The following is a 576,716-nucleotide window of genomic DNA, read 5'->3' on the forward strand; positions in this document are numbered from 1 at the left end:
AGTGTTCATGCTAACAGAGTGAGAGCTAACTTGTGTTCCCCAGTGAGTTCTTAATGGTTTTGAGCATGAATTCGCACAGCTGGATCATTGGAACTTCTAGTATGAGGATTTCTCTTTCCAGTTGTTTTAGGTAATAGCTAGTGCCTTTCGATAATTCATCCTTTAAATCAAATTACTTTGAATTTTTGGATATTGATGAGTATCTTTACAGTAGTTTCACCAGGGTGTATTTCTGATACCACTTCTCCAAGGGATACAGCATATTGTTTTTCTGTTCCCCTCACGAATGAGTTTATTGAAGAAATACAAGTGATATTGATACTTGGACCTACTGGCATCCTATTCGTAAAGCGATACATACTCTACAAGTGGGTGGCATTTTTTATCATTTTAATTGTCCTATTACCCACTCTGGGATTTCACCGGCATTGGTGTGTCTATAACCATGATGGCACAAATTGCATGTCCTTGTGGTTTGATGGTGGTTTCACACATTTGTGTTAAGTTGCCACTGTTAAGCACTGACACCTCTACATAATCACAGCGTTTTGGTTGTAGTCTCATGTTTTTTGTTTTGGTTTTGAATTTCGTTTGTAGACAACATTGAGGTGGTCATTCCGAGTTTGGTGGTAACCTGACCGCCACGCCAGTGGCGGTGTTGTGGCCACTGCCAGGGTGGCAGTGCAGACCGCCATATAACGAGTAAGGCGGTGAATCCATTGGAACACAGACAACTGACCGCCAGTACTGCCACCGTCGACAAGCAGCATTCGGAGGCGGTAGGCAACTTCAGGCTGGCGGAAACCCATGTGCCGCCCACACACATTTCGAGTCACCACACTGCCAGGATATCTGGGGAGGGCTGGCTGGAGATGAAAATCCTGGCGGAAACAGAAAGTACAAAAGGCGACACCCACCTCCAGACAGACAGGCACCTCAGGGGTTTGGGGGGGGTGGCTTGGATTTGGATGGAGCATGTCTCGGTTTGGGCTTGGGAGGGGGGACTTTGGCTCTGGGAGGGGTTGATTTTTCCCTGGGTGGAGGAGCAGGGGCAACACCAGAGGGGGCACCCGAAGAATGGGAAGAGGAAGGGCCTGAGAGGGGCAGGGGAACACAACTTTCTGGGGTAACACAGGGTGGGAGGGGAGTAGGGAAAAGGTCAGGGGCGGTAAGGAAGACTTTTTTAGGTACACAAGGCAGTCACATTATAGAGGGCTGGAAGTGGAGGCGGAGGGAGTGCTCGTCTGATGTGATGGTGTGCTGTATGTGGATGCTGGGGGGTGTAATGTGTGCATGTCTGTGGTGAGTGAATGCTGGGTGGGTGAGTGAGCATTCATTGGGAGGAGGGGGTAGAGATGCAGGGCGAGGGAATAGGAGATGTGTGAGTGAATGTTGGGGTGGTGTGTGCAAGTGAGGTGAATGTGCTGCAGGTGGCAGAGAAGGTAGTCGTGGTGAGTGCAGATGTGGTGTGTGGGGTGGGTGTCTGCGAGTCTGCTGTTGTGGCAATTGAGGGTATGACAGGAATTCTAGTAGGACCAGTGTGTGATGATACAGTGCTGGCAGGTATGAGTGGAGATGTGACTGTAATGGAGGAGATGGTGGGGAAAGTGTCTATTGCTGGGTATGCAGTTGTGTGTTCTGTGTGTGAATGCCTGTGGGTTCGTTTGTGATGCTTAGGTCCATCTTTGCACAACTTGTCTGTTGTAGTGGGGCTATGGTGGTCTGTATGTGTGCCCTAGATGGTGTAGGGAGAGGGGTTGTGAATTAGGAACAGGTAGCTGGAGGGGGGCGGAAGATGAAGGGACACTGGCTGCCATCAGCGAGGAGGCCAGAGCCCGAAACGATCTCTGTAGGCCAGACAAGGCACTGTGAATGCCTTTCAGGAACGCACTGGACTGCTACATCTGGGATGCCAGTCCCTGGATGACATTCATGAGATTTGTCTGCCCCACAGAGATGGACCTCAGGAGGTCAATAGCCTCCTCATTGAGGGAAGCAGGGCTGACGGGGACAGGGGCAGAGGTGCCTGCAGCGAAGGAGACACCCACCCTGCTGGGTGAGCGGGCACGGACAACTGGGTGGGGAGCTACAGAGAGGGCAGTGCTTGTAAGAGGGGGCAGACAAGGATGGTGCTGGGTGTGGTCCCAGATGGGTCCGCCACCGCCAGGAAGCCGCCATCGGAGGAGGAATCCGAATCTGATGTGGTGGTTGCTCCAGTCTTCCCCGTGGTGCTCTCCTCATACTCCGTCCTACTGGTTCCCTTGGCTTTGCTGCTGCCAGCCTCTTGGGTCCTATGGGCTGCTGCATCCCCACACGCCGGTGCCCTTCCTCCTTCGCCAAATGATGCTAATGCACACATAGACAGAGGTGGAGAGAGAAGGAGAGTGGGAGAAACAGAAAGGGAGGAAATTATGATAACCCACACATCCACTTCAAATACAAACAATACATAATTTAGCCCCTGCCGGGTAAACAAGAGACCATTTTGCAATCCATAACAATAGAGTCATGCAAGGGATACCCATATTTATCAGCGATCACTTCAACCCTGCAGCCTATACACCTGATTGAAAACTACTATTGTCAACTGGCTAAATGACTGATCCAACAATTCAACCCAAGAACATACCCAACCACATGCCATCCATTACAGGATGAAACAAATTCGAGCTCAGAGGAACTGTGCCCTCAAACTGACAGGAATGTGTGGAGTACGTGTGGTACAGAGGTCTATTGATGTTGCAATTGAAGTAATTGCAATTTTTACAAAACATACCTGTCGCTACCCAAATACAGTGCCAATATGATCACCTTGTACTACTACAGTACATGCAGTGATTGAGGATGCAGCCAGTGACATGATAGAATATTTAAGCGACCCATGCGTACAGTTGAATGTTTGTCACAGTACCACCACCTCTGTTCGTGCATGGCTCTACATAACTAAAGTGCCACACTCCTACATGATTGGTGTGACAACCAGAACTGTACACTCAGTAAATCTCATCTGACAACGTAAATCCCAAGTCCAGTGAGGCTCATAGTGCACAACCATGCAAGTTACCTAATATTCTACACTTAAACCCTTGTGGCTGCTGTGCTGCCCTCAAGCGCCCATCGAACTCTGGGTAGGCCACTGACAGTATGCAGGCCATTAGGGGGGGTCAGGGTCCATCAGGCACCCTTTCCACGTTGGGAGGCTGTCCCCAGCTGGGCTTCTGCGGTCTTTTGGGCCCAGTGTCTCAGGTCCTCTCACCGCTTCCTGCAGTGGTTGCTCCGCTGGCTTTGGACCCCCAGGGTCCACACTTCCATGTCAATGGTTCTCCATAACCCTCTTTTCTGGTGGGCGCTGACCTGCATGGGAAACATTCCGAAAATGGAGGACATGCTGTAAATGATACCAATACAGCTGCAACCTTTGGCGACATACAACATACACAGACCATGCGCACTGCTAATGTACCACACACCTCATGTGCATGCAAAACCCCATATCAGTCATTACATGTCAAGATGCACACACATCCTCAAACACCACCCGAAATGCTGGACAAAGGACGTTGTACTGAACTGTTGCCCTGCAGCACCTGTTTCTCTAGCTCCTCACTTGTGAAGGCTGGGACCCTATCCCCTGCAGTACGTGCCATCGTTACTCCAAGAATCAGGACACAGCAGCACACAAAGTAGAGATCTTCCTTGCCCGAATGCCATGAGTCAAGTGAGCTAACCCATACAAAAATGGCGGTTACGACCACAGCGGTCATGACCATCATCACTGCGGTGATCGTCATTGGTCTCAGTTTCACATAGACGTCAATGTAATCCAATAAAGAGTTGCACGGCGGTTCCGACCACCTTCCGCCATGACGGCTGCCAGTGGCGGAATGAGGTCACTTCCATCTGCCCAACGCATGCAGGACAGGCGGATGCCATTTTAGTATGTTACATGACTGTCCTGGGTTCACAATGCATCATCACCTGCATATCATCACAAATTCATTCATTTTGGTTACACTTTGTGGACAATCACATATGTAGTGAATATCAGGTGACATTCCCACACTTGTCACTACATTTGTCAGTAATGACAATCCGTATGGTGGAACACATGGAAGGTGCATGTTTACATGTCCTGTACACGTCCATTGTCACAGGGATGATGTGGCATTGTCTGGCTGGGAATGGAGTATGGAGTAATATGTCTTCCCACAACATGACATCCAACTTACATGACCAATTATTTGTTATTGCGGTATGTCATACTTGGTGCTCAACATTGTGATATGTTGCCAGATTGTTGTTTGTCTCCTTACCTAGATATTGCCAAAATGGAGGGATGAGCAATGCACCAGTTTACCGGCCACTTGTAGATCTTGAAACCATGGAACAGCGCCACATCATCCTGATCTATCGTCTTAACCATTTGTCCATCAGGGAACTGGTCGCCCAGTTGAAGGCAGACCTCCTGCCAGCTTTGAGAAATCCCTATGTAATCCCTCCAACAGTCTAAGTGTTGTCAGTTCTGCATTTTCTAGAGAGTGGCTCTTTTCAGGTGACTGTGGGACTGGCTGCAGGGATGTCACAGTCCAAGTTCAGTAAGGTGTTGCAGGATGTGCTGGATGCCCTACTCAAGCATGTGTACAGGTACATCAGGTTCCCACAACGTGCAGAATTGGCCACTGTCAAAGCAGCCTTCTACAATATATCAAATGCCCCACATTTAATAGGAGCCACTGATGGGACTCACATCACCTTGGCACCTCCGAGGGCCAATGAACAGGTCAACAGAAACCAGAAGAGTACATATTTGCTCAATGTACAAGTGGTGTGTCTTGCAGACGAGTACATAACACATGTAAACACAAAATTCCCAGGATCAGAACACGATTCCTACGTCCTGAGGGACAACAGTGTCCCTGCAATGATGTCACAGCTACAGGGAGAAAGGGCCTGGCTCAGAGGCATGTGTACTGCTCTCCGGGTCAGACGTTTGTACCCCTCCTACACAGTCTGCATTCTGCCTAGCATTGTTACCTATAGTCATGTCCCCTTTTCCACACAGGTGAATATGGATACCTCAACCTACCCGGGCTCCTGTTAGACGTCCAACTACAACAGGGGAGAACAGGTACAATGAGGAGCATGGCCAGACGAGGCAAGTGATTGAGAGGACTTTCGGCTTCTTCAAAGCTAGATTTTGTTGCCCCCATGTGTCCAGTGGTGCCCTACAATACCGACCAGGGAAAGTCTGCAAGATCTTTGTTGCATGCTGCATGCTCCATAATCTGGCCCTCAGAAGGCACATCCCACTGTTGGAGAAGGAGGATATTGATGCTGGAGCAGTGTTTGGTGTCAGTGACTCTGATGCTGAGGAGGTGTCAGACGAGGATGAGGCACGACAACAGGACTCACCTGATTCGTCACTACTTTCAATGATGTACAGGTATATGTGATTTGTATGTCATCTGCACTTGGAATATGTATTGTTAATGCCAGTCTGTACCCAGATTTTGCATGCATCAAGGTGTGTGTGGAGACTACAGCCTTACATCTTATTTTCCGACCCTGAAAGGTAGCTGACTTACCATGAGGGGTAGTGGAAATGCATTGCTGCTAATGACATGTGTGGAATGCTGGTGCCATTACGGAACATTCTCATGGTTGTACCAAAGGTTTTGAGTCCTCAGTCTGCCTGTTGGGTTTAATGTAAAGGGAGCTTATCAGTCTTGTCCTGCTGTGTAGGCATGTCATGCTGCATTGTCAGTTACCGTGTGGCAACTACCTGACTACTCAGGGAGGTGGACAGTGGAGGATGTTACCTATGTGACATCTTTCCTGCCCAACACGTGTGTGAGTGACAAAGCAGGCCCATATGTGGTATCATAGCTGCTGGGACAGTCATCCTGTGTTTGTGTTCAACTGCCATTGATGTATGACTGCGGATTACATACCTTTACGACACTGTGCCTATATCAAATTAATTTTCCCTCTTCAAGTAACATCTCTGTTTGCAATCCACTTACTGAATTGCCTGTTGGCTTCTCCGACAGTGGATGCTACAACAATATGCATGTACTTACACACCTGCTCGAGTATCCCACTCACTTTGACATTATTTTTGTGTCGACATGTGTATGTATTTGTTGCTGTTAAACAGAATTGCCACTACATACAATGAAGAGACATGCACCATGACTTGTGATAATTGGTGTTTGTTTAGTGTTTAAAATCACAGTCCAGAGAAGTGGGGTAAAGGTCTAGGTCAGAGTGGGTGGTACAGTTGTTTGTTTCACAGGTCCTGTATCCATTTGCCTGGGAATGATATGAACTTGGTATTGAACAGCTAGCAGGGTGTAATAGTGGCACACAAGGGTGACAGTTCGGAAGAGGGATCACTTCCTGGTGGGGGGATTGGTCTTTGCCTCAGGTCCTGCAGGATGTCTGGATGGCCGACCTCTTTTACAGGGGGTCCCTCAACGGCAGGGGTAGGAGTGCTGGTGGCCTGTGGGTCCTCCTTCTGGGCCTTCATTCCAGTAGCAGATGCTGATGTTGAGGGCAGTGGTGTTGACTGACTACTGGAGGGGGCCTGCTGTTGGGGGGAGGATGTCCGCAGGATGTTGTTCAGTTCCTTGAACTACCCTAATATGGAGACCATGGTGGCATTGAGTGCCTGGCACTGCTGCATGGCCTCCTGGTGGTATTCCCCTGCAGCCTTTGTGTGTCCTACAGGGTGGAGAGTATCTGGCCTATCTGGTCCTGGGATTGTTGGTAGGCTCCCAGGACTCTGGAGATGGCCTCCTGGCCGGTCGTGTCCTGTACCTGCCTCGTCCTTTGGCCGACAAGTGCCCTCCCACTGGCCCTTGCACCCTGTGCCCCTGGTGCACTGTGCCCCCTCCCACTGACACCAAGAGTGTCATTGTCTTTGGTTTGCACTATTGACTGCTGCCCCTGTCCTCTGGGGCACACTGATGATTGATGTGACCTTGGGACACGGGTTTGGGAAGGTGGGCTCTGCTGTGCAATGAATGCCACAGGGGAGGTTGTTTTAGTTGTGGGCAGGGTGAGGCTGGTGTGATGGGGGACTGACCACTCATGCCTGATGGGCCAGGTTAGTCATCCATATCCAGTCATCCAGGTGACTTGTCCACTATTGGACCTGCTTCCGGGCCTGGGCATTCTGTCACTGGCCTCCTCTGCTGTGTGGCAGTACTTGGGAGACCTGTGGAATGAGAGGTGTTGTGTCACATTATGGTATTGTAGAAGTGATACACATGGTTGTATGCCATCATTGACTGGATTTGCAGGTAAAAATGGCATTGACAGTTATTAGACCACTGCTTGTGTTTCCATCAGTGGAATGTTGCAATTGTCCTATTTTGGGGAATAGTTTTTGTCTTGCTACTGTCATTGCCATGTACTGATGTGCATTCCAAATAATGTTTGGTGACAGGAGTGACATGGTTTAACGTGCAAGTGGTGAGATGTGAAGTGGTAGTAGCAGTAATGCAAGGGTAGGGAGTGTTGCATTGTGGTAGTTGTAGTACTTGCTGCAGTGTTGGGTATCCATGCACTAGGTGGACTTGTGAGGGAATGGTGTCAGTAGGGAGCTGTGGCATGCAAGGGTGTGCACTGGATCCAAGGTGGTTCTGAGCACATTAGGGTGGTGTGAGAGGGTGGTGGGGGTACATGCTGTGCATGAGTACATGTTGGCTGGGGTATGTAGTTGACTTACCAGTGTCCAGTTCACTAGGTATTCCCGTCAGCCCTTCGGGTGTAGGATGGCCAAGACCTTCTCCTCCCATGTTGATAATTCTGGGGGAGGTGGTGGGGCCTCAGCACCAGTCCTCATGAGGGCAATTTGGTGCCTGGAAGCCATGGCCCATACCTTCCTCCATAGGTCATTCGACCTCTTCCTAATGTACTCCCTTGTGCATGGATGGTTCCCCACAGCGTTCACCCTGATGACTGTCCTCTGCCACAAGTCATTTTTCCGGGCAATGGATGTCTGCTGGAGCTTTGCTCCAAATAGTTGCAGCTCCACTCTGACAATTTCGGCGACCATTACCCTCAGCTCCTCGTCTGTGAATCTGGGGGGTTTTTGTGGTGCCATGGAGGTTTGGTTGTGGGTGCGGGGGTGTGTTGTGCAGGGATGCTGGGTGTGCTGTTTGTTGGTGTGAGTTAGGGTAATGGGATGTGCTTGTGGTTTGTGGTGTTTGTGTGCAGTGGTGTGTTGTGTGATGCATGTTCAGTGTGATGGTGCCTGTGATATCTTGGTGCAGTGCCTTCTTTCAGTGTGCTCTAGCCTCGCTCTCACAAAGTTTCTGGGTGCAAACGGTTCTGGGTATGTGTGGGGGGTGTTTTGTAGTGCTGTGGTCAGGTGTGTGTATATGTATCAGGTGTGGGGTTATGGTATTGTCCAATGTGGTGCAGTGTTCTGGTGGAGGTGCATTTTTTTCTGCAGTGGTTCAGACTGCCAACGGAATAGTGCTGTGTTTAGACCACAGTGCAGATTTGTGATTCACTATTTGGCGGGCAGGATGTTCTCAGCATGGAGTTAGTGGTGGTGCACACGCCTCCTACACACTGTCGTTTGGGCCAACTGTGTCAGTTTTTTGGGTGAATTTTAGGCGGTGTTGTGTTGGTGACTCGTAATTAGCTTTGATGTTTGAGTCACTGGCCATATATACTGATTGCCAGTTTTGATCCAGGTGATTCAATCTCGGTTTGGAGGGAAGATAACCTTGAGATGCTAAACTGCTGGTTTTGCATTTTGTTCAAGTGGTCGATAATGTGAGTGTTTAGAAGTGACACTATACTGCTTTATTACTTTTTATTTTTGTATGGTGCCTCTCGTTATTGCTATTAATATTTGTTCAGATTTAAGTTCTTTCAGCTCCAAACTTTTTTCTGTTCTTGTCATGACCCAATACGTTATGAGGGTCAAAACGCCGTTGATACATTATTGGCTAATTGGGAAAGAAACAATGGTTGTAATAGGTCCCATCTTATGTTGACTAATAAATGTAAGACCCTTTGTCATTTTTTCTGTTTACACTGTATATAATCTGTATATGTATGTTTAGTGTAATATGTGGAGCACAAATTGTCTGTCTGTATGTTGTACTGTGACCTACTTTTTGTGGAAAATCATTACCTAATAATAATCTCAATTGTTTAGAATTTTCCTGAGAGCATTGTTTTTTTAATTTTATTTTTATTATAAATTTGTGATACATATGGACATTATCTCCTAGAACCGTTGTGGATTTTACATGGTTTGACTGCCCCTGGGTCAGTAGGGTTGCCCCTGTTACAGCCAGCTTTTACTAAGTTGGCACTTTCCTGCTCTTAGCCCTGTGTTCCTGCAGCCTGTCTCGCACCACTTGTCTGGAGTGGGTGACACCTGGTCTTCGTGTATGCCCTGTAGACAGCTGCACATAATGGGAGCTTAGGTGTGACTTTGTAGGCCCTAATGGGCTATCCTGATAGAATGGGAGGGAGGAGAGGAGCTGGCCACAGCCTCATACTTACATCTGAATGGGTTGTGTCCTCTCCTCATACAAAGGTATGCATACCCCCTTTTGGCGAGTCTCGAGCCAGGACAGGAAGGGAGGACCTCTGTGCCCTTCAGAGATTTCTTTAAAGTCTTCCCCACTCCGAAGGCACCATTGGGTATAAGAACTTGACCTGAGACCCTACCACTTCAGCACACCTCTGGATACCCTGATAGGAAGAAGGACTGCTCTTTTGCTATAAGGACTCCCACTCTGCTGGACTGCTACTCTGGAAAGCCTGCTGCCTGGCTGTGCTGACCTGCTGTCTGCGGCCCTCCTAGTCTGGGATTGAGGGACTGGACCTGCAACTCTCCAATCCAGAACCCAGAGTGACTGCAAGGGCCAGCTGACTGCTCTCCTGATCTGAAGTCTCACGGACATAAAAGACTTGCAACCAACCCAACACTGCAACAGGACTCTGCCAGCTATGAGCCTGACCAGCCAAGTGATGTCACCCCAGCCTTGGGCCCTTGGAGTTAGATATTTAGGTGTTGCACCAGCAGAACCACTGCATCTCTGCCGTTGCAGGAACAGAACCGGCACATCTTTGCTGTTGCATGGATAAAACCGATGCTTCGCATTCAGAACCAGCACTGCTGGGTTTCCCCTCTGCACAAGGTCCCTGCATCTTTGTCAACAGCCTCCACACCTCAGCCTGTCTCCGTGTTGCAGTCACTGTGCTCATCGGAATCAGCACATCGTCTCGATGTCGACGCAGCTGGCACCCACACGCGAACTCCATTGCATCTCAGCTCTGACACATCGCTACTGCTGCATGGGGAACGTCAACATATCTCCTTGACTGCTTGAGGGATGGGGTGGTAATCGAAGCATCTCCTTGATGGTGTGGTTCGGAACAAATGCATAGCTCCTGCACTAGGATTTAAAGTACTTTGGTTCAGTGGGCCCAACGGGGTCTTTGTAGCCCAGCTGTGCTCCATTGTGTTTGGCCTGAACTTTTGACTTTTCCCAGTCCGGTGCAACCAGGTAGCCCCGGTTGACGCTTTTTGCTTCTAAGTGCTTTTCTACAGTTTAGTCTTCAAGATTCACTACTCAAATTCTACTTATTGGAGTTTTGTCATTATGGCCTTGTGTTATTTATTAAATTAAGTTCTATTTTTCTAACCAGTTATATCTTTTTGTGTGTTGCTTTCAGTGTTTTACTCTTTGAAGCGTTGCACGTATACTTTACACATTGCCTCTCAAGTTTAGCCTGACTGCACTGTGCCAGGCTACCAGAGAGTAAGCACGGGTTAATTTAGGTTGGGTTTGTGACTTATCCTGACTAGGGTTGTGGTTTCTGCTTGATCAGGGTACATACCTCTGTCTACCAGAAACCCCATTTCTAGCCCAACAAGCATTGGCACCTCACAACTACTCTAACTATTGAGTCTTTTGTTGACTATGTTGCTGCCATTGACCCTGCATAGTGTTCGGTTGAGTTTTGTCTTAGTTTATGCTATACACATACTACATATGTTGCCAAAGTTAACACCTCCACCCTTGCAATCTAAAGAAGAGATACTTTCTTTGCCAGTGCTTGATTCATTAAAGTCCATTTTCCAAAAAATCCCTGTTCTCCATTACTGTTTGGAATCCTTCCCTCCCAGATTGTCTGAACCTCCTTGAACTTTGTTTATGTTGGACCTGGGCAGGCATAATCCACATTCAAATCCTTTTAATATACTGTTCCATCTCTGGAGACAAATCTGGATTGTGAAGTAGATCATCCCTGTTAGTTGGGCTGTGCTTGGAGGCTAGTGCTTTTTGGTATTTTACTTGGATGTCTCAGCTGTTAACTTGCCCTAATTGCTCTCTTTTCAGTTGATCTATATATTATTTAACTGACCTCTCCCTTCTTCAACTGACTAGCATGGCAGGATGAGACCCAGAGTTAGAAGCGCTGGATCTTTCCTGCTCTGTGAATCGGCACTCAGGCTCTGGGCTGTGCAATTGTCTTTACTGAACGAAAGTGTGTATAAGTGATTTTGGACTCATTGGTATAGTGGAGGTCTTGGTGGATCAGATCTAATGAAATGAGGACAGCCAGTTGCCTAATTCTGATGCTTATAAACTGGCCTTTTGGAGCCTCGAGGATAGGGCAGTTCCTACAGGTATATATTAATATGACTGACATCCCAAGGGATACTTTGATTAGGGCTTGATATTTTATTGCAAGCTACATTCACAACTGCTGTGTCCAAATTAAACATCACTCTTCTCCGTCATGCTGAAAGAAGGAGCGCAGGGACTTTTGCCACTGGTTAGCAGGAGTGAAGTGCACAGCGTACTAAAGTCGGCAAAAATATATCGAAAAATATCCAGGATTACCACACAGCAAAGGAAGATTTTCTACAACCACCCACTGTGACCCCTGAAATTTAAAGCCACAAAATCATCATACAGTATTCAAATGAAGGTTGGAGACGCAAGAGCTGTTTTATTTGTGCATCTGATCATTAGTCAAGCCTGAGAGACACTGAGATGATCATAGTGGGCAGGCATACATGCTCTCTTATGCATAAGGCCTACAAAATGAAATAGGAACCGTTTTTGCTATCAATACAGAGTTGATTGATTGGTAAATAATGAAAAAGAAGTATAAGTAGTGCAAAAGCACTTTCAAGCTGGACAGGCTGGTTGAACTTTGCTGCTTGGTTTTTCTCCAAACAACAACAAATAAAAAAATGAAAAAAGACTGGGGATGGGGAGGGGGGACTAGCCGGCAGTGGGTTGGTAGGGTGCAGCAGCAACAGGCAGCTGTGTGACAGCAATAGAAAACAGAAGAGAAGCAACATTCGAGGGAAAGGCTCATGAGTAAGAAAACCACTGTGAGGTGGAAGAAGCACGCAAAGGTGAACACAACACAGATGGAGCAGGGAGAAGGACACGGGCGAGAGAGAGCACCACGGAGTGCAGCAGAGGTGGGAAGAGAAGTACATTAAAGAAACAGCTGGAAAACAAAGGTGTGCTGATGGAGTGATTAACCAAAAAGAAAAAAGTAGTGTCAGAAGAGTAAGCAGCGTAAGAATGCAAGTAATCAGGCTATGCCCCAGAAGAAGATGAAGGAAACCCCCCACAAGGTAATGAATAGAAAGCAAGCAAGTGTGTGGCAATAAAGCCAAGCAATGGCAGGCAATGGGTGGATTCTAAGCACATTTAAGCTGACTATAGGTCTTTTTACTAACAGATACCTTGTGCTGTCTGATAGGTGAGACCTAAAAAAAAAGTAAGCCAAATTATGCAAAGTAATACAGAAATAAAATGTTGCTAGTGGGTCACACAAAGAAAAACAAAACTGGTTGAGACAAAAAAAGTATTTACTTTTTTTTTTAACATAGAAATAAATGTTCACTAATTTCCAGGATAAAAAAAATTATTTCCAAAGCTTGATCATGTTTAAAGTATGGTTGTGTTTAAAACAGCGGGAAGATGCAGTGTTGATCTGGCACAGCTGGGAGGGTGTCCATGATGCTGGAATCTCACAGCACTGATGGGGAAATGGTTCAAGGATGCTTTAATGGACTCCTACAGCACAGATGAGGCACTGACAGGAGGAGCCTCATACTGCTGGGTCCTACTGTCTTAATTGACTGACAAGGGCACTACTTAAGTATGATGATAGGTCCTGTACCAAGCAGGACACAGGTGGGGGAAGCTCACACTGACAGGTTCTATAAGAGGTACAGGTCTCTTGTGTTAAAAAGAAATAACACTGGTTTAGAGCACTGACAGAGGACTTCTGGAGGAAGTGCCTGTGGGGGGTGTGTTATAACTTTGAAGGAAAAGCACCGGAGGAAACTTGTGCTGTTGGTTTATTGTATAACCAGGCAAGTTCTGCAGGAGGAAGTTTAAATTTTTGCAGTCATGCAGCTCTGATACAGCAGTGGTGTAGGAATGTCAACACTGGCAGGAAACTGCAGAGATAAAGTTCATAGTAACAGGCCAATGCTTGGTGAAAGGTACACTGAGGCAGGGAATATCTGGGCATTGCTGGAAGAAATCTGACACACCTTGGTCCTGTAGCACTGACACTGCACTACTGGAGGTACTCACAGTGCTGGTGTCTGATGGCACTGTGTGCAGTAACACTGCAGTGAAATAGGGTACAGAAAGAAGGAAGCCTACACCAATAAGGCACTTACTGAGAGTCCCATGCGTGACTCCCAACTAATAGTCACTCCTCCCAAGAAAAGCATGCATTCCTAAAAAAAAAGTCTAACATCATTAACTCCAAGAATGTGGATATTGGGATAGTGCAGACATTCAACCTATCAAGTGTATGTTGGCACTATTAAAGCAACTCAGAAATACCTCCAACTTTAGGCATATTTCCCTTTTTTTTTTTATGTGTTTGATTTACCTTGTTTAAACTTGGTCCCTACAAATAGTTTGGTTTAAACCAATCGATGGCTGGAATCTGGCTTATTTGTGTTTAAGTTGTTGAGGGGGACACAAAATGTCTGTGATGAATAAAAACAATCCTATTTCTCCTTTGGAATGGGCAGAGTGCAATGCTCTAAGTATGTCTTACGAGGAGTGAAATTGTCACCCTCTAAAGAATAATCTTGTAGATGTGTTTTTCAGCGTATTTTTTTATTTTAAAGGCTTAGAAAGACGTAGGCTAATGTTGCAGACAGCTACAGGTCCTTGGCAAAGAGAGAAACTCCGGAAACAAAGAATTTCTGATACCATTTATTCCAAAATGTAACCTGAAAACACTCAGCCAGTCCCCTTCAGGGCAGCACCTAGAAGATTATGGAACAACAGCTCTCCCAATCTCAGCACAGCTCTAAGGTACATTTTCAATAGAAGAGTTCCTATGGTTCTGCCCAAAAAAGGTCATAATAGCTTTCAATATGCTTGAGATTTGAAACTCATCTCTTACATTTCAGACACTATGTTACTTTTGCTATAACCTAATTATTTGGGGTCTTTCATCTGAATCTATACTGTACAAGTGGAGTATCTCAGAATCAAGAACGGAATCATACCCAGCAGCATTTTCGAAACACTAAAGAAATGTGTACCATTAGGCATAATTGTATAGGTATTTATTTTACAGTTTATGGAATTTGTAAAGCACTCCGACATCACTGGCTTGGTCTGCACAAAATAACATTGCAAAAATAAAACATAAACTAACAATACTTCTGACAGGCCCCTGACACGAAAAGAAAAATTGGAAGGGAGATCATATCCTGAAGGCTCTGGTTTGAAGGATGTCAAACCATCATGGCACTGTTGACGTAGTGTGCAAAATATTGGGCACAGACACTGCGCTGCTGAGAGGCCACTTTGATAGTGCACCGCAAAGGCAAAGCCTACACTCGAAAGGACACTACTGCTAAAGGAGCTCACTATGGCAGAGTAATTCTGGGAAAAATACAATACACTGTTAGGGCACTGTGGGTGGGTTATTACAGTGCAGGCCAAAGAAGCAAGGAATCATGCCTTGACATGGCCCAAATGGGCAAGAGCTCACAGTGTCACAACAGAGCATGGACGCCACAGGCACTGGATAGGAAGACTCCTTTTGTGGGAAGATGGCACCAGTAACCACGAGAATGTTGTTTTAATCAAAACATCTGTGCAAAATATGTGTTTTATCCATGAAGTGCCAATCTGCCTGCATTATAAGTGAAGGAAAATGAAATTAAGGGATACTTCTGCAAATTCTAGTACCCTATTTGTCAATACATGCTCATTTGCAGTATGTCACCTTCTTTTCAATTATATTCACGCTTCTAAAAGCCACATGCCTCTACAAACTGTATACAGTCCACAGTGTTTGCAGACCTGCAGGATCCTCCTAAACGTAGTTACCCTTCATTCACTTTTATGGATTACCCTCTTAAATATCAAACTCACAAGCAACAGTTTTAAAGTATGAAGTATCTTCAGAAGAGCAATCCGAGTGCTACAACTGTATAGTGACACTTTATATATTCTGGGATGCTGCCGCATGCGAGACAGACCCAGATAAAAAGAACAGCATTCAAATACCTCTTTACACTTTCAGCCAACAGTGAGTATTATACAAGTAGGCTTTTCCATCAACATTGAAATTGCATCAAAGTTATCAAGTTTTTATTGGGTGCTAAAGAATTCTTTAGGGGGCATTTTGAAAAGACATTCTGTATCATATGGGGCAACTGTTGTTAATGTATCAGTAAAAAGTTCACAGAGTTGCAATAACAAGTCATGTTATCGTTTCTTTTCATCTGCAATTTCAGACAGAGGTACCAGGACACATGAACCTGGACAAGTTCTCCAGAATTTAGGATTTCATTTACAAATGAATATACTCTGGCACTTTTCAAATTCAGCAGGCCTTAGACTACAAATCACAAAAATGCTCATTGTTGATAAATGAAAGCCAGGGACTGGATAATTTAATACCCTGTGTCATTTACTGGATGACTATATTTCTAGTGCATTTTAGTATTTAAAAAAAGTCAGCTGCTTTCTAAAGCCCTATACAGATTAGCAGGTTTAAGCCCTTATTTGATGTAATTCCATAAAAGTCCTTTTTGGATGGAGCTTTTGTGCCCTAGATGTCTCATTTCCTCATCTAGATGTAAAGTAGTTCCGAGACAGTCCCTGTGAAGCACAAGTAAGAGAAAATTGAAAAGTAAGGAATCCACAACTCTGGTACAGCTGCTGCAATTTAAAATTACGGTAAAGCATACCATTTTTTTCCTATATTTAGAAATAATTAATCGTGTCTGTGACAATCACAGAATAATAAGTAGGCAAAGACGTTTTAAGGCATGGGCAAAGTGGGCGATTGCCCATGGTCCCCCGCTTCCAAGGGGGACCTACTAATGTGATCTTTCACTCACTCTGTCTCACCTTTGTCCATTCCTTAACCAGAACCTCTATTTGTCAACCTCTCTCTCGGACTCTCTCTACCCAGTGGCATTTTAATGATTGTGGGTCCCTGACCAAGACATACGTTAGCTGATTTTCTTTGAAAGTTTGAGTATGTATAATCCAATATTGCTTTGTGTCATGCAGGCCTGAATTCGCAGAGAACCTGTAATAAAATCGAAAGTTGTTCCAAAAAGGGGACCCAAACATATATCCCACCTCAGACCTAAAAAAAATCCTTAAGCAGACACTGTAAGCAGGTACTAATTATACTTGTGTTGCAATATTCACCTGGGGCTTCGTATAGGTTTGCAAGACACCGTAGAGTATTTTCCGGCAGTAGGCTACACCGTGGAGGACTGTGTATCTGTTCTGACAATATACGGAAAACATTTTGATGTTAAGTGCGAACACTGCTTAAAATGGAATACAGAAGAACTGGAACTCACTATCAGGAGTACCTTTCCTTGCTCTGAGAGAAGTGCTGATTCTCTTCAGTTTAAATGGATTTCAGAAGTGCTGAAAAGCGCAGATGCTCTCCCTTTCAAAAGAAAGAAGTGCAGGGACTCATTACCTGTACATTTAAAGCAGTGGGTGTGAGTGAGCTCTTGCCTTGTCTTCTCTCATGGAGGATGAGAAGTGAGAAATATGCGCACAAAATACAACTGAAATTGACAGTTAGTCATAATGACAAACGCCATGAATTTAAAACAAGGGCATGCAGGTGTTTCGGGTAAATAGAATAGGGTTGGCGATTTCCAGGATGTTTTTCAGACCCGTTACAATTACGAGCCCACCTCTGGGCATCTTACCCTTGAACTTCTGAGCACACCTGCTGCAATTACCTTTGTTCTCCCATACGTGCGTCAGAAAAATGCCCTCGGCCCTGGCTCGTGCCAGACTACCTGTGAGGGAAGCAGCCGCGTGCGTTTCCTCGCCCAAGGCTGTTCGCGCAGGAAGCAGTCTGCTCTAACATTTCGCAAGCAGACGCCTATATTCGAGGCTAAAGGGATAACGCTGCTTCAGTTTTCATTGCTATGTCTGTCACTCGTGGCCCATATGTGCCTCGTGTTGGGAGCAGCCAGGCTTTGCCTGTTTACAGCTGCCGGGGGGGGGGGGGGGGGAGCCTGCGCAGAAAGCCCTCACGGCCGTACCGGCCCAAGGCTGCAGGAACAGTAACCGCCTCCCCCACGCTTGATAAGCCGCGCACCGCCCCGGGCAGGCCCAGCCTCCTCGAACGGGCACCTCCCACTCTCTAAGCCCCCGTGCGCCTCCCAGCTTCCTGCCCCTACCCTGGTCCTGACGTCGCTCTAATAGCGGCAAAAGGCGGGTATTTTCTTTTCCAGAGGGAGACTCGTCCTCTGTAGGCACAGCTTTGAAAACAATACAGTGACTCCCGGCCTGCTCCTACGAGCCCCAGGAACAACCTCTGCAAGCAAAGGGACAAGTGCAACGTGCGGCAGCTTCCATCTATATTCCGCCTCCTGTACCAGGCTCGGCTACGGCTCTCCTTAGTCTGTACAGGGCTCCTATGATTCGAGGATAGCGGGTTTGGGGAGTTGATTGCTTCTGCAGGTGGTCGAGGGGCTCCCGGGCTCTGCGCGTCTCGGTCACGGTGAGCAGCATGGCCCAGCCACGCAGCGCGCCACATCGCTGTCTTCCACTGTACCTGCTTCCGCTACTCTCACTGGCACTGGCCTCCAAGCTGAACATCCCCAAGGTGCTGCTACCCTACGCCCGGGGTACGAGAATCAACTTCACGCTGGAGGCCACGGAGGGCTGCTATCGATGGTGAGTGTGGGGTTTAAGGGCCGGGAGGGCACGGCGAGGTGACAGGAAGCAGAGCATGTCTGCAGCAGGAGCGTGAATCTGCCGCCAGTCTGCACTGTGTGTGCCCGAGGCACAGCTCAGAGTTACAGTCGCTAAAGCACATTATGGTCTCTCCCACGTGCACACAACTGATCTCAGGTACGTGCATCGCTCCCAGACCAGTGCGTAATGCATTTAACGGATGCAGAGCTACGAACCACGTGTTCAGCTGTGTTAGACACCGCAGACCTCGATAGAACAGTTCTGTAATGTTTCCAAAGATCTCCGACACAGGAAACCTTAAAACACTGAGGCATGTATCGCAAACGCATGGAAAGGCTTATGGTCTAAATGAGTTGTGTACAGAAAACAATAAGAAACATTAAGGCAGACAGGCATGAGACTGAGAAGACTGCACTCAGAAATAGAACGTTTGTAGAGGGTGGAAGGCGAGGAGAAGGTCACTTTGAAGAAAAAAAATGACAGGAATCATGCAGAAGTAAGCCAAGGTCATTTTTTTCAGGCAGGGGTTTAGAGTAAAGTGAAAGAAGGGTTTCCAGGAAAGCCAGCAATCTGAGGATATAAGTAGTAGAAAGAAACAATTTTATATACTTAGTGCTTCATGTTCGGACAGACAACTTAAACATGCAAGTCCGAGTGTAAAGATTATTTAAATATTTAAACATTAACAGCCCTAGTCTGCTATGTGCCAAGCGTAGGGCAGCACTTTAAAACACAGCTTGGAGTAACCCAGTGTCTACATGGCAAAAGGGGAGGTGGCGAAGATGTTTTCTTAAAGTAAAAATCTCATTTAAGTATCTTCCCTCGCTATTATGCATGTATTCGCAGAAGGCCTGGTACCGCGTCAGAAGCGTAACACACCATACAAATGAAACTGCATGGCAGTGATGTAGAAAGAGAAACTACAAATCCGAGATTGCTGTATGTTCCATATTACTTGGGCCACTTTAAAGCTATGAAGGCTGCTGAATTAGCCACTTATACTCTCCTTTATCATGCATTTGTGCAGTTAGACCACATACATCACCAACATGTGATAGAATATCTCGTACACCGGGGGTGGTTGAATATGTGATATTCTTTGTGCATGGTAGTTGTGAAGTTAGTCCTTGGGGTTATGTATGCCAAGTCTTCGCTTTACTTACGCTTGTGGCAATGTGTCAAAAAAGCTGTGCATTTTAAGCCATGTTGTCTGTCATCTGTGCACCAGGAGTTCCCCAATCATGTTGTCTGAAGGCACAGTGTCAGTCCGTGAGGACCCAAGGCACGAGGGTCTGAAGTAGTACATAAGTTGTTTATTGGGCCTGTCCGGTTGTTCCGAGCAATTGGTGTACCGTAGAGTGAGGCATGGTGTGCTGTCTGTGTTGTGTGCTTCTCAGTGATCACCCTTGGTGTCTCTGGGCATTGGGACTGACAGGTAAATAAATGGTTTAGTTTGCAACAGTTTCGATGGCCCGGTTTTTCAGCAGAGACCTCCTAAAGAGCTGGTTGGTCAATATGCTTAATTAACTGACATTCTTTTAGGCGGGTCATACTGATGACTTTTCAACAAAAGGCAGCTCTTGCAGCACAGGGAGAGAGATAAATGATAAAATGTTGTCTTACAAAAATATCTCCCACAAGCCCAAATCATCTAGCGCTTCAACCGTCCTGTCAGCGACGCAGAACACCAGCGTGGCTGCTGTACTGCTTAGCTAAAAGTTACTAGCGTAGCGGGGAGTCTAGGGGCATAGAGTGGAGAAGTGTGTCGTGGAGTGGCATAGAATGGTGCAGTGTGCCGTACAATGGAGTACCATAGAGTAAAGTGATGTAATTGGAGTAGAGTGGCGTGTTGTACAGTGGAGGCATGTAGAATGTTGCACAGTGGGTTGGCATAGAGTGTTGCATAGTGATGAACAGTGGAGTAGATTGTTGTGCAGTGGCATGGTGGTGTAGAACGAGCATTGTAGAGGGGAATTGCTTAGTGGCACAGAGTGGAGAAGAGTGTTGTGGAGTGACATAGAATCTAGTGGAGTGACATAGGGTGTACAGTTGATTGGTGTAGACTGTCCTAGAGAGAAGATAGTCTTTTGTGGAGTTTAGAGGAGTGGCTTAAACTGGCGTATCCATGGTGTGGTAGTGCACTGCCGATGCAAACAACACGCTTTCAATTAAAATGACCATTATATTTGCACAAACAGTTTTATTGCTAAAACTATTGAGTGCACAAACTGTATTGATTTGTTTTGATTGTACTAAAATATTTGTTTTACCACATAGAATAACAAAAATGTGCTTTATTTGTGCTTTCCCAATGCTGGTATATTCTGAAATATTTGCACTGTTTATTTACAGACATTTAAATTTTGTTGTGTGCTAGAAAAAAATAAAACTTCCAACCCCCTTGTATCCAGCAAGATTGTCATATAAATCCTTTCGCTTTGAAGTCAAGTAATGAAAAGTAAACAGCGAGCTCCCTTAGAAGACCAAGCCTGACATTTGACCTCTGTCTTTGAATGCACAACAAATGTGACAAGATAAGAATACAGTTTAAAGGCCTGTTTTTACAGAAAGTGAGTACTCGTGGAAGAATACAAGGAGCAGTGGCAAACAGGCTATGCTCAATGAGAGTGACAAAGACATTCTGGACAGAATAAAACAAATAATGCCAGCAAATAGAAAGCAAGCAAATGTGAGTTACAAACCTCAAAGCCAGTGGGAAGTAATGGCTGGAGTCCATTTCCAGGGAAGCTTTCAGAAGTCACCAAGAAGTCTTTTTAGCAACCAGACAGCTGTGCTGCCTGATAGGCTTTGACCTAAACAGACACTGCAGTTTGCCAGTCACATTCATTTGTTCAACTAACATTCATTGCAGAGAGTGTTTTTTGCATAAAAGGTATAATTGTGACTTTTTATCAGGTGCCTGAGGATGGCTCCTGTATGTGTCCTGGCAGTAGAGGCAGGAAATCCCTCCAGCACCCAAGGGTGTGTAGTGTGATTTTTTTCTTTGTTTTTTTTTCTTGTCTTGTCCGTATTGACGATCTGCGTGCTTATGTCATTGCAGAGAAAATGAAAGTGAAATTAACTAATCAGTTCATTTCACCTTTACTACATCAGTGCTCAGGGGCATATCTCAGACCCCTGGGCACAGATACAGACAGGACAGATATCATTGGTAAGGGGACAATTTGCCCTTTCCAATGGTACCTTTCCCTAGTGAAACCCTGCTTGGGGATCACCGTAGGAGGGTGAACCCCAATCGGGGATCCACCCACTTGAACACCAGGGGCTAGTTTTTGAGGGGGGAGCTGCCAGCTCGCAATTGGCTGGGTCCCGCCACCACTGGGGGCAGATTGAAGGTTAATAGTTCCAATCTGAAAGCCCACTAGAAACCAGGGATTTTTATAGGTGCATACGTGTGTGGGGGCTAACCACACAGACATCAGGACTAGACTCCACCCCAAAAAAGACCCAAGCAGTCTTTCTGCACAACCGTTGGGGGCAGATAGTTTTTTTTTTTTTTCAATCCACCCTCTGGCAGTGGACATGAAGCAGACTAGACGACCTGGTAGTGGGCCTTGAGGGGTTTGCTTCCCTTTTGCAATCAGCCAGTGCCCCCTCCCTCCCCTGGTCCAGAAGTCTTTCTGTGCCCAGAGGGCATATTGGGGGCAATCACCTCCAATCTGTTGTTGGGAGGCAGAGAGCTCATTAGACACCAGTTTTTTTTTTTTTAAATTGATCAATTGAGTCATGGTTTCCTGTTCACGCTTCTGCCCATCCCTCAAATGACCACAGAGGTCTTTCTAGCTCCCTGGGGTGGGGTGGGAGGGGGTGGGGGCGGGGAGGAGTTGGCTGATAAGAGGTTTTTATATCTGCCCACCTGGGTGGCGGGGTGGGGAATTGGGGGGCACAAAGAACCCATGAGACACCAGGGAGGTTTTTGTTTTATTGCTGCAGGTCGTAGGAACAGCTCACCCAGTCATCACACTGTACCCTGTGCTTCAGTGACATAAACTTCAAGAAATCTGAGATCCATAAAATGCATACTATGGTGCCTTCCTCTACCTGTCTCAATAAACGTCTTACCCCGTTTGTGTGGCTGGTCCTAGCGTCCGTGATACACAATGCCCCAAAACGCAATGTGGGGAATTCATCAATAGTTAGTTCCGGTGTTTGGACCTGGGCTCTGTGGCCACACAGGGAGCCCACCAAACCCAGACATTCCCTAAAAACTAGACATCTGGGGTAGTCAAGGGTGGGGTGCCTCGTGTGAATCCTACAACATTTTCCTACTACAATGCTGTGCTAGTTTCAAACTTTGACTTAAATCACACTTTTTTTTCTTGTATTTTTATGAGGTAAACTTCTGGCACCCTGAGGGATCCATAACATTCCTATCCCCAGTCCTCCTCTCACTTTTCCCAATAAAAATGCTACCCCACTTGTATGGCTGGGCTGACAAGTACACATCAAACCAGAGTCAATGCGAGTTGTAATATGTTTTCCTCACAAGAATGTGAGACAAATATGTACTTTAGTTAAACTTTGAGGTTTGCAAGGAATTCTGGGTAGGACGATCTAGTAGAAGACACATAGGTCACCCATTTGGATCATCTAGGTGCCTAGTTTTCAATGTATGAGTTTGCTAGGTTTCCCTTGATACCGACTGAGCTGGAGTGCAAAATCTACAGCTGGCCACATTAGAAAAAGGGATCAGTGCCCATTGGAAACATGTGGTATGCCCCAATTGCGTTTTGGGGCCTTTCCTGTCGCAGACATTAGCCCTACCTGCACAAGTGAGATATCGTAATTTTTTTTTAATATATTTTTTATCAGGAGACATTTGCAAATACAGCACAGTAGAATATTAATTACCAATTGTGTTTCTCTGCATTTGTGCCTTCCAAATGTAAGTCAGTGTGTCAGAAAAAAATACATTTTGAAAAATGTCATCTGAATCACATGCTAATATAGGGGCACACAACCTCAGACATATACAAATAACCATTGCTCCTAAACTACATATTTGATGTCTATTTTAGAAATGCATACATTTCCTTGATACACATTTTTTCACTCTGTATTTTACCATATACTTTTATCTATACCCTGTACACAATGAGAAACCATTGTAAGGTGCAATTCAGTTATTGGCTGTGGGTACCTTGTTTTTGGAAAACCCACAAACCCTATATATCCGCACGACCAGAAGGGTGAAGCGGACATACTGTCGTATCGCTTTTGTAAATCGGCCATGATGACAAGAAGTTACAAACGAAAATGTTTTCACAAATAGCCATTTTTCCTACTAGTTTTCAATATTTATTTTTAATCCACTGGTAATTTATTTGAGAAAATTTCAAGGGAGCTACACAAATGACCCCTTGTTGAACTCAGAATTGTGTCTAGTTTTCAGAAATCTAGCTTTCCAGGATCACCCAGGTGTCTACCACAAACTGGAAGTAGGCTGAGAGCACAAACAATAGGAAAAACAGACTGCCTCTGAAAAATGCCAAATTTGTGGTGATAAAATACTTTTTTTTTTAAATTCAGCTCTACTTATTCATGAAAGCTTAAAAAAATAGCGACATTAGTACACCAAACCATTTGTTGGTGCCATTTTTCAGGAAAAAAGTCACATTTTTGTGGAGCACTTTTTTCCTAGCCCCCCCACCCCTCCCCCCCCCCCCCCAAATACTTTTGACCATTTTCTCAGTTCCCTCCAGGGAAACTCACAAACCCTTGGTAGCTTTGGAATCCCCAGGTTGTTGAGGGGGAAAAAGAAATATGAATTTGGTGTGGATATTTTATATGGACGCTTAAACATGATCTATCCCAAATAGCCAAAAGAGGGCTTAGCATTCTTGGGATTAGGGGTTGGGGCACCCAGCAGCAAAAGTGATAATTTATGTCTGGAGAATCTATTTTTATTTTTCATGTTTACAAAGATGCTTTTTCTTTCACATAAAAGAGAAATGCTCCAAGGAATTAAGTGATTGGTAGGAAATGTGATGGGGTGACCATATATTATAAGAAATGATGTACACCCTGCTGAACATGAAAAGGATACTGCAAAGTCACCTCGGAGTTCCTTAATTTTTATAAAGGACTCGTCCTTCGGCCTTACTCCTCTACATGGTCAAGGAACTCCTGGGTGACCTGTCACTTATAATGTGCGGGGGGAGTACTTTATCCCTTATGTGTGTGTGTGTGTGTGTGTGTGTGTGTGTGTGTAATATACATACATACATACACACACACGTATTATTCTTAAGGGGTCATGAATAGTAAAAAGGAGTAGGTGAGTTCTCAATACACTGTACGTGTAGGAATGCACATTGTGGCACTTGGTATTGAGAGGAAGTTTGTGAGAAGTACTGTGATGAATAGAAGGTTAATCCTTATTTTCAAAAAATGCTATGATCTTGCAAGTTTCAGTAATTTGAAAAGTAGGGAGGAGTAGGTGATCTTTCAGTACATTGTAGTATGCATACTTGTTACTGTAGGAAGGAGCATTACTGGAGATGTTTATCAGTCTGTCCTTACCCATTGGTTTGGTAACAGTTGTGAGTAGCGTTCATTCTCTTCCCACACCCTAGTATGCACAGTCATCATCAAATAGAGGGGTGTTAGCGGGGAGAAAAGCCACCATCATCCAAGAGGTGGGTCTTAGCAGAGAAGCTAGTCTCTCCCCACACTTCCTATTACTTCTACCCCTCATCTGAGAGAGGTCTGAAAGGAGAGGCCAGTCCACCCACTCACCCTACTGCGCACATCCGTCATCTGAGAAAGTGGTCTGAAAGGTGAGGCCTGCTCACCCACACCCCCTACATCGCACACCTGTTATCTGAGTGAGAGGTACGAAAGTGAGTTCAGTCCATCCGCACACTCTACTAGGCACACCCTTCATCTGATAGAGAGATCTGACAGGAGAGAGGGAGTTGCTCCCCACACACCACTATACACAGATGTCATCTGAGAGAGAGGTCCGATAGGAGAGGCCAGTCTCTCCATCCACTGCTACACACACCTGTCATCTGACAGAGGTCTGAAAGGGGAGGCCAGTCCATGCTCACACCCCTCTCTGAGAGAGAGGTCTGAAAGTAGAAGTTAGTCCGTTCACACACTCTTTATATAAAAAAAGAAATAAAAAAACATCAGGGGTGTGGAATTCCTATAGATCTACGCCCAGGACATATATTGTTCAAGGTCAGCAAGTTTTTCTTATTTATTTTGCCCTTGGGACAAGTGGTCCCAACTCCCAGCAGCACAAACTTTGGCTGCCAGTTTAATGGCAAGGGACCTGTCTGCAGTTGAGGTAATGCTTGCATCCATGTGTTAATGCTGTTTGAACCTTTATTTATGGTTCATTAATGCAAAGCCTTTATTATTAGGATGAGCGCTTTAAATAAATGTGGTAAGCTCGGACTGCACAACTTACAGTGGTTCCAGTTAAAAAAAAAGAAAAATGTACACCCACGTTTGGAAAGTTTTTTTAATTTATTTTTTTTACAATACGAGGCTACCTATAATGCCCCCAGATTGCCCTCTGCTTGGATGCAAATGTTTGTAGAAGCTTGTAATCAAGATTGATGACTTGCTTTCAAAATAAAATGTTCAGATAAAGAATGCATCTAGGAAAAAAAGATTTTGCAAAATTCTTGCAAAATTTTATACCAATTTTTGAAGCATCATTTAGTAAAATACTTTGATGTATGCTAGTATTTCCAAAAAATATTCAAAATGAAAAACCAGAGTAACCTGTTTTAATAAGATTATGTGAAACATGCCAATAAACAGGCATTGGCAAACCCAACCGATTCGAAAATGGTGGTCAGTATTTTGGTTTTTGTCAATGCGTGTCTTGTTTGGACATGACTTTCGTAAAACTTTGTTGTGGGAGCTGGCAGGCCCTCACCATTGTAACAAGCATTGGCAAAAGCAAAAAAAAAGAAAAAAAGTTTTGCTTTTTCTCAAAAAGCACACATTGCCACATTAGTTCTAGGCACTGAACAAACCTACTCTGTGTGCCAATATGCGCTTTGTAATAGGGCGGAGTATTATCTATCACTCAAAGTAAAGCCAGACAATAGACGGATAGAGAGAGAAATATAATCTTAATGAAAACAAAAGGTCTTGGTTAACGTCAGGCTTGATTTGGGGGCCCAATTCTTACGAAAGTCACAAAATTGCACCCATGTTATAGGACTTTGCATTAGTGCAGAATTATCTCTTTCATGAATTCACAAGGATTTACAGAAAAAGACTGGGAAATCATACTCCTAGAAACTATTTGTGAACTGTATCTTAGCTTGAGAAAACGTGTACATGCAGATTTGCTTATACAAAAGTCTATTGATTGTTTACAAGTTAATTTTCCCTCCAACACTTTTTCCCCCAACCCTGGAAGAACTTTTACTTCTGGTTTTGTCAGGAGTAAATTTCAAGTCTTTCTCAGTATGGGAAAGATTAGAGAAACACTGGTAAAAATCCTTAAAACATGCTTAAGGTTTGCACAGACTCAAAGGCATTCCAACCCTGGAACTATTGCTTACTGCTTTGTCCAGCCGTAGTATATAGATCGCCAGAAAGGTGGCAAGATAAGGAAACTGCTAGTATTCATGCTCTACTATAGTATTAAACCTGGCATAATCAGAGGCTATTATCAGAGCTCTTATATAGTGAGACTGCTGCCATAATTTGTTGCCGCACTACATGGCACCAAAGGGACAAGTAGATTTTCTTTACAGGTCACTTAGATTTATGAAACAACCTGACCCATGGACAAGTAGATATTGTATTAAATTCCACACCCCTGTAAGTAAATATGCAACCATCTTTTATTAACCATTCTATCATAGATTAGCATTAAATAACTGAAAACATGATAATAGATTACAATGAAATATAGAAGTCTACGATCTTACGAGTGTCCCACAAACCTTATGCAAGAGTAGTGGCATCTCAAAAATAGATTGCTGGTAACACGTCTCAATGCGAGTGTTAGAAGAACCGAGCAAATACACAATCTCTACTCAAATATTGCAACATCATTATGTTTAACACTCACACATTTTTTAGAAATATTTAGCAAACTGCGAATCATAGCCTTTTATGGTACAATAAAATGCATTCCTTTTCAAAATCATCTGTACACAACATGTACTGTGCAGTCATTCTACCATACATACTCTCACAAAATGAATTAATTTCCTTAAAAAAAAACAAAAAACTAGATATTCACGATAAGAAAACAAAGATTAAAGTTATAGTTATGTGAATTTCTCAGTGACAGCGTTAATATTTTGAACTATATAAACCACAGAAATTCAGAACTTATACTTAGCAGCACTAACTAACTCGTGCCATTCCCATGCACTGTTTATGACCTTGCATATGACTTCACTCAAGAAATGTTTTTTGACATCACTGACATCTCAAATGATGTAATTGATGACATCTCTGATGACCTCATCCAAGCTTTTTTGTACACATTCTTTTATAAACGGGTATACCTTTAGAGCTATGAAATTAAGTGCAAAATAGATCAGAAGAATATGAATTGTCTTTATTGCTGTTGTACATACAAGCACCATAGGTAAAGCAAGCTTGTGTTATTTGCAACATTAACCCAATACTATACACTTCAGGGGAAGCCTATTTCGCATTAACTACTAACCACAGATAGAGGGGTAAACTATCCTGCACATGGTGTTCACTCTGTAGATAACTGTTCATGGAAAACCAAGTTCCTCCAGGTACCCGAGCCCTGTTACATAATAATGCCCTACTACGGACAGTCTTTACCTGTATCAGACCCCTGACAGTCACTGACCTTACATTGAGAAATTAAGCAGATATGAGTAGAAAAGTGGGTACTGTTAACACTTTTTATATAGAGTTTACTCTCTACTACACTGTAGACAGTGAAACTCTGAGAAATATACCACAAAGTATTAAAAAATATCTACTAAGCACAGTATACACTCTGTGAAAACCTTGCCCACAAAGCGCATTTTCACTTTAATAACCAAGGGCTGAAGGTGGTAATGATCACACTACCTGCAGCCTTCATACTGTGGTAAAAACTTTACAGATAGCCTATCTGAAGCAAAACAAGCATGTGTACATTGGTTAGTGCCTGGTGCACAGAGTCCGCTATGTTAAGTAATTGTTATACTGAGACAATGCTGTCTAATATGTCAAGGTTGCTTACAATATTACAATACTTGGTATGCAGAACCTTTGCTCTGCTAGAAATTCTTTCTTTAGTACCAAAAAAATTGTGTGGAACTTAATGACCACAAGCCAGTTGTCACCTGCACACAGAGTTAAACCTCAGTTCAAGGATTGATAACATGTTCAATACCTCTACACAGCTATGGTTCAGTAGGAGGACATACATTTTGTAAACACTTATACAGATAGCTGCACCCAAGCTGTACAAAATTAGGTAGAAAAGTAACGTGGTAGTTAACCACCACTATATAAACTATAAAACAAACTGACTCACTCATTTGGTGATGTCATCAATTATGTCATTTGAGATGTCATAAATTATATCATAGAACATGTCATGAGTAATGCCGTATGCAAGTTCATAAGCAGTGCGTGGTGGGGTGCAAGTTATAGTTGGCGCTGCTAACTAGAAGAGGTGAATTTCAGTTTTTTGGTTATTCTCAAAACGTTAATGTTGTGACTGACATTCACCTAACTATAATGGTACTTTGACCTATGTTTTTATATCTCTCTCTCTCTCTCTATATATATATATATATATATATTTATAGTTACCTTGGGGACTGAGTTATAGTTGCTATAATGGTACTTTTGACCTTTAATTCTATTTCCTAACTTTAACATCCCTGTATCCTTTTTTTTTTTTTTTTTTTTTTTTTTTAAATGTAAAGTAATTTTCATTACTATACATTAATCCAATGACCGAAGGCTGTGTGCGACTGGCGTTGGCTGTAGGGCCTAGCCTGTCCCTGCAGCCAACCCCTATAATCACCCAGCCATAAATTTCTATGGAGATATATATATAGATCTATGTCTACTTTGTAGATGGCTCTGCCAGTTTTATCTGTGGCCCAGTATGTGCCAGTATGTCCCCTCCTAAACTTCACTTCTGGAGAGACCACTGGAAGGAGGAGGAACTGCAGCATTGTTGTTGTCCTACACAATACAGCTTTAAAACCCCCTGTTTGCATTCAGCTAGTTAAGACGAAGGGATGCCAACACCCACTGTGAAGCAGCCTACCTAAGCCATTGTTTCTCTTTTACTGTGAATGCTGCATTTTCCCCTATCACAAGTGCACATCTGCCTAAAAAGAAGTGTATTTCCGTGCAGGAGCTATTGTGCCAATACTTTACTTTGTCAGTGTTTTTTTGTTTCTGTTCTTTAACCTTTTATTTATTGTTTTAGGCACCATCGGATGTTTAAGCAACTTCTTCAGGTTACAATATTTCCAAGCCAATAGTATATTTTCTTTGCATCATTAGGAATTACATTTTTATGTGGGATTCAAATTTTTGTGTACATTTTGCTGAATTTTAGCCCAATGAAAAATGTGCACCAATCCAAAAATAAACCTTGCATCTTTTTGTCCTTTTGTTCAGTTAGTGTACATCATCAAATGCAAACATTATGCTGTTTTCAGCATTTGCAAAGCACGTTCGACCAATAGTATGGCATCAGTGTGTTATTAATCTGGGTACCATTTTCGCTCAGATTTGGGATTTCCAGAGATACACTATGTACAGTGGTTTGGTTTTTATAGTTGGTAAGGATTTGTTAAATGCCCAGTTGGGTAATCAATCCTGTCTGAAATGCGGCAGTAAACTGAGTCTGATCCCACTGCAGCTAAGTGTAATGAACAAGCATCTGCAACGCAATGGGTCTTTCGTTTGCTCGAGTTAGAGCTAGTAGCATTGTAATGTCCTAACTGGACTTTTCTTGCCGCATAAATTGAAAAGTAAAACAGTTGACATAAGCAAGCCAATTCAAAGCGCCATGGCTGCCATGAGCATAAGCGAGAAGGAGAGACACAAAAGGAAAAAGAATTTTACTTGCAGTTAAACGTGCATTTATCCATGTAGCAGGATTGGTGGCCAAGGCAGTAACAAAATTGCCCCAAAGAGGGACACACATAAAGCATTTACCAATGATAGCAAAAGAGTTTTGAAAGGCAAGCCCATGAATTAGTGATAGGCGCGCAGTGGGCGTGGTTAAAAGCCCACAGATAGATTACAACAAGTCAGAGCACTTGCACGCTCGACCTAAAAAGGTGCTGTGTGTTGAGCCTTGTAGGGTCGAGGATGCTGTTGAATGTCCGATGATAGCCAATTACAGCCTTCCAGAAATCCATTGGATGGATAGTTTTGTCTATTGCGCACTTATTCGGTTGTGTGTTATAGATTTGGGTGATGATGGATAATTTTAGCCTGCTATGCTCAAAGGCGTTCGATTAGCTGTAGAGGAAAGTAGGAGCTGAAGAAGGAAGGAACATATTAGATCAGGAGAAAGAAAGAAAGGGGATTAGAAAATGAGTGTGTGATTGGGTGCACAAATGTCTGGTGACAGAAACTATCCCTGTCTGCAAATTAAAAAGTAATGTTAAAAAGATTTTAGCCCTGTAAGAATCTCAGGCGTACGCATAGAACCAGATTGTTCGGGGGCTCTTTTTGGGGTCAGAGGAATGGATGAGGGGCCCATCGGAGGCAGAGAAGCACATGCCAGCATATACCACATACTTGTCACTCTTATTATGACTATCTGAATACTGATAAAGAAACTAACAACAGAAGCAGCTCATTCTTCAGAACTAGCATTGCGTCAACCCCTTGTCTAAACAACGTATGCCATACTCAAATGACAAGTGCATTGCCATCAAGTACTTCATTGAAGAATTAACAAAGCAAACATGCTTCTCCTCTGACACTCGCTCCTCCTTGTTGCATGGTCATTCTTTTGAACTACTGTCTCTGCAAGACCTCACCAACATCCTTAACTCCCTCAAAACCACCATCTTGGCCTCATACTTCATCAAAGCCCTCTCTGGAGAATTTCTCTCACTCATATCTACTCATGGTAGTTAACTGTTTCCTCACTCAAAATGGGCCAGATAATCTCTTTCCTGAAGAAACCCACACTAGACCCTAATGACCTTGCCACCAATCAATCCGTCACTTGTCTACTTTTCTGTCATTGATAAAAACAATCTGTGCACAATGTCAAGATCATATCAACACCAGCAATCTCTTGTACGACTCTTAGTCAGGCTTCTGGATACTCTTCAGCATGGAGATGCCTACTTTGTGCATTGTAAATCTTGACCACAGATAAAAGATGACTCCTTTGTCCTTGTATTTTCTGGCCTCTTATCTGCCTTTGACACTGCTGATCCTCCCACCCTCATCAGCACCCTGAGGTCTTGAATGTGATTAATGGGAATCTTCTTTCACTGGTTCTAGGCCTGCCTATCCAACTGACACCAGTCAGCGCACATTGGCACATCAGTTCCCTGATGATCTCAATCACATATGGTGTTCCCTGTAGTTCCATCTTGGCCCTTTTCATGCTGTACATGGAGCCCCTTGGTGCTTTATTCATAGATAACAAGATCAAAAATCACCAATGCGTTGATGACCCACAACTGTATTTTATGGTCTTATCTAGACATCCTCTGCCTCACACTGTTTGCATTTCTCCTAGTCCTTGATGTCCAGCACCTACTTGAAGCTTAACCACACCAAAACAAATAACAATGGTTTCAAACGTAGTTCAAAGACATGAACCTGAACTGTTTGGAATCCAAACTATCATCCTGTGCCAAGTCTTTCCAATTCAATCTGGTCCTCGACCAAACCACCGAGAAACACATTGGAAAGACAAACTAATTCAACTTTTTATAACAGTTCTCTTTACTAAAGAATGTCAGAAACTGACTTCAAAACTGCTTTTCAAGCCCTCGGACACCAGCATTTGGGTGGCAGTACCCTACTCCAAAAGCTTTCAGACTCCAGTGGTGCCCCTTAAATGATATTCAGCAAGCAGCACCATGCCTCATCAGAGGCCTGAAGAAATATAACCACCTTCTCCCACCCTGAAATCCACCAGGTCCCTCACCCCGTCAGCCTGCATCATCTTCAAAACTAGCTGCATTCACTAGAATGGCATCCCAAACTCCACCTGTCACTATCTGGACAGCAAGTTCATCTTCTCCCTTGGTTCTGGGCACACTGCCAGCCAAGACACCATCAGTCTTGAGGGGAAGAAGTGCAAGAATGTGAGAACAAAGTAACAATACTTCTCCATCTGTGCACACAGAATATGGAACATCTTTGTACGCATCAAGACGGCCCTAGCCCTCCTCCAACCTTGGAAGAGCTGAAGCTACCTCTTTCAATAACAGTACCTCATTCATGTTCTGATAACAGTTAATTTTCTCTCTTCAAAGCCAGCCAGCCCTTCAGTCACATGTTAACTTTGATTTTGCCTTGCACCCTTAACAGCATTCCGCTGCCTTTCAGCTATGTGTGTGCATCATAAATACCATATATACACACAAGCAAACTTATTGCTTCATTTTTGCTTTTTTTACATATTTGATGTATATTGTCACAGGGTGTTAAGGCAGCTGTATGGTGGGATGTTAGTGCTGTGCAAAACACAAACGGTTTAGTTATTGTTGATCTATGACCAAGCTGACATTGCTATGTAGATATCAATTGGTACAATGGTAACGGGTCTCGGGTTGGCCTCTCATTGGATAAGCTAGGCTAACAGGGTGTTTTGGGTTTTCTACCAGAGTTGTGTAGTCCTTTGTTTTTTAATTTTTACTCTGGTCACCATTATGTGGTTGATAGCCTTGACTTGCTAATGACTGGCCCAAGTTGGCAGGTGGTGTTAAGGGTGGTTCTTAGGAAATATATTGGGGCTGCACAGAATATACTTGTGTATGGGATACCAGCTCTTCAAAAATGTGACCACTTAAGAGATCTCTTGGTATTGTTAATTGAACAAACATTTTTTGTTTCACAGACACAGGCTTTATGGCATCTCATGAAGTCACACTGTTTTTATTGTGCCTCTTTAAGAAAGTTGAGCGTTTTTTTTTTTTTTTTTTTTTTTTAGGGGGTCATTTACCTCCAAACACAAGACTAGTTTGTCATGTCCTGCCTGGTGCGTCTAATTAGAATATCCCATGTTACTTTCTGAATCAGGATGCAGAGAAGGTCTTCTTTTTGTATTATGGACTCTTCACTTTCAGATGTTTACAGTGAGACTGTTTTGATTTTATTGACATGACCAGGCCTTCGTTGAAGCCCAACCCTTCCTTGCCTCTCCATTTAACCCTCTCTTTTTGTGGCCATCTGAGATGATGGCGTTTATACCCCAAACTTTAAATTGTATCTGGCAGGAGTTAGAATTTCCCCTTGTTCTTGCTGCCCTTCAATCTTATTCTCATCAATCTTAGTAGAAGTGATCTAAAGTACTCAAGTGGACACATAACCTGGCAGCACGAGGGCATGATAGCATAACGTCCAATGGATAAGAGCACAGCTCAAAGCAATAATAAAATCTTAGCGTTTTATAACTTTTGTAACAATTTGAATCAGTGCCGCTAACTGGTTACAATGTGTCCTTCACAGTCTGAAGGGGAGATGAAAAGCAGTCCAAGGCTTCCAGTACTTGCAATTTGTTGATGGTCCAGTCATAGAAGGTCTTTATGGGAACGTTCTAACTTGCATCCTCCATGGGTTGACCAGGTTGTGGCCACATGTGGGAATTTTGCATTTTCACAAGCAAAATGTAGAAGTATGCACATTGCTGATACTTTAAGTTAAATGGAAGCAGTGGCAAAAAATAAGTGATATTTTCTACATTAGTTGTCTCTGTAATTTTTTCAAAGGATTATCGTCCTTAACCCCTTAGCTGCTGGGCCTCTCCTTCCCCCCCACCCCACTGCAGAGCCCTTTTTTGTCTATTTGTATTTGGTGTAGCTCACGCTTAGGCCCCCATATCGTTTTGTCCACATAAGCTATCCATACCAATTTTGTGTCCCCCCCCCCCCCCCAAATTTCCGGGGAATTCTACAGGCACTCAGTTTGTGGGTTCCCCCAGAGGAGAATGAGCAATTAGTCGAAACTCAGCTAAAATGTGGGATCTTGTTGGGGGGGGGGGGGATTAATGCTGCAGAAGAAAGCATCTGTTTTTTTTCCATGCAAATGGGGTCAACAAAGGGGTTGCAGTGCTAAAATCACCATCTTCCCAGCCTTCAGGGACAGTCAGATTTTAAATCAGAATACTATATTTTTAAACAGAGTTTTGGCATTTTACTCGGACATACCCCATTTTTACTCATTTTCTATTGTGCTTTCAGCCTCCTTCCAGTTAGTGACAGAAATAAGTGTGAAACGAATAGTGAATCCCGGATGGCTAAACATTTCTGAAAAGAAGACAACATTCTGAATTCAGCAAGGGGTCATTACTACAGAAAGTAACAGTTGAAATAAAAAAAATATTGTAATTGAGTTGGAAAAAAACAGCCATTTCTGAATGTTTTCTTCTGTAACTTTTTCCAGCTGTGGCAGATTGTTGAAAGCAATATCTGCTGGACCTTCTAGTTGTGGGGATATATGGGGCTTGGAGGTTCATTAACAACCCAAGGAACCCAGAGACAGTAAATAAGCTGCATCTTGCAATGGGTTTTTATTGTATACCTGGTATACAGCAATTCATTTGACAAAATAAGAGTGAAAAATAGGTATCAGGGAAAACTATCTATTTCTGAGATGGGCACAAGATATGGAGTTTAGAAGCAGTGGTTATTTGCACGTCTCTGAATTTGAGGGTATCCATACTAGCATGTGAATTACAGGACATTTCTCAAAATGACTTCTTTCTTACACTCCTCTTACATTTGGAAGCCACAGATGTAGAGAGAGACAATCTGCAATAACACGCGTTCTTCTATTCTGTGCTCCCCCAAGTCTCCCGATTAAAAATGGTACCTCACTTGTGTGGGTAGGCCTAGTCCCTGTGACAGGAAACGCCCCAAAACGCAACGTGGTCATTTTTTTCCAATGAAAACTGGTGCGTTTTTTGAAAAGTGCCTAGCTGCGGATATTGGGCTGTATCTCAGCCAACGCTTATGGAAATGTTAGCAATGGGGTCTTTGGTTGACAGTCAGGTTACCTCCTGTTCAGGCAAGGACCCTCACTCTAGTCAGGGTAAAAGAGAATCACCCTCAGCTAACCCCTGCTTACACCCTTGGTAGCTTGGCAGAGCAGTAGGCTTAACTTCAGAATGCTAGGTATAAAGTATTTGTACCAACACACACAGTAACTTCATGAAAACACTACAGAATGACACAACACCAGTTTAGAACAATAGCAAATATTTATCTAAACAAAACAAGACCAAAACAACAAAAATCCGACATACACAAGTCAAGTTATGAATTTTTAAAGATTAAACTTAAAATAGCGCTTAGAAACACAAAACGCTTTGATGAGGTGTTGGTAAACCAATGAGGCCAATACCCTCTAACCCTTATGACCAGGGTAATAAATGTGTTTGCATTAGAGGTCAGTGCAAGGGGGAAAGTAACCTAGACTTCCGTGGGATACAAAAGACTGAAGAAATTCTCTGTGTACCATAAATCGGATATCAAAAGAAATTTATTACTTCATATATTACTTTGATCATATTAATCCAAAACGTTTTTACATGTGAATATTGATTGAACATGTAATTTTGTTCATGAGAGAGTATATATTATATTTTCACATTCGCTAAATAGGTGCTCCTAAAAAACAGTGAAAGTGCTGAAGTGCAGGTAAGTGAAGGTTATATACAGTCAGTGCAGAGTGTGGTTTTAAGAAAATTATGAACTTCGAGTGGCTCCTTCAGTCCAGGAGGTTCACAAAATGTCTTTGTATTTGTCTCAAACACTCTTTGGAGATATGTCGACGTTTCGACCCCGTAATAAGGTGAGTCAAGAAAGGGTCATCATCAGGACAAGGATAATCCAATTGATAGCACCTAAATTCCGGTGTAAAGAACCAATCTGGTGATCAGGGACATCTTCAAGACATGGCAAAGTCCCCAGATCTACGATTGTCTGCGGTCGTAGTATCAAAGAGCGCCAGTGATCGCTAGTATTTGGGGCTCAGGTGATTTAGATAGATGAATAATCTCAATGTGGGGGGGGTGTTCAAATCGTCCAGTGGCTGTAATTGGCCAGAGAGCGCCAAGAACCAAACGACACAAATCCGACATACACAAGTCAAGTTATGAATTTTTAAAGATTAAACTCAAAATAGCGCTTAGAAACACAAAATGCTTTGATGAGGTGTTAACACGGTGTCGTGATGGAGTCGTTCCCAACAAGCCGACACCAGCGGCGCCGGACACGGAGTCGCGTAGACCCCCAAGTACAGTACCTTTGGTGAAGAGTGAAAACAAGTCGATGCGCGAAGTCGAGGATCGCGGCGTCTGAGCGAAATGTTGAATCCGCGCACTTTGAGCGGCGTCCGTCATGACGTGGTGTGGCGACTTCCACGGAGTCGTGGACTTCAGCGGGGCTGCAGCAGAGTCGGGCCTGCAAAGGTTGTCGCATTCCAGTGAAGATCACGGAGTCAGTTGCAGGCAGCGTCACCGGATTCAACAGCGGTGTCGGTCCGAAGTCGATTTACACCAGCTTTCCTTTCAGGGGCCCAGGGACTGGATAGGGCACCACTTGTCAGAGCAGGAGTCTCTCCAGAGACTTCAGGTGCTGGCAGAAAGAAGTCTTTGCTGTCCCTGAGACTTCAAACAACAGGAGGCAAGCTCTAAATCAGGCCCTTGGAGATTTCTTCACAAGATGGAAGGCACACAAAGTCCAGTCTTTGCCCTCTTACTCTGGCAGAAGCAGCAACTGCAGGATAGCTCCACAAAGCACAGTCACAGGCAGGGCAGCACTTCTCTTCAGCTCTTCTCTATGCAGAGGTTCCTCTTGATGTCCAGAAGTGATCCAAAGTCTGTGGTTTTGGGTGCCCTTCTTGTACTCAATTTCTCCTTTGAAGTAGGCCTACTTCAAAGTAAAGTCTCTTTTGAATGTGAAATCCTGCCTTGCCCAGGCCAGGCCCCGGACACTCACCAGGGGGTCGGAGACTGCATTGTGTAAGGACAGGCACAGCCCTTTCAGGTGTAAGTGACCACTCTTCCCCTCCCTCCTTGCACAGATGGCTCATCAGGAAATGCAGACTACACCCCAGCTCCCTTTGTGTCACTGTCTAGTGTGAGGTGCAACCAGCCCAACTGTCAAACTGACCCAGACAGGGAATCTACAAACAAGCAGAGTCACAGAAATGGTATAAGCAAGAAAATGCCCACTTTCTAAAAGTGGCATTTTCAAACACACAATCTTTTTTTTATAAAGAACTTTTATTGATTTTTGCAAAAGAAAGAAAACCATGATACAAACATCAAAACACGATGCCAACGGGCACCCAACATTGGTCGAACCTGTGATCCCAGACAGCACTAATATTAGAGATGACATGCTGTTCAGGTGCCTATTGCGGTCTCCCATTTCCCCCATATCCTATTGTATTTATCCGGACATCCTCTAGCCTCATATACAAGTTTTTCACTCTGTGCGCACCAATCCACTCCCCGTCTCCATTTAGCCAGTGATGGGGCACTCTTGGCCTTCCAGTTTGCCACTATATCCCTCTTAGCCACTAAGCACGCCAACCCGAGGAAGATTCGATCCGGTCTCCTTAGTTCGGTGTCACCCATGATCCCAAGAAGGAGGGGCAAAGGCTCTCTTTCTATATTCTCCTGCAACACCTCAGAAACCTCCCCCAAGACAGCTCCCCAATAGGCTACCATGGCCGGGCAGGTCCATCCCATTTGAAAGAAGTCGGCTGTGAGATTTCTGCAGCGGGGGCACTCCGCAGTGGGGCGGAGGCCCGCTCTGTGTAGTTTGTCAGGTGTGAGGTATGCTGTGTGCAAAAAATGTTTGTATCAGTCTAAGACGGGTAGCAATCGCCAGGGCACGCGGGGCCATTAGCGCCTCACTCCATTCCACCTCTTCCATGGGGCCCACCCACCCCTCCCATCTCTGGCGAAGCACCCCCAGGGAACCCGAGGTGCCGGAGACCAGGGTGCGATATATCTGGGAAACACCTCCCTTGCCCAAGCTCCCCATCAATGCCTTGGCCTCCATGGGGCTGCACTCGGGTATGGTTTCTCCCACTCGGATATGTACTGATAAGGCATGTCGGAGCTGGAGGTATCTGTGGAACTGTGTCTTATTTAATGAAAAGTTTTTCTGGAGATCTTCGAAGGATTGTATGTGTGACCAATTCCAGACATCGCCTAGTGTGGAGATGCCAATGTTATCCCAATTCTGAAACCCCTCCAGGCCCGCCACCTCCACCAATTGCCTCCCCTGCCACAATGGGGTCTGTTGGGTAAGACGGCCCCACCACCCTGTCGATTTTTTGAGCAGTCCGCCATCCCTGCAGAACCACCTTGGTCACGTCCGGGATGTCTCGAGAGATCGGACCTCCATAAAGGGTGTCCCAAATCCGTGGGTATCCCATCGTTTGGAGCTCCAGTCGGTATGCCGGATCTGTCCACCCACCCCCCATCCAGTCATTAATTACAAGTATTTGTGACGCGAGGTGGTAGTAATGGATATTAGACATGCCCAAACCTCCATCATACACATCTCTCTGGCAGGTTTTGAGTGCTAACCTTGAGCGGGCTCCGCTCCATATAAATTGGCGTGCCAATGAGTCCATTTCCCCAAACCATTTCCTAGGAATGGGATGGGGAAAATTTTGCAGGAGATAGAGGAGCCTAGGGAGGATCATCATCTTGTAGAGCGCTATTCTACCAAGCAGGTTAAGAGGGAGTGTCCTCCAGTGTAGGAGATCGCTTCTAATTTTCCTGGTTAACGGTGTAACATTAAGTTCCCATGTCAACTCAGGGAGAAGTGAAATAAATATTCCCAGGTATTTAAAGCTGTTTCTTCGCACTGGAATATTCCGCTGCCAGTCCACACAGTCTCCGGAGCGGTGTAGGGGGACCAACAGGGACTTGGCGGGATTCAGGATCAACCCCGAGGCTTCTGCGAAAAGGCTCAGGATCTCTAGCACGCGGGGCCACTTTTAGCCGGGTTGGAGAGATATAGGAGGACATCATCTGCGTATAGCGCCACACGGTCCTCTGCGCAAGCGGGCCAGGACCAGCCTTCGATCAGGGGATCTCCTCGCAGCAGTATCGCAAGAGGCTCTATCATTAATGCGAAGAGCAATGGGGATAGCGGGCAACCCTGCCGGGTTCCGCAGCCAATAGGGAACAGGTCGGAGACCACTCCATTCACCCGGACTCGAGCTGTCGGTTTGGAATACAGGAGTCTCACTAGGCCTCGGAATTTGGGGCCGAGTCCATTTTTCTGCAGGACCAATTCAAGGTAGGACCAATCCACTGTATCAAAGGCTTTTTCAAAGTCCAGTAAGAGTAATGCCAAGGGTGTGTGTGACAGTCCTGCGATGTGCCAGAGCCATATGCAGCCGCCTAATGCAGTGCCTGGTGCTACGAGTGGGCATAAAGCCCCATTGATCAGGGTGCACTAGTGTGGGCATTATCTCTTTCAATCTAGAGGCCAGGGTCAAGGAAAGCACTTTGATCTCAATATTCAGAAGTGAGATGGGTCGGTATGCCGAACAATGCCGCGATGGGGGTTGGGTTTTTGGTATCACAACTATCGTAGCTTGGTCAATCTCGGTGAGGAATCGGCCTAGTTTCTCGGCTTCTCCATACATATTGAGTAAGTGGGGACCCAATATATCACTGCATTTGTTATATAGCTCTGCCGGGAGTCCGTCAGGGCCTGGAGTTTTGCCCGATGCCAAGCCGGAAATTGCACTGGTGATCTCTGCGAGGCTAATAGACTGGATGAAACTATCTCTTGCCTCCAGGGAGATCCTGGGGAGAGTGACGTCATTCAAAAGAGGGGTCTCTTTCTCAATGGCAGGGCGGGGGTGCATTGCATAGAGGCGGGCATAGTACGAGGCAAAGCTTTGTGCAATTTCAGCAGGTGTCCTGGAGAGGGAGCCCGAGGGTTCTAAAATCTCAGGTATAACCCTGCCGGCCAGAGGGCGAGCCGCCAGCCTGTGCAGGAGCTTCCCATTTTTATCCCCCCAGCCATATATACGGGCTACCGAAGCTCTCCACATGCACCTAGCCGAGTCTAGCATTATGTGTTTAATTTCTTCTCTGACCATAGTCAGCTGCCTCAGGGCAGTGGCAGACGAAGAGGTCGTTTGTTGGCGTTCCAGTCTCAGGGCCCTAGCCTCCAGGTCAGAGATCTGGGAGTTCCTGTCTCGCTCGCGGGAGCGGAGAAGGTGCTTGGCATGCCCTCTAAGGGTAGCCTTACAGGCGGCCCATAATGTTCCCGGGGACCGGACCGACCCCAGATTCAGATCAAAATATTGGGTTAGTTGATTTCTGATCTCCTGGGTGTAGTCTTTGTCTTGTAAGTACCATGCGTTTAGGCGCCATACCGGGCGTCTGGAGGGATCTGCTCCACCTAGGCGGACCCGCACCGGTGCGTGGTCTGAAACTCCCCGGGGAATTATCTCTGTCCCTGTGACGCTTGAGAGGTCCAGAGCGGACATGAATACCAGATCTATTCTGGATTGCGTCTGGTGGGCGGCCGACGTGTGGGTGTACCGACGATCCCCAGGGTGCCAGGTTCTCCATACCTCGCAAAGGCCAAGGCTCTCGGTCCAACCAGTCAGAGCCGAAGCCCTGGCTAATCTACTGGCCGTGATCTCGCCGGATACATCCAAATCGGGATCAAGAACCGTGTTGAAGTCCCCTCCCAACAGGGTGGTCCCCTGGGGCAGTCCCACAACCACTCGGCGGAGCGAGTGCAAGAAGGCATCAAGTCTCGTCGGGGGGGCATACGCAGATATAAAGTTTATCGGTGTTCCATGAAGAGTCCCCGTGGCCACAACAAATCTGCCCTGTGGGTCGACCTGCGTGGCTGTGATCACCACAGGCAGAGAGCGATTAAGTAAAATGGCTACCCCTCTAGAGCCCCTGGAGAAGCCTGCGTGGTATACTCTGTCATATCCTCCCCGCATGAGCATGGGGCACCTAGTCCCAAGGAGGTGAGTTTCCTGCAAGAGGACCACTGAGGGGGAGTACCTGCGGAGAGTGTTAAATACTGCTGACCTCTTGATCTTGTCCAACAGGCCATTTACGTTCCAGGAAAGGACCTGGGTTAATGAGTGCCAGGCATGAGTTGCGTAGGTGTTACATAGGGCTGAGTGTCAGGCTGTGGACCCAGGGGCGACCATTCCAAACATAACAATGAAATAATAAGAGACCTAACCAACTTATTCCTATTCCTATCTAAACTAACTTCAAAAACCCCACCCCCCAACCACCCCCCTCCCCATACTCCCACCCCGGAAGCATCTGTCGCCCAAATACCCAACCAAAACCAGACTGTCCTTGGGGTGGAGTGGTGGACCCCTCCATATAGTCGGATCAATTACAATTAGTGAAAGCCTGACAAGTCTCGGGTGTCATATATTAGAGAGGCTTGGCGCCTTCTATAGTGACCCTTGTAAGGTCTGCATAGGTAAGTCTGACATCCCAAGTCTTTTGGACTCCCATCAGTGGGTGTCAAATGCGTCATATTAACCAAGGGCCGGGGATTGGCTCAAGTTGTTGTCATCTATTGATTGGTTTGGGGTCTGAGGCCCCGAGGGTTCCGCGGGTTCCCTCTCTGTTTGTGAGCCAAAGTCTCGGATTTCCTCATTATTTTCCAAGGTGTTTGTGTCTTTCGGTCTCCCTCTCCGGGATCTGGTGCGCCTCCGGGGACCTCCCGGGGCGAGGGGACCAACCCGAGGGGCCCTCTCCGAGTGTCCCGAAGGCCCCCCTCGGGCTCCGACGCCCCCCTCAGTCAGCCAGTCCCAAGCCTCTTCAGGTGTTTCAAAAAAGTGCGCTCGCCCGGCCAGGAGGACCTTGAGCCGCGCAGGGAAGAGGAGCATGTATGAAAGTTGCATCGCTCTAAGTTTCTGCTTTACGTGTTCGTACGACCGGCGGCGGGACTGGACCTCACAGGTATAGTCTGGAAAAATTAGGATTTTATGGTTCTCCCATTGAAGATCTTCCAACCTCCTAGCCTCTTTAAGGATATTGTCTCTATCTTTGAAGTTGAAGAAGCGCGCAATCATTGGACGTTTTGGGCCGCCTGGAGGGGGGCGAGGAGCCAATGCCCTGTGTGCTCTTTCGATCGCGAACCAGGGCGAAAGGGACTGCTCTGGCATCCAGGTTTTTTATCCACTTCTCTAGGAACTCAGATGCACCACCATCTTCTATGCCCTCTGGGAGTCCGATGAAACGCAGGTTATTGCGTCTTGACCGGTTTTCTGCATCTTCCGCATGGCGGTGAAGCTCGCCGGTTCGGGTCTGCAGCTGGGCCACTTTACTTCTGAGGTCGGCTAGGTCGTTTTCAGTCTGGGAGACTCTAGTTTCAACCTCAGTGATCCGGTTCACTGCGTTTCTGAGGTCCTGTCGGACAAGACCCACGTCTTCTCGCACTTCCCCGATCTTAGTCTCTACCGCAGACTGTGATGATTGAATGGCTTGAAGGATGGCACTCACTCCGTCTGGTGCGGGGCCTCCGCTGGCTGTGTCTCCCTCTCCTCGCTGGCCCGCCGGCATCGTGAACTGGTCAATCTTTTGCTGGGAGGGTGGGGGTTGTTTGTTCGCCTTGTCTCTCCCCATCACAGTATCGGAAACAGGAGTCAGGTAGCTCACTTCTTGCGGTCTTTCAAGTCCAGCCTAGGTCCCCTGCGCGTTTGTAGTTACCACAGTTATAAAGAGGGCGTGGGGAGAGGTGTTCAGGCCCAAGTTGTGGTCTTCTCCACCTTTGGCATCCGGTGACTCCACGATGGTTCCGGCTCCATCCCGGCCCAGCCGCTAACCGCCATTAGGTATTAAATGGTAAGGGGGGGTAGGGCATCCTCTTCCCTAACTCCTCTCCCCTCCCCCACCCTGTTGTCAATTCGTGCCGTTACCTTCAATAGGGCCTCGACCGGCCCCAGGGCTGATCACGCTGCACCCGCGGCGCCATGAAGTCACTCAAGACCTATGCCCTTCGTTGGGCCGGATCACGGTGTGTTTCTCGGCGCGGCAGCGGTCTGCGGTGGGCCCGTTCAGAACGGGAACCCGGAGAGGGTGGCCCCAAGTCTTTCCGTTCAATTTTGGTTATTCGGACGTGTCAGTATCCTCAGAGAGGCCTCGTCCCATCCCGGTGTCTCCGCCACATTCCGCGGACCCTCAGCACACCTCTCTCATCACTCACGACACCAGGAAGTCCCTCTCCGCAAACGCCCCTCCGCCGCTCCAGCCCCGGCCCGCAGGGTCTCCCCTGGGTGCAGCGCAGCCTCTCGGCTCTCCTCGGCCGATGTCCTCGAGCCGGCGCACGGCCGCAGCGCCGCCCACACAGCGCTCTCTCCCCCTAGATGCAGCAGCACTGCTCCTGCATACCGCGGGGACCACGTTTGGAGCGCAGCCTCAGCTCCCTCCAGGGTTCTTTCCTCACCCCGCCACACCTCCGTTCCAGCTCGGCCGCATCGGGAGGGATCGTCGGTCCGGCCCCGACTCAGCCGCGGAAATCAGCCCCGGCCGCCATTTTGTTTCCAGGGACGGATCGGACGGATCGGGCGCGGCTCGGGAACGGGGCCGCTCTCATGAAATTACTCGCCGCCGGAGATTCCCAGAGGTCCAGGGGTCGCAAGGATCGTCAAGACGACGTCCTCAACTCGGTCAGGCCACTCTAACTACGGGCGGATGACGGAGGGGTCCAGAGCACTCTCAGAGTGCGACCGCCATCTTGACGCCCGAAGCCACGCCCCCCCAAACACACAATCTTAAAATCAACTTTACTAAAAGATGTATTTTTACATTGTGAGCTCAGAGAACCCAAACTCCACATGTCCATCCACTTCCAAAGGGAATCTACACTTTAATCAGATTTAAAGGTAGCCCCCATGTTAACCTATGAGAGGGACAGGCCTTGCAACAGTAAAAAACTAATTTAGCAATATTTCACTGTCAGGACACATAAAACACAGTATTATATGTCCTATCTTGACCATACTCTGCACCCTGCCCTTGGGGCTACCTAGGGCCTACCTTAGGGGTGTCTGATATGTAAGAAAAGGGAAGGTTTAGGCCTTGCAAGTGGGTACACTTGCCAAGTCGAGTTTACAGTTAAAACTGCACACACAGACCCTGCAGTGGCAGGTCTGAGACATGATTACAGAGCTACTTATGTGGGTGGCACAACGAGTGCTGCAGGCCCACTAGTAGCATTTGATTTACAGGCCCTGGGCACCTCTAGTGCACTGTACTAGGGACTTACTAATAAATCAAATGTGCCAGTCATGGATAAGCCAATTACATACACATTTTGTAAAGGAGCACTTGCACTTTAGCACTGGTTAGCAGTGGTAAAGTGCCCAGAGTAACAAAAACAGTAAAATCAGAGTCAAGCACAGATCAACAACCTGGGGAACAGAGGCAAAAAGTTAAGGGAGACCACGCCAAGGATGACAAGTCTAACAGGAAACCTACCAAACCCACAAATTTTTTTAAACTAGACACCTAAGGGAATCCAGAATGGGCTGACTTCTGAGGCTGTCGCCAGATTCTGTTACTCAGAATCCTTTGCAAACTTCAACATTTGGCAAAAAAAACATATTTTGGTGATGGAAACTTCTGGAATCTCATGGGAGCCACAAACTTCTTTCCACCGAACATTCCCCCAAATCGTCAGATAAAAATGGCACCTCACTTTTTTATGTTGGTAGGCCTAGTGCCTGCGACAGGAAATGTCCTAAAACACAACGTGGACACATCACATTTTCCAAAAGAAAACAGACCTGTTTTTTGCAAAGTGCCTAGCTATGGATTTTGGCCTCTACCTCAGCCAACACCTAGGGAAACCTAGAAAACCTGTAAATTTTTTTAAACTAGACACCTAAGGGAATCCAGAATGGGCTGACTTGTGAGGCTGTCACCAGATTCTGTCACCCAGAATCCTTTGCAATCCTCAAAATTTGGCTACAAAAACAAATTTTCCTCACATTTCAGCGATGCAAAGTTCTGGAATCTGAGGGGAGCCACAAACTTCTTTCCACCCAGCATTCCCCCAAGTCTCTGTCTAAAAAATGGTACCTCACTTTTGTGGGTAGGTCAAATGACTGCAACAAGGAAGGTCCCAAAATGTACTGTGGTGAAAATTATAACTGAGGTGAATGTACTAATTAGTCCTGGGAATCTGAAACTTTTTTTAGGGAAACCTACCAAATACAGAACATTTCCAAAAAGAAATACACCCCCAGGGGAGGCCACAGAGGTGTGACTTGTGTGGATTCCCCATTTTTTTTTTTTTTTTAACCCAGAATACCCTGCAAAGGAGAAACGTTGAATAAAAAGAGTATACAGATATGTTGTCAGCAAAATTCCTGGTGTGTCATCACCTTTTCATTTGCTTCTTCCTTCAATCAGGAGGTTCTCTAAAGACACTGGAAAAAAGACATACTTTACCTTGCCCCATACCCATTACCACAGCCTTTAGTGCTAGTGGCGCTCCTGTCCCATGGCCGCCTCCTTGTATTCCCTCACTATCACCCAGCAAATGCGCCCTTCCTCTCTCCATAGTCACCATTGCACATACATTGCATTTGTTTTAAAGCGCAGGTAACGCCTGGATTTACTAATCCACTCAGCTATTCACATAAAATACAGATCTGCTCTTTGCAACAGGCATATAAACCTTGTGCGCTACTTTATGGTGTCAAAACTGCCACTAGAGAAAAGCCTGATCTCTTTCTCTAGCAGGATCATAATCACAAGCGTTATCTTAACATTAATGCTGCCTGACTATGCCCGAAAGAGAGATATATATATATATATATATATATATATATATATATATAAAATCTTATAAAAATACCCCATGACTTGTAATGAATGGAAAGCAGCATAATAATTAGAAATCTGTGACAACAACATGGATGAGTACAATCTGCTTCCTCGTTCACTGGGTCTGTCTTCTCATCTGTAAAGGGAATTGCCAGAGTGACAAAAATCGTATTTGCAAGGATATTAACTTTGAAGTGACTTTTAAGACAAGGGAATTCCTTTTTTTTGCTCCTTATGCCGCAGAACACATTTGCAAGCTCTCACACACGTACTGTGCCCAGGCAAAAAAGTATTCTCTTTTTACCTCGTGTGCCTGACGTTCTCTACACATTGTGAGGATAGGTTGCACCATGATGTGTGGCCTGTGACTGACCGCCAAGAGCACCTTCTCTGGTCATGTGTGCACAGCGTGTCATGGTGGACACGTGCCACAGGGTTGGCATTGATGAAGAACACCTCGGGGGTTCCTCCACGATGGGCTTATCCAGCCTTATATGAACCTAGGCGTAGTGTAACCCGAGGTGCATCTATCCTTGAGAGCCGCAAACATTGTGGAGGCCATGGTGACATTTCTTCCTTCCTTCCTTCGCTCTCAGGTGTTTGGTGGAGGACACAGGGAATGCCTCACTTCTCAAAACTTTACAAAAACATAGTGACCAAAAGACGGAAATAGATCAGTTCTTTCTTGTTCCCAAATGGCCTTTGTTGTTTCAGTTGGCCCGCATGCTGTGCCATTGCCCCTCTCTCCTGACATCACAAATAATGTATTTTTCATGTGCTCCGACTCAGCCCTCCCCCACCGCTAAAAAATAAAAGAAATGAGCCCATGCACTGTAGCGTAGGTGCCTCGTACAGTTTTCAAACTGGACGTGTTTAGTAGATAAAGTAAAAAACATTTCAGGACACTATGTCTCATAAATGCCCCACATTTGTCCTGTTGCCCATTAGAAGCAGCAGCAGAATAACTGAAACGCGGTCTAACGTGAATTTATCTTGGCCGTTTCCCTGCCTGTTCTCCGTCCTCACCCTTTTCTTTTTCTCAGACAAGCCAAAATCCAAATTTCGTGCGCACGTTTATAGTAGGTAAACTTGTATTCCGTTTACACTCCACTTTGGCCGCTTTTTCCTTTGCATAGTTAGTTTAGATATGTGCTTTGCCATGCAGCGGACCGCCCTTTCAGTTGTTGTCCTACATGACCATTAACCGTTTTTTTATATTAACATAACAAGTCTAATTTTCATGGAACTAACTGACGTGTGTTATAGTCAGGAAAGTGAAACTGTCTGTCTTTCTCAACTTGCTTGGCTCCTTTGCCTGTAAAACGAGGACTTTTGGGGCACGGTGCTCGTTCAGCAAGGCAAACAGATGGGGTTTGACTCGGGGTACTGGAAGATTTTGGCGGTTACATTATCAGGGTTACATTTGACGTAACTGAAATACCTGGCACGAATGGAAGGAGAGTTCGCTTGCTTGTGATCAGCTCGTACAGCTTCAGCTAAGAGAGGAGCTCAATATTTGTTATTTAACATTTGAACACGGGAGCTCCAAGAACGCTTCTGCAGATGCAAACACGACCCCGCCTCCACAGGTGGTGTCACAGATAAAGGTGTCCTGGCAGAGAAGATCAGTGGTTGGAACAGTGCTGCCCCGGAAGCTGATCAGCTTTTATAACCGAGGTCCTTGTGACGATCGAGACCTGTCCACGATATCGTACCTCATTTTACGCAGAAATTGTTTCAGAGAAATTAGACCCGCCCCAATGTTGTGAGCTATTCATTACTTCTTGAAATCGGACGCCCGGGAGTTTCTAAATGCTGAAATGTATCTTTTTAAAACTGTGTGAAGCGTCATAAATAAATGCATATACACCACATGTATTGGCTTTGGCAAGACTATTATACTAAAAGTTATGTAGCAAAGTTCTGCAGAAGTAATGCCATGTTATGCAAGGATTCTTTGTCGTGCACAGGGACCTCAAGGGACAGCTGTGAAACGGCCAATGACTTGTAATGCTACTAAGCAGGGTAGTGAATTTGGGCCTATGATAATTTTGAATACAGTACAATTCAGCTTATATTATCGATGCACCAGATACGGCGAGTGCTAGCTGTTTGGTAAACTATTAAATTGGGTGATAATGCCCACTTTACTGTGTACAATATTTCTGCTGTAGAATATAAACATGTTCACTAAGACCAGTGTTGTAGAGCAGGTGCCCCCCCCACACCTTTGCGGTTATATGTTTTGTATTCTAAATTTTAACAAACGTCAACTACATACATTTTGGAATAATTATTGTGAACATTGAAACCTCTGTTAATCCGAGATACTTAACTATCAATGTGTGTGTCCCTTGAAGCTAACCAATAGTTGATCATGGACATCTGTATGTTTGTAAGAATGGTGTTTGCAAGGTGGAAGATGGATACTGCCCAGCGAAGATAACAAGGACAGTCTCGCCCCGAATTTAGGGAACACTAGCACTTTTTAAGGGTACTATTTTTCACACTCGTGATGTGTTAAGGCAGCATTTATGAATGCTGAAAAAATAAAAATGCCATCGTTTTATTGACAGTGGTAGACTGAAAGTCCAAATTGGCCCTGACAATACAGTATAGTGTTCTGGTAGTATAGGGTCTGACCATCTCAAGGAGGATTTGGTGGGTAAAATTATATACATGTTAATATGCAAATTGCGAGTTTTCCCTTGACGCTGCTTTGTGGTTGGGTAGCTTACCTCTCTCCATTCAACCTGAAAGCACCCCTGGTACTCCGCCTACTACGGGTTTCCTCTCTGTCCCACATGATCAGTCTATTCATGCTGGTTCTTTAGTTGTGAACTATGCTGATAAAAGACAGCGTAAAAATAAGCGCTACATTTCACACTATCTCGATGAAACTGCTCAATATGTATTGTTCATAAATCCCATTTATTAATGGCCTGTTTAATAAAACAGTTTGGCTGCATATTCGACTCTCATGATTGACTTTCAGGTTGAAGTCCCAGGAGCTGGACTTGTTACAAGTATTTTAGTCCATGTGCCCCGCAGGCGCATGTAAAAGGATTAGATAACAAAGTAGCTAAAAGGCTGTGCAAAGAGACTTAATCTTGTAGCAGAATATGACCTCACCCCCTGTGTATTTACCGATCCTGTTTATTTTTTTCTTATCTGATTGCAGAGTTGAGTTTCCAGTACTCGAAGCAGGCTGAAACACGGCTAATTAACAATGTTTCGATCTTCAGAGCGCCCATATTTGTCATTTTAGTCAAACCTACAAATATGTCCTTCTATTGAATAAGGCAAATTTAATTTTTATTGTTTTACTTTAGACATTAATAATTTTTATCTGAATGCACCATTACAAAGCCGTCGTGACCAACAACCCAGCTTCTCTTGCAGACAAGCTCAACATCTCCAGGGGTTCTCTGCACAGTCATAGCTAGGACCGAAGACTAAGAAGTGTAAACAAGCATTGGCAAAACCAACAGGTCTATCTATATATGTTGGCTTTGCAAATGTCTTTTCTTAATGCTGTACAGCCTCAAAGCAGATACGTTTTAAGGCATGGGCAACGTGGGCTCTGGCCCAGGGCCCACGCATTTCGGGGGTCTCCCTGATAGAGCCAGCTCTGTTCTGCAGAGTCTTGCCCTCATGACCTTGAATAATTCTTAAAAAAAAAAAAAAATAATAATACTGATTTCCCTTATTTTTTTTTTTTAATGTGGGTGATGTATGAGAGTCTATTACAGAGGTTGCATGAAACATAAACACAATGTTACGCTGTAAATTCATAAAAAGTGTATTTTAGACAAAAGAGGACCTCACATATAAGAAACGGAGGGGGGGCCAGATTATTTGCAGTAACATTAGTTAGCTGCTGTTGTTTTACAATGTTAAAAACACACACACATAGCTACCCATGAATATTAGATATAGTCACACTTAGAATTTGGAAGAGTGTTCCCTGTGCACCGTCAGTGACCTGGACAAAGAGGGTATGTAAGAATTTAAATTTGATCGTAAATTCAAAACCTCTGCACAGAGGCCCCAAATTTGACCAAGGGCTTACGGAATTCTTAAAATGTCCCTGCATCAAGCAGATGCTGTACAGCATGAAGGAAAGTTTGAATAAATAAGCACAAGAAAGGGGTTACTAGGCCATGTCATTTTGTAGGCGTGAGCATGCATGAAACATTCGTGCACGTACCTATAAAATAATGCAGCCCCAGTGGACATATGGTGTTTTTTAAATTGTTTTTTTTAATGTTTGAAGTCTGGATAGCTAGTCGGGTAGGGTAGGGGACAGCAAAGTAGGGAACAGATTGGGGAGAAGCACATCGGTGAATGACGTAGCGGAGAGCCAAGAAGTACACTCATGAACAAGAGCAACATAAGGTGACTGGGCAGAAGCCCACTAATGAATGAGAGCAACATGGGGGCATAGAAGTACACAGCTGAGAGAGGGCATCATGAGCGTTGGTGGGGGCCAGAAGCGTACCGATGGGAGAGCAAAATGGTGCGCTGGCAGGGACGGGAGAGAAGCACGTGAGGGATGCAACTCAAACACATGCACTGGCATGCAGTGCTTAAAAAATGCAAATGAAGCACCTAAAATGTAAGCATTAGAAGGACACAAGTGAAAAGTGATAACAGCATGCTGTAACAATTGAGAAACAAATGAGAATGACGATGAAGCTAACCAATGGTTAGCAGCGGTTGGGTTCTAAACCCACATTAACTTAACAAAATGTATCTCAATTGACCGTGCATGCTCTGTCTCGGTCGAGATATTAAAAAAAAAAAAACGAGACAGCAGGCCTTTTCCACCAATGCCTCAGGATTTAAAACAAGATCCCATATTCATAAGGACTACCTCAAAGCAGCTCCAATTTAGAAAAGAGTTTAGGATCCACCTCTTTGAAGAGCGTTACATTATAAAGCATTAAACCGTCCAACCAGCTATCACTTGTTGATGTTATGCTTGTGTTTGACCCTGTGCTTTTCTGCTTTGGCTAAGTTTGTGCTATAGAAATTCTGCATGCATCTATATTAATCCCTGCCCCCGATATACCTCCGTAAAAAAACAATTGTTATCCAGAGATTTTCATTTTTGATATGTGTTTTTGGATCATTAGAGAAGAAATTTAGCTTGTGTAGACATTGCTGATCTGGGCTAATTTTGTTTTCTACTGGAGATTTTTAAAAATGGCAGATTTGTTGCATTGATGATGCAGTACTTCAGGCACCATGAGACTTATATATATACTTCATTTTGGTGTCAAAACATAGGTTTTTTATGTCAGGTAATCTTATAGAGGCAGAGTAACTCCTCAGAGCAATCCTTCTGCCATTTTCCAAAATGGTAGCTATACTAGAGGAAGAAGAGGCATATATGGAAATTATACAAATAATAATGGGTTTTAATCCTTTTATGTATACACCAAACAACTTTTATGATCTGAATATGAAAAAAATGTTTATCACTACTGTTTTAGACACATTTTCGTTGCTTACTTTATTTGTTTCGGCAATCGCTCATGGTATATTTGCAGAATGTTTAACATTTTGAGAACAGCATATGGAAAGGGACATCTTTTTGTAGCACAGCTTTTGCATGTACGTGTAAGTTCTGTGGGTACAGGCTTTAGAAATTTTGTAGGTTTTAGCACCTCTTCAATAACTTCCAAACCAAATGCACCCAGATCATTCTCTACATATGCATGATCCAAAACACTTATACATCTTCTGATCAAATAGAACACTCTTTTACTATGTCTACGCACAGAATATGACATGGTAGCAGATCACTTAGTGGGACTGATCTCTTAAACTCACTGTACCGAAGATCGTCAAATGTGTGACAGTCAGAACTCGTTTTCCACACACATACAAGGTCTTTTTCTATGTCTTTAAAGTCACATTCATCTTCTGCCTCAGCAAATCCTTTTAGAAACTTCACAGGTTCAGCAGCTAAAGCTCTTAGCTTGGTTCCAATTTTGCTCATAGTGTCATCACCCGTAAGAATGTGCCTTGTTAAGAACACTGCCAAAAACAAATGCTTCTAGAGGAATTATTCTTATATTATTTATGTGCAATCGCAGTGGTCCGAACAGATCCAGTTTCCAATAAATGGAACGTACATGTTCAAACATGGATTATATTAGCAACAGAATTAGTTAAAAAGTATATACACAGAAATATATTTACCCATTAGCCATCAACACTGTGTACACCCCCGCCTAGATCATAATATGCACATATATACAGTTGCATACAAAAATCCAGGGTGGAGTTGTAGGCCACCTCTTGACCCAAGCTTAAAGATTAATTACAGCCCAACCAAGTAAAATCCTGGTGTTACACTTGGAATGTCAATGAGGAGGAGGAGTTGACGTTTCATTCTTAAATTGCCGTCAAGGGTCTGTCAGACCATCTTCAAGACTTCAGTGATGATACAAAACCAAGATCATACCTATATTTAATATTATAAACAATGCGACTGTACATAAACAGGACTGAACCACACCTCGTGTAAACTGTTCAACCAAGGTACACCGAAAAAACAAATGGTGTCCACATAACACCACCATGTGTACACTCTGTTAAATCTTAAAGGAGACTGTTACGATCTGTTGTGATGCTTTTACATAGGCATATCTGATGGATCAGCGTTTCTGGAACCAGTCTGTGTAATCGACAGGTGTCAGTCATGTTGACTCTCGTCCACCTTGGAAGGTGGTCAAATGTTGGGAGGCAGCCCATTCGATATTTCATAAAGGCTGCTTTAATCCGTGGATTAATTGCTGCTCCCAGATATAGTTGTGGGATTAGAGAGCCATATGATGATAGCACCAAGCAGGCGTGGCTTCGTTTCGATAAAGCCTCTTTATCCTGAAGATGTGGGAGAGATTTGGCACTTACTTTCGTTGCACCTTTCACTAGCTGATGTGAGCTGAGTTGGAGTGGTTGATCTTCCAGGCCCAATGTTGTCAGGGAGGACTCAAGGTAGAGGTGGAAGGCTGAAGTTGGATCCGAAGTCAATTCCATCCAAATAAGAGAGCTTAATGAGCATTCTTTTGCTACCTTGAGCTTGTGGCTTAGGTTGATAAATGCCCCTTTCCTTGCTAGAGACTGCCTTACCAAGTCAAGTGCTAAGCGAATTTGGGCCGGCAAAACATAATTTGGTAAGCTGAACAACCTCTTGAAAAGCTTAGTGATCATTTTGTCCAAGTGGTCGTCGCCACTGCCTCTTAGAATTTAGCTGCCATATGTGATTGTTGGTATTAATTTGGCTTGGATGACCTTTAATAACGGCACATAGGTTGAAGAACCAGTTGCTTTTTTTAACACTGTTGAACACGAATGCAAGCGAGGTGGATTTCTGACTGAGGGACTCCAGATGGGGTTTGAAGGAGCCATTGCTGTCAAGAAGAACCCCTAAGTATTTGTATTCGCACACTGTTTCAACCTTATTGTTACCCAAGTACCACTGATATCGCAGCCGCCCATTCGTCTTAAAGGGCATGATTTTTGATTTGTTCAAATTAATAAGGAGAGCATTTTTTCCAGAGAATTCAGCGGTTACGTTGAGTAGTCTCTGCAGGTCTATTGTAGTGTGGCTGAAAAGGATGAGATCGTCTGAGTACATCAAGCTTGTCATGGCAGTTTGCCCCAGCCTTGGTGAATGTGAGTTCACCTTGTCCAGTTCTGCTGGTAGGCCAGCCAAAAATTAATTGAAGAGAAGGGGTGCAAGTGCACATCCCTGATGCAACACCCTGAAGAGTGGGAATTTTCCTGGAAATGTGCGTCCTCCCACCCAGTTTGACCCTCACCCAAGTATCTGGGTGGAGAAGGACTATTGCTTTCGGCAACTGGGAGGGAATGCCCCAACTTGTGAGTTTAAACCAGAGTTTCCCTCTTTCTACTCGATGAAATGCAGCTTTGTAGTCTATAAATGAGAGGAAGAGGGGCTTCTTGGCACGTTGCCATTGGTCAAATAATAGTGGGACGGCCATGAGGTTGGCAGTCGTGCCAACCCCTTTTGAGAATCCAGTTTGGTTAAATGGGATCAGGTTGTTGACATTAGCCCAGGTTTCAAGCTCTTCTAAGAGAATTCCTGTAAAGATTTTTGATTCAACATCTAGCAGTTCTATTAGTTGGAAATTTGCTGGGGCGTTAGTCACACCCCCTTTACATATGGGGGTGATAGTTGAGCCTCTCCATGCTTGCGGGATGATGTTGGTAACAAGAATGCAATTGTAGAGTGTTGAGAGATGTTTTCCCAGAAATCTGGGTCCTTTTTGTACAGGGCGGCAGGGATACCATTGGGTCCCGGTGCTCTCTCATTCTGGCACTTAATAATTCTAATCCTCACCGTTTCAGAGGGAACCGAAAAGCAGCTGCATTGTTGTTTTGGAGACGTGGTGGAGGTAGAGGTTGATGCCTTTGCCTCACCTACAGGGCACTTGCTCAAAAGGCCAAAATGGTGTGAGAGATACTGATACCAGGTGGGTTCAGAGATATTAATCCTGGTGGGGGAGTGTGTTGCAGAGCTTAGGCTGTTTATAAGCCTCCAGAACTGCACATGCCGATTTGTCTTTGATGCATGCAAGAGTTTTGCTGCTAGCGCAGTTGCCTTGTCTCTTCGATGTGTCCATAGGTGGCCTTTGTAGGCCTGTCTGGTGGTAGATACCAGCTCTCTCAAGGCTTCATTCCTAGGTTCTTTCTGAATACAACGGAGGGCGGAGTTTAAGTTCCGTTTAAGTGTCTTTGTGTACCTCCTTGATGAGGGGCTTTGTAAGCTGTGGGGTCTTGTTCCTTCAAGCTGCTGATGGGAGGATGCCAAAAGCTCTACTACAAACTCATCCCAGGTTGTTTGCGGCGCTTGCTCAGGGTCTGCAAGGTTCAATTTAAGGCACCATATGCGCTTGGCTATCTCTGCCAGTGCAGGAGTGGTCTTGGAGGACCACTTAATTCACCTCCCATTAGATATATGTAAGGCTCGCTGAAACGCGTCCAAAGGTTCGTGATGTTCAATTGGGTGAGTGAAATGCAGCTCTTGAGGTAAATGGTCACTCTCCCCTCTGCTTGTTACCTGAAATTTCAAAATTCGGCCAAACGGGGGTAGGGATAAAATTCTATAGTCTATTAGTGATCGTGCTTTTTGGTTAAAAGATGTAAATGTGGGGGGGTTGATCCGTGCAGTAGCGGCCATAGGCAGTAGTCCCATTGCTTCAAGATCTTCTATAAGTTGTTTCCCTGGCTTATCACCCTTACAAGTCCCAGGTATCTGCAAAAGAAAGTTTTGCGCCATAGTGGCTTCGTCAGAAGGTTCGGATCCCAACAGGTTCATGTTGAAATCACCGCTTAGGTTCAGTTGGGGGCATGGAACATTATTGACTAGTTCTTCAGTGTTCTCTCTCAGCTGACAAGCAGCTTCTAGTTTGTGAGTTTTTCCCGGTGGGATGTAGATGTTCATTAGGGGTAGATGAAGGATGGAGGGGCCTTGGATCACAATAAGAAGAACTGACAGCAAATTGCTGCACGTTACTGGAGGGGTATGATGCCGCCCCTTTATTGTTGAACTGAGATATGTGATGAGTCTACCACTCAAGTGCCCAAAGCAAGCTCTCCTTGTTGCCGGGACATGATGGCTCACATATCCTGTAATTGCAGGTGGGGATTCTGTCCACTTCTCTTGCAGCATTATTATCTAGAATGACGTTAGGTACTTGAGTAGGCACTTGTCCTCCAGTTTGTCCAGTAGCCCATTGATTTTCCAGGAACATATTGCAAAATTGGACTTGTCCTCATCGTTGCTGATGTTTAGCCCGTCCCATCGTAATTGCCTTGATCTTGTGCTCAGTGCGCTGGGTAACCAGCGCCAGTCATTAGAGAAGGATGGTGCCCCAGAGCAGGGTGGAGATGCTGAACTGGGCCATGCCATGCCGTGAGAATTCCTTAAGGTCTTGTTGGAAGCACTGGATGATGGTTGAGACCATTGACTGCCCTGCCGAGGTTGTGGATAATCAGGGTGTATTGCTGGGGTTATATGTATCCCCCAGCTCCTGAGTGTAGTGCCTACTCCAAGCACTTGTTCTGCTACCCTTTCTGAGGTCCAGTTAACTTTGGTTACTGTATTCGTCTGGGGTGCCAAGGGAGGGATAAATGCCACTAAGTCCATGTCCTCTGAGGTGAGATTTGCGGTTTCGGGGAGCTGTCCTAACAACCATAGAATGTTCCCATGCTTCAGCAGGTCAAATGAGCCTCTTGATCTATATTCTGGGTTTTTGCAAAGTTATTGTGGAGCTTGGGTCATTGTTGCGCAGGATCAACAGAGAGCTCGTAGTGGCTATTTGCGGCTGGAGCATCATATGGCTGGTCCTGCTTTGAGGTCTGGTAGCCTCAAAAGTTGTTGGCGCTGTCGATGTGAAGTTGTTCTCCTGCGCCCTCTCCCTGGGCTTTTCTTGACTTACTGAGTTCTGGGACAGTTGGACCTGGTGAGATCTTTTATAAAAATTTGCTGTAACAATAAGGGGGCACATTTGATGAGATTCATTTGTCGGGACATTTGACGATTCCCGGAGAATGAGTCTGGGACGTGCCTCCTTTGGCAATTATGTTACTGCTAGATTCACCAACGGAGGCGCCTTCTCGCAATTGGCTTGATGGAAAGGTGGAACTGGAGAGGGACGTCGGCTGGAGAGCGCTAGATGACCCCCCCTTGGTTTGCGATGAAGGTGTGTGCACTTGAGTCTGAAGCCCTGAAGGAGAGCAGGACGATTTTTTGGGTCCCCCCTACCTGGCTACTGCAGAAGGAGATGATGTTCTTGTTATTGGATGTTCTTAGTCTGTTTCCTCCCTTTCCGTTGGCATTTCTTCCGGAGTGGGGTGGCGATTTTTTTTTTTTTTTTTAATAATTTTTTTTTTAGCTGGGATGTGAATTGTGGCATGAGGAAAAGGGGCCTCAAGGGTGGGAGGGGGCCCGAGCTGCTCGGTGAGTCTGAGTTCTGTAAGGTGGTTCCAGGGAGCTGTGCTGCTTGATTGTTTGCTAGCGGTCAGTGACCATCCATAGGTTCCTGTGAATAGAGCTTGGAAGGTTCCAAGGATGTGTCCTGCAGACATGTTGTTAAGGGCTGCAGAAGGTTGTCGCTCATGGGGTTGGAGGCGAGTCTGAGAGCAACCGCCTCATTTTGCCAACATCTAGTAAAAAGTTCCCCTCTCTTTGCCACAGGCTCGTGGTGAGGAACAGTTATAAGAATGAAAAGAAAATGAGAGGATTCAGCAGGACATGCAGTGGGTGGAGGGAAAGTGGGTGAGAAGGACGGAGAGGGAATGGAGTTGGTAAGTGCTGGAAAGAGCCCAACTGCCAGTAAAATAAAAAGAAAGAACTTGTTCCATCGCCGCAGCAATGGAGGAATACAACTGAGCCATTCAAATGATCGGATATGTAAAAATGCACCTGGGGTGAGACAAACGAGTAGGAAAGCAAGGCATCGAGTCAAGATCAAGGAACTTAGATAGACAAGAATGCAATTCAGTCACGGGTAAAGGGCTGATACACAGATAAGCAGTATTGTATGCAGTGATCTCATGGCAGCTGAAGCTGTCTGTAGCAAGACCGCTAAAGTAGCATCTAACATCTGTAGTCTTAAGGTGATCCATCTAGGTCTCAATGTGCGAAGATTAAACAGATTTATTTTATTTGGTACAAGGAGTCATTGCTAACAAGTGATTCTGTATGATGCTTGCTGTATGGTCTGTAGCTGTTGCCAGAATTATTTCTATAACCAGTTCTGCTCTTATTGCTTCTGCTGCTGTCCCACTGTTTCTTTACCCTTTGCAGAGAGTGATGCTGTTACTACACTTTTTCTGATCACTTGGTGCTTGTGGTACTTCTGCTATTCCTTACCTGGTGCAAAGATGAGCTATCAACACCCCCACATATAAAAAAGGAGTTGGCATAAGTAAAATTAATACATGTTGATTATGTAAGGTCTCATTCGGTATCAAGCTTGTGAGACTTAAAGCTATATTGAGCCTCAACTAAAAAAGGACTTCATCCTGACAGCACGGAGGCCAGCATTATCACAATGAGCTTGGAGGTCAAATGAGTTGCTGTATTCGTTACCTTTAAATGAAAGGTATTGGGCTGTGAAATGCTAGCTATTTCTTTATATATCTTTTTCTGTAATGTCCTCATGCAAGGAACTTTACCTAAATCTTGTTTATATTTTATTGCAGAAAAAAACAAGAAATGTAAATTCAACCATTTACATCTTTGTGTGTGTGACAAAACCATGAGTGTTAGGAGGCACTTATTCTTGTAAAAGATAGGTTTGGTTTTAAGTTGAATTTTGAGTAAAAAAGAAGTCCATGAGAATAACAGCGAGCTTCAAATTATAGGTGTGTATTATGCGTTTCCAACAGCTGAAAAATCCTGAGATTGGGCCCAGCAGAACACACCAGGAGTGGAGGAAGTGACACATATATTAACTGACCAAACTAAATCTACCCTTCAACCCTTAGAAGAAGCAAGGATGAGGAAGGACAGAGAGGAGACCTGGATGATTTTGGATGAAAGTTAAAATTGTGGATGTAAATTGAGTTTTCAGAGCAGAAAACAATTGCAAAAACTGCTGGCACTTAAAAATTGTGCAGAGGTGGTGAACTTGATAGACTGAGGGCTATCGTGAAGCAAAGGAGTGTATTGGCCAGTGAGGATCCCTGAAAATACTACAATAATACTTTCAGATCATTGAAAACAAACCCAACATTCTAGAGCAGTCCAATGAAGAATGTTAAGTACTGTAGCAATTCAATGTAGAGCAGCATCAGCTCCTCCGCTATGGCAGAGGAGCGCCCCACCCATCAGACGCAGCAGCTGCAAATTGAAAAAGAAAAACTGTAATAAACAGTGTTTATTATCGTTTTTATTTTTTCAAGGGGCGGGCCATGGAGGGGATGACAAGGACGGAGGGGGAGTGGTGTGCACTCCCTTCAGTGCGCATTTGTGTTTGTCTGGCTTTCTCAGGACAGCCAAACACACATGCACACTGAGCTCTCTCCAATCTGGCACTGTGTTGCCGGGTGGAGAGAGCAGGCACAGGCTCCCATTCTGCTTGGGAGCGCAAAGCTAGGGTGCTCAGGCCAATCCTACTGCTGCCCTCATGCTACCAGCGGCACCAGAGCAGCGTTAGGATTGGCCACAGGGCAGGCTGGGAGCCTGTGCCTGCAGTGAATGGAGCCAGAAGAGCAGTGATGCGACGAGTCAGGTAAGTGGTTTTTTTTTATTTATTTTTTATTCTTATTTTATATTTGTAATGTTGTCTTTATTTTGTCCCCCACGCCGCTTTGTCTTGGCAGGAGCTGGCCCTGGAGCAGAGTAGTGTTGTATGTAAGTAATGTCAATAGAAATTGAAGAGGAGCAACCACTTCTCAGGAAGCTCTGCTGTGCAGAACCTCCACTGCAAGCTCCCAACAAAGGGATAGGAGAGACTCAGGCTATTAAAGAGTTTAACTTCTACCTTATGCCCAAAGGATGCATTTATGAACCTGTCAGCAAAACCTGTGAGTGTGTGCTGTAATCCTGTCCTCGGTGCTCTCAGGCACAATCACCCCCAAGAGCCCAATATAATCCTTCAAAGGGACTTCAACAGTGCACTGCTGTCTCTTGTAAAACACATGTGGTGGTGCTAGTACAGCTAGAGCAAAATGAAAACTGATATTTGAGAAGGGCCAAGTGCCCCATCACAAATGGATAGTTCATGCATTTGTTTTGGACAAGAGCTTGAGCGCTTTCAGCAGTGAGACAGCTGATAGTAGCACTGCAATAGCGAGACAGTCAGTCTTGCTTCTAGGTAGTGTATGATTGACAGCATGGCTCGCCCTAGTCCCAGACGTTCAGAGTGGTACTCCTCACATGCCTGGCAAACAAACAATTATCATGCATCTAATTTTATGATGACAAGGCATCATTTCTATACCCATGTTTTAATCCGTCCTGGAATGAAAGGTTTAATGAAACCAAGGTTGGAGTTGAAAGTCTAATGTGGGGGAGTGAGAGTCGGGCCCAGTGCAGCTTTTCTGCGAAGGAGTCTCTTGTATGTTGTTCTTGACAGCCATACCAGACAGCAAAGAAAGAGAGATAGAGTAGGGATGTAGAGAGCTTTGTAATGGGGGAAGGAAAAAAGGGATGTGAATGAATTCTAAATGCCTGAGATCCATGACATTTGCATGATGTTGGATATCTAGAGCCTTCCAGTCTGCCTCTAGTCCTTGGGATATATTGGGCATTCTAGGCCTTATGTTGGTTCTGGCACATCTCCCATGTGATTTTCGTTCCACTCTAGTTATGCTGACTTTCCATAGGGTGACCAACCGTCCTCGTCATATTGGGTGCACAGGCATACTGGGGATCCTGACATTAGGTGAATACCACTGGGATCTTGACAGCATCCTTCAGATTGTTGTTGCCACCCCAGGCATGGTGATGGCTTCGCTGGCAAAATGAATGTCCCATCTTATTTGGCCTGTCTTTGCTTCTGGTGTGCACCCTTGTATAAGGTTGGTACCGTTATATATAGTGACTGCCACACGTATGCTGTAATATGATGGACATCTCTGGCATGCAATGCTGAATTATAGGCATGTGATGCGGAGGCTGTGTATACCGGGGGTTGCCAATCTTTTCTGTAATTGGAGCTACTAAAGTTAAAAAGTACCCTCCCAAGCTACTAATATTTTAAGTGTTGTAATAGTGACCATGTCAGACAAGATTATGTTAATGTCCACTCACTCCATCGAGTATATCATCAGTGATCCTATCCGTGCATCTGACAGAGATGCCAGCGGTGATGAAAGGTTTTATCATTTCAGTTGCCTCTACATGGGTAATACATAACAGCCATAGCCGCAGTGCACTAAGATAAGTCTTCCTAATAATGCACAATTTATCAATCAAATATCAGTTTGCAAATACATAGGTTAGATTTCAAAGTGCAGGTTGACCCTTAAGGGTATCTTGGCACTGAAATAACATATGTTTATTGGTAACTAACTGAATGATTGCAATGGCTGATTTGGAAATTCAACTAGAAAATCAGTCATTCAAACATCTGCTGATGAGTCCTGAAAATACATGCATTTTCTTCTCAAGTACATGCTTTTGAATTTTGATACACACATATTCATTCAAGAATATAAAGGTGTCTATTTTAGCACGGGAGAACAACTTAGAGGTAGTTGGAGAGCTACCAGTAGCTCACAAGCTACTTGTGGAGGAGCCTGGTCTGTGCACATTAATAGTACACGTGACAAGCAGCTTGTATTTGGGAAACAAGTTAGTGGATTTACTAAAAGTAAAAAAAAATAAAAAAAATATATATATATATATATATATATATATATATATATATATATATATATATATATATATATATATATATTTTAAAAAGTACACTTCTTTTGTTTTGGCTTGTTGGTGTATTTCCCCTAAGTGAAAAACTGGATTCTTCTTTAAGAAGAAGATGAATATTAGTAATTCAATCAGATCAGCAATGGTAGAGTAATCCTGTGTCATATGATCAGTGCTCCTGTCCCATGCCTAGAGAAATGTTTATTTGTTATTGGTACAGACCACATGCTATTTCTAGTTGTGTAATTCCAATTAATATGGGTTACTAGCTGCTACTCCGGGGTTGGCTTCTCGGGCGCATACTTTATATACCTGGTTGTTTGATTCCAGTTTCTATGGGTAGCTTTATGCCACTCCTGTGTGGACTCCACAAATCATACATCATGACCGGTTATGTAATGACCTTTCCTAAGGTTGCCCCCCTGCCATTCCAGTGTAGAACCTTCAGAGCACTTACTAAAATAGGTTGTAGAAAACCCATTGCTGTTGCTTGCCACCTGCTACTGCTGGGCAGACTTACCAGAGCTTTATTTGTTAGCTGTTTACTATACCATAGACTACATATCGAAGGTTACAGGGTATTCAGATCGGAACAAGCTGTCAGTTCTAAGTTACAGAACCAGAACATTATAAAATACAGGAGCGAATGGGACTTCAGAGCATATTCCACCACTGATGAAGGATTGCATGTTGGAGGACGGGAAGCTGACTGGATTCTGCCATAGGCTGCTCCACGATAGAAGACATAATGGCTGCAGGTGGGGTGAAATCATTGAAAGTGCTACAGCACAAATATGATCTGAGTTCAACACATAAATGTTGGTAGCTGCAGCTGCACCATGCTCTGCAAGCAGAAAAAATAGATTGGAAGACAGTGCACTATGGTAGCCCTCTTGAAAATATGATTCTTAAAGCAGAGATGACCAGTAAATTGGTCTCCCAGTCATATTGCACCATAATAAATACCAAACTTAATACACATATAAAAGATTTTTGGCCCCATGGAGAAAGTACAGAGGAAGGCAACCTTAATGCATTCTATAGAAGTGGCCATTAAGTCCAAAACTGAGGTTAACACAGTGGAAAATCCTACACAGCACTTATACAATAGTGACACTGGGTGGGTGAGGGTGCATTTATACACCCTCTGGTTTTGCTCCCTTATCTCCTGGTACTGGGCCACCATTGTTGAAGAGACTGTCCTTCTGTCCTAGAGACTCCGCAGTTCATCCTGCTGGGGGTCCTGTGCGATGTTGACCTCATGCGAGCCCACCTCTAGTGCTGTAATTTGAGATTTATGTTAGCAGAGAGAGACATTGCTGTGCTGTGGGACAGGTCACAATTGTCATCTAAATGACAATGGCTCAGGTGCTGGGATATATGTATGGTGGCAAAAAGAGTGGCCTACACCAACTGAGGATGCCCCAAAAAGTTTTAAAGAATATGGAGCAGGTGGAGACAGAATGACAGCTTGGGACAGTGAGGGGTGAAAAGTACTAATTTAAAATTTATTTCTGCCACATCAGTGGGAGAGGCCTGGTCCCTACACCCTGTAAGGGCAAATGGGAGGGACTCTAGTAGATGGACATAGATGTACAGGGCAGTCGAAATAAACTATTAGACTACAGTTATGCCATGCTGAAGGCTTTGTGTTCTGTTTCAATTACAATGTAAATGGGTTTTCTGCTTTATTAACCCTTTTGCTGCTAAGGCCCATACCCCCACCCTGCCAGTGCTAAGCCTATTTTTTGGGGTGCTATTTGGAGTAGGTTACACCTGGGCATTCATAACTTTTTGTCAACATAAGCCATCTATGCCAAATTTGTGTCCTTTTACTTTCCAGCATCCTGGAGATTCTAAAGGTACTCTGGGTTTGTGGATTCCCTGGAGCAGACTGAGAAATTAGGCATAATCTAGGTAAAAACATTTTTTTTTGGGGGGGGGAGGTAGGAAAGAGGTGCTGCGGAAGAAAGTATCTGTTTTCTTGCAAATGGCATCAACGAAAGGCTTTCAATGTTAAAATCACCGTCTGCCCAGCTTTCACAAACAGGCCTATCCAGAAAAACAATTGTTTTAAACACAGTTTTGACATTTTTCTGGGAGCTAGCCCATTTTTCCTATTTTTGTGCTTTCAATCTCCTTCCAGGTTGTGGGGGAAACGGGTGTGAAACCCATGGTAAATCCCGGGAAAGCTATACATGTCTGACAACTAGACAGAATTCTGAATTCAGCAAGGGGTCAGTTGTGTGGATCCTTCAAGGATTTCCCAAAGAAACCAAGTATTTGTATTGAAAATTAGTAGGAAAAAATTGCCATTTTTGACAATGTTGTCATTTATAATTTCTCATCACGATGGCCGATTTTACATAAGCTAAATACCATTACATCTGCTAGACATTTCTGGTTTTGGGGTTGTATGGGCTTTGTGGGTTTTCCAAGAACTCGAGGTACCCAGAGCCAATAACCGAGCTTCTCCTTGCAATGGTTTTTTTTATTGTGTAGCAGGTATAGAGAAATTCATATGGTAAAATGTAAATAGTAAGAAATAGATATCAAGGAAACCTTTAAATTTCCAAAATGGGCATAGGTTATTGAGTTTAGAAGGAGAGGTTATTTGCACATCTTTGAATTTGTGGGTACCCATGCTAGCATGTGAATTGGAGGGAAGTTCTCAAAAAAACCTTATTTCTTATTATTGTCTTAGATTTGGGAGGTCAAATGCAAAGAACTGCAATTGGTAATGACAATTGTTCTACTATTCTGTGTTTCCCTAAGTCTCCCAATAAAAATGGTACCCCAACTGTATGGATAGGCCTAGTGCCCACGAAAGGAAACAGCCCAAAACGCAACATGGACACATCACATTTTTTCCACTGAAAACTGACTTGTTTTTTTTTCCTAGCTGTGGATTTAGGTGCTAGCTTAGCCGGCGCCTAGGGAAGTCTAGCAAACCTGTACATTTTTTTAAAACTAGACACCCAGGGGAATCCAGGATGGGGTGACTTGAGTGTCTGTCACCAGATTGTTTTCCCCAGAATCCTATACAACTTTCAAACATTGACTAAAAACACACATTCTCCTCACATTTCTGTGATAGAAACTTTCTCAGTCTGCAGGAATCCACAAAATTCCTACCACCCAGCATTGCCCAATTTCTGCTGATAACATTGCTGCACCACTTTTGTGGCTGGGACGGATCAATCCAAGTGCAATGGGAGCCCTTACATGGGGATTCCTGTTGACATCGATTGGATCCGTTCCTGTCGCTGGCACTAGCCCCAACTACACAAGTGGTGCAGCATTTGTAATGGAAGAAGTAGGGCAATGCTATGTGGTAGGAAGTTTGTGGATTCCTGCGGATTCCGGAAGTTTCAATCACAGAAATGTGAGGAAGATGTGTGTTTTTAGTCAATGTTTGAGGTTTGTAGAGCATTGTGGGTAAGACATTGGTGTGGGATGCCTGCGAAGAACACCACCCTGGACTCCCCCCAGATGTCGAGCTGTCTGAGTCTGGTAGGTTTTTTCAGGTGTTCAGCCTACCCAAACCCAAAAAGTGTAGCTGTTCTCCAATGCAAGTGGGATAATAAACTGAGTTAGTCAACTCTCCTGGCCAATTTTTTGAAAAACAACATCCAAAAAAATCAGTTGTCCTCTTTCTTGCCATTGGGATGATATGCTTTAGTCAGCAGAGGAGCCGAAAGAGTGTTGAGATGTTAGGGATGAGGGTGGGGCCCAATGTTAGGGTGGGAAAGACCCACACTATTTATAAAAAATATATACTGCTGCCATACAGTGGGATTTTTGCCCCATCTGCCCATGGGAGAGGGCAAAAAACGATTTCCCCATTTTTATGGTGGTGGGGGAATGGCCAAACCAATGCCGAGCAGCCCCGACCCTATAAATAAAGACATTAAAAAAGTAATCCCTGGTGTCTAGTGGGCTTTCTATCTGCCCCCTCACCCTGGGGAAGGCAGATTAGTGTAACTGCCCCCATCTGCCCCTCTGGGGGCAGAAAGAGGGTTTCCCTTTTTGTGGGGGATGGTGGCAGCTCACACCTCTACAGTTTAAAAAAAAAAAAAAAAAAAAAAAAAAAAAGTAATCCTTGGTGTCAAGTGGGCTTTCTGCCCTCGAGGTGGGGTGATGGAGGTAACAGCCCCATCTGCTGAGGGGGGGGGGGGGGGTAATGGGGATGGGGCAGAAGTACAGTGTCTCCATCTTTATGGGGGTAGAGGCATGACGATGCCCATGCTGAGCTGAGGGGTCAGATGGGTGTAAATGTCCCCATCTGTCCCCCTGCACCTGGGGGTGGGTGGCAAAAAGACTTTCACTTTTTTGGGAGGGAAGGAGACCTGGTCCTACCCCTAGAATTAAAAAAAAAAAAAAGTAATCCCAGATATCTAGTGGGCTTTCTGCCCCAGGGGGGTGTGGTCAGAAAGACTGTTTCTCCATTTTTGGTGGGTGGGGTAGGAGCATGGCCATGCCCAAACTAGGCATCCTCACTCCTACAAATAAAAGAATCCTTGGTTTCTTGTGGACTTTCTTCCCCCCTCCTGGGGGAGAGGGGGCAGATGGGGTTAATGGACCCCATCTACCCCTCGGGGGGGACCAGAAAGACTGTGTAGTCTACATTTTTTAGGGAGGAGCAGAAACCCTTGCCCAAGGGGCTGCTCCCTTCTCCTTGGTGTCTAGTGGGTGGATTCCTGCTTGGGGGTTGCCCTCCTGCGGTGATCCCCCAAGCAGAGATCCACCAGATAAAGGTACCATTGGAAAGAGGATATGCTGCCCTTTTCAATGATACGTCCCCTGTCTGAATAGGTACTCCGGTGGGGGTGTTGAGATAGCCCCCCTCCTCCAAGCACTGAGAAAGTAAAATAAGCAAAACAGCTCATTTCACTTTTATTTTCATTGAAATGTCAATGCATCATTCCTGCTGAAAAACTGAAGTAACCTCTGGGGCTGGGAAAGCTAATTTCTCCAGATGAATTTCCTGCCTTGTGTGCCCGGACAGCTTGGAGCCATCCTCCGCACTTGCCCACTGTGACTGGAGAATTGAAATACACTTGTTTTTTTCAAAACCTACTTTTCATGTCACTCACAACTAAATATTAAAGTAACAACACTGACTGGACATTGAATTATTGTTATTGTCTGCTTTGCAGAGTTCTGATTTCTCTAGCTTACACCACCTTTGAGTAAGCCTTAGACTGCTCTTTGAACCTGCCCTGAGAATTCAGTGCTAAAAGGGTGTGCTTAATGCTCAGTTTAGACCCAGTAGTAAGGTTAACCAAGAGCTTTGGCACACCCCTTTCTTGATATTGCTTACAAGCATTTGATTGTGCAGCAGTTGTGGTTGGCTACCTGTGCAATCGTTATTTTGCTTATATCTGATTCAGCTATTTTTAACATGGGCCGTCTGTCAAAGATTGTATGTTGGGGGCTTTGAATGGTGGTCTTACCTCATGACACATAATTGGAACAGCTTTTACACAGTAAACACTGTGACAAATTTGTTAGGATGGGATTGTTCATTGAGTTATGTGACAAATTCCATAGCAATGTGAGTTACATTGTATAACACCTAGATACCATTTTAAACAAAACGTTTTCAGGAGTGTGTAGAATAGTCTGGTTTTGGTGTGTACATGTATAATTTTATGTGTAGTATTTAAGTGTTTGTGAGTCAAAGTATCTTATATTTTCAAAATTAAAAGCACTGCTTGAACATTCACTTATTTTTGGGTGATTTTTAGAGGTCTGTGTTTCTAACTCTTAAGTATCGAAGTACTTTGCCTCAGTACTGTGAGAGATTCACTTGTTACTCACTTTCGGTCTAACATTGAGGTTCCCTGGGACAGGAGCGGCAAGAGACTTGTTTTGAAAAGCTCCCATCACCTAAACAATTTCGACATGAAGTGCAGTGAAGGTGATTTGGCATTGTTCAATGTGGCAGAAGAAAACAGCCATGTTACTCTCAATGCCCCCTTTTGTTGCACAGTAACCAAACCGCTACTGTGCCGGTCCCTACTGAAAGACTGCAATAAGGCATATTGCTGTGTGTGCCATTAGAGCAGGGTTGGAACAAAGTGGCATGATGTGGCTGTGGGCTGTCGATTTCCAAGATGGCTGCTGCATCAAAACATAGTATAGTGCAGCGGTGTATGAAGTACGCTGGTTGGCTGTGTGTGAAACAGTTGAAAACAGATAAGCTGCAGTTCAAAACAGATGTGCTCTGCTTCTTTCTAGCCTTGACAGCTGCATGCTTTGCCCAGTGCTACCACTTCTATTCCGTTGTATTTGGGATGGCAGCATTAGGTGGGGCTCTGTACTGTGCATTTCTGCTTGTAAAGTGTTTGAGTATGGCACTTTTTAGTGATTTTACAAATACGTGTTCTTTAGCATTTGTATGGTATAGTCTGTTGGTGAACCAGCTGCTCCATGTCAGGGTCACTGTAATGCATACGCACACTGTGTATGACGGGCCCTTTGCAGCAAAGGAGCATTACATGCACTCACATGCAGGGGAGCTGGAGTAGCTTTAAGGTTGGTGAACGGAGACTGGCACTAGCTCAAGAGAATGTTGATAGAACTGCTGTAGAGCTGTTCAACTGAGGCCAGAGGCAGTCTCCGAGCAAAGGATGAATGTGTACACGCACGGAGGTATCAAAGGGGAAGGGGCCGAGACTCGATTCCCTAGTGTAGTAGGTGCTTGGTAAACGCAACCATTTTCACCCATGATATTGAGGTCCGTAATTCATGTGGGGTGGTGGATTTTGTGGGTTGGTCACACAGCCAGAGGTTTCTGAGCACAGATTCATAAAAGTAACAGTCTCTAACCCACCACATTATGGAAAGCAGGCTGTTGGCTCACACGTGAAGGGATAGGATTCAACTTACAAATGATGACTGAAGCATTCTCTCAAGAGTAAGACTCCTCCATTGTTGAGCTAGTGCACAGCATTTCTTCATCAATGTCCTCAACAAAACCCGAGGGGAACTGTTAAATCTATTATGTTGGAAAAGCACCCCAAATGTCATCACAGACATCCATCACGCATCAGCGTGACCCCCCCCCCCCCTACCGGAAGCGCTTTCCCACCCCTTACAAAGTACCAGTCACACATCACCGGGCGCGTTCTTGCACCCCTGACATACTGGCAATCTTGCACTACCTACAGCACTCTCTAACCCATCAGGGTAGCAGCCACATAGTCTTGGAAGTACTCTCACACCGCTAAAGAAGTAGTAGTTGCACATTATCCTCAATTCTCATTACCTACACAGCAACAGTCTGACACTACTGACAGCACTGCAGCATCCTTCGCACACTAGCAGACTCCGACTACATAAACATTGTCGCACCCTTCACACAGTTGCCCACTTTTGGAGTGCTGTTATTGTCCTCAGAAATGTAAAAGCAAAGCCAATAGGGCTTGCTGACAACTGGAAGAACCTCTTCATTGATTGGTGAAGTTTTTTGTGCAGTTAATGGGTGAGTGGGTGAATGCAAGAATGAGTCAATGGGTGGATGAATAGATGCACAAGTGCATGGATAACAAGCCCTGATGCTTTTCTTTTTGCTTCCTTTTTCACTGTCCCACCAATGTACACTTATTATTTCACAGTTGCCTTTATTTACTTCCCTTTCCCCAAAGCCTTTCTTTTCAATAACTGACATGTTCACGTACTCAGGTGCTGGGGTCAGTGCTTCTTCTGTTCCCTGACACTTCGCCTCTTTCCTAGTTGTGCGGCATTCACACCTGCTCCATCAGATCTTATTTAATGTGCGGCCGCCTTTGATTGGTTTAATTCTTATTCTAATAAACTTGCTAGTAATACTTATTTTTAAAGCATGTTGTTTTCTTAGTGTGCACTATTTTTATATTCATGGCTTTCATACCTTTTTCCCTTGGAAATGTTTACCCCTTTTTTCAATAACTATTTCACTACCGACCAAGCAGATAAGTGAAGATGTTACTTAAGGGCATAGAAAGCTTTTTATTTGTATAAAAACTAGATGAATCTCCTGGGTATTTACTCTCTTAAACGCTTTTTCTACAACATCTAATGCACTCTTTAAACAACTGAGCAATTCGAGTTTAAAGGGGTATTTTATTTTAGACAAATTGATTTGAGCTCATTGCTCCTGTCAGCAGTAAAATAGATGAATGCAACTGTGATCTCCTCGAACGTCCGTGGAGTCTTTGGCACATGGGAGAGGCACAAACCAGTTCACTAGTTTAACTATATTTAGTGAAGGGCCCTCAAGTCATCCTATCTAGAAAGCTTTGGGACTGCAGTGAAAATTCACCCAAACATTGCCTTCCCCGACAACTAGAGAGAGAAAAAACATCCAATTAGTAATGATACTCTCCAGAGAATGGGGTCTCCCGGAAAGTAATACAAAGACTCTAAGGAGAGTACGACAGGGAGATTAAAATAGCAGAGAATATAATGTACTAAAATGTTCCTCTCCACAGTAACCCCAAAAACTGAATAAATGCTCCCCCTGACCTGCATCTATATAATAGCAGATCACCACCCAGTCCCCAGGTACTTACACTAGGGAGCCCCAGAGGTGCCCTTTCAACATTCGACATGGTCCAGAGCCAAGTCTCTCAAAAACGATTTGCAGAATTCGCTTGAGAAAAAGTAGAGCTTTCCCCCATCTTCCACTCCGTCTCACCGTGTACCCAATGGGTGCTACGATCCCATTCACAACAAATTCTGCTCTTATATCCATCAATACTCTTGGTGGCCAGTATGCTTAGGGGTCAGATCAGGAAAAAAACAATAAATGCTTTCCCATCTCCCCAACACAGCACACTTTTCATCTGGTCATTGGCTTGAACAATCCTTTTTTGAGGATCTGCCATGTGCAGAAGTAACATTTTACTGTCTCCATTATCCTCTGCTTTTTTCACGTTTGCAGCCGAGTTGATAAATCTTCAAAATTGCCTTGTGATCTGCATTGTGTTGCTAATCTACCACATAAAAACAAAGCTCTGAAACACTGCTCAGCAGATCATTGGGTGGTATCTCAGCAGACATCCCATTAACCAAACATGAGTGCTCCTTCACCAGTCATCAGGGGTCTCATTTTTGTTTGGACATCAATAGTATTTTTTGGGAAAGAATTCTGCTGTTATAAACCCACAGCATTGCCAGTTACGTGGCCCCTACATGATGTCTTCTGACCTTCAATCCCGTCCTATTCAGGTTGAGCATTGCAGCGCGCAAGCGCTGCTTTTCTGATGTGTTGCTATCTAGGTGGGATTTTAACCATGCCCACCTCCCGCCTATCACTTTCACTCATTCATGGGCTTGCTTTTCAAAAATCCACTGATAAATACTTTACGCTTGTCACTTCTTGGGGCAGTTTTGTTACCGTCTTGGCCATCGACCCTGTGACATGGATAATTGCATGTTTGCCATTAAGTTTAACTGCAAGCGAACTTCTTTTTCTTTTTGTGTCTCTTCTTCGTGCTCACTCGCATGGCAGCAATAACCCTGTGAATCGGCTTGCTTATGTCAACTGTTTTACTTTTTACTTTCAATTTATGTGGCAAGACAAGTCCAGTTAGGAATTTACAATGCCAATAGCTCTAACTTGACCACACACGAGGCCCATTGGTTTGCTCTGTTGCTAGATTTCTGCCTGTTAATTAATCTCTTCTTAAATACTTTGCATTCTTGCCTCAGTAGTGCTTGTTTGCTGTCTTAGGACCGAATCGTCAAGAGCACAGTGCTTAATTTGTGCTTGTTGTTTCCGGTGCTGAGCACCGGCACGTATTTTTGAGGGCCGGGGCTTATTCTTCTGCCACAAGCATTTGCTGCGAGCAAAAGACACATATGAGAAAGACGGATGAAGGGGAAAACGAAAAAGCGGCACAAAGAGAGAAAGTAGAAAGCTGCAAGAGTGAGCTGAAGGGGCAGGGAGTGGCTTTATATGGATTTAAGAGGCCCGAGATGGCTTCAGGATTACGCCGCCTCAGTATTCCATGTTCACACATTTAATTGCAGCAGCTGCGTGTTTAAGAGGAGGGCTTTGGGCACCGGCAACTTTTTATTTACAAATTAAGCACTGCAAGAGCACTCATTGACTTAACTGGGGGGATGGGCCTCTCTCCAATTGTTCACTTGTTATGTCTTTCACCATTTCAGAGGCTGAAACCCGTATGCTAGACCGCAAATTTGAAGCTTATGCTGTGAAGTCTTCCTTAATTTTTGCTTCCCCACGTCACTAAGGATGTAGAAGCCAGGGAAACACCACTGATAATACTATAATTGTTACAGCAGGGACTGACTGCTCTGACTGCCCACGCTCCCCCTGGGGTCACCCATGAGACAGTGGTCCATACGATGCCTCTTTACTGTGTTTTGCTGCCCTGATGTTAGAGGAGTTCTGGATCCCCAGACTGTGTTTCCTCGGCCTGCTCCGCACACGTACACTGTTTACACAGGGGCATAGCTTTGAGGGGGTGTGGGTTTAAACACCCCCAACCACACCTAATAAATGTATTTTCTGGTAAATAGTTGGATACAGATGATTTTGGTCTGACTATGGTGAAGTCACCCGGACTTTAACATACACACAAAGTACACACACCCCCTCCACTTTGAAAAATCTTAAAAAATGTTTGTTATATTACAAAATCTTGTGTTTTCCCCCAATTAGTACCCATGCCAAACCTTATTCCTTTTCTTTCCATTGCCTCTTAAGACCCTCTCATGCACCCTACTTGTCGTATAATGTTTTTAACATTATATGGCAGCGTGATTGTTGTAAAAATTTGACTGTCGAACCCCCCCCCCCTCCCCCCCCCATTTTACTGACCAAGATATGTACATGCTTGTGTTTACAATTGACAAGTGTGATTGCCACAAGTATTGGATCATTAGGGAATCATTTCTATTGTCAATTTAATAAAATTCTAAAGTCAGGTAAAGGTAAGGTGTGCTTGTTTGCAGAGGGGACCACGATTAGCGATTTCTATTTTATAAATGTATGAAGTACGTAGCTACCCAGAAAAGGGTTGCCTAGTGCTGCTTAGACTAATAAAAGCCTTCATTAGTACCAGGAAGAAAATTAAGAGTGAGTAAATTTTGAGCTGCTTATGTAAACTCCCTTCCGAATGGAAACTCCCCTCCGTAGGGCTGCTCTGTAGCTAAAAGGAAAGAGTTCTAGTTTCAGAGCTAGGTATCTAAACGAGCGTCTGCCGATCCTGGCCTGGTTATATCTGGACCCGTGCCAGTTGTAGATAGGAGCGTAGCTGCCTAGTAGAGTCTAATTTGGCATTTAAGAGAAATAGCACCTAATTGCAACAAGGCTCTCTAGGTGAAGCATAGATCTTTGAATTGGATTTGTGTAGCAACGGGGAGCCAATGAAGAGCTCTCAGTTGGGCATCGCTATAAGAGTGCTTTTTAAGTGTCCTGTAATGCGAGCAGCAGATTGTTTGATGATCAAGAGTCCATAGAGGAGAGGCGGCTTATTGGTTCCCAGGTACAGCACATTGTCATAGTCCAGGCATAAAGTAATCAAAGCCTGGACTACGGTCTTTTGGGTGAATGGGATAAGTGCCCAGAGGAACTTCTTATACATCTGAGAAGGCCAAAGCAACAGGCTGCCACTGTGTTAATCTGTTGCTTAAACTTGAGCTAGTTGTCACTCCAGATGCCCAAGTTTTAACCACCTCTGTAGGAACAGAAACACAGCCCAGGTCTGCCGGCCACCATTGCGGCCAAAGGGTTCATAGCTAAGAGTGAACGAAAAAGATGATTCTTTATTTAGTTGAGCTGCTGGGAGATGATAACCTAGGTGCAGTCAGTTGAAAGGTAAACTCATTCATTAAGGCGTATATACGCTGAAGAGTAGGCTAAGGATTGAGGACTGAAAGAGCATAGGCAGGAGTTGCTCTTCGAGTTCTGAAAGCAGTTAGACATTGAAAAGCCCATAGCGTGAAGTTTATTAGGAAGGAGATGGACTTTTAACCAGCACAAGGCAAGATGTCACTGTGCTTGGAACTCTATTTAGACATTTGTGCTGAGTTGTGGAGGGCGTATATCTAGAAGGACGTATAAGTGATATTTGACGATGAAGAATGAAAGTCATTTTACCACGACACTGAAATGGCTGGGCACTTCTAGTTGGAAGAGTTTTTTTTTTAATTGTATTTTTATTTTGTTATTGAGGTACATCCAGTAACTGTGGAACAAGTGGTAGATTTATTTTTTTAATTCATTTTACGTGTAGTGTGTTCTTAATTATTACACCGTAGTGTGAGTCGGACGTCTTGGATTCCATTGCATTAAACTAAACTTAGTCTTTAAATGTTATATAGGTGGGTTATGTACCCGTAGGTAGCTTTTAATGCGTGCTGATTCATCTTGTGTGCACATGCTGATAATTGATCCATTGCCTGTCTAGACGTGTACTTAATCATATGAACGGGCGCAATTTTGGAGCTGGTGTGAAATTTAGAAACGCATAAAAAAGTCTAACATGTATAGGAAACTTTTGTGTAACCAATCCTGGGGAATTTAATCGTTTTTCTATATCAGGAGGATACCTTTGGTACTTCTCGGTTGAAGGAGGCACGTTGTGGCTGTTTAGATAAGTTAGTTGTTGAGAGGAAGCAGATTGCTGAATGAGTAGGTATGTTATAGAGTGTGTGTTGGCCCAAGCCGCCTGCATGGATGGGAGTTGGTACATAGGTGTACATAGCTAATCATGACCAGTAAGCTTCAGCAGGTGAGTAGTAAAGTTATTATATCACTCCCGTTGCATTTTTTTTCCTTGTCGTATACCACTATAAACAAACGTGGCCAAATTCCTTTGGAAACAAGTGTCCCAATAAACACATTTGCAGAGTTGTTACTACAGCGCAAAGAAAAAAATCCCTTAGTATAATGTATACAACATAAACAGACGTTGTTCAATTCCTCCATGCTGATACCAGCAGCAGTCCAAAAGTCAGAAGGACTACATAATGAGACTTTAACTTACTGCATTGATTTAACCACTTGTATTCTTGGTCTGAATAAATTACATTGCAACATATACACTTGGAAAATCAACCATTTGACAATGTTTGAAGTGGATGGTGTATGATTAATAAGTTGAGGGTCTAACAGTGCTCTTAACTACAGGATACATAATGCATTACTGATGTCAAAAACTTAAGAGACGAATGTGACCATTCAGACTGTTAAGACGCGAAGTTAAGAGAATTCAAACTCTTGTCATTCACAAAATGCAACAAACAACAGATTCATATTTAAACAAAACACATGGGGACGTAATGAAACAAATAACGTCTTGTATTTTGTATTTGATAAATAGGGTTTTCATGATAAATGCCACTGTACGAGAAAAGCTCTCGCCTTTACTGTAAGAGTAAACAGCAAACGGCGCTCAATATTGTTTTAATACTTTTTTTTCTTGTTTTAACTGCAGGACTTATTATCCCACAATGCAACATAGAGGGGTAATATAGGACTCATTTAGCCGTGACCTAGACCTTGGAGGGCCTAAACTAGACCATGTTGCCTTATTTTCCAAATTTGCAGTAAATACAAATACGCCTTTTACTTACCAGCCCTTGGAGTGCAGCTCCTTATTGATTTTCGTGGATAACAAACGACAGGGCCTGCCCTGAGCAAGCATCAGCTTGTCGAGTGCAGCACGATTTGAGCCTCCAATGCTAATCTCCCTCTATATCTCCATCTCTCTGTATGTCTCTAGGTCTTTGATATTATCCAATGGCCTCGTCTGTCTTCCGATTTTGCCATCAATCAGATATTAAACATGAAAAATAAGTAGATTACTGTTAGTGTTAGTTTATAAGCCTTACTGCATTCACCGATTTCCCTGCTTTCACCTGTGATATCTACCTCTGCCTCGTCACCTTTTTCATTTTTTTACTCTGCTGTCCCCTACTTTGGAATGCTCAGCATATTCCTGACAAACTACCTTTCGCTTGAGGTACTCCTAACCTTCAGAGTTTTGGGTTGCTTTTTATGTAGTTCTGTTTACAATTTTAATTATTTGTTTCACATATTTAATACATTTGTGGCTATCAGTTCTATATATAGTCTATATATTCTGAACAAACTAGATAAGAGGGAGGTAAAAATTCAATAAAATGTCAGGATTGTGGGAATGGGCATCTGTTGGATTAGGAATAAATGTGTAATTTGCTTGTTATTGGCGCACACGCAAATTACATCATGAACTGTTTGTTGTAGGTCCTCCACAAGACCAGAAGTCGCCAGCATAGATCCCCTGGATTCGGATGAACGTCAGTGCTCCCAAAAGGCATTTGTGCAGGCTCGATCGTCACAACCAACACGTCTGACCAGTATCATCTTTGCTGAAGATACATGTAAGTCTCTGTCTATCGTCAATGGCTGTGCAGTTAGGTAAACTCTACTTTTATAGGACAGTGGTTTAGTAACCGTTGTCAAGTTATGCACACATTTGAAAATGGGGGTTTGTTTCAAACAGACTCTGGGTAGTTAGCTCTAGACACAACTGTGTTTAATTTCTGAACGCACAAAATACAACGAATATAGCACATACTCTTATTTAAATCATGATGGACTCCCAGCATTCACTTCTTTTTTTTTTTTTTAAAGCTTAACGGACGTTGCAATGGCTACATGAGGGCCAATAAATTAGAGTGTAACATTTTATGGGTTTTTTTGTGTCCCTCTTTGTGACAATATTTATCAGAATAGAAACTCTTTTATCTTAAAGCAAGACAGTACCTTGTTGAGAATTTCAGGTTCCTAAAGCCAGCATAGTCTCCCTAATTCCACTGTTGTATAAGTAGCTCTCAGTAACAGAAGAGCTTTGTACATCATAGAATTAATATGTAATCTTGCTAGCCTAAGGAAATCACATTAGGCAGTTAATGGATGTTACCGTATTTCAAATTTCGAAGGAACTAGTCCCCCTTTATGAGAAATGGGTTCAGTCTATTTAATCTCCTTGGATTTGTCCCTTTTTGTGGACTAACTGGTTTATGGACTTGTGCCAAGAAAGCCTCACTACCTGTCTCTCACTCACTGTAAGCTCTTGGGCAAGGGCCGCTCCCCAGGAGGGGGAAATATTTTTAGGCCTTTTCTGCCCTCCTCCCCAGGGCAGATCGGCCTATTATAGGGGGGCCCAGAAACCCCTAAACACCAGGGATATATATATATTTTTTATGTTTACTTTTGTTTTTTATATATGGGGTGCGACCCCTTAGGCAAGGGTCACTCCGCTGGGGGGCAAACTGCATTTAGGCCATTTCTGCCCACGTTGGGGGCAGATTGGCCTATTTTTGTTAGGCAATCTGCCCCCAAAGGGGGCAGAAACCACTAGACACCAGGGATTTTTTATTTTTTTTGTGTCAATTTCACACAGGGGAGCGACCCCTTAGGCAAGGGTTGTTCCCCTCTGGGGCAAATTTATTTTAGGCCATTTCTGCCCCCCTTGGGGGCAGATTGGCCTATTTTTATTAGGCCGATATGACCCCAAGGGAGGCAGAAACCACTAGGCACCAGGGATATTTGTTTGTGCTAATGTCACGCAAGGGGAGTGACCCCTTAGGCAAGGGTCGATACCCTAGGGGGAGGTGAGGGGGGGGTTATTTTAGGCCATTTCTGCTCCCAGATCAGCCTATTTCGATTAGGCCAATCTACCCCCGGGGGGGGGGGCAGAAACCACTTAGGCACCAGGGATTGATGTGTGTGTCTTGTTTGGGGGGGCAGCCCCTTGGGGAAGGATCACTCCCCAAGGGGGTACATTACTGTTGGCCATATCTGATTGGCCTATTTTTGGAAGGCCCATCTTCCCCCAAGGGGGGAAGAAAGCCCACCAGAGACCAGGGAAGATATTGTTTTTTTCCAAAATAAGAGGGTGGGTTATGGCCATACCTCCACCCCAAATAAATGGGGCCAAAGTTGTTCTGCCCACTAGTGGCCAGATGTGGCAATTACCCCCGATCCACACCCCAGGGTGGGTGGGGGGGCTGAAAGTCTACTAGATGCCAGGGAATAAAAAAAAAAAGGAAAAAATAGTGGGATGGTGGCTACCAACCAGAATGGGCCTGGTTATGTCCCCACCCCAACTGAAGGGAGTAACAGTCTTTCAGCTCTTCCTCCGCACACTAAAACATCTTATCCCGAGGCAAGCAAGAGGACATTTGATCATTTTGGGCTTTGGTTTTACATTTGGGCCATGAGAGCTTGGATAACTCTCAAAATTATCCACTTGGAATAGTGAGGGCTGCACTTCATGGACTTTGGGACGCTGCCATGTTGAAAAATCCACCAGACCTAGACACATCTGAAAACTAAACATCTAGATGATTCCAGGGTGGTGTGCTTTACATGCACCCGCACCATTTTCTTACCCACAATTCCCTGCAATCCTCCAACCTTGATGGAAATCACACATTTTTCCCACATTTTTTTGATGGATCCTTCTGGAATCTGCAGGAATCCACAAAATCCCTACCACCCAACATTGCCTCATCTATACTAATAAAAATTCTGCAGCACTTGTCAGCCTAAAAATGTTTTTTTTCAAACTGCCCTTTTGGACCTGCTTTGGTACCCTCTCAATTTTTACATGTTTTGGCTCCTTGGCCCACCTACACAAGTGAGGTATCATTTTTACTGAGTGACTGAGGGTAACGTTGTGGGGTAGGGAATTTGTCCCCGGTGTGGTGATCCTACCCAGAAATGTGGGAAAAATGTGGTGTGTTTTTTTTTTTTCTTTTTTTTTTTTTTAGCTAAATGTGAGGTTTGCTGATGATTCTGGGTAAGAAAACATTGGGGGATCCACGCAAGTCACACCTCCCTGGACTCCCTCGGGTGTCTAGTTTTCAGAAATGTCTGGGTTTGGTAGGTTTCCCTAGATGACTGCTGAGCTCAGGACCAAAAATGCAGGTGTTCCACTTCCCCCACAAAAACAGGTAGTTTTGTATTTGATCATTTTGATGTGTCCAGATAGTGTTTTGGGGCCTTTCCTTTCGCCGGCACTAGGCCTAACCACATAAGTAAGGTACCATTTTTATCGGGAGGCTTGGAACGCTGGGTGGAAGGACATTTGTGGCTCCTCTCAGATTCCAGAACTGTGAGGAAAATATTTTTTGTCCAAATTTTGAGGTTGCAAAGGATTCTGGGAAACAGAACCTGGTGAGAGCCCTCCATCTCACCCCATCTTGGATTCCCCTAGTTGTCTAGTTTAAAAAAATGCTCAGGTTTGGTAGGTTTCCCTAGGTGCCGGCTGAGCTAGAGGCCAAGATCCACAGCTAGGCACTTTGCAAAAAACAGGTCTGTTTTTTTGTGTGAAAATGTGATGAATCCATGTTGCGTGTCCTGTCGCGAGCATTAGGCCTACCCATGAAAGTGAGGTACCATTTTTTTTCGGGAGACTTAGGGGAACACAGAATAGCAAAACAAGTGCTATTGCCCCTTGTCGTTCTCTACATTTTTTCCTTCCAAATGTAAGCAGTGCGTACAAAAGACGTCTATTTGAGAAATCACCTGCTAGTATGGGCACCCCGGAATTCAGAGATGTGCAAATAAACACTGCTTTTCAACACCTTATCTTGTGCCCATTTTGTAAATACGATGGTTTTCTTGATACCTATTTTTCACTCTTTATATTTCAGCAAATGTATTGCTGTATACCTGGTTTAGAATGAAAACCCATTGCAAGGTGCAACTCATTTATTGGCTCTGGGTACCTAGGGTTCTTGATGAACCTACAAGCCCAATATACCTCCCCAACCAGAAGAGTCCAGCAGACGTAACGGTATATTGCTTTATAAACAAATATGACATTGCACGAAAAAAGTTAGAGTAAAATGTGGAAAAAAATGGCAGTCAGTTTTTTCACCTCAATTTCAATATTTTTTTATTTCAGCTGTTATTTTCTTTAGGAAACCCTTGTAGGATCTGCACAAATTACCCCTTGCGGAATTCAGTATTTTGTCTACTTTACAGAAATGTTTATCTCTCTGGAATCCAGCATTGGTTTCACACCCATTTCTGTCACTAACTGGAAGGAGGCTGAAAGCACAAAAGCTAGTAAAAATGGGGTATGTCCCAGTAAAATACCAAACTTGTGTTGAAAAATTAGTTTTTCTGATTCAAGTCTGCCTGTTCCTGAAAGCTGGGAAGATGGTGAACCGCAAACCCTTTGTTGATGCCATTTTCAGGGGAAAAAAACACAAGCCTTCTTCTGCAGCCCTTTTTTTTTTCCCCATTTAAAAAAGAAAAAAAAAAAATCACTGTATTTTGGCTAATTTCTTGGTCTCCTTCAGGGAAACCCACAAAGTCTGGGTAGCTCTAGAATCCCTAGGATGTTGGGGAAAAAAGGACGCAAATTTGGCGTGGGTAGCTTATGTGGACAAAAAGTTATGAGGGTCTAAGCGCGAACTGCCCCTAACAGCCCAAAAATACGTGGCACCTGAGGGGGGGGGGGGAGAGGCCTGGCAGCGAAGGGGCTAACTGAAAAGTGGAAACATTTTCATAAAACGTATTCTGTACCAATTGTGGGATTTGTGACGTATAGTAGAATGCTGTTAAGGAAGTTCACTCAGTGCCATTATGTTTACTGCGGTGTGGAATTGTCTAACTAATATTTTTACTGTTTTCTTCACTTTTCCATTTTAGTGACTGGCCAGGTACTTCGCTGTGATGCAATAGTCGATATAATCAAAGATATTCAAATTGTATCAACAACAAGAGAACTATATCTAGAAGATTCCCCATTGGAGCTGAAAATTCAGGCATTGGATTCCGAAGGTAACTTGAACGTAGCAGTTTGCAGAATGGGTGTGGTATGTAACTGCAACATGCTTCAAAACTGTCCTTTTGTAACACGGCATGTTCTTCCCGTTTGTTTTCAAGGTGGCCTTTTGCAAGTACGTGAGCAATACATATATATTTGCATCATCAATGGAAAACATGCCATTCATGCCCTCTTGTGCTTTCCTGTTCAAACATGTTCTTTATGTTTTTCACTGCATCTCAGACCAGGTTGATGCCGTTGTGCATTGCAAATAATCCTTGGATGAAACTGCGGGCACTTAGATACTCCGGAATGGCAATCCATTTTTCAGTGGGCCCTTTATGTGTCACTCAAGTCTAGAAATTATACATTTGTAGATCATCTTGCATAGCCCTTTATCTTAGGTTGGCCACAGCAGTATTCATACAGGATTTTAAAACAGTGACTTGAAGACCTGGGCTACTTGTTTATGTGTTATGACAACCTGCTGAACCTGTTGTAGAAATGTTAAAAAATAATAGTCCCTCCAGAATACAAGACACGAGGAGGGGAGTGAGTGACCTACTTGTGTTTCTGATGTAGTAAGTGAATTCAAAGGAAAAAATATTAGTAACCCATTTCTGATAACCCAAACGACTATAACCAAATTCAGTGGAATAACACATTAATAGAAATACAGCTTGGTTGAAAGTAATAGAAGAAAATCAAAGTACAATTAAAATCATATCAACCCATTTGGCTTTTCTGTAGTGTATACATGTAATTACAATATGTGTCCAGTACACCATTATGAGTTAGATTTACATCGTTGACACAATGTGAAAATGTTGGGGGAGGTGCCCCATAAGTGTTTGTACAACTCCCGTTTGAACATAGGTGAAAGCATCTATCCCAAAAGTGCACACACACTGGCAGTTTACCAATTATTAAAATAAGAAGGCAAAAAATTGACCTAACGGTAAATCCTGGTTAGGGACCTGGTTTTAATGATAAAGCAGGTAAAAAGATTCAGCAAGACAAAGACGGAAGGAGACAAGGTAGGGAAAGGGTTACGAATACGATTGGGTGTACAGAAAGTGAACCCTACAAAGTGAAAATAGAGGTGCATGCGAGTAAAGGGAAACTACGCTAATTTTAATAAATAAGACTGAAGGGCAGTTTAAAAAAGGGGAGTCTCACACTCCCATACAAAAAAAAACAATAGAGGAAAGAGTAAGTCGAGTGTGGGAGGGGGATAAAAGCAGTACGAGTGAAAGGACGTTCAAATGGTGGCTCCTTGAACTAGCAATTTGAAAAACATTAAAAAAAAAATTAAGCATTACCTTTTGGCAAGATGTGGGATAGAAAGGGAAGTAAATGGATGGAAGGGAAAATGATCTACGTAAACCTTGTAGAATAACCAATGGTGTTTATCCCTCTAAAAGCAGAACTGTGTGTGTGTGTGTGTGTGTGTATATATATATATATATATATATATATATATATATATATTGTATAGCGCACACCTAGCTGAAAGTTAGCAGAGCACTATACAGGTCAAAGGCAGACATACTGACAAAGGGTAACAGAAGGAGTAGCTGGTTAATAAGAGAGAGGGCAAACCGTTAATAATATATATTGTGGCACAGCAGAGAGACCAAATTCAAAGAATAATTTAACATGATAAGTTTGCACATCCCAGCTTTCAGCATTAGCATAAATAGTAAATGTTAGAAATGGGGTATCTAGTTGGCAGTCGATTTGCACCCTGTTCAAGTACGGACCCTCACTGTAGTCAGGATAAGGGAGATAACCGCTCCGATAACCCCTGCTCACCCCCCTTGGTAGCTTGGCATGAGCAGTCAGGCTTATCCCAGATGCAATATGTAAAGCATTTGCACATAACACACAGTAACACAGTGAAAACACTACAAAAGGACACCACACCAATTTTAGAAATATAGCCAATATATATCTATATAAAACAAGACCAAAACAAGAAAAATCCAACATACAGTATTAAAGATAAGAATTTTGTAAGATTTAACTTAAAAATACAGTTTCTTGAAGTCGATAGCTCCACCTGGGGCTATCTTGGCATCGTGATCAACAAAACCAACAGTTCAGGCCAGCCGCAGCATCATGGACCAGCTATGGAGTCGGGAAGACCCGCAAACAGTACCTTTTAAATTTGCAAGGTGTCGTGATCCTCGCGGTGAGCTCTGGAGAGCGGCGTCGCTGTGTCGCCGTGCCGGTTCAGGAGTCTGTGTGGGGGTCGTCGGGCCCTTGAAGTCACATGCATTGCAGATCAAACTCTGGGCTGATGAAGTCAGGAGTGCTGGTGTGGATGGCGTCAAGGCTGTGGTGCGAAGCGGGGTGATGCGACATGCGGTGCCCACAATGTAGGCAGCGGCTCGGTGACGGCGTCCAGCAGCGCCAGTGAGACCAGGGCTGCTGTGTGAAGCGGGGCAGTGCGGCATGCTGTGTCACCAGGTCACAGTACAGGCATTGTTGTCGTTGCTGAAGCGCTGTCATCAGTAGACCCAAGTCGGTAGTGTGGAGCAGGATGGGCTCTGTGCGGCGTCCACAGCCCACGCTGCAGACAGGGACATCTGTTCATGACACTGGGGTCTATGGTGAACCTGGGCTGCGGTGCGGGACAGAAAGGTGCTCCGGGTTCCTCCCAAGCGGTGTCCACAGGCCACGGTGCAGGCAGCATCGTCGTCGGAGATGCCCCTGTAGCAGTGTGAGCAAGGTAATGCCAGAGTGCGGGGCCAACAGCTCGCAGTGCGAGCTGTGGCTTTGTGAAGCCGTCCGATGATGGCGTCGGTGAGACCATGTCGTGGGGCACTGTGGCTCTGTATGCTGTCGGCAGGTCACGGTGCAGGCCAGTGGCGTCGTTGATTGCGTTGCAGTGGTTTTTCTTTTGGAACAGCACAAAACACACAGTTCCCAGTCCTGTAGGCAGATGAAACTGAAGTCTTTGATATCCCTGAGACTTCCAACAGGAGGCAAGCTCTACTCCACGCCCTTGGAGAACTTTCTCAAGCAGGGTACAAAGCAGAGTACCCTTTGCTCTCTTAAGTCAGAAGCAACAACTGCAGACCAATCCAGCAAAGCAACACAGCAAAGGGACAGAACTCCTCCTCCAGCTGTTCAGCTCTTCTCCTTGGCAGAGGTTCCTCTTTATTCCAGAAATGTTCTAAAAGTCTGGGGTTTTGGATCCACCACTTATACCCCTTTCTGCCTTTTAACTATGTAAACTTCAAAGTGAAGTCTCTCTTGTTCACAAGATTGTGCCTTGGCCTGGTCCCAGACACACGTACGGGGGTTGGAGACTGCATTGTGTGAGGGCAGGTGCAGTCCTTTCAGGTGTATGTGACCACTCCTCCCCTTACTCTAGCTCAGAGGGTCCATCAGGATATGCAGGCTACACCCAGCTCCCTTTGTGTCACTTTCTAGTGGAGATGCACAAAAATCCCAACTGTCAAACTGACCCAGACAGGAAATCCACAAACAGACAGAGTCACAGAATGATTTAAGCAAGAAAATGCCCACTTCCTAAAAGTGGCATTTTCAAACTAACAGTCGAAAAAACAAACTTCACTAAAAGATGTATTTTTAAATTGTGAGTTCAGAGACCCCAAACTCCAGATTTCTATCTGTTCTCAAAGGGAAACTGCACTTTAAGAACATTCAAATGCAGCCCCCATGTTAACTTATGAAAGAGATAGGCCCTGCAACAGTGAAATCTGAAGTTGGCAGTATTTCACTGCTAGGACATGTAAAACACATTAGCACATGTCCCACCTTTAACATACACTGCACCCGGCCCTTGGGGCTACCTAGGGCCTACCTTAGACATGCCTTAGATGTAGTAAAAGGGAAGGTTTGGGCCTGGCAAGTGGGTACACTTTCCAGGTCGAATTGGCAGTTTAAAACTGCACACACAGACACTGCAGTGGCAGGTCTGAGACATGTTTACAGGGCTACTTATGTGGGGGGCACAATCAGTGCTGCAGGCCCACTAGTAGCATTTGATTTCCAGGCCCTGGGCACTTCTAGTGCACTTTACTAGGGACTTAACAGTGAATCAGATATGCCAGTCATGGATAAACCAATCAACAGTACAATTTATATAGGGAGCACTTACGCTTTAGCACGGATTAGCAGTGGTGAAGTGCGCAGAGACAAACCAGCAAAAACCGAGTCCAGTATACCATAAAACAGGAGGTCAGAAGGCAAAAAGACAGGGGAGATAAGCCAAAAAGCTGCCAGGTATAGATAAATAGATACTCATTTAGTGGCTGATTTTTACAAAGTGAAACCATAAAATCCTGGTAAAACCATGCCTTCCCTGCTTAACTTGTGCGATCTCCGGCATAAATTTTATTTCACCAAAACAAATTTTTCTTTATTATTGCATATGGAAGGACTGCGAGTTCAGAATACCAGTTGTACAAAAAACTATTGCATTTGCTTTATTAGACTATGTTGCTCTACAGTAATCTTTCCCTCCTACCGGGTTCTATGACAACTGTCTTCCCTCTTATTTCACTAGTGGTTCATGTTTAAAATCCATCATTTTTATTAAGTACTTCTCAATGCATTTCTATAATGTGCTGTATTCATGTCAAAGCTTCCACCTGTTAAAGGTGTTTGTTGTATGATTTACATAGCAACATTTTTTAGGGCTTAGCTCGTGCAGTGGCTGAAAGAGACAATCCAGACCCTTGGCTCCGCTCTGGTTTGGCTCTCCCTGTTACTATGTTGGCTCGCCCACCTTTACCATCAATAGTTCGAAAGATAGAGGGTCCTTGTAGTGTGACTTTAGAGTTTCTGGCATTACAATTTACAAATACAAGTTAGCCTCTCATTATTTTATTATAATGTTAGGTTATTCCATCTTGAGAACATAAAAGCACACCATGTTTATGTTGAGTGGGAATATTATTGCTAGTTTGCAAATAGATCGCCTGTGCTTTACTGATATGTAGGCTAGTTTGACCTTGGCTTAAAAAACTGAAGGGCGATTAATTTCTTGGGACCTAATGACTTTGTAAAGCTGCTTCTCTGTTATATTATTAATAATTTTAAAACAAGCAGATGCTTGTTGGATTTTCTTTTTAAATTTACTGGCTGATCTGTAGGCATATGTGCTGTGTTGAAAAAATATTTCTGGCTGGTGTCATTCTTAAAATGTTGTAATCTCTAAAGCTGCTGAAGTTTGAAGTACAGCCCTGATAATACTCGTCTCATGCACAAGTCAAAACAGTATGTTCCAAAGACCTCAATTTTGTGTGTTGTGTGTAACTTGCCCAGAGTTGTTTTCGAGACTTCTGATGAGGAGTAACTTAAGGAAGTTATTCACAAGCAGGTAAGTAAAGCAGAAGATTTTGCCTCTCCACTCTCCACAGTGCTCAGGTAGAAAACCCATGTAAATGATTTCACTCCTAGGTGTTGAAATGAAATCTGCACACCAAACCACAGGCCTCATCCTCTACATGCTTGTTGCACTATATGAGCCCGTGCTAGACTGGGACCTTTGATATCTTACTCAGGCTGCCCTCGGGAAACATCCTTTGTCCAAAGCAATGTTTCTCATGGCAGGAAGCTGTGGGGCTGTCTCCAAGCTGGAGCACCACAACATGAGCACAAGTAAGTATGAGATCTCAGCACCAGGCTGTCATCGTTCTTCCTGAAGCAGCAGTCAGGGACAGGTGAAATACATACCTGACCTAGAAACTGCCTCACCTTGAAAAAGTAACTACAGTCTAATGTCTTCTTCTTGACATTCAGCAAATGGCATTGCTCAAGTAGACTAATCTGCATCTCCTTGTTAAATGAAAAGTGTAATTGTATTTAAGGTAGCCCGGCCTCTCCCTTCTCACTTTAGTGTCTTGTCTTGCTTTCCTGCCTCCAGCTACAGGAATGCAGGCAGTGCACTCCCACTGTCTGGAAGCTGTTCCCACCTCAATATCAGGAGCATCAAAATGCTTTCCTTTCGTACTTAGGCAAAGCATTTGTTAGGCAAATTTGAAGGGCAAACATCAGAAGACATGGCTCCCGCATTTGTAGAATTTCCTTGCTATGTTTGCATTATTTACCCTGTATATTCTGTCCTGTTGCTTTAATCATGAGGGTATTGCATCAGTCTAGTGTAAGATCGTGCTTGATATATCCCTATATATGCATACAGCCATTACTTTACGCTTCCAACCCCCCAGCTGATCAGCTGCTGTTGCTAAAGCAGTGGTCTAATAATAGTCTAGAAGTTGACTTACTGTTCACCTGATTCTAGGGCCTACCAAAGGCGCTTAATATGTAACTATTGCACATGCAGATAATTATGTTTTACTTTTTGAGTTTAGCATCCTCTGAGTGCATATTATGTCAAACATTTGCTCTGTGACTAAAGCCCTTTGTGAAAATTTTTACCTTGACTTAAAACTTCCAAATATCACCTCATTTTTATCTTTGAAAGACCCAGTCCTAGCTGTCCATCCTCTGCATGCCTTCCCTCTGAGTCATGTGCTTGTTTGCCTTAATCTCTATTATTGTATTTGTCCAAACTGCCCACACCTCATCTCAAAGCGTGCAACCTGCCTTCTTGGTAAATCATACCATGCAATTGAATAATGCCTAATCTGCTCTAGCTCATTTACTAATCACACCGACCATCTGCATGAACTCATATAGCTGCCCCTGCCAATGATGACGCCTAACTAAAACTAGTTTTATTCCGCCTAAAAGATACGGGAGTGGACATGCGGACATGAAATGGTCTCTTTGAGGCAGCTAGACTAAACTCTTTATAAAAACAGCCACTGGATTAACCAGTTACCTTGATTCCCGATCAAAGTGCTGCTTGGCATAAAGCACTTCACCACCTTGTTAGGGCTACTAAGTGCTTTATAAATGTTATTGCAATGCAATACTTAATAAACGATCTGTTAACTTTCTGTAGTGTTCACTCCTGGTCCTTCCATCCCCTATCCACTCATCAATAATAGCTGCTAAACGGCTAAAAGTCAGACAAGGGGGGGTCAGCCCTGAGGTGTCATCTTGGGTTAAAGGGTGAGTGATCTCTCTTCTGGCAAACACCACTGATGCTGGCAGCTCACTCCCTTGCTTAGTGCATTGTCGTATTTCTTTGAAGCACATGGCCTTGGCTGCAGTGCACAGAGACCATTCACTGCCGCACACAGGAGAGAAAGTTTTGGGCACATTTGAGTTAAAAATGCACAAAGGAGTTCTGAATTGGGTGTATGGGTTGGCTAGATGCAATTAGAATGTTAATAAAGAACACTGAATATTTTTGTTTTTAAGTGACGTATTTGCAGTATGTCGCACATACCAAGGGTTAAAGTCAAAGTAATTTTTCCTGACAGAATTGTTTTTTTTTTTTTGGTCAGTGGCCAAATGAGGAATGTAACCTACTTCTCTGAAGTACATGCCCATCAGATTAGCTGCGGGTTCACATCTCCTTTTCGTTTTATATGTGGCAGTCCAGAGCTTGTTGCACAGCGAATGATATTGAAGTGCATACTAGAAATATCCTGTTAAGTCTTAACGGGGGGATGGTAGTAGCACCGGTTCAAAAGAGCTGCCAGAAACCAGAGAATGTAGTTTGCAGATTTTTACTACAGTTGAAGCTTTTAGTTTTTGTAGGTATTGTCAATTGTCACAAGTTCAGACACTTGTTTAATTTCTTTTTTCCCCCTGTAGATTTCGAACCTACAGCATGTAAGTGCTCTAAACTGTTTTTAAGAGATGAGAGATTATAAAGCACTACTTCTATGTCTTGGCTTTCACCTATTTGCTCACATTCCTAGCCTGTGTACGCGTCATCTAGGGAAGGTCTGGGAACTGCTTCCCGGAGCTGTAGTAGATAAAGGTTACACAGTGAATATTGCACATGTTAAATAAAGTAGCTGCCCCCTCTTTGCTCAGATAGGTCGGTGATCTCCTAAGTTCTTTATTCCACTGATCTGCTGTTACTCAGAGTTGCTGCTGTGCACCTCAGCTAAGATTTACTGCACGCAGCTACCCTGCCGTGCATTTTTAGGTCGACCTTACTAGACAGTGCATGTGGTTCTGCTGGGAGGCATATTGTGGCTTACCAAGAGCATAGAGGCTTGAAGCCCGACCATTGCTTACCATTGAATGGCTTTCATTGTTACTCTCGTTTGCCACCTTCTTATTACCATCATGTCAGTCTTTTGTTTGTCCCTCCCACAAACCATTGCTTCTTTCTAATTTGGCTGGCATCACTGCTTCCACTGCTTGCTTTGCAAGAGCTACCTTTTTCTTTTGATTGAAGCACTCCATTAGAGTGTTTGTTTTTCAATCATCTCCTTCATGTACATCTCTCTCCCTGCACTCCTTGTTCTATGTTGCAAACTGCTTCTCTCCATTCTTTTGTGCTTCTCTCCATTGATTTCCCCCAGCAACTGCGACCTCTGTTGGCTTCGCCTGACCCTTGTTGTTTTCATGTCCCTTTGAGCCCCACGTTGCTTTTGCATCCCATTCTCTCTTGTTTTGGTGTACTCCACCGCCTCCTCCCCTTGTGTTGCTTTGCCCGATCCCCACACCCTCTCCCATTTTGTTCCACTCCTCCGCCCTCCTGCTTAAAAAAATGAAAACGTGTTTTTCAATGTTTTATTTTCTTTTTAGTTACCGATCTAACTCTGATCAGTAACTAATAAAAAATAAAAAAAACACACACAAATTTTTTGTAGGTGTGCGCCTACAAAATGAAAAAGGCAGCAGCAGCACCAGCACCAGATGTGTTTTCTTTTTTTTTTAAACTTAAGCCACACTGCACAGCTTTGTGGATGCTATGCAGTGTGGCGGATACCACTTGGCAAATTTGGTTAGTCACAAAGGTAAGACCTGTTGGCTTTGCCTGTACTTATTTTTTTTTTTTTTCCTTTTCTCTCCTTCTGGGTGTAGTTGCTCTGATATATTCAGAACTTTTCCCTCTCATGGCCTCAAGTCTGTTGCTGCTTAAGTGATATTGTGGACTTGCACTAAAGTCGAATTGGTCTTTTCCCAAGGGCACTGCTTGCATTATCATGACCAATACAAAGCTTGTCTTGATCTTGACATACCTGGTTCTTTAGAATTGCACCCATAATGTCAGCATAGAGATGGGTTGGCAATGCTCCCAGTGGGCAAGCTGATGCGAAAAATAAATTTTTTTAAATCGTTTTTTTTTTTTTTTTTTTTACTGTAAACAGATGCCACATAAATGAAAAAATAAAAAGAAAGGTGCAATAGCCTTAATGCGCCAGCTACATGCATGCAATCAAAATGTTGAATTTAAAAATACCTGAATAATGTCCTATAATTCCAGTATAGCGGTCTAGATGCTTCCTTGTAGACAGGTGTACATAGAACAGGTGTAGAAACAGCTTTCAGTTTTGATATATATGACAGGAAATGTTTTTTGTTTGTTTAATAGCTCATGATTGATTTTCATGATGGTTCAGCAAAACACCAAATTAGTTATAACGATAGATGTCTGTGCTGCAGTTAGATACTGCTTAATCGGCCAATCACAAATTGACTGTAACTACAAACATAATATTATTGCTCGCTGTATAATCCTGGCATAAATATGGCAGTGGCAGAATGCAGGTACCTGTGATTGCCACCAACCCACCCATACGTGTTATCACATGATAAAGTGTACATTAATTTCTACTTCGATACAGCACCTCAAGGTGGATGTCTATCGATCGGACATTCATTCAGGGGCCACCAGGTGTGTATTCCATATGACTTCTGCCGTGAGGTAATAACTAATGGAGCATCCATTCTGGTAATTGGGACGCTGCACACTATAACCCCACCCCTTTGTCTTTGCAAGTTTCTATTGCTTTTGTCCAAGCTTCAGGTTTGCATCACATGCCCAGGCTGGATGTTTTTGGTTTAGGCTAAATACATTTCCTAAAAGCATGCATACTTCTGCACACGAGTTCAGGGCAATGAAATGACCTTCAAAAGGTATGTCACATGGTTATCTGCCTTCCTGTGTTGTGCCAATGTGAAAGATTTTGCAGGTCAATTCGGATGGAAGCTCTGTTACAGCATTTGTTTTCCAAACTTGTTGATAGTTTCTCTTGCGACAAGCAAAGTTCCTACTTTTTTAACCAAAACAATTGAAAGCTATTCAGGGGTGTGAAATTTATTAAAATATCTACTTTTCCATGGGACAGGTTGCTTCTTAATTCTACGTGTCCTGTAAAAAAAAACTACTTGCCCCACTTGGTGCCATGTTGTGCGGTAACAAATTATGGCAGCAATCTCATTATGTAGGATCTCCGATAATAGCCTCTCTGATTATGCCAGGACTACTGTTATAGTTGGGCTTGAATACTTGCAATTTCAATCCCTAGTGTAGCAATTTCCTTATTTTGCCACCTTTACACAGATCTACATACCGGGGCTGGAAGGAGCAGTAAGAAATAGTTCCAGGTCTGGATGGTCTTTGAGCCTGAAACCTATTAAGTTGTATGTTTTAAGGGTTTTCACGAGCTCTTCTCTAATCTTTTCCCATCATGAGAAAGGCTGGAAATGTACTCCTGATAGGGGCAGAAGTAGAAGTTCTTCAGGGGTTGGGAAAAAAGTGGTTGCAGACAGCTCCCCTCTCTGTAAACTGGTAGCCAAAGGGTTTGTGCTGCAGGGTGTTGGGCCTACTTTTCCCAAGGACAAAAAAAATATGAATACTTGTTGCTCTTGAGCCCAAACAAGATGTCTCGGTAATAGGAATTTTGCATACCTCCTATTGTAACCTAGCATTAATGTTTTAATTTCTGTTGACTTCACAGTCAAAAACTGACTTATTTTGATTGATTTAAAATTATTTTTAGGTCGAAGCCTACCAGACAGAGCAACTGACTGGTTTGCTAAAGACACCTTGGACATTCAGAAAGCTTCATTGGCAATACATTCCAGCTATTACTTAGTGGTTTATATCTTGCATTTCCCGGCTTTCTTTTTGCTGGCTTTGTTTTTTATGCTGTTGAGGTTCAGTTTGTCCCTCCCAAGGAGCATCACCTTTTCACCCTATCTCTCCTTGTGTTATTGCATGAGTGCTCCTTTCTGTAAACAGGCCTGTAAATCTTGATCTTATCTTGTCACATTTGCTATGCATTCACAAACAGAGGTCAAGTGGCAGGCCCTGTTTTCCGAGGGAGCTTGCCGTTTGCTTTTCTTTCTCAGACTTAAGAGTGAGAGGATTTATGTGACCTGGATAACGGTGTACTGGAAGGGGTTTATTTCTGGCACACAAACATTTAAAGGTACTGTGCAAGTATTTCCGAATATATAGGAATTAGCAAAGCAGAAATGAAGCACATTTTTTTTTTTTGTAATTATGAATTGTGTCAGAAACATACTTCAATATGATTTAAAAAAAATCACTACACTAAGTGATGCCATTTCCTCACATTATCGCTTGTGCGCTGTACTGTTTTATTAGTAAAACAGCATGCCTGTGCAAATGTAATGGTCATTTCCGTTGAAAATGTGTTGTCTGTTATGGGAGTGATAAAACACCATGCATGCTTCACTTTATGCCTCTCCACTCTGCACCACGCCACTGCGCTCTTATCTGTGCCACTCCGCTTTGAGCCCCTGCCCTTTACTCCACTGTGCACCACTCCACTTTACACCACTGTGCTCTACGTCTCTCTACTCTACACCACTCCAGGCTAGGCCACTCCACTCTACTCTGCACAACTTCAATCTATGCCACTACATTCTATGCCTTTTTATCTCTACTCTGTAGACTTATTGACTAGGACTTTTAAGCTGTCCTGGTGTAGTGTCACTCCATTTTGTTTCTGTCTGCCAATCCACTGTATACCACTCTAATTTACTCTGCACCACTGCACTCTATGCCACTGTGCTCTAAACCACTTTACACTGCTCTCTACCCTGCATCACTGCACTCTGCCAGTTCACTCTACTCTGAAACAGTCTACTGTATGCCACTCTACTTTGTGCCACTCTATTCTCTGCCAGTACACTCTACTCTGCACCACTGTAGGCTAGGCCACTGCTTGCTACACCACTCTACTATGCACCACTGCACTCGACAACACTCTAATCAGCAGCACTGCACTCTGACACTAAAGTCTGACTCTATTCTACTGCACTCTATGCCCCTGCAATTCGCAGCACTTTACTATACTCCACTCTGCACCACTCCACATCACTGCATTTTAAGATGATGCATTGCACGCCGCTGAATTCTGTCTCTGCACTCTACGCCACTGTATTCTGCAACCCTCTATGACGGTGCACTCTACACAGTCCACTCTGCTGTACTCCACTGTATGTCACTGTACTCTACTCAACACCACTGTACTCTGTGTTGCACTGTACACCATGTTACTCTACTCCACTCTTTGCCATTGCACTCTACTCTGCACAACTGTACTCAATGCCGTTGCACTCTGCCACTCTAAACCACTGCACTCTACACCACTGAACTCTACCCCTCTCTACACTGCGTTGCCAATACGCTCTTTCACTCTGTCACTCTCCGTCACTCTGCTATGCATCACTCCACGTAACTCTGTTCTGCATCACTCTGCAACTCTGCTCTTTATGCCACTCTACATCACTCAACTCTTTGCCACTGTACTCACACCACTCTATTCTGAACCCTTCATCACTGCCCTCTACGCACTACACTCAACTATGTAACACTGTAATCTATGTCACTGCATTTTATGACACTGAATTCTAGGGTGCTGCAATCTACACCTCTGCATTGTAGGCCACTATACTCTGCGACACTCTACACAACACACTGTACATAAGTCCACTCTACGCAAATCCACTGTATGCCACTGCAATACACACCACTCTATGCCACTTCACTATATGACACTCTACTCCACTGTACGACACGCCACACCATTCTTCTGTACGCCACTAACTGGTTCATGCTGAACAGCAGCCATGCTAGTGTACAACATGGCCAAAGCACATTGGCAAACCCAATAGCTCTTGCATAGGCGAGACCTGTTAGCTTTACCAGTGCTTGTTTTACGTTTGTTTCATAAATTGTTGAGGTCTTGTGATGTGCAGCCTGCGGATCCATTACAGCATAAAAGTTGCACGCTTAACATTGTGTAATGGAACCACGTGATATCAGCAGTAGTCTGCCTTTTCGTACAAAAGTTTTATTATGGCTTTGCAGAGCTTAAGTGCTCCCCCCCCCCCCCCAGTTCCTTATTCAGAACAGATATGTGTTTTAGCCCTGAATACAGGAGTTCTTCCTATTTAGGTCAGGTGTTAGCCAAGTACTTTTGTTTTAAATAAAATATGTATGCTATACATACTTATTGACTAGGACTTTTAAGCTGTCCTGGTGTAGTGTCACTCCATTTTGTTTCTGTCTGCCACAGCACGGGAACAGGGTTAGTGTTATTCAGCAACTGGGTTTCTCCCCCCCCCCCCCCCACCCCAAAAAAAAGAGAGAGAGAGATATTGATCTCTCCTTTTCATGAATGGTCCTTTTCATGAATGGGTGCTCCGAAGTTTACAGGGCACTCACAAGTTTCTTAATCCCTTTGCCAGCACCCCGCCATCATTGCATGACAAGCGCTTGAAGACACCTAATAAAGGAAAAACATCTACTAAAGTAAGAATGAGACTGCATGTATGTACATCAAGGTGAACTATCTTACATACAATGATGGGTGGGTGCGGGCAAAGGGGTTGAGAGACATTGAATGGTCCGTTTTTTATTATCACGTACTGCTATCCAATGAGAACATCTTCTAACGCATTTAAATCTGTAATGTGACATTGTTCTGTATAACCAGAGTTGAGAAAGGTGAGGATGCTGAAATACGTCTGTGGTTATTAATGATGTTTGAGAAACAGGAGAGTGCTCTAAGCTTTTGTGAGGAGTACTGTTTGGTGATTTTATTGAGATACATATCTATCTCATATCAAGTCCCTGCTTCCAACTAACTGCTGCCGCCAAACGGGATAGGTGCTCGGTTACGGGCACAGGACCTATAAACATCCACAAATTATCCTCTCAATCCTTCTTGAAAGAAACCATGGAATTATGGGCTATGATTAAGACCTACACGGTAGAAACGCGCCAGCCCTGAACAATACAGCGTATGTTGAATAGAGGAATACATTTATTCGATCGAAGAAATCGGGAGTGCCGGTGGTTTCTTTCAAAAAGGATTGAGAGGATGATTTGGGAAAATATATATATATAATATAATAATAATAATATACATACCTACTGGTGGTTGCCAGTAGGTAGTACCAAGTTTCCATACGAAAATAGTTTTTTTGTTTTGCCAATATCTTTGGCACAGTTTGACATATCTTCATGAAGTTTTCAAAACTAGGTTACCACCCACCTTAGCTGCTGTCTTGAACATTTCCGGTTGATTTGTGAATCTGGGGTCGAGAAAAAGGGGATGGGTCCCAAAACTGGTTTCTCCCATGCAATGTCCCATAGGTATTTTAGACATAACTACAGCCCGAACCCCTGATCACAAGTACATAAAATTTGTCAGAAAGCTAGATCTTGGGCCAGAAAGAGTGCTGTTTTTAATTTGGTGTAAATCCGTTCAGTAGTTTTGGAGTTATTAGAAAAAAAAAATTATGTATATCTAGGGACATGGGTCCACAGAGCCGACAGATGAGATCTGATTAGCTGCCACCACTTCAGCCAGAAAGTGGTGGCAGCCACCTTTGGACTCTGACTCAACCCAGTCCAAAGAAAAGAAAAGAATAAAAAATAAAAGGGGTGTAAGGTAGGAATACCCTGAATCCCCTAGGTTTGGTGGTGGCGTCTCTGCCAGGGGCCCAAAATATTTCTTCTTTTTAATTATCCCGTGAAAACGTCGTGGATCAGCTGGATTTTTTTATTTTTATTTAAACAAGCACGATTATGCTTGCTTTAAAAAAAAAAAAAAAATGTATAGCCCCACAGGCAGGCCAGGTCCTGAGGATAATAATATACATTAAGGGGGGGGGGGGGTTGCATGTGCACCCCCTCCTGGCCAGATTTCAGCCCCAAAGACAACCACCTCTCTCCGGTGGCACAGTCGTGAACAATGAAGGAAAGGAAGGCACACAGGGACTGCCAGTTACCCTATACCCCAACCAAGGGCCCAGCCATGAACATAATGGCAGAGATGGCCCGTACTGTCCCCCTCCCGGGCAGTTTTTTTTACTCCAGGGACCCCAACCCTCAGAGCCTAGCCGTGTACACAAAAGTGCGGGTGGCCACCCTCCAGGTGCCATTAACAGCACCTCCTATGTCCTTGGGTGCCTACCGGGACATAGCATTTACCTCTGTTGGTTCTTGTTTGGCGAGAGCAATTTTAAACCTCGCATCAAGCGAGAACAAGCACTAAGCTGGTGGGAACAAGAAAAATGCTCCCACTTGTTGGGAGTGGACTTTTCATATGTGGGGGGCCTGTGAGGGCTTTGGCGCCCCTCCCCCAATGGCCTACAACAAAGAGAGAAGTATTTGCTCTGGGTGGGCTCGGGGCACCCACCCTTTACTGGCCAGGCCCTGGGAGTGGGGGTCTTTTCCCACCCTCCACATTGATAATGTTGCCAGTCCCTGGGGGATTGGGATACCTGAGGCCAAATTTGGACCAGGGAGGGGGGCTGTGTAGCCCCTCCCCAGTTATTAATAGGATAGTCCACTGGGGATGGAATTCCTGGGGCCAGTAATGGCCTGTGGAAAGGGGGGGCACATGCCTCCCCCTTCTAAATATGGACTGGCCCCAGGGGATGGGGTCCCCAGGGTCAGAAACAGGCCCACACAGTGGGGGTTTTTGGGGGTTGCTATGTGCCTTTCTCCCCATCTACAATATGGCCAGCCCCCAGGAGATGGGGTCCAGGGGGGGTATGTGCCCCCTTCCCGCATAAATTAGGCAATAAGCCCCAGAGTATGTGGTCCCCGGGGCCAGTAATTGCAGGGGGAGGGTGCTGTGTGACCCTCCCCTCTTCTAAATATGGCGAGGCCCTGGAAGATTGGGTCTCTGGGGACAGAAAAAGCCCTGGGGGAGGTGTGGAGGGCTACATACCCCATTCCCCCACAAAAATGTGGCAGGCCCTTAGGGATGGGTCCCCAGTGTCGGTATTGGGGAGGGGGTCAACGTGTCCCTCCCCCTTGCCCTTGGTTGGCTGCATACGGGGGATTGGCTGGAGGATCTGGCCACAGGCCAGGCCCCTTGCGGCGGTGCTTGGCTTTACATATGATAGCTAATTATTACTTTGCATTAAGAAAACATAGAAATTCACTTAAAAACTCAAAGGTTACATGGACGTTATAGTTGAGAAATTGAATTTAAAAACTCATTGAAATTTACTAAAACAAAGATTAACCAAACCTGCACTGCTAATTACCCCACATATTACATCAGCCATGACATTTTGTATGACCTCAACGCAAGTTATAGTTACCTCAGGGCACAAGTTAGTTTCTTGAGCTAAGTATAACTATAACTGCTGAATTTCTGTGGTTTTGTGGGTGAAAAATCTGATCCTGACTATAAAGTCCCTGTAACCTTTGTTTCTGTCGCATGTCTACATACAATAGCAATTCACAAACAAAATAAGAATTGTCAAAGACAAAATGTTGGCAGCCAATGCCAGACCTATTGGCTTTGCCAGTACTTCTTACATACTGAGATATCAAAGATGTACTCTAATGTGGAGGGATGCCCAAAAGATGCCCCTCTTTGCAAAGGTGTTTGATGTTACCTTAACCTATCATAGTGTATAGTTAGAAAGTAGGCTTTTTACCTGTACTCCTGTTGGGGTGGGGGGTGCCTACTTGCTTGCCCAGGTGAAGTTTTTGCAGCTGCATCTGACTGGGGAACCTTTATCTTCATTATATTTGGGACATGCATGAGAGGTATGAGGGTGTTGCTGTTGGTTTTGGTGTGCTTTGATGGGTGAATTGCAGAGTCTATCGGATGCCACCTGTGCAAGTTATAAGATGGTGGTTGCTAATGTGTGAGGTAGACTTCTCCTGTACCTGCCTCCTAAACCAGAAGAGTCTGGTTGGCTAGGCGAAGTTTCCCAGTCTTCCTTCAATGCTCTGTTTTACTGCTCTATCCTGGAGGTTTTGCTTCAAATGTTCTCTGTGTTTCACAATGATTGTCACCCCTCCCCTATCCAAAGCGGAATTTCTTTGGGAACATCCCGTTCTGCTTTAACTATTCCACATTTTGTATGAGGCCGTCTCTGGGTGGGGTTGGTGGTGGAGGGTCAACATGGTGGATAAGAGGTATTCTAAGGCATTTGAGAAATGCTGACCGCTTAATTGGACAAGCCTAGACATCAGTGGAAAATAAATACCAGATCCTCTCCCGCCAGTACTTTAATCAGTTTGTCAATTCTAAAAAAGGGATGCATACAGCTGAAATAGAGAGAACACAGCAGAGCCAGGAGTGTGATCACTGCTGCATCCACTCTTCCATTTCAAAATGGGCCAAAGTCTTGGAAATATTACAGCGATGCTAAGCTGCTGACCTATGGAGAGAAGCATACCTATTTGTGTGAGACAGAAGAGCTGGACTATGATTATCAGGAAGTGTGACTGATCCTCAGGTAATAGTGCGCCCCAGGTGAGAGGAAGGACATGCGTGGAGGATGGTCTGATTGGCTGAGAGTTCCCTGGAGCTACAAAGATATCCCAGCTCAAATTCTTGAAGAATCCCAAAGCTCAGTGTAGTTAATCCCTCCTGAAGAATCTTGAGGACTTTCGCCTTTGTCTTTTTATCCAGGCCCTACACCATCATCTGGAAAAGGTTACCCCAATTCCAGAACCACTGGAGTCCTGTTCCTAGGTATTACAGGCCCAGCAATATCACAGTTTGACGCTCTGGTCACTACCCCCAGTCCTCTCCAGTCTAGTAGTCTAACGGCAATTTTGCGCTCCAGTGTCTGTAATGGGTGCCCCCGGAGCTGTATATTTTCCCACCACTGGGAACTCGTGGAACTCTCTGGTGGGATCTGTGTGTTATGGCACATTACCAACACCTGTAGGCAGATATATATTGTGAACTGGCACTCTATACAGCCACTGTTCCTGCAATATAGCCCAGTGACTGCTGGCTTGGCCATCAGTGATTGCATGAACCAGCCCTCAGACACAAGTGACTGGACACAGCCACCCACTTAAGAAGTTTGGGCTCTTTGGTTTTTTGTATGTGGTCTATTGGGCATCATTGAGTTTTCTTTTTGGTTTTGTGGCAAATGCACAGTGGCACGTTCTGAAGCATCACCCAAAGCAGTCTGAAACTACAGGAACATTAGTCTTGTCCTATCAAGTATCTTTTAAGTCACTGTCTTAAACCCCTGTGAAGATGTGATTTTTGCTGTTTTGCCCAAGATGTACAGCAGTATCCCTCTGGCAAGACTGCCGGTTCCTCCACATGATAACAATGAGTACAGACCTCCAGAGTCCGCTATTGGGTACTAGCTCTGATCCAGCTGTTAGACACATCTTGTTTTCACTTTTGATTCTGTCTGGACATTGAATTTATTTTGTGGGTAAAAGGTTTCTGGGTGTTTAACCTTGCACAACGTTCTGCAGTAAGCTTTGACTGCTCACACTAGAATCCTGGGAGTCCAGTGCTAAAAGTGAGTACTTTGAACATCCAGTTGGAGTGTGACAGAATTGTGGCCCTAGGGCACCAGTTGTTACAGTCGATGTCTAGTAACCTTTGACTGCCATTGGACAACAAGTCTTCAAAGTGTCCCACACACTTGGTAATTCTTCCACCCCTCCTAGCCTCCTGACCATACTCACAAAGCACTTCATCACATTTGTTAGTGTTATCTCCCCATACCTAGATCTAATAGGCAATCCTATTCCTAGCCTCTACATGAATACCTAGTGCACTTGCCCCCTACGCCTATTAAAATTCATATTGTTATTGTGCAACTAACTGTACTACTGCTGCTCCTAATTGCCATATTAATCATTCGAGTGATAAATGTAGTTTTGTTGGTAATGGTACATTAAGTACGACTAGACATTGTAGCATTAGTACCTCTGGTAATACTGCAATTCTAATTCTCTAGTATTATTACAGGTACTACCATCCTTTACTGCTACTGATACTTAGGTGCCTGTGGTGCTGCTATGAAGGGTAGTTGTATTGATACATGTAAGAGTACAAGGACTGCTGTTGGTGTCATTAGTAGCTGTGGTATGTTATTGGCAAAAGTAGTTTGATTCAAGGTAGTAGTTATATTTGTATTATTTATGACTGTATTTGTAATGGTTGTAGCAGGTGTAGTAGTAGAAGTGCCTATAGAATAATTGGTAAACCTTGTAGTGTTTGTAAAAACAATAATAGTAATATGTGTAAGTATTTGAAGAAACACACTATAAGTAGCAATACCCACTCTTATGGCCTGATTTAGACTTTAGGGGATTGGTAGTGATGGGTCGCTGTTACAACACGCTGCATATCCTGTTCACGTTAGTAGAAATGCTGTTGGATACCATCCACATGCGCACTGCTGCACACTGGGACAGAGTAACCCGTCTGTCGAACTTTAAACCAGGCCCTTAGTATTTGTGGAAATATTATAGTAAGCAATACTATTACAAGTGGTGGGGCTGTAATACTATCCCGGGATGTACCTCTACTAGCAGTAGTGCCAATATAACAGTATCACTAGTTGTTGCAGTAGCAGTAAGATTAATAATAGTAATGATTGTCCCAGCAGTAGGAATAGCACACAACAATTACAATGATATAAGCAGTAAGACTTGTAAATAACTACAGGCTTTTTGATGCATCAGTTAGAAATGATTTGTAGTGGCTCAGTACTTTGCAGTTGAAGAGAAATTCTTGTTTTCAGAGTTTGGCAGTTTCCCAGAGGTCCTTCAATGTCTAAACAAGCGTGTAAAGATGAGTTGACAAGTCAGGCATCTGCAAGTTTATGTAGGACTTTCTTTCTAATCCCAGCACATTTACGAAGCATTTCTTTCTTTTACTTCTATCATTTAGAATGTATCAAATCACTTAATGTGGGACACCTGCTTTGTAGGCAAAGCTAATGTTTGTATAGTTTTTTTGCACCCAGCCAAGTAAATTCTATATTCCTAAGCTGTTACTATAAAGGTTGCACTTCCACTGTCTAGCAACAGTTGTATGCGTCGTCTTTTATGAAATTAGTACCACGGAAACATAGTCCTCTTTCAGTGGTTAAATCTTTGTGCTTTTCCGCATGGAGCAACAGCCAATCCCTTATGTGAACACAATTTGGAAAGCTCCTAAAATGCTTGATCTAATAAAATAATTACGCGCATACTACTCATAAAAGTTCCAAATCTTTGCAACTGATTTAAAATGTGCTGATGACTGAAGGAGGAGGCACAGTTACTGCCAACCACTTCCTTACATTGTCCACTACCTATTTTAACGGAAGAGTGCCTTATCTTTCCTCCACCGTCCTGACTATCTTATGTGGTGAGTCCCCTACTCGCACAGAAAAAGTTTGATGAGTAAGTGCATTTTTATCACGTTTGTCGCAAGTGAAAAACTTGTGAAAGTTTGCACATTAAAATATGCTAACGTTTGAATAACACCAATTTCTTGAGATCTCGAAAAATTTGAAAGGTTAAAAAAAACAGTTGCTAATCTTGATCTCAACTCTTCTTCGTCTGGGACATCGTTCCAGGCTTCAGATGCTGCACAACCATTTAAGTTATCTTGTAGGAAATGCCACCTCTGTAGTAAGATTTACCTGTTTTTGTTTCGACTTGGACCTCTGAAATTAATGATTGCTCACTGGTTAGAGGCCAAATTCACACACCTGCTGTGTGCAAGAATGGTGTGCCTTTGTTCTATCAGTGTACTTCATTCTACAGCGAGGCTGGCCTTTCTTCATGCCAGAATGTCTGGCTGACCCTTGAGGAAAATCATTACTAATAAATGTACTATTTTAGGACAGCAGTCAGTGTGCATTTGAGATATTTATAGAGTTGTGGAGGTTACTTGTACCCATGTGTGAGAACTGGTGTGAATTATATGGTATGGTTGGGCGACCTTACCATGTAATTCACTCACATAACCGCCTTGGGTCCAGCCAGGCTCATTTGCAGAAACCTTTAGCTCAACAATAGGTAGCTGTGGCTTTGAGCCGCAAGATATAATCAAAGGAAATAGTGTAAAACATTTAGAAGCGCCAAGCAACAACATAAGGGGGTCACACAACACAAAAGAAACCCAACACCAATTTATAAAAATAGATTATATTTTTATGAATATGTAGACCCTAAAATGAGAAAAAACACCAAAGGATTCCACAGATTTAGATTTGTAAAGTAATTGTAATTTTCAGTACTTTTAATCACAAACCCAGACAAGCAGTGGTAACTGTAAAGTTGGGAAACTATCAAAGTTTGAAAGAGTTATGCTCATCTACTTCGGCCCGACTAATGTGACCAAAACAGGCAGGGGGAATGTCGGGGAGCCTCTAAGGAGTATTTGGACAGTTACCTGGTCACCAAAGCATTCTCCAGGGTATTTCTGAGCATTATATGACGTCCGCCACAGGCGTTACTTTAAAGTGGTTACTCCTTGATCCACAGTCAGGTGTGACGACTTTGGCCATAGAGTTTGGGGTCTCTCGAAGTCCTCTTTGAGCCAGTAGAAGGCCAGCTGCTGCTGGGCTACTGATTTTTGTCCACTGCTCGTTCAGTGATACATTTGGTGAAGATTAGAGTCCCACTTGAGCGACCAATCTGGACTCAGACAACACTCCTGGAAATGGTAGACTTGGGTGCAACTTTTGAGGATTGGTCTCTTGGGGTGCCCAGTTTTAGATTCTTCAGAAGTGGCTGCTGACTTTCAACTTCGATTGCCCTGGTGCTGGATCTAGGAGGTCAGCTGACTGACCCTTGGAGCACCTTCTTTGTTATGGGGCTTGGGAGCAACTTTTCCTCAAGCTAGGAGCCACAGGTACAGTTCTCTCTCCACTACCCCAAGGTGCAGTCCAGCAAATGGTGCAGCGTCTCTTTGCCAAGTCCAGGGGTTAGCAGGGCAGTCCTTTGGTCCTGTCCCCAATTCTGTAGTGATCTGGGGTTTCGGCTTGCCCAGAAAGTGCCCGGGTGAGTGATGCGGTCACTAGCCAATGGACTACCAGGCTCCCTCCTGCCCTGTGACGACGTCCGGCTATGCGTGGTATCTGGCAATCCCAGAGTGCACTTTTATGCCCACTCCCAAGATGTCTGAACCTTTCCTTGGATGTTAGGAGCTTGGTAACCAACTCTAGTGGTGTGGCTGCCTGTAGGCTGCATGCCCAGGGTAAAACCATTTGGGGCTCTGGTCTCCCATCTCTGTTTCCGCCTCTAGCCTGTCGACCTGACAGCCCTTCAGGAGTGTGATCCCCATTTGCTCACCAGTTGTGGCTTTGCCTGTGAAGCTCGCCTTTTGGGCCAACACTCTATATAGCTTCCTGCAAGGGAAAGGTAACTTCTCTCTCAGTAGCAGGCCTCTATTGTTCCTGAGTCTGGGAGATGTTCACACTAGTTCCCACAAGGACAGAAGGCAGTCTGGTGGCCTACAGTTGTGTGAGGCTACTAGCCAAACTGGGTTGTATGATGGAACGACGTATGCCGGAACCACACATGCCTTAACAACGTGGATAGAACCACAACTGCGTTGTTTCCATGCATTCCTTTACCATGCATGCCCTTACAACAAATTTTGTTGTAAAAGCATGCCCACTAAAGGCATGCGTGGAAAAGGCATGCAAAATGGCATGCATGGTTCTATCATACAAACCCCCCAACTCGCCCTGATGCCCAAAACTACCTCATCCCCTAATACCTAAACTACCCTGACACCCCCCACCAGCCCTGAGCCTTAAAAACAAAGAAAAAACTCTTACCCCCACCCCCTTCCTTAGACACTAAAGTACCACCCCACCCGCCCTGAACCCTAAAACAAAAACTACTGCCAGCCTCCCACCTGCCCTGAGCCCTAAAAAAAATACTATCCTAACCCCCACCCCTTCCTTAGAAACTATTCTGACCCGCCCTGAACCCTAAAGAAAAAACCTACCCTTACCCCCTACCCCTGCCCCATAAAACAAAACTACCCTGAGCCCTAAAACCTTCCCCGTTAGTTAATTACGCCGACCACCCTAAAAACTAAATTACCCTCCACCCTAAGCCCTAAATCCACCCCACCACTAAAAGCTATCCACCAACCCTGCCCCAACCCCACTTACCTCACTGCATCCTCTCCCGAACATCACAAGGCTTTTTCTGTGCCTTAACAACGCATATGCGTAGTTCAGCAGATGCATGGTTAAGGCACAGAAAAAGCCATGTACTGTTCAGGCAAGCATGGTTAGGCTTGCGTTGAAAACGTATGCTTCGTTCATGATGCGTTGTTTAGGATGTTTCCCGCTAAACTGAGCAACAGAGTGGCAACTCTCTAAAAGTGACATTAAATTTGTCTTGGGCATCAAGTCAAGTTTAATGCCACAATGAATTTGATACTTCAAAGCGGCTGTTTTATTAGTCCCATGCAGAAGTTAGCTGGACTGAGAGACTCAGTCGGTAACTCTGATAGCCAGTGACGCAGCAAACTGTTCCACAGCAGAAATGACAATTTGGGAGTTTTGATCTTGGGGCATATTACAAATATATGTTCTACATATTAATAATATGTCCTACTTACTATAGCCCAGTGGAGGTGGGGGGCTGCCCTTGTAGAGCCTGAAGAGTCTGAAAAATGGCTCCATGAGTTAAAGAGTCACGTTAAAGATTGACGTGCAGAGGAGAAAGTCCAATCTCGGCCCCGCAAACTGGTTGATTCATTGAGCACCAGTGAACAGATATTTGTAACATCTATCATTTGCGGAACTTTGAAAGGGAAGAATTGCATCTCGAAGTGCATTTAATGAATTCCCAAGAGGATGGTGAAGGTGCAGTACTAGAGGAGACTGCTGGCCAGTTCTAAAGATCCCAGTTAACTGCTGTGGAGCTGGAAACACAGCAGCCAATCGGTAGGATTGTTTGACTTTCCTTGCATGGAGGGCAACATATTTTTATGGTGTCCTTGAAATGCATTTGATTTTCATGTCGCCTGAAAACCGAAAAACAAGGAATTTTAAAATTAAAAAGAAATTAATGGTATTAGCATGGGGATTTGATGAATATGTAAACGTGAGGTGGGAAGGCTTTTTCCATAATGATCCGTAAAATGGCGTGTCACGCTCCTGAAAAGCAGATTTAAAAAAAAATATATATACTCTCTAAAAGTAAAGCAGCCTGAAGGGAGGCATCCGTTGTTTGCTAAGTAGAGCGAAAGGTGGCCTTGTAACTGAAATGAGAGTACAGCACAGCCCCCTTCCTGTTAATCATTTCCCTCTTACCTGAGCCTCATAGTGATGTGCAGAGGATGGAGAACACTTCAGTAGCTGCCTCCGACCGCAAACACAGACGGTATCTTGATGTGCCCCTTCCTGCAGCTTTCCGCCTACGTGATTTACAACAGCCATGTTATCTGAAGGGAAGGTAAAGCCATGCAGCTATTGATGCTATTAGAAATGAGACCCTCGATCCTGAACTTCTAACCTCATCACTATTCACCAGCTTCTTGGGATCTCACTCCATCTTGGATCACTTCACTTCCATTATTCTCCTACCCTGGGTTCTAGTGTGCCTGAAACACGAATGGCGCGGTGAAGCTGAAGGATGGAAGAACCACTGCATTCAGTGTTTTCAGGTCCAGAAAAGAGGCGAAGATTTGTGTTAATTTATTCATTGATGGTGCTATTACTTGGATAAATTGTGAATTGATTAAATAACATTCTTAATACTGGTACACTTTGATAAAACTATCCATGTGTTGAAAAACAAAAGAACCATGGACTCTTTCATCACACTTTTTAGTGAATGGGGGGGGAATGGTGCTGCAGAAGCAATGAATATGATACTATTACTGTGACATTTTAGACAGTTGGCATTTAAGTTGTGCTAGTGATTTATTGGTTACAGAAAACAGATTTTCGTGCCTCGTTTCTTTTGTGTGTAAGACCAGCTGATGGGCATATTTTCTCATTCTCTCAAGATTTGTTACCGTTTCTAACATTCAAAGTCACAGTATTGCAAATTTCCTTTCAACAGAAACGGTTTCATTTATTTCAGAATATTTCCATGAGGACCGTATGACCCTCACCTCTCCCCAAAAGGTATCTTCAAGTGAAGGGACCGCGCTAACTCACTTTTGCAGGAAGCTGCTATGTGAAGATGGCCCTACTTCTGGTCATTTTAACTTTGATTCTCATACCCTTTCTTTAGTGTCCCAAAGATCAGCATTTACACATGTATTTAAACTTCCCTAGCATTTGCACAAGTATACATCCAGCCGTGAATTCTTTAGAGCTAATGAAAGCTAGATACATGATTTTATTTCAGCAAGCGAGGTAACAGGGAAACAGTTTTTAAAGGATGAAGTAAAAATGTTATGAAGAAGTGGGCCTATGTTTCTTCTCTACCGATATGTTTGCGAAATTTGATGGTCTTATTTAGCACACACCCAATTCTAAAATATACTGATTCTGTGAATATCAATACACTTAAACATATCCATCTAATTCATGCTCTTTTCCCCGAACCCTCCACCCTTTCCCCCCAACCTCTACTCTTTCCCCATACCCGCCAGTCATTTCACCTAATTAGGAGTGCTCTCTTAATACCGCATTAGTACTGTGCCTGGCAAAAGGTGATGGCGCAGAGTGCGGTATTGCAGGAGTGTAGTAATGGGACATCATTCAGATTTTTGCATATCATATCGAAATGGAGAATAATCGGGGGCAGCTCCTCCACAATGGCGGAGGAGCATCGTCCTCCTGGCCAAGAGCCAGGAGATGAAAAATAAAACAATAGTTGACCATCGTTTTATCTTTCATCTGCTTGCTCAGCCAGCAGTCCAGGGAGGGGCAATGCTGGGTAATGGGAGGTGGGAGTGGGGAGGAGGAGAGAGTAAATCCAAGTATGCATGCGTGTTTGGCCGGCCGTCTTGGCGCTGGCCAAATACCCAAGGGGACTTAGGTTTTGCCAGCCTGGCTGTGTTGAATATCTGGGCTGGAGATGGAGAAACTGCACAAACCCCCGGGTTGTGTCTGAGCGGCAGTCCAAGCCGCTCAGAGCAATACTGGCGCTGCTAGGTTTAACATTAAAGCAGCACCAGGTTTGCTGGGGAGCCTGTGCTGGTGTCCTGGCAAGTGCTGGGACACCACAAGAAGTGGAGCGACGAGTGAGGCAGCAGGAGACGGCAGGAAAGGTAATTAAAAAAAATATTTATACATATTTTTTTCTCGTCATTTTCATCCAACCCTGTCATACCCTCCCCCCCGCCCCCCTGCACCTCACCTTCTCCCCTCCCCCTTTGACATTTGTGGCTGCAGACACTGAGAATAGTGTCTCAATACTGCGTGTTTCCTGGTGTGAAACTCTGAAGATGCAGTGTTTTGCACTTGGAAGATTTCTGCTCTTGTTTACTTGGTGACAATCGCGCAGGGAAATCCACATGTCTAATGGTCACTTGTTTTTAATAGAAGACTCTTTTAATTAATTTTGAGCAAAGAAAGGAAACTCTGTTAAACAAAGCAGGTGAACATAGTTCAATGCACAAAGTCGACAATAGAGCTGAAGACCACATTAACCCATTTAAATCCAACATTGTCACGTGGGGACCCCTGTCACAGAATATCTACTTTTCCAATATGGATCAAGTAATCCGGTCTCTCATCCATGATATATTTGCTAGGGAGGAGGGGTGGTATCGTCAGTGGATTTCTATTTTGTACTTAGCAATGGCAATATACCAACAGTTAAAAATGAATTCTTGGAAAGAAGGGACTAAGATTTTAGTGTGTCCATAAATTGGGGGGGGCTTCAAATAAGTCCAGTTCAAGAATTTCTATAATGGTGTAACAAATCAATTAATGTTTAACAATTAGAAAGCCCACTACCACAGATGTATAGTTGCCATTCCTGTGCTACTTTTTCATGGGAAAAGTTGTGGACGGCACATTGTGATTTGGGATTTATAACTATTTTAATAAAGGGCAAATGTACCCACAGTGGTAAGTAGTAAGTTGACCTGTTATTGAAGTCCTTAATCAAGCCAATTCATAGGGGACCTGTTAAGTTCCCACCAAGCCTGTCAGGTTATGAGCCATGCAAACTTCCAGATATTTAAAACTCTGGACATGAAGTGCCAGTTAACTGCGTCTAGCCTCCACTAGCTGGAAAAAAAACACTGACTGCAGGCCGGACTCGTTGGTTGAGGTTCAAATAAAACACATCAACGTTTTCACTTAATGCCCTTTTGGATATTAAAGGAAGGCTCTACGCAAAACATTTCCCTCTTAAAGAACTGGAGTGGGGGAAAGCAGAGTAGCACTTATTTCAACCATTCCGAACTATCTTCTAGAAGAGCTGCACCACAGACAATAATTTGCTGACTTTTGTAATACTCGTTGATGAAACCATGAACGAAAATGATAAATTGCTGCACACATTCTTCATTTCAAAACTGCCTTCAGTAACACCAACAGAGGAAAATTAAATATTCTGCCACCACTAGCCTGTTTTAAGGGTAAAGTTCAAACTAAGGATGCATACTTGGTCCTCTTCTTTTCAACTTTTATCTGGCGGACATGATTGATGCATTTAACTGCCCCAGAATGTGTCCTACAAAGGTGGCTTGTCTGAAGGAAAGCATTCTGGAATATGCTGATGACACCCATATTACTTGATCAAGCAGCAATAGGGCTTCAACGATCCCTGGACGAACTAGAAAAATATTGCATCTATAATATCAAAATTCACGTTGCAGAAATCACCTTTGTCTGAAGTTTAACCAAGAAGGGACAGTAGCTAATTGAGGATGATAAAGTCTTAGCAACATCCAGCCACACAAAACATCGCTCAAACCTGCTGCCCTCTTCCTAACATCATACTATTGCAACTATTGTAGACGCTAACCAGACCACACATAGTCCAGTTTTGCTACGTCACAGAGGCCGAACTAATGCCTGTGCTATTCTGAGATGGGTTTGTTTTCAGTGTACTTTGACTGAATGGCTGGGTAAAATCCAGCCTAGCACATATCACTCCTTATTTCGAGTGCTGGTCGCGACTTCACAAGCACAATCCCGTCAGGAGTCAAAATTAACAAGATGCAAACTAATGCGCCAATCAAGTTTTCTTTACTTTAGAACCAAGGCTTAAAATGACACAACCTAATACCTTGAACTCCTTATTGTCTGTAATAATGATTAGAAAATCGGCATGTAAGGTATATTTAGACTCATCCATACAAGACCTGGAGCAGAAGAGAAAAGGATTAAGGTCCTCCCTTTTAATCTAACAGCCAGACACTTGAACAAACATGCAAAGCTGATATCACGTTTGCTCAACATGGACTGCTTTAGTGAAACAAATCTCATGCAAATCTAGGATTCACACTTTACAAACCCCCTGCTGCCTTTCAGTACGTGAAACCACCCTGGACACATGAGTTTAAAAGTCAATTGATGAGTTTCCGATTTGGTCTGATTCCACTAAAAGTCTTCTGGCAGGGTAGAATAGGGAACGGATCTGATCATTTAAGCTATCTATGTGGGACTGCTCTAGAAACTTTAACTCACATTTTCCATACTTGCCTCAATCTCGTTAAGTTGTGAAAATTCTGGCTTATGCCACTGTTTAGACCTTTAAATATTTGCACTTGTAACACAGTGGTGGAAGCATTCTTGAAATGGGAATTGAACCAGCTTTCATCAAAGAGCTGGGAAGCAATAATGTTGATGTGCCCCAGATGGCCTGGATCCATAAGGCCCATACAGCTGATCGGAAAATCTGGCATCTACAAAGATGATTAGAGTAACCTTTGGGCCATTCATAACTTCATTAACAGGAGCTGGGAACTGTATAGATTTTCCCAGAACTCCTTAGTTTAGGCCTCGGGCTATGACATCTAATATGTAGGTTAGTGTAAGGAGGATATGCCTTGGTTTCATGCCTGTGTATCTACATATGTGTATCCATGTCTACCATACATAACATTGTGCCTTAAGTCTCATACATTTGTCAATCATTGGGGAAGTCCATGTTGGAGGATTGGCCCTCAGATTAATTGAATTAGGGACATAGGAGCAGAGATGCTCACAAAGGACCAGGAACAACATTCTCCTTTAACAGTTGTTGCCACACAGCAGCCCTGTTCCCCTGTTTTTACCTGTGTGACTTGTCAGTGGAAAGGTTTTTTGTAGTAATATTACCACACCTTGAGAATCCGTGGTAAAACATGTGTGATGCAACCTATTATAGCTGTATTCCCCCAGGAAGCCACAAAATGTTCCCAAGAAGTGGTTCTCTTGCAGAAACAGTATGTCTCAGGAGTGTCATCTGGCAAACTGAAATACTACACTCCATTTCATTTTCTCATTCAGGCTTTTAACATTCCAGGACACTATCCAATAGTCCTATTATCTCCTCTAGCAAGCTATATTACATTAGGAAATTTCTCTTGAATGTCCCTCTTACCCGGTTGTCCTCTGCAAATCCTTGAACCTAAGGAAACAAACATTAATATTCTCCCCCAACTCTCCTGTACCCCATACATTTTCCTACAAAGCATCTGCCACCCTCTGTAAATGGGAAAATAAAATTTTTGCAACATGCCACGGTAGTTCCTTTTCAAGGATGATCATTATAGTTTGCAGGGTTAAGTGAGGTGGATGCTGGTCATGACATGTTTAACCTAGAAGCAAGTTAGTTAAGAACTCGTGATGTGAGGGTCAGTCTAATTTAGTGTACCTCATTACCTTCTTTTACCTGCAAGGTAAGTGATATTTTATAAAGTATATGTAGATGCAGGAAGAACAAAACAGTTCAAGGAATAATAGAATCCAGTCAGTGGTCACCTCCCTCTCCAGCCAGGTTCTCCTCTCTGGTGGCAGTGGGGATGGTGGAATTTGTGGTATCCTCCTCGAGTGACGTGACTCTCCTGAGGTTTAGCCCCCCTTGTTTCTGGCAGGTAATCTAGTAATCCTAACCACTCTCCTCCGATATTGGTGCCACTTGTGTGTTTTTATACCTGTGGTTCTTCACGTCTCCTGACTTGAGGGTTCTGGGTAGTGCACTGATTAATATTTTTACTCTCCTCTAACCAGTCCCCTGCCTCCTTGGGTGCATCAAAGAAAAAAGACTCTGAAATAAATAGGACCCTGACTTTGGCAGTGAATATGAGTTTATAAGGGACAATCGTGGCCCTCAGCTTTTGTTTAACCCCTTTGAAGAATTTCACACACACAAACCCAATAATGCATGTGTATGGAAAAGGATCTGACTGTCGGAAGGATTTTATTGTGATCTTTATAGTTAACTATTCTGGCAGTTAAAAGGTAAATTGGAGCAACCAGTAGGAACCTCCGTATCAGAGTCCTGTGGGCCCTTTTCACAATGTAACACATTCAGAGTCTGTCTTCTGGCGCCATTGTACATAGCCAGTTGTCTAAGAATTTTACACATGTCTGTACTCACTCCCCTATGGAATCTTATAGTGCAGATTTTATTTCTCCTGGCACGACCGTTTAGGATCCTCTACTCTCTTTTCCAGGGAGTTAGGTGTCTCGGATAGGTGCTAAATCGATGTTTGGGCCCTCATTCGAGCAAGTGTAACCTCCAATCTTCAGATGCTGTTGTCCTAAGTGGTGCAATTGGGGCCATCCATGAGTGAGAAAGCCCCCCTCCTTGCAAAAGGTCTAGTTGGGTCTACATTCATATCTCTGCGGGCTGTCGCATCACCATTTTTTCTGATGCCTACTTTATTTCAGCAGGGCCCATTTGGTACCACAAGTCTATTTCAGGTCTGGGTCAGTGGCCAAAATGTTATGTATCTTTCTTTAGAATGAGCTTCAGTTCTTTGTTCACTGTGCCGATGCGGGTTACTTAGTTTCCTGTCCACTTATATCCTGGTGACAAACCACCACCAGAGTCTACGCAACACACCACAGGAAACCAGGTCCCTCTGAATCACCCTGTTGCTTATTGCAGGCCCACAAGCCACCTCCATCTCTGCCAGAGTACCCATGCTTACCAGATGAACACTGAGCTGCCAGCAAAGAATCAGAGGTAAGATCTGAGGTTAGATACACTTGAACGCTTCCTGGGATGGGTCTGGGGAGGCTCCACACAGAGCGCCTGAGACGCCATACTTCACCAGCCACCATGCCAGTCATGTCTCACTTCCTGTCACTCAGGCACCTGACAACCAGACTCACTGGAGTGTGGTGCTTCACTTGAGCTTGGCCATCCTGTGCAGAAGGCTTAGACTATATTCCTGTTCCCCCAGGTCAGGCCAGCAGGGATCGCCGTTGATGATGCTCACTCTTCCAGAAGTCTCTGCCTTTCCCTGCTTGCCAAGGTGATTCCTTTACTACTTGATCCATTCCCGCTTGTGGCCAGTTCGCCACGAGACAGCTAAGGAGTTGCTATCCGGTGCCGAGCAATCCTCAACACAACTGCACAAATGAAGGACAGAATATATTGCCGAATGACTTGCTACAAATAAGGATAAAGCAGGGTTATTTTGGCTCTTCGGGCACCAAGGTGGGAGGCTCACAGTGGGATGTCTTCCATCTTGACTCGGTCAGTTTAATGCATCTTGAAATCCTGATGCAGGTGAATAGCAATATTTTGCACCCAAATCTGGATTCCTTTGTGGCTCGGAAAGAGACCAATAGTTTTTCAAGACATAAAGCTACCTTTTAGTTGTATTGATCTACAGTCCGGAAAATTAAAATTCAGGAAATGGTTCAGAACCAATCCACTATTATATGAAGCCATATCAGTTTGACTGGCTATAAATTGCCAATACAATTATGTTGCACCACAACCTTGTAATTTAGAGTGTCCAGAAACGATAAGGCATTAGATTCTGCAAAAGTGGAATAGAAATGTTGTAGAGAACTGTGGCAGTGGGGCAGCAAAATATCTCCACAGCATGTAGCCAATGGAGACACCTCTATGTATCGGTTAGAAGAAGACCAAGACATAATCAAGCACACTGCAAAGACATTTGTACTGGAGAAAACGTACGTGTAGAAGACTTCACTTTCGATCACAGATCCATTTAGCAGATCACAAACTATTGACAATAGGTATCATTAGGCATCACTGATGGTAAGCTACTGCAGAGGAGGTTCTAAGGCTTGCAATATGAGATTACAACATGCATTTCATTAGGTGGTCACAGTTCATCAAAGCGGGGGCATCACATTACAACTGCATGTACTCACTAATTCAAAATGGTGTCCATCCTATATCAACTTGAGGATAACTTGGTAAAATACAAAAGGGACCAGCTTAACTGTCTATACAGATATTACTAGAGGAAACAAAGTAGAACAAAAAAATTAGTACATGCACACAGTCCTGAAATCTTACTAATTCAGAATTGGAATACATTTTTGAGATGTATTACTCAAAACAGCAAATTAACCCCCCTGGCTGGGTCAGTTATATACAAGATGCTGAGCACAGTGTGCGTACTGTTTAACTAAGCCATGCAAACTGTACCAGTCCAAAACCTATGTAACAGTCATGGATGGTGTTCATATTGGAGTTAAAAAGAACACTATAAGGGTAAAAAAAAAAACTCTTTTGTATTGAGGATTGAGGAAACTGACAGATAATATAATACTAAATGTACAACAACTGAAAAATCAACCATGCAGGTAACAATAGTTTATACTAAGGGTAAAAAATAAACCTAAGTGTGATCATATTCAGGTCTGCAAAAGACTACAGTTAGTGTAACTCAGTGTAAGCGGAAGTCATGCAGGAAATGGTTTGTAAACCGTATTGGCAAATGTTGATGTAAAGGAGCAAAGCACTAAGTAATTAGAGGTAGTCACCATCTTACAATATGTTGTAAATAGGGAAAGTGAGAACACATGTGTAATAAGAAAGTAATAGTCTTAAGGCATAACTTAAGTATTTGATTGAACAATATATTTTGTTGCTTTTGACATCCAGTAATTGCATACATGTGTTCTCAACAATGTTCCTTACCATGGTTGTCATCTAATTTTCAGGAAATACCTTCAGTACCCTTGCAGGGTTGGCTTTTGATTGGACAGTTGTCAAAGATACAGAATCGGAGGGTTTCTCGGATATGCATAACACCCTACGGTAAGTGCTGACTACACTAATCTTAGCTGGTCTGTTGGCTCATAATTAAGATTTGCTAACTACTGGTTACTGAGTCTATGAAATAATATTTTCTTTGAGACAATATGCTAACAGTGAGGTTCATAGTATGTCGGAAATGGTGACCAATTAGGTTGTTTTTGTTTCTTAATGTTGTTGATTCAAAGATGCAACTTTGAGTACTGCTTGGTTGGAGGAGTTTTTTTATGCAATCATAGTTAGGCTGTAGAAACTTTAAGAAGCAAAGTAGACCATGTTTGTGGATATGTTCAGTCTTTTCTGGTTTAGTCTAGAGACGGCTTTGGGTGTCTCACCAATCTCTTGTTTTCCAAGAAATTAATACTACAAATGTCTATACAAATGCATACATACAGAAGCATTCAGTCAGTTTTCTTCTATCATTGATTGTTCGAGTATGTAAGAAGTCAAGTCGGAGGGATCCAGACAGGCAGGGTCTCCTGGGGCATCTGTTACTGTGAACCCCTTAACTGAGAGCCAACTACCCAAACCTAGCACTTGACTCTCAAGGTAGTGAGGCAAACCAGTCCAAGGGTCATGCAGGGGGGAGGTGCTGTGGTCTACAGAGTCACAACTCAGCAATCCCACACATTATACCAAATACATTTTTGTCTAGTAAACAAGTTTTCTTATGAAAAGGAAAATTGCTATATTACACACATTACTATGTGCTACTTACAATTAACAAATATATATGTTAACTGTTGGTAGATGGAAATGCCTTTGACATCCTTAAAATGGTCTCACAACCAACACAGAACTCCTGCTAAAGCAAGGTCTCATGGGCTTGATGCCTCCCTAAATGTATCTTAAAAGTTGTGCAAGTGTAAATAGCACTCATATATTCTAAAGGAGAGTAGAAGAGGGTATTACTGCCCCTTTTAACAAGATGTTCAAAGAAAAAAGTGAAATAAAGATAGATTACATTTGCCCTTAACCCTAATCCTTCAAGATGGAACTCTTGCTGCATTTAGTGAACTGTAATGCTAAGCTGCCAGATTTGGTTTAGTTTTCTTAAATCCTCTTTGTTCATTGATTGTAGAAATTAAACCCCTTGTTGCAATCTGTTTTCTGATGTTTCCAGGCTAGGTAAGTCTTAATGTGCATGTCCCGTCAGGTGCTGTACACATTTGTGTGGCTACATCACTTCTCTAGTCACAACTAGGAGTGCTGCAATCATTCCATCACAAAGGCTCAAAGATTGCGCTTTCCTATGTTACTCTGTATTTCTCTGTGTTGTCTCTCTTCCTAGCCAGATTTGGTGTGCCTTTGCTCTGGCTATGTTTTGCAGATTTGTATAAGACACTATAACCCGGGCAGGTATCCTGGCGCTGAGCAAGTGTGAGTCTAAGCACACTTGGGGCCTAGTGGGACTATCCGAAAAGCCAGGTCTTGAGCATCTTGCAGAATTCAAGAAGTGAGCAGGAGGCTCTTTCGTGTAGCAGCAGTTTGTTCCATACTTTAAGAGTGATGTAGGAGATGACTTGACTGCTGGATCTGTTTTTCCATATGTGTGGTGTTTGTGCAATTAGGAGTCCAGAATGGCTGAGTTGCCTGGAAGTTTGTGGAAGCAGACAAGATCATTGAGGTATTCTGGGCTATGTAGTGCCTTGAAAGCGTGGGTGTGGGTGTGGAATTTGAATTGTGCTCATTTGTGAATTGGGAGCCACTGGAGCTCCTTCAAGGGTGGTGTGATTTGAGTACAACATGGGAGGTTGAGAGTGACTCTGGCCCCCGAGTTCTCAATAGGGTACAGTACCTCGGAAGACAATGAGGAAACAGAGGTGTTGCATGGAGTTGATGAGGTGTCACTGGGGTCGGTGCACCGTCTGTTCTTACCGCCACCTGGAAGGGGAGGGGAGGTGTCAGTTCCTTACTGCTATGCAGGTGAGGTGAGGCGTTGGTTCCTTACGGTTGCGGGGGAGGTGGTGGGCGTTGGCGGTGAGGTGTCCGTTCATTACAAGGCAGGGTCAAGGAATTCAGCAGATCAAGACGTTGACTTTGATGTGCTGTGAGCACAATACGGGGCCACAGGTGCTATGGTGGAGCTGGGCAACACAAACCTTGGTGACACAGAGCGCTGAACTCAAGCTGTGGTGGGACTTTAGAGGTGCTGTGCTCCAGTGGCATTGGTCACAGTCGTTGCACTCAGCGGGGACTATGGCTCACGTGCAGACAGCAGCACGGAGTTGGGCACAGGTTCTGAAGTCGCTCTGGAGTCGATGTTCTTGGTTGCACTAGAACTCATTCCCATGGGTCCTGGAAAGCAAAGTCCCATCCTTTCACTCACAGGAATGAAGCAGCAGGTCAGCATAGCAAAGCAACAGACAGAGTCAGTCCCTCCTGCAGCATCCAGCTCTTCTTCCTGGCCGAATTTCCTCAGTTCAGAAGGATTCGAACTGTGGTGTCAGCGGTCCAGTACTTCTACTCATTTCTGTTTTTGAAATAGGCACACTTCAAAGAGACGTTTTTGTAGTGCACAAGACACTGTCTTTCCCTGCGCTGGCCCCAGGCACACTCCAGGGGCGTGGAGACCGCTTTGGGTGAGGACATGCACAGCCATATTCAGGTGCCCCTGTCAGCTTCCCCCACCACTCTAGCTCAGGACGGTCTGTCAGCCTGATGATGGGTCATCAGGAAATGCAGGGCACACCTCAGCTCTCTTTGTGTGACTATCTAGAGTGACTACACAAACAACCCAACTGTCATCCTCACCCAGATGTATTTTCAGTAGACCGGCAGAGGCACAGAATGGTTAAGCAAGAAAATGCCCACGTTCTAGAAGCTGCATTTTCAAACTTACAATTCAAAAACCAACTTCACCAAAATATGTATTTTTATATTGTGAGTTCAGAGACCCCAAACTCCCTATCTCTGTTTGCTCCCAATTGGAAATTACACTTAAAAAAAATGTCAAGGCAACCCCAATGGTCCCCTATGGGAGAGATAGGCCTTGCAATAACAAAAACTGAATTTAGCAGTATTTCACTATCGGGACATGTAAAACACACCAGTATATGCCCTAGCTTTTAAATATACCGCTCCCTGCCCATGGGGCTGCTTTGGGCCTACTTTAGGGATGACCTGCAAGTAGTAAAAGGGAAAGTTTGGGCCTGGCAATTGGGTGCCCTTGCCAGTTTGAAATGGTAGTTTAAAACTGCGCGCACAGACACTGCAGTGGCAGGTCTGAGACATGTTTACAGGGTTACTTGTGGGTGGCACAATCAGTGCTGCAGGCCCAGTAGTAGTATTTGATTTACAGGCCAAGTCACATATAGTGCACTTTGTTAGGGACTCACTAGTAAATCCTATATGCCAATCATGGATAAACCAAACACCAATGCAATTTAGACAGAGAGCATATGCACTTTAGCACTAGTTAACAGTTGTAAAGTGCCCAGAGTCATGAAGCCAACAAAAAATGGTCAGAGAAAATAGGAGGAAGAAGGCAAAAGGTTTGGGTATAACCCCACGAAAAGGGCCAGGTCCAACAAATTGTCTGCAGCATTCTGGTGAGTTTCTTGTTAATCCAGGCATAGATGGTTTGCTGTAGTACAGCTTGCTTGTGACCAGGGCGTGTGATGTTTTTTTTGGGTGATGATAGGAGCCATTTGAAAATCATCCTCTGCATTTATTGGGTGCTCATGTTGGGTTTGCTTTCAGTAGAGATCCTGAGGGTCTTGGTAGTGGTTGGGGGAGGGGGGTTGTTTGTCCTACCTCAGGTGGCTACCAGGTGGAGACCCACAGTGAGGTACTCTTTCAGGAGATCACAATGTCGGTCTTCTTGATGTTCAGCTTTAGACAGTTGGTCCTACCCAGTGGACAATTACAGTCATGCAGTCTTTTAACTTGATTTAGGTAGTGTGTATTGTTCTTGAGGGAGAGAATTATTTGTGTGTCTTCGGTGTAGAAGAGGACATTGATGTTGCTAGACAGAGGGATCATTTATGTGTTGAAGAGGTCCGGATCAGAGCACATCCTTGCAGACGTCTGCAGTTGAGGTTCCGGGCATCTGAGGTGTCCGTGCTAGATTGACTGACTAGATTCTTTGATTCACGAAGGAGCAGCCCAAACAAAGTGGTGTCCTTGAATTCTGTTGTTGTGGATGAGGGTGGAGACCATTTCAAAGACTGCTGAGTGGTTCAGGAGGAAGAAGGCCGCTTTGTGTCCTCTGTCCAGAGTCATGCTGATGTCATCCCTTGTGGGCATGAGGGCAGTTTCCGTGCTGAGAATAGGTCTGAAACCAGACTGAGTGGTGTGAAGTAGTTGGTGGTTGTTGAGGTATTCGGTGAGTTGTCTGTAACTGATTTTTTCAAATACCTTAGTTCGGAATGGTAACATGGAGTTTAGTTTGTAGTTGGTGCACATTGAAGGGACAGCAGAAGGTTTCTTGAGTGATAAGAGGGCAGTTGCGTGTTGCCAAGTATCTGGGAAGATTGCAGAAAAGATAGAGGCATTCCAAATGGGTGTGAGCATTGTTTTGATGGGTTGTAGTCCTCTGGAGTAGATGTAGTGGTGACAGGGGTACGATGGGGCCCAGGAGTGGATGGACTTCATGGTAAGGGCAGTATCTTTGGGGGTGATGGTTGCCATGTGTTAGCATTGGCTCTTTGGTAAGCTTTTGTAACTGGCAGTGATTTTGTTGCTGAATAATTGAGAGAGATTGTTGCAGAGGTCCTGTGAAAGGGTGATCGAGTTTGATGCAGCTGATGGTGAGTGCTGGGATCTATGCAGTCTGCCAGGGCAGTGGATTTGATGGTCAGGATCATTTGGTGGTAGTGTCTTAGGACAGTTTTGAACATGCTTCTGTCTGCAATACCCTACTCCACTTGTTTGCTGTGGTGTTCCATTAGTCTGAGTTCTTGATTCTCAAAACCTTCAGTGAAACAGGCATCAGTCCTTGTGCTAATCCCACTGGTTCAGGCCAACTAGGGCAGGACAGAAAATAACCCGGAAGGATGGATCAGCGTGGATACCAAGGGTAATTTTACAGCAAATCCTAAACACTGACATTTGTTGAGGGTCCAAACCACAGACCTGCAGTCTGCTTTGGCAGAAGGTGCTGAGGCCCAGCAACAGGTGCTGTGGTTGAAGAACTGTCTGATATTAAGGAAAGTCTGCCATCATCAGTGCATGTGTTGTTTGACAACATCATGGAATGATCCTTTGTAAGAGACTGAACTCAGATTTAAGCTGGATATGTTAGAGAGTAAGAGATGAGCGTTTCACAAAAGTAAGTAGGGGGGTTTATCAGTTTAATGACTCAATGAACTAAACATAAAGCTATGAAGATGACTCTCTTGGCAATCGGAAGCCAATACATTATAGTGAGACGATGAGGCTTAAGGTAATGAGGCGTGTCCAAGATGGTGGAGAGAGTAGTTCTCTGCTCTGCTGTAGCCTGCTGTACAACAACATTCATCCTCATCCTGAGTATCCCCGAGCAAGTGTTGCCTCTCAGAGGTCCCTGGAGATCCGCAGGCACCCCTGCCACCGAACACTACTCAAGGATAGCCCAGAGACTGCGTTCTTGTGGCCGAACCCAGGGCGATGAGGACCTCGTGGGGGTGAAAGGATAGTCGACGGGAGCGGACCAGATGATCCATGGTGGAATCAACCACCAAGAGCCCTTGCCCACTGAAGAGGACGGCCCAGAGGTGCTGCGGGAGGAGTAGTGGCGATCTCTGGCGGAGGACTACGCAGAGCTCTTCAGTTAATCCCCTGGGTAGTGCGGCACTGTGTGCGTGAGGGGTGAGGTGCTTGGCCGGTGGGGCCGGCACCCCAGTACATCATTTGACAGCCTGGAGCTCCCTCTGGCGGGGATGGAGATGTGGTCCCGGCTGCTGGCCCAGGTGTGAAGGAGCACTGAGAGATGAATGGGATTCTAAGAGCCCTTCTCTGGGAGGTACTCACTGCTGAGCTGAATTTCGGCATCTTGAATTAGAATTAGATAACCAGGAAGCCGGGGTGAACCAACAGTCCCAAGATGCTAGGGTGGAAAAGCAGCCGAATGGGTGGAACGCCTTTGCTGCCTCGACTACCGTACTTATATGATTAAGATGCACACTACACAGGACAAAGTAGGTCGTTTGTTGGCCTAGTTAGCGAACCCTACCACTTAAGGCATCCCCATAGTTGAAATACAGATGGACTTGTTTCACAGACAAAGGGACATTAATGGGGAAAATATTATTTATCCCTTTTCCAAAGTAAATCTCAGGTCGCCTCCAACAACATCAATACCTTTCTGACACCACTTACATTCCCAGTATTAACATTGGAGGAATCAGACCAGATGAGCAGTGACATCACCTTGCTGGAGGTGAAAGCATCTATTAAACGCATAGCACGAGGGAAAACTCCAGGTACCGACGTGTTCCTCGTTAGGTTCCATGCCGACAATGCTGAACGGCTTTCGCCCCTGTTGGTGTAAGTATTTAAGGAGTCACGAACACTGAAAGTGCTCCCTTCCACAACTAGGGAAGCCTTAATCGTACCCCTATTAAAAGCTGGAAGACAGCAACATGATATAAAGGGGCATCGCCCCTTGTCAATTCTAAATGTAGACTACAAGATATTAAGTAGAATCCTAGCATCCAGACTTCTACAATGTATGCCTAAGCTGATTCATAAAGATCAGACAAGTTTAATACGGGCCGTAATACGGCATTAAATATTCGATAACAAGTTTATCTTGGAGAAAGCTCCACGCATTGCACCCCGTTCTGCCATTTTCACAGTGGATGTCGAAAAAGCTTTCAACAGCCTGGAATGGAATTACCTGGCTGAAGTAGTTTAACATTTCCACCTGGGTGATGTTTTTTTGCACTGGGTTCAATTGCTCTAGGCATGTTCAAATGCCCGAGTTTTGACCGGCAAATACATCTTGCCGAGTTATGAGATTGAGCGCGGCACCAGACAGGGCTGCCCTCTCTCACCATTGTTATTTGCTTTTGCAGTAGAACCCATGGCGCTGAGAGCCTGACAGGGTCCTAGGGATCCCTCAGTATATTGCTCTCTACTCCAACAACATCCTGCTGTTTCTCCAGGATGGCCATCTGGATCTGATAAGTGCCTGGACTTTATTGGAAGAGTTTGACTTTGTCAGGCCTCAGGGTCAACTGGTTGAAATCCAATTTATTTCCGATCTGCCCTGGTATACCGCCTCCCCCAGCGTTGGGCAATGTGGTTTGCGAGCCCAACTTCATAACATATCTCGGAATGAGAATCTACCAGGCTCCTTCTGAGATTTTGGAGGGTAATGTCCACCCGGTGGTTAGCGCATTGAAGCTAATCATGGAGTTCTGGAGCGAACTCCCTCAATGTGTGATGGGGAGAATTGCAGTACTGAAAATTATCACATTGCCCTGATTACTCTATTATTTCAGGACTTAACCTACGAAAATCCCTTTTGCACTCATTGAAGACCTAAATTTATTGTCCATCACCTTTGTGTGGGGGTCGGGCCGCAGACAAGTGGCGCTTTCCACACTGCCACGACCTATGGCGCTGGGGGGGCCTGGCAGCCCCAGACATTGAAACTTACTATCTTGCTGCACAAATGTAGTACTTTGCGCAGTGGTTAAGGGGTCACCAGTACCACACCTATGACAGACGCTTGGGGCTCCGGATGATTCCTTGCTGCTTCATCTCCTCCTGGGCTTGAAAAGGCCACACCAAGCTACTACTGGGCTTTATGGGGAGGTGGAGTACCGTTTGCATAGGTGTTTGCAGAGAACTAAGACCAAAAGGCCATATTACCCAGACTTTCTGATTATTTGTCTACCCTTCCACTAGGGAACAATTGGCAGTGGCTACCACAACTCGGAGAGGCAGTGATAGCCACTGTAGGGGAATTATTAAGAGATGACACATTGCTGCCATACCCAGGTTTACTCATGGAATTCAACTTACCACCTCACCTTTTTCTTGTTCATAGAGCACTGACAGCAGCAATAAGAACCCCTGCAATGCACAATGGGTGCACCTATTTTGTGATGGCGGCTGGCACATTCAAGGCAATTACATACCTCTATTGGAGGATATGAATAGACTGCAGCTGTTAGTAATCCCCAGACAGAAATGGGTAACCCTATATAGGTAGACCTTTTGAGGATAATAGGTGGGACATTTCATTGGAACGAATACCAAAAATATCGAGAAATGTAAGGTTTAAGCGAATTAATTTTTACTTATTACACAGAGTTTACCTAACACAGAGTAAGATAAATCGACTTTTCTACCTTGCGGAGGCAAAATGCCTGAGATGCGGCCTTCTTTGGGTGAATTTTATTCATACGCTCTGGTCCTGCTCAATGATCACTGCATCCTGGCAGGAGTTCATGGACACCCTCTCGGAAATAGTTGTAAGAGACAATCACCAGAGACCGTTCCTACTGCCTGTTGAGTGACCGTCAGATTTGTAGATTTGGGCCTCATCAATCAATCAAATCAATCAAATTATTTGTTGAGCATGCTACTCACCCGGAAGGGTCTCAAGGTGCTGGGGGTGAAGTGGGGGGTGCTACTGCTTGAAGAGCCAGGTCTTTAGGTGCTTCCTGAAGGTCAGGAGGTCTTGGGTCTTACGTAGGTTGGCGGGGAGTGAGTTCCAGATTTTGGCTGTGAGGTGGGTGATGGATCTGCCGCCGGTTGTGGTACGGTGGATGTGAGGGACTGTTGCGAGGGCGAGGTTGGCGGGGTGGAGCTGGCATGTCGGGATGTGGAAGTTGAGTCGATCGTTGAGGTAGTCCGGTGTCGTGGACAGCTTTATGAGCATGGATTAGGATTTTGAAGATGATCCTTTTGTCGATGGGTAGCCAGTGGAGGTCCTTGAGGTGGGCAGAGATGTGTTTGTGGCGAGGGAGACTGAGGATGAGATGTGCTGAGGCTTTCTGGATGCACTGGAGTTTTTTCTGGAGCTTGGCCGTTGTTCCCGCGTAGAGGGCGTTGCCGTAGTCGTCTGCTGCTAATGAGGGCGTGGGTGACCGTTCTTCTGGTTTCTACGGGAATCCACCTGAAGGTCTTGCAGAGCATTCGAAGGGTGTTGAAGCATGAGGACGAGATGGCGTTGACTTGCTGGGTCATGGAGAGTTAAGAGTCTAGTATGAAGCCGAGGTTGCGTGCGTGGGTGGTTGGTGTTGGAGGTGACCCCAGGGTGGCTGGCCACCAGGAGTTGTCCCATGCTGACTTGTTAGGGCCGAAGATGATGATCTAGATTTTTTTTTTTCTGACTTCAGCTTGAGGTGGCTTGCTGTCATCCAGTTAGCAATAGCAAGGAGTCTGGTGTGGAGGTTGTTCTTGGCGGTTGCGGGGTTCCTTGTGAGGGGGAGGATGAACTGGGTGTCATCAGCGTAGGAGATGATGTTGAGGCCATGGAATTGCACGATGTTGGCTAGCGGAGCCATGTAGATATTGAAGAGGGTGGGGCTGAGTGAGGATCCCTGGGGGACTCCGCAGATGGTTTTGGTGGCCTTTGACCAGAACAGGGGGAGATGCACTCTCTGTGTTCTCTCGGAGAGAAAGGAGGTGAGCCAGTCCAGGGCTCTGTGGTGAATTCCGGCATCGAAGAGGCGTGTGCTGAGGGTTTGGTGACAAACGGTGTCTAAGGCTGCAGAGAGATCGAGGAGGATGAGGGCAACAGTTTCACCTTTGTCTAGTCTGGTCCTGATGTTGTCGGTGCAGGCGATGAGGGCTGTCTCTGTGCTGTCGTTTTTTGTGGAATCCTGACTGGGAGACGTCAAGTAGGCTGTTGTCCTCCAGGAAGCGGGAAAGCTGGTTGTTGACTATCTTCTCTATGACCTTTGTGGGAAAGGGGAGTAGGGAGATAGGTCAGTAGTTTTTGAGGTCTTCGGGTCGGCTTTGGGCTTTTTGAGTAAGTGTGTTTCCATCTTTTCGGGAAAATGGCGGTCTCGAAGGAGCTGTTGATGATGGTCCGGAGCTGGGGAGCGATGATTTGGCTGGCCTTACTGAAGACTTAGTGAGGGCAGCGGTCTGCGGGGGAGCCGGAGTGGATGGTGCTCATGGTTTTGGTGGTTTCCTCATTGTTGGTGGGGGTCCAGGCGCTCAGTTTGTTGGTGAAGCAGGGTACAATGGGGTCGACATGTCGGTGGTGGGGGACGGCGTTGCGAAGCTTCCATGAATGTCTGTGATCTTGCGGTGGAAGAAGATGGAGAGGGAGTCACAGAGGTCTTGTGAGTGGGGAGCGTTGGTGGAGCAGGACTTGGGGTTGGTGAGTTCCTTGATGATGTTGAATAGCTCCTTGCTGTTGTGTGTGTTGTTGTCAATTCGTTCTTTCTAGAAAGATCTTTTGGAGGTCCGGAGGAGCTGGTGGTGTTTGCGCATGGTTGCTGTGAGGGCGGTGAATTTGCTCTCTGATTGTTCTTAGCACCAGGTTTTCTCAGCTTTCCGGCATTCTCGTTTGGAGGCCTGGAGGTCTGCGGTGAACCAGGGAGCTTTCTTGTTGGCGCGGGTGTTGTTGGTTTTCTTGAGTGGAGCGAGGGTGTTGGCGCAGTCGTCGAGCCACTGCTTGAGGTTGAGAGCGGCGGTGTTGGGGTCGCTGGTTTTGGGTGGTAGGGTTTGGGCAAGGTTGGAGATCAGTTGTTCTTTGGAGACCTTGTTCCACCTGCAGTGAGGGAGCGGATGCTGTTTGTGGTGGGCTTCAGGAAGGAAAAAAGAACGCAATGGTGGTCGTCCAGTGAAGTTCGGTGGTGTGGGTGAAGGTGATGTGGCCGCTGAAGGACAAGATGGCGTCGAGCATGTGTCCAGCTGAGTGGATGGGCGAGGTGACCAGTTACTTGAGGCTGAGGTTGACGAGGTTGTCCAGAAGGGCAGCGGAGTTGCAGTTGTTGGTGTTCTCCAGGTGGAAATTTAGGTTGCCAAGGAGCAGGTAGTCCGAGGAGGCGAGGGCATGGGAGCCGATTGTGTTGACGATGTCGTTGCAGAATTTGGAGCGGGGGCCTGCTGGTCTGTAGACTAGGGTTCATCTCAGGGTGGTGTTGATGTGTATCTGAAAGTGCAGGTGTTCTGCGGCATCTGGGGCGTCTGTGTCGGTGGAGATCCTGATGGTGCTTTTGTGTATAATGGCGATTACTCCTTCTGGTTTGTTGATAGTCTCTTCGGGTGATATTCTAGCTCTCAGGGATGGCTATGGCGATGTCTGGTTCTGAAGAGGGGTTCATCCATATTTCGGTGAGTAAGGCGATGTCAGGGGAGGTTGACGTGAGTAGGTCCCAGAGCATAATGGCGTGCTTGTGGACGAAGCGGGTGTTGAGGAGGATGCAGTTGAGATGGTTGGGGTGTCTGGCGTTGTTGTGGTGCTTGGGGGCTTGATTGCTGGTGAAAAGACACGAGCGTCAGGCAAAGGGTCCATAGGAGTGCCTGGGGGTGGCCTGGGTGCAGGAAGTGGGCCGGCCGGGGTTGAGTGCGTGGAGCACAGCGGTGGTGTAGTGGCGTCTGGAGGCATGGGAGTGGCAGGGTGACAGACGCTGGGCGCGGTCCAGGCGTGGACGGGCACAGACGGGCTTGCCCCTGGCGCACCTATGGTGCGGCCGCCATTAAAAAGGGGAGGTGGGAGGGAGGTGCAGCTGGGAGGCCGGAGGGTGTGGCGAATGTGGGCACGAGGGGGGCGGGGCCGCAGGGAACGCAGCGGCGGGAACGGGAACCAGGCAGAAATAGGCAGCAAAGCAGAAAAAAAGGCAGAGACTGCAGAAAAGGTAATATGTAGAAAAACGGCACAAAAAAACAGACAGGATAAACACACAAGCCAAACACAAGACCACTAGACACCAGGGATGAGCCTCAGGTGGGTGCCTGCGGGTGGTGGAGGGTCTTGAACTCACGGCAGCAGTGAGGGCAGGGTCCGGAGCATAAGGGCAATCCAGTGGAGCTGCTTGTCGCGCAGAGTGGTTCCTGGCCTTAATTCAGGTCATCCTGGCTAAGAGCGAGATAACCCGTAATTGGAAGTCGACAAGAGGGCCAAAAGTGACAACATGTGAGAGGGAACTATTGAAATGGGCAGATTATGAGGGTGAAGCCCTATTATTGGACGCCCACCGTGACTGCCGTCCCCAGGAGGGGGCCAGGGCATGGATGGGGCTGGTAGAGGAACTTAAAAAAGCAGTATCTACTCAGGCGTCCTCCCCAACACACTCCAAATAACATCACTGGATCAATGGGCTAATGGTGGTGTGTGGTCAGGGCCTAGATTCCTTACATATGTTACTATACGTTTTCACATTGGGTTTTGAAAGTTGAATCATACCACTGCACATTGCTGCGTGTATGGGGGGTAGGGTTGCGGGAGGGAGATGAGGCAGGTTAAGTGGGATTGCCACGCAAAACATAAATCATGGGGTGGATCAGTTAAGGTTAAAAGGAAACACAATCTCCACAAACATGGATTGCAAACAATCATTTACATTTATGCAGCTGCTCAGTATTCACATTGTGGGCTTCTTTTTATGTCTGGCCTTTGAGAAGCTTTAGCTGTGATCGTTCTTTAAAAAACATACATAGAATACATAAAGAAAGGGCCTTTTGACCAGCACCCTGGTTTTAGATAGGATGTGGTCATTTGTGACCCGTTTTGAACTTAAATCTTAAAATATATTTGCATATTACAAATGCATCTTTTTTTTATTACCTGAAAGCGCTACATTTGTTTCTTAATAAGCAACATTTGTTTTGCAGGATTCTGAAATTTGTAGAATCTACATACACACCACCATCCTATATTACAGAGATGGAAAAGGTTGCAAAGCAAGGCGATACTGTTTTGGTGTCTGGAATGAAAACTGGCAGTTCAAAGCTCAAAGCCAAAATTCAAGAAGTTGTCTATAAGGTGATTTCCCATCATTTTTTTTTTTTTTGTTACTTTGGAGGACACTGTGTGAATGGGTTATGTTCTTATTTCACCTTTTTCGGAGACTTTCTTTCATTCATCCCACTCTTAACTACTAGAGTATTCGATAATAGGAAAAGGTTGGATGCCCTCTCAATGACTATTTAATAGAAAATGTATAATGTAGCTCAGGACAACTGTACTGTTTAATTGTGTGTGGTTCTGGCTTTAAGTGTTTTGTTCAATATTACATGTTTTGCGTCAAACGAATGACAAATTGTTTTTGTAGCAGTTGGCTGCTAAATGTTGTTTTGTATGTTTATAATTGGCCTTAGATCTGCTGCATTTTCCAATTAAATTAGGAACCCAAAGCATAGCAGGTAGGTGACTGTGTGACTGGCATTGGAATTGGGATGAAATTAAATTTGAATGTGTTCTATATTTTTTATTTTAGGTTGCAGTGTCTTTTAATAGGTAAATTCAAAATAGCTTGCATTGCATTGATCCAAAAGTATCACCTCGACAGAATCTATTTTGTACCAATCAATTGTTGAAGCATGTATTTCTACACCTGGTTCCATAGTTATAAATGTTGTTATAAATACTATAGATGGTATCTGATTAACTTGAAAAACAGAGTGGTGATCATGCTAGTGTGAGTGAGTGTGATTGTGCGTGCAAATAAACCTTTATAGGTGGTGTATGAATGCTCTTGAAAGAGAATGTAATGATTGGTGTTCATATAGACACATACTAAAAGTAAGAAGCTTCAGTTTCTGAAGAACCCGGCGAAGTAGATTAGTAAAGAGCAGGAAATTATGATTTTAGGGAGTTGATCTTGGTCTATTAACAATGAACACTTGATTACCATAGGCATGCAACCAAGTGTTACCACAATGCTGTATTATTTGATCTCTGGATGATATCATTTCCAGAATGATTGTTATGTCTCTTGTTAGCTACGCTTTTAGTTTCTTCCAAAAATCCTTAAATATATAGACACAATAATACATTGATGCAAGGACATTGAGTCAACTATCTGTATCCATTCATGAGGTGACATTAACATTTTGCTGACACCCACCATAGCATACAACATGAGGTAAAGGGTCAGGCACCTTCATGGGGCAAAGGGTCATCCACTTTCAGCCATAGTGCAGCGTATTGTGAGTGATGGCATTTTCCTTGTGTACGATGAAGACATCTGCCATAAATGTAGTCCCCATTTCCAAAGGGGACTGTTTAGTTTGTGTGTTATTTTTATATAAACTTTTTTTACTTTTTTAGGAGGCTCCAGCAGCACTACAGTCAGTACTACTGTGTTTGATGGCCATCATTTTGGAAGTGGACTTTGTAGGCCATTTTAAGATAGCTGCCAGTGTGCACGCAGAAAGGTGGCCATCTTTGAATGGTTTTTATTTTACTTTAAAAAAATAATTTCAAAATGACTCCTATGCCTTACCACACATGTGGACATATGGTTGGCGGTCCTTGAATGTTTTTTGTGAAATCTATTGCAGAAACCATTCCAAGATGGCTGCCTGTGGTTGCAGATGAATGTGGATGTATGAGTGGCCTCTTGGAATGGTTTCTGTCAAACCGAATATTGAAAGCATTCATTGATTTTAATCATGTGTTCTTCTGTTTAGCCAGTCTTTCCTTTGATGGTACTGAATGTGAGTAAGGTGAGCGTATTAAAAGTTGAGTCTGAGAGCCTCATGATAGTGTAAAGGTCACTCCAGTGCTTCAAGCCACCACATGGTGGAATGTGCTGAAAGGATAACAACTAACTTTACTACTTACTACGATATGGTTCCTTGCAATGAACAATGTAGGACAGGAAACGGGCCCTGTGTGAAGGAAACCTTAACCTCAATGGGTAATGGAAATCCATCCCGGGGCCCTGGCACTAGTGGACAGTGGTAAAAATCCTGGCAATAATGAGTTTTGACAGTGCTTTCATGAATATGCGATGGGTGGAATGGTTTAATAAATAAGTCACTGATTATTATTGTACGCTTCAGTGCTATCTTTTTTTATACCTTGTTTGTGCCATTACAGACAGGGACAGACCATAGAAAATAATTCTTGGCCACGGCCACTAAATTGGAGCACTAACTTGAATTCTGACTGCCATGGAGTGGCATTGGATGGAGAATCACAGGACTGATGGGCACGGGTTCTGGCACCATAAAATCCTTTCATGGACCTTGTCATCTGTCTGTGCTGACATTGATAAGCAAGGATACAGAGAACCACGGAATTATTTGAGGCAAAACCTTGGGCGCATTAGCAGTTCTGGTATTGACAGCCCGTCATCCTGTACAGTCACACATGGGTCTTGGCACACTTGCTGGAAACCTATCATTGTTGTTAAACGCCTAAGATTTACAATCCTGGCTGCACTGACCACACCTGTGTGATCACTGAACTGTTGATCAGTCTGAACAGTGGCACGGTTGGCTGTCATATGTGATAAACCACTATTAAACGCTATTTGGCAACTTGTGAGTGGCTTTTCTCACTGGACTGCAACTGTTGGGCACTGTATTGCTTCTGAATGGTACTTGTACATGATGAAAACGCGGTGGGTTAATGAGGTGTTCCCCTGGGCATGGAATGTTTTTGAGTCCCTAGTTGGCTGGGTTGGGACTTGGTGTCGGCTGAGCAGGGTTTATTTGACTTCTGCTGGCATGGTCTGTCTTCACCAGTGCACCCCCTACCTATTGTATGAATGAAGTAGTCTGGACTTGTCTGCTTAAACAAGGGACTAGATTCTCCCTTAACATTTTATGTGGTTTTGATTTTTCTAAGTATGTCGTTACATACAGCATTCGTATGCCTTCTGCTTTAACGGAGATTGCTTGAGACATCCATTGAATTTAAAACTGTTTACACTATTTTCAAGCAGCACGTGTAAAGTATCTATTTATTCATGTACACGTCGGGGCCATAGAGTAGCATTTACCTTTAACGGGATGCTTAAACAGAATCCGTTCTTATTCCAGGGTATAATCATGCAAAGACAGATATAATGTAGTAATTGTTGGAACCAATGCTAATTGAGAAATAATCCCCTCTTTTCTCTAGGCCCTTTGACATTAAATAGCCAGAGCTATTGAATTATTGCATATGTAGGCTGACTGCTCGGAGTGTGGATGGGTATGACCCCGCTTGAGTCCCAGAGTATCGAGGACCGAGAAAGCTAACCAGTTAAATTTTCTTCAGACATTGCTTCAAGCGAGATATACCCATTTCTATTGAAAACAAGAGCACTGTCAAAATATTTGTAGCCAAGCAGCACTTTGCAAGAAAAAAGTTAATTTGAGCGGATTTTATACCATGTATAGAGTTTCAGAACTCCAATAACATATCCTGTAGCCAGTGGGTCAAAAGATTTTTAGCAAATATTTTTAGGAGCCTAAATAGTCAGTTAAATACTTAGGGTTTGCTAAAAGAAAGACTTTAATTATATTAGCAATATTTATTTTCTCTCTTCACCACGAAATGGGAAGCAAGAAATCGAGGGGAAATGGATTGAAGGGTAATGTGGTGTGAAAGTTTTTTTTGGCAGATTTGGAATATCAAACCTGGAATTTGATGCACAGTTGTGCTAGATATATTGGATTATAAATAATTAGTGGGTAAGAACGTTGTGTATTAAATGATTTTTGAAGAATGTTTTAATATTGACTTTTTTTAAAATCCTGATTGATTTCTTGGGGTAGAGGGTGGGTTATAGCGTCTCATACCACATGCAGGTTATTTCTGAACACCTTGCCTGAATTGGAAGGTATAGGCGAAGGGTACTAAATTATACTCATCTACTTTACAGACCACTTTCAGGCCTTAAACTATATCAATATTTCATTTTAAGCTCCTGGAATTTGTATCGGCTTTGGGTGTTTTCCCCCATTACCCTAACCTCACTGTTCCGGTGGTTCTGCTAACATTTCTCGTTGAAAGTTGCACAGGATTTTGCCTTCTGCTGCAAATTTCAGGTTTCTGATACATTTATAGTCTTATAAAACTGGTCCATTCACTGCTTCCTCCCACCGATAGAAACTGCATCAGCCCTGCTGGATACGTTTGATCTTTTGCACTTAGCAGTAATGATGGAAACTGATGGTTGATTAAAACAGTCCTACTAAAATAAATGCTGCAAGCTCTAAAAGCTAATTCCAAGAAGCAAGTTGAATACCTTGAAGGTGAGGTCTCAGCTTTTATTCTTGTAGTACGCATTGACATTTTGCTGGAATCGTAGATATTTAATTAGCCAGACAACTAACATGATTGCCTTTTGCACTCATCCAGACCTGAAGTGCAGTATGGTAATTTACATTTCGGTCAATTTTTCCTTTGCCAAATTTCAGGCATCTTACTAGGTACGTATGCATTTATGTGACATTTGTTTACAGCAAAGTTAATCAGAATGCAGGAGAGTCATATTCAGGGTGAAAAGCAAATATACAGTTCAAGAGTGATTGGAGAGTTAGCTGGGCTCCTAGTGTGGAACTAGTTGCTTCATCGTTAGACCATTATTCAGTCCTTGGGAAAAGAGTCCACCAACAATTAACCAAATTGTCATAGGCCAAAACATTTCATTGTTCCTAACTAGTAGTGTGGACTGATAGCATACATTTCGTGAAGTGTTTTGAAAATGTATGTTCACCTATCATCTCTACCTATCTATCACTGTTGACCTTGCATATTTGTAACATAAACATGTTACTAACCTTAATTTACCTTTCAACAAGATCTCCTCTCAATGTATGTGTTGACCACTAAAGAAAGGATGAATAAAAGTGGTGGAGAAGTGTGAGAAAGCACAGATAACGCCGAGGTGAACGATGAAACCTTCTGATACAGTTGTTTACATGCATGAAATGTAGAGAAAAATGTAGAAATGCCCTTCCTCCAACCCCTAAATTTGTACTCCTTGCTTCTTTCTCAGAACGTGCCCCCCGCAGAAGTCCGACTGCTCATTTTGGAGAACATCCTTCTTAACCCAGCGTATGACATTTACCTGCTAGTGGGCACATCAATTCAATACAAAGTGCAGAAAATAAGACAAGGGAAGATTACAGGTTTGTTTTATGCTTATTATAGTCTGCAATGTATGAGCAGAATTAGCCATCCATACTATGGAAGTGAACAAATGAAAATCAGTGATTAGTGTATACCTCTCCCTACATCCTTCTTCTGGGACACGCCCATTCTTCAGAGTGCAAATTAAAGAGGCAACATGGACCCTCGTGTCCATACAACCACCACCAAAGTTTTCAGTGTCACTCAGTGGTTAAAGTAAGAACCCAAGAGAAGGGGGAACTGGACCAAATAGCAAACTTAAATAATAAAAGGACACCGTATCCCCGCCTTCCTGGGAAGGGCTGCCTGATGGTATCTCCAAGGCCCTCAAAGAGATCCCACTCTATTCTTATGCCTCTGGATGTCTCCCTGTGTATCCCAGGGTTCAATGTCTGAGGAACACCTGAGACTGGTAGTTCTTAGTAGGATGGAAACTCCTTCATGGAGTTCTGTTGCCTCACATAACTCCAGTCTGGTAGAAATTATCTTAAATAGTTCTCAACTCTCTTCCTGTTTCTTTCACATGGGACCTCAGGATAAGGTTTCTCGAAAGCCAGGTTAAATAGTCAGGGTGGTGTTTAGTTTGCAGAGTTCAAAGGTTTAAGAATCACCCCTAAATGTTCCACAGTTGTTCCATAATAGTTTTGTAGCTTCTTGGTCTGAATGCTGTGGTCTGACTCGTTTTGTTGCTTCATACTACTGCTACCACACAGTAAACAAGCATCCTGCACCAGACAGGGCTTTATAGTCATTAGTCATAAAAGGATAAAAAGCAGGTATCTGGTCTATTGCTGATTTGTGGGTCCCGTCATAATTACTGGAGGAATTCCCCTGTTCCAGGACGGGGATTTCCGAGGTCATCTTGTGCTATTTCTGCCAGGTGCTTTGCTGCTCCAAGCATCCTCTCTCTGAATCCTCAATGCAAAGCACCAAGGCTGCAAAGGGAAGCGATATTTCTAGCCTTGGCGGTTTCAAGATGGCTGCAAAGGCTTCCAAATCCTGCAAGAGCAAGTCTGAGAGCACATGCAAGAGCTGCAGTGCTCTCAGATATTATGTGAGTGACTGCAAACATCCCCTCCGTAGTCCGGGCAACCCTCGGGAGGCAAAAGTGGGCACAGAAAACGACCAGGAGAAAAGCACAAGGGAGAGATTCTGTGTTGGATGCTTTAGGTTCTCTAGAAAATGCTAATCAGCTATGTGACCTCCCCCATGGCCGGAATTGTGTGTGTATGTCTAGTGTGCCTATGGCTTGAATAGGCGCAACCTTTATGCTGTTCTAAGGTCCGGGCTGCCTGCGGCCAAGAGTGCAGGGACTACCAGTCTGGGGATATGCTGTTGGGGACCTGGGTGGTTTTGACAATACCCTCTATACTGTCTTGTTATTGTAAAAAAACTAGAATTAGTTCTTATTGTAAAAAAAGATTGACTTGTTACTAGCTTTTTTCCTTCTCTGTAAACTGCTTAGCTGTTTAATGGATAATGCAGTGTAATGTTCGTTTTTCGCTCCACACCCAAAACTGTGTTGTCAATTCATCCGATTGTTCTGCAGAAGAGAACTAGCCCTTGTGAATGCCTGAATTACTTTCCAATACCCGTGTTACTGCAATTCGTTTTCCCTATTATATCATCATAAGGTGTTGTCTCTGTTAAAAGCGGGCACTAAGCTGCCTAAAACATTTTCTTTATTTTACACATTTGAGAGTTGCATACGTCCTCATTCCATTCCCTTGATTAACAAAGCATTTTCTTCAAATAATCTTTGGTAGTAATGGGACAAGCGAAATGGAGTAATAAGTTGACTTTTCAGTGTCAAGGGCTCGTCCTCTTTTACCTCGTCATTATGCTTGCAACAGGGGAAGATGTTAAAAAGGCTCCAGTCTCAGCTTTAGTCTGGATAAAATAGACACCATAGCTGCTACGCAGAGAAACTGATACAGTTTAATGCCATTGCACCTGGTGCGTGTAAAACACCCACCATAAACCTAGTCCTGATAGCCACATCTCATACGTTACCCACCTTTCTTTAGCCTGTATTGGGTGACAATGTCAAGTATGAGAACCATGTATAGAGATAGATATATAGGTAGATACGGGTGTGCATATGTATTCACTGAAAAAAAGGTTAAAGTGACGTTATAGTGTTATAGATGGGTATGATACAAATATCTTGCTTTGCGTAAAAAAAAAAAAAAAAAAAACTCAGAAATTAACTGAATAAACCAAAGGTTAGAGTGATGTTATAGTTGGGTGAAAATGTAAGTTAAAACGTTTGAGCTAAAAAAAAAAAAAAAAAACACTGAAATTCAGCATTTCTATTTAAATAAAGCAACTATAGCTCACACACTTGCCATGTACAGTGATATCATTGATGCAATTTCAGATGTAATTAGTGATGTAATCAGTGATATCATAGAGCATGTCATGAGTGATGTAATAAATGAAGTCCTATGTGAGGTCTTGAGCAGTGCATGGGGAGTGCGTAAGTTATAGTGATTTCATTTTGGGTCACAATGGCCAGGGGGGGTCAGGGTATCCCAACCCTGCCCCTATTATTTGTTTTCTCATTTTCAAGACAAGGGAATCTATTGCCTGTGTCCTTTAATAGCAGCCACAACATTTCTCCATGTTGTGCAGTCCAATCTGAGTGTGAGTCCTAAGGGAGCTTCTTGCTTCTGCAGGAGCTAGGGTCAGACTAGGTGGCGGGGAGCCCCCGTGGCCAATCAACATCACTCTGTTTGAAGTAGTCCGGTGTACCCAACCATCCAGATAATTTTAAACTGTAACCTTAATCTCTCAAAAACTACTGAACAGATTTACACCAAATCACATAAAACACACTTTCTGGGTAAAGATCTAGCTTTCTGCCGTACTTGGTGTAATTCCATTTATCCATTTTTGCTGTAGGGCCGTTCAAAAACCCCCCTGGAAATGGCATGTGGAAATTCTTCTTTGGGACCTTTTGGTAAATTACCCCAAACACTTTATAAAAACGAGTAAGATCGATTTTTTTTCTCGGATCCATTTCCTATGGAATCTAGGTACTTACTAGAATTACTCAGTGGTGACCTCCATTGTGTATGTGTGTTTGTGTGTATGAAGCAGTGCATGCTCTAGGTAGCCAAAGGCATCCAGAATCCGATTCCCAAACTTTGCCTAGGTAGCCAGAAAACCTCTTGGTATTTCCCTGGAGAAGACATATGTAGACCTATTTCAGACATATTCGAAAACAAAATGCAACAGCATTACCTCCTCTAAGGGCAGGGTTACCAGATGTCTAAAGATATGTCTAAAAATAGACACCATTTTCTTTCCCACAATGCCCTGCAAACCTCCAACTTTGCTAGAAATCACACATTTTCCCCACATTTTTGTGAAAGAACCTTCCGGTATCTGCAGGATTCCACAAAATTCCTACCACCCAGCATAGTCTCATCAATACCGATAATTCTGGGTTCGGTAGGTTTCCCTAGATGACTGCTGAGCCCAGGACCAAAAACACCTTATCTTATGCCCATTTTGGAAATACAAAGGTTTTCTTGATACCTCTTTTTCACTCTTTAAATTTCAGCAAATTAATTGCTGTATACCCGGTATAGAATGAAAACCCATTGCAAGGTGCAGCTCATTTATTGGCTCTGGGTACCTAGGGTTCTTGATGAACCTACAAGCCCTATATATCCCTGCAACCAGAAGAGTCCAGCAGACGTAACTGTATATTGCTTTCAAAAATCTGACATCGCAGGAAACAGTTACAGAGCAAAACGTAGAGAAAAATGGCTGTTTTATTTATTTATTTTTTTTACCTCAGTTTCAATATTTTTTTATTTCAGCAGTTAAGGATCTACACAAATTACCTCTTGCTGAATTCAGAATTTTATCTACTTTTCAGAAATGTTTATCTGTCTGGGATCCAGCATTGGTTTCACACCCATTTCTGTCACTAATTGGGAGGAGGCTGAAAGCACAAACAATAGTAAAAATGGGGTGTGTCGCAGTAATATGCCAAAATTGTGTTGAAAAATGGGGTTTTCTGATTAAAGTCTGCCTGTTCCTGAAAGCTGGGAAGATGGTGATTTTATCACTGCAAAGCCTTTGTTGTTGCCATTTTCAGGGAAAAAAACACAGGTCCAACATTAATATAGGTAGAGATGTACATCAAGACATCATTAAGCGCTTTATTATTTTGTATAGTCTTGGAACACCTTAATTTGGAGAGAACATCTTAGTGTGGAAATTATACTTGAAACAGTTCTTCCTGATACATTTTGCCCAGACAGGATTCCAAAGGATTGCTGTTGTGTGAGCCCTGTGGGGCAGTTGCGAAGTGTATTTCATAGCCTACAGGAAACATAGAGTGCACATTCTTTACATCCAGACTTCTTTTAGTGAAATTTAAAAGGCACAGAGACTGGATGCAGTGAAGCAAGCAAGGTGGGTATTTTGCCTTTGTTATGGCAGAGAGGTTGGGGAAATGTAGCAGCTGGCCCTTTTTCAAAAGTGCCTGGTTCCTCTCCTCAGGAGAAGGGCACGTGAGCTATTCTACACCTCTGGCCACTACTGACCAAAGCTTTACTTGAAGTTTTAATGGACTTGCAATACCACCTGAAACATAGAAATTGTGGAGGCAAGACCTCCTTGTGCGTACTAAGGATTTCATCTAGCTCTCCTATCACTGATCCCTGTTCCTGCTTCCATAATGAGCCCAGTCTCTGGCCTCAAATTCTTCACACTACTTCAAGGTAGCTGTTATTTTCTATTGTGTTCTGGGTATTTAGGCCAATGTTTTAATTTTTACTCTCTTGTTGCCCTCCTGTTTTGAGATTCTTGAATTATAAAACGTGTACGATAACTGCTGTGAAGGCTGTCCCATTGCCAGTCACAACACCAGCAAAAGTCCATTGGCAACTTCATACATAGATCACCAGTAGGTGAAGCATGGGGTGTTCCAGAAATCTATCTCCAAAGGCTTTGTGATGCCTGCATCTCCCTATAATGCAATGTGTCCATGGGAATTAACTGTGGCTCCTCAGTCCTGGCAAAGCAGTTTAAATGTTGTTCTCGGTGATACTGAAAATCTATTTAGAGCCTCATGGCTTTACCCACTGTGTACACTGGTGAAGAAACACCAGTCCATCTTCAGAACTTCATGATTATGTAGTCTTCAATTTAGCAGCAGTCCACACCTGCTGTGTATACTGAGGCGTCCGTGTGGGGCAGTGAAGTTACTCACAACACGTACAAGTCAAAATTCTCTCAATGCAAGAATAACTCATTTCTTCAAGTCATGAATCCAGTTAATTTGAAAGCTGGGAGCGAGGCTTTGGAAGGACAGCTGGGCCATCATTGGCGTCCACAAGGTAACGGTTTTGGATGAAGTTGAGACATTCCTTAAAGTAATAACCTTAAAGTAATAATCATAATGCTTGCTTAAAAATTATACTTTAAATTATATTTAAATGAAATTTGATTTTGGCACTGTTATTTGTGATTGCTATTTAGTCCCATTTAACTTCGTCAAAAGATGCCAGAAGCAAACATAAGTTGTTAAAGAAAAAAAAAAGCCATAGGTGTGCAGCCAAGGCCGCAAGCAGGCCAAAAGGCTCCTCCGATAAAAATATTTTCTCTTCATGAAGTTGTTGAATTGGTAATCAAAATGAATGCCTGTGGAATTAAGCTGTGACTTTAAGATGTGTTAATTCATTTTGGCTTTTAATTGGGCACCTTGTGTAAATTTATATTAAAATTTATTAGGAAAGGAACCTGACTTACTTTGCTATTTGATTTGCTTAGTAGACAAAGTAAACACATTTTAACAAGTCATCAGAGATAAACAGTTAATTTCTGCCCAAAGAAAAATCGCGAAGAATAATAGCACATTTTCAGTGGTAGCAGTACTTTACAGCCTCGTTTTAATTGAGTTAATTCTCTTAGTTTTGGGGCCATGAATAACACGACCTTTTAGAGCTGGCTGTTTATTTTTGTTTCTTGTTTAGTGTTGTGCTTCAATTATTTCATAACCTCAACAGAATGTGCTGGCTGTACTACTGATGTTATACCTAATAAATGCAGTGGTATATTTATTAAGTACCACACGTCTAAAAGATAAGGCAGCTACAATTAGCTTAAGAGTAATGATGTATTCAGAGATGATCAGTGGGTCATAACGAAGTGCCTACTTTAGGTGGTCCTTCAATTGAGACAGTTTTTCTGTTTCATTACTTTTTTTTTGTCTATCCAGAGTTAATCATGCCGTCTGAACACTATGAACTACAGCTGCAGAACAACATAGTCCGCCCTGGGAGTGTTCCGCATTGGCCAGTTTGCAGATTAGATCAGGCAACCTCAACAGTCACTGCATTGCAGCAGGGTCAGGCAAACCTGTTGCTTGGGCACAAAAATATCCTTTTTTTGTCTGAAAGAAGGCACCTTAACATGAGTTAATGATCATTGATTGTTTTTCTTTATATACAGTTGGAGTGTTTCTATTTGTTGCCTTTTGAATTGTCTGCTTGTTTAAAACCCCTTTATAGTCAATTTACTATTGTTGCTGCTAGTACATCTCCATTGTTAAATGTCCCTTTCTGCAGAGATGTGAATTAAGTCCAATAATTACGGTTTCAACTAACAATGAGCTGACTTCTGTTTTGATCTTAAAGTATTAAAATGACGGTGGTAGTATACATTTTATGTAAAAGAGGGTGGGTATTATTATGTAGCAGTAATGCATCAATAGAATGATCATTACAATGAGCAATATTTGATATTTTTGGGACATGCTAGCTGGAAGTTGTAGTTTTTACTGTCTGCCAAGTGTCAGTATCTACCATGCTAAATTGAACTTGTCTGTGGTCAGGCTTAGAGTTTTTATTTCCACTAATACAGTGGGCACCCTTTAAGGTAATGATTGCAATGGAAATCACAACAGAAGCTGTTAAAAACAGACTTTGCATATACCCATGCATGACTCATAGAATGTATGCTTTATCCCTGCACTTTTGTGCACCATTGTGGTTCTATTTTTCCACCTATAACCGTGGCTCAGAATCTCATCCATTAATGCCCTGTAAATGCCTACACACTTCGAGGTTCCTTATTTTTAAAATCTTTTCTGATATTTTTCTGCCTCTCATCTCTGCTTTCAGTTTATACAGCAATATTCCGATTAATATGGCCTGGTGACTTCTTTTGTAGGTACCGTGTTTTGTAGTCCTGACTAGATCAGACTGGCCATAACCTCACTCCTCCTCAGCTACCATGGTCAAAGCCTGTTATCACACAATAGAATAGGATGTTGAAAAGGAAGAAGTTGTCTAGTCAGTGAGTAACAAACCTTATTGAATAGTAAACTGTGTTTTGAACACTGAGTCCCCTGAAACACAAGTTAACGATGAAAATGTAAAGACATCCGGAAGACCCTCTAACACATCTTTCTCTCTCACTCTCACCACACTCCTCAGGCCAGCTATCTATAGCACTTCTGTCACTAGGTTCATCTGACACTGACTTTTCACTTAACACAATTATATGACAGCAAACTACTCTCTGCCGTTCTTGATCTTAGATGAGTAGAATCTTTCACAAGCTTCCGGGTTCATTCACAGACTGTGCACCGTATAGGTTTCTCATGTGGTGCCTTTAATCCATCTTCTGAGGAAATAAGTGCTTTTGGATTGTCCCCTGACTGACACTTTTTCATGGAAGGTATACTTCATGGCAGACAAACCTGATTTGTCTCTCAGGCGGACCAGGATGATCTGACTCTGGAACTGCATTAGGCTTTACGTTTCCTCCCAGATTGATGTGCAGGCCTTCCCTCTATTTGGTCTTCCATTTGTAGCTTACTATCCTTTTTGGATGCTTTGTGTGACGTGAAGACCAGTATGGCTGTTACCCCTCTCTTCATTCAGTATCCTTTGGTTGCACTGCTGCTTCTATCAACCCAGGGCACTGGACACCTGATGACTGACTTGCCAGAGCACCCAATCTTTGCCCCAGCCATAAGGATTGATTCCTGCTCCAGACTCTTCAGCAGAGCCGTTGAGTATAGGTGAAGCAGTGGTTGATTCATTACAAGGCATCTTCTGTACAAGCAAACCAACTTGGCTGATCGAGGTACTAATCCAGACAAACATAGTGGTACCGGTAGTTGAGACCATAACCGGACCTGGGGAGTGTCTCTGCTTGTGCAGCAGCCACTACTTCCACACTAAATCCAGCTCTGGCTATCAAACCCCTGTAGCAGGCTCAGGAGATCGACTTGAAGCTACTTTCTAAAGTAGCCTTTCAAGCTCAGTCTATTGTGGTGATGGTTGCTTCCACCAGCGGCAAAGCATCCTTCTCCCACATTGGCAATGAGTAAAAATGTCTAGAAATGTACATGGTAAAGATGTACTGGTATAGCTGTTTCTACCTTAAGCTGACCAATGCCAAAGACATAATTGCCAACTACTTTCTTTATTTCCTGCATGCGTTTGATTGGTATGCCGCCTTCCTCTTACGCTGTACAAAAACAATATGTTGAGCCTAATCAAAGAAGCAGCCGAACAGAAACTCAGGACTTCATCAGTGTTTAAACTTGCATCTGTCCTTGTGCGAGCAATCTTGGCTCATTTGTCACTCCCAAGATCACCCATTTAATGAGGGGAACCAGTTCAGTTACTCCATGAACAAGGTGTGAAACAAGTACCAGATGGGCACAGTGATAAACTAATCACTGCGTGCCATTTAAGCAGGTCTGCCAAAATTTAATTTCCAAGTCAGGTGAATTGTTTTCCATCTTCAAGGCAGAGGATCATTTCATTCTTATTTTCCAGAGGGCACCTCTTCTTCCATAAGCTGTTCTCGGGTCTCGGAGGCAGTGTTTCAGGGAAAAAGCAAGATTGTTTTTCTTTTCCAGACAGAGGCTGAAGGATCCCACAGTCTTCCCTGGGGAACTATCACTCTTTTTGGAGCCATCTCATTGTCACACCCCACTTCGGTAAAGGTGCAGGTTTATTTCCACTGCCACCACTAAACCATAATTACAATTAATGTAAAGTCCCTCTAAGTGGTTTGAGATAGCTATTCTCTATATAGATTTCTTCAAAGAGCTACCCATCCACTTCTTTCACTGCTATCATCCCTAGGACTTATGGAGATCATTAGGCTGTACCTTTTAGGAGCAACAGACCGGGCGATATTTTGAATAAGGGATATTAATGTTACTTCCAATATTTCTCTGTGACAAAGAGGGATGATAGGTTTTGTCCAGTGCGGACTCTTCATGAAGTAAATTAGTGCCCTTTTACCAGTTCCCCATGTTCATGAAGCTGTCTTTGCCTCTGGACCTAACAATGACTAGCTGTGCTCTCTAGTCTTGTTTCATGCCTCCACCTACTTACCTGTCCTGTAAGAACACAGTAATTACCTGCAAATTCAAGTGAAAATGAACAGGACTAGTAAGGATGCTGTCATTACATATCTGTGTCACCTCTAGGGTTTTCACAAATAAACTCTGGCCCCAGTGACTGCTTTTCTGCTACTCTGGCCCTAGGGACAGTGCTTCCCTTACCTTATGGAGTGCCTTATCAGATTGATAGCAAGGAGGGCTGCAGGATCCAGGTTATCCCAGACCCTTCATACCGTCTTAGGATTTCTAGAAACTGGCTAAAATCCTCATTGGGTCTATCTAGGAGGATTGAATTCCTCAACCAATTCAGCACTCTGGTCAGTCAAAAACTTTCCTCCTTCCTGATGTGTGTGACCCAGAATCAGGCAGCGAACCACTTATGTACTTTTTTTCCAAGACATTTTTATAGTTTTTATTTTAAGTAATAGTAATAAATCAACAAATAATTATATCAATAGTACAATCAGATTGCGAACATTCTCTTGTACAACCAGTCAGAATATCAAATCAGTTTGTATTTGTAATGCATTATCAGTATAGCATTCTTGTATCAAGCTTTGTTTTCTAGTCAGTCATTTACGTCCTTCGTAATTCAATTAACGGTGTAAAATATTTAAAAATGCGTGCAACTTTTAGCCAGCATGTTTTGTACATCAAGAACCTGTTCCCGGCACTATTTTATGAGGCCAGTTTTGTTACTTGAGTTCTTCATTCATGAAGTCGATCACTGTATTAGTTGCCAGACTTGTGTGAATGGGTATAGCTCCTTTTCTTTGTCTATAATGCTCCTGTTGTGAGGATCACCTGTGAGTAAGGTCTTTATGTATTCCTAGATAGAGGTGTTCTTTCGTTTGCTTCTCATGTACTCTGGTTTTTAGTTCAGTATTAATCCACAATAATCCTCTTTCCGAGCAACACATTAATGGTGCAGTTGTTCATGCCATATATGTATCTAGTGTTATGCCACCCACCTGATTTCCAGTCTTGACAAGTTTGACTTATGAATGAACAGTGGGGTCCCATCCCTGAAAAAAGGCCTAATGCTGAATTGAAGGGCAATATCCTTATATGCATGCTCATTGACTCCTTCTCTGATACCAGAGACCCAACAGAAGATCAGGGACAGCTGGGGTGTTCCAGATTTACCTTGCCAAATTTGGTTTTGTAGCATAAACTGCTTCAGCGAGAACTTATTCACCTTCCCCAAAGAATGGGTTTCTTATTTATGAAGAGAGATAGAGTGGTTAGAATATCCCTTCCAACCATTGCTTGGTATGAGATCCTGATTTTTTATGGTAGGTGCTGTGCAGAGTATGCGATCTGTTAGTTGCCAGGAAATTCTACATCAGATTCTTATACAAGGACAGGCACCTGAGGATCTAATATTGGGCCTTAACACCGAAAATCAACTAGCCCATGCGTGCTGGATGGTACAATGACTTTTCTTAGCATATTTTTTAATCACAATTACAGGCAGACACCTGCGTGTCTTATTTTAAACCACTGCAGCCTTAAACAAAAGTCATCCAGCATCCTACTTCAACACCAAAGAAGTGGTTTCTGTTTGGCCTGATGCTTTTTACTTTTTCTGTGAGGTGTCCCATTCTCTTGGGAACGTATTCACAGTCCTCCTCGGTGGAGGAGTTGATATAAAACTTGAGCAAAAAGTTGTGTTGTGCTTTTTCCTTGGCAGGTGCAGGGCTGTGCATTCTACTGACCAACATATGAATCTTTAGGGACAATGATTCCAGTAGAGCATTTGCGAAGGCCGCCTTTAAAGATGACTAACGGTTTGCATCTCCATTTGGTACTTACCTGCATTTTCTTATAACCACATGTCAGACATTTGCAGGGCAGTTATGTGACCCACCCCCGCATTGATGATAGAAGGATTTCTCAACCAATGCTCAGTTTGGAGAGTAACGTGTCCGCTTTTTTGACAGCAGAATGCTGCCTTCGCCTCTTCTCTTTTAGTTGGTAACTACTGTGGAATCTGCCTACAAATTAAAATGTGTGGTATCCTAGCCTTAGGATAGGGTTTCCCTTTTGTTTCTTCTCTGTAGGCCTATTTCCAATAACAGCCAGCCCCTCACCCAGCAGCAATGATTGCCTGAAATTTTTGTTTCACCACATTAATTCCACCATGAATTAACTGCACTGATGAATGATTATGGAGCGGTGGAATTTCAAAGCACTCTTTAGTGCAAATAAGGCACATTGTGGAGTGAAATATGACAAGACTGCTGTCACCTCACCAGACAAAAAGACAGTGAAGTTTGGATTTCCAAAGCAAATTAATCCTTATTCTGTGCAAAACAAATAATGTTTGGGGAAGAAAATATCTCACACGCAAATAAGCTCCCGTTGTGGAAGGCTTTGGTCCCTACTCACGTTTCTTGAGAAGCAACCTTCATAAAGTACTGAAGCTTGGAGGCCCTTCAGTCCACTGTGCCTGTTGCTTGGTATAACATTCCGTATAGCCATCGGAAGTACAAATGAAGGCATCAACCAAGATGTGCCCTCCTGCTAAACACGCAGACTTGAAACAAAGCCTGTTTTGGTCACCACCGGGTGCAGACTATAACTTTCCCACCCTTTTTCCATGCTAGTGCTGGAACAAGTCCTATTGAGGTATAGAGATGATTTCAAAACCTATAAATAATTTTTTTTTTTTCTTCGAAAGTATGTTGAGATTCCTCCTTTTAAGGCATTCTTTTGAATTCCCCTACATAGTTTTATTTAAAATCTGCGAGAGACAATGCAAACAGCGAGGTCATAAATTATGTTTTGTGCAATGAAATGGTTGCTACCGTTCTAACTAAGCTGTTGTCAGCATTGACATTACTTCAGTTCTGTGCATGTTGATGGCTTTTCACATTTTGTTGACCTATTGAGACATGTGAATTTCACTGACGAGAAGAGCATATTCTGAATTTGTATTGTCCATTGTTACGTGTGATACATGCTTATGTTTCAGCTGCTGGTACTAACCTTCTGATTTAGGCACTTATCCACCTACACTTTGCTCTCTATCAGAGTTCATTATAGACACCAGGCAAATGCAATTTGTCGGCCGAGCATTTAAAGTTGGTGGGAGAGTAATAATGTTCTGTGTGTTTGGATAAAAATTGAACGCTGTATACTAAAATCTGCAAGTCTGAAACCCTGCCTCTCCCATGCTGTTCCCAGATTTCCAAAGAATACACACTGTAGTTAATCATTTTCAACACTCCATACCAGTTCACTATTTATTTTGTCTATTAAAAGCTTATAGCTTCCTCGCTAGTATTTTCGTGCTGTGCTTTCTACCTCGCAAGTATGAAAGTGGAGAGCAAGGCTTTGTGTGGAGCCTGAAAGTGAAGGGCCAGAGGGTTGTGGAAGTGTGTGGCCGGAGGCAGGTGTGTGTGTGTGTGTGTGTGTGTGTGTGTGTGTGTGTGTATATATATATATATATGTTCGATGGTATGTGTAGCTGCAGATACACATGCTATGCATATGTCTGCCTTCTAGTGTTGGGCTTGGAGTGTTACAAGATGTTTTTCTTCGAAGAAGTGTTTTCGAGTCACAGGATCGAGTGACTCCTCCTCTTCGGCTCCATTGCGCATGGGCATCAACTCCATGTTAGATTGTTTTCTTTCCGCCATCGGGTTCGGACGTGTTTCCTTTCGCTCCTATAGTTCGATTCGGAAAAGCTTAAAACTCTTCATTTCTCATCGGTATTGTTTTCAATTGCGTTGCACCTTTGATCGACACTTCCGTACCGTCGAAACAAACATCTTTACTCGCCCTTCGGGGCCCACGCACGCCCAACTCGGGCCTCATCGGGCCGACTGCGTGGAAGCCTCATGGATCGGACTCCATTCCGATTCTGTCCTCGGTACCACGCTAAATTCCCTTATACGGACCAACACCTCGTCTGTAATCTCTGCCTTTCCCCCGACCATCGGGAAGAAAATTGCGAGGCCTGCAGATCCTTCTGGTTGAAAAAGACGCTCCGAGACAGAAGAGCACGGAGACTTGACATGGCATCAAGGAGCACGAACATCTCAACATCGAAGAGGAAGAAATCATGCAGACTCCAGTCTCCGTTCGAGGATCCGACTCTGACCAGGATTCCGAGGAGGACAGACCGGTCACAGCAGGAGAGCACGTGAGTACGCCTGCCCCTGTGTCATCTAAGCCCACACATAAGGCCTTGGGAACGCCACTGCCGGAAAGCCATGGCTCGACCCGAAAGAAAACGCTCAGTGACCAACCCACCAGCTCGGCACCGAAGAAGACCACACCTCCGGAGCCATCGGACTCAAGCCAAAGCTCTGTCTCCAAACCGAGCAAACACCGCTCTTCCGAGTCGAAATCTCGAAAATCATTTTTGGAGCCGAGACCATCTTCAACCCCATCTTTTTCTATACCGAAAAAGCCAGCTTCTGAGCCGAAAAAAACTATTTATACTGAGGAGCATGGACTTTCACAAGCACTTAAAGCCACAAAACTACTGAGGAGGACTCACAAATAGAAGCAATGGATGAAAGGCAAGCCAGGATTCATATCCATAAAGAAACTGGCAGAATTTTAACCGCACCTCCTCCAAAACCAAGGAGGAAATTAGCCTTTCAGGAGGAATTGGACACTACACAGCCTCCAGCTAAAGTGCTAAAAACAAAGGAGAGACCTCCACCTCCTTAATATTCTCCTCCATCTCCTCCTCACCCTCCACATCTACATAGCTCTCCTCCTACCAGTCCTACACCTATGCAGTCACCATCTCACTCATTTGATTCGCAGCAGGACAATGTGGATCCATGGGATCTTTGTGATCCAGACCCCATTCCAGAAAATAACCCAGATTGCTATCCCTCTAAGCCTTCACCACCAGAGGATAGTACAGGCTACACTCAAGTGATAGCTAGGGCGGCTACATATCACAATGTCACCATGCATACTGAGCCATTAGAGGATGATTTCTTATTTAATACACTCTCCTCCACGCATGCAACATATCAGTCGCTTCCTATGCTCCACGGCATGCTAAAACATGCTGACCAGATATTTACAGAGCCAGTAAAGGCAAGGATAATTACTCCTAGAGTGGAGAAAAAATATAAGCCACCTCCTTCCGATCCTGTCTATATTACCCAACAACTGCCTCTAGACTCAGTAGTGGTAAGCGCTGCCAGGAAGAGAGCAAGTCCACAGTCATCAGGTGATGCACACCCACCAGACACAGAGTAGGAAGTTTGATGCTGCAGGGAAAAGGGTGGCATTTCAGGCAGCCAACCAGTGGAGAATAGCCAACTCTCAGGCGTTGTTGGCTAGATATGACCGGGCCCCCTTGGACGAGATGAAAGATGTAATCCAGCATCTCCCCCAAAGAACAGCAAAAAAGGGCACAACAGATAGTAGAGGAGGGGCAAGCCATCGCTAACAATCAGATTAGGTTGGCCCTAGACTCTGCAGATACAGCAGCCAGAACCATCAACACTGCTGTAACCATAAGGAGACATGCATGGCTTAGGTCTTCAGGATTCAAACCTGAAATCCAACAGGCAGTGTTGAATATGCCATTCAACCAAAAACAGCTTTTCGTCCCAGAAGTCGACACTGCTATTGAAAAGATGCGAAAGGATTCAGGCACTGCAAAAGCCATGGGTGCACTGTATACCACACAATACAGGGTATCCTTTCGTAAACCCCAATTTAGAGGTGGATTTAGAGCCCAAACTGCCGAGGCATCCACGTCACAGCCAAAGCCGGCCTACCAACCTCAATACCAACGAGTTGGTTTCAAAAGCACTTACAGGGGCCAGTACCCCAGAGGCAGGGGAAAATATCATACACCAAAACAAGCCTCACAACAAAGTAAACAGTGACTTCTGCCATTCCTTTCCAATTCACACCTCCCCTGTGAGGGGAAGACTGCAAAAGTTCCACAACAATTGGCTAAACATTACCACAGACACCTGGGTATTATCAATTATCCGCAATGGCTATTGCCTAGAATTGATACAAACTCCACCAAACATTCCACCAAAACCACACAAACTATCCACAGACCATGTCACTCTGTTGCAGGAAGAAGTCAAATCTCTATTAATCAAACAAGCAATAGAAGCTGTGCTACAAAATCAAATAAGGACCGGAGTTTACTCACTGTATTTCCTCATTCCCAAAAAGGATGGAACCTTAAGGCCAATATTAGGTCTCAGAACCCTCAATCTTTACATCCTGCCAGAACACTTTCATATGGTGACTACTTCAGCAACACGATTTCATGGCAACATTAGAGCTCAAAGATTCATATTTTCACATACCCATCCATCCTGCGCACAGAAAATATCTCAGGTTTGTCATCCAAGGAAAGCATTATCATTTCAAAGTGTTACCCTTTGGAATAAAAACAGCTCCAAGGGTATTCACAAAGTGCCTGGCGGTAGTCGCAGCCTACCCAAGAAGACAACACATTCATGTCTTTCCATATCTAGAAGACTGACTAATAAAATCAAACAGTCATACGCAGTGTCAAAACCATGCGCATTATGTAATACAAACCCTGCACACGCTAGGGTTCTCCATAAACTACCAAAAGTCACAACTACAACCTGCGCAAATTCAACAGTATTTTTGGGCAATACTAAATACTCAAAAAGCGCTTGCAAGTCCAAATACTCAAAGAATACAAGCTTTTCACAATATATTGGCACAAATACAGACAGGTCAACAGTACACTGTCAAATTGGTCATGACAGTATTAGGCATGATGGCATCGTGTATTGCAATTGTTCCACATGCAAGACTAAACATGCGGCCCTTGCAACAGTGCCTTGCACAACAATGGTCACAAGCACAGGGTCAACTTCAAGATCTAGTGTTGATAGTCCGCCAAACATACATGTCCCTTCAGTGGTGGAATTCCACAAATCTAAACAAAGGGCAGCCATTTCAAGACCCCGTGCCTCAGACCATATTTACAACAGATGCATCAAGGATTGGCTGGGGAGCTCACCTCAGCAATCGCAACATTCAAGGACAATGGGATGCCAAACACAAACAGCTACATATAAATCACTTACAGCTGTTAGCTGTCTTCCTAGCACTCAAAGATTTTCAGCCTCTCCTTATTCACAGAAATGTCTTGATCAAAACAGACAACATGACCACCATGTATTATCTAAACAAACAAGGAGGGACACATTCGTCCCAACTCTCTCTCCTAACTCAAAAAATTTGGAAATGGGCAATACACAACCAAATTCACCTGGTAGCACAGTACATTCCAGGGATACACAACCAATTAGCAGATGTTCTCAGCAGAAATCATCAACAGACACACGAGTGGGAGATTCACTCTCAAATACTTCAAAAATACTTTCATCAATGGGGAATACCAAACATAGATCTGTTCGCCACCAGCGAAAACGCAAAATGCCAAAACTTCGCATCCAGATACCCACATCCCCTATCCAAGGGCAGTGCTCTATGGATCAATTGGGATATTTTCTTACGCTTATCCCCCTCGCCCACTCATTCCATTTCTAGTCAACAAACTGCATCAATACAGCCTCAGTCTGATACTCATAGTGCCAACATAAGCACGTCAGCAGTGGTACACAACACTACTAGACCTGTCAGTAGTACCACACTCCAAACTCCCAAACAGACCAGATCTGTTGACACAAAACAAAGGGCAGATCAGGCACCCAAATCCCAACACACTCAATCTAGTGATTTGGCTCCTTAGGTCATAGAATTTGGGTATTTACAACTACCAACTGAATGTATGGAAGTAATTAAGCAAGCAAGAAAACCCACTACCAGACAGTGCTATGCCAACAAATGGAAAAAAGATTTGTATATTACTGTCAATCTAAACAAATTGCCCCTCTTTCAGCATCAATACAAGACATTGTATGCTATTTACTTAATTTACAAAAATCAAATTTAGCATTCTCTTCCATAAAAATACATCACACTGCAATTTCCTCATATTAGCAAAATATACAGCACAGCTCTTTATTTAGAGTTCCTGTTATCAAAGCCTTCATGGAAGGTTCAAAACGCATCATCCCACCCAGAACACCTCCAGTTCCTTTGTGGAATCTAAACATATTGCTTACGGGACTTATGGGCCCACCATTTGAACCTATGCACTCATGTCAAATGCAATTCTTAACATGGAAGGTTGCCTTCCTAGTCGCAATTACATCATTGCCAAGAGTTAGTGAAATTCAAGCTTTTACTATTGAAGAACCATTCATACAAGTACATAAACATAGTCTTACTACGAAGTAACCCTAAATTTCTTCCTAAAGTAGTATCACCTTTTCATATCAAACAGTTGAACTACCAGTCTTCTTCCCACAGCCAGATTCTGTGGCAGAAAGAGCTCTACATACATTAGACATTAAAAGAGCTCAAATGTACTACATAGATAGAACAAAACCATTCAGAAAAACTAAAAAGCTATTTGTAGCTTTTCAAAAACCTCATACTGGTAACCCCATTTCAAAACAAGGTTTAGCAAGATGGATAGTAAAATGCATCCAAACATGTTACCTTAAAGCTAAAAGACAACTCTTAATTGCACCTAAAGCACATTCCTCAAGGAAAAAAGGTGCTACAATGGCCTTCTAAGAAAATATACCAATGGCTGAAATATGTAAAGCAGCTACTTGGTCAACACCACATGCATTTACTAAACATTATCGTGTAGATGTTTTAGCAGCGCAGCATGCCACAGTAGGTCAAGCTGTACTAAGAACATTATTTCAAACAACTTCAAATCCTACAGGCTAACCACCGCTTTTATGGGAGGAATAACTGCTTTCTAGTCTATGCATAGCATGTGTATCTGCAGCAACACATGCCATCGAACGGAAAGTGTCACTTACCCAGTGTACATCTGTTCGTGGCATGTTCCGCTGCAGATGCACATGCACCCTCTCACCTCCCCGGAAGCCTGTAGCCGTTTAAGTTAAACAAACACTTGTACATATGTATATATATTCCATTTGCATGGACATCTCTTTTCTTTATACTTTATCACTCCTACCTTACCTTCTGCGGGAAAACAATCTAACATGGAGTCAATGCTCATACGCAATGGAGCCGAAGAGGTGTCACTTGATCCAGTGACTCAAACACTTATTCGAAGAAAAACAACTTGTAACACTCCGAGCCCAGCACTAGATGGCAGACGTATGCATAGCATGAGAATCTCCAGTGGAACATGCCACGAACACATATACACTGGGTAAGTGACATTTATATATTTATATATATATATGTGTTCGATGGCATGTGTAGCTGCAGATACACATGCTGTGCACATCCCGCCATCTGGTGTTGGGCTCGGAGTGTTACAAGTTGTTTTTCTTCGAAGAAGTCTTTTCGAGTCACGAGACCGAGGGACTCCTCCCATTTCGACTCCATTGCGCATGGGCGTCGACTCCATCTCAGATTGTTTTTTTTCCACCATCGGGTTCGGACGTGTTCCTTTTCGCTCCGTGTTTCGGGTTGGAAAGTTAGTTAGAATGTCGGAAAAAACGTCAGTATTTTTTGCGTTCGGTATCCGGTCGACATACCGCCACACAGCAATCTCGGACCCGAGACATCGGCTCAGAGAAATTTCGGCACCGTGACAGCGGCACCGAACAAATTCGGCACCGAGACACCACCACGTCGAAAATTACAAAGGTTTCTTCGGAGCCTAAAAAGACGCCCGAAAAAGTTTCGGTTCCGAAACATCCAGCCTCTGAGCCGAAAACAGGTTCCTATACAGAGGAAAAAGGATTGTCCTCCCAAATGCAAAAACATAGATTTGGAGAGGAACTTCAAGCTGTAGAGCCAGACTATATTCAAAGGAGGCTCCACATTCATCAAGACACAGGGAAGATAACCACTCTTCCCCCAATTAAAATAAAAAGAAAACTTGCCTTTCAAGAAAAGGACAAGGAGCCACAGGCAAAGGTGGCAAAGAAAACAACTCCACCACCGTCTCCACCACCATCAGTGCACACATCACCAGTAGCAACTCCTCCACTGATGCACTCCCCGACTCATACTGCCATGAGTCAAGATGATCCCGATGCATGGGACCTTTACGATGCTCCAGTATCGGACAACAGCCCAGACTCGTACCCTGCCAGGCCGTCCCCTCCTGAGGACAGTACATCTTACACACAGGTGATCGCAAGGGCAGCTGCTTTCCATAACGTCACCTTGCATTCCGAACCAATTGAGGATGACTTTTTGTTTAACACGCTATCCTCCACTCATAGCCAATACCAAAGACTACCTATGCTCCCAGGAATGCTAAAACATTCAAAACAAATCTTTCAGGATCCTGTTAAAGGCCGAGCCATAACTCCAAGGGTGGAGAAAAAGTACAAGCCACCGCCAACAGATCCTGTTTATATTACAACGCAGTTAACACCAGACTCAGTAGTTGTCGGGGCAGCTCGTAAGAGAGCAAACTCTCATACCTCGGGGGACGCACCACCTCCAGACAAAGAGAGTCGCAAATTTGATGCTGCGGGCAAAAGGGTTGCAGCACAAGCAGCAAACCAATGGCGCATTGCCAATTTACAAGCACTTTTGGCAAGATATGATTGAGCTCACTGGGATAAGATGCAACATTTGATAGAACACTTTCCCATGGAGTTCCAAAAAAGAGTACAACAAGTGGTGGAAGAAGGACAAAGTATCTCTAATAATCAGATACGGTCTTTAATGGATGCAGCACATACGGCTGCAAGGACAGTAAATACTACAATAACAATAAAAAGGCACGCATGGCTGCGCACGTCAGGTTTCAAGCCGGAAATTCAACAAGCCGTGCTAAATATGCCATTTAATGAACAGCAGTTGTTTGGGCCGGAAGTCGACACTGCTATTGATAAACTCAAGGAAGACACTGATACAGCAAAAGCCATGGGCGCACTCTACTCCCCGCAGAGCAGAGGCACATTTCGCAAAACACCTTTTAGGGGAGGGTTTCGAGGACAACCTACAGAAACCACAACATCACAAACAAGGCCTACTTACCAAAGCCAATATCAGCGGGGAAGTTTTCGGGGGCAATATAGAGGGGGACAATTCCCAAAAAAATAGAGGAAAATTCCAAAGCCCCAAAAGTCCTCAAAATAAGCAGTGACTTCCAAGTCACACATCCCCATCACATAACACCTGTGGGGGGAAGGCTAAGCCAATTTTACAAACATTGGGAGGAGATAACAACAGATACTTGGGTACTAGCAATTATCCAGCATGGTTATTGCATAGAATTTCTCGAATTCCCTCCAACAGTCCCACCGAAAACACACAGTATGTCAAAACAACATATAAATCTTCTAGGATTAGAAGTTCAAGCATTGCTCCGAAAAGAGGCAATAGAATTAGTACCAAAACAAGAACTAAACACAAGAGTTTACTCACTGTACTTTCTGATACCCAAAAAAGACAAAACTCTAAGACCTATACTAGATCTCAGAATATTAAATACATACATCAAATCAGACCACTTTCACATGGTTACATTACAAGAAGTAATCCCACTGCTCAAACAACAAGACTACATGACAACACTGGATGTAAAGGATGCATATTTCCATATACCAATACATCCTTTACACAGAGTACCTAAGGTTTGTATTCCAAGGGATACATTACCAATTCAAAGTGTTGCCATTCGGAATAACAACTGCGCCAAATTTTTTTACAAAATGTCTAGCAGTAGTAGCTGCACATATCAGAAGGCAGCAAATACATGTGTTCCCGTACCTAGACGATTGGTTAATCAAAACCAACACGCAAATACAGTGTTCACAACACACAAATTGTCATAGAAACCCTACACAAACTAGGTTTCTCAATCAATTACTCAAAGTCACACCTTCTGCCGTGTCAAACACAGCAATACCTAGGAGCAACAATCAACACAGTAAAAGGAATTGCCACTCCAAGTCCACAAAGAGTCCAAACATTCCACAATGTAATACAAGCCATGTATCCAAACCAAAAGATACAGGTCAAATTAGTAATGAAACTCCTAGGCATGATGTCCTCATGCATAGCCATTGCCCCAAACGCAAGGTTGCACATGCGGCCCTTACAACAGTGCCTAGCATCACAGTGGTCACAGGCACAGGGTCAACTTCTAGATCTGGTGTTGATAGACCGCCAAACATACATCTCGCTTCAATGGTGGAACAGTATAAAGTTAAACCAAGGGCGGCCTTTCCAAGACCCAGTGCCACAATACGTAATAACGACAGATGCATCCATGACAGGGTGGGGAGCACACCTCAATCAGCACAGCATCCAAGGACAATGGGACATTCAGCATATACAGTTTCATATAAACCACTTAGAACTGTTAGCGGTGTTTCTAGCACTAAAAGCATTTCAACCCATAATAACCCACAAATACACTCTTGTCAAAACAGACAACATGACAACAATGTATTACCTAAACAAACAGGGAGGAACACACTCGACACAGTTGTGTCTCCTAACACAAAAAATATGGCATTGGGCGATTCACAACCACATTCGCCTAATAGCACAATTTATTCCAGGGATTCAGAATCAGTTAGCAGACAATCTCTCTCGGGATCACCAACACATCCACGAATGGGAAATTCACCCCCAAATACTGAACACTTACTTCAGAATGTGGGGAACGCCACAAATAGATCTATTTGCAACAAAAGAAAACTCGAAATGCCAAAACTTCGCATCCAGGTACCCACAACATCAGTCTTGGGGCAATGCACTATGGATGAACTGGTCAGGGATATTTGCGTACGCTTTTCCCCCTCTCCCACTTCTTCCATATCTAGTAAACAAGTTGAGTCAAAACAAACTCAAACTCATACTAATAGCACCAACATGGGCAAGGCAAACTTGGCACACAACACTACTAGACCTTTCAGTAGTACCTCATGTCAAACTGCCAAACAGACCAGATCTGTTAACACAACACAAACAACAGATCAGACATCCAAATCCAGCATCGCTGAATCTAGCAATTTGGCTCCTGAAATCCTAAAATTCGGGCACTTAAACCTCACACAGGAATGTATGGACGTCATAAAACAAGCTAGAAAACCTACCACTAAACACTGCTATGCAAATAAGTGGCAAAGATTTGTTTATTACTGCCATAATAATCAAATTCAACCTTTACACGCATCTGCAAAAGAGATAGTAGGATACTTGCTACATTTGCAAAAATCTAAACTAGCTTTCTCTTCCATTAAAATACATCTTACGGCAATTTCAGCTTACCTGCAAATTACGCACTCAACTTCATTATTTAGGATACCAGTCATAAAAGCATTTATGGAAGGCCTAAAGAGAATTATACCACCAAGAACACCACCAGTTCCTTCATGGAACCTCAACATTGTCTTAACACGACTCATGGGTCCACCTTTTGAGCCCATGCACTCTTGTGAAATGCAATACTTAACGTGGAAAGTTGCATTTTTAATTGCCATCACATCTCTAAGAAGAGTGAGTGAAATTCAAGCATTTACCATTCAAGAACCATTTATTCAAATACACAAAAATAAAGTTGTTCTACGGACCAACCCTAAATTTTTACCAAAAGTAATCTCACCGTTACACTTGAATCAAACTGTAGAATTACCAGTGTTCTTCCCACAGCCAGATTCTGTAGCTGAAAGAGCACTACATACATTAGACATCAAAAGAGCACTAATGTACTACATTGACAGAACAAAACTAATTCGAAAGACAAAACAACTATTTATCGCCTTTCAAAAACCTCATACAGGAAATCCAATTTCAAAACAAGGCATTACTAGAAGGATAGTTAAGTGCATTCAAACCTGCTATCTTAAAGCTAAAAGAGAACTGCCTATTACACCAGAGGCACACTCAACCAGAAAGAAAGGTGCTACCATGGCCTTTCTAGGAAATATTCCAATGAACGAAATATGTAAGGCAGCAACATGGTCTACGCCTCATACATTTAACAAGCACTAGTGTGTAGATGTGTTAACTGCACAACAGGCAACAGTAGGTCAAGCTGTACTAAGAACATTATTTCAAACTACTTCAACTCCTACAGGCTGAACCACCGCTTTTGGGGAGATAACTGCTTACTAGTCTATGCACAGCATGTGTATCTGCAGCTACACATGCCATCAAACGGAAAATGTCACTTACCCAGTGTACATCTGTTCGTGGCATTAGTCGCTGCAGATTCACATGCGCCCACCCGCCTCCCCGGGAGCCTGTAGCCGTTTAGAAGTAGATCTTAAACATTTGTACATTTGTAAATATATTTCTTTAAACTTCATTATGTACATACGCATTCACTCCATTGCATGGGCACTATTACTAGCATACACAACTCCTACCTCACCCTCTGCGGGGAAAACAATCTAAGATGGAGTCGACGCCCATGCGCAATGGAGTCGAAATGGGAGGAGTCCCTCGGTCTCGTGACTCGAAAAGACTTCTTCGAAGAAAAACAACTTGTAACACTCCGAGCCCAACACCAGATGGCGGGATGTGCACAGCATGTGAATCTGCAGCGACTAATGCCACGAACAGATGTACACTGGGTAAGTGAAATTTTCCATATAGAAGGTGTAGTAGAGGTTAATGCTGAGGGTGATGTGGGAGCTTGCCAGGCTTCCCTGGTATTCATTTAATAATTTTAGATGAGAAAAATGGGGACATTCCTCCAGAACAGATATAAAAGAGTAACTTTATCCTACGTGGTTAAGGGCGAACCAGGAGCACCCACGTGTTTCACGGAAGGAACAAGAAGAATTGGTATTAAGGTAGTAGTTTTTTTGTTACCATCATTTAATTTAACCATTTTAGTACTTTGGAGGGCATCATGAATCTGCAACGCTATATTTCAGATGTGTTTAAATTAGTCTGATTTAAGTCAAATGACATATGTAGCTAAAGTATCCATAGAGTTATTTCTTGTGCTTAATTAAATGAGGAACAATAGCTAATCTGAAGCATCTGGAATGCACATACTTAAACATGTATGACCAGTGCAGTGACTGATTATCGGATTTGCACTGAGGGTAGGGACAGGTAGAGCAAAGTGAGTGGCACTGCAATAAATTTAGATCTCCAGTCCACCTTCTAGAGAACAATTGTGGTATTTCTTAGATGAACCTATTTGAAAGGACAGTCTTGGTAAGTAAATGCTAGAGTTCAAGTTGTTTGTATGAATTTCCATGCGTTTGCTTTTTTTTTTTTTTTTAAATGGATTTTAAAGGAAATATGTTAGCTAGTCATGTATTAAAATGGTGCAGTTTTGTATTTACATTGTGTACTACATTTTCTTTATGTTGCAATGGCTAATTTATTTGCAATTTATTTAACAGTACAGGGGTTTCTATAAAGTATCCACTATTGTAAGGAAATCATATTCATTTTAGGTATTTGGGAATAGGATTCATATTATTAATCAATATACATATAAAATTCATATTGTGCATGTTTCTTAACTAAGACTTTAGATCTCCGCATGCAGGGTGCATCAAGATTACCTAACAGCACTATCTATGTTGTGGAACCAGGATATTTAGGTAAGTGTTAACAGTTCTTATTATATTTTTACAGCTGAGCTTTTATTTCTCGTCAAGAGTAGTAGTGAATGATCTATGCGATGCCGTGCAAACTCCGCCTTTATGCTGGTTTGTTGTGGTCATGGCCATGTCAATGATGCATTGTCGCCATGTAATTTATTTTCGTTACAGCTCATTTCAAAACTTTGTTCAGCTCAAGTACAGATGGTTGAAACAATGGTTTATGTAATGACAAATAGTTCACAAACGTAGTTCCACCCAACCCTGTATGTTTACCTTTCCACCATGTAAATATGAAGGTTTAAATCAGTAATGGAAATTCATTTTTTTCCTAGTGTTTAAGATGTAGGTTGACTATTAATCCAAAATGAAAGAACTACACCATACGTGTCCGCCACTAGGGAGCACGCAGGTGAATTTGATATTTCTTTTTCAAATGTTTGGGCTCAAAGAAAGCGAAGGCCTAAGCATTGGCATAACCTAGTTCTGTGGCATAGGTTTGCAGAACACCCCAAAATAATGTGTTTGCAAATTAGCTATTGCATCATGGTAAGGGCCATCAAATAAAAATTCAAAAAGTAAAGCACTTCTCTGCGCCCTTTAAACTGAGCAAAATGTACACTTTCAATGGGGGTCTCCCTCAAATACTGTTTTTTGGAAGAAGGAAAATTGTAGAGTCTTTGTGTATCTCAAAAAGCGAAGGGCTCATTGTTGATTTATTCTCAGTTACTGGTAATTTACTTTGGGGCACATTCTTTTCTACTACGGACACAGCTCCAGAATGCACATTACTGTTTGCACTGATGCAAAAGGGACAGTTCGCCCAACCTGCTAGGCCACTTCACCTCTGCCTGGGAATACAAGCAACCCTGACATGTTTCTTCCTTTTTGTGGCTCATCATTGAGGTGCAAGTTGAGCCCAATGACAGTGAGTTATGGGACCCCTATCTGGGCATACTTGGCCCACTGAGGGTACTCACTGAGAACGACAAATAATGCATAAAATGCTTGATTCAATCGTAATCAAAAATAATTTTTCTGTGCCACATCCCTATCCATTGTTTTTTTTCATCTGGTAGGGGCCAGTGAAAGTCAGCTCTCAAATAAATCAACTGCTTTTTTAATAACTGTAAATTACACATTGGAAACTGCTGTTCTGAGATGATCCTAGTATGTGAAAAAAATTAGTTCCAATGACATACGTTTAGAGTGCTATATGCTTACAAAAGGCTATCGGCAGTCAATAGATTCAGCACTTCTGTAAGGACTTGATCTAATACAACACTTGCCCAAAGCACCACCTCTTTATCTACTTTATGCATAAAAATATTTTAGCGGATTTATAATTGTTGGTGTTTCTAACCAATTGGCATTCCATTTGTTACTCTATCTTTACTACCTTGCTCACAGCGATGCATGCTTTAAATATACTTCACTTTTACCACCAGATATTTTAACGCTTTGAGTATATGTCAGCATTTACATTTTTTAATTTTCCTTACTGATTATTTTCTTCGAATTTTTATTGTTGTGAGCCCTCTACTCTCATGCCTTGTTCTTCCTTTGAAGTCGCACTAGTCCAGGTAATGGACTTCCTGTAAACCTCATTTTTTAGGTTGAGCGTGGCAGCACCCAAGCGCTGCTTTTCTGACGTGTTGGTATGCATTTGGGCTTTTAACAGCGCCCACCTCATGCCCATCACTATCACTCGTTCGGGGCTTGCCCTTCAAAAATCCTTTGATGACATTGGTGAATAGTTTACGTCTGTCCCTCCTTGGGGAGGTTTTGTTACCGCCTTGGCCATCGTCCCTGTTACAGGGCACTTTTGCTGCTAAGTGTAACTGTGAGCGAACTTTTTTCCTTTTGTGTGTCTTCACGCTGATGCTGATGGCAGCCGTGGCGCTGTGAATCGGCTCGCTTATGTGAAACTTTTCATTTTCAATTTATGTGGCAGGAAATGTCCGGTTAGGCGTTTACAACGCTAATAGCGCTAACTCGAGCAAATGCGAGACCCATTGCATTGCAAATACTTGTTTTAGTTGCTTACTATGCTTGTGCACCTTGCTGGAAAAATGTCCCCGTTCTTGTAAAATATATACACTTAAAATAAACAGCTAGCATCTCATGACCGGAATCGTAGAATGTATATATAACAGTTTTCTATTTTCACCACATACTTTACCAAGTACTAAAGAGTGTGGTAGTGGAGAGGGCTGATGAATGGGGAGATGTTGGGGTATAGCAAGATGCAGTGCAAAGAGAAGTGCATTATTTGCTCCTGAAAAAGGAGGATACTTGTTGGCTCTGGACTCTGATCTTGTTTCAGGTTCTCTGTATTTTAGAGAGGATGGCTTGCTGTCTTGTTTGCTCCTTCTTGCATCTCTTGATTTCCAGCAGTGATGCTGATATGCTAGGAGATGTGGGTTCTGCTGTAGCTTGTGGCATTAGAAGTCAGGTTAGGATGAGCTTTTGCGCAGAGGGATTTGAAAATGATGTAGCAACCCTTCAAGGTATTGCAGCCTGACAGCAGGAGTTGGTGTGATCATGTAGAACGTCTTGAGACCCACGATGAGACAGATTGCAGTCATGAGAATGCCTTTCAGAGGACAGAGTTGGGGTTCTGACACTCATTTTAGGTGTATGTTTCCCACATTGCTGTGAAAAGACTGAAACTTGTACTGGAACTGTGAATCCTGCTCTGGAAAGAAAGAACTTTTCTTTATGAAGCAGTGTTAGTTGCTTTTTTTCATCTTCATCGCATGATGAGCCTAGAGCTGAGTGGTGGTTGCACCAGAGTGGAAGCCAAGAAACCTAGCACTGTTATTCATTTGGGATGGGTTGCCATGTAAAAGCATTGATCAGCATCCGTCTTAGGTTTTTTTGTTGTTTAGTCTCAGTTGCAGTGATATATTTATACACACACACGCATTTTTTGTTGTGTTGTGTTATGTTTGAGGTAAGCTTTAGATTGCCAGGCTTGGATCATGACAACTGCAATAAACAAATGTGATGGAAGGAATTCTTACATTAATCTCTGCCACTGGTGATTGCTGAGGGCACAATTTCACCTAATTGTTTTTTGGCCATTGTAAATTCTAGAGAGAGACAAGCCCTATGCATATCGTACATAGTCCTGCTCCAGTGAAAACAATCCAGCCCGAAGTGCCAGCCCAGGTCCCCTCCATATGGAAACACTAGCAGCCCCAGACCAGTTTCAACCTATTAGGACCTTGTGTGTGAGGTACTACTGGAGTCCTATGCCACGTCGTGGCATGCCCATCGTAGACAAAGCGATGACCTCTGATGCAGAGTGAGCCATTGCCAGTGGCTGAATTCAATTCAAGCATTGCTACCCAGTGGCGGCCGGTAATTTTAAGTGGGGGGAGGGCGCAAGTTACATACATACACACTCATTCACACACGCACTCACACCCACTCACTAAGAAATACACAAACATTCATGCACATACGCACCAAACATTAAAAAAAAAAAAAAAAAAAAAAAAACTTACCTAAGCAGCTCCGACAGGGAAGCCTCAGAGATCCCAGGAGGGTTGGGACTGCTGCCTTTCCTCATTGGCTGGCCTAATGTCAGCCAATGAGGGAAAGCACCAGTTCCAACTCGTCACAGAGTGGGATGGGGTCAGTGAGACTGCTGACCCCACCCCACTCTGTGACAAGGAGTCACTGATTGACACTCAGCCCTGGGAGCTTCAAGGCTTAAAACTAAAGTACCCAGGTCCGAAGCAATCCCCCCCTTGTTATGAAGGGGAGGGCCTTGAGGCCCATATGCTAGGCTGAAGAGGTCCCGCCCACAGGGCTGCAGCTTCTTCAGCCCAGCAAAGTTCAGCTCAGGCAGCCAGGAGTCTGTTCATTTTATGCATGTCCATCTTCTGCTTGCCTGACCTAAACATGGAGAGTATCTGTCAAGCTGACTTTTGTTCAGCCTGACAGATACTCTTCAGGTCGCGAAAAAGTAGGAGGGGTGGCTCATCAGCCTGTACGGACGGGATGTAGCTGTTCCTACCATTACTTTATTCTTTTTGTTTGGGTAGTGACAAGACTTTCACTCAATCAGTATCATGTAGGGATGCCATTTTCAGCGTTCATGTATCTTTATTTGTATATTGAGCATTGTTAAGTAGGGGTACCAGACCTGTGAGCATCAGAGCGTATAACAGTATATGAAATATATAAACTTGCAAATAAAAATGCAAGTGTGAGGTATAACCTACATACAGAAATATGCGCAAAATTGATCACAACTGTGTCCAGAGGTGACTCCGATTCAGAATCTAAAAGAGATCTGTATCATAACAAACAATCAAGATTATACAAGGTGTGTACTATCAGAGACAGCGGTATAAGCTGACCTAATCTAACCAGTACAGTATGTTCCCAGATTCTAACATGATTTGAAGAGAACAAAAGGAGCAGAGTCTGGAGATTAAATCAAGTATGTGGTGAAGTATTGATCATAAAGAAAGTGTTTCACTATAGATTGAGAGGCTATACTATTAAGTGATTTATATTTATGTGCTCGTCAGCCAAAGGATCTTTCATGGTGTCTGTGAAGATATTGAAAAACAAAGGAGAGTGGACTGAGTCATTAAAGTATGCACAGATCAAAGGGAGGGCTTCTGATTTCAAGGTAGGCATTTGGATGACTTGCACTTTTGTGGTTGGGTATTCATGTAGCTGCTGCAGTAGCAGTTATTCCTTGGACAGTTTGCTCAGCATGGATTGATTACATTAAGAACAACTAAAATTCAGTGCTGCTCATCATGGCAATATTTCAACTTGATGAAGGATGGGAATCTATAAAGGAGAAAGGGAAACCAGTTGTTGCATCAATCAAATAGATGAAATGGTAGTTGTTTTTTTTGTATTAGCAATATCTGACGGGGGCAGTTTGCCAAAATGTCACTTCTATTCTTATCAGTGGTTGATTTGATTTGTGAAATTTTTAAAATACGCAAATTGCAAATTATATGAGATGTATGCAAATTAAATATTAATAAATATTGACTGTACTTATCCCTGGTAATTTCTCCATGTTGTTTGTACTCTTCTGTGTGATTCAGGCTTTTCTGTTCATCCTGGAGACCGATGGGTCTTGGAGACTGGGAGGATTTATGAAATCATAATTGATGTTTATGACAAATCAAGTAATAAGGTTTATTTATCTGAGGTAAGTGTATTGTATCAGTAATTCTGGTGTTTAAACAAACTTTTGTTTGAGGGTATTGATGATGCACGTTTACTACTCCAAGTCACCCTATGTAAATAAGACTTGAGAAGGACTGACTAAAAGCTTGCAACAAATGATCATGACTGCACCTCGTAGCAACCTCATAGAACACCCATTCAACAAGCATTGACAAGGCCCAATAAGTTCTTAGATTAGTAGGCTAGTTTCACTTTGCAATATTAAGTAAGCTGGGGTAATGCTATGTGGCGTTTGGGTGAGGGCATTCTGTAAAAATGCAGAGAGTAGTGTCTGCTGCCATCCTAACCTCTAAGCAGTACCAAACGAGATTGTCAGCAAAGGAGGAAGTCTGCTTGGGCCACTCTTATTTTCTCAGGCAACAACAGCATAGGCAAGGGGTGCCAAAAGTAGGTCTGCAGAACATAGTTACTCTGCTGAAATTTGCTTGTGCATAGATGGAGAATGGACTGAAAGCTCTTTTTTTTCTGGTCTTGCCTCTTGTTCCAAATTGGGTGTGCATACTTGGATGGGGAAGGACTTTGGGAAGAGAGGTCAACCGCTCATGTGGCTACCTCTGATCAGCCTAAAGCTGAGCTTGTGGTTTGATTGGGGAGCTGGTGGATACTGAGACTTTCGATAGATGGAGAAAGTTGTCTCAGCACCCATCCATGCAGACCCATATGTGCGATGATCGGGACCACCACAAGTGGCTAGAGTCTGGACTGGTCCTCATCAGTCTACTGGCTGGAGACAAGGGAAGGGAGCAGCTGCTGTATCCTTTCTGCCCACACCAGGTGCCACCACCTGCTTTTTGATTCTTAATGGGTGACTGGAAGGCTACATTGTATGTAAATACTGTTTGCAGAATACAAAAGGATGAAGTTGTCAGACTCTTCTCCCTTCCTTGTCCATTAGTTGCCTGAAAATAAGCATGGTACAGAGTGGGTGACTTGATGTAGTAGTTCCTTTGTCGATTAAACATTTAACCCTCACACAGTTAACTCTCCTGATGAGAATTCTTCAGTGTCAAGATTGCATGTAGTAGTAGATTGCCTAATTGTAACAGGGTGATGATGACAACCCTCTACTGTCCAGACACAGGTTATATCCTCTTCAAAAGCAACATAACAGGTTACATCACTTATGAAAATAACGCCAAAATACTGCACTGTCCTTCAATAGGTGTTCTTGGGTTTGAGCAAGCATGGATCCCTTTAGGATGGGAAAGCAATGCGGGGCCTATTACAAACCTGGGTGCTCAGAAGTGGAAAAGCAGGGCCCAACCTCCTGTAGTGGACAATTGAAGGATATCACACAATGAATCTCTAAGTGGTTACGTACGTCACCATATATAGTTGGTTAAAATAGCTCAGTTTTCTACCAGGGCATTCTGGGGGAGCAATAACAGCAAAGTTTCAAATCTTTTTGTGTCTCAGACCGGTCTGTCATGCCGTTGTGGTCAAGGAAATAAGACAACTGAGAGGAGATATAACAAGTTTGAAAATTCAGTGATGATTTTGCTGATGGCAGACCATGACCAAATTACACATTTCCAGCTTTTGAAATGGTCTAGTTTTCAGAAATGTGTAGTAGTTGAGCCTTGGATTTCTCATCTGTTTGTCCAAAGCAGTGAACTATTAGCAACACTTAAAAGAGGACAAGATTGATGTTCAAGAAATGTATTTTCTTTACAAAGAGGGTGAAACTAACACAGCATAGCTTTTTATAAATGCCTATATATAGTTATTTTCAATAAATCAAAATTAAGGTATATTTAGTCTGTTTTGTCCGCTCCAGAGTAAACAAACAGTGGGTTCATTTTCAATTCACATGTAGGGAAAATATTGTTTGAGTGAAAACAATTGCATGTGCCTATGCGGTATGTCTCGTATGGGGGGAAAAACACCTACAGTGCATCAGTGAGGAAAAACCTTCAGCAATAAGGTGGCTGAAAAATGATGTTAGACCTTATAGCACACAAACTATTACCAGTCCGAATGTGCCTTTTAATAAGATAATAACCACTGTTCCTCGTTTTCTTTTAACAAAACACACCCTTCCATTAGTGTTTGAAACAATGGCTTTAAAACCCTTATCTTGTTCATGCTAAAGTTGGTTTAAAAGACAGCATGATCCTAATTTAAAGCTGCATGTTATGAGCATGTACAAGTGCGTTAATAAAGTGCTGTAATATGTTTCAGAATATTCGAATTGACTCTGCGATGTCCAAGGATTACTTTGAGGTTCTGGAATCCTCTCTGAATGGTTCCTATCATCGTGTGAAGACTTTGAAGAAGGGGCAAACCATTATTGATGCAGCGCTAATCTCAATAGTAGATCAGGTATGTATTGACTCCTTTCAGTCCAATCACCCATCAAGGTGACGTGTTACCACCTTGATTGTGTCGGATAATCACTTCAATTGCCCATCACCTCGAACTGAAACATTACAATAATAGCTTTAAAACTCTTTTTAACATCAAAATAACCATAGTGATTGACCTATCCCTTGCGCTAACGCCCTGTGATTTATTGAAACCTAACAGTAATCCACTCTAATTTTAACTCTGAACCATAAATATATTTAAAAAAAAATAAGTTGAAATAATTACCTTGCACAAAAATAGGGAACTGATTGAACTGCAACTTTTGTTTTAACTCTAAACCCTACAGATGCTGTAAATGATTAATTTAAAAAAAAAACTCCTGGTAACACAAAATCAGGTAAACATTATTTTGTCAAAAAATAAACCTGGAACACAACTCACCAAATGCCCTGAACCCCCATTTGTTTTTTAAATTATTTTTATTATATTTTAAAGTAGATTTACAAATGAGGACACATTATTGTATTCTTTTTAAGTGTATTGTAAACAATAGTTTGTTTTTAGCTTACCTTAAATCGTGAAATGAAGGGGCCTGCCTTTGGGGTCTCAGCGAGTGATGGTGTCTGAATAGAAAAGTTAGTGATCATGGTTGTTCATATGTGTTTTGGTGAATGATTTCATTTTGTAACGTGTTAATTATTGAATGTGGAGAATCTTCTTTAAACAAGGAAAAGCTTAGGTGAAAAATACTGTCAGGATTTTATTTGTATGTTGCACTGAAATATTCTAAAAAAGTTTGAATTAAGCAATATGATTTAAGGGGGAGCGCTGTCAAGTATTTACTAACCAAGGTGGATTCCGAGGTGAAACAGAGGGTCCAACACCATCAACATCGTTAACTATCTGGGAGTGCCTTCTCCTTGGATAACTTTGCTGTTTAAAATCAAACACTTAACATCTTGGGGTAAAGCGCATTAAATGTTTTCTAAAAAAACATGTTTTTCATGGGACAAAACAGATGTGTGATCTTGTGTGCGAGGTTCTATTAATTATTTGGCCTTTTGAAGTTTAATTTTCTTTTAACTTGGACCACTCCTTTTTGTCAGTAGTTCCTAAAGAGAATGTGCACTGGCCTCAGTCATTTTTATTGTGAATTAAATATGAGAAAATGATGACATTTGTTTAAAAATGTTTTTATTATCCAGAGAAAGTCTCTCTGATATACCGTATAAATGACAACTTTCGAAGGCAATTAAAAAAAAATATATAAAAAAAAAAAAGTAACATTGTAAATTGGACAAAAGAATGAGGCAACTATTTTACAACACAATGAAAACAGCCCTGGACTACAGTTTTCAGACTAGAAACTCTTTGAATATGACAAACACATGAAATGAAATGTTTTTGATTACTCATTAATTTCAGAATCGTGCAGCAGTGATGAAAATCGTTCTCTTGTACATATTATAGCCTTAGAGTCTGCCGCAGCGGGCTATACCAGCCATTAAAGGCCCACTCCAGTGCTAAAAGCCCGAGCCGAAGGTGAGGGACTTTAACAAGGGAGCGGGACTTTAATGGCCGGTATAGCCCAGCAACGAAGGGCTATAAGACTATTAGAACATTCTGCCACTAGAGGGCAGAATGTTCTAATAAATAAAACAAAGTCCTGACCTAACCCGAGGGGATTAAAATCCCCTCGATCTCCGTGAGGCCTTTGTTCACAGCTCAGCTGTGAACAAAGAACTTTGGAATGTTGACAGGCGCTGGGCTTTTACCAGCCAGTAAAAGCCCAGAGCACTCCATTGTCTCCAGAGGAGCTCCCAACATTCCAATGTTCTAATATACCCTTAGAACCCACCGTAGCGGGCTCTACCGGCTATTAAAGGCCCGCTCCCGAGTTAAATGCCCGAGCCGAAGGCGAGGCCATTTAACAAGGGAAAGGGCCTTTAATAGCCGGTAGAGCCCGCTATGGCGGGTTCTAAAGCTATTAGAACATTCTGCCACTCAGGGCAGAATGTTCTCTTAAAAAGAACAAATTGCTCACGGAGCCCGAGGGGATTAGAATCCCCTCGGGCTCCATGAGGCTTTGTTCACAGCTGCTGCTGTGAACAAAGCCCATTGGAATGTTGGCGCTGCGGGCTTTTACCGGCCAGTAAAAGCCCGCAGCACTCCATTGTTTTCAATGGAGCTGCCAACTTCCAATGTTCTAATATGTCTTCTGCAATAAGAAGCAAATGATTTTAATGTTATCTGCAAGTGCAGTCACATTATGTGATCTACGTGAGTGCTCTCAGTTCTTGATGAGAACGTTGTTATCTTCACAGGCAATTGTTAGGATAAGTAGACGTAGTGATGTGGATTAATACTATAGTGAGCCTTGTCTTGGGTACTAGCTATGGTTCTCCATAACTGGTATCGACCAGGTAAGAGCTAATCAAAATGCAGCATTTTGGGAGTGTATAATCATCTGATTTACAATTTGTTGTGTTGCAGGACGGAGGAGTCCACACCCTGCCTGTTCCAGTGAGAAACCAGCAGGAGGTTGAAATCTATGGGCCCATAATCCTTTCACCAAACATTTTGATATTTCCCTGGCAGCTAAGGGCTGGTGCCTACCAGTATACTATAAAGGTATTCCATTTTGGTGCGACTGGATTTTTCATACCCATTTGTAAGGCAGAGCATATTTAAGTCATACAGTTATTTTGCACAATGTGAGAAAGCTGTGTTCATGAACAGTGCCACCTTGGTTTTAATATACAAAAGTGGTTATCTTACTATGTTTTTTTGCTAAGCTTGTTTATAATTTGTGTGGACTTTTGTTTTGTGCTGTGGCAGCACTTGTATCATTCCACTGAAGACCTGCAGTAAGTTCTACATACCTTCAGTGACAGATTCACCACTAGCTACAGTCTATCTCGCAAATATGATTATTTCTTTTATACGTTAGAATAAGACAGTTGCATTCCTTTGAATTGTGCAACATTGTGCAGGGAGTACATGATTCACAGGATACTTGCATTAGTTATAAGCGTGTACCTGGCATATTTGAGTGTGTGGGCTGATGTTGGCAAACATCTTCATATCTGTGTGCAAATTCTGAAACATGAAACTGACTTTTTTTCAGTATTATATTTGTTTAAGCCTTTGTAGGCTAAAGTGAAAGCTATTTTGACTTTATTTTTTGTCTTATTCAGCATAAATCTATGGCAGTGCTACAAATCTAAAGAGATTTTATGATTTGGATTTTTTTTTTTAAACTTCATTTTGATTAATGAGACACCAAATCAGCATACCTCGACACATTGAGATGTATTCAGAAATAGAGCCGACTTCTATACAAAGTATTAGTTGTAGGCACAACATGTAATAACAGTTGAATTTTATCAACTCCCGGTGTGTAGACCTGTTTTTCTGTAGGGCTACCTGTTGGAAGCAATGCAGCAAAACATGTTAACAACAGGTTCACACCTAGTTTTATCAATCGTCGCAGCTGTTTTTGCCTCCTCCCCAGCACTCTGTTGGGGACCGTGAGTTTCTGGGGTTTACTAGCCCTGCTATGTGTTGTTGATAATTTGATTACTTACACTGAGCAGGTATGGTTTTTGGCAAGCCTCAGAAGTCGTGCCGCCTAGCTGCTAGGTGTAAAGTACATTAGTATACTCAATTCACAATTTCCTTCTAATCCCATCATCTTAATACAATAAATTGTGCCTGTGAGCCAAACATTGGGCCTGGGGTGGGAATTCACTGATCCATCTCTTAGCTACTCCGTTCTGTAGCCAAATAATATGTTGGTTTTTTTTTAAAGTGTGTCTGCTGCCCACAAGTGTTTTGGCACTGAGGAAAAAGAAGCAACTGCTAGAGCTGTATCTCACTTGCTGGAAGAGCCAACTTCTTAACCACTTCTTGAACTGACTGTGGCAGGAGATCTATATATGAAGATGGGTGTACAGATCTCGTGTTTGCCTGTGAAGTAGGAAAAGGAGCCACTGCAATAGCATTTAATATATGAAGTGACCACTTATGGTTGCGAGATGAACCAAGAGAACTGAGAGAGCAATAGAGTAGAAAGTTTCATTTAAGATAGATGGATCCAGTATTGTTTAAAGTTATGTGAACAAATAGTGATTTTAGGATTGACCACTGCCATAGGTAAGATGAAGGGAAGCTGATGCCTGGGCTGGAAGATTGAGAAAAAAACAGGCCTCTGTATTTTCAACACTGTAGGCAATGGAGAATATGGAGCACAATTCCCAGGTGAAAAGGGTTTTTGTAGTACAGATGTGAAGGATAGCTAGAAGGATGACAGTACCCTTGGCTACCTTATGGGTTGGTGTCCGGTTGCAGCCTAACCAAAAGCTAAAGTTCCTACTGCATTCCATGGAAAAGTGTTGGGGCCCATATCACAGGACCACCAGAGAGAACACTGAAAGTTAAGACCTTCATCCAGCTAGCCAGTGGGACATACAAGAGCAGAAGATATCTTGAGTTACAGAAGAATTGTCAGCGATGGCTGCGATGCTCTGAGTGTCATCAGCATGTGACATGATCTCAAAACCAAACAAATGCACCAGGAATTCTATACAGATAACATAAATATTTAACAAAATGGGCCTTAATGGGGAGCTCTGCTGGGACACTAAGGGGTTCATTATGAGTTTGGTGTATGGTTTACACCGTCTGCCGAACTTCTGATGGGGAGGTTGCTGCCATACAGCCCCATTAAGAGTTTCCCACTAGGTCAGTGGGCGGAAACCTGAGTTTCTACTTGCTGACCTAGTGGGAAACAGCCTTACTGCATTGTCTCCAGGTCGTAATCGAGCCGGTGGCAATGCTGTAGAGTGCAGGGTGCACCAGCACCCTTGCAATGTTCACTGTCTGATAAGCAGACAGTGAACATTGCGAAGGTGCTGACCGGGGGTTTGGGGGGGGGGGGGGAGCCCTACCCTGCCCATGCCAAGTGCATGGGCAGTGCAGTGGCGTCCCTGGGGCCCCATGCTCATGTCCTCCACTAGCATTTTCATGGCAGTGGTACCACCTTCTGGCAGAGAAGGGGCAGGTGGATTAGGACTGCAGCCACCTCCAGACCTCCGGGATTTCCGAACCTGGTGGAGCTGGTGCCCTGGCGACCTGACTGCCAGGGTTCTGATGACGCGCTTGGACCACAGCATTGGTGGCGATCAAACCGCCGTCCGCGAGACTGGCGGGCTAGTGACCGCCAGATTCGTAATGAGGCCCTAAGTCAGGGGGTCTCCAGTTAGGGTCAATGAAAATCATCTCATGCTATTAATATTATTAGTAACATGACTGCACCAAACAAAAGAACATTGGCGGCCACTGTATGCAAGAAGACTAGCAGTGATCACCTCAGTGGATTAGGCAGGATTGCCAATAGTAAGGCAAAAACGTCTGTCAATTTTGAATGCCTCAACATGGGTATTAGGTAGCAGCGATGCCTGCAATACCCTGCCACCAAGGTTATGACATTAGTATTAAGTCCGGCCAGCATCATATGATTTATCACTTAAAATAGGTTTTGAAAATTGAGCCATTTTTCTCGAGATATCAGCCGAGTTAAAATAAAATATGCACATGTTTGTCTCAAACACATACTCTTAATTTTGGTATACCTATATTAATTAAATGAAGTAAAAGTGCCTAATTTAGTAGGCTAAGCTAAATACAAAGAATGTATATAAAGTAAAGGTATTCTAGATTACTTTCAATCACATTGTTTATCTGGTATCATAGGACAAAGTTTGGAGGAACTTAGTAATTGAGCAGTTGTTGTCATGTCAGCTTATGTATTTCTGTTAATCAATGTTTGTTGTCTGATCCATACTGTATAGGTCTCCTATCACTCAGCTGTAGCAAAGAACTCTTAGCCCTCTCAGGTCAATGTATTCCATAGCTGTCTCAGCCACTGTGAAGTAGCTTTTCCTTCTGTGTTTAATGCATATTTTGGTAGGGCATAACAGAACATATTGCCTTTCCTTTTTCCAAAGTTTTTTGTTTTTACTTCAAGGAACAATGGAGATGTGGCCTCCTCAAATTGTACGCAAGTTTAAGATAGTGTCCCCTTCTCCTTAGTTGAGGATTCTGACAATAACTGGTGTAGAGTTCTGACCTGGGCAGATTTGGAAGCCAGCACCCTGAGTGACGTTTGACTATGAAATATCTCTTGAGAAGTATTCCCTGCTGAAAATTGCGCTCTACATCTGTTCAACCCATTGTTGCATATTACTGATTTGGCTTCCTTCGGGTATTCTTACAATTCCGGGGTTGTTTTGCCTTGAGTTACCTTCAGGGTCTTTGTTTCTTGCTTGGACCACTGTCAAGGTCTTTTCCAAGGTGTAGTTTTTTGCTCTTGGCACATTTGAGCATCCCTCAACATCAGAGATTTATTGCTTTGCAACGTCTAATCATGTCACAATCTTATGGAATTTCTCATTTAAGTTGCTGAGACATATAAAGTAATACATTTGGTTACTGGTTGACTGCGGTGTGACTCCTGGTTCAGCAGCACCCACAGTCCTTGTAAGGGTAAGACACAATAAAACCCCAAATTAACATGTGCTTATTGCCCCCCCCCCCCCCACCTCCCCTCCCCTGCCCCCAAGTCACTTGAAACAGAGCTTTCAGGCTTAATCTAGAGGCAGTGTATAAAGTATTTGGGCAATATTTCAAATGGTAAAGCAGTGCAAACACCATACAAAAAGGATCCCACACCAGGTTAGGAAAAATGAGCTGAATTTTATAAATAAAGCAAGACCAAACCAACAAACATCCAATCAGTACAACCGGAAATGTGAATTTTTGAAGAATACACTATAAAATAACACCTAAAAGCAGAAAGCACCAACCATGGCTCCCAAGTAAAAAAATTCAACGGGTCAGATACAGTCCCAGATTAGTCCCTCTTAAGTTTCACCTTCTCATGTTTGGTGCCAAGAGTCCCCTTTGTGTTGGAGGGCATCGTGAAGAACATGCTGGGTGTTAAGGGTGGGTGCTTTTGCGTTCTTAGTCCTTTTGGGCTGTGCAAAGAGAAGGGCTGGCAGCATGTCATGCTAGATTTTTTTTTTGTGAGTGGCATTGTCTTGGTGTAAACGGGCCCGTTAACTGTCTCAGTGAGCCCAATTGCTTGATTTAAAGAGTACTGAGACACACCAAGTGCCAAGGACCTGAAGGGCACCACTTAGGGGGTCAGTAACTTGCTGCAGCTGGCACCAGGAGCTGACTGGGGAGGTTTTTTTTTAATGTCCCCTTCCTCTCCTCCCCCCCTCAAGGCCTAGATCAGGAGACCAGCAGACTGAGCCTTGGAGTCAACGTGGGGTCCTGGGTTCAAGATGGAGGTGCAGGTCCAGTTCTTCATCAGGCAAGAGGACAACAGGGCAGCAGTACTTTTAGAGAAGCTGAGTAGCAGTCCTTGAGGCAGCATAGCTGTCCTCCTTCCTGGCAGAGTAACAACAAATCAAGAAGGTCCTAACTTTCGGCACGGTTACATACAACAGAATGTCAGCTGTGAGCCAGTCAATAATTGGTACAAAATCCATTAAACATTACACACCGTAAGAATTTTAAATTGGCCGACCTTCGACAAATCTATTTAAAACATTTTTGGGCAAGACTGACCAATAGACCTACGAGTCTATTATGTCAACTTATGATTTAAATGCCCACTCCTCCTTCCCCCACACACAACTTCCCTTAATAGGCAAATCTGGCTAAAATATTGATCTATATTTCTGACTCAGATTTGTTGAATCAAATGCATTTTGTGTTGTAGATACATTTCAGATTTTGATTTGACCCAACCGTGCCTCTCCCTTTTGTTTCCCTTCCTCCAGCTCCACTGGGAGGTTGTCTTTTTTTTCTTTTTTTTTTTTTTAATGCTCTTCCTTCTTTTTCAACCATGGGCTCAGAACCTCTTCTCACCATTGACCGTTTTTCTCAGCTGTTTCCTTTTTGTTTGCTGCTCTGTAGTTTTCCTTTCTTTGCACTCTTATTTCTGAGTTGCAGTAGATAGCTCAGAAAGATGGCTAGAAACCCTTTTCATTTTTTGCTTCATATTTTCTCTACACATAATTTTTAATAAGTAATAGATTTGTTATGCCTGAGAACTTTGCTGTTTTCCTCCTCTGAACCTGACATTTATGTACCTACGGCTGTATAATTGATATACCAGAGGGTTGCAACCAGTGTTTGTTTTTTGTACCAACAGAGTACTTTTAGAAACTGCCACACAGGGCAGCATATTATGAACCTGAACCTATGTGATCTCTAGGCAGTAATTCCTCCTTTGCTTGGGGGCGTGAATGTCTTTTGCCTTTGCAGTTATGCTTTATTTGAAGCCTATGTTCAGGAGTACACAAATCGTCAGACGGCACACTGAATGTGTGTATGACACATAGGAAATTGCATATATAGTTAGTGCACCCTTTTAAGAGGTCTTCCTGGGAGATGTTGTGGGTACCTAATGACCTTCCTATGCAGACCCAGCAGCGGAGCACAATCACGCACTGCAACCACCTAAAGTTCACCCAGGTTTGCTGCCTGCAGGGATACATAGGCCAGCAGTTTGAATGCCTTTTTCTGTATTTAACCGCAGCCTTCTGTCTGGCACAAGTGAATTTTCTCCTGCCCTGAAGACAGCATTGTGTTTCATAATCTGGCGCACTGTTCCCTAATGCACCTGATGCACACAATATCGGTGCAGACCCAGGATAGTGCTCCCTTTATATTCAAGTCTCTTGAAAATCATAAGAAAATTACCATTTTATCCATCTGTCAAGTTAACGTCATCAAAGTTTCAGTCTTCACATTGAGCTTTCGTCCGAGTAATAGACTTAAGATTTTCAGTATCAAAGTGGTTTACAAAAAGGTGTTTACTATACACTTTACATAGCTAGTTATGGCATTGTGGGATTGGTTCAACAAAGGATTGAGTTGTGAATGTCTTTTGAAATGCCAGTTGTATGAAAACTAAATATACACAACAGTTGTCCAGGACAAATGATGCTTTAAATGTACCTGCTCTGCCATTTCCACATGGAGAATGAATAGATGGATTGCTCCACAAAGATAGAAAGGAAACTGTGGCATTTCTGATGCATAGAATAACCGGAAAATAAAATATATACAATGCATGTTCTTCTTTCTGGCTTTTACTAATGTCTAAGACAAGTTTATTGTGTTTTTGCTGCAAATAATTTAAAATCTATAGTTGAGATTTTACTGTTACTTATTTTTTACATCGTCAATGCAATTCAAAAGTGGTTATTCACTTTAATAGAAAAACTGTGTTTCTTGGCTTTGTAAGCTTAGTAAACTGGAAGATTGTATTTTGCTTTTCCATTATGCGGACCTCAGGCACTTCTGGTATAGATGGCATTAGTTGTGTGCATTATAACAAAGTTAGTCAGTAAATAAAGGAATCTCCTTTCCAGCCACAAATAACTCCACTACCACAGCTCTCCCTCTCATGCTTAAACGGAGTTTTTGTTTTTAACCATTAGTTAAGAAAAAAATTGAAACATTATTCTTTCAAATTTCTGTGAAGACCTGCCCAAAACTTTAAGGTGACTAAGTTTATTCTTCCTTATAAAAGCATTTATTCTAAGTTCTAAACTTATATATTTATCATTTCTTCTTTCATACTTTTCTCTCTGGAAAGAAGTGTAGTATTGATATATATATATATTTTTTTTATGTTTAAAATCTTTTTTGTCTTTTAAAGGTACAAAAGATTATTTGTTGGCCTGTCCATGAACCAAAACAATACTTTTTTCTCCCTATGTTGCGTAAAAATAATATTGAGCTTTGACCTTGTGGTTGCTGAGTGAAGACTCTGCTTGATACTTTTTGTGGTCTGACTTGACAGTGCAGCTGTCGCCAGACAATTGTTTGACAATCCCCTAAAGAGGGGCTTTGGCTCCGCCCACATGTTGGGAGTCAGGAGTATATGTTTTGATTGGGCAGAAATTGTTTTCGCCCACAAAAAAGTGCTTGCCCTCCACTCAGGTGTGATCATTTTGTTCATTTATCCAGCTGCCTGAGCCTGAACATTCAGGGCATACACTTGGCATTGTAATTCTGTTAAAGCATCTTAAATAACTAGATAATTTATGGTGATTTTCGCTGGCAGCAGCACAGATCGGAGGACTCATTCTTTCTTCTTTTCTCTTCCACCCTTTTCCCCTCAAAGTCTCTCTTTTACTTTAAAACAGATTGTGTCTAAAATGCAGAAGCAGAATCAATGCTTTGCAGAGAAAGCAAACAGTTCTGTTAATCGAAGAAGTGTCCAGCAGCGCAAGGTTTAGATTGTTACACTTTAATTAGATACATAGCACATAAATGACACCAGCAATGTTGAGTCTAATAACTGGTACCCCTCCGAGCTGCTCCCCCAAATGTCGGGACCCAAAGGCCACATACACCTGGTATGGAACTGTCCTAAAGTACAAAGTTTTGAAGGGAGATGGTAAACTGATAATTGACACATGTCGCTCACAATTCAACTAGAGCCACACACCTGCTTATTGGGAATGGATGTCATAAAAACAATTAAAAACAAAGTATAAAATAAAGCAAAAGTTTGTGCTGTATACCCTCCTGTTAGCTAAAGGAAGTTTAGCGATAGCCTTGCTGGGCTCAAGGACCCGAGGGATACCAATGGGTCTGGGATGTGGCAGAGTGGGCGACAGAGAAGGAAATAAAAAGGAACCTCACCAGAACTTGCGACAAGCTACAAGAAGACCTGGACTGTGGAAAGTGCAATTGCTTGTGCTGCCCCCCCCCCTCAAAAGCGCAAGCATGTTAGTCTATTACATTATTATGGTTGTATAGTAGCAAACAAGCAGCAGACATCCATGGCACTATCAGTTCTGTTGTCCAGTCGTTGCATCGTGCAAACATGCTCCAGCTACTGTATGCACTATGCTGCTCACGTGCAACCTGTGTCTGTGAACTGTCTGTGCACTGCTTTAAAAAACGAATAAAGTAGCATTTAAAAAATGCACAAGCGCAGTTAGGGAATGCCAAGATACCAGAAAGAATAATTGATTTTTGTCTATGTAACTCAGCTTTTTTTTCTGAGCCATAGCTTATTTTTAGTACTAATTTCCAAACCTGTATACTTGTTCTAAGTGCACACTTTAGGAAGCATCTGTAACTCTCTATTGAAGCAATATGTCATTAATTCATTTGTGAGCTCAGATTTGTATTGCAGACTTCCACATTGAGATGGTAGTATTTTTTTCTTTTTTTGTGGAGTATGCTTGAAATAAGACATATATGAAAAATGAGTGTCTTGCTTCTTTTTGAAGACAGTCATACTGAATTTTTCATTTCTGATTTCTTTTCTAATTTCAGCTTCAGATTTCTTTTTCCCGAGGATTAAAAGTACACCTGTGGCTCAAAAACATTAGCAATCGTAAATGTAGTAACACATTGATCACTAGATAAAGCTTTTTTTGCAGTATTGAGGAAATGTATTTTGCTTTTTACTGTGGGAAGTAGTGAGCTTTTTACCAGATTTGTCTAATGCTTAAAAGACGTGACTGGTAACATACCCACGCCTGTGTGTTAAGCAATGGAACTCGACACTATAGACACAATATATATATTCGTCAATTAAACGCATCTTCGACGCTTTGCTACTTTTTATATTCGCGCATTTTAAGCCTTGTGATCTTATCAGTTGTTCTTTCCTTTACCCTTTAGGCCCATGGTGGAAGTGGGAACTTTAGTTGGTCATCGGCTAATCAAGGAGTGGCGACAGTTACTGTTAAAGGTGTTATGACTACTGGAAATGATGTTGGTGTTAGTGCCATACAGGCTCATGATGTTCAAAATCCTCTCCATTACGGGGAAATGAAGGTGAGTGTGACCGTTTGTTGTTAAACTGTCCTTGCTGGAAAGTGCTGACCGTTTATTTAAAATAATCCATAAAATAGATTAGTATCGGAGATTGCAAAAATGTTTTACTTTTTAGGAGCGTTCATTTAGAATACATTTCCTTCCAGTTTGTTCTGTACAATCCTTGCATTGCTACAAATAGCAGTGCAATTACTTGCAATTGAAAGTCTGTAATATATTTACCCTTTGTAATTTGCTTCTCGTAATTGTAATATAAGAAATGTTATTTTGTATTTCGCGTAAATTGGCCTGATAAAGTTTAAAGTTCTCCAAGTAGGATTTTTTTTTTCATAGCACATTAAACGTGTAACAACCGTTCTGCTGTGAACTGAAAAAAGAATGAAATTCCAAGATCAATGTTGTGTGTGCAGTAGCCTACATGCAATGTTGTAGATGGCAAGGAAAGGACATCTATTTTATTGCATGAGTATTCATGTGTTGGAGCAGAGAATAAATAGAACATTACCATCTTTAGTGCCTCTCAGTAAAAATAGCATATGACCGTCAATGAGGTTTCAAACCTCGGGTCTTTTTTCACACCTCGGGTCTTTTTTTTTCACACCTCAACACACATCTGCTGCATGTCATTTTGGTCATCCACATCAGATGTGGCGAGCTGCAACGGTTCTCCATTTGTCATGCATTTCATTTCCTTATTTTCTTCGTTTTCATTCTACACTGTGCTTATTGTACTCTAAAATCTTGCTTTGTGGATTCCTGTTTCCATGCACATGTGGCCCTAAACGCTTATAAGTTTTTTACTTGAGCCAGTACGCAAGTCTGACAGTACTGTCAAGACATGTAATAAGTCATAATTTCTGCTTTACATTAGTTGTAAAGTGGTAATTATTCAGAGTTTGAGGTTTTTAAGCTAACACACAAATCTGTACCCCTTTTGAAGACGCCCCCTGCAAAGAAATTAAAGGTACCTCCATCCTATGTAACAAACCTATACAAATCTGTATGCATTTCCTGTGTTGGGCTCTTGGGAATCACTGCAAAAGGAGTTCATGTTGTGTTTCACAGGACACAAGACCTTCCAGAAAACTATTACATACTCAAGAAAACCTTGACTACCTGGAGGTCTCTACACTCCTTGTGTACTTCCTTCTTTTACCGATTTGAATATCCCCAAAGCACCAGTTGATTATTGCTCCACTCTTGCTTTTTAAGGGCTTGATGTAATTTCAGCTAAATTTGAATTTCCTCTTTTGCCTTTAAATGGGCACATCTTCATGGGATGGATGTTGGAAATTTTGGTCAATACAGGTGCATCACAGGAAATTATTGTAAGGAAGGATAAATATTTTGCTAAGAGGTGTTTAAATAGCAATTTAAACAAATCTGGCAAAGCCAATCGTTCTGGCTTGCATTTTGAGCTCTGAGTAAAACATTAAGAAGTCCTGCAACCGTGAGTAAACAAAAATGATTTTCATATACAATGCATCTATCAATTAAAGAGTTTAAATGTGGGATGATTCTGTGTGCTTTTGGAGTGTCAGCTAGTCTCTGATGTGTTGCAATGCAAGCACTTTATAGGAGATGGGATGGTACATCAAAGGGTCTTGTAGTGTAAAGTAAGAGAAAAATACTGATGGTACCTCATCTGCCTGGATAAATATTACAGTCAGCTGTGTCAAGCCAACACTAAACAAAAATCAGAAGAATAATTGACATCACAAAATGGATTCTGTGACTGACAATATAAATGACAGTTTCTTCCAGTGAAAAATAACATGTTAACATCTGCTGTCATGTGCATTTTGGAGAACAAAGCTAACAAACCACATCACCATAATTTCTAATCTTTTTCACAGTGTCATTTTCTACTTTAGTTTGTGCATAATATGTTGATGACCTCAGAATAATATTTTTTTTTAAATCATAACTCTGCCACTTACCTCTGCACTTTACTTCAAATCAAGTGCAAATTGCATGGCATGGACATGAAGCAGCTTTTTTTTTTTAAACAAAAGTGGGAGTATATGTGCCAATTTTATTTTCTAGATAATAGTGAAAGCGACTCCGACTGTCAATGTGTTGCTATTAAACCCTTTTAGTGCTCAACTTAATTCCTAGGGCAAATGTGGATTTTCAGTCCTCCATTTTAACACTGCTTTAAAATGGCCTTTATGCAAGCCAGGGACTTCAAACTATATTTATACTCTAAGAGCAGAACAATGATCTTGGAAAATAGGGTTTCCTAAATCTGTGCCAATAACAAATAATAGATTCAAGTAACAAATAACAGATTCTTCAATAACAAAAAAACAAAACTAATCATAGTTTATTACCAATTTGTTAGTACAAGTAAAGGTGTAACCGTTTGAGGTTTACAAAATAGTTGGGATAAAGTTTGCTTTTATTTCACTATGTTTGATATATGCACTGTTGCATTGTTTCAATATATTATTTTGCTGAATTGTCTCTTGTGTTAAAGGTCTATGTCATTGAACCCAGTGGTATGGAGTTCATTCCGTGCCAGGTAGAAGCACGAGTGGGGCAGAAATTAGAATTACCTCTGCGGATTAATGGCCTGATGGATGGGAAAGGAAGTGAAATGGTTACATTGAGTGACTGCTCACATTTTGAATTGGCTGTTGAAGTAGAAAATCCGGGTGTTTTTCAACAGTTACCAGGTGAGGAGGAAGTTTTGGTTTGTGTACGTTATAAATAACAAACACAAAACATGCACGTTTTAATTTCTGATTATTTAAAAGAATTACATTATTCATAGACTTGGGGCCCAATTTAGAACTCGACAGACGGGTTACTCTGTCACAACAGTGACGGATATCCAGTCCGCTGAAATTTAAATCCCATTATATTTTATGGGATTTAGATTTCGACAGATGGGATATTCATCACAGCTGTGAGGAGTAACCCGTATACAGAGTTCTAAATAGTGTGTGGTAAAAGCTGTACATTCTCGCACAGTTGTTTGTCTATAGGCACTGAATGTATTCCATCAGAGTGTGATTATTACATCATTGTGTTGTACAAATCTTGTATAACAGTTGAATCTTACTGTTTTTCAAAACGTTAACCCTAGCATTATGCCTTAGTCCGCAATATCCTGAAGAAGAGGATAGGTAGCTGAAAAAGTGGAGGGTTAAATCCACATGAAAAGTCAGACTTTATTGCTCATATGTTTTCAGCAGCAGTGGGATTGCAGATGCTGTGAGAAAAGTTGCTTTCCTATCCATGCATACTCTTTAATTCTACCTGTCATTAACCTGTAAGTAATGTATGAATTAGACTCATAAGCAAAGTAAAAGTAGTTTATTCAAGCCTCCATTTCAGACATGAAAAAAAGGGCTTGAGATAATGATGAAAAGATATTGTATTGAATTGTAAATATATTGTAATTGCATTTATATAGTGCTTTCTGTCTGGTAATGCTTCAAACCCCTTTATGGCAAGTAGCACAATACTCTGTAATTCATAATTAGTGGTTAATCCAGTGGTATTGTTGGGTGTAAAATAATTTTGTGTCACCATGCTTGATATTCGTAACAATTTGCAAATTTTCACAAATTATTCGCAAATATGGAAAAATTTGAAATAAAAATCAAACTCATTCATACACTAATTCATTCACTCGTACATGCACTCAGACTCATGCGTCCACTTACACAGACACTCATGCACCCCCCCACACCCACTCAGACTCAAACACCCACTTTCAGACTCACTCAAACTCTCACGCGCCCACTCACAAATCCACTGACAGAGACAGGCTCTGTGGCCAACCTGCACTGCCCACAGCCAAAGGGTGTGTGTGGGGTGAGGTTGAGTTGGTTATAAGGGCTTGACTGCAGGCCAGGCCGTGTGTTAGCCGTGCGCCATGGGGGCGGGGGGTTGGAATGATGTATAGTAATATATATAGTAATGTATAGTAATTAAAAAATTTCTAGTTAGGTTCTGAATTTATTCATACAAAACCATAGAAATTCAGCAGTTAGAGTTCTTTCATGTAACTATAAATTGTGCCCTAAGGTAACTATAACTCGTGCCTTTGCCATGCACAGTTAATCACCACTGCACATATTATATCATTGATGAGGTCTTGAATGGCATCTTTGAAATTACCACTGCAACATTTGCAATACAATTATTGAATAAAAAAAACTGCATTGCAAGGGCGCAAATTATAGTTACTTGAAAGAACTCTAAGGCGCTCTGTATCTCATGCAATATGCATCTTCACGGAGTCTACACGTCATTAATGCCAGGAAGTGCAATAGGCTCTATGAACAAATTTATGATGATTAATATACAGATGTTTACTGGAAGACATCAGGTCAGCCCGACCCCACCCCAACCACCACGTTTTAACAGAACATACGACCTGTGGACGTCAACTCACCAAAATGCCAGGGGTAGCATACTTGACATCACATGCCATTTGACCTTTACTTTCAGTCACACATACATGCTTTCACATTCACACACTGTCTCCCACATACACACACACATGCAACTTGCATTAAAACACATTGTACTTACCTCAGCTTTCAAGTAAGGACATATTCCAGATAATTGTACTCCATTTTTGTTTCACACATAGTGAATAATGCTATTCACTATTTGTGTAGTAAAAGTAATTGGCATAAAACCAGGAAATTGGAACCCCATCTGGCGTTCATTAGGAAGTACAGCTCCTGTGTTCCAGGCACTGATTTTGATAAAATATTGAAGAACTGTAAATCAAATGTGCAGTGCAGATTTTTTATAGAGATTTTTCATTAGCTTTTTAGCCATTCACTGGGAAGACTGCCCGTTTTGTGTGTCATTTATCATTCTATTTAAAACATAGCAGCTAACAATTTTACTTATAGGCTAACTAGAAGCAGTGTGTCGCTAGAACATTATTGTACTTTGTGCTAGATGGAAAAGACTATTTATCAGGATGCCAGCCCATACGTTTATGTTTAAGGCTAACATCTTGTTGGAGAGAGAGGCATCGTTTGGTCTTCTAAAATATGTAATTTTTTGTTTTAACAGGGAGACTAAAGCCGGGGCCTGATTTCTGCAGTGGTGTCACAGTAAAGGCAGAGGCGCAGGGCTATACAACGGTCCTTGTTAGCTACACACATGGTCATATCCGTCTCAATGCCAAACTGACCATTGCTGCATATCAGCCATTAAAGGTAAGCCTCGGGTACCTTTATAGTTGTGGGTTCTACCATATTTGTGCACTAAAGGTGTTTTATACGGTGTTAGAAATGGACAGTTTGAACTGTGAAGACGTCAAGTGTATGGCAAATATTGTGGATCACTGATGGCTGCGGTGTTTGAGGCACAGTGCACATTGTATACTCTCAAGCATCATCCTATGTCTGCAGAAGAGTTTCCCAAGCAAATCCATAGGGACATAGGACTCTTATGTTAGAATCGCGTTTGGCTAGGTTTGTTTAATAGCATTGAGATAATGTTTCAAACTGTGTAGTGAATTGGGTTTAATGTACAAGGACGGTTAACAATCACACCCATTATTTTCGGATACTTCTATTCAACTGCAAATACCAGTGATATTTGTGGTTCCACAAAACTCTACCTTTGTCTACATTACTCCATCTGTTCCTTATTTCTTAATGTCGACTTTTCCAATAAGGATTTAAGTGAGTGTTTGTTCCATAACAGGGGCTACTAACTGGGCCACATATTTCTTAAAAATGCAATACTTTTCTTCACATTTAATTTGTTAGTTAAAAAGTGCCTATGTTTTTGTTGTGGGTGTAGTTAGTAAGATATACTTGCTGTGTGCAGCTTACAGAATTGTGGGCATAGACTACAAGAATCTGGCAGCCTTTACCAACTGTTGTGATATACCTGTGTACAACCAAATTGACCTTCAACCTTGGAAGTGGGTGGGACATTACTGTCAGGAGCCCCTCCACCTACCTTCTTGTACTTTTTCATGTGACTTACTAGTGTCTCAAAGCCCCTCTGCCCATACTGACTTTGCTTGTCCATGAGGGCAAATCCTGGGAATGCAGGTGTGGAAGGGTTTGTTTTGGAAGTGGAGAATGAATAATAGAAAATACAGCTGAAAAACTAACATTAAGGGCAACTGTTTCACCTTGGGGCAGTCAAATGACGTGCACCTCTAGCTTTGCTTTCATTGTCTAGGATTCTTTAGAGAGCTCTGTATGGGCACAAAACAAGTGAGCAATATCTTCTGTGTTGCCCATGTGCAGTGTATCACAATTGATTTGCAACATCCACCTTGTTTCTGTTGATTCCAATTTTCATTCTCCTTGTCAATACATTCATTCTTTTCTAGACTGTTGATCCTGCTTCGGTTGCCTTGGTAACATTAGGGTCATCCAAGGACATGTTGTTTGAAGGGGGACCATTGCCATGGGTTCTTGAACCATCAAAGTTTTTCAGAAACATCTCTACAGAGGATGCAGACAGCGTTGGAATCAACATCTTCACCCCTTCTGCATCTCGAAATCCTTTGCAACACTGGATTAGAGTTACATGCAGAGCACTTGGAGAACAAGTAAGTGCAGAAAATGTTGTTTTTAGTTGGCGTGGTGATTTAATGGAGGAATATATGGGAGATTAACTTGGGGATATAGTACCACTTTCATCTAGGAGTGCACTGATAGATACTATGAAAGGTTTACGAAAAAGGATTCTTCTGTATTTTGGGCGTTTTTCAATACCCAACTTGGATAATTGTATTGTTCCTAGTCTGATTTTTGTTTTTAAGCTATATTCTATATATTGATTTGTAGGTTCTCTACCTGAAAATTAGTTTTAAAATAGAGTTTAAATTATTGAGCACATTGTGATGATAAACCACAGAGTAGTTTATTTCTTGAAGTGTTTATCCAACATAATGTATTAACTACATGGAACTTTTTTGGGGGAAATGGAGTAGCATTTTTTTGTGATTTCTGATGTCAAGTTAAGACTCACCTTGTAGATCTGTGCTCACCATAAAAGCTTTACCCTAGAGTATCTGAGCAGCCTCTGGGCTACAGAGCAACCGCTTGAGAAAGTACCTCTAAATGGTAGGTTTCTAAGGCTCTACTAAGTTAGTGCAAGAGGGGACATCTTTGAGTGAAACCACATGGAGCTGTAGTATTCCTGCAAAATGTATGATTAAACTGGGGTCTGGTAGGTCCCTCATGGTATGGTAGGTTACTGCCGTAATTGCACATCTGGCCATTCGTAGTGAGGGCTTAAGTAATAAGAAGTATTGATGGATTTGCATCCCCATATGACAATCAGTTCACCGATTTTAAGATGGATGACAACGTATCCTCATCAAAAGTCTAAAGAAGGTAATGGAATTTCCATTTGCAATGAATGACTAGGTTTCTTAAGAACAACATCTCGAATGTGGGCAAAAGCTCTCCGTGAGTGGGTACTCCGAGAGACCAGGGTGGCGGAGGAAACGACACGCTCAGCACATCTCTTCAAACAATGAAATATTGCTGAACGAAGCTTCAGCGGGTTGGTTCAAGTCAGAGTTAAAGCTGCCTCTTGCTTGTCCTTAACAGCTTTAAGCATGTCACAACCCGTAAGCACATTCACCCGCATGACCTTTCAGGAAATCCTGTTGGCCCAGCACATGCATCGCTAATCTTGTACTAATAATGCAGAAGGAGCTGTGTGCATGCGGCCACTGGGCAGGGCAACCCCGGGTTTCTTCTACCTTGGGACCATGACACCCACAAGCCAATCAGATTTCAGGCCCTGAGCAGGATTGCAAAGCCCTGATATTTTGTGTTTCATAACAGATAAGATGACTGAGATTCTCAAAGTAATTTTCCCCACGTACACCAAAGTATGCTACCACTACCACGTCTCCTGGGAACTGATTAGACAGGCCATGAAACTCCAGCGCTTTTAAACTTCCAAAGATAGCCCTGAACCAATTGAAATCTTGAGACTGGGCCTTTGATTAAAAAAAAAAAAAACCTAGTCTTAAAAAAACTGTAAACTTTGCACTTGTATAGCGCACTACTCACCCGTTAGGGTCTCAAGGCGCTGTACGCATACCGCTGTGGAACCCCTCCTGGCTTTTCCCTGTGAGGCGCCCACTCCTGGACAACCCCACGGTGAAGCCAGGCATCCAAGCGCTGAGTGCGCTGTTGAGGAGATTAAGCAAGCTATTGCCCAGAGTTACAGAGTGAGACCCATCAATTAGATTAGGCACCGAGGTGAGAATCATCTGGTCCAAGGGAATTGAGCCCAAGACCCACTGAGGTGGGAATTGAACTCTGGTCCCGGGCCAGATCTCTGCATCAGGGTCTGCCGCTCTAACCATTGTGCCACACTTCTCCACAAGTGACAGTTGTAAGGGAATAACGTAAACAGAATGCCATACTACTAATAGCAAGCATTTGCAATGCACTGGTTCTCGCGTTTTCTCAAGTTAGAGCTATTAGCGTTTTAAACTCCTAACCAGAATTTTCTTGCCACATAAACTGAAAAGTAAAACAGTTTCACATAAACGATCCAACAGCCCCCATGAGTGCGAAGCAGACACACAAAAGGAAACAGAAATTCCCTTGCAGTGTAACATATCGGCAAAAGTGCAATTATCCATGCAACTGCCAAAAGTGCAATAATCCATGTAGCCGGCAGAAGTGCAGTTATCCATGTAACAGGGTCAATGTCATGCATAGCGCTTGATTACTGCCCAACGAGATTGCGTTGCCTACAAAATAAAAAGAAAAAGTAGTTCAGACACCATACGGAAAACATCGAGCCTTGTATGTTTTCAGTAGTTGGCCGGTGCGCTCGAGGAGGGCTAAACATCGGAATTGGCATGACATATGCATGCCCTTCACTAAGGAAATCAAGCTAATTTTAAAAGGCAAGCCGACGAACCAACCAAACTGATGGGCATGGGTAAAAGTCCTCAGAGAGATTACACCAGGGTGAGAGCACTTTGTGTGCTTGACCCTAAAAAGAAAACGTAAGTAGCTCTGTTTAAATACCCTGTGCCAGAAAGATCTTAATCTAGCAATGAATTAGTCAAAACTATAACTAAACTTTAACCAACCTGAGTCTTATGAATGTGGAGTAGATGGTAGAGACAATTGCCCTCAACTTATCCTCAATTCGTCATTGTTTATTGACGGACTTTTTTTCTTTTTTTTTAATAACAGACCATTTGAAGTAATAGCAAGCACTGTCTTAGATTTTTTTAAAGGAAATTGGCTGGGATAGCTCAATGTAAGCTGAACACAGACTGTACAAAGGAAGAATACATTCTACATTCAGTTCCGTGGCCAGTACAACAGGGAAGATCAGAGTCACCAGGTTTCAGTTACCCCTATCCTTAAAGAGCCCTCTTCCCTCTACTTTCCACTTTGTCTAATTTTCCCCTCTTAGCTGCTTTGGCCTTGTGAGAGTCCATTTTATTTCCAGTAATCCTACCTTAGACCTACCAAGGGCCATGTGTAAATAGTCAAGAAGTGTAGGTTTTGCAGCATGAATCTAATGTAAGTTATTATAATACGCACGATTCCCTATAAAGCATGTCAATATAATTTTCTTCTTTGTAAATAAAGGCTGGCATTGGCCATATTTGATGTTACATTACCTGTGGTTTTACAGTGTGCTATCGATGAGGGTATCCTGGGGCTGTAACAGGTCTGTGAGGCAAGCCTCAAGAGTGCTTTCTTAAAGAGCCAGGTCTTCAGATTCTTGTGAAAAATCAAGAAAGGAGGAGGAGGATCTGTTGTGTTGAGTTTCTGGCAGAGCAAAGGGGCCTGGAGGGATGGTGGAATTGTACATGGGTGGTCAAGTAGGCAGGGCCAATGTTGGGAAGAGCTTTGTACATTTGGGTGAGGAGCTTACAGTGTGCACGCTGGTGTATCTGGGGTTAGTGGAGTTCTTTAAGTGTGGTGTGGGCTCAGCGTGGGGGTGGACTGGCCTGGTTGTTGCTTTCTGAATGCAGGAATGTCTTTACTGGCTGGATTTGGTCGTGCTTTGTTGTACTAGCAACCTTGGAAACTAATTTGAACATTGTCTGAGAATTCAAGCACTTTGACTTTGGTTTAAGTGAAATAATGAGAACTCCAAAAATAATAAATGAGCCCCATTTCAGGGTCTCCAGTTCAGCCATAGTGAATACGTTTACATAAGGGACGTAGATCAGATGAAGGTTAGTCCATAGAAGCAATGCAGGTTGAGCATGGTTCTTTTTTTATTACATAGACCAACAGCATAGAAGTCATTAGAGATTGCTAAAAATATTAATTTTGGTGATAATAAACATTTTGAGCACAGCTCTGTTACTGTTCAAAAGATAGGGTTGATTGTCATTTCGGTGCCAACAATCATTCGCAAAGCTGTTAGATTTGTCATTTGTAGAGCATGTGCACACCCAATTCGTCCACCATACAAAAGTCAAACCTATTCACTTTGACAGTGATTGTTTCAGCATCTTGAAACCTTGAAACCTAATGTTCGATGGCATCTGTCGCTGTAGATACGCATGTTCTGCAATAGCTCGCCATCTGGTGTTGGGCCGGAGTGTTACAAGTTGTTTTTCTTCGAAGAAGTCTTTCGAGTCACGGGACCGAGTGACTCCTCCTTTTGTCTCCATTGCGCATGGGCGTCGACTCCATCTTCGATTGTTTTTTTTCCGCCATCGGGTTCGGACGTGTTCCTGTCGCTCCGAGTTTCGGAACGGAAAATTAGCTAATTTCGGAAGATTTTCGTCGGTATTGTTGCGTTCAGGATCGGCGTACTTAGATTCCACACCGCATCGAAGATCGAAGAGCTCCGGTGCCCTTCGGGGTAGTTTTTCGATCCTCCGTCGGGGCCTGGTCGGCCCGACCGCGTGCTGAAGAACGCCGATGGAACGGACCCCGTTCCGTTTCTGCCCCAAATGCCAAAATAAATACCCCTACACAGACCAACACTTGGTCTGCAACCTGTGCCTGTCACCTGAGCACAGCGAAGACACCTGTGAGGCCTGTCGTGCGTTCCGGTCCCGAAAAACACTCCGAGACCGTCGAGCCAGAAGACTTCAGATGGCGTCCGCACCGACAGCCCAACGGGAGTTCGAGGAACAGGAAGAGGAAGGTACCTTCTCGATCCAAGACTCAGACTCCGAAGGATTCGACGATACACAAACCGTGAGTAAGACGTCGAAATCCACTCAGAGGAACATTTACAAGGCCCAGGGGACGCCACTGCCACCAGGCCATGGCTCGACCCATAAATTCGGTGACCGACCGTCGGCACCGAAAAAGGCCCAAACAGTGCCGAGATCGTCCGACTCCGGTCGAGACACCGGCACGCAGCCTTCTCGGGACCGAGAAAGTGCTGGAGACAAGCCTCGACACCGAGATGCCGGTGTGGACACGGCTCGACGCCGAGACAGCGGCACCGAAACAGATCGACGCCGAGAGGTTTCGGCCCCGAAAAGGAAAAAAGTCACCTCGGAGCCGAAAAAACACGCAGACAAAGTTTCGATGCCGAAACAAACTGCAAGCGACCCAGCTTCAGGCTCTTATACAGAAGAGCACTCGCTAACCTCCCAAATGCAGAAGCATAGGTTTGAGGAAGAGCTACAAGCAACTGATGTGGACCATACGCAAAAGCGTATCTTCATTCAGCAGGGGACAGGAAAAATAAGCACCCTTCCCCCCATTAGGAGAAAGAGAAGGTTGGAGTTCCAGACGGAACAAACACCACAACCAAAAGTGGTGAAAAGAGTTACACCACCACCCTCTCCTCCGCCCGTGATTAACGTTTCACCAGCACAAACTCCATCACACTCCCCAGCTCACACCACCATGAGCCAGGGTGACCAAGATCAGGACGCATGGGACCTATACGACGCCCCAGTGTCAGATAACAGTCCGGAGGCATACCCTACAAAGCCATCTCCACCAGAAGACAGCACCGCGTACTCTCAAGTGGTGGCTAGAGCAGCACAATTTCACCACGTAAGCCTCCACTCAGAACAGGTCGAGGATGATTTCTTATTCAACACACTCTCCTCCACCCACAGCTCATACCAAAGCCTGCCTATGCTCCCTGGTATGCTCCGGCACGCAAAAGACATCTTTAAGGAGCCGGTCAAAAGTAGGGCAATCACACCAAGGGTGGAAAAAAAGTATAAGCCGCCTCCTACGGACCCGGTTTTCATCACTACACAGCTGCCACCAGACTCTGTCGTTGTAGGAGCAGCTAGGAAAAGGGCCAACTCTCACACATCTGGAGATGCACCACCCCCAGATAAAGAAAGCCGCAAGTTCGATGCAGCTGGTAAAAGAGTCGCAGCACAAGCTGCAAACCAGTGGCGCATCGCGAACTCCCAGGCACTACTTGCGCGCTATGGCAGAGCCCACTGGGACGAGATGCAACATCTCATTGAACATCTGCCCAAGGACTTACAAAATAGGGCAAAACAAGTGGTTGAGGAGGGACAGACCATCTCCAACAACCAGATACGCTCCTCCATGGACGCTGCAGATACAGCTGCACGGACAATTAATACATCTGTAACTATCAGAAGGCATGCATGGCTCCGAACGTCTGGATTTAAACCAGAGATTCAACAAGCAGTTCTCAATATGCCTTTTAATGAAAAAGAACTGTTCGGTCCAGAAGTGGACACAGCGATTGAGAAACTCAAAAAAGATACGGACACTGCCAAAGCCATGGGCGCACTCTACTCCCCGCAGAGCAGAGGGAATTACAGCACATTCCGTAAAACGCCCTTTCGAGGGGGGTTTCGGGGTCAAAGCACACAAGCCAGCACCTCACAAGCCACACCGTCCAGTTACCAGGGACAGTATAGAGGAGGTTTTCGGGGACAATATAGAGGAGGGCAATTCCCTAGAAATAGAGGAAGATTTCAAAGCCCCAAAACCCCTACTACTAAACAGTGACTCACATGTCACTCACCCCCTCCACACAACACCAGTGGGGGGAAGAATAGGTCATTATTACAAAGCATGGGAGAAAATCACTACAGACACTTGGGTTCTAGCAATTATCCAACATGGTTATTGCATAGAATTTCTACAATTCCCTCCAAACATACCACCAAAAGCACAAAATTTAACAACACACCATTCCAATCTCCTGGAGATAGAAGTGCAGGCACTATTGCAAAAGAATGCAATCGAATTAGTGCCAAACACACAAATAAACACAGGAGTTTACTCACTGTACTTTCTGATACCAAAGAAGGACAAAACACTGAGACCAATCCTAGACCTCAGAGTAGTGAACACTTTCATCAAATCAGACCACTTCCACATGGTCACACTACAAGAAGTATTGCCATTGCTAAAACTACACGACTACATGGCAACTTTAGACCTCAAGGATGCTTATTTCCATATACCAATACACCCATCGCACAGGAAATACCTAAGGTTTGTATTCAAAGGAATACATTACCAATTCAAGGTACTGCCGTTCGGATTAACAACCGCACCAAGAGTCTTTACCAAATGTCTAGCGGTAGTCGCTGCACACATAAGAAGGCAGCAAATACATGTGTTCCCATATTTGGACGACTGGCTAATCAAGGCCCATTCGTTCATACAGTGCTCAAATCACACAAATCAGATCATACAAACCCTCTTCAAACTCGGGTTCACCGTCAACTTTACAAAATCCAACATTCTGCCGCGCAAGGTACAACAATACCTAGGAGCCATAATAGACACATCAAAGGGAGTAGCCACTCCAAGTCCACAAAGAATTCTAAATTTCAACACCATCATACAACGCATGTATCCAACACAAAAGATACAGGCAAAGATGGTATTACAACTCCTAGGCATGATGTCTTCATGCATAGCCATTGTCCCAAACGCAAGACTGCACATGAGGCCCTTACAACAATGCCTAGCATCACAGTGGTCTCAAGCACAGGGTCACCTTCTAGATCTGGTGTTAATAGACCGCCAAACTTACCTCTCGCTTCTGTGGTGGAACAACATAAATTTAAACAAGGGGCGGCCTTTCCAAGACCCAGTGCCACAATACGTAATAACAACAGATGCTTCCATGACAGGGTGGGGAGCACACCTCGATCAACACAGCATACAAGGACAATGGAACGTACATCAAACAAAACTGCATATCAATCACCTAGAACTTCTAGCAGTTTTTCAAGCACTAAAAGCCTTCCAACCAATAATAGTTCACAAATACATTCTCGTCAAAACAGACAACATGACAACAATGTATTATCTAAACAAGCAGGGGGGGACGCACTCCACGCAGTTAAGCCTGCTAGCACAAAAAATTTGGCATTGGGCAATTCACAACCAAATTCGCCTAATAGCACAGTTTATACCAGGGATCCAAAATCAACTCGCAGACAATCTCTCTCGAGATCATCAACAAGTCCACGAATGGGAAATTCACCCCCAAATTCTGAACACTTATTTCAAACTCTGGGGAACACCTCAGATAGACTTGTTTGCGACAAGGGAGAACACAAAATGCCAAAACTTCGCATCCAGATACCCACACAAACAATCCCAAGGCAATGCCCTATGGATGAACTGGTCAGGGATATTTGCTTACGCTTTTCCTCCTCTCCCTCTCCTTCCTTACCTGGTAAACAAACTCAGTCAAAGCAAACTCAAACTCATATTGATAGCACCAACTTGGGCAAGGCAACCCTGGTACACAACGCTGCTAGACCTATCAGTGGTACCCTGCATCAAATTGCCCAACAGGCCAGATCTGTTGACACAGCACAACCAAAAGATCAGACACCCAGATCCAGCATCGCTGAATCTAGCAATCTGGCTCCTGAAATCCTAGAATTCGGGCACTTACAACTTACCCAAGAATGTATGGAAGTCATAAAACAAGCCAGAAGGCCATCCACCAGGCACTGTTATGCAAGTAAATGGAAGAGGTTTGTTTGCTACTGCCATATTAATCAAATACAACCATTACACACAACTCCAGAACATGTAGTGGGTTACTTGCTTCACTTACAAAAATCTAACCTAGCTTTCTCTTCCATTAAAATACACCTTGCAGCAATATCTGCATACCTGCAGACTACCTATTCAACTTCCCTATATAAGATACCAGTCATTAAAGCATTCATGGAGGGCCTTAGGAGAATTATACCACCAAGAACACTACCTGTTCCTTCATGGAACCTAAATGTTGTCCTAACTAGACTTATGGGTCCACCTTTTGAACCCATGCACTCCTGCGACATACAGTTCCTAACCTGGAAGGTGGCATTTCTCATCGCCATTACTTCCCTAAGAAGAGTAAGCGAGATTCAGGCGTTTACAATACAGGAACCTTTTATACAACTACACAAAAATAAAGTCGTCCTAAGGACCAATCCTAAATTTTTGCCAAAGGTTATTTCACCGTTCCATCTAAATCAAACAGTGGAACTTCCAGTGTTCTTTCCACAGCCAGATACCGTAGCTGAAAGGGCACTACATACATTAGATGTCAAAAGAGCATTGATGTATTACATTGACAGAACAAAAAACATCAGAAAGACTAAACAACTCTTTATTGCATTTCAAAAACCTCATGCAGGAAACCCAATTTCAAAACAAGGTATAGCCAGATGGATAGTTAAATGCATCCAAATCTGCTACCTTAAAGCTAAACGATAGCTGCCCATTACACCAAGGGCACACTCAACCAGAAAGAAAGGTGCTACCATGGCCTTTCTAGGAAACATCCCAATGCAAGAAATATGTAAGGCAGCCACATGGTCTACGCCTCACACATTCACCAAGCACTACTGTGTAGACGTGTTATCCGCACAACAAGCCACAGTAGGTCAAGCTGTATTAAGAACATTATTTCAGACTACTTCCACTCCTACAGGCTGATCCACCGCTTTTGGGGAAATAACTGCTTACTAGTCTATGCAGAACATGCGTATCTACAGCGACAGATGCCATCGAACTGAAAATGTCACTTACCCAGTGTACATCTGTTCGTGGCATCAGTCGCAGTAGATTCGCATGTGCCCACCCGCCTCCCCGGGAGCCTGTAGCAGTTTGGAAGTTACCTTCAATTATTTATATATGTGTCATCTCAACCTTAAATAGGTGCATACTTAGTCACTCCATTGCATGGGCACTATTACTACAATTCAACTCCTACCTCACCCTCTGCGGGGAAAAACAATCGAAGATGGAGTCGACGCCCATGCGCAATGGAGACAAAAGGAGGAGTCACTCGGTCCCGTGACTCGAAAGACTTCTTCGAAGAAAAACAACTTGTAACACTCCGGCCCAACACCAGATGGCGAGCTATTGCAGAACATGCGAATCTACTGCGACTGATGCCACGAACAGATGTACACTGGGTAAGTGACATTTTCATTTTCAGATATAGAATAGTCCTTTTTGCCTTCCGTTGGATGTGTAAGCGCGTACCCAACCATGAGAAAACTGATGATATGAAAATGTTCCTATTGGCAGATGCTGCGTGCAAATGCTAGTGTTGCTATCCAATGGCTTTAGATTCCTGAGCAAAGAAGCCGGTAGTTAAAGGTTCACTGAAAGCCCCTTAAAGTAGGTATAGAATACAGTTCTATTAGCCATGTATAGTGCAATACCATACACATCAAACCAAAAATGACATTTTAGCTGAACAAAGACCACCAAATACATAATTTGCTAAATCCCATTTACTTAACAGAAATCGGAAAAATAGGAGGAAATGTGCTCCAGATAACCTATCAATAACGTGCACAAATCAGTGCCTTGTGCTCCAAAAAATCCTCTTCTAAATATGACGAAATAGTAAACATTGCTGAATGTTCAAATACCTGATTTTTTTTTTTTTTAAACACAGAACAGGAATATATTGTTGAATAATATTTAAATCAAAAATCTATAATAGTCAATAATTTGACTTTCAGTTATGCCCTTCAACATGATGCCCTCAATATCACCTAAGTAATCTGGGGGGGGCGTGGCCTGACGCCATGGCGGTCGCAGCCTCTTCGTGAGGCTCCCGCTCTACTCTCCTCGTCCTCTGGGTTACGACGTCAAAATCTGCCGAGGACGCCGAAAATAGATCATGGCGAAACAATATCCGCGTCATAGGGCTACCAGAACGAACGAACTGAAAGATCCAACCTGGTGGAATTTCTTTAAAATTGGCTGAAGGAAAACGTAGCAGATGACGGCTTATCCCAGTTCTTTGCAATAGGAAGAGCTCACAGGGTCCCGGCACGCTCCCCCACGCCCCCCCCCACCACCAGGAACCCCCCGTAGACCAGTAATACCCAGACTGCTTCATTACAAAGACCAGGACTACCTACTAAGTCAAAGTAGGAAGAAAGGAGACTGCATGCTTGACAACCACGTGATCCGTATCTTCCCTGATTTCTCTAAAGAAGTGCAGAAGCAGAGAGCCTCCTTTAGGGAAGCCAAACAAAAACTCCGCAAGATGGGAGTCCAGTATGGGATGATGTTCCCGGCCAGGTTAAGAATAGTAACCAAATCTGGCGCACAATTCTTCGGCACGGCAGAGGAGACCTGGCGTTGGATCGATGCACAGACGACAGGGGACAAAGACCACAGTCCTGATAATCTCTGCTCGGACTGCAAGGGAAAAACAAACATAATAAATCCAGTAGACTGAGCAGCCTGTCCCCACTGGAAATTCTGAAAGAAAGACAAAAAGCTATGGAAGCAGCTGCTTCCCTAAGCGGCTCAGATCATGGATCCCCCAAACAATCCCAGGACGACCTAGAACATTCTGAATCAGAGCATGATTCGGAATTCTCGCACACATCCGATAAACAGGGTCCAGATGTGACACCGGGGACCTCGGATAACATCATCTGAGGGAATGTCAGATAGTCACAGCCGTGGGGGCACGGGAACCTGAAGAGAAAGACGTGCCATGCCTGTAATCAAGTCAATGAACGCTGACATCCCTGTGATGTAACCCAGCAGCCTGAATCCAACTGAACATAATACAGATTTGGTGCTATGAAATCGCCATGTGATAGATTCCCGAGGGACGGGGAGAGGATGCCACGATATGCTCTCGGATTCACCTCAGAGCACCCCTGACATTGATGGACTGGTTACAGTTTTTTCACTAGTTTGGGCGAGAGAAGTTTCCACTTTTGTCCTGGGGTTGGGGAGTTGGGCAATTACAGGTTGGGAATATGTTATGGGTTTAGGTAAGTTCCAGAGAACCCTTACTAAGAAGAAGGAGTTACCCATAGATACCATTAACATGATCGGGAGACATGTGAGCCTCCACCTTCTGGGGCTCGCCCGAAACCAGGGGGGAAAATTTCCAACATGACAATGCTAAAATCCTACAAGTTCCTCACGTGGAACATCAGGGGCATGCACTCAATGGTTAAGAGATATAAAGTTTTTTCATACCTACAGAGGAGGGGAGTTCAGATAGCCATGCTCCAAGAAACCCACTTAACACAGACCGAGGGTAGAGCCCTCCAGAAAAGATGGAGAGGCCAGGCATATTATACCTCCTATTCCGCATACTCAAGAGGTGCCCTGATTTGGATCCAAGCGGGAGTCCCTTTCCAAATGACAGACTACTTTATAGATCCCGAGGGGCGATTTGTGGCAATTAGGGGCAGATTAGAGGGCAGGGATTTGGCTTTTATTAATGTATACGCACCAAACACTGATCAGGGAGAGTTTCTTGCACGACTAACTACTTTACTGGCCCCTTACCTACAATCCTCAGTGATACTGGGAGGGGATTTCAACTGCGTGGGAGACCCTAACATGGACCAATCACACCCTCCTTTACAAAGCTCCCCCCTGGTGAGAAAAGCTCGACAATTCACTACATGGCAAACTAATTTGGGTCTAGTTGATGCCTGACGTAGATTGCACCCCACTATTAGAGACTACTCCTTTTTCTCGCAGCTACAAGAACTACACGTTAGATTATACACATTCCTCTGCTCACCAGATGTATAGTCGCAAGTCCCAGACATGGAATATCTGTCCCGCACAATTTCTGATCACAACCCTCTTTTGCTGACCCTGAAGTGGGGGTCCATTGTTCCTCGTAACCCCACGTGGAAGCTCAAACCCGAACTCTTAGAAGATGTCCCCTTTCGTGCTGAGCTACGCCAAAGTGTGGTGCAGTACTTTGAGGACAACAATACAACCACTACTAGCCCTCTGGTGGAGTGGGATGCCTTTTAAGGTGGTGATGCACGGGAGATGTATAGCTGGGACGGTAGGTGTGTGCAGGACACTACTGGGAGACACAGAGCGGGCTGAAGACAAACTACGGGGGGTGGCGAAAAACAGACCGGGGAATCCTTGATTACAAAACACAGTGCAAGACCTTAGGACTTAGGTAACTCATTGCATTACCTCACCCGGGCACATGGAGAGTGGGATAAAGCAGGCCGACTACTCGCGTGGGTGGTTTCACAGTCTGTTAGATTCCACCACCACCCCCCGCCCCCATTACGGACATAACCTTCAGTTTGTCATTTTATGAGGGTTTATACAAAAAAAAGAATCAATCACATTGGAGAACAACCTGAAGACTATTTAACGGAACTGCATTTAAAATCATTGGAGCCTTAACTTACAGAACCATTAGAAGGGAACATCACACTAGCCGAAATCAGTGAGGCCATGAAAGGACTGGCCAGAGGAAAATCACCTGGCACAGATGGGCTCCCCATCTAATTTTATGCTACCTTTGCAGATATACTTTCCCCAAGGTTAGAAAATATATATAAAATCTCTAAGGACCGGGGCTTACTGCCGGAATCCACCCGTATGGCAGTCATAGTTCCCCTTCTCAAACCCGGCAAGGACCCAACAAAAGTGGGAGCTTATAGACCTCTATCCATGCTGAACCTTGACTATAAAATCCTTAGTAAGATCCTGGCAACCAGACTCCTGCCGAAGATGTCCTCCTTGATACACCCAGACCAGGAAGGGTTCATACCAGGGCGAAGTACAGCTGGAAACATCCGTAGACTAATAGCCATCATGAGAGACCTGGCCCCCAATGCCACGGCTTCAGGCGTCTTAGCAGTGGACATAGAAAAAGCTTTTGATAGTTTGGATTGGGAATTCCTTTGTACAGTAATGTCCAAACTCTGACTTGGACCCGAGTATGTCTCTTGGGTAAAATTACTCTATACCAATCCCACAGCCAGAGTCTGCACAGGTCACACAATATCCAACAGGTATGGGGTTGAGCGTGGAACAAGACAGGGTTGCCTTCTGTCTCCTCTTCTGTTTGCCTTGGCAATGGAGCCACTGGCTGCTGCAGCCAGGGCGGGAGAGGGAAGCCCGGGTATACTGGCAGTAGGCGAGAGACACCATATAGCCCTCTATGCAGACGACCTGTTAATATTCCTGGAAGACATCCAGAGAGATTTACCCCTAGTACAACTAATGCTTTCCCGATTTGAGGACCACTCGGGATTAAAAGTGAATTGGGATAAAACAGGTCTGTTTCCATTGAAGGGACAGCAGTCAACACCTCTGAACTTGGGTTTGGTTAGATGGGTGCCGAATGGACCCCCTATTTAAGAGTGAAAGTTTACCACGACTCCAGGACATCCTAGATGGTAATATCGGGAGCACAATGCGCTCCATAAAAACCTGTGTGGCATTCTGGCAGACACTACCATTATCGGTAGCTGGGCGAATAGCGATCCTCAAAATGATTGTAGTGCCGAGGTTGCTATACCATTTCTCAGTGCTGCCGATCTGGATTCCTAGGGCCATCTTTAAGGAACTGGGCACCATGGTAATTCCATTCATATGGGGAAGGGGTAGGAGGAGGGTTGCCCTGACAAAGCTCCAGAGACAACCCACAGATGGCGGCTTGGCAGTTCCTGACTTCGAGACCTACCATTTATCGGCACATCTTCAGTGGCTGGCGCATTGGTTCTCAGACAGATTAAATGCAAAAACGAATGCGAGGGCATCCACCCCACAGGAAAATAGGCTGTTTGAGATACTCTTGAGAATCCCTGGTGACGGGAAACTGGATTCTCCAGAATTAAAGATCCTGAATCAGTGTTGGAAAACTTTTATGCGCAGGATCAAGGTGGAGACCCCTTACTCTACAGAGTAGAGTACCCTTCTAGAGTAGTACCCTTCTATCTTTACAGGCAATACCGCACGGGGGAACTCAGATTGATCTTGGGGAATGGATGGAAGGTGGGATTAACACAGTGGGCACCCTCTTTAGGGATAGCAAACTGATGCCCTTCAAGACCCTTAGGACGGAATTCGACATTCCAGCGGGACACTTCTTAATATATGGGGCATTAAAGGCCAACATACGAAAGCACTGGCGAGGGAAAGGGACAGAGCCCCCCTCTCAGGCGATCTGTACATATCTAACTTACCCAAACGACAAATCTAAGGTAGTTTCAATACTTTATGGGCTGATGAGAACGGACAATATAACGCCTCTGATCTCCCTCAAACAAACATGGGAAAAAGATCTCAACCGGGATATCCCAAAAGAAGAATGGGGACGCATCTTGAAGAACCTCCCCAAAGCGACCAGAAATGCTAGATTTAAACTTATAAACTTTTACGTACTGCACCAAGCTTACCTGACCCCAGCCTGCATAAACAAATACTTTGGTAAGGTAACAGAGTGTTGCCCAAGATGCGGGTCCATCGGCTCTGAGTTCAGCCACATGTTCTGGGAATGTCCCACGTTGGAACCCTTTTAGTCGGAGGTGTGCCGGACTTTGGCACATCTCCTGAGTAAGGAAGTAACCTGCACTATGGCTAATTGTCTCTTACACGCCTTTACTCACTCGGCAAAACACAAAATCACAGATAGATTCCAGGACTTGGCCATATCTCTGGCTAAAAGGGAGATCGCATCTAATTGGAAAAACCCCAGGGGCCCCAGGGTACCAACATGGAAGAGTGAACTACTTAAATGGGCAAATGCGGAGGGAATACTTCTCCAGCGTGAATCCAGGAGCGGGATTAGACCCCCCGAAGTGGCAGAGGGCTGGGAAGTAATAATGAACACACTTAGAGAAGATACCGCACCCTAAGGTTTCCACGGATGGTAATACCACCGGCGTTATATACACGGCAAAAGGGGTCACGACAATCAGCCACTAATTAGAACCCGGACCTCATATCCAAGAATTAAGATGGAGGAGTAGTAGACCATGCTCAACCCAAAATATCAAACCACACTTAAGCACTACATGGGACACTTCAGGAACAATACCAACACCTGAACAAGGGTTCTCGGAAGAGAGAGATAGGGAGGGACTAGGAGGGGGGATTGTATATATAGATATTAGTACTAATCTTGTTTGACTACTTAGATAATGCCACGCCAGAATATATGATAGAATTGTTTTACTGATAAAATGTTAATAAGAACTTCCCCGGGGATAGGGAACATATGTATGAGAAGTAATGACTATGTAAAACTCTTAATAAAATCTGGTTTAAAAAAAAAAAATCACCCTGTAAGTAATCTAGAAAAAGGCAGTATGATAAAAAAACAACTTCCATAAAAATTAGGAAGACTTTTGTGCATGACCTAGAGACAACTGTATCCGAATTACATGCTCCCACATATTAGGCCATAGTGGATAGTAGTATGTACTAGAAGGATAAGAATGTCATAAGCAGACTATTTGAGAGAACTTGCAAAGACCGTATGGGACTGTTATATGTGATCTCATCACTAATGTCATTAAATGACATAATTTGAGAAGTTATCCCTGATGTCATGTGTGGGGGTCACTAGCAGTACTTGGCAGGGGCATGCTTTATGGTTTGCATAATATAGGACTGGTCAGTTTCAGTGGTTTTATGTTTAGCATTGCCACCAACCCTTCCCATCGGACCAACTGTATGTGACATTCAGCCATGTGTAGTGGAATCTAGGAGCGGGCCCAGACTGTGCCTTGGACTTGCCTCTGTCACAACTGCCCTAGCTTTATCCTTCACCTGGCTGACATTTCTACAGTGCTCACCATGTATAGCCATTAGCCAGACACAGGTACACTATGGGGCCATGGGTTTCAGGATTCAAAGTAACAATAACATAAATAAAAGAATATTGAATAAAAAAAAAAAATTACTCAACCAAAAAGCCATCAAAAGAGTTGGCCACATAATCTGTGTACCTACATGCAGATCCACTGATAGTGTGACAAAACGGGAAGAATTTTCTGAGAGCAGTAGTTTTACCTCTTGGTATCCTAAGACCACATGTTCTCTAACAGTAAGGGGATAGTCTCATTTACCACCTGCAACGAACTCCCGCCTCCTTCCAAAAAATGATTTTGTCAGACAGTAGGCTTCAGTGCCTGGATCCCATAATTTCTGGTGCAACTAAAGTTTTCATTTACAGCCATTCAATCAGTGTGTTCCACAAAGCCCACCTCTGTCCATGAGCCCACATTGAACAAAGTAAAAATATGTCCTCATCCCAGTGCTTAATTTGTAAATAAAACCATGCCGGTGCTCAAAGCCCTCCTCTTAAACACGTGGCTGCTGCAATTAAATGTGGGGACACTGAATACTGAGGCAGCGTAATCCTGAAGCCATCTCGGACCTCTTCAATCCATTTAAAGCCTCTCCAGCTCACTTTTGCAGCTTTCTGCTTTCTCTCATTGTGACGCTTTTTCGTTTTTCTCTTCCTCCGTCTTTGCCATGTGTGTCTTTTGCCTGCAGCAAATTCTTGGGGCAGAAGAATAAGCACCGGCCTTCAAAAATAACTGCCGGTGCTCAGCACCGGAAACAACAAGCACAAATTAAGCACTGCCTCATCCAATCATATGCCTTTAATTTTCAAGTTTTGGTGGACATCCTTGGCACATTTAAACTGGAATCTGTTGTCAAGCTATCCATATAGTTTTGGTTCCTCATTTGACCTTTTTTGTGCACAAATGGCTGAACAATTTTTCTGTGATTTTTTTCACCCGAGTATGAAGGAATCTTCACGTGGACCACACCACTGTACCTCCTCCAGGTTTGCCACAAATTCGTCCAATGGTTTCTGCGATAGCTTTGAGAGACGTTTCCCTATTGCAGTAGACAAGCTCATTGTTATGTGTGCTTGTGCTTGGTGTGCTAGAGTGTTGGGGCATTATGACATGGATGAGTTCTATTGCGTCTGCGACGTGTAGAACCGATTCATGTCAGTTGAGCCTGGGAGGTCATTGCCGATGGACCTGTTTCCTGTAACTGATAAACTTAAATAAAGGAGAACATTGTTTACTGTCGGAACCTGCGTTGGTCCTCTCTGCGGGGCCACTTCACTCATTTAGGTACATTTGAACCCCTAACAAATATTGACAAATCGTTCCACAGTTACTAAAGAAGCAAAAATTCTAGGCATTACTGGACTTGTCACCAACTCTGAAATATGTTAAATAACATAGAAGTATACGTAGGCGTTGATTTACTGCACCCATATTTTGAATGCTTAGTAAACATCTTATTGATCAACGTTAAAATCAAAACATGTAAACGTAACGTGTAAAAGTAGGGTTAGTCATTGATAAGTGATTATTTTCCTATTAAAGCAGTCTAAATCATTTAATATTATCGTTCCATTGCAAAACACGTCTTTTTAATCCTGACTCTATCTTAGTTTGGAAAGTTTGCAGTTGGTATATTGGCATGTGGAAACGCTGCTATTATTTCTATTCATCATTTACCAGTAATCTGCATAGTGGTATCCTTCGACTTGCTGTAGCCTGGCTCTGATATAGGAACCATAGAAAAAGTACGGTCCTAGGGAACGGACATGATTGGATGGGGTTATGGGTCTCTAGGCGCACCTGGAATGAAGAACACGTCCTGATACGTTCAAGAAATCATGGTTTAGTATAAAAAGCGTCAATTTAATGTGAAAGAAAAAAATCGTGTAGGCAATTGGATTTTTGATCCTAGAGTTGAGTGAGGAGCTCCGATGCCTGAAGAACTCATGCTGAGGCTTGCTGGTTTTATTTCTTTTGCTTGTGTTTTTGATCAGCAACAAATATTAAATTATGTGAAATCTGCACAGTAGTAAATGTAGATACATTCAGAGTCTTGATCATTTCTCTTTTTTAGTGTGTATGCTATGGTTGAAAAACAGTGTCTGGTTTCTAGAAATTAAGCCCCATAATCGCGCAATCCATTTGTCTCCTTCATGTTACATTTTATTTAGTGTATAATTCATGCATAATGCTCAGTCAGTATTACCACTGTGCTCTTTCATTGGTTAAATCCTCCGCGCGTGATCTCTGTTGTAAACATGTGGGAGTCCGGTAACTGTGCAGTGATCTGAGTGCTGATTCACATAGCACAGCGTGATTTAGCTAATTTTCTGCTTTTGCTTTGTGCAGGTAATAGCGCTGACAGTTGGAAACAAACCCTCTGTAACAAACCCTTTCCCGGCTATTGAGCCTGCTGTTGTGAAATTCATCTGTGCTCCCCCATCAAGGCTTGCGTTGACTCCCGTCTATGCAAATCCTCAGTTTGATGCCTCATGCCCATTACTACAGCAAAACAAGCAGGTGGTAAGTAAATAACGTATTTAAAGTGTATTTTAAAGTGTTTCGTTTTTGTTAAATCTACGGAGTTTCAAGCTGCAAATGTGATTTCAGTGAGAAAACTTTCCAAAATAAAGAACATCTGACTATAGTTGTAGAAGCCATACACAGTGATCAACCCAGTGAATCCGCACTTGTCTGCTCATGCATTGGTCATAGAGGCAGAGCATGACAATTTGATTTTATTGATAAATGAGCATGCACATGTTCGATATTCTTAACTGGCGGTACTGGAAGCTACTTCTGCAGCTCGTCGTCACTGTTTATTCATGTGTTAGTTAAAACTGAGCTTGTAGAATAACACAGTACAGATGTCTCAATCGTCAATTAACATCTCATAATATCCTTAACTGCATCTAACTCCGATCCTAATTACTTTAAAACCATGCATTAAAAAAAAAAAACAGTTGTTGCAAAAAGTCCATCATAGTGTGAACGTGTGTCCCGTAAAATATTAATAAATATAATCACTAGGTCCGTCAATAAATTGGTAGGGGATTAAAAGAAAACATGAAGTGCGTACTGCTCGTATTTTTCCAGGATCATTGATTGTTGCATAAAAGCATTATTCTACGAGCACTAAATGAGATCACTAGCATTACAATCTTTCATGGGAGTTGGCGGCATTCAATTGCATCCGTAACTGTTCTGTAGAGTTTTTATTTGCACTGTCCTGTACCACACACAAGAATGTTTCACACATCCACTTCTTACTTCATGCAGGTGTGTACACCCTCTTTAGTTCTCTTTTGATGTGGATCAGAGCCTGATTTTCTCATGCTCAACAATTATGTATGTAGTGCCTGAGCGCTGTTTTACCTTTAGGTTTTATGCTGTTTTTCACACTTCTCTTTTCTTCCTTCAGTTTCTGCAGTTTATGCTGAAACATGCTTTAAGCCATGCTTATTTTGTTTATATCCCGATTGCTTGTTTGTCCTCTGATGCATTCCATTGCTGTCTGTTTACAGTTGCTACAGATTTCTCTAGAACCAGCTAGCACTAATACAGAACAAGTACTTGACATAATAGCCTTCGTTAGAGACCCAGGCTGCAGGATACCAGAGGAACTGGCGGTTCATCTCCCCATGGTTCTTTTGCTTTAGGGTTCTCTGGCCTCCCATTTCTCCCAGGACAAATTGAAATCTAGTGTAGAAAGATCTTACATATCCAGCATGCCGCACACCAGTTTCTCAGTCGATCAGGCGTGCTGTAATGTGTTGTGGTATATACCTGAGGCTTGCTAGCATGCTGCCATTCTCTTCTCACACTAGACTCCTTATCGCGTGCCTAGGGTACCATGAAGAGAGCCAGAAAGATTATTACATCTCCTTTGGGATCAACTTCTTCCCAGATTCCAGAGCTTACCCGTACAGTTCGTATTGGTTCAGTTGATCCGGAAGAAGTTACAGTCCAAGTGGGCTACGTAGTCTGCTCAAATATGAAGCAACAATCATAATTTTCCTTTTGTCTCCTCTTCAGTCTGCTGTGATGTTGGGTGATTTTTTGAAGTGTAATATGTAATCTTCAATAAGGAGGCAGAACTGTCTGTATTCTTCCTGTAAAAGATGTATACATTCTGGTGTGCAAAAACTAAACTTGTGGTACAAGTTCAACGGTTAGATTTTCTTGCCCACATACTATGACCAGGACAGGTATACAAATGTGGCAAAGAACTGGCTGATAAGAAACTTTCGAGATCCAAGGGAGTTACTGGCGCTTCCACTAGGTGTGTAAACAACAGTATTTTGAGTGCAGACAGGCATGTTTGAGCACATCATATGATTGAAGCCCAGGAGAAGGTCAGTGATATTAGCCAGACCAGTGTTCTTTCCACTTGTGAAGGCTTTTGAGGCCTGTACAAATAGAACCTACTTTGACTTCAGGCATCTGGCAACTGCCTTCAATTCCAAACCAATCCAAATGGAGATGATGCCACAGCAGTGATAAAGAAGTGGCAATTAATTTCTCAGTGTTTTCACTGTCAATCCTGGCCTCATCTCGTCTTAATTATACTCTATTAAAGGCTTTCCTTTTATTATCCATATTGAACTCCAGTCATCAACAATTCATTGCTACAGATATGCTATTCTCTACATACCCTGACACTTCCACATATAGGTCACTTTTGCCTCGGTTCTCAACTTAGGAATTTCCAGTATAGGTTGAGAGCCTCCTCCTGTTTGGAGTGGTTGAGCTAGTTCTGCCTGCAGAGGGCCAGCGATAATACTCCTTGTCGCGTCCTTGTATGGAAAATGGGGTCAGATTTTTTTTCCCCCCATTTTCTATCTTTAAATTCGTTCCTCTGCAGATGCCCAAGATGCTGACTTCTAGCTGCTGTCAAGAAGAATACCTTCATGTGTTCCAAGGACGTAGAGGAGGTTAATGTTCATCTAGCAGTCGTGTTTGGATAGAAGTACAACATCTGCTTTGTGGTGAGAACCGACTATTACTAGTACAGGGCACTGTCCTTCAGTATAACATAGCCCCTAGGCCTCCACAAAAATTGAAGCTTTGGGGGCAACTGCTTTTTTCGTAGCAAACAATGCAGGGCTACCCTTAGTGCTGACAATTTTATTAAGGGTAACTAACAGACTCTAGTCTAGCCCTCGGGTTATATTTCATGTTGGTTTATCAGTGAGCAACTTAAATATCCTAACGGCGCGCAGAGGTGGTACTGCTTAAGAAATATCTCTGGATCCAGAAAATCTAAGGTAAGGAATCTGCATCTAGATATTGTCTCTACCTGATACGGCACTACAGAAGGTAAGTAACTAGCCTAAACAATTATCCAGTTTGTATAGCATTCTAAAGTTGCAGTGCAATTCCGTTTTCTGAAAACATATTGGCCATTAGACAGATTGTGGACCACTACTTGGAAAAAATGGCATATCGTATGGTAGGTTCAGAGGCTCTTTAGACTACAGACACCTGCGTAGTATCCTCGGACAAAGATTAACTTTGCAGAGCACTATGGTTTGTAGTTGGATTATTGGATATGGTATGTCACTCTTCTTTAGTCTCAACTTGGATGTGATGGGTTTATCTTACTCAACTTCTTGAATGTGTGTGCTTTTAGCTACTGTGACCACTAATCATGTTGAAACCGTCTTGTCATAGGAAATAAGGTAGATTTACTGCTGAGATCTGTCCAACAGTCCCTTTTTGGATAGACCAGTTTTATCCATCCACATACATGTGTTCTAACAGCTGCCTTTCTTCCCTTCAATGCTTTAGTTCCACTTCCAGCTCTCTGTTCCAGAGTGATAGGATTCTATTCAAGATAACCACATAGCCGTTTTACATATAGACACAATGGAAAACTCACATATCACTGCTCAGGTTGGGAAGGCATTGTGACTCCTCACACAAGTCAGACTTTGTTAACTCCATCTTACAGAGCATGGGGCATTTTCCAGTTTTTAGTTGAACAATCGCTCAATTAAATGGAGCGCCTGAGACATTCTAAATCTTCCCATCTCAAATGTAAACTTTTCCTAATAGAATTTGTAACTCTCGGATTAGCAAAATGCCAACCAAGCTGACCTAGAAATGTGCTGAGCCCTGTGACGTTTGTCAGCAAAACATTTAAGCAAGTGCTAGCAATGCCAAACTAAAAATGACGAAGGCATGTTTCTCTTCCTGGCACAGTATTGCAGCTTTCAATTGGTTAAATATAATTCAAATCAACCTGGAATAAGTAACTGCAGCTCCTGACACACGTTTCACTCTTAATGTTAGTCAGAGTTGCATAGTTTGGTTCAGACAGAAGGTGGCTACCCAGGGAAAGTTTAAACAAAGCCCTGGCAAACTTAGAGTGCTGCATACGTTATGAAAAAAATCAAGTAGAGAAATCTGGATAGTTACCATTCTTTAAACGGAGAGCTGCTCCTTTAAATGGAGCTTATCACCAACACCACCAGCACTCGAAATCTGCCCACTTTACCTGTCTGGTTTTCTAGTAGACTTTGAAAACAAAGCTCATGCCAGCCTTGGATCTTGCTGCTTGCCATAAATTCCTTCCAACAGATGCTTGTCTTTTGTCTGTGGGGTAAGATTTTCCACATAGATAGTAAATAAATAAAAAACACAAATAAAAACAATAAATTGAAATGCTCTGTGTACTGTCCCTTCCTCATGGAGCAGTAAAATGTAGGAAGTAATGAAATTAAAACATTGAATAGCAGATGGAATTAAAGACATAGGTCTTGGGACCGCCAATTTCGCAGTGGCGGTTGGACTGCTGCACTCCAGGTGGTCGGACTGCCAGGGAACCGCTGTCCCCGCCAGGAACATGGTTCCCGACAGGCTGACGGCAGCCGGACTTGTGCTCAGCCACGGCAGCGCTGAGTTTAGCACTGCCACGCTGATCACAAGTCTGGTTTCCGCCAGCCTTTTCATGGCGGGGACCCCGCTGTGAAAATGCTGTCAGAAACCCAGTGCTGGAGGACACGGGGGGCCCCTGCACTGCCCATGACCATGACTGCCACAGGGGAGCCAAGACCAATGCCTGCAGCACGGTTTCCATTGGCCTCGCTGGAAGAAACCTCTGATTTCAGAGGTTTCTGCTGGTCAGCTCAGTGGAAACCTTGTGCTAGGACGCAGGGGTGGAGACCTCCAGCTCTGTGGCTGTCTCTTCTCCATGGGTCTGGCAGTCCTGGTTTCGGACCGCCAGACTCGTAATTAGGCCCATAGTGCCAAAATGTGACACTTTTGCAAATGTGGTGGCGTTTGACACTTTTTACTCATTTCCATTTGTTTCTTTTTGCTGCTCACAATCATCTTGAGGGATACAAACACTTTTTAATTGAATTGTTTTAAACCTGTACCACTCTGGGGAAGGAAAGATCTGGGGGCTGGTTGAAGGGGGGGTGTGTGTGTGTGTGTGTGTGTGTGTGTGTGTGTGTGTTTTTTTATCCAACAATATCCCTCCATTTCCTTTGGCAAGGAAAGGAGGATCTTAAAAAAAATCATCAAAAAAATAAAAAAAAATCCTAGTCTGCAGTTGGGAGGCAGAAGCTTGATATTAGTGGCTGGCAAGATGTTAAGGATTAACATAGGGGCAAGGAGTGGAGGAGGGGATTTATTGATGGTGTTTAGACCAGGCTAAGTGTGAAGAGGAAAGAATCTCCACTGTTAGAATTATGGGGCTGACGATTGGGAGGAGGCTGGACCAACCAAATCGAATGGCTTGTTGGTAAGACTGGGGAAATATTGTCTACTCTGCAGACCAGTGGCAATGCATATTTGTAACACCCTCTTTTCCTGGTCTGAGTGAAGGGCTGTTGAAAAATCTGTGTTTGTGGTTCTGCCCACATTAGTCTAAAGTAGTCATTTTTTTTTTTTTTTTTTGTCCCTGATATTTTCATTTCTCTCTTTTTTTAAATTTATTTTTATTTTTTTATTTTAGCAAAGGGGTGCATTTCCCCAACCCGAAAGCAACATGATACATTAGTCAGTGGCGTTTGTTTTCTTGGAGTGTTCATCCCCGCCCCCACTAGGCATACACATTTCATTTGCATTTTTTTCCCCGTCTTTGGTTTGTGAACATATAAATAACACATAAATGTTAGCAATACAATTCAAGGAAACAAGATGGCTAACCTCTGAAGGCGCCTGAGAGATTCCAGATAATTCAATTGTATGACAATGCCAACACTGGGAAAATTCAAGTAATCTTATTGCATCTTTTTATTTTTCAAATTATTCTAGATGTTATCAAAATAGTAATGACAATACATCAAACTGGCACATGTTGTGCCCACAGTGTTGTTTGCTTGTAATGTAAATAAGGGTGAAAGACAGTATACCAAACCTATCAACAGTACCAAATGAGTAAGATAGTAAGGCCCTCATTATGACTTCGGGGGTCTTTTTGCAAGACCGCCGAAGCCGCTGCCGCCAACAGACTTCCAGTGTTGGCGGTCTGCAGACCACCATATTTGGAGTAGCACAGGATTTCTGCCCATTAATGGGTGGAAATCTGGCCCTGTCAGCCTGGCTGGAGGAAGAGAGGCGGTTCCACCGCCACCCCAACAGGGCTTCGCCCGCCGTATTACGATGCGTAATACGGGGTGGTGGTATCCTGCACGGCGGTGCTGGCAGTGGCAGATGCCAGGACGCATCCCCTCCTGGGTGACCATCTCGCCGAAACAGGTAAGTGGGCCATCTGAAAGGGGGGGGGGGTGTTTGGTGCATGTGTGTGGTGTGCACGTGTATGTGTAGCAGAATAGGTGTGTGTCTCTATGTAGGTGTGCATTGGGGAGAGGGGTGTGTCTGGGTGCGTGTATGTGTGCGAATGGGGTTGTCTGTGTGCAAGGGTGCAATGAGGGGGGGTGTGTGCAAAGTGTGAGGATGAGAGGGGTGTGCGCAAGTGTGCAGGTGGGGGATGTATGCATGTATGCATATGTGTGAGAGGGGTGTGCGTATGTTAGTGTGGGAGTGGGTGGGGGTGTTAGTATGGATGTGTGCATTGGGGTGTTTGGAAGTGTGTGAATGCGTGGGGAGGTGTCTGCATGTGTGTGGACGTTTGGGGGTGCTTGTGCTTGCAGCAGGAATGGGGATTCCTGTCACATGGTGCGTTACCGCCAGGATTTTCATGGTGGGGTGACCGCCGCAAAAAGCTTGGCGGTTCGCTGCCTCCCAGTATGGCTGGCGACCTTAGGCCTGTTGCCGGCCCCGATGAGCTCACCGCAGGCTGGGTCGATGCGACCTCACTTGCGGGCCGGGCGGCGTTTTGGCGGTTTGGCTGCAGCCAAATCCCACAGCTCATAATGTGGCAGCCTTTAGTGCCGGGTCCGCAGTGGTTAGACCACCGCCGCTAGTTTGACGATGTCATGACCACCAAACTCATAATAAGGGCCTAAGTGCCCATCAAATTCATTGTGCTTTCGCTTAACTATATTTTTTAATTTTCCATTGCTAATCTTGCCTGTGGTGATTCTCCAAATTACATTGGAAAATCAAATAACTTTTGACTATTTTGGTGAATCTGCACCAGTGTTGCTCCATGGTTTGATGCACATGGATTTAATTGGTGCGGGCATCGTTAATAATGGTACAAAAATCGATTTTCCTTTTAGGGGTTTTATCATCCTTTACTTCGGAGGATCAAATGTTGTCTTTTTAAAACATATATTTGTGGATAGAAGCAGCTGTTCTAGCTCAACAATATTTCCTTGACCTGCTGAAGACATTTACTACTAACATGTCTACTAATTATTCTAGATATTCAAATTCTAACATTGGAGAGTATGTCTATATATTTTGGTCCTGCCCTCACCTTACTGGTGTGGTATTGTCAATTTTTCTACATGGGGGATCACTTTGAATACTCAAGCAATGTTCAGACACCACTTGTGAGAGGAAAGTAGCTATAGGATAAGGTGTAGTTCTCATTCCTCCTTCATTGTTTGGAGTTGGACATTGTGGTAATGATTATGGTTATGTATTTTATTATGGCTAACTGGAATTCAGATCAACTTCTTTTATACACCATTTAGTTGACTAAGATGTAGCGAAATCTGTCAGATTTTCTTTTTCATCTCGACATTTGATAAGGTTTGGGCCATTTGTGATCTAGTAACTCATTACAGCTAATGGGGTTGATTATACTTTATTTTCATAAGTATACCTTTACTGCATACTTGTTTCCAGAATATTCTTCTCTCTATGATGCTGCATTCTTTTGTTTGCAGCATAGAGCAATGCTTTGTCAATTAGTCACATCATTTGCACATTTTGTATTTTTCTGTTTTTAAAGAAACGCCTTTCCAGAATCTCACTTTAGAATCCTTAAATACCAAATGGAAACACTTTGTTAGTATTAAATAACAAGAGTATTAAATCATAACTTTTAAGTTATGTATATTTGTACATGGAGAATAGCTGTTGACTTATCAAGTGGTTGTAAGGCTTCCACTTCATATAATTTCCTGAAAGGGAATGCATAGGAAGCCCCAAGGGATGTGTTTCTTAAATAGTTGAGTACATCTTTTGTGCTGGAAAAACTTTGAGGGTGGGTTATTGGGTAGTGAAACTAGAAACAGTATTTGAAGCAGTGCTGTGTGAGTGATCATTCGAGGAGGGGTGTAAACTTTACATAAAAGTAAAATTACCCATTATTCGGGACAGTCCTTCTCCATTCTTTTTCAATTATTTGAGAAGTCAACACATTTAGACAAAAACATGTGCTGCAACTCCATAAGTTTAATGTATGTGCAATGAACCTGTGCTTTCAGTGTCATATAAGAGTATATGTAGGAAATGAAACTTGAAATAGCAAATGGTTTAAGAGGTATTGGAGATCAAGGATCAGGGTGAAATGATCAAAACTTTCTGCTAATTGACAAACCACAAGGAACCCTCAGTGAATTACCGGAATCCGGAGCTCCGAAGGTGTCATTACTGGAAGCAGAGACCCCGAGCATAAGCATTTTCAATGATTTGAACGAAAACAATACACCAACAAATACAGACACTAGCATTCATCAAACAAGTACACAAATGATTAAATATTTTATTTAATTCACAAATTATCGATTTTTGTTTTCTAAATTCAGCTGAGGCCATTCATCGGCTTTACTATATTACATTTGATGCACTTGCACTACTCCCTTGAATCAATCTGAGGATACTAACTTAATTTTTAGCATCCGATTTCAAATTCCTTCACATTTACAGAATAGCTTAACATTTTCAATTTTCAATTTTACTTCTTTATTTATATACTCTTTATTAATCTGTTAATATTTTGTAACTTTCAAAGCAGTCACAGCCCATCTGCGTAGGCTTTGTGAATCCCCAAGGTGTGCCCAAGAACCACTGCAGTAGACAGATGCTGAAATGTGATTTTTATATTTTGCTCGTAATTGTTTTTTCTCAGGTACCAGTTTCCAACTACCGGAACCCAGTATTGGATTTAACTGCTTTTGATCAGCAAGGACGCCAGTTTGATAACTTCAGCTCACTTGACATTGTCTGGGAGTCTACGAAAGTCTTACTGGCTAGCATTGAGAACACTATGCCAATGCAGCTAACACTGAAAAATGATGGAAGCGGTCAGAAGAAACAGCACGGTAATGTACAGATTTATTAAGGTATTTTAAGAGCACATTTGAAAGAAAGTCAATGTAATTTTAGAATTTTCATTTTATGTGTGAAAAGAGCTGTTCTTTAAACAAAACAAAACTAGTGATGTAATGAATTGTGAATGAACTAAGCAGAGTTTCATAGGCAGTACATTTTGCTCTCCTGTTAGTGGAACCAGTGGGCTAAAAAGATGTACCACGTAGACTTAAATTACATAAGAGACATTGCATTTGCACACAATAACCATAACAAGTAGCATTAACACAGTTATTGTCTTCCTGAAACTTTGACAACTAGATCACTTGACCAAGAATGGAAAGATGAAATGTGCTTTATATGATGTGATTACTTTTTTTGTCACACTCTGAGCAAAAACTGCTCTACCCTCTTGACTATTCAAAACTAAACTGTATTCCTGCAGATGTTAATACAATGAATAGAATTTATGTAAAAAATAAGGAAAGTGGCATCTGCATTTAAAGGATACTTTTTTGCTTAGTGTTGGTTTTTTCTACTGCTCAGAGAATTGCTAAGGTTTAACACCAGTAATGATAACTAGCAAACCTTAATGTATCAGAAAAAGAAATTTAGAATTGAGCTTAGGAAACAGTATCTTTTAAGTAACTCCCCAAACTTTAATCTGAATTCAGAGTATTGATTTTCAGTGGTTTTGTTCTTAACTATGCTCTAGTTAAGGTTGATAGTAATAATAATAATAATATTTATAAAGCGCGCTACTCACCCGTGAGGGTCTCAAGGCGCTAGGGGAGGGGGTTACTGCTGCTCGAAGAGCCAGGTCTTGAGCTGCCTCCGGAATGCGAGGTGGTCCTGGGTGGTCCTGAGGTTGGCGGGGAGGGAGTTCCATGTCTTGGCCGCCAGGTAGGAGAAGGATTTCCCACCTGCCGTTGTGTGGCGGATGCGAGGGACGGCGGCGAGTGAGAGGTTGGCGGAGCGAAGTTGACGGGTGGGCGTGTAGAAACTGAGGTGATGGTTGAGGTATTCGGGTCCCTTGTTGTGGAGGGCTTTGTGCGCGTGGGTGAGGACCCTGAAGGTGATCCTTTTGTTGATGGGTAGCCAGTGCAGGTGTCTCAGGTGGGCGGAGATGTGGCTGTTGCGGGGTATGTCGAGGATGAGGCGAGCGGAGGTGTTTTGTATTCGCTGAAGACGTTTCTGGAGTTTAGTGGTGGTTCCTGCGTATAGGGTGTTTCCGTAGTCCAGGCGGCTTGTGACGCGGGCGTGGGTCACAGTTTTTCTGGTGTCGGCGGGGATCCAGCGGAAGATCTTTCGGAGCATGCAGAGAGTGAGGAAGCAGGAAGACGATACGGCGTTGACTTATTTGGTCATGGTGAGAAGCGGGTCCAGGATGAATCCGAGGTTGCGTGCGTGGTCTGAGGGGGTAGGTGTGGTGCCTAGGGCCGTGGGCCACCAAGAGTTGTCCCAGGCGGACGGGGTGTTTCCGAGGATGAGGACTTCCGTTTTGTCTGAGTTCAGTTTCAGACGGCTGAGTTTCATCCGTTCTGCGACGTCTTCCATTCCATCCTGCAGGTTGGTTTTGGCGATGGTAGGGTCCTTGGTGAGGGAAAGTATCAGCTGGGTGTCGTCGGCGTAGGAGATGATGTTGATGTTGTGTTTGCGTGCGATGTCGGCGAGGGGGCTCATGTAGACCTTGAAGAGAGTCAGGCTGAGCGAGGAGCCCTGTGGGACGCCGCAGATGATCTCGGTGCGTTCCGAACAGAATGGCGGGAGGTAGACTCTTTGGGAGCGGTTAGAGAGGAAAGAGGTGATCCAGTCCAGGGCCTGTCCTTGGATACCGGTGGAGCGGAGGCGGGATATTAGGGTTCGGTGGCAGATGGTGTCGGAGGCAGCCGAGAGGTCGAGGAGGATGAGGGCGGCTGTTTCTCCATTGTCCATTAGGGTTCTGATGTCATCGGTGACTGCGATGAGGGCGGTTTCTGTGCTGTGGTTGGCTCGGAATCCGGACTGGGAGGGGTCGAGTAGGTTGTTGTCTTCAAGGAATTTGGTCAGTTGCTTGTTGACGGTCTTCTCAATGACTTTGGCAGGGAAGGGGAGGAGCGAGATGGGGCGGAATTCTTCAGGTCGTTGGGGTCCGCCGTAGGTTTCTTCAGGAGAGCGTTGACTTCCACGTGTTTCCAGCTCTCAGAGAAGGTGGCAGATGCAAACGAGCTGTTGATGATGGTCTGGAGGTGGGGGGCGATGATGTCGTCTGCTTTGTTAAAGATGAAGTGGGGGCAGGGGTTCGAGGGGGCACCGGAGTGGTTGGTGTTCATGGTAGTTTTGGTCTCTTTCGCGCTGATGTGGGTCCAGGCGTTGAGGGTGATGGCTGGGGCAGTGGGTTCTGTGGTGGTTGGCTGGGTCTGGGGACCGAAGCTGTCGTGAAGGTCGGTGATCTTTCGATGGAAGAAGGTATCAAGGGGGTTGCAGAGATCTTGTGAGGGCGTGATGGAGTTGGAGTTGGCGTTTAGGATTGGAGAGCTCTTTGACGATGTTGAAGAGTTCTTTGCTGTTGTGAGTGTTCTTGTCCAGTCTGTCTTTGAAGGATGTTCTCTTGGTGGCGCGGATCAGTTGATGGTGTTCGCGAGTGGCATTTTTGAGATAAGTCTGTAAGCTTATTCCATATCGCTGGTACACCACACGGCAGCAAGCTGTCTGGTTAGCTAGGTTTCGTCAACCTCAACATCACTTCCATTTCTAGATGTTAGTACTTGTCCTCCTCCAGCAGAACACAGTGTACATAATCCTCTGGCACGATCAAGCCCACAGCAAAGCACCTAAATTATGCAGTTTTCTTATCTTTGTTAACCAACAGCACATCTACACACTCTCAGTCTTCTAAATATCATGTCCTTTCAGAGCAAGTTAACTTAAAGCACGCAGATTGTTATAAAATCACCTTTCTTGCTGTTGATCTCCCTTTAAAAACATATCTACCACAAATGGACAAAAGTGTACCCCAGGAAATCAAATTTGACTGTTTTTGGTACACTCATTCTTGCACATATTACATTGCAGATCCTTGAAAACACTGAGTGCAACATAGCCAACCATGGTTGAGAAGGAGTTATATTTAAACTATACATTAGACAAGCAGCCTATTTAGACAAAACACAAGGACAACAAACCACCTGTCTAGACAGTTAGAATCCCACAACTGAGAAGGCTGCAAACACCAAAAACTGCACCAAATCATGTAAATAGTAGAAATGTGTCTAACAAGTGCTTATATTAAGGTATATCTGTTGTATCATTTTAATATATAACAAAAAGAATGTAATTGCCCAGAGCCTGCTTGATTTCTTACAGCAGGTATAAATTATTTTTACATTGAAGATTAAGAAATGTAATTTTTGTTTTTAAATTACACACGATTAATTATAAACACAATATTGTTTCATATCTATGACCCCCCCCTTGCTTTCATCTTGGGTGTACAACATCTGAATACTGCTGTCAATGGCATTCATGTGGCAACGTGTATCTGAAAACACAGAAAACTGTACTATATAAAATATATGAACATGCCAAGGCAAAAAGAAGCGGCCAACTGAAGTAAGCCTGGTGAAGAATATCTAAACTTCAGTCACCAAGACTGCTCCATTCTCACAATACACCTTCCAAAACAGTTTAGCAAGAAGAGTTTGTTTGGATCCTCATGTAAATGTTATACTCTTTGTCTTGGGAACCTTAGATATAGGTAGCTTTTTCTGCAAATTGTGAATGTACTGTGTGTCCCTGAAACCCCTTGCTTTGTAATTTGCATTTTTAAACAAAAATTATGTATTCCTAGCTCACACAGAACAAACCTTATTAAAAAGATAAGTGTCATGCAGTGGAGCACAGTGCAAGGCACGTGCAAAGGGGAATTGGCCACCATCCTATTTTTGATTGTACGTTATGGTATTGAACTGGGACTAATGAATATTAAGGTGTCTGTTTGCAGAAAAGAGCTGTATTAAAACTGAACAAAATGTGGCATGTTTCTCTCCTAGCCACAACAATGTAAGTAGGGTAGATATATTTTTATCACTTTGTTTTTGCTGGCCCTAGTATTTTCCAGTTTAAATTAATTTTAACCCAAGTTAGGCAGCTCATCAGGGAAAAACCCTGCTGCCTACAACTCAGGTAAATGGATCTTTGACGTTGGTAGAGAATAATCAGGAGCTGTACATCATATATTTTTTTATAGTTTTTTTTATTGATTTTCCCAATAAAGAAAACAGTACAAATTGAGCACAGATGGAATGAAAAGCATCACATCCCTGAAAACTTTAAGTCCCATCACACCCCGATGTTATCTGATCCACACATGGCCTGAAACATTTTGGGGACACCTCTTGTTAGCGCGCTATTAAGAAACAACAGTGTCCGTGGCACCACAAATGTTACCCCTGAAGTCATTCCAGTGTCTCCAAATTTTCCAGGGCAACCCCATCTTTCATAGAGGACCTTTTTACCTAACATGCCCCAGCCCATGTCATGCTTTGAACCCTCTATGGTGGGGCACCTGTTCCGCTCCAACATCCTGGCAATGTTCCTTTTGGCAATGATTAGCCCCAACATCAACCATATACGGTGCATCTGGGGTAGGTCTATTTCCCCAGATGTTCAATAGAGACCATTTCGCTGTTAGGGTGAGGTAGGCTTCTTTGACCTCATTCACACAATCTGTACCCCCCCCCATCCCCCAAGCCCTCCACTTTCGGATATTCCCAGATCGTATGGTCGAAATTACCTTTATGGCCACAACTCCATCTGCAATTTATGTTTGATGTCCTACCCATTTTGAATAGCGTTGTTGGGGGGGTAATACACACAATGAAGAATTTTTAGTTGCACGAGGCGGCAGCCATAGTGTATTCCACCTCCCTGGGGGAGGCTATGGCCTCTACCCAGTTATCATCTTCAAGACCCCCTAGATCTTGTGCCCAGTGCTCGCACAGCTGTGTCAGGACCTCTGGAGTATTGTGGATTAATTACCAATATGTCAGTTAAATGGCCTTGGGTACAATATCTTCATCTAGGAGCCTATCCTATAAAGGCGATGAGTCTAGCAGTTCTGTGCCCTTCATGGGTGCTGCTTTCAGGGCATGTTGGGCCTGTAAATAGTTGTATATTTCATTAGGGGCTAACTGGTAGTCTTGTCGTAATTCTGGAAAGGGGAGCACACACCCCTCCTGGCGTAAGTCCACCCATGTCCCATTTGTCAAAACCTGGGAGACGTCCCAATGTCCCCAAGGCAGCCGTATCCCAGAGGGCTGTGGCCTGTGTGATCTTTCCCTTCCATCCTAGGGCATGGGCTGCCATGTGCCAGGCCTCTACCACTATTGCTGTTTGCCTCTTGAGGTTCAAACTCCTGGGAGGCCTGTAAAGTGCCCTTGGGTAACATCCTTGTTGGAACACTAAACTGTCCAACTGGTAGGCCAGCTTGCTGGGAGGGGGGAGGTGGTCTATGGACCCAGCTATGAATATTGACCAGTTGTCACCCAGTAGTTCAGTCGTATGTACTTATGTGGTAGGGTGTGTGCTGTAAAACGTATAAAAAGCAGGGCAAGGCCATCATTTTTAACAGAGCCACTCTGCCCAGTAGCATCAGTGGAAGGGATCTCCAATGTTGTACATCCCAATTCAATCGTTCGAGAGGTTTATGTTGTAAAATAATGTCGGGTTCCTGGTGAAATACAAACACTTCCGCATTGCAGTCTCGGGGAAATCTTGGTGTATTCCCCTGCAGGGTGTAAATTTGGAATTTTTGCCAATTAATTGCATAACCTGAGTAATGACCGAATGTATGAAATATATGCATTGAGCTGCCTAATGTAAGCTCTGGGTCTATGATGTAAAGCAGTGCGTCGTCCGCATATAAGGAGATCTTGTCCTCCCACTGTTCGGTCTATTTCATGCCTTGGACCCGTGGATCTTGCTTTATCCAGGCTGCCAGAGGTTCCAAGACTAATGCAAATATCAAAGGTGAGAGGGGGCACACCTGTTGCCTACCACACCGCAATGGGAAAACTCGGGGCAGTCCCCTGTTCATCCACACTTGCGCGAGGGAATCAGTATATAGAAGTTGTATTCATTCAATAAACTCTAGCCAAAACTTTAAACATTTATGCACATTTAACCGAATCACATGCCATACAGGCATCACTGTACATCATATGTGATTATCATAACCATTTCTAATTTCTTTTTCAGTCAAAGGTTTTGGGGTGAGTTAAAATGGTTTTATTATTCACATATTTTACTAATTCATCTTTAATAAAGATACAAAATACGTTCACCAATCTGTCATTAGAAATGTTGTTAGAAATGAATTTAAAATAAGTATTTCAATAAAATAATTAATATTGAATAGGCATGTTCCATAAAGGAAAAAATCCCTATTCTAAAATGCGAAGGAAAAGATCAGTTTTAAAAAACCCATAAAGAGTTCTGATTTGAGAGAAATCATGCATAAAGCTTCAGTATCCAAAAGTTAGCTCAATAGTTCAAATAATAATCAAAGCAGAATTTCTCATGAAGAGAGGTTCAACAAGCTCGGAGTCCTCATCATGTATGGAATGGCATTGGCAGGAAAAAAGGCAAAGGAAATAATGGACATGAACTACGGTAGGGACATGCACTATTATGGACACAAACAATCAGTGTTGCAACTTCCTGTTTCTTCTTCAGTAGACCAGTCAACTTTTCGATGCGCCCATGGGAACGTCTTCTCAAAGTAACACAACAGACTTCAGACAGCAACTCTAAGGCCGCAACTGTGTCTTATCATGTAGCTGACCAAAGGAGTAAAGCTTTTCAGGCCTTACCCTTCATGCTTTTGCAGTAGTCCCTGTTTCTTTTCTTACAAACATGACTGAAATGCAATTTGTCAGTGCAAATCTAAGCTGCCAAAGGTCTTCGGCCATACTAAACTGGGTCTGAGGCTGGAGGTGTGAGTGAGGAGTGCACTGTGGTAATCCTATTGTCCTACCTCATGTAGCACTAAAATTCAGTTTGGGACAAACGCAGCAAACTAGGGAATAGAGGTCTAGTAGGGCAAAAGTAAGCTCATGCAAAACCTCTGCATGTGTTTCAGACAGGCCTGATAGTTAGGATTTGAAATGGTGTCAACAGGAGTGGCACAACCTAAACCCTGCATATTCTATTTAGCTCAAAGCAGTCATCTCTGATTATTTAGGTCATTGCATGCTTCTAGGAGGGATATCACACCTCTTCTACATGCTGGGAGTTGTCAGGGGTTAATGCCAATTAGCCTTCTGACTGTTAAGGTAGGTAAAGGGTAACTTTCTGAAATGTATTTTCCTTGATATTTATTAACAGTCAGACTTCGCCATTCAATTGGGGTTTTAATAACTATTACAAATAGTGGTGTAATTATTTTTCTAGGTGGTCCTCTTTCTGAGGTATATTATTACAGTATAAATGTATGTAATCTGGTATTCTACATAAGACTGCTATGGCTGCTGCAGTTTAAATAGCTTTCAGGGCCAAGTCACTGTAAGGACATGGTATCATTATTTTTGTGCATGTCCTACTTTTAAACACCATTCACCCTACCTTGTGGGCTCCAAGGCATATGTAGAGGTGACTTGCTTACAGTTAGGATTATTTTAACAAGTTGCACTGCAGGTTTTACACAGCAACAGTTGCGTTATAATGGTAGGCCTGAAGCCATTGTCATTTGTCTCACTAGTGTATGGCACAATTAGTGCTGCAGTCCACAGGTGACAGTTTAACTTTCTATGCCGTAGTTGTATTTTCTACACCATATAAAAAGGTTAAATATGCCAACCAGGTATTGGCCAATTTAAACATGTTTTCTGAGTTGGAGCACGTACACTGGGCATGGACAGCCGTGCCCCAGTTTGCAGGTTCTAAAACGCAGCATTAAAGTAAAGCACAAAAATGGGGCTTAATATGCAAGAATCAGAAATTTGTAGCACACTATATATGCATTCAGAGTAGAGCAAAAATCCCTAACATTTTCTTTTTCTTTGTGAAGTCTGAAGCGCTGACCCTTACAGTGCCTCTTAACAAGACACTTATATTAAACATATGTAATTTAAAAATCTTTTCCTTGAATATGCATCTTATTCAAAACAGGCGCTTTTAGGTACCATAGAGTGGGATCATTGCGAACCCAAACCAAAGGCCAGTTCCAAAACATAGCTATGGTAGTCAAAATTAACGATTCTAACCTTTTATTGTATTGAGTGCATCTATAATCTGTTTCTGCTGAGAACATTATATATTTTACAGAAACTATTTTACTGTGGGAGTTAAAAAGGACAGTGCTGATTTGAAAATAATAATAATAATAATAAATAATAATAATAATAAAAAGATACTCATGCACTTCCAAAAAATAATTTGAAGATTCGAAGGTGGGGGACCTTTCATAGGTTCTGGAGACTGTGTATGCTTTTTTTTAAATTTACACAGTATGGTATTTTGCATTGTGTAGGGATCTCTTTTGTATCAATGTGTTTTCATTTGATAACATAGCATGCTAATACTGTCACATAGCGTTCCTTTTTTTGCTGAATACTTTAGTCCATGGTGCTAAATATTTGTACCCTCTACTGCCACGTGATTTCTGTGTACTTGGGTAGCCAGACATTCACATCTGAGCCACAAGAAGAAATAACTTCTTAAAGGTCTTTAGATGGAATGAACATGCTTGTAATGCCATATCAATGTCTGTATACCTAGCTAGTATCACTCAGCATTTTCAATAACTGCAGCAATAGCAGTTGTGTCTAAGGAGGCTGGCCACAACTTGTGAATCCAAATCTGTCAGTTCCATTTTGATTTTTTGGTTGAACTTCAGGACGCTTGTGTGCATCTGTTGGGCCAGCTTGTTCAGGCATGTCAGAAAAACCTGTAGAGAACAATCTGGTCGTTTTGAGTTATCATTTTATTAAAATAACTTTTTTAACATTACACATAAAGGCGTAAATTGTTGACAACATTTATATTATTACTCATAAATGAAGAAACAAAACATAAAAAGTTGTAATATATGCAAACAAGGGAGTGCATTTATTAAAATGTGTGTGGAATGTTAAACTTGGAAAATAAGCACAGAAACAAATGGATGGGGAAAAAAAAAACTGGAGTAAGGGGGAGGAGGAGAAAGGAAGATAAGGTTAGAGATTAGATGCATTTTCCAACTGGTGGAAAAGCAACTGCTATCACGAGGCCAATTTATTTAGTATTATAGGATTGGTAAGCCCAGTCATTAGATAGATTGCTCATGAAGACATCTAAGTACAAATGAAACATTAGCATTCAAACTTAATTTAATCTGATTCCATACTTATGTCTATCTTGTAATGCAGACTACAATTTACTCCAAACGTGTGCAATAAAACTACAGGTACGATCTAGTCAATTGGACTTTAGGTGCTGTTATAGAGGATTTAATAGTCACACTTTAAATACAACTCTGAAACTGGAAGTGTAAGACCTCTAGTAGTGTCCTATGAAACACACTAATGGTTTTAAACTCTCAAAAAGCAAGGATGTCCTTCAGAACGCCATTCTATTGTTTAAAATGTCTTTGACATGGTATATGTTGCTTCCTCTCTTATCACAGGCAATAAGTAAAATAATTTCACACACTCCTCACTGATCGTCTAAGTACCTCACAGTAGATGCAGAATAGGCCTTTCAGAAACTTACAATGCACAGAAGTGCTAACCTTCAGTAGCGTGATTATTCTGTCTGTATTGGGTGTCCAGTGCCCTCAAGATTGTGCAACTCACTTTTAAAGGACCTCATCTTACATGTAGTCTGTCTCTGCCTCTACATCTCCTGCAATAGTCTGTGCATTGCATGAGCCGGCTAACGGGCATGCACACACTGTACGCTCTCACCAGAACACATTGTTATGTTCTCCAGAACAGTAGGGCTAAAACCGAAATTATTTGTTATTTGCCTCAATTTACACTGTGTTCATGTCAGATTTAATTTTGTATTTTTTATTTAGTACACTGGGTGTCCTAAATTACAAAAGTCAAGAAATGTAAATATGTCAACGTGCCAGTTCTCAGATGGTGTTTCTAAAGGTTATATTTGTATTGGTGGACTGAAGAGCACAAAGACAGGTGGGGGGTTTTAACCGACGAGTCAGCGGCATAAACTAACTTGAAGGGGCTCCCCTTCCCATCCCACCACCTACCACTTTTGCTGAGAGGGGCCCCTGAAGAGCGGTGGCTTATACTATGCCACTGCAATGAGACCTATTTAGAAGCCATATGTCTCTGTCTCTCAGTGCACAATGCGGCTTGTTTGCACTTGTTTGTCTGTTTATGAGAAACGTATGTCTGAAATAATAGTCAAAACATTTTTTTTCAAATGCTTGCATATTAAGGACTCTAAAAGGGCAGTGTTACTGGAGAGGTGAGTCTTATCCCAAGTAGACCTTGATCAGATCAAGAATTGCCTTTTGCTTAATATCCCAAATTTCACTCTCCATAGTTTCTGAATCACAATGAGTAAGGCATTTCTTGTGTTTGCAAGTGGTAAATTCTGTGCAGTCTTGATCTGGTCATTCCTGGTCTTTGGAGCACCTGTTCAAAGCTGTAGAAACAGCTATCACAAGACATCAAAAAGCCAAGTGACTTATTTGTTGATAATAAAGTAAAAAGGATTAGTGGGTACATTTTTTGTAAGCTGTAATGTTGATATAGTTGTGTTGCCAAAATCTGCACTGTCATGATCTTTCTGCCTCAATAGAAAATGGTAACACATGTATTTATATGTCTTACACGTTTTTTTTAATCATTCTCTTCTTTTTAGGTTTGCAAACTGTTTTGGTTTATAATAAGTCCGGGACGACTGCAATCACCACAACCACTAATGGATATCAACAGTCTCACCTCACTGCATCCAAAGTTAAAATACCGGTATGTGGAGCAGCAGCGTCTGCTGTAGCTGCTTACTTTATAGTGAAAGTGGCAGCTGTAGGAATTCCATGTATTATAGCATTTAAATAATAAACAAAAGTGTTGGGGTTAGCCCATGTTGACACATACAGCAGAACATCAATTTCTTAAAGGCATTTCCATGAGCCACCCGACAATGTCTGCAGTCATTAATAGCACAAAACAATAAAGAGTTTATACAAAAATTACTTTTGCATAAGGTCGCTTTTAAATAATTTATTGCTAGTGTGTAAAAGTACAATGATATTATGGCTTTAATCATCTTTACATAGTAGCTAACCTTTTATGTACAATTACCTATTTTGTTATCCTTGTCCGATTGAGAACCTTTTGAGCTTTGAAATCTACACTATTTCAACATTAAATGCACACCAGTCACCTCTTCATCCGTATTGTAGTTCTTTGCTAACAGAATAGATCATTTCTATGCTAACACAGTAGAGCAATATTTAACATTTTTGGAAAATGTGTTTACAGTGCTGTAACTGCTTTTCATCAGTCTGGGCATCTTCTATGTTTAATTTGACAGCTGATGTGTGATTGATTCCTATTGGTGAATCTTTCAATCTGAATGTTGTTTTTAATTGCCAGCAACAAGCCTGCCATTTTTTCTTTCTAGAGGAATATTCAAATGCCTAATTTGAGCCCACTTCTGCTAACTCGTTTAATGTGTTGTCTGTTGTGTAGTAGATGTTTCAGAATTAGGAATGCAAATGCTAGTTCAACCTTGTTATGTCAGAGATACTATAGTAGGAAAAGAACATACCTCGACATGACGCACACTCTTGTATCCGTTTTTTTTTTAATGTACACATGACCTCACTTTGGGCTCCTTTGATTGTCAAATTCTACAAGCAACCGGTTATATTCCTTCTGCATACTTCTCAAAACTTGCACAGGTTTGTCTGCTGGCCTCCACTGCTGTAATGCTCTTTCTTGGCCTGTCCATTTCCCATGTTAAACCATTTAAAACCTTGAATGGCAAAGGCGCCTTTCTTGGGCTCCCATGCTATCCTTGTATCATTTAGAGCCTGAAATTTCTAAGCAGCATGAGAGATGAAAAGCAGTCTCCTTTTAATGTTCTTAAGCTGGTTTAAAAATGTGTTTCCCTTTAATCTAGCCCCTTCGTCAGACTGTTTCTCACTGTCCACCTAAATTTTTCTACTCTTCGCTCTTGTTCACCTTTCTTTGAGGACATTAATTCACAGTTCATGTCCCCAACTCTGGATTGGAAATCCTATCGTATTGTCTTCATTTTTTACTTTTTACAATTTTGCACAGTATTGAAGATGTGGATTTTCTCCCTCTGCTTCAATCATTGTATGAGACTGCATAGATGAGTTGTGCATGATGTCATGATCGCCCTCCCTATCTTATCATATCTGATCCTATGTGGCGCTACTCTACGGAAAGAAGCTTTAGTCTTAATAAACTTTATCCTTGTCCCAATGTAATAACTGGAGTTGATGATATGTAAAAAATGGTTAGAAAACAATGAACAGGGTCAAATGCAAGTGCAGCAGTGAAATTTACCATTACGTCATTGAAACCTAGCGGCGTTTCATAACTTGCCCACTGGTGAAAAACTGCCCCAAACTTAAAGAAATGTAAGAAAGTGTGTGTGCTTCGGATGGGCACCCACACATCCAAAAAAATACAAAGAAGGCCTGAACAAAAAGGTTAATAATTGAGAAGCAGGAGCTTTCTTCTATTATCCACTGTTTTGGCAATGAATGGCCATAATGCCTTAGGATGTTTGAAAATTATAGTTTCTCATCCTGACGGTGCCTCTAAAAGAAGCAGGGGCAATGCAAACCTTTTTTATGTTTTTGGGAGCTGCAGGCAGTGCAGAAGCCCCCTTCTAACATAAAAAAAACATAGTTCTTTTTTGGGTCAGTACATCCATGACCGCAGGAGAGCTTATCATATTTTTTTGTTTTTTTGTTTTTTAAACCTCTCCGGCCTGGCCTGCAGATGCTATTCATCTGGTGTGCAGGGAGCCTTTGTGGTAGGTTCTAGGATTGCATTTTATGGCCAGAATAATGTTTATGGTAAAGCCTCAAAGGCATGTTGATGTTTTATTTTTTTCCCCAGTAAGGCTTTATTAAAAATATTTTCTGACCGTCTCTTTTATTAAACATTGCAATGTGTGAATTTATAAAATTTACATTTCATTGTGATTATTGTTGACTTTTTGATGAAGACCGTACGTTTGCCCTATATGTTTGGTGTGCTGATCAATCAAGTAGGCCAACTTTTTATATTTTGGCATTCTGATCCTTTAACAAAGTCAATAGGCTTGCCTTTCCTACAGTGACACCCTTTATATTGTTACATCACAAAGTCAGACGTGCATGCCCGCAACGGCCTGTGCCCAGCCACACCTTGGCAAAAGGCCATGCTCACTGGGGGGTAGGGCAATCGCATGGGGCTGAGCGCCCGCAGGGGATTTGGCACCTAACCACATGCTGCATGTGGCAATGAACATTTAATTTATATATTTTTTAAAACGTGGAAATTCATTGAAAACTATCAGGTTAAAGTGATGTTATAGTTAGAAACTGTGATAATATCTTACTTTATAATTTAAAAAAAAACTTAGATACTGGAAAAAAACTTAGATTAAAGGGACTTTATAGGTAGGTGAAAATGTAAGTTAAAAGGCACTGTTTGTAATGAACAAAACCACTGAAATTCACCGGTTATAGTTATCTCAGCTAACTAGAACGTGCGCCCTCACGGATGTTAGACCATCAACAACCAAGATTTCGGAGACTTTTCTCATCACCTACCAGATGACTTGAGATGCATTACTAAGTGTTGCCTTCAAAAAGAATCTTAAGTTACACTTAATGTGGACTTCCAACTGTTCTTGTGTTTAACTTCCTCACAGTATGCCCATGCCCATTTTCAAGTAGAATAGTAGTTTCCAATGATTATTTGCCTTCCCTTGCATTATTTGTTCCTTCATACCCCTATGCAGACAGTGAAAAGTGCAATGGGTGCTGTTTCACCCTTCGCACTGCTACATTGCCGCCATCAACAGTGTATGTACTGTAGACTGCACAATTTAGCTGCAAACTGGGCTATGGCCCTTTTCTTCACCTGCGCATGGCCACAATATGTGATCATGATATGGCCCAAGGTATGTATCCTGAACACCTTCATACTGAGAAAGGCTCGTCTGCAACCTTCTTGTGTAAAGTAGTGGGTGTGTTCTTGTCTCCCTGATGCACCGACAATCTACATCCTGAAAAAACAAGCAGAAAGATGCCTTGCGTGTAAACATTCCATCTCATAGACAGCACTTACTAGTGCAGTCCGTTCAGTAGGCAGCCCTTTCTGTTTCTCAAGCCTTGCTTTTCATTATGGGCCTTGTAGTTAAGTATAAAACACTCATGTTTAATATTTCTTTTTTATCCTATCTTTGGCTCAGTAGCCCATGCCAATGCATTGTGGTTGTTGTAGTGGTGATATATAGCTGTACAGGACTCCTGACATGTAGTTCACTCTATGTGGAATTCTTTATTGAAGTGTAGCTAGATAGGATGGCTTGCCCAGCAGTAAGTCTCCATGTAACAGTTAGGTTATACTTGGTGTAGTTTCTCTGACTTTTATTTTATTGAATTATATACAAAATTCTGCAACTAAACTTACTTTCTAGTATAAAATGCTAAATACAAAGGAAATTTACGAATCTACAGGTGGGAGAAAGAATTAAAGCCCTTTACCAGTTTATGATATCTATAAAATTATTAAGTGCTAAACATCTAAAATGTCAAGTCTTTAAATTCCTAATTATTTCCATTACATTCTGTTGGATTGTCTTACTCCCTCATTCAGTGATCAAGGATCTGGCAGTTAGCATACCAATTAAAATGTATTTACAGTCAAATAATCTTAGATTATCTGTGTACCTTAGTTAATCAAAGACTGAAGGAATAGGATGAGGATCTATATTGAAACCCAATTTATACTAAAATAAAGAAATGACATTTCTGTTCTTGGACCAACTATGCTGATTCAAAATCCCATTTTAAAAGCTGTGCAAGAGTGCTGATGTGTAATACACCATATAGGCAGCATCTATTTATATCTGGGGTGGAGATCTCCGTATGGCAAAGTACATGGAAAAGTTAAAAAGTTGACTAACTTTAAAACAAATTAGTAAAATATTTTTAATTATAACGTAAACTGATGTATATATGTATTTTAAATGTCAAACTAAATTAAGAAAAAGACAGCACCACTAATAACTTCTTTTAAAATTATTTTTATGAAAATTGAATAACAAATATCACCGCAAGTCCTCAGTGATGTATATAATTGAAAGTAATTTATTTTTATTAATTGTTTGATTTTTAAGATCCAAAAAGATTAACATGTTAAAATGATAAATGCCTTATTTTTACATATTTGTTAACAATAAATTATTTTAGATGTATAATTAGTTTTTAAATAGTTTAATTTAACGTAGTAAATGTCTGAGGATCTCTCAATAGAACAGATAGGAGGAGTCAAATTTTACACTCATAATTTTGTGAATCACATTTTATAGTATGTAGTACTACTTTATGAACTACAAAATGTAGTTAGTGAATTGAGCCCTAAGACAGTGGTTCCCAACCTTTTGACTTCCGTGACTCCCGTTTTGTCATTACTGGAACCCGGGGACCCTCACTGAATCATTATTGGAATCCGGGGACCCCCCCAGTGAGTCATTGGGGACCTAAACTGTTAATATTATTTAATTTTCTGAGCAGTCACGGACCCCCTGAGAAGGCTTCGTGGACCCCCAGGGGTCCCCTGACCAGTAGGCGTTGTACTATATGGCTAGTCACACCCCTAATGTGGGCTGCCTGATGTGCTCCATGAAAGAAGAGTTCCACCATCTTGTTTTTGGTTGAACTAGGAACTGTGGGACAGGGTTATGCCCACTCCCCACAGGAAGCGGTCATATAGGGGGTGTAGTCGCAAAAAAGAGCTGACCCACGCAAAAACCAAGGACTAACTGCAGACTTGCTGCCAAACCCTGCCTACCTGCTCCTGTCCCTACAATTGCAAAGACCTGACTTGTCCTGCAGCTGTACATCCGCCAATAGCCTTGGGGGCCTGCAAGCACTTCGCCAACCAGCCATCATCTCTCTTGGAGTGGAGGAGCCACTTCTCTGAACCAGCAGGCACCAACCGCGACTGCCCGGTTCCTCGTTTTGCTGACCATAGGGTACATGAGGGAGCATCTCACAAGGAAGAAGATCTGGTGTGCCCAGAAGTGTTGCCCCGTTGACCTATAAAGACTTTGTGATGCAGGGGCTCCCGGGAGCCTCCCTGCACTAAAAACTGGGGTACCTCTGCCAGTTGGAAGCACCAAGGCTTGTTTGTGTTCAGCTGGAACACCACTGCCATGAAAACAGACCTGCACGTTGAGGGACTTCAATAGAGGCCAGCTCTGTGCCAGAAGTTGTCTTGCTGTGTTTCTTTCCCCAGTGCTGCAGGTACCGCTGAGAACCTATCTCCCAGTGGCGCACCAGCCAGCACCTCTGCACCGCAGCCCCACAGTCCAGGTACATGTCTTCTGCTGTTGTCCCCTTGACCCAGGGGTCCCCATGAGTCAAGCCCACCGTTGGGTTCTTCTGGACCTGTCCCCAAGTCTCCCCTTGCAGATCATGCTGTTTGACAGGTCTTTTTAAACTCCACAGGACTGTGTGCCCTAACCTGCTGGTGGTTTCTTGGACCATTGGACCAAAGCACCTTAACCCCAAAAGAAGATCTTCTACAACCGTTTGCAAGTATACCTATGTAGTGAGTGTTTCTTCAATAGGAAAACATTTCCGCCTTAGAGCCTCAAATCGGGCAGCTGTGATTTTCTACTGTTTACCTGTAAAAATCTAAAAATGTCTTAACTCATCTGATCCTGAAGATCTGGTGTCTAAAATATATATATATATATATATATATATATATATATATATATATATATATATATATAAAATTCTGTGTTTTTTCTTTTAAATTGGTCTTTAGTTTCTTCTTGAGTGTGTTACGCATACTGACTGTGTGTTAAACACATGCTTAACACTACCCTCTGATAAGCCTAAACTGGTCACCTGCACTACCACAAAAAGAGCATTTAGGATTATTAATTTAAGTCCTGTAAACCAATAAGGGTTGACTGGACTATCTGCATGGTGCACCCCTACATTGGTACATTACATAGGTAGCCATCTTCCTACAAACAGGAACTGCCTCAGGGAGATACTTAGGTGACCAATTCAGCCAAGGTATGCTTCCCACCCGCCCCATAAGATGCTCTGGTATATCCCTTAGACTTTCTACCTAACTGAATCAGACATTTGCAGTTTACTAAAGATGGTAAAAAATGTATTGATTGATCCCGCCTTTTGTTTGGGGGGGTTGCTAAATCAATTCAATGATTTATCTGAAACGGGGATGATATCTACTATTAATGAAGCCTCACAGCAAGCATGTTGAAGCTATCCATTATTAGTCTTTTGTTTGAAATATCTATTCTAGATTGAGTAGGCTCTGACAAACTAAAAGTATTATAGCGAAGATCTTAAATAAAACAATAGACAAGATGGCACCAAAACAAGTGCAGTTCTGCATAGCAAGTCATTGTTTATTAGATAGTAACCAACCTGGATGTTACAGAAATGGTCTTTGTTGATTGTAGTTGACACACTCCTCCAAATCATTGACCAAAGTAATTTTTGCTTCTTAATTCCAATAGACCTGCTCAGCACTGTGAGCCACAAGATTGTGATTTAGCAATTGATTAAATCTGTGGGGTTAAGCATCAAAGCCAATAGATGACTCATTGCCTTCCTGCATGACATTGGTTGGATAATCCAGTTGAGATTTTTATACATCATCAGCCTCCATCTCCACCTGCAGTGACTTGCATGATTCCCCCTATTCTGAAAAAAAACAAGATTTGATTTCCTATCACATACTGAAAATAGACACATTTTTCTACGGCTCAGAAAACAGCCCCCAAATAGATTTGTTCCAAAAATGTATAAAAAAAAAATTGGGTTCTGGGGAAACAGAACACTGTTCAACTGAGTGTGAAGCAAAAGAGAGACCTTAGTAGATGGTGGATGGAATCAAGTCTGGGTTACAAAATGCTGACATACCTGGATGGCCTATTCAGACCAAAAAGAAAGTGAAACATCTAAACTGCTGATTAGTTTAAAACCTCTTTGTGAATTACCAGGTAAAAACTGAAAAAAGAACACATACGTTTTCATTAGCTGACTGAAGAATACGTATACATCTCATTCTACCTAAGCTTTGAGGGAATCTGATAAAATAAATAGTCTATGCCAGACTTCCATATGGAATTACCAAAAAGCAGCTGTTGATCCTGCAAAATCTTCAGAACCTGAGTCTGACTTGCAGTAGGCCTGTAATTAAGGCATGACATTTAATCATCAAGAAAATCACTTCATCGTTGGTGTTCTAAGGAGGCAAGGGTGGATTTGAAGTACAGTTTGCATTTGATTTAAATGCAAAAATGTACTGCCATCATCACCTCAACAAGATTAGACCATAAGTCTACCAGTATGCTCCGGGGGGAGACAGTATAAACCAGTCAGTAATGAAAGTTGAAGAATGAGCGATCTTTTTTCCAAATAGTGAACTGTCTCCTATATTTCATCTGACTGAATGCAAACCTGATAAAATGTATGTGAACAGTTAAGAACTACAACACGATGATGGACGTAGTGCTGAAACTTTTCAAACACTCACCCCCAATCACAGATCTGGGTTAAATTCATCATTCTTTTGCTCACCATGCCACCCTAGTTTGGACCTAGCTATATGCAATTCAGTCTTGATCCTGCTCCCTATGGGAACAGTCAAGCCTGAACTTCCAGGCAAGGTCCTCCGTGGACTGGAAACTGGCATCCTGTGACCGGTTTCGGGGTGTCACCCCATATCAGCCAGGCTAGCTTGAATCCAGCGGTACAGTGAGCAAGGTACCCATGTCTGGGCATACCATGGCCACATATGGCAAACATAGCAACACAACAAGATGATGGGTGGGGTGATGAAACTTTTCAAACACTTACCCCCGGTAACAGATCTGGGTTAAATCCATCGTTCTTTTGCTCTCCAGGCCACCCCAGTTTGCCCCACCATATGCAAATCAGCCTTGACCCTGCCCCCCATGGGAACAGTCCAGCCTGAATTGCCAGGCCTTCTTGTTTTTGCATGTGTTGCCCTAAGTGGGAAGGGTATGCCCAGATGTGGGTCCTGTGTCGGCTATGCCACCAGGTTCAAGAAAGCCTGACTGATGTGGGGTGATACCCCGAAAGTATTCCTAGGATGCTTGTTTCTGTCCAGGGAGGAACTGGCCTGGCAGTTCGGGCTGGACTGTTCCCATGGGGAGCAGGGTCAAGACTGATTTGAATATGGCTGAGTCCAAACTGGAATGACATGGAGAGCAAAAAACACTGATGGATTAAACCCAGATCTGTGACTGGGGGTAAATGTTTGATTTATTCCACATTCCGTCTATCATCTGTTCTTCGAACACTTAAGAATTACTCTTTTCAGGTATCCTCCTGTCTGACAATGTTAGCACTGACTGTTGCTTAGAAGCAAGTTGTTTGCAGTGAGCACCTAAAATGTTTCTTCATAAGAAATAAACGTGAATAACCCTCAAAATAATTAATAAAGAAAAACACCAGACAGCCCCATGGAGACTAGAATAGGCATTGTACTAACCCCTCTACAAAAGGAAAAGTAGCATTTTTGTTTTACTTATTTCTAAATTTATCAGAAAGTCCTGTCCCTTCTTGTATCTTTTCAATAGAGCCCCATTTCCAGTGGACACTTCTAACTGGCGATTCTTCCCAGGCTCCTGACTGGATCTAAAAAATCTTGAAATAGCTCCTGCATGCTGGTAGAGGTTGCCATTGCCTGCCATTGTGATTCAGGCCAGTCTCTAGACAGGACCGCACAAAGTTGCATAGTGGTGCTATCCCTGCAGGCTGGTGTCTGTTCATCTTTCTCCATGCCATTCAGTGTAGATCTGGAGCTTACCTCATTCGAGTTTTTCAAAGTAACCAGTGGTGCATCAAAGTTACATCACTGAAGTCATTGTTAAACATCCAAGCTTCATACAAAGAAGTTGTTTAGCAAAGGAACCATGCCCGTGCAGCAGGAGGGTGATAAAGGACACTGTTTCAAACATATTAAAGGCTTCATATTTTGAAATGACCTCCAAATGTGCACAAACATGCGGTTGTATTGATAAAACTATATAGCATACAAAAGATAATGTGTGAAAATTGGCCTTCAGGGAATATTTATCATTTGCGCATCACCACATAAAGTGTCTTGATTTGTTTTGATTATATTAAAAACTTCTATTCCATCATATTTCAGAATTACAAAAATGTGCTTCATTTGTACTTGCCTAACTGCTCATTTGCAAATATTTGTATTTTTTTGTGTTACAAAAATGGATCTTTTCACCCTTCCTGTACCCCAGCAACATTGACACATAGTTTAGTATACCTACGCCTCTCAATTTAAGGCCATAAAGAAAAGTAAACACCAAGCACCATGTTAAACAATAAGCAGCAATTTGTCAGTATACATAGCCTGACATTTGACCTCTATCTTTAAATGTACCAGAAATGAGGCATGATAAAAATGTATCTTTCTGGCTTATTCACGTTATGAACCTCAGTATGATTGTTAGGGATGCTGCATCACCCCCAGCACCTTTACTTCTAGTGCCTATTAAGGTGTAGCTTTTCAAAACGCTAAGGGCCTGATATCATGGCAGACAGTTTACTCTGTCACAAATGTGACGGTTATTCTTTACTCTGTATTACAATTTACCTTGGATATAATGGAATCGTAATACGCCGGGCTGGATATCTGTCACATACGTTACAGAGTAACCCCCTCCGCCAAGATGTAAGGCCCTTAGATTTCAACAATGCCATGCAAACTTTCTGTTGGATACTCTACCTATGGATTCCTCTTTTGCTCATTCTTTCTTGTTATGTAGAGTGGAATTAATAAGGTGTTCCAAACTAGATTTGCACATTGAAAAGATTCCTAAAACTGTCAGTTATGCTCCGCATCTGAGGCCATGGAAAAGACAAATGAATATACTAATGTTAATGTGCAGTGGTGACATCTATATACAGCTCTGTCACCTGTTTTGGAGGTGGAGCAGATTTGTGATGGAGGCATTGCACCAGCTATTGCTGGAGTTTCCAGATCCAGTCTGACACCTGGGAAGATTCATAAGTTGAGGAATCTGCCATTAGACAGATCATTCATCAGAAAAAGTGTTACTGAACTTAATTTGTTCTTTTTATCCTGTATAATCAGCAATCCTTAAATCACCATATTCATCATTCATTTATTTGATTTGAAAAGTGATATGTAGAATTTAGATGGGTGTTTATCATCAGTGGTGATGACTCTCCCTGACTGACATCATAAAGAATGCCAGCAGAATTTGTCTTCCATTCATTTGCAGCCCCAGTTGGATGGAGGAAAATCATTTACAGGTGGCATTGAAATGCTAGCGATTCCTGACATAAGGAGGCAGAGGAGGGCTGCCAGCGGCATCTCATCCCCAGCTTTCTCACGTTCTGTCTATAGTTGAAAGACCAATGGAGGATCAGACTCTTGCAGTCTGTTTGTTGCACTTGTTTGTGTACCTTCTGTTTTTAAGTCATTGGCTGTTTCTGGCAAAATGTGACCTTTTCACAGGTTTATGAACTTCTTACTAACTAATGGAATGATGATTTTAGAAGGTGGCAGTCATCCTTGTATGTACTGAGTTTGTCAATGTAAAGTTGTTCCTGTTTTTAAGGTGGCGATAATGTTTACGATTGGTCCCATTTTTAAGATAACTATAATGTTTGTGAACTTAATCCAGTTTACAGCTGTGTGTGGTGGTAACTATGAGAATGTTACTGCACATCGTTCAAATATATGAAAAATAATGCATGTTTGAATTACTTAGTAACCACCTACATGTTCCCTGTAAGTTAACTTTCTGCCTTCCGGTAAGCAAAATGTTTGGTTTGGATACTGAGGGATAGATTTTAATGATGCTTTTTTCCTTTTCAGTATGATTCTCTTGCTCCAGTTTCTACCACTATTGAACTAATTCTTGTTGAAGATGTTAAAGTAAACCCTAGTGAGATCACAATCTACAATCATCCCGATGCCAGGGTAAGAGTACATTTTCACTTTTAATTAAAAGGCTTATCTAGTTACACAGAAAATCACATGCCAATATGAAGCACTACCAAGCCATGATTTGCACAGGACTAAAATATCATAGTTTACTATGAATGTATCTTATACTAATGGTCATACATTGTATTTTTCAGGCTGAGCTGTTTGTGAAGGAGGGATCCGGGTACTTCTTTATGAATTCCAGTGTTGAGGATGTTATACGGTTTGAGAACCAAGAAATAAATGGCATGGTGGTGGTGAGTAAATTGTTTCATGTGTTTAAAGATTTATTAAAGGAACTTTGTTAAATCTACAATTTAATTTAGAACACAGTTATTAAGCATGTGTTGATTAGTTGGTGTATAACACCTGAAGAAAAATCCGGCAGAGATCTGCAGTACAAGACATTAGTGACTTTGCATGTTTTAATTGTTGTGCACATTTAGACTACCAACTCCAAACAAGCCCAGGTCAGGAGTTTTTGATTTATTCCCATGTGCTGTCTAACTTGACATCTCATTCAGATTTTCAGTGGATGTGATATCAGGTCATCGCTTGTTGCAAACCAGCATTCTTCACCGGCTCAGTCAATTCAGATTTATTTATGTTTCATTTTTAACCAACCATTCCTAGTAGATAATATAAAATTAATATAGTATATGTATGCTTCAATTAGACTGTGACATGCATGAAATTCATTTAGAATGTGTGCTTCAATTGTGTCTTTATATTCCATTAATTGCCCAATGAAGTAATGGCATGTAATGACCTATTTTAATGACTTACTGGAGGTTGCTGGTTTCCATACAATATTTGAATCGTACTAACCATTGGTAAAATTTATTTTACAAATAGTAGTGTAACGTCATGCACTGGGACACTCAAACCAGGAGAGGATGTGTGCTTTGCACATTGATAAATTTTAGACTAGTGGACCTCATCTTTGTTGCGCATGAAACATTTGAAATGCATGGTCCAGAGTTTTATGCTGTGTTTATAACGAGAAGTGCCAAGCACAACTTCTAACTTTGAGACATTTTGGTTCATAAACAAAGGAATACAACTTCTAAAAGTGTGTATGTTTGTATTTATTTTTGTAATATGTCTCACCTTAATTAACAGAAGAAATACCAAAGATCCTACATTGAAATGCCTGGACTGGGGTAGACAGTAACACAGATTACAATAGAAAAAAGTTATTTGGTAATGGAGCCGAATAGAAGTGGATATCAAATACATTTTACATCAATCCTCTTAACTATACAGATATTTCCGGTGAAACAGCACGTTTTGTAATGCCATAGTCTTTTCTAACCATCATGCTTTGAGAGTGGTGTTTTTTTTATATTCCTATATAAAGGCCTGCCTAAAGCGTGTTAGGGTAATCTAGCCTGGCATCTATTACATTTTCCTAGCAGTTCAGTGATGTTAAGTGCTGGATTGGAATGGATAATCTGCCTCCCAAATACCTACTGTTTACATTTTGTAAGTAGACAAGGCGTGTAGTGTTCCCAATGTTAGTCATTATAAAGCTGCTGAGGTGTGAGTGTTTTTTTAATTGGTTCTGTAATTTAAGAAGACCCTGGTCTAGCAAATAACATTGATTATAGTGGCCATTGAGTAGTATGTATTGTTGGAAACAATCCAGGTGGGATTAGCAATTATACCCCAATGCATGACTTAAAGAAAGGAGTTGGAGGGGTTATACAGTAAGGCTTGAGGGCAGTGTACATTCCATTATAACTCAGGAGGCCAAAGTTGTCAAGAAGGACTCACATTCCCGTAAATATAGACTTATAGGAAGGTTTGGCTGTCCAGAACTGAAACAGTCCACAAGCCCTGAATGACACTATCACATTCTCTCATAAGCTCAAGAAATGTCTGTAAGAACTAGCAGCCGCCAGACAACTCTTGTCTAAGAGATGAGTTGCTTAGTGTTCTAAGAGAAGCATTTCACCCCCCAATAGTATTGATTCTGCCAGCAGAATGAATATGTAACCCTGACTGAACATGATGAAGAAGTTTAACAGTTTGAACTCTTCATTTTCCTTGTTTCAGAAAATTAAATGGAGGTTGTTTAGTCTTCAAAACCAAACGTTGTTTACTACTGCCAGACTCTGATCACTTTAAAAATGATTTATTCAGTTTTCCCTGCTCAAAGATGACAATGTAGCTAGAATGCTGCATCATGGCCAGTGCAGTAATGGATCCATCTTTATGTCCTGCTGGTTTAACCCCCTTGACTGCCCATATTATATGGGAGGTTTTCCACCTCAGGTTAACTTTGTGACCTCTAGTTAAAAATGATAAATTTGGAAGTCTCCCTTCCACCAATCCTGTGTGCAGTTTTTAATGATTTCTTCACAAGAGGGAAAGCCTCACTTTTCTGATGGATTGACTGTCTCTTGGGCATCAGTAAGTCTGCAAGTCTTGTATAAAGTGGCCTTGTGAACTTTTACGGGGTGCTTCATTGATAAGCTACATACTGACATCCCCTGCAAATATGGAGGAATATCTAGCCCCTTCTTAATTCTTCCCTAGGATTGAGCCTTTAAAGCAGGCTGTGGAATTGTCTTGGACTAGTCAACACTTTATCCTTCATTTCCTTAGATGTAGCCCCAGGCCCAATTTTTCTGTTTGTAAAGGGGGGAGGTGGTTGAAAGAGGCTACTGTGACCAAAAAAGGGTAATACAAATATGCACCTAGCTTGTCAACCTATCTCTATAAGGAATTCCAAACATAAGTGTCTGATTTACAGACTATCTAGGGCAAAATTCGATTTTCAACTAAGTCTCCCACCCTGAAACCAGAGGCTAAAGTGTAGTGCCCAATGCTGGGGAATGTACATGTTGAAAATCTGTGGTAAGTTTACTTTAGGTGTGAGGCTGTCACTGTGACTTGCAAAACCTACAAAACAGGGAGGCTTAATTTCTGTGAAGGAAGAGACCAATAAACCTGTTGTTAACTCTGCATGTCCAGTATCCTGAATCTTCAAGTGGAAAGAAGATATACACCTATAAGATCAATTTAACCTCCATTAAATACAAATGAAAAAAACTGCATACACTACTATGTATCATGGTCACCCAGTCAGGGCATTGGAGGTCTGGCACCTAGAGATGGAATCCTTAGGATGTGCAAATGTTGGAAATATTTCCATTTTGCCCATGGATTATTTGCACTCGGAGGGCAGGTACCCCAAACTAACATTTTGCTTGGCTTACGTGCCAATTGACTTAGCATCTTTGTGCCACCACCCTCAATGAAATCCCTCACATGCAAATAAGGATCACAATTGGACAGTTGCTTTAATTAAACTACAAATATTATTTCTTTAATGACCTATTTCTATATGGGTGAGCTACAGCAAAAAATTGCTTTTTCTAACATACCGGAAAAAATATTAAAATAAATATAATGCCAGTGTGTTGCATGCTCACCTGAGCAGCTGATTGGGCGAGGGCAGCAATCTTCTCTTGCAGCAATCTTCTCTTGCAGCAATCTCTTTCTAAGGGTTTTCAGAATTATGAAATGTATGGTTTTTATACTAACCCTTTTGTCCTGGGGTGAAGGTCTATTATCAAATAAATAGATAACCATAACAGTTATTATATAAGCCTTATGTGGCAAGCAGAAATAGTCTTAACAAGCAGTTCTGAGAGAGGAAGGAAGTCCTCGCCATATGTTGATCTTCCTTTCTACATGCGTTTGATTGTGTTCTGCTGAACACAATATTATTCCAATTGGCCCTCCAGTTCCACATTTTTTTTTAGAAGATATCTTAGAATGATGTTGTGCAGATTGTATTAGTTTTCACCTTTTCACCTTTCCAAGATGTCGGACATATTGCATCTAAATTTGTCAGTCATTTTGTTACTTCAAAAAACTGATGCACTATTCCCAAAAAAAATCCAAGATGGCTATATGCTTTGATATTTAATTTTGTACTAATTTTATATTGCAAGAATATGGCTGCACATTGGGCGATCCAAGTATTTTTCCTACTTTAATTCTTTTGTGTTTTGCTTTGGGTGGTGAAGACTGTGGTGGTCATTATGAGATTGTCGGTCCGTGGACCACCACGGTGGAGGTAGCAGTCATACCGCCGTGGCCCCGGTGGTGTAGACCACCAAATTAGGAGCAGGGGGATGGAACCAACAGAATCCAGCCAAGTCACTGCCCAAATCGCCACTGTGGACGAGCCGCGGCGGCTGATGGTAGGCATATCCAGGCCGGCTGGGAGGCTGTTTCCCACAACCATATTACGAGGCCGCCAGAATTTCTGGGGTGGTCCCACCGACACGAAAAGCCTGGTGGAAACAAAGCACACAAAAGGGAACACTAACCTTCAAAAACACAGGCACGTCCGGTGGCGCCATGGCACGCGAATTGCAACTCTTCCCAATGCGCCTGCTGGCCAAAGAACTACAGGAACAGCGATGGCGACAAAGACAAATTTGGGTGCATGGATGCCATGTGTGTGCTGTGTAACTGTTGGGTGGGTGACTTTGGGTGTCTCAATGTAGTGGGAGGAGGGGGGAGTAGACGCGGAAGATGGCACTGGGGGATGTGTGAGTGAATGTGTGGTGGTGTCTGCAGGTAGGCTGGGTGTGCTGCATGTGGGGGTGTTGAGTCATGCTGAGTGTGCATGTGGTGTATGGGGTGCATGTATGTGGGTCTGATATGGTAGTGACCGTGGCAGTGAGGGCACGTGTGGCAGGATCTGGGACTGATGAGGTGGTGACTGCAGGTGTGAGTGGTGTAGTGCCTGTGAGGGGATGCCAGTCCCTGAAAGGCATTCACAATGGTTGACTGCCCTACAGAGATGGACTTCGGGAGGTCAGTATGCTTCTCATTGAAGGCAGCAGGGCTGACTGGGGCTGGGGCCGAGGTGCCTGCGGTGAAGGAGGTGCCCACCTTCCTGGGTGAGTGGGCACAGGCAACTGGGTGGGGAGCTACAGGGAGGGCGGTGGTAGGAAGGGGGTGGCGGACAATGATGAAGCTGGGCTGGTCCTAGATGGGCCCGCCAGGGAGCTGCCATCCTAGGAAGAATCAGAGGATGGTGTTGTCGATCCTGTCTCACCCATGGAACTCCCCTCGCCCTCCCTCCCACTAGTCCCATTGGCTCTGCTGGATTCAGCCTCCTGGGTCCTGTGGGCTGCAGCTTCCTCACTGGCTGGTGCCCCTTCTCCTTCGCCATAAGATGCTGATGCACACAAAGACAGAGGAAGAGAGGGAGGATGGGAGGGTGGGAGAGAGACAGGATGCAATGGGTCAGTGCTAGCACAAGAGTTACACAGAGTAACAACATAATTATCTGCTGCCATGTCCTCACCTATACATGCACCAGCAGTGGGACATCATGGGGGAAACTAGCTATACTGATGTGAAATGCAGATGGAGGTACCATTGCGCTCATGTACGTGAGATGAGTCATACTAATCACATGTGACCAATACTTGCCTACTTCACATGTCCATTTAGGGAAACAATCCCTGTACTCCTGAATCAGCTGACTCCTGCATGGCTAGGTATCATTCTTATTAAGCCATGGACACATTGCACTGTGACATCTTGGCCCACTCTGCCTCACACTTACAGTATGTGGCAGCAGATTGAGTACTCACTTATCTCCCCTGGCACAGTGGTAGGCAAATAAAGAAGACAATGCCCTGACACCTCAAGTGTACTGATGATGTTGCCAGGACCTGGGTACCCAACCTTGGTTGAGGGTGACCACACAAGTTACACATTGGAATTAATTTCCCTCATAAGTCAGTGTCTGCATTGTATGGACACACATCTGTGAGACCAATCCTGCCATGGTGGCTAATACCCATAGGGGACAAGCCAGCATCCTAGTACCTACGCTACAGCTTCCCACCAGTGCTCAGCCCCCACCCACGTAAGCAACACAGTAATAAGGTGAGTGTGTGCACTTACCCCCTTGTGGCTGGTGTTCTACCCTCAAGTGCCCATCCACCTCAGGGTAGGCCACCGCCAATATGCAGGCTATTGGGAGGGGTCAGGGTCCGACAGGCAGAGCCCTCCTTCGTTGGGAGGACGTCCCCAGCTGGGCCTCAGCGGTTTTCTGGACCCAGCGTCTCAGGTCCTCCTACCTGTTTCTGCAGTGGGTGCTCCGCCGGACATGGACCACCAGGATCCGCACTTGCTTGGCAATGGCATGCCAAATCCCTTTCTTCTGATGGGCGCTGACCTGCATGGGTGACATAGACAGAAGGACAAAATCATGTACAGTGGCATCACAGGGACAGCAGTGAACAGCACACATCTCATTGCCACACTCCTATTCACACCACTTATGCACTTACTCCTCACCCATCTCCATGCATCCACCTTATCTGCCACGTTCCAAAGCCTTTTATCCCCATACACATCACTATCAGACAGGATGGTGACATCTGGCTTACCTGCTGCTCTGGTGCCCCATACAGCTGTCCATACAGGAGTAGAACTTCGTCCATGAGCTTCTCCAGCTCCCCTTGGGTGAAGACTGGGGCCCTATCCCCTGCAGGGTGTGGCATCTTGTCTACCACAGTCAGAACACAGCAGCACATGCAGTGGAGGTCTTGTGTGGAGGAGTCAAGTAAGCAATGCCACATGAAATGGCAGTCATGGCCGCAACGAACATCACCGTCACTGCTGGCAGCGATCACCATTGGCTCCAGTCTCCCATAGACAACCATGTTATCCAGTGAGTAGTAGCGCTGCGGTTGCGACCGCCTACCGCCATGATGTCTAACGTTGGCGGTATGAGGTCACTTCCATCTGTCCTCTGCATGCCATTTTAGCTGTATTAAATGAGTAGTGAGTGAATATTTGCTGTGTCATGGGTGACACTCTGTGAATATTGCACAGCTTTACTATGTCCACACAGTCAATGAAGCTTCCAATAACTCCTCCCTCTCCTATGCCCAGATACAGTGCAATGTTGAGGATGAGACATGCTCCTTTGTGCCGGCCCCCTAGTCGAACTTTCCATCCTGAAATAGCGACACATCATTCAGACGTATCGTCTAAACAGTCAGACCATCATGGAGCTGGTGAGCTAGTTGAAGCCTGATCTGTTGCTTGCCGTACGTTATCCCAATGCCATCCCTCCCACAGTACAGGTGTTGTCAGTCCTGTCCTCCACTTTCTTGCCACAGGCACGTTCCAGATAACAGTGGGCTTGGCAGCAGGAATGTCACATCCAATGTTTAGTAGCATTTTGAAGTATGTACTGTGTGCCCCGCTAAGACATCTGCTCTGCTATATCAGGTTCCCCCAACGTGCTGATTTGGTCACTGTCAAAGCTACCTTCTACGATTTGCCACATGTCCTTCATGTGATTGGGGCCATAGATGGCACACACATTGCCTTGGTGCCACCCAGAAGAAATGAACTAGTGTTCAGAGACCGAAAAAACTTTTATTCTATTAATGTGTAGATGGTGTGTCTCGCTGACCAATGTATCTCCCAAATGAAGACCCTGGTTCTGTGCATGATTCCTTCATTCTGTGGAACAGCAATATCCCACACATGATGGCACCACTACAGATAGATCGGGCCTGGCTCATCGGTATGTATTTATTCGTATGTGTGGCCCTGCACACTCAACTCTCTCGTCACACCCTGCCCTATCTCCCTCCCGGTCTTGACATGGGTCCTACATCAGTGCACACAGGTGACTTTGGCTATCCCAACCTTCCCTGGCTACTGACACCTGTGAGACATCTGACTACAGATGCAGAAGACCATTTCAATGTGGCTCGCAGTAGGACGAGGCATGTGATTGAGAGGACCTTTGGGCTCCTGAAGGCCCGATTCCGGTGTTTACACGTCTCAGATCATTGTTGCCTGCTGCATGCTACACAATCTGGCCCTGAAACATCAGATCCCATTGCTGGATGCAGAGGAGGTGGCACCTGGACCAGTGGCTGATGAAGGGGACATGGGGAGTAATGGGGAGGATGGTGATGATGATGAAGATGCAGCTGACTCCAGAGCTGAGTTGATACGTCCGTACTTCCACTGATCTACAGGTATGTGTCAGATGTATGGTATGTGACTTGTACTCTTGGCTGCCTGTGACCTGGATCCTCCTGGTGTCCATTTGCAAATTTGGTATTGGGTGCAGCCCTGCTTCCGGGTGGGTTGGTGGTTCACATGTGCCTGTCAGTGGAGTAGTAAATGTGCACATTCCAGTGCATTACTCACCCTGCTGTTGTGTTGCTTCACTTGTGACATGGTTGTGCATTTCCATTGTTCCTTGTACTACAATAAGAACAGCAATATGTGTGCTAAACATTGTGATGTCAACAGTATTGCTCCCTAGCCTAAGAGTCCACATTGGGAGGCAGTGCAACATTACTGTTTCCGACTGAGGAACCTACCTTAAGTTTAACTATGTCTGCTGTGTTGGTAGGACCATTGGGGATGGTTGTCTTGGCAATGTGGGTCTGATATGGGCATATAGTTATTGCTGGCACCAGCCATCTCACTCTAGAGACTCTGTAATTGTAGCGCATATGTGTTGTGTGGGCATATTTATCACCCATAGTGATTGTTGTCCCTGTCTTGTTCTACTTGCAGGGCATTTGTGTGATTCACTCTGGTTCCTGCATCAGCTGTTGCCTCCCTTGAGCCATGTCTCCAGCCTCTGCCTGGTCCACTATCATCCTTGCTGCATATTGTGTCCCCTTCTGTCAGTCTCACACACTCTTGCAGGACAGTGGGTTGACAGTTAAACATGTTATCCCACAGTGAATGGTACTTTTACAATAAAAAACACGTAGACCGTAGCTGTGCTCAGTCATGTTTATTAGTGACTGGCAAGTGCAAGGGGTGATGAGTTGGGTCATGGTGGATGAAATCCTCAAGTGGTTCTCCCAGCTGTGGGTAGTCCAAGACCAGTATCGGGCCATTGGAGAACAGAGACATGACAGTGGACAGTCAACAGGGTGTGTCAGTGACACCCAAGGGAGAATGTTCAGGAGAGTGTCACTTGCTGGTGGTGGTGTTGGTCTTGGCATCAGATCCTGGGGGATGTCTGAATGGACGTCCTCACTTGCGTGGGGGTCCCTCAGCTACAGGGGGAGGGGTGCTGGTGGTCTGCAGGTCCTCTGGCAGGGCCTCCGTTGCACTATCTGCCGCTGATGTGGACAACTCTGTTGGGATGTGGCTAGTGGAAGAGGCCTGCTGCTGGCGGGTGGAGGACTCATGGAGGGTGGAGGTCAACTCCTTCAGCACCCCAGCTATGGAAGACATGCTGGTGTTGAGGGTCTGCCCCTGCTACATGGCCTCCTGATGGTATTCCCTCCGCAGCCTTTGGCACTTTTGCACGGTCGCGAGGATCTGCCCCATCGTGTCTTGGGTTTGGTTGTATGCACCCAGGACTTGGGAAAGTGACGCCTGGCCATTCGGTTGTTGTGGCAGCCCCATCCCTTGCCCCACAGTTCCCCATTCCACTACCCCTGGCACAATGTGACCACTCCCAGTAGCAGCAGGTCCTTCATTGTCGTGGGTGTGTGCCCTTGAATCTGGCCCTGTACTGTGGGGCACACCTTTGATTGACCTGTACCTGGGACACTGGTTTGGGGATGAGGGGCTGGCTGAGGTGTTGTTGCCACATGGTGTGATGCAGGGTGTAGCCTGACTTTCTTGCCAGTGATGGCAGTGACAGCTGCAATACTGCAGAGAGAGTTTCGGGGATGTTGGGGGATGTGGATTGTGCCATATTTTCCAAGTGCTATTGAGAGTAGAGGATAGCGGATAGCATTGCTGTCATTGCCATGTGTTGGAACGCAGTCGAGGCACGCAGTTGGTGCGGCACGTGGTGTGGGTTTCCATGCAGGTGTTCCACTGTGAGGTGGGACTGTCATCCTGTGATGTGTAGGGAGTGAAGCATTGTGGAAGTTGTGGTGCTTGGCATTGTGCTTAGTGTCTGTGCATTTGGAGGTGGCTGTGGGGGATGGTGGTTGTGAGGTGGTGTGGCATGCTGGGGAGGGGCGTGGGGGGGTGCAGAATTGTGGATGGGATCGATTGGGGAGTGATGGGTGTTGGGGATGCATGCTAGGCAGGAGTGGTTGGTGCCTGGGGTGGTGCCTAGGGGGTGTTGTTGACTTACTTGAGTCAAGCCCCTTGGATGCATGATGCCCAAGATTCTCTCATCCCGAGGATGTCAACTCAAGGGGAGGAGCTGGGGGACCAGTGGCAGTCTTGATCATGGCGATCTGTTACCTGGACGCCATGGAACGCATATTTCCCCGTAGGTCATTCCACCTCTTCCTGATATCCTCCCTTGTGCGTGGATGTGTGCCCACTGCGTTTACCCTGTCGACGATCCTCTGTCATACCTCAGTTTTCCTGGCCAGGGATGTTTGCTGGACCTGGGCTCCGCCCATTTGTAGCTCTACCCTGAAGATTTCATCTACCATGACCCTCAACTCATTGTCAGTGAAAGGTGGGTGCTTTTGGGGTGCCATGTCGTGGGGGGGGGGTGCAGGGTGCACAGTGTGGGGTCGTTGGTGGTGTGGGGGTGTTTGGATTTGGGTGCAGGTGTGTTGTGGTGTTAGTGTGAGGGTGCCTAGTGCAATAGGTGCAGTTGTGTGATGTGTGCAGTGTAAAGGTGCCTGTATAGTATGGGATGTGTGTGAATGGGTTGTGGCATTCGGTGATGTTCCTTGATTGTGTGTGTGTGTGTGTGTGTGTGTGTGGGGGGGGGGGATGCTTTATAGTGCTGTGAGCAGGCGTATGTGGTTTGTGTATCAGGTGTGGGGTATTAAAACTGTTCAATGTTGTGTTCCCTACTATTGGCAGTAGCTTTTTGGACCGTGGTGGTACGCACCACTGATGGTGTCTTGCCATGCATGTCCCGCTGGGCAGTGAACTGACACGTAATTGGGCGGTCGGAATGGTGTCGGTGTGGCGGGGCAGGTGGTGTAACAGTCAATCTATCGCCGTCGGTCGGCCTGGTGGTGTTGAATTTCTGGCTGTATTTTGGTGGTTTTGACTTCTGTGTAGCTGGCGGTATGGTGGCGGTATTCTGCATGGCAGTATTGGCCAGAAACCGCCAAACTCGTTATGAGGGCCTGTGTGTTTTATTGTAGCTGGGTGAGTGGGTGAATGCAAGAATGAATCCAGTTTTGGGTAAATGGCTTCATGAGTTCAAGAATGAGTGCCAGAGTGCATATGTGACGTATTAATGAGTGGCTAAACTCACCTTTGAGTGACCTTTTCACTTGTAAGTCACACCTACTGGCATATCCGGGCATATCATTATACCTTCAGGGTTTAAAAAGATACACATAGAGTACTACTATACAACTCTCACTGGGCTGAAAAGAGAATCTTAAAGCTGGAGTTACTGTTTTTTTTAAATGTCTGGTACAGTTTTGCAATAAATTCCTATTGGAGGGACACGGCATGAAAAAGGATTCTTTTGAAGACCTAAACTTACTTCCTATACCAGTAATTCTTACCAAGGCATGTGTAATAATCACGTAGTGCCTTCTTCCTCATTTTCATTTTTTTCTCCCCGTTAAAAGTGTCTGGTATTCAAAGTGTTTTTGAAAGATGAAGTGGAAATGATGACGACCGCACCGCGTGGGAACGGGTGAAATCCCATACAGGCTGGAGGACCGTGAGTTGATTTCAGGATTTGATTAGCTGAAGAAGCCTCACCTAATTATGCCGTGAAAGCAGATCTGAAAAAGTGGCAAACATTTTTCCTGTAGATATGTACGTGATTTCCTATAGTAGAAAATCAGTGCTCCTTGGCACTGTGCCAGACCCAGAAGCATTACATATTTCACGAGTTTCCCTTGTTGGCTGTATGTATAACACCACAGCTATTTGGTAACTATATTTGAAAAAATAGCTCATTACAATGAATCATTTTACCGTTTCTAAAAGGGATTTGTGAAAGCAGGAAGACCTTCAATGGGCAAGGATCAGCTTCTATTTATCAAATGAACTGGTGAGCGCCTTCCAAGCCTCGACAGAACGTTTTGACAGGACGTGTCTGTTAAGTTATTGTGACATGAACTATAGCTAATTAACTCAATATTAAAGATAATAATGTAATCAATTTTGCAGTGCTTTACAGTAACACTAGGACATTTCTGTGACAAATTGTGCTTTGTAAAGAACAATGTAGTCCTTTACACTAATATAATAGTATATAAAAGAATACATTGCTGGAGGTCGGACACTATGCCCAAGTAGAGTTCAGATAATTGATAGCTACATTTTTAAGACCAATGGTACAGTTTGAAGACCATTTTGAAGGCAGCTTTGTCGGTTCTTCTTCAAGTATTTTTTTCACATTTTCCAGAATACCACAGTTTAGCACATTGTAGTTTCCAATATAATGCCAGTTAGCAAACTTTGAAAGCTTACATCATGCCTACTGTGTGTACATAATGCATAATTACCTTACGTTGACCTTTCGTTGATAAATCATTAAACACAACGTGCTTTTTCTCTATAGATATATGCCCCAAATTTGCACAGTTTTCAATGTATTGAAAGCCCCACTGACTAATCCGGTGGCACACTCTGTGTTGCTCGTGAAATCTCAGTCAAACTATGCACTGCATTGCACAACTTGCTTTCTGCATTGAGTGGCAAAATTGCCCGACTGGCCAGGTGAAAGAAAGAGGCACCACCGTCAGGCTTTTGGCATCTTGTAATATCCAGCACTCAACCAGAGTGCAGGGTGAGCAGAATCACTTTCTTTCCTTCTGTCAACATATTGTATTCATTTATGGTTACCTGCTAACTCCCACTCTTAGTTTTGCTTGGGATTGCACACCAAGCTTAATACTCCCTTTCAGATATTTCGAGTTACATTACAGAACCTCTATTTATGGTCTTTTGGACAATAATAATCTGGAACCAATGTGCTTTTGCCAGATTATGTTCTTGTCTAGCAGGTGAAAGGGGGCATTTTTGATGGCTCATGAGGTGTATGTTGGAGGGTACTGATTTAAGGACTAGTTTTATATTAATGTCGCCGTATGTATATGGTACTCTGTAAAATGAGAAGCCTCTAGAGGAGCATCCATGAGGAACTGATCTAAAACCATTGTGGAAATTGGTTAATCATCCTTATTGAATGGTAAAAACTCAGATTTTCTAGAGTTAAGAAGTGCTTCTCAATTTCACCTTCCATCCAGTGGCCCATTATGTAATCATTCAGCGCCCCACAATTCTAAGCAACTCAAACGAAATGCTTCTGTGGACTGCAGGTAAGAACGGTGTCCGGGAACACACGCTAAACAGTGCAAGGGTGCTGCCGCGCCTAGTCAGACGTTACTGCTGCCTTGCACAGGCTCCTAGTAACAAAAGTGCATTCATGTAAAATATGAATGTGTATACAAGATGTGGGTGAGATCTTAGTGTGTCAATGCTTAATGAGTGGATCCCTAAGGCACCCAATCCATCAAAACATCGCTACAAAGTGGAGTGACACCCTCCTCTCACCTAGACAGGACATTAAAAATCATGTAGTACTGAACCAAAAATGTCAATTCACTCCATCCTAAACATCCTCCTCTCCAGCACATCGCAACCCTGCAGAATTGGGTGAAAGAGAGTAGACTTCTATCAGGATGCTGCTGCAAATAAAATAGCAATATGTAGGTTAAAAAAAAAGAATTGCCTTGGTTAGATTGAGGGTGAGAGTTGCCTAGCAGGACATCTATGTGAATAGAAGGAATGTTTATGCCTTGGTACTGGACATTTGTATACTATAGGGCCAAGAAGCAATCCAGAGGTAATCAACATTAAAGCAAGTGGCTCAAATTTCTCTATGAGGTTAAGACTAGAGTGGTATCTTGAACCATAGACATTCTTAACAACCTGTTTTATTGGGGGACAAGAATTTACCCATTATGAATACATATACATTTTTAACTAATAATCTCTTTGGTGGGATATAGAACTGTGTTGCATTGAATTAATCTATGTTTCTTTAACATCTAACAATGTTTACTCTTGTAAGCTACAACCCCTGAACCAAGGTGCAGTGGTGCTGAAGGTCCATGATCAGTGTTTGGCATTCCCTGCTCCTGCCAAGGTCGATATCTATGTTTCTGATATTCTGGACTTGTATGTCCGTGTGGTTAACAAGGTGAGTGTTTAAGCAGTACATTTTGATTTATATATTTGCTTTGTAATTTTCATTTAGAACACTTTCTTCAATTATGTCAACTTTAGTTTAAGACTTGATTTGAATGTTATATATGCCACACTATCTATGTGGACTTTGTTTAATCGGTGAATATTATTTCAGTGTAAGTCATGAGACAGTTGAAAAGTAGAAAACCTTTGTATGTTTATTAGGTTCTGTTTGAAATGTTTCAACTGTTGTGAAAACTCTTATAATTCTTGCAACAGTAAGAAGTAAACACTCTGTTTACAACAATTTAAATAGTAATTTAAATAATGTGGAGCATAAAATACTGGCATCATTCCTAGCCAAATACTTCCTTTACTTGGGCCCTTTTCATTCAGGCATTTGTTTTTATCAGTTAAGAAAGTTGTACTTTTTGGAATATACCTTATATTATATTTTTAGCCTTTTTAGGGGGGGGAATGCTACATATACTCCTGTAGGTCATCCTTCATATCTGATGATAGACTTCTAGTTGCAGAATCCTTACCTTTGAATTTCACCCCAGGCGCCCTCTTGATCCAGAGAATTTTCTGAACATTACCCCTGCAGGCTGGTAGATGACGTCGGTCGACTCTGCCTGTTATCTGCATCGTCCACGGCAGATATGATGTTGCAGGTCCTAGGCACTATCCTGACGCGCTGAGGTCAGTTCTTCTCTTTCTGCACCAGCTAGCGCCAGTACAGAGAGAGTCACTCAGTCACTTTTTGTCAAAGATTTTTCAGGTTTTTCTACTCCTGGTGCATCAAGGAGGTCATCAAGGAACGCCATATTAAAGCCCTGAGGTGCGTGTCATCGGGCAGTGTCCATGACAGATCCGCACCTCATGTGTCTTTGGTGCCTTGGGCGGAAACACAACCCGAAATCATGCTCAGAGTGTCAGGCCATGAATCCGAAGGCTTTGAGGGAGCTGTCTCTGAAGCTGATGGTGTCCCAGTGCTCAACTCCCTGCAAGTCGAGGTCTCGGCTGAAAGGAAGGACTTAGGAGCGATCGCGGAGTCGTCCATCATCATCATCATCATCATCTCACTCTAAGTCCCCAGGATGATTGGGTAAGACGAGGCACAGGAAGAGCAAGAAGTTGAAGCGTTATTTGACTTCTTGTCCGTTGACCAACGAGATGTGGGTGCATCAGTGGTCTAGGCCTTGTTCTGAGGAACCTGCACCTGGGCTGATGACGTGCCTCTCCTGAGTTTCTGGGAGCCAGAGCGACCCATGCCCAACTTTGTGAGTTCTATGAGGCCATGCACCTCATTTTTGGGTAGTCCAACTCCACTGGAGTGCCTTTGGGCCCTGCAGAGTCTAAAGAGGCCCCTTCAGAATCTGCACTGACAGCTTCGGCCTTGGTGCCGAGGGGCACTCTTGGATTCTGTTCTAGATCTGGACTGGTGTTGGTTCTACCACCTCCATGTTCCCTGATGCCGGCGCTCCTGGCGCCGCCCCCACCCACGGGCAGCACTATCCCCCATTATCGTGGGTGACGTCAACACTGAGCCGAATGGGCTTAGTATGACTCAGACGCCGGCTGAAGACTTGCCTCCTATGTTTGATCCTGAGCTCCTTTCTTATGGGCTGGGTTATGGTGAGCAATGGGAGGGGTCACTGGACCCTTTAGAATACCAGCTCCAAGACCCTGTGGATGTGGACTGGTGTACATACTTGGGTGAGGCCAGCAGGCCGGATACTGTTCCATATACTGGCATGCTTTCTCCTCCTACCATGGCTACGGAGGAGGGGGCTTCCTTCTCCTCAGTAGTGGTGAGAAGAGCAGCTGAGGTTTTGGACCTTGAGTTGCCTTTGCAGGCAGTCAGAACTAATCTCCTCACAGGGGTGCTTCAGCCTGGGGTTTTCTCCTCTGAACCCCTGCTTGCTTTAATGAAGTCCTACTGGATACCTGGTCCTAACCCGGCACAGGGGCTCCTGTGAACAGGAGAATTGCCGTCCGCCATTGCCTCGCTCTGGGGGACCCATATTTCCTGACGGAACACCCCACCCCTGAGAGCTTTGTTATCCAAGGCTCCACTTCCCAAGGCCAGTTTCCTTCTGCAGCCCCGGATAGGGAACCCAAAAGGCTAAACAATATTTTTTTCCTCCAGTGTAGCATTGCGGTCCATGAACACCGCATGCCTTTTGGGCATTATTCCCACACTCTGTGGGATACAGTTGTGCAAGTGCTGCCACATGTCCCAGAAGAGGCCTGGGCTGTACTCTCTCAGGCAGTTGCCGAAGGGAGAGATGCAGCAAAGTTCACTATTTGTTGTGGAGTGGAGACAACCGATTCACTGGGTGGAGCAGTTTAGTTGACAGTGGCCCTGAGGTGCCATACCTGGTTGAGGATGTCTGGCTTTTTGGAGGATTTCAAGTCTACTTTGATGGGCATTCCCTTTGATTGCACCCCTCTCTTCAGAGACAAGGCAAACTCTGAGCTTGAGTGCTTTAGAGATTCTTGTGTTATGGGCAGGTCCTTGGGCCTTGCTGCAGCCCCTCACTCCCCTCCCCCCCCCCCCCCCCCCCCCCCCAACCAGGCTGCCTTTCATGGCTATGGAAGGGGCCTCCAACCTAGTCCATTCCTGGCCAGCCCCCATGCTGTGCATGCTACCCAGCCTCTGTGTGGCCGAAGGGGTGGGATCTACCGACCTCATGGATCAGAGAGCCAGTGGTTTGGCCAGTCCACTGCCCAGTACCCCTCCACCTCCCCTCTGTAGAAGCCACCAATGGCCAGTTGGAGGCAGGATTCGCCATTGCCTGCTCCTCTGGCAATCCATTACGTTAAACAGGTGGGTTTTGCAGACAGTCCAGAAAGGCTACTCCCTCCCCTTCAAGACTACTTGTCCATCCATGCCACCATCATATGCTCGAAAGACGGAGGATCACCTGTCCTTTCTCTGCAAGGAATTAAAAGGTCTCTTGGCCAGAGAAGCCATAGAGAGGGTTCCTGTGCTAGAGTAGGTCACAGTTGATATTCCTGCTACTTTCTGGTGCCCAAAAAGGACAAAGGTCTCTGCCCTATCCTGGGCCTTCGATCCCTCTATCTATTCCGCAAGAGAAGTTCAAAGTGCTCACTCTGGCTCAGGTTTTATCTGCCCTGTACCCAGGAGACTGGATGGAAGCGTTGAACTTGCAGAACACTTTCATATTTCTGTCCTGCCTACCTACAGAAGTTACTTGTGGTTCACTGTAGGCCACAAGCACTTTCAGTTCACCATGCTCCCTTTTGGCCTTACCAGCGCCCCTCGGGTGTTCACAAAGGTGATGGCAGTGGTTGCAGCTCATCTGCTCTGATCAGGGGTTTCAGTCTCTTTATCTCTTCATCTGGCTGTTGAAGGCGGTCTTGATACAGGCTGTCATCTCCCACCTCCGGCATGGGCGGAAAGGCGTACAAGACACCAGAGTTCCACTTGAGACAAAAAGCATCTCCGAGCGATAGCCACCTTGGAAACTAACACGCAAAACTGCTGACCTTGTGCTCCTCTCCAGAGGTGAGCAGATCTAACCAAGCCTCTCACCACTCCTGAAAAGACCTTGCGCCACCTCCTGATGGAGACACCATTCGTGATCCAGTAGACATGTTCGGCTGAGTTTGTCTGTTCTGCCATTCAGAGAGCACGTCAGATGTTGAACCACCAGGGATACACCCCCCCCTGTTCCAGACACATCCAGAGGTGCAGAGTCTCCTTAAAAAGATTCCACAACTTCATCCTGCCCTGCTTGTTGCAGTACCACATGAACACCTGCACCATCTTTCCCTTGGGAGAAGGAAGAAATGCCTTCAATGACAACCGGATCGCACAGAGCTCCAGCAGGCTGATGTGGAGTCTGGACTCCACTGGAGACCAGATACTTCTGATCTCCACCCATCTCAGATGGCCGCCTCATCCCAGAAGTGAGGCATCTGTCATTACTGTCAGACCTGGTTGGGGAAGGGAGAGGGATCTACCTCTGACTGAATCGCGGTTCGTTAAACACCACTGCAGATCTTGTGCAGTTCCCTCCGACATCTGGATCTTGTTGGAGAGATTCCCCTAATGCTGCACCCACTTAAACTTCAGGTCCCACTGCAGAGCCCAGTTATGCCATCTGGCACCAGCAGGATGCAGGAGGCCATGAGGCTCAGCAGCCTCAGTCATTCTCACCGAAATCCAGGATGGAGGCTGAAATATCAGGTATCCTAGCTTGAATATCCTGGACTCGCCACTAGAGAGAATAAGCCTGAAACTGCACTGCATCCAGACCAGCTCTGATGAAAGGAAGTGTCTGAGAAGGAGTCAGGTGTGACTTCACCACATTTATAGTGAACCCCAGGAAATGCAGGAGGTCTGGATGGAGACACCATTTGTGCACACATACATCAAACACTACTGCCTGGACAGTCAGGTCCGTACGGACAGGTACTTTGCCGTTTCAGACCTGAAGGACTTTCTGGTATAATTTCTAGTATGATCTTGGTTTGCAGACCCTCCTCCAGGGATGGTATTGCTTGGGTATCTATTCAAAGGTAAGGAATCTGCAACTAGAAGTCTCTATCAGATGGCCAAGTTACTTACCACCGGTAACACCTTATTTGGTAGAGACATGTTGTAGTTATAGATTCCTTTCCGACACACCCATCCTTCCCATTCTGCGAACCTATTTCTAGGGACAGAATCTCTCCTTTCGGTGTCTTAGCTTTGACACCAGTAGTCCATGTTCTTCAGGGCTCTGTGCTTCTGGCGTGGAAAGTTGTGAAATAAATTTAAATCAGCACTCCGGGGTGGTGCCTGTATAGGACCTGCAATGTCATATCCGGTGCGGCTGATGATGGACACAGAGCAGACCAGCACCCCCTAACGGTGCGTAGGGGTACTGCCCAGAAAACTCTCTGGATCAAGCTGATGCCTAAGCGGAAATTCACAGGTAAGGAATCTGAAACTAGAATGGCTCCACCAGATAAGGTGTTACCGAAGGTAAGTAAGTTGTTCATTAGTCTCTTTCACCCTCTGTTATCTCCAGAAATTAGCACTTTGATTCTGTTTCTGGAACCCTCTAGCTGAAACCCTTTATCTGGCTAGTCCTGCAGTGTTCCACCATTCCTTGTCAATTAAGGTACAGCTGAAACATATTAGCCATTGCCACCACTGAGGTGAACTGAGGCAAAGACCATGTATTTGGCTTGAATGCACAGTTATGCTTCAGAACGGTGATGCATAGCATCAATTTGCCTTGAGCAGGGAGAACAATGCACTAACAAAGTGTTAGGTACCTTCCAGCAAACATAGGAAATACATTGAATTTCTTGATTTCATATGCTTAGAATTGCCTTTTGATTGTGCAGTGCATTTGTGGTGCTGACAGACTGCAACTTGCAAATGTGGAAGGAATAATGGAAAATATGTTAATGCCCCTCTACGCATTTACAATTGACATACATTGTTAGGCTGGCAGACGTAAAACTTCTTCATATATGTTCAGTTCAGATTGTGATTTTATTTTTTTTGTTTGCTTTGTTTAGCCAACTGTCTTTGTGTCTTGCTAGCAGGTGGGTCTTGACTCCTTTTGTCTGACCCGGGGGCTTAGGAAAATGTATGCAACACAAAATTAGTGATGAATATTCTTTTTACTCTACTCACTGTCCCCTAACAGCATAAAATGAAAGCAGTGGGAATTAGGTTAAATTCTTTCTTTTGTGAAAGTCTCGACCTTTGTTTGCCCCTTGGGGCAAGAAAAGTAATCTTCCGAATCTCTTTGCTTAGGAAGTAAACTACTACAATGTAAGACCTAGCTATTGGAGTTTCTTCCAGCATGGAGGTACAATACCTGTCGATGGTCATCCAAGTATTCAGTCTTCTCCTTTTGTCAGTGGCTCACAATATGGTTTGGGGTTCAGAAACAAAGTCAAACTGGTGATCAAATGTAATTGTCAACAATTGACAAACAACACAAACTCTTTGCGATAATCTACCCTGCTGGTAGATATATACACACGAGCAGGACAACTAGTTTATTACATATATTGCTTTGTGAGTAAATATCTACTTCATCCTCTAAGCCCCCCAATTACCATAAAATATGTCTTCACAGTGAGACATCTGAAAGCAAGTGAACAACCACCTTTGAGCTGACTAGACTCCATTAAGCTGTGGTTCTGTGCAGGTGTATAACATACCTTTAGGGTGACTACTTTTCAAGTTAAACACCATCATATTTTCCAGAATGAGTCAATCTGAGAAGTCTTCCTACTAGATAAGCTGCTCAAATGTATAGCAATGTGACACCAAGCAACACTGTCAGTTTAGTGAGGGACTGTACTTAATATCTGCACCTCTGGCCTTCAGGAATACAGATACAATAAAAAGTGAGCCCAATAAGGTTCCTACATGGCCCACTCCCTTAGTCAATGTGCTTTGAAGCTACAGTCAGCTTAAATTTAAGTCCTTGGAGGGTGGATGTTTTAATTATTATTACAAAAAGCATTCTGTACACTAATGTAACCTAGAAAAGTGCAGAATATTATTTTTAATTGCTGCTCATTATTCTTCCTAGTGATAATTTGTATCCATTTCTTTCTCAAACTCCATAAGCCAAATCAGAGCTAAACTGAATACTGGAGCTTACCTGGATTACTTTATGCAGGTTTTATCTATTGTCCATCCACGTGGCTGGGAAGAGCAGCACTGGCCCCTCCTAATGTGTGCTAAACAGAGAGCCCAAAGGCAAGTCAGAATTGAAGAGTTATCATGAAGGACTGACTGCCCTGGTATGCTCTCATTTACACACCTGGCACAGGCCCCTCCCCAGCTCTGTTGCTCCTCTCATCTGCTCTATTTCCTGTTGTCTTGAGTCAAGACTGCATATATGAGGTAATTTGTTATATTATTGTGTTTCACCCAGTTTGCATAATCTTTGCCCTTCTTACAAAATCAATGCATACGTTGCACAATTACCATAGTTGTGTTTGTGGGGAGCCTTATATGCAAATTAACCCAACCGGTGCACACTACACTCTTTTGATGCTAAAGCACACTGCTCTAGAATAACAGTGATGCAAAGTTCACCAGTTTAGCCTAGTCATCTCACATCCCTATTACACATTTCAAATAAAGATAGTGTGTTCCTTCAGTTATGTGATATGAGTTTCTGGGTGACCCATAAGCCATTACAATTTTGTGGCTTAAGTCTTTGAAAATAATATTATGAATAGCTCTAAACCTAAATACATTTTTAGGTATTATCTTTAGAGTAGACTTTTTAAACATTATCTTTAAACTGAATAGTGTCTTTTTTATAAAGACTAGATCTGTTGAAAGCATGACTAATTTGCATAATCACACTGTACAGATTGCCCTTTTGGTGAGTTCATAGCACTTGCCCACTTGTTCACCTAGAAAGACTGCAACCTAAAGATGAAAATCTTTGAAAGAAAAAATATGATAATTCGCAATGATCACAACCCAGATAATGTTGTGATTAATTCTTTATGTAGGTGGAGATTGGAAAATCAGTGAAAGCCTATGTTAGAGTACAAGACTCTTCTAAGCAGCCATTTCTAGTGAAGTACTTCAAATTCATGGATTTGAAAGTCAAGGAAGCTAATCGCATTGTTACGCTAACGTAAGTTTTTTTTATTTTTTATATTACAGTATTTATATTTTTTTAACGTCTGTAGTCTCTGTTCGTCTGAGTAGGTGGCCCTAACAATTTTAATTACACTGAGAATGTTTATATCTAGTTATTGACGCTGTGACATTTCTAGCTCAAAATGAGCAGTAGATTGTTAGCTCTTAAATTAGTACATTTTCCACAGGTTTCCCATTTGTCTTCAGCCTGTGAATCAAGGCAACTTGTTGTGAATGATTTTTAGGCCACAGTAAACATTAACCAATTCTAGACAGTATTCCCCATGGTAACTCATGCATGTGCTCATATTGATTAATAGAAGTATGATCGTTCCTCATATTTCTTTTTTTTTCTTTTTTTTTTACAAGTAAGATCATGTATTCATTTTAAGAAGTACTATCGAGTGTTCTAGGTTCAACCGGATTTGCCTCGTGGAACCTGCTTAGCTGTTTCTGCTCATGAGCATGCATTGGTTTTATATATTGTAGTAATCTACTTGCTTTTTTTACAAAAAGATTTTATATGTGCTCAACTAAATCTTGCTCTGCTTGCCCACAAAGTATTTGCTTTTTGAAAATAAGTGAAGTTTGTTTTGCTTGGGTAGTGTTAATGCATTTTACATTAAATTTAATAACTAAGTTAAATTATAATTATAAAAACAATATTATTAAACATGAACATTCAATAAAATTGATACACTTGCATAATTCATTGTCAGAATGTCATTGTCTTGCCATACTCCCTTTGTTTTCAGAGAATTCCAAAGTAGCTTTGTGCATATCATTGGGTTACTCACTTGACCATTTGAGAAAAACATAATCTTTTGCATATTGTTTAGTCAAACCTTCCAGAATGATTAAATGTGTCTAATATAAGCTGTTCAATTAAATATTTGTTTGGTTTAAATCCACAATTGTTAAAAAATATAGTCCAGTTTAGAATTACTTTATTTCTAGATTCTTGAAAATACTGTTTATTTGTTCTCATCGGTTGATCATATTATTTACTTTTTATTTTTTTCCCTCATAAAGTTTTACCCAAAAAATTCTTAGTGACACTTTCCAAACAAACAGTAAAAGACCCTTTATTCATCCACAGGGACATATAAACTCTTAAAGGAGATGCCTACTTTAAGCTATTGTTGCTAACAGCGGATTCTGAATCCTGTTGTGTTTATTTTCCAACAAGATTTTTGAATGTTGACTGATTATTATGAAGTTTTTTTTGTGGTTAATAAAAGGCAACAGTGTGAAATGTGTTTACATGTGCTAGTAGCCCATGGTTAGATTAATTCAGTTTTAGGACTTGGTGCAGATTAGATGAAGGTCAACTATGTAAAACTTCAGTACGTTATGAGAGTGGTACTTTCTGATATCACTGTGCATGCTGCACAGGTTATGTAATTGGCTTTCTTTGAGTGTTTTGTCCGCCCACACTGCATGATAAACCGTCAGTCCATGCAAAAGGAGTTATTCATCAATGGGCATTGAAGATGAAGATAGTCTGAATGTTGTAAATTCAGAAAGTCTGGTGCAGTCTTACAAATGACTCTCCTCCACTACTGCTATGTTCATTTTATGAACCATCTTTTACGTTGTAATTTTACATGGTACCAATAAAGACACATATTCCAGAACTGCTAAAGCTCCTACTTAGTCATCATATCTTGTGTCTGACAAACCTCATATCTACAAAACATCTGTTAATGTTCTCAAAATATTTTGAAAAGGAATCAACTTAATGAGACATGATTATGATCACTGAGCACAAGAACTTAGTTTTCCACCTCATTTTACACTAGCAATCTTGCTTTAATGATTTATACTTTTAGCGCATCAACAATTGTGCAGTTACTTGATGAAGGAATAAGGGATACAAACCTCACTCATTTGTTATCAATTGAATTAATACAGTTCTAAGATCTGTCCAAATGGCTATGAGCAGTTAATAAAATATAATGATCTTTTACCTCCTATGTCTGAAATACAGTACGCCTGGGTGAAATATTGCATAATTTCCTTATCAGAGATTACGTGACATGGCAAAACTATGCGCTATTATGTGAAATACTAGCGTCCGCATTTTTCCATTTTATTTTTTATTTTTTTTGGTCTTAGGGACATTGTTGGCTCAAGGACATATTTCATCCAAAACAAAATAGCACAAACTTATGCAGGATGCATTCAGTTCTTTACCTGAAAATGTCTGTTAAGTGATATGACATAATGGTGTTGGGCCTGGTAGGTTCCTCACATGGTGACTGACATATACCTCTGCCCTGAGTGCCCCAGCTGCTTTGATATCTGGATCCTTGTTAATAATTTTTGGTCATGAGCAAGCACTATGACCTTGGCCTGTTTCATAGATTGTTGTCTGCTGAGACTGGGAGGGGCTCCCAAAGTGTTAACCTCAGGAGGTGTTAGGCTACTGCCTTCACTCAGAGTTAAGTAGCACAAGCATGGTAGTGGCAGCATACCGTGTTAGTGATCAGTAGAGAGAAAAAGTCAATTTTACCTGGGGCACTACAGTGGTACCTCCTGGCCCGCTCCAGTGAAGTTCCGCTGCTGTATATTTAACTCCCCCATGGTCTGCATTAGGTAGTGTACAGCTTGGTCTGGGTTTGGGGCTATCAAGATTACAAACTGTCCTGCTGTGATCTACTGCTCTCTGGAGGGATAGCACAACAAAGGAGTGGGCACTTCAAAATGAGCAACTCCCAAAACTCAAACCTCAAATACAGAGACACTAAATCACAAGTGTGTCTTGGAAGAAAACTGTAAAAAGTGGAGCTTTGGAATCCCAAGCCTTCAAACGTAAAGTGTGCTCCAACATGGAGAAGCTCAGCACAGGTTCTGCCTGTTGTCAACAGGACTGGGAACAAAGGGTCTGCCAGGCTCCCATACTGGGTGAGTGGGGGACATCACCCAGAAGGATCAAGAGCCCTCACTTTTAACCAGTAGTACCAGCTTCTGCTTGACTCATGACCAGTGGACCCTGTGAGATGCAGGAGATCACCTGGAGGGAGAGAGGTCCAGTGGGGAACTTGTTGCATAGGTCCCGGGAGCAGATTGTAAGATTCTGTTAGGACTGCCACACACCAATTGGGCTGTGTGCCGAAGTCCACCACACCTGTGCCAGGTGGGGGCACTGGTGGAGAGAAGAGGCTATTGCCTTGTATGTTGCAGTGACCCTACCTGCGTGTGAAGAGGAAGGGACTGTCGGGGTTGAAGAGGGCCATTACCCTCCCTGCATGTGCAGTGGAGAATGGACCATGGCGCCGGACCCGTGGAGAGCGAGTAGAACGACTTGTTCTCAACCTGCCCCAAGAACACAGGAGAGACTTACCGCTTCTGAGGAGCACCAATGATGATGACCGCTGCTTCTGGCTGTGTAGACACCAGCCGATGGCTGAGGGGCACCAGAAGACTCTAAACTGCGCGAGCGCGGGTAAGACTAGCATATGTGCCATGAAGTAATGCGCTTCAGCATAGTGACTCAGAATCTTGCCAAATAGCCTGGGCAAAACTACTCGGATGCAATAGTGGGGCCTAGCTTGGATGTCTCCACATATGAATGGGGAATAACCATCAGCCATAACCAGGGAGTGGGACTGAAAATCTGACCTGAGTAACGCTATTGGGCTTGCCTCAAGAAGGCTGTGTATTGTCTGCAGTGTGTTGTATTGTACTTTTTGTTAGTAGACACATACTCCTTTTTGCATAAAGCACGTATTTGACTGGACAGTCATCTTTTGGGGGTTGCAGGTATTTGACTAGACAATCCTCTTTTGGGAGTTAACCTGTGACTTTGTGTTTGCCTTACACCTACCTCCTGCCTTACAAGCCTTTGACTACTTGTCTTGCGCAACCACTGAGAGTCTCATGCTAAGGGCGTACTTGGTCCGGTGGTTCAAACCCAGAATAGGCCGGGACATTAAGAGTAAAAGGCTTTAACCACCACAGTTGGGCAGAGTATTTCCCGCTTGCTCCATTGACTTCTTAATAAGGTTCTAACAGTTGTCATCTCAGGCATTGCAGGTAACAGTCTGCAAGAGTACGCTGGCATAAATCACATTTCCCCCAGGGCTACCATAACAAGGACTTTGGGGTTCTTACGATAAATGAATTGCAATCTGTGTATGTGTTCTTATTACCAGATGAATCAGTTGCCAATCTTCTAAACTAAAGATTCCTTTTAAGAGCTGATGTGATAATTTCTTAAAAATATATTTGTTCTTGATTGTCTCAATTTGTGCCTTATTAAAGCATCAAAGATTGGAGCATGTGGGCCTTCTCAAGATCATTACTTTTTTTGGCACATTTAGTTTTTAAAACTCTCATACTTGTTTTTTTAAACTTATTAGGCGAACGCCAAAGTTATGTTAATAGGGACTTAATCAAGCACACTGTCACCTTTAGTAGTCTCTCAGCAATAAGGTCAATTGTGAACCAGAACACAAGCTGAGATTTGTTTTTTAATTTATTTATTGCCATTTATACATTAATCATCACTTATTAGAATGCAGCAGTAAATACAGTCATAGAGCCAGTTGTCGCAAGGGCCCTAGTGTAATGAAGTACTCATTCGCTCCTGATAGAGCAGGTGGTTACCGTATTCACTTGACACTATCCAGGGTGCTCTACAGGAGAGTCCGCCCCTTAGGAGGGAGGCTCATGTAATTTATAAAATAGTTTGAGAACATAAGTGTCCCAGAGCGTGGCTAAACCCACGGCTCCCCTCAGCCAACCGTCGTAGGCCATTGCATCCGCCTCAGCCAGAGCCCATTTGTGAGTCACTTGAAGCCAACATCTGAATGTGGGTGGGTGTGAGGCCATAGCAATTAAGCGCTTAAAGAGGACTAACAGCAAGTCAACCATCTTTAAGTAGGATTTGTTGCATTTAGTGCGTCTTGTGATCCCCAGTAGACAGAGGAGTGAATCTGGCAATAATTGACATCAATCACCTCTGATACCTGGTCCATCACCTGTGCCCACACCCGCACAGTGTCCACAGCACGGGCAGGGCAGAGATACCTCCGAGGACATTTTGTGGGGGCGGTGTGGTGTTAAGAAGGTTTGATGTAAGTAGTTAAATTGTGTGATTTTTTTTATGTGGGCATTGTGAGAGATGTATTTCACTCATTCCAATGCCATGGTCCACTGCTTGGCTGTCAATTCCACACCTAAGCACTCATCCCATTTGGGCTTGGAAGGTCGGTGCGACCTGTCTATAATGGTGTATATAACGCTGACACTCCCTGATGGACCCAGTCCATTGCAATCCTAAGTGCAGTGTCGCTCAGCTTGCCTCAGCGACCATATCTCCCCGATGGAAGCCATGATTGCATTACACGTAAGAAAGGAGCTGGCTCCCAGCTTGTAAAGTTCCCTCAAAATCTGGAAGGAGAACAAGAAACACACCTCAAAACTTGCTCAGTTGAGTAATCCCCGCTTCCCTCCAGGGGGGAAGGATCATGGGCCCCGAACATGGCATTAATGGCAGGCGCACTCCAGAGGAGCAACTGCGGCCCATAAGGTGCCTGGGTGTGGCACAGGTGCATGTATCTGGGCCCAAACAAGTTTGGACACTCTGAGAAGCCTGCCCATTCCCCTGGATAGACCTCCCGGTGAGAGCAGACATTCCAGTATGTTCACATTAACATCGTCTAAGTCAGCCCAACTAGTCTACCTTCAGCAGCCTCATATCCAGCAAGCCATTCCGTAGGGCATGGCAGTTAAGCTGTTGCAAAATACATCTCTAGGGCAGGAGCCCCAGCAAACTTAGATTATGCCAAGTATTGAGAGTACAGCAGTGTTTTCGAAGTGTTCTAAAATACAGCTGAGATAAAGTAGCTCTTACTTTATTCAGCTGTGTTTTCCACAAGGAAGGTGTCATCATAGAAAAGACATGGCTACCACAGAAAAAGGCATGGCAAGTAAGGTGAGTCCTCTAGCACCTAGAAGTGTGTAGAAAAAAATTGATTGGCCAAACAGAGTAAATGTGTAGGGTAATATCTAACTGGGCAGTGGCCGTAAGCAGTGGAACAGTTCTATAAAATGACTGGCAGAAAGTACTTTAAGGATGATGCAGACCTATATGGGAAGCCAATGGACAGTTCCCCACATAGGAGTAGCCTTGCTGAACTGAGGAGCTGCCATGACATGCTTGTGGCTTGTTTGAGGATAATACTAAAATAAATGAATGCTATCAAAATAATCAAGTCAAGACCAACTAGGGGCCATAACAGTAGCATGTCTACTCTCAAAGGAAAGAAGTGGAAGCACAGGACTGGGTGTCCTTCTATAAAATATTTTCAGTGTTGAGTCAAATTTTATGACTGCATGCTTCACCACTTTGGTAGGTTTAGGACAAGGACCAAAATGCAAGGGCTGAGCAGCAGAGTGCCATAAGCAGTGGGCCCTACCAGTAATGCAAATCTTAGCTTTGCCTTTGAGCTTAAGATGGTGGGACCCCATTCATTTTTTTACTGCAGAATGGTAATTCTTTAGAGCTAAATCATTATCAGATGGATTATTCAGCCCCAGAAGAAGTTGGTATCGTCTGCATAACGGTATTGATAGAGAGCATAGAAGATGATGAAGGCAACAAGTGAAATAATGTACAAGTTGAGTGAGAAAGTCAAGCGTGTTGATACTTGAAGTATTATTCTACAAGGAGTTTTGTTGACCATAATAAGGAAAGGGCCAGAGCAGCCTGCTGATATCTTCTATACAGGCAAAATGGTGATTTCAGTACTGTAGTTGGGTCAAAAATCCACTTGGGTGTGTCTCATTGGAATATCTGCTTTACTGCATTTAATTTGAGGAATTGAGCTGCTGATAGGAGCAGAGCATAATCTGAAGTGATAATGCACCCCTCCCCAGCTTTTTAGAAGTGCTATTATTATTCCACTTTAAATGTAGCTGATAAATACTCGCCTACAGTGAAGAATTGTGAATTTCAAGAAACTGGGCTACCAGACATTCTTTCAACATAAGTAGCAATTGTGTCATGATCCAATCTTAAGTCTTACTAATGACTTTAAAAGCTCCTTTTGCTTGTTAGCAGGGAGAAGTCTCCTTATATATTACAAGCAAATGGCCTCTTTGATGGCGGATTTGTGTTTGTGTAATGCATAGTTGGGTTCTTCCTTCATTATGGCAAAGGGCACTGCCCCTTACGTTCTGTTTACTTAGTTTACCTTGTACAATTACTTATAGTACCAGTTAACTCAAGGGGCTTTGTTTTTAACCATAATCTATCTTTCAGAAACAGAAGCAAATGTGTCAAGGACTGGGGAATATGTGAGCACAATATTACTTATAATGTTCTGACTAGCCATAAAAATATTTTTTACAGAAGAAAAATAATTTCTTCATAGGTAACAAGTATGTGTAGACCATTTCCCGTTTCGTGAGTAGGATGAGATAATTTTGCTAAAATGTTGGTAAGACCAGTGGCACCTGGGCAGACTGACTGTTTAAATGCAAACTGAAATTTCTGAGAATGATCGGAAAAGATCGGGAGGTGTTAAAATTAGTAATATCTTAATAATGCCCACAGAGGAGAGGACTCCCCAGCAACAAGTATAAGAAGAGGGCAAAACATATTTGGGAACAAGAACCTCAATCCTGAGGAGGGATACAGAAAAAACACTGTATGGTTATGTTGTAAGGACGACTGTGTCTGAGAAATTAGACCAAAGCGTTGTCATGCAGGAACTATGCAGCAAGCCTCAGTTACATATTGTGACCTTAGAATAGGCACACAGAAACCTTCCAATCAGAAATGTTAAAAGTAACAAGCTATGTGATGGGCTGTTAAACTGCATTTCCCACAGTACTACAATATATACTTTGTCCCAGAAATACATATTCTGAGTGTTAGTGGATCTGTTTTGGAAAGGCATCCTAAGGACATTTTATATGCAAGGCTCAGTGCAAGGTGGTGAGACAGTAAAGCCAGGATAGATCTACAGCTCAGTTCATTGTGGAAAACAATTGGCAATTTCTTGGTCACATTGCTAAAGTAATGCACAGAACGGAGCAACAGCTGTTGAGTAGCTTTGTCGGAAGACTTCTGTTCCTCCTTTGTTCTGGCCCTAGGCTTTCTCGAAATCTATTCATGAATAGGTTCCAAATTGTCTGCTGCCTAAGACTCACATTATTTTTTTTCATTTACACACGTCAGTAAATGTTGGCTTGTTCCCAATACGAATACAAAATAACAGAAGGAGGAATTGAACCTCACGTAATGTGATACTTTTTTGCCAATCCGATATTAACAGTTGAACTAGAATGGTTGTTGTATGTGTATGTTTCTTTACTTTGCTTTACCTTTTGTTACATAAGTCATATTGTTTCCCTTTGTTTTCTTAGCCTCCTGGATGAAGCTCCTGATTTGTACACTGCTACATACCTAGTTCATGGTGTGGCCATTGGCCAAACAAGTCTGACTGCAACAGTTACGGACAAAAATGGGAAACAATATAACTCTGTACCACAACAATTTGAAGTAAGAATCATTGTTAATAGAAGACAATATATAGTCACCTAAGCTTTGTATATCATAGAAATAAATGTCTACAGCATATAATATAAAAGCATGTCATGTGAATGAAGCTAAAATTAAATATTGCTAAATTATAATTTGGAACTTGCTAGGAAAGTATGAAAGATATAGATTTTGAGATTAAAGTCTGGGTAACTATTAAACTAATTCCTCCGACTTTAAAACTTGTTTCTCTTTGGCTCCTGAACTAATTGCATTAACTGGTTAACCATTATATGGAAAGCCAAATTAAACCACTCGAAGTGCAGTCAGAAGCTTTGGATATTCCTCTTTTGCTGTGCCTTCCAAGAGAATGCTTACCAGACTGTAATTGCACTTATTCCTTATTTTCTTACCTCTGCATTCTCAGTACACTATTGATTGGGATAATTTGCTTACCTCTGAATATTGCTTGTTACTCTTTTTGTACCCTAAAGCTGAATCTCTGCAGCATGCGTCACACTTTAAATTGCCCTAAAGACAATAAATAATCAAAGATTGTAACGAAGAAGAGGATTATGAGGTGAGGTGGAAAGACCAAAGAAGAGCGATAAATGAGGGAGCTGAAAATTGTGAAGTCTAGTGGCACATTCGGTTCATCACATAGCCCTTTATTACACTGTACTCCACATAATTGTGAATATAAAAAATGTGAGCTTCTTTATCATGTAGTAGTGTAAACTATGGTCCACAGTTAGCAGTTACTTCCATAAAGCAATTCTTCTTTGATTTGGGATTTGGCTGTAGGACTCGGAAGTCAGCACGTGTCTTGCAATAGATTTCATGCATCTGTCGTGCTTCTACGTATATTATTGCTGTTATTCTGTCTAGATATAATGGCAAACAGTCCTCACTGAGCCGCAGACACCACCTGACCTTCCTGCTAGTGATCCTTATGCCTTCAAAATGTCAACCGTGATATCAAATTAGTTGGTTGGGGTCTCTTTTTGCTGGTTCGATTGAATGATCACTCCAGGTTCACTTTCACACGACAATACACCCATTTAAATAGTTTTATTTTTTGGAGCATTGAAAGTGCTGCAGAAGTTTGAAAATATTGAAATGTATCCTTTGACGTTGTTGAGTTTAGCACTAGTAGAAATTCTTACCTCACCTCACCTCTGACAGCAAATTATTGCTGAAAGTGTTCTTGATGACCCAATCGACACTTCAGACAAAAACAGCATTCCTGCTGGGCTGTCAAACTTGTATTAATGCCCAAATTTGGTATTTACTTCTAAAAAAGAAATTACAGAAGACAAATGTTCCTAACATTCAGTGAATTTACTCCCTGCTTGGTAGGGACATTTTTCCATTTACCTTTTTTCCTGTACCTAACTGCCTTGCTGTGATGGTCACTGGAAGGGAGTGTTTGATGGCACACCCTTATTACGGAGAGTCTGCCAAAACTACAGTGCCAGCAACTCTGTGATGGATAGGCCTCCAGCAAAGCATTTAGGCTTCACCATTGTAAGCCAGCCTGTTCTCCCACCTTTAAACGGGGCAAGGAAACTCAATGTGCTGGACCAGACATCCATACATTTAGGCATTTATGGTGGATAGTCACTAAATGATTCATTTAAGTTTTTCAAGGATAATACTGTGGGGCTGATTCCTCGTATATTGCTAGCAGTGTGTACATAGCTATTTTTCTCAGTGACATTTTTATTTGGAAGACCCTCTGCACTACATTCTTTTCTGGTGCGGAACCACCCACACCCTACCAGTTTCCAGCTGTAAGAATGATCAAAGTTGGCTATTTTGTTAAATTTGTATTATCTTCCCTCCCTTTTGTGTCAGTACTTCAGTTCTGTTGACGTCTTGATGCACTAACTGCCTACCTGTAGTTAGGGCCTTAGTGAATACATGTTATGCATTCATCTCTATAGAGCATTGTGTTCGCAATGCAAATAGTCTTGATTGGCCACTTGAGTTTTTTCTGTTCACTTCCAATTCTCATCCAGTTCAGATGTTTGCTCAGTTGCTCACTGTGATTTAATCAGCAAAGTAAACGCAGGGAAATGGCTAATGCAGACAATGTAGTCATTTTTGGCTGAGAAGGCTAGCTTTTTGCCAGATGCTCCCCGGAAAGGTGACACTATGAGTTAGTGATCCTTTACAAATACATCATGCTTGCCGAGTAGTAGGTGAGGCTTTCCATCAAGACTGAAACTAGAATCTGCACTGAACCAACCAGTCTGTCTTAAGCGCTTTGAAATGTTGCAAAATCATAGGGGGAACAAAGTATGCCCAATTTCTCTAGAGAATACACAAGCACATTTGAAAATGGTTCCAATGTCCTTCCAGAAGAGATCAGTATTCACAAACTGAAGCCATAAAAGTATTGCTCATGGGAAACAACTATGGGTGCTGGACCATTTCCCCACACATCCTCCTAGTTAAATCAAGTTAATTTCCTCTGGAATTTACATAGGGGATGGAAATGTTCTTTTTAGCTTGGGGATGCAGTTGTAACTCCAGTAAATTGTCTAACTATTTACTGTGTGCCCTATTGCTACAAAGGATTTTGGAATTTGCACAATACATATCCAGCTAATAAGTCCCCTTAATTCTGTAGGGCATTTCTGTAACTTAAAAGCGCAATACGATTAATTATATCACAGTAGAGCTCAAAAACCCCTCTGACATGAAAAACCAAAGCAAAATTCTAGAATGGTTTTTAGAAATGCAGCAGAGTGGGTTAAGAGAATTTAATGTGTTCTGTACACTAGATATCTGCTTTAACTAGTTCTCGGACTAGGTTTCTGGCTGATTTTTCTTACTTTTGGTCATCTTTCAACACACACACATGCACAACCATGCACACCCCTGTAAGGTGAACTAATGCCAAGTGCATTTGCCCCCATTGGCTCCCTGAGTCCCCCATTCCGCCAACTTATCCAACGCAGTGTTAACTGCCACGGAAAGCTGGCGGATGGGGACTCCAAATCCCGAGGGCAACGCTGCAAGCAACGCTTCCCTGGTGGATGTGAATCCTGACTGTGGCGGCTCTGTGACGGTCATTGGCGGTGGGGCCTCCACAGCGAGTTTGGCGGTCATGGGGCCGCCAAACTCCTATTTGACCACTTATGTTCTCTGTTGGCCTATCATACTTGCTTTTCAAAAAGTATCTGCACGTATCCTTGCCATTGTCATCCAATTTAGAGTTGCCTGTATCACAGCTATACAACAATAGGTGGTTTACTTTGCTTGCCTTTCTTGAAATGGAATATGCACTCCCACTGAGTAGAGAATCAGCTAAAAGTGGTAGTTTGTAGTCCTGACAAGGTGCTGTAGAGAGCCTGCACTTTGCCTCTACCAAGTGGCTAGTGAGTAAAGAACAAGAAAAACACATTTACTTGTATTAGCGGAACGTAGGCGAGAAGCAGCTTGAAATAGTGGTGCATGTTTCACATGAATAGGAACATGGTTCCTATATGGATGAATTCAGTCGCTTTAGATTTGGTCTGCAAGTTGTCCTATATGTTCAACACCCTGATGATGACCTCTTGGAAATAAATTGAGCCCCAAGCTTTTGAGGTTGAAACGCATCACCACGATTAGCTTAAGGAAGTGGTTGTGTCCTTTTCATTGAATTAAAAAGAACCTATTCCAAATAAGGAACAGCGATCAATAAAGGATTGTGATCAAGGGGAAAAGGAACCTCGCTACCTGTACTCCTTACCATATGATCTGGGCTCTTGATGAGTTGACTTTAGCTTGACCTGTGATTGCTCCAACAGGTTTGGTGCTCTAATGGACTCTGATTATTGTATTTTAATTTGTTAGATTCTTCTGTTTCTCCTTTTTTTAATTTTTTTATTGTTGACGTGATATTTTGTTTTTCATTACTGTTTGTACAGGTAATGGATACTCATGTATATTTTTGTGAATACTTATGTATTTTGCATTTTGTGTTTTGAAAGAATTAGATTAGGCTATTTTTTTGGTACAGAAATATATGGATACAAATAAATCAATGACTGTAGGAAGTTGGCTCTGTATGCACTATTTCAAAGTAAGGAATAGTATGCACAGAGTCCAAGGGTTCCCCTTAGAGGTAAGATAGTGGCAAAAAGAGATAATACTAATGCTCTATTTTGTGGTAGTGTGGTCGAGCAGTAGGCTTATCAAAGGAGTAGTGTTAAGCATTTGTTGTACATACACATGGGCAATAAATGAGGAACACACACTCAGAGACAATTCCAGGCCAATAGGTTTTTGTATAGAAAAATATCTATTCTTAGTTTATTTTAAGAACCACAGGTTCAAATTCTACATGTAATACTTTGCATGAAAGGTATTGCAGGTAAGTACTTTAGGAACTTTGAATAATCACAATAGCATATATACTATTCAAATAAAACACATATAGCTATTTTAAAACTAGACAGTGCAATTTTCACAGTTCCTAGGGGAGGTAAGTATTTGTTAGTTCTTGCAGGTAAGTAAACCACCTACGGGGTTCAAGTTTGGGTCCAAAGTAGCCCACCGTTGGGGGTTCAGAGCAACCCCAAAGTTACCACACCAGCAGCTCAGGGCAGGTCAGGTGAAGAGTTCAAAGTGGTGCCCAAAATGCATAGGCTTCAATGGAGAAGGGGGTGCCCCGGTTCCAGTCTGCCAGCAGGTAAGTACCCGCGTCTTCGGAGGGCAGACCAGGGGGGTTTTGTAGGGCACCGGGGGGGACACAAGTTAGCACAGAAAGTACACCCTCAGCAGCACGGGGGCGGCCGGGTGCAGTGTGCCAACACACATCGGGTTTTCAATTGGAATCAATGGGAGACCAAGGGGTCTCTTCAGCGATGCAGGCAGGCAAGGGGGGGGCTCCTCGGGGTAGCCACCACCTGGGCAAGGGAGAGGGCCTCCTGGGGGTCACTCCTGCACTGGAGTTCCGATCCTTCAGGTCCTGGGGGCTGCGGGTGCAGGGTCCTTTCCAGGCATCGGGATCTGGGAGTCAGGCAGTCGCGGTCAGGGGGAGCCTCGGGATTCCCTCTGCATGCGTCGCTGTTGGGGCTCAGGGGGGACAACTTTGGTTACTCAGTCTCGGAGTCGCCGGAGAGTCCTCCCTGAAGTGTTTGTTCTCCACAAGTCGAGCCGGGGGCGTCGGGTGCAGAGTTGCAAGTCTCACGCTTCTGGCGGGAAACGCAGTTGTCTTTAAGTTGCTTCTTTGCAAACAAAGTTGCAGTCTTGGGTGAACAGGGCCGCTGTTCTCGGGAGTTTCTTGGTCCTTTTAGAGCAGGGCAGTCCTCTGAGGATTCAGAGGTCGCTGGTCCTGGGGAAAGCGTCGCTGGAGCAGTTTTCTTCCGAAGGGGGGAGACAGGCCGGTAGGGCTGAGGCCAAAGCAGTTGGTGTCTCCGTCTTCTCTGCAGGGTTTTTCAGCTCAGCAGTCCTCTTCTTCTTAGGTTGCAGGAATCTGAGTTCCTAGGTTCAGGGGAGCCCCTAAATACAGAATTTAGGGGTGTGTTTAGGTCAGGGAGGCCAGTAGCCAATGGCTACTGGCCCTTAGGGTGGCTACACCCTCTTTGTGCCTCCTCCCAAGGGGAGGGGGTCACATTCCTATCCCTATTGGGGGGATCCTCCATCTGCAAGATGGAGGATTCCTAAAAGTCAGTCACTTCAGCTCAGGTTGCCTTAGGGGCTGTCCTGACTGGTCAGTGACTCCTCCTTGTTTTTCTCATTATCTCCTCCGGCCTTGCTGCCAAAAGTGCGGCCGTGGCCGGAGGGGGCGGGAAACTCCACTAGCTGGAATGCCCTGTGGTGCTGGAACAAAGGGGGTGAGCCTTTGAGGCTCACCGCCAGGTGTTACAGCTCCTGCCAGGGGGAGGTGATAGCATCTCCACCCAGTGCAGGCTCTGTTACTAGCCACAGAGTGACAAAGGCACTCTCCCCATGTGGCCATCAACATGTCTCGAGTGTGGCAGGCTGCTAGAACCAGTCAGCCTACCCAGGTAGTTGGTTAAGGTTTCAGGGGGCACCTCTAAGGTGCCCTCTGGGGTGTATTTTACAATAAAATGTACACTGGCATCAGTGTGCATTTATTGTGCTGAGAAGTATGATACCAAACTTCCCAGTTTTCAGTGTAGCCATTATGGTGCTGTGGAGTTCGTGTTTGACAGACTCCCAGACGATATACTCTTATGGCTACCCTGCACTTACAATGTCTAAGGTTTGGCTTAGACACTGTAGGGGCACAGTGCTCATGCACTGGTACCCTCACCCATGGTATAGTGCACCCTGCCTTAGGGCTGTAAGGCCTGCTAGAGGGGTGACTGATCTATACTGCATAGGCTGTGTGAGGTTGGCAGGGCACCCTGAGGGGAGTGCCATGTCGACTTACTCGTTTTGTCCTCACCAGCACACACAAGCTGGCAAGCAGTGTGTCTGTGCTGAGTGAGGGGTCCCCAGGGTGGCATAAGATATGCTGCAGCCCTTAGAGACCTTCCCTGGCATCAGGGCCCTTGGTACCAGGGGTACCAGTTACAAGGGACTTACCTGGATGCCAGGGTGTGCAATTGTGTAAACAAAAGTACAGGTTAGGGAAAGAACACTGGTGCTGGGGCCTGGTTAGCAGGCCTCAGCACACTTTCAAATCAAAACATAGCATCAGCAAAGGCAAAAAGTCAGGGGGTAACCATGCCAAGGAGGCATTTCCTTACAATGACATTTAAAGAAATGTAGTAATACATGCTGGAGTAAGGTATTATGATTGTATTCTATTGGTTGATAGCAGTGTGGGGGTCCCTGTATATACTTTGCATGTTTATTTGATACCTCCCCCACCTGTCTATACAGAATCAAACCCCTTTTTTTCTTTAAAACTTATCTGCCAGATCTCTCTTGTGGAAACAATGCACATTTTCACACAAAGACAAGATAGGCTGTCTTAATGTTAGGGTAAAATTGGATGTATGCTGCAACCAAAACATCATTCTCTCAGTATTTTCTCATGGTCCTCATTTAAATCATGCATAGATGATAATAGGTCTTTGTGTTTTACTAGGGTGCATCAAATGAGACTTTGTATGAGGTGTTGTCAACTTTAGAGATATTGTATCACTTAATTTTCTCAGTTTACCAGATTCAGGAACGCTAGCGGTGCTAAGACGCAACACAGCTTTCACAAGATAAAAACATGTTCTAATGAACTGTCAGCCATAACTAATTATCCTATTTTTCAGCAGACCAGACCAGACATGATGCTAACTTTTAAGTCTGTTCTCCTGTGCCAGCCTATTTGACTGTACTCTTACTACGCTGTTCACACATGACAAATACTACATTGCTCCTGGTGATGTGAGAATGTAGAGAAGTGTTACAGCTGAGTGTGGCAATGCTAGAAAGTACAAGCTCTTGCTCCTGAAAAGCATAATTTCATCACATCACCCCTACCACCTAGCCATTTCGGTCTACAGTTTGAGCTCCCTATATCTGTCTGCTTTGCCCCAAAAACTCCAATCCTGAGCTACAATTGTTGAAAATATAAGGAGATCTCCGCTTCTGTAGCTTTCTGAAATTGAACTATGGTTACTTAATTGGCTTGTGTTCATGTTGATTAAGTTACAATTTGCACCTACAGTATGTAGTATACATATGGGCACTCCTTGCTGATTGAAGAAACTATTTATAATTATTTTATTTGATTGTTGTATGCCTGGGGGAATTTTGCTTTCTCTTCTGTATCACACATACAGTCTTGTGAAATGTTACTGGAACTTTTTTTTTTGTTCTTTTTTTTTACATTTACTATCTGTCTGCAAATTGTTCACTGGATGGTTTGCTGTGCGAATGCTAGACTTTAAAGTAGTTTGTTCCTATAGTCAACTGCTTTTATATTTACAAGGAAAGAGTATGCTTTGCTAACATACAGTTTTGTATTTTTCTTTGCAGGTTTTCCCACCATTTAGACTGATTCCAAGACGAATAACACTCATTATTGGTGCAGTGATCCAGGTACTAAAAAAATAGATTCAAATAAATTAATTTGTAATTGAAGATCAGTGTATTGATGGGGAAGAGAGTGGATTTTTTTGTGTGCTTGTTTACTTTATCATATGGGGTCATATAGTGGTAATCCTTTACCAAATGTGTTACTAGATCTTCTTCTGTTGGACAAAAATGTTAGAAGTATGTATTTTCTTCAGTGCATATGTGTATTTCTGCAAACTGGATATATGTGATCCCAAAGAATTTGTTGGGGGACCTTACATAGATAATTTTGTTGGCAGTGATTGAGAGTGCATTTATGAATTTGCTGCATGTATTGATGATTTTTTTGTTTAATCTTTAGATTACATCAGAGGGAGGCCCACAACCTCAATCCAACATAATTTTCTTCATCAGCAATGAACATATTGCATCAGTGAACAGCAGTGGTCATGTGAAAGGTTCATCTATTGGGAATGCAACAGTCACTGGAGTAGTTGAAGCAGCAGATGCAGAAACTGGAAAGCTTGTTGTGGTATCCCAGGTAATGTGCCTTACAGTTAGGAGATAGCTATATCTAAGCAACACATTTAGTTACAAAGCAAATGTGCACGTTCTGCAGTGAATTTCAGCTGCTAGTTCTCTCATGCTGTTCATTGTATCAGTTTTTGTTATGGTCTAATTGATTTAAGATCAAATGACTCAATCACTGGACATACCATACTCTCATATACACAATTCTCTTTCAGAATGGTCCTCTTCTGAAGTGGACGAAGTAATATAAAATACTGTCCTCAACCAAGTGGAATGCAACTCCTACATACATGGGCCTCAATTTGAGGCTTCCAGGCCTACACCATTGATCACAATGTTAATATGTATGCTTACAAGTCGACTTCTGCTAGACACTGAGCATACAACCATCACACCACTTGATAGGTTAAGAGGCTGTTTTTCCTTTAAGTAGTGTTATGCACTGATATGCACCCTACAGCTAGTGTGCCATATAGCTGATTTGTCTGTGTATCCTTATGTTCGATGGCATGTGTAGCTGCAGATACACATGCTGTGCACAGTCCGCCATCTGGTGTTGGGCTCGGAGTGTTACAAGTTGTTTTTCTTCGAAGAAGTCTTTTCGAGTCACGAGACCAAGGGACTCCTCCCATTTCGACTCCATTGCGCATGGGCGTCGACTCCATCTTAGATTGTTTTTTTTCCGCCATCGGGTTCGGATGTGTTCCTTTTCGCTCCGTGTTTCGGGTCGGAAAGTTAGTTAGAATCTCGGAAAAAATCGTCGGTATTGTTTGCGTTCGGTATCGGGTTAGTTAGAACAAATCGACACCGAATTTTGAAGAGCTCCGGTGGCCCTTTGGGGTTTTTTCGATCCCCCGTCGGGGCCTGGTCGGCCCGGCCACGTGCGACTTCAAGGCTGATGGAACGGACCCCATTCTACTTCTTCCCAAAATGCCATAACAAGTATCGGTATACGGATCAGCATCTGGTCTGTAACTTGTGCTTGTCCCCCGAGCACAAGGAGGATACTTGTGCAGGCTGTCGAGCGTTTCGGTCGAGGAAGACGCTGAGAGACCGAAGAGCCAGGAGACTACAAATGGCGTCCACGCCGACAGGTCAAGAACATTTCGAGGAGGAGGAAGAAGCTTTCTCCGTCCACGAGTCGGATTCTGAAGAACTCAACACCGAAGAAACACCCCAAACCGTGAGTAAGACGTCGAAAATCAAGACTCACGAGAAGTCCACAAAAGCCCAGGGGACGCCACCGCCAACAGGCCATGGCTTAACCCGAAAACTAGGTGACCGATCCAAGGCACCGAAAAAGGGCATGCTGGTGTTGAAGTCATCCGACTCCGGTCGAGATACCGCCACACAGCAACCTCGGAGCCGAGACAGCGGCTCCGAGAAACTTCGGCACAGAGACAGCGGCACCGAAGAATTTCGGCACCGAGACACCACGCCGAAAACAAAGAAGGTTTCTTCGGAGCCTAAAAAGACTTCCGAAAAGGTTTTGGTTCCGAAACATCCAGCCTCGGAGCCGAAAACTAGTTCCTATACAGAGGAACAAGGATTAACCTCCCAATTACATAGATTTGGAGAGGAGCTTCAAGCTGTAGAGCCTGACTACACGCAAAGAAGGCTTCATATTCATGAGGACACAGGGAAGATAACCACTCTTTCCCCAATCAAAATAAAAAGGAAACTTGCCTTTCAACAAAAGGACAAGCAACCACAGGCAAAAGTGGCAAGGAAAACAACCCCACCACCGTCTCCACCACCATCAATACATGCATCACCAGCAACAACTCCACCACTGATGCACTCACAAGCTCATACTACAATGAGTCAGGATGATCCCGATGCATGGGACCTTTACGATGCTCCAGTGTCTGACAACAGCCCAGACTCCTGCCGTCACCACCTGAGGACAGTACATCCTACACACAGGTGGTCGCAAGGGCAGACGGATTTCACAACGTCACCTTACATTCTGAACCAATTGAGGATGACTTTCTGTTTAACACCCTATCCTCCACCCATAGCCAGTACCAAAGCCTTCCCATGCTCCCAGGAATGCTAAGACATTCAAAACAAATATTTCAGGATCCAGTTAAAGGCAGAGCCATAACTCCAAGGGTGGAGAAAAAGTACAAGCTACCGCCAACAGATCCAATCTATATTACAACACAACTAACACCAGACTCAGTAGTTGTCGGGGCAGCTCGTAAGAGAGCCAACTCTCATACCTCAGGAGACGCACCACCTCCAGACAAAGAGAGCCGCAAATTTGATGCTGCGGGAAAAAGGGTTGCAGCACAAGCAGCAAATCAATGGCGTATTGCCAGTTCACAAGCACTTTTAGCAAGATACGACAGAGCTCATTGGGATGAAATGCAACATTTCATTGAACACTTACCAAAGGAGTTCCAAAAAAGAGCGCAACAGGTGGTAGAAGAGGGACAAAGTATCTCAAATAATCAGATACGGCCTTCCATGGATGCAGCAGATACAGCTGCAAGGACAATAAACACTGCAATCACGATACGAAGGCACGCATGGCTGCGCACTTCAGGGTTCAAGCCGGAAATCCAACAAGCTGTGCTCAATATGCCATTTAATGAACAGCAATTGTTTGGGCCGGAGGTAGACACTGCCATTGAGAAACTCAAAAAAGACACCGATACAGCCAAAGCCATGGGCGCACTCTACTCCCCGCAGAGCAGAGGCACATTTCGAAAAACACCTTTTAGGGGAGGGTTTCGAGGTCAACCCACAGAAACCACAACCTCACAAACAAGGCCTACTTACCAGGGTCAATATCAGAGGGGAGGTTTTCGGGGGCAGGAAAATTCCAAGGCCCCAAAACTCCTCAAAATAAACAGTGACTCACAAGTCACACAACCCCATCACATAACACCTGTGGGGGGAAGACTAAGCCAATTTTACAAACTTTGGGAGGAAATAACAACAGACACTTGGGTCTTAGCAATTATCCAGCATGGTTATTGCATAGAATTTCGCCAATTCCCTCCAAACGTCCCACCGAAAACATACAATATGTCAAAACAACATATTGATCTTCTAGGACTAGAAGTTCAAGCATTGCTACAAAAGGACGCAATAGAATTAGTACCAAATCTAAAAAAAAAACCACAGGAGTTTACTCACTGTACTTTCTAATACCCAAAAAGGACAAAACTCTGAGACCAATACTAGATCTCAGAACACTAAATACCTACATCAAATCAGACCACTTTCACATGGTCACGTTACAAGACGTAATCCCACTGCTCAAACAGCAAGATTACATGACAACATTAGACCTAAAAGATGCGTATTTCCATATACCAATACATCCTTCACACAGGAAATACCTAAGGTTCGTATTCCAAGGAATACATTACCAATTCAAAGTGTTGCCATTCGGAATAACAACTGCGCCAAGAGTTTTTACAAAATGCCTGGCAGTAGTAGCTGCACATATCAGAAGGCAGCAAATGCATGTGTTCCCGTACTTAGACGACTGGTTAATCAAAACCAACACGCTAAGACAGTGTTCACAGCACACAAAATATGTCATACAGACCCTTCACAGGCTAGGTTTCTCCATCAACTACACGAAGTCACACCTTTTGCCGTGTCAGACACAGCAATACTTAGGAGCGACAATCAACACAACAAAAGGGATTGCCACTCCAAGTCCACAAAGGGTTCAAACATTTCACAAGGTAATACAGGCCATGTATCCAACACAAAAGATACAAGTCAAAATGGTAATGAAACTCCTAGGCATGATGTCTTCATGCATAGCCATTGTCCCAAACGCAAGATTGCACATGCGGCCCTTACAACAGTGCCTAGCATCACAATGGTCACAAGCACAGGGTCAACTTCTAGATCTGGTGTTGATAGACCGCCAAACATACATCTCGCTTCTATGGTGGAACAGTACAAATTTAAACCGAGGGCGGCCTTTCCAAGACCCAGTGCCACAATACGTCATAACGACGGATGCTTCCATGACAGGGTGGGGAGCACACCTCAATCAACACAGCATCCAAGGACAATGGGACATACATCAGAGGCAGTTTCACATAAATCACTTAGAACTGTTAGCAGTATTTCTAGCGCTGAAAGCTTTTCAACCCATAATAACGCAAAAATACATTCTTGTCAAAACAGACAACATGACAACAATGTATTATCTAAACAAACAAGGAGGGACACACTCGACACAGTTGTGCCTCCTAACACAAAAAATATGGCATTGGGCGATTCACAACCACATTCGCCTAATAGCACAATTTATTCCAGGGATTCAGAACCAGTTGGCAGACAATCTCTCTCGAGATCACCAACAAACCCACGAATGGGAAATTCACCCCCAAATACTAAACAATTACTTTCAAATTTGGGGAACACCTCAAATAGATCTATTTGCAACAAAGGAAAACTCAAAATGCCAAAACTTCGCATCCAGGTACCCACAAGATCAATCCCAAGGCAATGCTCTATGGATGAACTGGTCAGGGATATTTGCGTACGCTTTTCCTCCTCTCCCTCTCCTTCCATATCTAGTAAACAGGTTGAGTCAAAACAAACTCAAACTCATACTAATAGCACCAACATGGGCAAGGCAACCTTGGTACGCAACACTACTAGACCTTTCAGTAGTACCTCATGTCAAACTACCCAACAGACCAGATCTGTTAACACAACACAAACAACAGATCAGACATCCAAATCCAGGATCGTTGAATCTAGCAATTTGGCTCCTGAAATCCTAGAATTCGGGCACTTAGACCTCACACAGGAATGTATGGAGGTAATAAAACAAGCTAGAAAACCTACCACTAGACACTGCTATGCAAATAAGTGGAAAAGATTTGTTTATTACTGCCATAATAATCAAATTCAACCTTTACACGCATCTGCAAAAGAAATAGTAGGATACTTACTACATTTGCAAAAATCTAACCTAGCTTTCTCTTCCATTAAAATACATCTTACGGCAATTTCTGCTTACCTACAAATTACGCACTCAATTTCATTGTTTAGGATACCAGTCATAAAGGCGTTTATGGAAGGCCTAAAGAGAATTATACCACCAAGAACACCACCAGTTCCTTCATGGAACCTCAACATTGTCCTAACACGACTCATGGGTCCACCTTTTGAGCCCATGCACTCTTGTGAAATGCAATACTTAACGTGGAAAGTTGCATTTTTAATTGCCATCACATCTCTAAGAAGAGTGAGTGAAATTCAAGCATTTACCATTCAAGAACCATTTATTCAAATACACAAAAATAAAGTTGTTCTACGGACCAATCCTAAATTTTTACCAAAAGTAATCTCACCGGTCCACTTAAATCAAACGGTAGAATTACCAGTGTTCTTCCCACAGCCAGATTCTGTAGCCGAAAGAGCACTACATACATTAGACATCAAAAGAGCACTAATGTACTACATTGACAGAACAAAACTAATTCGAAAGACAAAACAACTATTTATCGCCTTTCAAAAACCTCCTACAGGAAATCCAATTTCAAAACAAGGCATTGCTAGATGGATAGTTAAGTGCATTCAAACCTGCTATCTTAAAGCTAAAAGAGAACTGCCTATTACACCAAAGGCACACTCAACCAGAAAGAAAGGTGCTACAATGGCCTTTCTAGGAAATATTCCAATGAACGAAATATGTAAGGCAGCAACATGGTCTACGCCTCATACATTTACCAAGCACTACTGTGTAGATGTGCTAACTGCACAACAAGCAACAGTAGGTCAAGCTGTATTAAGAACATTATTTCAAACTACTTCAACTCCTACAGGCTGAACCACCGCTTTTGGGGAGATAACTGCTTACTAGTCTATGCACAGCATGTGTATCTGCAGCTACACATGCCATCGAACGGAAAATGTCACTTACTCAGTGTACATCTGTTCGTGGCATTAGTCGCTGCAGATTCACATGCGCCCACCCGCCTCCCCGGGAGCCTGTAGCCGTTTAGAAGTAGATCTTAAACATTTGTACATTTGTAAATATATTACTTAAAACTTTATTATGTACATACGCATTCACTCCATTGCATGGGCACTATTACTAGCATACACAACTCCTACCTCACCCTCTGCGGGCAAAACAATCTAAGATGGAGTCGACGCCCATGCGCAATGGAGTCGAAATGGGAGGAGTCCCTCGGTCTCATGACTCGAAAAGACTTCTTCGAAGAAAAACAACTTGTAACACTCCGAGCCCAACACCAGATGGCGGACTGTGCACAGCATGTGAATCTGCAGCGACTAATGCCACGAACAGATGTACACTGGGTAAGTGACATTTTCCTTTCCTGTTGAGAGGATCTGGCCTAGCTGGTCAAACTGCAGTTCGGGGTGGCGGGGGGGGGGGCAGGGGGGCACAACAGATGTGCAAACATTTGATTTTTGTCTGTAACAGCTCAGTGAGCAAACTAACAGTATAAAGGAGTGCTCTCCAGAGTGGTTGCAATTTCAGTCCATTATTTCTTGTTTTTCTCAGCTGCAGACTTAACTCAGATAGTAAAAAAAAAAAAACCTTAAACCTTTAATCTCAAAATAGCTGTCCCTTCATCGGCAACAGGCACCCTCTTCCCACATTCCAATATTTTTTCTGCTCCCTGAAAAAACATAGAAACCCCCTTATGACCATTGTAACAGAACTGCTGATCTGAAGTGACAATGGAATGTCTGCTTTCTGAACCCACTCATACTGTTCACAGCTTTTGATGATGATATTAACCACATCAAGCTGTTAAAGCACTCTTCCTAGTTGAACTGCACCGGCCCAGTGAAGCAAACATCCTCCCTTTCTAACTTCATCTCATGTGGACTGCCATGAGAACCAGCTACATTGCTTACCTTTCTGCATTTGAGTACCCCCTCTGACTGTTATGGCATAGTCTTCAGGTTAAGGTTGACATTACTGAAATCTTCAGAATGGATTTTGGAACCAGCAATTGCTTCCTGACTACCTGACTGGAGATGAATAAATAAAATCTGCTCTGCCTAAATGCATTCAAAACTATGATCATTTCCTATGGTGTGGTTAACCTCATGTCATTGCCTTACAATTACACTATTTCCCTGAAACCTGTCATCATCCAGTTAATAAACTGCATAACTTTACAGCAATTGTGTGATGGTTATCTTTTTACAACCTTCACCTTCACCAGTACATTGTCGTTCGCCTCTTACTTCTGTGGCACTCTTCTTTTCTGTCTCTTGGTCTACCACTTAAGGAAAGAATGAACAAGTAGACATTAAGGATAAGTTGCAGCTCAAAAGGAATAAACGTGACACACATTGTTTCATTGGCAGAGTCCTTGAAACAAAAATCCCACTGTGAACCTGGAGATGATGGTGTTCTGGAAAAGTGTTCAAAATGCTTTTGTGAATAGTGGGCAGCAAAATTGATGTACATTCAAAATGAGCAGGGAAGGACACATGCTGAAATAGTACTGAAAAGGCAGGTTTAAAGCTGGATCTGAACTCTCTTCTGTGCCAAAAACAGGCAAGAAATGCCTTGCCTCAATAAGCAACAGCTGTCCTTGTTTCACTTTGTTTTTCTCTGTAGCCTGATTTGTAAATTGTGTTGTAACATATCAAATACCTAAACTGTAGTTCTGAGGATGTTATCCTAACATCGAGGTTGAAGATTTGATTCTGTGGACTAGATGTTGAAGGAATAGCATAAATGTTATGTTAGGGAGCATTTTAGTCAAGTTCCTGTTTAGATTTTTAAAAGTGAGCAACGGTAAATTAAACAGTTAAGGGAAGTATAACAAGTTTAACATGCTAATATTTGTTGTTTTTTTTAGTGGACTGGGTTACAGCAATTTCATATCTAAAAGATGGTTCTCCTTTCACTAGAACAGAACAGTTGCAGATGTATTGATAGTGCTTGTGCAATTTGAGATTTAATAGAAGTAACAACTATATATGTGTTTGAATCCTGAATTATGAAATCTAAATGTTGGTAGACCACTGGAATGATTTCATGATGCACATGCATTTCTTTTGTAGGATACTGTGGAAGTTGAAGTAGTACAACTTGTAGGCGTGAGGATCCGTGCACCGATTACCAGAATGAAAACTGGTACACAGGTGAGTTAAATTTCTTCTCATATCCTTTTTGTTCCTCTACTGTGCAGGCTGATTATTATTTCTTTGTTTAATCACAATACAGAATAAATGACTCCTCATGGTTTGCATCCTAAGGTTCCTCACAGTGTCTATAATATGGATTTGTTGGTTCTTTAGTTGAGGTTCATGTTTTCTGGTATATTAAGAGACAAAGGGGAATTTGTGAGTCCTCCTGAGGTATTGCTTCTGAGCTTGCGCTAGCTAGATATTCAAGCTCCATCTCCTAGATGGGGCCCCCCAAGGCATAGAGGATTACTTTCTTAGTTGCAGAGGCAGCATAGATTAGCATTTCAGACTAAATTGCTCGTGTGGGCATGTATTTGTATAGCACAAACCTAGCCAAAAGACAACTAAGACTGGTTGTAAAATGGATTGTGCCCAGCTGAAATGGCAAAAAAACCTTTTCAAGTATAGACTGGATTTTCTATGGGATATAGTCTGAGTTTCCGTAGGTTATTTTTTTGGTATACAAAGAGTCTCCTTATGTCGGACAGATTTGACCATGCGTACACTATAGCAAACCATTGTCTTCTGTGGAATGCCATCATTTATTTGCACCATTGCACTCTCAGTATGACTGGTTCAGAACACATACTAGAACATAGCAGCATTTGGTGTATGTTTTTTAGCACATTGACAGAAGCAAACGGATGCTCAAGTCCTTTCAACTATAGTTTTTCTACACACTCAATGGACTCGGTTTTCATGGCAATGTAAATTGATTGGGTTGTCTGGTGAAACCTTATCAAATTAGTCATTTTAGTAACCTCTGTGTTAGTACCACACTAAAGGTTTCATTGCAGTTTAGTATTGTGTGTCCAGCCAACCGATGAAAAGACTGGTTCTGTTTCATGAAGACAGCCTTTACTGCTTCACTCAAGGATAACCGCTTTTTACAATCTATTTTCAGTATGTATGTGTATATATATATATATATATATATATATATATATATATATATATATATATATATATATATATATGTTCGATGGCATGTGTAGCTGCAGATACACATGCTGTGCACATCCTGCCATCTGGTGTTGGGCTCGGAGTGTTACAAGTTGTTGTTTTTCTTCAAAGAAGTCTTTTTCGAGGCACGAGACCGAGGGACTCCTCCCATTTCGACTCCATTGCGCATGGGTGTCGACTCCATCTTAGATTGTTTTTTTTCCGCCATCGGGTTCGGACGTGTTCCTTTTCGCTCCGTGTTTCGGGTCGGAAAGTTAGTTAGAATCTCAGAAAAAATGTCGGTATTGTTTGCGTTCGGGATCGGGTTAGTTACAACAGATCGACACCGAATTTTGAAGAGCTCCGGTGGCCCTTTGGGGTTTTTTCGATCCCCCGTCGGGGCCTGGTCGGCCCGGCCACGTGCGACTTCAAGGCTGATGGAACGGACCCCATTCCGCTTCTGTCCAAAATGCCATAACAAGTATCTGTATACGGATCAGCATCTGGTCTGTAACTTGTGCTTGTCCCCAGAGCACAAGGAAGATACTTGTGAGGCCTGTCGAGCGTTTCGGTCCAGAAAGACGTTAAGAGACCGAAGAGCCAGAAGACTGCAGATGGCGTCGACGCCGACAGGACAAGAGCTTTTCGAGGAGGAAGAGGAAGCTTTCTCTATCCAAGAGTCGGACTCGGAAGAGCTCGAGGCCGAAGAAATGCCGAAAACCGTGAGTAAGACGTCGAAACATAAGACTCACGAGAAGTCCACAAAAGCCCAGGGGACGCCACCGCCAACAGGCCATGGCTTAACCCAAAAAATAGGTGACCGAGCCAAGGCACCGAAAAAGGGCACGCTGGTGTCCAAGTCATCCGACTCCGGTCGAGATACCGCCACACAGCAATCTCGGACCCGAGACATCGGCTGTGAGAAATTTCGGCACTGTGACAGCGGCACCGAACAAATTCGGCACTGAGAGACCTCCACGCTGAAAATTACAAAGGTTTCTTCGGAGCCTAAAAAGACGTCTGAAAAAGTTTTGGTTCCGAAACATCCAGCCTCGGAGCCGAAAACAGGTTCCTATACAGAGGAACAAGGATTGTCCTCCCAAATGCAAAAACATAGATTTGGAGAGGAACTTCAAGCTGTAGAGCCAGACTATACTCAAAGGAGGCTCCACATTCATCAAGACACAGGGAGGATAACCACTCTTCCCCCAATTAAAATAAAAATAAAACTTGCCTTTCAAAAAAAGGACAAGGAGCCACAGGCAAAGGTGGCAAAGAAAACAACTCCACCACCGTCTCCACCACCATCAGTGCACACATCACCAGTAGCAACTCCTCCACTGATGCACTCCCCGACTCATACTGCCATGAGTCAAGATGATCCCGATGCATGGGACCTTTATGATGCTCCAGTATCGGACAACAGCCCAGACTCGTACCCTGCCAGGCCGTTCCCTCCTGAGGACAGTACGTCTTACACACAGGTTATCGCAAGGGCAGCTGCTTTCCATAACGTCACCTTGCATTCCGAACCAATTGAGGATGATTTTTTGTTTAACACGCTATCCTCCACTCATAGCCAATACCAAAGACTACCTATGCTCCCAGGAATGCTAAAACATTCAAAACAAATCTTTCAGGATCCTGTTAAAGGCCGAGCCATAACTCCAAGGGTGGAGAAAAAGTACAAGCCACCGCCAACAGATCCTGTTTATATTACAACCCAGTTAACACCAGACTCAGTAGTTGTCGGGGCAGCTCGTAAGAGAGCGAACTCTCATACCTCGGGGGACGCACCACCTCCAGACAAAGAGAGTCGCAAATTTGATGCTGCGGGCAAAAGAGTTGCAGCACAAGCAGCAAACCAATGGCGCATTGCCAATTCACAAGCACTTTTGGCAAGATATGATAGAGCTCACTGGGATGAGATGCAACATTTGATAGAACACTTACCCAAGGAGTTTAAAAAAAGAGCACAACAAGTGGTGGAAGAAGGACAAAGTATCTCTAATAATCAGATACGGTCTTCAATGGATGCAGCAGATACGGCTTCAAGGACAGTAAATACTGCAATAACAATAAGAAGGCACGCATGGCTGCGCATGTCAGGCTTCAAGCCGGAATTTCAACAAGCCGTGCTAAATATGCCATTTAATGAACAGCAGTTGTTTGGGCCGGAAGTCGACACTGCTATTGATAAACTCAAAAAAGACACTGATACAGCAAAAGCCATGGGCGCACTCTACTCCCCGCAGAGCAGAGGCACATTTCGCAAAACACCTTTTAGGGGAGGGTTTCGAGGACAACCTACAGAAACCACAACATCACAAACAAGGCCCACTTATCCAAAGCCAATATCAGCGGGGAAGTTTTCGGGGGCAATATAGAGGGGGACAATTCCCAAAAAATAGAGGAAAATTCCAAAGCCCCAAAAGTCCTCAAAATAAGCAGTGACTTCCAAGTCACACATCCCCATCACATAACACCTGTGGGGGGAAGACTAAGCCAATTTTACAAACATTGGGAGGAGATAACAACAGATACTTGGGTACTAGCAATTATCCAGCATGGTTATTGCATAGAATTTCGCGAATTCCCTCCAACAGTCCCACCGAAAACACACAGTATGTCAAAACAACATATAAATCTTCTAGGATTAGAAGTTCAAGCATTGCTCCAAAAAGAAGCAATAGAATTAGTACCAAAACAAGAACTAAACACAGGAGTTTACTCACTGTACTTTCTGATACCCAAAAAAGACAAAACTCTAAGACCTATACTAGATCTCAGAATATTAAATACATACATCAAATCAGACCACTTTCACATGGTTACATTGCAAGAAGTAATCCCACTGCTCAAACAACAAGACTACATGACAACACTGGATCTAAAGGATGCATATTTCCATATACCAATACATCCTTCACACAGAAAGTATCTAAGGTTTGTATTCCAAGGGATACATTACCAATTCAAAGTGTTGCCATTCGGAATAACGACTGCGCCAAGAGTTTTTACAAAATGTCTAGCAGTAGTAGCTGCACATATCAGAAGGCAGCAAATACATGTGTTCCCGTACCTAGACGATTGGTTAATCAAAACCAACACGCAAATACAGTGTTCACAACACACAAATTATGTCATAGAAACCCTACACAAACTAGGTTTCTCAATCAATTACTCAAAGTCACACCTTCTGCCGTGTCAAACACAGCAATACTTAGGAGCAACAATCAACACAGTAAAAGGAATTGCCACTCCAAGTCCACAAAGAGTCAAAACATTCCACAATGTAATACAAGCCATGTATCCAAACCAAAAGATACAGGTCAAATTAGTAATGAAACTCCTAGGCATGATGTCCTCATGCATAGCCATTGTCCCAAACGCAAGGTTGCACATGCGGCCCTTACAACAGTGCCTAGCATCACAGTGGTCACAGGCACAGGGTCAACTGCTAGATCTGGCGTTGATAGACCGCCAAACATACATCTCGCTTCAATGGTGGAACAGTATAAATTTAAACCAAGGGCGGCCTTTTCAAGACCCAGTGCCACAATACGTAATAACGACAGATGCATCCATGACAGGGTGGGGAGCACACCTCAATCAGCACAGCATCCAAGGACAATGGGACATTCAGCAAAGACAGTTTCATATAAACCACTTAGAACTGTTAGCTGTGTTTCTAGCGCTCAAAGCATTTCAACCCATAATAACTCACAAATACACTCTTGTCAAAACAGACAACATGACAACAATGTATTACCTAAACAAACAGGGAGGAACACACTCGACACAGTTGTGTCTCCTAACACAAAAAATATGGCATTGGGCGATTCACAACCACATTCGCCTAATAGCACAATTTATTCCAGGGATTCAGAATCAGTTAGCAGACAATCTCTCTCGGGATCACCAACAGATCCACGAATGGGAAATTCACCCCCAAATACTGAACACTTACTTCAAAATGTGGGGAACGCCACAAATAGATCTATTTGCAACAAAAGAAGACTCAAAATGCCAAAACTTCGCATCCAGGTACCCACAACATCAGTCTCAGGGCAATGCACTATGGATGAATTGGACAGGGATATTTGCGTACGCTTTTCCCCCTCTCCCACTTCTTCCATATCTAGTAAACAAGTTGAGTCAAAACAAACTCAAACTAATAGCACCAACATGGGCAAGGCAACCTTGGTACACAACACTACTAGACCTTTCAGTAGTACCTCATGTCAAACTGCCAAACAGACCAGATCTGTTAACACAACACAAACAACAGATCAGACATCCAAATCCAGCATCGTTGAATCTAGCAATTTGGCTCCTGAAATCCTAGAATTCGGTCACTTAGACCTCACACAGGAATGTATGGAGGTCATAAAACAAGCTAGAAAACCTACCACTAGACACTGCTATGCAAATAAGTGGAAAAGATTTGTTTAATAATCAAATTCAACCTTTACACGCATCCGCAAAAGAGATAGTAGGATACTTACTACATTTGCAAAAATCTAAACTAGCTTTCTCTTCCATTAAAATACATCTTACGGCAATTTCAGCTTACCTGCAAATTACGCACTCAACTTCATTGTTTAGGATAGCAGTCATAAAAGCGTTTATGGAAGGCCTAAAGAGAATTATACCACCAAGAACACCACCAGTTCCTTCATGGAACCTCAACATTGTCTTAACACGACTCATGGGTCCACCTTTTGAGCCCATGCACTCTTGTGAAATGCAATACTTAACGTGGAAAGTAGCATTTTTAATTGCCATCACATCTCTGAGAAGAGTGAGTGAAATTCAAGCATTTACCATTCAAGAACCATTTATTCAAATACACAAGAATAAAGTTGTTCTACGGACCAATCCTAAATTTTGTACCAAAAGTAATCTCACCGATCCACTTGAATCAAACGGTAGAATTACCAGTGTTCTTCCCACAGCCAGATTCTGTAGCTGAAAGAGCACTACATACATTAGACATCAAAAGAGCACTAATGTACTACATTGACAGAACAAAACTAATTCGAAAGACAAAACAACTATTTATCGCCTTTCAAAAACCTCATACAGGAAATCCAATTTCAAAACAAGGCATTGCTAGATGGATAGTTAAGTGCATTCAAACCTGCTATCTTAAAGCTTAAAGAGAACTGCCTATTACACCAAAGGCACACTCAACCAGAAAGAAGGGTGCTACCATGGCCTTTCTAGGAAATATTCCAATGAACGAAATATGTAAGGCAGCAACATGGTCTACGCCTCATACATTTACCAAGCACTACTGTGTAGATGTGTTAACTACACAACAAGCAACAGTAGGTCAAGCTGTACTAAGAACATTATTTCAAACTACTTCAACTCCTACAGGCTGAACCACCGGTTTTGGTGAGATAACTGCTTACTAGTCTATGCACAGCATGTGTATCTGCAGCTACACATGCCATTGAACGGAAAATGTCACTTACCCAGTGTACATCTGTTTGTGGCATTAGTCGCTGCAGATTCACATGCGCCCACCCGCCTCCCCGGGAGCCTGTAGCCGTTTAGAAGTAGATCTTAAACATTTGTACATTTGTAAATATAGTACTTGAAACTTCATTATGTACATACGCATTCACTCCATTGCATGGGCACTATTACTAGCATACACAACTCCTACCTCACCCTCTGCGGGGAAAACAATCTAAGATGGAGTCGACGCCCATGCGCAATGGAGTCGAAATGGGAGGAGTCCCTCGGTCTTGTGACTCGAAAAAGACTTCTTCGAAGAAAAACAACTTGTAACACTTCGAGCCCAACACCAGATGGCGGGATGTGCGCAGCATGTGAATCTGCAGCGACTAATGCCACGAACAGATGTACACTGGATAAGTGACATTTTCCATATATGTGTGTGTGTGTGTGTGTGTGTGTGTGTGTGTATATTAACCACTTGATAAATATTATGTGTAAATTCACTGTGGAGTGATCCTTTGTGGCAAACCAGTTTTCAAATGAACAAGTCTTCGATCATGATTTAACTTCAAGTTTCTCAACAAAGTTTAAGAATTGATAGTTTGAAAAACAGAATTGTATCTAAATTATGTTTTCTAATGCCAAAACATTAGGACATACTGTTCTGTTATTTTGAGTAACATATCCTGATAATGGGACACAAGTAAAATACAGTAGGCATGTGATTGATTTATATGTCTGTAGGAAGTTGGCTCTGTATGCACCATTTCAAAGTAAGGAATAGTATGCACAGAGTCCAAGGGTTCCCCTTAGAGGTAAGATAGTGGCAAAAAGAGATAATACTAATGCTCTATTTTGTGGTAGTGTGGTCGAGCAGTAGGCTTATCAAAGGAGTAGTGTTAAGCATTTGTTGTACACACAAGCAATAAATGAGGAACACACACTCAGAGACAATTCCAGGCCAATAGGTTTTTGTATAGAAAAATATATTTTCTTAGTTTATTTTAAGAACCATAGGTTCAAATTTTGCATGTAATACTTCAAATGAAAGGTATTGCAGGTAAGTACTTTAGGAACTTTGAATAATCACAATAGCATATATACTTTTCACATAAATCACATATAGCTATTTTAAAACTAGACACAGTGCAATTTTCACAGTTCCTAGGGGGAGTAAGAGTTTGTTGCAGGTAAGTAAACCACCTACGGGGTCCAAAGTAGCCCACCATTGGGGGTTCAGAGCAACCCCAAAGTTACCACACCAGCAGCTCCGGGCCGGTCAGGTGCAGAGGTCAAAGTGGTGCCCAAAACACATAGGCTTCAATGGAGAAAGGGGTGCCCCGGTTCCAGTCTGCCACAGGTAAGTACCCGCGTCTTCGGAGGGCAGACCAGGGGGGTTTTGTAGGGCACTGGGGGGGACACAAGTTAGCACAGAAAGTACACCCTCAGCAGCACGGGGCGGCCGGGTGCAGTGTGCAAACACACGTCGGGTTTCCAGTGGAAATCAATGGAAGACCAAGGGGTCTCTTCAGCGATGCAGGCAGGCAAGGGGGCGGCTCTTCGGGGTAGCCACCACCTGGGCAAGGGAGAGGCCCTTCTGGGGGTCACTCCTGCACTGGAGTTCCGATCTTTCAGGTCCTGGGGGCTGCGGGTGCAGAGTCTTTACCAGGCGTCGGGATCTGGGAGTCAGGCAGTCGCGGTCAGGGGGAGCCTCAGGATTCCCTCTGCAGGCGTCGCTGTGGGGACTCAGGGGCGGCAACTCTGGATACTCACGGTCTCGTAGTCGCCGGGGAGTCCTCCCTGAATTGTTGTTTCTCCACAAGTCGAGCCGGGGGCGTCTGGTGCAGAGTAGCAAGTCTCACGCTTCCGGCGGGAAACGCAGTTGTTTTAAAGTTGCTCCTTTGAAACAAAGTTGCAGTCTTGGATGAACAGAGCCGCTGTCCTCGAGAGTTTCTTGGTCCTTCTAGAGCAGGGCAGTCCTCTGAGGATTCAGAGGTCGCTGGTCTCTGGGGAAAGCGTCGCTGGAGCAGTGTCTTTAGAAGTGGGGAGACAGGCCGGTAGAGCTGGGGCCAAGGCAGTTGGTGTCTCCGTCTTCTCTGCAGGGTTTTCCAGCTTAGCAGTCCTCTTCTTCTTATGTTGCAGGAATCTAGTTTCCTAGGTTCGGGGGAGCCCCTAAATACTGAATTTAGGGGTGTGTTTAGGTCAGGGAGGGCAGTAGCCAATGGCTACTGTCCTTGAGGGTGGCTACACCCTCTTTGTGCCTCCTCCCTGAGGGGAGGGGGGCACATCCCTAATCCTATTGGGGGAATCCTCCATCTCCAAGATGGAGGATTTCGAAAAGTCTGTCTCACCTCAGCTCAGGACACCTTAGGGGCTATCCTGTCTGGCCAGTGAAGACTCCTTGTTTTTCTCATTATCTCTCCTGGACTTGCCGCCAAAAGTGGGGGCTGTGTCCAGGAGGCGGGCATCTCCACTAGCTGGAGTGCCCTGGGGCATCATAACACGAAGCCTGAGCCTTTGAGGCTCACTGCTAGGTGTTACAGTTCCTGCAGGGGGGAGGCGTGAAGCACCTCCACCCAGAGCAGGCTTTTGTTTCGGTCCTCCGAGAGCACAAAGTCCCTCATCACATGGGGTCAGAAACTCGTCTCTCAGCAGCAGGCTGGCACAGACCAGTCAGTCCTGCACTGAACAATTTGGTAAAATACAGGGGGTATCTCTAAGATGCCCTCTGTGCATTTTTTAATAAATCCAACACTGGAATCAGTGTGGGTTTATTATTCTGAGAAGATTGGTACCAAACTTCCCAGTATTCAGTGTAGCCATTATGGAGCTGTGGAGTTCGTTGTTGACAGACTCCCAGACCATATTCTCTTATGGCTACCCTGCACTTACAATGTCTAAGGTTTTGCTTAGACACTGTAGGGGCATAGTGCTCAGGCACCTATGCCCTCCTCACCTGTGGTATAGTGCACCCTGCCTTAGGGCTGTAAGGCCTGCTAGAGGGGTGACTTACCTATGCCACAGGCAGTGTGAGGTTGGCATGGCACCCTGAGGGGAGTGCCATGTCGACTTAGTCATTTTCTCCCCACCAGCACACACAAGCTGGCAAGCAGTGTGTCTGTGCTGAGTGAGGGGTCCCTAGGGTGGCATAAGACATGCTGCAGCCCTTAGAGACCTTCCTTGGTACCAGGGGTACCAGTTACAAGGGACTTACCTGGGTGCCAGGGTTGTGCCAATTGTGGAGACAACGGTACATTTTAGGTGAAAGAACACTGGTGCTGGGGCCTGGTTAGCAGGGTCCCAGCACACTTCTCAGTCAAGGTAGCATCAGTATCAGGCAAAAAGTGGGGGGTAACTGCAACAGGGAGCCATTTCTTTACAATGTCCACGTAGGTGCATCCATTATTAAAGCAATGGAACATGGGTTTTAAACGTGAAACTTAACTTTCTGATATTTTTGCTGCCTTGAACAGATGTTTATAATGCCAATTTTCCCTTTCAGATGCCAGTTCATGTAATGGGCATCACAAGTAATCAGACTCCCTTCTCGTTTGGTAATGCTGTGCCGGAGTTAACATTCAAATGGTCGGTCACCAAAAGGGATATCTTGGATGTAAAAACAAGACATGATGAGGTAAACATCATTGTGCTCAGAATTTATGTCCAGTAATTTAATAACTTTTTAAAAACAGTCTCTAAATAATTAGGCAAACACATTTGAAAATGTCCATGTATAATAATTAGACTAGAGATACAAATTTTAAAAATCTAAGAGTTTGGCCAGTTCTGCGGTCACCCTTGAAGTGATTATTACCCGAAGCACATTCAAAACTATCACTGATCACGTGGTTAATATACCAATGACAACTTTGAAAGTGACTACTTGGAAGTAATTAAAATCATTCACTGAAATAGCATTAGTTGCAAGTATTTTGTTTTGTCTCTGGCATTCCTCTATCCTGCACCCATTTGATGTAGATCTAATGAGTACATATTGTTGAGGCATTAATACATTAATGTCATGAACTGAATGCTCTTTGATCCACCATTCTGTTTTAACTAACATGTCTATATCCCCTTCTTCTGTGAGACAGTAGAGATTATTGCATAAGTCACTACTTTCCTTGCATTTGTTTATTTCACTTTAGTTAATGCCACCTTACAAGTCTGAGCCAAACAGAATCTATTTGTGTCCTTGCAATATTTGAGGAGCATTATTCAATGGTGGCATAAGAATCTTTACTCTGGATGTCTAGATTTTGCTCCCTGGGGCAGGATACAGGGCTCTTTAGGCAAGGCCATCTATTCGAGTTGCCCAGAAAGCATCACCCCTTAAGCCCACCAGAGCGTTCTCTAACGAATAGTGCCCCATGGTGCCACGCAGACAGTGAGAGGCCCTAAGTTCAGGCAGATGGGTGTGGTGGAGCAGGTCTCTACTTTAGTTTGCTCACATCGGGGAAACTGTACAAATAGCACAATCTACCATATCCTAGTATTCTGTATTATTGTAGAGAACATGTAGTATACTATCAAAGCATTGTCCAGAGGTCCTGCATCCAGGGAGCCTCATATCAGCTTGTGTTTATTGTAGATATAGAGCTAGATATTTATGTAGGGCTTAAAACAGGCGGATAGTTAGTAGGGGTGTGATGTCCGGCATAAAAACACCTGTATTGGTTTGTTCACTTTTTCATCAATAATTAAAGTCCATGTAATTAATCACCTCACAAAGAAAGTGGTGATCTGTGGCACATGTTTTGTCCTTCTAGTCTTTCATAATGGATTCTGGCATGCTGGCTTCTTGCCAGAGTCATCATGCCCCTTGCAAGAGTCATCAGCCCCCTTGCAAGAGTCGTCCTACATGTTGGTTTATCTCTGCTTGAAAAAATTCTGAAGGTCTGTCCACAAGCATTTTGTTTCCCTCCAGCTTGGCTGTGAGCGTTTTTCTTTTGATGTTAGCTCAGAAGTTTTTGAACTTTTGGATTTCAAATTACATTTATGACATGTAGGCCGTCTTTTGGTGGTTGGTATGTCTGACCATTACAGTGACAAGATGTAGGCATAATGACTAAATGAATGCTCATGGGCGAAGTTGCCATTCGCACTCATTCACATTTTCTTCTAAAGGTCTTATTGGATTTCTAGATTAATAAAGAGATTTTTCATGTGGCATGCATCTCAGTCTTTTGTCAGTAGTAGAAGTAACCCTACAGTCTTTCTGTTATGATGGCGATTTTTATACCTGATATACACACATTGTAGATTAATCTCACCCTCCTGGTCTCACTCCGCACAAGCTTACTAGACTCCCATTGTTTATTACTTAGTGCACTACATTTCTGAATGTAGTGGGGTGTGTATCTACCCCACGTGAGCCCCCTCTAGTGAATCAGGCATATGCTACTAGGATTATGTTAGCATTATTGGTTTTATTGAAGATCAGACCCAAAATCCTACAGAGATTCACTGCAAGCCAAAGACTTGGGCTCCTTAAAAAGTGTGCTATAAATAATGGGTTAGATGCTATCATCATAGATGTTTCTCAGTTTGCGTTGCTATACAGAGATACAAATTTACAGTTAATTATTTACAATGACCAAAAACATTCCCTCAAGTCGGAAGAAGATGGGGGTGGAAATCGAGGAGCAAATACAAGTTAGGTACAAGTTAGTCAACCCACCATTCCTTATGTATGTAAATTCACATCTGGCTAGATAAATTAAAAAGGGACTGAAGCAGGACAACCAAGTGGCACAAAAGAAGGAGCTTGGCCTGAGTATGTGAACCACACATGTACTTGTGCTTTCAATCTGCTATCATTACCAATATACGGACTCACTGTCCTTTCTGATTAGTGATGATGGATATTACTTGTGAAAATGAAAGGTTCTGCTGGGTTGCAAGTACTGAGGGGTACCAGAGTTGTATAGCCATTTTAGTGATGTCTCTGGGGACGTTATTTTAGCAACTAGGCCTGCTGCATGTGGCTTTTTGCCTAGTAACATTCTCTTCTGCTTCATTTTATTATTTTAGCATTGGCCACATTTGTAATGGTGTTTTATTTTCTTTATCTAGTTGTTCTTTCACCTAGGAAAACATTAAATTTCTTAGCACAACATTCTTTTCACTTTGTGCTTTCCTCAAGGCTGCAGCGAGATAACATTGTCGGCACAAGTAGTACACTGCATCTCTAACATTCACAGAAACACAAGTATCTTTATGTAAGAGAATTTCTCAGAACATCTGCTGTTTTATCATAAAACATTTTCCTGTCCCAAGCAAGTTATAGGGGGTTTCCAGCCAGAAGACCACAACTGCATGCTGTTTGACTTCGTTACAGCTGCTTGTTGAGACCACTGGTTCCCTGGCCCACATGTGGATGGTGTCTCTATAAACTGCAGGCTTCCCTGCACTCATGTATGGGGTATGATGTTTTCCCAGGGGGAATCCTGAAGGGTGGATTAGGACTTATCCTGCTGTGCTGTAACATAGCTTAGGTAGGAATCACATGTAGTGTTCATAAGTGACAGTATGGTGGAACTTTTCCTATGTTTTACTTTCCTTGTCACCAATGTGCTTCTAGTGTGTTTTATTATTCTAATTAATGCATTTCATACCATTTTATCTAAGATAGAGTTGCTTCGATAAACCTTATTGAAACATTTCCTGCCTCTGTTTGTCTTAGCATATGTGTGACTAATGTAACAGAGAGCAAAAGAATTAGATCTGATCCACAGCAATTTCCCTGAGAAGTCATTGTCATGTGCCCGGTTGCCGCTAATCATCCCTGCTCTTGGGCGGAGATGAGGCAGTGCTAGCTGGCTGGAAATGAATTAGGCCGACAGTTGTCACATGGTATAGGATTGGACTCAGTTCCCCACAATTCAGGTGATGCTGCCATCTAAATCTTGCACCCTCATTAGGATGATGAGAGTCCATGCAACACCAGGGTAAGCAACTGGCAACGATTTAGAATGTACATGTTGAGCGAAGTTTGTGGAAGCTCATTCACTGCAACCTACACTTTGAATATTTTCATTATCATTCCTGTCTCAATGCTTGTTTTCTCCTTGTTTGTAGGCCTCTATCCAGCTTCCAGCGATATATAACTTTGCCATGAACATTTATGGTAGAGCAAAGGGAAAAACTGGTTTGAAGGTTGTTGTAAGAGCCCTCGATCCTACAGCTAGACAACTTTTTAATTTTGCTAGAGAGCTGTCAGATGAAATTCAGATCCAGGTAATGTATTACATCCTCTATGTTCCTAAAAAAAAAAACTTACTGTTTTTTTTAACATGTTCATAGGAAAATCAACTTAACAAAATGCATTGAGAATAAAATGTTGAGCATGGTTTTGTAAGAAATATAATGCATTATCAACTTGGCTTCTAAATGCTTACATTGACAGGCTGGGGCTTCTGAGACCTCCCCTTTATACTTAATAATAACATACACTGTGTTACAGCTTTGAAATAAAATGTTGGAAGCCTCAAGCAGAGTATTCTGAAACCTCCTGAGAATATACTGGATCCAAGCAATGTGGCACGTCCTAGGTTTGCAATGTATGGGGGGAAAATCATTGCTCCACTGAATCTCCAGCCTTGTGTTAAAAATGCAGAGCACTCTATTACTACATATCCCATGAACGTAATGTAGCAAAAAAGCACAGTCAATCCTGAGCTCCTGTCCACAAATTGTCAACTTGACTACCATTCCTTTTGGCAGTATTGAAGCATCTTGTGGCACTTTGAGTCAATGGTAGTAGATGTCATGTAAAGAAATCAATTTTTATTTTTCCAGTGTATAATGTCTCTCCAAGTTACAAAGGAATAACATGTCAAAGTAAATCCTAGTTGATTCAAGTGAGGTGTCAGGGTAAATGTCACATTCATACTAATTCTGCATCTAGCTATTGAAACATTTATGATGTTGAAACTGCCCGTTCTGTTTTTAACATTATGATCAGCAAAGTAATACAATAATTTTATCAGAAGTATGAGAATGGTGGGTGGTATGAAATTGCCGGAGATTCTGGAGTTTTCTGTCACAAGAGTACAAAAATGGTATTTTCCCTGATATCTTGATGTTTGAAAGGCATTCAGTGTTCTAAAGCAAAGGTGGGACTCATGCAAGCCACAACACTTTGGATTCCACTTGGTCACTAGTTTACAGAATTGTTCAATCAGTAGTCTTTCCTGGGTATTGTCGGATCCTTTGCCCAAATACTGCAATCATTCTTCTTGTTAGCTTTCCCTTGAAAAACATTCCCTGGTATTGTAAGGTGTGAATATCTGCAAAGAAACCCTTAAAAAAAAAAATCACACACATCCGAGACCACCCAAGTTATGGGACACAGGTAAATATAGAAGTTGCTCAAGCCCTGGCAGGGACATATATCTTTGTGAAGAAAACTGATGGGAATTACCATGTTTTCGGGAAGCAATTGCTAACAAGCATTTTCAATGCTATGGGCCCTGCATTTGCTTGAGTTAGAGCTATTATCGTTGTAAATTCCTAACTGAACTTTTCTTGCCACATAAATTGAAAAGTAAAACAGTTGACATAAGCGAGCCGATTCAAAGTGCTATGGCCACCATGAGCATGGACGCGAAGGAAAGATACAAAAAGAAAAAGAACTTTGCTCGCAGTCAAACTTATCAGCAATCAAGCAGTTATCCATGTAACAGGGCAGTCTGTAAGGCTGCAATAAATTTGCCCCAAGGAGGGCCAACCGATGATAAAGGATTTTTGAAAGGCAAGCCCATGAACGAGTGAGTGATGTGTGTGCGGTGGGTGTGGTTAAGAGCCCACATTACTTACTACAGGACAAAGAGCTTGTGCGCTCGACCTAAAAATCTGACAAACTTCCTGCTCGTCTCTCAGAGAGACCTTTCTTCTACCTTAAAGTCATGCTTGTTCTTGGTTGTTTTTTTAAACCGTTTACGACATTAACTTCAGAAGTACTTAGAAAATACTTCAATTGTAACCGGTTTGCCTTGTAATCAGTAACTAGACTTTCTGCTTTCTCCATGATCCTAACTCCTATTTTTTAAATAAAATGCTATCATTCATTCCATTTAGTTATCATAATTGATGGATGTAGGAAACATTTGATTCCTCCTCTTTCGCTTGAAAGAGCTGCTGTGCCTTCTGGTCCCTGGCCTTGCTGTATGAAAGAAGAATAACATCTATTGAATAATGAGGGTAAACTTGGTAATTTTATTGACGAGCTCACATTTAGGGCTCTGCATCAGACACATTAACCCATTGAGATGTGTTATTGGCCTTCACAGATGTAGCTCCTGCCATTCAGCATATTGCAATATATTACCAGATGTTTAACGTTTGTGCCGAATGCATGGACAGAAAGTAAATGCAGCGTACTTATATTTTTCAGGTCTTTGAAAAACTGTCGCTCCTTAATCCAGAGGTGGAGGGAGAACAGATATTAATGGCACCCAATTCATTCATAAAACTTCAAACAAACAGGTACTGTGCTTTTACTTTAAATGGCATGCAGAAGAACCTCAAATGTTTTGTGACGTAGTGTTGCCACGCTGCAGAACGCATCACATCTATTCCTCTGGCATTGTGTTCCTCCGTTTCTTGTCTTATTACTGTTAGTGTTAGGATTCTACCTCAAGTATGAAATAAAGAGAATATTTAAGTTGATTTATGCAGCTTTCTCAGATGCATTCATGTGTATATTTTTGTTGCCTAGCTTGTTACAATGTTGAAGAATGTAATGGTATTTTTTATCCCATTTTCGCAAAAGTTCAGATTCCAATCTTCTGCATGCCGGCACTTTAAACATAGTCCTGACACATTGAAGCACAATAATGAGTGTCTTCAGAAACTGTTTTGCTTGAAGGCAGTGTGGGCGCACAAGAAGATCCTCCCTGAACAAGATAAGCTTATCCTGGCTAAGTTGATATTCTCTTTAGTAGGTATTACAAACGCAGGATGACTCAACATAGGCTGGTCACTATGCTCAGTTCAAATCGGACCAAAACGATATAGAAGAACTGGCAGTCGAGATGGCGTTGGCTTGTGGTAGGCATAGACTGTATTTTTTGAAGTGGCGTAGGACTCGAAAGGTGGAACACCATAGAGGTTCAGTGGATGGAAATCGTACCAAGAGATGCTCCTTGATAGTGTAACAGAAGACCGGGTAGTGATATGGATACAAGGAGTCACTGGTGACTTGGCAGAATATAATGAGTACAAATTGTGTTTAGGGAAAAGTACTTCCATTTACAGAATATTAATGTTATCAGCTTCCAAGCATCTACAGAGAACAATACTATGGCATTCACTTTTGCAATGCGAGTCGTATATGGTATAGTTTTTGTTTCTGTTGATTTTATGCTCCCCCACCTATATTCCTACATAATGCATTGTGACATAGTATTTAAAGAGGTGAGTCCTCTACTCTTTATTACGTTAAATCAGTACAGGTCGGTAGTTCTATCCCCTGAATTCATCAATGGAAAAGGCCTGTTGTCTTGTTTATTTCTTTTTTACACTTTTTATGCAGCCTGATTGTATCCTGGCTCTTACTATGCAGAGAACTGTTAGAGATCATCAGCTTGTCTGCAGGATAAAGGGGTGTGCTGGTTGTAAATGATGCAGCTGGTTTTGAATGTGGTGCGGGCTTGCAAGGAGAGCCAATTTAGTGCCATCTGGGTAGGGGTATATAGGATGCCCCTAAGGGGTGCCAATGTGGTATTTGGGGGGGGGGGGTCATGGAGAAGGTCATTAAAGCCATCTAAATTGAAGTGTACAAGGACTGGAACAGCAATTCTGAAGTCACATTCTTGAAGAAAGAGTTTTAATTTCTTTAAAAAAAGGAAGCTGGTGCCTGGCTCTTCTCTTTTTTTTTCAATTTTATTTCACTAGTGTTTTCCTTGACTGAGAGATTGGTATCAAAGGTGAATCCAAGTGATTTGGCATTGTGAAGTGGGGTTCCAAGCCTTCAAGAATGCCATTGAGCCGGGTTTGTACAGTATCTTGTTTGTTGTTCATAGCAAATAGTAGGAATTCTGTCTTGGTTGGGCTGAGCTTTAGGTAAGCGCTGGACAACCAGGTATAGATGATGTGCAAGCAGTGTTTTAGGCGCTGAATGTCTGAAACAGAGTATACTTTCAAGTAGAGTTGTTTATCATCAGCATATTGCTGACTCTTGATGATACCCATGAGAAGATATCTGTGGCTCTTTTTATAAAGGTTGAAGATAACAAGAAACAGAATGGAACCATGGGGGACTCCACATATGATGGGGATCTTTTGTCATCTGAAGATGTTCAAGTGAACAAACTGATGTTGGTTGGAAATGTTGGCGAACCAGTGAAGGAGATTGCTGGTGAATTCCAATCAGCACTCAACAGTGTGTACGAGGGTGGGATGAAAGATTGTGTCAAAGGCAGCTGAGAGGCGCAGCAATATCAGGAGGGAGGGGGTCATCTTTATTTGTGGTCAAGAGGGCATTGTATACGATGTGTAAGATGCCGATCTTTTTAATGCAGTGTGATCTGAAGCCAGACTGTTAATCATGAAGGAGATGGGTAGCACTGATGTGATTTTGGAGTTGAACACAGACTGATTTTTCAATGATCTTGCAGATGAATAGTAGATGAGTAATGGGCTGATATTTGGCGAGGTTATCAGGGTCTTGTAGATTTCTTTAGGCATGAAAGGATCTCTCCAGTCTAGAGAACTTCTGGGAAGATGCCTTGCGTAAGGGGGGCATTGACAGTGGTAAGCAGAGGTAAGAGAGCACCTAGAGAGAACTTTGATATAGGATGATGCTAAGACAGCATCTTTAGAAGAAGTGGTTTTGAGGCACTTCCGAATGTCAGCCAGATCTGGGAGAGATAGGGATTTGAAGGCTGACCACTGCAGCATTCTACAGGAACGGGTGGGGTTGAGAAATGCAGCAGCCTCCCAGCACATTGACAAAAACGCAGTAATTCTTCTGGGACATTGAATTTATGACCCCAGGAAGAATGTTTAATGGAACAACGAATGCTGGAACCAAACATGCCTAAACAATGCAGTCGGAACAACAATTGCATTGTTACCACAAATGCCTTTACCACGCATGCCCTTACAGTGATTTTTTTCATTGTAAAAGCATGCCTAGTAAAGGGATATGTGGGAATGGCATGAGTGGTCTGACTCCCCTCCCCCCACCCCTAAAAACAAAGCTAGCCGACCACCCACCCCTACCCCTAAAAACAAAACGACCCCAATTCCCCACCCTCAAAAACAAAACTACTCTGACCCACCACCCCCAAAAACAGAAGTACCCCACCCCAAAAAACAAAAGTACCCTACCTCCAAAAACAAAAGTACCCCGACACCCACCCCAAAAAGAAAACTACCCCCACCCCCAGAAAGAAAACTACCCCACCCCCAAAACAAAAAACCCTAACCCCCAATGCCCCAAAACAAAGCTACCCGACCCCCCCCACTCCTACCCCTAAAAACAAAACCACCCCGATTCCCAACCCCCAAAAACAATACTACCCTGACCCACCACCCCAAAAACAAAACTACCCTGACCCCTCACCCCGCCCCTAAAAACCAAACTCCCCGATTCCCCTCACCCTGCCCCTAAAAACCAAACTACCCTGACCCCCCACCCGCCTCTAAAACCAAAACTACCCGACCCCCCCACCCTGCCCCTAAAAACAGAACTACCCCAACCCCCACACCGCCCCTAAAAACAGAACTACCCCGCCCTAAAAAACAGAACTACCCTGATCCCCCACCCTTAAAAAACAAACTACCCCAATCCCCCACCCCACCCCTGAAAACATAAATACTTGACCCCCACTCACCCCTAAAAACAAGACTACCTGACCCCTCCCACCCTCCCCTAAAAACAAACCTACTCCAATCCCCCACCTCGCTTCTTAAAACAAAACTACCCCGACCCCCTCCACCCCACCCCAAAAAACGAAACTACCCCGATTTCCCCCACGCCTAAAAACCAAACTACCCTGAACCCCTGCCCCTAAAAAACATAACTACCCCGATCTCCCCACCCCGCCCCTTAAAATGCAGAACTGCCTGATCCCCTCACCCCTAAAAACCAAACTACCCTGAACTCCCTCCTGCCCCAAGCCCTTAATCCACCCCCCAACCCCACTTACATGACCATGTCCTCTCCAGATCCTCTCCGCCTTTAACCACGCATATACGTTGTTCAGCACATACGTGGTTACGGCAGAGAAAAAGGCAGTCATTGTTCAGGCAAGTGTGATTACGCTTGTGGTGTTTGCGTAAACGCTGTTCTGGAGTTGTTGAGAACGTCCATTCCGCCCCCCCCCCCCCCCCCCCCCCAAGGAAAGCTTACCATATATTTATTTTTTTAAAGCACTGAGCTGTATGCTCGTCAGCTTAATTGCGAGGCCCCATTTTGGTTGGTTACGTACCTGCATTTTGTGGCCTGAAAACTGTTACGGAAAAAAAAACAGACTGACACGTTTTGGTCACTTTTTGGCAGACCTTTGGTCTGCTTTTTCTCTCTCTCGCTCTCTGTGTGTGTGTGTGTGTGTGTGTATGTATGTGTGTGTGTATGTGTGTATATATATATATATATATATATATATATATATATATATATATATATATATATATATATATATATATATATATATATATACATACACAGCTGTTGGGAGGGGGAGTTGGGCACAGGCCCTGTGCCCAACCCCACACTGTGCGTGGCCAAAGGCCATGAGTGACAATTGGGCTGGGCGTCCACAGGGAGATGGGTGCAGGCCTTGCATCCACATGGCACATTGCAATCAATATCTTAATTTACATTGAAATAATTCTTAGAAAGTCAAAAATCAAAGATTAAAGGGACGTTAAAGTTAACACATGATTTTAAACGAACAAAGCTTCTGAACTTCACCAGTTATGATTATCACAAGTAGCAATAACTTGTGCATGAAAGTAACTTGTGGTCATACCATGCACTGCTAATTACCTCACATATTACATCATAATTTCAGTGATTTTGTTAAATGGTATGTTTTAACTGACATTTTCACCTAACTGTTATGTCCCTTTAACTTTAGGTTTTTTATGTAAATGTGTATGTCTCTGTGTATATATGTGTGTGTGTGTGTGGTGGGGGTGTATATATACATATATATGTTCTATGGCATGTGTATCTGCAGATACACATGCTGTGAATATCTCACCATCTAGTGTTGGGCTCGGAGCATTACAAGTTATTTTGCTTCGAAGAAGGCTTTTTTTCAAGTCACAGGATTGAGTGATTCCTCCTCTCGGTGATAGTGCGCATGGGCATCAACTCCTTTGTTAGAATGTTTTCTTTCCGCCATCGGGTTTGGACGTGTGCCCTCTCGCTCTGGGACTTTCGATTCAGAAACTCTATATTATCTCAAACTTTTCTCATACCATCGGTATTGTTTTGAAAGTGGTTTCTTCTGCACTCGATCTGATAGTACCCTCTGGATCAAGGAAACCCCCTTTTGGACGCTCACACCCTCCTTGGGCCTGTTCGGGCCTACTGCGTCATAGCCTGATGGATCGGACTCAATTCCGATTCTGTCCTTGGTGCCACGCTAAATTTCCTTACACCGACCAGCACTTGGTCTGTAATCTCTGGCTTTCTATGGAACATTGTGAGGAAAGCTGTGAGGCGTGTCGGTCTTTTCAATCAAAGAAAACCCTACTTGATCGAAGTACATGAGGACTGGAGATGGCATCCAAGCACACACAGTCAACCACTGACACCCTCAAAGAGTAGCAGGCACAGACAGCAGTTTCAATCCCAGACTCCAACGCAGAACAAGGTTCAGACGACGACAGCCAGCCGATAGCAGCGGCGCAGTATGAGTACACCTGCCCCAACACCCACTTAAAAAAAAATTAGGCAAGGCCTTTGGTGCATCACTGCTGTCAAGCCATGGTTCCACTCGAAAAAGACTAATCATCGACCGACCCTTGGGTTCAGCACCGGAAAAAGGCCAAAACACTCCAACAGGTTACTGTTGTTTCGGTGTCGGGGTTGAGCCGAAAAATTCAAACCTCAGTCTCTGAACCGTGCCAACGCCCACAATCATCGGATCCGAAGAGTGCGCTGTGCCCAACAGCTTTGGAAACGAAACACCTCGCTCCGACTTCAGAACCTGAAAACATCATCCTATACAGAGGAGGACTTTCAGCTTGATTGAAGCAGGTGCCCAAAACATTCACTGAACTTTTCTCTAAGGGCACAAAACATACCTCTGAACATCAGATAGTGGATTCGGACATTCAACCTATTTTAGAGGTTATGGATAGCAAGCAAATGATTACTTCTCGACCTCCACAGACAAAAAAAAAAGCTAGCATTTCAAGAGACTCTTGATACTGCCCCACCACCGGCAACAACTTTCAAGCAGAAGGAAAAGCCGAAACTTCAGCTTTCTCCACCACGTTCACCACAGCTTTCTTCTTCTCCACAACCTCTCGCTCCACCACCACCATCACACTTGCATACTTATTTACAAGGAGACACTGTAGACCGATGGGACATGTACGACTCGGATCCTATACCATCTAATGATCCAGATCACGACCCTACTAGACAATCTCCACCCGAGGATAGCTCAGTTTATAATTAAGTAATATCTAGGGAAGCTGCATACTGTGGGGTACAAATGCATGCAGAACATTTAGAAGATAATTTTCTTCGTAATACACTATTCTCAACTCACAAGCAATACCAGTGTTTACCAATGCTTCCTGATATGCTTAAGCATGCAGAGAAATATTTTAAGAACCAGTTAAAGCTAGGGTTCTAACACCGAGGACTGACAATAAAATATAAGCCTGCACCAACGGATCCAATTTACATCACACAACAATTACCACCAGATTCTATTGTGGTCAGTGCAGCAAGGAAGCATGCAAAAAGTCAGTCTTCCGGGGATACTCCACCCGCTGACAAAGGAGAAAAATTGATGCTGCGGGCAAAAGGGTGGCAACACAGGCAGCCATCTAATGGCGTATTGCCAATTGCCAGACCCTGTTGGCAAGATATGACAGGGCACATTGGGATGAAATGCAAGAATTCTTGCAATACCTACCCAACGAACACAAAAAGCGGGCACAGCAAATTGTGGAAGAGGGTCAGCCCATAACAAATAATCAGATTAGGTCCTCTCTAAATGCAGCTGACACTGCAGCTAGGAGAAATTAATACCAGCATCACAATTAGACGACGTTTTAAACCTGAAACACAACAGGTTGTCCTCAATATGTCTTTTAACAAACAGCAACTCTTTGGGCCAGAGGTGGATACAACCATTGAGAAACTCAGGAAAGACTCTGACACAGCAAAAGCCATGGGGGACCTTTATACTACACCATTTTGGGGTTCCTTTCGGAAACCACAATTTAGGGGAGGTTTTAAAGCCCACACTGCAGAGGCTTCCTCCTCCCATCCACAGCAAGGACAGCAGTACTACTCAAGAAGGTCATTTAAGGGCACTTACAGAGGACAAAATTTCAGGGCAAGAGGAAACTTTGCAGCCTCAAAGGGTGCTTCCACACCCACTAAACAATGACTTTCAAACATCCCACAAACCCGTACGTCTTCTGTGGGAGGAAAACTGCAACAATTCCATTCTCACTGGCAAAACATCACCACAGATCAATGGGTACTCTCAATTATCTGCACTGGTTCTTGCCTATAGCTCATCTCCGTTCCACCAAATATTCCCCTTCATTCTCAGACTCTCTCCAGAACACACTATTCTACTAAAACAAGAGGTACGATCTCTATTACTCAAGAGGGCAATAGAAAGAAATAGTTCCCATTTCACAACAAGGGACAGGAGTATATTCGCTATACTTCCGTATACCATCGAAGGATGGTACTCTCAAACCCATTCTCGATCTGAGACCTACAAATCTATATATCCTGCCAGAACATTTTCACATGGTCACTCTACAAGACGTCATTCCCCTGTTACAAAAACAAGATTACATGACAGCGTTAGATCTAAAGGACGCTTACTTCCACATTCCCATACATCCAGCTCACTGCAAGTATTTAAGGTTCATAATATCAGGCAACCACTACCAACTCAAAGTACTAACCTTTGGAGTAACAGCACCAAGAGTGTTCACAAAATGTCAAGCTGTAGTTGCGGCATACATCAGAAGACAACATATACATGTCTTCCCTTATCCAGACGATTGGTTAATAAAATCCTGCACCATTCTAAAATGCCAACAACACACACAATACACAATAGATACCCTACATACATTAGGGTTCACAATCAATTATCAGAAATCTCATCTTCGGCCAGCTTAAATTCAACCTTATCTAGGTGCAATTCTCAATACTCATTCAGCATTAGGCTACCCTAATCCACAACGGATACAGGCTTTACAATACCTCATATCACAAATGCAGGCCATCAAACTTACACAGTAAGATTTGCCATGGAACTATTGCGAATGATGGCATCATGCATAGAAATAGTATCAAATGCAAGGCTAAACATAAAACCACTGCAACTGTGTCTCTCACAACAATGGTCTCAGGTACAGGGTCGGATACAGGATGCATTGTCGTTAGACCGCCAAACTTACAATGGTGGAATCACGACAAGTTAACAAAGGGGTGGCCATTTGAAGACCCAGTGCCACAGGCCATAATCACAACAGTGTTAATGACAGGTTGGGGAGCCCATCTCAACAATCTAATGATAGAAGGGGAATGGGACTCATTACAGAAAACTTACCACATAAACCACTTGAATTATTAGCGGTGTTTTTAGCCATCAAAGCTTTTCAACCACAGATCATACACAAAAAAGTCTTAATAAGAACAGACAAGATGACGACAATGTATTATCTGAAAAAACGGGGGGGGGGGGGGGGGGAACTCTCATCCCAATTGTCCCTTCTAGCTCAAACATTATGGAAATGAGCAATTCACATCCACATTTACCTGCTAGTGGAATACATCCCAGGAATACACAACCAGCTAGCAGACCTAAGCAGGACGAGGTAACAAATACACAAATAGGAGATTCACCCACAGGTAGTTCAATATTACTTTCAAATGTCGGAAACACCAAACATAGACCTTTTCGCAACAAGCAAAATGCCAAAACTTCACATCCAGAAGCCCACACCCTCAGTCTAAGGGCAGTGCTGTATGGCTCAACTGGTCAAAGATACTTGCTTACGCTTTTCCCCCCTCCTGTTAATTCCGTTTCTGGTCAACAAAATACGTCACACTTCCCTCACCATGATACTCATAGCTCCCACATGGGCACGCCAACACTGGTACACGACACTCCTAGATTTGTCAGTAGTACCACATCACAGGCTTCCAAACGACCAGACCTGTTAACTCAAAACAGAGGTCAAATCAGGCATCCCAATCCCAGTGTGCTCAACTTGCCGATTTAGCTCCTGAAGTCATAGAATTTGGATACCTACCACTTCCATTAGAAAGTATGAATGTTTTAAAACAAGCACTTAAACCAACAACCAATAATAGACGCAATTTAAAATGGGAATCTGTTACCTCCTCCCCTAAACATCTAGCATCCATTTACAGCTTGCTTGCGAATCATATGGAGTGTATGATCCGGTTAGATGAGACTGAGGAGGGCGATAGCCTTCTTACAGCCCACACTGACCTGTTCCAATCCCTAAAACAATTTTTCACTAAAGAGACTGTTAACAACTCCAATAAAAAATACAATGCCCCTTGGTTCAACAATTCTTGCAGAACAGCACAACTAGCTCTCCTGGATGCAATCAAAGAAGGCCATGCTGCGACGTTGAGAATAGCCAGGGGCGCTTACAAGAAGGAATGCTCAAAGGCACGCAGAAGTTGGGAGGAGGCCAGATGGGCCACTATTCTGGTTTCAGCCTTATCCAATAATACTTCCAAGTTTTGGAAACTAATAGCTGATAATGACAGTGACTCCCCAGCCGCGCCTGGCTCTACAATTCTCTCAGCAACTTGGGTAGAGCATTTTGGGCAACTTTATGGAGGTCCACCAGAAGCTTCTCTGTGGCCCCCCAATGATTCAACAAACCAAGAGATCATTCCAATTTCTTTTTCTCTTTCCGAAACTAGAGCTGCAATAGACTCCCTGAAATGGGGGAAGGCTCCTGGTCCAGATAAAATTCCAGGTGATTTATATAAATCTAGACCTGATATATGGGCTCCCTACCTCAATTTTATCTGCAATGCTATTGCAGCAGGCGCACCAGTTCCATCTACTTGGAAAGGGGCTGAAATTGTACCGATATTCAAAAAAGGAAATCCAAACATTCCGGCTAACTACCGTCCAATTAGTCTCCTCGATAACTTCCCAAAAATGTATGCGAAACATCTTCTGTCCCACCTTGAGGAATGGATTATAGAGTCTGAAGCCCTTTCTGATTTACAAGCGGGTTTCAGACCCGCAGTGAGCACAGTTGACCAAGCTCTAAGATTTATGTCAATAAAATGGAAAAATGTTGACCTGGGGGGGGGGTAACCTTTATGTGGTCTTTATAGACCTAAGAGCCGCATTTGACCTGATCCCCAGGAATCTGCTGTGGTCAACATTATGAAACATGAGAGTGCCATTTGGCCTCCTGAAACTCATAGCTCAGTTGCACCAAAATACCTTTGCCCAAATCAGGTGTGGACAGGGGGGCGAGCTGACTGACCCTGTAGCTATCAAAAAAGGAGTTAGACAAGGTTGTGTTTTGGCACCCACTCTTTTTCTGCTCTACATTAATAATTGCATCCACTACCTAGAGAACTGCATAAATGATTCTCTGAAACTAGGTGGGAAAAAAATCCCCTGCCTGCTATATGCAGATGATACGATCCTACTTTCAAAATCGCCAATGGGAATTCAACACCTGATTAATCAGTTCTGTGCTTATTGTAGTGATTTTGGTTTAGATGTAAACATTAAGAAAAGCAAATTTATGATATTCACTACCTCTAAAAAACGATTGCGTACTAATATTAAGATGAATTCGACCCCATTGGAGAAAGTTGAAGAGTTTGATTACTTGGGCTTCAGATTATCTACATCAGGCAAATGGAAGGCGGCAATTGACAAAGGGGCTCTGATCATAAGCCAAAGAGGTGGGGCCTTAGTTCGCAGATCTAGAAAGGCTCCGAGCCCCCCTCTGAACATTCTTGCGGAGATTTATAATGTTCAAATCAGAGCAGCAGCCCTATATGGAGCGGAACTTTGGGGGTCTCATAAAAACCTGGACATTCTGCAAACTAAGGAAAATATTTTCCTCAGGCAGGTTTCCAGGCTAGGTACGGGCACTCCAATGACCCCTTTAAGGCTTGACCTTGGCTTAAATGGTATTAAAACCGCAGCGGCCTTAAGACCCCTTACCTACTGGATTCGTCTATGGAAATCTGCTGAACTAGAACCATATAGGCTGGCTATAAGAGAGTTGATAGCCGCTCCCAAGGCATTGGAGAGAATCCCTTGGTTGAAAGAGATGAAAATTGCCTGGGATAAAATGGGTCTTTCCCATTATTGGAACCACCCGGATCAAATCCCTGATAAGGCTAGGAGATTTGTTGCGAGCAGATATTGGGAGAAAGTTAACGAAGATTCCCTGCACCAAAAGAGGGCGGGTAGGTTAACAATGGATTTTCTTCAAATTAAGCATGAACCCTGGGCTGAGAATTTCCTGAACCTCCCTATCCCTCCGTATGCACGCACTCTATACCTGCAGTTAAGATATGGTACATTGCCTACCAATGGTTTCACGCCCATTGGCCTTCTAACATCGCTACAAACGATAGGTGTATTTTCTGTCAACATTGTAAAGAAACATCAGAGCATGTATTATTCTTCTGCCCTTTGTACAAGACACCAAGAAAGAGGTGGATTATCCCCCTCTGTAAAAACATGTCATTTCAGGATAGAGTAACTGCCATTAGAATCTGTACACATGATTTTTCTCCCAGGGTTGCCATTCCAGTTACCAAATACTTATCGGAGGCCTGGTATATCCGTCGCAAGTTCATCGCACCCAAAGGCTCCTGAGTCATTTCTATACTAGTTTTTAGAAGGATTTTAATCTTCTCTTTTTATCCTTTTTGTATTGCTTTTAGTAGGAAATTTCTATTACGAATTTGTTGCCTTTCTTATGACTACCAAGACTGCACAAGCTTATATAGCCTTCCCATATAGTTTTCCTGTTGTTTTTTTTTTGATTGGTACTCTGATAATGTTTCCTTTTAGTCCAATTAGACTATTTTAGTCTTTTTTGTCTTCTGGTTGTGCACACTGGCCCTCCAGACAAAAAGTTCTATATTTTAGTTTTTAGCTCTGTCCCCTTTTTTATTATATCTATTTATGTTTTATTTTATTGTATTTATATATATGATGAAATGCTTTGTCCTGCTGTTCTTATTGTTACAATGTTTTGACGTCTATTGGTTTTATATTGTTACTATGTTTTTATCACATTCCTTTTTCAAGTATGATTGCTATTACTATCTTAAATGGACTAGATTTCTAGACCGAATGAACCTAATAAATAAATAAAAACCAACAACCAGATAATGCTATGCAAAAAAATGGAAACGGTTTGTGTACTACTGTCAACCTAAAAATATAGATCCACTTAAAGCATCAGAACAAGATAAGGGGCCAGATTTAGCATTATTGCAAATTGCGACTTGCAATTTGCGAGTCGGAGTGACTCGCAAATTGCAAGTCTCAATTTGCAATGCAGAACGGTGTCTCAGACACCGTCTGCGAGTCGCTATGGGGTCACAAAGACCCACTTCATTAATATTAATGAGGTGGGTCGCAAATTGCGGCCCCATAGCGACTATAGGCACTCGCAAACATGGAGGCCTTCTGTAGTCAGCAGACCTCCATGTTCGTGACTGCTTTTAAATAAAGCATTTTTTTTTTTTTTTTTTTTTTTTTTTAAGTGTAGCCCGTTTTCCTTAAAGGAAAACGAGCTGCACTTAAAAAACAAACCGAAACCTTCAGTTTCGGTATTTTTTCAGGGCAGGTAGTGGACCACTACCTGCCCTGGAAAAATAGTTTTGGGTCCATTCACAAAGGGGAAGGGGTCCCGTGGGGACCCCTTCCCGTTTGCGAGTGGGTTACCAGCCACTTAAAGTGGATGGTAACTGCGACTCCATTTGCGACCGCATATGAATTGCATTCCACTGCGAATTTCAAATAGGAAGGGAACACCCCTTCCTATTTGCGATTCGGAAATGCATTTTGCGAGTCGGTCCCGACTCGCAAAATGCATTTCTGCATGGGAAACACGCATTTGCGAGTCGCAAATGGCAAATTTTGCCATTTGCGAGTCGCAAAGTGTTTCCTGCATCTGGCCCATTGTGTGTTATTTGCTTTATTTACAAAAAGCAAATCTTGCCTTTTCCTGTATTAAGATTCATCAAACGACCATATCAACCTACCTACAAAACATACAACATAGCTCTCTGTTTAGAGTTCCTGTCATAAAAGCATTTATGGAAGGACTTAAATGAATCATTCCACCCAGAACTCCACCAGTTCCACATGGAATCTTAATATTGTACTCACAAGACTTATGGGTCCCCCATTCGAACCCATACACTCTTGCTCTTTTCAATTTCTAACAACGAAGGTTGCTTTCTTAGTAGCGATTACTCCCTTGAGAAGATTAAGTGAAATTCAGGCCTTTACTCTAGAAGAACCTTTCTTCCAAGTACACAAACACAAAGTAGTACCTAGGATAAATCCCAATTGTTTTTGCCTAAAGTGGTTTCACCTTTTCACATTAATTAGTCAATGGAATTGCTATTCTTCTTTCCACAGCCAGACTCTACTGCTGAAAAAGTTTTACACACCCTTGATCTTAAAAGAGCTTTAATGTATTATGTAGACAGAACAAAGGACTTTAGGAAAACTAAACAACATTTTTTTTCTTTTCAGCAACCTCATAAAGTTAAACCCATTTTGAAACAAGGATTAGCTAGATGGATTGTAAAAATGTATTCAAACATTGCTACCTTAAAACAAAAAGACAACTATTACCTCCATAAGCACATTCCACTAGGAAAAAGGGTGCATCCATGGCTTACTTAGGAAATATACCAATGGCGGATATATACAAAGCAGCCACATGGTCCACACCACATACATTCACAAAGCATTACTATGTGGATGTGTTATATAGACAACAAGCCAATGTTGAACAAGCAGTGCTAAAAACACTATTTCAAACTACTTCAACTCCTACAGGCTAACCACTGCTCAATTGGGAGGAGAACTGCCTTTTAGTCTATGCACAGCATGTGTATCTGCAGCTACACATGCCTTTGAACGGAAAATGTCACTTACCCAGTGTACATATGTTCGTGGCATGTAGTGCTGCAGATTCACATGAGCCCTCACTCCTCCCCCGGGAGCCTATAGTCGTTGTAGAACTTATTTGTACATATGTATACACATTTGCATGGACACCTTATTCACTTTTATACATCTTTAGTTGTACATACACAATCCTGTGGGAAAACAATCTAACAAAGGAGTTGATGCCCCTTTACACTATCATCGAGAGGAGGAGTCACTCGATCCCGTGATCCAAAAAGGACTTCTTCGAAGAAAAACAATTTGTAATACTCCGATCCCAACCTTAGATTGCGAGATATGCATAGCATGTGAATCTTCAGCACTACATGCCATAAACAGATGTACACTGGGTAAGTGATATTTTCCATATATATGTGTCTGTGTGTATGTATATATATATATATATATATATATATATATATATGTGTGGGTTTATATATAGTTTTCAAAGGTATATATAGTAATGTTTTATAAATATATTAAACTTTTACATTTTAGTAAAACATGAATAATTTCAAATAAACATAACTGAACTGCGTACTCAATAGAAAGATGAGGGTGGGAAGTTTTTAGTTGTTTAAAATACATGTATAGAATGAAAATATGTGTAATTCACATTTTATTTGAGTTAATGTGCTCTAACATTTCATTTTATTAGTTCTAAGCTAAAATTTAAGTTAATTTCTGTTTATATTATGCATTCATTTATATATACTTAAAGATTAACACAATTTAATAGCTTTCCTTATATTTTAACATAGAATGATCTTAGGCATAGTGGTGAAGTTCTCCACCTATTCGTGCAAATTTACTAGTAGTAACGTTACTCTCTAAAGACTGCTGTAGTTGGCTTCACATCTGGGTTTAGGAGGATGGTGACATGAATATCTACACTTAGGTTTAAAGCCATGCTCTAAAATGGTGACTAGCAAAGTGTAGAGTTACACCTAAACCAAGAAGTAAATATGCATGTCAGTGAATACAGACATGTACATTTACCTTTGTGAGTAGGCCACATATTAGGTAAACTAGATGGGTTTGAGGGACACAATTTACTTTGCCCCAATATTAGTATTTCTTGTGTGTAAAAATAATTGTTCCATGAATTGGTGAGAACTAAAGTTCTGCGTGGCACTTCTCTTCCTTAAAAATAACAATTATTGTGGCTTTTCAATTGATATAAAATGACACTTCTGATTTTACTGAGGACCTTCTGTATGCATACAACAGTAAACCATTGTTACTCACTTAGAGCTATTTCAGTGGTACAGAGGCTGACCTCAAGCGAGGCTCTGCACCCAGAGCATGCTCAGAACTGTTGAAGTGGAAGCACATCTGATTCAATGGCCCATGGGCTGGAGGAGAGCCTGCACCTAGGTTCCACTAACTGCAGCTAAAGGTAGTGATGTATTTGGTGCATGTGAGACTGGGCGTTGGGCCTGGCTGTATGCCAACCTGTCACCGAACCTGTGCAGCACATGGCCAAACTTCATGCATCATGTGGGAGTTTAGAGCTACGTTACAGGAAGTTATTGGCAGGGACAGACTAAAAGCCATGCACCACTGGAGTGTAGACACATGCTAGGTTGTGGACAAACAACTGCACAGCTCCACTGTGCAGACCGTGTACAGCAAGGGTTGGGAGGTAGGGTGCAGATCCTGGCTAAAGTCCCACATAATAGGAGCTGGTTGTTTAAAAAATGGATGTTGCCCATAGTAAAATCACTCAAAACACATTAAGGGTGAGATGTAGTTTCTTTAGCTCACAACACATCCAGATATGTATAAGAGACTTAGAAAATCTTATAAAAGCCCAGTTAAAGTGAAATTATGGCTTGGAAATTAAACAGAAAAGACCATGAAGTTCACCAGTTACTTAAGTAATGCAAAATATAATCATGCTCCTACCATAGAAATCCTAACTTCCTCCTTCAACAGTGGTCTTCTCATAACCTTGCACATGATGTTACAGGTGACATCACAAAATTACCTTATTGATTACATTACATTTCAGCTTACTGATATTGTTGATACCATCTCTGAGGATAGTTGTTGGTTCTTAATAATTATGTATTGCTATGTACTATAATTTATTCATATAACTGTTGTGATGGCACTAGCATCTGAAAGAAATTAATTCTGCATTTCTAAATTGATTACCATGAGAATCTTTTTTTGAAGGATGCATTTCCTGGAAGAGCTCTTTTCAACAATAAATATTATTTGTTATAGGGTGGTATCAAGCAAAATGGGATTGTATACATATTAACAGGCATTTTCTGTTTTTTTTTTCTATAAGGGATGGAGAGGCTTTGCTAAATTATCAAATATTGGATGCTCCAGACAAAGCCTCTATTGTACACGTTGACAAGAAAGGTGTACTTAGCTCTGGCTCTCTAACAGGACTTTCAACTATGGAAGTAAATTCTCAGGAACCTTTTGGGATCAATCAGACAGTGATAGTAGCTGTAAAGGTAATCTTTTTTTGGTAACCATTTTGGACTTGTGCACCATTAACTTTGATAATTAAATTAAGTACCTCTTATTAAACACATTATTCAATTTAAAATGTTTATTAGACTGAAAATATGAGTTTCATAAAGAATAATTAAGTCTGTTAATACGCAGTAGAGCTTTTCCTTTATTAACTGTAGATTGTAATGAAAAGAAGTACATCTCTATAGTCAAGTCATTTTAAAGTTAAGCTTTTATTGAACAGAGGATGTCTCCTCTAGGCCTAGAAAAAACTGACAACAACCATTTATATAATAATGTATTTTATCCTTGCACTCTATAGGCATGTTGTGAGATCATGTGCCATTCAGGACATGCTGTGCTGTAATTATTCGTGTGTTTTGCAGTGTGCTCTAAATGCTGCCTTGCTGTAAAATGTTGTAAATCCTGCTTTTTATCTCTATTCAAGTATGCTGGCCCTTGAACACATAGCTCTGATGTTAATAGGGGTTCAGAATGGGAAGCCCATGCCAGATGATCAGGGAAAACACCAAGTAGGGGTAAGAAATTGCAATATTGGTTGAAGAGGGTGAAAACCCACTTCAAATAATAATCACTATCCTTCTCTGGATGAACACCTAAAGTCACTAAATAAACCTGTGCTTAACCCTATGGTAGCTTGGCACAAAAGCAGTCAGGCTTAAATTAGAGGCAATGTATAAAGTATTCATATGGTACTCAAACAGTAATACATTGAAAACACAACACAAGAATCATAATCCCAAACCAGATTAAAAAAACTGTTTCTAATAAATAAAACAATATAAAAGTAACAATTCTATGAGTAGAATTAGAGTTTGAGATTCAAGAATAGGCCAAAGGGTGCGAAGCGTCTACAAGGAGTATCTGATAACCAGAACTAGGTCTCAAGATCAGGCTGATAGAACAATGGCCTGCTGGGAGTTGTACCTTCTGTCCTTGGTGCAGGGACTCTGATGTGCTGCTATGAGTGACTCTGCGGCAGATCCGTTGTAGGCATTCAGGAGCTGCATGGTGATGCAAGGCTTAGTCGCGCTGCATCGAATCTGATGAAGCTGCCCAGCAGGACTCGCGCAATGCTGCAATATAAGGCTATGCATTTATTGCGCTGCGACTGTTCTGGTGAAGCTGCCGATGATGAGCTGCATGGTGCTGCCATGAGATGCCCTGTATTGGATCCAGTGAAACTTTCAATAAACCAAGGGAGAAGTCCACTGATTCAAGCCAAGGGTCCCGGACCTGGAGGCCAGCACTTATGGGTCATGACTCACTCCAGGTCCAGTTGGGTCAAGTCCTCTATAAACCAGAAAAGGGCTCTGGAAGCTTGTTGTGTCCCTATTGCTCAAACATGGGGTAGCCAATCAACCCCTGAAGTCCGTACTGTGGTTCTGGGTTCAAGGCAAGCAGATCCATGCTTTCTTCTTCAGACAGCAGGGCAGTTGTTCTTGTGAATCTTCTCAGGTCCAGGAGTGTTATGAGTTCATTGAATTTAAGTGCAGTCCGTTTCAGGCCACAGCTCCTCCCCAGTCATCCTTTTGGGACACTGACCTCAACACCCTGGCCCTTTGTTCACTGTCTGGCCCAAATACACCAGGGAGCCATCAGCGGTCCACAGGCAGCTGGCCACTCACTGAAGCTTTCCAGAAACTTTAGGTAGGGAACTGATAACTTTCTAAATGTAATACTAGTTCAACAAAGTATTTTCCAATCTTTAGTTCCCCAAGCACTTTTTAAGCCTATCAACTTCAACCAATATTCATAGCCTTCTGTTGCCAACTGAGAAACACAGGATCAGAATAAATCAATCTTGTATTTGTTAGCAAACAAATGTGCAGTTCTTTAGGAGGTAATTTAAAATATTAAGACTCAGCATTTGTGACATCTTGCCCAGTAAAATATGCAGTTGTTTCCATATATGTTTTAGAACTACCCACTGGTGGGGAAGGAAAATATTCCCACTGCGTATAATTGTAAACAGTTCTCTGGGTGCTAGTGTTATGTATGAAATAATGTCCATAATGATTATAACAGAACATATTGCCATAATTAGCAATTTTGATAAACATCTTCACTTTTAGGTGCAGTAAAATATTAAAGTTCAGAAAGCATAGAATCAACTGTTTTTACATCCAAATCATCAGAAACTACTCCTGGCGTTATATCATTCATTGAAACTTTAAACACATATGGTATTTGAAGGATCTCCGTCGGCCCAAAGACATCAAAGGATACTTTATCCCAAACAATCCCATCAGGAATCAGTATAGCCAAAATGTTCACTAGGGACAAGTCTCTTTGGACCCTATGTGAAGAGAAATGTGGTTTTAGGACCTCATCCACCAGTTCAACAGCAGAGCGTTTAGGAAGATAATGACGGTGTATCAGTAAAATGAAAATGATGACAAAACCAATCCAGAGCAGAAAGAGAGGCACAGTTAACAGAACCAACAGGTAGTTCAATGGGCGAATCAGAAGGTTAGTTTTAAGGTAGGTGAACAGCTTGTATTCACTTGATGCAGATAATGTAGAAGAATTAGTGAAAGAATCTTTGATGTCGGCAAAATATCCAAAAGCAGCTTGTGCAAATACTGGAGCCGGTGTCAGAAAAAAGAAATGACAGATGTGTCCCTTGGTGGTTCGTAGTAAACTTCTCCATCCATTTTTGTTCAATTTGAATAACACTGTTCAGAAGTGTTGACTTTTCCTATCGCAGAAGAAGTTATTGGTACTAATTAAAGCTCATTTTCCACCCTCCCCAAGCTCTGGGAAAGTGTTAGCGTTGTTGGCTAAAACTTGTAGAGGTACATCTGGTTGGTTATCAGAGAGGTTTGGGAACTACCCAGTGGTCCTTTAGGACTGCTGGGTAGGATCGGCCACATCGTGTAACTTGATAATGTCGATAGAAGCAAAGCAGTATCCTTTAGAACCAGGCAGCGGTGGTAAGATGACAGTTCTGGTAATCTGTATTCCTAGGACTGGAACCATTGCTCTATATGAAGGGCAGAATTCTTTTTTCACAGAGATCTTTTCTCGCACCACATCCCCAACTTTTGAAATCCAGCCGGTCGGTGTTATTGGTGCATCCCTTTTTCCTAGGGTGGCGGCGCATGCAGATGAGTTTTCATCATTGAACTGTTGTAATTCCTGCGAAGACAGTAACACAATCATTTATGTCAAAAGATGTGTCTGCTGCCACCGCACCAGAGCCATCTAGATCCGGGACATATACAGGAATGCCAACAGAACCTGGTATGGGCTGTGCCCTCCCAGGGACCTTCTAGGCAGATTAAGTGCTTTTTGGACCCCATGCAGGTGGTTAAGCCAACTACGACCCATGCCTAATACTCTTGCTGTTAAGGAATGTTTTAAGCCTCAGTTCTTTCGCTGCACTAAACTGTTACCCTCTGGATGATAGGGAGATGAGTAATGCAATTGGACCCCCAACGTTGCCATGGGGTCCCTGAATGCCCTTAAGGCAAAAGTAGGGCCCTGCTCTGAATGAAATGCCGCAACTGCATATGTCCCGATAAAGACATGCTAATCTTTAATAACAGTTTGAGTGTCAGCTGAGCGTTGTGGCCATGTCCATAGGAATCTGGAGCAAGACTCAGCAGTGACTAAGATGTATTTGTATGCACCATCAGGAGTCAAAGGATCACATTGGTCCCGGTACACACATTGTAGTGGTTTGTTGGAATTTAGGAGGGGTGTCTGTGGTGGGCTCTTGATGGTAGATTCTTTTTATTTGTTGACAGGTGTTACAACAAAGGACATACAAAGCACATGCTGTTTGATCTGTTTATGTAGAACTGGCCACCAGTAGCGTTTTTGCAATAAGGAAATAATAGCCGCCACACCTGCATGGGTAGAAGCAACTCCCTCATGCGCTGCTTTTATCAACTCTGGTCTTTGATCTTGGTTGGAGATCACACAGTCATCCACCCCCTGATATTGTTACAAAGGCGCAATGTTCTGTGCACTTACATGGTAGGAATATTTGTCGGAATACACCTTTGGCAAGGGCTTGCTGTCTGTTGAAGCTTTCACAGCAGCCAGTGTTTCATCATTCACTCTTGCTCTAGAACTAGTAATCTCAGCAACAGAAGCCGTGGCTACTGCTGACTTGGCTGCTTTATGAGACAAGGTATTTCCTGCAACATGTATTCCTATATGCTGATGACCCAGTGCATGAACTTCATGGTCTTGGGTAGCATTTCTTTCAGATCTGCTACTTTCTCCCACCGGTAAACAGGTCATGTTAAGTATGGCCAGAATGGTAATAGAAAATCCTGCTTTTTGGTGAGGTTGGATTTTATATCACTATTTTAGAAATGCCACTTTTAGAAAGTGAGCACTTCTCTGCACATAAAATCCATCTGTGCCTTACAGCCTCTCTCCAATTAATGTCTGGGCTCGGCTGGTTGACCGCTTCCTTATGCATTTCACCCAGACAACCATAAACACAGAATACTCAGTCACACCTGCACTCATCTGCATGCTGAATGGAGCTTCCTGGGCTGGAAGTGTGGAGGGCCTGACACCTACATTTCAAAGGCTAGAGGCCTGCCCTCACACAATGGACTGCCAAACCCCCTACTGGGACCTTGGCAGACAGACCTGTACTGAAAGGGGAACTTGTGCACTTCAGAACCACTCTTTGAAGTCTCCCCCACTTCAAAAGCATTTTGAGGTTTATAAACTGGATCTCTGAAACCACAAACTCTGACTCTTCTGGACCTGAACCTGCAACCTGTCAAGAGGAACTGCCTGGCTGCCCAAAGGACTCACCTGGACTGCTTTGCTGTGAAGGACTGCTGCCTTGCTGGCCTCTAACTTTCCTGAGAAGTTCTCTCCAAGAGCTTGGATTGAGCTTGCCTCCTGATTTCTGAAGTCTTAGGGCTAAAAAGACTTCATCTCTTCAAGGTAATTCCTTGTGTGCCGAAAATAGACGAACAGCCTGCCTTGCAGGGAGAAAATCGCTGTGCAGTTTATCGGAACAACGCAGCCTGACCTCCTGAGTGAAGATCGAGGCAGTGTCTGTGTTGTGACTGGAAATTCGATGCACAGCCCTACAGGATCGATGCACAGCCAAGCTAGAACGATGCAGCCCGACTTCCTGAGTGAAGAATCGACGCATCCCCTGCTGTGCAAAAGAAAAATGGACTCATCGCCTACCAGATTGACGCAAGGCCTGTGACTTTGCCCCGCACGCCCAGGATTTCCACGCATTGTTCCTGGGCGTCAAAAGATCCCTGCATCGCAGTGAGGAACCAAGATTGTGCACCAGAAATCGACACAGTCGCTTGCAGCGTGGAAAGAAATGGAACATTGTCTGTCCTGCGTTGGAAAATCCAACGTACACCTTATTTTTCCCCACATCTTCTCCTCTGCGGTCTCCGTGCATGATAAGTTTGATGCAAACCAGGTACTTTGTGCAAACAAGAGACAACTGTCTATTTTTCAGATCTAAGACTTTTTTAATCTTGCAAAAGTGATATTTTAATTTGTGCTTATTGAATCTTTATCGTTTTGACCTTAATTAAACTAGATAAATATAATGGGGGTCATTACAACATTGGCGGTATAAGGCGCTTACCGCCGTGCTGAAGACCGCCAATACACCGCCGCGGCAGACCGCCACAGCTATTATGACACACATCACGGAATCCGCCGAAATTCAGACACCCACACAATACCGCCACACCAAAGGTCAGCGAGAAACTGTCGGAAACACATCCTCCACCTCCACGCCAACAGAAACCACGCCCATGCCATTACGACCCACGAATCCACGCGGCGGTCTTTCAACCGCGGTATTCCATTGGCGGTATACACCGCCGCGCTCAAAATACACACACATCTCCAAAACACTGCCACATTGGACAATTTGAAATACACACACCTGACACACATACACACACCACTCCCACACACCCAACACAATATAAAACACACACCCACATCACCCACAAACCCCTAAGACCAAAAATTCAGAGAGAAGGTCAGAGAGACAGCACAGAACAGACAACCCCATCACACAGAGGCACACAACACCATCACCCATGCAACATCTAAGCACAAAACACCAAACACCACATACCACTACACTCACCACACTCATCAACACATACACCACCCCACACATCACACACACCACCCCATGTCACGCCAAAGACACCCCCGCTTCTCCGAGGAGGCGCTCAGGGTCATGGTGGAGGAAATCATCCGGGTAGAGCCACAGCTATTTGGCTCACAGTTACAGCACACATCCATAGCCAGGAAGATGGAGCTATGGCAAAGAATAGTGGACAGGGTCAACGCTGTGGGACAGCACCCAAGAAATAGGGAGGACATCAGGAAGAGGTGGAACGACCTACGGGGGAAGGTGCGTTCCACGTTATCCAGGCACCACATCACGGTACAGCGGACTGGCGGCGGACCCTCACCTCCTCCCCCACAACTAACAACATGGGAGGAGCAAGTCTTGTCCATCTTGCATCCTGAGGGCCTCGGAGGAGTCGTTGGAGGAACGGACACTGGTAAGTCTAATCTTAACCATCATACCCCCCACCCTACCTGCATGATATCACACACCCCCACCATCACACCCTCCCCTATCACCCCAAATCCTCACCTATCTACCCATGACACCCACCAACCCATCCCAACCCCAAGACCTGCATGACATAACTAAGCATGGACACCCATCACCAAAGCATGCCCACTGCACAGACCCACAACACCCACCAACCATCAGCACACAAGCCCCCACACAGGAATGCCTGCACTGGGGTTCACGAACACCCAACCATTGCACTCCATGAAACACACACATGCAATAATCATGTACTTATACCCCCGCAGGAACACGAAGGAACGTCACCACACCAGAGGGTCCAGACAACACCACTCCACCCCCAGAAGAGGCCCACAGTGACAACAGCAGCTCTGCCCCACTGGATCTTGATGACCAGGCCGGACCATCGTGGGCCTCAGGACAGTCGGTTCCCCTTGCCCAGCCACAGCCCAACACCGAGCTTACACCCTCTGGTAACACCCGCACAGCACCCACCCAGCGGGCCCAAACCTCCCTACCCAGGACAGGTCAAACAGCGGTGTGTCCACCAGTACAGGGCACCCAGGCTAACCCACCACCCCAACAACAACAGGGACCTAGGAGCAGTGGTAGTGGCCACACGGTCCAGGGGACGGAGGCACAGGAACACAGGGGAACTGGGAGGGCTGCTGTGCGACAGAGGGAGGACAGGCCAAGTGAACCAACTCTCAACGAGGCCCTCTCCTCCATCATGGGAGCATACCACCACTCCCAGGAGACGAGGGCCAGGGTCCTGGACAAGTTGCAGGAGACCCTGCGTCTGCAGGAGGAACAATATTTGGGGTTCAGGGAGGAGCTCAGGACCATCGGCTCCGCCCAGGCACCATCGTAGGGGTGCTGACGGACATTCAAAAGACCTTGAGGGACACCGTGGCACTCCAAGGGGCCCGTGACACTAGCCAGGACGATGAAATGCCCACCACCTCTCCCGGCGCTAGTGGACAGGACGCCCCGCCACAGGACCAACACACCAGCACCCCATCCCCTGCAGACGGACAACCACCAAGCAAGCGGGCCCTGAGATCCAGGAACAGGACAGGACAGAGCAAGATGGCAAGACCCCCTCCAGGAAATAAGACCACCCTGATTGTCCCCCCACTGTCCCACTTTGTTACCCTGTCCAAATCGGAACTGACCTAGCTCCACTTCCAATGGCCAGATGTGCAATGTACCTGTGAGACTAATAGACTGGACTCTGCCATGGACATTCCTCCACCATCACCCATCACCAGTTTACAACCCCCCTTCATTTTTTGAGCACTTAAATAAACACCCTTCAAACACTAAAAACAAATGGAGTCAGTCTATGATTTGTAAATCTGTTTTATCAATTACAGTTTCATAATGGGTTACCCATTGGAAGGCTAACATACCTATGTCACACATCACAAGCCCTTCAAGGATGCAAACAGTTGACACGTAGGTTACCACACTTGTGAAACTGAAATGGAAGGGGACAACTCAATTAACAAATAGTGAGTGAAATGTAGGTACAGGATAGAGGTAGATGTGTGAAAGTTAATGTAATCGTAAAAATGAAAATGTTCTCACCTGTGTCTCATTGGAAATATTGCTGTATGACTGACTCCCTGTTGTCATTTTCGTCTTCCTCAGCTTCATCCTCATCACTGTCCACAGACTCCACAGCTGCCACAACATCGTCATCTGGATCATCCTCCTGCAGAAAAGGCACCTGGTGTCGCAATGCCAAGTTATGGAGCATGGAGCAGGCGACGATGTCACATACCTTCTTCAGTGAGTAGAATAGGGACCCACCTGTCATATGGAGGCACCAGAACCTGGCCTTCAGGAGGCCGAAGGTGCGTTTGATCACCCTCCTAGTCCGCCCATGGGCCTCATTGTAGCGTTCCTCTTCCCTGGTCCTGGGATTCCTCACTGGGGTCAATAGCCAGGAAAGGTTGGGGTAACCAGAGTCCCCCAATAGCCATACACGGTGCCTCTGGAGTTCACCCATCATATCAGGGATGCTGCTATTCCGCAGGATGTAGGCGTCATGCACTGAGCCAGGGAACATAGCATTTACCTGCGAGATGTACTGGTCTGCCAAACAGTCCATCTGGACATTAATTGAATGATAACTCTTCCTGTTCCTGTACACCTGTTCACTCCTGCGGGGGGGCCAGAGCTACATGGGTCCCATCAATGGCACCTATGACTTTGGAGATATGTCCAAGGGCATAGAAGTCACCTTTCACTGTAGGCAAATCCTCCACCTGAGGGACTATGATGTATCTCCTTACGTGTTTCAGCAGGGCAGACAACACTCTGGACAACACGTTGGAAAACATAGGCTGGGACATCCCTGATGCCATGGCCATTGTTGTTTGAAATGACCCACTTGCAAGGAAATGGAGCACTGACAGCACCTGCATGTCAGGGGGGATTCCAGTCGGATGGCGGATTGGTGACATCAGGTCTGGCTCCAACTGGGTACATAGTTCCTGGATTGTAGCACGGTCAAACCGGTAGGTCACGATTAAATGTCTCTCTTCCATTGTCAACAGGTCCACCAGCGGTCGGTACACCGGAGGATTCCGCCATCTTCTCATATGTCCCAGCTGATGGTGCCTAAGAAGGACAACAGCGAAGAACCAGTCACTATTCATCCAGGTATGTACCCACAGTTACACACAAGACTATAGCAGACACAAAACCCTTCCTGTATGTGTGTTGAGTGTAGGCCTCCGTATGTGTGACGCAGTTGAAAATGATTCCATGTGGGCCCCTGAAATGGCGGCTGCCTGACCTCTAAACTGGGACAATGGGATTGTGGGGTAACAGCGCTGGCGTTGCACACCGTCGCTGTAGGCGGTCGTAGAGCGCGGCGCAATGCTGCATTGGTTAACATTGGACCCTATGGGTCCCAGGAGCCAATGAACAGGTGCGCTGGCGGTGATGATGCGCCCCGCCGCAGACGTCACCGCCGCCGACGTCACCACCATTTTCTATCTGTTCAATCACTAGATACCTGACCTTCGACAGGAGAGGACCTACACTGCTAGTGCTGCTGTGACCTCGGTCTGGAAGCAACGATGGCTGCTGCGTCTGGGGAAAGGGCCCCTGCCTTCACTGCACAAGAGTTGGAGAAACTTGTGGATGGGGTCATCCCCCAGTACATGCTACTCTACGGTCCTCCAGACCAACAGGTTAGTACACAGGGAGCACGTTGTAGGGGCTAGTCCTGGGTGGACAGGGCTGGGTGGAAGAGGGAAGGGGGCAGAAGTCATACTACAGTAAAGCATGGGAATAAATGGGCCTCATGGTCAGAGTACGGAGGGGGCCACTCACATTGATGGTGCAGTTGGTAATGACTGTTCCTCTTTCCTTGTGCATGTCATGTAGGTCAGCGCCCACCAGACGAGGGCCATTTGGCGTGCCATCGCCAAGGAGGTCCGGACCCTGGGGGCCCACCAGAGATGGGGCACCCACTGCCGTAAGAGATGGGACGACATTCGCCGCTGCAGCAAGAAGACGGCGGAGGCTCAGCTGGGGATGGCCTCCCAACGTGGGAGGGGTGCCCGTCGTACCATGACCCCCCTGATGTTCCGGATCCTGGCGGTGGCCTACCCGGAGTTGGATGGGCGCTTAAGGACATCACAGCAGACACAAGGGGGTGAATACAACCTCATTCTGCGGAATTTGCGTGCAGTGGAGGGGTCTGGGTGGGGGAGGTGGGCTCTGGGTGTCCCTAGGCCAGGGCGAGTTAGGTAGGCAAGGCCCCTCCGTAATGTAGGCCATGTGGCACTCTACCCCACCTCAGTAAATTATCAAGTTGAGGTATAGTTGCCCCGGTGGCATCCATGTGCGCAGATTTCCACCAATGCCATGTAGGCCATATCCCAGAAATTGCATGTGCAGAGGGCAGGAGCGCGGCGTTGTGCATGGGCCTGCTGCGTCTGTCTTGTCCGCCAACTGTAGCGGTATGCCATGCACTAAAACTCTCTTTGTTCTGTCTCCTCCCCTTTTCCTGCTCTCCCTGTCCTTTTGTACATCAGCATCAACAGGCGGAGGTACAGTGGCACCGGAGCACGAGGGAGCTGCATCCCACATGGCCATGGAGGGCCACACCACGGACTCTGAATACACCAGTGGGACGGAGGGCGAGGGGAGCTTCACGTCGGCTACCGGATCACCAACCAGCGACCGACTCGGCCGCCGATGTGAGCACCCCTGTGGTGGCTTCACCATCTGTGCGCCCCACTTCTACAGGTACAGCCACCACCCCCCCTACCAGCACCGCCCTCTCAGCAGCCCCTCAGCGTTCGCCCTGTGCCCACTCACCCAGGAGGGTGGGCATCACCTTCGCCCCAGGCACCTCAGGCCCTGCCCCAGTCACCCCTGCCGCCCTCAGTGAGGAGGCCATTGACCTCCTCACGTAACTCACTGTTGGGCAGTCTACCATTGTGAATGCCATCCAGGGTGTAGAAAGGGCGTTGCAACACGGTAATGCATTCCTGGAGGGCATTCATTCTGGTCAGGCTGTCCTTCAGCGAACCCTGCAATATCTGGCCTCAGCACTGATGGCAGCAATTGTCCCTGTGTCCAGCCTCCCCCCTCCAACTTCCTCCACCCAGACCCAATCCCCTGTACCCCAGCCCATCCCAAGCACACCTTCAGACCAGCATGCACACAAGTCAACACACAAAAGTAGCTCAGGCAAACATAGGCACCACACATCCCACAGGCACTCACACAAGCATCACACCCATACAGACACAGCAACATCCACTGTCTCCACTGTGTCCCCCCCCCTCCTCCTCTTCTCCCTCCCAGTCTTGTCTACACACACACCTGCATGCACCACATCTACAGGCACTAGGACTCGCACCAGGACACCCAGCACCACACGCCGCTCATCTGCACTCCCCACCTCCACTGCCATTTACACGTCCCCTGTGTCCTCTCCCAGTGTGTCTGTGACGCCCCCTCCCAAAGTACCCAACGCCTGCAATCTTTCACCCAACATCCATCCACCTCACGACAGCCTCCAGTACCTGCACCTGCACCCAAAACAGTTAAAGTGACACCTCCTACAACCACCTCCTCTTCCTCCACTCCCAGACACCCTCCAGCTACCCATCCCAGTGTTCGTCAGAAACTGTCCCTCTGTCAAATTGACCTTTTTGCCCCCCCCCTCCAATTCATCAGTCCCGTCGTAGCGCCTCAGCCAAAAAGCCACCAGTACCAGTGGTGCGTGTTCCAGGTTTTTGGAGTGCACCGTCCACCAGGGCAGGCAGTAGGACCCGGAGCCAAGGCACTGGTAGCGCACCCCCTGTAAAGGCTCCGTAATTGGAGAGTGGACTACGGGACCGTGTCAAGACTCCTGGTGGGACAAAAAGTGAAATGGGATCGAAGGCGATTGATGAGTCAGCTGTAACTCCAAAAAAGGTGGGGAAGGTCCCGAGGAAGTCTGCCCAGCCTGTTGTGAGTGTCACAGCGGAGAAGTGCGCCATCATTTCTGGCGGTCCAGACACAACCGCCAGCACCGTCGTCACTGGTCCAGAGCCCACCGCCAGAGTAAGTGCCCAGGAGGGCCCAAGTATCATAACTGGTCCAGAGACCACCGCCAGAGTCCGTGCCCAGGAGGGCCCAAGTATCGTCACTGGTCCAGAGACCACCGCCAGAGTCAGTGCCCAGGAGGGCCCAAGTATCGTCACTGGTCCAGAGGCCACCGAACAAGACACAGCCCAGGAGGGCCCAAGTATCGTCACTGGTCCTGAGACCACCGCACAAGACACAGCCCAGGCGGGCCAGGATGCCACAGCCCCGCTGGGCAATGAGTGAACGTCATGCCACACACCAATGTCCAGTATGGAGTTCGTCATGCCTCACACCAATGTCCAGTATGGAGTTCGTCATGCCACACACCAATGTCCAGTATGGAGATCGTCATGCCACACACCAATGTCCAGTATGGAGATCGTCATGCCACACACCAATGTCCAGTATGGAGATCGTCATGCCACACACCAATGTCCAGTATGGAGATCGTCATGCCACACACCAATGTCCAGTATGGAGTTCGTCATGCCACACAGCAATGTCCAGTGTGGAGTTCGTCATGCCACACACCAATGTTCAGTGTGGAAATCGTCATGCCACACACCAATGTCCAGTGTGGAAATCGTCATGCCACACACCAATGTCCAGTGTGGAAATCGTCATGCCACACACCAATGTCCAGTATGGAGATCGTCATGCCACACAGCAATGTCCAGTGTGGAGATAGTCATGCCACACACCAATGTCCGTATCAGAACCGCCATGGCAAAGCACCGCTGAACAGTCCAGAGACCGCCGTGGCAAAGCACCGCTGAACAGGGCAAAGACCGCCATGGCAAAGCACCGCTGAACAGTCCAGAACCGCCATGGCAAAGCACCGCTGAACAGTCCAGAGACCGCCGTGGCAAAGCACCGCTGAACAGTCCGGAGACCGCCGTGGCAAAGCACCGCTGAACAGGGCAAAGACCGCCATGGCAAAGCACCGCTGAACAGTCCAGAACCGCCATGTCAAAGCACCGCTGAACAGTCCAGAACCGCCATGTCAAAGCAGCGCTGAACAGTCCAGAACCGCCATGTCAAACCACCGCTGAACAGGGCAAAGACCGCCGTGTCAAAGCACTGCTGAACAGGGCAAAGACCGCCGTGTCAAAGCACTGCTGAACAGGGCAAAGACCGCCATGTCAAAGCACCGCTGAACAGGGCAAAGACCGCCGTGTCAAAGCACTGCTGAACAGGGCAAAGACCGCCATGGCAAAGCACCGCTGAACAGTCCAGAACCGCCATGGCAAAGCACCGCTGAACAGTCCAGAACCGCCATGGCAAAGCACCGCTGAACAGTCCAGAACCGCCATGGCAAAGCACCGCTGAACAGTCCAGAACCGCCATGTCAAAGCACCGCTGAACAGTCCAGAACCGCCATGTCAAAGCACCGCTGAACAGTCCAGAACCGCCATGTCAAAGCACCGCTGAACAGTCCAGAACCGCCATGTCAAAGCACCGCTGAACAGTCCAGAACCGCCATGTCAAAGCACCGCTGAACAGTCCAGAACCGCCATGTCAAAGCACCGCTGAACAGGGCAAAGACCGCCATGTCATAGCACCGCTGAACAGGGCAAAGACCGCCATGTCAAAGCACCGCTGAACAGGGCAAAGACCGCCATGTCAAAGCACCGCTGAACAGGGCAAAGACCGCCATGTCAAAGCACCGCTGAACAGGGCAAAGACCGCCATGTCAAAGCACCGCTGAACAGGGCAAAGACCGCCATGTCAAAGCACCGCTGAACAGGGCAAAGACCGCCATGTCAAAGCACCGCTGAACAGGGCAAAGACCGCCATGTCAAAGCACCGCTGAACAGGGCAAAGACCGCCATGTCAAAGCACCGCTGAACAGGGCAAAGACCGCCATGTCAAGGCACCGCTGAACAGTCCAGAACCGCCATGTCAAGGCACCGCTGAACAGTCCAGAACCGCCATGTCAAGGCACCGCTGAACAGTCCAGAACCGCCATGTCAAGGCACCGCTGAACAGTCCAGAACCGCCATGTGAAAGCACCGCTGAACAGGGCAAAGACCGCCATGGCAAAGCACCGCTGAACAGGGCAAAGACCGCCATGGCAAAGCACCGCTGAACAGTCCAGAGACCGCCATGGCAAAGCACCGCTGAACAGGGCAATGCACCGGGTAGGAATGAATGGCCCACCACATCAGGCATCCTTATCCCATCTGCAGCTGGGACAGTGACAGGACACTACCTTTCACGGGGAGACTCATCCAGTCTGGGCACCAGTTACCCCCCAGTACCAGTATGGACCTGCATCGACTTGAGAGACTGTGGCTTTGCACTCCCCAGGATGGTACAGTGGGCAAGCCACCCACTGTAGAGACTTGAGAGACTGTGGCTTTGCACTCTCCAGGATTGAACAGTGGGCAAGCCACCCACTGTAGAGACTTGAGAGACTGTGGCTTTGCACTCCCCAGGATTGAACAGTGGGCAAGCCACCCACTGTAGAGACTTGTGAGACTGTGGCTTTGCACTCCCCAGGATGGCACAGTGGGCAACCCACCCACTGTAGAGACTTGAGAGACTGTGGCTTTGCACTCCCCAGGATACATCAATGGGCATAGAGCCCTGTAGTGGATCTGGCTTTGCATTCATCTGGCTGAAGTGCCCCCCTTCCCTTCCCCCTGAGGTGCCTGTAGTGTTTCTATCTGATGCCCCGGCAGTGTTCTCTCGGATGTTGGTCAGGTATCTATTGTGGGCCTCGCCCATGCATTTTTGGACTGTTTGTGCACGGACATTGTTGTGTACATATCTGCAATACTTATCGGATTATTTATGTATATATGAGTGATTTTGGAATACATATATTTGTATATTTTTGTATGACATGTATATTGGCACATTATAATGTTTGCCCGAAATTCGCATTGTCTTTGCATTCTTCCGGGGGGATTGTGGGTTGTAACTGTTCTTTTTGTGACTGCATTGGTGTGTATGTTGTACTATGCGAGGGTGGGGGTGTTTGGTGGGTGACCCCCTAACTTTTGCCTCCCCCGTGTCGTAGGTGCGGTACTCACCGGTATCTTCTGCGCCTACGTCGCTGTTGGTCGCGAAGGAGCAGAAAGACAAGGGCAGGTAGTATTTGGAGTTCCGGCTCCATGGAGTCGTCGTTCATCGCGGGATGTGTAGAAGGTGAGCGTTTTCCCATAGCAAAAGCTGTTTCCGCCGTGTTTTTATCCACGGTGAATCCACCCCAGAAAAGGTGGCGGATTGGCCTGTTGTGATACTGTGGGCGGTACATTGTCTCCCGCCTGTCTGTTGGCGGTGACCGCCGCGCTGCTTGTCTGTACCGCCGTGGCGGGCGGTGTGTTAAAGTGGCTGTCTTTGTTGGCGGTTTCCGCCAGGGTCATAATTCCCTTTTTTTGTCCGTCTGACTGTTTGCGGTATTACCGCATCTTTAACACCGTCCGCCAGGGTTGTAATGACCACCAATATCTTTTGTGTATTTTGTGTGGTGATTTCACTGTGTTATTGCATGACTTTTTTCACAAATAGTTTACATTTTGTCTTCTAAGTTAATCCTGACTGCTCAGTGCCAAGCTACCAAAGGGTGGGCACAGGATAATTTGGATTGTGTGGGACTTACCCTGAGAAGGATAGTGGTCCCTACTTAGACAAAGGTGTATACCTCTGCCAACTAGGGACCCCATTTCTAACAGTATTTCATTACAGGTACAAGATGAATTGCAGTATTTTAACCTTCTATTTACGCCAACGACATGAAATGAGAAGGACAACAATTTGTTACTGATTAATGTGTATAGATATACAGCCAAAACTCCAATGTAAATAAAAAATGGTTTACTATAGGATAAAGACTTGAAGATTAGTTGGATATTAGTCAAAACGTACTGTTAGTGATGTTAGACTTTGTTTCGTGGTTAATAAAACCACTTTAGTGGTGGGAGAGTGACCATCATCTCGATCATTTCCTAATTTTAAACTTTCAAACAATGAATGAGTAGAAATACCTTGAAATGGTAGGCTTTTGGTTGTTGCCTTTTTCTTAAAAAACATATTTCAATAGCAATAAAAATAATTGAGTACTTTGTTGTACAGTCTTGATAAAGGACCATTAAGACTTTTAGCCAGTTAGTTGATAATTGACAGTTTTAGGAAGATTTAAAAAAACTATCTGCAATAAAACAAAGCATTTCTCATTTATGTTCCAGTAAAGACATCAGTTACTGGGCTGGTGAAAATACATGTGAATAAATATGTGCTTAGCATAACATTCTACAACTGGTCTTTGTTCAGAATGTCTTATGTCTCTGACAATAGGCTAATGACAGAAATAAATAGAACTAGTCACATAGCAGGCAGCCATCTTTCTTCAGAGTTCAGGCTACTTTCCATTGCTAATTGAAGCATTGATCACTTCGTTTCCTACTGAACAGAGCCCTCAACTCTATTTTAGACATATTTTTATTAGTACAATAGTGTGATTTTTTTTAGCAATATAGCAATCCACTGGTGCCTCTTGCTCAGCAACCACCTAGTATTTCCCAGTTTGTGCTCTTCATTAAATTCTCCTTCACTTTTACCTTAAGGCGATACCTGCCATCTTCAGGTGTCACAGCGGGCAAAGAATTTGAACGATCATCTGGCTCTGAGAATCTGAAACTACAGGGCTCATTCAGGAAAAGTGGATAAAGCCTACCTCCCTTAGGTGTGAGATAGAGCAGAGAACTTCAAAAGCCATATCCAATCTTTTTAAAGATTTAAAATCCTGCCTTAAGTGATGTACAGAAGCTGAAAGTTCTAGAAAATTGTCTCAGATTAACCAATTTTCACATTCTAGGCCTACAAGAAGAAATTGAGGGCAAGAATACATTTAAGTTTATGGTACAATTATATCACAATGGCTTCCCTGCCCTATTTCAATTGGGATATGAACTCCCTCATTCAAAGAGCTCTTAATTTCCTACTGTAAATACCAAGTATAATTTTTTGCTTTGGTAGTCTGTGATGTGGGATATCTCTTTAAAACTATACATGTGGACAACCCTGGATCTGATTTTGACACACTACATGAATATCACTGACTATGAGAACCTGTGAAGTAAAACATTGACTTAATGTCAAATTGACTTCTGTTTTTCTGGAATAAAGGTCGGAGAACTACGTGGCACTGGTTGTTTAGTAACTAGATGGTGTGTGGTACAAGTATGTCACCGCTTTTACTTTGTGAGATGTTACATTACAGTGCATCAGGAGTCTTTACTTCAAGAATGCAATTTTGTGTACACTAAAACACACATATTGTTAAGGTTATATCACTTTAAAATGTTAAAGTGATTTATTTCAATATAAATGGGTACATGGTTTTACATTTGTAAGTGTTTATAGGGATACTAAGGATTTTTTAGTGCATGGTGTGGTAAGGTGTTTTTATGACTGGTGTGCTTTTTTGTATTGGGGTAATAAAGTAGTTTTTTTGGGTTAAGGAATGGAGATTGTATAATTTTTAAAATAAATATATTGAACATTGCTTAGTATCAAAAGGCTAATGTTGTTTTAATGTTGAAAATGTAGACATAAATTAAAATTATTAAACATATATATGTTCGATGGTATGTGTAGCTGCAAATACACATGCTATGCATATCTCTTCCGACATCTAGTGTTGGGCTCGGAGTGTTAGCATGTGAAGCACTACATGCGCATGTGCAGCACTACATGCTACGAACAGATGTACACTAGGTAAGTGAAATTTTTCATATATATATATATATATATATATATATATGTTCGATGGGATGTGTAGCTGCAGATACACATGCTGTGCACATCCCGCCATCTGGTGTTGGGCTCGGAGTGTTACAAGTTGTTTTTCTTCGAAGAAGTCTTTTCGAGTCACGAGACCGAGGGACTCCTCCCATTTCGGCTCCATTGCGCATGGGCGTCGACTCCATCTTAGATTGTTTTTTTTCCGCCATCGGGTTCAGACGTGTTCCTTTTCACTCCGTGTTTTGGGTCGGAAAGTTAGTTAGAATCTCGGAAAAATCGTCGGTATTGTTTGCGTTCGGTATCGGGTTAGTTACAACAGATCGACACCGACTTTTGAAGAGCTCCGGTGGCCCTTTGGGGTTTTTTCGATCCCCCGTCGGGGCCTGGTCGGCCCGGCCACGTGTCTCTTCAAGGCTGATGGAACGGACCCCATTCTGCTTCTGCCCAAAATGCCATAACAAGTATCCATATACAGATCAGCATCTGGTCTGTAACTTGTTTGTCGCCGGAACACAAGGAAGATACTTGTGAAGCCTGTTGAGCGTTTCGGTCCAGGAAGACACTAAGAGACCGAAGAGCAAGGAGACTGCAAATGGCGTCGGCGCCGACAGGACAAGAGGGTTTCGAGGAGGAGGAAGAAGCATTCTCCATCCATGAATCTGACTCAGATGAGATCGATCCCGAAGAAACGCCGAAAACCGTGAGTAAGACGTCGAAACACAAAACTCACGAAAAAACCACTAAAGCCCAGGGGACGCCACCGCCAACAGGCCATCGCTTAACCCGAAAAATATGTGACCGATCATCGGCACCGAAAAAGGGCACGCTGGGGGCGAAGTCATCCGACTCCGGTCGAGATACCGCCACACAGCAATCTCGGGCTCGAGATAGTGGCTCCGAGCAGGTTCGGCACCGAGATAGCGGCACCGAAATGGGTCAGCACCGAGAGACCACGACGCCAAAAGTAAAGAAGGTTTCGTCGGAACCGAAAAAAGCAGCCGAAAAGGTTTCGATACCGAAACATCCGGCCTCGGAACCGAAAACGAGTTCCTACACTAAGGCACAAGGACTGTCCACACAAATGAAGACACATAGATTTGTTGGCCAGATACGATAGGGCCCATTGGGACGAAATGCAACACTTTATAGAACATTTGCCCAAGGAGTTCCAAAAGAGAGCGCAGCAAGTAGTAGAAGAAGGACAGAGTATCTCCAACAATCAGATACGGTCAGCAATGGATGCTGCAGACACAGCTGCTAGAACTGTCAACACAGCAGTAACAATAAGGAGACATGCATGGCTGCGTACATCAGGATTTAAAACAGAAATACAGCAAGCTGTGCTGAATATGCCATTCAACGGACAGCAGTTGTTTGGGCCGGAGGTGGACACTGCGATCGAAAAAGACACTGACACGGTCAAAGCCATGGGCGCACTCTACTCCCCACAGGGCAGAGGCACATTTCGAAAAACACAGTTTAGAGGGGGGTTTCGAGGACAAAGCACAGAACCCACAACATCATAGACAAGACCCACTTACCAGAGCCAGTATCAGCGGGGAAGTTTTCGGGGACAATATAGAGGGGGACAATTCCAAAAGAATAGAGGAAAGTTCCAAAGTCCCAAAACTCCTCAAAACAAACAGTGACTTCCAAGTCCCACATCCCCAACACATAACATCTGTGGGGGGGGAGACTAACCAAATTTTACAAACATTGGGAGGAAATAACAACAGACACTTGGGTCCTAGCAATTATCCAGCATGGTTATTGCATATAATTTCTCAAATTCCCTCCAAACGTCCCACCGAAAACACACAATATGTCAAAACAACATATAGATCTTCTAGGACTAGAGGTTCAGGCATTGCTACTAAAAGAAGCAATAGAATTAGTACCAAAACACCAGAAAGGAACAGGAGTTTACTCTCTCTACTTTCTCATACCCAAAAAAGACAAGAGTCTGAGACCTATATTAGATCTCCGAACATTAAATACCTACATCAAATCAGATCACTTTCACATGGTGACATTACAAGACGTAATTCCACTACTCAAACAACAAGACTACATGACAACACTAGACCTAAAGGATGCATATTTCCATATACCGATACATCCTTCACACAGAAAGTACTTAAGGTTTGTATTCCAGGGGATACATTACCAATTCCAGGTGTTGCCATTCGGAATAACAACTGCGCCAAGAGTTTTTACAAAGTGCCTGGCAGTCGTAGCTGCACATATCAGAAGGCAGCAAATACATGTGTTCCCGTACCTAGACGATTGGTTAATCAAAACCAACACGCTAGAAAAATGTTCACAACACACAAAGTATGTCATAGAAACCCTCCACAAACTAGGTTTCTCAATCAACTACACAAAGTCACACCTTATACCGTGTCAAACACAGCAATACTTAGGGGCGACAATCAACACAGCAAAAGGGATTGCCACTCCAAGTCCACAAAGGGTTCAGGCATTTCACAATGTAATACAGGCCATGTATCCAAAACAAAAAATACAAGTCAAAAGGGTGATGAAACTCCTAGGCATGATGTCCTCATGCATAGCCATTGTCCCAAACGCAAGGTTGCAAATGTGGCCCTTACATCAGTGTCTAGCATCACAGTGGTCACAGGCACAGGGTCAACTTCTAGATCTGGTGTTGGTAGACCGCCAAACATACACCTCGCTTCAATGGTGGAACAGTATAAATTTAAACAAAGGGCGGCCTTTCCAAGACCCAGTGCCACAATATGTAATAACGACAGATGCCTCCATGATAGGGTGGGGAGCACACCTCAATCAATACAGCATCCAAGGACAATGGGACACTCACCAAAAACAGTTTCACATAAATCACTTAGAACTATTGGCAGTATTTCTAGCGCTGAAAGCATTTCAACCCATAATAAACCACAAACACATTCTTGTCAGAACAGACAACATGACAACGATGTGTTACCTAAACAAACAGGGAGGGACACACTCAACACAGTTGTGTCTCCTGGCACAAAGAATATGGCATTGGGCGATTCACAACCACATTCGCCTAATAGCACAATTTATTCCAGGAATTCAGAATCAGTTAGCAGACAATCTCTCTCGGGATCCCCAACAGATCCACGAATGGGAGATTCACCCCCAAATACTGAATACTTACTTCCAGAGTTGGGGAACACCACAAATAGATCTATTTGCAACAAAGGAAAACGCAAAATGCCAAAACTTCGCATCCAGGTATCCACAAGATCAGTCTCGGGGCAATGCGTTATGGATGAGTTGGTCAGGGATATTTGCTTACGCTTTTCCCCCTCTCCCACTCCTTCCATATCTAGTAAACAAGTTGAGTCAAAACAAACTCAAACTCATACTAATAGCACCAACATGGGCAAGACAACCTTGGTACACAACACTACTAGACCTTTCAGTAGTGCCCCATGTCAAACTACCAAACATACCAGATCTGTTAACGCAACACAAACAACAGATCAGACACCCAAATCCAGCATCGCTAAATCTAGCAATCTGGCTCCTGAAGTCCTAGAGTTCGGACACTTAGACCTTACACATGAATGTATGGAGGTCATAAAACAAGCTAGGAAACCTACCACTAGACATTGCTATGCAAATAAGTGGAAAAGATTTGTTTATTACTGCCATAATAATCAAATTCAACCCTTACACGCATCTGCCAAAGACATCGTAGGATACTTACTACATTTGCAAAAGTCAAAGCTAGCTTTTTCTTCCATTAAGATACATCTTACAGCAATTTCAGCTTACCTGCAAATTACGCACTCAACTTCTCTATTTAGGATACCAGTCATAAAAGCATTTATGGAAGGTCTAAAGAGAATTATACCACCAAGAACACCACCAGTTCCTTCATGGAACCTCAACATTGTCTTAACACGACTCATGGGTCCACCTTTTGAGCCCATGCAGTCTTGTGAAATGCAATACTTAACATGGAAAGTTGCATTTTTAATTGCCATCACATCTTTAAGAAGAGTAAGTGAGATTCAAGCATTTACCATACAAGAACCATTTATTCAAATACACAAGCATAAAGTAGTTCTACGGACAAATCCTAAATTTTTACCAAAAGTCATATCACCGTTCCACTTAAATCAAACAGTAGCATTACCAGTGTTCTTCCCACAGCCAGACTCTGTAGCTGAAAGAGCACTACATACATTAGACATCAAAAGAGCGTTAATGTACTACATTGACAGAACAAAACTAATTTGAAAAACAAAACAATTATTTATTGCTTTCCAAAAACCTCATACAGGAAATCCAATTTCTAAACAAGGCATTGCTAGATGGATAGTTAAGTGCATTCAAACCTGTTATCTTAAAGCAAAAAGAGAACTGCCTATTACACCAAAGGCACACTCAACTAGAAAGAAAGGTGCTACCATGGCCTTTCTAGGAAATATTCCAATGACCGAAATATGTAAGGCAGCTACATGGTATACGCCTCATACATTTACCAAACACTACTGTGTAGATATGCTAACGGCACAACAAGCCACAGTAGGCCAATCAGTACTACGAACATTGTTTCAAACAACTTCAACTCGCCTCCCCGGGAGCCTGTAGCCGTTTAGAAGTTTATCTTGAACATCTGTATATTTGTAAATATATTACTTTAAACTACATTATGTACATTACTCCATTGCATGGGCACTATTACTAGCATACACAACTCCTACCTCACCCTCTGCGGGGGAAAACGATCTAAGATGGAGTCGACGCCCATGCGCAATGGAGCCGAAATGGGAGGAGTCCCTCGGTCTCGTGACTCGAAAAGACTTCTTCGAAGAAAAACAACTTGTAACCTCCGAGCCCAACACCAGATGGCGGGATGTGCACAGCATGTGAATCTGCAGCGACTAATGCCACGAACAGGTGTACACTGGGTAAGTGACATTTTCCATATATATATATATATATATATATATATATAAATGGGGTCTTTGGTTGGCAGTCAGGTTACCCCCTGTCCAAGCAAGGACCCTCACTCTAGTCAGGGTAAAAGAGAATCACCCTCAGCTATCCCCTGTTACCCCCTTCGTAGCTTGGCATGAGCAGTAGGCTTAACTTCAGAGTGCTATGTGTAAAGTATTTGTACCAACACACACAGGGGGTCATTCTGACCCCGGCGGTCTCAGACCGCCGGGGCCAGGGTCGGCGGGAGCACCGCTGACAGACCGGCGGTGCCCCGCAGGGCATTCTGACCGCGGCGGTTCGGCCGCGGTCAGACAAGGAAAACCGGCGGTCTCCCGCCGGTTTTCCGCTGCCCTACAGAATCCTCCATGGCTGCGGAGCGCGCTCCGCAGCCATGGGGATTCTGACACCCCCTCCCGCCATCCTGTTCCTGGCGGGTCTCCCGCCAGGAACAGGATGGCGGTAGGGGGTGCCGCGGGGCCCCTGGGGCCCCTGCAGTGCCCATGCCCATGGCATGGGCACTGCAGGGTCCCCTGTAAGAGGGCCCCACAAAGTATTTCAGTGTCTGCTATGCAGACACTGAAATACGCGACGGGTGCCACTGCACCCGTCGCACCTTCCCACTACGCCGGCTCAATTCTGAGCCGGCGTCCTCGTGGGAAGGTTGATTTGCCTTGGGCTGGCGGGCGGCCTTTTGTCGGCCGCCCGCCAGCCCAGGGCAAATCCCAAAATACCCTCAGCGGTCTTTAGACCGCGGAGCGGTATTTTGGTGGGGGAACTTCGGCGGGTGGCCTCCGCCGCCCGCCGATGTTAGAATGACCCCCACAGTAACTTAATGAAAACACTGTAAAATGACACTACACAGGTTTAGAAAAATAGAGAATATTTATCTAAACAAAACAAGACCAAAACGACAAAAATCCACAGTACACAAGTCAAGTTAACAATTGAAGCAAAAAGACTTCATATAGTTTTAAACACACACTAACACTGTTAGCGTGAAAATGTACCTTGGGTGTGGCAAAAGTAACCCCGCACCAGCGAGTGTGCATCAAAAAGGACTTGTGATGCATCAATTTCACTCACGAGCGAGACCTTTCATCGTTTCTCCTTTTGTCGGGTCATGGCACATCATTTCTTCTCTCTGCAGGAGAGAGATGCATCGATCCGGTCAGCACTCTTGGGTCCAGGTAGGTCTTGCGTTGTTGTTACACACCCAGCGGTGTTTGCGTCAGAAAACCACGCAGTGCTGGTTGCGATCTCACCAGCCTACGTCAGCGATGCTGCACCTCATTTCCCCAGCTCCGTGTATCGATCTTCCGGTCGAGTTGCAGGCAAGCGCTGATTTTCTTCTGCGAAGCCGGCGGCACGGCGATTGTTTTAGCAGCAGATCAGTTGCGTCTATCTTTTCCCCGCACAGCGTTCTGTGCGTGTATTTCTTTCTCTTAGGCTGCCAGCTTCTCCTTTCAGGGTCCCGGGAACTGGATGGGCACCACTTAGCAGAGTAGGAGTCTCTCCAGAGACTCCAGGTGCTGGCAGAGAGAAGTCTTTGCTGTTCCTGAGACTTCAAACAACAGGAGGCAAGCTCTAAATGAAGCCCTTGGAGATCTTCACAAGATGGAAGGCACACAACGTCCAGTCTTTGCCCGCTTACTCTGGCAGAAGCATCAACTGCAGGATAGCACCACAAAGCACAGTCACAGACAGGGCAGCTCTTCTTCCTCAGCTCTTTAGCTCTTCTCCAAGCAGAGGTTCCTCTTGGTTTCCAGAAGTGTTAAAAAGTCTGTGGTTTTGTGTGTCCTTCTTGTACCCAATTTCTCCTTTCAAGCAGGCCTACTTCAAAGCAAAGTCTCTCTTGAATGTAAATCCTGCCTTGCCCAGGCCAGGACCCAGACACTCACCAGGGGATGCAGACTGCATTGTGTGAGGGCAAGCACAGCCCTTTCAGGTGTAAGTGACCACTCCTCCCTCCTAGCACAGATGGCTCATCAGGATATGCAGACTACACCCCAGCTCCCTTTGAGCCACTGTCAAGTGTGAGGTGCAACCCGCCCAACTGTCAAACTGACCCAGACAGAATCCACAAACAAGCAGTCACAGAAATGGTATAAGCAAGAAAATGCTCACTTTCTAAAAGTGGCATTTTTAAACACACAATCTTAAAATCAACTTTACTAAAAGATGTATTTTTAAATTGTGAGCTCAGAGACCCCAAACTCCACATGTCCATCCGCCACACTTTAATCAGATTTAAAGGTAGCCCCCATGTTAACCTATGAGAGGGACAGGCCTTGCAACAGTGAAAAACTAATTTAGCAGTATTTCACTGTTAGGACATATAAAACACATTACTAGATGTCCCACCTTACCATACACTGCATCCTGCCCATAGGACTGCCTAGGGCCTACCTTAGGGGTGCCTTACATGTAAGAAAAGGGAAGGTTTAGGGCTGGCAAGTGGGTACACTTGCAGAGTCGAATTTACAGTTAAAACTGCACACACAGACACTGCAGTGGCAGGTCTGAGACATGATTACAGAGCTACTTATGTGGATGGCACAGCAAGTGCTGCTGGCCCACTAGTAGCATTTGGTTTACAGGCCCTGGGCACTTCTAGTGCACTGTTCTAGTGACTTACTAGTAACTCAGATATGCCAGTCATGGATGAACCAATTACATACACATTTTGTAAAGGAGCACTTGCACTTTCGCACTGGTTAGCAGTGGTAAAGTGCCCAGAGTTACAAAAACAGAGTCCACTACCTGAGGAAGGCGGAAGCTGAAACGTTGTAGTAGAAATATATTTTTGTTCTTTAGTGAGATCATCTGTTTGAGTCACTTCTTTCTTGGATCTTTCTTATATATATATATTTGTGGTGGTCACCATTTGGTAGTTACAGTCTATACCTAGTTTCTATGGGAAAAGTGTGTGTTAGTTTTGCCAATAACTCAGTGGTTGTTATTTCACATCTTTGGATAGCAAGTGCTGGTAATGAAATGATGTTCACTTGGCTGGTAGTCAGGATCTAATGAACATCTACACCATTGACTCTGGTAGAACAATTTTATGGCCAGATGGAAATGTCAATAACACATGCTCGAAAACCAGGAACTCAATTCACTTGAATATGGTATACTTTATGCAGCTTCTAGGGAAGCAAAATGATCGTGCATTGATTAATTAAACTAACGTTATGTTATCATGTGTTAACCAAGTACACTGCTTTTTGATTAGGTTTATCTGATAAAACTATACCGTTTTCACTTCATAATTTGAACTTTGTGTATACTCATGACTATCCTGTACTAATTTGATCTTTTGTTATTCAAAATGCTTTTCTCTTTAAAAAAAAGGAAAAAAACTTAAGACAAGCTACTGTACTGACTGTAACACTCCAAATGCTATATTATCATTCTGTACCAAGTAAAAAACAACATAAACTCATGGCCTGCTCCTCTGTTGTTGGTTTTGTTTGAATGGGTAGACACATGCTGAAAGCAAGTGCAATACTTACTTTGAGTGAAGCATGTGAACAAAAAAATATGCACTTGAGTACTTTAAGCATGTTATCCATTCGTGCTCTGAAAGAATGAAATATTACCTGATATAAGAAATTAGTACAAAAATGTGTAAAACGGGATGGACTACTTCAAGGAGGGTATAGATAACACAATATAATGTAACAGTTTGTACTAGTTTTAAAGGTTTTCAGTATAAAATTTAAGTACTAGACCCTGTAGCACGCTATTTTACATTTATATTTTTAATGTGGAATGTTGTAGCTCAAACATTCTAGTTTGAAAAGGCGGTGGTTCTTGTATAGCTGGAGTAAAGGGACTAGGAATTTGTGACAAATTTTCCCATTAAGCATTGACTATTTTTCAGGTGTATTGTTCCAATACAAAATCTTCCTTTGTGTAAATATCTGAACAGCATGTTTTTCACTCTTAAACCTATTAAACTAATTGAATCTAAGCAATACGAAAACAACATTCCTACTTATTTGATAATAGTGACATCGTGGTTTTGTGGAAAATAGTTTACCTTTTGTTTACGGAGCAGTAAAACATTAATTGCATTTACCTTCATTGTGCAGGTGTCTCCTGTTTCATACCTGAGAATATCAACAAGTCCTATTCTGCGTTCTCAAAATAAAGATGCTTTACATGCTATTCCGCTGGGTATGACTCTGACTTTCACAGTTCATTTCCATGACAACGCCGGCGATTCATTCCATTCACAAAATTCAATGCTCGGCTTTGCAACTAACAGGTAACTTGGCAACACAACTTTTTAATGAAGGTGTCTTTTCAAACAAATTGAGACACTTAGGCAATACTTAACCATCTGTTTTGAAATCTTTATTCTTTGATCTTATCAATTTCCTGCGGCTACATCCTAACAAAGAATTCATAGGTACATTGCTAGTCATGGTCATCTGTTAAGATTTATTTTTAACAGATATACATAGATGGTAATTAGCTTGTGCCATTCCTAATAATAGCTGTGAAATGGTGGACCTACACCAAGTTTAAACAATATTTTTCATCCAGCGTCATATTTGTTGGCAGTGAAAAAGAAAATATTATCTGGTCTGAACCAGCATGCACAATTAAAGGGCATTTGCAGTGTTTTCCTGAAATACATTTTTGGGTGAAAACACAACCCAAATTTCCATCGACTTGCTATGCTTATTCTTTGCTTCTTTTCATATTGCATGAATGGAGTCCTACTCCTTACAGCAGGGGGTCTCCAACCTTTTTACTAATGCAAGCTCCTTTTGTTTCACGAAAATTATCCCAAGCTACCAAAGTTATTAGTGTTGTACACTTAAAACAAGAGTACATTAGTGGCCACAGGTCAGCTACAACGCCTAAGTTACAAGGACCTATGCAAGATTACCAGCCGTGAATACAATAGTAAGGGATTGCCAGCAGTAACATAAAAAAGCTTAGTCCGTTCTGAATAACTCTACAAAGGTAACACATAACAGCCATGGCTGCAGTGCCCTCTAACACAAAGGGAATAATGTCAGTAATAAGTCTCCGAATGCTACATGATTTATCATTCGAATATCAGCTTTAAATATATTTTTGAAATCATGGGCTCTGAAAGTGCACATTTTCGCCTCAAATACACACTTTTCAATTTTGGTATACAAATTTTAATTCAACCAAGCAAAAGTTTCTAATTTGGTATAATGGGCTGCACACAGGAGAGCTACTCACAGGTAGCTGGAGAGCTACCAGTAGCTCACAAGCGACTGGTTGGAGAAGACTGCTCTACAGTCTTTCCAGTGCATGTAATGTTAATGTATCATCATGTGCCTGGAGCTGGACTAGCCCTACATTTTTAAATGTGTGCCAAATTTTAGGAAGACAGCATGGTCCCATGTCATATAAGAAGCAATTCAGTTGTTTTGGGAGCTTTCTCGAGCCATAATTTAAATAGACAACGTTTCAGGCAATGGTAACATTGCATTATCATGGCTCGTTGTCAGCAAATAAAGCTGTTTGTTGTAGTTGTCACCTATAGAAGTCAATTATTTTCATACATGGCCTTATACCTGACCGGTGCAGCCACCAAAGGAAAAACAGATTCTATTTCCTGGCTCGAGCTGTAACAGTGCAGCATTGCCATTCTGCAAACTTCGACTTGTTTAAATGAAGCCTTGACAAATCCCATTAGTAGTCTGTATTAGCAAAATATATCCGCTATTAAGCAAGATTTGGGATAAATTAAGATTTGCTTCTTACATCGAATTGGGACCTTCCTAAATATGAAACTTTTTAATGTGTGTCAGGACTTCTAAATATCAACATACTACGATTAACTGAATTGTAGGTTCACACCCTGACTTTTGAATTTGTTTTTTTTCTTAATATAGTGCCTGTTTTGTGACGTTTTACTCTGATTCCATATTTGTTTTTTTTAGCTATGTATTTCAGGTCACTTGTTTTCCTGTGTTCTTTAAACTGTTAATATATCAAATATATGTAAAACACACACGTAAAGGGATATGTACAAAGGGTAATATAAATTACTGTTGTAAAACGGTTGAAGATATACATTAAAATTCCAGTGGAATATGCATGTCCAATTCAAATAACAAATGAACACAGGAGTATAGTAGGAGGACATAACATGTAAAAATAACTCAGTTCCTCATTACCACCTTCTCTACTGCCCCCTTCCTGTGTCCTCTAATTTCCAGTTGTTATGCCATGGTTAGAGTATACTATTAAAAAATTAGTGAGAACCAATGCTCCCTGTCACTGCAAGACCATCCCCCCCCCCCTTCCAAATCTACTTCCTTCATGCATGGACACCTGCATCCGATAGACTTCTAGCCACAGATTCCTTACCTTTGATTATCCCCAATTGACAGACTGGATCCAGAAGAAAATTGAGTAATACCCCTGGGTGGTGGTAGGTGGAGTCTTTTAGCGTCACATCAGCGTCATCTGCACCGGAAGTAACATGCAACACCCATATAGGTGCCACCTTCCTTTCCACACCAGATAGGGCTGATCCAGATTGAGCTACACTTTTTTGAGATTCCATTTCTTTGTGTGAGGATGCTACCAAAGAATCTTGCTGGTTTCAAACCATATGGGGCCTGTCATAGGCAAATGTTGATGACCGAACCATTACCCCCTCCCCAAGATGAGTTTGTGGGGTCTGGAACCAGGACATGACTCCAATGTGTGTAAGGACTGTCACACCATGCACCCATTGGTGCTGTGGGAGTGATCTCTCAAGCTCCTCGCCGCCTGACGCCAGTCGGTTACTGGTGACTCCTGATGACCCCTGGAAATTCGAGGTCCTGTTTGCATTTGAGGTCCCAGGAACATTTGTGGAGTCCCTCCGACATTCTTTGACATACTTAAAGTTGGCTGGTAAGTCCCACAAGAAGTTAAAGCAGTTCAAACACTCTTTGACTTCCCCACGTCCGTCAGTCATCCTACGAGACAAGGGAGCGTTGGCACTCTAGGCCCCACAAGTCTGCTGGGTCTAATCCTGAGTCCACACTGTGCTTCCCCAATTTTACTGGAGCCAGAGCGATCCCTGCCCAGCTGAAGGAATTTTATGAGGCCCTGCACCTCATCTTTGGGCGGCCCAGCCCCTCTTGAATGCTTTTGGGCTCCACAGGTGCGGGTGGGTCTCCTGCTGGGACCACACCAGTAGGTTTGCCCTCAGCCTGGGTCAGGCCCTATGGATGCTTCACTGGATCTGTAGCGGAGCTGCCAGTGAGAATGAGACCTTCCTTGGTGCCTGCTCCAGGGCCAATGCTGCCAACGCCCGTAGGCGTTGCCATCCCCATTCAGATTCCAGGCTCTGATACAGAGCCAAATGGGCGTTGCCTGAAGCTGCATCTGGCACCGATCGAGGACGACCTTCCCAGAGTGGAGCCAGTGCCTTATGTGATGGATAGGCCTGGTGAAGGAGACATTTGGGAGGGATCTAGGAACCCTTATGGAGAAGACCCACTTGAATAGGACAACTGGTATGAGGAACTGGTGAGGCCAGTGGGTTGGACACCTCACAGTAATAGTGGTGCGCAGGGAAGCTGAGGTCCTTGATGTTAATCTACCTTCAGTGGCAGGCAAGACTAACTTCAGCACAGAGGTGCTTCAGCTTGGAGTTACCCTTTCAGAACCCTTGCTCCCTTTCAGTAAAGCCCTGACTGACATCCTGCTGTGTCTAAGCCCTGCACAGGGGCTGCTGTGAATAGGAAGATTGCACACTGCTCCTCAGGATCCCAGTTTCCTTACCCAGCACCCCACCCCAGACAGCTTGGTGGTCCAAGCCTCCTCATCCCGCATTTATCCTTGCACGCTCCATACCACCCCACTGGATAGGGAATCAGAGGCTGGACATTTTGGTAAGATAATGTTCTTTTCCACCAGCCTGGCACTATCAACAGTAAACACTCTGTGGTATTCGGTTACGCAAGTGCTGCCTATAGCCCTGGACAGGGACATACTCTCTCAGGCTGTTGCTGATTGGAGAGATGCAGCAAAGTTCTCCATCAGATGTGGACTTGACATGACCGACTCGCAGGGTAGAGTAATTTCATATTCAGTGGCCTTGCAGCACCACACGTGGCTGAGAACATCTGTTTTTTTTCAAGGGTTGTCTAGGCTTCCCTCTTGAACATGCCTTTTGATGGCTCTCGCCTCTTTGGAAACTAGGCAGATTCAGCGATGGAATGCTTCCAGGAAGGTAGTGCTACTGTCAACCCTAATCCATCTTCCGCCCCTTTCATGGCATTGGTTTGTAGCATTGGGCTTGCAAGGTGCATATTTCCACAGAGAACGCACAGTGTCAGCAGTTCTGCGAGCTGTAGTTTCCAAAGGACTCTCACTCTGAGATATTTTTAGTCTTGAGTGGAACTCTGGCCCCCTGTAAGCCTTTCATCCAGTACCACTCCTGTCCGGAATTCTCAAAAAGATCAGAAACGACCGGCCCTCGGTCATTCTTGTGGCTTTGGATTAGGCATGGAGAGTCTGGTATCCCAAGCTGTTGAGCATACTATCAGTCTTCCAGTCAGGTATCTTTTTTGGGGGATCTTCTGTTGCAGCAGCAGGGAAGGATTCTGAGCCTGTGCATCATCCACCTACATGCTTGGAGATTAAGCAGCAACAGTTGACAGCTTTTGATCCTACTCCTGAAGTCAGTGGCGTTATTCTAGCAGCCATGTGTCCCTCCACCAAGTTGCTCTATGCCTGCCATTGGGAGAGATTTGTGCCATGTGTGCTTCCCACAATGTTGACCCCCTATCTGCACCTCTTTCACATGTTCTCTTGATGGCATGGCCTTTGGCACAGCAGGGCACTGTTAAGGGTTACCTGTTAGCCACCTCAGCTTTCTTGCAGTTGCCGACCAACCTTTTCTCTTTTAAGTCACATGTTTTGGCTCGTGTTCTTAAAGACCTGCTACATATGTTCCCTCCTATGCCCCTTATCATGCTGAAGTGGGACCTCAACTTTGTCCTCACCTTTCTCTTGTGTGCACCATTTGAGCCTCTGACCAATTGCCCTGTTAAGCTATTGATAATCAAAACTGTTTTTAGTGGCCATAACATCAGCCAGGAGGTTCCGTGAACTGTAAGTATTCGGTGTGCTTCCTCCTCAAACAACCTTTTTACCCAGAAAAGCTGGTTCTCCGGACACTTGCCTTCCTTATTCCAAAAGTTGTGACTAATGAAGGCCAGAACATCACCCTGCCTACTTTCTTTGCTCCACCTCCTCCCTCCAAAGAAAAGGAGAGACTGCACTACCTGGACCCATAAAGAGCATTGTCATTCTACCTTGACTGCACAAGCGTGTTCCGGGCGGACAATCAACTCTTCGTGGGCTATGTGGGAGCAAAAAAAGGCAAAGCTGTACAAAACAGAACTGTGACCTTTGTATTAAGATCTGCTATGCATTGACCAAGAAAGAGCCCCCTGTGGGCTTGCAGGTTCACACTACCAGAGCCAAGGCGGCAGCAACTGTGTGAGCGTGCAGCGTTCCTCACCTGGACATCTCTTAGGACATGGTATCACTACACCCATTCACAAAGCATCACTGCTTGGGCAGTTTGGTCGGTCATTACGAGAACTTTGCCTGTGAAGGTCCTGTAGAACGTTTTGGTTTAAGCAAGTTCGCAAACCCACCTCTGGGGAAGTATTGCTTGGGTATCTATTGAAAGGTAAGAGATGTGTGGCTAGAAGTCTCTAGCAGATAATGTCTTATGTCGTACAGATGCTAGCTAGTGGGAGAATCTTTACCAACCCTTCTATCCTCCCCGCTCTGCGAACCAGTTCAAGTGTAAAAGTAACCCTCTTTTCAGGACCTTAGGCCCTCATTCCAACCCTGGCGGTCTGTGACCGCCAGGGCGGAGGACAGCGGAAGCACCGCCAACAGGCTGGCGGTGCTTCCTGGGCTATTCTGACTGCAGCGGTAAAGCCGCGGTCAGAAAAGGGGAACCGGCGGTTTCCCGCCGGTTTTCCCCTGGCCCAGGGAATCCTCCATGGCGGCGCTGCTTGCAGCGCCGCCATGGGGATTCCGGCCCCCTTCCCGCCAGCCTGTTACTGGCGGTTGTCACTGCCAGAACCAGGATGGCGGGAACAGGTGTTGTGGGGCCCCCTAACAGGGCCCCATACAGATTTTCACTGTCTGCTTTGCAGACAGTGAAAATCGCGACGGGTGCCACTGCACCCGTCGCACCCCTGCAACTCAGCCGGCTCCATTCGGAGCCGGCTTCCTCGTTGCAGGGGCTTTCCCGCTGGGCCGGCGGGCGGCCTTTTGGCGGTCGCCCGCCGGCCCAGCGGGAAAGTTGGAATGGCCGCCGCGGTCTTTTGACCGCGGGCGGTCATTCGGCGGTAACCGCATGGCGGGCGGCGACCGCCGCCCGCCCCTGTCAGAATGACCGCCTTAGTCTTTTCCATACCAGTGGCCAGTCCTCGTTGTGGCTTCACCCTCCTGGCATGGAAATTCTGGAATGCCAAAGTGGTGACTATATAGTTACTGCAGACATCACTTCTGGTGCGGGCGATGCTGCTGGCGTGGAGCTGGAGGATGCCACCTAGCGGTGCACAGGGGTACCGCTCAAAATGTTTTGGATCCAGACTTACATCTGGGTATATTCAAAAGTAAAGGATCTAGAGCTAGATAACGTTTCTACCAGATAAGGCATTACTGAAGGTAAGTCACTTGTTCATAAGGTAAATACTGTCTTACCATCAGGGAGTAAAATAGGGGGAGCATAACACACCTGAGTGTAGGATTATTAGGAATGCATATCCTTATTGGGGCTCTGTTAGTACAAAGAACTTCCCATAAAGTGTGTCCGCAACTGTTAAGGGATTCCTCTGTAATGAAAGTGCCATTTTAAAGAGAAATTATATAATTCTGCCAGTTGTAAAGTGAGGTTTTAGAGCCCTTTGGGTGACCACATTGCTCATTTGTGTACCAACTGTGTGTTTCTGACCAGCTGAGACGTAGTGCAGAATCAAGTAAAGATTTTTAGCATTTCATGGTGGTTAATACATTTTGGGTTTTGGTAGTTGCTGACATGGCAAAGGTGTAATTTGGTATGGAGTAACGAAACTTAGGTAGATGATGTTGCCAATCCACAATTTATTATTGATTTATCTGGCCTAAATTCTTGTGTACCTAGATATTCAATACTTAGCGTATTGAAGGGCAAAGGCAGGAGTATGGAACGAGAAGGATTCCAAGGTGCGCATCATTAATGACAAGGGAATCTTCAACTGAAAGAATTCATGAGAAGGACTATTGATGGGGGCAAATAACATAAATTAAACTTACCCATTTTGTGAGTTTGCTGAGTCTCATGCTGATTGTATTGGGTTTTATTCCAATTGTTGGCTTCTATAGCCCAACGCCCTACTGATCTCCCCTCAGCCTAACTCTTACCTCTCAGCAAAAAAAGAGGAAACATTCATGTATAGTGCTGGGGTATTTATTATAATTAAATGAGCACTTTACCTCTTCAGCCAGCAATATCGACAGAATCACTTTGTCGTTTAAAGGCATGTATCTTCTTGGTGGACCCCACAAGTAATATGTGCAGGACTCGAAAACTGACAGAGAGGCCATGTAAGGCTTCGTGTACAAGCAGTTAAAATAACCCCCCTGGTCTCGCACATACATTTTTGGCAACAGGGCTTATTGTCTTGTAGAGCCATCAGTTAGCAAATCAGAGAACACCTTTTGTTTGTCTGTATTACCTTTTGGTGACTTAAAAAAGTGCGGGCTAAACAATGTAGTACATTGCTAGCAAACTGCTTGTCCCAATCTCACATGTTGTTCAGATTTTCTATATTTGCTTTCTTAATAAAATCATGTAGCCAAAAATGTGCAGGGCTTGAATATTCACAAAAAGAGAAAATGTCATATATTTCAGGATCACCACAATTCTATTGATCTGCATGTGATGGCTTTTTTAAACGTTCATATTGGTTATCTATCACTGTTGTGACTCCATATCTCAACATGGTCGAAAGGGTCATGCATCTTGCAAGAAATGTCTCACTCATTCATTATGACAATAAAAACACATATCACTTATGTTCCAATGTAATAAACATACCCTCAATAAAGGATACTCATCATGCTTCCGAAAGCATCTGGCCTGTCTGATAAAAGCATGCACGTTCAGATATTCACTGTTTTAGGTAGATGAATGAACAGTATGTGTTGCAGGGTACGTTTCTTATTCACTAATCCCTAATCAGAATTGACACTTTTATCGATATTTGCCACGTTCGATATTACGTATGTAAATATATTCCCCCTACTAAGTCTGAATCTCTCTTTATCTTATTATCTGTAAGCTCTGTCCATAATAAAATATCTAATATGCCCCAGCAATAAATCCACTGATCAACCACTCAGTTTTGAAAAGAGGCAAAAACAAACCTCATTGGAATCGCTATGGGCGCTAATCTTCAATGGGAGCAGACAGCGCGGGCTGGAAACCGAAAGCAGCCCTGGCAAACATGCTCAAACCAGCCCTACTCCCTTCTCATCAGTCCTTCTCTCTCTTTCCATCCATGCAGTATTTCGTTCACCTTCTCTGACTTGTTGGGCTGAAATAGACACTTGATGTATCTGCTTGCTTTACTTGTTCCATGCGTGATATGTTTCAGTAGGACCTTAGCAGGAAGTCTTTCACTGCAAGGTGCAGAGTAGCTGAGGAGGCACACTTGAATCTCTACCGTATTAGTGAAAGGACTACGATCAAACCACAGTACAGGTCCTTGAAGAGATTTCTGATTAAATAATAATGCAGTAAGTTTCCTAATGTTAGAAAATATATTTTATGACTCCCTTTTGGCTAAACCTTGAACGCAATAGTAGTATCAGAAAACGTATAATGTTTAAGGAAATACATTTGAAAATACACTAGAACATACTCGATATGTGTTTTCCAAGTTCATTTAGAACTTAAATATTGTATTCTTATTAATCATTCTTATCAAACATATTGTGAATGTATTTTTTTTAAACTTTATTTCTATTTCTACAGGGATGACTTTGTACAGATTGGGAAGGGCGCCACCAACAATACCTTTATAATTAGGACTGTCAACGTAGGCTTGACGCTTCTTGGAGTTTGGGATACAGAGCACTCTGGATTTTCTGATTTTGTGCCACTACCTGTACAGCACGCTATCTACCCTGACTTCACAGAAGAAGCAGTAGTTGGTGATGTCATCTGTTTTAGTGCCACATTGGTAAACCAAGACGGTAAGAATCTTTCTCTTGAAAGTTTGCAACCTTGAATTGTGTATTACAATTTCAACTACTTCTAAGCAGATCTTTTCCCTGATCATTGGCATCCTAATATGAAGATAGCTGTGTTTAAAAATAATATAATTCTTTCCTCCAACACATAGATCTACAAATATATCTCTGTTTCTTTTGGGAACTTTACTGAAGAGTCATTTGGCAACTACGGAACAAGAAGTCTCTTTTAGGACAGGCCAAAACAGTGTTTCATGGATTTAGTTGAAAATGTAAAAATAAAAAAAATTGAACCCCCTGTGCAATGACTACTGCCCTGCTTGTTCATTTGACATTGTACACATCATACCAGGGCAGAATATTATCCTTTTTTTAAAATGTATTGTTTTTATATAGCATGTACTAGACACTAAAGGTTGTCAGTGCGCTTTACAAGGCTACAGGGCAAATAGCAGTAGTGAAAGTTACTATATACAGTGGAAAGATAATCTGTTTGTTAGGGATTAGACATAGATACATCAGTGATGCTAGGGCTATCAGTAGTGCAGCAGGTGCGGGGGCACGGGGGATCCAGGGGTCTCTGGGGCCTTGTGCACTATGGCTATACATGAGTACCTAGCCCTTATTGACTTACTGCACTCAAGCAATTGACATCTTTGCTGCGCCGCTGCAGTGTAGTGTTGAAAACTGTGGTGCAAATAAACTCGAAAGTGTGCCAATGCCCCAGGTACTGTTTAAAATTACAGATAACTTACTGGGAATGTTAAACAACTATATGCAGAGAGACAACTTCACAATTATGGGGAGACCCATAGGTGGATGCTGCCGACTTGGATAATGGTAGAGAAGTAATAGTTGATCTTGAAAGATAACAGCAGACCCTCCTATAACAATCAGTAAATTGGTGTGAGAGAGGGGTTGTAAAGAGATGGTAAGGGACCTGTTATGAGGAATTGTTAAAGTGGAATTTTCTCATCTTTCTTGAAAAATTTGAGGGCGGGGTTAGGTTTGATTGGTGTGGCAGTGGAGTCCCACATCCCGAGCGTGTTTCCCTATAAGGGTTGTTTTAGGATACTTATCCTCTATGGGGGGAAGGAGAGCGGGGTTCAAATAAGAGGGTGTTGGTCCTGCAAATAAACTCTCGTCCTCCAGAGATGATTTTTGGCAACACAGTTTGCGGGTGTTCAAGTGTAGAGAGTTGTGGATAATGCACACCAATTTCAAGATGATACTTGCTTTTATCAGGAGCTGGTTCAGTGGTATAAGGATGGGAATGATATGATCTAATTTCTAGAGCCCGAAACTAGTCTGACAGTAAAGAGGAGAGTTGCTTTTAGGGAAGCAAGGTGGAGTTAAAGAATTCCTGCTTTTAATGAGTTGCCATAGTCGAACCTGGAAAGGACTAGTATATTTAAGCACATTTTTTAAACTGACACGGGACTGGAGATTCAGGCACTTGTCTAGATGGAAGCCTAGAGATTTCTTGCAATAAGTGCTGGTGCACTGGCAGTTGAGTACCCATGTTGTCTTTCAGAGATCGAAGAAGAATAGGATGATTGACAGTGTCAGATGCCACAGAGATAGTGAGTAGGCTGGAGTCCCTGTTCTCCAAGATAAGAAGAGCATCATAGATGATTTGAAACATTGACGTTTCAGTGTTGCTGCCTGCCCTGAAGCTTGATTGTTGATGGTAAAGTAGAATGGAATTGGTTTTCAACACCACTTTCTAAGACCTTGGCTATAAAGGAGCTATTCAGAACTGGGTGCTAGTTTTTTGTCTTCAAGGTCCAAACCTTTTTTTTATTTTTTATTAAGTGGAGAGGGTTTCCTCACAAGTTTTTAAGATGTCAGGTATGATGCATTGTGGAAGGGAGTTGAGTTGATTTGAAATCTTTATTTGGCACCGTCATAGTAGCTATAAAAGTGCATAAAACACATTGTCAATAAATATAAAGCATTAAACAAATCAGTAAGTAAAAACATTATATATAAACACCCGGACCTCCCCTAAAACTGTTAACTACAATATAATACTTTTCCTTAGATGTATTTCCCTCCATGAAAAGAGTGCAGTATTAAAACATACAGTCGAATCCTCAAGCGTAGGGCACATTTATGATATGTTATATTATTTGCATGAAATATTGGTTTGAGATATCTCCTTAAATGCTCAGAAAAACCGCAAAAAAGGCATAAAGTGCTGTGTACTGTGCTTCGATAGACCATCACAAGGACAAGGGAGCGTGTATGGTGGCCAGTTTCTCATTTCAGGGAAGGCAACTAAATGGTGTACTTTGCCCAACCAAAACCTGGTTAAGACAGAACGATGCTGGATATTAGTCACCCTGGACAAATAAAGTTGGCATCATTCAGTAAATACAAAACAACTGTAGGCTTTCTAGATTCTACACATATTCTACATTCCTGTCTATAATTTAAAAAGGGAAGCTTTAATTACAGTTTTAACAAGGGATACGTTTCTGTGGGGGTGTCTAGGGAGGGAGCCATAGATAATTTTGATCCGGAAAGTCACAAGCACCATATTCAAATCCTTTTTGATGGTGGTTGGGTGGTATGGGTAAGGTGAGAGGATGATTTCAATTTGAAGTTGGTTTTACAGAGATCTTCTCGAGTTACTACTTTGAATTCAATCCATGTGGCTGAGGATTTCTGAGTTTGAGATGAAATGCAGAGAGGGGGAAGTAGGTTGAGTTAAACAAAGAAAGTTCAGTCTTCCCAGTTTTGTCCTTGAAGAAGATGGAGCAGTTGTCAGTTCGTTTCATGATTGTCCCACAGGCTCAGCGAAGCAATATTTGTTGACTGACTGCTTCAAATATTTTTTAAGGTTCGTTTTTTATAATGTTGAGCTCTGTCCAACTTTGCGAGGCTTTGGCTTCAAACCGACATTTCTTGTACTTTCCTCATGTTTTTTTTTTTTTTTTTTAATTTTTTTTTTTACCTTCTCTTCTGCTCGGTGAGATTTAACATCTCTTTTGGCCATTATGCATCCTCTTGTAGTTCCCTTGCAAGTGATTCTGCATATTCTACTAAGCACATACGCAGCATTATTGAAGGAAGTGCAAAGCTTCAATTTCGGAAATGTGCACAACGTCTGCATGGATGCAGAGGGAAGTGATGGCATTGAGATTGTTGTATAAAATATTTGTTTTTTCATATTGTGCTTGCACAATACATTTGACTCCATACAGATCAGTTATCCTTTTACACAAAGTAGAATAATCATAGATCCGTCCCTCTAATGACTTTACATATCATCAAATACTAAATATTCCAAAGAGCCCTTTGCAAATGTGAATGTTCTCCACAGAACATGCCTATGTTCCAGCTATCCTAAGGAATGTGCTTGTATTATTTGTAAAAAGTAACCCTATTGTCTTCTGATGAATACTATTTTCTGACATCCTAGCCATTGGGGAATTAGTAATTTGTATAGATCATGTGCTCTATTATTTTGTCCACATCAGTTCTAAATAATGACACTTCTGGTTTTCCTAAGGTTAACAAGTGGCTATTATGCCCAAATGCATCTCTATGATTGGTTTCTTACTGTCATGGATCCAGTAATACCACAGGCTGGTAGAAAACAAGGTAACAAAGAGCATGCATCCAAAACCTGATTATAATGCACAGGCTGTAGGACTGTACACACTGAAAGTGTAATAACTGGGTCTAGATGTGCCACGTGGAAGACAGTTTGTAGCCATTTTACGGATTGTATAGCGAATAACAAAGCTTAATATGTTCAGGCAGGTAATGAATAGTGATCTGGAGTTTTCAATTTTAGGAAGTCTCTGACATGCTAGTGTATGTCTTCCTATCTGGCATAATACAGTAGAGCCTGGGGATTGAGTTAAGGATCTTCAGCAGGGAGGAGTGGATTCAGCACATGAATGAGCAACTTATTTCTCCTCATTTGACTTGGCATACTATATACATCATATATATATATATATATATGTTGGATGGCATGTGTAGCTGTAGATACACATGCTGTGCACATCCCGCCATCTGGTGTTGGGCTCGGAGTGTTACAAGTTGTTTTTCTTCGAAGAAGTCTTTTCGAGTCACGAGATCGAGGGACTCCTCCCATTTCGGCTCCATTGCGCATGGGCGTCGACTCCATCTTAGATTGTTTTTTTTCCGCCATCGGGTTCGGACGTGTTCCTTTTCGCTCCGTGTTTCGGGTCGGAAAGTTAGTTAGAATCTCGGAAAAATCGTCGGTATTGTTTGCGTTCGGTATCGGGTTAGTTACAACAGATCGACACCGACTTTTGAAGAGCTCCGGTGGCCCTTCGGGGTTTTTTCGATCCCCCGTCGGGGCCTGGTCGGCCCGGCCACGTGTCTCTTCAAGGCTGATGGAACGGACCCCATTCCGCTTCTGCCCAAAATGTCATAACAAGTATCCATATACAGATCAGCATCTGGTCTGTAACTTGTGTCTGTCTCCAGAGCACAAGGAGGATACCTGTGAAGACATTAAGAGACCGAAGAGCGAGAAGACTGCAGATGGCGTCGGCAGGACAAGGGCGTTTCGAGGAGGAAGAAGAAACCTTCTCCATCCAGGAATCGGACTCGGACGAGCTCGATCCCGAAGAAACGCCGAAAGCCGTGAGTAAGACGTTGAAACATAAAACTCACGAGAAGACAACAAAAGCTCAGGGGACGCCACCGCCAACAGGCCATGGCTTAACCCGAAAAATAGGTGACTGATCATCGGCACCGAAAAAGGGCATGCATGTGGCGAAGTCATCCGACTCTGGTCGAGATACCGCCACACAACAATCTCGGGCCCGAAACAGCGGCTCCGAGCAGATTCGGCACCGAGACAGTGGCACCGAAATGGTTCGGCACCGAGACACCACGACGCCGAAAATAAAGAAGGTTTCCTCTGAGCCCAAAAAGGCGACCGAAAGATTTCGATTCCGAAACATCCAGCCTCTGAACCGAAAACAGGTTCCTACACAGAGGAACAGGGATTGTCCTCCCAGATGCAGGGACATAAGTTTGGAGAGCAACTTGAATCAATTGAGCCAGACTACACTCAAAGAAGGCTCCACATTCAAAAAGACACAGGGAAGATAAGCACTCTTCCCCCAATTAAGATGAAAAGAAGACTTGCCTTTCAAGAAAAGGACAAGCAGCCACAGGCAAAGGTGGCAAGACAAACAACTCCACCACCATCTCCACCACCATCAATGCACACATCACCGGTAGCCACTCCACCACTGATGCAATCCCCGACTCATACTGCAATGAGTCAAGATGATCCCGATGCATGGGACCTTTATGATGCTCCTGTATCAGATAACAGCCCAGACTGTTACCCTGCGAGGCCGTCACCACCTGAAGACAGTACATCCTACACGCAGGTGGTCTCAAGGGCAGCTGCGTTTCATAACGTCACCATGCATTCAGAACCAATTGAGGATGACTTTTTGTTTAATACACTCTCCTCCACTCATAGCCAATACCAAAGCTTACCTATGCTCCCGGGAATGCTAAAACATTCCAAACAAATAATTCAGGATCCTGTAAAAGGCAGAGCCATAACTCCAAGGGTGGAGAAGAAGTACAAGCCACCGCCAACAGACCCTGTTTATATTACGCAGCAAATAACACCAGATTCTGTGGTGGATGGGGCAGCTCGCAAGAGAGCAAACTTTCATACCTCGGGAGATGCACCACCTCCAGACAAGGAGAGTCGCAAATTCGATGCTGCGGGTAAAAGAGTTGCAGCACAAGCAGCAAACCAATGGCGTATTGCCAATTCACAAGCACTTTTGGCAAGATACGATAGAGCTCATTGGGACGAAATGCAGCATTTCATAGAACACTTACCCAAAGAGTTCCAAAAAAGGGCACAACAAGTGGTAGAAGAAGGACAAAGTATCTCCAATAATCAGATACCGTCATCAATGGACGCAGTAGATACGGCTGCAAGGACAGTAAATACTGCAATAACGATAAGGAGACACGCATGGTTGCGTACGTCAGGATTCAAGCCGGAAATACAACAAGCCGTGCTGAATATGCCCTTTAATGAACAGCAGTTGTTTGGGCCGGAAGTCGACACTGCTATTGAAAAACTCAAAAAAGATACTGATACCGCAAAAGCCATGGGTGCACTCTACTCCCCACAAAGCAGAGGCACATTTCGCAAGACACAATTTAGGGGAGGGTTTCGAGGTCAACCTACAGAGGCCACAACCTCACAAGCAAGGCCCACTTATCAAAGCTAATATCAGCGGGGAAGTTTTCGGGGGCAGTTTAGAGGGGGACAATTCCAAAAAAATAGAGGGAAGTTCCAAAGCCCCAAAACCCCTCAAAACAAGCAGTGACTTCCAAGTCACACACCCCCAACACATAACACCTGTGGGGGGGAGACTAAGCCAATTTTACAAACATTGGGAGGAGATAACAACAGACACTTGGGTACTGACAATTATCCAGCATGGTTATTACATAGAATTTCTCAAATTCCCTCCAAACGTCCCACCGAAAACACACAATATGTCAAAACAACATATAGATCTTTTAGGACTAGAAGTTCAGGCATTGCTACTAAAAGAAGCAATAGAATTAGTACCAAAACACCAGAAAGGAACAGGAGTTTACTCTCTGTACTTTCTCATACCCAAAAAAGACAAGAGTCTGAGACCTATATTAGATCTCCGAACATTAAATACCTACATCAAATCAGATCACTTTCACATGGTGACATTACAAGACGTAATCCCACTGCTCAAACAACAAGACTACATGACAACACTAGACCTAAAGGATGCATATTTCCATATACCGATACATCCTTCACACAGAAAGTACTTAAGGTTTGTATTCCAAGGGATACATTACCAATTCAAGGTGTTGCCATTCGGAATAACAACTGCGCCAAGAGTTTTTACAAAGTGCCTGGCAGTCGTAGCTGCACATATCAGAAGGCAGCAAATACATGTGTTCCCGTACCTAGACGATTGGTTAATCAAAACCAACACGCTAGGAAGGTGTTCACAATACACAAAGTATGTCATAGAAACCCTCCACAAACTAGGTTTCTCAATCAACTACACAAAGTCACACCTTCTGCCGTGTCAAACACAGCAATACTTAGGGGCGACAATCAACACAGCAAAAGGGATTGCCACTCCAAGTCCACAAAGGGTTCAGGCATTTCACAATGTAATACAGGCCATGTATCCAAAACAAAAAATACAAGTCAAAATGGTGATGAAACTCCTAGGCATGATGTCCTCATGCATAGCCATTGTCCCAAACGCAAGGTTGCACATGCGGCCCTTACAACAGTGCCTAGCATCACAGTGGTCACAGGCACAGGGTCAACTTCCAAATCTGGTGTTGGTAGACCGCCAAACATACACCTCGCTTCAATGATGGAACAGTATAAATTTAAACAAAGGGCGGCCTTTCCAAGACCCAGTGCCCCAATATATAATAACGACAGATGCCTCCATGAAAGGGTGGGGAGCACACCTCAATCAATACAGCATCCAAGGACAATGGGACCCTCACCAAAAACAGTTTCACATAAATCACTTAGAACTATTGGCAGTATTTCTAGCGCTGAAAGCATTTCAACCCATAATAAGCCACAAACACATTCTTGTCAAAACAGACAACATGACAACAATGTATTACCTAAACAAACAGGGAGGGACACACTCAACACAGTTGTGTCTCCTGGCACAGAGAATATGGCATTGGGCGATTCACAACCACATTCGCCTAATAGCACAATTTATTCCAGGAATTCAGAATCAGTTAGCAGACAATCTCTCTCGGGATCACCAACAGATCCACGAATGGGAGATTCACCCCCAAATACTGAATACTTACTTCCAGAGTTGGGGAACACCACAAATAGATCTATTTGCAACAAAGGAAAACGCAAAATGCCAAAACTTCGCATCCAGGTACCCACAACACCAGTCTCAGGGCAATGCGTCATGGATGAGTTGGTCAGGGATATTTGCTTACGCTTTTCCCCCTCTCCCACTTCTTCCATATCTAGTAAACAAGTTGAGTCAAAACAAACTCAGACTCATACTAATAGCGCCAACATGGGCAAGACAACCTTGGTACACAACACTACTAGACCTCTCAGTAGTGCCTCATGTCAAACTACCAAACATACCAGATCTGTTAACGCAACACAAACCACAGATCAGACACCCAAATCCAGCATCGCTGAATCTAGCAATCTGGCTCCTGAAGTCCTAGAGTTCGGACACTTAGACCTTACACATGAATGTATGGAGGTCATAAAACAAGCTAGGAAACCTACCACTAGACATTGCTATGCAAATAAGTGGAAAAGATTTGTTTATTACTGCCATAATAATCAAATTCAACCCTTACACGCATCTGCCAAAGACATCGTAGGATACTTACTACATTTGCAAAAGTCAAAGCTAGCTTTTTCTTCCATTAAGATACATCTTACAGCAATTTCAGCTTACCTGCAAATTACGCACTCAACTTCTCTATTTAGGATACCAGTCATAAAAGCATTTATGGAAGGTCCAAAGAGAATTATACCACCAAGAACACCACCAGTTCCTTCATGGAACCTCAACATTGTCTTAACACGACTCATGGGTCCACCTTTTGAGCCCATCACATCTTTAAGAAGAGTAAGTGAAATTCAAGCATTTACCATACAAGAACCATTTATTCAAATACACAAGCATAAAGTAGTTCTACGGACAAATCCTAAATTTTTACCAAAAGTCATATCACTGTTCCACTTAAATCAAACAGTAGCATTACCAGTGTTCTTCCCACAGCCAGACTCTGTAGCTGAAAGAGCACTACATACATTAGACATCAAAAGAGCGTTAATGTACTACATTGACAGAACAAAACTAATTTGAAAAACAAAACAATTATTTATTGCTTTCCAAAAACCTCATACAGGAATTCCAATTTCTAAACAAGGCATTGCTAGATGGATAGTTAAGTGCATTCAAACCTGTTATCTTAAAGCAAAAAGAGAACTGCCTATTACACCAAAGGCACACTCAACTAGAAAGAAAGGTGCTACCATGGCCTTTCTAGGAAATATTCCAATGACCGAAATATGTAAGGCAGCTACATGGTCTACGCCTCATACATTTACCAAACACTACTGTGTAGATGTGCTAACTAGATGTGCTAACTGCACAACAAGCCACAGTAGGCCAAGCAGTACTACGAACATTGTTTCACACAACTTCAACTCCTACATGCTGAACCACCGCTTTTGGGGAGATAACTGCTTACTAGTCTATGCACAGCATGTGTATCTGCAGCTACACATGCCATCGAAAGGAAAATGTCACTTACCCAGTGTACATCTGTTCGTGGCATTAGTCGCTGCAGATTCACATGCGCCAACCCGCCTCCCCGGGAGCCTGTAGCCGTTTAAAAGTTGATCTTGAACATCTGTATATTTGTAAATATATTACTTTAAACTACATTATGTACATACGTATTCACTCCATTGCATGGGCACTATTACTAGCATATACAACTCCTACCTCACCCTCTGCGGGGAAAACAATCTAAGATGGAGTCGACGCCCATGCGCAATGGAGCCGAAATGGGAGGAGTCCCTCGATCTCGTGACTCGAAAAGACTTCTTCGAAGAAAAACAACTTGTAACACTCCGAGCCCAACACCAGATGGCGGGATGTGCACAGCATGTGAATCTGCAGCGACTAATGCCACGAACAGATGTACACTGGGTAAGTGACATTTTCCATATATATATATATATATATATATATATATATATATATATATATACACACTCATACCTACACTTACTTTACTTTATTTCAGCACTTCAGGCCATAAAAATACATAAAACTTAAAAATTTATAAATACAAACTTGCATAACATTAAAATGGAATAAAAACAGTGAACCAGTGCATTTTGGCGCCAAGTGTTGATAAAAAGTGATAGATACAATAACAAAAGAAGATAAAATAGGCACAGGCTGAGCACATTAAGGATAAGGAATAATTAAACCCCGTCTTAATGCCCGACAGAGGACACTGATCTCTCCTTTTAAGTCTTCATTAAAAACACACATATCTAAATGCAGCTCGTGATTGAGGTGTATGGTATCTAGTAGTAATCCCTACCCCCTCTCAAGTGCCCCCTTGCCTAGATTCTAACCCTGCCGAGTTTACTGGTTAGAATACCCACTAGATTGCAATCGTTTTTAGCCCTTGTCATCTCTTGAGCACCACCTTGCCTGGGTTCTAGCCCTATTCTGATTTTCCCTGTACAGCAAAGGAAAAGAGAAAATCAGGATTATAATCGAGCTTGTGAACCAAAAGCTAAGATCTTGGCTCACTCGTACTAAACACTGAGAATAAAGCGGCTCACTAAATGCACAACAGGCTCTGCTGTCTTAGTTCTAAATAGGCGAATCGCCACCTGGTAGTCCCAACCCCCAGAAATGGGCAAAAGGGTCTAAGCCAATGCCGCCTCATTTCTTGAAAACCCTAGCATACCGTGACAATATGATTCACTGTCTCAGGAGCAGATTCGCAGATTGAACATAAGGCAGATGTGCCTCCTTCATGCCACGAGCTACAAAAAGCGTTCACAGGCAGGGAGCCATATCTGAATCTCAAGCAAAGGCTTTTACTAAAGGGGGGGGTTACAGTATCCAAAAAAGCTTCAAACATCAGCACTGGCTTGACCCCAAGGAACGTTTCGGTTAGGTGGCCCTTACCGGCCCTGCCTTGTTGGTTCGCCTGGATATAACACCAAAACGCTGACTTCGCAGCCTGTTGGTCCAATTTAAGGATTCGATCAGGATGCTCCCAAAGTGCATTGGGCATCAGTTTCTTGTTCCAGTTATGTATAAACCTCAGCCAGGGTACTTCTAGGGCACGATCCAGTCTTTTTAAATCACTTAAACAGTCTCTATAGGTAACCAATTTAGGGGTAGACCAACTACGAACCCACTAAAGAAGGGGTGTCAGCTGAACAATATAGATCACCCCATTAATGCCTAAGTCATAGTGCAGGGGAATGAGCTGTGTACTTACTGAAACCACAGCTGTAGCTCTATAAAGATTGTTTTCTGACATAGTGCAGGGGAATGAGCGGTGTACTTATGGAACCCTTCGCTATAGCTCTATAAAAATTGTTTTCCAACACTGCTAAACTATATGAATTAGCATACCCCCAAATTGAAGCACCATAAATAGCGGCATTCAAGGCCATGGCATGATATACCTCAAGAGCAGGTAACATTGGTGGAATAGAGGATGCTCTAAAAAAATAAAATCGCAAAATTGCATTAGACCCGTGCGACCGCATCAGGGAACTTTTTAGGATTTGAGGGTCCCACTTAAACTTATGCGACAGCATGATTCCTAAATAGTCAAAGCATGACACTCTGTCAAGAGTTTCGTTTCTCACCTTAACACATTTAATACTAGCAGGGCTCTTACCAAACACCATAAACTTAGTTTTTAAACAGTTAATCTCCTACCCTCTTTCTTTACAGAATAGCCTAAACCTAGTCAGCAGGTTTTGGAGCCCCATTGAGGATTTAGAGAATAACAAAGAGTTGTTTGCAAAAAGAATAATACGGATTTCTCTCCATTCAGGGTGGGAGAATCATTAACACACTGCCCAAGAAACTCCACTACATAGTTCATGTACAAGAAAAAAGCATGGGGTCCAGCACACAGCCTTGACATACTCCGCAACCAATAGGAATTCTGGACATTATATATATATATATATATATATATATTCAGGGCTCGAAAAATCCACTCGCATTGGGGAGTCTTATTTTATCAGGTGGAGCTATTTTTAATACTTACTCGTCCCTTCTGGCAAGTTGACACTGAACAGGTGTTCTGTTAAGTCGAAAGTGGAGGGGCAATAAAATATGCCTTTAAATCTTGTTCTTATGTCACATTTGCTCTGTGTGCACATACAGAGGTGAAAAGTCAGTTTTTCTTACAATTATTTTCCTTCTGACTGCAGAGTTCCAGGAGTTTGAACAGTGAAGTGTGTGGCCTGCAACTTAGAATGTAAAATAAAAAGATACAGGTTGTCCGGTTTTTCCTAACACACAACATTTAAATGACTAAGTCAACTGTGCAAACATTTCAAAATTTATTTCAGTAGTAGGGTTGGATAGCCCCTGATGTGTTACCGGGAATCACTTTGCAGCAGCAGGAGTTCCTCAATGGCCCTATAACAATGGACGAAGTACGGGCGGTGTTGTCTGGAGGCAAAGATGGGAAGGCCCCGGGTCCTGATGGTATCCAAGTGGAGCTGTATAAAGCACTAGGTGATATAATTATCCCAATCTTGACAGAGTTGTTTAGGAAGATTTTTCTAAACTAAATAGATATCCCAACTACATGGAATGAGGCGATTATTACGCTGATTCTGAAACCAGGAAAAAATGCGACAAAATGTGCATCTTACAGGCCCATTTCGCTATTAAATAGTGATTATAAATTGTTTGCCAAGATATTGTCAGATAGGCTGAATAGAGTAGTTAATAACCTGATACATTCGGACCAGAAGGGTTTCTCAAAGGAAAGATATTTATATGAATTGACATATAATTTGATTGGGGCTATAGATCTGGCAACGTCTTTTGAATCCCCTTTGGGGATTATTACTATTGATGCAGCGAAAGCCTTCGGACAAGTAAGCTGGGGATATCTAAAATCAGTTTTAAAACGAGCTAATTTGGGCGATAATTTTTGTGGGATTGTGAATCGGATATATAGGGCCCCTACAGCAAAAATACTTGTTAATGGAAATCTTACTGGAACCATTAGAATAAGAAGGGGTACTACACAGGGATGTCCACTATCCCCCGTATTATTTAATCTATATATCGAGCCATTTGCTAGGAAGATCAGGCAGAATCCGGTGATTACTCCCTTTCGTTGTAAAGGTTGGGGAAAAAAAGTTGCTTTATATGCGGACAATCTCTTGGTATATACAGATAATCTATCATCAGCTATCCCCGAGATTTTTAAATTAGCCGAAGGATTCTGTAAGATATCAGGTTATCTGGTAAATGTGGAAAAGACGGAGACTATGGCATGGAATATGGAGTACAGTTCGGCTTATAGTAAGAAGGAAATAAGGTATTTGGGTGTCCTGGTGACCCAGGATATCAAGCAGTTAGCAGAGAGGAATCAGCAAAAGCGGTTATTGGAGTGTAAGGGATTATTGCAGAGTTGGGCTCATCTCCCTTTAACAATTATTGGAAGAGTCAATTTGGTAAAAATATCTATTCTTCCCAAGTGGAATTTTATGTTTTCCGTTTCTCTACTCCTTATGCAGAAAAAATTTATAGAAAAGATGCAGCAGCTTATAATTGATTTTATATGGAGTTCTAAAGGGGTTAGAATTTCTCGGAAAAAGCTGCACAGGTGTAAGGAAAAGGGAGGCTTCGCATTACCAGAACTACAGTATTATGCTTGGGCTTTCCTTTTGAAGAATACTAGGATTTTATTTCTCTCTCCAGACTCTACAACAACGGGCCTTATGTTTAAGGCGATGGCCTCCACCATTAAGGGTGCGTCAAGGAATTTTATATTTAAATTTGGTGATCCTAAGTTCTTTAAAAAGGTAAAACTGAAAATTATGCAGGGACTGGCAGAATGTTGGTATCAGCTTAGATTAGCTGCAACGCACCTATTTGGGATTCTCTGGGTACACCAGATTGTTTTCAAGATGTTTTGGCTCTACCAATTAAATGGGAAGGGATGGAGTACTGGGGGGATCTTTTTCAGGAGGGGGTCCTCCTTTCTTGGGAAGAGCTGAAGCAACAAACTGGCGGCTCCCTGACTAGATGGAAGTTTTTGCAGATAAGGGATTGGGCAGAGGGGGTTAAGGGAGGAGTCGGTATGCCTAATGTTTTGGAAGATGTCGTTCCGAGCCCCTTGGCAGGTCCTCACAGAGTGGCAGCTTGGTACTGGGGCATCCTAGAAGGGGTGGATGGTGTGTTTGAACTTCCTACGGTTTTGTGGAGTAATTTGCTCTCTAAAGAGTCAGCTTATATGTGGTGGACGAAATCAATTACTTTTTTGTTTGATACAGTTAAATCGGCCGCCTTGAGGAAGAATCACTATTATACGATTCATAGAGCTTGCATTTCTCCTGAGAAACTGTCTAAAATGAAAGGAGGGGAGGAGGTGAAATGTCCAAAATGCGGCTTAATACGAGCAACTGACATTCATATGTTCGTGAATGTCCAGATATTTGCCTTTTTTGGGAAAAGGTATGTGAGACTGCTTCGAGCATATTGGAGTGGGATATTGTAGCATCTCTCCCTTTAGTAATATTTGGTCAACTACAGGGTCAGGAGGGGAGGAGTTGAAGAGGTACAACTTGAAAACTTAAATTTTTATTTTATGTAATTTTGTTGGGGAGAAGAGAAATATGTAGAAAATGGATGTTGGCTTCCCCTCCAATATATTCGGAGTGGCTTAACGCTGTGTTTCGTACTGCAGATTTGGATTTAATGTTACGGAAGAGGAATAGGACTGGGGGGAACCTTTGGGCCCCATTACTGGCTTGGAAACATCGATTTAGGTAATGGCAATATGTTAAAAGCATTATGTAATAATAAGCTATTTTTTCTTTGTCATTGGTCCAATGATTTTACCCTCCGCTCTGAAATCCTTACGGAAATCTTGTTAGATAGAGGATTGTTTGAGAGTTAAGGGCGTCCCCTGGCCTGGACTACTCTACTGCTGGTTAAGTCAGAAGGGTTGGTTTAACGGCCACGGTGAATGAGGACAAAAAAATAATAAAAAATAATAATAATAATTAAAAAAAAAAAAAAAACAGTAGTTGTTGAAAGCCCTTTTTAGGGGCCAGCGAAAAGCGCTCCGTCCCATATTGTAATCTCTCTTTGGGCTTGAAACCACGCCCATGTCACCCAGTCTCTTTCATTGGTTTGTGGGCTTGCCTTTTAAAAATCTGCTTGCTTTCATTGGTGAAAGGCATGCATACGTCATTCCTCTTCCGGTGCTTAGCCCTCCTGGAGCGCAGCGACCAAGTATTGTAAACATACAAGGCTCCACGTTTTCCGTCCGGTTTCTGGACTACTTTTTCTCTTTTTTCACAGCGCAATCTCGCTTGGCAGGAGTTAAGCACTTTGCATGATATCGACCCTGCTACATAGTTAATTGCACTTTTGCCGGTTACGTAGATAATTGCACTTTTGCTGATAGGTTTCACTACGAGTGAACTTTTATTTCTCTTTGTGTGTCTGCTTTGCACTGACGGTGGCCGTCAGCTCTCTTAAGTGAAACTTTTACTTTTCAGTTTATATGGCAAGAAAAGTCCAGTTATTTATGAGAAACTGTTTTATTTTCAATTTATATGGCAAGAAAAGTCCGGTTAGGAGTTTACAATGCTGATTGCTCGAGCTCAAGCAAACGCGAGACCCATTGCGTTGCAAATGCCGGTTTACAGGTCTGTGTGATGAAAAAATATTTTTATAGGATGAAAACAAATCCGAATACTGTACATCTTGAAGTGCAAAGGATATGTTTTCTGAAACCCAATTTTCACAGATTGTTAATACACTATATCGTTTTATCAGTAAAGATGCAAGTTAGTGGAGAGGTTTTTGGACATTTCTTGGAAGGTTACAGTGTGTAGATGACAATATGTCACCACATCATGGTTTAGTAATATATTTATTAAAATTGAGTGTTTAAGCAAACTGAGACTCACTCCTGCCCTGATGGCAATGTTGTTAGTAAACTAAAAGAAGTCCTAGGTTATGTGGGCTAGACCTCATGGGTTCTTGTGATGCATGCAGCAAACTTTAGTCTACTTAATCAAGAAAAAGAGGGTTGTTTGTAGTGCAGAAATGCAGCGCTTACATATTTGAAGGTGAAATTGTATGTGAGCATTGAGAAAAAGGCGACTCTGTAAACTATTTGCCTAGGATCACACAGTTTGAGACCTGTTTATGGGTCAAGTACATTATCTCCAAACTGCCAGTGTACTAGATACGTCTCACTCAAGGGTCAGTGCAATAAGAAGTCTGTGATCATAGAAAAGGTCACAGCTCAAAGAGACCTTAATACAGTCTCCTGTGCAGTCGTCAAAATAACCAAAGCTTTAAGTGTCTGCCTAACTTCTGAATAAGGATGACCGAAGTAGGATCTTGAGGAAGAACCAAGATAACAGGTGGCAGCGGAAGATATATGAAGCAATCTGAGCGCATATAAGAGCGCATGAGATTAATACCTTGCCAAGAGAAGAATGCAGAACGAAGGCAGGCAAAGCAAATGTATAACCCTCTGCATCCAAGTGATAGCAGACTGAGTCAGGCAAATTGCTATGGCACAAGCAGGACATGGTTGCATATAGTGTTGTGAACGCCAGACGTTCCTTCTGTGGTCATTAAGGGCACAGCAAGTCAAGGCTACAAAGGGCCTTGGGGGTTTTTGTAGGGCACTATGAGGAATGATACCACACAAATATATAGTAAATGTGCTGCAGTCTGAGTATTCTTTGATACATTATGTTTCCCATCTAACCTTTTCACCACAAGCTACACATGTGCAGTTTGTCACTTTCTTTAAATTGGTAATTCACCAGTGGTTTTCACTAGCCAGCAGTCTATTGCTTTCAAGATTTCTTGGCATATTTCATTACCTACCATTGCTATAATTCCTCAGCAGAATGAAGTTCAGCAAACAACAAGGGACCGTTTCCATGAAGAAGGGCGTCAGTACTGATTGGCATTGGGTGGGCCTTCGTCTAAATTGTCAAGATGGGCAAAAACTATGGACTGGGACGTGGCTCGAGCTATTGCGAGTGGCTGAGATGAAGTCAAGTATGACATTGGTCATGCTATTGTTTGCTGTACGTTTATAAGTTCCACAAGACCAAATATGTGCACATGAGCATGCCATAGTTGAAACAAGTTTGTCACATGTGAAGGAACTAAATGGAAGCACACCCACACAAGCATGGCATGGCCAACCGCTGCATCCTCCTCGCACCGGTAACCAGTGCAGGTTACTCACGTGGTCACCTAGAGTGAGCTGCTGGCAGTGCTCATCAGTAGCTCACTCTGCTCATCAGTGAAAACTTCTGACAAACATTGTTACTGTTATGATTTTTTGTTAAGAAAAATTATACTTCTTTGAAAAAAAATGTATTATGCTATGTTATACCCTGTATACGTGTTAAGAGAAATAAATGTATGCCGTGTATTCATAAAAAGAAATGCATGAACACGTAATACACTGATAAGCTTGAGTGCAGTGGGAAAGCTACCATCTCATTCTGATTTAAGTCGTTCTGCGGTATTGTTTTCACTGACAACTTTGTTAGACAAAGGTAGGCTCAAGATTTATTATGTCTCGTGATGTGCAGTGTACATTTTAGCAGCCGTAACCTCATTTTCAAACCTGGCAAGGGAAGCGAGGTTTTGTGAGAAGATTAGTCCGTATTGGTGGTTGTGAATGCCACATTCCTTCCAACGCCGTTCAAGTGCATCCTCCGGGCAAGTTCCAGGCGCCTTCGTGTTAGATATATTTGCTGACTCTAGTTAATTGTTGTCACATGAGCTCCTCACATTGGCTTGTTTTAGGTCAAAATGTATATACTAGAGCAAATTGTGCATGGTTTAGTGCATTGCTCCAACTGATCGTTTTTCCTATCATGAGGCCCGATCATTTGAAATTACATTTGTCTTTTATATTGTTTTTGCTGCCTGCTATTTTCCATTAAATATTGTTTGGACTTGGGTTTCCCTCCGTGTTGTGCTTAATTTTTCTCAGCTGGATTACTTACTATCCTCTTCTTTTTTTCTCCTCTCTGCTTTCTAATAAGTATAGAAACAAATGGATAGCTGTCAGTATCGGGTTTTTTTTTCAACACGACAGATAGGGAATATGAGAATGAAGCTCAAGTTGTCCTTGATAACACGTGGACCCTCGTTCTTGTTAGCAACCCATGAAGAATTTATTTTCCATATGACCCCTCATATGTCCTTCCCCTGCTCCGCTGATCCACAGCCACCATCCAACTCTTCTGTTGCTCCACTATTTAAAAAAATAAATAAACAAATTCATGCTGTCCCGCCACACACCTACTAACCTTTTCGGTACCCTCTACTCACATTATTCAAATGCACTAAAAAATACCTGGTGTTCTACCACTCGCACATTGCCCTCTGCATCAGCATGGGATCCCATATCGACCTGAATCTGCTCGGACTTGCGCAGGGATGGGAAGTGGTGATTGACATATCCGGCATCTCATCGGGTCACTAAAAGCCTGGGGGAGGTGGCATATCTGCACCTGCTGAAGCACATGCTTCCGATCCTAGTTTTCCACCACTCTGACATTAAATCATTGAAAAACATGAATTTTTTCAGCGCTATGCCATCAGAGTACTGAATAACCAATTTTCAAACCAGTCTTCGCAATATGGGTTTAATCAGTATGACATTCAACGTTATTCTTAATTTCCTACCTCCTGCTTCTAATCTCTTTCGTGCTGTAGTCCTCTTATTTTGTTCATATTCACTTTCATACTTGTACTTTTACTCCTGTTACAATTTATTCTGTTCTTTGATATTCTCATTTCCTCAACCTCTCAGTTAATCATCCATGTTCCAACACTGTGGCCTAAATGTTAATTATCTTTTTCCCATTGTTCATCATTCCTGCTTCTCATAAGCATTTGCTGTTAGCAGGTGCTCCCTATTCTCATGCCTCCTCCACTGGGCACTCATCTTCCACCAGCCGCAAGTCTTCATGTGTCACTAGTTATAAATCGGAGCGATTAGATGAGTGTGCCTCACAGGTGCCTGGTACGGTTATCTCTCTCTCTTTAGTTTGTGCCTCTGCAGGAGGATATTTCTTAAAAAGGAACCGAGCAGTACTGAAGTCCTTTTTAATCATAGTCACCAGCAGACCCTCATTTAGGGTCACACCTGGTTACCCACATTTCACTGATAATTGACTACTTCCTTACTAAATATTCATCCAGAAAACGCATTGTCTTTTAAAGGAGCACTTTATTTGGACCAGCATTTCAATATATGCCACTATCACAAATTTTACAAGTAGAGTTAATGTCCCATCCAACCAGTGCATCAGATGTAAGGTGGCTATTAGTACACACTAGGGCCTTGCTAGTGCAACATCCTAGCCTTTCACAGTGGTAAGCTAGTAGTTTAGTCATTTTTCGTTTAATATTTGCCATCTGCCCTTTTACTCATTTCATGTAAAAAATAAAAAAAATAAAAGTTCCTTTTAAAGGATTGTTTAATCTGTGTGTGTGCGTGTGTATGTATGTATATATACATATATATATATCCCTGCTGGGGGAAAATGGGACACAATGAAGAGCCCTTCAGAAGTGTGATTTATTTCTCACAGGCCTCTCTGGAGTATGGAGCTCTTCATCAAACTTGTTACAAGTGGATCCCAAAAGTGGAGCAGCAGTAGCAAGAGATTCTGGAGTGGTCACCATCTACTATGAGATTCCTGGACTACTTAAAACATACAGAGAGGTAAGCCACTTTGACTTTTGAAGGAAATTTGTAAATCAACATGGCTGCACTGCTAGCTACCAAACGCAACCATAATTGCACTTGGTAGTGCTGTTAAAATCTTAGTTATTGTGGCTTTTTCAGCATCTATTTGAAAAAAATATTGCAACTTTGTTGTGTCCTTACCTTTACCAGTAAGCACTTGTTCTACATGCTAAAGACATGTTTTGATGGATACTCCAGGCTGAAGATTCCTCAGCTTTGGAACGTCTCCGGGTGCAAGACTCGATCTAGAGATTTTTGTGGGAATGCTCCAACACGCCAGTGTCATGTAGCTCCTTACCTCCTTGGAAGTGACGGAGTGGTGATTACATAAGCACCACCCCAGCATGCCAATATCAGTTCCTTTTTTTTTCCACACATTTTGTTGCAGATCCGGAGTTCCACTGCCAACTTTGTCACTCTTCCAACGACCTCTAAATTTCTACAACAATGTGTTTCCACCGAAAACTACAGTCACAGTGCTGCTCAAAAGGTGTTTGGGGTGCTTGGGCACAGATAAGACTCAAAGTGGTGTGACAAGTATGTCCTTATGCACCCAAAGGCAATTCAGGAGCAAGAAGTAAAGTTCTAAGTTGCTGAACACAAGAGGCCACTGCCAAAACAACAATCTAGCTTCAAGTTGCAGGCCCAGTCACAATTCTGGTCTTGAGGATAAATGTCCACTTCTTGGTTGAAGTCCAGACCTTATTGCAAGAAGGCCAAGCACAGCTATACCCCATCCTTCCAAGCAAAGTATAGCAAGAAGGGGCAAGATCATCAAGATAAAGATTGCTCTCCATTGGTGTGATCTGACTCTGACCCAATGCCACAGTTGGTCCTGATGTTTCCTAAATATTCCTGGCCGTCTTCAATCCTGTAGCAGATAATGTACTTCAAAGAGCCCATGCTGCAGACCTTCAGTGTGATGCTGGCTCCCTCTATTGTACCTTCAGCCCCCAAGGAGACGTAAGGGTCTCCAATCAGACTTTCACCAGTGGGTTCCTCCCCAGTGCCTTCTGGGCACCCAGCACCTGGACTGACTGCTGTCCTGCCCTCAGCAGCGATGGTAGAATCCATGGAAGTTCCTTCCAAATGGGTGGTGATAATGAACCTGCCAGTGCTAGCCCCACATCTGGTCCTAATGCAATCTCCCTGAACTGATTTCGACCCGCTTGGGGCCCAAGTTAGACTATGAGATCACAAAGGCACACCCAGACTCTAATCGAAGACCTCTGCTACAATCCCAGTAATATCAGAGGCTTGTGGCTCTTTTTAGATCTGATCCTGTAGTGGATGCACCTAATGCCACTGATGATGATGGAGAGGGCTTAAAATTACTTTGCTGACAGTGCCTTGTACTTAGGCCTCCAAAATGCCAGTCGGATAGCAACATGTCCTAAAACTGAGCCGGATTCACTTCTTAAACCCCCAGTGGAAGAAAGGGCCTTGTTTCTAGTAATAGGTCTGAGGGCAGCTGAAGCTGTAGACTTGCAATTGCCCACTAGTGAGGCGAAGGCAATTGAGCCTCTACTGCCTTTTTTTGGAAGCCCTTACTGATGCCCTTATAGCAACTTATGAGCCATGCTAATTGACGTTTGGTTAGGTGACCAAGGCTGGTCCCTGGTGACCTGGACTTGTGAAACAAATATTCTATACTGGAATGTTTTATCAGGCATCAACAAGTGAGGTCAGTTTCAATTCCTTTCTGATCAATCCCCCAGACACAGAATCAAAAAGAACTGATGTATTCAGACAGAGAATTGTTGTTTGGCTAGTTCAGCCCTCGTATCCATTAACACAATTTATCTCACGGGAAGGTACACTCATGCATTTTGGTATATGGCCAATGAGACAGCTGGCTGCCCCAAAGGACATTGGTGCCTCATTAGCCTACATGAATCATGGCTTGGTTCCTGGGAAGTATGTGTTCGGAGCTGGCCAGGACAACACTAATTGCATAGGCATAGCTATTGGTACCAGTGTCATGCTTCGGTGACATGAATGGATGAGCTCAACTGTTTGTTTTTGGGACATGCCAGCATCCTTAATGAGCATGCCCTTTGATGACTTCATGGTATTTCATGAAGAGGCTGATTCGGCTGTATAACATTTTAAAGAGTCACCCCACAGTTAGATCTTTGGAGCTATCATCATTAACAACGCTTTTTCATACCGATGCAGGTAGATAAGGGATTACACCAGCAGGCCACCTGACACAGTGCAAGCCTTCTCAACCTGTACTGCAGAAATCGATCAGCACTGCCCAGAGCATTGCTGCAGCCAAATCCAGTTGCCCCAGCAGGGGCAGCAATCCTTCAATATCTCTTATCCAGCTTCAGTGCTGAGAAGCAGCCTTATTCTACCCTCAGAGTTCCATGCAAGGCTGGCAGGAGGCAATAAACAGCCTTTCATCCCCAGCTGGAGATCTGTCATGCCAGACAGGTGGATCTTGCAAATTGTTTAGGGAGTTGTGGTCCTGCCTATCATTTCTTCCCTAACCAATTTTTAATACATCAGAGTGACTTTCAGAAGAGCAGTCCTTAGTCCAGATACATGACATAATTTTGCTGTTGTCCAGTTCTGCCATCAAGCCGGTCCCAGGCTCAGAGGGGTGGGGGTGGGAGTTTGCTGCTCTACTTTCTTGTTCATTAGAAGGACAGGGGCCTCAGAGCTGTTTTGGACCTCTGCTCGTTAAATTTCTTTTTGAAGAAGGGCATGTTAAAATGCTTACACTGGTTCAGGTCTTTTCAGCTCTGGATCCCCGGACCTGCAGGATGCATATTTCTGTCTATTTGTCCTGTATTCCCATCAGCATTATTGTGTGACAAGGTGGGCAAGAGGCTTTTATAATTTATTGTGCTCACTTTTCAGCCTTACCTTGGATGTTCAGGAAAATGATGGTGGTGGTCAATACCTATCCCCTGAGACTGGGGACATATTTATTTCTAAGCCCGGTCAAACTTGACGTAGATTACCTCCAGACCGCAGTTGAACTCCTGGCATCCAGTTTTACCTCTCCCGCCTTAAGTTCTGCAGAAGTTCAGGAGAGTCAACTTAACAGGGCACAAGTCAACTTAATCACCGTTGAGTGGGCCAAGAGGGTGTAGTACCCAGAGGTCCTGAGCATTTGTCCTTCAATCAGACTACCACTTTGGCCAAACAGCCTGTTTCATCAACATGGTAGGATCCTGCATCTGTTTGTCCACAGTCTGCACCTCAATGCACAAGACTAGAGACTGGCAATTCAATACTTGTAACTTTCTGACTGAGGTGGTTGATGGCTTCCACAATGACAGATGCCATTCCACAAAATCTATCTACACTGGGCACTGGGGCAAATTGTTTGCCTGTGTGGGGTCTAAGGCACTGACCTCTCACTAGCCACACTTTCAGATGTTCTTTTTTTCTTTTTTAGCCAATCCAGAAGTTCAGGAGGGCTCAGTGAAAGGTTAATTGTCTGCTCTTTCTGCCTTTCTGTTGTTGCTTGACAAACCACCATTGTTCAACTGTCTGTCATGCATTTTATAAAAGGTTTGACTTGCACGTTTCCTACCCAAGCAGTTCGTTAAGCCGCTATGGGACCTGAACTTGGTCTAAACGTTCCTTATGTGCATGCCAGTCAAACCTATTCACAGCTGACTCTTAACATTAAAAAGAGTGTTAATCATAACGTCTGCATATCATGCAAGTAAACTACATGTGTTTTCAGTACACCTGCCTTACACCACCTTCTTTCTGGACAAAGTGTTGCTGAGGACCAGGGTGGCTTCCTATCAAAAGTTGTAACTCCCTCCCACATTGGCAAAACAAGTTCTCTGCTTGCCTTTTTTGCAAAGCCTCTCCCTTTTAAAGTGGAGAGATTTGCTCAACTCTAAGGGGGAGCTGGGTATTTACATTGACCACCCAAAAAGCAATAGTGTGGATGATGAGCACTTTGTGGGTTTCTCTGTGACAAAGAAAGGGAACGCAGAGGACTGGCCAACAAACGCCCCTTTCAACTCCTATAGAACCACTACACCAAGGACAAGGCTGTAACAACATCATGGTGGGGGTAGGGAGGAGAGATTTGGAGGAGGGAGTACATGTTTTTAGACTCCCTCCAGGCTGCAACATGGGCATCAGTGCATACATGTACAATGCACTGCACCCACGATTTCTGCAGAATGTTTTGATGTGAGTGCATTTTACAGACCTTCCACCTTCAGAGGTACAGTTGTGGCATCTAATCTATAATAAAGGTGAGGAATCTGTGGTTAGAGGTATCTATCAGAAGAACAAGTTAATGACCTTCAATAACACTGTTTCTGGTGGATGCTGTATCTAACTGATGATTTCCTCACTGCCCTCTCCACTCCTTGTTGTGTAGTGTAGCCACTTTTATACATTAAAAGGTTCTTAGTTAGAATAAGTATACTCTTTCAACGTATTTTTCAATGCTCAGTGTCTGAGGGTACTGAAGGGAAAGATGATGAAACGGACGTCAGCAGGGAGGAGTGACACTTATATGTGGCTCCACTCTGCCACTTCCAGGGTGGTACAGTGTCACCACAGAGCCATATGATGCCACCTGCCAGTGCGTGCATGACCACCGCTATCAAAGCCTCTGGATCCATTCTGGGGATACTCTTAAGGGGAGTAATCTGTGGTTAGTGAGTATACAGCAGAGAGAGCGTTTCCAAAGGCAAGGAACCCATTTTTCACCATTTGCCTATTGAGTTTGAAATAAGTCATTGCTTTTATTGTGTGAGGGATCTAATTTACTTACTTAAATGTGCTAGATACTAAAGAACATTTGAATGAGGCCAAATCATTTGAATTGACGTTTGACCAGTTTTGCAGAAAAAGGTGTGAAAGAAGGCTTGGATTTAGTTGGGAACATGTTTGACAAATTAATGTTACTCAGTAAATGTACGTAGATTACATGTTAGTGATGGTGTTCTTCCCTAAGGAAAGGCAGTCTTTTTGTAAAGTTGTTCATATTTGGGAAGTTGCAGCACACTTCTTGTTAGATGTTTTTGAACTGGATGGTGCATTTGCAAAGCAATCGCTATTCAAATTATCAGCCAAATAAACCACAAACCTCAGCTATGATGTCTGAAGAAAATCTATTGCTTCCCGAAAGCCCCACACAGAACACCTGCCTAAAAATACAATCACTCAAAATTTCAAAGTATCAACAGTGCTTCAGGATGGCATACCAACAATCCAAATGGGAGATCAGAGTTAATAGAAACTGTGCTTTGCAGTATCTCATGACATTAAAACTGCAATACACCCTCTCTGAACACTGAAAGTTATTGTATGTAGTTTGGATCGTCAAAATGGTTCAAGGTTTTAGTTTCAGTTTGACGGTTTTAATTTCTGCTGTGTAGTTGAATATATCTTATATTGAAAACATGACCACATTTAGGGTTCCTGTGATGTGAAAATGGGTTTTCCTTCTTCTCCAAACATTGTGGTGTCTTCTATGGCATTGGTAGTTTATATTACATAGTACAGGGGAATGATTATTTGGGTAGGTGAAAAGACCTTGCCTTAGTAATTCACAAAATTTCTACAGTAATACTCCTTGGAAACTGTAACTGCCACAGTGTTCCTGTAATTTTCCTGGACAAAACATTAATCTGAAATTTAGTCAACTGTAGGAGCAAATCTAAAGGAGAACATTCTTGTTTGTGTACAAACTGGGAACTTGGTGAATATATGCCAGATACCAAAGACTTAAACATCCGTGTTAAGCTAGTGGTAAGCTGATGTTGGCATTGCACTGGCAGATCTTAAGCTACCTGCAGTGTTTCTTTTAATATAACAGAACGAAGGCCAAAAAATAACTAAGAGTATGTATATCTGGCCATACAGAAAAGCAGGTAAGCTTGAGCCAGAGTGCTGCTGCAAGTACATTAACTTAGTATACAGGGAGTTCAGAATTATTAGGCAAGTTGTATTTTTGAGGATTAATTTTATTATTGAACAACAACCATGTTCTCAATGAACCCAAAAAACTCATTAATATCAAAGCTGAATATTTTTGGAAGTAGTTTTTAGTTTGTTTTTAGTTTTAGCTATGTTAGGGGGATATCTGTGTGTGCAGGTGACTATTACTGTGCATAATTATTAGGCAACTTAACAAAAAAAAAATATATACCCATTTCAATTATTTATTATTACCAGTGAAACCAATATAACATCTCAACATTCACAAATATACATTTCTGACATTCAAAAACAAAACAAAAACAAATCAGTGACCAATATAGCCACCTTTCTTTGCAAGGACACTCAAAAGCCTGCCATCCATGGATTCTGTCCGTGTTTTGATCTGTTCACCATCAACATTGCGTGCAGCAGCAACCACAGCCTCCCAGACACTGTTCAGAGAGGTGTACTGTTTTCCCTCCTTGTAAATCTCACATTTGATGATGGACCACAGGTTCTCAATGGGGTTCAGATCAGGTGAACAAGGAGGCCATGTCATTAGATTTCCTTCTTTTATACCCTTTCTTGCCAGCCGCGCTGTGGAGTACTTGGACGCGTGTGATGGAGCATTGTCCTGCATGAAAATCATGTTTTTCTTGAAGGATGCAGACTTCTTCCTGTACCACTGCTTGAAGAAGGTGTCTTCCAGGAACTGGCAGTAGGACTGGGAGTTGAGCTTGACTCCATCCTCAACCCGAAAAGGCCCCACAAGCTCATCTTTGATGATACCAGCCCAAACCAGTACTCCACCTCCACCTTGCTGGCGTCTGAGTCGGACTGGAGCTCTCTGCCCTTTACCAATCCAGCCACGGGCCCATCCATCTGGCCCATCAAGACTCACTCTCATTTCATCAGTCCATAAAACCTTAGAAAAATCAGTCTTGAGATATTTATTGGCCCAGTCTTGACGTTTCAGCTTGTGTGTCTTGTTCAGTGGTGGTCGTCTTTCAGCCTTTCTTACCTTGGCCATGTCTCTGAGTATTGCACACCTTGTGCTTTTGGGCACTCCAGTGATGTTGCAGCTCTGAAATATGGCCAAACTGGTGGCAAGTGGCATCGTGGCAGCTGCACGCTTGACTTTTCTCAGTTCATGGGCAGTTATTTTGCGCCTTGGTTTTTCCACACGCTTCTTGTGACCCTGTTGACTATTTTGAATGAAACGCTTGATTGTTCGATGATCACGCTTCAGAAGCTTTGCAATTTTAAGAGTGCTGCATCCCTCTGCAAGATATCTCACTATTTTTGACTTTTCAGAGCCTGTCAAGTCCTTCTTTTGACCCATTTTGCCAAAGGAAAGGAAGTTGCCTAATAATTATGCACACCTGATATAGGGTGTTGATGTCATTAGACCACACCCCTTCTCATTACAGAGATGCACATCACCTAATATGCTTAATTGGTAGTAGGCTTTCGAGCCTATACAGCTTGGAGTAAGACAACATGCATAAAGAGGATGATGTGGTCAAAATACTCATTTGCCTAATAATTCTGCACTCCCTGTACATAACATTATCAGTAATGGTTTAAGGCAACCATCAGAACAGACCATCATGCTTGAACCACTTGACTTTGTCAGATTAGTAGGACATAACACAAATGTAGTACATGTCAAGCCACAACTCCTACCTGAAGTCTGCGTATTACAGTCCATGTAGTTTATTTTATAGAGCAAACAAAGAAAGTGAACCAGTTGGATTTGACCCTCTCTGCAGGGTCATTCTCAAACATTCTGCTTTCACCTTTCTGTTTTCTAAACCTGTTTTTGTTGGCTTTTAGGACTCTGTGCACCTTTCCACTCCTGACCAGTGCCAAAGTGTTTGTGCTCTCTCCTTTAAACCTGATAAATTGACTTACACCCTAATTAGCACATCTCATTTACTTGGTACTTCATGTACCCAGGGCCTGTAAATTAAATGCTACTAGTGGGCTTGCAGCACCTATTGTTGCACCCCACTTAAGTAGCCCTGTAAACATCTCAGGCTTCCTTTGTAGCCTATGAGTGCAATTGTAAACTGTCATCTTAACTGGCAACATAAACCTCTCGCCAGGCCAAAGCCTCCCTACATATACTTCTCATCTGGGGTAGGCCCTTCACAGCCCAGATGACAGGATATGGTGTATTCAAACAACTCGATGTGTACTTTCAAGTGTTAAAGGTCCTGGTAGTGAAAAACTGGTAAATTTGATTTTCACTTTGTAAGAGATACCTCTCCCATAGGGCAACATTGAGTTCCCTTATTACATTTAGTAGGTGGTAATGTTTAATTGGGAGTAGATAGGAAGCTTGAGTTCGGTGTCTAAAGAATTGTAATGTAAAACCCTCTCTAATGGTTAAATTATATTTTAAGTCCCATATTTGAAAAAATAATTTAAAAAGTTGGCATTCTCTTATCCTGACCATTTGATGCATGGGTCACATGACTAGTTGCAGCTGGCAGTTGGTCTTTGTGTATTGCTCTCACAAAGTAAGACATAGAGGAAATAGGTTTTGGCATGATGAACCACCTCTAACTTGATGCAGGGGAGGAGCTGTCACCTACCATGCTTGTACATCATAAAGCCTCTGCCTGAGAACACCCACATAGAGTTAAACACTAGTCTTCTGTGTCCCCAGGCACACTGGGGAAAGGGCAGGGAGGCAGGACATTCCAAGGACCTCTGGGGTGGAAACCTTCAGTATCTTCTCCGTCTTCAAAGTGGGCACCCATTATAAATACTGGACCCCAAAATTCCCACTCTTCAGTAAACCTCTGGACCTGTGGAACACTCAGAAGGACTGCTGTGCTGTTGTGCAAAAAGGCTTGCTACTCTGCTGTCTTAATGAAAAGCTAGTTGGCTTGCCTTATGATAAAAGCCTGAAGGACAGAAAAGGCTCCAACCACCCCGTATCTAGCACCTGGACTCTGCCTTCTGTGAGTCAAATCCCCCAAGTGATGCCACCCCAGTCCTGGACCCTTGGACCTGGGCCTGAAGGTGCACTGCCAGCACAGCTGTGGCCCAGGCAGAATTGACAAAGCACACCATATCTCCTCAAAGTTCTGCATCGGAAGTACTGCTGCATGAAGCATCCCCTCTCCCTCCGATGCAGGATCCAGCAGCTTTTCAGAACCGCCACTGTCCGATTCCTTCTCAATGCACAAACTCACATTGCAGCACTGCATCTCTTTGTACACGCTGCTGCACGCCGCATCCCATAGTCAGGATCTTGCATTGTAGCTCCCCGAAATGGCTGCTGCACAAACACCCTCCACGTGGGATATTGCAAGACTCCACAGCCGGATTTAAGGTATTTTGTTCCACAGGCCAAACTTGGTTACAGTATTTGGGCCATGCTCCAACACAGTCAGCCTGAACTTGTCCCAATCCAGTGTGACCAAATGCCCAGAATTGGCACTTTGTGCTTCTAGGGACTATCTTCACTTAAAACTTTGCAACATTTTTTCTCTGGTTCTACTGTTTGAATTTTTGTCATTTTAGTACCCAATAATATATTAGATGTTACAATGGTACAGGATTTTTCTTGTGTAGTGTGTTCAATTTATTACTGTTAGAAGCAATGTGTAAAGTATTTATTCAGGACTTCAAAGTTAAGCGTGACTACTTTGAGCCAAGCTTACAGTATAATTGGGGTTTGCTTATGACTTCACTCTGACAGAAGTTGTGGTACTGCTTGAGTAGGGTTTCACCCCTCTTAACTAATATCCCAATTTCCTACAGAGCTCAATCACAAAATCATATATTGTAGATTATGAAAAATGCAGAAAGTGCTCTTGGCATTATGCGTTATTATATTGCGCCTTGTATATAGTCATAAATGCATTATGTTTGATGGGCAGTGAAGATAGTATATGTGCTAATGAAAATATGTGAGTAGGTATCTCTTTGGATGAGAACACTCACAGTTACAAGTGGAGTAAAACTCCCCTGTGGCATTACGCTCCCCTCGATCCTAAGAAAATCTGGACGGTAAAACCACGTTACAGACCAGCACCATTCCCTGGCCTCTGTTTGACCATCTTTCAAAGCACAGAGATACCATGTCAAACTCCCCCTGGCAGGCAAGGTTCTCCCCTTCACTCTCTCACCATCCTCACAACCTTTTCCCTGCCCCTCACAGATCACAGGGCACACATTTATCGCCAGAGTGGAGTAGTCGAAAAATGTGAGTTCAACTACGGACAACTGGGAGTTTCAGAAGGAGAAAAATGATCCACAGAGTTCATTCCCTTTCAGTGTGCTTGAAATCAAAATAGGAGTAAATAGGTGAAATAATGGTCAGAAACATAAATTCCAGTCACCCAGAATCCCCTTCATATTTACTTTTAACTCCTAACAGGAGGAATAAGTGCTGCTTTGTCCATAACACCTTTGACCATTCCTGACCACCCCTAAAGGAAGTAACACTGCAAATATGGCCATCAATGTGCTATAAATTAAGATAAGATGCTCAAGAGAATTGGCTGAAATGTAACACCCCAAATAACTTATCTAAAAGCATTCTGAGGCAAGGTGATATGCAATACTTTACAAAAACCTTTCTCTCATACATGGTTTATTATTTTTTTTCTAGCAAAGAGTTAAGGAATGACTTGCAACCATGATCTGCAAAGCAGAATAGGTTCCTTTTAGCTTCACATGACCTGTATCTACTAAACCACAGAAAGCTCCAGTTTCTTCATTATCAATTGTAAAGGCTTGGAGAATTTGGCATTTTGCAAGGCTTTCTAATTAAAAACCTGAACTATTCTGTACTTAAGCAAAAAAAAAAAAAAGACTAGCTACATGAAACAAACGTGCGCCCCAGACTCTGGAGAAAAATAGTCTTAACTTACCTAATAGTCTTTAAGCTGCAAATTCCATACCTTTTAATTCTTCCCAGGCATCAGACTGCATCTGGAAGATATTTGTGAACAATACACTTGTACGCCGGTAGGTGGCATCTATCTGCTCGGCATCTGTCGTTGTCCGCTCCTGATATGACGTTGCTGGTCCTATATAGGCACCATCCAGATACACTGATGTTAGTTCTTTACTTCCACACCAGATAAGCGCTGATCCGAAGAAAGCTTCCCCTGCTCACTTTTTGACTGTCTTTTTTTTTTTTCTCAACTTTTTGTTGAGTCTTTTTCAAGTTTAACTCCTGGTGTGTCGAGGATGTCTTCCGCGAAGACATTCAATCCCTGCGGATCCTGTCATCTGGCTTTGTCTGTGATGGATCCGCACCTCATGTGTCCTTGGTGTCTAGAGCACGACCACGACCCAAAGTCATGTTCTGAGTGCTGGGCCATGAATCTGAAGGCTTTGAGGGCAGCGTCCCCAAAGTTTATGGCGTCCTGGCGTGCGACTTCATGTAAGGCGATACTGGTCGAAAGGAAGGTCCTGGGACTGGCCATGGAGTCCAAAGTCGTCATTGTTCCACTCCAAGTCCTTGGGAGGATCAGGTAAGTAGAGGCACAAGAACAAATCCAAGAAGTCGAAGCTCGAGGCCTCGTTCTGTGGAACCTGGATTGACTCCACACCTTCTTGAGTTTAAGTGAGCCGAAGGGACCCCAGTCAAATTCTGACAGTTTATGACCCGGTGTGCCTCATTTTCGGCACCTATGCTTGGGGCGCCTTCAGGGCCTATGGGGTCAGAGGGAGCCCCTTCAGGTTCTGCGCTGGCAGCTCCGGCCCTGACACCTAGGGACTCCAAGGAATCCAGTCCTGGATCCAGACTGGCACCAGTTGTGCCACCTCGATCTTCCTTAGTGCCAGTGCTGATGCTCCCGGCGCCATCCAAGGGCTCTGCCATCCCTGTTGGAATTCCCACCTCTGACACGGCAGAAGCCTTGTCTCAATTGGATCTTGAGCCCTTTTACTATGAGCTAGGCTTCCGGAATGAATGGGAGGTGTCGCTGGACCCTTTAGAATACCAGCCCCATGAAGAAATGAACTGGTGTGAATACTTGGATGAGGCCAGTGGACTGCACACCAGATACTGGCATGCTTTCTCCCCCTACTGTGGCTATGGAGGAGGGAGCTTCTTACGCTATGGTGGTGAGGAGGGCGGCTTAGGTCCTGGAACTTCAACTACCCTCAGTGGCCATCAAGACTAATCTCTTGACAGAGGTGCTGCAACTGGGAGCTTCCACCTCAGAAAGTTGCTCCAACACAATGATGCCCTCACAGATGTATTGGGTACTTGGTCCAAACCCAGCACAGGGGCTCCTGTGAACAGGACAATTGCCCGCCACCATCGCCCTGCACCTGGGGAACCCAGATTCTTGCTGCAACACACTCACACACCCACTCCTGAGAGCTTGGTGATCAAAGCCTTTCCCTCCCATGGCACCTTTTCTTCTGCTCCCTCGGACAGAGAATCCAAAAGGTTAGGCTCACACGAGAAGGTGTTTTCTTCCACCAGCCTTGCTTTGTGGTCAGTGAACACCTCATACCTTTTGGGCCGTTATTCTCGGTTAGAAATGGGGTATCTAGTTGGCAGTCAGTTTACAACCTGTCCAAGTAGGGAGTCTCACTGTAATCAGGGCAATGGAGTCACGCAGCTAAGATAACCCCTGCTTAACCCCCTTGGTATCTTGGCTCAAGCAATCAGGCTTATCTCAGAGGCAATGTGTAAATTATTTGTGCACACCCACAGTAACACCGTGAAAACACCAAAAAACACTCAACACCAGTTTAGAAAATAGCCAATAATAATCTGAGTTAAACAAGACCAAAAGGACAATAATCCAACATACACAAGTAGAGAGATCACTTTTTGAGTTTTAAAAAGTGTCTTTATCCTGAAGAATCAGTGGTTCTATCCTTATAACACACAGTACCCTAGATGCGTCAAAATCCGACGATGCGGGCCGCAAAGTAGGTGATGCGCTACGGGCGATACATCAGTTATTTTCCTGCCGGGTTGGCAATAAGTCGATTCTTTTCCTGCCAGGTTGGTGATGCATCAATTATATATGTACATCCATATATATATTCTTTTTATTTTCCCTTGCAAGAAAGGCGATGCATGGAATCCTTACTGCAGTGCAACGTTGATGATGAAAATGATGCCCAGGGGTGATGCATGGAAAATCCAGACACACGGCAAAGAAGAATCCACGCTGAAGCAGGAGATGGGTTGAATCCTTCAAAACAGCCTTCTTTGTGGCAATTACAGAGTGAATGAGCTGCAGGCATTGTCATCTAAACCTCCCTACCTTTTTATATATCCTGACAAAGTGGTAGTTCACACTAGGGCCTCTTTTCTGCCAAAAGTGGTCACACCCTTTCATGTAGGCCAATCCATCACCTTGCTGACTTTTTGCACACCCCCACATCCTTCTAAGGATGAGGAGAGACTCCACCTCCTGGACCCAAAAAGAGCATTGGTGCTCTCCCTTGATCAAACAAAAGAGTTCTGGTGGATGATCAACTCTTTGTGGGGGTATGTGAGTGCAAAGAAAGGTTGGGCAGTACAGAAGCAAATCATCTCCAGATGTGTCATGCTCTGCATCAACATCTGCTGCGCACTGGTCAAAAAGCAACCTCTAAGGGTTTTTCACACTCATTCTAGCCAAGCTAAAGCTGCAACCACAGCGTTCGCCTGCGTAGTTCCTGTCCTGGACATCTGCGAGGTAGCCATATGGGCATCTCTGCACATGTTTACCATACACTACTGCTCGGACAGTGAGGTCCGTAGGGATGGGCACTTTGGTTGAGCATCAATACAAATGTAAGGTATCTGCAGGTAGAATTCTCCATCAGATAGACAAGTTGTTACACCTTATCTTGTAGAGGCTATACCTAGCTGCAGATTCCTTACCAACTCACCCATCCTCCCCGCTCTATGGATTTATTTGTATGGGCAGAGAGTCCCCTTTCAAAGCCTTAGTTTGGACACACTAGTAGTCAGTGTTCTTTATGGCTCTGCGCTTCTGGCATCGAAAGTCGTGAAAAGAGACTGACGTCGGCGTGCCTGGGTAGTGCCTAGATAGGACCCACCATGTCATATCTGGTATGAATGATGCCAATGATGGATGCAGAGCTGATCGAGGCCACCTACTATCATGCAGGGATACTGCTCATGACAATGTTCTGGATCCAGCCTGATGCCTGGCGAGAATTCAAAGGTAAGGAATCTGCAGTTAGATATAGTCTCTACCAGATAAAGTGTTACCAAAGGTAAGTAACTTGTTTATTAGTGCCTGAGAAACAACCTTTACTAGAATTGGGGAGACTTCCCACAATTTTTTTTATCAGAACATAATAGATTAGCAACATCTTTAATAGACAATGGAAAAAGTTCCTGCTCCTGTGGCCTTTCCGTCCCACTGTTTTGCTTTCACTAATGACCGAGCTGACAAAAATCTCTGGAATGCACTTCTTAGTTTAAAGAAGACATTTATTATTACTTCACCACGAGGTTCCTGAGAAAGGAGATTAGTAGGTCACAGCACACGTTTAAAAATAGTCACAGCAATGAAAGGAAAATATATCAAAGTGATTCTCAACTGCAATGTACACAGCAAATATATGTGATTATATTATAGCATAATTGCAAAGCAAAGAATAAAGTCAAAATTCATCACCGTAGGGCCTGCAAATGCTCTTCATCTGTCTCATGCCAGCAAGTTGATGACCCCTGTTCAACTGCGAGAAAGAGTTTACCACCCTCACAGGACAAGTGTTGTCAGGAATTTGACGTCCAATCCTGACTGAAGTCTCTGAAAATTCCCCTCGCTGTTGCACAGGGACACCTTTTATAGGTTAAATAATCATGGGAAAAAGCCTTCTGAAAGGCCCTTACCTCTTCATATGTGAATTATTAAAAAATGCTGGCTTGTTTATGTAAACCTTGACAGGAATGTGTCGAAAGCTGGCCATCGTTTCGAGACACGCCCCTCAAGGTCAGAGTGTTTTCTGCACTAAAGAAAAACACAAAATATGCGCTTCCTTATCATGCTATCGTGTTCGGTAAGAGAAAATACGAAAAACACAAGCTTAGTTTACCATGTGGAAAAACACAGCTCATCTGCAATGTCTCAACTGCAGTGTCTAATGCCATGATAAAGCCAATAGGCAGCTAAACTGAATACAAAATGTAATCTGCAACTGGTGAACATTGAACAACTAATATGCACAGTGGTGAAACACAAAGTCAGTGGTCAAACATACTTATTTTCACTACACCCACTGATTTTAAAGTAACTCAGGCTAAGAAAGAAGTGACTGTGACTGCGCAGATACCCAGTGGATAGCAGATTAGAAGCTCAAGGTGAATAAGGAAAGAACTGGCAACAGATTTTGGTGGACCTAATAAAGGGAAACAGAATCACGCTGGGGAAGTGGAAGAAATAGGGAAATAAAAATCATGGTCCGAGGCCCAAGCATGATCTAATTCAAAGAGGTAGCCACTTGAAAGCCAAAGCCCTGAAGTGGACATAAGTGGACTCAAAAGGAGTTATGTGGGAGTTGATTACCCAGGTAAAACACTTAATTTGAGAAAGTATCCCTTTTGGTCAGATTGCATGACCTCTATAATTAGGAAATACATTTATCAGAAGAAAATTGGACTTGACCTTAAGATGTAAAACCAGGGGCTTATATTCTTCCTACTTTGAAATCCCTGTCATAATACCCTTTTTCAAATGATTTACCTTGTGGGAAGTAGTAGGAGCCCAGCTGTGGGCAGGTCTAAAACATCTCTCAGTGCAAAAATATAGTATAGCGTACCGGAACGTAATTGGTACATGGACATATATAGGGTATTGATGTTTTGAATATAGTGGCCCCACCTAACTGGGAGTATTGCATCAACAACTTGCAAGTGAGCAGTGAGTGGTTGTATAATATCTACTGCTTGACATATGGAAGGCATAACTATGCCGGGTCACATGGTGGCAGTGCCTGACATTTTTGAATACTTAAGTATGTGAAGGAAATCCATGGTTTGTAGAAGAGTGTCTATCTGAGCATATGTGGCAGTATCTGGCCCATGTCTGTCATGTGGTTGGCACATCTGGAAAAATGAACTTGGCGTGTTTAGTTATAGGCAGAGGCTGGCAATACCTGACACATGGGCTGTACCTGAGCATGTGACATTAGTGCATACTCATTGGTAAAATCTGGCATGGCAGTATGTGCTGAGCTGGCAGTGTGGAATGTTATGTGGCCATGTGTGCCTTATTAGGGAAAATGGCCTGGTTGTGGCTATAACCTGATGAATAACTTAGCTGCATGGAAATTTAGGACCACCAGCAAAGTAAGTCCTGATGCATACGACTTGTGTCATGTGTGAGATAAGAGAGCCCAGCCTATTTGAACAACACCACTGACAAACTGAACTGTATTTCAGCAGCAGTGATAGTACATTCAGCACCTTATTCTATATGCACATTTTAAAAGCTCCCTTGACAGGCTGTGTACTGGTGTAATTGAGCAGCAGCACTGACTTGCTGGCACGTTATATTTCTGCTTTGCAGGTCCCTGGATTGTCCCTGTGAAATAATTGGCCAAAGTAAAGCCCTGAAATATTAGAGACCACTTGGTTTTGTTGCAAGTACCCTGATGTGTGATAGCAGCAGAGTTGAAGGACACAGTGGAAATGTCTGAAGGTGTTTATTTTCCATTATGTGCATTTTGATGGTCTATACACAAACATACAAAAATATGAAAATCATTAAAACTGTGTAGAGAACATACACAACTAAAAATATTTCACACCTCTGCCTTGTACTTCTTGTTTTAAGGCTGTATCTTTATGTTCATGTCTCTCTTCCAGCTCATGATTCATGCACCACAGAAGACCACAGCCATGCACATAAGTGGAGAAAAGACAAAGATCCAAGGAGTGACCGCCTCTAAAATTATTGTTGCAATTGGAGACCAAACCAACAATTTAAAAGGTATTTTTCAGTACACTCTTCAACCACATATCATTTTGTTTATTGAGACGTAATAAACAGAATATTTTTCAACACATAATAATTACCAAGGCTTTTCTGAATGTAATTGAAATCAACAATCGATCATTTATTGACTAATAAATTAACAATAAAATAAAAAAGCATCTTAAGCCAACTTCCTTCTGCATAATTAAGTACTCTAATGGATAGGAATGAAATTGCTTACGTCACTAAACTTTAAAGAGAAAAAATAATAAAAAGCTAATTCTGTGTTTACCCCCTTCTTAATAGTTGAAATACTAAAGTTCTATGCCATTGAACAAATAACCTGTATACGCATTTCCAAATCCTTAATTGAGTGCATGAATGTATTAAACAATATCCTGAAAGTATTGATTCTAAGACTAGTATGAAGTCACGGCTATTACCTGCAATAGCTGGCTATAAGTCCCTTCCTAGTGATTAAGGTGCAATAAATGGTAAAGTCCTGGAGTGATGTGCAATTGAACAGGTAATACATATATTAATTTTCGTTCTCATTAATTTGGTGGTACCTATACTAGCATGTGAATTAGAGGGCATTTCTCAAAATTACTTCTTTCTTACACGCTGTCTTCCATTTGGAAGGCACAAATGCAAAGAAAGGCAGTTGACAATTCTGTGTCCCCACCAAAGCTCCCGATAAAAATGGTACCTCACTTTTGCGGGTAGGCCTATTACCCGCAGCAGGACACACCCCAAGAAACACATGGATACATTACATTTTGACTTTTTTTTTGTTGCAAAGTGCCTAGCTGTGGATTTTGGGCTCTAGCTCAGCTGGCACAGGGCGAAACCAAGCAAACTGTGCATTTTTTAAATAGACACCTAGGGAAGTCCAGGATGGGGTGACTTGTGAGGCTCTCATCAGGTTCTGTAACCCAGGATCCTTTAAAAACCTCAATTTGTGTAGAGAACAGACTTTCCTCATATTTCTGAGCTGCAAAGTTCTGGAATCTGAGAGGAGCCACAAACTTCCTTACACCCAGCATTCTTGCAAGTCTCCTGATAAAAATGGTATCTCACTTGTGTGGGTAGGCGTAGTACCAGCAACAGAAATGGCCCCAAAATGCAACATGGACATATCACATTTTCCCATTGAAAATTGACTTTTTTGCAAAGTGCCTAGCTGTTGATTTTGGGCTGTAGCTCAACTAGCACCTAGGGAAACCTAGCAAACCTGTAAATTATTTTTAAAACTAGACACTTAGGGGAATCTATAATGGGGTGACTTATTGGCCTCTCATTGTGTTCTGTCACCCAAATTACTTTGAAAACTTCAAAATGTGTCTGAAAAAAGCACATTTTCCTCCCATTTCTGTGATGAAATGTTATGGAACCTCAGGGGGGCCACACATTTCTCTCCTTATAAAAATGCTACCTCACTTGTGTTGGTGGACTAAGTGCCTGCAACAAGGAAGACAAAAACACAAAGTGGACACATCAAAATGATCTATCACAAAACAACCTGTTTTTGCAGGAGAGGCACCTGCGTTTTTGGTCCCGGGCTCGACGTCAATCTAGGGATACCTACTGTTAGAAATGGGGTCTATAGTTGGCAGAGGTATACACCCTTGGCTAAATAGGGATCACACTCCTAGTCGGGTTAAGTCTCACACAATCCAAAGTTTTCTGTGCCCACCCTCTGGTAGCTTGGTACTCAGCAGTCAGGCTTAAGTTAGCCGGCAATGTGTAAAGTATTTGTGTAACAAATCATGCAATAACACATTGAGAACACTACAAAAAGACACCAAACAGGTTTAAAAAATATAAGATATTTATCTGACTAAATCAATGTCGAAATGGTCAAGATTTGATAATCACAAGTTGAGATATCACTTTTATAATGATAGGAAAAGTCTTTATTTCTTAAAAGCAACAATTGTCTCTTGCAAACACAAAGTACCTGGTTTGTGTCAAAATTACACGCACGAAGACAGCAGAGGAGGGGATGCGTGGAAAAAGGTAGGTGTGCGTCGGTATTCCGGGGGCACACAGGTGATGCATCGATTCTTTTCCACGCAGCAGGGGTTTGGCGTCAAATTCTGACACGCAGGCTTGAATCCTCTTTGTGGTGCAGGGTCTTTTGATGCCCAGGGGCGACGCGTGGAAATCCTGGGCATGCAAGACGAAGTCACAGCTGTTGCATCGTTCCAGTGAGTGATGCAGTAGAATGTCTGCTGCAGGGCTGGCACTGCGTCAATTCCTCTTGCAGGAAGTTGGGCTGCATCATTCCGGCTCTGCGATGTGTCGATCCGGTGGGCTGTTCGTCAAAGTTCCAGCTGCAACATTGGCGCTGCGTCGATCTCCACTCGGGGAGCCGGGCTGCGTCATTCCGGTTCGGTGATGCAGTGATTTTCTCACCGCTGGACAGGCTGTGTGTTGATTCCGGCAGGCTCTGCGTCGATTTTCACTGCACAAGGAGTTTTCTTTCAGAGATGAAGTCTTTTTGGCCCTGAGACTTCAGGAACAGGAGGCAAGCTCAATCCAAGCCCTTGGAGAGCACTTCTCAGCGCAGCCACAGGCCAGCAAGGCAGCAGTCCTTTACAGCAAAGCAGTCCAAGTGAGTCCTTCGAGCAGCCAGGCAGCTTCTCTTGGCAGGTTGCAGGTTCTGGTGCAGAATGACTTCCCAAGAAGTGTCTTGGTCATGAAATGTCTGAGTTGGTAGGGCCAGAGACCCAGTTTATATACCCAAATGTGCCTTTGAAATGAGGCAGACTTCAAAGAGTGGCTTTGAAGTGCACAAGGTCCCCTTTCAGTACAACCCTGTCTGCCAGGGTCACAGTAGGGGGTTTGGCAGTCCATTGTGTGATGGCAGGCAACTGTCATTTGGAATGTAAGTGTCAGACCCTCCAGCCTCCCAGGCCAGGAAGACCCATTCAGTATGTGGATGTGTGCAGGTGTCACTGAGCATCCTGTGTTTTGGGCTGTCTGGGTGGAATGCACAAGGGAGCTGTCAACCAGCCCAGCCAGATGTAAATTGGAGACAGGCTGTAAGGCACAGAAGGATTTTACGTGTAGACAAATGCTCACTTTATAAAAGTGGCATTTCTAGAATAGTAATATTAAATCCAATTTCACCAATAAGCAGGATTTTCTATTACCATTCTGGCCATATTAAATATGACCTGGTTACCCCTTTCAGATCAGAATCTACCACTCAAACAGTATATGAGGGTAGCCCTAATGCTATCCTATGAAAGGAGAAGGCCTCACAGTAGTGGAAAACGTATTTAGGAGTTTTCCCCCTACCAGGAGATATAAAACACGCAGGTATATGTCCTGCTTTTTACCTACAGAGCACACTGTCCTATGAGTTACTTAGGCCCTACCTTAGGGGTGACTTATATGTAGAAAAAGGGGAGTTTAAGGCTTGACAAGTACTTTTAAATGGCAGGTCGAAGTGGCAGTGAAACTGCACACACAGGCCTTGTAATGGCAGGCCTGAGACATGGTTAAGGGGCTACCTATGTGGGTGGCACAATCAGTGCTACAGACCTACTAGTAGCATTTAATTTACAGGCCCTGGTCACATGTATTACATTTACAAGGGATTTATAAGTAAATTAAGTATGCCAATTGGGTATGAGCCAATGTTACCATGTTTTTAGGGAGAGAGCACATGCACTTTAGGACTGGCTAGCAGTGGTAAAGTGCTTAGAGTCCTAAAGCCACCAAAAATGAGGACAGAAAAAGAGAAGGAGGAAGGCAAAAAGTTTGGGGGTGACCCTGCAGAAAGGTAATTTCCAAAACCTACCAAACCCACACATTTCTGAAAACTAGACACCAGAGGGAGTCCAGAGAGGTGTGGTTTGCATGGAACCCCCAACTTTTCTTACCCAGAACCCCCTGTAAACTTCAAATTTAACAAAATAATCACATTTTCCTCAAATTTCCGTTACGTCTGTTATGTCTCAAGCACTCGAATTATGAAAAACAAATGCCCGTAGATTTTGTGAAAATGACCTAGTTGGTGGCATGCTTCATCATTGAGGGTCCCGCTCGAGACACCTAGCGTGTCAGGGTTGTGCTTTGATGCCTTATTACAGCGGGGTGTTTTTTTTTTGTAAGTTGAATTTTCAACTAAGAGGAGAAGTGCAATGAAATTGTCTTGTGGTTACCCACCAATATGGCATGTTTTTAATCATGGTAACCTTGGACAAAGGTTAAAAATAGTGATTTTTTCTGTTTTAGTGTTTGGGACATCACAGAACTAAAAGACTTGGTAGTGTGCTTGCTTCTTGTGGTTGTTGTTAGTAATTTGGGAAGGTGAATGAGCTCTCTCTTCACTTGTATCCATAAGTACTGGTTGGCTTTGGCACAAGGGTGAGTGATGGTTCAATATATACAATTTTATTAACAAGAGATTTCACAAAAAGGACATGCACTGTTAATAATTAAAAGGTCAAAAAACTAAAGCAATGACTCACCGCTCGTGAGCTGTAAAGCCACGGCAAGGCACCAACCGCTTTACAGTCCATTCACACACCTTTCATACATGACATGCACAAGACCATTCACGCCGCCAGCCACGGGCCCAGCACATTACAACACTCGCATCGACAGACAGCGCCACTCAAGGGCCCATCACTTACATACGCCCACATGCCTGATACAACAATCACACCAGCTGATGGGAGTGTGTGGACTGGTGTTTGGCTGGCAGTGTGTTGCAGTAGCCAACAGCAAGTCAATATGTACACTACGTACACCCTCAGCCAAGCCCCACTCCACACACAATGGCATCACTTTTTTTGTGTGCTTTTTTTTTTTTTTTTAAACAAAGAAACCCCTAAATAATTAGAAATAATTACAAAACTACAAACACAAAAGCTCTAACTAAGTACATGACAGAAATGCTAACCATGAAACTGAACACATGAAAATACAAAACAGACATGAGTTTACACTCATGGTTGTTCCCAGTAATTCTTCTGGGTGTAGTAATTCTTAAAACAACCACCCACACACAGCCCAGGCTTTGAAGGACAAACTGGGCAGTACATTCGAGTCTCCCTACGGATACCTCTTCGAAAACACACTCTACATTTCTTAGCTGGAAAGTCTTTTTTGGGTGTGGGAGGAATGTGCTCAGCAAAGTGGCGATCTTTCAATCTAGCCACATCCTCCACCACTGCTTCTCTAGGAACTCTGGCCTGTTCCACAACAGTAAGGCTCTCTATCACTGGCTCATGAAATTTCACAAATGTCATCTTTGACTCTGGAGACCTATCCTTAAACACAATAAAAGCATTAAAAGTTGCTAAGTGGAAGAGGCGAATTGCTAACTTCTTATACCAAACATAAGACTTACAAATAGCAGTATAAGGTTCCAACCTTTGATCAACTCTATCTACACCTCCCATGTGCTTATCATAATCTAAAATGCACACGTTTGCGCACTTCAGCAACCTTGCCCCAAACAGTCACGGGGGAAGTACTCTCATCATGGATGGTACTTAGCATGTAGACATCCCTCCTGTCTGAAAACTTCAAAGCTAGCAGCTCATCATTCCGCAAGGCACTGCACTGTCCCCTCTCAAGTTTTTTTACAGACAAGTTCCCTTGGATGGCCTTTCCGGTTACAACGAACTGTGCCACAAGAAACCGTGTCCACTCTAAACAATTCCTTGAACAGCTGCACTCCAGGGTAAAAGTTATCTACATACAAATGGTGACCTTTGTTGAACAGTCGTCTACCAAGTTCCCACACAATTTTCTCAGTAACTCCAAAAGTGGGAGGACAACCAGGGGGGTCAATACTGGAATCCCTACCAGTGTAGACACGGAAATTATACACATATCCTGTACTACTTTCAGACAGCATATACAATTTAATTCCACATCGTGCCCTCTTTCTAGGAATGTACTGCCTAAAACCCAAACGACCCTTGAAGAGGACCAAAGACTCGTCCACAGCTATTTCTTTGCCTTGAACATAGACCTCTGAAAAACGATCTACAAAATGATCAAGGACAGACCTAATCTTAAAAACACGGTCAGAATCAGGGTGATCTCGTGGCAAGGCTAATGCATTGTCAATAAAATGCAGCATCCTAAGAAGCAAATAATGATTACGACTCATTGTTGCAGGAAATATAGCTGTTGCCATCAAAGGACTAGTAGACCAATAAGAAGCCAGTGACGGCTTCCTTATCAACCCCATCAAAAGAGTCAAACCTAAAAACCTTTTCATCTCCTCCAAATTTATGGGAATCCACTGGGCAGCTCTAGAGTGCGGCCTAAGTCTAGCAGCGTTGTCCCACAAATACTGCTCTGTACACAAATTAGTCTGCTCAACAATCTCTTCCAAAAACACATCATCCACAAATAACTCACAGAAATTGACAGGCAAAAAGTTCTCAGTATTGACTCTACATCCCGGGAGACCAGTAAAGGCAGGCAACTCTGGCTGCTCCATGTTTGGGGCAACCCAGAATTCAGGTCTTCTAACGGGAAACCTTTCAGCCCCAGGTTGCTGCACTAATGGCCAATCAGTGTCCTCCCCTGAAACAGGCCCTTCATCTGCACTGAGTGTGGCTTCCTCATCAGAAGATTCCTCTCCGACAGAAACGTCACTGCCAGAATCCCTCACTTCCTCCTCTGCCTCAGATGCAGAGTCCGTCTCATAATCATGATCAGACAATGACTCAAAAAGCATACCAACCACCTGCTGAGCGGTCATCCTGTGGCTAGCCATGATCTTTCCCACAAAATTTAACTGGACAAATGTACCACCAACAACCAGCACTGTGTAAGATAAGTAATAAAGTGTAGCTTTATTAGTAAGAGTTATAAACTCAAAAACTATACCGCTCACTTGCCTGAAAAAGCTTGAATCACCAGCAACTACTCTGCACAGACACAGCAATCACCAATGATATCCCACTAAAAAGAAAGAAAGAAAAGCAAATTAGAAATAACACAACACAAATATCATTGTGCACAAATCTAAGGACAATTTCACACAAACCTGCATTTAGTACACCACCTACAAACATGTCATTCATGCATGGCAACAATACTCCTTTGGAGTAAATTGTTTTTACTTACCTAAAACATGCAACTATGCAAACCGCAGGTAAACCACCGCCAAAACCGCAAGGAGCCACAGCAAGGAAAGCAAAAGCTTTGAACTAGAACAAAAAGGAGGAAAAAAATTATCACAAATGCAAATACTTTGTCAGTTGAAAAACATCCCACCATCAAGCATTTAGAAATTGGTGCCTAAGTGGATTCTGCCATAGGGGCAGATGGGCCTACTAAAAAATAGGCCTATCTGCCCCAAGGAGGTCAGAAAATACCTTTAGTACTGTGTCCCCAGGGGGAGCCACCCTTGCCCAAGGGCCCACCCCCAAATAAAAAACAAACCACACACACTATCCCTGGTGCCTACGTGGCTTCTGCCCCCCTTGGGGGCAGATGGGCCTAAAAAAATAGGCCCATGGCCAACAGTTCAATGCCCCCCACATAAATACATATTTTTTAAAAATCCTGGTGTTCTAGTGGTTTCTGCTCCCCTTGGGGGCAGATAAGCCTAAAAATAATAGGCTGATCTGTCCCCAAGGGGGGCAGAAATGGCCTTGGTACACGTGCCCCCAAAGGGGGGGCGACCCTTGCCCAAGGGGCCGCCCCCCCTCCACTAACACACACACACACACTACCCCTGGTGTCTATGTGGCTTGGGGGCAGATGGGCCTAAATAAATAAGGCCCATCTGCCCCCATGGGGGGCAGAAATGGCCAACAGTTCAGTGCCCCCCTTGGGGGGTGCCCCTTGCCCAAGGAGACGCCCCCCCACATAAATAAACATATAAAAATAAATCCCTGGCGTTCTGGTGGTTTCTGCCCCCCTTGGGGGCAGATGAACCTAAAAATAATAGGCCGATCTGTCCTTAAGGGGGGCAGAAATGGCCTTGGTACACGTGCCCCCAAAGGGGGGCGATCCTTGCCCAAGGGGTTGCCCCCCCTCCACTAACACACTATCCCTGGTGTCTAATTGGCTTCTGCCCCCCTTGGGGGCAGATCAGCCTAAAATAATAGGCCGATCTAAATGGCCACGAGAAACATGCCCCCAAATGGGAGCGACCCTTGCCCAAGGGGACGCTCCCCAACGCAAAACATTTCACAGTAAATAAAAAAAAAATACCTGGCGTCTAGTGGATTCTGCCCCCCTTGGGGGCAGACTGGCCTAAAAATAATAGGCCGATCTGCCCCCAAGGGGGGCAGAAATTGCCACAATAAACATGCCCCCAAAAGGGAGCGACCCTTACCCAAGGAGCCGCTCCCAAACACATAAACATTTTAAAAATAATTTTAAAAAAAGTCCCTGGCGTCTAGTGGATTCTGCCCCCAAGGGTGCAGAAATGGCCAACATAAACATGGCCCCAAAAGGGAGCGACCCTTGCCCAAGGGGCCGCTCCCAAACACAAACATTTTAAACATAATAAAAATTTTAAAAAATCCCTGGCGTCTAGTAAGCATTCCTGCTGCCCGATCACGATGCGATCAGGCAGCAGGAATGCTCAAAGAGTCTCTGGGGGAAAGGAAAAGCCTTTCCTTTTCCCCGGTGCCTTTGTCCCAAACCCCCCACCCGCCGGAGGAGAAACTCACCTGTTTCTCCTGATATCGCACTGGAAGCAAATGGCTTCCAGTGCGACCGGCAGTGGGTAATGATGCCAGCGCGTGAGGGGTGGGGGGGTGGCGGAAGGTCTTCCCCCTTCCATCCCTGTCTTGAGGGGGTGGAGGAAACCCTACGGAGGGAGCGCTAGCGTTCCCTCTGTGCTCCGTGCCGAGGACGTAATGGTTAAGTCCGCGGCACAGGAGCACAGACCTTAGTTTTGTCTGGGTTACACTGCAATTTATTGGTTCTCAGCAAATCCAGCAGTGCTTTCATGCAACATGCAAAAGCATCTTTTGCAGTTGCAGTGTCCCCATCGTACCTGAGCAGGAGCTGCGTATCGTCCGCATGCCAAATGACCTTGATGTTGAATGATTACACCAGATATGCCAAGGGGGTCATGTAGAGGTTAAAAAGTGTAGGACGTAGGGAGGAGCCCTGTGGCACCCCCACTTCATATTTTTTGCCTCTGAGGCATAAGGCTTAATCCACAATACCTGTTCTTGTCCTTCCAAAAAAGAACCCAACCATCTTAGGACCGAACCTATCACCCCTAGATGATCTAGCCTGGCTCAGCAAGATGTTATGGTCTACATTATCAAATGCGGCTGACGGGTCCAACAGTACTAGAGCGATGTTAGGACCAGAGTCCAAACTTAGCCTAATAAGGTCAGAGACTTCCAGAAATGACGTCTTGGTACTGTGGCGGGCACTAAAAGCAGATAGTGAGGGGTCTAGCAGATTGTTCTCAGCCAAAAAGGTACTAAGCTGTAAGTTCACCACTTTAAATGTGTGTAAATTTCAGGGTCAGCGTTAGCTTTTTTTTAAGCAAACAGATCATCTTTGCACTCTTCCAGTTCTCTAGAATGATTCCTGAGTAGAGGGAGATGACAAATAGCTCCTAGTAAATAGGAGCTATAATATCTGCAATGGTGTTCAGGATATGAGCTGGTGCAAGGTCATCAGGAGAGCCAGACCTGCAGTTTGCAATAAAGCCATCACATTCACCAAAGTAGGGGCCGTAACAGATGAAAATTTAAACTCCACTGAGGGACCTGCAAATGCTACTGGCCCCAGACCCTCTAATTTGGACTGAATTGTGAGGGTTTTATCCTAAAAAAATCATTAAGTTGTGAACATAGCGTCTGACTAGGTGCTAATGAGGAGGATGTAGCTTTCGGGACCGTGAAGCTCACAACAATTTTAAAAGTATTCTTCCCATCATTGTCCACTTCCTTCAAAATCAATGGGAATAAAAGGCCAGCCTGGGATGAAGCAGTCTGACTTCCTTCTGACTATCAAAGTGTCAACAGAAAGGGAGTAAAAAAATGGTCTGACCATAGCACCTGGCAGGGCGTCATACACTGTAATTGTTTATTTGAAAAACGGCCATCAACGGCAGTCTCGGTTCTCATGGCGCAGAAGGGGTGGGACGGCAAGTGGGTGGGGGTTGCATTAAGCATTACATTAATCTTTTTATAAAACACTTACCTGCACGTTGCCGGTCTGCCCTGCTCCTCCGTCTCCTCTCCTTCATCGCTGCAGGCACAGGCTCCAAGCCCTGCAGCCAATCCTGACGTTGCTCAGAGCAGCGTCTGGATTGGCTGGTAGCACCCAGCCAGGGCACGTCCAGGCAGACTGAGAGACTGTGCATGGTCTCTCCAGCCTGATAACTGGGTTGCTGGGCTGGAGAGAGCCTACTGTGCATGTGTGTTTGGCCGGCCAAACACACACATGTGCTGTGCGGGGAAGTGCTGTGCACTCGCCCTCACTTCTGGTCACTCCTGTGGCCCTGCCACTTTACGTGAAAACGATAATAAACACAGTTTATTATAATTTTCATGTAAAAGTTTTGCTGCTGCTGGGGTGGTGGTGGTGGGGGCAACGCTCCTCCACCCTAACGGAGGGAGCCGCCCCTGATCAATGGCATGTCCAGCCCTATGAGTAGGGCCTATAATGGCTCAGACTAAATTGAATGGCCAAAGTATCCACCAGGCGATTGGACATAGGGTCCTCTCTCTTATCCAAATGAATATTGAAATCACACAGAATAGTGAAATTGGCATAAGCCAAACATTTGGCAGCTAAAGCCTAATCCAGGGAACCAATAAAATCACCTGCATATTTTGGGGGCTGGTAAACCAAGATTCCTGAGAAGGAGTGCGGTCCTTCAACAGAGATGCTAAAACCCAGAGCTTCTGCTCCTAACATCTCAAGTTTAAATGTTTTACAGTGAAAAATCCTTTTATGTATAATAGCAATTCCTCCCCCTCTTTTCCCCGTCCTATCCAAGTGAACACACCCATAGTCCTCAGGGGTGGTGAGCTGCAAATCAGAGCAGAAGGCCTCCTTCATCCAGGTTCCCGTCACAAAAAGCGTGTCCAGCCTCTCCTCTTTTAGCAAATTGAATATGTCTAAAGCATTTTTATGTATGGAATGAACGTTAATCAGGGCAGCCTTAAATTCTCTCTGGTTTTCATTAGAGTCTGATAAGCTACAGAGCTCTAGGTACAAGGGGTGTAAGCTATAGTTACAATTGCCGCGAGAAATGGGACCAACACAGTCTAGTAAAAATGGACAACAAAGATTTGGTGACTACCTCTGAAACCCTTAGGTTCAAAAGCAGTGAACGACCTTCTTATCCTACCTTCTGCTGTAAAACCGGCATGGTGGTCGGTACGCAGATGGGCACAGACGGGTTCGCCTTAGGTGTGCCTTCAGTGCGCCAGTGATGCATACGCACTGCAGTCATTCAGATAAAGGAGAGGAGTCTCCTCCTGCTGATGGCATTGGAGCACTAGAGTGCACCTCTCTCCAAAATGGAACCTCTCCGTGTCCTGCAAGTGCCCCACCTCCCGAAAACACCACCCTTACAATGAGGTGTTCCCCTCCCACTACAGCACTCGAGCATAACAGGTCATTGTAGCACTGTGAGTAATTGGGTCATTGTCTGACTGGTGTGTGAGCCCTGATCAAGCAATAGCCACAGTCCTTTTTCAGGGTGAAGCACAAAAAGTCAATTAATTTATACTTAACCCGGGGTAGCTTGGCACAAAAAGCAGTCAGGCTAAACTTGGAGGCAGTGTGTTAAGTATTTATGAAGTACGCAAACGGCAACACAGTGAAAACATAGTAAAAATCATAACCAATTTAGAGAACTAGAGAAAAATTGTATACCTTTTTTTTTTTTTTACGCCCAAACCATCAAAATCCAATTAGTAGAATGGGAGTTATGGATTTTTAAGGTTCAAAATAGCAAGTCCTCAGTTTTAGAAAATGTTCACCTGGGCACCTTTAGCACCACAAGGGTTCAGAGTCACTCGAGCCGGACCCAGGTGCAGGTTCAAGGAAGATGGGAGCCTGTTACGTCCCTATGTCTTTGAACGGGGAGGAATCTAAACTAGCCCTTGGAGCCACTTCTGAAGTTGCAGGGCTCTACAGCAGGGCTGGCCTCTGAAGGATAAAGGCAGGCTCCAGGCAGCAATGCAGTCCTTACAGGTACAGCAGCAGTCTGGCAGAATGCACATCAGGTCATAGCAGCAGGCAGTCCGCAGCGTCCTTCCGCAGTTCCAGTAGTGAACTGAGGAGCAGGTCTGAGAGCCCTGACACTGGGCCCTGCTCCAAAAGGTAGATGAAGTTTCCATAAGAGTTGTCTGAAGTTCCAGGAATTTCCTCCCTCCCCTGGCTCCTAGCTGGCTGCACTTACAATGCAGGGTCATAATAATTTTTTGTGTGCATATTGAATCAGTGGATGTTGTTCTCATTGCATACTTACAATATGGCAGCATTGTGTTTTACCTCAGAGTGATGTAATAAATAGAGCAATATTTTCTCTATGCCTAAGGATGCTACTTAGTAGCTGACAAGATTGCCCCAAAGTTAGATGTCACAGACAGGCATTAGACTCTTGGAGTACTTTCCCAAGTAAGTGCTCTACTGTATGAGCTCTTAATGATTTTCAATCATATATTGTGTGTGTGTGCATTTTAACATTTGGATTTATGGTTATGTTTGAGTAGTAAGTGTAGTGTCTACGCCTCAGAGAATGAAGGTACCATTGTTAACTGCAGGCGATTGGACCAATGGCTAGAGTGTTATATAGCAACACAAAAAGATGATGGACGGCATGCTGAACAATGCAACATTCACCCTCAGTCACAGGTCTGGGTTTAATCCACCATTCTTTTGCTCACCAGGCCACCCCAGCGGCAAGTTTGGACCCAGCCGTATGCAAATCAGTCTAGACGTGGCAGGCAAAATTACAATGGATTAAACCCAGATCTGTGACTGGGGTTGAGTGTTTGAAAAGTTTCAACACTCCGTCCATCATTTTATTTTGTGATATTGCCTTGTGCGTCCTAAGTGTCTAGGGAATGCCCAGACGTGGGTCCCCTTGCTTGCTGCGCCACTGGATTCAAGCTAGCCTGGCTGATGAAGGGTGATACCCTGAAACCGGTCCTAGGATGTTTGAATTCTGTCCAGGGCGGACCTGGCTTGGCAGTTCAGGCTGGACTGTTCCCATGGGAAGCAGGTTCAAGACTGATTTGCATATGGCTGGGTCCAAACTGGAATGGCATGGGTAGCAAAAGAAATGACGGATTTAGGTCCAGATCTCTGTACTGGGGATGAATGCTTGAAATTGTTCAAATTCCAAACTGTTGGACTGGAAACAAGCATCCTGGGACCGGGTTCAGGGTATCCCTCTTCATCAGTCAGGCTAGCTCGTCTTCAGTGGCGTGGGGAGCAAGGGATCTATGTCTGGGCATACCCTTCCCACTTAGGGTGACAAACGCAAAAAGAACAAGGGATGAACGAAACGCTGAACAATGTCAAATAAAATATTCAGCCCAGTACAGAGATCTGGTCCTAATGTTTGTTTGCTATTGAAATACTTTTGCATGCCACCCTAAAGCTATCCCTGTGCTGCACAATAATCATGGTATTCTCCCTGGCCACCAATCACTCCTCTTCCCCCCCCCCCTCCCAATTCTGTAATAACAGAGACCCAACATATGGGGAGTAAGGCAGAGGGGGTTCTGGGATTTTTAGAGGGCACTCATAATGAAGTGTTAGTCTGAAGATGTTTTTTTTTTTTTTTTAACATTTGGAAATTGATTATTTATTAACTAATCAAACCCAAAATACAACAGTGTACTACATTATACCTAATGGTAATCTATTACTTTGAAAATAGACAGACAGTCAAAGTGAGATTAATTGTGAGCATTGGAAAATTAAAGTCCAGCAGGCATAAAAGTTAGGAACATGGTGAGGGGGCTTGTACGCTGGAGCAGACCCAAATTTGTGATGCCGGAATTGTGCTAAACAACCAGAAATCATTGGGTTAATTAGCTAACCCAACTCACAAAAATACATTGGCCTGGTCTGTGCTGCGGAGATGATATTTCTCAGCTGGCATTGGATGGATAATATATCTGTCCTTGTGGACTTTTGGTGGTTGCTAAAGATGAACCTGTCATTAACACAACCACTGGACTGATTCATTTACATTTACCTAATGGCAATGTACTAGAAGAGAGATGCAAGATATGAGCCGGAAGAAAACACTACCTGAAAGGGAAGGGTCAGGTTTCACACAGACATAATTGTGTTAAAAGGTCGAGTCCTGGACCTGCCCATCACAGGTGTCCTGTTAAGGGTGGAATCTGAGTATATTTGACAATGTTTTTACTTATCCAAGTTAGTGGGATGGGAATGAGTAGAGGGTAGTAGGTAAAAACTGATTTTAAAAGAGCTAGTCAATCGAAGGTTTGTCTGTATCAGTGAATGTGTGTGTGTATATGTATATGTGTGTGTATATGTGTATATATATATATATATATATATATATATATATATATATATATATATATATATGTATTCACACACACCAGGGTTGTCCTCTATGATAGCACACTCCCAATAGGTTATGTATTAGGGATTATAGCAAAGCCAGCAACTTACAGTGAATTCTTTTGACATTTTCATTATTCCTGGCCTTATATTTCCATTCATCTCTGGACATGTGTTTCTGGGTTCATCCTTTCATCAGTAGAGAAACGTAGTCTGTAGTGTTTCACCTCAGTAGGTGTAGTCCGTGCTGAAAGCATTCCAGACATCTCCCTTGTTCAAAGACCAAGTGCATGGCTGCTCAGTTGGTTTGTTTTAATTACAGGCACCTGATTACTCTGATAAATACCAGTTCTGCCCCAGTGGTCCTCTAAAGTGAGTTGAAAAGTGCATTCTGGTAAAGGTAGTCCTGGCCATTTTATAGTGTTTTCCCAAGTGGGTTGCTGGAGCCAAGCGAAATAATAAAAACAGAGTTCATTTCATAACCTGTTTGGATTGCACTTTCATGGAGGACATGTTTTATCCTAATTTTGGCCTCAATTAAAAAAAAATGTTACCACCATACAAATCCACCACCTAGAGCACATTTTGAAAATAAAATATTGGCGATTAATATTGCCAATATAAAGCTACAAGATTGCCTACATGTTTTTATGCTGTCAGTGATATCCATGGAAGAATAGAAATTAATTATAATCCATATTCTGCTTTATTTTAAGGAGTGTGCTCGTCTGTTCAGATTGAAGCCCTGGAAGAACTGCACCCAGAGGACAGTATTGGCTGTCATCTTAGTTTCAATGCCAAACCATTTGATTTTCCGGCACATGATATTTTTACAACAAAACCTGGCTTTGATGCAGAATCCGGTAAGAAGATCAATTATCTTGAATAAACTGCATGACTTTGTGTGGTGTGAATGTGGGTATGGTTTGAAGCATTCTTGTAGAAACATCTTCATAATTTTACCACCTTGTTGCCTTTTCACAGTTTGTGTGGTTTTTATATGGAAATTTTACTTTTTGGCCAAATTATTATTTATATAATATCATATGGTTCACTCTTAGCTTCTTTTATTTTACTTGAATACTGTAGATGTCAAACCTTGTGCAATAGTGTCACTTAAATAAGTAGTTACTTTCACATTTGTCATGCTCTTCAATAAACTATGAATTCCAGAATTCATGCAGTCCCAACCATTTACTAGCTTTTTATTAATGATCTGCCTATCTAGGTACTTTAGTACCGTCATAATTCTGATCCTCCTTTTAAAAGTGTATTTAGAAGGTAATTTCCTGACCTTCATGTGTATTGACATGAAAGCTAATTTTTTTGCACTACATGATTTAAAAGATTTTGATTGCCTGGCAGGGCCATGTTCCCACTTTGCAGAGGCCCACTTAATGGAACTTTGCATGGTTCCTCATCCTAAATGAATGGAAGAAGTCTTGTTTACAAAGGAGATGAATAAGGGATGCCACTTGATAAATCCCCACCACTTTGAAAGCTTGGGCTCCTTTGTGCTCCATCTCTCAATATATGACCTTCAGGGACTTTAAAGAACACCTTTAAATGTCTGATATGTGGTTGGTGTCACAGTACTGGTATCGTTTTCAAAAAGGTGAAAAACTTCACAACCTCGTTGAGCACTCTTTAAAAAAAAAAAAAAAGTACAAAACTTGGTTGTTGTAAACGTCATTTAGCCACCCCCTTTCATGGCACTCTCACCATCATCGCTCTATTTCTGATAAATTGTTGATACCAGAGGGGCACACATTTGCCTCTTGACTTTATTTTGCATTACCATGTGCTGGTATCCTTGTGTGCCAGGAAATAGCCCCTCCATACCACTAGAGCAACCATGTAACAAGACCATATTTCGCTAGTCATGATATCAAGTTGCAGCAGCTCAAACCCTCATCAGCATCAATGCTTAGACAACCAGTGTTTTACTAAAAACAATTGGAATTATTATCTTTTTTTAGAAATTACCAAGAAATTTATAAGGACCACTTTTGGAGAATATTGAGAAAATCTTACATCAAATCTAGTTAGGGACATTATTTGTCCCAGGAGCATGTAATTCAGCTTGAAGCGGTCCTTCATTGTTTCTGGACACCAGAGACATGAGTATTTAGAGAATTTGTTTCTGGTTTCTCTATACCTGTATGTCGAGGCAAAGCTGATAGATGCAAATGGAAGTAAAATGGGAAATCTTCATGCAAGGTTCAGGAAAGAGAAAAACAGCTTGTAGACAGGTGCTGGGAAACTAAAAATGTGTAGTGCAGATTGAGCTTGCTGTTAAGTGCAGTACAGATGACATGAGGCATAGTATTACCCCAATAGTCAGATGCTGTGATACTGAATGCTGAGTAAAACAATATCTGATAGAGACTTCTAGTTGCAAATTACTTACCTTAGAATTTCCCCAAGGCGTCAGTCTGGATCAGCAGTTTTTTCTTCGAGCAGTAGCCTTGTGCGCCGTTAGGTGGCGTCGGTCAACTCCACGTCTGTTGTTTGCATCGTGGTCACCAGATATGATGTCACGGGTCATATATAAATGCCACCCAGCGCACTGACATCAGTTCTTTCCTTTCCTTGCCAACCTACCTGCAGATCTGGAGAGAGCAACTCTTACACTTGCTTTTTGACTGGACTTTTGACTTTGTCAAACTTTTTTGTGGCTTCTGGTTGGTCAAAATGTCATCTCGTAAGACTGGCTTCACTCCCTGCGACTCCTGCTACTGCGTGATGTCTGTGACGGATCTGCACCTGGTGTGTTTGTGGTGCTTGGAGCACGACCACGTCCTGAAGTCGTGCTCCAGCTGCTGGGCCATGAACCCGAAGGCTTAGAAGGAGCAGTCCCTAAAGCTGCTCGTGGCCTGGCATGTGGCTTTGCATCGCTCCATGTTTTGTTCGGAGGAAGGTTACAAAACCGCTTGTGGTGCCATCACCACTCCTCCTCGTCCCACTCCAAGTTGTCGGGTCATTCAGTTAAGGATAAGAAGTTGTCAAAGAAGCACTAGCATTCTTTGGCTTCACCCTGTTAGTTGGGCGAGGCAGGAGAAGGAGTGTCCTCGCTCTTGGCCTCCATCTTTGGAGCCTGTTTTTGGATTGGCTCTGCACCTCCCCGAGTTTCCAGGAGACCCCCCTGCCCCCCCCCCCCACCTAAAGGAATTTTAGGAGGCCATGCTCCTCATTTTTGGGCAGTCCAGCCATTTCAGGGAGCCTTCAGGCCCTGTGGGATTGTAAGGGGCCCCTTCGGGTTCCACACCGGCAGCTTTAGGTGCACCCATGGATCCGCTTCCAGATCCAGACCGGCGTTGGTCAAACCCTTGTGACCTTCGTTGATGACGGTTCCAACGTCGATGCTCCTGACACTGCCTGGGCCTGCGGGCGGCTTTGATTCTATACTTATCGTCGACTTCGACACAGAGCCAGAGCAGCGTCGTTCAACACAGATTCCAATTTGGACAGGTACATTGGTCCCTAGATTGGATCCCAACCATTATTCTTAGGGGGACAAATTCGGTGAGAGTATGGAGGGGGTTGCTGTGGACCCTTTAGAATTCCACCTGGAAGACCCTATCGACTGGTCTCAGGAACTGGGTGAAGCCAGCAGTCTGGATACCTCCCCTTATACTGGTATGCTTTCTCCCCCTACCGTGGCTTTGAAGGAGTCTGCGTCCTACTGAATGGTGGTGCGCAGAGCGGCTGAGTTCTTGGGTCCCGAGCTACCTGCGATGGCTGTCTGGACCAATCTCCTGTCTGAGGTGCTTCAGCCAGGGGCTTCCACATCAGAACCCCTCTTGCCCTTCAATGAAGCCCTCCTGGATGTCCTGCCGGGTGTCTGATCCAAACCCAGCACAGAGGGTTAATAGGCCTGTGCCTAACGACTCAGCTTTCCAGACCCAACACCTGAGAGCTTGGTCATCCAAGCCTCAACGTCCCATGGCATGTTCCCTTCTCCTCTGGATAGGGAATCGAAGAGTCTGGACCACCTTGGGAAGAATTTTTTTCTGCCTCCTGGCTGGCATTGCGGTCCGTGAACACTGCATGCCTTTTGGGCTGCTACACCCATACTTTATGGGACACAGTCGCACAAGTGCTGCCACAGGTCCCGGAGGAGGCCCGGGCCATTCTCTCCCAGGCTGTTGCTGATGGGAGAGATGCAGCCAAGTTCACAATCAGATCTTAGGCCAGATATGACGGACTCTCTGGGCAGATCGGTTGCTTCTGCTGTGGCCTGAGGTGTCATGCTTGGTTATAGACTTCTGGCTTTTCATGGGATGTTCAATATACTCTGATGGACATGCCCTTTGATGGCAGCTGTCTTTTTTGGGGCTAAAGCAGACTTGGTGCTCGAGTGCTTTAATGAGTCCCGGGCTACGGCAGGGTTCCTTTGCCTCACTGCTGCCATTCGCCCCCCTCAGTCTGCTTTTCGCCCCTTTCATAGCCATAGAAGGGGCTCCCAACCACGCCCATTCCCCGCCAGCTACTGCGCATGCTGTTTAACCTCCTGGGAGGCCAAGGAAGTGTGATCCAGTGTCCCCTCCAGTTGCAGCCTCCAAACCTTCCTAACCTGGTCCCCCTTCCCCCCCTCACCCCACCCCCCCCCCCCAATCCGGGCACCATACGGAGGCAGGATTCGCCATCACCGGCCCTATTGGAATACCATCACGTCAGACAGGTGGGTTTTGCAAATAGACTGAAGGGGCTACTCCCTCACCTTCGAGACTACCCCTCCCACCATCATATAATCGTATGATGGAGGATCACCTGGCACTTCTCCACGAGGAGGCTATGGCTCTCTTGGCAAAGGGAGCCATAGAGAGGGGCCCTGTGCCAGAAGTAGATTGTGGTTGTTATTCCAACTACTTTCTGGTGTCCACAAAGGACAATGCCCTCTGCCCTATCCTCGACCTCCGTTCACTCTGGCTCAGGTCTTATATACCATGGACTCAGTAGACTGGATTGTAGCATTGGACTTGCAGGACGCTTATTTCCATATTATCGTCCGGCCTGCCTAAATATGTCACTTGCGGTTCATGGTAAGTCACGAGTACTTTCAATTCACCATGCTCCCCTTTGGCCTTCTCAGTGCCCCTCAGGTGTTCACCAAAGTGATGCCGGTGGTCGCAGCTCATCTGCACAGGTCATGGGTTTCAGTCTTCCCCTATCTCAACTATTGGCTGTAGAAGACATGCTGTTGTCTCCCACCTCCAGACTACAGCAGATCTTCTGCATTCGATAGAGTTCACTATATACGTGCCAAAGTCACACCTGACTCTCTCTCAGCTGCTCCCTTTCATCGGAGCTGTTCTGGACACAGTGCAGTTTTGGGCCTATCCTCCCGAGTGGAGAGTCCAGGATATTCAGGGTATTTTACCAATGTTTCTGCCTTTATCCTGGATTTAGGTGAGACAGACTCTGAGGCTGCTGGGCCTCATGGCCTCTTGCATCCTGCTGGTGACATATGCCAGATGGAATATGCGGGCTCTGCAGCTGGACCTGAAGCTGGGTTCATGGACCTTTGCCATCTCGACTTTGAGAATTGTATGTGTTAATGACCGAGATATACAGAAGTCTTTCTTAGATTAATAATTTAAAAACCACTTATTTCCTGTTTTTGTCATATATAGTTCTCAAAAAGTACTGAACTGATTTACACTGCATTATGAAAATGCAACTTCTTTGACCATTCTGCCCCTTTATATTTTCACCACCTGGAGATGGAGACCTGCGTGGAACTTGACATTAAAAAAACAGCTTTTAAATGCAAAGTGGATGTTCACCTGTTTACACAAGCATAGTCGTTATTGTGTGTGTGTGTGTGTGTGTGTATATATATATATATGTGTATATATATATATATATATTGGTTTGTTTTTTTTTCAATTAAGAAAACAAAGGTTAAAGCTTAGTTAGAGTTGGGAAAACGTATTTCCCTATACAAACCAAGTTTAAACTACACAAACATTAAACATTTTAAAGTTATTGTTATAAATTTCATTTACAATTTATCCACCACCTCAAATTATTATAAGTAGCAGACCTCGCTACACACTCCTTCATATAGTAAGGTGTCCTAGACAGTCAAAGGGAGGAGGATAATGTTTCGGAGTGGGGTGAAGTAGAGTACCATAGAGTGGAGTATAGTCAAATGGAGTGTTGTAAAGTACAGTGGAGTAGAGTGTCGTGGAGTGCCGTGGCGTATCATAGCAAGAAGTTGGGTAGCTTGCCGTCCAGTGTTATACAGTGTAGTACAGGGCGTAGAGTGGATAGGTATAAAGAGGTGTAGTGCGCCATAGAGTGTTGTGCAGAGTTGTATACAGTGGAGTAGGCTGTTGGACTGTGGAGTGGCAGAGAGTGGAGTATAGTACAGTGGCGTAGAGTGGGATACAGTGTAGTAGAATGGAGTATAATGCATTCTAGTACACTGCAGTGGGGTAGTGTAAGGTGTCATAGAGGAGAGTGGTGTATCGGAGACTACAGTGGCATGGAGTGGCATAGCATACTGTTGCGTAATGGGTCATAAATTGGAGTATTGTGTTGTACAGGAGGGTTGAATGGGGGTGTCATACAGTATTGGAAAGTGATGTAGAGTACAACGGCATTCAGCGATGTAGAGTGGAGTAAAGTGGGGTGCAGTGGCATACAAAGTAGCGTGCAGTGTCGTATAGCGAACTAGAGAATCGTAGAGTGGAGTATTGTTTTGTACAGTGGTGTGAAGGGGTATAGACAGGAATAAAGGGTCAGAGTGTCATGCAGTGGAGTAGAGTGTTGTTGAGTTGCATGGACTACAGTAGTGTGAGAAACAGTGGAGCTGCATAAAGTGGATTGTTGCATAGTAGTATAGAGTGAGGTAAAGTCTTGTACAGTGGAGTAGAGTTGCGTGGAGTGGTGTAACCTAGTGTGGAGTAAAGTTCAATAGAGTATATGGGTTTCTCGTAGAGTGGCATGGAGTGGAGTGTTCAGGCATAGCATAGGTAGAAAACTGTTATAAATTAGAGTAGAGTCTCCTACATTACAGTGAAGTGCTGTATTGTACAGTAAAGTGTTGTATATTTGAGTGTACAGGCATAGAGTGGAGTGTAGAATTGGACTGTGGAGTGTACAGGCATAGTGGAGTAGAATTCAGTGTAATGTTGTACATGCAAAGACAAGCCAGAATATCGTAATGGCTGTTTTTGGAGAATTAAAAGGCAGCCATATTGTTTTTACTACACTTTGGCTGTGTTCAGTGCTAGTGCCTTAGATATAGGTAATTAACACTTTTTTAAAGGGTACTAGGTAGGAAAATTATTTATGTAATGTAATTCGAGATTTATAAAGCGCGTTCCTACTCAAAGAGCATCGAAGTGCTGGGAAGAAAGCACGTAGTAAAAAATAGACAGAGGGTAAGAAAAATAACAGAAATAATGAAGATAGAAAAACATCCAATAGAAGAAACTGAAACAAACTAAATCAAAGACCCTGATCTTGATGTACCAAAAAAATTAACGAGGAAAGAGCCAAGTTTTCACCATTTTCCTAAATTTCATATAACCTGATTCTTGCCTAATATTCTGTGGGAGAGAGTTCCATCCTCTGGCTGCAGCTACTGTAAAAGCTTTGTCTCCCCATTTGGCTTTGTGTGCGAGGGACCTGAATCAAGTGAGCTTGGGAAGACCTCAAGCTTCTTTTCGGTACATGCAGGAGGAGTCTGGAAGTCAGGTACCGTGGTCCTATTCCATGAACTGCCTTAAAAGTAAGACAGAGCGACTTAAACTGGATACGCTGCGCCACTGGTAACCAATGTAATTTCCTAAGACTCTCTCTAACTGATATACATCGTGGGAGATTAAGAACCGCTCTGACAGCGGAATTCTGAACAGTGCATTACAGTAGTCTATCTTGGACATTACCAATGCCAGGATAGCAGATACTCTCCATTCATGTAACAGATAGGGGAAGATTTTTCTGAGCATTTTAATTGACCATAAACTGATGTTTCCCACATGATAAATCTGTTTTTTAAAAGACAGATGTTCATCAAACAAGATGCCTAGGTTTCTAGTAACAGTAGTGGGCACAGGGCAGTTACCACATTCAGAGGGCCACCACCGTGAGTTCCATAAATTCTTTCCAGGTCCAAAACATAAAACTTCAGTTTGGTGGCATTCATTTTTAGCCAATTGGTCTTCATCCATTTACTCACTTCCACCATACAATTACTAAACCGATCTGCAACCTCCTCCCATGGCTGATTAATAGGAATAATAAGCTGGGAGTCATTAGCATATAGAAGTTTACGGACATGTTCTGCAGTAATTTCACAACATTTAGTTAAATTCTGCAAAAGTACTGCAGTGACCAATGTCACTAAGTTTAAATGCCTTGTAACTTAAAAAAATACTTTCCCTACTTAACTACAGTACCCAAAAACCATGTTCTCTGCACCATAATGTATAATGTTGCTAAATTGTATGTAAATCTATTCAGCCATTTTCATGCTACATCAGACACAGTAGTCTAAGGAAAATACATCTGTAGACAAACTTTTTAAGGTACCCCCTTTTACTTTTGTGCCCCTCAACGATTCACCACAAAAAAGCTATCATCTCAAAATGTAGAAAATGTTGTAGGTCTGGAAAGTTTTGCGGTGATTCGTCAAATGGGTGGAAATTTATGAGGAGTAATATCGGAGGAACGCCCATCTTTTGGAATACTAACCATAACTACAGAATGCCAATCAGATTTAATGTGATTTCTTTCTATCTATTGTATTTGTTATGGATTTGTTAATTGGTTCACATAATCATGTGACCATAAATGTGTATTTGCTTTTCATGTAGTAATTCTGAAGCATTACGTATGCGTTACATATGCAGTCTAGTTTATTTTTTGGACTTCCTTTACTTTAAGTCATATTGTGCTACAAGATATTACTAAGTTGTAAAACCTTATAACTTGACATTGACTTACTGTACGTACCTACAGTACCCCACAGAATCATCTGCGCCCACAATTTGTAAAGCAGCCAAATTTCATTAAAAATCCAGAAGATGGTTTTTGTGTTATGCGAAATAAGGAAATCTATGGAAAATGCATTAGATTTGGTGACCACCTTTTTCCTTTGCAATCCCTTGACCAAATGCTGTGAAACTTTCAGTCCTCCTAATATGAAATGGAGGCAGCAGGTCTGCAAAGATTCACGTACATTCATCAAAGGGTGCAAAGTTATAAAGAGACAAACATCTGAAAACTCCCCATCTCTAGTCACCTTGACTAAAACTCTGTGTAAAAAAAAAAAAAAAAAAATGTGTGTCACTGGAAAAACCCAAGGGTTAAATGTACTGTTATAGTTAGGTGATATGTTAAGTAAAAAGGTATGTTCTAAAATAAAAAAAAAAAAAAAAATCACCAGCTATTGTAATAGTTATCTCAAGTACCTAAGGTAACTATAACTTGCACCCTCACCATGCATTGCTAATTCCTTCACATATTAGATCACTCATGACATCTTCTATTATATCACTGATGATATCACTGCAGCATTTGCAGTGAAATTATCAATGACAAAACTGTGCATTGCGGGGGTGTGAGGCATACCCCTACATGCAGAAAACTCAATTCTGCGCATGACAGGGAGTTGACAGCAGGGCCCAGACTTAGGCCAGGCCCTGCGTCCATCCCTCCACATGCAGCTAACCCCATGCTGTGCATAGCCTTTGGCTATGCGCTTTGGCTGGTTGGGAAAGAACTTGGCCCTGGGACCCCTTCTCCTGGGGCGAAGTGTGATGTTTAAGGGGGACATGCGGCCCCCCTCCTTGGCTGATTATGGCCCCAGGGACCCCATCTTCCAGGGCCTGGAGTTATTGATCAAGAGAAGGGGCACACAACTCCCTTCCTGGGCCATCTCCCTTGGGGACCCCATCCCCTGTGGCCCAGTGTGATTGAGGGTGAGGGGGCATGCTCCGGCACCCCTTTCTTCTGTGCCCAGCATTATCATTAGGTTAGAGGGGGTACGCAGCCCCCCCTTCCTGGGCCAGTGTCGTCCCTGGGGACCCCATCCCCCGGGACCCGGCTTTAATATTAGGGGAAGGGTGGCATGCGGCCCCCTCCCCAAGCAGACTTTGTCCCCTGGGACCATATCTTCTGGGGCCTGGCATCATATTAAGGGGAGGCGAGGTATGCAGCCCACCTCCCCTGGCCAATTTCAGCCACAGGGACCCCATCACATTTAAAGGACAGTACCTCGAAGGCCCCTGTGGCCCCAGCCGGCTTCACCGCATCCAGTGGGAGGGAGCAGCGTCTAATGCTGCTCCCTGCGGATGGAAGCTATATTTTCATCTGTTTCCCTGCCTCCTTATGTGTGGGCAGGGAAACAGATGAAAAGACTGCTGACAGTAAGCTAGACCCCTTTTGGAGCTACTACCCACTGGGAGCGGACTCTGTGTTTGCTCATGCTTGGCAGGAGGTTTGAAAATGCTACCACCAAGCTCGAGCAAACACAAGTTTCCCTGCCTTCACCAGTGAGGGCAGAGAAACCAGTATGTCCTGGGGCTTGGTTCCCCAGGAGATAGCATTGGAGCTGGCCCCAGGGGATGGGGTCACTGGAGCCATTAATGGCTGGGGAAGGTGGGTCGGCCGGCCCCCGTCCCTTTTTCTTGAATTCACAGCCCGGGGCATCTAGAGGCTCGGGTGGGGGCAGCATGTTCTCCTCTACTTAAAACATGCCACAGGCCCCGGGGACTTTAAATGTGGCAGGCCTCTGTGATGGGTCCTCAAGGCTTCAATTGTCCTGGGAGGGGGGCCTCATGCTCCACTCCCCCTTTACAAATGCAGCTGGGCCCCAGAGGATAGGGTCCCGGTAGCAAAAACTGCCTGAAAATTGCTCTCGGCCCCAGGGGATGGGGTTCCAATGGCTGAAATTGGCCTGGGGTGGGGTGGCCATGTGTGCCCCCTCCGCCAGAAGTAACCATCTCTTGCACCTGGGACCTCGCCAACCTGTGGGGGGGGCATAAAAAAACAAGCAAGTGTGGCAGGCTGCACTTTAAAAAAAAAATAATAATAATTCCACAGATTCACCAATCCTCTGCGTATCCACAGAAATATTTTAAAAAGAAAAGGGTTTTAGGCCCTGGCAGGTCTCTGGAACCCCACCACCACCTATCCTAGTCGGCAAGGTTATTTCTACCCTACCTACTTGTCCTTTGTTTCATTTTTTAGGATCTTAACAGAGTCCCAAGATGGCTGACACCACTTCCTGGTTCAGGTGTGGCAGCCAGTCAGATTTCAGTTTGAGATCTGTCTGGATCCGCTGAGTCTCTGTATCCTTATCATTAGATATAAAGTTTTTGAGCATTTCTAGCTTTCTGCAAAATTTTGTGTAACTCCATTCAAAGTTTTAAGCTGTAGCTATGCCTAAAGTTCCTATTGGAAAATGAATGGGGAAAAAAACATTTTGGAACCTTCCCCCATTTTTTTATTCGGTCCCTACATGATTGATATCCCTGAAACTTTACATATGCAAGCTAGGCAAAAAGAGCACTTTTTGGAAAGTTTCTGCTGTGATATTAGACTCTGCACATATGAAAGAATTCTATGTGGATTATCACCATTGTTGAGTGGTGGGAGGGCCAATATCTCACGAGACGCAAACCGTGAATGGATCATGTTGCACCTCCTGTTTTTTAACAGTGCATACCAATAGCATATTATACTTTGCACATCTGCGCATATGGTTTATCCCATGGTGTTTTTCCATGTATATTCATTTTAAAATTAAGTATTTAACCAAACCTTTGATGCAAGAGGTTAAATTCACGCTGTTTGGAAAAATCACATCAAAGAGACCTCATGAGTAAAAGCAGAGTTGTTTCCCTGTGCATAGTCATTCTGAAAGGCAATGTAAGGCAGTTACCTGTTGTTCTCATGCACATTTCGTTGTCCTGTGGTAATAGCAAATTTCACATTTGCACTTTACTAATATATTTCAGTGTATACAGTTACTCATGATAACATGTTTTTGGACCACATCTATTTTCAATAGCCTTGCATACTTCTGTGTATAGTAATGTAATGAGTTGTTTGAAAGTTTGATCATGTGCCTTACTTGAGAGCTGGTGTATGTAATTAATGTGATACCATTAGAAAACTGGGCGTTTGATGATAAGTTCTCCATTTCAGGTCATTATATCTGCTCCATATCGATGCAAAGACTTAGTGACAAGCAACTGAAACATCTTACCATGAGTAAAACTGCACTGCTCGTGACCGCTTCACTCCATGGCAGCTCTTTCTCAGGGCAGCAAATAAGTGCTAATGTCCCGTTTAATCCAGGATTTTATGCTGACCATGCTGAAATAGTTTTAAGTAATCATCTTATGAGTTCTGATGTAAAAATATTTGGAGCCACGGACATTCTTGAGAATCTAGAAGTAAGTGAGTTTTTAAAAGTATGTGTGCACTTGATTCTCCTGTATGACCATTCACCAATAACAACTGTACATAACTTTTATACATAAATATAGCATCCCATTTCTCTTTTAATGCAATGTAAAAAGAAAAACATTGACCTGATAAAGGCGTGTTTCATTATTGTCTTTAATCCTTATTGTAAATATGTTTTTTCACGTTTGATTTGTCTTGATTAAAAACTCCCACAGCTCCATTTTTTGCTCCTAGAAATTCAGAAATCTAGATAAAAGTGCTTTTTATTTTGCTTTGTCTCTTCCAAAGTGGAAAACACTATGTGGAGTCTTGCAAAATATCCCAAAAACCTTTGATTCAGGTGATGGGGGTCTTTTTTAATAAACGGTTTCTTAATGGACACCTCTTCCTCCAATTCCCTTCATCATGACTATCCTTAGAGAAGCCAGACAACACTTAAGAAACTTTTCCCCCACAATAGCTCTCTAGCTATTCCAGGTGGGATCATGCGACTCCAACCATGACTCTGCCACTGGATGTGACTTTGGAGTATATTAGGCACTAACAAGTGCACCAGGGTAAGTTATCTGCTTATGCACCTTTCTGCATAATTCCTCACCATTTTGACAGTGAGTAGGTTAAATGTCTCATTCTAGGATTTCAGGGTTAAACCAGGCCCAGGCACCATTGGAAAATGTCCTTGTCTGTCCTACATGATATCTGAATGTGATGTTTGGGCTTAGAACACAGCGCTGCGGCCTGTGACTCCTGTTAGTTGATGCTCCCAAGTTCCCACAGGCACTTAACTAAGCAATCCCCTTTACTTACAGGTAAGTCTCCTGGCAGGAGAAAAATCCCCCAAAATGTCTTCCCACAAAAGCTGCAGAATGTACCATAATTCTCTTCTTCCTTGCTCAAATAATCTTGGAACAGCTATGTTTCTCAAAGAAATGGCATTATTTTGTTGCCATCTGAAAAAAATACCAAAATTTAAAAAGCCAAGACGCAGCATACCAGCTCCATCGTTTGACCCTACGCAAGGTGAGGTCCTACATAAGGTAAAGCTCAACTTTTTCATGAGGCCTCCAGTACCTTCTGGGCCATTCTACCAGGGTTAGCCTGATCCTGCTGATTTGAAACTCCAACAGCTCAGATGACTCCAACTCAATGCCTTCATGAGCTCTGGCCCTGGCACTCAAGAAGAAGTCAGAACCTGCAAAGTTGTTATCACCAAGTCAGTCAGAGCAATCTACAGTGCCAACTTCAAAGCCAACAGTTTGAAGAAATAATTCAGAAATAGTTCAAACTAGGAGGAGGTATATAAGAGAAATCATTTCAGGCAGAGCAGTCAACACATTGCAAAATTACTTATATCTATAGGTGGTGACCCACAATTCACATCCTTCTGCCTGAAGGTCGGCTCATCAAAACTGAACCCAATTGCCTTTCCCATGCCTCTGCCGATAGTTTAAAAAACACGGGATTTTTTTGGCTGTAAAGTGTTCACATTGTTATACTCTCCGACTCATGAGCTCCCTTGGTCTCCTGCTCTGTGGAAACTGGCAAAATGTAGCGATCAACCTATTAGACCACATGAGAATTTTTTTTTTCAATTTGGTCATGGTGGTTTAAAGTCTCTAAATAGATCCTGGTTTGCTTCGCGGATTCTGTGGACACTGTCGCTCAGTCCCTGGACACAGCCGTTATACTGCACTGCCATGCTTAGAGGTGTTCCATCGGCTTCTTAGGAGAGGTGTGAGCAACTTTCTTGTAAATACCTTTTGATGCTGAGTAGTTGTTTGGCGAGAACGTCGACTCGTCCCAGTTCTTCTAGAACAGGAGAGCTATAGCTTGCTCCTGGGCCCTTTCTCTCAGTGAGACATTTCCACCAACAGTACAGGATATGTCTTGGCTAATACAATGTAACATGGTTCCTGCAAAGATAATCTTCTCAGCAGATCCAGAAGTCCCAACAAATGTCCTGCTTCTTTGAGGAAGAGTGGATCTGCTTCCACAGGGTGGATGTCATCACCAGCATCAGATCAAGTCCCCTCCATTTTCTGCTAAATTTTCAGCATCAAAACATCGGACTCTATCCTGCCTCTATCAATCTACCATCTTCCAGTGAGAGGGTCATTTCTCAAAGCAGTTGGGAAACAATCATGAAAAATGGCTCGGATTCCCAGCTAATCAAAAAGCAGTATTCTCTACCCTTTCTGCCCCGCCCCTTGGACTGCTGTGCTTACACCAGGATGTGTTCTATGGCATACCCTTCAATTTTAGAGGTAGAACCCCTCACCCTATTGAGCAAGGGGGCTATAGTGTTTTTGCTTTTGGAAGGAAGAGACGCATGATTTTATTTCCTTTACGTCCTGGTCCCCTTGAAAGTCAGAGGTCTGAGACCCATCCATGATCTTAAACGTTTTCAATTGACTGTTCCTCAGCCATGTGCTGCTGACCCTCAGGGACACCTGTGACCTCCTGAGGTTCATGTTGGGGGAGGCTCTCTGTTTTTTCACAGCCCTGCCATTAAGATTGAGTACAGCATGGGCTGGCTGGCAAACATGGTAGGTGTACTTCACTCTCATTCCAGCCAACTGCCTGAACATCCTGAAAAATCAGAAGCATCCAGATGCTGTAGCAGAGAAAATGAATATGAACTGTATAAGAAACACTGGGTTCAAGCACTCTGACAGGCTGCTTGTGTACCCAGCAGCACCAGACACAAGAAGTAAAGAAGTGTCACATGGTAAGCGGGCCAAGAGATGATCTTTCATGCAGCAGGCAGATGCTCACATTTAATCCCAGCTGAGCGGTAGGGCCGATGGCAACAAAAACAGATGCAAGATTCCCCAGCTGTGAATAGGAGCAGGGGAGAAAAAGAACAGTACGGAACAGGAGAAGAATTTAAAATTTGACCCTGAGGCCAAGATGGTGGCAGGACATAGAGGTGAAGTGCGTGGAGCAAACTCTCCGATGTGACTGTGAAGTCATTGGAATGGTCAAAGGACCTCATGGCCCAAAACACAAACTGAACTGGCCCCATTTTCCCACCCCCAGTCCCCACCATGCCAGAAAAAAGGAAGTGGGGACAGAGCTTCAGTCATGGACAGCATCTGACCAGAGGTGTGGCGCAGATACATGCTCATCGCTGACAGAAAGAGTGAGGATGGACCTTGGGTTGCCCAAAAGGGGCATTCAAACTACTGAAGAGAGGAAAATCCATCAAACAAGCTAGAAAGCGGATTGGTGGGAGGGGCTGGTGACATAAGCTGCCACCAACAGATAAGACAAGCCTACAAATACGGCCATAGAAAACCGTACTCCTCAGGGCATAAAAAAAGTCTGAAAGGGGAACCACATGGGGCATAGACGTCCAGGTCACACCAAAGCCAAACCATGAGCCAAACAGTTTAATTTGGCATAGTAAGAAGATCAAAGTGTAGGAAATTGCCTTACTTGTTGAGAGGAGTGAAATCCTACTCAAGCAGCAGCCACAGTCTCAGGCAGGGTGAGACACTAGTAAGCCCAAACTAACCTTTACTCAACCCTCTTGTAGGTTTGCACAAAAGCATTTAGACGTAACTTAGAGACAATATGTAAAGTATTTTTGCATCACTTCAAACAGTAATAAGGTGAAAATACAACACAAGAAAAAACTACATCACCTTAAGAATACAGTAAAATGTAATAAACCATTTGAGACCAAAACAACAAAAATCCAATCAGTAGAACCAGGAAGATGCAATTTTAAAGTTTTAAGTGAAAGTAGTGCCTAGAAGCACAAATCGCCAACTATGGTATTGTGGGACCAGGACAAAGTGACAAGTTCAGGCTGACTGAGATGGAGTGTGGGTTGAATACTGTCAGGAATCCCCAAGGTGCCTCCTGCGTTATCTGTCAGCATCCCCAGGGATTAGGGTTGAATCATATCTCTGTTCTTGGTTAAACCTTCATGTTTCTAAGTAAACATAATGTGCTGTGTTACACAATTGGTTTTATCAATGCTTGTTTTACCTATGCGTGTTTGCCAATGTGAGCAGGTGTAGACATGTGCTTCTAATTAGGTCTGGTGTAGACATGTGCTCCTGATTGGCTATAAATAGCAGAGTGAAGCATGCTTTCCTGCTTGGCTTTGTTTTGGTTCCTGATCTCAGCATCTGACTTGGCAGTTTAGCCCTGCTGTCATCTTCGTATTCAGGACTTTTGAGGCAATTCTTTTCTTCGTTCCTGTACCAGCTGACACTAGGCATTCCTCCAGCACTCCGGAAAAGACTGCAGCTAAGTGACTAGTATTCTCCAGGGAGTTTGTTCTCTGAGCACCGCTTTCCTAGAACAGCTGGTGTATTTCAGACCTCGTATTTTGGCAGAGTGCTTATCTTGAAGAGACAAAAGCATTTTTGAACATTCTACATTATTGTATTATTTGCCTAAATGTGCTTCAGGAAATCTGCTTGAGCTCAAGTACTACAAAAAGTTACAGTGCAATTTTAAAAGAGCATTTACGTGACTTTTCTTTCTCTAATAGCATAACTCTTGGATTTCAATTGTCATTCATGCCTATGTTTCAGGTTGGAGGAATTTGCTTTTTGAAGGGTTTTTCACACACACAGTGAAACCAAACCAAACTGTGCCACCCCAAGTGTTTGAACCCAGAGTGGACATTTATGTGTCTTGGATTGTTTTTGTTCCTTTTAGTTTAACCCTATACATGCAGGAAAGCTATATGTGATATAATTAATGCCCTTATTTGTCTTTCTTGTGCATGATAAGTGCAACCACAGTTCTAATTGTAGTGTGCAACAAAGAATCTCTGTGAAGCCAGCCCTAGTGTTGCAGTACTTATTGTTATGGTACTCAGTTTGGGTTTTTGGTAATGCATTGTTAGTAATTGTGCCAACAGTTACTATTATCCAAGAAAAGGGCTGGAGCATCCTGGTGTTCTACCGCTCCCGTGCCCATATCAGAAGGAGAGATTCAGTTTCAAGGAAGCTGAGTGCACTAACTCTACTATCACTCTGTCAACAATGACCTGCCCCTCCCCCTCCCCCCCCAAAGATACAGGGTGCCTGGCTGGACCAGCAAAACGTGGCAGTGTTTTGTCTCTTTCTCTTCCCCTCCCCCTTTCCTTTTGGGAAACCTGCCGGGGTTTCTGTGTCCACCAGGAAGTGCAGAGAGGTGTTCCAGGAGGTCAGGAGGCATACCATTGCCCCTGCAGCCACCCTGCTTTTCAGGTGAGTGGCCCGTCTCGACAGATACAGGGATCAAGTTAGGCCCCCCCAAACAACGTACTTTAAATCCTGGTTTGCGGAGTGCTTGCGAAATCCCACATCAAGGATGCTTCGCACAGGGGTGGTACCAAGAAAGCTGCAATGAAAAGTCCTGTGTCATCAAGGATGCTGTCGATGAGGTACTTGTGATGGCAAGAGCTGTGTCGATGCGCTATGCAGCGGCAGTCCCATGGGAACTGCGATGCTGGTCCTGCGTCGGGATGTGTCATGCAGCAGCAGTTCCGAGGTGCTACATCAGTTCTGCTCATAGGACCACAGCCGGGCTGGCAGAGCACATTCAGGCCCTCTTCCAAGGGTCGAGGACTGGGGTAGCCCCATTTTAGGTATCGGAACTCACAACACACAAGGGCCACGGTCTGGGTTCAAGGTGGTTGGAACCATTTCTGTACTCTAGGCTCTGATCAGGAGGCCAGCAAACTAGCCCCTGCAATCACTCGGATAGTCCTGGGTTCAAGATGCATGTCCATTCCTTCTCACTCAGGCATCAGGGCCACAGAGTAACAGTCCTTCTGCAGAGCAGCACCGCAGTCATTCTGAGTCTTCACAGGTCCATAGGTGTATTGAAGAGTTGGATCTGAGGGTCCAATATTTATACCTGGTGCCTACTTTGAATTAGGAGAATTTTCTAGAGGCTTCTCCCTCAAGAGGTGCTTGTGATTTACTGCTTTCCTGTCCTGGCACAGATTGTCTGGGGGCACAAAAGATAAGTGTCAAACCCTTTTGTGAGTGTGCTCAAGCAGAGACCTTGTGATGTGTAAGTGTGGTAGGTGACAACTCCATCTCCCTATCAAGTCAGACATAACCCATCCTGCCAGCACCTATTCTCCTTTGACTGACTGGCTAAAAGCAATACACAGAGATCCGAGCTACACCAAGGGCCAGCTGTAGGAAGCATTTTGCACGTCGCGAAAATCACTGTTTGCGACGTGCAAAATGCACTTTGCAATGCACAAATTGCACAGTCACAGGTATCCCCTTCCTAATTGCGAGTCACAATGCAATGCAGGATTGCTTTGTGACCGCGGTCGCAAAGCAATCACAGTTAGCACCCATTTAGCATCACAGTTAGCACCCATTTAAAATGGGTGCTAACCCATTCGCAAAAGGGAAGGGGTCCCCATGGGACCCCTTCCCCTTTGTGAATGGCATTAAAAACATTTTTCCAGAGCAGGCAGTGTTCCTATGAACCACTGCCTACTCTGAAAAAATGAAACAAAAACGTTTCATTTTTTAGTTCTGTAATGCATCTCATTTTCCTTTAAGGAAAACGGGCTGCATTTAAAAAAATTAAAAAAATAATGCTTTATTTAAAAGCAGTCACAGACATGGTGGTCTGCTGTCTCCAGCAGGCCACCATCCCTGTGAGTGCCGCGATTCTCAAGGGGGTCGCAAATTGCGACCCACCTCATGAATATTCATGAGGTGGGCATTTGCTACCCCCTTGTGAGTCACAAACAGTGTCAGGACACTGTTGTGCATAAGGTTTTGCGACTCGCAAAACCCAACGTACCTACATCTGGCCACTAATCATGTGACTGAGGATTCAGGCTGCATGCACCACATCGTTCGAGCCAGAAAATGCCACCTTTTAAAAACTGCTGTTTTCAGAATTGTGACTTAAAATCAGACTTTACTTTTAAAAAGGGTTTTAAATTACAATTCCTTGGATGCCAAACTCAACATCCTCACCTTCTTCCGAATGAAAGCTAGCACTTATTAAATGTAATAAGGTAACCCAATGTTATCCTAAGAGAGACGTAGGCCTTGCAATAGTGAAAAACGAATTTGAGTTCAACACTACCAGGACATGTAAAACTTAAAAGTACATGTCCAACTTTTTAGATACACTGCTTTGCCCTCTGGGCTGCTTAGGGCCCACCCTACAGGTGATTTATATGGATTAAAAAGAAAGGTTCAGGCCTAGCAAAACGTTTGTGCCAAAAAGCAGTTTAAACTGCACACCCGGGCTGCAGTGGTAGGTCTCAGGCATGTTTAAAGGGCTACTTGAGTGGATGGCAAAATTTGTCCTGCAGACCCACTAGTAGCATTTAATTTAAAGGCCATGGGCATACCTAGTACCAATTTACAAGGCGCATACAAAAAGAAAATATGCCACTTGGGTGTAAGCATATTTTGCTATGTTAAAAGAAGAGAGCGCAATCACCTTAGCAGTGGTAAGGTGTGCAGAGTCATAAAGCCAACAAAAACTAGGTCAGTAAAAACAGGATATGGAAGGCAAAAAGTTGGGGGGGGGAACCACGCCAAGTATGTCAGGTGCAACAAGAGGCTTAACCTGACGTCATAGATCTTGCAAACATACATCGCTATAAAAACAACTTAAAACAATGGAAAAGATCAGCCAGATTGGAAGAAGGGCATAAGTAGAGCTCACAGCCTCAGCCATCTAGAAGGCCCTCTTAGGACGTCATTATTGAAGAGATTGGACAAGTTCAGAAAGAGAAAAGTTAAGGGGCAAAAATGGGAAAAACGTATCAGGCCAAGGAGCTGACAAAATCAAAATAGAGAATTTTGTGAGAAGCAATCCCTGAAATCTTGAAATTGAAAAAGAAGATTCTTCATTGTGCAACAAATAACACAACCACCCCCTAGATAAAACACAGATGATTCCAGATACAATCAAAATATTTGTGCTGGAAATAGAAATAGGTGATATGGCTCAAGAGGTTATCTAATGAATTAATAAATGAATTACGATCTTATCAATACAGTAGACTGGGTAACTGAAGTTTAGGAGTGAACTTCAGAACTAGAAGACGGGGTCATGAGGCTGCAAGGGAAAGTGACAAACTTGATGGTCAGTTCACAAAACCTGTGAGAATGACCAGAAGGTGTGGTCAGCAGCACCCAACATAGTAACCTACAATTTATGGGCTTCCAAGAAAGCATGGAAGGTACACGAGAAACCATTCTCAAGCAGTGTGGCTCAGTAGCAATGAATGGCAAACTGAAATCAATACTGACGATGTGCGAGCCATGCGGCAGTGGTCTAAGAAAGGGTAAAATACAATATCAATATTAGCAGAACCAAAAGCGACACAAGACCTGAAGCCCCCAATTTGAACAATCAGCAACCAATTAAATATTGTTAGAAAATGACTGTAGTTGGCAGAATTATGCACCCTGTCCATGTAGGGACCACAATCCTAGTCAGGGTAAGTACCAACACAGCCTAAATTATCCGGTGCTCACCCTCTGTTAGTTTGGCACAAAGCACAGGCTTAATTTAAAAGGCAATGTTTAAAGGATTTGTGCAATAACACAGTGAAAACAACACAAAAAGTACTCCACACCAGTTTAGGCAAATAGATCAGATGTATCTGAATAAAATAAGACCAAACCGACATGAAGCCAATATGCCTAAGTGAAGTTATCACTTTTTAGAGTTTTAGGTAAGTCTGTATCCATAGGAATCAATGGTTGTATCTTTTAAGCACCACATACAGCACAGCAGAGGTTGTGTGCAGCGGTGGCCACAAATGTCATAGGGGAGGTGAGGGAATGACGGTCTGGGGGGGGGGGGGGGGGAACACTTACTATTCTTGTCGCTGCTGCTGCAGCCTAGCTCTTCTTCTGGTGTCCCAGCATTCACTGGGACAATAGCACAGGCTCCCCAGCAATCCTGGCACTCTTTTAATTCTAAACTTAGTACGAAAGCAGCATCAGGAATGGTCTGAACGGCTTGGACTGCTGCTCAGACAGTCATGGGGTCTGTACATTTTCTCCAGCCCAGCTGTTCAACACAGGAGGGTTGGAGAAACCTAAGTGAGCATGTGTGTTTGGCCGGCCTGAGACGGCCGACTAAACACATATGCGCACTTAGGTACACTCTCTCCTCCTCCACCCTCCTGCTGGCCCAGCCCTGCCCCTCTCTTCACATGCTGGCTGAGCCAGCAGATGAAAAACAAAACGATAGTAAGCTATGGTTTATTTTTCATGTACTGGCTCTTGCCACCATTGTGGAGGAGCCGCCCCTGGTGGTGCATTGATTTTTTTCCTCGCAGGCAAGGTGATGCGTCTATTTGCCGGTGCTCTGCTTTGGCTCCTTAATGCGGTGCGGGATATTTTTATGCCCAGGGACGATGCGTGGAAAATCCAAAATGCACTGGAGAATGAAGCAGGCGATGCGTCGATCCGGAAGGCGATAAGTTAATTTTTCAATCACGATACAGGCACTGCATCAATTATTATTTTTTTTAAATTTTTATTTTTTTTACGCACTGCACCGATTTTCCGATGCAATGGATTTTTTCTCTCTCTCTCTCTCTCTCTGGTGAAGTCTTTGATGGCCCTGAGACTTCTTTAACAGGAGGCAAGCTCAGTCCAAGCCTTGGAGATCACTTGTGGGTGAAGGCAAAGTCCTTCCAGCAAAATCAGGGGTCAGCCAGATGAGTCCTTTGGGCAGCATGGCAGTCCTTCTGACAGAGAAGTGAAGGAAAACTTCAAAGAGTGGTTTTGAAGCGCACTAGTTCCCCTTTCATCCCAGTCCAGTCTGCCAGGAGATATGTGCTGGGTTATCAGTCCTTTGTGTGAGGTCAGGGCTCTAGCCTTTGAGGTGTGACAGCCCCCACCACCCTTCCTGCGTAGGAAGACCCATCAGTATGCAGATGAATGAGTGTCCTGTGTTCATGGCTGTCTGGGTAGAATGTGCAAGGGAGCTGTCCGCCAACACAGACCAGACGTAGATTGGAGACAGGCTGTAAGGCACAGAGAGCAGAAAGTGCAGAGCATTGGCCTACTTTCTAAAAGTATAATTTCTAAAATAGTAATGTTAAATCTATCTTTACCAGAAAGCAGGATTTCTCACTACCATTCCAACCGTGACAATGCCACTCCTTTCAGATCAGAAATTACCACTTAAAAGTATATAAGGGAATTTGCTGACCAATGAGAGGGACAGGCATCATGGTAGTGAAAAATGACGTTGGGAGTTTTTCACTACCAAGACATGTAAAACGTACAAGTACGTGCCCTCCCTTTTACTTGCATAGAACCTTGTCAAGTAGTTTTAAATGGCAAGTTGAAGTGGCAGTAAACTGCACACACAGGCCCTACAGTGGCAGGCCTGAGACATGGCTAAGGGGAAAAAGTTGTATTGTTGTTGTGGTCCCTATTCTAAGATGGAGCAGTAAGAATATCTAGAAACGTTTGTGGAAAGTCTCTCAAAGGCTACATTATGGCAAGAATTAAAATATCAACTGGACCAAAACAACGTGGTTGAGGGGATTATGGAGAAAAGTTCACAACTACAATCTGGCTAAACACGGACCCTAATGGGTTCCTGGTGAAATTCTTTGAATGCTCTGCAGATGTACTAGCTTCTCATTTCTTAGTGATGATGTCCACTTACAAGAGAAAAGGAGCGCTACCTGAAGTGCTAGAAGAAACTTAATTGGTGCAATCGTACAACCAAACAAAACATATATTCGAGTCCTGATAAATATGGAACTCAAAATTCGTTTTAGAGTACTTGCCCATAGATTGACACTGATGATCTTCTGACTAATGCACCTAGACCAGAGCAGCTTCATGCGGCTAAGGTCTGCTCACTAAGCATTCTTTGTGGTAGACTTTATAAAGCCCTTTGATATAATGTAAAATAGTCTTATTTGAAGTCCTAAGTTCTCTCGTGGGAAAAACTGTTACATAACCATCCATAACCTAGAATTAAGTTTGGAGGGGCACCATGTGCACCAAGTGGCATAAAGTACTAGATAAGAATGCAATTCCACCCCCTACACGCACGGACACAATAGTACTGGCGATATGGATGGAGACGCAGAGAACAATGTAATGGAATGCACAAAAAAGAGTAGCAACCCTCTGTGGGTGTTTTAACCCCTTCCACAAGTCGTTGCTTTAGCAGAATTTGAATAATGGGACATGCCAAGGATACATTTAAGAATGTAGCAAATAACGGACATGCAAAATAATTTCTAGACATACACCACAAATTTGAAAGGCACAGTTGTCAAATCTTCTGCTACCTGCATTTGAGACATTCTCTACAGCCATGCATAGACATGGCAGTACCAAATCTGAAATTCAGCCAAATAGAGGCCTAACTTAAATTAGAACAATTTCCGGATGAAATGATCGCCAGACTATATAACTTAGTGGTGATGAACACAACTGACTCATTCCCGTAGTAGGAGAAGCATGGAAGACAGATACCTGAAGACCCAGAATGGACAACTAAGTTAACAAGTGGCCATATCAGAAAGAGCACACTCAGTGTTGCTACTTACACAGAATATAGCACACCAGATATAAACTTAGGCATTAAACGTGACACTCATTCCTTAATTGCCTGACGTGTCAGAAGAAGGCACCATTTTATATGCTGTATACGAGTGTACAATCGTACAGAGGTATTGGAAAGGTCTTGAAAAAAACGCAATATGAAATGGTAAGGGTTAGAATGTTGATTACACCCACAGTTGATTTGCTGAACCTACTTACTAATTGCTACTAATGGCTATTTATAGGGCAGAGATTGATAGTCCAGAAAAAGAGACATCACACAAAAATGGAGAGCGGCAGAAGTAGGTTATGAAATGCTCTGTGAAAGGCTTATGGAATTGTGCAGGATCATGGAACAACCAATCTATGGGTCACAAGGATGCTCAGTTAAACACAAAAACATTTGACGGGATTATTTGAGCTATTAAAACATTGTAGGCTAACACAAAATATTGTGGGATATCATCCAGGAGAGGAGGTGGGGTGTGCAGGGGTTGAGGTGGAAACTGAATAAAACAGCATAATTTATGGTGGAATAAAAACCGGACGGGATTCAGGGGATAAGACAGGGACATTCAAAGAACTGATGTTAATGTCAGTAAATTTGTAATTGTTTTTATATTTAAAATACAAATAACATTCTACATTAACAACGGACTGAAGACTGCAATATGCATCTTTACAAATGTGCTGGCCATTATGGTGGCTTCACTGAATTGGTCCGAAGTTCATGCATTAAATATTTGGACTACTGACTGGTGAAGGCATGGTCCCTGTTGCTATTTAAAGAACGTCTTCAGTGCAAGTTACTCTCCCACATGACTTGGTCTTAACGGTCAACGGCCTAAAATCGCACAACCCTCCAGTGCAGAAGTGATGTATATGACGTGGATGGAGGTTTTTCCTCCTTGTCAGAATAACGATGATACCCAGGGGACAAGTCTGATGTTTGTGACTCAGTTCTTCGGTCTGCACCTTTTTCTTATGCTTAGTCTTGTATACTTATGCATCATACTGGTGCCTCATGCCAGATGGCAGATTACAGCCCTTCAGTGGTGCTAGAGATATACAGAGGCTGCAAAGTGAGGGGAATCTCTCAGCTCAGGTGTAGATCGTCTAGACAGTTCATTTAGATCTACACTGGTGGATGGACCCTTCAAACCTTTTTTTGGGTCGTCTCTTCAGCCTGCCACAGTCTGGAACTACCACGGTCATGGATGTCTCCTCATTGGGTGGGTGCCCATCAGGGCGTCCTGATGTGTGTCCTATGTTCCGCACATAAATATCCTGGAGCAGGCTGGTGGTCCATTTTGCCATGAAGATACTTCTCCCTTCCACCTTGGGAGCACCTTTGCGGTTCTGTCACACAACAGCATCATTGTCCATTATATGAACAGGTGGGAGTGCGCTCATATAATGCCACCAACATAATGTCCTGGAATTTCCTCTGTCTCTTGCCCATGAGGCTCTAGCAATAGCGAATGTTGAAGGCTATGTGGCTGACCCATCGCCTTCAAACGTCTATCTGGCAAACCATCCTTGTTTAGAAATCAAATTATGTGCAGGCTTCCCTCATTTTATTCCTAATTGAACCAATGAACAATTGCTTGTCATCCTTCTTACTCTAAAGACTGGACTGTTAGTGGCTGTAATTTCACCCTGTAGAGTCGAGAAACCTTAGGCTTCTCGTCTGTCCACTTTTAACTGTTTTCTAGTCAGATAAATTGGTTCTTCTTACCTGTCCATTCTTCCTCTAGAAGGTAGCTTCTGACAATTAACATGTTCCAGTCCTGTGCACTTCCGTCCTTCTTTTCTCCTCATCACAGTAAAGAGGAGGAGATGCTACATGAACTGGACCTTAGACGTGTCCTATTACATCAGTCATATTGCACTGGATAGAGTTAATTATCAACTCTTTTTGGGCTTCACCAGAGCTAAAAAGTGTAAGTCTGTGGCCAAACACACCATTTTCCATCTGGTGATACTTGTATCAAGAGTAGTTCTACCTTAGCCTAGAAAGATACTTTGGGAATTTGTGCCCACTCCACTAAGGCTCTGGCTACTTGACAGTTCTTTCATAAGGCGTTCTAGTAGCAGATATCTGATGGGCTGTAATGTGGGTGTCCTTGAATGCTTTTTCCAAACATTACAGACTCACATACTTGTTGTTTGCCATTTCCTAGTTCCAATCCCCAGAGAAGTAGTGTTTTGGGACTCAAAAGGTGAGAAAACTGAGAGCAGATGTATCCACCAGAACAAAAGTGTGCTTGTTTATGGAGGACATATAATGTGCCAACATAGATTCCTCACTGCCTTTCTTCCCCGATAAGTTAGTGTTGTGTACAGTAAGACCCCCAGGTATGCCATCATGTTATGTGCTTATGTGCTGTAATTGGCGCTGTCACAGATGTTCTCCTGGTTCTTCACGCCTTAACAGACCACTGAAAAAGTTCCAGGAAGTTGTGCCAGTCAGCTAGTCGGTCCCTGATCTCCTACAGTGTTGTTACATCCAGCGACCAGAATCGCTGAAGCCTCATCTCATCACTTGAGTGCTTTGGGGAGTTGCTGATGGTAAAGTTCCTGAACATTCTGGATTCAGGAGATATACTAACGCAGGGAGCTGCAAGATTTTGTATCCACCAGAAATGTCATTAGTGAAGCTAAAGCACATTTCCCGCCTCTGTTTATTATGTCTGATAAATCGGTTTACTGGGTGCTTTGTAAATAATTCTGTGGGCTCTCGGCTAGCTAGAGCCATCCATGAAGATGACATCATGTGACTCGTCACCCAATACAAGCCTGCCTCCTGCCACAGCCCTGATGACAAGGGGGCACCTAGAGGCCATGGTCCAAGTAATGCTATATTCAGGAAGTAACACTGTGGTCCTTAAAATAAACAATTAAAATCATGCTTTCAGGCCATTGATAGTTGAATGTAGAGACAATGGGGGTCATTCTGACCCCGGTGGGCGGCGGTTGCCGCCCGCCTGGCGGGAACCGCCATTTGGCCGCACCGCGGTCAAAAGACCGCTGGTGCCATTCTGACCTTCCCGCTGGGCCGGCGGGAAGGAGCCTTGCAACACAGAAGCCAGCTCCGAATGGAGCCGGCGGTGTTGCGGGGGTGCGACGGGTGCAGTTGCACCCGTCGCGCTTTTCACTGTCTGCTAAGCAGACAGTGAAAAGCTTAATGGGGCCCTGTTAGGGGGCCCCTAGACACCCGTTCCTGCCAGCCTCTTCCTGGCGGTGACAACCGCCAGAAACAGGCTGGCGGTAAGGGGGTCAGAATCCCCATGGCGGCGCTGCTTGCAGCGCCGCCATGGTGGATTCGCCCAGCCGGGGGTAAACCGGCGGGAAACCGCGGCCCTGGTTTTCTGACCGCGGCTTTACCGCCACGGTCAGAATGGGCAAGGAAGCACCGCCAGCCTGTTGGCGGTGCTTCCGTCATTCGCGGCCCTGGCAGTCTTTGACCGCCAGGGTCGGAATGACCCCCAATGTCTAAAATATAGCAGTCTCAGTAAATGGCAAAATATCAAAGTTTTCAATAACGGCAACGTTTACACTTAATGGCGTGCTCACAGTGGTCATTATTTACCATATTTTCCATAAACCTTGCCTAATTTATTATATAATGCCTTTTTTGCTTCAGCTAAATGCACTTTCACTATTTGTTATATTGTGCAACGCTGTACGACCGGCTGATGCCATCTGTCTACTCCATTGTCTTTCGTATTAAGAATCACAATAGTGTGGTTGGAGTTGTTTCAATGTGTGACTTTTAGAATAAATCTAAATAATACCGGATTTAGGTTTCGTTATTTGAAAGTTTGTGTTTGCTCTTATTTGGACGATAAGCTATCTAAATCTAATTTTCTGATTAAAAAGCCATTCTGTGGGTGTTGACATTTCTCGTTTCTCGAGTGGGAATATTTTGGATAAAACTGGGGGGCTCCTATATGCTGGGATTATGACTATCACTTTCAGCTGGTGAGTCTTGTGAAACACTGATGTATGCAAGGAAATAAAATATTACAGAAAGCTATTTTATCACCCCTCTTCCCTCGCCATCCCTACACTGCCATGACTACGGAAATCGTGAAAGATCAGACTCTTCTCATATATTCTGTTTAGGGCTTTACCTGGATGGATTGGACAAAGGACAAGCATATCTTGTTCCTCTCTACCAGAATTAATGATAATTACCTAACCATGTGCATCTACTTCTCATCGGTCTGCATCTTTTGAGTCCAATACTTTTATGTAATTAGTGACATTATAGTCATGGGATCCACCATCTCATGACACTTCAAGTTCATTCTGGTGATACTGATTGGGATGAAGCCACATCAATACAGGTGTTTGACTAGAAACCTGTTTTAGTAGTGTGTCCGAGAAGGTATTTGCCAGTATCTTCGAGTCAATTGTATCTCCAGTGCTGAATGACACAAGTGTTTATATTCATTCCCTTTGTAGTTTGTTGTTCTTGAGTTGCATGAGTTCTTTTGGAGAATTTTTCGTCCTGCAATCCTCAAGCATGGCTGGAATTTGTGGGTGTAACTGATCACATTTCATACCAGAACTCCTACAAAAATCTATTTGGCATGGAGTTTTCCCATTCTGCATCGGCTTAATGGTTCGGACTTTTCTTTCCTAAATCATAATGTTAAGCATTGAGCTTTCCACTCGATCTAACTTTCTTCAGTTCAAAAGGTTTTTATTGTTTTTAGGTACAAGCAATAAAATGGAAAGCTTAGTAGCACACTCGTTTCAAAGTATGTTCGTTGATATTATCACATAAGAAATTTATATTTATTGGGTATACATAGTATTTACTTGCTTCAGATATATTTTGACAAGCCTATATTTTATGCGACTTTGTACAAGTAACCAAACTTTAACCCCTTCTCTGCCAGCCCTTTGCCCCCTCAGGTGCCTGGCCTTTTTTTGGCTATTTGGGGCAGGGTGCGCTTAGGTCCTCATAACTTTTTGTCCACATAAGCTACCCACGACAAATTTGCATCCTTTTTTCCAACATCCTAGGGATTCTAGAGGTACCCAGACTTTGTGGGTTCCCCTGAGGGAGACCAAGAAATTAGCCAAAATACAGTGAAAATTTCGTTTTGTTTAAAACGAAAATTGGAAAAAAGGCTGCAGAAGAAGGCTTGTGGTTTTTTTCCCCTGAAACTGGCATCAACAAAGGGTTTGCAGTGCTAAAATCACCAGCTTCCCAGCTTTCAGGAACAGGCAGACTTGAATCAGAAAACCCAATTTTTCAACACAATTTTGGCATTTTACTGGGACATACCCTATTTTTACGATTTTTTGTGCTTTCAGCCTCCTTCCAGTCAGTGACAGAAATAGGTGTGAAACCAATGCTGGATCCCAAAAACCTAAACATTTCTGAAAAGTAGACACAATTCTGAATTCAGCAATGGGTAATTTGTGTAGATCCTACAAGGGTTTCCTACACAAAAAAACAACTGAAATAAAAAAATATTGAAATGGAGGTGAAAGAAACTGCAATTTTTCTCTACGTATTACTCTGTACCTTTTTCCTGTGATGTCAGATTTTTTAAAGCACTATACCGTTACATGTGCTGGACTCTTCTGGTTGCGGGGATATATAGGGCTTGTAGGTTCATCAAGAACCCTAGGTACCCAGAGCCAAGAAGTGAGCTGCACCTTGCAGTGGGTTTTCATTCTATACCAGGTATACAGCAATTCATTTTCTGAAATATAAAGAGTCAAAAATAGGTATCAAGAAAACCTTTGTATTTCCAAAACGGGCACAGGATAAGGTGTTGAGGAGCAGTGGTTATTTGCACATCTCTTTATTCTGGGGTGCCCATACTAGCATGTGAATTACAGGGTATTTCTCAAATAGACGTCTTTTTTACACACTGTCTTATATTTGGAAGGAAAACATGTAGAGAAAGACAAGGGGCAATAACACTTGTTTTGCTATTCTATGTTCCCCCAAGTCTCCCGAAAAAAATGGTACCTCACTTGTGTGGGTAGGCGTAGTGCCCGCGCCAGGAAATGCACCAAAACACAAAGTGGACACATCACATTTTCTCAAAGAAAACAGGTGTTTTTTGCAAAGTGCCTACCTGTGGATTTTGGCCTCTAGCTCAGCCGCCACCTAGGGAAACCTACCAAACCTGTGCATTTTTGAAAACTAGAGACCTAGGGGAATCCAAGACGGGGTGACTTGTCGGGCTCTCACCAGTTTCTGTTACCCAGAATCCTTTGCAAACCTCAAAATTTTGCCAAAAAAACACTTTTTCCTCTCATTTCGGTGACAGAAGGTTCTGGAATCTGAGAGGAGCCACACATTTCCTTCCACCCAGTGTTCCCCCAAGTCGCCCGATAAAAATGTTACCTCACTTGTGTGGGTGGGCCAAGTGTTTGTGACAGGGAAGAGCCAAAAACCCATCTAAATTGAGGGGGAACCAAAGTGGATCCAAAAGGGCAGTTTGAAAAAAAAAACATTTTTAGGCTGACAAGTGCAGCAGAAATGTTATCGGTATAGATGAGACAATGCTGGGTGGTAGTAATTTTGTGGATTCCTGCAGATTCCGGAAGGTTCCATCAAATAAAGTGGGGAAAATGTGTCCTTTCCAGCAAAGTTGCAGGTTTGCAGGGCATAGTGGATAAGGGAATAGTGCGGGGTGCATGTGAAGCACACCACCCTGGAATCAACTAGATGTTTAGTTTTCATATGTGTCTAGGTCTTGTGGATTTTTCTACATGGCAGCTTACCAAAGTAAAAAAAAAAAAAGTGCAGCCCTCACCATTCCAAGTGGGACGATTTTGAGAGTTACCACGCTCTTGTGGCCCAAATGTAAAACAAAAACCAAAAATAATCAAATGTCTTCTTGCTTGCCATGGGATCAGATGTTTTAGTGTGCGGGGAGAGCTGAATGACTGTTAGCCCCTTCGGTTCGGGTGGGGGCATAACTAGGTGACTAGGCCCATACTGGTTGGTAGCCACCACCCCACTATTTTCTTTTATTGTTTTTATTCCCTGGCATCTAATAGACTTTCTGACCCCCCGGGGTGTGGATCGGGGGTAATTGCCCACTGGTGGGCAGAACAACTTTGGCCCCATTTATTTGGGGTGGGGGTGTGGCGATACCCCAAACCTCTTATTTTGAAAAAAAAATCTTCCCTGGTGGGCTTTCTAGGGGCAGATGGGCCTTCCAAAAATAGGCCCATCTGCCCCGAAGGGGGGGCAGTTATGGCCAACAGTAATGTGCCCCCATGAGGAGCGACCCTTGCCCAAGGGGCTACCCCCCCCCCCCCCCCCCCAAGCAAAACACACACACACACACACCAATCCATGGTGTCTAGAAGTTTCTGCCCCCTTTGGGGCAGATTGGCCTAATAATTTGCCCCACCCGGGAGCGACCCTTGCCCAAGGGGCCGCTCCCCAAACATAAAAAAATAAACAAAAAAACAATTATCCCTGGTGTCTAGTGGTTTTCTGCCTCCGGGGGGGGGGGGCAGAAATGGCCTAAAATTAATTTCCCCCGAGGAGCGGCCCTTGCCCAAGGGGCCGTTCCCCTTATTTCAAATAACTAAAAAAAATCCCTGGTGTCTAGTGGCATTTCTGATGCGATCGGGCAGCTGAAATGCTCAGAGAGACATGAGAGGAAAGGCCTTTCCTCTCCTTTCATGCCTCTCCGCCCCCTCCACGTGATCGGAGAACAAATGCTTTTGCATTTCTCCTTCGATCGGCACTGGAAGCTGAGCTTCCACCGCAGGGGGTTTTGCGCGCTGATGTCATCAGATGCCACGAAGGGGTCACGGGAGGGGTGGGGGTGGAAGGGGAAGCGATTCCCCTTCCATCTCTGCCCAGGGGAGGGGGGTGCTCGGCCATCGGGGGGAGCACTAGCGCTCCCCCCGGGGGCCCATAGCAGGACAAGGTGGTCTCGTCCTCGGCACCGGGGAACTGACGCCGAGGACGAGATCACCTCGTCCGCGGCACCCAAGGGGTTAAAACGACCCTCATAAATTACACCATTCCATCTTCCCTGAGAATGATACCAAAGACCTCATTAGCAATCGGGCACATTATCCCACTCAGTGAAAGTGCATCCCAGGCCTGCCACCGACTGGGACACTGTCCCTTATTAACACGAAAGCACTATCTAAAGACAAAGATTCAAGCCCTTGACAATTCATGGCTGGACTGGGAAGAATGCACCAATGAGAGACAGAGCCGGAACTTTAATCCACTGTTATCTCTTTATACTCGGAGGAATTTAACCTCATTTTCAAGAGGAAGGAGGGATCCTCCAACAGGCAGGTGCAGTACGTCACAGCACCCGGCTGCGGGGTGATGCCTAGATGTTTCTGAGACTCTGTGGCCCACCTTGCAAGGGGTGTCCAGGGGGTGTACCGACTGTATGCCACTTCATATATAATGCAAAATGAGGGTGCCCATGAACATTCTGCTTGTCCTCGCACCTGCACGTATAATGTTGGGTTAGCGCGAGGGCGAAGACATTAAGGGAGTTCCCCCTTGGTGTTGCATAGGTTCAGGGTTTACATAGGTTCAGAATCGGGTGTTGTCCACCCCTTCACTTTAGCAGCTACAGGGTGGGTGGGTGGCTGGTCTCTTTGTCAGCAGCTTGTCAGACAATGGCTAATAATTAACGTGAAGGGCTGGGAGGGTGAGAGGATGAAAGAGTGAATGATTAGATGCATTGATGAATGAGTGTAAGGTAGTGGTGGGTGCTACCAATCAAAGGTAGTGGGGCTGGGGGGCAGGAAGGGCACTGTCTGGAGGATGGGGTTTAAAAAAAAATAAAAAATTAACCTGCCTCTCTTGTCCCAACTGCCTCGGTGCACCTCGCCCTCCCGGCAGTCACTGAGACACAAGCACAGGTTCCCAAACCAGACGCTGCTCTCGTGCTATATCAAGCATGAGTTGCAAAAAGAACACGTGATGGACAGAATGCTGAACAATGCCAAAAGATTCACCCCCAGTACAGAGATCTGGGCCTAAATCCATAGTTTTTTTGCTGCCCATGTCATTCCAGTTTGGACCTGTCATAGGCAAATCAGTCTTGAACCTGTGCCCTATTGGAACAGTCCAGCCTGAACTGCCAGGCCAGGTCTTTCCTGGACTGGAAACAAGCATTTTGGGATCGGTTTCGGGGTATCACCCCTCCTCGGTCAGGCTAGCTTGACTCCAGTGGAATAAGGAGCACAGGACACATGTCTTTACATACCCGTCCCACTTACGGCAACAGATGCAAAAAGAGCAAGTGATTGACGGAATGATGAGGTCCAAACTGGGGTGGCATGGTGGTAAAAAAAAAAACAGTTGATTAAACCCAGATCTTTGTGACTGGGGGTGAATGTTTGCATTGTTAAGCATTCTGTCCATCATCTGTTCTTTTTGCTTTTGTCGCCCAAAGTGGTATGAGCATGCCCAGACATGGGTCCCGTGCTCAATGCACCACTGGATTCAAGCTAGCCTGGCTAATGAAGGGTGATATCATGAAACAGATCACAGGATGCTCACTTCCAGTCCAGGGAGGACCAGGCTTAGCAGTTCGCGATGGAATTTCCCATGAGGAACAGGGTCAAGACTGATTTGCATATGGCTGGGTACAAACTGGGGTGGCGTGGTGGGCAAAAAAACAATGGATTAAACACATCTTTGTGACTGGGGGTGAATGTTTGCATTGTTAAGCATTCTATCCATCATCTGTTCTTTCCGCTTTTGTCATCCCAAGCATTAGAGCAGCGCCAGGATTGACCTGCGCGGGCTGATGCTCACTCAGGCACACGGAGCCTGTGCCATTTCTCCACCCGGCTGTGCAACACAGCTGGTTTGGAGAAATGTAAGTGCACATGACTGTTTGGCCAGCCTAAGACGGCCAGCCAAACCCACATGCGCACTTTACAGTGCCCACCATTCCTCCTGGCTGCCATGGTCCAACACCTCCCTAGACTTGTATGGCTCAGTCAGACAGTGAGAAATAAAATTATGTTAAATTTATGTTTTTATCATTTTATTTCTGCCTGACTCGGGGTGGGGAGGGCGATCCTGCACTATTATGGAAGAGATGCCCCTGGTGAAAGGATGGATGAGTGAAAGGGAAGAAAGATGGATAGATGAATGAGTGAAAGGGTGGATAAATGATGAGAGAGAGAAAGGATGGATGAGTGATTGAAAGGACGGATGAGTCAAAGGGTAAATGGATGGACTAAAATGTTATGTGGATGGATGGAGTGAAAGGGTGGATGGTTGAGCAAAAGGAAGGATGAGTGAAAGAATGGATGGATTAGTGAAAGGAAGGGTAGATGGGTGGCAGGATGAAGGGGTGGACGGATGGGTAAGTGAAGGGGTGAATGGATGGATGAATGAGTGAAAGGGTGGATTGACTGGGTGAAAGGGTAAATGGATGAGTGGATGGATGGATGGGACAAAGTGGATGGATGGTTGAGTGAAGGGATGGATGGAAGTATGAATGGATGATGAAAGGAGGATGGGTACATGAAATGATGGATGACGAAGTGGATGAATGGGCGGACACATGGAATGGTAACAGTCTGATAAAAGGATGAAAGATTGAATGGATCACAGAATGGAAAGGTGAAATAGTGGATATCTGCGGGTAGATGAAATATAGCAGAATGAATGGATAGATGCTTGGATGGAAGAGGCAAACAAGCTATTCTGGGGAGGGTCTTGATGGCTTGCTTCATTTGCTTGGTGGCGTAAGAGCTTTGGTTAAAAGTGGTGGGATATTGTAGTTTTCTGGCTACCCTTTTGTTCGGATTGTGTGCACATGCGGTCATATTACACAAGCGACTACATAAGCATCTTTGACATCCCCTGTAATTCCAAAAGGGCCATGGGATGTAAACGGCAAGCTCAAACACCTGTTGTGCCTGAGGTGCTTATATAACTGGAGGTAAAAAATTGATGAATACGGGTTATGAGATGAAATTCCAGGCTTTGAGTTCTAAACAAAACCGAAACATGTTTCCACCTTCAAGGGCATGAACACTTGGGTGAATTGCCACAGTAATACGGCGTTACTCTCTTGATCGGATCAGTCTAAGCCATACATTCTAGCAGGTGCGGCCCGTCCTTTAGGGCAGAGGGGCCACGCCCGCCCCCCCCTTTTGCCCCTCATGAAGAGTGTCTGTCAGGCTGAACAAAAGTCAGCCTGACAGACACACTTCATGTTCAGGTCAGGCAGCCAGGAGTAGACATGCGCGATTTACGCAGACTCCTGGCTGTCTGAGCTGAACTTTGCTGGGCTGAGGATCACAGGTCCTATGGGCGTGACCTCCCCGGCTCAGCAAAGGTGCCTCGAGGCCCTCCCCAGGTGACGAGGAAAGCGTCTCCCATTGACTTCGACCTAAGCGCTTCAGGTTTAAGCCCAGAAGCGCCCAGGGCGAGTGTCAATCAGTGACACTTCGTCACAGAGTGGGTTGGGGTCAGCAGTCTCACTGACCCCATCCGACTCTGAGGAGGCTGGGACTGCTGCCTTCCCTCATTGGCTGACCCTAGGGAAGGCAGCAGTCCCAACCCTCCTGGGACCTCCGAGGCTGAAGGTAAGTGTGTGATCTTTTAAAATGAATGTTTGGTTCGCGCGTGCATGTTTGAATGCTATGAGTGTTGTTAATGGATGTGCGTGCGTGCGTGCGTGCTTCCCACCCCCCCACACCCCCCCCCCCCCCCCCCCCCCCCCTCCTCCTAAAGCTGTCGGCCACCACTGCATTCTAGGTTTGCATGCAATCAAAAACAAATAAAATAGAACTTTGTAATTCTTGCTCACAGAGTAATATTATAGCTACTGTTTGTAAAAAGTGTGTTTTCAAGTTCTACTTTTGTTAAAGAAATTTTAATATTATCTATTGCAGGTAAAATCCGGATCTCCTATGGTGATTGCCTATGAAAAGGAAAAATGCTATGATCTGCCAAGTTATGTAACATACACAGTAAGTGTATTGGATTCAAGAGTTTTCAGCCAGGGGAATCCGTCAACTGCCCTTACTGTATCCAGCCACCTGACAGACCAGTCCATCACAATTCCGGTAGCGATTGTTCATATACCTGAACGAACTGGACCAGTGCAAAGTAAGTGTTCTTTAGTACTGTCATTTGTCAGAGAATGTTAATGTATGCTCTTTTACACTGTTTTTTTTTATATTACAAGCTGGAATAGTTGAACTTTTTTAAATTAGCATGAAATTCTAAATTTGTACAGGTGGCAAACAGGCTGCTCCGACAGAACAACAAAATGTAGAGAATGTGACCTAACCAAAACACCTCTATCGTTTGCTTTCTTACTCGAGGGAAATTGAAAGCATTAGTTGAGAGAATCAGTTTGACTTGCTTGTTGGAATCCTATTTTTCTTGTATCTTAAATCCCGTAGGTGGTTCAAACTGTCTAAAAGCTAAATAAAAAGCATTTCACTGTTGTTCATATGATTGATAAATACATGCACACATAGGAGACAATGAAGTGCAGACCACTTAGATGTGTTTTGAGGTAAGCAGAACTCTCTAAATTGGAGTATTTTCTACTAAATTGTTCACTAGGTTTTGAAATAATCAGTTTTTTTTACTGTTTCAAAGGGGTTGTTTGGAATGCAGAATTTACATAATTTAATTTGAACCAAGCAAATCTGTTTGGTGACGAACCATGAGTTCCTCATGCAGGACTGAATGAAGTTTGCAGGAGATTCACTGTTCTTTGCAGTAGCAAGAACACAAGCTATATGTAGTATTATATCTAATTTGTGTTCTGTAGTGTTTGGACATTTCAGTCTTTGATGGTGATGTGGAGTTGGTGAAAGCAGTTTGAAAGCAATCCTCTTTTCAGATATTGAAGATACTTACCTCCTGGTATGGAAGTATTCTCGTTAGATTCTTCTCCTCTTCAAAAAACTCCTCCAGATGTTCTCTGCCCCAGCTCTTCGGATTTGTTTCACAATATCATGCCCATTGACTTCAGAAATGGCTATTATTTCGTAACTCTGTCACCAGGTTGCAAAATTAACAAACTTGTCCTTCAGCTCTATAGGCAATTGTTCCAAAAATTTTCCCCGATCACGAAGCTAGATCTACCCCCTTTTCTGACTTTACGTGCTTCTGACTCCACACACAAACTCTTATTACTTACCTCACATTTACGTCTGTGAGTGCCTGTTGTAACCCATCATCTTAGACCAGTGCAACACCTTGTGTTTACTATGTAGGATCATTTTTGAACAGTGTTTAATCCAGAAAATGTCATATTTAGGACAAGGCTTCTTTAAATTACTACTGGAACAGTCACCATCAGCTCAGTTATGGAGATCTTTAAAGCCAGCCACTAACATTGTTCACTATCTTCTTGTAATGCAGTGGCGAACACCAAACATAAGTCAAATTAGTCTTCCGAATTGGGGAAGAACATTCTTCTCGACACCTGAAGCCTACTGTTTGTGCCAAGATACATGCCTTCAGAGGATGCAGATCAGGCACTGTGCTCTGATCAATGTTTGGGGATAGATTGTGCATCAAGATGACGTAAAACCTGACAAAAAGACAACAGCGATTGGATGTTAAATGTATAAAACAAACTAAAAATGGGTTGTGTGTGTCTGTGCATTAACATATGTGTGTCTATGTCCAAGCTCGAGTGCGTATGCTCTTCTCTTCCTGTCCCAGTGTTCATGTCATTCTCTCCATGTTCCACTATATTTATTCCTTATCTCCGTGTTAGGATTCCAACGTCGTCCTATTGTGACATCTATTGTCCAATCCACATGTTGTTTGAATTAGGTTGTATTCCTTTTATTTTGTTTGCTGTTAGGACACTGTTGGTGACTGTGGCGAAGAGACGAGCATTGCAATTTACCTATCATAGTTTGTAAAGGGTGTTCCCTTGGCTTTGGGTCGAACTCCGTATCAGGTGTCACCTAAGCTCTATTTGATGCAGCTTAATTGTTACCTTCTCGGGCCAGTCTCATCTTTGGTGTGATGTGCAACATGGGTACTGCAGGAAGACCACTTACGTTTCTCTTTTATGGAGCGCTGCAGGTGATTTGTCTTTGACCCTCCCTCCATTGTTTCTCTAAGTGTTAGGTTTCAAGGAGTCTCTGTGATGCTTCCTCTTGCCTTATGCTTAGGAGGCCACCAAGACAAGCAGGGCATCTACATTTATGTGATATGTTTCCTCGGGACAAGTGTGCAGTGAGGATGAACAGTGAGCAGCACAGATTTGTGTTGGGTAAGCATGTTCGGTGGGATGTGTTCCTAGGTTGAGGGGGTCTTTGGTTCAAGCTGTTGCCTATATCTGATAGAGACTTCTAGCCACAGATTCCTTAACTTTGAATTCTCCCCAGTTGTCAGACTGAATCTAGAAGATTTTTTGTGAGCTGTATCCCTCTTTGTCGGTAGGAGGTGTCGATCAGCTCCGTGTCCTTTGTCTGGGTCATCCACACCGGATGTGATGCTGCGGTACCTATATAGGTGCCACCAAGGCATGCTGTCGTCAGTTCTTTTCTTTCCACGCCAGCCAATGCTGATCCAGAGAAAAGCTCAGTCAGTTTTTGACTGGACTCTTTTGACTTTGTCAACACTTTTGAGGTTTTCCCTCCTGGTGTGTCGAGGATGTAATTGCAGAAGACAGGTTTTATGCCCTGCTTAGCCTGTCACCTGTGGATGTTGGATCCACACCTCGTCTGTCTGTGGAGTTTGGAGCACAACAACAACCCGAAGGCATGCTCAGACTGCCAGGCCATGCATCTGAAGGCTTTGAAGAAGCCGTCCCTAAGGCTAATTTCAGCCCAGCATGCTACTTTGTGCAAGTCACAGTCGAGGGGAAGGTTCCGTGCCCAGTTGCAGAGTCTGAAGCCTTGTTCATCCAATTATACCTTCTCAGGATGATTGGCAAGAGTAGGAGCAAGAAGTCGAAGCGATCATTGACTTCATCTGTCAGCCAATGCTATGAGGTAACATTGGCATCCTCAGAACCTGTGCCTTAGCTGGCTCTGCGGCTCCCTGACTTTCCGGAGCTGGAGGGACCCCTGCCCAACTTCATTAGTTTTATGAGGCATTGCGACTCATTTTTGGGCAGTCCAACCGCATTGGCATGCCTTTGGGGTCAGAGGGGTCCCCATCGGGTTACATGCCAATGCTGACGGGCCCCCAAGGACCCAGTCCTTGATATAGACAGGCACCAGTCGTACTATCTCAACCTTTTCCGGAGCTGGTCCCGATGCCCTGGCGCCATCCCCATTGTCATCCCCAACTTCGACACAGAGCGGGATGGGTGTCGCCCAACACCGACGCCGGCAGGAGCCTTGCTTCCTAGATTGGAGCCTGAGCCCTATCACTCTTGGACTAGGCCTCAGGTAAGACTAGGAGAGGTCAGTGGACCCTTTAGAATACCAGCCCTATGAGGAAGAACAATACATGGACTGGTGTGAAGATCTGAGTGAAGCCACTGCACTGGATACCTCTCCAGATACTGGTATGCTTTCTCCACCTACCTTGGCTATGGAGGAGGGGCTTCCTACGCAGTGGTGGTAAAGAGGGCAGCTGATGTCCTAGACTAATCTCTTCACCGAGGTGCTGCTCCCGGGTGTTTCCTCACCCAAATCCCTAGTCCCGTCCTATGATGCCCCCATTCAAAGTTCACAATTCATTGTGGATGTACCACAACTGGCTCACTAGGCAGATCGGTGCTCTCTGCGGTTTACCATAGGCCACTAGCATTTTCAATTCACCATGCTCCCCTTTGGCCTTCTCAGTGCCCCCCAGGTGTTAACCAAGGTGATGGGGGTGGTTGCAGCTCATTTGTGGAGGTCAGGGGTTCCAGTCTTCCACTATCTCGACGACTGGCTGTTGAACGCTGGCTCGCCTCAGGCGGTTGTCTCCCACCTCCAGAATGCAGTGAACCTCCTGCATTCGCCAGGATTCAATGTAAACTTGCCGATGTCACTCCTGACTTCCTCTCAGATGCTCGCTTTCATCAGTGCTGTTCGACAAAAAAAAATAAAGCAGCCAGTGCCTCGTCTCATATTTATGTAATTTGATTAAATGGAAATTATACTTTTAGGCTATTGTCACTTGCTCTCTGTGGAATGAGGATATTGTTTACTAACTGAAAAACATCAATTTTTTTGTAAGGAAATGCAGTGAGGACAAGTACTTCCAGTATATGGTATTCCCTCTGCCTCACATTACATTTATGAGTGTTCAAAACATCCATAATGCTGCTAGCATCTCAAGTTCAAACGAAATGCTTGTATTTATACAAGGTTGATGGACTAGTCAGGCCTGTTTTATTCATACCAAGTGTTCAAGTCCTAGATCCTAAGATGAACCATGCATACGTTGAGACCTGCCATCGTTGTAGGTAAGACCCTGTACCTACTATACTTTGATTCATCTTGAGCTGTAAGGTCATCTTTAAGTAGATTGTGAGGTATATTAAACTGCAGTATATATTGAACATGAGCCCAATGACGATGTGGCCCTGTCCCTATGACTACCCATAAAAGAACAGTTCTGGTACACACTGGTGGATAAAAGGGGCCATTTTGATCTATTCGTTCAACAGAGTTTCCTTGCTTGAAATAGCAGTCAGTTTTCCTTCATCTCAATTCCCCTCCTTCCACTTACGCTACTTTGGGAATCTTTCAGAAGATTGATTCTGCTAGATGGAATTTAATTTTATGATGTTTATAACAAGTTAATATTAAGTTAGTAAGTCAAGTTAAGTTTTTAGTTAAGGTTAAAAAAATGTTCCCTTGATGCATAGGTTCTTCCTTGTACAGATTCTGCACTGCTCCCCCTTCCTTCCGTGAGTGATTTATTCACCTCAGCTTCTATATTACATACTGTTTCTAATGTTCTCTAATGCCTGGTGCTGAAAAATGTTTTCACTGAGGTATAGGCCAGAATTTCCTGTATTGCATACACTTATGGCTTTTTTTTCGTCGTGGATAAAAAGTCATAACTGGAATCGATCAGATGCCTCTGGTCAGATCGAGTTCTCCAGAGTTTGTATTGCACAGAGTGGGCGCACTAGATGGCAGAAAGCCAAAGGTCCCAGATCTCCAGCGCTCCAGATAACCAGGTCATCTTCTAGTTGCAGATTCCTTACCTTAGAATTTCCCCCAGGTGTCAGACTGGATTCAGAGCTTTTTCTTTGAGCATTACCCTTGTGCGCTGTCAGGTGGCGTTGGTCGACTCCACCCGCTGACATCCATTCTTTTCTTTCTGCGGCAGCCGAAGTGCAGACCCAGAGAGAGCTACCTTCAGTCGTTTGTTTTTACTGACTTTGGCCGTTTTGTCAAATTCTTGACATGTTTTTGGTGCGTCAAGGATGTCACGGAAGGCCGGTTTTAAGCTGTGTGACTCCTGTCGCTGAATGACGTCAGTGACAGATCCGTACCTCGTGGTTTTGTGGTGCCTGGACCGTGACCACGACCCGAAGTTGTGCTCAGAGTCCCTGGCCATGAACCCGAAGGCTTTGAGGGAGTGGTCCCTAAAGCTCATGTCGGCCCGGCCCTTGACTCTACATTGGTCTACCTGGTCTTGATCAAGAGGGAGATTACAAGACTGCTGGCGGAGCCATCCTCAGGACATTCGGATCACAGGAAGAAGGAGTTGAAGACCAAACATTCTTCAACTTCGCCCCATCGCTCGGATGATGCGATGTGGGAAGCGCATCAACGCTCTAGGCCTCCTTCTTCAGAGCCTTTTTCTGGGCCAGCTCCTCACCTCTTTGAGTTTCTGGGAACCAGAGTGACCCCCGCCCAACTTAAAGAATTCTTTGATGCCATGCACCTCATATTTGGGGAGAACGACCCCCCTGTGATGCCTTTGGGCCTAGTGAGGTCCGAGGGGGGCCCCCTTCGGGATACCAGCTGGTGGCTTCGGCCTTGACGCCGGAGGGCCCCTCGGGATCAGTTGTCAGATCTGTGCCAACGCTGGTCGTGCCAACGTGACCTCTCACGTTGCCAGCAAAGATGTTGATGCTTCCGACGTCAGTCAGGCCCACAATCGACTTTGAGCCCATACTTGTACATGACTCTGACCCGGAGGTGGACTGACGTCACACAAGGCCAATTCGGTCTTCGATTAGGCCTACATTTTCCCACGTTGGATCCTGACCCTTATTTTTATGGGTACGGATATGGGGAAAGTGTGGAGGGGTTGCTGGACCCTTTAGAGGACCCTGAGATGGACTGGGCACAGGAACTGGGCGAACCTAGTGGTCTGGATACCTCTTCTGACGCTGGCATGTTTTTTCCCTCTACTGTGACTATGGAGGAGGAAGTGTCGTATTCTATGGTGGTGAGAAGGGCGGCTGAGGACCACGGCCTTGTGCTACCTTCTGTGGTAGTCGGGACTAACGTTCTGACAGGTGCTTCAGCCTGGAGCTTCCACTTTGGCACCCCTCCTACCTTTCAATGAAGCTCTCACTGATGTCCTTTAGGGTGCCTGGTCCAAACGCAGCACAGGAGCTCCTTTGAACAGGATGATCGCCTGCCGCCATCCGCCTGCAGCGAATGACCCTAAATTCCTTACCCAAGATCCTAGGCCTGAGAGTCTTTGTCATACAGGCTTCTTCTTCCTCAGGCCCATTCCCATTCGCACCCCGGGAAAGGAAATCCGAGATTGGATGTTCTCTTCCTCCAGTCTGGCAGTGCTCTCTGTGAACACGGTTGCCTTTTGGGCTGCTTTTCTCATACCATATGGGATACAGCTACGCAGGTGCTGCCACAGGTCCCAGAGGAGACCCGGGCCATCCTCTCCCAAGTTGTAACTGGCGGAAGGGATGCAGCCAAGTTCACAATAAGTTGTGGGCTAGATACAACCGACTCACTTGGCAGATCGGTTGTGTCGATGGTGGCCTTACAGCGATACGCCTGGTTGAGGACAACTGATTTTTCGAGGGATGTCCAACAGTCACTCATGGACACGTCCTTCGATGGCACCCCCTTTCTTTGGAGACAAAGCAGGCTTAGCGCTTGAGCACTTTAAGAAGTCCCGGGCTACGGCTCAGTCCCTTGGCCTCACAGCTGCTCCCCACCCCTCAAGTCAGCTTTTCACCCCTTCTGTGGCTACGGAAGGGGTGCCCAACTGCATCCATTCCCATCCAGCCACTGTGCCATGCATGCTGCACAGCCTCTGCGTGGCCATGGACTCTGGATCCCACGTGCTCGTGGATCAGGGAGCTAGTGGTATGCCCAGTCCACCTCTGCCCCTGCTGCAGTCTCCAAACCTTCCTAGTGGCTGGTGGCAGGCTCCGCCATCACCTTCCCCGCTGGAAATCCATCATGACAGACAGGCTGGTTTTGCAAATAGTCAGAAGGGGCTACTCTTTCCCCTTTGTGACTACGTCTCCGGCCATGCCACCATCCTACGATCTGATGATGCAGGAACTTCTCTGCAAGGAAGTTACGGATCTCTTGGCCAAGAGAGCAATGTAGAGAGTCCCTGTGCCAGAAGTAGGTTGTGGTTGTTATTCCCGCTACTTTCTGGTGCCTAAAAAGGACAAGGGCCTCTGTTCTATCCTAGACCTTTGCTCCCTCAATTTCTTCCTCAAAAAGGGCAAGTTCAAAATGCTAACTCTGGCTCAGGTCCTATCTTCCCTGGAGAATGGATGGTAGCGTTGGACTTGCAGGACACGTACTTTCATGTTTCTGTCCTGCCTGTCCACAAAGGTTACTTGCGATTCGTGTTAGGTCACTAGCACTTTCAGTTTACCGTGCTACCCTTTGGCCTTACCAGCACCCCTCGGGTTTTGACCAAAGTGATGGCGGTGGTAGCAGCTTATCTGCGCTGGATAGGGGTTTCAGTCTTCGCCTACCTCGACGACTGGCTGTTTAGAGCGGGTTCGCCCCAGGCTGATGTCTTCCACCTCCCGACTATGGCAAACCTCCTGCATTCGCTGGGGTTCACTATAAACATCCCAAAGTCACACCTGACTCCCTCTCAAATGCTCCATTTTATTGGGGCTGTTCTGGACACAGTGCAGTTTCGGGCTTATCCTCCCGAAAAGTGAGTCCAGGATATTCAGGCTATGATACCCATGTTTCGGCCTCTGTTGTGGGTTTTGGTGAGAATGACTGAGGCTGCTGGGCCTCATGGCTTTCTGCATCCTGCTGGTGACACATGCCAGATGGCATATGAGGGCTCTGCAGTGGGACCTAAAATTCAAGTGGGCGCAGCATCGGAGGAATCTCTCTGACAAGGTCCAGATCTTGGAGGGAACTGTGCATGATCTACAGTGGTGGCTTTCGAATCGCGATTGGGTCAGATCCCTCTCCCATCCCCAACCAGATCTCACAGTGATGACGGATTTGTCACTCCTGGGATGGGGCGGCAACATGGGGGAGGCGGAGATCAGAGGTGTCTGGTCTCAGGCATAGTCTGGGCTCCACATCCATCTTCCTGAGCTCAGGGAGATCAGGCTTGCATTGAAAGCATTCCTTCCCTCTCTCCAAGGGAATGTGGTGCAGATGTTCATATACAGTACCACCACCTTGTGGTACTGTAATAAGCAGGGCGGAGTGGGATCGTTGACCCCTTGTGAAAAGGCTCTGCACCTTTGGACATGGCTGAAACTTCAGGGCATATTCCTGGTGGTTCAACATCTGGTGGACTCTCTGAACACCAGAGCAGGCTAACTCAGTAGTCGATGAATGGTCGATCACGAATGGCGCCTCCATCTGGAGGAGGCACAAGGTCTCTTTCAGCAGTGGGGAGAGCCTTGGTTAGATCTGTTCGCCTCCACAGAGAATGTGCAATGTCAGCTTTTTTGTGCATTGGAGTTACCAAGGCGGCACTCGCTCTGCGACGCTTTTCATCTCAAGTGGAACTCTGGCCTCCTTTACACCTCCCGCCAATACCACTTCTGTTGAGAGTTCTGAAGAAGACCAAGAACGACCATGCTCAAGTCAGTCTTGTGGCTCCGGACTGGGCACAAAGATTATGGTATCCCATAGCTTCTAAGAATGGCCAGCGATCCTCCGATCAGACTGCCCCTTTGGGAGGATCTTCAGTTGCAGCAACAGGAGACGGTTCTCCACCCTGCACACTCTCTGCCCCCTTGCATAGAGATTGCGTGGTGACAGTTGACAGCTTTTGGCCTTCCACCCAAAGTCTGCAATGTAATCTTGGCATCCAGGTGTCCCTCCACCAAAAGGGTATACACCTGTTGTTGGAACACATTTGTGGCATGGTGTACCAGCAAATCTGTTGATCTCCCTTTCTGCACCTCTGTTTGAGGTTTTACTATTCATTCTCTCTTGCCCTGAAGAGCTCTGCTTTGGGCACCCTTAAAGGCTACCTATCTGCCCTCTCTGCCTTTCTTATACTGACAGATCAACCATCCTTGTTTAAATCTCGCATCGTTGGGAGGTTTCTTAAGGGGACTCACTCACATGTTCCCACCTACCCCATTCATAATGCTGCATTAGGATTTGAACCTGGTACTTATATACCTTATGTGTGCTCCTTTTGAGCCCACTACATAATTGTCCATTGAGGCTTCTCACTTTAAAGACAGCCTTTCTGATTGCCATCACCTCTGCTCACCGAGTGAGTTAGCTCCAAGCTCTTTTTTCAAAGCCACCATTTTGATCTGTCAACCCTGACAAAGTGGTGCTTCATACTAGGGCCTATTTTCTCCCTAAAATGGTCATGCCCTTCCATTTAGGCCAAGCCATCACTTTGCCTACTTTTTACACACACCCATATCCTTCTCACGAGGAGGACAGACTCCACCATCTGGATCCAAAAAGAGTGTTGGCATTCTATCTCCATCGTACCAAATACTTCTGGGTGGATGATCAACTCTGTTGGTTATGTGGGTTCGAAGAAAGGACAGGCAGAGCAGAAGGGGACCATCTTTATGTGGGTTGTCCACTGCATCAAGATGTGCTGCACTTTGGCAAAAAGGCAACCCCCAGAGGGTTTGAATGTGCAGTCCACCAGAGCAGCTACTGCAATCACTTTGTTGGCACGCGGAGTTCCAGTCTTGGATGTCTGCCAGGCAGCAACGTGGGCATCCTTGCATGTGTTCACAAAGCACCAGACCTCTAGTTTGGCCGTTCGATCCTGCAAGACTTTTTAGTCTGATTGTGGTTCTTAGCCCACCTCCGAGGACGGTATTGCTTGGATATCTATTCTAAGGTAAGGAATCTGCAACTAGAAGCCTCTATCAGATGATCAAGTTACTTACCTTCGGTAACAAATTGAGAAATTTAACTGCAATAGTAAAAAACATAACAAAAGAAGAACTATAACAGAACAGATATGGATTTGTTGTACATATTTGTTGTTTATATGTAGATTGATTGATTATGAGATGTATGGGATGTGGTAATGAATGAGTGAGTAACGCAAATTCAACTTGCAGATGTAAATAATTCTGCTCTCCAATAGCGAACTAAGTCTCTATTGCTGGTTCTAAGTTGAGAGTAAAGTTGATCCCTAAAGAGAACCATACTCTTCTCTGAAATGCCCATGCTCAGGTTCACATAGGGGTATTCAGGGATTCCCCTTAACATATATTTTGTCAGACCAGTGCACAGTCATCACGTAACAACGTTTCATTACAAACAGATGCTGTAGCTTACAGTAAAACATCTGACCAAGTTTGTGGCGTGTGTTCAAACCTGTTAACGCCACGCTTGATAAAGTGCAATTCCATGAGAAGTGACTTTGCAAGAATTGAGCACATAATGGAGAAGAATTTGAATTCTTGATTTTAACACATTAATCCCAGAAATGCGGAGGGTGATTTTCGGATTTTCATGGGGGTAAAGGAGGAACGTCCTTCCCTTTATTCAGCTGTAAGTACAACCTTCTTTCATAATAGATGATTGGGCACACTATAGGCAAAATTATACACTTCTGACAGTATCTGATACCTTTATTCGGTCCTGGGAAGCTGGCTCTCTTCAAAAAGTGTAGGTAAAGCAAAGTTAAAGTATAAATGCTCCGTGTGATAATTTGAATGCTGCTCAAATGACATAACTGGGCCAAAGAGGCAGAACCACCTGCACATGGCCGCCAGATTATGTCTGCACCCACCAGCATCATTACAGAGGAGCAAACCCAAGAAATCTATTAAAACATACTTATTATAAGCTTTGTACTTATGTGCATGCTCTCCTCTGGGCTACTATATCATAGGAACCAACCCTATAAGACAAAAATCCACCAACATAGATTCATAGAGACGAAAACAGGTTGCTAGAATGAACAGAATGACAGTGTTATAAACACATGTTGAATGCATGAACACTTAATTAGTAGAATGCAAAGTTTATGCTACAAGAGTAATCTTTATATCGTTACCCTAGTGTTTCAAGTGCTTAAGATAGTTTGTGTTTATCTGTATCTCTTTTCAGTTGGATCGACCGAGAGATCTGGGCTGTTTCAACATTTCCTTGACTCCTACCAAGTGATGTTCTTCACTCTTTTTGCAATGCTGGCAGGAACAGCCATCTTGTTCATAGGTAAGAATGTGTGAAAATAACCCAGTCTAAAGCTACTAACCTGAGGTTTTAAGATTGCACACTGTTGGCTAAAATAGATTTAAATTGTTTTTTTCAGCTTATCATGCGGCCTTTGCTCCAAGAGATCCAGTTCCACACCCAGCTTTTTATCCAAGGACACCACCTCAGCCTGTTAACAACAGTAAGTGCCACATTTACCTACCTCTAAAGCCGTAATGTATTTATTTTATTGTTCCTGTATGGCACTACATGTTCTTCTCAAGGCTAACAGAGGCAACTGGAGATGAGAACTTCAAAGTAGGTCTTACTAGATTTGAATAAAGACTCCCCTGTCCAGCATGCATTAATGATTGCCTGTTGGTCAGAAGAACATGATATACCTAACCTTCAACAGTTCAGTTTTCACTTTACTAAACTACAGATGGTTGTATTGTTCCTGCAGTATGGGTCATTTCACAGTCTTGGACCTTGTACTATGACAGCTCTATCTCAGTGCATAAGTCCTCTGAAATCGAGTTATTTGATGAGAAGTGGTGGCTGGGTAAAAGGGCTCTGGCAAAAGTGTAACGTGGAATCACATTCTGTAAATAGCCCAGACCTTTGTATTTATAGGTGTATGCTGCAGGCAAGCTTACATTTACTTCAGTGGAATAAGTTCAAGGCACCTGGTATCATTTTTGTAGATTGGGGTTATCTCTGCCTGCCTGATTCTGGACCCCTCATGTTCTGTCAGAAAATGGTATTACGAAGCTTTGTTCATCAGTGGTAGTTGGTGATTTTTTTAAACCAGTGCACATAGAAATGTGCATGGTGCAAGCAAGATGGACCATCCCAAGGTAGGCTTGATTGAGGGAGGTTTGGTGGGGTGCGGCCCACAGGAATCTGTAAAATATGATAGCACATAATTGTCTGAAGAGAAAGAGGTTTTGCAGGCAGTTATAAACCCATTCAGTACATCAGGGACTCCACAGTAACCAGGAGATGTGTTTCCTTGCAGCAGAAGAAGATAGAAGGAGCCTCTGAAAGAAGTGTCCTTGATTGCCAAGGATCCGTGTCCCTGTGCCAGTCTGCTGGGCAACTCAGCCATGTCAGCCAGTAAAGAAAAAAACATATGTTCATCTTGATCAGCCCACCGAAACACAGTGTTGTACATAGTAGGCCTTTGTATATGGTGGGGATGATTCAGGTTCCACTGTGGCCTCTTAATTGTTCATAGAGGAATGGATTTCTGAAAGTAATGATAACACTGGCGTTGCATTTCATGGGCAATAACAGTCAAACGATTGATGTTAATTTATTTGGTCATGTTTTAAAGGCCTTTTGGTTTTGGTCCCAACTAGTCAGTTCTGCTCCAGGACTGTGCTCCACTGTCTTGCTGGTACTTACAACCCTGTACTATTTCCAGTTCACAGGTGTGGCAGGTATTTAGTACCTACAGTGGCCCTCTTTTCACCCTTCTCCTGCAAGCTTAGAAAGCAACACAGCATTGATAAGTGATTGAATGGTTGCTGGGGTTGTATTAATATTCATGCCCCCAGACTTTTCAAGGCTGGAATAGTGGACTTAACCACTTCTAGGAACAGAGGGCCTGATTTAGATCTTGGCGTACGGGTTACTCTGTCACAAACGTTACCATTATTCTGTCCGCTGGATTACAATTGCCATACGATATAACTGAATCGTAATATCGGGGAGGTGATAGAGTAACCCCATCCTCCAAGATTTATATCAGGCCCAGATGGTTCTGATAGGCTTAGTGATTAGTTTTTAGGTGTGAGACCTGATACAGGCCCTCCATTTCCGTTTTGAACCTGAACACAACACAAGACCAGTGTCCGGCTCCAATATCTGAAAAGAAACTTCTTCCTGGGGAGAGGGAGAGTTTATGAAGGGCGAATACACTGCAAAACTATGACATATCTGAGCCATTACATGGTTATCAGTGATCTAAAAGGTCTAACTGTTGACATCTGCATCCTCCGGGAGGACAGCGACAAACCCAACAAACACTTTCATAGGGGCACTGAAAATGTGCTTGTGCCGTTTTGATGAGCACAAGAAAATAAGATCCTGATTCCATTACAATAATCAGGATCAAGGGCAACTAGTGTTTTTCTATTGAAGAGTAGGACTTTTCCCCATCCCAAACCAACATCTGAATCTAAATTAGCAGAAAAATATTAGCAGGGAAGAGGGCATTTAACCATCTCATTTCTCAACCTCTGCCATCTCACCAGTAAGCTTAATCCTGCATTATTACGTTTTTAATATCTTTCATACTTTTTGTTTTTAACGCATGTGTGTTTCTTAATGTTCACAATTAAGAACCTGGGTGGAGCAGAAAATGTCTTGAAGGAACTTTGATAGTGCCAGTCTGCTGTGACTGCATGTGTGGCACACGCAATATCACCTAATCACTTCAGCTATCTCACTTGATATTTGTATCCAGTGGCACACACCAATTAAAATGTTGACCTAGGTAGTAGCTTCAAGAAGCCTGATCTACAAGTCTATAATGAGATCCTCCTACAATACTTCCTGCTGATTGTGAAGTATGCTTGTATCTCAACAAAATGGGGTGGAGAGAGCAAACTGATTACCCTGCAGGCTGATGATCCACCCATCCCACCTCTGTGGCTTGGCAGCTTAGTAGGAAAAAGGGCATCCTTGCAGCAGGAATCAAGCAGTTCAAAGCAGGGATACTAGACTGCTACAAACAAACTTGAAGAAACAGTCCTTTCCAATGAAATATTATCTAGGAAGACAGAAGAACCCAGCTGCCCGTACCACCTGCTCATTCTTTATCCTCCTTTGTAAAAACCTTTTACAGACAGATTGCCTTAAGGCTTGGACCTTTTGCCACCTGGCAGTTGGTGTAATTTACACCCCTTTGTCATTTTGGTCCAACACTTTATGGCCATCCAACACCAGAATAAATCCCTGAGTGTACCAAATAGCATTATTAGTTATGGCCAGTTCAGTGACTGTGTACCTCAAGTTGGATCGCTCTCTTGTCGTGGATAATGTCGTTGGACGTTTTGCACCAAACCTTGTTGCTGGCTTCTGAGGTAATTGCAATACATTCAGGAGTATCTGTACATTACAACTGACATATTCCTTGGGGTTAGTTACCATTACATGGCTAGCACCCGATGATTAACATTGCAATCAGATGAATGAAGAGCATAGAGTTGAGGATAACTGAGTAGGAATGTCTTGAACTAATGAGGAGATAGGCCCTGGAGACTATGAATATGTCCCCTTGAAGTTTAAGAGAAAGCCGGGCTGCCACAAATGACTTCACAAGTAATGGAGTGAAGTGATAAAGCCCCTAAACCAGGAAAATAGAAAGGACTGCTCAATCATCTGTCACATGGAACAATTCCCCTGTAAATTCGAGGTTCTTCCATGTATACAAATTAAACTTCATTCATTTGAGTACCAAAGCAAAAGCCAACAGAAGATGAAGACTGCCTGCCCTTCCTGACATGCTTACCGTGGGGAAGGAGCATGGGCCAGCCAATAAGAAATATGCACTTGTCTGGAAGAGTTATAACATGAAACTGTGCATTTTGGATGTTTGTGTGGCATCAAATGTCAGGGTTATACCAGCAAAATAATATCTAATGTGAATGGACCGGATGAATTTTAAAAGTTAGCTAACCTTCTTCAAGCATGATAGGGGACAAATGTCTTCTGATCCCTTCCAAAATCAGAAAAGGGATCATCCTGAATCCTGCCACTTTCTCTTCACGATGTGCAGGCATTAGAGCACCTGTTCAGAGGGACTGAGAATATCTTATTGAAATGGCTGGGGCTTATTGAGATTCATAGTAATACAATCTTAGGGTCCCACTTTGCAGCACCATATCGGACAATTCTAGTATTTTGTTTAATTCCCTGCTACATCCAATAACCCAATATCTGCTTAAAGGCCCCTGTAGTTTGTTTGCCACAGTTCAAACTAAAGTCCCTTGGCCCGAAGCCCTACTTGTCACCTAAGGTTTTGAAGGGCTTAGAATCACTGGTGGATCAATCCATGTTCCTGATGGATACTTTTAATCACAGATTCTTTACCTTAAAGTATCTCACAAGAATTAGACTGGATCTGGAGATTGTTCCATAGCGGTGCTCCTGCATGCTGTTAGGTGGCACCATGCAGCTCCATGTTAGCTCCACATTGCCCCAAAAGTGACAGAGCAAAAAGCAGCGCCCAATGTGAGCACCAGACAATCACACTGACTTCTAATCCTTTCATTCTGTGCCTTTCAACATAGATCCAGAGCCCCGCTTCCTACTTTGTCAGTTTCCAGTGATTCCAAACGTTTCTACACTTGGGATTGAAGTCCCCACCGAAAACATCAGGATTTAAACCCTCTTTTGACTGAAGGAAGGAAGTGCTGATCAGAGATTCACATGAGGGGTGCCTTTGGTGCATGGGCTCAGGACACAACTTGAAGGCATGTGTCAAGTGTGCTTTTATGGACCTGAAGATGGTCCTAGAAGTTGTATGTCAGCAAACACTAAAGAAAACTCTGGACATAAACAGATCCCACTTCCCTCCAAGTAGTGGTTGGGTCATTCCCATGACTGATCCATCTTCTGATTGATGTCCTCTGGTAAGTCGAAGGCCAGATACAAGTATGAAAAATCAAAGCAGGACACTACCCCTTCCTGTCACTCTATCCTCAAAGACAAGACACAAGAGTGTTGAAATGTCAGTCATACTTCAGGGAGCCGATCCCTTAGTTGATCCGGATGAACCCTTAGTTTCGTTGGCCATTTTCAACCATGTAGAGTATTGAGGCCTTCAAAGCTGCAAATTTTCAGTGCACTTCGGGCTCTCTATGTTGCACTTTTGAGCCCCAATGAACCACAGGGGCCTCCAGTCAGGTTACCGCCCCTAGGTCCCTCCATGGCAGTGTCTGTCCCCTCAATACCCATTACTCAGACCATGCCAGTTCTTGTACAGAAGTCTACTCTGGCTCATGATCCCAGTCGATTCCTGCCAGCTGACACCGCTGGTGGACTATACAGTGCCAGTGCCAATGCTCATGTCTGCTCCAAACAGACATTGTCCTGAACTAAACTGGTGTCAGCTGTGAGATTACAAAGATTCAACCTGTTGTCATGCTCCTTGACTCTAATCCTACACTACTTCAGCATAGTAACTATCAAGAGAGAGCTCATTATTTTTATTTTTTTTGGCTCTGATTCTGTGCCAGAGGAGGGTGAATCCTAGGATGTTGATGGTGAGGAGGAGGACCTGCTTTCCCTTCATTTAACTGATGAGGCCTTATAGCTTTACTTGCAGAATGCCTGTAAGCTTGATACCGCCCATGAGAAACGGCATACATGGGCCTCCAATGAAAAAGTGCCTCATTTACAGTAGGGGTTCGGAAGGCCTCTGAAGTGCTAGAATTACAGCTGCCTTCCACTGGGACTTAAACAAATATTTTAGTGGAAATTGTACAACCCGATAAAGCAATGTCTCCCTTTTCTTCCATTTAATAAGCCTCACAGATACTCAGATGGCTACCTGGGTGAAACCATGTTCTTTTATGCCTTTGAATAGGCAGGTGGCCATGCATGCCTTTGAATATTAAGGTGGCCAGATGCTCTGTGACCTGGATTTTCTTTCCTAACTGTGCACCCCAGAGAGCCTAATTGTACCGGCCTCCACCACAAAGGTGAACTCTACTTTCCAACCACTCCTCTAGATACAGAATCCTAAAATATTGACAGTTTTGGCAAAGTCATAGTATGTGTGTGTGTGTGTGTATTTAGTGTAAAAGTGTTTTAAGGGTTTAAGAGTGAATAAGGATATAGGGTGGTAACAGTGAATTTAGGGTTTAGGAGTGGGTAAGGGTAATGGGTGGTAAAGGTATCTTTAGGGTTTAGGGGTGTGTGAAGGTATAGGGTGGGTGGTAAGAGTATTTTTAGGGTTGGTTAAGGGTATTTTGGTGGTTAAGGGTATTTTTAGTGTTTATGGTGTGGTGGTAAGGGAATTTGTAGGGTGAATTAGGGTATTTGAGTGGTAAGGGTATTTTTAGAGTTTAGCGGTGGTTGAGTTTAGGGGTTAGGGATATGTAAGGTTATTGTTGGACCTGGCCCTTGTTGCAGAGTCAGCCCCAAACTGTGTTCCTCCTTTCTCCTATCTGTTTTCTGAACTGTGTTTGCTGGTTTTTGATACTCTGGGCCTTTACCACTTCTGAACAGTGCTAAAGTGCAAGTGCTTCCCGTGTAAATTGTGATTGCTTATCCATGATAGGCATGTTTGATTTACTAGTAAGCCCCTAGTATAGTGCACCATGTCTGCCCAGATCCTGTAAATCAAATGATACTCCTGGGCCTGCAGCACTGATTGTGCCACCTTCATGAGTAGCCCTGTAAACATGTCTCAGACCTGCCACTGCAGTGTCTGTGTCTGTGTGTGTGTGTGTGTGTGTGTGTGTGTGTGTGTAGTTTTAAACTGCCATGTCAAACTGGCAAGTGCACCCACTTGCCAGGCCCAAAACTTGCATTTTAGTACAAGAAAGCCACCCCTAAGGTAGCCCCATAGGCAGTGTGCAGTGTATTTAAAAGGTAGGACATGTACTTGTGTGTTTACAAGTCCTGATAGTGAAATACTGCCAAATTTGTTTTTCACTATTGCAAGGCCTATCTCTCACAGAGGTTAACAAGGGACGGCTTTCTTTTAAATATCTTTTAAGTGTAATTTCCCATTGTGAGCAGATAGAGATGTGGAGTTTGGGATCTCTGAACTTAAAAATACATTTTTTGGTAAAGTTTTTTTTAGGTTGTAACTTTAAAAATGCCACTTTTAGAATGTGGACATTTTCTTGCTTAACCATTCGGTGCCTATGCCTGGCAGCTGAATACATGTCTAGGTCAGACTGGCAGTGGGGCTGATTGTGAATTCACTCTAGATAGTAACACAAATAGAGCTGAGGTGTACCCTGCATATCCTAATGGGTCTTCCTGGGCTAGAGTGGAGGAAGGAGCTGACATTTGCACCTGAATAGGGCTTGCCTGTTCTTACTCAATACATTCTCCAACCCCCTGGACTGTTTTGGGGCCAGGACAGAGAGAGGCAGGGTACTGTGCGCTACAAAGACTTTCCTTTGAAGTATGCTTACTTAAAAGGCAGCAATTAGTATAAGTATTGGACTGCCGACCCCACAACTTTAGAACACTTCTGGATTGAGGACATTCTGCCAGGAAGAAGAGCTGGATACTGTAGGAGGAACTGCCACTCTGTCTGTTGCTTTGCTGTGCTGGCCTGTTGCTTCACTCCTTGGAGGGAAAGGACTGAACTTTGCTTTCTACATTCTGCTTTCCGAGGTTCTGTATGGGCATGAACAGAGTTTGCCTCCTGTTGTGAAGTCTCAGGGACATCAAAGACTTCATCTGCCAGTGCCTGGGCTCTCTGCCAAGAGTCCTGACTTGCCAAGTGGTGCCAAATCCAGCACCTGGGTCCTTGGAAGTGGAAGCTGGTGATCTGAAGAAAAATCTGTCCACCAAGGCTGTTGCGGCTGCGAAATAGACTCATCACCTGCTTCAGCGCAGATACATTGTTGCCGTGCATCTGGATTTTCCACACATCATCCTTGGGTGTAATTTTCTTCATCAAAGCTGCACTGCAGTAAGATATTGACACTTTGCCAGCCTGGTTTGAAAAAAATCCACGCATCACTCGTCCACCTGGAAAAGAATCCACGTATCGCTAGCCCAGTGGGAAAAAAATCATGAGTTGCCCACCCAGTGGGGAAATAATTGACGCATTCTTGCATTTCAGTCGCATCACCTCATTTGCGGTCCGCATCATCTATGATTTTGACGTATCCAAAGTACTGTGTGTTATCAGGATACGACCACTGATTTTTCAGGATTAAGATTCTTTTAAACATTTAAAAAGTGATAACTTTATTTGTGCATGTTGGATTTTTATCGTTTTTGTTCTTGGTTTACTCAGATTAATATTGGCAATTTTTCTAAACTGGTGTTGAGTACTTTTGTGGTCTCTGTGTGTCTTTGTGTGTTTGTACACAAATACTTTACACATTGACTCTGAGATAAGCCTGACTGCTTGTGCCAAACTACCAAGGAGGTGAGCAGGGTTTATCTGAGCTGTGTATCTTCTATGCCCTGACTAGAGGGAGGGTCCCTACTTCAGCACGGTGTAAACTAACTGCCAATTAGAGACTCCATTTCTAACAGTTATCTATCCACACACACACATATATTTATATAAACACACACACACACGTTTACGACATGCGTAGCTGTAGATCCACACACTCTGCATACTCCTGCCATCTAGTGTTGGGTCCGGATGTGTGCAGGTTATTTTTCTTTGAAGAAAATCTTGTGTCACAAGGTAGGGTGACACCTCCTTCTTTGTGATACTGCGCATGTGCATCAACTCCATTGTTTTCTCTCTGCCTGTGTGCCTGCGCTTCAAATTGAGACCGCCGTCTGATCTCTCCTTCGGTTCTATTCTGTCTACCATTGGTATTGTTTTCGATTAGCATTTTCATCTCGGAGTGTTGAGCCACAACTGTCGAGTCAACGTGACTTCATCACAGGCTGTCGAGGGCCTTGCCCTTTGGGGCCTTCCATCTCAGTCTCCAGTTCCATTTTTCTAAGCAGTGCCTTCCTGGTGATGGAACGAACACCATTTCGATTCTCTGTGTTGCCACGCAAAGTACCCAGAGACTGGCTCCCATCACATCTGTAACCTGTGTCTTTCTCTGGACCACAGGGAGGCTGATTGTGAGGCCTGGTGAGCATTCTGCTTGAAGAAAGCACACCATGATTGTCGAGCACACAGCCTTGAGATGCAGTGAAGGTCTGCAGATGAATCTCCCGGGCATCAGTACGTCAAGCAGGAGCAACATCCAGAAGTTTCAGTAGCTGAAGAAGAGGCTTCATCCATCGAAGCCAGCTCGGACTCTGATCCAGAGTTCGAAATAACAAACGTATGAATGGTGTCTTGTGCAGGTAGTTCGCTACCTCCCCTGCCCCTCATCCTCAAGTCAGACCTACAGAAAGACTCACACCTCTAGATCAAGAGGTCCTTGGACCTCCACTTCTGGTACGCCGTGGTCGGCACTGAGCTCCGGCTTAGTGTTGAAACACCATCTGAGGCCAAAAGCTTTGGTGCTGACAACGTCTACAACCTCCACACCATCCGGGTTGACAAATACATTTGCGTCAGCAGCCTTGGTGCCGAAACGTAAATCTGGCTCAGAACTAAAACCATCGAAGTCAATGCTAAAACAGAGTGTTGAAACCACTGTGGATCCTATTCTCCAACAGTTGCAAGAAAAAATGGAGTCTTGGCAACAGCAGATCCGTATTCAGTCAAAAATTGGAAGAATTATGGTCAAACCACTACCTTTGCAGCCACCACCTTTCAAAAGGCAACTCTCCTTCAAGAGGTTTTAGATGGTACCCATTCCATCCAAATGGATAAAGTCAGACAAGGCCATCTGCCTTTTGTGCCCACCACCACCCTCTCTCCATCTCCGTTACCCCCTCTACCAGACATGCTTTCTTCACTGCAATCTGATCTAGAGCCCTTGGATACCTCCCCTCAGGGTTCCCCTGGAGATGGCACTGGTCCCCCTGACACAGGAGATGATTAGATTCATATCCCTGAAGACACTGAACGCATGGGAGTCCTGATTGTGACCCACCAGGGGGCACGTTCCCAGACCTGTACCCAGCACGTCCACCACCTCCTGATGACTCAACCAAATACCAGGAGCTAATAGCTAGTGCGGCTAAATTTCATGGGGTGCAAATTCATAAGGAACCTCTAAAAGAGGATTTTTATTTGAGACAATATCTTCCACTTATAGAGGCACAGATTACCTGCCTACGTTGAAAGGCATGCCTCGTCATACAGAGGACGTCTTTAAGGACCCTGCTAGGGCAGGTGGTATCGCTCCCAGGGTCCATAGATAATACAAACCCTCTCCCTGAGACCCAGTATACATACAAAGGCAAGTAACACGTGACTCCCTGGTAGTCACCATTGCTAATAAAAGGGCTAACTCCCAAGCGTCCGGCGACAACCCGCTGACTGACAAAGAAAGCAAAAGAATTGATGCAGCGGTTAAATGGGTTGCATCACAGTCTGCAAACCAATGGCGCATCACCAATTCCATTGCCCTGTTAGCAGAATACAATCGTGGTCACAGGGATGAGATGGAGGAACTCCTCTAACAGCTCTCAGATGAGCACAGTAAAAGGGGGCAGGAGTTAGTTGCTGAAGGTAAACTGATACCAATCACATCAATTAGATGTACCCTGTTGACACAGCAGCCAGCATTATTAATACCAGTGTACTCCGTAGATGATATGGATAACTGGGTATTTACAACTTTAAGCTTGAAAAATAAAAAGGGATACAGAGACAGCTAAATCCATAGGAGCCCTAAAAACCCCTCCTTTCGTCGCTCCAGATGTTGCTGAGGCTCAAAAGCCACCACTTCAGAAGCCTCCATCTCATGCCAGCATGGGCAGAGCCAGTTCCATAGAACTCCTATAGAGAAAACAACCCTAAGAGTAGATGCAAAAGTGCTTCCCCACATGGTGCTGCCACTACCAGCAAACAGTGAATTGCTCGCTTTTCCCCTGATCACACTACACCTCTGGGCGGGCCAAATACACAACTTTTAACCCATCTGGAAACGGATGACAACAGACCAGTGGGTGTTGGATATTATCCAATATGGTTATGGACTGGAGCTCGTTACCACACCACCCAGCATTCCACCTCTCACTCATCAGCTCACCATAGAATATCAAATGCTACTCAAACAGAAGGTCCAAGTTCCTTCTCAAAGGAGCCACAGAACCTGTCCCTGTTCAACACCAGGGAGGAGGGGTATACTCTCTATACCTTGTTTCCAAAGTTCGCTATGACCAGTCCTAGACCAAAAGTCACTGAACAAATACATTCTTTCAGAACAATTTCACATGGTCACTTTACAGGACAAAATTCCCCTACTTCAGCAGGGCAACTTTATGACTACACTAGATATCAGATGCATATGTTCATATACCAATACATCCAGCCCATCGCAAATATCTCAGGTTTATGGTGGACGGAAAGGACTACCAATTCAAAATCCTTCCATTTGGCGTCACTACTGCCCCACATGTTTTTACAAAGAGGCTAGCAGTCATAGCAGCCCATCTCCACAGATGAAAATATACATGTTTTTCCCTACCTGGATAATTGGCTTATCAAAGTCTCAACCCAGGATACTCAGATAACAGACCTACTTCACAGCCTGGGATTCACAATCAATTTTCCAAAAATCCCATTTACAGCCTCTACAAATACAGCCATATTTAGGAGCCATTCTGAACACACAAATTGGGCTAGCCTATCCCAGTTCTTTAAGTGTTCAAAATAATCAGAACCTATTACCTCAATTTCTACCAAATCAGCAGATAACAGTAAAGACAGTCATGCATCTTCTAGGGATGATGGCCTCCAGTAACAGTATAGTACACCATTCCCACCTCCACATGCATCCGTTGCAGAAATGTCTAGCTTGTCCATGGTCTCAGTCGCAGGATAACATACAGAATCTAGTCTTGGTAGACTGCCAAACTTATCACTCTCTGCTATTGTGGAATCCCAACATGTTGAAAACGTGGCCTGTTCTGGACCCTGTTCCTCGAATAACTCTCACAGTGGACAATTTACTCACAGGAGGGGGTGCACACCTGAAAGAGCTCACAAAACAGGGTATATGGAGCACTAAGAAGCAGGGTCACCATATCAACTTCCTCTCGCTTCAAGCTGTTCACCTCGCCTTGAAAGCGTTCCTTCCTCACCTCGTTCATAAGGTTGTCCCAGTCCGGGCGGGCAATAGACAGCCATGTATTCTCTTCAAAAACAGGGGGACACACAGTCTCTGCAACATTCACCTGATAGTAGAGTATCTCCTGGGTATAGACAACAACTTTGCAGACCTACTAAGCAGGATAAAGCAACAAGTCCACAAATGGGATCTCCACCCACAAGTCCTACTTCCATTCTTCCACAGATGAGGATTCCCTCAAATAGACCTCTTTGCAACTCGGAAAATGCAAAATTACCAAACTTCACCTCCAGTTTCCTACACCCACTACCCAAGGGCAGCGCATTATCGATGAGTTGGTCAGGAATATTTGCCTATGCATTTCCTCCTCTGCCTCTCCTTCCATTTCTGGTTTGAAAGCTCAGGCAAACATCTCTCACAATTATCCTAGTAGCCTCCACCTGGGCTTGTGAACCCTGGTTTACAAAATTACTGTACCTCTCCGTAGTTCCCCACGAGAAACTTCCCAATAGGCCGGACCTTCTCACTCAGAACCATGGAGAAATCAGGCACCCAGATCCCGAAACTCTCAACCTAGCAATTTGGCTCCTGAGGTCATTGATTGGTTGCTTTAATTTGCCATCAGAATTTATGGACATTCTTAAAGAAGCCCATAGATGTACCACTATAACTTGCTATGCAGCATTGTCTGCTACAAGCACTCAAAATAAATCAACCCTTTCAAGGTGATTGTACAAGACATTGTCTGCTACCTGCTTCACTTACAAAAAGCTGGTTTAGTGTTGACATCTATAAGATTACATCTCACTGAAGTGCCTGCCTATCTGCAGAATAGGTAACACCTCTCTTTGTTTAAGGTCCCAGTAATTATAGCCTTCATGGAGGGACTCAAAAAAGATTCCACAAGCACCTTAATGGAACTTCAATGTCATTCTCGTAAGACTCAAGGGACCCGGTTTGAACCTCTCTACTCATGCCTCCTTCAATGCCTTTCTTGGAGGGTGGCATTTTTAGTCACCATCACGTCACTCAGCTATGTTGGCGAGCTTCAAGCTTTAACCTTGGAAAAACCTTTTTTCCAGTTACATAGACAAAAGTGGTTCTCTGCACCAACCCTAAATTTCTACCTAAGGTGGTTTCTCAATTTCACCTCAGTCAATTGTGTTGCCAGTTTTTTTCCCCACTACCAGAAACTGTTGCAGAAAGAGCTTTTCATACATAAGATGTTAAACGATCCCTTATGTTCTATACTGACAGTACTAAAACTTTCAGAAAAACAAAGCAACTGTTTGTTGCTTTTTCACCTCCACATAAAGGCAACCTTATATCCAAACTTGTTATGCTATGGCCAAAAGACCTTGCATTCAAGTAATGTGTGCTCTAGAAGGACTTACTTCTTCCAGAGCATACTCTACTTGAAAAAAGGGAGCATTCATGGCTTTTCTAGGAAACATTCCCATAGCTGACTTGTAAAGCAGCTACATGGTCCAAACCATATATCTTCACCAAACACTATTGTGTGGATGTTTTAGCATGCCAACAAGCCAGTGTCAGGCAGTGCTATGTACTCTTTTTCCAAAGAACTGCAACACCCACAGGATAGCCACCACTCCTGGGGGGAACTCCTTTACAGTCTGCCGAGCATGTGTATCTACAACCACACATGCCTTGAACAGAATGTTACTTAACCCTGTAAGCATCTGTTTGTGACATGTGCTATAGATTCATATTCACTTATCAGTGAGATCTTGTTGGCAGTTCCTAAAGGACTTAGGGCCTCATTATTCCTGGCAAAACAGGATGGGAAGGACTTATCCAAGTATGTTATGCAAGCCGGTCTAGATACTTCGAATTGCCTCGGTAGGGCAACTGTACTAGTGTTGTCTCTCATAGACATGCCTGGATGAGGTCCACTCAGTTCTCAAATGATGTACAGGCTTCGATACCCGACACAGCCTTTAATGGGTCTCGCCTCTTTGGATATAAGACCTTAAGACTTTAAGGGTAGCAGAGCTAGAGTGCATTCCTTGGGACTGTTTATTCCCACCAAACAATTTCCACACTAGCTCTGTAAATTTAAGGGGTTTCCAGAAGTATGGCATATTGGCAGAGACAGCACAGCGTTCATGACCAAAGATGCAGCAGACAGCCTAGTGTTTTAAAGGCAGTGACCTTGGATCTGGTCGGAAAGGCATGGGCTACCAAAGGCACCAGTCTTACAACTCCTCTTACCCTGCTACAAAAGCAGTCTAACTGCTCTAGTTTGCCCTTAGCAGTGTATGCCCATACAGTGGAGGTCAGGATCCAGCTCTTTCTCCCAGATTGGTGATCAGTCACATCAGACAGTTAGGTCTTGCAAATTGTTCAAAAAGGCTGTTCCATTCCTTTTGATTCCTCCCCTCCCATTAGCCCTCTCACACGAGAACAAACGTTGAGTGTCTGTCCATCCAGGGGCAGGAGGATAGGCCTTTTGCGCACCAAACGTTCTGGACTAAGAGAAAGTAGGGGGTTGTTACTCCTGCTATTTTCTCATCTTGTAAAAGGACATGGGCCTCAGGTCTATTCTGGACCTTCGATCCTTGAACACCATCCCCTGGAAGGAGAAATTCAGAATGCTCGCATTTGCCCAGATCTTTCTGATCTGGATCTGGGCAACTGGATGGTGTCATTAGACTTGCAGAATATCCACCCTGCAGTGAGTTCAGGACATTCAGACTGTGCCCCTGATGTTACAGATTGGGCCCTGGATCTCAGTGAGGGTGGCTCATCCTCCTGGTCAGCTATGTAATGTGGCAAATGTATGCTCTGCAGTGGAACTACTAGCTCCAGAGGGCTCGGCATGAAGGCAGCATTTATGACGCCGTCAAGATATCAGAGGAGACAGCTCAAGATCTGCAATGGTGGCTGATCAACCATAGTTTGTCCAGCAGCAGGCCTCTCCCCCTCCGCTCCCTACTCCCTCCAGAGCTGATGGTGTTGACAGATGTGTCACTTGATGGATTAGGGTGTCAACTAGGGGAGGGTAGAGATCAAAGGACTCTGGCCCCTACAGGAGGGCCGGCTCCATATCAGTCTGGACCTGTAGGCAATTGATTTAGCCTCAAGGACTTTCTATAATCCATCCAATGGAGAATGGAGCAGGTTTTCATGGACACCACCAGCGCTATGTGGCACGGCAACAAACGGGGCAAAATGGGGACATAGATGTTGTGCCGGGATGCCTTACATCTCTGGAGGTGGTTGAAATGCCCTGGCATCTTTGTGATTGCCAACCGCCTGGCAGAGACCCTGAATGCAAGGCCAAACAAACTGAGCATGCATCCTCTGGCAGATTGAGTAGTGTCTGCATCACAAGGTTGCACAGGATGTCTTTCTCCAGTGGGAGGAACCCTGACTGGATCTATTCTCCACTGTTGAGAGTGAAGTGTTAACAGTTCTGTGCACTTTAATGTTATACAGACTTCAAGTTAGATTCCTTACATTTGAATTATCACCATGCATCGGATTGGATCTGGGGAATTTTCTGAGCAGTACTCTTGTGCATTGCTAGGTGGCATTGATCGGCTCAGTCTTCGCACCGTCCGAGCCGGATATGATGTTGCGGGTTCTGTACAGGTCGGCAAGCTGATGCCAGTTCTTTTATCTGCACACCAGCTAGCGCAAATCTGAAGAGCGCTTCCCCTCAGGCAATTTTTGACTGGCCTTTTTTGACATTTTGACAAAGATTTTTCAAGTTTTCAATTCCTGCCGTGTTGAGGATGTCATTGAGGAAGACCGGGTTTACACCCTTGAGTTCATGTCATCGGGCAATGTCCATGGCAGATTCTCACCTTGTGTCTCTTTGTTGCCAGGAGTGCGACCATGACCTGAAGTTGTGCTCCGAGTGTTGGACCAGGCATCTAAAGGCTGTGAGGGAGCAGTCCCTGAAGCTGATGGTGGCCTGACGCTCGACTTGCGCAAGTCAAGGTCGTGGTCAAGAGGAAGGTCCCAGGAGTTTTCGCAGAGTCCTTCATTGTCCTCATCCCACTCAACGTCCTCTGTCCGATCGGATAAATAGAGGCATAAGAAGAAAAGCAAGAAGTCAAAGTATTCTTCGACTTCTCTTCGTCTGTCCGCTGAAGAGACAAGGGAGCATCGGTGATCTAGGCCTCGTTTCGAGGAACCTGGATCAACTCCATGCCTCCCTGAGTTTCTGGGAGCTGGAGCGACCCCTGCCCAACTCCAAGAGTTTTATGAGGCCATGCTCCTCATTTTTGGCCATCTCAGCAGTGTCGTTGTTTGGACTCTTTATCTGGGCAAGACTGCTGGTGAAAGGATGACAGTACTTTTGTTTGTAGGCGACTACGCCTTTCCTACAACTAGTCGCAATTGTTGTCCCAACCTTACCTGCTCACTAGCAGCACCTCACCAGGACCACAATAGTAAAAGGTGATTTGTGGCAGCCTTTACGCATGGACTCGAGAATTAGACATCTCAGGGAGTGTTGTGGTTAAACGGAGATTACTCCTTTCTCACAGATATATCATGTCTCATACAAACACAGGTAATGACATAGATGCAGTAAGGTTTCAATAGTTTTTATTCAACATAACTGCAATTTGCTATAAATTGCATGGGCTGCAATGATTAGGATAATGAATATACCAAGCAACAGTATTGTGAAGAAGAGAGTCATTATTACAAAGATACAAAGACCCCCACCATCTTGCAATGCGTAAGAAAGACATACGAGATGTAATATGTCCTAATACCCTAATGTGAAGGCCTAACCTCCTACCTAAAGGAGAGCTGGGTTTGTTAATCCTAATCTGAATATGCCATATCCATGTGAGGAGCCCCCAACCCTTGTTACCTTGGAATGAGGTCTCTATCTCAGACTCCGCAGGGACACGAAGACTGGGTCAGTGTCCAGACGACTGCAGCATTGATATCAGCGATGGTGGCAATGCCCTCTGGTCGGAATCCCTCTGATTATCTGTCTAAAGTGCGATGTATTTATACAGATCTACAAGGACCCCTGACATAGGTGTGTTCCCAAACAATAGATAACAGAAATGCTGTGACGGCAATTAATAAAAACAATCCCTCAAAAGTATAGAGGGAAAATCCCAAAGTGTGAACACCTACTGTTTGTTTGTCTTTGTTGATTGATCTTGACGCCTTAGCTCGGTGACACTGATAATGTAACTCATAACAAGTGGCCGAACTATAAACAAGGCAGCCATCTTAGAAGAAATAAATAATTAAATGTGCTAAGACAGAGCAAGCTAAGTAGGTTAAAAGTCACTAGGTGACGGGGGCACGAGTCTGCAAGCCAAAGGCTAAGCTAACTCTTGTTATCCCATTAAAACGAAGTAGGATTCCCTACAGCAGCGCTGGAGCACCTTTGGATCCCTTTTAGTCAGAAGGGGCCCCTTCTTGTCCCATGACGGCAGCCTTAGCACTGAGGGACACCCATGGATCTAGTCCTGGATCTGGACCTGCATCTGTCATACCACCCCGACCTTCCCCAGATGCCGGTCCCAACACCGATGCTCTCAGCGCCCCCATTCTCATTGTCTACTTTGACACAGAGCCAGATGGATGATCAATGACGCCAAGACCCTTATCTCCTATATCGGATCCTGAGCCCCTTTCTTTATGAGCTAGGTTACGGTGAGTTATGGAAAGGGTCCCTGGACCCTTTAGAATACCAGCTCTAAGACCCTGTGGACTGGCATACAGGAGGCTTGGGTGAGGCCAGCGGACTGGATACTTCTCCAGATACGGGCGTGGTTTCTTCTCCTACAATTGCTATGGAGGAGGGAGCTTTTTATTCAATGGTGATGAGAAGAGCAGCTGAGGGCTTCGACCTCCAGTTGACTTCGGTGGCAGTCAGGACTAACCTCCAGGCATAGGTGCTCCAGCCTGGGGCTTCCTCCTCAGAACCTATGCTCCCCTTTAATGAAGCCCTTACAGATGTCCTACTGGGTAACTGGTCCCAACCCAGCACAGGGGTTCCTGTGAACAGGACAATTGCCCGCTGCAATTGCCCCACTCCAGGGGACCCAAGATTTCTGATGCAACACCCCACCCCACTTCACACAGCATGTTCGCTTCTGCACCCCAGGTAATCCAAAAGATTGGATACACTTGAGAAGAAGAATTGTTTTCCCACCAGCAGAGCACTGTGGTCCATGAACACTGCATGCCTTTTGGGCTGTTATTCCCACACGCTGTGGAATACGGTTGCAGGTGCTGCCACAGGTCTCGAAGAAGGCCTGGGCTGTACTCTCTCAGGCAGTTGCAGATGTGAGAGACTAATCAAAGTTTACCATCCGTTGTTGATCTTGACATGACCTACTCACGAGGCAGAGCAGCTTAGTAGACAGTGGCAATGAGGCGCCACACCTGGTTGAAGACGCGTGGCATTTCAAGGGGTGACCAGGCTACTTTGGTGGATATTCTCTTTGATGGCACCTGTCTCTTTGGAGACAAGGCAGACGTGTGCTGCGGCCAGGCCTTTGGGCTCCTCATCCCCCTGAGACTGCCTTTTGTGGCTATAAAAGGGGCCTCCAACTGCGTCTTTTCCTGGCTAGCAACCATGCCACACATGCTATCCACCCTCTACGTGGCCAAGGGGGTGTAATCCATCGACCTTGTGGATCAGAGAGCCATCGGTCTGGTCAGTCCATCTTGCTCCTCTTTGTACTTAAAAGCGCCCCTTGGGTGGTCACCAGGGTGGGAGCGGTAGTCACAGCTCAATTGTGCAGATCAGGGGTTTCAGTCTTCCCCATCTTGGCGACTGGCTGCTGAAGGCGGGCTCACCCTAGGCTGTCTCCCACCTCTAGACTGACAAACCTCTTGCATTCATTAGCGTTCACTGTAAATGTGCCGAAGTCACACCTAACTCCATCTCGGATGCTCCCTTTCATCGGAGATGTTCTGGACTCAATGCAGTTTCAGGCTTAACCTCCCGAGCCACGAATCCAGGACATTCAGGCTATTATTCAGATGTTTCAGCCTCTGTCCCGGATTTCAGTGAGAATGACTGAGGCTGCCGGGCCTCATGTCCTCCTGCTGGTGACACATGCCAGATGGCATATGCAGGCTCTGCAATGGGACGTGAAGTTCCAGTGCTCGCAGAATCAGGGGAATCTCTCGGACTAGGTCCAGATCTCACAGGAAAGTGCGCAAGATCTGCAGTGGTGGTTAATGAACCGCTATTGGGTCAGGGGCAGATGCCTCTCCTTTCCCTAACCAGATCTGACAGTAGTGACAGGTGAGTCACTTATGGGATGGCCATCTGGTAGAGGTAGAGGTCAGAGGCATCTGGTCTCCAGCGAAGTCCGGACCCGCATCAGCATGTTGGAGCTCTGTGCGATTGGGCTAGCATTGAAGGCATTTCTTCCTTCTGTCTAGCAGAAGATGGTGCAGGTGTTCACGGACAACACCACGGCCGTGTGGTACTGCAACAAGCAGGGCGGGTTGGGGTTGTGGACCCTTTAAGAGGCTCTGGACATGGATGGAACAGCTGAACATATCCCTGGTGGTTCAACATTTGGCAGGGTGTCTGAGCGCCAGAGCAGACAAACTCAGCCAAAGATGTGTACTGGATCACTAATGACATCTGCATCCAGAGGTGGCACAAGGTCTTCTTTCACCAGTGGGGAGAGCCTTGGTTAGATCTGTTGGTCTCTCCAGGGAACGCACAATATTGGCAGTTTGGAGCATTGGCATTTTCAAGGTGGCAATCACTCAGACACTTTTTGTCTCAAGTGGAACTCGGGCCTCCTGTATGCCTTTCCGCCCATACCACTTCTGCTCAGAGTCCTCAAGAAGACTAAAAACGACCGGCCGAAGTAATCCTTGTGGCTCTGGACTGTGCACGAAGGGTCTGGTATCCAGAGATGTTGAGCATGTCCTTCGATCCTCCCTTAAGAATACCCCTTCAGGAGGATCCTCAGTTGCAGGGGAGGGTTGTGCACTCAAACCTGTCCACTCTCCACCTTACATGGAGATGGAGTGGGAACAGTTGAAAGCTTTTAACCTCCTGCCCGAAGTCTGTAACGTAATCTTGGCAGCCACTCATCCCTCCACCAAAATGGTATACACTTGTTGGAAGAAATTTGTGCCATGAAGCAAAGACAAGTCTGTTGAACCCCCCTCCACTCCTCCCCTCTTTCTGCCCCTTTCTCCGAGGCTCAGTTGTGTATCCTTTCTCTAGCCCAGAAGGGCTCTGCTATGGGCACTTCTCAAAGGTTGTCTGCTATTTCTACTTTTTTAAGGTTCTTTGTTTAAGTCTTCGATTGCACACAGGTTCCTTGAATATCTGACACATATGTTTCCTCTATCCCCACTCATTATGCCTCAATGGGATTTAAATTTGGTTTTGATATTTTTGATGTGCACTCCTTTCGAGCCTATCCACAAATTATCTCTTAGGCTTCTCACTTTCAAAACAGCCTTCCTTGTGGCCTTTGCATCTGCCCGTTGAATGAGTGAACTGCAGGCCTCGTCATCAAAGCCGCCATGACTTTCCATCTTTCCTGACAAAGTGGTGCATCACACTAGGGCTTCTTTTCTACCAAAAATGGTTGCCCCTTCAAGTAGGCAAATCCATCACCTTGCCTACTTTTTATGCACCCCCACATCCCTCTAAGTGAGAGGAGAGACTCCTCAGCCTGGACCCAAAAAGAGCACTTAAGTTCTATTTTATGTGGGTGCGAAGAAAGGTCGGGCATTGCAGAAGCGGGCCATCTCCAGATGAGTTGTACTCTGCATTAAGATTTGCACCACACTGGCCAATAAGTAACTGCCTGAAGGTTTGTGTGCTCATTCTACCCAAGCTACCACTGCGACCACTACATTACCATGTGGAGTTCCAGTCCATGACATCTGTCGGGCAGCAACGTGGGCTTCTCTGCACATGTTTACCAAACACTACTGCCTGGACAGTAAGATCCGTAGGGACGGATACTTTCCCGTTTGGTCCTGCAGGACTAGTATGATCTTGATTCGTAGACTCTTCCCCCGGGATGGTATTGCATGGATATCTATTTAACGGTAAGGAGTCTTCAGCAAGAAGTTGCTATCAGATGAATGAGCTACTTAACTTCAGTAACGCCTTATCTGGTTGGGACATATTCTAGTTGTAGATTCCTTACTGACCCACCCATCCTCCCCACAAACTGATTTCTACGGACAAGGAGTCCCCTTAAGGGCCTTCGTTTTGACGCACCAGTGGTCAGTGTTCTTTGTGGCTCTGCGCTTCTTGCATGGAAAGTCATGAAAAGGAACTGTCAGCACACCAGGGTGGCACCTATATAGGATCCGCAGCATCATATCCGGCGCAGACGACGGACGTGGAGTCAATTTGATGCCACCTAATGGCACGTAGGGGTTCTGCTCAGAAAATTCTCTGGATCCAGTCTGATGCCTGGAGGAAATTCAAAGGTAATGACTCTGCAACTTGAAAATTTCTCTACAAGATAAGGTGTTACTGAAGGTAATTAACTTGTTCATTTTTACAAGAACATTACCTAGGCCTACTGAAATGGAACAGGGCACTCTTGTATGATTTCCGCCACTTCTTTGAGACCTGAAGATCAGGAACAATAAATGCTTGAAGCCAATAAGCTTGTGATGGTGTATTCTTTATCAAGGCAAGTCAAGGCCTAACAGTAGGTGGCCAATTGCTATGCGATTGCAAATTAAACCCTTAAGATAATCAGGAGGTTGGCAATTAAGATCTTTCTCAAACAATGAGAACCATCAGTTTTTTTAATAGTTTTTTTTGCCTTCATCAAGGCCATGTTGATGTTAGCCTGGGACCCTTCGTAATTATCTTTAGATTGCATGCAGAATTTAGCTGTTTCTTTAAGTACAAGTGAGTACTAGGCATAGAGTTGTTTAAACAGAAGGCAGACAGATATTTTAACGTAATTAATTCTTTCTCGAGAAGAGCGATGGCAAATTTTGCCACTTAAGAAATCGGCGAGTTTTTTTTTTTTTTCAGGAAGTTGGGTCAAAGTTTCAAGATCAGATTAGATCATGACTAGGGTGCATTTTGACTTCTAGATCTTCAACAGTATTACCATGCCTAGTATTTGCCTGATTGGACTGAATAATCTGAATGTTGCTGATATGCTGCATAAAAATAACTCATATTCCTCTGCCAATGTTTCAATATTAAATCAAAGTTTCTGGTTTGGCTACAAGAATGTTAATATCATTAACACAGGTACGTGCTTTATTTGCCACATTATATATCAACCGCTATTACGAATTTCTGATAAATGCATATGGCTGCAAGCAGGCATTAATATAGGCCCTTAAATTCTGAAATACATATGGTGAGGATATTTATTTATATATTCACATGTTCCAAAAATAATTTCCACCATACCTGATCAAAGACTTTTTTGGCATTTAGGAAGATGGTAGACTATGGAATCTTGTGACTCTGTGCAAATTCCAGCAGGGCAAACATCAGATTTGCAAAGTCTACAGAACTGTAGTCCAGAACAAAAATGTTTTGCTCTTTTGAGACCAGTGAGAATAAAGTTAATTTGATTAGGCAGCATTTTAGCGTAGATTTTGGTTCTGCTTCGGTAATATGATATGGTCTGCATTACTTGGTATTTTTATTAAATTTTATTAGCACATACAATTATGTCAGCATTCCACCAGCTATCCAGTATATTGTCTAGGTTCATACCATTGTGGACAACCACAGCAAAATACAGGCAATAAGATCTTTAAATTGTTGCCAATCCATTTTCCCCAGCATCTTTATCATAGGGAATCTGCTTACAAGTTGCACATCTTTAGGCAAAGTCATCATTCAACAAAGATTTCAATGATTATGTTGGCAGTTTCATGATGGTTAACTAATCAGTATCTATATTGAAAGTTGGTCCTAACAGAGCCATCAGTAAGGATTGTCTCTTCAGGAACTCACGTAGAGCTGTAAAAATTGATCCCGAATTACTGAGGGACCTCTTAGCTCTGGCGGTCCTCGTCTTTTGTATAATTAATTTTCTGCTACTACTGGCTTTATTGTGACTTAAGTACTAGATTTTCCCTGAGGGTTGGCTCTATTATTTTGCCATTAGGGCACATACATGTTGGTAATCTCAGGTACTCTTATAAATCAGCCAGAACCTATGCTTGAATACATTTAATTTTGTCTAGTATCAAGCCTGAAGCTCGTTTGTGCTTGCATAGTATGGGGTGATGTGCTCCTTTTGTATTGTTTTGAAATTCCTTAAGAATCAGGGATGCTCATTTATAGTCTGCTGTGTATTCATTAACTAAAAGTTTATAAATAAAATCAGTGGCTTTTAGGCAAGGTATTTGTACTGCCTACTTTTATCTCTCTATATCAAAGCACAAAAATTCTCACCCTTTCCTAAAATATGATTGATCATCCAGTGGCAGCTTTGAGGCATTATGCCTGTACATGAAAGCTAGAGAATGATAATAGCATGGTCATGTTTGGGTAGACTTCACCAGAACATTGCGTGGCAATTGATCTGGAAATAATAAAGTAAGTGTATGCAGATGTTCTAGAGGCGAGAGAAATATCTCAGCTTCGTTTACCTGGGTTTAATAGCATCAGACATCTGTAAAATAGTTGACTTTGTTGTCCTAGCCCCAGTGCCTTTGTCCTTAGGGAAAAACAGTCACAAGCCAGGACAAGTGTCTCACTTGACTTCCTCTGTCCCCCAATTAAAGAGCCCATGAGCTCAGTAATTTCAGCCATGGTTCATGCCCAAGCAAAACAGTCCTCTGTATTAAGTCAGTGTAGTGAGCAGACACTTAAAAATGTGCATCCCATATGGCACTGAATGATAACCCACTAGTTCCCTGCAAACCTGGATAGATTAGTTGACAATATGATTATTATCATCACTCCAGTACGAGATACTGTCTCTTTACTTCTACCCCCCCCCCCCCCACCCCCCCTTCCATCCACCTGCCCCTTTACTCCCTAAAGGAGGATGGGAATACTATGGTTGAAGGTATTTCATAATGAAATGAATTAAAGGTTGTGTTTAATTTATTTAAAAAAAGACTGGTCAAGTTGTTCTAAAATGTAACATTAATATATGAGAAGATTAGATTGCCTTGCAGATGCTCCACATCAGAGTGGAATATACTTACATTTCATGAGTATCAAAAGCCACGGACACCTCATGAGCTGTGGTCTGCAAAGTAGACCTAGTGCCATGCATACACCATAACCAGATTGAGAAGGGTTGAGATGATTATTCTTTTCAATGATATAAAGATTTATGTAAGTGGTGTCATGGGAGCTATAGAGTTATGATTGTGTGTACTCTTAATGCATCCAAATTCAAACATTTTGAACTGCGTATGTAGTTTGGAGGAGAAACCCTTTTTAAATAGAAATCATGGCTTCACTCCACATTCTGTAACTGATATATTCGCCACAAAGCCTTAGACTGGCTCACCTCCTTCCTCACCGACCGGACCCAAAGAGTCCGCCTTCCACCTTTCCACTCCACCGCTACCAAAATCATCTGCGGAGTCCCCCAAGGGTCCTCCCTCAGCCCCACACTCTTCAACATTTACATGATCCCCATAGCCAACATCCTCCGACCACACGGAATCACTATCCTCTCCTACGCAGACGACACCCAACTCATCCTCACCCGCAACTCCACCACCGCCAAAACCAACCTTCACGCTGCTCTCCTCGACACCGCCAACTGGATGACAACAAACCACCTCAAGCTTAACTCTGACAAAACCGAAATCATCATCATCATCTTCGGCCCCAACAAAACCATATGGGATGACTCCTGATGGCCCACCGCCCTAGGCTCCGCACCCACCCCCGCAAACCGCACACGCAACCTCGGCATCATCCTGGACCCTTCCCTCTCCATGACACAGCAAATCAATGCTCTAACCTCCTCCTGCTTCCACACACACTGCACACTCAAAAAATCCTTCAAATGGATTCCCCCAGAGACCAGGAAGACATTCACCCATGCACTCTTCAGCAGCAGACTAGACTACGGTAACGCCCTCTACGCCGGCACCACACTCAAACTCAAACTCCAGAGAATCCAGAACACAGCTGCACGCCTCATCCTTGGCCTCCCTCGCCATGAGCGAATCTCACCGCACCTCAAATCCCTTCACTGGCTCCCCATAGACAAGAGAATCACTTTCAAGATCCTCATCCACGCACACAAATCCCTCCACAACACCGGTCCAACCTACCTCAACAAAAGGGTGAACTTCCACATTCCCACCCGCAACCTCCGATCAGCCGACCTCGCACTAGCCACAGTCCCCCACATCCAACAAACCACCACAGGAGGCAAGGCCTCCTCGTACCTCGCCCCCACAACTTGGAACTCCCTCCCCGCCAACCTCCACAAAACCAAAGACCTCCTGCTCTTCAGAAAAAACCTCAAGACATGGCTGTTCGAACAATAACCACCCCTCCCCAGCTCCTTGAGACCCTCACGGGGGAGTAGCGCGCTCTATAAATATTTTTGATTGATTGATATATTTATTGAGCTCAGAAGCCTTAGAAAGGAAAGAATTATCTTTGAAGTTGTGGTGCACATCATAATATCATCAGATATGCCACAATGCTTTTAGTGGCTGCGCCATGCTTTACTTTATCCATGCATCTCTGAAGGTATGGTAGGGATGGACTACTTCAGTGCTACTGTTTCCCCCCTGTAAGTGGGAGTTTGGAAAGATAATTGCTTGTGTATAAAGGTTTTATTTGGAATGTCTGCTGTTATGCCACGCATCTAGTCCTAGTAGGGGAGGTAACTAATTCATTTAAAAAAAATGAAGAAAAACAGGAGGTGACTAAGCACATGAGTTTCCAGAGAAGTGGTGTCCTACATTCCATTCTGCGGAGTTCCTGTAAGAGATCACAATAGATAAAACAGTTATCAAACCAACAGTTTGGCTTTTTTCCACCAAGGCTGCTACAGAGTGCATGTTTGACTTCATGGAAAAACTATTTTGAATCATACCAGCAAGTAAAATTGAATAAATGAAATTAAAGGAATGTGCTTTCAATCCCAAGTCAGGTGAATGGGGAATGACATTTTTTGAACTTAGACATTTGAAAGAGAAAATTCTTAAACCTTTTGCCGAAAATGGTCTGTAGACTTGCATTTGATATGGTAGGACATTAGAAAAGAAGTGCCTTGCCAACCTCATATCGTCCTCTGCAGTATTGAATGCAAATTGATCCGCTCAGGTTTTTGTGAGTGGTAGGGCACAGATCTATATGTAGCTACAAATGCTCCTTTTTCCAAGCTGGTTTGTGAGGATGGCATAAAGATCCTGGTAGCTGCTGTCTTACAGAACCCAGTTCAGGGGCACACAAGTTACTGGGCCCAACCGAGGTGTTTTAGGCCTTTTACTCGTGATGTCCTGGGGCCCACCCTATTATGGATCCTGCTCACCTGGTTCAAGCGTCCTCTTCAACAACTGACTCTCAGCTGGGTAGCGTTGCTTGAGCGGTCAAGTCTCCCTCAGGGGAAGCACAGGTACAGATCAGTGAACACGACTCATAACTCGGCATACGGGCAGTGCAGCAATAAATCAACGTCCAGCCAGATACTTTTTGTATAAAAATAAGTATTTTTTTTCTAACTCTTCACATGCAATGGGAACAACATTCAAAAAGCAGTAACACAAACCCCTTGAACTCGAGGCTCTTGTAGTTGTCAGGTCACTCCCAAGTCCTTCCACTTCTAATGTAAAAGGTTCAGTGTTATTCCTCTTTCACTGATGCCTGCATCCAGGGAATGTAAACAAATAGGCCGTACTCAAGAGTTTCTCCCTCAGACATTGCAAGTTCCGTTTTTCGAGTCTGGGGGTTAGCAGTACCCATGGTGGTATGTCCCCTGGAGCCCCAAAGGTCCAGTTCTTGGGTTACCCGCTCCAGCTGCAAAGTAACCTGCTGCTGAGCAGAGCTGTCTTGTTCTGGATCGGCTGAGTTGAACTGCTCACGGTCACAGGTGCCGGCTCTTCTCCTTGAGCAACGCTACTTGCAGATTTCATATTGGTGAAGTGCTCTTGCTCCAGTGGTCACACGGTAAGTCTTTTCTCCCTTGTCGGAGGGTGGGAGGAGGTCTCCTTGCTCTTAAGGGGTTTCATTTTGGCAGTCCTTAAGATGCAGTTGAATCCCAGCTTGGTCACAACAGTTTCCAGGTCCCGGGTGAGGACTCGCACCTCTTGGCATCCGCATCCCCAGTGGCCCCTTCTGGCATAGGGGTCAGCCTTCACACTCTGGTAACACTAGCCTCACATGAATGGTCATGGTGGCCCGTCCTGGCATACGGGACACTTCAACACTTGAGCAATGTTTGATCGGTATGGGACAGAATCCTCCTACTGCCGGCTTTAATCCATGCAGTGGCGGGCCCATCTGGCATATGGGTCACCCAATTAGTTCGACATACGGGCAACGGCCCGATGGGTGCAGAGACGTGTTTCACCTGCCCCAATCTTTAGACAATCAGCAGTGGCCTCTCCTGGCTTATGGCGTTGCCAGTTAGTCGGCACATGGGCAACAGCCCAATCCATGCAGGGAGCTGGTTTCTCCCAACATGCTCCTCTAACTCAGTTCATGGAGGCCCATTCTGGCATACTGGGTTGTCAATGAAGTGCAACACACGGACTACGGCCCGAGCAATGCAGAACTGGATTCTCACACCAGGGCTCCCTTGTGAACTTTGCTCCCTCCAATGCTCTCCTCTTCCTCAGGGGCACACCGGTGGTGCTCCAGGGCAGTTGATTGTGGCTTCCTTGAGTGATGTCCACTCACCCAGCTGGGAGACTAGCAGAGTGAGCCCCTAGTCCTGGTCACAGGCAGAAATCTTGCAGACTTCACCTTCTCATGCAGCATGGCTGGCTGCTCAGCAGATGACAAGGTTTGAGGTCTCAGACACCCCTACTTATAGTTCTCCATACTCAAAATGTGATTTAGTGTCTACACCTTTGACATTTTATGTTGGGGTTTCGCTCCTCTGAAATGGTCATCTCTCCCCTTTCTTCTTCCTCCTGAAGGATGTCTGTCACAGCAGGCAGGGCTCCAAAGCTGATTAACCTACAACAAGATTCATGGGAGTGACCAAGGTTCTCACCTTGATATCAGCCACAGTGATATGTGCAACAAAGGTCATTACTGGGCCCTCAGCCCTCCCCATTGACTCCCTTATCAGCCTCATCTCCCTTTTCCTGAGATGGGTTCATGCCCCCTTCCTTGTGATATTTCACTGAAACAAAGAGCCCTTTAAAATGCACAGAGAGAGCCTGGCCCTCTCCTCACCCAGTGCTTGCCCCATCTAGTTTACGGGAATGCAGCAATACACAATTCTGTTTGAGGGGATTCCGCTACTCTTCATTTATTCAACAGGCAGGCCTTGGTTTCCCAAAATGGAACCCAAGCTCATCCATGTTATGTACTGGTGCAGGCACCCCTGCACTCAGGGCACATTCACAGCACCCTTGCTGTTTAGTACTGTTGTCCTTATGTATTATGCTACCATCAGCATTCCCACATGCAGCACACACACTGTCTGCGCACGCAGTTCAGTACTAATTTCTCTGTACTACACCAGAGTGTTATTTTAAAAGCACACCCTTCCAGCACACACACACTTACCTTGTGTGCACTGTACCACACTTCACCTTAGTTGTAGTGTATTCCTTGAAAGATCACATGCACTCAGCACGTTTATCAGACACGCACTTCCACATCAACCTGATGTAGGCCAGGGTGTGTTAAACACACAGCAGCTGAACTTTTAAAAAGGTGAATGAACCTGTAGGCCTCACTCCAATGGCAGGGTAAAAAGGTCTGGTCACTACTATTGATCACTACAAGGTATGCTGCTACCCCAGCACTTGTGCTGTTCAACTCATGGTGGAGGCAGTAGCCTTCTTCCACTATGAGGTTAGCACTTTGGGTGCCCCTCCGGTCCAACAAAACTGCAATCTGTGAGACAGGCCTATGCCATGGCACACACATGATCCGCATTCGCCTATGACAAGACAACACAGTTGGGCACTCAGGGCAGGGTTATGGGTCTCTCGCCGTGCAGGGGACTTTTCTGTCCCAACATCAAGCAAAGTCTTTGGTATGAAGGGGATATAATCTTGAGACTTAAGTCCGATGCTCTTCAAGTGCTGAGTATCATTTCATTAGCAGAATCTGCACTGTAGCAGTAAGAACGGAGGTGGAACTGTGAGCCAATTATGTGCAGGGTTTTGTGTTGAGGGAATAAGGTGTTGAGGTAGTCTGTTTTGTTTCAGCCTCTGAAAGCATAAATGAGTTATATTAAAGATGTACAAAAGTACATATTTTTCTCCTCCGAAAATACTACAAATATCAAGACGCATGCATAAAATTTAGCACACTTAATACAAAAGGCACTTCAAGGTATCTCAAGTAAAATGTGTATGTGTACCTTGCATTCAAAGATAATTTGAGCGACTGACAGACTGGTCTCCTGGAAGATATTTTCTAGTCGAATCAGTCCTATGCAGAAAAAGAACCTGGATGAAATTTTGAGCTGGTGAAATATCTGACATTTCGTGTAATATGCGGAATACAAAATAAAGCAAATTGTACAAGCGTTACATTTCGCACAGGCCTAATGTATTTTCTGATTGTATAGAAACAGATATGTCATTACCAGAGTGGTGGTCTTCAGACCGCCACACTCGTGGTGGTCAGGACCGCCGCTGCTGTGGCCATTGTGGTCAAACCGCCAGCACCGCCAGAATCCATGATTCCGGCATCCGGAGGGTGCTGGACATTGTAATCCACCAGGGCAGCGCTGCCCTGTAGATTACGACCTTGTCTGCCATGAAAAGGCTGGCGGAGATAAGGTGCAAGGGGCACCAGAAGGGCCCCTGCACTGCCCATGCATTTGCCCATGCATCAGCTAGGACGGCGGGCGGAAACCGAGGTTTCCGCCCACCAACCCAAAGGGAAACTCTTAACTCCGGCTGGGTGGTCGCCACAAAGGTGGCAGTCACCCTGTCTGGAGTTTGGCACACAGGCTTCCCTGTCCGCCAAACTGGAAATGAGACCCTCAAGGCAGTAAGTGGCAAATGTACAGAAAGGTGTGTCAAGAAACAGCCAGACCAATGTGATATCTCTGTGGGTGAATAAATATTTTTTACTGGAAGAAGAAATGTGTTTAGATGTGTGCAAGCAATTTTGTGTATGGATTTTTTTTTTTTTTCGATTACTGCAAATGTATGTATGTACAGTTGGATCAAGGTGACGTTTTAATATCCATGAATGGTTTTGACTTCAGGGTCATTTGAAAATGCTAAAATGTAACTTCTTAAAATTTCAGGTTTTTCCCATTCACCATCAGCTAATTACTTCCATCCGGTATCCGGAAGTCCAAAAAGCACTTCTCCGACCAAACTGTGGACTCGATAATACACATCTCATCAACTAGGATACTCTGAACTCCTTCAAAAAAGAACATGCACTTTGACAAAAACGTAGTGCCTCTGGAGTTACAAATCAACTAATTGTGAAGTGCTTGCAAAGGTGTAATATCCTGTATGCTGATTTGGGAGTTTAATTTTGACGTCCTGCAGAGATATTTTTTAAATGCAAAATACTCTATTTTTATTTGGTTGTTTTCGTTTGTGATGTTCAAAGGTTTTGATGCACTGCTGCCAAAGAAATCTGACCAATTGATGGACTTTTTGCCATGCTTTCTTTTTAGCTGCAACCCACTCCTGTGAGTAAGGATGTTCGGTATTTTTTCCTTGCTAGGGAATTAAAGCTCTCCTAGTGAAGCCATGTAAGCAGTGGTACTTCCCAAAGCAGATATGAGTATTCATCTGCCCAACCATTCGCCTCACGAAGATGACTTTTGTGTACAGATGAGCTTTTTAAATATTTGGCATTTTACTACGTTTAAAATGAATGTGTCATTGGTACACAGGTTGAGGGGGCAACATAAAATTCTGTATGACCAGAAGTTCATGCTAACCCGCTTTTGGTACCACTGGTGTTTATGCTGAATGGAGTGAGTTTGTGATAGCCACTGACGCTTCACTCCAGCATACTACTCATACACTGTCCATTTTTCACGTTGTGCTTAGTAATGTAACACATCTGTTTTAGCTGTTTTGGTTGAGTGCTAAACGGCTATGCCCCCCAAACAACTCCCTTTGACACTGCATAATATTTGTCTGAAGTGAACCGATATTCCAGTCGACCAGTATATATATAGACTTGCCATAAAAGGCCGTCCGTATGGCAGCATATCACTGCTCTTTCAGTGAGATTTTATGAAGTGGGAAATGTTTGACTTTTTCTCTATGCAACATCTCTGCGCCCCCTCACCCTCTCACACACATGCGCAAGCAATACCCTCTTCGATATTGACAGTGCATGCAACAGCACAGAAAAGCTGTCAGTAACTGCCAGTGGGCCAGGTCCACACCAACCCCTGCCTTTCGTAGACTCAGAGGCTCCATTGTTCAGGTGCACCATTGATAATCAGCAGGGACACGTTTTTAGGTCAATAGTACTATGAACTTTCGTCCCACTTGCATTAGACAGTTTGCCATTAGCTGCTTTCATGTTACTATTGATATGAGTTACCTTTAGACTGGTACACAAAGAAATGTTTGGGCCATAATTCCATGGTGTCGCTTCCAAAAGCATTTGAGCCTGCACGTTTGGCTTTCAAACAATATGCATGAATATAAACCCATTGGGCAGACATTGTGACTCGTCTTTACAAATGCATAATAGCTATTATGCTTAATAGGAATCCGACAGCATAACAATACTTCTTTTACTAGTGATATTTTCAGACTGTTAAAGATATAATGCAATTTTCTCCCTAAACGTCTCTCGGCAAGAAAAAAATAATTGAAAAGACTGTTAGCCAAAAGCAAATTTCATTTAGACCATCTGCAGACCAAAACAGAAGACATTCTACATCACTGTATATCATTAGAATGACGACTAAGAATTTTTGATTTGGGCAGCAATTTACAAATGTGAAGGACACTTCGAGGAGCTGCTTTAAACGTTGCCTTTGTTGACAAAAAACACAATCTCAGGAATTCACTGCACTGAAATGTTTTCTTCCCATGTATCAGCCTTGTAATGTGATTAAGATGAAAAATAGCAGTACGTTTATTTTGAACCATGCAGCAACTGTGAACTGTTGTTTTGTGAAATAGTATTCCTATGGAGCCTGCTTTGGTACTCATGTAGTCCATTTTTGTTCAGTAAGCTGGAACGTTTTATGGAGAACCTACAATTTTTTTTTACTATCTTTTGTGTGCATTTTTGTTTTCTTCTTTTAGTGTAAACATGTTTGCATATGGGCTGAATACTGTTTTGACCGATACATGTTTTCCTCTTTTAGTTGGAGTCGTGACTTGAACGCTCATTTTATAATAGGAATGGTATTTATGTTATTAAACTGTGCCCAAGGGATACTGCATTTTAGTTATTATAAACATTCATAGAAACGGACCTCGTCAAAATGTGAGCCTTTTGACAACCACTGTTTGACTGGTCATTGGATTGTGATTTCGCTTTGCTAACGCATTAGCCTGCCCATCAGTACAGCTCTGTTGCTACTGTACAGCCATAGAAGATACACATTATTTGAATGCAGAATTTCTTGCATCGTTGTGGAAAAAGCTCAATTTCACGTGTAAAAATATTCGACTTTAACAAATACAAATTTTTGCATCTCACTAAATACACAGCACTGTGAAGTGTCTAATTGTGTACTGAAGCAAGAACGCTAACTGATGAGTGCAAATAACATTTTTTTGCATGACCCATACTTTTTCAGGCCTACATTGTAACAAAGATGCAGGACTGTGGTAATCGTGCTTAACAATATGGTGAAAGCACATTATAAAAAACGTTGTCAATAACTGTTAAAGATGCACTATTTCAGACTATTTCGCCGTGTTTAATGCATTTTCTTTTGAAAGGGGTGCTTGATGTATGTGCCTTCGTGCCGGGTTAGGTAATATTTGGCAAAATGTATGTAAATATAATAAAGCTTATAAAGACCATTTGATAGAATTTGAGCGTGGCATAGTCTTCATTGATTGGATAAATGGTACTTAACCATGAGACCACTGTTGTTTAGTAACATGGTGGCTTAGATATCATTTGTAGGCCTCTCATTCAAAACTAACTGTTAAATCTCCACTAGACCACACATAGCCATCTCATTAATATGCACTTTCACTTTCAGAAGTACGCAGTGGCACTAACAAGGGTACAAGGATGGGGCACCAGTGATTTATGTCAAAGCTTATGACATTTTGTCTCATGTTTTTGTTAAGTGTGTATATATATATATATATGTTCGATGGCATGTGTAGCTGCAGATACACATGCTGTGCACTGTTCCTGCCATCTAGTGTGGGGCTCGGAGTGTTACAAGTTGTTTTTCTTCAAAGAAGTCTTTTCGAGTCACGGGACCGAGTGACTCCTCCCTTTCGGCTCCATTGCGCATGGGCGTCGACTCCATCTTAGATTGTTTTCTTTCCGCCATCGGGTTCGGACGTGTTCCTCTTCGCTCCGTAATTAGAATCGTGCAAACTTAAAAAAACATCGAAATCCGTTGGTATTGTTTCTGTTCGGGACCGGTTTAGTATAAACACATCGGCACCGACAATAAGACCGCTTCGGCGGCCCTTCGGGGCTTCCGCACTTAACCAAGGCCTGGTCGGCCCGACCACACCCGTCGTCGAAGACCCATGGACCGGACCCCCTTCCGTTTCTGTCGGATGTGTCAAGCCAAGTATCCTTATACAGACCAGCATCGGGTCTGTAACCTGTGTTTGTCACCCAAACACAGAGAGGATACTTGTGAGGCCTGCAAAGCTTTTCGATCCAAAAAGACCAAGAGATCGACGCGCAAGATGTTTGCAGATGGCGTCGAAGCTGACACAACACATCAACGTCGAGGAGGAAGAAATGAGAATTTCCATTCAGGGTTCGGACTCGGATGACTCCGACGGGGATCGGCCATCGACGGCGGTGCAAAAAGTGATTACACCTGCCCCGTCCCAGACCCAAAGTCAGATAAAGAAACAAAAGGCCTCGGGACGCCACTGCCGGAAGGCCATGGCTCAACCCACCAAAAAGGCGGTGACCAAATACCATCATCAGCACCTAAAAAGGCCAAAATATTGCGAAGACTTCCGACTCGGGTCGAGAAACCGGCACCGAAAAGAGTCGACATCGTCCCCACCTCATTTGCCCCAAATGTCACCAGTGGGTATACCAGTAGCACAGTCACCCACACACACTGGGATGGCGCAGGACGATGCGGACCCCTGGGATCTATACGACCCACCAGTTTCGGACAACAGTCCGGAGTGTTATCCTTCAAAACCTTCACCTCCAGAGGAGAGCACGTCTTACACACAGGTACTGGCCAGAGCAGCAACATTTCACAATGTTACAATGCATTCAGAACCAGTGGAGGATGACTTTCTGCTTAACACTCTGCCATCCACGCATGCTTCGTATCAAAGCCTGCCAATGTTACCGGGCATGCTTAAACATGCACAACAGGTTTTCCAAGAACCAGTAAAAGGAAGGGCCATCACGCCAAGGGTCGAGAAAAAATATAAACGGCCCCCGTCAGACCCTGTGTTTATTACACAAAAGCTCTCTCCGAACTCAGTTGTAGTGGGGGCTGCAAGAAAGCGGGCAAATTCTGTCGTCAGGGGATGCGCCACCTCCTGATAAAGAAAGCAGTAAGTTCGACGCAGCAGGGAAAAGAGTGGCATCACAAGCTGCCAATCAGTGGCATATCGCCAACTCACAAGCCCTCCTTGCCCGCTACGACAGAGCACATTGGGACGAGATGCAGGACATTATCCAACATCTACCAAAAGAGCATCAGAAACGTGCCCAACAGGTGGTGGAGGAGGGACAGGCCATCTCCAACAACCAGCTCCGCTCTGCACTGGACACTGCTGATACAGCTGCACGGACTGTCAATACAGCAGTTACCATTAGAAGGCATGCATGGCTACGAAGTTCTGGTTTTAAGCCAGAGATACAGCAGGCGGTATTGAATATGCCGTTCAATCAACACCAACTATTCGGGCCGGAGGTGGACACCGCAATAGAGCAAATGAAAAAAGACACGGACACGGCCAAAGCCATGGGCGCGCTCTATTCTTCTCAATACAGGGGAACATTTAGGAAACCACAGTTTAGGGGAGGGTTTAGACACCAACCCTCAGACCCATCCACATCCCAACTAAAACCCACTTACCAGAGAGGGGGGTTTCGTGGTTCCTACAGAGGACAGTTCCCAAGAGGAAGAGGAAAATTTCAGCCTGTCGAGCAAACTCCCAGTAGCACGCAGTGACTTCAATGTCAGACTCCCCAACACACATCACCAGTGGGGGTGAGATTAACAAAATACCACAACAATTGGGCACACATTACTACGGACACATGGGTTCTATCAATTATCCAACATGGTTACTGCATAGAGTTCACAAAATTCCCTCCAGATGTTCCCCCAAGAACGCACAAGATGTCAGTACAACACCTAGACCTATTACAAATAGAGGTCCAAGCACTACTAGCAAAACAAGCCATAGAATTAGTACCTTATCACCAGAAAGGAACAGGGGTTTACTCCCTATATTTCCTTATCCCAAAAAAGACAAAACGTTAAGGCCTATTCTAGATCACAGAACGTTGAATCTCTTCATCAAATCAGATTATTTCCACATGGTAACACTACAGGACGTAGTTCCCTTACTAAAACAAGGGGAATACATGGCAACACTGAATCTAAAGGATGCGTATTTTCATATACCCATTCATCCATCTCACAGGAAATACCTCAGGTTTGTAATACAAGGCAAACATTACCAATTCAAAGTGTTGCCCTTTGGAATAACAACAGCACCCAGGGTATTTACAAAATGCCTAGCTGTAGTAGCAGCTCATATAAGTAGACATCACATGCACGTATTCCCGTATCTAGACGATTGGCTAATAAAAGCCAACACTCAACACCAATGTCAAATGCACACGCAATATGTAATAGATACTCTACACAACCTAGGGTTTTCTATAAATTACCAAAAATCTAATTTGCAGCCATCCCAAATACAGCAATACTTGTGAGCCACACTCAACACACAAAAAGCAATTGCCACTCCAAGTCCACAAAGAGTTCAATCGTTTCAAAATATAAGGTCAAGCATACAACCAAATCAACAATGCACGGTCAGGTTTGTAATGAAACTACTAGGCATGATGTCCTCATGCATAGCTTTGTCCCAAACGCAAGACTACACATGCGGCCCTTACAACAGTGCCTAGCAAAACAATGGACGCAGGCACAGGGTCAACTCCAAGATCTAGTGTTGATAGACCGCCACTCTTCGCTTCAATGGTGGAACCCTGTAAATTTAAACAAAGGGCGGCCTTTTCAAGACCCAGTGCCTCACGCCATTATCACAACAGACACCTCCATGATTGGGTGGGGAGCACACCTCAACAATCACAGTTTACAAAGTCAGTGGGACAGTCAACAAAAACAACTTCACATAAATCTCTTAGAACTGCTAGCAGTCTTTCTAGCACTAAAAGCCTTTCAGCCCCTTCTAGTCCACAAACACATTCTTGTCAAAACAGACAATATGACAACAATGTATTATCTAAACAAACAGGGGGGGACACACTCGTCACAACTGTGTCTCCTAGCACAAAAAATTGGGCATTGGGCAATTCACAACAACATAGCACAATATATACCAGGAATTCACAATCAGTTAGCCGAAAATCTCTGTCGAGATCACCAGCAAACTCACGAGTGGGAAATGCATCCCCAGATCCTACAAGATTACTTCTACCGCTGGGGGACACCAACCATAGATCTGTTTACAACAAAACAAAACTCAAAATGCCAAAACTTCGCATTCAGGTACCCACACCCTCAGTCCAAGGGCAATGCTCTATGGATCAGCTGGTCAGGGATATTTGCTTACGCTTTTCCCCCAATCCCGCTCATTCCTTTCCTGGTCAACAAACTGAGTCAAAACAGACTCAAACTAATACTCATAGCACCAACGTGGGCTCGCCAACCATGGTAAACCACACTGTTGGACTTCTCGGTAGTTCCGCACATCAAACTACCAAACAGACCAGATCTGTTAACACAAACAACAGATCAGACACCCCAATCCAGCATTGCTCAACCTAGCAATCTGGATCCTGAAGTCTTAGAATTTGGCTATCTAAACCTTTCAAATGAGTGTATGGAGGTCATTAAACAAGCAAGGAAAGCAACAACAAGGAATTGTTATGCTTATAAATGGAAAAGGTTTGTTTTCTACTGCCAGGCAAATCAAATTACGCCGCTAGAGGCCTCCATACAAAACATTGTGAGTTACTTACTACACTTACAAAAAGCGAATCTTGCTTTTTCTTCCATCAAAATTCATCTCACTGCAATATCTGCTTAGCTGCAGATTAAACATACAAAGTCGCTTTTTAGAATCCCAGTTATTAAAGCCTTTATGGAAGGACTATAAAGAATCATACCTCCAAGAACCCCACCAGTACCTTTGTGGAATCTTAACATTGTACTTACACGACTCCTGGGTCCACCATTTGAACCCTTGCATTCTTGTCGAATCCAATTCTTGAGCTGGAAAGTAGCCTTTATAATAGCCATCACTTCACTACGAAGAGTTAGCGAAATACAGGCATTTACTATCCAAGAACCCTTTATACAAATACACAAACATAAAGTGGTTCTCTGTACAAATCCAACATTTTTACCAAAAGTCATATCACCGTTTCATCTAAACCAAACAGTTGAACTCCCAGTCTTCTTTCCACAACCAGACTCAGTAGCAGAAAGAGCACTGCATACATTAGACATAAAAAGAGCACTAATGTATTACATAGACAGAATAAAAGCATTTCGTAAAACTAAACAATTGTTCGTAGCTTTCCAAAAACCCCATGCCGGTAACCCTATATCCAAACAGGGCATAGCCAGATGGATAGTCAAATGTATTCAGACCTGTTACCTCAAAGCTAAAAGAGAATTACCCATTACACCAAGGGGACACTCCACTAGAAAGAAGGGTGCCACAATGTCTTTTATAGGTAATATACCAATGACAGATTTGTAAGGCAGCCACTTGGTCTACACCCCATACATTTACTAAGCATTGCTGTGTAGATGTGTTAGCAACACAACAAGCTACAGTAGGACAGGCTGTATTAAGAACATTATTTCAAACAACTTCAACTCCTACAGGCTGACCACCGCTTTTGGGAGGATTACTGCTTTGTAGTCTATGCACAGCATGTGTATCTGCAGCTACACATGCCATCGAAAGGAAAATGTCACTTACCCAGTGTACATCTGTTCGTGGCATGTTGCGCTGCAGATTCACATGCGCCCTCCCACCTCCCCTGGAGACTGTAGCCGTTTTAGTTGCATTTAAATTGTATATATGTAAATAAATATTCCTTTACTACAAACTATGTACATGGTCATCTTTAGTATCCTTATTCTACCAACTCCTACCTCACCCTATGCGGGGAAAACAATCTAAGTTGGAGTCGACGCCCATGCGCAATGGAGCCGAAAGGGAGGAGTCACTCGGTCCCGTGACTTGAAAAGACTTCTTCGAAGAAAAAGAACTTGTAACACTCAGAGCCCAACACTAGATGGCAGGAACAGTGCACAGCATGTGAATCTGCAGCGCAACATGCCACGAACACATGTACACTGGGTAAGTGACATTTTCCATATATATATATATATATATATATATATATTTTAATACACATATATGTCTCGAAGTAAATAGTATAAAAGCGGCACTCCGAACAATTGCTGAATAATGTCGCAATTTATTTAAACCTTCACAGCCATTCTACAAGGCTTGTCAAGCCTGGCAACATGTTTCGACCATTACGGTCTTTGTCAACAGTTATAATGACTTTGGCTGTTGACAAAGACCGTAATGGTCGAAACACGTTGCCAGGCTAGACAAGCCTTGTAGAATGGCTTTGAAGATTTAAATAAATTGTGTCATTATTCAGCAATTGTTGGGAGTGCAGCTTTTATACTATTTACTTTGAGACATTAATATATGGGTCCTGCGCCTATAATGGTGCACCAGCTCCGGAATGCTAGCGCTGGAAGAATAGCAGGAGCAGTTGGGACACACATAGTTTAATCAGCTCTTTGATTGGCTAATGTGTTTCTGGAGCTGCATGTGATACCTCTGTGCTATTATTACCTTGCAGTCAGCTCTGATTGATTGATCATGTCAGAGCCCCTCCAACCATTTTGAGGCCACCCCACTGTTCAATCATAGAATCACTTCGGACACTATGCCACCCCCCCCCCAATAAACTTTTCTATATTTTAATGCATGTATTGGATTCAAAATCAAGGCTCAAGTTAACTTTGGAAATGAAGTTATGTGGGCTCCAAATGTGTACTAGTGAATTTGTAATAGTCTCCCCTAGGGACTGGTAGTTTATGATTCGTTACATATTTGTTTGAGTTGTTCATACCTCATCCTCACCTAAAACCATACCCTCATTAGGAGTCTTTACCTTTAGTGTTAGAAATTGGGTCTTTGGTTGGCAGTCAGGTTACCCCCTGTCCAAGCAAGGACCCTCACTCTAGCCAGGGTAAGTCATACACAATCCAAATGATCCTGCGCCCACCTTCTGGTAGATTGGCACTGAGCAGTCAGGCTTAACTTAGAAGGCAATGTGTAAACTATTTGTGCAATAAATCATGCAATAACGCAGTAGACCACCAGAGAAATACACCACATAGTATTTAGAAAAATATATAATATTTATCTGGTAAGATGCAGGTCAAGACGATCGATTGTATAAGTATACATTGAAATATCACTACAAGAATGATATAAAGTGTCTTTAGTCTTTTAAAAAGCAACATGTGTCTCTTGCAAGCACAAAGTACCTGGTTTGCGTTCAAATTCTCCACAAGGGACCACAAAGGAGGAGCTGCATGGAAAACGGGGAGGTGTGCGTCGAATTTTCCAGAGCGCACAGAAAATGCGTCATTGAGTTTTCACACAGGGCAGAATTTGCATTGATTTCCGGTGTGTAGACTGGGTTCTTCGGGATGCGGGGTCTTCGGCCGCCCCGGGGATGATGCGTCAAAATCCTCGGTGTGCAGGACAAAGTCACAGGGGCTGCGTCAATCCGGTGGGCGATGCGTGCAAATTTCTGCCGCACGGCAGGCGCTGCATAGATCCCTCTCAGGAAGTCGGGCTGCGTCGATCCGGCTTGGCTTTGCGTTGATCCAGTGGGCCGTGCATCGAATTTCTGGTTGCAACGCTGCTGCTCTGTCGATATTCTCCTTGCGAAGTCGGGCTGCTTCCTTCCGGTTCGGGGTGCGGTGATTTTGTCACCGCAGTGCAGGCTGTCTGTCGTTTTTTGCAGGCTATGCGTCGATTTTCGCCACACAAGGAGTTATTTTGCAGGAATAAAGTCTTTTTGGTCCTGAGACTTCAGGGAACAGGAGGTAAGCTCTATCCAAGCCCTTGGAGAGCACTTCTCAGCACAGCCAGAGAGCAGCAAGGCAACAGCAAAGCAGCAGTCCTTCTCAGAAAAACAGTCCAGGTGAATCCTTTGGGCACCCAGGCAGTTCTTCTTGGCAGGTTGCAGGTTCTGGTGCAGAGTTTCTTTACCAGTGGTATCTTGTCCAACAGTGTCTGTGAAGTAGAAGTGTCTACCTCAGAAGTGTCTGAGTTGGTAGGGTCAAGGAACCTGCTTAAATATCCAAATGTGCCTTTGAAGTGGTGGAGACTTCAAAGAGTGGCTTAGAAGTGCACAAGGTCCCCTTTCAGTTCCATCCGATCTGCTAGGGTCCCAGTAGGGGGTGTGGCAGTCCTTTGTGTGCGGGCAGGCTACTGTCCTTTGACATGTAAGTGTCAGGCCCTCCACCCTCCCAGTCCAGGAAGACCCATTCAAAATGCAGATATCTGCCGGTGTGACTGAGCATTCTGTGTTTGAGGTTGTCTGAGTGAATGCACAAGGGAGCGGTCAACTAAACTTAGCCAGACTGGATTGGAGGGCACAGAAGGATTGAAGTGTAGGGAAATGCTCACTTTCTAAAAGTAGCATTTCTAAAATAGTAATATAAAATCCAACTTCACCATTAAGCAGGATTTTGTATCACCATTCTGGCCATACTAAATATGACCTGGCTACTCCTTTCAGATCAGGATCTACCCAAACGGTATCTGAGGGTAGCCCTAATGCTATTCTGTGAAAGGAGCAGGGCTCACAGCAGTATAAAATGAATTTAGGAGTTTTACACTACCAGGACATATAGAACACACACGTTCATGTCCTGCCTCTTACCTACATAGCACCCTGCCCTATGGGCTACCTAGGGCTTGCCTTAGGGGTGGCTTATATGTAGAAAAAGGGGAGTTTAAGGCTTTGCAAGTACTTTTAAATGTCAAGTCGAAGTGGCAGTGAAACTGGATACACAGGCACTGCAGAAGCACAACCAGTGCTCCAGCCCACTAGTAGCATTTAATTTACAGCCCCCTGGACACATGTAGTGTACTTGACTAGGGACTTGCAAGTAAATTAAATAAGCCAATTGGGTATGAGCCAATGTCACCATGTTTTAAGGAGAGACCATATGCACTTTAGCACTGATGAGCAGTGGTAAAGTGTGCAGAGTCCTAACGCCAGAAAAAATGAGGTCAGAAAAAGAGAAGGAGGAAGTCAAAAAGTTTGGGGGTGACCCTGCAGAAAGGCCATTTCCAACACTTAGGGGGTCATTCCGATCCTGGCGGTCAAAGACCGCCAGGGCCGCGAATGACGGAAGCACCGCCAACAGGCTGGCGGTGCTTCCCTGCCCATTCTGACCACGGCGGTAAAGCCGCGGTCAGAAAACCCAGGGGATTCTGACCTCCTTCCTGCCAGCCTGTTTCTGGCGGTTTACACCGCCAGGAAGAGGCTGGCGGGAACGGGTGTCCTGGGGCCCCTGCACTGCCCATGCCACTGGCATGGGCAGTGCAGGGGCCCCCTAACTGGGCCCCAGCCTGCTTTCCACTGTCTGCCTGGCAGACAATGAAAAACGCGACGGGTGCAACTGCACCCGTCGCACACCTGCAACACCGACGGCTCCATTCGGAGCCGGCTTCAATGTTGCAAGCCCCTTTCCCGCTGGCCCAGCGGGAAGGTCGGAATGCCGCCAGCGGTCTTTTGACCGCAGAGCAGTCAAATGGCGGTTCCCGCCTGGCGGGCGGCAACCGCCGCCCGCAGGCGTCAGAATGACCCCCTTAGTCTTACACATAGTGCTTTCCAAATTTTTCAGACACACAACCCAATTTTTTGAACAACAAACATATGTAGCCCACCAAGCTTTAATGGGCATGAGGTAGGCGGTTTTTGGCACCTAAATTTGCACAGCCATACAGTTTTATTGTGTAACTATTGTACACATATGATGATTTGATGCAATCGAGTCTCATTGAATATTTATTATTTTTGCATTAATGTGTTTTGAACCTATTAAAATATTTGTTTCCATCACACTTCAGAATTACAAAAAAGTGTTTCCCTTTTCCTTGTCTAACTGCCGAATATGTGGAGGTCATTTACAGGCATGTACATTTTGTTGTGTTGCCAAAAGTGACACCCTACAGCCTCCCAGGTACTCCCTGTACCTCAACAAGATTGTCACATAATTCACTTTATTTTTATTTCTCTGACTGCAAGGCGAGAGTATTTTGTACAAACCAACCCCAGTGTTAAAAATAATAAGCAGCAATTCGTCATAAGATATAGGTTGATCTTTGACCTCTGTCTTTGAAGCTTGCAAATGTGACAAGATAAATCCAGACTTTAAAGGCATCTTAATTGCTTGGACTTTCACACCTCCCAGAAATCGGCTTGCGACCCGCCAGTAAGTCGTGACCCACCATTTGGGAGCACTGCCCTAACCTCCTCTGCTTTCATATTTCCATACTGCTTTTAAACATTTGAATTAACACTAAATGATTTTCGATTATTTTTTTTTTTCTAATTGCATAGGAACATACGTATATGATTTAAACCAGTCACTCTATTGTCTGAGATGACCCACATTTCTTTGACCACTTTTAAGAATGAACTTTCGAAATAAGAGCACTGTTGGGATTCTACTGCCCTTATTAAGCTCCTGTGAATCTCTGTGAAGTTAACATTTCAAGCCATGTCTCGTTTACAAAAGTACATTTTGATCACCGTCTGATCTGAAGGATTGCTTGTAGATGAAAAACACCTCGTTTTAAGTGACCGCAAATACATGAACAATAAATACTGCATGGGCTGAACTTGCCTCTTACTTGCGAGCCAGAAAGCTGTATGGGAGCTTGCATAGCATGGTTTTGAAAGTTTCCAGAAGAGGCTAGATGGACTGCCAATTTCTAGACGTGTTACTCCTGAGTAGGTATTTTAGAGAGCTAAGGTAGAAACAATTACAATAATGACGTCTCGAAATAGGAATGTCCAGAAAAATGGTGCTTTGTATGGAAGATATGGTAAGTACTGTCCTAAAACTTAAAAGTGAAACAAGTTGATTGAGCAGTTAATTTGTTCTCATTATCCCTGATTCAACCCAGGCACTGCACCAACCCGCTACTGTGCGTGTCAGATCATTATCGCTCTAAGATTAACCAATACTTCATGTTTACTTGTATTAAACTAAAGAGACTTTGCAAACATCCAGCGATGTATCCCACCCAAACATGTCCCCTTCATTTAGACACAGAATAATGTGTCTCGTTGCAATTGGCATCAAATATAAAGCCTAATACACATTAATGTGGTCTAGTGGATGGAAATATTCATCAAAAGAAGTACTGATAAATCCAAGTTAGTGTTTTGAGCCGGCTGAGCAGTGGAGAATATTATAAAGCATTTGGGCTGGTGGTTCTACTTCTGATTAACAACCTGGTAGTAATAGTGATTGAAAGCAGTTGTGATAAGTAACTGGCATTATTAACCTTGGAATCTATGGCTGAATAAGCGTTGGACTGAAGTCTGAATAATCAAATGTTGTTAGATCAAATCCCTCTGGTAGTAACATGTAATTTAGGTGGTCATTATGACATTAGCGGTCAGCTGACCGCCACATCGGCGATGGTGGTAGTACTGATGCCAGGCTAACGGTAATGACCTCCAAATAATGACCATGGCGGTGATCCCTCCCATAGACAGCCAGTGTACCACCCCAACCGCCAGTGCGGTACGCCCACTGAAAATGACGGTAGACCTCTTCTAGCAGGCGGAAGACAAGGATCCGCCCACCATATTATGACATAGTAGACTGGCAGGATTTCCGGGGTGGTAGCAACGCCACCAAAAGCCTGGCAGAAATGCGCCATATAAAAGGAGACACTCACCTCTAGGGACACAGGAGTCAGGGGCCGCCATGGAACCAGAACTGGAAGTCTTCCCAATGCTGTACCACGTCATGGCCGTCCAGGAGCACCAACGAGGACTGGGAGTACAGCCGCCTAGCACACAAGGGAGGGAGGGGAGAGTGACACACACGCACAACACACACCATACACACACACCACACAGCCAGAACAATCTGCAGAGTAAATCAACAGCAACAGACCCCAGGAGCAAAAAAAAAGCTAGGACACATACCTCTGGTCCAACCACTGTAATCATGTTGGATGAAGAGCTCATATCCAAGTAAATCAAATATACATATGTTCGATGGCATGTGTAGCTGCAGATACACATGCTGTGCATTATCCTGCCATCTAGTGTTGGGCTCGGAGTGTTACAAGTTGTTTTTCTTCGAAGAAGTCTTTTCGAGTCACGAGATCGAGGGACTCCTCCCCTTTCGGCTCCATTGCGCATGGGCGTCGACTCCATCTTAGATTGTTTTCTTTCCGCCATCGGGTTCGGATGTGTTCCTCTTTGCTCCGTGTTTCGGTTCGGAAAGTTAGTTAAATCTCGGAAAATTCTACGGTATTGTTTGCGTTCGGTATCGGGTTAGTAATAGCGGACTGACACCGAAGAAAAGAAGAGCTCCGGTAGCCCTTCGGGGCTTCCACTCCCCGGCGGGGCCTGGTCGGCCTGACCGCGTGCGTCTTCAAGGCTCATGGAACGGACCCCATTCCGCTTCTGCCCCGAATGCCACAATAAGTATCCTTATACAGACCAGCATTTGGTCTGTAATTTGTGTTTGTCCCCCGAACACAAGGAGGATACTTGCGAGGTCTGTCGGGCATTTCGGTCGAAGAAGACGCTACGGGACCGGAGAGCTCGAAGGCTTCAAATGGCGTCGACGCCAGCAGGACACCACGACGTCGAAGAAGAGGAGACTTTCGCCATTCCTGATTCGGACTCGGACGAGGCTGAAAGTGAGCAGCCGGCGAGGCAACAAACCTTGAGTAAAACTGCCCCGGCCAAAACTCACACAAAGATAATGAAAGCCTAGGAGACGCCACCGCCGGCAGGCCATGGCTTAACCCGTAAGCACGGTGACCAACCATCGGCACCGAAAAAGGGCACACACGTGTCGAAGACATCCGACTCCAGTCGAGATACCGGCACAGAGTATACTCGCCACCAAGATACTGGCTCCGACCAAACTCGGCACCGAAATATCGGCACCCCGAAACCGAAAAAGGTGGCTTTGGAGCCGAAAAAGACTGCGGAAAAGGTTCCGGTGCCGAAACACCCAGCCTCTGAGCCGAAACAGAGCTCATATTCAGAAGAACAAGGCCTTTCATCACAACTACAAGGCCATAAATTTGGACAAGAATTAGAGATGGGAGAGCCAGACTATACACAAAAAAGGCTCCATATTCAGAAGGATACAGGGAAAATAAGAACTCTTCCCCCAATTAAAATGAAACGGAAACTCGCTTTCCAAGAAACAGAAAAACAGCCAAAAGCAAAAGTGGCTAAAGAAAAAACTCCACCACGTTTTTCGCCACAGCACTCACCACAACTGTCACCAATTGCAACACCCCCAAAGATGCAATCGCCAACGCATACAGGGATGAGCCAGGATGACCCAGATGCATGGGATCTATATGATGCACCAGTATCTGACAATAGTCCGGATTGCTACCCGGCAAGACCATCACCACCAGAAGACAGTACTGCTTACATGCAGGTGGTGTCCAGAGCAGCTACTTTTCACAATGTATCACTGCATGCAGAACCTATAGAGGATGACTTTTTATTCAATACCCTGTCGTCAACACATAGCCAATACCAGAGTCTGCCTATGTTACCAGGTATGTTAAAACACGCGAAACAGGTGTTTCAAGACCCCGTCAAAGGCAGAGCCATCCCACCTAGGGTGGAGAAGAAATACAAACCTCCCCCTACGGACCCTGTCTACATCACGCAACAACTAACACCTGACTCAGTGGTAGTAGGGGCAGCCCGGAAAAGGGCAAACTCACAGACTTCTGGGGATACACCACCACCCGACAAAGAAAGTCGAAAGTTTGATGCAGCAGGAAAAAGGGTTGCAACACAAGCAGCCAATCAATGGCGTATTGCCAATTCCCAAGCTTTATTGGCAAGATATGACAGGGCTCATTGGGAAAAAATGCAGCATTTCATTGAACATCTTCCCAAAGAGTTTCAAAAGCGTGCACAACAAGTGGTGGAAGAAGGCCAAAGTATCTCCAACAACCAGATATCATCGGCTATGGACGCAGCGGACACAGCCGCCAGAACAGTGATTACGGCAGTCACTATTCGGAGACACGCATGGCTACGCACCTCCGGATTTAAGCCAAAGATCCAGCAGGCTGTGCTTAATATGCCTTTTAATGGACAACAGTTGTTTGGGCCGGAAGTGGATACAGCTATAGAAAAGCTAAAGAAAGACACGGACACGGCCAAAGCCATGGGCGCGCTTTACTCCCCACAGAGCAGAGGCACCTTTAGGAAGCCACACTTTAGAGGGGGGTTTCGAGCCCAAAGCAAAGAACCTTCAACCTCACAGGCCAGACCCACATAGCAGGGCCAATACCAAAGAGGAGGTTTTCGGGGTCAATATAGGGGTGGACAGTTTCCTAAAACAAGAGGGAAATTCCAAAGCCCAAAAACCCCACAAACTACACAGTGACTCCAATGTCACAAATCCCCAACACATAACACCAGTGGGGGGGAAGACTCACAAATTATTACAAAAATTGGGAAGACATGACTACGGACTCATGGGTCCTAGCCATTTTCCAACATGGTTATTGCATAGAATTCCTACAATTACCACCAAATGTGCCTCCAAAAGCACACAACATTTCCAAACAGCACTTGGATCTATTACAACTAGAAGTCCAAGCGTTATTACAAAAAGAGGCAATAGAACTGGTGCCCAACCATCAGAAAGGAACAGGTGTTTATTCCCTGTATTTTCTAATACCAAAAAAGGACAAAACACTGAGACCCATCTTAGATCTCAGAACACTAAACCTTTACATCAAATCAGATCACTTTCACATGGTGACACTTCAAGACGTGATTCCCTTGCTCAAACAACAAGACTACATGTCAACATTAGACCTCAAGGATGCTTACTTCCATATACCCATACATCCTTCCCACAGAAAATACTTAAGGTTTGTAATCCAAGGAGTACACTACCAATTCAAAGTGTTACCATTCGGGATAACAACAGCACCAAGGGTATTTACAAAATGCCTTGCAGTAGTAGCTGCACATATCAGAAGACAGCACATACACGTATTCCCGTACCTAGACTATTGGTTAATAAAAATCAGCACTCAGAAACAGTGTCTTCAACACACAAAATACGTCATAGAAACCCTTCACAAGCTAGGGTTCTCAATAAACTACCTAAAATCACACTTACAACCGTGTCAAATACAACAATACTTAGGAGCAACAATCAACACAGAAAAAGGGATTGCCACTCCAAGTCCACAAAGGGTACAAGCATTCCAAAACGTAGTACAAAGCATGCACCCAAATCAACAGTATCAAGTAAGGTTTGTGATGAAACTTCTAGGCATGATGTCTTCATGCATAGCCATTGTCCCAAACGCAAGGTTACACATGCGGCCCTTACAACAGTGCCTAGCAACACAATGGGCACAAGCACAGGGTCAACTTCAAGATATTGGCGGTCATTCTGACCCTGGCGGTCAAAGACCGCCAGGGCGGAGGACCGCGGGAGCACCGCCGACAGGCCGGCGGTGCTCCAATGGGGATTCCGACCGCGGCGGTAAAGCCGCGGTCGGACCGGCAACACTGGCGGGCTCCCGCCAGTGTACCGCCGCCCCATTGAATCCTCCAAGGCGGCGCAGCTTGCTGCGCCGCCGAGGGGATTCCGACCCCCCCTACCGCCATCCAGATCCCGGCGGTCCGACCGCCGGGATCCGGATGGCGGTAGGGGGGGTCGTGGGGCCCCTGGGGGCCCCTGCAGTGCCCATGCCACTGGCATGGGCATTGCAGGGGCCCCCGTAAGAGGGCCCCTAATTGTATTTCACTGTCTGCTGTGCAGACAGTGAAATACGCGACGGGTGCAACTGCACCCGTCGCACAGCTTCCACTCCGACGGCTCGATTCCGAGCCGGCTTCATCGTGGAAGCCTCTTTCCCGCTGGGCTGGCGGGCGGCCTGAAGGCGACCGCCCGCCAGCCCAGCGGGAAAGTCAGAATTACCGCTGCGGTCTTTCGACCGCGGAACGGTAACCTGACGGCGGGACTTTGGCGGGCGGCCTCCGCCGCCCGCCAAGGTCAGAATGAGGGCCATAGTGTTGATAGACCGCCAAAAACACACTCCTAGCTTCAATGGTGGAATCCTATAAATTTAAACCAAGGGCGGCCTTTCCAGGACCCAGTGCCTCAATACGTGATCACAACAGATGCTTCCATGGTAGGGTGGGGAGCACACCTCAACCAACACAGCATCCAGGGACAATGGTACACTCAACAAAGACAACTACTAGCAGTGTTTCTAGCATTAAAAGCATTTCAACCGTAAATAGCCCACAAACACATTCTTGTCAAAACAGACAACATGACAACAATGTATTACCTAAACAAACAGGGAGGGACACACTCATCACAGCTGTGTCTCTTAGCACAGAAGATTTGGCATTGGGCGACTCACTATTACATTCGCCTAATAGCACAATACATCCCAGGAATTCAAAACCAGTTGGCCGACACTCTCAGTCGAGATCACCAACAGATACATGAATGGGAGCTTCATCCCCAGATACTGCAAACCTACTTTCAAAACTGGGGAACACCGCAAATAGACCTATTCGCAACAAAAGAAAACGCAAAATGCCAAAACTTTGCATCCAGGTACCCACACCCTCACTCCAAGGGCAATGCGTTATGGATGAGTTGGTCATGGATATTTGCTTACGCTTTTCCCCCTCTCCCACTTCTTCCGTATCTAGTAAACAAATTGAGTCAAAACAAACTCAAACTAATACTAGTAGCAGCAACTTGGGCTCGCCAACCATGGTACACGACACTACTAGATCTGTCAGTAGTACCTCATATCAAACTACCAAACAGGCCAGATCTGTTAACTCAACAGAAACAACAAATCAGACACCCGAATCCAGCATCGCTCAATCTAGCAATCTGGCTCCTGAAGTCTTAGAATTTGGACATTTAGACCTTACACAAGAACGTATGGAGGTCATTAAACAAGCTAGAAAACCTACTACACGTCATTGTTACGCAAATAAATGGAAAAGGTTTGTTTATTACTGTAATAATCAAATTCAGCCGTTACATGCGTCCACAAAAAACATTTTAAGCTATTTATTACACTTACTAAAATCAAAGCTAGCTTTTTCGTCCATTAAAATACATCTTACAGCAATATCTGCAAATTACACATTCAACATCACTCTTTAGAATCCCGGTCATAAAAGCATTTATGGAGGGTCTAAAGAGAATCATACCTCCAAGAATACCACCAGTTCCCTCATGGAACCTCAATATTGTATTAACTCGACTCATGGGTCCACCATTTGAACCCATGCATTCTTGTGAAATGCAATACTTAACCTGGAAAGTAGCCTTCCTAATAGCTATCACGTCTCTTAGAAGAGTAAGTGAAATACAAGCATTTACTATACAAGAACCCTTTATACAAATATACAAACATAAAGTGGTTCTACGCACAAATCCCAAATTTCTACCAAAAGTTAGATCACCGTTCCAGCTAAATCAAACTGTGGAACTCCCAGTCTTTTTCCCACAACCAGACTAAGTAGCCGAAAGAGCATTACATACATTAGACATCAAAAGGGCACTAATGTATTACATTGATAGAACAAAACAATTTCGCAAAGCAAAACAATTGTTTGTAGCCTTTCAAAAACCTCATGCAGGAAATCCAATATCCAAACAAGGCATTGCCAGATGGATAGTAAAGTGTATTCAAACCTGCTATATTAAAGCTAAAAGAGACCTGCCTATTACACCGAAGGCACACTCCACTAGAAAGAAAGGCGCCACAATGGCCATTCTAGGAAATATACCTATGGCAGAAATCTGTAAGGCAGCCACATGGTCTACGCCTCATACATTCACGAAACATTACTGTGTAGATGTGTTAACAACACCACAAGCCACAGTAGGACAGGCAGTATTACGGACATTATTTCAAACAACTTCAACAGGCTAAACCACCGCTTTTGGGGAGATGACTGCTTACTAGTCTATGCACAGCATCTGTATCTGCAGCTACACATGCCATTGAACGGAAAATGTCACTTATCCAGTGTACATCGTGGCATGGGGACGCTGCAGATTCACATGCGCCCTCCCGCCTCCCCGGAAGCCTGTTGCCATTATAAGTTGATAAAATTATATATATTATATGTTGATAAAGCTTGTACATTTGTAAATTTTTAAATATATATCACTTTTAGACACATTATGTACATACATACTTACTCCATTGCATGGGCACTATTACTATATACACAACTCCTACCTCACCCTCTGCGGGGAAAACAATCTAAGATGGAGTCGATGCCCATGCGCAATGGAGCTGAAAGGGGAGGAGTCCCTTGATCTCGTGACTCGAAAAGACTTCTTCGAAGAAAAACAACTTGTAACACTCCGAGCCCAACACTAGATGGCAGGATAATGCACAGCATGTGAATCTGCAGCGTCCCATGCCACGAACCGATGTACACTGGGTAAGTGACATTTTCCTTACAGGCATGGCCATTGGCCAGTCCAAAGTTTGCAAATGGCCACAGGGCTACGTCCAAGGCCCAACTCGACTCCTGACAACATCGGCACTCCACTGGGCAGGGGCATCATGTCGGAAATAGGCAGGCACCTCGGGGAGGGCTTCTTTTTGGGAGGGTGGTGCTTGGGTTTGGGAGGGGGTGGGTCTTTAGCCTTCTGTTTAGGGGGTGGGGAGTGAGCTTGGGGTGGGAGGGTGGAGTGCCATTCTTATGGCTCAGCTGAAGTCTTAGGAGGAGGAACGGGGCGCTATTTGGTGCTGGAGGTACTGGGCTGGCGGGGTGTAACTTTTCTCTTACAGGCAGTACAGGGAGGGGGAAGAGGTCAAGGTGGGAAATGAAAAGCTTCTTCGGTCCAATGGGGCAGGGTGTGGAAGGAGGTATGGGAGTGGAGGTAGAGGAAGTGGTTGTAGGAGGAGGAGGTGTGCTGAACTTGGGATCAGGGGCATGGACAGTGTGTGAGGTGGGTGGCTGTTGGGGGTCTGAGTGGGAGCGTTTGTGTGTCTGGAGGGGGCAGACGGAGCAGGAGGAAAAACAGGACGTTTGGATGGATGTTGTGGTGTCTGCAAGTGAGGTGGGTGTGCTGCATGAGGTGGTGATGGTGGTGGTAGTGACTGCACATGTGGTTTGTGGAGTGCATGTTTGCGGGTCAGCTGTTGTGGTGACTGGGCAAGGCTGTACAGGTGGCTGGATCTGGGACTGTTGATGCAGTGCATGCAGGTGTGAGTGCTGATGTAACTGCGGGAGTAGGGGGAGACAGTGGAGGCAGTGGCTGTTGTGTGCGCATCTGTGTGTTGGCTGTGTGTGTGCCCCTGTGGACTGAAGAGTGGTGCCTGTGTTTGAGTCCTGTCTGTTGTTTTGGGTGCATGCTTGTCAGAATGGGTGCGAGGATGGGTTGGGGGAGAAGAGACTGGAGCTGGGAACAGGTAGTTGGAGGGGGGACGGAAGAAACAGGGACCCTAGCTGCCGTCAGAGAGGAGGCCAGAGCCCGAAACAATCTCTGTAGGGCCGCCAAGCCATCCTGAATGCTCTCCAGGGAGGCATTGCATTGATGCATCTGGGATGCCAGCCCCTGGATGGCATTCACTATGGTTGACTGCCTTACAGAGATGGATCTCAGGAGGTCCAAGCCTCCTCACTGTGGGCAGCGGGGCTGACTGGGGCAGGGCCTGAGGTGCCTGGGACCAAGGAATGCCCACCCTCCTGGGTGAGCGTGCATGGGCAACTGGATGGGGGGCTACTGGGAGGGCAGTGCTGGTACTGGGGAGATTGTCAGGGCTCGAAAAACCATTAAAATGTTACTAGACCTGCAGGTCGAGTAACTTAAATAATCTACTTGACCTAACTGTAATGTACTTGACCCATAAACTGGTCTCAAATTGTGTGATCCTAGGCAAATAGTTTACAGAGTCGCCTTTTTCTTAATTCTCACATATGATTGCACCTTCAAATAGGTGAGCTCAGCATTTCTGCATTACAAAAAAACTCTTTTGTTTGATTAAGTAGACTAAAGTTTGCTGCATGCATTACAAGAATTTAGCCCACATACCGATGAGGTCTAGCCCACATAACGTAGGACTTCTTTTAGTTTACTAACTAAATTGCCATCAGGGCAGGAGTGTTTCTCAGTTTGTTTAAACACTCAAATTTAACCCCTTCGTTACCAGGCCTTTCCCCCCCCTCAGGTGCCAGGCCTTTTTTTTGGCTATATGGGGCAGTTCGCGCTTAGCCCCTCATAACATTTTGTCCACATAAACTACCCATGCCAAATTTGCACCCTTTTTTTCTGACTTCCTGGGGAGTCTAGAGGTACCCAGATTTTGTGGGTTTCCCTGGAGGAGACCAAGAAAGTAGACAAAATACAGCGAAAAATTCTTTTTTTTTCATGATCTGGCTGCAGAAATGCTCTTGAAAGGAAAGGCCTTTCCTTTCCTTTGATGCCTCTCCCGCCCCCAGCCCGTGATCGGAAGAGAAATGCTTTTGCATTTCTCTTCCGACCCGCGCTGGAAGCTGAACTTCGAGCTCGGTAGGAGGTGACCTCTGATGAGGTCAACGCGCCACTGCGCGCTGACGTCATCAGATGTCACGGGGAGTGGAAGGGGAAGCAATTCTCCTTCCATCCCTGACAGGGGTGTGTGGGGCGGGTGCAGGACAAGCTATTTTAATATATATAATATATTACTAAACCATGATGTGGTAACATATTGTCATCTACACACAGTAACTTTCCAAGAAATGTCCAAAAACCTCTCCTCTAACTTGCATCTTTACTGATAAAACTATATAGTGTATTATCAATCTGTGAAAATTTGGTTTCAGAAAACATCCTTTGCACATCAACATGTAAAGTATTCTGATTTGTTTTCATCTTAATAAAATATTTTTTCATCACACAGAAATATAAAACAAGCATTTGCAATGTAACGGGTCTCGCATTTCTCCAAGTTCGAGCTTTTAGCAGTTGTAAACTCCCAACCAGACTTTTCTTGCCACATTAACTGGAATAAAAGAGCGCGATCGCACTGCTACAGTTCACTCGTAGTGAAACCTGTCAGCAAAAGTGCAATTATCTACGTAACCGGCAAAAGTGCAGTTAACTATGTAACAGGGTTGATGTCATGAAAAGCGCTAGACTTCTGCCAAGCGAGATCGCGCTGCAAAAAAAGATAAAAAGTAGTCCATAAACTGGACGGAAAACAGTGAGCCTTGCATGTTTTCAGTACTTGGTCGCTGCGCTCGAGGAGGGCTAACCACTGGAAAAGGCATGATGTATGCATGCCTTTCACTAATGCAAGCAAGCAGATTTTAACAGTCAAGCCCACGAACCAATGAAGGACACTGGCAAGACATGGACGGGGCTCCGAGCCCTTTTCTAACTACTAAAGCGTCTCGCAAGCGAAATGCATGCGCAAGTGCATGCGACGCAGGCTTGACCCTAAAAAGGGCTTTCACAACTACTGAAATATATTTTGCAATGTTTGCACAGGTGACTTAGTCATTTAAATGTTGTGTGTTAGGAAAAATCTGACACCCTATATCTTTTTATTTTACATTCTCAGCAGCGGGTCACACAGTTCACCTTACAAAGTCCTTGAACTCTGCAGTCAGAAGGAAAATTAATTGTAAGAAAAACTGACTTTTTACCTCTGTGGGTGAACACAGAGCGAATGTGACATAAGAACAAGATTTAAAGGCATCTTTCATTGCTTCTCCACTATTCAACTGAACAGAACACCTGTTCAGTGTCAACTCACCAGAAGGAACCAGTAAATATTGAAGATAGCTCAGCCTGATCAAATAAGACTCCGTAATGCAAGTGGTCAAGTGGATTTTTCTAGCCCTGGTGGCAGAAGATGGTGTAGCTGTGGTGGTCCCAGAGGGGTTTGCCATCACCCGGGAGCTTCCATCGGAGGAGGAATCAGTCAGTTGTTTCAGCTCCAGTCTCCCCCGTGGTGCTCCCCTCACCCTCCAACCCATTTGTCCCCTCGGCGTCGGTGGACTCTGCCTCCTGGGTACCATGGGCTGCAGCTCCCTCACTCGTCAGTGCCCCTGTTCCTTCGCCAGATAATGCTAATGCACACATGGACAGGATGACAGAGAGAGGGTTGGGGAGAAGAAAGGGTCAATAACAGCACCAACTGCACAGATGGCATACACATCACAATCACTCCCTCAGACTGAGATTGGGCAGTATGGACCCCTTGACAAACCATTGCCTAGGCACTACAGCAGGTAGAAACCCAAACACTACCATCTGCACACCTACTGGGAACAACTAAGCTCTGTCAGCCCTGGCAAGGTAGTTACCTAGCAATACCAGATATGCATACCACCCTACATAGCTAAGCAGGACCACACAGGAATGTCTAAACCAGCTTATTGGGGCATCCACTGACTAGAACCCTGCACCCAGACCCCATGCCAGGCAGCAAATAATGAATACTACACACACTGTACTCACCCCCTTGTGGCTGCTGTGCTGCCCTCAAGCACCCATCCAACTCAGGATTGGCCACTGTCAGTATGTGGGCCTTTAGGGGGGTCAGGCTCCGACGGGTATCCCTCCATCGTTGGGGGGCCATCCCCAGCTGGGCCTACGCGGTCTTCCGGGGCCAGCATCTCAGATCCACCTACTGTTTCCTGCAGTGGGTGCTCCACCGGCTATGGACCTCCAGGGTCCGCACGCCCTTGGCGATGGCACAGCACAACCCCTTCTTCTGATGGGCACTGACCTGCAGAAGAAACAGACAGAAGACACCATGAACCATACAATCCAGCCTGTCACACAAATGGCTTACATACTGCATTTTCCCCTCATCAAGCACACCATGACCCATACCTCTGCATTCACATTGCCTGCAGCCATACCCCCCCAAATGACACTCTGCCACCACACAATTTGATCTACATGCAGCCATGTCACATGCAGCGTACCCAAGATGTACTCAGCTGGAGGCCCATACAACTGCCTGTACAGGGGTACGACCCCATCCACGAGCTGCTCCAACTCCTCCGATGTGAACGATGGGGCCCTTTCCCCTGTTGCATGGGCCATAGCAGATTCCAGACACAGGTCACAGCAGCACACACAGAGGAAATGTATCACCGTGGAAAGTCAGGAATCAAGTGAAGTGGTAGAAAGAAAATGGCGGTCATGTCCGCGGCGGTGAACACCGTCACCGCCGGCATTGATCATCATTGGTTCCCGCACCCCATAGAGCCCCATGTAGGCCAATGAAGAATTACACCACGGTGCAGACCTCCTTCCACTATGACACCTAACACCGGCGGAGTGAGGTCACCTCTACCTGTCCCTGCATACAGGACAGGCGATTGCCATTTCCTACTGCTAGTACTAATGTATTGCATTAACATCTGCGTAATTGGTGTCGACTGTACACACCTAGACAATTTTAGTGGCCTACAAACATACATGCTCTGTGTCCTCTGATGTGGTGTGTCCATAGGTCCTGTCATCATACCCATTTTACTTTTGCCTCACTTAGGTACCAACCACTGTGGAGGAATAGAAGGGGGGGTGGCATGCACCCATGTACAGACACCTTGTGGACTTGGCTTCACTGGAGGACAGGCACATCCTACTCACCTATCGTCTGGAGAGGGCCACAATCACAGAGCAGTGTGCACAATTGGAGCCTGATCTTCTACCTACTATCCGTTGCACAACAGTAATGCCCTACCCCCCTACCCCCCCTTATGCAGGTACTGTCAGTGCTCCATTTCCTGGCAACTGCTTCTTTCCAGATGACTGTAGGCTTGGCTGCAGGAATTTCATAGCCAATGTTCTTGATTGTGCTTGGAAGGGTTTTGGTTGCCTTGCTCAAACACATGTGCAGCTACATCGCATTCCCCCAGGTTGATGATTTGCCCACAGTGAAGGCTGGATTCTACGCAATGGGATGCATACCACATGTGATCAGGGCCATTGACGGGACCCATATTGCCTTAGTCCCTCCCAGGGCAAATGAACAGGTGTACAGGAATAGGAAGAGTTTCCACTCTCTCAATGTCCAGATGGTGTGCCTTGGTGACCAGTACATCTCCCACGTCACTGCCAAGTATCCTGGATCTGTGCATGATGCCTTTGTCTTGAGGAATAGCAGCGTCCCACAGGTGATGGCATGGCTACAGAGGCACAGAGTGTGGCTCATTGGTGAGCTTGAGTCCCCACCCAATGTATGTCAGTGTATGCCTACTGGAGTCATACCCCATGCCAGTGTGCATGGCTAATGTGTGTCCCTCACTTCCTCCAGGTGACTCCGGCTACCCAAATCTGTTCAGGTTGTTGACCCCTGTAAGGAATCTGCGAACAGGAGCTAAGAATTGGTACAATGATGCTCACGGGCATACCAGGATGGTTCTGGAACGCACCTTCAGTCTCCTGAAAGCCAGGTTCAGGTGCCTCCATTTGACAGGTGGATCCCTATGCTACTCCCCTGAGAAGGTCTGCCAGATTGTGGTGATCTGCTGCATGCTGCACAATTTGGCCCTCAGATGCCATATGCCCTATCTACAGGAGGATGTGGTTGACAATGCACCTGTGGCAGCGGTGGACACTGAGGACAGTAAAAAAGAGGAAAAGGATGTGGACAACAGGACACATATCATTCAGCAGTACTTCCAGTGACACTCGGGTAAGACTGTAGATCTATACATGTCTCCATTAAAATATTGTGCTGTGTGGGTGTAGTATTATGCCAGTCACTACCTTTGCATCCCAATTGACTGTCACCTATGGCCTTCCCTTATTGCAGATTTTGGTGTGGTTACCACAGTGTACTGATGTGATTACAGACTGATGAGACCTTTTGTTGGATGGATGAACACATTACAGGACATTTGCACAGGATCATGCAGTTCTCTACATTTCACTACATCGCACATTTCTTTCTGATAAAGCACTATTACTCAGGTTGTGTTCAAGGGTGTTTATTTTAATAACAAAAATTACAATGGATAGTGCAATAGAGTGGGTTGATGGTTGGGAATAGTCCAGTGTAGTGGGACAGTATGTTTGTAGCACAGGTCCAGTGTCCAAGGGGCCATAGGAAGAGGAGCAATTGCAGTCCAAAGTGAACAAGGTGACTCAGTGAAACACAAGGGGGACATTCTGGAGGGGCTCATTTCCTGGCGGTGGTGTTGGTCTTGGCAACTGTCTGGTGTCTGTCTGGGTTGCAGGGAATGTTTGCGGGTGGTTCACCTTCTGCAGGGGGACGGGTGCTGGTGGCATGTGGGTCGTGTGGCAGGGCCTCCTGTCCACTAGCCGCAGCAGATGTGGATGGCTGGTCAGAACACTGGCTAGTGGTAGGGGCCCGCTGGTGTGCTGTGTACTCCTGCATGATGTTTGCCATGTCACTCAGCACCCCTGCAATAGAGGCCATGGTGGTATTCAAGGCATGCAATTGTTGCATGACCTCCTGGTGGTGTTCCCCCTGCAGCCAATGCTTCTCCTGCATGATGTTTAACATGTGACCCATCCTGTCCTGGGATTGTTGGTATGCCCCCAGAACATTTGTGAGTGCCTCCTGGGCAGTTGGTTCCCTGGGCCTGTCCTCCCCCGCCGCAACGCTGTCCTTCGAGTGTCCCTGGCCCCCTGTTCCTGTGTCCCCTGAACGGCGTGCCCACTCCCACTTACACCAGGACCCTCATTGTCTTGCCTGTGTGGTGTCGACTCTGGTCCCTGTACAAGCAGGCACTCTATTGATTAACATGTCCTGGGGACAGAGGTTTGGGGGCGTTGGCTGGCTGTTGTGGTGTTTGAGACTGAGTCTGCGAGGTGCGGGCCTGTGGTGGATTGGCTGTGGGATGTGGTAGTCGACTGACCAGTGGTCCCAGATGGGCCAGGGAGTTCATCCAGATTGAGAGCTCCAGAGTTGCTGTCATCACCGAGGGCATCTTCTGGTGTGAGGCTGGGTTGCCGTGGCACCTCCTCACCGCTGACACTGGCTTGGGCACCTGTGGGGATGTAAGTGATTTGTTAGGGTAATTGTCTGTTACATATTCTGCATTTCTAGCTTTCCCAATTTTATTGGTGTTGTCGTCCCACCTTTGTTAGTGTATGGTGATGTATTGTGGGATTGGTATTTCTCCATGCTGTCCATGCATTTGTGGTGGTTGTGCATGCAGAGCTGGGTGGGATGTGTTTGCAGTGGGTATGGCATGCAGGGGTGGACATTTAGGTGTGGTAATTGGGGTAGTGCACTGAGTGGGGTGAAGGGAGTCAGGGTGAGGGGGTGGGTTGGCATGCAGGTATGGGGGTGTTAGATTGTAAATGGTGACTCACCAGTGTCCAGTCCTTCAGCTACTCCAGTGAGTCCCTCAGAATGCCGTATTGCCAAGACTTGCTCCTTCCATGCTGTTGCCTGTGGGGGAGGAGGTGGGGGGTCCACATCCAGTCCTAATGGGGAGCTGGTGCCTTGCTACAATGGAACGCATCTTCCCCCGTAGGTCGTTCCACCTCTTCCGAATGTCATCCCTTGTGCGTGGATGTTGTCCCACAGCATTCACCCTGTCCACAATCCTCTGCCATAGCTCCATCTTCCTGGCAATAGAGATGTGCTGTACCTGTGCTCCAAACAGCTGTGGCTCCACCCTGACTATTTCCTCCACCATCACCCGCAACTCCATATCAGTGAAACGGGGGTGCCTTTGTGGGGACATAGGTGTTGTGTGTGTTGTGCAGAGGGTGTTGTGTGATGTGGTGGGGTGTATGGTGCATGACGGATGAATGGGTAGTTGTGATGTGTGTGCAGTTATCTCTGGGATTGGTGTGGCAAGGTGTAGTGGTCTTCTCCTGTTTGCAAAGGATTGTGTGTGTGTTTTTTATAGTGGTGTTGTTGGGTGTTTGGGGGCATGTGTATTTGTGTCAGGTGTGGGTTTTTTGTTCTTGCCAATGTTGTCTTGATTTGTCTTTGGGTGGCCATTTCCGCCATGGCAGTGTGCACTGCCAATGGTTTACCGCTGTTGGATGTCCGCTGTGGTGATTCATGGGTGATTCGTGGGTGATTATTTGGAGGGTGTTGTTTTGGTGGCGTAACGGGATGGGTGCTAGTTCTGACAGTTTTTCGCCTTCATTGGGTCTGGCAGTCTGTCACCGGTTTCTGTCGGTTTTGTGTTTGTGTGTCATAATCTGGCAGACGGATGTTCTCCTATGTGACGATATGTTGGCAGCAGTCACCGCGGTGGTATTTGGAATTTACCGCCAATGTCATAATGAGGGCCTTAGTGTCCAAACTTGAAGGATTTATATCACTTGTTTACCCAAGGTACATCTTGCCTCATTCATAATTATTTGCCATACACCACGCTATTTTAAGGGTGCATCCTAATTTTGTTTAGAGATAACATAATACAATGCCATTTCAATTACAAATTCTTCATTCGTTGACTCCACCGTTGACTTTTAGTCATTTTGGACTAACTTATTTATCATATTTTGTACCTGTAAGTGACCTATCAGTTGGGAAAGAAATTTTAATATAACGATATCCTTCTTCATCGGAGGACATGTGGCTAGCAGGAAGTGGAGTGAGATATGATTCTTGTGGGCTGTTTGCCAACCACCTTTCAAACTAAATACAGAGAGGCTCCTCAAAGCTGATAAATGCAGAGAAAATGTTGTTGTGACACTCACTAATCACGATACACAGTTTAGAATCCGGCTGCTTACAGACATATCTGAAGCCAAAGATGGCAGATCGGCACCAGACTTATTAGACTGTAGGGACAAACGAGGGCAGAATTCCGATGAACCTACAGCAGTGGACATCAACCCAAGTATGCTAATGAGGACAGTGGTCCAGCTTGACTGCTAAAACCTTCTGTAGGACAGGTGACTGAGCCTGAGGTAAGCCAGGCAAATCTATGGAATGTTCATGCAGTAGAGAGCAGCGGTTGTTGGGGGGAAGCCCAGGTGTGAAAAAGACGCTGTTTGTTCCCCTGGTGTAGCGGTGCAAGGTATGGAGGCGGTTGGGTGACTTCCATCAGTCCACTAACTGCAGGGCCTCATAGCCCTCCATGACTGTAGGAAGTCCAGGGAGCCAGGAGAGGGCTGTAGCTGTAAGAGATGAAACGCTGCTAAACAAGAAAAAGTGAGTAGAGTCCAGCTGCTGGAGTTTAGAGGCCGAATGGAACAAGCAGTGCGCGTGATAATTGCTACTGGGGAGGAAATGGTAACTAATGCCACTCAACCCCCTCAACTGTGGGAAGGTGATGTGGTCTAACGGCCTGAGCTGCTGACTTTAGAATTAGGGAACCAGAATTAAGTCCCGGCATGTGCTCATGCACCCTTTGATGTAATCTGGTGTTCATGCAAAGCGCACGGATGCATTTTAAGGATGGCATATGGGATGCGGCAGCGCAGGGAGGTTACAGTGTGAGAATAAGCCACTGCAGCATTGTCCTCGATGACTAAGAGGTTTCTACAGGGATTCCATGGCGAAGCACTATGTAATCAAGGTAGTCTGTAATCTAGTACGACACCTCTGACATGCAACGAAACTGCCTTGACAAAGGTGTCCTAATTACGTTCACATGCAAACCAACCACAAGACGGCATCACTTAGGTAAATTGCGGAGTGTTCTGATTGGCTACAGTGAGACATGAAACAGATGCTCTTTGAGATGAATCAGAAAATTAAAGGTAACGAGACATACTCACAGTGGGGGACAACAAAAGCTGGATACCCCGAGTGTAAGCTGTAGATGTGGTCTGGGACAGCTCAACTGCTCAACACAAACCACCACATTGACAAAATACATGAAGCCACCAATTCCCCATGTGACGCAGTGGTGATCGCTATGGGGCTATTTCTAGATAAGAGCTAACTGGTTGATCATATCAAGTGCACAAGTAAAGTTTTAAGTGAACCGAAACCCACGGCATTGGCACAGCAGCAGAATATACAAGATTTAACAGAAGCAATGTGATTCCTGGAGTATGCAAGACGTGATGGGATGCTCCATAACTAACAACAGCTGAGTGGCGGACCTACCAGAAGGAATTAAGAGTGACATGCTGGTGCATTTGGTGAACTAGTTTGCCACACACAGTGGCACTTCAAGCACTCCATGTTCTATGCACTTGATAGAACCCACAGAGTAACTGCTCAATGGCTGCAGCGGAGTACGCCGCTCTGAGCATTGGTAGCGAGTATGCTCCATTAATTTGACAATGGTTTAGCTTCTGAAAGCCTGAACAATGAGTCAGTTGAGATCAAAACAATGCTGTCTAAATGTCTCCTGATTACACACCACAAGTGCAAGAAAAAGAACAAAGCTCCCGGAAGTAAGAATACGCCTGTATGAAGAAGGGCTTTTGTTGTGCACTATTGGTCATAGAAATATAGAGAGTAAACACCTAATTCCTCATGTAGCCCTGCAAGGCGTGGGTTTGACTGAAACTGGGATTTTGGAGGACTCATTACTTCAAGGAGAAGTAAACAATCTTCCAGCCCTTGAAACTCCAGAGCAAAGGACGTCTTTGCACCATAATCTGGAAAAGTAAATTCCCTCGCTCAGCAAAGGCCCAAAGAGCAGTCTTTATAGAGGCAAGTGCCCTAAGTGAAAGATCATCGAGCAACAAGAGAATATAAGCTTCAGATGAACAATAGTTTTAAAACTAGCTCAGGCTCGAACACCAAACGCACTCTATGAAAGACCTTGATTTTCGAGTTGTGACACCAGAATGATTGATAACTTTGACTGAGTCCGAGTGAGCACCGCTCCTGGCTGAGATGTATACCTTAGGGCTGTATATTTAGCACCTCCCGAATATGATTTGATCCCTTACTCACAAAGCTAGATGTCTGTTCCAAATATCGTAGGAAACACAACAAAAGCTTACTGATGCAATGATGATGTCTGGACTTGGCAAAAACATTTAATATGCTTAAATAGAGGTACTTGTTTGATGTGCTACATCACCTATGATTGACTGGGAAAATGCTCAGGTTGGATGTCCTTCCTACACTTCAGTCCTGTGGGGAGGCTATGTGCCAGAGAAGTGATTTCAACTGCAAATGTATGTATGTGATATTTCTACACTACAAACCTAGCAAAAAGGCAGTGAAGTTCTGTACAGGGCCAAAGGCAAGTATAAAATCGAGTGATTGGAGAGGTGGCTTTTTTCATGAAATATTAATGCATTGTGATATGGTGTTCTTCAGAGAGGTGCGTCTTTAACTATTACCTTAATTTTAGCAGCCTCATGGTGGTCCTGATGAATGCATATGTGGTGAAACAAGGCACAAGACAGGGATGACTGTTGACCACCAATGCATTAGCAGATAAGATGCATAACGTCTCGTTGTATGCGCTTGAACTTCTGCTCTACGTTAAAGATAGACCCTCTGGCTTAGATCCTTTGACGGAATTACTACCAATCAATCAATCAGAGATTTTTAGAGCGTGGCTAATCTCCCATAGCGTTTCAAGGCGCTGTTTGTGGGCTAGATGAGTTTAGAGAATTATTAGGAGTACAAGATAGTTGGGCAAAGATGTGTATTCACAGTTTGAACACCAGTGCTCTCTTGGCAGCTCCGCCCCTGTGTCTTCAGGGAACTGCACACTTTTCTGTCTCGGGCGATACCTGTCCATTGCTCTGAAAATGATTAAAGGTCAGGACATCTACGCACAGCACTATGGGCCTTGAAAGAGAGTCCTGGGTTATGTTTGTCCTTAACCGTTATGAGCAGGAGTGTGCTGGCTACAATTGCACTATTGTCTAGACTACTCTGTTACTTACGTTACTAATCGATTTGTGTTTGTGGGTCTTTCTTTGTTGAATTAGACCTACTGTTGACAATCCTGATGTGAGGATGTGGCAGCTATCAGTGTGGTACCTCTAAGCTGAAACTACCATTTACAGAGTTGCGGCCAAGTTCCACCTGACTTTGAATTATATTATCTGGTAGTCTAATTACAATGTGCTGACGAGTGGCTGGGCACCATGAATGAGCGAGAAATTGGAATCCCAAATGACAAACTGGCAAACAGTACTCTAATTTATGGCAGTAAATCTGGTGATGGACAGTATTCCTTCCTGTACATGTTGCATTGTGATGCTGGAGGAGAAGTAAACTGAGAATGCCACTGCCGTACCATGCGGACCGGAGGGAATTTTTTCTAGGGATAACCAGATGGAACTTTGGACAGAGGCGGGACTGACAACGTTGGATGGCTGTTTATAGCAGGGAAATTAAGATCAATGGTCGATACGATGAATATGAGTGGGTTCCCAGGAAAACAGTTAATCATTTATGGTGTTGCTTTACATCCCATACATTTGCAGTGAAGTTTTCGAACTGCTGAACCTGATACATAAACTGCTAAAGCTGTTGTTCATCTCGATGAATGGTGGTGTATTGGTTGTATAGGGTCCATTTCACAATGTCTGACTGCCCTGTTGAATTTGAAGCTGGAATTTGAGATGGAGCGGGCAAAGGATACCAAGGATGGAGACTGAAAACAAGTGCTTGAGTGTGTCCTAATGCATCCGTCTACAGAGGACCTACATGACCGTGAAAAGTCTTAAAAGACAAAATACTAACACCTTGGCTACATGCCCTGGATGTCAGAATGAAGACATGGGGTTCTATCACATTGTATGTGACTGCCCCGTAGTGGGTTGCTTCTGTAAAGAAGTGACTAACGAACTCACAGAAAAGTTAGATAATCCGTACGTTGGAGTTGTCTCTTGGGCCTTCCCCCGTGGAAAGTGCAGGACAGGTAGCTGTTTATGGCTGCATTGTTGGCCAAAATATGTCACCATGGCATGGAAGCCTACAGATGGCCCCTTGGATAGCCATTGACGTAGAGTAGTAAAAAATTGGACTGGCAGTGAAAGTACAACCTTATACAAAGTGGGGAGTAGAGGCCTGTTAGACCTGACATACCTTAGGGTGGTCACCCCTAACTTTTTGCCTGCCTCCCCCCACTTTTTCGACTCTGTTTTTGCTGGATTTTAGACTCTGCGCACTTTACCACTGCTAATCAGTGCTAAAGTGCATATGCTCTCTCCCTTTAAACATGGTAACTTTGGATCATACCCAATTGGACTATTTAATTTACTTATAAGTCCCTAGTAATGTGCACTGTATGTGCCTAGGGCCTGTAGATTAAATGCTACTAGTGGGCCTGCAGCACTGGTTGTGCCACCCACTCAAGTAGCCCCTTTAACTTGTCCCAGGCCTGCCATGGCAAGGCCTGTGTGTGCAGTTTCACTGCCACTTCGACTTGGCATTTAAAAGTACTTGCCATGCCTAAAGCTCCCCTTTTTCTACACATGTCACCTCTAATGTGTGCCCTAGGTAACCCCTGGAGCAGGGTGCTGTGTGGGTAAAAGGCAGGACATGTACCTGTGTAGTTTACATGTCCTGGTAGTGTAAAACTCCTAAATTCGTTTTGACACTACTGTGAGGCCTGTTCCCTTCATAGGCTAACATTGGGGCCGCCCTCATACATTGTTGAAGTGGCAGCTGCTGAACTGAAGAGAGTAGGAAGGTCATATTTAGTATGGCCAGAATGGTAATTCAAAATCCTGCTGACTGGTGAAGTTGGATTTAATATTACTATTTTAGAAATGCCACTTTTAGAAACTGAGCATTTCTCTGCACTTAAATCTTTCTGTGCCTTTCAATCCACGTCTGGCTAGGTTTAGTTGACAGCTCCTTGTGCATTCACTCAGACACACCCCAAACACAGGGTACTCAGCCTCACTTGCATACATCTGCATTTTGAATGGGTCTTCCTGGGCTGGGAGGGTGGAGGGCCTGCTCTGACACAAAGGACTGCCACACACCCTACTGGGACCCTGGCAGACAGGATTGAACTGAAAGGGGACCTGGTGCACTTCTAAGTCACTCTTTGAAGTCTCCCCCACTTCAAAGGCACATTTGAGTATAAAACAGGGCCTCTGCCCTACCACCTGAGACACTTGCTGGAGAAGAAACCTGAACCAGAACCTGCATCCTGCCAAGAAGAACTGCCTGGCTGCTCAAAGGACTCACCTGTCTGCTTTCTACAAAGGACTGCTGCCTTGCTGTTGGCCTGCTGCCTTGCTGAACTCTTGTCTGGCTGCAAAAGTGCTCTCCAAGGGCTTGGATAGAGCTTGCCTCCTGTTCCCTGAAGTCTCAGGACCAAAAAGACTTCTCTTTTTCATTTGGACTCCTCGTGCGCCGAAAAATTTGCCGTACAGCTTGCTCCGCGGTGAGAAAATCACCGCACGCCGATCCAGAAAGACGCCGCTCGATGCAACGCCTACGGTGCGACACCTATGGTGCGAACGGAACTTCGACGCACGGCCTCGCATGGACAACGCCGCCCGACTTCCAGAGAGGAAATCGACGCGGCGCCTGCCATCAGAAAGAAAATTTCACGCACAGCCTCCCGGAACGACGCGCAGCCGGATAACAAGCCGAGGAATCCACGCACAGACCCTGGGACATCTGGTAATCCCGCGAACCATAGAAGGAATTGGCCCGCGTGCCGGAAAACGACGCACGTCTTCCCTGAGTGAAAAATAACTACGCAAGTCCGTGTGTGAAGGGGCGAAACCGACGCACACACAATTTTTCCACGCATCTCCTCCTCTGCGGCCCTCTGCGAAGATTTCCCACTCCAAACCAGGTACTTTGTGCTTGAAAGAGACTTTGTTTGTTTTTTAAAGACTTAAGACACTTTATATCACCTTTCAGTGATATTTCTACAAATTCGTATTGCATCTTTTATTGTGTTGATCTACAAATATCCAGATAAATATTCTATATTTCTCTAAACACTGTGTGGTGTATTGTTTTTGGTGCTATATGGTGGTATTGTATGATTTATTGCACAAATACTTTACAAATTGCCTTCTAAGTTAAGCCTGACTGCTCGTGCCAAGCTACCAGAGGGTGGGCACAGGATAATTTGGATTGTGTGTGACTTACCCTGACTAGAGTGAGGGTTCTTGCTTGGACAGAGGGTAACCTGACTGCCAACCAAAACCCCCATTTCTAACATTGGTGATCAGCGGTGAGGATAGGACTTGTATTTGTGCAGTGACATACAGTAGCTAAGTATTTCACTACCTATCAACAGTTGAAGGTCAACTTGATTTTTATCTCTTTTTGCAAATTCGTTTTCCTGACCATTTTCAAAAACTAAATCCTCACTCAACATGTCTCTGGCTGGGTCTCAAGCAGGAGATTTGGACCTAGCCCTGTTGGAGACATATACTGTCAAACAGCTAAAAGGGTTCTGCAAGGTGATGAGAGTACCCACCCAAGGGGCCTCCAGAAAGGAGGACTTTCAAGTGGCGCTGAGGGCCTGGGCAGAAGCCCATTTAGAGGAGGATGATGAGGAAGAGGAGCCAGAAAATGGCCCCTCAGAGGATTTTTTGCCATCAGTGGGTGATGTTACTACTGCAATTGTGCTCCCTTCCAGACCAGGGAGCAGTGTCTCTGAGCAAAGCCTGACCGCAGAGGAAAGGAGAGAAGAAAGGAAGTTCCAATTGTAAATGGCAAAGCTGAAAATTGAGGCTCAACAGGAGGAAAGAAGGGCAGAGCGAGAAACCAAGGAGGCTGAAAGAGCTGAAGCTGCAGCTGAGAGAGCTTTGGCTCAAAAGAAACTATTGTTGGCTCATGAACTGAGTCTCAAGGAGCTGAAGATCAAGGCAATACAGTCTGAATCCAGCAGTAATGGTGGCAGCATACAGACAGGACCTGCTGGAGAGAAGAAGGTTCGTATACCCAAAAATGTAGTGCCCAGTTTTTTGGTGGGAGATGACATAGATAAGTGGCTAGCTGCTTATGAAGTTGCACTAGAGACCTATGAGGTTCCTGAAGGGCAATGGGGTACAGCTATGTGGAGTTATGTCCCAGTACTGGGGAGGGACACACTTCTCACACTGGATCCTAAGGACAGAAACACATACCCACTTCAGAAAGCCATTTTAATTGCCAAGTTTGGGATGACCCCTGAGGGATACCGTCAGAGGTTCAGGGACAGCACCAAACAATCCACACAAACATGGGTAGATTTCTTTGACTTTTCCAGTAAGGCACTGAATGGATGGGTGCGGGCAACAAAGTAGATGATTATAAAGGGTTATATGACTTGATTCTGAGAGAGCATATGCTCAATACTACTTTTACAGAGTTGCGCCAGCACTTGGTAGATAGTAAGCTGACTGATCCCAGGAAGCTTGCTGAGGAGGCTGGCCTCTGGGTTAGCACCAGAGTGTCGAAAAAGGAACCGGGGAGGGGACACCCACAAAGGTGGTCAGGGTTCCAAACAGAAGAAAGAGAGGGGAGATAAACTTACAGATAAGGAACTCTTCAAGCGGTCCTGAACGAGAGGTCGGTATAGGCGCACAGAGAGCGCCCACCTTTGATGCAAGTCTGACTATAAGGGGACGCTCCCTCTCCAGGATACCAGAGGCTAGTAGCCTCAAGTGTGAGGGTCCTCCCCAGATATTATCTTGGTTAAGGTAGGCCCTTCCTCTTTCACGTATTTGTGTAGCGGTCAAGTAGTAATTACTACAGGGATCCAATGCCCTGATGAATGCCCAGAGACTCTCCATAGCTCAACCATAAGGGCAGAAACATGTCGGCTACTCCTTTTAGTTAGGTGACCTTGTGAGTCATTGTTCTCGCACTGGTCCCCCATTCCTTTTAACCACACCGCACAGGACCCCGATTAAAAGTTACCCGGGTACTTGAGTAGGTGTTTTTATTCCCCTAGTATAGCTGGATCCCTATTTTCCAGAATTAAGTCCAATTTACGCACTCCCTCCTGTTCTTTTAACAGTGAGGTTGAGTCCGCCCAGGTGGCACTGTCCTACCTGGGTGGGGCTAGGTGGTCATATGATGAAGCATGACACTACATAGTGTGTGAGACCACCTAGTCCGTAAAGGAAACTTTCCTTCCCCTACACCCCGCAGACCTCACACCACCACACAGCGTACATAATTTACACCTCTAGTCGAGGTTTTGTGAGTGGACTAGCGTCATAATTAGTACATTAATGACCTACCCACATTACAACTAACCCGTACTCCCTTTTTGTGATTGTACTCTCAAAGGGCCCCCAAAAGAATTCCCAGGGAGGGGGTGGCAACCATTCCTTCTCCAGATTTGGGAAAAAGTCAGGGACTTATGATAAATCAGGGAGATCCAACCCCAAATGCTTAGAGTGCTACCAGTATGGTCACTATAAAGGCGACCCCCAGTGCTCCAAGAGGGCACCGTCCACTACTGGACAGACACCTGGGCTGACTAGTGTAGCGCTTGGGGGAGAGATGGACCCAGATAGCTTTGGGGAGCAGGCAGAGGTTTCCCTAGTGTCCCTGGGAGAAAGAGAAATGGTGCCCAAAGCCCACATGCCCCAAAATACTTCCAAGTACAGGCAGTGGGTCACCATTGATGGGCAAAAAGGTGGAGGCTCTGTGTGACACAGGAGCCAGTATGACTACTATCAAGAGTCAGCTGGTGTCATCAGAGCAGATAGTCCCTAATACATTCCACCAGGTCATAGTCGCTGACAATCGTGAGAGTCACCTACCGGTGGCTATGGTTCCCTTTGAGTGGGGGGGGGGGTCTCTGGTACTCTGAAAGTAGCTGTGAGTCCTGCCATGCCTGTAGATTGTCTGTTAGGCAATGATCTTGAGCATACTGCTTGGAAAGAAGTAGTGCTCTGATCCCACCTGGAGATGTTAGGGTTACCTGAGTGGGTCTGCATGACCACACGGTCCATGGCTGCCCGGGAAGGGAGTCAAGGGTGTCTGCAGCTGTCTGGGCCATTTTTCCAGGCTCCAAAGAGGAAGGGCAAGAGGCGTGGGAAACCCGCCTCAAATGTTCCCACGATGGTGGAGGAGGCCCCTGAGGAGGAGGAGGCCCCTGAGCCAACTGGGGAGGACATAGCTGACCTGGGTAACCTACCTGAACTTGCTGGCTGGCAAGTAGAGGGGGGGCCAACCAGAGCAGAATTCTGCAAGGCGCAGAAGGAATGCCCCGCCCTTGAGGGTCTGAGGCAACAGGCCACAGCCCAAGCAGCAGGTGACGCCTCTGGCACTCACCATATTTACTGGGAGAATGATCTCCCTTACAGTGAGCGTAAGGTTCCAAGTCCTGGGGCAGCCTGTGTGCTGGTGGTCCCCCAGTGTTACCGGAACTTCCTACTGGGTCTGGCTCACGACATCCCCCTGGCAGGACACCTGGGCCAAGACAAGACCTTTAACAGGCTTGACACCCACTTCCATTGGCCCAGGATGAGGACAGCCTCAGATAACTTCTGCAGAGCTTGCCCCACCTGCCAGGCTAGTGGGAAGACAGGGAAACAGCTTAAGGCTCCCCTGCTCCCACTCCCAGTCGTTGGCACCCCCTTTGAAAGGGTGGGCATCGACATTGTTGGTCCCTTGGACCCCAAAACTGCCTTGGGCAACAGGTTTATCCTGGTTTTGGTGGACCATATCACCCGCCATCCCAAGGCAATCCCTCTGAGAACAGTGACTGCACCGGTGGTAATCAGAGCCCTGTTGGGAATATTTACCCGTGTGGGATTCTTCCCTAAGGAGGTTGTGCCTGACAGGGGCACAAATTTCATGTCTGCATACATGAAGTCCATGTGGGATGAGGGTGGGGTGACCTACCGGTTTACCACCCCTTACCATCCTCAATCCAATGGGCTTGTTGAGAGATTCAACAAGACCCTGAAAGGCATGATTAGTGGCCTGACTGATGCCATGAGGCGTAAGTGGGACGTCCTCTTACCCTGCCTGTTGTTTGCTTACTGAGAGGTGCCCCAGAAATGGGTGGGGTTCAGCCCCTTTGAGCTTCTCTATGGTCACCCTGTCAGGGGACCCCTAAGCATTGTGAAGGAGGGCTGGGAGAAAGCTCCCAAGTCGCCTCCCCAGGATGTGGTCAGCTACATGCTGGCCCTCCGCAACCAAACCCAACGCTTCTGGAAGCAGGCCCAGAGTAACCTCGAGGCCAGTCAAGAGGTGATGAAGGAGTGGTATGACCGGAAGACCAATCTGGTTGAGTTCTCACCTGGAGACAAAGTTTGGGTGATGGAGCCAGTAGAGCCCAGGGCTCTCCAGGACTGCTGGACTGGCCCCTTTGAGATCAAGGAGCGTAAAGGGGAGGCCACTTACCTAGTGGACCTCAAGACCCCTAGGCACCTCCTAAGGGTCCTCCATCACAACCGGCTCAAGCCTCACTTTGAGAGGTCTGAGGTCAGTATGCTCCTGGTCACAGATGAGGGCATGGAAGAGGAGAGTGAACCTCTCCCTGACCTCCTCTCTGTCAAAGAAAGGGATGGGTCAGTGGGGGGTGTCATTCTCTCTGACTCCCTGACTCTAACCCAGAGAGGAGACTGCTATGAGCTGTTAGAGCAGTTCTCCCCCCTGTTCTCCCTTACTCCTGGACTGACCCACCTCTGTGTTCATGACATTGACACAGGTGACAGTCCCCCTGTGAAGAACAAAATTTACAGGTTGTCGTATAAGGTGAAGGCCAGCATCAAGGAGGAGGTCTCCAAGAGGTTGACTTTAGGGGTTATTGAGAAATACAGTAGTCCCTGGGCCAGCCCAGTGGTATTGGTTCCTAAGGCTACTGCCCCAGGTGCGAAGCCAGAACTCCGGTTCTGTGTGGACTACTGGGGTCTCAACTCAGTCAATCGGACTGATGCTCACCCCATCCCACGAGCTGATGAGCTCGTTGACAGACTCGGCGCTGCCAAGTTCCTGAGTACGTTCGATCTTACTTCAGGGTACTGGCAGATCGGCCTGACTGAGGGGGCTAAAGAAAGATCAGCATTTTCAACCCCTGATGGCCATTACCAATTCCGGGTGATGCCATTTGGACTGAAAAATGCCCCCACTACCTTCCAACGGTTGGTTAACGGGGTCCTAGCTGGTAAAGATGCCTACTGTGCAGCTTACCTGGACGACAGAGCTGTCTACAGTTCCAGCTGGGAGGAACACCTGCTCCACCTCAAGGAGGTGCTTCAGGCTCTGCAATAGGCAGGCCTGACTATCAAGGCTAGTAAGTGCCAGATTGGGCAGAGTTCCGTGGTGTACTTGGGACACCTAGTAGGTGGTGGCAAGGTGCAGCCACTCCAGGCCAAGATTGAAACTATCAAGGCCTGGCAATCACCTAGAACACAGACTGAGGTGAGAGCCTTTTTGGGCCTCACTGGATACTACCACAGATTCGTCAAGGGCTATGGTACCATTGTGTCCCCCTTGACAGAACTCACTTCCAAGAAACAACCTAGGTTGGTGAATTGGACAGAGGCTTGTCAGAAAGCCTTTGATTCTCTGAAGGAAGCCATGTGCACGGACCCCGTGCTCAAGGCCCCTGACTACTCCCAGGAATTTATTGTGCAGACAGACGCTTCAGAGCATGGCATAGGGGCTGTTCTAGCACAGCTAAATGAGGAGGGCTCAGACCAACCAGTAGTCTTTATAAGTAGAGGACTATTACCACGGGAACAATGTGGTGTGCTATTGAGAGAGAAGCATTTGCTGTGGTCTGGGCACTGAAAAAGCTAAGACCCTACCTGTTTGGGACTCACTTCCGGGTTCAGACAGACCACAGGCCCCTCAGATGACTCATGCAGATGAGGGGTGAGAATCCAAAACTCTTGAGGTGGTCCATTTCCCTACAGGGGATGGACTTTACGGTGCAGCATCGCCCAGGGGTTGACCACGCCAATGCTGATGTTCTCTCCAGATACTTCCGCCTTAGCGATGAGAGCTCCCAGGAGGTCGGGTAGCTTTCCCCACTTTCAGCTGGGGGGGGACACATGTTAGACCTGACATGCCTTAGGGTGGTCAACCCTAACTTTTTGCCTGCCTCCCCCCACTTTTTGGACTCTGTTTTTGCTAGCTTTTAGGCTCTGCGCACTTTACCACTGCTAACCAGTGCTAAAGTGCATATGCTCTCTCCCTTTAAACATGGTACCTTTGGATCATACCCAATTGGACTATTTAATATACTTATAAGTCCCTAGTAATGTGCACTGTATGTGCCTAGGGCCTGTAGATTAAATGCTACTAGTGGGCCTGCAGCACTGGTTGTGCCACCCGCTCAAGTAGCCCCTTTACCTTGTCCCAGGCCTGCCATGGCAAACCCTGTGTGTGCAGTTTCACGGCCACTTCGCATTTAAAAGTACTTGCCAAGCCTAAAACTCCCCTTTTTCTACACATAAGGCACCTCTAATGTGTGCCCTAGGTAACCCCTAGATCAGGGTGCTGTGTGGGTAAAAGGCAGGACATGTACCTGTGTAGTTTACATGTCCTGGTAGTGTAAAACTCCTAAATTCGTTTTTACACTACCTTGAGGCCTGCTCCCTTCATAGGCTAACATTGGGGCCGCCCTCATACATTGTTGAAGTGGCAGCTGCTGATCTGAAGGGAGTAGGAAGTTCACATTTAGTATGGCCAGAATGGTAATACAAAATCCTGCTGACTGGTGAAGTTGGATTTAATATTACTATTTTAGAAATGCCACTTTTAGAAAGTGAGCATTTCTCTGCACTTAAATCTTTCTGTGCCTTACAATCCACGTCTGGATGGGTTTAGTTGACAGCTCCTTGTGCATTCACTCAGACACACCCCAAACACAGGTTACTCAGCCTCACTTGCATACATCTGCATTTTGAATGGGTCTTCCTGGGCTGGGAGGGTGGAGGGCCTGCTCTGACACAAAGCACTGCCACACCCCCTACTGGGACCCTGGCAGACAGGATTGAACTGAAAGGGGACCTGGTACACTTCTAAGCCACTCTTTGAAGTCTCCCCCACTTCAAAGGCACATTTGGGTATAAAACAGGGCCTCTGCCCTACCACCTGAGACACTTGCTGGAGAAGAAACCTGAACCAGAACCTGCATCCTGCCAAGAAGAACTGCCTGGCTGCTCAAAGGACTCATCTGTCTGCTTTCTACAAAGGACTGCTGCCTTGCTGTTGGCCTGCTGCCTTGCTGAACTCTTGTCTGGCTGCAAAAGTGCTCTCCAAGGGCTTGGATAGAGCTTGCCTCCTGTTCCCTGAAGTCTCAGGACCAAAAAGACTTCTCTTTTTCATTTGGATTCCTCGTGCGCCGAAACATTCGACGCACAGCTTGCTCCGCGGTGAGAAAATCGCTGCACGTCGATCCAGAAAGACGCTGCTTGACGCGACGCCTACGGTGCGACCGGAGCTTCGACGCACGGCCTCGCATGGACAATGCCGCCCGACTTCCAGAGAGGAAATCGACGCGACGCCTGACGTGAGAAAGAAAATTCCACGCACAGCCTCCCGGAACGACGCGCAGCCGGATAACAAGCTGAGGAATCCACGCACAGACCCTGGGACATCTGGTAATCCCGCGAACCATAGAAGGAGTCGGCCTGCGTGCCGGAAAACGTCACACGTCTTCCCCGAGTGAAAAATAACTACGCAAGTCCGTGTGTGAAGGGGCGAAACCGACGCACATACCATTTTTCCACGCATCTCCTCCTCTGCAGCCCTCTGCGGAGATTTTCCACTCCAAACCAGGTACTTTGTGCTTGAAAGAGACTTTGTTTGTTTTTTAAAGACTTAAGACACTTTATATCACCTTTCAGTGATATTTCTACAAATTCGTATTGCATCTTTTATTGTGTTGATCTACAAATATCCAGATAAATATTCTATATTTTTCTAAACACTGTGTGGTGTACTTTTGTGGTGCTATATGGTGTTATTGTATGATTTATTGCACAAATACTTTACACATTGCCTTCTAAGTTAAGCCTGACTGCTCGTGCCAAGCTACCAGAGGGTGGGCACAGGATAATTTGGATTGTGTGTGACTTACCCTGACTAGAGTGAGGGTTCTTGCTTGGACAGAGGGTAACCTGACTGCCAACCAAAAACCCCATTTCTAACAAGGCCTGTGTAGATGCCTGATTACATACTGATGTGACACTGACTTTATTTATAGGAAGCAGGGACCTGAAAGAATTGGTGGTTCTAACCAGATATTAACAACACCGGTTAATAAAAAATGTATCTTACATGTCTGTTTATCAACAATTGGGGGGCAGTAACTGTTGGGTTATTTTTGACTGTCCTATGTTTTCCTAGCAAAAATGATTAAGGTTTTGCCCTGCGTTTAAGATACCCCGACAGCAGAATGCTCCTTCATACAGACTGTCAATTTTATGACACCTGCCTCTCAAAAGTTACCAGTTTGTTTAAATTGTTTACAGACTAAAAACATTGTGTTAGATAGACATAACCCGTGGGCAAAGCCATTACACGGTTCCTTACTGAATATGTTACTCAAAGAAGTGCTATGGCTGATGTATACCTGTGTATGTATGCTAGAACTGTGCTTCTTAAACTGTTGTTCGGGGCCCTGGGGGGAAGGCGGAGGAGGTGGGTTCAGTGAAATCTACTCTGGAGCCTGTGAAGCCTACTCAGGGGGTCCACAAAGCATACTAAGGGGGTGTCTGCTTGGAAAACTAAATATTAGCAAATGAAAAAAGTATGTACAAATAAAAAAGCAAAAGATAAAATGGAACATTCTGTAAATGTGAAGGATTTTATAAAATTAAGAGGCAAAAAATGAAGTTGCTACCACCAGATTGATTCTTGGGAGCCGTGCAAGTGCATCAAACAGAATATAGTATGGACAATGAGTTGACTCAAATTAATTTAGAGAAGCTCCAGCGTTCCCATTAAAATTGTGATTTTTTTTTTTGTACGTTTATCAAATAAGATATTTCATTATTTCGGTATTTGTTTGATCAATTATGTTTTTAGTGTTTTGGTATGCAGTTCAAATTATCAAAAAGGTTTAGGCCAAGGTTCCTCGCTTTCAGTAATGATTCAGAGGGGATCTCTGGGTTCCAGTATTGACTAAGTGGGGGTCCAAAGCGGTCAAAATGTTAAGATCTACTGTGATAGAAGGTAAGTACCTATTTTATGGAATGTTCTAATAAACAAATAAGAACTCTCTATTGAGTTTAAGAATTATCAAATTCTCTACTTCTGTGTCAGCCTGCATTTCATCACAATTAATGCTAGGGTTTTGCCATGCAAGTATCTGGTAGTAAAACAAACTAAACCTTCTGCTGACCCCTCTATTCTTTCTAACTAGCGGTCCATATCTAGTTGAAGTCCTGGAAAAACTTAATAATGTCCAGTAGACATCTTATCTAGAGAGTAATAGTATTCTAGATCCCTTTCAGTCTGGCTTCAGGGCTTTCAATAGCACAGAACCTGCATCGTTGGTAGCTACTGATGATATGTGGTGCAACTTGGATGACGGCAGACCTGCAGCCCTCATTCTGCTAGATGTAACCGTAGTGTTCAGCAGTATCACACACAATACTCATTCATTGCATGCATGAGATAGGTATAATTCAAGGCCCTGCAGTGGTTCTATTCCTTTGTCACTGATAGAACTCAATCTATTCACACCCCCTACACATCAAACCCAGCTTCCATAAGCCACAAAGCACTCCAAGGCTCCTTCATTAGCCTGCCCCTCTTCTATGTTTAGAAATTATATGACACAGTTGACTGTTATTGTGAGTACGTGATTTTGAAATCTTGTCTTATGCTGAAGATACTAAGCTTTTTTAAATCTCAAAAGTTTGAAAAGATTAGATGCCTGTTTCACGACTTCATGCGTAAGATTGCTACATGGGTGAAGGACAACTGTCTGAAGATTAATGGTGATAAGACAGAGGTTATTCATTTAAGTAAGGCAAACACCATTTGGTGTCAGATTAGAGGCCAATCAAGCTCAGTGCCTCTCCTTCATCCTCTAACAGAGCTAAGAATATGTTTTTTACAAAAAACGATTCCCTTTCATGAAAGAGCATGTTACCACAGTCTATAGTACCTGCCATAGGATCCTGCGTATGTTGCGCAAAATCTTTCAGTGGCTTCCATTGGACTGTTGCAAGGCTGTAATTCAGGCACTAATAGCTAGCCAGTTGGACTATACCAAGGCTCTAGGTGGGGGCAATGCTGAATCCCTATTGAAAAGACTACAAACCATTTAAAACACCAAATCCCATGCTTGTCTTACCTGTGCTCTGTCCCTTGGCTCCCACCCTTAAGTCTTCACATTTGTTACCCATGGGTAAGCGATCCATATTTAAACTCCTATGCCACTTCTACAGAGGTATCCACTCTGCAGGTCCTTATTACCTTCACAACAGAATATACTTTTGTAGACCAGTAAGAATCCTCAGATGCTCCACGTTTTCTTTGGCTCAGACCCCTGTGTCAGCCGTTCCAAGTCAGGTGGACTTCCTTTTCATATCTTGCGGTCCACCACTGGAACACCCTTCGTCTGGATACATGTTCTACAGCTAACTTCCTCAAGGTCAGGATACAGCTCAAGATGTACTTTTTTTATACTCCTTTTTTTCCAGGCTTTTGGCTATCTGTGTCTCCATCTCTATTTAAGGAGTCCTTAGCACCCAGATACACCCTTGGTCACTATGGATCGATGTATGGTCACCCAGGGTGTCAATATAATTGTGGCACACCTACAGAGTCACTTTTGGTGGATGGTGGCCATGTAAGTGGGAATCCAATTAAGGAGTGTTTAACAACTCACCTGCTAAATCAACTAGCCCTGAATATGAATGGCTCTGCCTAGGGGCAGCTTACTAGGCAATAATTCTAAGTATTTTGGTTTCTTTGTATGGCCCATTGTTGCTACTATCCCCTCTTGCATTAAGAACAGTCATGATTTCCTGATGGTCAGCAATGTTATCACATGAAAAAATATAGATTTTTTAATGTCCATGGATGTAAGTTCCCTTTACGCAAGCATTAATCAGAAAAATCATTATGGCATATAGACATTTCCTGAGGGCAAGGTCCATCACATTTTTTCTCCACACACATATCCTTATCAACATGAATGAATCCTGCATGACAAACATACTTATGATCATCAATAGAATATACAGGCAGACACAGAGCACCAAGCTGTGGGCATCAGCTTTGCCCTAATTATGCCAACCTGTCTATGTGCTGGCGGCAGGACCAGGTAGCCAGTGTGTATATCTATGCCAGTCAGGTTATTACATAGTTGTGTTTTATTAATGACCTACTTATTATCTGGAAGCAGTCGAATCAATTAACAGGAGCTTTTGTAAAAAGTCTCAACAACGACTTGAATGTTTCATTGAAAAGCACCATCACCAGTTCAAGCATCACATTTCTGGACATTAGAGTACTGGTTACTGATGATTCTTTTGTCTACAAACCTGTACCACAAATCTAGGCCTGACAATAGTCTTCTCCATTCTAAGATGGGTGAAATATGGGATGTACATGTTTGAGTCAGAACCATAACTGTTTCTAACTGCTTTTTTTTTCATTTCGCTGGTTCTTTTCGCATACACTTTTTTGTAATCCTCTGCCCACTGTGCACGGCCTGTGGCCAGGCCACTTACCCAACTACATTGCGGGTGTGTCAGTGCCCAGTGTGCATGGCCTTTAACTGTGCACACTTGGGGTTTCATCTCAAGGCCCAAAGTACAGCCAGGCCCTGCTCCCAACCCACTGCAGGCATCCATTCTCTGCTGCACACAGCCTTCAATCATAAGCATCAGGAGTTGGTTATTCCACAGTGAATAGAGAGCAACTCTGTATCCAACTCACCAGTGGCTTCCATCTTCTAGTATGCACAGCTTTTGGCCGTACGCAGTGTGAGGTTGGCTATCCACAGTGGGCACTGTACTTAAAAGAGCCAAGCTGTTTTGCGTGGTTAGGCCTTAAAAGATCTTTTTGTGTGCTTTTTTTTTTTTATTTTTTTTTTGTGCAGGTTGTGTTCTAATCTTCTATACCTCTATAAATGTGGTAAATGCCTTTTCCTTTCTCTTCAGTTCTGGAGTTTTTGGTGATGCTTTTCCATCCTCTTCTCCCCTGTTTTTCCATTTGTTCACCACGCCAGATGTGGACTTTGCACTCCATGCATTAACCCTCAGGAAGGATTCACCTCCTGTTAAATGAGCATCTCTTAATGCACAATTAGCAGTGTCTCTCTTTTACCTGTGCACTGGCTCTCTCCTGCTGGCACTCTATGTACGTGTCATGCTTCGACCTGAGGTGGTGTCACATGGTTGAAGCTCCTAAGGGGTATGGCTTCTGTTATTGCTCACAGAGCATGTTGCATTCTGGGAATTTACCTTTTATTCGGCTGCGGGATGTATAAAGAATTCTTAGATGAGTGAGTCCTTAGATGGTATCTCCTGCTCCATTATATCTCCTTCACACTTCACTTCTTCTGATGAGCCCCTGTTGCTGCTGTAAATAGTCTTGCCATGACTGACTGGCTCTTCCTTGTCATCCTTTTTCACACGTTTGAGCAGTCCGTTCCTGATGCATGGGCTGAGGCCTGTTGCTGCAAGCAAAATGATGGTTACGAGGGAAGAGGCAGGCTCCTTGAGCTCTCAATTAATAAGGATCTTAGATTTGTTTTTAAAGCGTATAATGGCCCACGCACTCTGCACACTTTAAAAAAGTTGACTTCAGCCTAAATGACCCCTTTCAAATTCTAATGAATGCCATCGTACACCAAGGACGTTTTTTGGTGTAGCGAAACATTAATGTTTTACATTTCAACAGGCCCCAACTATGAGGAAACTCCACAAAATGACACCAGTCAATCTCAGTTGTGATGGACCAAGGACCCCACACAACTACAGAAGACACTGCTAGTCTATGGACTCCTTTTCTAGGCAATGGATTACAGATGTAATCTGAAGGGTTGAGTCCGTGTAGTTTGCATGACACTGGACTGCCATCGCAATTTTCAGAAAGTGTAGTCCAACGTCCCAGGAAGTGGTTCTTGGAATACTGTTTCAGGGGCCTATTTTGCATCTCCTTCCCCATTATGGTTCTTTTTAATATTTATAATGGCCATCAGGACCATGCCCCGCATCCTGTAAGGCAGCTAAATTTGACATATTTCTCTTTCAGCTAGCCCATTCTGAGCATTTGGGCCTGCCATTTCTGTTTGGTAAGCAGAACCGAAATTGCTGATAAGAATAAAAAGCTCCCTCATCCAATAGGTGTGTTTTATTTGTTGATCTGTTAGTCCACAAACTAAAATGTTCAAGATATACAAAATTGTTAACTCTTTAAATCCTATCCAGCACCACATTTTACCATTAAGTTTGTAAAAACTACTGAACAGGTTTGCACCAAACCAACAAAAGTATGGATTCTGCAAAAAGTTGTACTTCAATACGAAATTTGCTGTAAATCTGCTCAGTGTTTTTTGCTCTAAGTTGGGGCAGAAATTTCTTATGAGAGCTGAAATGGGAAAACACTTCTTTTGCGCCAGCCCATAACTTTTTCTCTGTGCACGAAATGCACAAATATTGGTATGCTGCAGGATCATAACTATGCTGAGATTACCAAATTTAGTTTCATATCTCTTCACAGAGGCCAAATTTATAGGCAAATCAAAAAATGTCTGTTTAGTTGCACATGTGGTGAACCATAGCTTTACAGTGGCGATTGCCCCGTGCAATATATTTTTTTTCTACACCTCCCTCAGTGAAGGAAAAGGCTTATTTCACAGTCATTCATATAGGGCTCAACAAGGAAGCAACAAGGAAACTCCGGCATGGGTGTTTGGTGGCACTCATGTCTTGGTGAGGTAGGATGGGCATTTTCTGAACCACCTTTTAATCTTCGACAGTAGGTGAGTGATGGGTGCACTAATGGCTTTTATCTAAATTCAGCCAGTGTCTGATTACAGGGCTGTATCCCACCAGTCCCTATACAGTGTTAGTATACACCTAGGAGGGTAAGTGTTCATACATTATCATTGACTATTATCTTACAGAAAGCTAGACACACCGCACTCCTGGTAAAACCGGGGATATATCATTTTATGTTCACCTTCTTTATATTGTTTTGTGCTGCTTTGTACTATTTAATAATGTACATGCAAAGGGACAAGAGAATGGTCCATTTTGCATTACAATGCATGTGAGAAGCAAGATGTTGCATGACATTAGGGAATGTGGGCATACATTCTGTACATGGGCCTGCATAGCACAAGCATGTCATTGTATGCATCAAGAGAAAATGCTACATTGATAAAATCTTCCTACATGACTCAGAACAGATAAGGTTAATAGTTTTCTGTTTTCTTTCTTATTTATTTTTATATTTTTATGTTCTCTTGCATCTGTATGATTTTGATGAAAACAGGCACCAGTATATGCCCCCATCTGGGGCACAGGCAAGTAGGTCAGCCTCACCTGTTGATGTTTGTTTTGCATCCTGTATTTGGGACCACTGATGAGTTACAGACCTAACATCCTTGACTTCATAGTAAGATTAACGCATTATAGGAAATGGGGAATAATAATCAGTACTGACGAAAGCCTGGGACCCTGGATGGGTCATGAGAAACGGCTGAAACATGTCAACATAGTATGAGGGTATAGGGATAGTAATTCTCTCCTCAAACCACCTGAATAATCCATTCTTATTTTAAACATAGCAGTGTTGTGTTGGTTCTCATTATAACAATGAGACTGCTGGATTTGGGTGGCAGCACCACTGGATTGTGGAGAAGTGAGTCCAATCCCATACCGTGTGACAACTGTCATCCTAACCCTTCTGGCCATCTAGCAGTACCTCACCAGCACTTGAAAGTGGCAGTGATTTGTGCCAGCCGTGCGCATGACATTCTGATTTCTCAGGGGAATAGTGGAGAAAGAGATCTCATTCTTTTCTCTCAGTTACATTGATCTCACACACGCAAAGACAAACAGAAGCAGAAAACGGGTTCAATTAATTTTATTAAATAAACTGGGTTCTAGATAAAAAAGGTATGTACAGCAATAATAAGGATAATTAAACATAATAATAGCAGAGGGATGACCAAGAAAGTGAAACACAGGAAAAGTGCCCATAAAATACTGCTAAAATACCCTCACAACAACCTCCCCTTGTCAGTTCAAAGTGCAGAGGTCAGCCTAGGTGTACCATGTTAAAGAATAAGATCAAATATGTACATAAATGTCCAAGTTGACAAGTAAAGCACTGAAGCAGGCCAAATTAAAAATGTTTAATTTAGAATTTAGTAATCTTATTAACAAAAGAAAGCCGAATCTCAACATTTTATCAAAAGTTATTGTCAGTTTGAAAATCACCAATTGTATCCATGACAATTGAATCAAGGAAAGATACCACTGTGACAGGTGTTAATGAAACCAAATCGATGCTAAGGAAAACCAAAGAGCACTCGTGTTCCAAAGCCTCAGCTCCACTCAAGGCGGCAGCATTCAGTGTAGTTCCTGATATTAAAGTACTAAAAGCCACTTCATCCATAAAGGGCGGCTCATAGGAGGCCTCCTGTAACAAATGCACCCTCAACCTGCATGTCTGGTAATGAGCCCTCAGCGAGAACATCAGCAGATCAGCATCCAGTGAAAGTAAGTGTTGTGTAGAAAGACACAATTGCAGTGAACATTTGAAAGGCATCAAAGGCAATGAAACATGGGCTGCACACAATCCAGGACCGGTATAAAGGACAAAGACTAGTTGTGCTCCAGTTCTTCACGAAGTGGTGCTCCGAAATACTGCATCATGGGTTCAGGACATAGCTGCGCTGGTCGAAGCACCATCACTCCTCCTTGTTGAGATGGGGCAGCCATTACGAATAAAAAACAGCAAAATTCCATCAATTAAGGCCAAAGTAACTGGGAATCCCCTAAAAATGCCCAAATATATTGAGTATATGGCTGAAGGTATTATACCAAATATAGACGAGAAGGTGCTTACAAACCCTGAACCAACAGCCTTAAAGAAATGTACAATTCCAGCAGTATTGGATGCATTGAATATTCATTCCACGAGTTCACCGAAGTATCTCGGAAAGAATGTATTTGAAAAGGGACTGTATCTCGGCAGATTACCTCGCTACTTGGCTCGCATAGGTCTCGTGGGCTGATGAGCGCTACATGTTTCTGAAACAATAGAGCTTTTAGTCTGCTTAGCTTGTCAATATGAGGACAAATGTCTGCTACTTTTTTCTGTTGCATGGGGGAAAAAGGACATTACTGCAACAAGTTACAATTTTTGAGACCGAAACTATGTAGGCAATTCTGGTTTGCATTCCACAACAGCTCTCGCTGTTTAGAATGATAAAACTTCCATTTGAAGGCACCTGGCACCCTGGTAGAATCAAGGGAACAGGAACTCCCTTCAGATAACAGGCCAAATTTGCTGCAGAAGCATTACAAGCTCCATGCATGGGCATCAGTTTGCAAACCATCTAATGACTCACTGAGGTCTCTCATTCGCTACCGATAAGGAAGACCTCTTTCATGCCACTGAAACATTTGTATGAGCAGGGTAGCTCCCACACCTCATGAATGTAACTATCTCCTAGCCTTTTCATTACTTCCCACAGGAATATGTTTTAAACAAGATGTGAATTGGAGTGGTGAAACTGGCAGATTAATAATCCCATGAATTCAACAGACTCCAGATGGTATTTTCGCCACAGTAAAAGGCAACTTTTCTAACTTTTCCATGTTCAGCATAACATCAGTCACTTCTTTTTTAGCCATTATTTCTTGTTGTTGCATCAAATTAAACACAGCAAACAGATCTTTAGCTCTGACATAATGCCATGGATCACGACCATTCTTCAATGTCTGTTGTGTCAAACCTAACTGCATAATGGACCTAAATTGACTCTGTCCATGTTGTAAGAATGACATATCAGTTTGCATAATGTCAATTGCAGAAGAAATTATGTTTTTAAGAGTGGAAATGTGGTCAGACAATGTGTTAATCCCATCATCTAAAAAGGCTAATGCTTTATATAAGTTTTAAGGATATATTTGCCTTAACAGGGTAGCGGCTTCTTGTGAAAGCTTCCAAATTTCATTGTAAATTGCATATAAGAACCGCTTTTGGGGCCTAACTGAAAATCTTGTAAATCTGTATTATTTGACAGGAGACTGAGGTGTTCTTTTACAGCGTCTAGCGAGGAATGGTTTAACCATTGGTGGGATCATTTTCCTACATTGTATGTTGTCATAATACCCGAATGTTCTGATGACACATAGCAAGGGTCTGGTCCGTTCACTCTGGAACCCCTGTGGAGTTTACAAAACACACATGACAACCATTTGTATCCCCTGGCCACAATAACACCCCTCCAGGACCTGAAAGTGTTGTGTTAAATGTTTCATTTTGGACCCACCCATTGAGTTGCATTAATGTATTCTTGCAATTTGTAAAATTTTGTGGGAGTGGGGATACTGAGCGCCTAGGCAGCTCATTGGCTGCACAGTGTCATTTAAAAAAATAATTTGCAAAGGTATCGGGCATGTTCTAAATAAAGCTTCCCTTACCTGTATTTGCCAATTTTCAGTTCCCCAAACACTCTTTAAGTAAATCAACTTCATCCAATATTCATAGCCTTCTATAGCCAACCGGGAAACAAAGGAATCAGGATAAATCAATTTTGTGTCTGTTAACAGTACATTGTGTATTTCATTTGGAAGCAATTTAAAATAATAAGGCTCAGCGTTTTTAAAATTATGCCCAGAAAAATATGTAAACTTTTCCAAATATGTTTTAGAACTCCCTACTGGTGGGTAAGGACAATGTTCCCATTGTGTGTAATTGAAAACAGTCTTTAGGGTGCTATCTCTATGGCTAAAATGATGTTCATAATAATAATAACAGAACATATCTCCATAATTTTCTTTAAAATACAGTAAAATACTTTAGCTCCCAATCGTCAGAAGCAACCCCAGGTGTTACTACATCATTCATTAAAAGTTTATAAACATATGGAATTTGAAAAGCCTCCATCGGAGAATATATATTTAAAGATACTTTATCCCAACCAATCCCATCAGGAATTGGTATAGCGGAAATGTTCAGAAGGGCAAGTCTTGATGGACCTTATGTGAGTAAAATTGTGGTTTCAGGGCCTCCTCCACCAGTTCGACTGCAGAGCGTTCAGGAAGGTAATGACCATGTATCAGTAAGAAAAAGACATTGACAAACCCAATCCAATGAAGGAAGGCAAGTACAGTTGGTAAGAACCACAGATAGTCCCATGGTCAAATAAAATAATTAAGAGACAATTTATCAGCTTACATGTTTTTGACAATGATGTCGCAGAAGAGGTGGATGCATCAAAGAAGGAGTCATTGAGATCGACAAAATATCCAGAATTAGTTAGTGCAAAAGCTGGAGCCGTGTGAGGAAGTGGAGAACTAGCACAAGTCTCCCTCAGTGGTTTCTTATTAAATGATTCCATCAGTTTGGTTTGCATTTAAGTAGCATTGCTCATTACTTTGGTTGTTTCTTGTTGCAGATGAAGATAGTGGAAAGACCATTTTACGCCTTCCCCAAGCTTGGGGAAGTGTCTGCATTGCTGCTTCAAACCTGTAGGGAACTTCCTGGTCTGTATTGAGAGGGATTGTGTTACTACCAGGAGTACTCTAGGTCTGCTGTGTAGGATCAGCCACATGGTGTAACTTGACATTATCAATGGAGTCAAATCATTTTTCTTTTGATCCAGGCAGCAGTGGTAAAAAAACAGTTCTGGTACTGTGTATTCTCAGGACCGGAACCAGTGCCAATATGAGGGACCAAACTCCTTTGTCAACGCAATCTTTTCTTGCACTAGATCCTCAACTTTTGGAATCCAGCCCATAGATGTTATTGGTGTATTCCTTATTCCCAAGGAGGCGGCACAGGCAGATGTGTTTTAATCATGAAACTGTTGTAATTCCTGCAAAACAATCACATGTTCATTTATGTCAAAAGATGAGTTTGCTGCCTCCGCGCCAGAGCCATCAAGACCTGGAACATGCATTTGTGTTCCAAACAGCACCTCAGTGTGGTGTGCCCTCCCAGGGACCTTCTGGTCAGAATATTAAGTGCTCTCTGGACTCCATACAGATGATTAAGCCAACTACGACCCGCACCTAATACTCTTGCTGTTAATGATTGCTTTAAGTCTCGATTCTTCTGTTCCACTACACTGTTACCCTTGGGATGGTAGGGGGACAAGAAATTAGGGTGGACCATGTGATGGAGTGTCCTCGGCTGAGGACGTCCCTAGGTGCCCCAGGGGTACGGTCTTGGGTCAGGCAGGCCCCGGGGGAACTTCCAATGATGGCTTCCCTTACCCGGAAGTGCTTTGTGCATCTCCCAATGAGAGGGACGGAGGCGCATCAGCAGTGATTTTTTAAGGGCCCGCACCACACAGGAGAGACGGCAACCATCGGAGGAGGGCGCTACCAGGAACCCGACAACAACATCGCCGAGGAGGACAACCCCAACCGACTGCTGCACCTCAGAGCAGGGAACCAGGAGGACACAACGTGCTGAAACCGGCCACACTCTGGAGAGCGTGGCCTAGCCAGGTACGGGACGGGAGGGAAGGTGGGAAGACTAGAACTGGTTGTTTTGCTGGAGATCATATTTGCTGGGGATAAGTGGTTCTGGGATTATTGTTTTCTTTTCATGAGTAGCTCCAGTACAGTATTCTTTAGTTTTACCTAAGACCTTTTGTTTTGCCCACATAACAAAGGACTGGACTCCGGTCTTGGCTGCAGGAAGCCTATTGATTTTTTGATTTTTTTTTTCTCAAACTAAAAACTGGGGCCTCGAAGTAACCATTTGTTCAGAAAAACATTTAGTCAAACAACAACAGGAACAGAAAGAGAACACAAGAGACGATAGTCATACCAATTTATATTATTCAGATAACAAAGTAAAAGAGATCAAGAGATAGAAAATTCAGCAAAAGTCAGTGAAAGACAGAAAAGAAAAGACAACTGTAACCAGAGAAAAAGAGAGAGAAAGGAAAAGGAAGAAAGGAAAACCAATCGGAAATAGAGGAAGGGCAGAGGGTGGCAGCGAGAAACAATAAGGAGAGATCAACAGCAGAGAAGAGAGACAGAAAGCGAGAATGAGGGAAATCCCGCCCAGAGAAGCGACAGAGAAAGAATAGAAGAAGGAACTGGAGAAGGAAAGGATAGAGAATAAAGAAGGATATACTTACCAAGATCCCTGTGTTCCTCCTGAGTTGACCCTGGGGAAAAGAAAGAAGATCAAGAGAAAAGCGTGAAGTCCTACAAAGAAGGCAAAGAGAAGAAAAGAGTAGAAGCCCACCAAAGACAACAGTATAAGAGACTAGTATTACCATATTTTACTTTAATAAACCATTCTATAATCATACTGTTATAAGTACATGAGAAGCGGAAGGGAAGACCATAGGAAACGAACTGTCATTCACAAATAGGAAATTAACTGACATTCACAAATCTTGTAAATATTGTATTTAAGATAATACTGTTATTTATGTTTAAGATATATATTAAGAGTATTTAACTTAATGTAAATAAATAACTAATGGTACGCTCCTGCTTACCTTGGAATGTTGGCCAATGGATTAGCTGGGAGTTTTCTCTGCAATGTTGAGGGTGCTCGAATGGATTGGTCTTGAGGAGTTCATGAAATAAACAGCTGAACCTATGTTGTCTGTGTGATTACTACACTTACTATTGCGTCCCTCCATTTTCTGACCCCTCTTACAGACCCCTAACAAAGTCAGGGTGTCCCTGAATGCCCTTAAGGCCAAGACAAGGCCCTGGTCCGAGTGGAAAGCCGCAACTGCATATGTACCATTAAAGACTTGCAAATCTTTAATAGTAGTTCGAGCGTCAGCTGGTCATTGTGGCCATACCCATAGAAATATGGAGCATGACTCACACCAACCAAAATATATTTGTATGCACCATCATGTGTCAGAGGACCACAATGGTCCAGGTACATAAATTGAAGTGGTTTGTTGGAAATAAGAAGGGGTGTCTGCGGTGGGCGTTTGATAGTGGACTCTTTAATTTGTTGACAGATGTCACAGCAAAGGACATAGTGTTCTGTCTGTTCGTATAGACCTGGCCATCAATAGCATTTTTGTAGTAAAGAAATAGCAGCCTTACCTGCATGGCCAAAAGCAACCCCCTCATGTGCCACTTTTATCAACTCAGATCTTTGGTCTTGGTTGGGGATCACACAATCACAAACCTCGGTATTGTTACTAAGGTGTTATTCATGCTAGTTATGCGGTAGGAATATTTGTAAGGATATGCCTTCGGTAATGGCTTGCCGTCAGCTGAAGCTTTCACAGCAGTCAATGTTTCATCATCCAGCCTCGTTTGTGAACGAGTATTTGCAGCAACAGAAGCTGTAGCTACTGCTGACTTGGCCGCTTCACCAGCCAAGGTATTGCCTGTAATGTGTGTTCTTACACGTTGGTGTCCCAGTGTATTGACTACATGGACATTGGGTAGAATCTCTTTCAGATCTGCTGTTTTTCCCCTAAAGTAACATGAGTTTGGTGGTGTTGCCTTTTGAATCTCTGAACCCATTCTGATGCCAGTAATGCAGATATTCATTGAAGGACTGGACACAGTAGTGCGAATCACAGACTATTACCCTTGGTTATTCTGGATCCGTGTGTTCCAGTGCCATCACCAGAGCCTTGAGCTCTGGTAATTGTGCAGTGTAGTCACCTAGGGTCTGCCTGTAAGTATTTTGTGGCTGAAATTCACCATTTTTCATGTAGTCACTCACAGCCGCGCAAGCGCAGAATATTTGTGTTTAATGCCTACGGCTTGTTGGGCTGAACCATCAGTGTGAATAATTGTTTGATATTGATCAATAGGCAAAGTGTTTGCTGGCATTGGATATTTCATTTCGTATTGAAGGAATTCTGGAGTTTGTAATTTGGGTCGAAGATGTAATCAACATCAGTGGCCCTCAGAGACGTTGCCTATTGGATCCAACGTGGATGTAATGCTTTTGCATTTGGACAACTGGCCTTTGTGATAGCTTCAAGAGCTGGGATTTGAGACATGACAATAACGTCTCACCCCTGAGTCAGTGGTCTCTCTTTAATGACGGCTATCCGAACAGCAGTCAGAATCTTTTCTGTGGGAACAAAGCGTTGCTCTTCTGTGGAGGACAGGTGTGATTTGTATGCAATAGGGGCTATATCACCCTCATTGAATGTTACATAGGTGAAGCCAATGGCACCAACAATTACTCTGATGACCAAATGTGTTTTGTTGTCCCTTATGTGTAAGTGTTTTGCTGCAAGCATGTCTTGTTGCAATGCTCCGAGAATGTGTGTGTGTTCGACTGTCCAATATTTGCGTGAAATGTTGGGACATATTAAATCATATAATGGTGCGTAATCGGGAATGTAAGTTCTACATTTTTCTAGAAAGGTGGGCGCTAGGCTCTTGCCTTTATCTGATAACTCGTATCCCCAGAAAAAGGACACCGAGAAAGGCAATTTTTGTTTTCTTAAAATTGGATCTGTAGCCGGATTTGGCAAACCGCACAACTATGTGGGCCACCCGTTTTAGGTGGTAAATAAAATCATCATCTTTTAGACAGATGTTGTCGACATGGGACAACACCTGTTGGAAATTGGGTCTCTAGTTGGCAGTCAGTTTGCACCCTGTCCAAGTAGGGCCCCTCAATCTAGTCAGGGTAAGGGAGTCAGACACCTAAGCTAATCCCTGCTCAACCCCTTGATAGTTTGGCACAAGTAGTCAGGCTTATCTCAGAGGCAATGTGTTAAGTACTTATGCGCACACGTACACATACACACACACACACACACACATGTTGCCATCCTTGTGGGGACTTGTTTGCCAATGTCTTACAAATATACCCATAACAGAAAAATGTTAATAAAAAATTCAAAATACAGTATCCTGCTACAAATCTGCAAATGTGATGTTATTTAATCGTGCGCAGAGAACCCTCATTGCGGGGACTTGGACGCGTGTTACCATCCTTGTGTGGACTCACTCAATAATGATAGTTTCTGATTTAATACATTCATAAATAAGTGGCTAGGTGTTATTTGTGAGTGTTGTGCCTAAATTACATTACAGTTTAGTAATATATGAATAGATCATTGTGTCTGAGGAGCACACAGAAAATAGATTTTTCTGAAAATTCATTTCTCAGAACAAAACTATAGCATATCAATTCCATGGAAAGGGATTTACATATATCTAGCCTATTGCTGAGTGCTCACAAACTTTAAGGGATAAGAAAACACATAGTTCAAGTAATTTAGATGCCAAAGATTCTGTAATGTGGTCAGATGAGAAAGACTAGTTCAGATTACTTAGTTGTTTTTCATAACTAGTCATCACCCTCTTCGTAGGGCTGTGCAAATATAGGCCCCAAAAATATGGCATGTGATTATAGTAATATTCTAGAGCTGACAAAAAGAGTGTCTGATGATATTCATTTTCAAGCCCCTGCAGAGATAATGCACAAATATAATGATGCCCAGGTCACAGCAGATACAGCATGTAATATAATCATGGCCAGTTACCCACAGATGTAATGTTTGTTTATAGTCATGTTCAAGTCTGCCCTGGGATAGTGATGATCATGCTGCAGCTCATGCAAACATAGTGTGTTATTACAGTAACTCCCAGGTCCCCACAGTGATAGGTGTGATTATAGTCATGCCCTTGTCCCCACAGAAATAGTGTGTGATTACAATGATATTCAAGTCCCCAAAGACATTGGGGGTCATTACAACCACAGGGTTGTTTTGGCGGATTTCACCACCAGCAGGCTGGCGGTGAAATCCTGGGGATTATGACCGCAGCAGAAGCACCGCGGTCGCACCGCCGGGACCGGCGGTTTCGCGCCACTTTAGTCCCAGCGGGAGTAATCCTCCAGGGCAGCGCTGCTTGCAGCGCTGCCCAGGGGATTACGAGTCCCGCTCACACCAGCCTTTTCATGGCGGTTTGCACCGCCATGAAAAGGCTGGCGGAAAGCGGAGTCGCGGGGCCCCTGCACTGCCCATGCCCCTGCCACGGCCCCGTGCAGCTTTTCACTGTCTCCATTTGGAGCCGGCTCCTGTGTTGCGCCGAGATCCCCGCCGGCCCAGCGGGGATCTCATAATGGCCGTGGCGCGAGTGCGGCCGCATTGGCGGCCACCCGGCATTCAGACCTTGGCGGGCGGAAGGTGGTAATGACCCCCATAGTGTGTGCTTATAGTCATGTTCAAGTGCCCAATGGGAGAGTGTGTGATTATAGTCATGTTCAAGTCCCTGTAAAGATAGTGTGTGATTACAATGATGTTCAAGTCCCTACAGAGATAATTTGTGATTATAGTCATGTTCAAGTCCCCAAAGAGATAGTGTGTGAATATAATCATGTTCAAGTCCCTACATATAGGATGTTATTATGATGGTCATGTTCAAGCCCCCTTAGAATTAGTGTACTGTAATAGTCATGCTGATGTTCATGCAGAAGTAGTATGTTATTACAATAATGCCCAGGTCCCCACAGATAGTGTTTAATTATAGCCATTCTCAAGTCCCTCTAGAGTTCGTGTGTGGTTATATTCGTGTCCTAGTCCCCTCAGAGATAATTTGTGATTACAGTAATGTTCTATTCCCATACAAAGAGTGTTACGATTGACATGTTCAAGTTTCTGGAGATATGGAGTATTTTTATAGTCATGCACAGGTCCCTGCAGAGATAGTATGTGATTATAGCGATTCCCAAGTGCCCTGCACAGATAGTGTTTGATTATAGTCATGCTTATGTCCTGCAGCAATATTGTCTGATTATAGTGAAGCTCAGGTTCCTTAAAGAGACAATGTGAGCACAGGCCCTCTAAAGAGATAGTATGGATTATAGGGATGCACACATCCCCACAGAGATAGTGATAGTTAGACCTGTAGAGGAACTGTGTGATGACTGGCAAGTTCAAATCTCTATAGGGATAGTCTTTTTATGATAGACATGTTGATGTCCCTGCAGAGATAGTGTGTGATGAAAGTTATGTTCAGGGCCACTGGAATTATGTGATTGTGTAGCTGCTGCTATTTTCCCATAATTATAGATTTGCTGTAATTCCCACATAAATCATCTGCCGCATGGTCTGCAGATTTTAACAAAAACAATTTTTGTTTCTAGCACTAACAGATCAAATGTTACAAAAAATGCAGTGACACGTGTTGCCGCACAATGGAAAGCCTACTAGCAAAGTTTGACTGGTCAACTTTCTGAAGCTTGTTGCTGTATTTGGGTGTTAAACGGGTACTAATGGGGTGCAGCCAACACCCTGACAATGTTACCAAGTTAAAATATGATGAAATGATGAAGTAATGCTTTTACAAAACATGCTGCATTATGCTGCATAATTTGTCTTATCTGCCCACATAATTTACTCAACGCTGCCACTTAATTTGACCCTCTTCTGCTGAATAATTCCAGTGACCCTGGTTATGTTTTAGCACCACAAATGTAAAGTGTAATTTGGATGCCTAAGTCCCCACAGAGCTAGTGTGTTATGATATGCATGTTCATTCCCCCCAAAAATAATGTATGGTTGAAAACTGAAAATATTGATTCCCAAGTCCCCACAGAGATACTGTATTATTATGGGGATGTCCAGTTCCCCACAAAGATAATGTGTGATTACATAAACGCCAGGGTCCCCACAGAGATAGTGTGTGGTGATACCCATGTTCAATTCCCTGTAAAAATAGCGTGCAATTGATTATACTGATGGCCAGGTCCCCAGAGAGATGATGTGTGATTCTAGGGATGCCCAAGTCCCCACAGAGATGGTGTGTGATAATAATTTTACCATGATTGCCAAAGACATAGGGGGTGATTCTGACCCTGGCGGTTCAGTACCGCCGGGGCCAGGGTCGGCGGGAGCACCGCCAACAGGCTGGCGGTGCCCCGCAGGGCATTCTGACCGCGGCGGTTTGGCCGCGGTCAGAAAGGGAAAACCGGCGGTCTTCCGCCGGTTTTCCGCTGCCCTGGGAATCCCCCATGGCGGCGCAGCTTGCTGCGCCGCCATGGGGGATTCTGACACCCCCTACCGCCATCCTGTTCCTGGCGGTTCGCCCGCCAGGAACAGGATGGCGGTAGGGGGTGCCGCGGGGCCCCTGTGGGCCCCTGCCGTGCCCATGCCAATGGCATGGGCACGGCAGGGGCCCCCGTAAGAGGGCCCCACTGGGTATTTCAGTGTCTGCCTAGCAGACACTGAAATACGCGACGGGTGCAAACTGCACCCGTCGCACATGCCCACTCCGCCGGCTCCATTCGGAGCCGGCTTCCTCGTGGGGAGGGGTTTCCCGCTGGGCTGGCTGGCGGCCTTCTGGCGGTCGCCCGCCAGCCCAGCGGGAAAGCCAGAATGGCCTCCGCGGTCTTTCGACCGCGGAGCGGCCATATGGCGGTTCCCTCCAGGCGGGCGGCGCCCGCCGCCCGCCAGGGTCAAAATGACCCCCATAGTGTGTGATAATTCTCATGTTCAATATCCAGCAAAGATATAATGTGATTGAATATATTAATTCCCAGGTTCCCACAGCAATAGTGTGATTATTGTTATTGGATGCCCAAGTCCCCTCAGAGATAGTGTGTGATTATAGTCTTATTCAAGTCCCCACAGAGATAATGCGAGGCAGATTTACAAATCTTTCACACAACGCAGCAAGACAGCTTGCTGCTCTGCATGAAAGGAAGAGGTCAGGAATGCACCATATTTACTAATATATGCTGCAGGCCTGCTCTCTCTGTGATCTGGCTCACTCTCTGCTGCCTTGCGCCAAAGCAGGCACCCTTCAGCGGTGGTGCAAGGGTGCCTGTATCACAGGCAAGTTTGTTCTTGTGCTAACAGTGGCAGCTTTCTGCACAAAAACAATCCTTAGAGGTGATTTTCTATTTTTACGTATGCTGCACACTTAGAAAGAAGATAAAATAGGAAGGAATAAAGATGTTTTTGCTTGTTATGTCTCTATTGGGAAGGTGTACAATTCGAGTGCATTCTCAGGATTTCTGCTCTTAGTAAATCTGGGAATGTTTTAGAAAGCACGAGTGGATGCGTTGGAACACCCACTCTCCACCCATGTTATGCCTTTCCGGCACAGAGTAATGCAAGGCAGCAACTCGTGCTACCTTGCATTACTCTTGATTTACTCCGTAACATAGGGCCATACAACGTGGCCTTGCCTTGCTTAATACCTATCAATGAAGCCCTCACATTGGCTTTTGCCATGTTGCGTGGTGCAATGGCAATGCAAGAGCTTCATAAACCTGAGCTGGTGTAATTACAGTGACGTTAAAGTCCCCACAGTTATAGTGCATGATTATAGTCATATTCAAGTATCCCTTCCTTGCCCCATATTTTTTTTAATTTCCTCTAGAACAGGGGACTGAGTCATCAAATACTAAGATGGCTGCTGTAGCATCTTCCCCAGACTGGTATCCACTGAATGACCTGGCCACACACAGAGCTGTAAATCACACATCTTTATTCCTCTGCTGCACCTTTGAACTCTAACATTCTAAACCAAGCATTCATTACATTCTATTCTAGTGATTACATCACACTGATACGGGTTCCTTGGGGAGACAGAAAGGTTCAGTTCTAAAGCATTCAAGACACTGCGGGCCAGATTTACAATAGGTGGCACAGTGAGGCTGCTGTGCCAAAATTGGCAATGCTGTGCTGCGTCACATCTAAAACACAGGAATGCACCGTATTCACAAGTATACTGTGCACCCCTGTGTTTCCGCCTGCATGGGTGCTAAAGTTGCTGCCAAGCGCCAACGCAGCCACCCTTGCTTCAAAGTACAAGGATGGCTGCGATGAGGGGAAGATTGTTTTTGTGCAGGAAAGGATACCTTCCTGTACAAAAACTATTTTCTATGGCGATTTGCTATTTCTATGTGTGCAGCAGAATGCAGCACACATAGAAAGAGCAAAAAACAAGGACAAATGAATGCATTTCTCCCCGTTGTGCAATGCCAACTCCACCCCTGGCTTGGCTTTAGATTTTGCCACTGCCACAGATTTACGAGTTCTTGTAAATCTGGGGCAGCGTCAAAATGCAATGGGTGTTGCTGTCGAATGACCACAGCAACACCCAATGCATGCTCCTTCCACGCAAAGTGCTGCGTGTGAGGAGGCCATATTTACAAGGTGGCGTTAAGCCACAAAAAGTGGACTTTCGCCACCTTGTAAATACGGCGCACTGCACAGCACCACCAGAGTGTTACAAAAAGTGCTGGTCCGGTGGCGCTAGGGCCTTGTAAATCTAGCCCTACATCTCCCACCTGTTAAATAAAAAAATTGCAAATTTTTAGAAAATCATGAGACAGACACAAATATCTACATATATAGAGAAACATGTAAAACTATCTCTCTTAAATTAATCTTCTTGGTGCTTTTATATGTCGACCTGATCTGGTTACTAAAAGCTGTAAACTCTTGTCTTCAATGTCAGAGATTGCCAATGATGTTAAGGAATCAGCAACAGTCATTGAAATTTCAGAATCAGTCTTTTCCGATCTCGATTTGAAGACCAATGAAACACAGGCCTGAAGTGAGAAGAATCTCTGGTAAGGGACTTTCGAGGATGTCGGGCAGTCACCATGTGTCCTTTGGTAGACACTACTGGAAAAGGTTCAGCATCGTAAGAAGCATCAGTTTATCTTCTCCATAACTGTTGAGCAATCACTCAGGGCCTGATTTAGATCTCGGTGGAGGGGTTACTCCATAGCAACGATGATGGATATCCCATCATTTGGATCAAAATACCATAGAAAACAGTGGTATTTCGATTTCAGGGAACCGAATATCCATCAGTGTTGCGATGGAGTAATCCCTCTGCCCAGATCTAAATCAGGCCCTCAGTCTCCTTTTCGGAACGAGAGGTCTTTCGCATGTCTCCTCCAGTCTGCATACACTTTAGTTTTCTTTTTTTGAACCAAGTCTCTTGGATGAATTAGGGTTTTCATTAGTATCTCTCTTTCTGGTCCTTTGAGGTATCTTGGTTGCCATTGCTCTCCTGAACATCAAAGTTGCAGGACTTTTACCTGTGGTTGAGTGGGGTGTTGAACGATACACTCGTAGAGTAGAGTTTTGTACTGTTTTGAGACTGAGCTCCTTAAGAGTTCTACGCTGCAATGCTTTCTTTAGTACACTTAAAACACTCAACAAGTCTATTGACCTGTGACCATAAGGGTATGATCTTTTGATGCTTTATCTGCAGATACTCAAGCAATTCTGTTGAAGGGTGAATCATTGTCAGACTTCACAATGGCAGGTAAGCCCCAAATTGGAAAAATGCCATTAGATTGTTCAATTGCTCACTCATTTGTCTTGGATGAGAAATCTTCGACCAAAGGAAAATATTAATCTATGATCACCATTAAATAATGTCCATTGTCGAGTGGACCAAAGAAATCAATGGATATTCTTTCCCAGGTATGTTTATGGATTCTGACATGTTCAGAGTGTGTTGCGTGACTTTGGCTGACAGACAGTTGCATATGTGACAGGCTTTGAGTTCTTTTCAACTCTTTCATCTAGGTATGGAAATGAAACTCAGTCTTGGAGAGCTCTCTTTATATCAAAAATACCACAATGTCCTTCTTGAGTCACTTCTATCACCTTTTGTCATAGACTCTCTGGAATCAGGATTTCCAATCTTCACAATATATCTCCTTCCAGAGTTATGGACAATTTGTCTTTAACATACTTTTTCTTCTGATAATCACTATCATTACTGAAAGGTAAAACATGTTTGTTCCATGACTGATGTTTAATTATGTCTTTTAACTTTAGCAGGTTACTATCATGACTCATAGAAGTGACAATCTGGGCTAAAGACACAGTAGCTGGTGTACTTGAGCACCGCAAGATCTTCAACGGTGATTTGCCATGCTCTATCAATATTTGATTGATTGACTTGATAATAAAATTGATGTAGGCCTCGGCTGTTTTGGAAGGAGTAACATGACCTTGAACAGCCAGTCTCAAAAAATGGTCAGCAGGATTTTGATCCTTTCCTGGTTGATGCACAATTATATAAACATACCCTTGCAATTGCTGTCCCCATTGTTTTATGCAAGGAGGCCTCTTGGCGTCCGCAAAGCTTAATGATCAGTCACCAGCATAAAAGGCTTTCCGTACAGAAATACATGGAAATGTTCACAAGGCCATACTACACCCAAACGTTTGTTTTCAGGCAGTGAGTAAGCACTTCAGGGGGTAGGGAGGACACTGCCTGCCATACCTGCACACAATTTGCCCAGATGATAAATGTAGTACTTGATACATATCACTCCTTTCAGTTGAAAGTCTTTTGTTTTCACAATTGGTGGGGCAGCCACTGCTGCGTATTTCTAGATATGTGTTTCAGGATGTTTTTTCTTCCTCCGTAGGGAATAACAATTTAAATGTGGGGGTGCCTGCAATACTGCAGACAGTCTTCTCAGATCTCTATATCACTCACAGACTTCAGGCACATCCCATTGGGCTTGCCAGCCCACTAACCCAGCAAGAAGCCACTGCAAACAAGGGGGAGGGAGCACACTGCCTAGCATTTCTCCTGTCACCCAATTTAAAACATTTTTGCAGTGTTGTGATTCAGCTGGACTTTCACAGGAGCCAGTGTGGTCCCCTTTGTTCTTGAGAGAGTCATTCAAAAGGCCTACATGGCAGGGCTGGCCACCTGCTGGTGGTGAGCAGCAAGCCTTAGAGCAGACCAGGCCCTGCGGCCAACACATGCATGGCCAAAGGCCTTGCTTGGGTGGGGGTGGCTACCTGCGGGCGGATGGGTGTTGGGCCTTGCCACAACTCAGGACCTGCTGCTAGCACCATGCCACGCACTGCCATCTTGCCTCAATGTAAAGCCAATAAAAGTGTATGGTTCAAAGACCTCTAATGTGTTGTAGCTCCTCCATACTTTCTTCCTCTGGTGTTCCTTTGCATCTTCATGGTTCTGCTAAGTCCTAGGGTGAAAATTACATTGTCTTACATATATTCCTCAGGGAATCCACTGTTACCTATATTCCAACCCTCAGAATTCAAGGCTCTGTCCCTCTGTCACTGTAAGTGCGCGGTCCATTGTGTGGCACCCATCCATGCAATACAGTCCTCTCCTCTGCTGCAATGCCTCACTAGTTTAGGTGTCTGAGAAACATTGTGTCCAATGTGACAGATCCGAAAAGCACAGGTGGTCTCTGTCATGCCACACCCTCAGCACTCTACTCTTTCCAGTTAAGGAAAGTTTTGCTTTCAGTAACACACTCTGCGCTCCTGCCGATTCACTTCACCTCCACTGGTTGCCTCCTGAAAATCTCATGGTTAAGCCAGTGTTCCTCTCAATCTATACAACAACTGCATTGGCATTCAGGGTGTGGGTATTATCCCTTTCAACTTCTACACCTCAAGACATGTACTCAAATTTCCTTAACCACCAGGGGCATGTCAGTTCAAAATCTTCCACTCAGAAGTACCTTTGCCGCCTCACATATCCTTCAGCCTCATTCCCCAGCTATTGTCCTGCCATCTCAGCTTGTTGCATTTCTTAGTAAAGTTGAGCTCTATAGATCCTTCTGGTTGTGATCTTCGGCCAGTTGCACACAGGAAACTAAGCTGCGTCTGTCAACCTTCCAACACCTTGCCCTTGTGAATCTCTGGAGCAGCCTGATTCCCTTGAGCGATCTTCACTCTATAAGTCTTAGGTGTCCATTTCACTCACATCCTGCTCTGTTGGAGGGGGGCTGTATTTACCACCATTGCTAACTCAGTGTGTTGATGTGACTCTGAAGGCCAGATGGTAGTGCTTTCAGTCTCCTGTCACTGTATTTTACCATGAGTTTTAGGATCATCCAATAAATTCAGTTACTGTATTTTTCACTGGCCACAATGCCATAAGGAAATATTTTCACAACTGTAATATAAAGTATGTTATTTACTCATGGGCATTCCTAAACATGAAAACAAATGTTAATCATGTGTAGGCTTTACTTACAGGTTGAACAGGTTGAACTAGAATTGTGAATCAGGGCCTCTTTTGGGTACAGTTAAGAAGCAACATGATTCAAAGTATCAGGAGTTGATACATATGATAAAATAATATGGTAACTATATGTAACCCAGAGGGAGATGCTTTAGATGCCAATCATGTTTGTATTTGTTTCTACTGATTCAGGATTCACTAATACATTTGCCCTGTCATACTGTGAATGAAGAGCACTACCCAGAGCACTTTAATGTTATGATTTTGTAGCCACAACAAAATCTTAATTGGGGATTTCTCCTATTTGCCACGTGAATTCACCTGACAGTGATTCTGTAGAGTGTAGAGAAAGAAGATAAGCATAGTTTGATTTCATCTTCGAATATTAAAATTTATGCTCCATGCAAAATACAGTCTAGCTGAAGACACTGTAGACATTACCTTACTACTAACCACAAGAGGTAGTCCAAATATGTGGAAAAAATGTGCAGAAGCTTTGAGGAAGATTTGACTACCTTCTGCTGGAAAAAAATTATAAAAGTCTAAAAAAACTATGCAAACTGTAACAACATATATTAAGATCTAATATACTGAATGATTAAACTAAGAAACAGAAGGTTTACAACTAAACTCAGTCTATATATATATATATATATATATATATATATATATATATATATATATATATATATATATGGCTCTCTCCCAGGAAGCCTGTCCCAATCTGCACACTGTTCTTCGGGCAATTCTGAGAGACGGCACAAATCCAGTTCGACTAGTTGCTTTTCAAAAGGGATTTATTGTTTCATTCAATAAAGTGCAATGTGTGAAGTGCCACAAAGAAAACCTGGCCCGTGCATTTCGGCAAAAAGCCTTCAACTGGGCCATATGTATATTTATATATATATCTTACTTAGTGGCAGTCGCCACTACGTAGTTATAATTAGCACCATGTTTCCATAGAAAAAACATTTTTTGACTTGCCTGTATCTTTGGTGCCGTTTGACAAATCTTCATGACATTTTTTTAGAAAAAAGTGGCCCAGTGATTCTTGTTGCACACAGGAAGTTTCAGGGTGATCCGTAAAGCGGGGGTTGAGAAAAAAGGGACTAAAAAGACATTGTGTTTCACGTGTTAATTCCCATAGGACCTGTCAACACGTCTACAGCCCGAACCACTGAACGGAGTAGCACCAAATTTGGCAGAAAGCTAGCTGCCGGTAAGCAGACTGTGCTTTTTGTTATTGGGTGTAAATCCGTTCAGTAGTCTAGGAGATATTTAAGGGCATATAAATGTGTATATCTCTACCTGCGAATATTTTGTGAATAATTCATGACAATTCATATACGCAGGTGAAAATAAGTGTTGCAATTGGCTGACCTCAACCTGACTAGAAAGTTGCAACTGCCATTTTATTTCAAGGACTCCAGGGTGAAAATTCAAATTGAAAGTGGCATTAGGGGTCAGGGTGATGGTACCCTGACCCCAGGGGTATGATATAGGTGTTTTTATGGACAAATTATCGGTTTAATATAATTCTGCGCCTTGGCGCTCTGTATTGGTGAAAATTCACAAATCTTTGTGAATATCCAAGAATTTTTGGCAAAATATTTGCAATTATGTAAAAATTGGAAAGAGAAACCAAATACGGATTCACAGACTAATACATTCACTCATACTCATTCATTTACCTATACTCAGAGGCTCAGGCACCAACTCGCAGACCCACTCAGACACTCATACACCCACTCAGACCCACTCATAAACTTGCATGCCCACTTTCAGACCCAGTCAGACACTCATGCATCCACTCACACATCCACTCACACATTCACTGACAGAGACAGGCCCTGTAGCCGACCTGCGCTGTGCACGGGCAAAGACCATGTGTACCGTGGGGTTTGGTGGTTATAAGGCCAGGCCTTGTGATCTTCAGTTGTGTGCGGCAGGGCTTGGAATAACATATAGAGATTAAAATTACTTTACGTTAAAAAATCATAGAAATTCACTGGAAAAAAAACAAAGGTTACGGAAACGCTATAGTTAGGTTCTGAATTTACTCGTGCAAGACCATAGAAATTCAGCAGTTATAGTCAGAGTTCTTTCAAGTAACTATAACTCGAGCCTTTGCCATGCACAGCTAATGATTCCACATATTATGTCATTGATGAGATTTTGTATGGCATCTTTTATATCATTGCAACATTTACAATAACATTATTGATAAGAAAACTGTGCATAGCAAAGGGCGAGTTAGTTACCTTAGGGGTCGAGCTAACTATAAAATTCCTATAACCTTCTTTTTTTCTGTGAATAAAAAAATATATATATATTATATATTGGAGTTTGTAGGACTTTCTACTCAAACCTCATGCTCCACTTTGGGGAAAAGCATTTATAATGACAATCATTGGCTTACAACAACAATGCATTCACATCAAAATACATTTATATAGGTTCTAGCAATTAAAATATATGGCTTCTGCTGCAAAAAGATAATCTAGCACAGGCCACAGCCTTATAAATGTTTTGTTTTTGTTACAAATACTGTTAAATATTGTTAAACTTCCAGCACGTTTCATAATAGTATGGAAATACCACTTTGGGCCTGAAACAGATTGCGGTGGACGGGCTATCCATCACAGTTAACCCGTCTGCTGAAATGTATATTCGTCCCTTTAAGTTCTCCCTTGTGAATTGCAAAAAAACTATCCGCAGGTTGTAGTTACATGTTTTAAACCAAAGGCTAAAAGGTATCACAGAAATAGAGGTAGACTGATGAGGCTACTAACTAAAAACAAGGGTCTCGCATTAGCTCGAGTTAGAGCTACTAGCGCGCTGCGTGGAAAATAAACAGATAAAGTAGTCCGGACATCATGCTTAAAAAACATCAAACCTCGTATGTATTTAGTAGTTTACCGGCGCTGCCTAGGTGGGCTAAGTACCGGATAAGGCATGACATATGCATGCCTTTCACAAATGAAAGCAAGCGGATTTTGAAAGGCAAGCCCACAAACCAATGTAAGTGACTGACCTGACATGGATGTGGTTGGAAGCCCAAAGAGATTACAGAATAGAACAGAGCGCCTTGCGCTCGCCCATAAAGAGAGACACTTTAATTATCCTTCAAAGTTCATGTTTACTGGGCACTAAAAACATGCATCCTCGCCTGCTGCAGTCAGTCACTTGCTACTTGTTTTTGAAAAGGAAATGAATGAAATGCAAGCTCTTGGGCGTTCCCACTCTGCATTGTCTTCACCCATCACCTATTAAGTGGCCTCATCGGACTTTGAATAGGCGTGAATCTCCCCAAAGACACTGTTAAAGCTGTAACTTAACTCCCAATGTACTGGAGAGAAGAGCATTGTCTACAACAGGAAAAAACGTGTGCAAGTTTAAATAAAAGTAAACGTGTCATAGGGAATACTTCATTGTTTTGTATTAGGGCTTTTAATGAATATTATAGCATTGCTTGCCTGCTAAAAACGAGCCAAAGAGGAAAATCAATGTTAACTGTAAGAATTCATGAGCAGGTGTAATATTCCAGGGTCCTCCTGCAACTGAGTCACATTTGTATTTTGTTTCATCTTTTGTTTTAATTTATAAAGTTTCCTAACCAATTGATGTTTTCATCACAGGATTTCAAAGCAGCAGTTTCTTTTGGAGAAGAAAGTTAGATTATAAAAGAACCCCTAACAAATATTTTAAAGGTATGATGGCCTAAATTTTACGTCGCCTCCTAAAAATAGTTAACACACATACTGCACGCATGGTATTTTCTTACACAAACACATATTTTAACCTGAAAATAAAACATAGACTGATCTTTTGTAGTTTTGAAAGTTTTCTAGCTTGATCAGGATAAGTTTTCTACATTTCATTGATTAATAACATGTTGGTCGTTATTTGTTATATATGCCTATTTACCTTTTCGCCAGCCTACACGTTATGTTTAATTTGAACACAGTACATTAGTTCGAGACATATGCATTTTGAAGCAAAGTGAGAAAGCTTGTATACATGGATTTAGGCGGCCGGGGCGAAATTTCAATTACACTGGCATAGTTTCAGGAATTTCGAAATTCCGAAAAAATGCCACTATGCCATGTAATTCGGATGTGTTCTACAGTAAAAATATAGCACAGCAGTGCTAGATCAATGTGAAAACCCAGAACATGAGCAGTTGCTGCTCATCTCAGTTTAGCTTTTTATGCTTTTTTTGCACAAAATGGATCCGTGCACAAAAGTTGGCACTAGGATACCTTTTGATCTGAAATATAGTGCTAAATGACGGATCTGCATGTTGTGTAGTTATAGTTCATTTTGCACCATTTTCCCAAAACGTCAGGTTTCTATTCGAAACCAAATTATGCAACTTCCTAGCACCATTAGGCTCTGATCTACTAACCTATTGCACAGAGCAATGCAGCAAGAGAACTTGTTGCACTGCCTTCGGTGAAAGGAACAGAGAAGAATTACAGCATATTTCCAGAGATATGGCACACTTCTGCTGTCTCATTGCGCTGGTGCACTTGTGGTAGCCAGCACCAACACAGGCACCCATGCGCATCGAAGTCAGATACCTTCCTGCACAAAAAATGTTCTTATATGGTATTCTTAGAATGTGGCACACATGAAAAGAGATAATAATAAGGAACAAGAACAATATTTCTCTGCGTTACACCATCCTCGGGTGGGTCACCATTATGGAGAAAAGCCAGGCTTACAGACTTTAGTGAATCTGAGTTTGAGTCAAAATTAATGTGTAGATACACAGGAATGACCATGCTCCACCCATGGAATGGCTCCCCTATGCACTGTAACGGTAGGCAGCACTATGCTCTGCCTTGTGTTACTTATTTTTACGGACGCATGCAAGACAACACAAATTGAGTTTTGTGTGGCTTAGTAAACCCCAACATACATTTTGCATCAGAATTGCTTCAAAAAATGTGACACAAGCCTGACAGAAAATGTTAGTAAATATGTGCCCCTCTTTTTAGACCGGTCTTAATACTTTGGCCCAGATTTCTGTTAAAGTGGCACAGCGTGGTGCTGTACCAAAAGTAGCAGAGCTGTGCTATTTTGGAAATGCAGGAGTGTGCAATTTTTAGAGGAATTCGTCACATCCCTGCGTTTCTCCATGCGCTGGCACTGAATTAACCTGCCTAGTGCCAACGCAGGCCTCCTTGCACCATAGTACAAGAGTGTCTGCGTTGAGGGGATAGATTGTTTATGTGCAGGAAGGTCTACCTTCCTGCACATAAATAATCTGTAATGGTGATTTGGCACTTCCATGTGTGCTGCAAAATAAAAATGGACACCTTCCTGCACATAAACAATCATCCATGGCATTTAGCTTCTTCTGGGTGTGCTGCACAATGCAGCACACATAGAAAAAGCAACAAAAAAAACGGGAAGGAATAATAACACTCCTCCTTTTGCCGTGCTAACGCCACCCCTGGGGTGACGTTAGTTTTTTGGGTTGCCTCAGGTTTATGCTGAGGCAGCGTCAAAAGCAATGGGTGTTGTGGTGGAACGCCCACCGCAACACCCATTGCAAGCCCCTCTGAAGCCGAAACCTGCATCAGAGGAGCCCATATTAATAAGGAGGCGTAACGCCACAGAAAAGTGGCATTACACCTCCTTGTAAATATGGAGCCATGCTTAGCGCCACCGGGGCATCAGGAAAAGTGACGCTCCAGTGGTGCTAGGAGCTCTTAGATAGGTCCCTTTATGTTTATTGAATTTTTAATGCAGATTATGCTTGCTAGGTATTTGCACTTAAGTTTATCTGTGAACACAACCTATTACCTGTGAAAAGAACCAGCCTTTGCACTGCAGATCTTTACCACCCAATTTAGACCTTGAAATAGAACTCTCCTTGAAATACTGCAGAAGGGGAAAACATTTTTTTAATATTTTTAAAATCATTTTTAGCAAATTATATTACTAACAAATCATTTCCACTGGTTATTTTTGGAAGACTCCCCTTGCAGCAACAGTCTACTGGAGTCATCAGAGTTTATTTCACAAATTAAGAGCAGGTGGGTGGCAAGTTTTGCCAAGTCAGAATTAGTGCAGTTAAATAGCGCACATGCACTATCTGCAATACATAAGGCACTATTAGTGCATTATCCCTCCAACCTTCAGAGATGTGCAAAGCAGAATAAAGAAGGGGCTAGTGCATACTGAAATTAGATCAAGCTATATTTGCAGCGTGTACAATGTGTGCATAGCAGCCTGCATAAATTGTATCTCTACTGCAATAAGGCCATTGTATGCCCCTATACATTGTATTCATCCTCATCATGTATGCCTGTATCTGTCTGTTGCATATTGAGCCAGTAATATGTTTCAAACCTGTCGTAGGCATATCTCAGATTACAGGTGGAGTGTGATTCTATCAAGTGTGCACACACGATCCTATTTGCATTGGAACAATTTGGGTGCAATATCAGAAGGAACTGGGTGGGATGAAGCATAAACATGGTCAGTAGAACTATAGAATTCTATGGCTACAGCATTTTCTGCATAGTTATTACATAGGATTTTATTTAAAAAAATAGTTTCTTGTTGAAACAATTCAAAAGTTATTGAAATTACTGCTGCATGTTGCCACACAAAGACAGGCCTTTTACGAAGATTAACTGGTCACCTTTGAATTGCAAATTACTTTGTTTAGGCGATAGGTTGAAATTAATGACATCAAATGTTTTCCCAGAAAGTGTTACGTGTAGACATGATAAAATAGTGACATAACTGCCACTAAATATGTTGCATTACACAGCTTGATTTACTTTTTCTTGTTGCATCATTTAATCAGATTTGCAACCTAATTCGTTTTTTTGTACCACATAATTCCAGTGACACTGGACAATCCCCTTGTGGGCACTGAACATTTGAATTCATTATAAGTAGCTAATCCTTTGCAAAGTATGAGCGACCTTGCTCAGGAGATCCTGGTGCACCCAGAAGAAATGGACAGTTGTATGCTTATCTGGGAATACAACTGAAATGAAGAATACCCATCCCATTTCATCTATGCATGACCACTGGATTAGAATATAGATGGCAAATCCTTACCCTTTGGTTTGTGCACTTAAGTGTGCAGGTAATCCACTCAGGTGTACAACTCACTTTCAGCAATCCAGGCAGAGCAACAAGAACACTTTGGTACTCAATGCCTTCTCCTGTCATGGTCTGGGATGCCTAGCTAAATGGTAAATTGTTGAATTGTTTTTACAATTGAAATGAAGAATACCCATCCCATGTCTTCTATGCATGACCACTGGATTAGAATATAGATGACAAATCCTTACCCTTTGGTTTGGGCATAATCCTCAAAACACAACACTGACCACTATCCAAGGTAAAGTACACCACATGCAAACTTTTTACACTCAGTGTGGCACTTTTCAGGCATCCAAACAATTTAGACCAAATCACTACCATGCTCTTAGACACTGCAGGTTTTTGGCCCTAAATACACAGGAGGGTAATCTTCTGGGATTAAGACCAGTAAAAATATATGCAAGGTCTCAGATTGCTTGACCTGACACTTCTATTGGTGAAACAAAGTTGTCAATGTTGTGAAAACCTGTGGACAACAGCAAGATATACAGCGCTCAATAGAAATCTCAAAGAGACCTGACTATCACAAAGCACGGACCACATGGAAAACTAGAATGCAAAAATGTTCTGAATATTCCAAATAGCTAGCACTTTTATACTTGTTCTGATTCCAATTCTACATTGAAACTTACAAGAAATTGCTTGGAGAGCAGAACTAAATGGTGGTCCACTGAAAAAAACGCTTTACAAAAACAACTGACCTCTAGGTCTCTGTTAGCAGTAAAGGTGCATTTTGGATGCATTAAGGGATTGCAGTATCAATGAATAGTACTATAAATCAATTTCTTCCAAATGTTGTATTACCTAACCCATTACTTTACTGTTGACAATCGTAATATAAGGAGAACTATATTAAGCATTACTACCCAATGTATTGTGAAATCTTTGTAGCCGGCAAAGTAGCAGATTTTCTACATAGATGATGGCGCCCACCTTTTAAGACCCCAAGGTAGGCAACCATATCAATGTCACTCAACCTTGGCATACCCCAGACTCAGAAAGTATATTTTATAAAGGTTTACTGTCACAGAATAAGCAGAAGGTAGGGAGACCTAACTGCAAACCTTTTTTTCCAAGTGTATCTTTGGTCATAGCAATTACAAGCACTGGAAAAGAGAACATAACAGTGCTAGTGCCATTGCATTGTACATTGTTAACATGCTTTTCTGCTTATTAAGTCATGTTTCCATCATATCTGTCCAAATATGTAATTTATCAAACAGTATTTTACAGATTACATAGGATGACAAGCAGTCTGTAATCATTGGCACCAATGGTGTTCCTTTCCTCACTTGCCATGGCTAGAAGCCTTTTAAGAATATTTGTAAAAGTGGGACAAAAACCATGGCACACCATATACAAGCATGCCTCATGTTGTTTTGTATTTAAGTCATCTAGTAATAAGGCTATAAAACACTACATTCCTTGATTAGAGTAGTCACTGTTTCACAATTTTCAACTTTTATCCCAATTTTAATGGGAATTGAACCATCAAATGTGAGCAATGCTGTTACAAGCACCAAACAGATGAGTTACCAAATTGTACCCATATGGCTTCTGGTTTCTCTTCTGTCAATTGCATTGATAGATCTGCAATTCCGACTTTTCAGATTAATCCCTGATTTATTTTAAAGCTTTTAGTCACTACTGTGTTCATTATAATATTCAAGTTCTTTACCATGACATTTGTTTTGATTACATTTTCTCTTTTGATATTAGGGAGAATGAGTCAGTAACTGACAATGACTCAATTTTCCTATGTGGTTTCATGAGGTGTTTATGTCTATTACTAACATTTGTAGCTTATCATTAGAGATTAAAACCAACCTTAATGCTACTAATTGGAAGAGTTAATTCCTAAGAAACTTTCAGCATTTTTATATCAGCATATTTCAATAATAATATATATTACAGTGTCCTTAACTACAATGTAGTCAGTATTTATATTAGCAGGTCTTTTTAATAACAATTAGCTTTCTCTGCTGGTAGTAATAAAACATTCATTAGTCTTTGAGCATTGAGTAGTACAATTCATTAAGTTAGACTAACCAATCGACATAAGGATTAGACACTGTAGTTTGGGGTCTCAATACATATCTTACTTTATTAGACATCAGTAGAAAGATTCAACAACGATGAAGGTGATTAGCTGATTTGTCCATGATACATCATCTATGGGAGGGGGAATTTTGCCAGCTACTGTGACTCAAGGCATGAATCACAGAGTAGGCCTGTAAGGAAATGCCATTTTTGACATGATCACCACAAGGTTTTGTGCAGATGCAGCTGGTTGTTGGATTAGGAGAGTGCATTAAGGCCTGCCAACCAGACCTTTGGGTCAGTGTTCTAACCCTTTATAAAATGTATGTCTCCTCCACCTTGCAGGAAGCCACTCGGGTGTTGGCCCAAAAGGTGAGCTTCAAAAGGAAAGCTGCCCTTTGTGGGTAAATGTCAATCATAATTAGGAAGGTTGTCCCTTTGTTCAGGTAGCCAGGTTTGCAGTGAGAACAGAGAGGGGAATCTACTTGCCAAACAGTTTTTTTCTGTGGGTGTGTAGCCCATAGGTAGCCAACTCTACGGTGGGCTACTATTGTCCTCACAGCCAAAGAGCGGTTCAGACATCTTGGGAGTGGGCAGAATAGTACACCCTAGGATTGCTAGATGCCACACATTGCTGGAAATCATCACAAGGTGGGAGGTGGACCTTGTACTCTCATTGGCTAGTTACTGCCTCACCACCTCAGGGCACTTTCTGGGCATAAAGATGGTCCCCCGACACCCTGAAACTCAGATCACAGTGGAAGTGGAGAAAGGACTGAAGAAGGACTGGCCTGCTGAGCCTCTGGATCTGGCAAGAGAGACTACCCACACTAATAGACTGTACCCCCACACTATGGGCTAGTGAAGAGAGGACTAAACATGTGGCTCAGGCTCATGGAAAAGTGACTCCTGAGCCCAGACCAAAGAAATTGGTTAACCCCCTGTTTTCAGCTACAGGGCCATCAAAGCAGAAGTAGCCCATTCTGACAAATCAACTGGCTCAAAGAGGACTTTAAGAGACCCAGACTCCTGTGGCCAAAGTCACCCAACCTCACCCATAGACTGAGCAGTAAATAACCACAAGGACACCCCTGTCGACCACACAGCACCCAGAGCATTCCTCAGCATCCTCGGTGTCCTGTATCCACAGCTACAGATCACTCCGTTACAGTCTATGGCGGTTTTGATGTAACATGTGGAACTGGACTTGAGACTGCTTTGGGGACCAGCTAACTGTCCAACTACTCCTGATTGACCCTCCTGATCTTCCTCCTGTCAGATTTGGTTGCCCAGTCCATGCCAGAGTAGTAAAGCACAACTCTTTAAAAGTTTTAGAAAGTTTCCAAACTTGACAGTTACCAGCGCTTGTTTGCACATTCAATAAGAAGCTTAGATTCGCGTTTCACTTAAAAATCCATATCTCCCAAACCCTCCGGTGGACTTTGTCCATCTTAGTGTCTAACTCTTCCGGAAAAATAAAATCTATTTTTATAAATTAGTATTGGATTTCTTTCATGTTGAAAGCCAGTCTAATTTTGTTATTTGGTGCTTCTACATGCTTTACACTAGAGGTTTTACAAATTAGTCTGACTGGACCCAATGCAGTTTCATGAGTGTATTAAACAGTGAGGTCCCACAACCGCACCATATAATACACCTGAATCCTCACAGGGCCAAACACAAAGGAAGGTAGTGAGAGAAAAAACATCTTACGTCATATTTATTGTAACATTTACATGAACCAAACATTTTAGGATTTAACATTAAAAGTACACACACCTCAAAGACAATTTGCATAAAAAAAACATTTACACTGAAAATAATAAAACTCTAATAATTTTAGCAGAAAACTGTGTAGGCTTGTGAAGTTCTCTCCACATACTGCACTGGATTTGGGCACCAGAACCCTTGACACATGTAGTACAACTGCCTGAATTGAGGTGTGAAGTTCCGATCTAAAGCAAATACCCAGCTTCATGCTAGAAATCCCTATAGACTTTAGACACCAAGAACATATCAGTGGAGATGAGACTGGTCAAATAGGCCATAGTTTAATACTCTGTTGCAGGTCCCATCATCCCACATCGCATGGATCACACATAATGAACTTTCAGTAGTCTCGGAACAGTCACGTAAGTGCCCCCCAAAGCCCCTACCAACAAACATTTGGAGCTCAAACCCGGGGTAAAAAACAACCACACAGTATGGAATTTGTCTTAGGTATAGCAGTGGTGTCCACATGTCTGTATGTGAACAACAAGCCCACGTTCCCCAAAATGTGGCCAACAACTTGCCTTTTTACTAAAGAGTGGGTGGGAAAGTCAACAGATGCATAGATGACAGCTGAGAGGGAACTCAGGTTGAATGACCTTGCTGTAGGGTTTACAAACCCCTCACCATCAGAGCTGTCCTCAACTCACTAACCCAGGAACCCTCTTGCATTCCTTTTCTGACTTTAACTGATACATGTACTTTTCCAGCTTTCCTTCACGGCACCACTGGCTGCAATTGCCATGCTGCTGATGGTGCAGCACACACCTGTTCCTAATTTCACTGTCTCCCACGTGAGGGTCCCTTCATTCAATTCAAATGCCACAAGCTATGATTCTCCAGTTAGTTCAACAATAACCTGCGTTTGTCATAAGACCTAGGACCAAAATGTGGATCAAACATTTACTGATTTTGTTCTCTTTATGGGACTCCCTAGACAACTGATACACTAATACCGCAACTGAAAAAACGTATGCCATGGGTTGCAGTAATTCTGGGAGAGCTATTCCCATATTATTACACATTGGTTCACCGTGTTTTTATTTGCTGAAGTGTGCTCGGATAAAAGAAATTGAGATTGTGGTAATTGAATTAAATTTGTAATTAGGCCTGGACAATATTTATATTTCACAAGTGCAACTGTAGTAGTTGTGTTAATCTTGTGGAGCAAAATTGCAGAAAATTATGAAATTATGGCCACTTATGTAACTTGGGGCAAAAAAGCCTTCCACACAGCTTAGGAACAGGTTGCGAGCAGCGGCAGGCTGCTGCTGTTTATGTTCTATTGCATTTAGCTTTATTTTCTTGGTGCAGAATGCATCCTCAGATCCATTTTGTCTGCAGGGCTGCATTTTGTGCTAAGAAAATGGTGTTCAATGCTGGGTCACACTCTTTGAGTTAGTCTCACAATTTTTATAATCTTGCTGTAAATTCATGTAATTATGATAGACAATTATGTGAATTGCGTCCACCCCTACATGTAAATCTGTATCAACTGGAAACTCCCATTACCAGTCAAATTTAGATTTCCCTCTTCCTCTAATGCATGCCTAGAATTTATTGAGAAAAACAAATGAAAAAGAAGGAATACAGAGTGAGATAAGTCTTAATCTTGCATACAGAAATGGGAAGGTTACCACCAGCTGATCTTATGTTACATAGCATGAAGTGTAACAGCTAGATATGTTGCAATTTCTCATCAATTTCCGCTTTCTGATACTGTCAATATTGCTATCTCTTTCATTGGTATTTATTCTGAACCGACCTATCCTCTCCCCACCAAGTTAGTAGGTATATGCTTGTAGTATGGGATAGAGATCATAATATGACTAATCGTGATCACTGTGCCCTTCTAATTTATGAGTTGTGAAGCTCGACTTGTGTTACTACTACCCCCCCTTAACTTGCCTCCTGTAGAAGTGATGTGTAGTGTCCTTTCGTGTGAGGTCGTACAAGCCATGTAAAGTATCCTAGTCGCATGTCTCAGGGTTCCACTCTTTGTATTGACTGCAATTCTGCAGCTGTGTGGGTGTCAGCCACTAGATGTGTCGATCTGTGTGGCTCCCCTCCCGCCAGGGGCCAGCTGTTCCCTCTGCAGCGCTATAGTGATCTGTTCCCAGGCCTCCTTCAAATCGGGGGATCCCCTTCCCTTTTTCAGTTCGGTATGCAGTGCCGATCCTTCACTATCAGCCCATTTCTTGAGTTCCCTTCTCCAGTCCCGGGGACTGGGGCTACCCGGGCTCTTCCAGTTCCTCGTCAGCTCTCTCTTGGCTATAATAAATGCAAGGTCTTGGAACCTACTTGTGGCCTTGTTTTTGGGAGTGTGGGGAAACCAATGCAGCAAGCATCTAGCGGGTGTACGTGCAATCTCGATTTCAGTGATATTTGCTACCTCTGCCAGTAGGACTCCAGCCGGGGCAGGACCACAGCATGTGGAGAAAGTCTGCTGCCTCCGTGCCGCTTCAGGGGAAGCTCGCATCCCCTACTCCGAAATGATCTCGTAGTCTACATAGGGTAAGGTAAGCCCTATGGAGCACGTAGAACTGGATGAGCTGGAATCTAGTGTTCCTGGATATTTTGGGCGTTCTTTCCAGGATACGATCCCAGTACGAATCCGCTATCTGAGTCCCCACATCTTGTTCCCACCTTTGCTTCAGGTCATCTAAGGGGGTCACTGCTCCGGCCCTAATGATCTTGTGGAGTCTGGTGACTGCTTTGTGTGTGCTCCCTGTAGATAGCAAGTAGGTGCTGAGGCTGTGAGGGGGGGTTCAACCGGCCCCCAGAACTTCCCGATGGAGCGGGTGAGTGCGCAGTGTAGTAAGAAGTGACCCTGTGGAAAATCATGTTCCTGCCGATAGTCCTCGAAGGGTAATAAGTCGCCCTCCTTATACTAGTCCCCCATCCATGTGGCCCCAGCATCTATCCATGTAAGCAGTCCCCTCCACTCTCCCGCTCTGGGCAACCAGCGGAGCCAAGACAATGGAATGTCAGGGGAGTACGGCTCAGTCAGACCCGCCTTCCAGAGGCATCGTCTCCAGCACCAATGAATAACATCGGCCTCAGCGGCCAGGGCCAGTCCCCCTCCCATTGCATTAAAGAAGATCCCTGCCAGTACAGTTACGAGGGAAACTGCCAGGCCCTCAATGTTCTCCCCAGTACCACCGTCTCCCATCCAGCGCACCAGCCATTGCAGCTGTGTGGCAAGGTAACAGACCTCAAAGTCAGGTACCGCTAGCCCCCCCTCCGTCCGAGGTCTCTTCAAGGTAGTCAGTGCCACCTTGCGTTTTCCCCCTCCACATGTTAATGGGGTGATCACCATATCCAGTTCTCTGAACAGGGAGTGGCACCCAAAGCGGCAGCGCCGCAAAATAGTGCAACAGTCGGGGCAGCGCCACCATTTTGAGAAGGTCAACCCATCCAGCCACCGGGAGCGTGAGCGAACCCCAGAATCCAAAGCTTGACCTCAGAGCTCTAACTGCCCTTCCGATGTTGCCGTCCAGGATATCTGAATGAGACTGATAAACTTGCACGCCAAGGTACATAATGCAACATGGCTCCCATGTCACTCCACCCAGCTCCGTCAGCGGTTCGCCTCCCATCGTCAGTGGAAACAGAAATGATTTTTGACAATCGAACTTCGCTAGCAAGGCCTGTGCCCCCTCCCTCTCTGGGCCAGTGTCCCATAAGAATTAGAGTAGATCATCTGCATATAGTGCAATCGCATGGTGCTGGTTGCGTCTGGTCAAGCCACGGTACCAGCTGGCCTTCCTAGCCTGAGATGATTGCTCCTGCCCTGACCCTTGCCTTGGGGGCTGTATAGAGCAGCTGTGTCCATTTGATAAAACCCTCCCCAAGACTCATATGTGCAAGGACCGCGTACAGGTAATCCCACTCCAAGCTGTTGAATGCCTTCTCTATGTCTATGGCAAAGACTGCTGTCCTGGGTTCTGAAGAGGCTGTAGAATCCTTAAGGTAAAGCAGCCGGTGTATGTTCTGGGCAGTGCTCCTAGTAGGAATAAATCTTGCCTGGTCTGGGTGAAAAAATTGTATCATATAGGGCAGCCATCTCATCGCTAGCACTCGACTCAGTCTTTTATACTCCGAGTTAAGCACAGAGGGGGGCCTATAAGCCTTGCTATCATCAGGTGGTTTGCCCGGTTTGAGCAGCGCCACTATTAGGGCCTCTCCCGTCGAGCCCGGTAGGTGTCCCGCCACGCGTGCCTCATTTTACAATTGTGCCAGTTTTGGAGTGAGCGCCCGTGCATAAGTGGCATAGAACTCGATGGGTAGGCCATCCATGCCTGAGGTTTTCCCACGAGCCTGCAATGGCAGACCCAATCTCCGACAACTCGATGTCCCCTCCCAGGGCGCCACGCGCTTCAAGGGTTAGGGTCTCGGGTGGCAGTGCCGACAGGAGATCCTGTAGCTCAGACCTCATCCTGCAGGACGAGCTGATGTAGAGGGTAGTATAATAGTCACAAAAGTAAGAGTTTGTCGGTTTGGTGGTAAAACTTTTCCCCCAAAGGGGTAGTGATCTCCATGATGGGAGTTCTTCGTTTGGTGGGGTTGGCCAACCATGCCAGTAGCAACCCTGACTTGCCTCTTTCGGAAGGAGACCTTGCCACATATTGTTTATAGTCAAAGCACCTTAGCGTCTCAGTATGATCTGTAATCTTGTCCCTGGCCTTCCACTCTTCTCCCTGCAGCTCCAGGTGGTCCGGAAAAAGTTTCTCCAGCGACCTGAGTTCCCCCTCGGCTACAACAATGTCCAGCAATAAGGACACTCTGATCCCCATGGAAGTTGCTATGCAGCGGACACGCACTACCACCTTGAATGCTTCCCAAAGTGTCTGCGGTGAAGGGGCGGTGTGTTCATTGTCTTCAAAGTACTGTGTGATGTGCTCCCTAATCTGTTCTCGGAAAGCAGGGTCCGCTGGTGAATCAGGATTGAGTCGCCAAGTGAGTATACATGTGGTGATTCATGTCCATGATCAGTGCAACAGGATCGGATTATGATCGGAAATAGTTTTCCCCAAATACTCCGTCCCCGCGACCGTACGTGCACCTCGGGGTACTTAGAAAGGTATCGAGCCGCACATGCTGGTCATGGGCTGCAGAATAATGAGAGTATTCTCTGGCCGTTGGGTTAAAAGTTCTCCAGGTATCTATCAATTGCCACTCTGTTTGCCACTTAGAGAATTTTTTAGCTAGCGCGTTTACCGGAGAATCCTGCAGCGGTGGGTGGGACCTATCTATACTAGGGTTGGCCATGCAGTTAAAATCTCCCCCGACTAATGCCGAGTGTAGCATGTGAGGCGCTAATGTATTCGATAGTTGACTGAGGAACGCACCTTGCTCTATATTAGGAGCATACACATTTATCAGCGTTATATCACATCCTCCCAAGCGGCCGAGGCCATAACCTAGCGCCCACCGGGGTCCGTCAGTGTACTAGTAACCTGGAATGGGACTCCCGCCCTGACCCATATCTAGGTACCTCTTGCGTATGCTGAGTAATAATTGGCCCCTCCATCTCCTCTGCCTTGCTGCACCCTCCGCGGCCGTCTGGTGAGTCTCCTGCAACATTGCTACATGTACCCCTCTTCTACACAGATAGGAATATACCTTGTACCGTTTGGTCATATTATGCATTCTCGTTATATTCCAGGAGATCACTTTGTACCCCTGTGGATCACCCATTAAAAATATCTACTGGCCACCCCCCTTTGCACAGCTGCCATCCGATTAGATGACCCAAACCATCACTCCCTGCGGACACTGTTCTACTACAGGAAAAGCATTTAGCAGTTCCCTCTTTAAACAACCAGAACTCTCTCAACTCCCCTTGCCCAGGACAGGAGGCAAAACGATTTCCCATCCAAACTTTTACAAACTTAAGTCAGTTCTAGGTGGGCGGGCAAAAAGGGAACGTTCAAGCCAGATAAGGTGCTGAACTCACGGCCCGGGAATTAACTTCCTCATCTTGCTGCAGGCCTCATAATTTGCATGTCCCAGGCGTCTTGAGTCCAGTCAAAGTGCCGAAAACTGGGGCAATATGTCAGATGATGCACTCTGAAGTTCCAGGTGTCACCACCGGCAGATCCAGGCTCATTGTCCTCCGAGTACGATCCCTCCGCCCTCCTCATCGTGCCCGCCGAGCGTGGGCTACTGTTTCTCTGACTGAAGGAGGCTCGTTGCCTCTCCGCTTGTGCCTCCTCCAAAGTGGGCACTACGGTCCTCCGCCTAGTCACCTGCAGGTGCTTCTTGATTTCTAAATACGTTGCTCTCTGTCTCTGCACCTCTCGAGAGAAATCGGGAAAGATACGAATCAAGGAGTTCTCTATCCTTGTTTCTCCAACCTTTCTGGCCTGTGCCAGGATACGGTCCCGATCTCTGTAATGCAGTCGGCAGGTGATTACCAGTCGCGGCGCAGCTCCCGGAGGGGGGCCGTGCGGGAACCCCATGCGCCCTCTCTAGGGTAAAGAAGCGGGAGAGGCCCTCTGGTGCAACACTCTCCGATATCCATCGCTCCAGGTATTCAGGTAAGTCGTGCTGCTCGATTTGTTCGGGGAGACCTATTATGCGAATATTGTTCCTTTTGGATCTGTTTTCCGCATCTTAGGCACAGACCAATTTAGTGATCCGTTCCTCAGATGCTGTCAGCCCAGGGTTAAGGGCTTCCAGCGTTCGTTCTGTCGTCATCACTTGCTCCTCAAGGCGGCGTTGATCCTCCCGGAGCAGCCCCAGGTCTACCACCAGTGAGTCAATCTTTGTTTCAAGGCTCTCCCTGGAGAACGTGATTGCTTGCATTATGTCTCCCAGCGAGGGTCCTTCAGACAAGCCCTCATCCTCCCCGACTCGTGGTGACTTGGTAGGGGGGGACGCGGGGCAGCCCCACTGTGCACCAGCATCACCGATTGTGTCTTTTTTCTTCCCCGGTTTGCCCATCCTGTGGTTCAACCCCGGTTCAGCACAGCCGATCGCCCCAGCTGATATCCGCCAGAGATAGCTGCTCAGCTCACCTCCTTATGCTGTTGCCCGGCGTCACAGTCCGAGTCTCAGAGCCCAATCAGGTGTCCTTCAGCTGTTGTCTCCCCCGGCTCCGGACGCTCCGAGGTGGCAGGAGGGAGCCCAGAGCTCTGCAGACCACAGGTCTCCCCTTCCGCTGGCAAAGGAGGGAAAGTAAGTCATGCAGGGATGCACGTCTGGCTGGGCTGCGCAGTGTGCTCTTGCCGCACTCCGATGTTCCTCTCGCCTCGCAGGGCCCCCTACGGGCGAGTGGGGCCCCTAGTGCTGTTCAGGCAGCCCCTAAGAGCACACCACGAGGCTGCCTCTGCTCCCGGCTATCACCCCCACAGCCCGGGGGTCGCCTGGACTCTGGTGGTAGACTTACCGCTTAGCAGGTGGCCGCCCTGTGCCAGCTCACCGAGGAGTCGGATCCTCCCGTTACAGTGGGCCCGCCATCCTAAAGTCAGGCGGCACACTGTCGACTCTGCCTGGCAAACTCTGCTTTTCTGGCGTGTAAGCCCCTCGGAAACCCGGGCTTCCGCCTTCTCGGTCCCTGAATCCGGGAGGCTCGGCCAGTGCCTCAGGCGATGCAGCCAGGATGGGCTGCAATTGGAGGGTCCGGGCCGGAGCTCTCCCTTGTGGCTGCTCACTCCATGAGCTTCAGGCCACGCCCCCCTCTAATGCATGCCTAGATGTCCATCTCTTCAGCTACTCTGTACTTGAAGTGTTTCCTAAATATCTTAACTTTAAAGTCACTAGATAAAATGAGCAGTTCTCAAGTTTGGTTAGTGAATACTTTTTTGCAGAGTTCCCCAGATTCACATATAAAATGGTCTCACTAACTTTCAGAAGGGAAAAGTAAAGGGTTAATGATGTTAAAATAGAAGCTACCAGCAGACTCCGAACCATAGGTAAAACTTCAAATAGCCTAAACCTCAAGTGAAGAGTAAGTGGTAGCTGTTTAATGTTCCAGAGGAAAATTCTAATTATGCCATGCAAAGTGTCATACAATCGCTTTGCCACCACTAGCTACCCTGTACATTAGAGCATGTGAATATTTGAAAATAGAGGTTTGATAGTGATCCAACCATCTATGTATGTTCAAACAGGAACATTTAAACACCAGTCAAATAACTATGGAATTCATAATTTTCCATACTATGATAAGGAGTTGATGGCTGACAGCGAGAGCTTCTTTTTTCCAAGTAGTTGCAAACTCTGATAGTTCAACAACCCTGTTTTATTTCCTTATTCACTTAAGATGGAGCTGCACCAATTTTAGTGACTAAAAACAGACAACTAGGAAACTGTGATCTGAATGTATGACCAAGCTTCCTCTCAAAAACATTTTGGAGTTACATTTATAGGACTTCCAACCCCCTCATAAAATCGGCGATGGTGCATGATGAGGGGTTGCCATGCAAAACATGGGGGCATATTTATAAGCCCCTAGCGCCAGCTTGCGCCACAATAGCCTAATTTTTTTTACGCTAATGTGGCTCAACGAGGCCAAAATCCTCGCACCATATTTACAAAATGGTGCAATGCATGTGTTGCGCCACTTTTAACCCTTTGCACTACATTATGCCTGCGCCAAGCATAATGTATGCAAAGGGGGCATTCCCCCATTAGGGAGGCCGAAAAAATGGTGCAAGGAAATCTAACAGATTTCCTTGCATCATTTTTTAAGCACTTTTAACGCCTGCTCAGAGCAGGCATTAAAAGGGAGCTTCCATTATTTATAATGGGCACCCATGTACACTGCAGGAGTAGCACTAATATTTTGGTGCTACTCCTGCGGAGTACAGCAATAGCGTCAATAAAAATAACGCTATTGCCCCCTACCCTGCGCCATGGTGCCCAGTAACTTAGATACAGCCACACATGGTGGAGGTAGGGGGGGCGCTAAGCGGTGCAAGGAAAGTGGCGCTGCACTATGTGCAGCGCCACTTTTCTTAAATATGCCCCTTGTTTTTTCAATGCATTTTCCTTAAATAGGACAATTGATCAAAATGATTCAGTTATTCATTCAGGGTATTTTCATAATTGTATAAAAACATATCTTTAGCTCCTATCACCCTTCAAAAGCAAGGAATTGCAGTGCCAATAAAATATGTTTCATTCCCAATGTTTAATTTTCATTACAGGTCCAGAGGAGAGCTTGATGACACAAGACACCGTTTCTGTCAACGTAGTGTTTTCCCTCAGAATTATAAGTAAAGTATTGCGAGCTTAAAGTTTTATTTGTATGAAGGATGGATAACTTACCTAAACCTTAGCTTTACAAAACAGGGCAGCTAGAGTGCTAAACGACATCGAGACGCACTATGCGCTTTCACAGAGCATTTCACTTGAGCTCTTGGCGCTTCTTGGGCTGATTGATTAATTAAAATATCTAAAGACGTTGCTCCAGTGAAATGGGGGAAGGTGAAGGAATGAGCGCGGCAGAATGCAGACTCCGAAATGTGTTCTCTTTTTGGAAAAAAACTACTTCCTTTCTCTTTATACAAGTTCTGAATTCTATGTTAATGAGAAAGAAATGTAAGTATTTGATTATTTATCACTGCAGAGCTCCAAATAGGCTTCAACCCGAAAAGCTAGTCCGGGTAAAAGTTTACACTGATATAATTACCGTGAACACACAATTGTCCATCAAACCCAATTTAATCTTTCACGTGAAAAGTCAAAGACACACGCATTTGCTTAATTTCGTATCAGGTAAACAGACCACAAATTCATTTTGCACTGTCTTATTTTAACTTAATACGAATCGGGAATCCACGTATTTGCTTCATTGGCTGCGCAGTAAATACAGGGTTGACATTGCACAAAGCTGCTTAAAATCTCAAGGTAATCATTACGGTCTAATCTTAAAGCTGCCTGACATGGCTCCTATTTTTTGGCATCAACAGAGTGTCTGGTCTTATAAAGTAATATCAGCTAAGGTTAAGTATTACTATAGTTGAGCTACCTACAGTGTGAAGACAGCGTGGAACGTGTCTCTCTCTCACCGTCACTTTTGCCTGCTTAGCACGCCACTTGTTCAAAATATGTTTTACCTTATTGTGTCCCACTGGCAGACTGTCCACCTAAAAACAATCAAATTCCAAAGAGCATTGTATAATAATACAACAGTGAAGCAGAATGCACGAAATACAAACTCAGTGTGCTCAAATATTATTTTTGATATCATTTTTTCCGATAGCTGCCTTGCTATTCAGCCCATCATAGCTGTTTGTCTTTCATGTGTTTTGATGCTGCTCCTTCTCTTCTTTTCACTAGATAGCACCCAGACCCAGCATATTTATTTCATTTTTTTTAAACTGTCCAAAGCTGTGTCCTCCAATTTGGTGATGTCTCATTCCTCTCATTTGTTGTCTCCAGCTCTCCTTTCTTAATCTCTTTCGCTTATCACTTTCATTTCCTCTTCCCCTTTTTCTCTCTCCTTTCACTCGTTCCTCTTTTTCACAGTCTTAGTATCTTCTTTTTCTGCTTCACTCAATTTTTTCTGTTTATTTTTCAAATGAATCCCCTTTTAATAATCTTCCTTGAACTGACTCTTGTCAGGTATTATATTGCTGACGGACCATTTTAAACCATCAGCTGTAGAGTACACACTTGTCTCTTGCATACAACAGAATTAATTGTGATTTTCAAGAGGGCAGTGTGTATGCACCATGAGTAGGCATTCGCTTCAATGGCTCCTGATTTACTATCTTCAGGGCGTAATAATAATAAAGTGATGCAGCACACCAAGTCACTTTGCTGCATGACTATTGTGTCCCTTGTGCTAAACAGTTTAAGCCTTCAGGTCCAGCTTTATGATGGTGTTACTGGTGCAGTCACACCAGGTGCTGACCCTGGGTTTCCCGGTGGGGTGGAGGGGGGGATGGGGGGTGGGGGGGGGGGGGGGGGAGGTGGAGGACATGCTGTATTTAAAAATAACTTTTTCTAGCAGTTTACGGACAACAATAAAAAATGTGGAGATAACTCTGGTGACAATGGAGTTTTGTATTGTGACAGTTTTGACTCCTTCTAAAGTAGCGCAGAGGGTTATTGTGCCTGCTGCAAAGAACTTGTACCATGGGAATCACTGAATTCAGTGCAAGTGCCTCTCCAGCCCCTCCGGTGCATTTGTCCATTTCTGGGTGAAGGCTACATGCAAATCCCAATACAAGCCAATGTTTTGTGTATCAAAGATTTATGTTATTTAGTTATTTTTATAGTGCACTGTAAAATTGTGATTTTGCCAAGGTATAATAGGTGCGGTATGGCAATGGAGCAACTGACAGGGACAATGATTGGAGGGGTGTAGATGGCTGGGTACGATATGGATTGGATTAACAGCAGGTTAGTTCCCTTGTAGATAATTGGAGCCATGAGCAGGGAGAGGATTGTAGCCGATTATCTGATCGTAAAGATATTGAAGACCAAATGATAAGCAATGTGGAATTCTCTGCAGGAATTCCGGCCAGTCAACATTTTTGGTGACAGACAGAACATTGTCAAAGTATTCCTGCAATTATAAATCAGTGCTGATGCATAAATGCGTTAACCTGACATTACTGGGAAGAATTCTATACGGAATTCACACGTCTTGGTGGATTTAATGAAGACATTTGCACCTGCAAGGGAGTTGGTGCGATAGCAATCTTGGAGGAGATGTTTATTTGAATATTTTGGATCTTAGTCACAATCAACATGTTAAGGTGTGGGCATGTTTCCTGAAAGAGGCAGGGTCAGAATGTGGGTAAGGTATGTTTGAGGAAGCTCATGATATTCTAGATTTGTATCTGGATTTGACTGCGTGGGAACCAGATGGCATTTCTTTTAAGGATCCACTATGGCTGTTCAACAATCAATTTAAGATATTAGCTGACTCCCGGATGGATGTAAGTTCATTTAGATCTCTCTAGTGCAGAACTAATCTATGCTGGGCAAATGACATCCATCCACATCCTGGAAGGGATCTTCCTCCGGCTAGGTAAAGACTTATGGTCTTTACTGTGGGAAACAGGCACCGCAATAATACTGCTGAAAACAGGCCTGCATACAATCAAGAGATTGCTCTACCAGGTGCAAGAGCCTACTACTAGGTCTCTCAGATCTTGCCAATAAATGATTTGATTTATGTACAGAGAGATGACCCCCTCAGTTAAGCTGGAAAGATCAATGATGAAAACTCCATGTTATTTGTACTAACATTATGGTGGTAAGGGAATAAAATCGCAGTGGCATATAGTGGAATAGTGTAGAGTGTAGTAGTGTACAGCAGAGTGCCATTGAGTGGAATGATATAGAGTGAAATAGCATATAGTGGAGCAGTGTAGAGTGTAGTGGTGTAGAATAACCTGTGGTAGAGTGGAGTGGCGTACAGTGGAATAGTGTATAGTGGAGTGGCGTAGAGTTGAATTGACTAGAGTAGAGTGGCACAAAGTGTAGTTTTGTAGAGTGGAGTGGCTTAGAGTGTAGTGAGATAGACTTTAGTGGAGTACAATGGAATAGCATAGAGTGGAGTGGCATACAGTGAAGTGGCATACAGTGGAATAGCGTATACTAGAGTGAGTTAGAGTGGAGAGGCGTAGATTGGAGTAAGGCACAGTGTAGTGGCATACAGTACAATATACTACACTGGAGTGGCATAAAGTGGAGTGGCATACAGTGGAGTGGTTTACAGTGGGATAGATTATAGTGTAGAGGTTTAAACTGGAGTGGCATACAGTACATTGATATAGAGTGGAATAGTGCGCAGTGTAGTGCTGATGAGTAGACATGCATAGAGTGTAATAGTGAGTGGCATACAGTGGATTAGTGTTGAGTGGTGTGGCGTATAGTCGAGTGATGTTGAGTGGCGTGGCATAGAGTGTAATAGCATACAGTTGGGTGGAGTGGAGTAGAGATGAGTCACAGAGTGGAGTGATATAGAATGGAGTGTGGCACTTGAAAGAGATGTAGCGCGTAAGTGAGTGATTGGAAGTAAATGTGATGCTGCAGGAATATAGATTATGTTTTTGGTACTAGGTGCAAAAAGTGTTATTAGTGTTCAAATACAGCAATATTTTGTGCTGCGGTGTACCGCTGCAACCTTTCAGTATACCGTGAGATGAGAAGGCAGCATATGATTGACTAATGGCTGTCTTTACAAAACCTTAAAGGCAGCCAATTGGTTTACGGGACACTTTTGCTGTGTTCTGTTTCAGGGCTTCAAATATAGGTAAGTAGTAGGTTTATTGTTGTTTCCTCCCTATTGCCAGTTTATTAAAGTGGTAATAGATAGCAAAATTATTTTACATGTTTCTATATATTTTTGCTGCACTTTACGGGGGACAACTCTTTTTTTTTTTTTTTTTTAATTTACACAGTAATTTGTAGGTATTACCACAGTACTCTTTGGAGTTTTTGTAAAGATTTAAATATTAAATAATGTTAAAATGCACAGTAGTACATTCCAGTTGTAAAATATAGTGTAATACAGTGTATTGTTACTTTTTAACATATTTTTATTACATTTTTTTAGTACCGCAGTACTTCCAAAGCAATACAGGTGACTCTAAACATTGTTTTACACAGTGTAGTTTCTGGAATAAGGTCTGGTAACAGCTTCCGAACAAAGGGTTCCATATGGTCTGATGCCAACACACCGAACAATCAAACATTATTCCTCTGGGCTCTTCATGTCTCATCACTGAGACTCTCATGCACTAGCATGCACCGTCTTGTAGTCCTGAGATAGCACCAAAACCCACTCTTCAAAAGAATGCACTCTGTCCTTAGTTGTACGTACTCTGCCCTCCATATTTATATTTAGACCGCTGTCTTTCATTGAATCAAGATGTGTCTGCATTATGACAATATTTATACCAAGTATGTTCACATTGCTAGCCAGTGTAGCTTTCATATCTCTCATTTGAGGCAGCACTCGGGTGTATTCCAAGTGGTGCTCATTATTTTGCTGTGAGGCAGGCTGTGCTTCCTGATCAGTAATGCTGTCTAGTGCAAGCAGTCTTTCAATACCCTCTCTCCTCTGTCTATTTACTCCACCAACCACTGACATGAGCTCACATACTTCCCACTGAGGATCACACCTAAATCTTATTAATTTAATCTACAATGCAAAAACTAGATTAAGGGCATAGAATGAATCACTGGACTAAGCACTAATTGTGGTTTACTAGGTCTGGCTCCCAAAATATCCCGACCTATACGAGAATAGGTTTCAGCAATAAATTTAGACAGCTCAAATTCTTGATCCTGTGGAGGAACATCCTGGAGCCACATGCGCACTGACAGTGCTACTGCTTCACCCTTAAGGTTACTTAATGTTATTGAGGACACTGTAGCAATATTGCCCATTAATTGCATCCCCAAATCCAGGGCAGCCCCATATTCATCTTGAATTTGTTTTAACACTTCCGGAAGATTTTCAATTGTCGGTGTACTGTGTGCTGTAGTGTAGAGCGTGGTAAATACAGTGCCCCAGGTGGTGCAGTTATCCACTGTTGGAATCATCCCAAATGGCAAGCACATAGTGAGAATTCTGTGTTTACCTTGGGGCCCCGTAGGGGGAAACACTGCTTTCAGCACGTTTATTTTTTTAGCTAACCAAAACTGACTTTCTTCACATTTGCAGGTATTTTACTCAAAATCTAATTCTCTGTTGCAGGGTTAATACCTGGTGACTGCGTGCGGTTGCGCTGGAGCAGCTTGTGTTGGGTTAGTATTTAGTGTTTGCCTTACAAACTGTACTAAGAGTCTATATATTGCTACAAGGTCAAAATATAAACCTCAGCTACCGCCAACGTGCCTATGTCAGGATATGGTGTGTATGTCGCCAGGAAGGACCTTCATAACTCAAAGGACCTAGCATAACATGAAGTGTTGTATGTGGTAGAGCACCATCAAGCCAGTTTTGGTGGTCTTGAAAAGATAAAGGTATTTCCATATATGCGTATGCTTTGTTTTGTGCAGATGCATTAGCATGTGTATAATGATGAAATGTGTTAGTGTTCCCCTCACATTGATCCAAGAATAGAAAATGTCTATCCTATGCAACAAGAATCACTGATGCACCTTTTTAAAAAAAAATTCATGAAGATTCGTTAAACGGTGCTAAAGATATAGGCAAGTCAAAAAACCCTTTTTCTATGGAAACATAGGCAGTCATTACAACATTGGCGGTAAAAGCGGCTTACCACCGTGCAGAAGACCGCCAACACACCGCCGCAGCTGTGGAATTCCGCCACAGCTATTATAACCCACACCTCGGAAACCACCAAAATTCAGACACCCACACAAGTTCGCCACACCAAAGGTCCGTGATAAACTGGCGAAAACAAAACCTCCACCGTCACACACTCTTACAAAACACAGCCACATTGGACAATTCAAAATACACACATCTGATACACATACACACACCACTCCCACACACCCAATACAATATAAAACACCCACCCACAAACCCCTACGACAAAAATTTAGTACGAATCACAGAGAGAGACACCACCAGCAAGTACAACAGCATCCACAGGCACATAACAACATCACCCACACAACTTCCACGCACCTCACACAACACACCACTACATATCACCACACTTATCACCACAGACACCACCCCACACATCAACTACACCACCCCATGGCACGGCAAAGACACCCCAGGTTCTCGAAGGAGGAGCTCAGGGTCATGGTGGAGGAAATCGTCCGGGTAGAGCCACAGCTATTTGGATCACAGGTGCAGCACACCTCAATTGCAAGGAAGATGGAGCTATGGCGAAGAATAGTGGACAGGGTCAACGCAGTGGGACAACACCCAAGAAACGGGAGGAAATCAGGAAAAGGTGGAACGACCTACAGGGGAAGGTGCGTTCCGTGGTCTCAAGACACCACCTTGCGGTTCAGCGGACTGGCGGCGGACCCCCACCTCCTCACTTACAACTAACAACATGGGAGGAGCAGGTCTTGGCGATTCTGCATCCCGAGGGCCTTGCAGGAGTTGGTGGAGGAATGGACTCTGGTAAGTCAAATCTTAACTATTACATCCCCCACCCTACCTGCATGCTATCACATACACCCACCCTCGCCCTCACCCCCATCACTCGAACTCCTCACAAATGTACCAATATCACAAACCACACATCCCAACACCAAGCCCTGTATGCAACAACAAAGCATGGACACCCATCACCAAAGCATACCCACTGCACATACCCATACACCCCCCTAAACCATCATCACACAAGCTCCCACACAGGAATGCCAGCACTGGGGTACACGGTCACCCACCCATTGCACACCATGCCACACACAGATGCAATAATCATGCCTTTCCACCCCTGCAGGACCCCTACCCAACGTCACCAGACAGGAGGGTCCAGACATGTCCACTCCACCCACAGAAGAGGCCCACAGTGATGGCAGCACCTCTGTCCAACTGGATCTAGATGACCAGCCCGGACCATTGGGGGCCTCTGGACAGTCGGTTCCCCTCACACAGGCACAGGCCACCACAGACCTTCCCCCCCTCTGGAAACACCAGCACAGCACCCACCCAGCGGGCCCATACCTCCGTCCCCAGGACACGTCAATCAGCTGTGTGTCCACCACTACAGGGAACCCAGGATAACCCACCACCCCAACAACAACAGGGACCTGGGGGCAGTGGCAGTGGGCACACGGTCCAGTGGACGGAGGCCCAGGAACACAGGGGAACTGGGAGGGCTGCCGTGCTACAGGGGGCGGACAGGCCAAGGGAACCCACTCTCCACGAGGCCCTCTCCTCAATCATGGGAGCATACCACCACTCCCAGGAGACGATGGCAACGGTACTGGCCAAGTTACAGGAGACCCAGCGCATGCAGGAGGAACAGTATATGGGCTTCAGGGAGGAACTCAGAACCATCAGCTCCACCCTGGGCACCATCGTAGGGATGCTGAAGGAACTACTTAACACCAGGAGGGACACTGTGGCACTCCAAGGGGCCCCTGACACTAGCATGGACGATGAACTGCCCACCACCTCCGCCGGCGCTAGTGGACAGGACGCTCCGCCACAGGACCACCACACCAGCATCCCACCCCCTGCAGAGGGAGAACCACCCCGCAAACGGTCCCTGAGATCCAGGAACAAGACAGAGCACGATGCCAAGACCCCCGCCAAGAAATGAGACCACCCTGATTGCCAACCCACTGTCCCACTTTGTTACCCTGTCCATAATTAAACTGCCCCAGCTCCACTTCCTATGCCCATATGGGCAATGCACCTGTGAGACTAATAGACTGGACTCTGCCATGGACACTCCTCCGCCATCACCCCTCACCATTTAACTTCCCCATCCAATATTTTGCATTTAAATAAACACACCTAAGGCACAAAATGATCTGGAGTCTGTCTGTGATTTCGAAATAGTGTATTTGCAATTACAGTGACCAAATGTTCTTGAAATAGTAATGTCAAAATACCTATGTCACACAGCTCTAGTCCATGAGGAATCTAAGCAGATGACACACGTTGGGACCCACATCTGTGAAACCGTAAGGGAAAGTGACAACTCAGTGACCATACACTGGGTGAAAACGACAGACAGTAGAGAGGTAGTAGTGTAAAAGTACATGTAGTAGGCAGGAATATATTCTCACCTGTGTTTCACTGGAAATATTGCTGGATCACTGAGTCCCTGTTCTGCATGTCTTCTGCCTCTGCTTCATCCTCATCACTGTCCACAGGCTCCACAGCTGCCACAACACCGCCATCTGGACCATCCTCCTGCAGAAAAGGCACCTGTTACAGCAGGCCACGATGATCTGGAACACCTTCTTTGGTGAGTAGAATAGGGATCCACCTGTCATGTGGAGGCACCTGAACCTGGCCTTCAGGAGGCCGAAGGTCCGCTCGATCACCCTCCTAGTTCGCCCATGGGCCTCATTGTAGCATTCCTCTGCCCTGGTCCTGGGATTCCTCACTGGGGTAAGTAGCCATGACAGGTTGGGGTAACCAGAGTCACCTGCAAATGGCGAGGGACAACTGTTAGACACACACTATCCTGTAGGGATAACCCCAGACAACCATTCCCACTGTCTTGCTTCCAGGGGATCACCTAATAGCCACACACGGTGCCTCTGGAGTTGCCCCATCACGTAAGGGATGCTGCTATTCCGCAGGATGTAGGCGTTATGCACTGAGCCAGGGAACATGGCATTCACATCGGAGATGTACTGGTCTGCCAAACATACCATCTGTACATTCATCGAATGATAACTCTTCCGGTTTCTGTACACCTGTTCACTCCTGTGGGGGGGGGGGACCAAAGCCACATGGGTCCCATCAATGGCACCTATGATGTTGGGGATATGTCCAAGGGCATAGAAGTCACCTTTCACTGTAGGCAAATCCTCCACCTGAGGGAAAACGATGTAGCTCCGCATGTGTTTCAGCAGGGCAGACAACACTCTGGACAATACGTTGGAAAACATAGGCTGGGACATCCCTGATGCCATGGCCACAGTTGTTTGAAAAGACCCACTTGCAAGGAAATGGAGCACTGATAGCACCTGCACTTGAGGGGGGATTCCTGTGGGATGGCGGATTGCTGACATGAGGTCTGGCTCCAACTGGGTACACAGTTCCTGGATTGTGGCACGGTCAAATCTGTAGGTGATTATCAAATGTCTTTCCTCCATTGTCGACAGGTCCACCAGCGGTCGGTACACCGGAGGATGCTGCCATCTCCTCATATGTCCCAGCGGACGGTGCCTATGAAGGACAACAGCGACCACAGAGTCAAACAACTCAGAGGTACGTACCCACAGTTTATACGGAACACCAATCATACACAAAAGGTGGCCTGTATGTGTGTTGAGACTAGGCCTAGGTGTGTGTGACGCAGTTGGACATTAGGCCATGTGGGCCCCTGAAATGGCGGCTGCCTGACCTCTAAAGTGGGACAATGGGATGGGAGGTAACTGCGCCTGCGTTGTACTCCGTCGCGGTAGGCGGTCGGAGACCGCGGCGCAATGCTGCATTGGTTAACATTGGACCCTATGGGTCCCAGGAGCCAATGACGATGTACACCGGCAGTGATGGTACGCACCGCCGTGGATGTGACCGCCATTTTCTATCTGTTCAATCACTCGATACCTGATCTTCGACAGGAGAGGACCCTCACTGCAAGTGCTGCTGTGATCTCAGTCTGGAAGAGACAATGGCTCGTGCGTCTTGGGAAAGGGCCCTTGTCTTCACACCGGAGGAGTTGGAGAAGCTCGTTGATGGGGTCCTCCCCCAGTACACGCTACTCTACGGTCCTCCAGACAAACAGGTAGCATGTTGTATGGGCTATGCCTGTGTGGAGAGGGCTGGATGTAAGAAGGAAGGGGGCAGAGTTCTGCATGCATGAAAGACGGTGGGTGCATGTGCCACATGGCAAGGGTAGGGATGGGGGCCACTCACTTTGACGGTGCAGTTGGTAATGACTTCTCCTCTTCCCGTGTACATTTCATGTAGGTCAGCGCCCACCAGAAGAAAGATATTTGGCGTGCCATCGCCAAGGACGTCCGGACCCTGGGGGTCTACCACAGACGGAGCACCCACTGCCAGAAAAGATGGGAGGACATTCGCCGCTGGAGCAAGAAGACGGCAGAGGCTCAGCTGGGGATGGCCGCCCAACGTGGGAGGGGTGCCCGTCGAACCATGACCCCCCTGATGTCAGGATCCTGGCGGTGGCCTACCCGGAGTTGGATGGGCGCTTGAGGGCATCACAGCAGACACAAGGGGGTGAGTACACTCTCATTCAGCTGACTTTGCGCACAGTGGAGTTGTCTGGGTGGGGGAGGAGGGCTGTGGGTTTCCCTAGGCCAGGGCGAGTTCCGTAGGCTAGGTACCTCCATAAGGCATGGCCCTGTGGCCCCCCACCCCACCTCTGTAGAGTGGCAAGTACAGCTATTCATGCCCCTGTGTCATCTATGTGTGCAGATGTCGTCCATAGCCTTGTAGGCCATTTCCAAGGAATTACACTGTAGAGCCCAAGAGCGCGGCGTAGTGCAGGGGGCTTCTGTGTCTGTCTTGTCCGCCAACGGTTGCGGTAAGCCATGCACTCAACATGTCTTTATTCTGTTCCCCCCCCCCCTTTTTGTGGTCTCCCTGTTCTTGTGTGCATTAGCATCATCAGGCGGAGGAGCAGTGGCACCGGAGTACGAGGGAGCTGCATCCCACATGGCCATGGAGGGCCACACTACGGACTCTGAATTCACCAGTGGGACGGAGGGCGAGGGTGCTCCACGGCGGGGACAGGAGCTGAGACTAGCGACACGGACTCATCCTCTGATGGGAGCACCCTTGTGGTGGCGGCAACATCTGTGCCCCCCGCATCTACAGGTACAGCCGCCACCCCCCTACCAGCACCGCCCTCCCAGCAGCCCCTCCGCCTTCGCCCCGTGCCCGCTCACCCGGGAGGGTGGGCATCACCTTCACCCCAGGCACCTCAGGCCCTGCCCCAGTCACCCCT

The 576,716-nt window shown here is 44.0% G+C and overlaps 1 protein-coding gene and 1 long non-coding RNA gene across 2 annotated transcripts; both read left to right on the forward strand.

Moving 5' to 3' along the window:
* The first annotated feature begins 17,572 nt into the window (after positions 1–17,572).
* NUP210 (nucleoporin 210) lies at positions 17,573–479,675 on the forward strand. Its single transcript, XM_069206618.1, has 40 exons — positions 17,573–18,218; positions 75,912–76,048; positions 80,337–80,468; positions 113,596–113,692; positions 126,416–126,566; positions 131,521–131,653; positions 137,893–138,051; positions 156,558–156,626; positions 161,711–161,817; positions 164,037–164,177; positions 166,656–166,793; positions 175,887–176,042; positions 178,522–178,720; positions 181,089–181,234; positions 182,371–182,592; positions 201,403–201,576; positions 210,491–210,683; positions 221,521–221,627; positions 232,797–232,901; positions 233,063–233,164; positions 246,916–247,044; positions 254,547–254,674; positions 263,059–263,194; positions 271,118–271,180; positions 271,518–271,697; positions 279,731–279,811; positions 289,773–289,904; positions 293,351–293,509; positions 295,668–295,759; positions 311,963–312,137; positions 339,142–339,317; positions 348,087–348,307; positions 367,749–367,882; positions 384,642–384,765; positions 399,993–400,139; positions 411,445–411,695; positions 435,129–435,345; positions 446,634–446,741; positions 446,839–446,922; positions 476,950–479,675. The coding sequence occupies exons 1-40, from the start codon at positions 18,052–18,054 to the stop codon at positions 477,036–477,038; spliced, it is 5,661 nt and encodes a 1,886-aa protein (XP_069062719.1). The 5' UTR covers positions 17,573–18,051; the 3' UTR covers positions 477,039–479,675.
* Positions 321,134–322,400, forward strand: LOC138259119 (uncharacterized). Its single transcript, XR_011198641.1, has 3 exons — positions 321,134–321,403; positions 321,758–321,939; positions 322,136–322,400. It is a non-coding gene; the product is annotated as an uncharacterized lncRNA (long non-coding RNA).
* Positions 479,676–576,716: the final 97,041 nt, after the last annotated feature.

The sequence above is a fragment of the Pleurodeles waltl genome, chromosome 9 (genome assembly GCF_031143425.1).
Source record: "Pleurodeles waltl isolate 20211129_DDA chromosome 9, aPleWal1.hap1.20221129, whole genome shotgun sequence".
NCBI classification, from domain to species: domain Eukaryota; kingdom Metazoa; phylum Chordata; class Amphibia; order Caudata; family Salamandridae; genus Pleurodeles; species Pleurodeles waltl.

Coding starts and splice junctions, on each gene's coding strand:
- NUP210 (XM_069206618.1), top strand. CDS start 18,052: ATGGCCCAGCCACGCAGCGCGCCACATCGCTGTCTTCCACTGTACCTG. Junction 113,693..126,415: donor GATATGCATAACACCCTACG/GTAAGTGCTGAC, acceptor TTTGTTTTGCAG/GATTCTGAAATTTGTAGAAT. Junction 201,577..210,490: donor TACAGCAAAACAAGCAGGTG/GTAAGTAAATAA, acceptor GTTTTTTCTCAG/GTACCAGTTTCCAACTACCG.